Raw genomic sequence first — 506,464 nt, 5'->3', positions numbered from 1 at the left:
ATTAAATTTGCGAGATTATCGGTTGGGAATACCGCCAATTAAATAGTCATAAAGTTCCGAACAAAAAATGTATGGCGCACTTTTTGATTGGTCCAGTGGATGCTGAGCTACACTCAGATAAATTTTTTAAAAAATTTCGAAAAATTAAATTTGCGAGATAATTGATCGGGAATACCGCCAAAGTCTTAACCCGGGAGTCTCGAATAAAAAATGTATGGCGCACTTTTTGATTGGTCCAGCGGATGCTGAGCTACACTCAGATAAATTTTTTAAAAAATTTCGAACAATAAAATTTGCGAGATAATCGTTCCGGAATACCGCCATAGTGATTAGAAGAAAGTTCTGAACAAAAAATGTATGGCGCACTTTTTGATTGGTCCAGCGGATGCTGAGCTACAGTAAAAATCAAATTTGGAAAAAATTATAAAAAATTAAATTTGCGAGATTATCGGTTAGGAATACCGCCAATAAAACAGTCAAAAAGTTCCGCACAAAAAATGTATGGCGCACTTTTTGATTGGTCCAGCGGATGCTGAGCTACACTCAGATAAATTTTTTAAAAAATTTCGAAAAATTAAATTTTCGAGATAATTGATCGGGAATACCGCCAAAGTCTTAACCCGGGAGTCTCGAACAAAAAATGTATGGCGCACTTTTTAATTGGTCCAGCGGATGCTGAGCTACACTCAAATAAATTTTGGAAAAATTTTCGGAAAATTAAATTTGTCAGATAATCATTCGGGAATATTGCGAAAAAAATAGGGAAAAAGTTTCGAACAAAAAATGTATGGCGCACTTTTTGATTGGTCCAGTGGATGCTGAGCTACACTCAGATAAATTTTTTAAAAAATTTCGAAAAATTAAATTTGCGAGATAATTGATCGGGAATACCGCCAAAGTCTTAACCCGGGAGTCTCGAACAAAAAATGTATGGCGCACTTTTTAATTGGTCCAGCGGATGCTGAGCTACACTCTGATAAATTTCTTAAAAAATTTTGAAAAATTAAATTTTCGAGATAATCGTTCCGGAATACCGCCATAGTGATTAGAAGAAAGTTCTGAACAAAAAATGTATGGCGCACTTTTTGATTGGTCCAGTGGATGCTGAGCTACACTCAGATAAATTTTTGAAAAAATTTCGAAAAATTAAATTTGCGAGATAATTGATCGGGAATACCGCCAAAGTCTTAACCCGGGAGTCTCGAACAAAGAATGTATGGCGCACTTTTTGATTGGTCCAGCGGATGCTGAGCTACAGTAAAAATCAAATTTGGAAAAAATTATAAAAAATTAAATTTGCGAGATTATCGGTTAGGAATACCGCCAATAAAACAGTCAAAAAGTTCCGCACAAAAAATGTATGGCGCACTTTTTGATTGGTCCAGCGGATGCTGACCTACACTCAGATAAATTTTTTAAAAAATTTCGAAAAATTAAATTTTCGAGATAATTGATCGGGAATACCGCCAAAGTCTTAACCCGGGAGTCTCGAACAAAAAATGTATGGCGCACTTTTTAATTGGTCCAGCGGATGCTGAGCTACACTCAAATAAATTTTGGAAAAATTTTCGGAAAATTAAATTTGAGAGATAATCTCTTGGGAATAATGCCAAAAAAATAGGGAAAAAGTTTCGAACAAAAAATGTATGGCGCACTTTTTAAATGGTCCAGCGGATGCTGAGCTACACTCAAATAAATTTTGGAAAAATTTTCGGAAAATTAAATTTGCCAGATAATCATTCGAGAATATTGCGAAAAAAATAGGGAAAAAGTTTCGAACAAAAAATGTATGGCGCACTTTTTAATTGGTCCAGCGGATGCTGAGCTACACTCAAATAAATTTATGAAAAATTTTCGAAAAATTAAATTTTCGAGATAATTGTTCGGGAATACCGCCGAAGTCTTTAGCAAAAAGTAGCGAACAAAAAATGTATGGCGCACTTTTTGATTGGTCCAGCTGATGCTGAGCTACACTCAATTAAATTTTGGATAAATTTTCGGAAAATTAAATTTGCCAGATAATCATTCGGGAATATTGCGAAAAATATAGGGAAAAAGTTTCGAACAAAAAATGTATGGCGCACTTTTTAATTGGTCCAGCAGATGCTGAGCTACACTCAAATAAATTTTGGAAAAATTTTCGAAAAATTAAATTTTCGAGATAATCGTTCGGGAATACCGCCGAAGTCTTTAGCAAAAAGTAGCGAACAAAAAATGTATGACGCACTTTTTGATTGGTCCAGCGGATGCTGAGCTACACTCAAAAATAATTTGGAAAAATTTTAAAAAAATTAAATTTTCGAGATAATCGTTCCGGAATACCGCCATAGTGATTAGAAGAAAGTTCTGAACAAAAAATGTATGGCGCACTTTTTGATTGGTCCAGCGGATGCTGCGCTACAGTAAAAATCAAATTTGGAAAAAATTACAAAAAATTAAATTTGCGAGATTATCGGTTAGGAATACCGCCAATAAATCAGTCAAAAAGTTCCGCACAAAAAATGTATGGCGCACTTTTTGATTGGTCCAGCGGATGCTGAGCTACACTCAGATAAATTTTTTAAAAAATTTCGGAAAATTAAATTTGAGAGATAATCATTCGGGAATATTGCGAAAAAAATAGGGAAAAAGTTTCGAACAAAAAATGTATGGCGCACTTTTTGATTGGTCCAGTGGATGCTGAGCTACACTCAGCTACTCATTTTTGAAAAAATTTCGAAAAATTAAATTTGCGAGATAATTGATCGGGAATACCGCCAAAGTCTTAACCCGGGAGTCTCGAACAAAGAATGTATGGCGCACTTTTTGATTGGTCCAGCGGATGCTGAGCTACAGTAAAAATCAAATTCGGAAAAAATTATAAAAAATTAAATTTGCGAGATTATCGGTTAGGAATACCGCCAATAAAACAGTCAAAAAGTTCCGCACAAAAAATGTATGGCGCACTTTTTGATTGGTCCAGCGGATGCTGACCTACACTCAGATAAATTTTTTAAAAAATTTCGAAAAATTAAATTTTCGAGATAATTGATCGGGAATACCGCCAAAGTCTTAACCCGGGAGTCTCGAACAAAAAATGTATGGCGCACTTTTTAATTGGTCCAGCGGATGCTGAGCTACACTCAAATAAATTTTGGAAAAATTTTCGGAAAATTAAATTTGAGAGATAATCTCTTGGGAATAATGCCAAAAAAATAGGGAAAAAGTTTCGAACAAAAAATGTATGGCGCACTTTTTGATTGGTCCAGTGGATGCTGAGCTACACTCAGCTACTCATTTTTGAAAAAATTTCGAAAAATTAAATTTGCGAGATAATTGATCGGGAATACCGCCAAAGTCTTAACCCGGGAGTCTCGAACAAAGAATGTATAGCGCACTTTTTGATTGGTCCAGCGGATGCTGAGCTACAGTAAAAATCAAATTTGGAAAAAATTATAAAAAATTAAATTTGCGAGATTATCGGTTAGGAATACCGCCAATAAAACAGTCAAAAAGTTCCGCACAAAAAATGTATGGCGCACTTTTTGATTGGTCCAGCGGATGCTGACCTACACTCAGATAAATTTTTTAAAAAATTTCGAAAAATTAAATTTTCGAGATAATTGATCGGGAATACCGCCAAAGTCTTAACCCGGGAGTCTCGAACAAAAAATGTATGGCGCACTTTTTAATTGGTCCAGCGGATGCTGAGCTACACTCAAATAAATTTTGGAAAAATTTTCGGAAAATTAAATTTGTCAGATAATCATTCGGGAATATTGCGAAAAAAATAGGGAAAAAGTTTCGAACAAAAAATGTATGGCGCACTTTTTGATTGGTCCAGTGGATGCTGAGCTACACTCAGATAAATTTTTTAAAAAATTTCGAAAAATTAAATTTGCGAGATAATTGATCGGGAATACCGCCAAAGTCTTAACCCGGGAGTCTCGAACAAAAAATGTATGGCGCACTTTTTAATTGGTCCAGCGGATGCTGAGCTACACTCTGATAAATTTCTTAAAAAATTTTGAAAAATTAAATTTTCGAGATAATCGTTCCGGAATACCGCCATAGTGATTAGAAGAAAGTTCTGAACAAAAAATGTATGGCGCACTTTTTGATTGGTCCAGTGGATGCTGAGCTACACTCAGATAAATTTTTGAAAAAATTTCGAAAAATTAAATTTGCGAGATAATTGATCGGGAATACCGCCAAAGTCTTAACCCGGGAGTCTCGAACAAAGAATGTATGGCGCACTTTTTGATTGGTCCAGCGGATGCTGAGCTACAGTAAAAATCAAATTTGGAAAAAATTATAAAAAATTAAATTTGCGAGATTATCGGTTAGGAATACCGCCAATAAAACAGTCAAAAAGTTCCGCACAAAAAATGTATGGCGCACTTTTTGATTGGTCCAGCGGATGCTGACCTACACTCAGATAAATTTTTTAAAAAATTTCGAAAAATTAAATTTTCGAGATAATTGATCGGGAATACCGCCAAAGTCTTAACCCGGGAGTCTCGAACAAAAAATGTATGGCGCACTTTTTAATTGGTCCAGCGGATGCTGAGCTACACTCAAATAAATTTTGGAAAAATTTTCGGAAAATTAAATTTGAGAGATAATCTCTTGGGAATAATGCCAAAAAAATAGGGAAAAAGTTTCGAACAAAAAATGTATGGCGCACTTTTTAAATGGTCCAGCGGATGCTGAGCTACACTCAAATAAATTTTGGAAAAATTTTCGGAAAATTAAATTTGCCAGATAATCATTCGAGAATATTGCGAAAAAAATAGGGAAAAAGTTTCGAACAAAAAATGTATGGCGCACTTTTTAATTGGTCCAGCGGATGCTGAGCTACACTCAAATAAATTTATGAAAAATTTTCGAAAAATTAAATTTTCGAGATAATTGTTCGGGAATACCGCCGAAGTCTTTAGCAAAAAGTAGCGAACAAAAAATGTATGGCGCACTTTTTGATTGGTCCAGCTGATGCTGAGCTACACTCAATTAAATTTTGGATAAATTTTCGGAAAATTAAATTTGCCAGATAATCATTCGGGAATATTGCGAAAAATATAGGGAAAAAGTTTCGAACAAAAAATGTATGGCGCACTTTTTAATTGGTCCAGCAGATGCTGAGCTACACTCAAATAAATTTTGGAAAAATTTTCGAAAAATTAAATTTTCGAGATAATCGTTCGGGAATACCGCCGAAGTCTTTAGCAAAAAGTAGCGAACAAAAAATGTATGACGCACTTTTTGATTGGTCCAGCGGATGCTGAGCTACACTCAAAAATAATTTGGAAAAATTTTAAAAAAATTAAATTTTCGAGATAATCGTTCCGGAATACCGCCATAGTGATTAGAAGAAAGTTCTGAACAAAAAATGTATGGCGCACTTTTTGATTGGTCCAGCGGATGCTGCGCTACAGTAAAAATCAAATTTGGAAAAAATTACAAAAAATTAAATTTGCGAGATTATCGGTTAGGAATACCGCCAATAAATCAGTCAAAAAGTTCCGCACAAAAAATGTATGGCGCACTTTTTGATTGGTCCAGCGGATGCTGAGCTACACTCAGATAAATTTTTTAAAAAATTTCGGAAAATTAAATTTGAGAGATAATCATTCGGGAATATTGCGAAAAAAATAGGGAAAAAGTTTCGAACAAAAAATGTATGGCGCACTTTTTGATTGGTCCAGTGGATGCTGAGCTACACTCAGCTACTCATTTTTGAAAAAATTTCGAAAAATTAAATTTGCGAGATAATTGATCGGGAATACCGCCAAAGTCTTAACCCGGGAGTCTCGAACAAAGAATGTATGGCGCACTTTTTGATTGGTCCAGCGGATGCTGAGCTACAGTAAAAATCAAATTCGGAAAAAATTATAAAAAATTAAATTTGCGAGATTATCGGTTAGGAATACCGCCAATAAAACAGTCAAAAAGTTCCGCACAAAAAATGTATGGCGCACTTTTTGATTGGTCCAGCGGATGCTGACCTACACTCAGATAAATTTTTTAAAAAATTTCGAAAAATTAAATTTTCGAGATAATTGATCGGGAATACCGCCAAAGTCTTAACCCGGGAGTCTCGAACAAAAAATGTATGGCGCACTTTTTAATTGGTCCAGCGGATGCTGAGCTACACTCAAATAAATTTTGGAAAAATTTTCGGAAAATTAAATTTGAGAGATAATCTCTTGGGAATAATGCCAAAAAAATAGGGAAAAAGTTTCGAACAAAAAATGTATGGCGCACTTTTTGATTGGTCCAGTGGATGCTGAGCTACACTCAGCTACTCATTTTTGAAAAAATTTCGAAAAATTAAATTTGCGAGATAATTGATCGGGAATACCGCCAAAGTCTTAACCCGGGAGTCTCGAACAAAGAATGTATGGCGCACTTTTTGATTGGTCCAGCGGATGCTGAGCTACAGTAAAAATCAAATTTGGAAAAAATTATAAAAAATTAAATTTGCGAGATTATCGGTTAGGAATACCGCCAATAAAACAGTCAAAAAGTTCCGCACAAAAAATGTATGGCGCACTTTTTGATTGGTCCAGCGGATGCTGACCTACACTCAGATAAATTTTTTAAAAAATTTCGAAAAATTAAATTTTCGAGATAATTGATCGGGAATACCGCCAAAGTCTTAACCCGGGAGTCTCGAACAAAAAATGTATGGCGCACTTTTTAATTGGTCCAGCGGATGCTGAGCTACACTCAAATAAATTTTGGAAAAATTTTCGGAAAATTAAATTTGAGAGATAATCTCTTGGGAATAATGCCAAAAAAATAGGGAAAAAGTTTCGAACAAAAAATGTATGGCGCACTTTTTAAATGGTCCAGCGGATGCTGAGCTACACTCAAATAAATTTTGGAAAAATTTTCGGAAAATTAAATTTGCCAGATAATCATTCGAGAATATTGCGAAAAAAATAGGGAAAAAGTTTCGAACAAAAAATGTATGGCGCACTTTTTAATTGGTCCAGCGGATGCTGAGCTACACTCAAATAAATTTATGAAAAATTTTCGAAAAATTAAATTTTCGAGATAATTGTTCGGGAATACCGCCGAAGTCTTTAGCAAAAAGTAGCGAACAAAAAATGTATGGCGCACTTTTTGATTGGTCCAGCTGATGCTGAGCTACACTCAATTAAATTTTGGATAAATTTTCGGAAAATTAAATTTGCCAGATAATCATTCGGGAATATTGCGAAAAATATAGGGAAAAAGTTTCGAACAAAAAATGTATGGCGCACTTTTTAATTGGTCCAGCAGATGCTGAGCTACACTCAAATAAATTTTGGAAAAATTTTCGAAAAATTAAATTTTCGAGATAATCGTTCGGGAATACCGCCGAAGTCTTTAGCAAAAAGTAGCGAACAAAAAATGTATGACGCACTTTTTGATTGGTCCAGCGGATGCTGAGCTACACTCAAAAATAATTTGGAAAAATTTTAAAAAAATTAAATTTTCGAGATAATCGTTCCGGAATACCGCCATAGTGATTAGAAGAAAGTTCTGAACAAAAAATGTATGGCGCACTTTTTGATTGGTCCAGCGGATGCTGCGCTACAGTAAAAATCAAATTTGGAAAAAATTACAAAAAATTAAATTTGCGAGATTATCGGTTAGGAATACCGCCAATAAATCAGTCAAAAAGTTCCGCACAAAAAATGTATGGCGCACTTTTTGATTGGTCCAGCGGATGCTGAGCTACACTCAGATAAATTTTTTAAAAAATTTCGGAAAATTAAATTTGAGAGATAATCATTCGGGAATATTGCGAAAAAAATAGGGAAAAAGTTTCGAACAAAAAATGTATGGCGCACTTTTTGATTGGTCCAGTGGATGCTGAGCTACACTCAGCTACTCATTTTTGAAAAAATTTCGAAAAATTAAATTTGCGAGATAATTGATCGGGAATACCGCCAAAGTCTTAACCCGGGAGTCTCGAACAAAGAATGTATGGCGCACTTTTTGATTGGTCCAGCGGATGCTGAGCTACAGTAAAAATCAAATTTGGAAAAAATTATAAAAAATTAAATTTGCGAGATTATCGGTTAGGAATACCGCCAATAAAACAGTCAAAAAGTTCCGCACAAAAAATGTATGGCGCACTTTTTGATTGGTCCAGCGGATGCTGACCTACACTCAGATAAATTTTTTAAAAAATTTCGAAAAATTAAATTTTCGAGATAATTGATCGGGAATACCGCCAAAGTCTTAACCCGGGAGTCTCGAACAAAAAATGTATGGCGCACTTTTTAATTGGTCCAGCGGATGCTGAGCTACACTCAAATAAATTTTGGAAAAATTTTCGGAAAATTAAATTTGAGAGATAATCTCTTGGGAATAATGCCAAAAAAATAGGGAAAAAGTTTCGAACAAAAAATGTATGGCGCACTTTTTAAATGGTCCAGCGGATGCTGAGCTACACTCAAATAAATTTTGGAAAAATTTTCGGAAAATTAAATTTGCCAGATAATCATTCGAGAATATTGCGAAAAAAATAGGGAAAAAGTTTCGAACAAAAAATGTATGGCGCACTTTTTAATTGGTCCAGCGGATGCTGAGCTACACTCAAATAAATTTATGAAAAATTTTCGAAAAATTAAATTTTCGAGATAATTGTTCGGGAATACCGCCGAAGTCTTTAGCAAAAAGTAGCGAACAAAAAATGTATGGCGCACTTTTTGATTGGTCCAGCTGATGCTGAGCTACACTCAATTAAATTTTGGATAAATTTTCGGAAAATTAAATTTGCCAGATAATCATTCGGGAATATTGCGAAAAATATAGGGAAAAAGTTTCGAACAAAAAATGTATGGCGCACTTTTTAATTGGTCCAGCGGATGCTGAGCTACACTCAAATAAATTTTGGAAAAATTTTAGGAAAATTAAATTTGAGAGATAATCGTTCCGGAATACCGCCATAGTGATTAAAAGAAAGTTCTGAACAAAAAATGTATGGCGCACTTTTTGATTGGTCCAGCGGATGCTGAGCTACTCTCAGATAAATTTTTTAAAAAATTTCGAAAAATTAAATTTGCGAGATAATTGATCGGGAATACCGCCAAAGTCTTAACCCGGGAGTCTCGAACAAAAAATGTATGGCGCACTTTTTAATTGGTCCAGCGGATGCTGAGCTACACTCTGATAAATTTCTTAAAAAATTTTGAAAAATTAAATTTTCGAGATAATCGTTCCGGAATACCGCCATAGTGATTAGAAGAAAGTTCTGAACAAAAAATGTATGGCGCACTTTTTAATTGGTCCAGCGGATGCTGAGCTACACTCAAATAAATTTTGGAAAAATTTTCGGAAAATTAAATTTGCCAGATAATCATTCGGGAATATTGCGAAAAAAATAGGGAAAAAGTTTCGAACAAAAAATGTATGGCGCACTTTTTAATTGGTCCAGCGGATGCTGAGCTACACTCAAATAAATTTTGGAAAAATTTTCGGAAAATTAAATTTGTCAGATAATCATTCGGGAATATTGCGAAAAAAATAGGGAAAAAGTTTCGAACAAAAAATGTATGGCGCACTTTTTGATTGGTCCAGTGGATGCTGAGCTACACTCAGATAAATTTTTTAAAAAATTTCGAAAAATTAAATTTTCGAGATAATTGATCGGGAATACCGCCAAAGTCTTAACCCGGGAGTCTCGAACAAAAAATGTATGGCGCACTTTTTGATTGGTCCAGCGGATGCTGAGCTACAGTAAAAATCAAATTTGGAAAAAATTATAAAAAATTAAATTTGCGAGATTATCGGTTAGGAATACCGCCAATAAAACAGTCAAAAAGTTCCGAACAAAAAATGTATGGCGCACTTTTTGATTGGTCCAGCGGATGCTGAGCTACACTCAGATAAATTTTTTAAAAAATTTCGAAAAATTAAATTTTCGAGATAATTGATCGGGAATACCGCCAAAGTCTTAACCCGGGAGTCTCGAACAAAAAATGTATGGCGCACTTTTTAATTGGTCCAGCGGATGCTGAGCTACACTCAAATAAATTTTGGAAAAATTTTCGGAAAATTAAATTTGAGAGATAATCTCTTGGGAATAATGCCAAAAAAATAGGGAAAAAGTTTCGAACAAAAAATGTATGGCGCACTTTTTAAATGGTCCAGCGGATGCTGAGCTACACTCAAATAAATTTTGAAAAAATTTTCGGAAAATTAAATTTGCCAGATAATCATTCGGGAATATTGCGAAAAAAATAGGGAAAAAGTTTCGAACAAAAAATGTATGGCGCACTTTTTAATTGGTCCAGCGGATGCTGAGCTACACTCAAATAAATTTTGGAAAAATTTTAGGAATATTAAATTTGAGAGATAATCGTTCCGGAATACCGCCATAGTGATTAGAAGAAAGTTCTGAACAAAAAATGTATGGCGCACTTTTTGATTGGTCCAGCGGATGCTGAGCTACTCTCAGATAAATTTTTTAAAAAATTTCGAACAATTAAATTTGCGAGATAATTGATCGGGAATACCGCCAAAGTCTTAACCCGGGAGTCTCGAACAAAAAATGTATGGCGCACTTTTTAATTGGTCCAGCGGATGCTGAGCTACACTCTGATAAATTTCTTAAAAAATTTTGAAAAATTAAATTTTCGAGATAATCGTTCCGGAATACCGCCATAGTGATTAGAAGAAAGTTCTGAACAAAAAATGTATGGCGCACTTTTTGATTGGTCCAGTGGATGCTGAGCTACACTCAGATAAATTTTTGAAAAAATTTCGAAAAATTAAATTTGCGAGATAATTGATCGGGAATACCGCCAAAGTCTTAACCCGGGAGTCTCGAACAAAAAATGTATGGCGCACTTTTTAATTGGTCCAGCGGATGCTGAGCTACACTCAAATAAATTTTGGAAAAATTTTCGGAAAATTAAATTTGAGAGATAATCTCTTTGGGAATAATGCCAAAAAAATAGGGAAAAAGTTTCGAACAAAAAATGTATGGCGCACTTTTTAATTGGTCCAGCGGATGCTGAGCTACACTCAAATAAATTTTGGAAAAATTTTCGGAAAATTAAATTTGAGAGATAATCTCTTTGGGAATAATGCCAAAAAAATAGGGAAAAAGTTTCGAACAAAAAATGTATGGCGCACTTTTTGATTGGTCCAGCGGATGCTGAGCTACACTCAAATAAATTTTGGAAAAATTTTCGAAAAATTAAGTTTGAGAGATAATCTCTTGGGAATAATGCCAAAAAAATAGGGAAAAAGTTTCGAACAAAAAATGTATGGCGCACTTTTTAATTGGTCCAGCGGATGCTGAGCTACACTCAAATAAATTTTGGAAAAATTATCGGAAAATTAAATTTGAGAGATAATCATTCGGGAATATTGCCAAAAAAATAGGGAAAAAGTTTCGAACAAAAAATGTATGGCGCACTTTTTGATTGGTCCAGCGGATGCTGAGCTACAATCAGATAAATTTCTTAAAAAATTTTGAAAAATTAAATTTTCGAGATAATCGTTCCGGAATACCGTTATAGTGATTAGAAGAAAGTTCTGAACAAAAAATGTATGGCGCACTTTTTGATTGGTCCAGCGGATGCTGAGCTACTCTCAGATAAATTTTTAAAAAATTTCGAACAATTAAATTTGCGAGATAATTGATCGGGAATAACGCCAAATTCTTAACCCGGGAGTCTCGAACAAAAAATGTATGGCGCACTTTTTGATTGGTCCAGCGGATGCTGAGCTACACTCTGATAAATTTCTTAAAAAATTTTGAAAAATTAAATTTTCGAGATAAGCGCTCCGGAATACCATAACTGTCTTTAGCAAAAAGTAGCGAACAAAAAATGTATGGCGCACTTTTTGATTGGTCCAGCGGATGCTGAGCTACAGTAAAAATCAAATTTGGAAAAAATTACAAAAAATTAAATTTGCGAGATTATCGGTTGGGAATACCGCCAATTAAATAGTCATAAAGTTCCGAACAAAAAATGTATGGCGCACTTTTTGATTGGTCCAGTGGATGCTGAGCTACACTCAGATAAATTTTTTAAAAAATTTCGAAAAATTAAATTTGCGAGATAATTGATCGGGAATACCGCCAAAGTCTTAACCCGGGAGTCTCGAACAAAAAATGTATGGCGCACTTTTTAATTGGTCCAGCGGATGTTGAGCTACACTCAAATAAATTTATGAAAAATTTTCGAAAAATTAAATTTTCGAGATAATTGTTCGGGAATACCGCCGAAGTCTTTAGCAAAAAGTAGCGAACAAAAAATGTATGGCGCACTTTTTGATTGGTCCAGCGGATGCTGAGCTACACTCAATTAAATTTTGGATAAATTTTCGGAAAATTAAATTTGCCAGATAATCATTCGGGAATATTGCGAAAAATATAGGGAAAAAGTTTCGAACAAAAAATGTATGGCGCACTTTTTAATTGGTCCAGCGGATGCTGAGCTACACTCAAATAAATTTTGGAAAAATTTTAGGAAAATTAAATTTGCCAGATAATCATTCGGGAATATTGCGAAAAAAATAGGGAAAAAGTTTCGAACAAAAAATGTATGGCGCACTTTTTGATTGGTCCAGCGGATGCTGAGCTACACTCAATTAAATTTTGGATAAATTTTCGGAAAATTAAATTTGCCAGATAATCATTCGGGAATATTGCGAAAAAAATAGGGAAAAAGTTTCGAACAAAAAATGTATGGCGCACTTTTTAATTGGTCCAGCGGATGCTGAGCTACACTCAAATAAATTTTGGAAAAATTTTCGGAAAATTAAATTTGAGAGATAATCTCTTTGGGAATAATGCCAAAAAAATAGGGAAAAAGTTTCGAACAAAAAATGTATGGCGCACTTTTTAATTGGTCCAGCGGATGCTGAGCTACACTCAGATAAATTTCTTAAAAAATTTTGAAAAATTAAATTTTCGAGATAATCGTTCCGGAATACCGCCATAGTGATTAGAAGAAAGTTCTGAACAAAAAATGTATGGCGCACTTTTTGATTGGTCCAGCGGATGCTGAGCTACTCTCAGATAAATTTTTTAAAAAATTTCGAACAATTAAATTTGCGAGATAATTGATCGGGAATACCGCCAAAGTCTTAACCCGGGAGTCTCGAACAAAAAATGTATGGCGCACTTTTTAATTGGTCCAGCGGATGCTGAGCTACACTCAAATAAATTTTGGAAAAATTTTCGGAAAATTAAATTTGAGAGATAATCTCTTTGGGAATAATGCCAAAAAAATAGGGAAAAAGTTTCGAACAAAAAATGTATGGCGCACTTTTTAATTGGTCCAGCGGATGCTGAGCTACACTCAAATAAATTTTGGAAAAATTTTCGGAAAATTAAATTTGAGAGATAATCTCTTGGGAATAATGCCAAAAATATAGGGAAAAAGTTTCGAACAAAAAATGTATGGCGCACTTTTTAAATGGTCCAGCGGATGCTGAGCTACACTCAAATAAATTTTGGAAAAATTTTCGGAAAATTAAATTTGCCAGATAATCATTCGGGAATATTGCGAAAAAAATAGGGAAAAAGTTTCGAACAAAAAATGTATGGCGCACTTTTTAATTGGTCCAGCGGATGCTGAGCTACACTCAAATAAATTTTGGAAAAATTTTCGGACAATTAAATTTGCCAGGTAATCATTCGGGAATATTGCGAAAAAAATAGGGAAAAAGTTTCGAACAAAAAATGTATGGCGCACTTTTTAATTGGTCCAGCGGATGCTGAGCTACACTCAAATAAATTTTGGAAAAATTTTCGAAAAATTAAGTTTGAGAGATAATCTCTTGGGAATAATGCCAAAAAAATAGGGAAAAAGTTTCGAACAAAAAATGTATGGCGCACTTTTTAATTGGTCCAGCGGATGCTGAGCTACACTCAAATAAATTTTGGAAAAATTATCGGAAAATTAAATTTGAGAGATAATCATTCGGGAATATTGCCAAAAAAATAGGGAAAAAGTTTCGAACAAAAAATGTATGGCGCACTTTTTGATTGGTCCAGCGGATGCTGAGCTACAATCAGATAAATTTCTTAAAAAATTTTGAAAAATTAAATTTTCGAGATAATAGTTCCGGAATACCGTTATAGTGATTAGAAGAAAGTTCTGAACAAAAAATGTATGGCGCACTTTTTGATTGGTCCAGCGGATGCTGAGCTACTCTCAGATAAATTTTTTAAAAAATTTCGAACAATTAAATTTGCGAGATAATTGATCGGGAATAACGCCAAATTCTTAACCCGGGAGTCTCGAACAAAAAATGTATGGCGCACTTTTTGATTGGTCCAGCGGATGCTGAGCTACACTCTGATAAATTTCTTAAAAAATTTTGAAAAATTAAATTTTCGAGATAAGCGCTCCGGAATACCATAACTGTCTTTAGCAAAAAGTAGCGAACAAAAAATGTATGGCGCACTTTTTGATTGGTCCAGCGGATGCTGAGCTACAGTAAAAATCAAATTTGGAAAAAATTACAAAAAATTAAATTTGCGAGATTATCGGTTGGGAATACCGCCAATTAAATAGTCATAAAGTTCCGAACAAAAAATGTATGGCGCACTTTTTGATTGGTCCAGTGGATGCTGAGCTACACTCAGATAAATTTTTTAAAAAATTTCGAAAAATTAAATTTGCGAGATAATTAATCGGGAATACCGCCAAAGTCTTAACCCGGGAGTCTCGAACAAAAAATGTATGGCGCACTTTTTAATTGGTCCAGCGGATGCTGAGCTACACTCTGATAAATTTCTTAAAAAATTTTGAAAAATTAAATTTTCGAGATAATCGTTCCGGAATACCGCCATAGTGATTAGAAGAAAGTTCTGAACAAAAAATGTATGGCGCACTTTTTGATTGGTCCAGTGGATGCTGAGCTACACTCAGATAAATTTTTGAAAAAATTTCGAAAAATTAAATTTTCGAGATAATTGTTCGGGAATACCGCCGAAGTCTTTAGCAAAAAGTAGCGAACAAAAAATGTATGGCGCACTTTTTGATTGGTCCAGCGGATGCTGAGCTACACTCAATTAAATTTTGGATAAATTTTCGGAAAATTAAATTTGCCAGATAATCATTCGGGAATATTGCGAAAAATATAGGGAAAAAGTTTCGAACAAAAAATGTATGGCGCACTTTTTAATTGGTCCAGCGGATGCTGAGCTACACTCAAATAAATTTTGGAAAAATTTTAGGAAAATTAAATTTGCCAGATAATCATTCGGGAATATTGCGAAAAAAATAGGGAAAAAGTTTCGAACAAAAAATGTATGGCGCACTTTTTGATTGGTCCAGCGGATGCTGAGCTACACTCAATTAAATTTTGGATAAATTTTCGGAAAATTAAATTTGCCAGATAATCATTCGGGAATATTGCGAAAAAAATAGGGAAAAAGTTTCGAACAAAAAATGTATGGCGCACTTTTTAATTGGTCCAGCGGATGCTGAGCTACACTCAAATAAATTTATGAAAAATTTTCGAAAAATTAAATTTTCGAGATAATTGTTCGGGAATACCGCCGAAGTCTTTAGCAAAAAGTAGCGAACAAAAAATGTATGGCGCACTTTTTGATTGGTCCAGCGGATGCTGAGCTACACTCAATTAAATTTTGGATAAATTTTCGGAAAATTAAATTTGCCAGATAATCATTCGGGAATATTGCGAAAAATATAGGGAAAAAGTTTCGAACAAAAAATGTATGGCGCACTTTTTAATTGGTCCAGCGGATGCTGAGCTACACTCAAATAAATTTTGGAAAAATTTTAGGAAAATTAAATTTGAGAGATAATCGTTCCGGAATACCGCCATAGTGATTAGAAGAAAGTTCTGAACAAAAAATGTATGGCGCACTTTTTGATTGGTCCAGCGGATGCTGAGCTACACTCAGATAAATTTTTTAAAAAATTTCGAAAAATTAAATTTGCGAGATAATTGATCGGGAATACCGCCAAAGTCTTAACCCGGGAGTCTCGAACAAAAAATGTATGGCGCACTTTTTAATTGGTCCAGCGGATGCTGAGCTACACTCAAATAAATTTTGGAAAAATTTTCGGAAAATTAAATTTGAGAGATAATCTCTTTGGGAATAATGCCAAAAAAATAGGGAAAAAGTTTCGAACAAAAAATGTATGGCGCACTTTTTAATTGGTCCAGCGGATGCTGAGCTACACTCAAATAAATTTTGGAAAAATTTTAGGAAAATTAAATTTGCCAGATAATCATTCGGGAATATTGCGAAAAAAATAGGGAAAAAGTTTCGAACAAAAAATGTATGGCGCACTTTTTGATTGGTCCAGCGGATGCTGAGCTACACTCAATTAAATTTTGGATAAATTTTCGGAAAATTAAATTTGCCAGATAATCATTCGGGAATATTGCGAAAAAAATAGGGAAAAAGTTTCGAACAAAAAATGTATGGCGCACTTTTTAATTGGTCCAGCGGATGCTGAGCTACACTCAAATAAATTTTGGAAAAATTTTCGGAAAATTAAATTTGAGAGATAATCTCTTTGGGAATAATGCCAAAAAAATAGGGAAAAAGTTTCGAACAAAAAATGTATGGCGCACTTTTTAATTGGTCCAGCGGATGCTGAGCTACAATCAAATAAATTTTGGAAAAATTTTCGGAAAATTAAATTTGCCAGATAATCATTCGAGAATATTGCGAAAAAAATAGGGAAAAAGTTTCGAACAAAAAATGTATGGCGCACTTTTTAATTGGTCCAGCGGATGCTGAGCTACACTCAAATAAATTTATGAAAAATTTTCGAAAAATTAAATTTTCGAGATAATTGTTCGGGAATACCGCCGAAGTCTTTAGCAAAAAGTAGCGAACAAAAAATGTATGGCGCACTTTTTGATTGGTCCAGCGGATGCTGAGCTACACTCAATTAAATTTTGGATAAATTTTCGGAAAATTAAATTTGCCAGATAATCATTCGGGAATATTGCGAAAAATATAGGGAAAAAGTTTCGAACAAAAAATGTATGGCGCACTTTTTAATTGGTCCAGCGGATGCTGAGCTACACTCAAATAAATTTTGGAAAAATTTTAGGAAAATTAAATTTAAGAGATAATCGTTCCGGAATACCGCCATAGTGATTAGAAGAAAGTTCTGAACAAAAAATGTATGGCGCACTTTTTGATTGGTCCAGCGGATGCTGAGCTACTCTCAGATAAATTTTTTAAAAAATTTCGAAAAATTAAATTTGCGAGATAATTGATCGGGAATACCGCCAAAGTCTTAACCCGGGAGTCTCGAACAAAAAATGTATGGCGCACTTTTTAATTGGTCCAGCGGATGCTGAGCTACACTCAAATAAATTTTGGAAAAATTTTCGGAAAATTAAATTTGAGAGATAATCTCTTTGGGAATAATGCCAAAAAAATAGGGAAAAAGTTTCGAACAAAAAATGTATGGCGCACTTTTTAATTGGTCCAGCGGATGCTGAGCTACACTCAAATAAATTTTGGAAAAATTTTCGGAAAATTAAATTTGCCAGATAATCATTCGGGAATATTGCGAAAAAAATAGGGAAAAAGTTTCGAACAAAAAATGTATGGCGCACTTTTTAATTGGTCCAGCGGATGCTGAGCTACACTCAAATAAATTTTGGAAAAATTTTCGAAAAATTAAGTTTGAGAGATAATCTCTTGGGAATAATGCCAAAAAAATAGGGAAAAAGTTTCGAACAAAAAATGTATGGCGCACTTTTTAATTGGTCCAGCGGATGCTGAGCTACACTCAAATAAATTTTGGAAAAATTTTCGAAAAATTAAGTTTGAGAGATAATCTCTTGGGAATAATGCCAAAAAAATAGGGAAAAAGTTTCGAACAAAAAATGTATGGCGCACTTTTTAATTGGTCCAGCGGATGCTGAGCTACACTCAAATAAATTTTGGAAAAATTATCGGAAAATTAAATTTGAGAGATAATCATTCGGGAATATTGCCAAAAAAATAGGGAAAAAGTTTCGAACAAAAAATGTATGGCGCACTTTTTGATTGGTCCAGCGGATGCTGAGCTACACTCTGATAAATTTCTTAAAAAATTTTGAAAAATTAAATTTTCGAGATAATTGATCGGGAATAACGCCAAATTCTTAACCCGGGAGTCTCGAACAAAAAATGTATGGCGCACTTTTTGATTGGTCCAGCGGATGCTGAGCTACACTCTGATAAATTTCTTAAAAAATTTTGAAAAATTAAATTTTCGAGATAATCGTTCCGGAATACCGCCATAGTGATTAGAAGAAAGTTCTGAACAAAAAATGTATGGCGCACTTTTTTATTGGTCCAGCGGATGCTGCGCTACACTCTGATAAATTTCTTAAAAAATTTTGAAAAATTAAATTTTCGAGATAATTGATCGGGAATACCGCCAAAGTCTTAACCCGGGAGTCTCGAACAAAAAATGTATGGCGCACTTTTTAATTGGTCCAGCGGATGCTGAGCTACACTCAAATAAATTTTGGAAAAATTTTCGGAAAATTAAATTTGAGAGATAATCTCTTTGGGAATAATGCCAAAAAAATAGGGAAAAAGTTTCGAACAAAAAATGTATGGCGCACTTTTTAATTGGTCCAGCGGATGCTGAGCTACACTCAAATAAATTTTGGAAAAATTTTCGGAAAATTAAATTTGCCAGATAATCATTCGGGAATATTGCGAAAAAAATAGGGAAAAAGTTTCGAACAAAAAATGTATGGCGCACTTTTTAATTGGTCCAGCGGATGCTGAGCTACACTCAAATAAATTTTGGAAAAATTTTCGAAAAATTAAGTTTGAGAGATAATCTCTTGGGAATAATGCCAAAAAAATAGGGAAAAAGTTTCGAACAAAAAATGTATGGCGCACTTTTTAATTGGTCCAGCGGATGCTGAGCTACACTCAAATAAATTTTGGAAAAATTTTCGAAAAATTAAGTTTGAGAGATAATCTCTTGGGAATAATGCCAAAAAAATAGGGAAAAAGTTTCGAACAAAAAATGTATGGCGCACTTTTTAATTGGTCCAGCGGATGCTGAGCTACACTCAAATAAATTTTGGAAAAATTATCGGAAAATTAAATTTGAGAGATAATCATTCGGGAATATTGCCAAAAAAATAGGGAAAAAGTTTCGAACAAAAAATGTATGGCGCACTTTTTGATTGGTCCAGCGGATGCTGAGCTACACTCTGATAAATTTCTTAAAAAATTTTGAAAAATTAAATTTTCGAGATAATTGATCGGGAATAACGCCAAATTCTTAACCCGGGAGTCTCGAACAAAAAATGTATGGCGCACTTTTTGATTGGTCCAGCGGATGCTGAGCTACACTCTGATAAATTTCTTAAAAAATTTTGAAAAATTAAATTTTCGAGATAATCGTTCCGGAATACCGCCATAGTGATTAGAAGAAAGTTCTGAACAAAAAATGTATGGCGCACTTTTTTATTGGTCCAGCGGATGCTGCGCTACACTCTGATAAATTTCTTAAAAAATTTTGAAAAATTAAATTTTCGAGATAATTGATCGGGAATACCGCCAAAGTCTTAACCCGGGAGTCTCGAACAAAAAATGTATGGCGCACTTTTTAATTGGTCCAGCGGATGCTGAGCTACACTCAAATAAATTTATGAAAAATTTTCGAAAAATTAAATTTTCGAGATAATCGTTCGGGAATACCGCCAAAGTCATTAGCAAAAAGTAGCGAACAAAAAATGTATGGCGCACTTTTTGATTGGTCCCGCGGATGCTGAGCTACACTCAAAAATAATTTGGAAAAATTTTAAAAAAATTAAATTTTCGAGATAATCGTTCCGGAATACCGCCATAGTGATTAGAAGAAAGTTCTGAACAAAAAATGTATGGCGCACTTTTTGATTGGTCCAGCGGATGCTGAGCTACAGTAAAAATCAAATTTGGAAAAAATTATAAAAAATTAAATTTGCGAGATTATCGGTTAGGAATACCGCCAATAAAACAGTCAAAAAGTTCCGCACAAAAAATGTATGGCGCACTTTTTAATTGGTCCAGCGGATGCTGAGCTACACTCAAATAAATTTTGGAAAAATTTTCGGAAAATTAAATTTGAGAGATAATCTCTTGGGAATAATGCCAAAAAAATAGGGAAAAAGTTTCGAACAAAAAATGTATGGCGCACTTTTTAATTGGTCCAGCGGATGCTGAGCTACACTCAAATAAATTTTGGAAAAATTTTCGGAAAATTAAATTTGTCAGATAATCATTCGGGAATATTGCGAAAAAAATAGGGAAAAAGTTTCGAACAAAAAATGTATGGCGCACTTTTTGATTGGTCCAGCGGATGCTGAGCTACACTCAATTAAATTTTGGATAAATTTTCGGAAAATTAAATTTGCCAGATAATCATTCGGGAATATTGCGAAAAAAATAGGGAAAAAGTTTCGAACAAAAAATGTATGGCGCACTTTTTAATTGGTCCAGCGGATGCTGAGCTACACTCAAATAAATTTTGGAAAAATTTTCGGAAAATTAAATTTGAGAGATAATCTCTTGGGAATAATGCCAAAAAAATAGGGAAAAAGTTTCGAACAAAAAATGTATGGCGCACTTTTTGATTGGTCCAGCGGATGCTGAGCTACACTCTGATAAATTTCTTAAAAAATTTTGAAAAATTAAATTTTCGAGATAAGCGCTCCGGAATACCATAACTGTCTTTAGCAAAAAGTAGCGAACAAAAAATGTATGGCGCACTTTTTGATTGGTCCAGCGGATGCTGAGCTACAGTAAAAATCAAATTTGGAAAAAATTACAAAAAATTAATTTTGCGAGATTATCGGTTGGGAATACCGCCAATTAAATAGTCATAAAGTTCCGAACAAAAAATGTATGGCGCACTTTTTGATTGGTCCAGTGGATGCTGAGCTACACTCAGATAAATTTTTTAAAAAATTTCGAAAAATTAAATTTGCGAGATAATTGATCGGGAATACCGCCAAAGTCTTAACCCGGGAGTCTCGAACAAAAAATGTATGGCGCACTTTTTAATTGGTCCAGCGGATGCTGAGCTACACTCAGATAAATTTTTGAAAAAATTTCGAAAAATTAAATTTGCGAGATAATTGATCGGGAATACCGCCAAAGTCTTAACCCGGGAGTCTCGAACAAAAAATGTATGGCGCACTTTTTAATTGGTCCAGCGGATGCTGAGCTACACTCAAATAAATTTTGGAAAAATTATCGGAAAATTAAATTTGAGAGATATTCATTCGGGAATATTGCGAAAAAAATAGGGAAAAGTTTCGAACAAAAAATGTATGGCGCACTTTTTGATTGGTCCAGCGGATGCTGAGCTACACTCAAAAATAATTTGGAAAAATTTTCAAAAAATTAAATTCGCTAGATAATCTTTCGGGATTACCGCCATAGTGATTAGAAGAAAGTTCTGAACAAAAAATGTATGGCGCACTTTTTGATTGGTCCAGTGGATGCTGAGCTACACTCAGATAAATTTTTGAAAAAATTTCGAAAAATTAAATTTTCGAGATAATTGTTCGGGAATACCGCCGAAGTCTTTAGCAAAAAGTAGCGAACAAAAAATGTATGGCGCACTTTTTGATTGGTCCAGCGGATGCTGAGCTACACTCAATTAAATTTTGGATAAATTTTCGGAAAATTAAATTTGCCAGATAATCATTCGGGAATATTGCGAAAAATATAGGGAAAAAGTTTCGAACAAAAAATGTATGGCGCACTTTTTAATTGGTCCAGCGGATGCTGAGCTACACTCAGATAAATTTCTTAAAAAATTTTGAAAAATTAAATTTTCGAGATAATCGTTCCGGAATACCGCCATAGTGATTAGAAGAAAGTTCTGAACAAAAAATGTATGGCGCACTTTTTGATTGGTCCAGCGGATGCTGAGCTACTCTCAGATAAATTTTTTAAAAAATTTCGAACAATTAAATTTGCGAGATAATTGATCGGGAATAACGCCAAATTCTTAACCCGGGAGTCTTGAACAAAAAATGTATGGCGCACTTTTTAATTGGTCCAGCGGATGCTGAGCTACACTCTGATAAATTTCTTAAAAAATTTTAAAAAATTAAATTTTCGAGATAATCGTTCCGGAATACCGCCATAGTGATTAGAAGAAAGTTCTGAACAAAAAATGTATGGCGCACTTTTTGATTGGTCCAGTGGATGCTGAGCTACACTCAGATAAATTTTTGAAAAAATTTCGAAAAATTAAATTTGCGAGATAATTGATCGGGAATACCGCCAAAGTCTTAACCCGGGAGTCTCGAACAAAAAATGTATGGCGCACTTTTTAATTGGTCCAGCGGATGCTGAGCTACACTCAAATAAATTTTGGAAAAATTTTCGGAAAATTAAATTTGAGAGATAATCTCTTTGGGAATAATGCCAAAAAAATAGGGAAAAAGTTTCGAACAAAAAATGTATGGCGCACTTTTTAATTGGTCCAGCGGATGCTGAGCTACACTCAAATAAATTTTGGAAAAATTTTCGGAAAATTAAATTTGAGAGATAATCTCTTGGGAATAATGCCAAAAAAATAGGGAAAAAGTTTCGAACAAAAAATGTATGGCGCACTTTTTAAATGGTCCAGCGGATGCTGAGCTACACTCAAATAAATTTTGGAAAAATTTTCGGAAAATTAAATTTGCCAGATAATCATTCGGGAATATTGCGAAAAAAATAGGGAAAAAGTTTCGAACAAAAAATGTATGGCGCACTTTTTAATTGGTCCAGCGGATGCTGAGCTACACTCAAATAAATTTTGGAAAAATTTTCGGACAATTAAATTTGCCAGGTAATCATTCGGGAATATTGCGAAAAAAATAGGGAAAAAGTTTCGAACAAAAAATGTATGGCGCACTTTTTAATTGGTCCAGCGGATGCTGAGCTACACTCAAATAAATTTTGGAAAAATTTTCGAAAAATTAAGTTTGAGAGATAATCTCTTGGGAATAATGCCAAAAAAATAGGGAAAAAGTTTCGAACAAAAAATGTATGGCGCACTTTTTAATTGGTCCAGCGGATGCTGAGCTACACTCAAATAAATTTTGGAAAAATTATCGGAAAATTAAATTTGAGAGATAATCATTCGGGAATATTGCCAAAAAAATAGGGAAAAAGTTTCGAACAAAAAATGTATGGCGCACTTTTTGATTGGTCCAGCGGATGCTGAGCTACAATCAGATAAATTTCTTAAAAAATTTTGAAAAATTAAATTTTCGAGATAATAGTTCCGGAATACCGTTATAGTGATTAGAAGAAAGTTCTGAACAAAAAATGTATGGCGCACTTTTTGATTGGTCCAGCGGATGCTGAGCTACTCTCAGATAAATTTTTTAAAAAATTTCGAACAATTAAATTTGCGAGATAATTGATCGGGAATAACGCCAAATTCTTAACCTGGGAGTCTCGAACAAAAAATGTATGGCGCACTTTTTGATTGGTCCAGCGGATGCTGAGCTACACTCTGATAAATTTCTTAAAAAATTTTGAAAAATTAAATTTTCGAGATAAGCGCTCCGGAATACCATAACTGTCTTTAGCAAAAAGTAGCGAACAAAAAATGTATGGCGCACTTTTTGATTGGTCCAGCGGATGCTGAGCTACAGTAAAAATCAAATTTGGAAAAAATTACAAAAAATTAAATTTGCGAGATTATCGGTTGGGAATACCGCCAATTAAATAGTCATAAAGTTCCGAACAAAAAATGTATGGCGCACTTTTTGATTGGTCCAGTGGATGCTGAGCTACACTCAGATAAATTTTTTAAAAAATTTCGAAAAATTAAATTTGCGAGATAATTAATCGGGAATACCGCCAAAGTCTTAACCCGGGAGTCTCGAACAAAAAATGTATGGCGCACTTTTTAATTGGTCCAGCGGATGCTGAGCTACACTCTGATAAATTTCTTAAAAAATTTTGAAAAATTAAATTTTCGAGATAATCGTTCCGGAATACCGCCATAGTGATTAGAAGAAAGTTCTGAACAAAAAATGTATGGCGCACTTTTTGATTGGTCCAGTGGATGCTGAGCTACACTCAGATAAATTTTTGAAAAAATTTCGAAAAATTAAATTTTCGAGATAATTGTTCGGGAATACCGCCGAAGTCTTTAGCAAAAAGTAGCGAACAAAAAATGTATGGCGCACTTTTTGATTGGTCCAGCGGATGCTGAGCTACACTCAATTAAATTTTGGATAAATTTTCGGAAAATTAAATTTGCCAGATAATCATTCGGGAATATTGCGAAAAATATAGGGAAAAAGTTTCGAACAAAAAATGTATGGCGCACTTTTTAATTGGTCCAGCGGATGCTGAGCTACACTCAAATAAATTTTGGAAAAATTTTAGGAAAATTAAATTTGCCAGATAATCATTCGGGAATATTGCGAAAAAAATAGGGAAAAAGTTTCGAACAAAAAATGTATGGCGCACTTTTTGATTGGTCCAGCGGATGCTGAGCTACACTCAATTAAATTTTGGATAAATTTTCGGAAAATTAAATTTGCCAGATAATCATTCGGGAATATTGCGAAAAAAATAGGGAAAAAGTTTCGAACAAAAAATGTATGGCGCACTTTTTAATTGGTCCAGCGGATGCTGAGCTACACTCAAATAAATTTTGGAAAAATTTTCGGAAAATTAAATTTGAGAGATAATCTCTTTGGGAATAATGCCAAAAAAATAGGGAAAAAGTTTCGAACAAAAAATGTATGGCGCACTTTTTAATTGGTCCAGCGGATGCTGAGCTACAATCAAATAAATTTTGGAAAAATTTTCGGAAAATTAAATTTGCCAGATAATCATTCGAGAATATTGCGAAAAAAATAGGGAAAAAGTTTCGAACAAAAAATGTATGGCGCACTTTTTAATTGGTCCAGCGGATGCTGAGCTACACTCAAATAAATTTATGAAAAATTTTCGAAAAATTAAATTTTCGAGATAATTGTTCGGGAATACCGCCGAAGTCTTTAGCAAAAAGTAGCGAACAAAAAATGTATGGCGCACTTTTTGATTGGTCCAGCGGATGCTGAGCTACACTCAATTAAATTTTGGATAAATTTTCGGAAAATTAAATTTGCCAGATAATCATTCGGGAATATTGCGAAAAATATAGGGAAAAAGTTTCGAACAAAAAATGTATGGCGCACTTTTTAATTGGTCCAGCGGATGCTGAGCTACACTCAAATAAATTTTGGAAAAATTTTAGGAAAATTAAATTTGAGAGATAATCGTTCCGGAATACCGCCATAGTGATTAGAAGAAAGTTCTGAACAAAAAATGTATGGCGCACTTTTTGATTGGTCCAGCGGATGCTGAGCTACTCTCAGATAAATTTTTTAAAAAATTTCGAAAAATTAAATTTGCGAGATAATTGATCGGGAATACCGCCAAAGTCTTAACCCGGGAGTCTCGAACAAAAAATGTATGGCGCACTTTTTAATTGGTCCAGCGGATGCTGAGCTACACTCAAATAAATTTTGGAAAAATTTTCGGAAAATTAAATTTGAGAGATAATCTCTTTGGGAATAATGCCAAAAAAATAGGGAAAAAGTTTCGAACAAAAAATGTATGGCGCACTTTTTAATTGGTCCAGCGGATGCTGAGCTACACTCAAATAAATTTTGGAAAAATTTTCGGAAAATTAAATTTGCCAGATAATCATTCGGGAATATTGCGAAAAAAATAGGGAAAAAGTTTCGAACAAAAAATGTATGGCGCACTTTTTAATTGGTCCAGCGGATGCTGAGCTACACTCAAATAAATTTTGGAAAAATTTTCGAAAAATTAAGTTTGAGAGATAATCTCTTGGGAATAATGCCAAAAAAATAGGGAAAAAGTTTCGAACAAAAAATGTATGGCGCACTTTTTAATTGGTCCAGCGGATGCTGAGCTACACTCAAATAAATTTTGGAAAAATTTTCGAAAAATTAAGTTTGAGAGATAATCTCTTGGGAATAATGCCAAAAAAATAGGGAAAAAGTTTCGAACAAAAAATGTATGGCGCACTTTTTAATTGGTCCAGCGGATGCTGAGCTACACTCAAATAAATTTTGGAAAAATTATCGGAAAATTAAATTTGAGAGATAATCATTCGGGAATATTGCCAAAAAAATAGGGAAAAAGTTTCGAACAAAAAATGTATGGCGCACTTTTTGATTGGTCCAGCGGATGCTGAGCTACACTCTGATAAATTTCTTAAAAAATTTTGAAAAATTAAATTTTCGAGATAATTGATCGGGAATAACGCCAAATTCTTAACCCGGGAGTCTCGAACAAAAAATGTATGGCGCACTTTTTGATTGGTCCAGCGGATGCTGAGCTACACTCTGATAAATTTCTTAAAAAATTTTGAAAAATTAAATTTTCGAGATAATCGTTCCGGAATACCGCCATAGTGATTAGAAGAAAGTTCTGAACAAAAAATGTATGGCGCACTTTTTTATTGGTCCAGCGGATGCTGCGCTACACTCTGATAAATTTCTTAAAAAATTTTGAAAAATTAAATTTTCGAGATAATTGATCGGGAATACCGCCAAAGTCTTAACCCGGGAGTCTCGAACAAAAAATGTATGGCGCACTTTTTAATTGGTCCAGCGGATGCTGAGCTACACTCAAATAAATTTTGGAAAAATTTTCGGAAAATTAAATTTGAGAGATAATCTCTTTGGGAATAATGCCAAAAAAATAGGGAAAAAGTTTCGAACAAAAAATGTATGGCGCACTTTTTAATTGGTCCAGCGGATGCTGAGCTACACTCAAATAAATTTTGGAAAAATTTTCAAAAATTAAATTTGCCAGATAATCATTCGGGAATATTGCGAAAAAAATAGGGAAAAAGTTTCGAACAAAAAATGTATGGCGCACTTTTTGATTGGTCCAGCGGATGCTGCGCTACAGTAAAAATCAAATTTGGAAAAAATTAAATTTGCGAGATTATCGGTTAGGAATACCGCCAATAAAACAGGCAAAAAGTTTCGCACAAAAAATGTATGGCGCACTTTTTGATTGGTCCAGCGGATGCTGAGCTACACTCAGATAAATTTTTTAAAAAATTTCGAAAAATTAAATTTGCGAGATAATTGATCAAGAATACCGCCAAAGTCTTAACCCGGGAGTCTCGAACAAAAAATGTATGGCGCACTTTTTAATTGGTCCAGCGGATGCTGAGCTACACTCAAATAAATTTATGAAAAATTTTCGAAAAATTAAATTTTCGAGATAATCGTTCGGGAATACCGCCAAAGTCATTAGCAAAAAGTAGCGAACAAAAAATGTATGGCGCACTTTTTGATTGGTCCCGCGGATGCTGAGCTACACTCAAAAATAATTTGGAAAAATTTTAAAAAAATTAAATTTTCGAGATAATCGTTCCGGAATACCGCCATAGTGATTAGAAGAAAGTTCTGAACAAAAAATGTATGGCGCACTTTTTGATTGGTCCAGCGGATGCTGAGCTACAGTAAAAATCAAATTTGGAAAAAATTATAAAAAATTAAATTTGCGAGATTATCGGTTAGGAATACCGCCAATAAAACAGTCAAAAAGTTCCGCACAAAAAATGTATGGCGCACTTTTTAATTGGTTCAGCGGATGCTGAGCTACACTCAAATAAATTTTGGAAAAATTTTCGGAAAATTAAATTTGAGAGATAATCTCTTGGGAATAATGCCAAAAAAATAGGGAAAAAGTTTCGAACAAAAAATGTATGGCGCACTTTTTAATTGGTCCAGCGGATGCTGAGCTACACTCAAATAAATTTTGGAAAAATTTTCGGAAAATTAAATTTGTCAGATAATCATTCGGGAATATTGCGAAAAAAATAGGGAAAAAGTTTCGAACAAAAAATGTATGGCGCACTTTTTGATTGGTCCAGCGGATGCTGAGCTACACTCAAATAAATTTTGGAAAAATTTTCGGAAAATTAAATTTGAGAGATAATCTCTTTGGGAATAATGCCAAAAAAATAGGGAAAAAGTTTCGAACAAAAAATGTATGGCGCACTTTTTAATTGGTCCAGCGGATGCTGAGCTACACTCAAATAAATTTTGGAAAAATTTTCGGAAAATTAAATTTGAGAGATAATCTCTTGGGAATAATGCCAAAAAAATAGGGAAAAAGTTTCGAACAAAAAATGTATGGCGCACTTTTTAAATGGTCCAGCGGATGCTGAGCTACACTCAAATAAATTTTGGAAAAATTTTCGGAAAATTAAATTTGCCAGATAATCATTCGGGAATATTGCGAAAAAAATAGGGAAAAAGTTTCGAACAAAAAATGTATGGCGCACTTTTTAATTGGTCCAGCGGATGCTGAGCTACACTCAAATAAATTTTGGAAAAATTTTCGGACAATTAAATTTGCCAGGTAATCATTCGGGAATATTGCGAAAAAAATAGGGAAAAAGTTTCGAACAAAAAATGTATGGCGCACTTTTTAATTGGTCCAGCGGATGCTGAGCTACACTCAAATAAATTTTGGAAAAATTTTCGAAAAATTAAGTTTGAGAGATAATCTCTTGGGAATAATGCCAAAAAAATAGGGAAAAAGTTTCGAACAAAAAATGTATGGCGCACTTTTTAATTGGTCCAGCGGATGCTGAGCTACACTCAAATAAATTTTGGAAAAATTATCGGAAAATTAAATTTGAGAGATAATCATTCGGGAATATTGCCAAAAAAATAGGGAAAAAGTTTCGAACAAAAAATGTATGGCGCACTTTTTGATTGGTCCAGCGGATGCTGAGCTACAATCAGATAAATTTCTTAAAAAATTTTGAAAAATTAAATTTTCGAGATAATAGTTCCGGAATACCGTTATAGTGATTAGAAGAAAGTTCTGAACAAAAAATGTATGGCGCACTTTTTGATTGGTCCAGCGGATGCTGAGCTACTCTCAGATAAATTTTTTAAAAAATTTCGAACAATTAAATTTGCGAGATAATTGATCGGGAATAACGCCAAATTCTTAACCTGGGAGTCTCGAACAAAAAATGTATGGCGCACTTTTTGATTGGTCCAGCGGATGCTGAGCTACACTCTGATAAATTTCTTAAAAAATTTTGAAAAATTAAATTTTCGAGATAAGCGCTCCGGAATACCATAACTGTCTTTAGCAAAAAGTAGCGAACAAAAAATGTATGGCGCACTTTTTGATTGGTCCAGCGGATGCTGAGCTACAGTAAAAATCAAATTTGGAAAAAATTACAAAAAATTAAATTTGCGAGATTATCGGTTGGGAATACCGCCAATTAAATAGTCATAAAGTTCCGAACAAAAAATGTATGGCGCACTTTTTGATTGGTCCAGTGGATGCTGAGCTACACTCAGATAAATTTTTTAAAAAATTTCGAAAAATTAAATTTGCGAGATAATTAATCGGGAATACCGCCAAAGTCTTAACCCGGGAGTCTCGAACAAAAAATGTATGGCGCACTTTTTAATTGGTCCAGCGGATGCTGAGCTACACTCTGATAAATTTCTTAAAAAATTTTGAAAAATTAAATTTTCGAGATAATCGTTCCGGAATACCGCCATAGTGATTAGAAGAAAGTTCTGAACAAAAAATGTATGGCGCACTTTTTGATTGGTCCAGTGGATGCTGAGCTACACTCAGATAAATTTTTGAAAAAATTTCGAAAAATTAAATTTTCGAGATAATTGTTCGGGAATACCGCCGAAGTCTTTAGCAAAAAGTAGCGAACAAAAAATGTATGGCGCACTTTTTGATTGGTCCAGCGGATGCTGAGCTACACTCAATTAAATTTTGGATAAATTTTCGGAAAATTAAATTTGCCAGATAATCATTCGGGAATATTGCGAAAAATATAGGGAAAAAGTTTCGAACAAAAAATGTATGGCGCACTTTTTAATTGGTCCAGCGGATGCTGAGCTACACTCAAATAAATTTTGGAAAAATTTTAGGAAAATTAAATTTGCCAGATAATCATTCGGGAATATTGCGAAAAAAATAGGGAAAAAGTTTCGAACAAAAAATGTATGGCGCACTTTTTGATTGGTCCAGCGGATGCTGAGCTACACTCAATTAAATTTTGGATAAATTTTCGGAAAATTAAATTTGCCAGATAATCATTCGGGAATATTGCGAAAAAAATAGGGAAAAAGTTTCGAACAAAAAATGTATGGCGCACTTTTTAATTGGTCCAGCGGATGCTGAGCTACACTCAAATAAATTTTGGAAAAATTTTCGGAAAATTAAATTTGAGAGATAATCTCTTTGGGAATAATGCCAAAAAAATAGGGAAAAAGTTTCGAACAAAAAATGTATGGCGCACTTTTTAATTGGTCCAGCGGATGCTGAGCTACAATCAAATAAATTTTGGAAAAATTTTCGGAAAATTAAATTTGCCAGATAATCATTCGAGAATATTGCGAAAAAAATAGGGAAAAAGTTTCGAACAAAAAATGTATGGCGCACTTTTTAATTGGTCCAGCGGATGCTGAGCTACACTCAAATAAATTTATGAAAAATTTTCGAAAAATTAAATTTTCGAGATAATTGTTCGGGAATACCGCCGAAGTCTTTAGCAAAAAGTAGCGAACAAAAAATGTATGGCGCACTTTTTGATTGGTCCAGCGGATGCTGAGCTACACTCAATTAAATTTTGGATAAATTTTCGGAAAATTAAATTTGCCAGATAATCATTCGGGAATATTGCGAAAAATATAGGGAAAAAGTTTCGAACAAAAAATGTATGGCGCACTTTTTAATTGGTCCAGCGGATGCTGAGCTACACTCAAATAAATTTTGGAAAAATTTTAGGAAAATTAAATTTGAGAGATAATCGTTCCGGAATACCGCCATAGTGATTAGAAGAAAGTTCTGAACAAAAAATGTATGGCGCACTTTTTGATTGGTCCAGCGGATGCTGAGCTACTCTCAGATAAATTTTTTAAAAAATTTCGAAAAATTAAATTTGCGAGATAATTGATCGGGAATACCGCCAAAGTCTTAACCCGGGAGTCTCGAACAAAAAATGTATGGCGCACTTTTTAATTGGTCCAGCGGATGCTGAGCTACACTCAAATAAATTTTGGAAAAATTTTCGGAAAATTAAATTTGAGAGATAATCTCTTTGGGAATAATGCCAAAAAAATAGGGAAAAAGTTTCGAACAAAAAATGTATGGCGCACTTTTTAATTGGTCCAGCGGATGCTGAGCTACACTCAAATAAATTTTGGAAAAATTTTCGGAAAATTAAATTTGCCAGATAATCATTCGGGAATATTGCGAAAAAAATAGGGAAAAAGTTTCGAACAAAAAATGTATGGCGCACTTTTTAATTGGTCCAGCGGATGCTGAGCTACACTCAAATAAATTTTGGAAAAATTTTCGAAAAATTAAGTTTGAGAGATAATCTCTTGGGAATAATGCCAAAAAAATAGGGAAAAAGTTTCGAACAAAAAATGTATGGCGCACTTTTTAATTGGTCCAGCGGATGCTGAGCTACACTCAAATAAATTTTGGAAAAATTTTCGAAAAATTAAGTTTGAGAGATAATCTCTTGGGAATAATGCCAAAAAAATAGGGAAAAAGTTTCGAACAAAAAATGTATGGCGCACTTTTTAATTGGTCCAGCGGATGCTGAGCTACACTCAAATAAATTTTGGAAAAATTATCGGAAAATTAAATTTGAGAGATAATCATTCGGGAATATTGCCAAAAAAATAGGGAAAAAGTTTCGAACAAAAAATGTATGGCGCACTTTTTGATTGGTCCAGCGGATGCTGAGCTACACTCTGATAAATTTCTTAAAAAATTTTGAAAAATTAAATTTTCGAGATAATTGATCGGGAATAACGCCAAATTCTTAACCCGGGAGTCTCGAACAAAAAATGTATGGCGCACTTTTTGATTGGTCCAGCGGATGCTGAGCTACACTCTGATAAATTTCTTAAAAAATTTTGAAAAATTAAATTTTCGAGATAATCGTTCCGGAATACCGCCATAGTGATTAGAAGAAAGTTCTGAACAAAAAATGTATGGCGCACTTTTTTATTGGTCCAGCGGATGCTGCGCTACACTCTGATAAATTTCTTAAAAAATTTTGAAAAATTAAATTTTCGAGATAATTGATCGGGAATACCGCCAAAGTCTTAACCCGGGAGTCTCGAACAAAAAATGTATGGCGCACTTTTTAATTGGTCCAGCGGATGCTGAGCTACACTCAAATAAATTTTGGAAAAATTTTCGGAAAATTAAATTTGAGAGATAATCTCTTTGGGAATAATGCCAAAAAAATAGGGAAAAAGTTTCGAACAAAAAATGTATGGCGCACTTTTTAATTGGTCCAGCGGATGCTGAGCTACACTCAAATAAATTTTGGAAAAATTTTCAAAAATTAAATTTGCCAGATAATCATTCGGGAATATTGCGAAAAAAATAGGGAAAAAGTTTCGAACAAAAAATGTATGGCGCACTTTTTGATTGGTCCAGCGGATGCTGCGCTACAGTAAAAATCAAATTTGGAAAAAATTAAATTTGCGAGATTATCGGTTAGGAATACCGCCAATAAAACAGGCAAAAAGTTTCGCACAAAAAATGTATGGCGCACTTTTTGATTGGTCCAGCGGATGCTGAGCTACACTCAGATAAATTTTTTAAAAAATTTCGAAAAATTAAATTTGCGAGATAATTGATCAAGAATACCGCCAAAGTCTTAACCCGGGAGTCTCGAACAAAAAATGTATGGCGCACTTTTTAATTGGTCCAGCGGATGCTGAGCTACACTCAAATAAATTTATGAAAAATTTTCGAAAAATTAAATTTTCGAGATAATCGTTCGGGAATACCGCCAAAGTCATTAGCAAAAAGTAGCGAACAAAAAATGTATGGCGCACTTTTTGATTGGTCCCGCGGATGCTGAGCTACACTCAAAAATAATTTGGAAAAATTTTAAAAAAATTAAATTTTCGAGATAATCGTTCCGGAATACCGCCATAGTGATTAGAAGAAAGTTCTGAACAAAAAATGTATGGCGCACTTTTTGATTGGTCCAGCGGATGCTGAGCTACAGTAAAAATCAAATTTGGAAAAAATTATAAAAAATTAAATTTGCGAGATTATCGGTTAGGAATACCGCCAATAAAACAGTCAAAAAGTTCCGCACAAAAAATGTATGGCGCACTTTTTAATTGGTTCAGCGGATGCTGAGCTACACTCAAATAAATTTTGGAAAAATTTTCGGAAAATTAAATTTGAGAGATAATCTCTTGGGAATAATGCCAAAAAAATAGGGAAAAAGTTTCGAACAAAAAATGTATGGCGCACTTTTTAATTGGTCCAGCGGATGCTGAGCTACACTCAAATAAATTTTGGAAAAATTTTCGGAAAATTAAATTTGTCAGATAATCATTCGGGAATATTGCGAAAAAAATAGGGAAAAAGTTTCGAACAAAAAATGTATGGCGCACTTTTTGATTGGTCCAGCGGATGCTGAGCTACACTCAATTAAATTTTGGATAAATTTTCGGAAAATTAAATTTGCCAGATAATCATTCGGGAATATTGCGAAAAAAATAGGGAAAAAGTTTCGAACAAAAAATGTATGGCGCACTTTTTAATTGGTCCAGCGGATGCTGAGCTACACTCAAATAAATTTTGGAAAAATTTTCGGAAAATTAAATTTGAGAGATAATCTCTTGGGAATAATGCCAAAAAAATAGGGAAAAAGTTTCGAACAAAAAATGTATGGCGCACTTTTTGATTGGTCCAGCGGATGCTGAGCTACACTCTGATAAATTTCTTAAAAAATTTTGAAAAATTAAATTTTCGAGATAAGCGCTCCGGAATACCATAACTGTCTTTAGCAAAAAGTAGCGAACAAAAAATGTATAGCGCACTTTTTGATTGGTCCAGCGGATGCTGAGCTACAGTAAAAATCAAATTTGGAAAAAATTACAAAAAATTAATTTTGCGAGATTATCGGTTGGGAATACCGCCAATTAAATAGTCATAAAGTTCCGAACAAAAAATGTATGGCGCACTTTTTGATTGGTCTAGTGGATGCTGAGCTACACTCAGATAAATTTTTTAAAAAATTTCGAAAAATTAAATTTGCGAGATAATTGATCGGGAATACCGCCAAAGTCTTAACCCGGGAGTCTCGAACAAAAAATGTATGGCGCACTTTTTAATTGGTCCAGTGGATGCTGAGCTACACTCAGATAAATTTTTGAAAAAATTTCGAAAAATTAAATTTGCGAGATAATTGATCGGGAATACCGCCAAAGTCTTAACCCGGGAGTCTCGAACAAAAAATGTATGGCGCACTTTTTAATTGGTCCAGCGGATGCTGAGCTACACTCAAATAAATTTTGGAAAAATTATCGGAAAATTAAATTTGAGAGATATTCATTCGGGAATATTGCGAAAAAAATAGGGAAAAGTTTCGAACAAAAAATGTATGGCGCACTTTTTGATTGGTCCAGCGGATGCTGAGCTACACTCAAAAATAATTTGGAAAAATTTTCAAAAAATTAAATTCGCTAGATAATCTTTCGGGATTACCGCCATAGTGATTAGAAGAAAGTTCTGAACAAAAAATGTATGGCGCACTTTTTGATTGGTCCAGCGGATGCTGAGCTACAGTAAAAATCAAATTTGGAAAAAATTACAAAAAATTAAATTTGCTAGATTATCGGTTAGGAATACCGCCAATAAAACAGTCAAAAAGTTCCGAACAAAAAATGTATGGCGCACTTTTTAATTGGTTCAGCGGATGCTGAGCTACACTCAAATAAATTTTGGAAAAATTTTCGGAAAATTAAATTTGAGAGATAATCTCTTGGGAATAATGCCAAAAAAATAGGGAAAAAGTTTCGAACAAAAAATGTATGGCGCACTTTTTAATTGGTCCAGCGGATGCTGAGCTACACTCAAATAAATTTTGGAAAAATTTTCGGAAAATTAAATTTGCCAGATAATCATTCGGGAATATTGCGAAAAAAATAGGGAAAAAGTTTCAAACAAAAAATGTATGGCGCACTTTTTGATTGGTCCAGCGGATGCTGAGCTACACTCTGATAAATTTCTTAAAAAATTTTGAAAAATTAAATTTTCGAGATAATTGATCGGGAATAACGCCAAATTCTTAACCCGGGAGTCTCGAACAAAAAATGTATGGCGCACTTTTTGATTGGTCCAGCGGATGCTGAGCTACACTCTGATAAATTTCTTAAAAAATTTTGAAAAATTAAATTTTCGAGATAATCGTTCCGGAATACCGCCATAGTGATTAGAAGAAAGTTCTGAACAAAAAATGTATGGCGCACTTATTGCTTGGTCCAGCGAATGCGGAGCTACAATCAGATAAATTTTAAAAAAAAATTTAAAAAATTAAATTTGCGAGATAATTGGTCGGGAATACCGCCAAAGTCTTAACCCGGGAGTCTCGACCAAAAAATGTATGGCGCACTTTTTGATTGGTCAGCGGATGTGGAGTTACAATCAGATAGATTTTTTAAAAAATTTCGAAAAATTAAATTTGCGAGATAATTGGTTAAGAATACCGCTAAAGTCTTAACCCGGGAGTCTCGAACAAAAAATGTATGGCGCACTTTTTGATTGGTCCAGTGGATGCTGACCTACACGCATATAAATTTTGGAAAAATTTTCGAGAAATTAAATTCGCGAGATAAGCGCTCCGGAATACCATAACTGTCTTTAGCAAAAAGTAGCGAACAAAAAATATATGGGGAACTTTTTGATTGGTCCAGCGGATGCTGAGTTACAGTAAAAATCAAATTTGGAAAAAATTACAAAAAATTAAATTTGCGAGATTATCGGTTAGGAATACCGCCAATAAAATAGTCAAAAAGTTCCGAACAAAAAATATATGGCGCACTTTTTGATTGGTCTAGCGGATGCTGAGCTACACTCAAAAATATTTTGGAAAAATTTTCGAAAAATTAAATTCGCGAAATAAGGCCTCGGGAATAATGCCAAAAAATTGAGCAAAAAGTCTCGAACAAAAAATGTATGGCGGATTTTTTAATTGGTACAGCGGATGCTGAGCTACACTCAATTAAAGTTGTGAAAAAATTTCAAAAAATTAAATTGTCGTGATTTTTGCCCCGGAACACCATAAAATTCATTAGAAGAAAGTTCTGAACAAAAAATGTATAGCGCACTTTTTGATTGGCCCAGCGGCTACTACGTTAGGTCAAGATAAAAGGGTTTTTTTTTTATTTTTTGTGATTAGTCGATATAAGTATTCTCGAAGGATTATGTCAAAAATTTTTAAAATGGAATAATCGAAAATTTATTTTTGTTTAGTTCAAAATCTGTTTGTTCTATGGAAATGTGCGCCACTTTACGTTGATCTTTGAAGTTTTCATTTAAGTCTGATTTTCCTTCATGTGTCAGACAACCGGATTTTCAATCAAACATTAACGAAATATCCATTTTTGGATATTCTGTATAAAATGACAATGCGGTAATTGTCGTTTACTGTATATAATTAAATAAATCGTCAGCTGTGCGGAAGTTCTTTGAAAATTTTGTTATAATGACATAAGTTGTAATCGCATGGAAAATATATTCACAAAGTGAAATGGACATTTGACATTTTTGTTTCTTTTATATTTTTTTCTTTATCTTGCTATAATTCTTTGTTTATAAGTGCCTCTTATTGAGGTATGTTATATAAAAATAGGGCGTTCTCTTCATTGACTATGTATTAAGATTATATTCACTTGGACATGGTGTGTCTTTCTTTGTCTTTCCGTTACTTGAATTGACGACATATTTGCTGCCAATTTATATTATACTTGCAAGAGAAAGGACTTATGCCCCTGTTTTCTGTGAGTAACTTTTTTTCAAGAAAAAAAACCAGGAGTTAAGGACAAGAAAAACCACTGGCTTCTGATCTGGCTATTTTTTTAAAAGCACACGGTAAGTAATGCTGATTCCTTTTTCAATTTTTGGGTAATTTTATCATTTTGCGCAGAATAGCTATACATAAAAAAATCAAGGGAAATAATTGAATACATTTATTGCATATTTCTTTAAAAGATTGATGTTAATGAGGTGAACATTCATTGTCACTTAAACGGTGAGTTTTACTTTCTGGCACGCATTTCTTTAATTGTCGTCAATTATTCTCAAGTGTTTGTTCCTGAAAACTGTTGACATTTTACTGTAATTTACATTTTACGTGTGTTTTTTTATTTGCTTTGTTCAGCGTGTTTTTTTCTAAATTCTCGTCGCTTTTTATTTTCATTGTATTACAAAATATTTTCAATTTTTATAATTTACTGTATTTTTTTGTTGTTGCACTAATTGTAAGAAAAACTCTGGTATTTGTAACAAATGAACAAACATTTCACACTATTTGTTGACTATTAGCCGTGTAACATTAAGTGGTAATGACAGTAATAATAGTGGTAATGATGGAGAATATATAATATGTGGAACATGAGAAAAATTCATAATTTTCATGAATTAATATAATGAACAATAGCAGAAACAGTCATTGGTAAATTTCAATTGAAGCTAAATAAAGCTTTAAATAAAATTTAAAGTTAAATTCTTTAAGGAAACTTAAATGAATCTTAACAAAGTTATAAGGAATCTTGGAATTACTTTTTCGACGTAATTTCTGTTCATAAAATTATTGACTCTTATGACGGAATTAATTGGCAAATAAATGAAATTGATTTTAACTGATAAAATATAGAAAATTTGGGAAAAAAGTAATTAATTGACAAAAAATAAATTTTGAAATTCAATATATTTATGTCTTAAGACTTAATATATTGGTAATATACTATTGGTTGGATTTAAAGTAAGGATATAGAAGGGAGCTTTCGGCTCTATGTACAAGGCGATTTTTCTTGGGTGGTACTGTTGCCCCCCACACTTTCTCTTGTCATTTATAAACTTGGTTCAAACTCACTACCCGTTCAGTTGCCCTGTCTTCAATTACCGGTTTTATCACTCTCTTTTTCTGGATACCTCTTTTACAGGTATTGTGTACAAATTGAATTAATTACCAATCAACAACAACAACAATACCAATCACGAAAGCCTGATGGATTAATAAAAAATAAACAAAAAGCAACAATTATTCTCAATTTTAAATTTTTTGAGAAAAAAATTTTATCATTCGTTAGTTCAAAACAAAATCAATAAAATTTGCAAAAAATTTTTATCAAAAATCATTAATAACTATAAATTTAATTTTCAAAAAAATTTAAATTTTGGTTAACAATTATTAATTAAAATTAAATAAATAATTTAAATTCAAATATCTTCAATTAAAAAGTAATTTTTTTATTTGAAATAAATAATTGTGTACATTCGAAATTACATTTTTTTTAAATTATAACGAACTAAATTACTCAAAAGCAAAGTGAAATTCAAAAAAAAATTATAAAAATTTATATCGAATTTTGAAAAAAAATAAAATAAACTACATAAATTAATTTGTTCAAGTGGGCCATGGACCAAGTGCAATTTATTTTCATCTCAATGACTATTAAGAACAAGTGATTCGCATTGAAGTGAAACGTGTGTTTTTTTTTACTGGATTTTCATCGGGACATATAAGTATTATGGATGTGCACATTTTTAAAAAAGGAATGAGTGTAATTTCTTCAGGTAGACGTAAAGTGTTTTTTTAAAAATGAAATTCCAATAAAAATTTGGAATTATTTTGTATATTAAATATTTTAATTAATATAGAAAATATATTATTTATGTATTTGATATTTATCAAACGTTAAACAAAATTTCATCTCTTAAAATTTTAGCTAATCCATTATTTAATTAGTTTATAATAAATATCTTATATTGTAATTAATTAATTTACAATTAATATTTTATATTATAATTAATTAATTATTTAATAAAATTATACAATTCAATTATTTTCTTATTGAAATTAATTTTTAAAATATTTCTATAAATTAATGAAATTTTCTGGATTAGAAAATTACTTTGACTGTTTATAAAATGGGACAAAAAATATTGTTAAAAGTAAAAAGTCACGTTAAACTTTTTAATATTCTGTTCCGAAAAATGATACGATGTTGAAATATACGGTAAAGTAATGGCACAGGTTTTCAGTTATATATATATATATATATATATATATATATATATATATATATATATATATATAAGTGCAATTAAGTTTAAATGTGAAAGTGATAATATGAATAGTTCCGGACTATTTTTTTTTTTTTTTTTTTAATAAAATTAGGACCGACTTATTTTATGTAACATGAAGGCATTAATTTTCAAAACTCGTTTACTTAAATTTTTAATGTTTCTCTTAACGGTCACTTATTTTCAAATATTCATATACATTTTTCATGACATTGTTTATTGCTATTCTATTTGATTATTTGCAATACCATATAATATTATTGGAATTTTAATTGTTTTAACTTTTTATTTCAAGTTGTTTACTTTTTTATAGACTTCACATATTCTTTTTAATTTTTATTGATTTTACATGTTTATGTATATATGTTAATTGATAGTTTAATTAGTATAGTTTAATTTTTAATTTTTATTAATAATAGTTCAACTTAATTTATTAATTTATTATTTATTATTTTTTATAATTTTAATTAATTATTATCAAATATAAAAAATAATTTTAAAAATTAGAAAAACAAATTGGGTAATTTAATTTAGTAATTATTTTTGCCGAAAACAAGAGGAGGGGAATTAGGAAAAATTTTGTTTCATGAAGGACGTGTTACAATTAGCAGATACTCGATCCCAAGTTCATTCTCACAGTTATTAAACAATTTCGACAAATTACGTTTTCTGATATAAATTTCCGCCATTTGGCTTTTTCTTATTTTTTGCCTTTAAGCCTTCAAATTAGAAAGTAATCAACATATATACATATACATAAAGGATACATATCGAAAATACTTATTTTCCAAGTGAGGTAATTATTCTGTCATCAAGTTTACCGACCGCAAGAGCGCATGTCAAGTTTATTACTCGAGCGTAAAACATTTTGGAATCGCTTTGTTTAATAATCTAATTAACTATGACTTTCTGGTGCAAATTCCATTTCAAAATAAAAAAAAACTAGCTCAAGGATCTATAATGCACTTTTGATATTTTTTTGTCAATTTCATCAGTGCAAATGATTCATCATTGGTTAATCATGCGCCTACGATTTATAAAAAAAAATTTGCAAATTTTTCGGAGAAATTATTATGCATGGGAATTACCTCTGTGTGATGAAATTCTTGAGAAATGATGTAATTGATTTTGCAACATACTGAAAATGAGAACAGAAGACATTTTTTTTCCCAAAAATAATGAATTTCAAGAAAAAAAAGTTACATTTTTTTATAATAAATAAATGTAGAATATAATTACAAAATATAAGATTAAAAATTCGGAACTATTGTCATCGTGTTTCCCCTAATAATTTTTAGGTTATGAGTTCCTAAATTGATACCGACAAGCTTACCAACCATTAAAATAAAAAATTCCAAAAAAAGCGCGAAATTTAAAAATCTATTCATTCAGTTATAATTCTAAATATTTTTTACCCTCATTATCGTGGCATAATTTAAAAATAATTTTTCATTATTTATAAATAATAATATGAATAATAATATTTATAAATAAGTATTTAATGAAAAAAAATTTTTAATTAAAAAAATGTTATAATTATGCTTTTGCATACACCAAATAGAATGTTGAAATTTCAAGAATTTGGAAAATGTTTACATTTATATTGAATATTTATACAAAACTGGACTGAAGTAGAGAAAAAATTTCTCCGCGTGCATAAATTAATGTTAATTTCCGTAACTATTTAACAAAATTGATAAAATGAAAAACGATGTATAAAATGAAGTGACAAGCATATAATATAGCTAATCGGAAGTGCAATATAAAATGTCCAAGTGATCTAATCAAAAAAATTTTTAACGAAAAATAAATTTAATCGCGTGCCTGAACATATAATATCAGGAATAGGCTTTACTTGATCTTTGTGTACAAGAATTAATGTTGTGTGCACATTTCAATATATATAGTAATAGAAACGAGTTTATGTAAACTTGATTGTCGATTTAAATTGAAAATTAAATAAAGGAACAAACATTATTTGCTTAAATTACAAAAATATTAATAAAAAAATTAACATTTGACAAATTTTAATACTGACATTTATATTTTCATTTCGCTTTGAAAATCATAATTAATTAAACAACTGTAATATCTTATATTTTTCATATTCAATTCTTCGCACCTAAGATGATGTTAATATATAATAATAATTGCAGAAAAAAATAAAACATGAATTTTATTTGATAATAAATTTTCAATATGCATTTATTAAAATTATTTATCGTTATTTTACAGAAATAAATTTTATTCTTGATTTTAAAATATAAATAAAATTTTTATTTTCTATAATAAAAATTTCTATTTAAAAATGAAATTTATAATTTTATATCTAAAAAACAATCAAAATTTAATTATTTAAAAATAATGAATGTAAATTTAAAAAAATGTGATTCAAAGAATAATTTGAACTATATTATTATATTTTATGAAAGTGTGATTATTGAACATTATAAGGAATAATTTTAACACGCTTATCAGTGATGCAATGTTTTGTCGTTAATATAGTCCTTAGAATAGTTTCTTGTTCTCAATCTAGAGTGCAAATCAAGCGTATCATCGCCTCTATATGCTGCGAAAAAAACTTTTGAAATTCTGACCTCGACTTTCATTCAAGTCTATTTTTGATATACGCTTGAAAATCATTCACAAGTGTTTATATCAACAATTTCCGGTATTATTAACATTTTTCATTGCGATAATGAAAATTCTTTTGATAAACTTCTTGAATTTTTTGAATTAATAAATAAAAAATAAATAATAATATTAATAATAATAAAAATAATAATAATCATAATGATAATGATAATGATAATATAGGTACTATAAATAATACCTAATAGTAATATGTTAATTAATTTTTTAAACAAATAAATTCAAAAAATATATATTATAAATGACGAAATTTCTGATAAAGAAAATGAGCAATAATAATTAACTACTATCGTGAAAGGAATAAATTGTATTCAACACTAAACAATTTCCCAATAAAGAAAAAGAAAATTTGTGACCATTAAACGAATCTTTTTTAGTCTGATAACAATTATCGGCACCTGAAAACAATTTAATAACCTTATTCACAACCGATCTACTATAGTACATATATATATATATAGGAAAAGTTATACACGCGGACATTCTTAACTGTTTTTACGATCAAGATTTTTTTTATCCGCCTCCAATTGGAACACCTGAAATCTGTATCTTTTATTTAGTATCGAGAAAAACAGTTTCCGTTTTATATATATATATATATATATATATATATACAATGTTACAAATGAAGAAAAAAAATTAAAAAAAAACAACAAATGAAAAAAAAAGAATGACGTTACAGATATGCATCAAAAGTGAGAACCGAAGAGGTAAAAGAACAGAACATACGTGACTTGACTTTTACACGCGTCTCTTGTATATATGTACTGTTATAGAAGTATTTGCATTTTGTAGTAACTCTCACACAGACAACATAAGGAAATTATTCGATTTTATGCTCCAGGAGCAATAAAACACAATACACGTTTATACACTCTCATTTAGCAATCAAAGTTAAAAGAACTTTAAACCATCAGAGATCCTTGAGAATTGAGTAACGCATATATACTACATTTAAAGAATGACTTTCTATTTATAATAAAACGGATTCAACAAATGATTAATATTCATTCTTGCGGTTTTTTTTCAATGTCTAGGTCAATGAGAAATTTACTATTGTTTCTAATTTTTTTTTTCTCTATCCTAACTAAATTCTTTTCACTCTCTTCTTTTTCACACACAATATTCGAATAATTATTAATTGTCATATTGATTAAAAAAAAATTATTAATTAATTAATTATAGTGTTATATAAAAAAAATTAATAGCAAATTGTATTTCTTTAAGATCTTTATTTTAATTATTTAACAAATTTTTTAAATAAAATTCTTCACTGTAAAACGAGAGGTATTAATTTAATACCAACTTTAGGTACTAAATTGCCTTTTGGTTCTATTTTATTAATACCTAAAATTGATACTATTTTAGTACCTTCTTTTACAGTGTTTTCTAAATTAATTAATTTTAATAATTTTAATGAAATTCTTTACAAATTCAATTATTCTAAACTATTTTTCAAATAAAATTTTTTTGAAATTCAATTTATGCGATATTCAATTCATTAAAATTTTAAAAAAAATCAAAAAATAAAATTACCGAAAATTCCAATTCAAAATCACTTGAAAATTGAAATTCTATTAATTTTAAAAAATTCCAATTAAAAACCTTCTAAAATTGAATTATTTCTGAAATTTCTCATGTAAGTTATTTCCATTGAGGAAAAAAGTGACTAAAAATATGTTTATTAATAAGAGGAAAATAGAAATTTTTTTTTTTTTAATTACAAAAGGTATAAAAAAAGTTGACAGGATTTAATTAAATTGTAAAATGGAAGTTCTCAATTAATTGTATGAGATGCTGAGAAATGTGATTAAGTGTCACTATATACGCAATTGAGTAATTAACAGTAGATTTCGCGTATTTACGCGCGGGATTCCCACAGTAGATAAAAACATCTTTCCCTTATTTTTTTGCACAATATACCTGTTTCCGTGGAAGTGTCAACACTTGAAAAATGAGACAAATGTTATATTCTCTTTCTCTCTTAGACTTCCTCTCAATTTATATCGAATTCCAGTGCATCTGTTTTTTTTTTGTTTTTTGTCGTGAAGCAATTAAAATACCAGTTCGCTAACGAATTAGGAAATAATCGTCACTATTCGAGAGCGCGCGCGCTTTGTATCAAGGTCTATTAGTCATTTAACGAGGTCGAATCTATAGTCTATATAAGTGCAATAATAATAATTAGTAGTAATAACTATGAATAAATTGATTTTAAACTGATCTCGTTATCATTTAACATGATGTATATAATTATTGTAATTTTTTTCTGCACTTTTCTAAATCTTTCAAAATTTTTTAAAAACTATTTTCCCTTTTTTTAAAAAAGATAAATTTTATCTTCACCTGCAGATTCGTCATCTAAACAATGACTTTCCTTATTATTTAACTGTGGTTATTGTTCATATTTATTTGTTTCAATTTTTATATTTTCGAAAAGTTTATGAAAATGATAACCAAGAATCTTTGACGACATATAACCAGTATCTATTTTCATATAATAATTTATTATCAATTCAGTATTGAGAGCGCGCGCACGAACGATAATAAATTATCCAGGCGTAATTTATATAAAACTGATGCCAAGTATATAAGAATCGTTGGATTATCTAAGTTTTCTGGTCGAAAACTCGCAATAACAGCGACTATGTGTAAATGTATTTATATAAAATAATGGATAAGTATGAGAGAGACATTGGTTCCGGAATTTGAAAAGTCTTTTGCAATTGGAGCAATTCCGCGAGCTAAAGGCGTATTTTCTTTCTCCTGTGGGAAAAATGACGCATCGCGCGCGCTCACCGAGATTATAATTTACAATATCGGACCGATTCAATCGTATATACGACTTGATTTAATGCCGCTGTTGATGTAATTTTTATTTATTTATTTCAAAAATTTTTTTTTCTATTAACGAAAGCTAAATAATTCGGAATTTATGTCACAGTTCAAAAATAGATCCATTAGATTTTATTTAAGATATAAAATTTTTTTTTGTTCGTCTGTTGGACAAAAAATTTGCCAAATAGAAAAAATAAAATAAAATTGAAATACAGATACAAATTACAATAAAATTTGATAATTATATAAAATTAAGCAATGGATGAAATTAAAAATATATTAATCAATTTCTTTTTACAATGAAACAATGTTTCTGTCAAAATTTTCAACTACAATAGAATTTTGTAATTAATCAAAAACAAAGAAAATAAAAAATAAATAAAAGACGACAAAATTAAAAAAAAAGATATAAATTAATTTTTTTATCAAATTATGAAACGAGAAATCACAAAATCAAATGGAGACATCTGGGATGTGGGACTCATATATATGGAACGGATGAAAAAGAGTGACAGTTTCCAGAAACATGCAACTCTTATGATCTTGTGTCACACTGTAATTATATAATTAAGAAAAAAAGTCCATAATATAATTTCTTGCTACTTGATCATAAGATATATTTCACATATTATATATTCTGAATTTTTCTTATGTAACAATATTATATTTTTAATAATTTTATACTCTCGTTTATTTTTATACTCATTATTTTTACCAAGTCTTTAAATAGAAATTATAAATTTTCAGCCTATGGAATATTAAGAAAATAAAAGTAATAGTCAAAGTTCCATAATTTCTTCCTTTAAATTAGCAAAATCATACAAATTTTGAAATTCAAAGTAAAATTATACTATTTTTCGTTTGAAATTATTAGTTAAGTTCATAAATATGTAAATTTCGATAATTAGATTATAGTTTCCAATAATCAATAATTTCGTTCCCGTTGTTTAACAATGGCAATCGCTATATGAATTTGTGAAATTGTATAATTGTTGAATTATTTACTTTTCTTTATTTAGATTTTAATTTTTAAATTTATCTTTTGTATTATAGTTAAAATTTTTCAGTAATTGTCTCACTTGTAAATTTACTTTCATTTGGCATTTCTTTAATGTATAGATATATTGACTATGCAATATACTTTTTTTTGTTTACCCCATATTGCTCTAATTATTATTTATGCTCAATTTTCGATTTCCTGAGAAGAATCACTTCTTTAGAAAAGAGAATTATAATTTTTTTTTCACTTTCACTAATCTATGAGAACGAGTCATGGGAAAGTGTCATTGCAAAATACAATGCGATAGTATTGTAGATCAAGAGGTCGGGCATAAGAACCTTAACAAGGTTGCTTCAAAGGTCATTTCGCGATTTCCTCTATATAAAGAATCCTGTTCAAGGATTAAATATTCTTCACGAAATCGAAAGTTGATCCAAATTTGATACACTAAAAAGTCACTATTATTTTCATATCTTTTTATTTATATTTGTATTTATAAATTTTATACTTCATTTAAGGGGGGAACACCAGTTGTAACTCAAAAAATAATGCTTTTTTCAAGAATATTTTCCAAAAGAACAATGAATCTTTTTAAAGAATACTATTTATTAGTTAAAAGTACATGTAAAAAGCTGTAATTTAAAAGAAAAAAAAAATTTTTTTAACAAAAACTTTTGGAGATATGAGCCATTGAAGTGGCGTCTTAAGAAAAAAGGCGAATTGCGGTGACCAGCATTCTGCAAGTATACTTCGTCTGAAATACAAAAATGAAATTGATTTACATTTATTATAAGATTATCTAGTTCGTGATCGAAGGATTTAAAAAAAAAAAAAAATTTGACAAAATGGCGACCTGTCAAAGTCAAAAGTATGATTTTCGTTAAAAAAATACGGTCGATTTTCAGCTATATAAAAAAAAGTTTTGATTAAAAAAAAAAATCCTTCGATCACGAACTAGACTTATATGTGTAAATGAAGCACACTAAATTTTAAATAAATCGGTTTAATGGTATTCGAGTAATCGTGGTCACCGACTTGGAAAATGTCATTTTGAGAAAAACGCATTAAAAGTTTCAACTTACTTTTTTTTGTTCAGAAGAAATTTTGTTTCTAAGTTACAAAGAGTCATCGATTCCTGGACCATATAATAACTCTTCCGCAGTGGTTGCCGTTTCTAAATCATAGGAAAAGGCCATCTGTCGTTAGGGTCAGGTATGGCTGGCCACCTTGTATGAAGCCACGGGACGCGCCGCTGCAGTGTTCTGTATATCTCATTTATTTTTCACCGGATCAACTTTGAAATTTACAGACACATTTCTAAATATGTATACTTTAAGAAAATGCACCAAAAAAAAAATCGATATTTCGAAAGTTACAACTGGTGTTCCCCCCTTAAAAACCTTTCCCGCGACAAAATGTTAAAGGAAAAACTATGACAAAAAAATTAATAAAGAATTGAAATAAATAATAAAATATAAATAATTTTAAAGAACAAAGAGACCGAGATTCAAATATTTTTTATTATGAAGGAACTTTCTATATATAAGTCCTCGGTACATTAATTGAAAATAAATAATTAATTAGTAGGCTATGATTTACGTAATAATGATTTCATTTACCTATACATATATATAATAGGTACTAAACGCACGCAAAATAGAGGATTTAATGCGTCATGCTTTCGCTGAATTACATTTTTAATAAAAAAAAGTTAATTTTTGTTCCAATAATTAAATTGCGTTATACATTGGCACATTTAAATCAAAGAGAATTGATATGGTGTTTTTTTCCTCTATTGTTTCAGAAACATGAGTCGGACATATTTATGGGGCGCTATTTTTTTAGTGCTTCTAGAATTCACTACATCGGACAAAATTCAGAGCACTGCTTCCAAACCCAAAGGTATTTTGTAATTTATTTAAAATTTTGTCATTTTCAATTTGATTATAATTTTTTTTATTATTATTTGTAACACGCAATCTATAAGAAAGCAGAGAGGCTTATAAAAAATTAAATTATTTATACCAATAAAAATTTTTGAATATTTTTTTTGAATAGTATTAAAAAAAAATTAAATATTTTCGAGATATTAAATTAAGTGTATAGTTATGAAACTTGTCAGTGGAGAAGATCTGTGTTTAGTCAGACATTTTCAAAGCGTCTGACTAAAGAAGATGATGCTTCTACTTTAATAATAACATATATATTGTTGGCATTCCGTGAATAATTTTTTTTCTTTAATAAATTTACATTTAAATCAACAAATAAATTTCTATTTTCTTTCATAATGCGTAAAGAATATAAAATTATATACAGAACAAAATTGTAAATAAATTTATATAGATTTTATTTTAGTGAAAGTGAATATTTATATATATTCGCGTTAATGAAAATTGTATTTAGCGTGAGAAACGCAAACATATAATGTAGAATTACGTGAATATTATATAGTGATACGATAACAGATCATAAATTTGTAATTATTCTTTTCAACGTTTTTTTCAGTATAGTAAAATAATTAATTAATTATTATTAAATTACTCGCTAGTAATTATTAATTAAACCCTAAAGAAGAGGACACTTTTCATTTTTAAATGATTCTTACACTTCTTTTTAAATTTTATGATCGCCATTTGGCAAAAATTGATCTAATTTAAAACAGGATTTTGGTCAGGCGCTAGTTAGTTTCTCCGACGAGGGCCACAACAGAAACAGGGAAAATATTGTAGTATCTAAAATCGAGAATTATTTCAGCATTATTTATAGCTCGCGAGATTTCGCGCCATTTTTTTTCGTTCCTCAGTATCTCTTTACTTAATACAAAAACATACAATGATCTATCGTAAACTTTACACAATCTCATTTGCATATATTGCAAACTTATCTTGATCAAAGTGAAATAATTGCACTACCCTCTTGACTTGTATGTGTGTGTGTGCGGCTATATCCCCTCGAAGTGCGCGCACAAGGAATCACGCGAGATATATCTCAAAGAGAGAAAATATAGATCTCAGTATAGCTCCCATCCATTTTAGTCTAGGGTAGAGCAAAAAAAAAAAAATTTTATTTGATCTTGTTAAATCTTAAGAATTGATAGCGCGCGTTCCATTACATCTAGGGAACAAGTGGGAAAAACCGGGGCAACGTATTTTCTTGTGTAACAGGTGGGAGAAGGCTGTGTGCTTAAACTAATACATTGAATGCGCGGACGGCCAAATGAATGTGATTTCTCGTTTTATAATATTTTACACGCCAATAAACATTCTAAAATCCCAGCACCTTTTGTACACGCACGAACAATCATTGACCATTAACTATATATATATACATATTGTTCAAAACCTTACTTAAATATATATGTAGTAAACGATCAAGCATTCAACGCAAAATAGTCGTCATTAAAAAAGAAAAAATTCAATTTTAAAAAACGTAAAAAAAAACATAAATATTATATAGATTATGTAAAAAAGGCGCATAATTGTTTAAAAAGTAAATGTTCTTTTTTTGCAGAGTTATGCAAATTATATTTTCAGAATATAACAATTGGTTTTATATTTTCAAATGTTTCAGCATTTATTAAATTAAGTTACTATATATACGTATATATACATAAAATCCCTATTGTTAAAAACATTTTTGCAAAATCAAATTTCTAAAATTTAAAGATATTCATATTTTTAAATTCGAAATTTTTTTTATATCTAAACTTTTTTACCCTCTTCTAACGCACGTGTTACAGAAAAGGACAAAAAAGTGTACGGCCAAAACTGTATTATGTACATACGACAGAATCAGGTGTACCAATCGCAAAACGAAATTTCGCAAAAGAAACAAAGATAATGGCGCAGAATTTAAAAACTTCTTACACGAAAAAAATGTTTGTAATATATAGCAACTAATTATAGACTACAAAATTTGTAATAATTACTAATAATTATTTTCATTCACGAAAAGCAAAGTATATAAAAATAATAAAATATGAGTTAAAAAACACATATATATGCTGATAACTATAATTACATCAAACTTGACATTTAACCTTCCTTAACATTATTTAACTTTTTTTGAGAAAGTAATACATTTCAGTATTGCCATTTTTTTTTTAATTTCTTATCCAACCCCTCTTTTTAACTGAATAAGGTATAAGTGAAAGGAAAGTAAACAAGGTGGTTTAATATATATATAAATCCATTTTATATATACGAAAAGATAAATTTGAGGTTGATGTTTTAATAATGAGATAAAAGCTCTCTTTATATATATCTGTATAATGAAGTAATATAATAATTATATATATGTTGCTATTTGTTAGAGTAATTATAATCTTGTATGCAACATGTATTACTGTATTTATTACTGCATTGTGAATTTGTATAAATGAGAATAGGATATGTCACATTTTCAAACATGTTTACTATATGGAAGAAGTGAAAGGCCTAGTTCATTGAAGGTGCCGTTCCTATTATATATGTGTTCCTTTATTGCAAAAAAAATCAATTAAATGACATTTATTCACTAATGCCAGTGTAGAAAATCACAATACCGTACAACACATACGTTATATAGTGTGAATCTGACTTAGCGATCGACGTTTTTCAATTCACTTTTTAACGTCACGATTAATTTACATGACATTCTGGTATTATATAAATTTTTATACAAATGCAACCTTTTGTTGCCACTTTATCATTTCTGGGAAATAAGATGTTGCTCTCTCGCTTATTTTTTTTTATTCTATGAAACGATACTAGTTTCTTCTTTTGTCATCTATTATTTTAAATGTCTGTTTGTCTGTCTGTACGTCTGTCCGTTTGTCTGTTATATTATTATTAATATATATATATATATTATAATTAATTTTTAATTTTTCTTTTCGCAGTCAGTAAAAGGGGACTGAATTCATTTTCACCAAATTATGGATTCACATCATTTTTCGGTCAATCGACACCTAATGATTTTTTTGGATTCACAAAACCTTCATTATTCTTTACAAATCCACCCACAGGTGGTTTGGAATTCGCTTATCCATTTAAACCCTCAAAACCAAGGTGAGTGTTTCGAAAGGTTTTTTTTATAATTAATATTCAATTGATCTATATTTATGTAAATAAGGTTATAAAAAAATGAACTTACCTTATTTGGAAGCTTTTGTACTGTATAGTTGCGGACGCACCAATCATCAAGAACCTAAAAACAAAAATAGAAAATCAAAGAATTAATAACGTACATTTAAAATAAAAAATCCAATTTCGTAATAATATTTGACTTATCTCGATGGACTTGTATTATATTCTTTTTTTTATTTAAACGTCATTTTAAAGACGTCACTCAGCCATATATCAAAATCCATATAAGTCAAACGTCATCTTGTCTCTCTTACGAAAGTCAAGTATATCAAGAAATGAAAATAAGAATTAAAAAAAAGGGAAATAAATAAAAAAAATACACAACTGTTACTCAAGATATATTATACAACAAGAGAATATTGGTGCGAATTAAAAAATAATCTCACGTACACTTTTCGTGGATCGTAAATCAAGAGAGATTTTTGAATACAAAATTGCCGTCGGGTTTCATATTGTTTGCGCTGACATGCTCGCGAATATTATCATAATGAATCATCACAGTTTCCACTTATATTTAGTTGTGAAAGAGCGGAACTGTACAATATTTATAATAGACACGAAAGGCAGACACGATATTGTTTAAAACCTTGAAAACAAATATGAAAAGAAAAACATATATAAATATATGTCCCGTAAATCGCGAATACAACGACGCCCAACAAAACCATTTTACAAGATTATTGCTAAATAAATTATTACAAGATAAACCATATGCAATACACCATATTATGTATGTTACAATATATTATGAATGACGTTTGTTTATTGGGTGATTGTATTATATTGCAAAGGTTAACCTCAGGTGACTGTAATTAGAGAAACAAAAAAAATTACTAAAACTTAAAAAAAAATAAAATATTTATAAGTTTGACCTTTTTCTCGATATTTGGGTTATTTTAAAAAATTAAAACAATTTGAAAAACTTAAAAAAACTAATAATAAATTAATTTTGATATTATTAGGATAAAAATAACTATGCTCTGTATAAAAGAAATTATAAATTACTAATAAAAATATTTCCTTTTTAGTTTTTTTCCATCTAGTTTTCAGCCAATAACACCATCACCACCAACAACACCGTCGCCGGCACAACAATTTCGTTGTGGGGATTTTTTCCCCAATCAATGTTCGGCTTCGCGATATCGAAGTTACGATGGCTCATGCAATAATCAACATCAGCCCACATGGGGGATGGCCAACACACGATATGGTCGTCTACTTCCTGCGGATTATGCTGATGGTATAGAATTTATAGAAAATAATAACATAACAATTACATTAAAAAAATACTTTCCTAAATTGGAAATTATTTATTGAGAAACGATCGACAGAGTTTAAATATATGCATATATAAAGAGTATTTCGTGACTTGTTTTCGATTACGGATTTAAATGCTATACGAAAGTTCAGACCAACTATATTGATATAAGGAATATGTTCGGGGTGCTGTACTTTTAATCGAGATAAAAGAGTTGAAATTTTTTTTTTATATTTTCTTTTTCTCTGCTCTTATATAATTGCGCGCGCGCGACATAATTTTCAAATGTCATATGACGTGAAAATGTTTATGACGTGAATTGAAAGGAGAAAATTTGCATTACTTCATATTTTCACTTTTTTACGCTCTACTATTCCAAATTAATATTACTCATGAGGAATTTGTTTATATATCGAATTTTTCATATTTTAGCGCAATTTAGAGATTAGAAAGGATATACCAGAATATATTAGAAAATAAATAATAATTATTTTAAATACGAAAAAGCCTTTCTTTCATTTTCATTGACAGTTTAAAAATAATTGATCAATATATATTTTAAAAAATATAATAGCCCATTAAATTTGGAAATAATTGTGTACCATTTTTAAATGTGGATATAAAAAATTAATTCCACGGTCCGATATATGAGTTATTTGTATATATATGTTTAGGAAAATTGTTTAAATTATATGATACACAGCTGTTTGAATTATTTAAAAGAAACATAAATTCTGATGAAAACTGATAACGCGGTGTATTTAATTAAAGTGTGTGTATGTATATAATTATAAGGAAGTTATTAGTTAAAGTGAACAATTTCCGTATATCACATGTATGCATTGATTAAATTTAACTCTCAACATAATATGAAGAAAATGTGAATTTTAAAGTGGGTTTTTTTCTGCTTTTTTCATAATCACGCAGACGTTCATGCACCCAGAGCAGCAGGAAGTGGTAATCCTCTTCCACTTTCAAGAAGCCTTAGCTACATCCTCACGCCTGACATTGAAATTCTCGATAGAAAATGGACTCTTGCTGCTATGCAATACGGACAGATAATCACTCACGACATGGCCATGATAGACGGAAGCACGCAATCGAGTACGTTTTTTAAAAATCATTTTTGATTTTCAACATTTAGCAGTATAATTATTAATTAATTAATTTTCTACGACTGGTTTTCATTTTTTTTATGATAAAATATAAAACTTGATACACGCAATTTTGCATATAATTTGCACGCGATAATAATTCATATGTTAATATTGTTACGACAGCTGCACATCCAACTCAATGTTGCACAAATGATGGGCAATTGATACCCGAGGCACTCGACAGTCCGTTATGTTATCCAATAATTGTGCCAAACAAAGATCCTGTTTATGCCGGAAGGAAGTGCATGAATTTTGTTCGTAGTAATACCGACCTTGATCGTGGCTGTTCGTCTCAATATGAACCTGCAGAACAGGTTTGGTGCTCTCTTATGCATTACATATACAAGCGATAATATCCATTCATTCACTCATTACATGTTACATCATTCTATTATAATTAACACTTCGAAAGTTATTTATAAAAATCAAAATTGACTTGATCAATAAAATCAATTAATTCATTTAATTAATAATATTGCATACACGAATTAATATTTATATTATTTTGTCTTCATTAATTGTGCTAGATCCGATTTAAAAAACTTTTTTTTATGTGCAAATTTTATCACTTTTTCAGTTGACAGTTGTTTCCCATTATTTGGATCTTTCACTTGTCTACGGATCAAGCAATGATGTGGCAGCAAGTTTACGAGCAAATGTGGGTGGTCGTTTGATTGTTGAAGTCCGAGGAAATCGAGAATGGCTACCATCAACACAAAATAGAAGTGATTGCGATCAGGCAGCACAAATTTGCTACAGATCTGGTAAATTTTTTTGAATCCAAAAAGAAACTATAATTTTAATTATAGTTTTTCAAAATATGATTTTTTTTGGTGAAAAACTGTTTTTATACACGTTTGAGAATTGAAGGAAAAGAGGGGAGAATAAACGCATTTATGCAAATCATATATTTTTTAAATAATTTAAAAATTTGGCTAATATAAAAAAACGTATTTTTATTGTCGCACAATTAAGGGGGAATGGAAATTATTATTGCAGGTGACAGACGAGTAAACCAGAATCCCCAGTTGACAATTCTCCAGGTTATTTTGCATAGAGAACACAATCGTGTTGCCGGTGTTTTGGCACGACTGAATCCTCACTGGACAGATGAAACGATTTTCCAGGAAGCACGGAGAATCGTTACGGCTGAACATCAACACATCTCATATTACGAGTGGATTCCAATATTTTTAGGTATACATATATATTTTTGCAATTCTTTTTGTTCTATTTTTTCAATATTATTGTCAGTAATGTATTAATATTTTCCTCTTTATTATAGGTGTCAAAAATTCCTTTAAACATAAACTTATTTACAATACAAAAGACTATGTACATGATTACGATGCATCCGTTAATCCAAGTGTTTTAAATGAACACTCGACAGCAGCTTTTCGATATTTTCATTCTCTTATTGCTGGTAATCTCGAGTAAGTTGAATCTCATGTTTAAAATTTTCATACATTATTTATTATAAATATTAAAATTATTTTTTGCTCGAGGGATATCAAATTATAAATTGTGAATATGCTTTTCAGTTTGGTGAAAGAGCCCAGATTTACCTATTCATATAGTGCTTTTAATTCGTTGAGACTGAGTGACCACTTCAACAATCCGGCAGTTATTGAGCGCGGAAATAATTTCGATGACCTCACCAGAGGATTGGGAACTCAACCGGAAGAGGCAGCCGATCAGTTCTACGACAGAGAGGTATAATCACAATGATTTTATTTTTTGTGTTATTAATTATAAAAAGAATACCTGATGTTTCAGAAGAAAATTTTTAGAAAACAAATCGTATATATTATTTATTAAAAGTGTACCTATGCTTCGGAAAAAAAATTTAGAAGACAAATCGTATAATGAAAATAGACCTAACAAAAAGAGAAGCTTTTTTATTAAAATCGGAGGCGACTGCAACAAGGTTTTTATTGCACAGGTTACCAATCAGTTTGTAAGCATCAGTAAGGTGCAGTCGATGGATCGAAAAGTCAAACTTGAAATCTAGAATAAGTAATTTTAATTAGCTGAAACTAACAGTCGCGTTTAGTACCCTGCATCAATCGTTATTATTTTACAATAGTGTAACTCCTTCAAATATTGCAATTCATAACGAAAAAAATGTTTAATTTTAGATCACAAACTTCTTGTTCCGTGATCCAAATCAACTTGGATTCGATCTTCGATCCATTGACATACAACGAGGTCGTGATCATGGTCTTGCATCGTACAATGATTACCGTGGCTATTGTGGATTGCCAAAGGCAACAACGTGGAAAGATTTTCTTGACTTTATTTCACCTCAGGTGAGGCATATTTTTTTCAAATAAAAAAAGTACCAAAACTTATGTAATGTAATGAAAAGAAATACAATAAAATGAATGGTAAAATTTTGACTTTGCATTTCAACAGAATGTGCAAATATTGTCAAAATTGTTCGAATCACCTGACGATGTGGATTTAACAGTGGCTGGTATTTTGGAAAGACATGTGCCAGGAACATTGGCAGGACCAACATTCCTTTGCATTTTAACTGAACAATTTTTCAGAACTAGAGTTGGAGATCGTTTCTGGTATGAAACTGGAGATACTGATGCAGCTTTTACGCTTGGTGAGTCAATAATATATTACAATAAAAATAAGTAGTAAAATATAAAAATAAAAGATTAGCAATAGGTAACTTAATAATTTGGTAACAATTCCTAAACGAATAATTGATACTTTTATAGAACAATTAAATGAAATTCGCAAAGCCAGTATCTCAAGGTTGTTCTGCGACAATGGAGATAATATCCAATCGATGCAAATGAGAGGATTTGAGCAAATTTCCGAACAGTAAGATTATTTAATTATCTAAAATTTCTCTAATTAATTAAATTATTTAAAATAATTTAATTAAGTTATATAATTAAATTATATAATTTTAATTAATTCTAATTAAATAATAAAATCAACTCCTGAAATAGGAATGTATTTTAAAATAAATATTAATTTTTTTTTCTATTTTCAGAAATCCCCTGGTGAGTTGTGACTACATTCCAGAGCTCGATTTATCATTATGGAAAGACTATGCGCAAGGTCCATCGCTTATACAACCGCGACCGTCATATTTTAAGAAATAAAATAAAAATTATTTTAACTCTCTGTTACTTTTTATTTTTAATTGTTAATGAATTTTGTAAGTCCATTATTTTTTGTACAGTTACTTATTATGACTATATGGATCACTCTCATTCGACGAAAGCTATACCATATTATTTAGCTCTACTATATATATATATATCTATCATTGTCATCAAATTTTTTTATACTATAATACGAAATAAAAATATTTTGTCGTCCAAAGACGTTTTACTATGTGTTTTATTTTTATTACATTCTAATCATGTGGAAAATGTCATTAAATTTTTTTATTTTATAATTTGAAATAGCATTTTTAAATTTTTATCACTTTTATTAAAATCGGAAAAAAGTAATCTGCATTTTTAGCAAAGATGCAAAATTTTTAATGCAAAAAAACATTCAATCACAGAAGACGACGTTAAATTCATTTATTTTTGTAACACGATATTAATTAAAGGACATAATTACAAATGTGAATGTACTTCAGTTGAGATATAAAAATTCAGAAGAATTAAACGATCCATTGTTTAATTAATACTTATCTAGGTGTCACTTATTTTAATCTAAAGTATGATAATAAATACATATATAACTGACTTTTTTGAAAGAAAGAAAAAATTTTTTTTTTAATTTTGACTCGGTGCAGAAGTATTTTTTAAAGTTTATTAAAAATCTAAAAAAAGGAGAATATTAACAAATTTAATTATTCAATGTTTCTTTTTTTAATTCTTTAATATGGAAAAAATTTTTATTTTACTTCTCTCATGTTTGACTATATTTATAAAAGCGCAGTCTTCGTAAGTATATGTTTTACATTTCTTGAATAATATAAAAAAATTTGAATACAATAAATATGAAATATTTTACAAACTTACTTTTATATTTTTAATTAATTGTCAATTTTATTAGCATTGTAATTAAATAATTTATTATGTTATGCTATATCTTGCCCCTACAGTGGTGACGATTCAAATCCATTTTCGGAATCAAAATGTGGTGACATTTTTACGAGGGTATGTAAAAAATCGAAATATCGAACTGTGGACGGTTCGTGTAATAATAATTTAAATCCTACTTGGGGTATGACTTTTACACGATTTAGTCGTCTTGTACCTGCAAACTACGCAGATGGTAAATTTTTTAACTTGAACAATTTTTTAAAATATTATTTCACTTTATTTAAAATATTTTTATTATATAATTATCATTAAAAAAAATTTTAGGATTTTATGAACCTAGACTAGCAACAAGTGGCGAAAATTTGCCATTGGCTCGTGTTCTGAGTCGTATTTTAAGTCCTGACAAAAAAATAAGAGATCCAAAACACACTGTATTATTTTTGCAATGGGCCCAAGTTTCAGTACACGATATTGTTCAATCGCATGTTCGTGAAAATACAAGTTTGTCAAAATTTTAAATTGCTTAAAAATTGAAATTCAAAGAGGAAAATTAGTTTTATTAATTTTTTTTTTTCTTTCTAGATGAAACTAATTGCTGTTCGAATGAAGGAAAATTAGTTCGCGATCCTGCCAAATATCCACTTTGTTATCCTGCTCTTGTACCAAAAGATGATCCCGATTATAAAAAGAGTGGTATAGAATGTTTTAATCAATTTCTTCGTCAACATACTGACGTTTATCGCGGATGCACTCCACGTAATGGAGTTCAAAATCAGGTACACGACCAACAAGAATTTAGTATATAATAAATTAAAATTCTTTTAATACGTGCTTCTAGTAAAAATAATTAATGTTTTACATCCTGTTCATATAAGAAGATATAAATTTCATAATTAATTTATTTTCTCAACAGTTAACTGAAACTACTTCTTACATTGATCTTTCACTAGTCTATGGGCGAACGGACGAAGAAGCGAACAGTTTACGAGAATTTAGAGGTGGTAGATTACTGGCAGATATTCGTCAAAATAAAGAATGGCCACCACGTAGTGATACTTGTGTCGAGAATGCAAAAGTTTGCTATCGAACTGGTAAAAATTTTATTTCCTTTTTTCTTTTTAGATGATATAATCATATCTTTAATTATCTAAAATAATAATAGTAAAAAATTCTTTATTAACTTCAGGAGACAAGCGAACAAATCTTGGAATTCAATTGGCATTTTTTGTCGTTACTTTACTTCGACAACATAATCGTATGGCTCAAGAATTATCAGAATTAAATCCTCATTGGGATGATGAGAAACTTTATCAAGAAACGAAAAGAATTTACATTGCTATAAGTCAACATATCACATATAACGAATTGTTACCAATAATGTTAGGTAAAATATAATTTATATTATTAGATTTTATTTTTTGTACATAACTATTTTATTAAAAATATGTTTTAAATATAACATTGCGAGTTATTGCAATTTTTTGTTCAAACTAACACTTATTTGAGTGGGTCTAAGTTGAGAACCATTGCTGGCGCCGCATGGGAAAAGTTAATTGTGACGTCACGTCAGTGTTTCTCAAATCAATCTCAAATTATTAAATTATCTAAATAAAGGCTAATCAGAAAATTTCTTAATTACCTGAATTATTTAAAATTTCTCTCAGGTGAAGAATATACTCATCATGAAAAAATCACATATGACACAATGAATTATGTAAATGATTATAATCCATCTATGGATGCTAGTTCTTTAGGTGAACTCGTTGCTGCAGTTATGAGATCTTTTCACACTCTGCTCAGTCCAGATTACAAGTAAAAATAATTAAAACATTAAATCTAAGAATAATATTTTTTTTTATTCAATAAATAAATTAATTCAAATTTTAATTTCGAGTTTCTTTTAATTTTTTAGCCTAGTAAATGAAAATCGTGACCCTCCACAAGTAAGTGCAAACATAAATGAATACTTCAATAATCCAAGTATCATCGAGAAGGATGATAATTACGATTGTGCAATAAGAGGATTTGCAACACAGCCACAAGAAGGAGCCGATCAATATTATGATAAAATGGTGAAACTGATTTTCTTGTTTATATTCGGTTATTCATTAACATTATTTTAGTTACAATTGCAATTTTCTTAATAACTTATAGAGTTTAAAAAATTCTTTCTTTATAGTATACAACCGAGTTGAATCTTGGGGAGAATATAACCATAACAGATGTTCGGGCAATGGACATTCAAAGAGGACGAGATTTTGGACTCGGTACTTACAATCAGTATCGAGAATTTTGTGGTTTTCCACGAGCTAAAAAATGGAAAGATTTCTTAGACTTTATTCCCTTTGATGTAAATATATGAAAAAAATTTTCAAAAAGATTGTCTAATTTTTCTTTTGTGAAACTAAATGTTTGTTGAAACAATACTTTTTATAGATAAATTTTTTATTTACTATTTTTCTATTTAGAACGTTATGGATATGAAAAGTATTTACGACAGTCCAGATGATGTTGATTTAACAGTGGGAGCTTCTGTGGAGGAACCTGCTCCTGGATCATTGGTGGGACCAACATTCCAGTGCATTTTGAGTGAACAATATTACAGAGCTAGAGTAGGGGATCGATTTTTCTTTGAAAATGGAAATTGCGGAAATCCTTTCACTTTAGGTGTGCTATTAAACTTTTTTTAATTGCTAATAAAAAAATGGTATAATTTTTAATTTGATTTACTAAATTAAAAAAAATATAAATAAATTTTTTTCAGATCAACTTAATGAAATACGGAAATACACTATTTCGAGGTTTATTTGTGACAATACTGATACAGTATCAATGCAACGTCGTGGATTTGTACAAATTTCAAAAAGGTAAGAATGATTCATTTTTTTTTTTTTTTTTTGCAAAATATTTGTTAATTGCAAATTTTGAATTTATGCATATTTTACAGAAATCCACTTGTTAGTTGTGAATCAATTCCAAACATCAATTTATCTCTCTGGAAAGAATAATTCGTTTCGTACTACATTATAATTTCATCGATTTTCTTCAATGTATTTGTAAAGAAAAATTTATTTTTAAATTTAAATAAAAAAATTATTCTTTATTTCAGTATTTTTTATTTTTATCCATTTTCTATGAAATCTTTTATCTAAAATTTCCTCTTAATAATAAGTTATAATGTATAAACGCACTGAGAAAAAAGGTTTGAGCTGACAACCAAATATTTCATTCAATATATGTGCAACTAAAATTTTTTGGTTGACACAACTAAACTTTAGTTGACAACAACCAAAGTTTGTTTCAGACGACTAAATAAGAAAATGAAAAAGAATTTGGTTGTCTCAACCAAACTTTGGTTGATGTCAACTAAAGTTTAGTTGTGTCAACCAAAAAATTTTAGTTGCACATATATTAAATGAAATATTTGGTTGTCAGCTCAAACCTTTTTTCTCAGTTCGTTGTATAAAAAATTTGTAGAAACTAAATTTTTTTTATATCAAATAAATTTTGAAAAAAAACTTCTTTTTTGGTAAAAATTTGCGCAACATGATATTAATAGAAGTTAATGATTAAAAATGTCAATGTACTTCACTCGAGATAAAAAGATTTAGAAGAATTAAACGATTGATATTTTTATTAACCCTTATCTAGATAACAATTATTTTAATCTAATGATTGATAATAATTTTACATATATAATGGACTTTCCGGAAGCACGAAAAAATTATTTTGTCATTTTGACTCAATGAATAAGTTTTTTTTATTTCTTTTCATCTGCTAAGTAATTTTAAATAATTAATTTAAAAATATACGATATAATTAGCATCTTCAATTACCCCATGGTGTTATTTTAAAAATTTCAATATGGATCACATTTTATTTTTAGTTCTTTCATGTTTAATTATATTTATAAGAGCTCAGTATTCGTAAGTAAATTAAAAAATTCTTTAGCTATACATAAAAATTTAGATTTAATTACAATTTTTTTATAATTTAATTCAAGACTTATATAATGATCATTGTAATTGAATTATAATTTGTATGTTTTATATTATATTGATATAATTCGCTTTTATATATTGTTTTGCTTTGTTTATTTAGTGGTGACAATTCAAATCCATTTTTGGAATCGAAATGTGGTGACATTTTTACGAGGGTATGTAAAAAATCGAAATATCGAACTATGGACGGTTCATGTAACAATAAATTGCATCCTACTTGGGGTATGTCTTTTACGCGATTTGGTCGTCTCGTACCTGCAAATTATGCAGATGGTATGTTTTATTTAACATAAAAAAATTCACTTTTTTTTCTTTCTTTATTATTATTTTGTTTTAATAATAATTCATTTATTAATTAAAAAAATTTGTTTACTATACTTTTTTCCTTATCCTTTTTATATGATAATTATTGTTAAACAAATTTTAGGATATTACGCACCAAGACTAGCAAAAAGTGGTAATACTTTGCCATTAGCTCGTGTTCTCAGTCGCATTTTGAGTCCAGACAAAAAAATAAAAGACAAAAAGCACACAGCATTAGTAATGCAGTGGGCACAAGTTGCAACGCACGATCTCATACAATCGGATTTTCGCGATGATACAGGTTAATTTACTTCAACTATATTTATAAAAAAGAAAAAAATTTTCTCTTACTTGAGCAAAATAAAATAATTATTAGTGTCTAAATTAGCGACGTTTTTATATGATTAAATTCAATTTCTAAAAAAACAATTGCGCGCGCAGAAATAGTGGGAGAACGCGTCTGCCAATCACAACTCGTTTCCCCACTTTTTTCAAGTGGCGCGCGCAAGTGTTCTCAACTTTCACAACAATACTAACAAATGACACTATCTAATTATTTAAAAAAATAATTTCAATCTCAATAAATTTAATTGAAATTTAAAAAAATTGAATTTAATGAACAAAATAAGTTTAATTTTATTTTTTTAAAAATTATTCTCAAGAGGAAACTAATTGCTGTTCGGAGAAAGGAAAATTAGTTCGTGATCCAGCAAAATATCCACTTTGTTATCCTGCTCTTGTACCAAAAGACGATCCTGATTATGCAAAGCTTGGTATTGAATGTTTTAATTTATTTGTACGTAGAAATACGGATGTTGCTCGCGGATGCGCTCCATGTAATGGAGTTCAAAATCAGGTACACTGTAATTTTTAAAGATTCTGCAATTTTATTTTCCTAGTAATTGTATCAAGTTTATAATTTTAAAAAAATTTTTAATTCAAAAAAATTAAATAATTGTATTTCTAAATAAATTATTATATTTCTCTTTTAGTTAACTGCAACTACTGCTTATTTTGATCTTTCGCTTGTATATGGATCATCTGATGAAGAAGCTGCAAGTTTACGAGAATTTAAAGGTGGTAGATTACTGGCAGACATTCGTGGAAATAAAGAATGGCCACCCAATAGTAAGACATGTGTGAAAGAAGCTGAAATTTGTTATAAAACTGGTAAATTTACTTGTTTCTTTTTTTATTAATCAATATATGAATTTAAAAAATACAATACTGCATTAAATTCAGGAGACAGACGAACAAATTTGGGAATTAATTTGGCATTTTTTGGCGTTGCTTTGATGCGACAACATAATCGTATGGCTCAAGAATTATCAAAATTAAATCCTCATTGGGATGATGAGAAACTTTATCAAGAAACGAAAAGAATTTACATTGCTATAAGTCAACATATCACGTATAACGAATTGCTACCAATAATACTGGGTAAAATTAGCGTTTATTTCAGTGCGTTTAAGTTGAGAACCATTGAGCGAGCCGCACGCGAAAAGTGATGTCACGATAGTGTTTCTCAACTCAATTTCAACTGATATATGATCTACTCATTTCGTTTCCTAACATAAATTATTTTTAAAAATTTTCAGGAGTAGAAAATGCTTATCTGGAAAAAATCACATATGACACAACAAGTTATGTAAATGATTACAATTCATCTGTGCATGCAAATGCTTTAGGTGAAGTTTCAGCTGCTGTTTTACGTTCTTTTCATACTCTACTCAGTGCAGACTACAAGTAAATAAGAAAATTAGTTGAATTAATTAACAAACTATTTAATTAAAGTATTTTATTATTGATTCAAAAAAATTAATTTGAGTTCCTAATTTTTTAAGCATGGTGAATGAAAATCGTGACCCACCTCATGGAAAAGCAAATGTCAATAATCTTTTTAATAATCCAACGATCGTTGAAAAAGGTGACAATTATGATTGTGCTATGAGAGGATTAGCCACAAATCCCCAACAAGGAGCTGATCAGTATTATGATAAAATGGTTAAACTAATTTTATAATACATTATTACAATAATTATATAATTAAAAATAGAAAATATTATTAGAATAGAAAATAGTAAAAGTATTGAAGTATATTTTATAGAAATTGGTATAGACTATTAATTTATTACAGTTTACAATCGACTTATATCTGGGGGCAAAAATAGTAATAACTGATGGCCGAGCACTTGATATTCAGAGAGGACGAGATTATGGACTAGGTACTTATAATCAGTACCGAGAATTTTGTGGTTTCCCTCGAGCTGTAAAATGGGAGGATTTCCTAGATTTCATTCCATTTGAAGTAAGGTCTCAAAAATAAAAAAAAAAAAAATTTCATTATGAATTCAAAATATTCTAAATAATTGTTGGCGTAAAAAAATGATTTTTTTTTAATTACTTTTTTTCTATTTAGGATGTGATGGATATGAAGAGTATATACGAGAGTCCGGAAGATGTTGATTTATCAGTGGGAGGCTCTGTGGAAAAACTTGCGACTGGATCATTGGTGGGACCAACATTCCAGTGTATTTTAAATAAACAATATTACAGAGCTAGAGTGGGGGATCGATTTTTCTTTGAAAATGGAAATTGCGGAAATCCTTTCACTTTAGGTGTGCTATTAAACTTTTTTTAATTATTAATAAAAAAAGTAATAAAATTTTTAATTTGATTTACTAAATTAAAAAAAAATTGTAAATAACTTTTTTCAGATCAACTTAATGAAATAAGAAAATACACTATTTCGAGATTTATTTGTGACAATACTGATACAGTATCAATGCAACGTCGTGGATTTGTACAAATTTCAAACGGGTAAATGCGGTTTAAAATTTTTTTTCCATTTATAAACTGAAAATAATGAATTTTTTTCATATTTTACAGAAATCCACTTGTGAGGTGCGAATTGATTCCAAAAATCAATTTATCTCTCTGGAAAGAATGATTTTATCGAACTGTTATTATTTCATCGATTTTTTTCAACAATATAAAATGAAAAATTTTATTCTGTAATTTAAAAAAAATATAATCTTCAATTAAGAATTTTTTAAATTATTAAAATTGTGGGGATTTTTATCGGAAATTTTTTTTTGTTAATGATTATGTATTGTATCAAAATTAAATGTACTATTTTTTTATGAAAAAATAAATTTATTCAAGGACCATATTTTAATGATAATTTTTGCTTCTTTTACCATTTTGACAAATGTTAAATGTTATTGACCGTGACTGGTATTGTAAAATAAATTTGTTAAATAAAAATGTAGTAAATTTGAAATATAAATCCTTAAAATTAAGGTCATTCAAAAAAAAACTTTTCAATATACATTTTGACAAAAAAGCTATTGTCTTCATAAATACAAAAAAAATTTAAATAAATATTTGTGTGATAAGAGTTGAGTTTGATGAATTGTTTTGTTAAGCGATAAATTCTTTATTATAATACCCATATTTATGTATATAACGTACTTTCCGGGAACAAAAAATTTTTTTTTCTCATTCTTACTTTGTGAAAAAGTATTTTTCACTATTTTCTTCTTGTCTGAAGTATTTTCTCAAGAGGAAAACAAACAATTTTTTAAAAAAAAATTAATTAATTTTTAATTTTTTTTTATTCATTTTTAAAACAAAAAAAAAAATTTTTAAATATTCATAATTTAATTATATTATACATAAATAAGCAAATAAATATTTCTTAATTAAATCTTCACTATGGGACACATTTTAATTTTCGGTTTTTCATGTTTAATTGTTCTAGTAAAAGCTCAATATTCGTAAGTAAATTAAAAAAAATTTAATTTAATTTTAATTAAATATTTAATATTAATTACAATTATTTTTATCCTTTAGTAGTGATTTTACAAATCCATTTTTGGAATCAAAATGTGGTGATATTTTTACGAGGGTATGCAAAAAATCGAAATATCGAACAATGGATGGCTCGTGCAATAATAAATTGCATCCCACTTGGGGTATGTCATTTACACGATTTGAGCGTCTCGTACCTGCAAATTATGCAGATGGTACGTATATTTTTACATCGAAAGATATTTTGTTATCAAACATACCTAAATTAATGTAAAAAATTAATACTTTTTTATATAATTAAACAAATTTTAGGATATTATGCACCTAGACTTGCAAAAAGTGGCAAAACATTGCCATTGGCTAGTATTCTCAGTCGTGTTTTGAGTCCTGACAAAAAAATAATTGACAAAAAACATACAGCATTACTCAGGCAATGGGCACAAATTTCAACGCACGATATTGTTTTATCGGATTTTCGCAAAGATACTCGTAAGTCAAATTTTGGCGCCCTTTTAATTCTATGGTCATTGGATGTTTCAGATTTAAAAAATTATTGCGCGCGCAGGAGGAGTGGGGGTAAGAAACAACCAATAGATGTCGTTCCCCCACTCATTTCCTGTGGCGCGCGCAAGTGTTCTCAACTTACACCTCAACCATTGAACATTAAACGAATAAAAATTTTAGAAATTAAAAAAATACGTTTTTATGAAAAAAAATAATTATTTTTCTAGCGGAGACAAATTGCTGCTCTGAGGAAGGAAAATTAGTTCGTGATCCCGCAAAATATCCACTTTGTTATCCTGTTATTGTGCCAAAGAACGATCCCGATCACGGAAAAAATTGTATCGAATGTTATAATGTATTTGTTCGTAGAAATACGGATGTTGATCGCGGATGCACTCCCGGTAATGGAGTTCAAAATCAGGTACACTTTAATTTTCACAGGATTTCGGTAACTTTACCAAAGTCTTATCGACACGAAAAGGAATTAAAAAGTCGTTTTTTTCTTTCATTTAACTTTTTTTATATAGTTATCAGTGACTACTTCTTACTTTGATCTTTCACTAATGTATGGAAGAACGGATAAAGAAGCTGCCAATTTACGTGAATTTAGAAGCGGTAGATTATTGGCGGATATTCGTGGGAATCAAGAATGCCCACCACATGCTGATACTTGTGTTAAGGAAGCGGAAATTTGCTATAGAAATGGTAAGTTTAAATCACGGTTTTTTTTATTTAGTGTGAAAAAAAATCATCATTTGAAGTTGTTTCGAAAAAGTTTATCACTGCCATACCACTTGGAAATTTAATTTTTTTATATTTATTATTAATTAATAATAAATAATAAAAAAATGATTAATTTCAGGAGACTTAAGGACAAATTTAGGAATACAATTGGCATTTTTCGCTGTTGCTTTACTACGACAACATAATCGTATGGCTAAAGAATTATCAAACTTAAATCCTCACTGGGATGACGAGAAACTTTATCAAGAAACGAGAAGAATTTACATTTCAATTAGTCAACATATCACATATAACGAATTGTTGCCAATTGTACTAGGTAAACTATGACTAAATCTTTTAGAATTTTTCTTCTAAATAACTATTTAAAATATATAAAAAATCTCAATTTAATACATTAACAATACGAGTTATTATTATTTTTCGTGCGAACTAATATTTAAGTTGAGAACCGATGCGCGCATCGCACGAAAATATGTAGCAGTGATGTCACGTCAGTGTTTCTCAACTCAATCTAAGATTAACGAATCACCTGAGTAAACGCTAATTAGCAAATTAATTTTTCAATTATTTTAAAAATTTTTCAGGAGTAGAAAATTCGTATCGTAAAAAAATCACTTACAACACAGCAAATTATGTAAATGATTACGATCCTTCTGTGCATGTAAGTTCTTTAAGTGAAGTTTCAGCTGCTGTTTTGCGCTCTTTTCACACTCTGCAGAGTGCAGATTACAAGTAAATGATTAATTAATTAATTAACAACCAAAATAATGTATTTGACAATATTTGTTTATATCTTTAAAGTAAATAAATGTACTCAGGTTATTTAATTATTTAGCATGGTAAATGAAAATCGCGACCCACCTCACGGAAAAGCATATGTGAATAAACTTTATAACAATCCAACAATTGTTGAAAAGGATGACAATTACGACTGTGTAATGAGAGGAATGGCCACACAGCCACAACAAGGGGCTGATCAATATTATGATAAAATGGTTAAACTACTTTTAATTATTTATTATTTAAATAATCATATAAATAATAATTAATTTTCAACAATTAATTCAATTATTTTATCCCTAGTTAATTAAAATTTCGGTTGTATTATTTAAAAAATTAAATTATTACAGTTTACTGTCGATTTGTACCTTGGGGCAAAAGTAGTAAGAACTGATGGTCGCGCAATTGATATTCAGAGAGGACGAGATTATGGACTGGGCACTTACAATCAATATCGTGAATTTTGTGGCTTCCCTCGAGCTGTAAAATGGGAAGATTTCTCAGATTTCATTCCATTTAAAGTAAATAGATTTAAAAATGTTCTATTCTTCTTTTGTGAAATTAAATGTTTGTTGAAACAATAATTTTTACAGATAAATTTTTTATTTACTATTTTTTGATTTAGGATGTTATGGATATGAAAAGTATTTACGAGAGTCCGGATGATGTTGATTTAACAGTGGGAGGTTCTGTGGAGGAACTTGCTCCTGGATCATTAGTGGGACCAACATTCCAGTGCATTTTAAATGAACAATATTACAGAGCTAGAGTAGGGGATCGATTTTTCTTTGAAAATGGAAATTGCGGAAATCCTTTCACTTTAGGTGTGCTATTAAAATTTTTTTAATTGATAATAAAAAAGTGATAAAATTTTGAATTTGATTTACTAAATTAAAAAAAATGTAAATAAATTTTTTCAGATCAACTTAATGAAATACGAAAATACACTATTTCGAGGTTTATTTGTGATAACACTGATACAGTATCAATGCAACGTCGTGGATTTGTACAAATTTCAAAAAAGTATGATTTTAAAAAATTTCATTTCTGAATCTTTTATTTCAAAAGTTTATAAATTGAAATTATTGAATTTTTTTTTCATTTTTTACAGAAATCCGCTTGTGAGGTGCGAAACGATTCCCAAAATTAATTTATCTCTCTGGAAAGAATAAGTCATTTGTAGTATTATTACTAATTCATCTAATTTCTATGACAAATCTATTGTTAATATTTTTTTTAATTGAAGTCTTTTTATCTGAAATGATTTAAACCCATTATTGAAAAAAATTGTAAGATTAGAATTATCAAACAAAAAAATTTTTAAATAAAATTTTTACAATTGGGCAGAATATTGTGTAACGTTTATAGCGTTGAGAAAGTCAGGATTAAATTTTAAGGATTTTTATCATTGAAGACATACAGATGTAGCAATTTTGTTTTAAAAAAGATTTTCTTATCTCAATAAAGTTTATTGAAATCTGGTTTAAAGAAGAATTATAATTACACATGCATATATATATACTGAATTTCTCATAACGAAAATCGTAGTTCTCTCACATGAAGTGAAAAATTTATTTTGTGTCACTGTTACAAAAAAAAATTTTCTTTAAAAGAATAAAAAAAAAATTAAATTAAAAATCACTAATTATTAAAAATTTAATTAATAAATGTAATTTATATAATTTTCAACATGGACCATATTTTAACGATAATTCTTACATTTTTCGTCATTTTTGCAAATGCTCAAAATTCGTGAGTAAAAATATTAACAATAATTGTTTTTCTAAATTTCAACAGTGTAATTGTCATTTTCATAGAAATGCGAAGAAAATTAAAAATAGCCATTTGTGTGGTAAACAGAATTGAGTATAGTTATTTGGATAAGTGATAAATTTTATTATTATAAAAAACATATAAATGTATAACAGACTTTCCGCGTATAAAAACCTTTTTTTATAATTTCTAACTCTATGAAAATGTTTTTTTCATATTTCTTTTCTTCATGTCAAACAAAAATGTGTTAAATTTATTTAAAATAATAAAAATAAAAGAATTCGCAATTAATTATCTGATGTTATTTTTAAATTTTCAATATGGATTATATTTTAATCTTAATTCTTTCATGTTTAATTATATTTATAAAAACTCATTCTTCGTAAGTAGATTATACATTTTTTTCAGCGCATAAAGATTAATATGAAATTAATAATTTTTTTAAAATTAATATGTTTTTGTACAATTGAAATTTTTTAAATTTATTTATTTTTTATTCTTTTCATATAAGTATTATTATTTAAATTATAATTGTAATTAAATTTTTATTAATTAATTAATTCAGTGATGATCCTTCAAATCCATTTTCGGAATCAAAATGTGGTGACACTTTTACGAGGGTATGTAAAAATTTGAAATATCGAACTATGGATGGTTCATGTAATAATAAATTGCAACCAACTTGGGGTATGTCTTTTACACGATTTGGTCGTCTCGTTCCTGCAAATTATGCAGATGGTATGTTTTTTAATTTAACATTAAAAATTGAAATCAAAATTACAGTATAAATAAAATTTTAATTACTGTTTTACTATTTCAACATCCTTTAAAATATTGTTTTTTAATACAATTATATTGTTGAATAAAATTCTAGGATATTATGCACCTAGACTTGCAAAAAGTGGCGAAACTTTACCACTGGCTCGCGATCTCAGTCGCGTTTTGAGCCCAGATAAAAAAATAATTGACAAAAAATATACTGCATTAGTCATGCAATGGGCTCAAGTTGCAGCGCACGATATTATTTTATCTGATTTTCGCAAATCTACCTGTAAGTCAAAATCTGTTTTTATTTGCAAAAAAAACAATCTTTGAAATAATTAATTGCGGATTTAATTTTTTATCTACTTGCTTCAAAATAAAAAAAATTGCTAAAAATAGAACGCAGAAAATAAATTTTTGAAAAACTATTTTTTTCAAGCGGAAAATAATTGCTGCTCGGAGAAAGGAAAATTAATTCGTGATCCCGCAAAGTATCCACTTTGTTATCCCGTTCTTGTACCAAAGGACGATCCCGATTATGGAAAGAGTGGTATCGAATGTTTTAACTTATTTGTTCGCAGTAATACCGATGTTGCACGCGGATGTGCTCCACGTGATGGAGTTCAAAATCAGGTAAACGACATTTAGATCGGTGAAGTTCACATCGTTTACGATCGAAATTTTGAATTAAAAGTGTAGAAAAAAATTAACACCCAAATACAAGTAGGGGAATCCACCTGTACGGCGACCCCTAAGATAAAAAAAATTCCAAAAAAATTTAATTTTTCTTAGACAAACAATTTTATTTCAAATTCTTGCACAAAATGCTGATAAAAGTGTAGATAAAAATTGACATCCAAATACAAGTAGGGGAAACACCCCTACGGCCATCCATAAAATAGAAAAAATTCCAAAAAAATTCAATTTTTCCTGGAGAAACAATTTAATTTCAAATTTTTGCACAAAACGCTGGTAAAAGTGTAGAAAAAAATTAATACCTCGATACAATTTAGAATAAAAAAGTCTGTCTAATAAAAATTAAATTTTTTTGAAAATTTTTGCATGATAGGAGTTGCCTTAAGGGTGGTAATATTGGTCCTCCCCTACTTGTATCGTGGTGTCAATTTTTTTTCTACACTTTTAGTGTATTCAAATGAATTTGGAGTTGAACTTAATTTTTTTTGTTAAGTATAATGTTTTGTTGAAGTTTTTTGTAATTTTTTGTTGTGTTTATGCAGTATCTTGGTTTTTAAAATTTCGATGATCGTAATTGATGTGAACTTCACCGATCTCGACATTTTTAGAAGGAAGTTAGTAATTTTACTATGATTAAGCTTTAATAATAATTTAAAATCCTTTTCTACTGAAACACAAGAATAAAAAATTTGTTTTATTTTTAATAATTTGTTTTCCTTTACAGTTAGCACTGACTACTTCTTACTTTGATCTTTCACTTGTTTATGGATCAACGGATAAAGAAGCTGCAAGTTTACGTGAATTTAGAGGCGGTAGATTATTGGCAGACGTTCGTAAAAATCAAGAATGGCCACCACATAGTGATACTTGTGCTAAGGAAGCGGAAGTTTGCTATAGAACGGGTAATTATTTTTTTTCCCCTTAATATTAAAAAAAAATCATCATTTTTTGGCATTAATTCCTAAATACAGGTGACGTAAGGACAAATCAAGGTATTCAATTGGCAATTTTTGTCGTTGCTTTATTCCGACAACATAATCTTATGGCTGGGAAATTAGCGAAATTAAATCCTCACTGGAATGACGAGAGACTTTATCAAGAAACGCGAAGAATTTATATTGCCATTAGTCAACATATCACGTATAACGAATTGTTACCAATAATCTTAGGTACATTTTATATAATATTTTTTTTAAAGAAAAATTGAGAACCGTTGCGCTCGCAAAATAAGTTGTGATGTCACGCCAGTGTTTCTCAACTTAAACGCGCAGAATAATAGATTTTTTTAAATGAACGAATCGATTTTTCAATTGTTTTAATTATTTAAAATTTTTTTTCAGGTGTAGAAAATTCATATCGTGAAAAAATCACTTACAATACCGCAAATTATGTAAATGATTACAATTTATCTGTGGATGTTAGCACTTTAGTTGAAGTTGTCTCTGCAGTTATGCGCTCTTTTCACACATTGCTCAGTGCAAATTTCAAGTAAATTGAAAAATCAATTAATTAACAATTTAAATATATTATTTTAGTAATAAAATTTTATTTTTTTGAATTAATAGCATGGTGAATGAAAATCGCGACCCACCTCATGGAAAAGCAAACGTGAATAATCTTTTTAACAATCCCACAATTATTGAGAAGGGCGACAATTATGATTGTCTAATGAGAGGATTAGCCTCACAACCGCAAGAAGGGGCTGATCAATATTATGATAAAATGGTTAAAACAATATTTTTAATTAATTTATTATGATTTATAATAAATAATAATTGTTAATAATCATTTAATAATTTACAGAACTCTTTCCAATAATAAAGTTTATTTATTGCAGTTTACTGTCGACTTATTTCTTGGGGTGACTAAAGTAAAAACCGATGGACGGGCAGTAGATATTCAGAGAGGACGAGATTATGGACTTGGCACTTACAATAAATATCGTGAATTTTGTGGCTTCCCTCGGGCTGTAAAATGGGAAGATTTCTTAGATTTTATTCCCCTTGATGTAAAAATATTTAAAAATTTTATCGAGTCTATTTTTTAAACGAAACTTTGTACTATTTGAAAGAAATTTTTTAAAATATTCTTTTTCAATTTAGGATGTTATTGATATGATCACTCTTTATGACAGTCCGGATGATGTTGATTTAACAGTAGGAGGTTCTTTAGAAAAACTTGTTCCTGGATCATTGGTGGGACCAACTTTCCAATGTATATTGAATATACAATTTTATAGAGCTAGAGTGGGTGATCGATTTTTCTTCGAAAATGGAAATAGTGGACATCCTTTTACTTTAGGTGTGTTAACTTTTTTTAATTGATAATAAAAGATTAATAAATTTTTTAATTTAATTTACTAAATTAAAAACAATTGCAAATAACTTTTTTCAGATCAACTTAATGAAATTCGAAAATTCTCTATCTCGAGGATGATTTGCGACAATACTGATACTAAATCAATACAGCGTCGGGGATTCGAACAAATTTCAAAAGTGTAAGAATGCTTTTAAAAATATTTCTTTTGATTGCAAAATATTTGTAAATTAAAAATACTGATTTTTCTTTACAGAAATCCACTTGTAAGTTGTCAATCAATTCCAAATATCGATTTATCTCTTTGGAAAGAATGGTAAAATTAAATTATCAACAACGTTTGTAATTATTATTTGATAATTTTATATTAAGCAATATATTTATTACGTAATTAATTTATTTTACTGTTACTAAATATTTCATAAATAAATTTACTATTTATTTAATCATTAAATATTAAATTAACAGACTGGCATAACTTTTCTTTCATAAAACCTCTCTTTCCTTCATACAAAATTTCTCAAAAATATGCCTTCTACTGCTAACCCGATTGCCCGCTTGATTGAGACTATATTCTCGGCGAACCGTATTTTATACTCGGCTCCATACGAAAGTGGGGATGCACACTCGCCATTGGCTGTCAGCGAATAGGACTCGCGCCAAGCCATGCGCGTAAATGTTGCGCAAACGCTTCAACATTTCTTTTGTAGATGTCGATTAAATTTTTAGGTAATAAATTTTTTTTTATTAAACATTGAGAAATAGTGCAATGGAGGGGGACCTTATTCGGAACTGCACCCTTAATTAATTAATAAAAAGCTCACTCCCGAAGCTAACTTATAAAAATTAAAATTGAGGCAATTTTAGGAAACACGTGGTATGACGACAAGCTCCGACAGGCTTACGAGAACGTGACGCGCGAAAATAATTTTCCATTAATTTTCTTGACCTACGTTACGTTTTGTCAGAGTGGGGGTAAGGAATCTCTCTTTCTCCCCCCCTTATATATCTATTTCGATATTGTAAATTCTATGTAATTTTAATTTAAATATAAATTAATATATAAATAAAATACAAATAAATATTTTGCAATAACTAATTGTAAGAATATTTTATTATATATATATTCATTGTATACATTTAAAAATATAACCATTTTAAATAAATTGAAATTAAATAAAATTTATTAAATTAAAATTAATAGGTATAATTGAATATTTTTTTAAAATAAATTTCAAACTAATAGTAAAATTAATAAAAATAATAATAATTCTTAATCATTAAATTACATTTATTAATATAATTAATTTTTTTTAAATTTCATTCTTATTGTTTGACAGAGTAAATTTAAAAAAGGACAAATAAAAGTAAACAAAATTTTTCATTTTTAAAATATGCAAATCATGGTTTTTTTCCAAATTGCATTATAAATCAGGATTAAATTTAAAGGTTTTTTTTATTTTTAAATCAAGATATAAAGATTTAAAAAGATTTATTTCCATTGTCAAATTAAAATCCTTATCTTAAGCAAAGACTATTTTCATCTGATAAATTTTTACACATTTATATAGCGGATTTTCTCCCAAAAAAATAATCTTTAGTCATTTTGAAGAGAGTTAAAAATAAATTATTTTGTTATCTTCTTTACTGTGTGATTTTTTTTTTAAAAAAAGCCTAAAATTTTATTATAAATAGGGAAAAAATACTACAATATAAGGAATTTAAATAATTTAATTTAAATGAATAAATAATTTTTTAAAACATTTTGTTAAGATGGAACTTATTTTTATTTTAATTCTGTCATCTTTAACAATTTTTACAAAAGCTACAGAGTCGGATGTGTTCCCGTGAGAAACTTTTATATTTTTAAACACAGCTTGTTAGTGTCTAGAAAATAATAATAAATAAATAAAAAATAAATAAATTATAACTTCTTAAAGAACGACGCTATTCCGAAATTTTATTTTTTATTAAATTTGTTCATTATTGTCATTATCCAAGTAGAATTAATATTTTTAAAAAATCTGATCTTTCAGTGATCCTTCAAATCCATTTTCGGAATCAAAATGTGGCGACAGTTTTAATAGAGAATGCAAAAAATCAAAATATAGAACCGCAGATGGCTCTTGTAACAATAAATTACATCCCACTTGGGGAATGACATTCACTCGTTATGCTCGTCTCGTACCTGCTAATTACAATGATGGTAAAAACTTTTTTTTTATATTTGATTTTTAATTATTAATCAGTATATTTTATTTTTTTTTTAAATTTATTAAAGTATTTTTTTATAAAAATATAATTTTATAATTATTAAATTGTATCATACATATACACAATAATTAGATTGTAATAAAAATAATGTTATTTATAAAAAAAAGTTTTTTAGGATATTATTCACCCAGACGGAGTAAAAGTGGTAAAACTTTACCTTTGGCTCGAATTCTTAGTTATGTATTCAGTCCGGATAAAAAAATAGTGGACAAAAAATATAGTTCATTAGCAACACAGTGGACACAAATTTTAACACACGATATTGTTTTATCTGACAATCGTGAAAATACAAGTAATTTTTTTTTCTTGAAAATTTCAATAATTTTTTTAAGTCTTATATTTTTGTTTTAATAAAAATAATTTAAATTTTTTTTATTTTTTAAATAATTTTAAGGATTTAAAAAATATTTCATAAAATTGTTTAATTATAACAAATATTTATTCAATAATTTGTTTTTTAATTTTTTATTAATAAAACAATTTATTTATTAAATAATTAGCGGATACAAATTGTTGTTCGGACAATGGTAAATTAGTTCGTAATCCTGCAAAGTATCCACTTTGTTATCCGGCGTTATTACCAAAAGATGACGTTGATTTTGGATGGAGTGGAATAGAGTGTTTCAATTCATTTATTCGTAAACATACTGATGTTGATCGTGGATGTGGTCCACGTGATGGGGTCCACAATCAGGTATACATTAGGAACATTTTTTTTTTATTTTTTCTTTAAATTAATTTTTTTTTATTCTAAAAAAATGTCGCTTATTAATAAAATTATGTTTTTTATTTCCAGTTGGTAATTACCACTCATTTCCTCGATCTTTCAGGAGTTTATGGATCTACTGATAAAGAGGCTGCTAGTTTACGAGAATTTAACGGCGGTAGATTATTGACTGAAACACGAAAAAATAAAAAATGGCCACCCAAGGAAAATACTTGCCTTCAGAGCGCAAAAGTTTGTTACAAAACTGGTAAAAAAAGATATTATGGTTTTTTTTAAATCTAAGAAATTTAAAGTATCCTCGAATACAACATTCGCTGATTTCGCAAGCGGGCAGCATTTTTTTTTAAATTATTAAAATAGGATAGTTATTAAATTTTTGTTAATAATTTTCAAAATTGTTTTAGACATTTCATGCAAGAAAAATAATAAAATTTTGAGATAAAAAAAGTTTTTCAAATATTTATAAAAAAAGAAAAATTAATAATAAAAAAAATATTTTTAAATTGTAGGTGATCAAAGAGCAAATCTCGGTGTATCGTTGGCATTTTTCTCAGTTATTTTAGTAAGGGAGCATAATCGAATTGCCAACGAATTATCACAATTAAATCATCACTGGGATGACGAAAAACTTTATCAAGAGACCAGAAGAATTTTTATCGCTGTAGAACAACATATCTCGTATTATGAATGGATACCAATATTTTTAGGTACAAAACACAAAAAATTACAAACTAATTAATTTATTACAATTAAATTTATTTTTAATTAATTAAATTGAATTATTAATTAATTATATTAATTAATTGTAAATTGAGCAAGTTGAGAACACTTCGCGCGACGCAGGTGAGGAGGGGATATGCCAGCGCTGATTGGCAGTCACGTTCTCCCACTTGAGTGCTTACAGTGATTCTGAACTTAACCGACGAAACAATTCACTATGCCAATTTCAATTTGAATTCTAATGAAAAAATATGAATGATAATCTTACTAACAAATTATTATTTTAGGTGTAAAGCATTCTCAATTTTATCGGCTAATTTATAATACAACTGGATATGTAAATGATTATGATCCATCTATAAATCCAAGTAGTATTAATGAAGGTGTCGCTTCAGTGCTTCGTTCATTTCACACACTACTTTCCGGAGAGTTAAGGTGAAATAAAAAATAATAATTTAGTAACTATATGAAATTAATAATTAAATTAAGACGATAATAATTAAAATTTGATAGGTATAAACACTAATTATTTTTCATAAAAATAATTTGATTTTGTTCTAGCTTAATGAATGAAAATCGCGATCCACCTTATGCATCAGCAAATATAAATGATAACTTTAATAATCCGAGCCTTATTGAAATAAATGATAACTATAATTCACTAATTAGAGGATTAGCAACACAACATCAGGAAGCTTATGATCAATATTATAATGAGGAGGTATAAACCTATTCTGTTTATATTCTTATTTTTCTCATACATTGGATCCGTACTAGCGTTGTTACTTTTTGATAAGTTTCGCATACTGCGCGCGCAAACTGAAAAGGTGGGGATAGCGCTTGAAGACCAATCACTGCGTTCTCTCCCACTCTTTTCGTGCGGCGCGCGCACACTGTTCTCAGCTTTCGCGTTAAAAAACAAATCTAGAATGACGCTAGCATGAAATTTGTTATAAATGGAAAATATTACGTTCGTTAATATTTTCAAAGTTGTTTAAAAACACTTATGGAAAATTCTTTTAAATTATTATATATTTAATTACAATTTTTGTAATTAATTTGTTTAAGATGACAGTTTATGTGAATCTTGGTCCGGGAATAGTTCGATCCGATTCTCGTGCTCTTGATATTCATCGAGGTCGAGATCACGGTCTCGGAACTTACAATCAATATCGAAAATATTGTGGTTTTCCTGAAGCCAAAAATTGGGAAGATTTCTTGGATTTCATTTCCATTGAGGTAAAGACACAATAACTATTTTGGTAAAAATAAAAAATTTCTTCATAAAAAACATGTTTTGAAATAATTTTTTTCAAAATTAGAATGTAAAAGATTTAAAGAGTACTTACGAATCGCCGGATGACGTTGATTTGTCAGTTGGAGCTAGTTTGGAAAGGTCAGAACTGGGATCTTTGATTGGACCCACATTTAAATGTATATTAACGGCAGAATTGTATCGAAAAAGAGTGGGTGATAGATTTTTCTACGAAAACGGAAAAAGTGGTTTTCCATTTACCCTGGGTTCGTTACACTTTTATCAATTTGTATTAAAATTATAAAAATTATTTATTTTTATTACCTGAAGTGAATTATGTAAAAAAAATTATGTATTTTTTCAGAACAATTGAATGAAATTCGCAAAGCAACTGTTTCGAGATTACTTTGCGATAATAGTGACATACAGTCAATTCAACGTCGCGGAATGGAAGTAATTTCAAAAAAGTAAGAAAATTTATAAAATAATTTTCATTTATCAATTATTTTCTTTTTCTATTAAATACGATTGACAATTTGAAAAATTAAATAATATTTTTCCCCTTTTTTCAGAAATCCTCTCGTGGGTTGTAAATCTATTCCAAAAATAGATTTATCTCTCTGGAAGGAATAATTTGTTTTTTTAATTTTTGTTATTTAGTTTTTACTTTTTTCTTTATTGTTAAGTATATTTTGTACCAAAGGGTTTCAAACACGTAGAACCTCAAATAAATAATAAATAAATAGTGAAAAAAAATTGTTATATTTATAGTATTTAAATTTTACAACACAATTAAAATTTCAATATTTTATATATGAAAAACAAATTTTTTTTATAAAGATGCAAATTCAATGTTTCTTCACGTTTCTGTTTAATTCTAAGTCACGATCTTGTACTAGATACTACCTCATAGAAAATTGCATTTTAAAAAAATATTTCATCCATAAACAAAGAACAGGAATTATTTTCAAATTTCTCTACAATCAACAATTTTTTTTCCCCATCAATTCAGACAAAACAAGAAAATTATGTAAATAAAATAAATGTAAGTAAATATAAAAAATATTTCTAACATTCATCAATTGCAATATACATATGATGTTAAAATAACAAAATGGAAACAAATATTTATTTTTTTCTCAGAGAAATTCAAACAAATGCAATTGTTTTATGTAAATTAAGTTTACGTGAATTTTACTTTTCTTTCTCAAATAACGCGAGGAATGTTTTTTTTGCATTGAAAACATGTGGATTGAGAATAAATTTGAAAGACAATTGATATTCAGTACTAGAAATAAATCATTGGATTTCGTGATGTGACGCACACATATATATTTGACAATAATTTACTCTTATCAATTTTATATATTTTAAATTGGAAAATTTTTTTTTTTAATTAAAAACACTATATAACGTCAATTATAATTATTTTAATTTATTTCCTAACATACATTATATGCGTTTATTAAAAATATGTCGTTTACATATATATATATATATATATTTTTTTAAAAAAAGTTATTTTCATTTTTTAAAAAAATGGAAAACGTGCAATTTCTTATAAAAACTTTGCTGAAAAACTTGACAAATTTTTCGATATATATATTCTAAAAAAACATTGTATAATTTGTTTCTCTAAAGTGTATGTAAAATCTGAAAAGTAGAAAAATTAGTTTTCAAAATTGAACACAGAAAATTCGAAATCTCACGATTCTTTTTTTTAACCTAATATACAAGTTTTGTGAAAAGGATTTTTACAGTCTTTTCGTGTTTTTGGTCTTTAAATATATATAATTCCTAGTAAATTCTTCATCTGAAATTTCGGACGGAATTCGTTTTTTTTAAATTCACGTCCTACTAATACGAAATCATTAGAAACTGGAAACTTCTTGAAAACTTATTACCTTAATGCGCTTTCAATAAGTTTTTAGTATGAGTTTCTAAAGAATTTGTATCGGTAGGTTGCCACATGGCAATAAATGTAATTTCCTATTCCGAAAATTCAACTAATACTGTTTCAAATAATAAAATTTGAATTTTTTGACATTTGAAGTTTCTCGGGTAGTGAATTTTTGACAAACATATTTGATAATTTGCTATGAAAAACTTTAATGCACTCAGGAATTACTGCATTTTCGGTAAATTGTTCCAACAGAGGCCTTTTAAAGAGTCTCGTTGCCTCTAATCGTTGTTCATCTGTGATGATTCTATCGTCCAAATGAATTAATCGGGGGAACCACGATATCACGACTAACCTAGAATTATCAATTTGTTACGTTCAATCGAAAGTGTTTAATTAGCCAATGCCAAATGTAAATAATTACGGTCACAATTAGAGATTATATAAAGTGTTATCATTTTTTTTCTTGGCAAAATGAATAGACCTTGAGTTTTAGGACTATGAGAAAAAAAAATTAAATTCGAATAGAATTAATATTCTAAACATAAGAAATTCTGAAATAACATTTCTATACTAATTTTGTTGGTCTTAAAAGTCCCTGACATTATCGTCAACACAATAGTAATTTTTTTGTCATTGAGTATTTATTGAGTATGATCCTTGAAAGATTATTTTTATCAACAATTTTTAGGAAAATTAATATTTACTAAGATAGTGAGCTATCTGAAAAGATCAAGGATCATCTTAGATAATTTTACGAAATATATATATATATTTGTATGTATACCTATACTGAAGATAATCGTAGAAGCTGCCTCCGTTGAGATAACTTGGTGCTGCTTTGTTTCCCATCAGACAAAGATAACGCAGATTGGGTAAGCTTTCGTAAAGACTTTTTATAAATGGAAAGAGATCGTCTATTTGATTATGATTAATCCAAAGTAACTGAAGTTTTGGCATATATGGAAATATCGTAAATGAATCAATATTGTTGTGATCCAAATTGAGTGACGTCAAATTTTCAAACTCCGATAAAAATTGCAAATTTCTACATGAATATACATTTATTATTTCTTTTCATTTTACATTTTATCGAGACAAAAAAATACAAGATCAGAAAGAATGATAAAATAAGATTTGATTTCATCATGATAAATTTACTTTTTTTTTGTTTTTGAGGAAAACATTCGTTTTCACAAGTTTATCATCATTAAAAAGATAAAATTAATGATGAAAACTAAAATATGAATATATAATTACTAAAAATAAAATTGAAGATATTTAAAAATAATTGAAAATAAATTACCTGCTAAATTTGTTGTGACTGATATCAAGTGTATTTATTGAATTAGCATAATTCTCAATTATATCATATGGCATGTGAAAGAGACTTTCGAAAGCCAATGATAATGATTCATTGAAATCTAAATTCGAAGATTCATCAGATGAAAGTGATTTAGAATGTCTTGAATGTGAATCGACAAATATTAATTTTCCCAACGATGTCATTGCAAACTCTTCCACAGCGTCCTCTAAACCAAATTCTTCATTCTTTATTCCCGACCTATAAAAAACAATATTGCATACATACATATATATATATTTATATGCAAAATATTTTTTTTTATTTTAAAATTCAAATTAATGTTCAAGCGAGTAAAAACATATAAATAAATATTGTACAATAATTCTATAATGGAAATTGTATTTCAAACAAATGGTTCGTTTCGCAAAAAGTAATAATCGCATCACCCAAATGCATTTATTCATTTGATATTGTACATTTTTTTTTCCTTTTGTTTATTTAGTTTTGCGTAAACAATTGCAGTCGAGAAAAATTCCCATCGCAATAGTTACCGAAAATTATTTGTTTTATTTATTATATTGTTATCGGATTATTTTTTTTTTAAATTCATTTATTTTGTTTATTTGATAAATTCTTGCATCAATTGTTCGTTTTATTGCATTCATTTGCAGTTCATTATTTTTTAATTATTATTTTTAATTGGCCAAGAAGTAGTTATCCTTAACTAATGTAAGTAAAATTCTTTATCTTTATTTTTAAGACCAATGCTGTGACAATGTCTCTCAAAACATCAAGAAAATGATAAAGGGTATTTAGAAAACTTTAAAAGACAAATAAATAGTAACAAATTTTAAGAATAAAATAGATAATGTTAGAAATTATATTGTACAATTACAAACTAATCAGAAATTGTGAACCAAATCTAAAATGAAATCGAAACATCAGTGAAGATGAAGATAAGGGTTTTTTTAGAAAACTTGAAAAGACAAATAAACAGTAAGTTTGGAGAACATTTACAATAATATTAACTAATATTAAGAATTAATTTTAATATAATTTAATAGTCCTATAAAACTTTTCTAACGGTTTTTTACTGATTAATTCAAGATTAAATTCTGGTTGCATATGAAATTGATTTGAGAGGAAACTGTTGATGTAAGAGATGAATCGATAAGGTTTGATTTTATTTTTGAAAAGTAAAATAGGATTTTTATAATTTATAGTTAAAGATTGAAAATTTTAACTGCTGTTAATGGTAACAATTTAAGATTATAATCATGATTATAGTTTAAATTAAATTATTATTAGTAGTTTTTTTAAACCATTAATGGTAATTAAAATGGTTGGTAGTTTCAATTAATGGTACTTTAATTATTGCTATTTAATTTATTGGTACTTAATTATTGATATTTCTGAACATGTAGGAAGATAATGAAATTTCAAATAATTTTACAAAATATACGATAAAACATGTTAATGGAAATAAAGAAAACAATATAATAATTTTACTCACATTCTCTTAATTGTTGAAAAATTGTTGAATTTTCTTAAAAATATTAAGAAAATCAAAATGAAGAAACACAATCAAACAATATTTGAATAAATACTTCTCTAATATATCATATCGGATAAAATAAGAGCGTCTGTTATGTGTCGTTATAATAATTAGCATACAATTAAAAACAGTTTAAATAAACGATCACTTATATTGTAGTATGCGTCTGGTATTACCAGAGATAATTTGCACACTATATACAATGTGATCGACCTCCCATGCGCTATATAGAGTAGAATTTTTCAGAGAGCACAAAAATAAAATTAATTTTACTATTGTTATATATAGTATTGGCGCGACGATTCAACCAAGACTGATGTGAATTATCATTTTCTACGGTCTAACTGATAAGAAAGTATTCCCTATCATATCAATATAATGACGATGTATTAAAGGAAATTAAAATTTTTTTCTTTCTAAATGTTAAGGTTATTTAGATGCACATTATATAATGGATTTATAATCTTATACTGACAAACCCACTTGATGTGTTTCTATTCTCAACTGATAAGATGTTCAATATAAAAATTATATTTGTGTCAATTATTTCATATATTGTCAACAATATACATGTATATATGTATATACTTACCGAGTTTTCCTGCATTCTTTTACTTCTTGACAAACTGAGACGATATCCGTCTGTAGCACGATACGGAGAAATGATATTACTAAACAGTTCAAAATTGAACCTGAAGATTGCACCACTTTCCAGAGAAGGAGATAAAATTTTAAATATTATATTGAAAAAAAAAATTTTTTAATTAAATTAAATTTTTTTTTTTATAATTTATTTTTTTTAGTTTATTGAAATTTTTTTATATTAATTTTTATTATCAACTAAGTAATGTTTTATTTATTAATTAATAATTTATTTATTTATTTATTCATTCCTTTATTTATTTATTATTCATTAAGTAGCGATTAATATTTTATTAACTATTCAAATATAATTTAATAATAATTATTATTACTATTATTATATAAAGCCCAACAAGTTCATGTACCCAATTAATATAACATTTATTGATTTACATATTACCAATTATGTTCATCCATTTAACAAATAATTGTAATCTACATGAGAAGATAATAACGGTTCGATAAACTATATATAATAATACAAATTTTCTTCGTTGAAGCAAAAAGAAAAAAAATATGCATGTGAGTTGATCTGTTTTGTTTAATCTCGTGCATAATTGTTACATTTACAACAAACATGCATATTATTATTATTATTAAAGAGTCCTGCACATTTTTTTTGCTCAAATAATTTAGAGATCTCATAATTTATGATGTAGTACAGTTTTTTTTTCTAATTATCCACATGGAAACATTTGTTCATTAAAAAAAAAGTTTGGCACATTTTACCCTGAAGTTCAGTAAAATTTACCATACCTTATAGGAAATTATATCAAACACTATTATAATAGATTTTAAAATACTTTCTATAGTGAATTTTACGAAAATTTATAAAAAGATTTTACATAATTGTAAAATTTACCATACTTTAATATAGGAAATTTTCCTAAACATCTGTGGTAAATTTTACCAAAACTTTTAATATAGATTTTTATTAAAATTATTATAAATGTTATCCAATATTGTAGTATAGAATTTACCATATCTTATGGGAATTTTTACTATAATGAAATTTTTTACCAAACATTGTAGTAAATTTCACTAAAATTTTTATTTGAATAATAATTGCACAACAAAATGTCCATTGAGAATGTTATGTGGATTATTTTTGTTTTAACACTTTTACTGTTGTACGATCAACGAATTTTCAAACAGCATTTGCCCTATTTAGATAGAGAAAGATATACAGAGAAAATATTTAACAAATATATTATATGGACTGCAGTATTATTTACAATGGAAAAATATTTCTTGTTTCTAAAATTCACTGCGTAGAATTTTTGTTTTAAATTTGGCAGTGTTCAATAACGAATATATTGAACTAAATATTTTAAACAGGAAGTCGAATTACTGAGACAATATTTTTTTTATAACTTTCACATACCTATATATATATATATATATTTTTTTTTTTATTTTTAATCACATTAAGTCCAAACTAAAAAAACATAAAATTTCCATTCTTTTTAAAAATTTTAAAGTCACTTTTTTTAGACATTTAAAAACTACTCCATTTATTTTAATTAAAAATTAATTTTTTAAAATTTACAACAATAGTAATTATTTAAACATAATTTGTAACTAAAAAATTGTAATTATTAAAAATTAAAATAAATTAAAAATGTAACATATATAATTTATTAACTTTAATTAAAGCTGTTATTTCTGCTATATCAAAGTAATGTTAAAAATTGCATTCTTTACTTTTACATATTTTTATTTTACATTTCACTTCAATATTGACTTTTCGAAAAATACTCTTTCGTGTAGAATATTTCATTTATTAATTGATGTATATTTATTGATTTTTTTTACTTTGACTTTAATGATAATTCACATAGTTGTGATAATTGAATTTTTCTTAAAATTGAACAATTGTGAACAATGTGTATAATAATTATTTTTCTTCATATTCTACCAGAAATTGGAAAATATCCTCTTAGAGGTTTTTGAATTAATAAGGAACTCTGTTTTTCTCCGTGATTTTTTTATGCTGCTCGATCAGCAAGTCTAAATATTCTAATTTATTTTCAAATAGGAAAATTCGTTCATTTAAAAAAAAATGTTTAAATATTGTTTCTTAAATTTAAAATACCTTCAGATAAATAAATAATTTGAACTATTTTAAAATTCTGTTTTCATTTTTAGGAAAATTAACATTTTTTTACAAAAATGAATATTCCATAACTAAGATACTGAAAAAAATAAAAATTCAATTATTTTTCGTCGTCAATTTTCTCCTCATAATGATAAAAAATATTTTACAATTCTAATTGTTAAATAACTAAAATTTTAAATAAATAAAATTACAAAGAAGACACATTATTTTAACTAATTATAAAAAAAATAATTATGAAAAATGATAAACAAATTAGAACCTTGCGACACTAGATTCCGTGAACTAGATAAAAAATTAGAGTGTGTCAAAATATAAATTCGCCCATATTTTAATTCTTTAGATTCGTTTTTCATATTATACTTTCTGTATTATCATTTCACTTCTTATAATCTACAATTAAATATATTTATAAAATTCGTAGAATCAATAGAAAGAAAACTAATTCATGAATTAAAAATTTTAATTTCAATATTTTTCATTTTTATGAAAAGTTATTTTTCATCTCTTTTTCATAAGCTATCTGTAATCTGTTTAAAAAAATAGGCTCCGTAAGTTGAGAATAATGCGCGCGCAGCCAAAAAAGTGAGGATCACGAATAGCGATTGGTAAACGCGCTTCCCCCACTCTTAGTGTACGCAGTGTATCTCAACTTAGGTAAACGTAATTTTCCAACTTCGTGTTAAAAAACGAATTATTAACGTGAGAAAAAATTGTTATTATTATTTTGATACACTCTAATTATAAATAGTGTTACATTTACATGATATTACAACCATTTATACATTTGCACTGACAAGTGCTTTACAACGAATGATGCAATTGACAGAAAACACTCGAGACTATATTCCCTAATTGAACGACACCAAACGACTGTAATCATTCTTAAATATATATATATTTTTTTTATATATATTACTCTCGCAATAATACTCTGATATTTTTATTTTGTTTCTTTCTCTTTTTTGTATCGAAATACAATATTAGGTACATCAATAGATAAATAATAATTTATCAAAGATGTTAAATCCTTCAATATTATCGACTAGCGATATGTATCCAATGAGTCAGTAAAGTAATTTTGACAAAAAAAACTCAAAACAATATGAAGAAATTAATTGAATAGTCTCATTACACTAAAAGGAATTTTTTGTTTTAAATTTATTTCGATAGTATAGTAAATTAAAAAAAAATTAAAATGACGTTTTTCCAAATATGAAGTTTCCCGGTGTATTTGGATCATCGGAGGTGAAGTAATCTTTCCAGAGTATCAGAAATTTCTCGCGATTGACTTCGCTGCCCTGTAAAAATTGATAAAATTCTCTTTCCTTTTCTTATTTCGAACAAAATGTTTTTTTTTGTTATTGAATTATAAATTTCGACTAGTTTTTAAATATTTTGAAACAATATAAAAATATTGTACGCAAATATTTAAAACAGAAAAGAAAATAGAGTCATTTTTCGGTGCACATAAGTTGAGAAACACTTGCGGCGCGCCAGAGTGGGGAAACGCGGCAACCAATTATAATTCGCTTTCCCCACTCCTTGTTCGTTGCATGTTCTCAACCTTACGTAGCAAAAGAAAATGCACAGAAAAGTCTTATTAAGATCTGAATATTATATTAATAATATATTTAAATTATATTTAGAATTATTTTCATCATTTTAAAAAGGTTTAAAGTAAATTAATAAACGTACAACTTGTAATTTTTTAAAGGCCTCCCGAGCTTCGCTATCGGTAACTCCGTGATTTCTGCAAACGACACAGAATTCTGATTCGTCAATTGATCCATCGCCTGGAAAATATAAATAAATCAGGAAACTTCATTAAGTGACGAAATTAAATTTTTTTTTCCTTTTTTTACAAGTAGGTACAATTTCAAAGAAATAATGAACAAATAAACGAAGCATTTCTAAAATAAACATCATAATTAGACCACAGACAAATAAATCATCAAAAAAAAAAAGAATAGAAACCAATAAAAAATCAATTCTCTTTCAATTAAAAATTTGCGTTGCTATCAGTAATTAAAAAAAGGAAATTTTAATTACCTGACGTATCTTCAAGATCAAAAACAAAATTCATATAGATCTTTTGCCATTCAGGTGAATTATCTGGATCCTTTGCGTATTCTTCCCACATCATGTACCATTCATCTCGACTGATCTATAATAATTCGGAAATTAATAATTTAATTTTTAACTGAAACTTGTAATTTATTTTATTCTTATTATTATTTTTAATTTTTCCAAATTACCTGACCATCCTGATCCGAATCGGCTCCTTGTTTCAAACCTTCCCAAATTTTCAACAGTGTTCCCTTAGTCTGTTCCAATTTTGCATTGTCAGTTGCCCATCCTCTTGAAGAGCAAATTGACTAAGAAAAAACAGAAAATATAATTTTTCTCATGATTAGAAAAAAAATGACAAAGGAATTTTTTCAATCATGGGAAATTTTCACAAGGAATTTTTTTTTTAATCACGGAAAGAAAATAAAATCTTACTTGAACTGCGAGGTCTAAATCCTTCTTGTCGATTGTGCCACTCTCGTTGACATCTAGAAAAAAATCCAATAATATTTAACTGTCTTTTATCCAAAAAAAAAATTTAGAATTAATTCTACTTTCTAAAACGAAATCACCGCGATTGAAAATATTCTGTTTTTGTAATTCTAATTTTAAAACTCTAAATTTCGTATTCTAAACAACTTTTTTCCTTTTTCTTTGTAAAAAAAGCGTAAATTTCATAAAAAATATTGACACCCTTATTCCATCAAAAAATTGAAAGGAGTGAAAAGCAATTTATGGGAAATTGATAAGTAACAGACAAAATCTGAATGGTAGAGGCGAACAAAACGTTTGGAACTTTAATAAATTCCAGAAAGATTTAACGAAGGATTTTGCTTGTCATATAAAACCGATATTACGATATACATAGTAACATATATACATATATATGTTAGTCACAGACTCTTTAATACGACGGTATATAATCATACTACCACTTTATAAATGAAGCTCCTCAAGTGATCTCAATTCGTGGCATGGAATCAATAACGAAATCATAAAAGCATCTCACACAACGAGTAAAGTGACTACATTCAATTGAATATTGTAACCACATTTTTTTCCCTCATTTTACGTCTGAGAGAAAGAAAATGTCCGCTTCGACGCCGACCTTCAAATCATTTATTATTATTTTCAATTAAAACTTTCATCTGTCCCGACGTTTCGATTTCACATATATATTTTTTTTTCATTATAATATTGTACTTCTCAACTCGTTACATGTTGACTGAAAAGAATGTATGACTGTATCTGTATAAAATAAATAATAATTTTAATTAGATTCAAATATTATATATTAATTTTTTTATTTCATGAATAATAAAGAAAGTGAAAAAGAAAGTTTAAAGGAGCCCGCCATATAGTTTGAGATCTTATTGGCGGAGGGATTTCAAGGTCGACGTTACCGTTTACCCCTACTTACGACGGGCCGGCCAATCATCGTATAAATAGGACACGCACGGTAACTGAGACTCAGAATGATTTGGACCATCTCAGGGTAGAGAACTCTACACAGAATTTTTATGCAAACAATTAATATAATTTTAAACTTTAGAAATTAATATATTTACAGTTGAAAATTATTTTTAATCATTGTTACACATTAGTAAAATTGTAATTAATTTACAATTCAAAAAAAGCGGAATATCAATTTACCGAAATTACTATTTTAGATTTTAATTTTTTTTAATAATTACTATATCCTGGAAGTAAATTTATTAGAATTTAAACTATATAAAAAAATTTTTTTAAATTCGCTCGATAAATTAATTTTAACGAATTAAAGTTTATTCTACCAGTTATAGAAGCAGTGCGCCTATAAAGCTTAATTAATAATTGTGTTTCGACTTTGTGGTACACGAATATTTACATATAAGCGAGGCGAAGTTAATATTGACCTAAGAGTGCACCTTTCGTTAATTCGAATGACTAAATAATCAGTCATGCTTACTTAATTTGGTAGCATTAATCAACGAAGAGATAAAAATTATTATTAAAATATTTGTCTTCCTTTTTTTTTAATTAACAATAATCATTTTTATTCAGGAGAAGAAAATTACACAAGAAATTCTTTTTCTAGCCTCGATGTATAAGTACTTTGACGAAAAATGTTAAACAGCTAAATCTCTAATGAAAAGGTGTGCTTTGAGTTGGCTTCCTATAATTAAGCAGTCTTCATTAACAAGAAGCGCAAAGATACCAGCTACAGTGCGGGAAAGTTCAGCTTTCGTATGTTTGACGAATACAAAATTTAGAGAGAACAACATATTTTATAAGATTAATTATTAAAGACAGTTCCCGTTATTAAAATATGGGAATTGAAAATGTTTTCTTTCACATAAGTAATTTTTTTCTTTTTGTTTAAATTCGGTTTATTGTTAATATTTTATTAATTAATTTAGTACAATTCTTTCTGCACATGGAGAACATTTAAAAAAATGTAATTTTCTCAAACTGTACGTAACAATTTTTTGTGTGCTTTGAAGAAGTTGAGAACACCGTGGGCGTCAATGGTAAAAAGAGGGGACAAGCGCTCGCAGCAAGTAGTGATTGGTATTCGCATTCCCCCACCCAAGCGCGGACAGTGTTTCTCAACTAAAAAGCTCCTGGTGCTCGAGGCAAATATGAATTAATTTTAATGATTCTTAAAATAAATTATTAATTAATTAACGATCTAATTAATTATCTCGGATAAGAAATAAAATAAAATTATTTCTCGATGAAAAAATACTTTCTATCGAAAGTGATTAATTTTTTCTCTCTTACGTTTCTTTGTAATATGGGGACTAATTAAATAACGGTTTGTTGGATAAAATCAGTAAACGATTGATACAGAGAGCTGTCGGGTGTGAATTTTTTAAATTACGAGCAGCGAATTTTTATCGAGGAATTGTCCAGGTCGCGTTGAAATAATGTATCCCTTGGGTTATGTTTAGCGACGTCGACGGTCAAAGTGAAGAAAGTGAGGGGCTAATGAAAGCTACGAGGCGTGTACACACTTGTGACCTCCATGTACCCCACATATACATTAACCCTCTCTCACACAAACATACATACATACTAGAAACATTAACACATTATTAGGTCCGTAAACGAGTCGCGTTTCCGCGCAAACCCCTTGGCATAGACGCGCTTCCATTGTTTACTCTTCGTTAGTGTGCGACTTTCTAACCCATAAATAGGCATACAGTTTGCTCACTTTTACACTTTTAGTTAAAGAGCCCAAGCTTTTATGTGACGCAAATTTTTTTTTTTTTTTTGAGGAGGAAGTCGGCCATTATGAAGAATTCGTTCAACGACCGGCAAAGGCACGTCTTAACGAATGTGGTTACAGTTGATGTATATTTTTTTAAACTTTTCTCTCTCTTCGAATTCTCAATAGGGGAAAAAAAAGAAGTGTGTAGAAAATTGTTATAAAAGTAATGTCGTCACACTCTTCGAAATGTTGACCTGGTTTTTTTTCGAAGTGAATTGGGGCTTCGTTGCTGTAAGGGGAAAATTTACATTATTCAAAACACTGTTAAATAATTCCGCTATTTCAAGTTCTTTGCAATTTTATTATTTACCGAGATTCCATTTTGGAGATTTTTCACTCGCGGTGGAAATGTGCGAGGCACGACAAACTTTTTTTTTATCGTATTTGTCCAGCAGCGAGTGATTGTAATGGGACTTTGCAGAAGTTGAGGGATTACTGTAGATAGATATAGAGTAACACTTTGCGAGTGTAAAATTGGAAGGGAAAAAAATATATTTAGAAAGTTGTATTATTTAAAGAAATTAAAAAAAAAAGTAAATTTACTTTTAATTTTCACGTATTTAAAAAATGTTGCTTTGTCACATATTTGCGACACAGAAATAAAATCTGGTGGTGAGAGATATGATTAAGGGAAAATCGATCCGCGACACTTTTTTTTTATTTGCAATTATTTTAAAAGCTATTGAAAAAACTGGGTTTTAAGATTATTATTTATTTACAATAATTAAAAACATTCGAGTGTAGTAAATATAATTCTAATTCTCGAAAGTTAAAAAAAAATATCACATTTCCATTTTATATAAGGGAACCAACAGATGAATAATAATTAATTAACTCTGCAATTAAGAGATTCTATTATTGTTTCATGTGTGAATACAATTAAGATAATTTTCTTTTTTTATTTAAAATATCAAAAGAATTTATTTCTCACGAATATAAAGCAAAGGAACGTTAGAAATTAAAGCGAAATGTTACCAAAGGTAGGCGAATTTCCTTTCTCGAATATATTTACGTATGAAAGAAGCGGACACAATTTTTCTTAGCTTTTTTCGTCCTTAAATCCTTAAAAATTCCTACCACGGAGTAAATAAATATTTCATAATTTTACTGGCAATTTTTTTTTAATAGACGAAAAAGTCAAGTTAAATTAAAATATTTATAAAATATTATAATTAATATTTTTTAGATAATTAAAAAAAAAATTCAAAATGTCAGATACAATATGAAAGATTAATTACAAACTGATCGAATTCTTTTATAACTTTATAATTTATTGTCATTTTATATTAAATTTATTAATCATTATTTTCATTTCGAAAATTTTATTTTTACTCTAAATCTAGATAATAATAATTAAAAAATAAAATTAATAGAAAAATATTATTTTTTAATTAGTAAAATTATCCTTTTTACTTACCAAAGAATGTATTGAAAACGAAGAGCAGCTTTTTCTTACGAAATTCTGAGAGCGGCATTTTTTTATCTGCAATGACAAAAAAAACATCAAATAAGTATTTAATTAGTTTAATTAATCTTTGAAGAAAAGAAAGTGAACCAAAAAATAATAACCACGATTTTAGTTCAATTTCTTTATATAGTATTTCAGTTTATATGAAGAAATCCCGTAGAATTTCTTTAGTTGAATATAAAAAAAAATACGAATTTATTTTAAAACGAATATATAACTTCTATATAAGAAAGATTTTATCAAAATGATAATAAAAAAGTCTTCTTTCTATATTCACGACACTTTTTATATTGAATCGATTGTAATTCTTTTTGATAGCTCATGCCCACGAGTTGTAATTAACAATGACGCAAATTGTTTATTGTTTAAAAAAGAGAAAAAAAAAATTTATAGCACTTCTCTGTTAATAAAAACTGGTTTTTTGTCTCTTTCTCGTTTCTAAAAATATTCTCGAGAGAGATTTTTCAACGTCTATCTTTATATTGTATAATACAGAAATGCTATTAAAATCTCTTTTATTACAATAACGAATTCTAGTTTTTTTTTTTATCATTATTCAAACTTTGGATATCTCGGGGAAAAAGACAAAATCTGATTTGTATGTTTACAAATTTACACTGGGAAATAAAAGTCGGAATTTATCCCCTGGGATCAGCATCCCTAAGGATCAATTTTTTTTCATCTGTAGAATGAATTTATTCCTGTAGGAATCAATTTTAATTGTGGCTTTTGAGGGACGGAATTTTTTTTATTAAATGATTATTAAATTTTTAAATTGAAATTTAATTGTGAATAAAATTAAAAAAATTGAATTAAAATTTTAATTATTATATATACAACTGAATGAAATTATATAAAAAAAAGAAAACGATATGTATTTAGAAATTAGAAATTAAAAATTATTAAATTGTTAATTCTTAATACAAATTGTAATATAGAAAGAAAAAATTAAATAATGTAACTTTCATAATTGACTGAAATAATTTTCGTTTTTTTGGATAGAAAATTGATTAAAAAAAACAATTACACGAAACACGTGAATCTTAAGAAATCACTACCTGGAGGATGCTGAAAGCTACAAGGTCAATCTTGACGTCAGTATATGCAAAGACCGCAGCTTATACAATAATCTTTTAATAGTTAATTCACTCAAATTTTATGAGAAGAAAAGAGGAAGAAATTCTCAATTAATTAATTTTTTATTTACACATTTCATTCTTCCACTTCGAATTCATCTTTTTTTACCTACAATTTTCATGATTGCTATAATATATTGAATTAAATACAGCCAATTGACAAAAATTTAAATTAAACAATGATAAAAAATTATTTATTAATTAATAATAGTATTATAATTATATTAATAAATTTTAGAGAAACTATAAAATAATAATTTTAAGTAACTGTATATAAAACTTCAAATTTTCAACACAAGGGAAAAAAATTTAATAAATCAGATTATTCATTCACAAGCTCGGGGATAAGCGCATTAGAAAACGTAAAAAATTTAAATATATCCGACGGAAAGAGGTGTGTATAAAACTCGAGGAAATCATGAATATGATACAAACTGTCTGGAGATTTTTAGAGTTCCTCCTATTTTTTCTTCCCCTCAATAATTTATAATTAAAAACACACAAAGGAAAATGAATGAAATAATAATAAAAAATAAAATTCAAACTTATGTCTAGAATTTTTAGAACTATAAATATTAAAATTAATTTTTATGAAAATTTAAATGAAAAAAAAAAATTTTTAATTGGACAACAAATGTGACAAATATTCTACTATTAATATTTTTGATAAGTTTAAAAAATTCTCTCCCCTCTGACATATATTTAAAGTATCTTTTTCCCTCAATACACCTGATAAATTTTGGGGGGAGGGATTTTTTAACACCCCTAAAAGATAGTAATAATAAATTATAGTAATAATAATAAAAATAAAAAATGCAAAGGTTTATGGAATGAAAAAAAAAGAAATAAATATACACTCAATTCTCAAAATGTCAGACATAAAATCTATGGAGCAAAAAGTTGTCATTTTCATTGATTTTACATTATACGAATCGTTTATATATACCAATATTATGTTTATACGAGGAAGGTACTTATTTTCTTATGAGACAAACAGATTTTTGCATCCGCACATCAATCGTTTCAGATAAATAAAAATTCGGTATTAAACTCTCGAGACTGACTTTAATTCGAAAATTTCCATGGAAATAATACCATATAGAATATAGTACCCTACTAATACGAAATCATTGGAAACTCCTTGAAGAAATATTTTACTATATAATTAAAAGTTAAATAAAATTTGAGCTACCTTTAAATAAAAACAGAATACGTAATCGGTTAAAATTATTTTTATTCAAAAAAGAATTATATAAATTAAGTCAAATTTTTTCTTCTAAAACTGAAATAATAAAATAATTTTTAAAACTCATAATAATATATATAGAAAGAAATAGTCGAAATAAAAAGTAAATCTGAATTTCCTAAGGGATATGACAAAATTCTGAAGATCTAATCTTGTTAAGAAAAGAACAGCGGGACATTATAATTTCGAGCTGTAATGGCAAGGATTTAATCTTCAGTGACACGAGAACTTTCTTGATTAAATTTTTGAATGCGGGAAAAAAAATTATTTAAATCAAAAGTAAACTTTCGTAGAAATTGATAAAAAAAAATGTAACGCACCTTACAACACATTTAGGGGTAGAAAAATATTTAAATTTCTTTTATTTCTCACTTTTATATTTCAAATAATATTTTTTTTATTTTAACTACATAAAATATTCTGCAAAAATAGATAAAAAAGAAGTCATTCGAATTTATTTTTGGAAGAAGAGGCTCGCAGATTTTTGCGATGTAGAAAAATTGCCGACAATCGTAATATACCGAAGAGATGATCATTCAGGATTAGGATCTTATATATATATAAAAAAAAAGAATCGTTTGCTCACATCCAATTTCTCTGGAATGAACGGATGATCATTACCCCAGACCCTCGACAATAGTGCGTAAAAATAAAAGTCTTTTCCAAGAGGTTATATAGGCCCATAGAACGTAAGTACAAATGCAAAAGGAAAAATGGTCACTGGGGTACAATATAAAAGATCCATCTGTGAAATGTTTCACCAGGCAAAAGAAAATGTAGGAAAGAAAAAACGTCACCATTCAAGTCAAGTAACTGCGGATTTCGATTTTTTTTGTCATCAGAAGATTGAAGGACAACGTCGCAGAAAAAAATCTATGGGAATCTCTATGGGAACTTGTTAGATTGTTAATATCCAATTGTTTTTTGCTGATACCAATAAAAATCGTATCTTATTCAACTTATTAATTAATTATTTATTTATTTGAAAACATTAAATGAAAATATAAAAAAAATTGAATATAATGCAAATTTTTATTACAATAAATCACAAATTTCCAAGAATACTTTACTTGTAAAATAAAATCAATTGCGAAGGTCAAGTGTAAATATTTTAATCTTTTCAATATTTCGCGAATTTTAATTAATGAGCTTTTCATCGCGTGTTTAATTTTACAATTTCTCGAGAAAAATAATTAACTGTGAAGTAGATTTTTATTATTAAATTTTCGTTTTGAAAATAATTTATATATATCGATCATCCAAACCAAAATAGCTGAAATCTTATATTTAAATCCTAATATATATTCTATTATTTCAATTAAATAAGCACACAAAGTAAAATTTATTCTCCGCTGAAAAAAAAATGAAAAACTCATCCTATAGAAATTGTGGAATGCCATATAATTTTTACGTCTTTTGTTTGAAAAAAAATTCGAAACAAGAAATTATTTTAATATTATATTTTTCGAAGTTGCGAGTAAGAATGTTTAGCTCGTCATTTGAGAAAAAAAATTTTAACTTACACAAAGTAATAATTAAAATTTTTCATATCCCTTTGTGTTTTTAATTATTAATTTTTTTTTATCATACAATACTTACAATTTGTAAATTGTAGAATAAATGTATAATTTAAATATATTCGTAATTTTCAACAAGGTTCTTTGTACAAAAAAAAAAAATGATACATATATATTTACTTTATTACATTCACAAAAACGATGTCAGCAGTTGTCCAGCGTAAAGCTACATTTTTCGGTAAATAAAAATCATAAAAAATAGGTATAAAAAAAGTTTTCAATTACATTTTTTTTTACACACACTAACGTATAAAATTTAAAAAGTGAACTTTTCCCCTTTCGACATATTACACTCAGGTCACGAACCTTTTGTCCCTTGACGCATTTTGTGATTTACCTCGAGCTAAAGCGTGAAGAGACAAATGTCTGACAGAGAGGTTTTCGAAAAAAATTGTCAAAGAACGTTTCACATATATATATATATATATTATATTCCAAGCCTTCGAGCATTATATTCCCATACTCACAAAGCTATTAGTGATTAGGAACAAAGAAGAAGTACTTTTTATCGTTTGCAATTTTTTTTTCTATCGCCAATGGCGGTCCTTTCGTGGCAATTTTTACAAGAAAAAAAATTCATGTTTGACCGATAAAAAAGTGAGGTTAAAATTTTTTTAATTAGTCTCAACTAAAATTAAACAACTTTCAAACAATTTGGCAATTACTTTTTGATATTAGTTTTAAACTTATTATTTTGAACTAGTTTCGTACAAGAGTTTTTTTTATAAACGATTAGGGAAATATTCTATAGATTCCGATTAATTTGATTTTTTTTTTATAAAAACAGTTTAAAAAATTTCGACAGATTTTAGGAATTTATTTTAAACAAGTAGAAACGTTTCAAAATTTATTACAATTTTAGTAATTTTCTAATAATTTAAAACTAGTTTCAAACCAGTTTTAAACTTAATTGGGACTACTTCGAACTAATTATACACTTTTATTTTACATTACATTTTGTAAAATGTTAAATTATTTTTAAATAATATTAAACTAGTTTGGAACAATTTTTTAATTTGTTTCAAATAATATCAGAAAAATTAAAATTGTTTCGAATCATTTTAAACTAGTTTCAGACATTTTGAAACAAGTTTTAAATGAGTTTGGACAAATAAAAATTTTTAAAAACTAGAACAACTTTTTAAATAGATTTAATTCAAAATATTTTTTTGGTAATTGGATCATTTTTTTTTTAAATTTCAAAACAGTTTGAAACAATTATATATTTTTCATTAAGATAAAGGTTTCTTTATTTATTTTCAAGAAATAGTTAAAAAATAATAATCTTTTAAAATTAGAATTAATAAAAATAAAGAAATACTTTTTTTAAATTAAAAAATAATAATAGTCTTTTCATGTCTATCAATTATGAAATGTGGGAAGTTGCGTTTGACCCTGACCCATCCTTGTAAAATGGTTCACCAAAGCGATATTTACGTTGACCATTCGAGAGGGGTGTACCCTCGAGGATAAAAATAAGTGGATGGTTTCCCATTGGAGAGAGGTTTTTCTACGCGATTTCAGTAAACTCCGGGATTTTTATCTCAGATTTATTTTGACCCTTGAAAAATTCCCCGAGTGCCATATAAAGTGCTATTAAATAACAGTTTCGTTATATTCGCTTCATAACAAGTGTATATTTCTCTTTCATAAAATGTCAATAGAAGATTAATAAAGATTTATTTAATTTTTATCTTAAAATACTAGTTTCTAATTTTATATAAAACAATATAATGAATGAGAAATTACTTTTTCTTTTTTTTGAATATATATTTAGTTTGAATGGCACTTTTCAAAGTGAATAAGCTTTCGATTTTCTGACAGCGAAGTAGTAAAAAACGAATTGCGATTTCTTGTCGAGGTTTAAGGTAGTCGTCGTATTTGCCACCCGCAAGAAGCTGTGCGGAATATTGGAAAAGCTTATCTACGGAAAAAGAGAAGCATTAATTTTGGTTTTACTCGCGAGAAAATTTTCCTTTCTAATTGCTTCAAAATTGAAAGGAAAGTTAAGGAGATTCTAATTAAAATGTAAAGTAGAACGTCACACACACACATATATACACGTTAAAGCAATAAATTCTTTAATGTATTCAACAAAAAAAAAAACATTACGAGAAAATAAAATAAAACAATAATTTAAAAATCAGATTAAATGTAAATATATGAAAACGTTTCTAGGGTTTTGAGAACAAATAATCGTTTTCAAAAAAGAAGAAGGAGATGATATATATAAAGAGAAATATTCATCTTAGACATCTGGAAAAATGAGACATTCTTTGGAGAGCAGGAGAGTCGTTTCGTTTTCTATGTGACTGTGAGGCATTTGAAAATTTAAAGGGCTCCTGCGGGCGAAATGCGGACAATAAAGACAATAGGATTTTAACTGGGGAGCTATAGAGAACAAGACCTCACGTTCAGATTCACGTTTTGTGAGAGAAAGACGGTGAATTGAACCAAAGCAGCTTGTGTGCCATGAATGTGCCACTTTTTAAAGGCAAAAAAAAAACAAATATACCATCATTTTCAGAATTTAATGACAGAACAATTCCCTCTTTACTAGATTTGAAAATGTTGAGCTGTGTACGCGAAAAATTTTCATTCATTTCGTTTTTATTTTGGGAATTAATTTCATACAAAAAATTAATAATTGTGATAGAAAATAGTTTCAGCGTGACCAAGTAGTTATACGGAGAGTGAGTAGAGAGTTTACATTTCCCCCACTCGCTACGAAACAGCCAATTGTGAGAGCGAGTAGCGGGCTTACTTCCCCCACTCTCCTAGAAGAAGCTAATAGCCAGATTCTTAGCGAGTTGTGGGCGTGGCTTTCGAGCACTATAAATAAGGCGCTTAATAAGGCTTAGTAATAATAAATATCGAATTTTCAAAATAAAAATTAATAAAATATATCATTTAATATAAAATAATTTAATAGATTTTTTTTCATACATGCTTCACTTTTTCCCTAGAGGTTTATATCATCCGCAGACGCTTATATATATGTAACTAGAACCGATTTAATGAGAAAAGTTTAGAGCTCAACTCTACCGGAAGTAACACTATCAAGCTTTAATTGAACATATGTATATATATTGAATTGAAAAAAATGTGTGCACTGAAGTAAAAAAAAAATTTTTTTCTAAAATACTCCCATCCACTAAAATCAATTTTTCAAATTTACACGAAAACGATAAATTTTTTATTTTCTCATTTTTTTTTTTTGCAGAGGAAAAATATAATATCAATATTGAGTTGCTTTGGGGAAATGTTACGTATCATATTCACGCATATTTGTGGAAAATTTTTTTTGTCAAAGGCAGATTTCAGGATGAAGAGGAAGTTCACACATTTTTTTTTAGCTATATGTATATCAGTTTCGACGTGTTCTTTTTTTCATATTTTGTGAACAACAAGTTTTTTTTTCATGTCACAAAAAATGAGTTTTTTTTTGTTTAGAATGTCGAAAATTTTTTTCTTTTTTATTCGAATGAAATTATGAGGAAAAAAAATGAAAAATTATTGTTGAAAAAAAAATATTGAGTGTAGATAACGAAAAAATGTTTAAACAATTTAAAAACTATTTTTTTGTAGCTAAAACAATTTACAATATAAAAGTAGTTTTTAGAGCAATAAAATTTAGTTTTCTCGAGTTACTTTTTGTCGCGTAAATTTTTTTAAAGCTTTCTTTTATTGTTGAGAAAAAATAAGTGAATTTTACTATTGATAATTTTGAAATAATTTAATAGTAAAAAAAAAGTGTTAAGAATAAAAATCGAAAAGACAATTTTATAAAAAATTTATAAATCAATAGAAATTTATATTATGAAATGAGATTATTAAATGAAATTTCTCATTAATTGACGTTATCTTAATTAATACCACTTAGTTTTTATCAGTCTGTGTGAATAACGTGTGTTGTTGGTTCGCCTCGAAAGGGAAAATTTTCACTAAACTCCCCAAAGTCAAAGGAGCGAACAAAAGTTCTTTTTACCTTGGGTTCGACAAAGAGTAACTTTACTCCTCTCTTTTTTAACACTGGCGTTGACATCCATTTTTGCTCTTGGCTTTATTGTTGATAAATTAATAACAACAACGATAATAATAACAAAAGGTAGAAAAAACGAAAATGAATTTTTTTCTCTACTTTTGTCTTCTAATGATAGTTTCAAATTATTTCCTATTTTTTATGAGAAATAGTTTTGAAATTTTATAACTTTGAATATTTTTTTAAATAAAAAATTCAAATTCTTTTTCGACATAATCATGAAATTTTTTTATTTTTTTTTATTATCAAACCTAAAATTTATTTCAGTAATGATTTTAAAGTTATTTTTACACCTTGAGAAATATCCAAATAACTTCTTTATATACCTACTGGAGTAAAACTCAAGGAAATCAATATTTGAGAAGGCTTATCATTATTCTCAGTATGTCAAGCGAGACACCTCTTTAGCACGGACCCAATAATATATATCTCTATATATTAAAATTAACATATTAACAAAATCTACTGATTAATTTCAATTATTTTTGAAAATTATCTAATAGCTACTTTATGGTTTATACTCAGAAGGAGTTAAATTATATTTAATATTTGGACTATTGTAAATAATTTAAATATTTTGATTATTTTCTTTAAAAAAGAAAATTTTGAGGACTTTTCTTTTCGTAAATAGATTTTGCGAGGAAACGTGTTACGATCTGTTGTATCGTAACGTATGTATATTGATACATGCGGAAATTCCTGTAAATTTTTTTTTTTTTTTTTTTTTGTTAAAGAAAAAGGAACAATTGCAAGTATAGGGAAATGCAAATTGCCATCAACTCACGAGAGTAGGAGATTGTGCATTTGCGAGCAGTTTCCAGTTATCTATTGTTCGTGAGAGATGGCCGCAGGGGAGTAAAATTGTCCTAGACACAGATTCGCACAATTCACATATGTCTGGATCACATATATAAAGCCACAACACCGCAACAATTTATTCTCTAATTTTATTAAAATCATGACTATTATTTTAAATCGTCTAATTTAGCGAATAAAAATTTTTCATTTTCCATGTGAAAATACATTAATTTATTATATTTTTATTTGATGAAAAGATTTTTTTCACTTTTTTTCAAATCAGAACTTATTTTATATATCAATGGATAATTTTTTTTCAATTTTCAAGAATAATTTATTTCTATATTTAATTTTTTATTTCTTTTAAAAGAAATTATTTTTTTGTGGAACAAAATAGTTGCTTATTTTTTTCTTTGCAGAAAAAATTATAATTTTTAGATATGGATGAGAGAAAAAAAGTGAATAATAATACACAAAAGAAAGACTAAAAGAAAGCAATTATTTTTGAATACATAAAGAAGAAATATATTTTAAAGGAATAAGTGCTTGAGAATCCAATTTAATGGAAAGCAACAGGCGACTAATTCATCAACATATAGTTCACTGTATAAATGGTTACAGATTTATTAAAGCTTGTAATTTATCGGCAAAAGTAGAATATCTCGCAATTGCTTCAATTTGCAAAGTTACACAGATACACATGTATATAAACGGCGATAATTGTGTGCTGAAATGTATATATCAAATTATATTTTATTGTAAAAAATTCAGCCGCTGTTGTTAATTCAGAAAGTTTTTTAAACATAACCTCAAAATATAAATCAAGAGGCAAACATAACCTCTAAAATTAAGCGAAAATAACCCCTTTAATTTTCCGTTTTATCTATACATAAATAAAATGTTTCCTTTGCATGGGAAAATGAATTATGTTTCCGACTATTGCTTTACTTTTTCTACTGATTTCAAGCGTTGAGTTTGAAAGAGGAGTCTTTTATAAATTTATAATCATACAGAATTTTTTATAAATTTCTTTTTATTAAAAGCTTATATGGTTCTGTTTGTAGATTTTTCTTCTTTATTTCCTATTCATTATATATTTATTATCATTTAGATATTAAAGAATGAATAAAAATATTTCTGAATGAAAAAAATGTTTTTTTAACATTTTATTTTTGAATATTTTTATTTTTATTGTATTTAGAATGTTTCACATATCTCTAAATATTTGTCAATATCAAAAGAACTGTTCACTGATATGTTTTTTTCATAATCCTAGATTAGTTTTCAGTGCATTTGTACATAAATTTTTCTTTACAATTTTTTTTTTTTTTTTTTTTTTTTTTTTGAAGGAATTGATCGCCAGCTGTTGGTTGTAATAAAATCTTTCTTTTTTTACTGGGGCTGACGTTACCACTATTATATATACTAGAGGAGACTTTTGTTTCTAAAAAATTAGAATGACGAGATATATCCCACCAGTTTTACAAAACTGAATTTATGGTATAAAAAAAAGAACGTAGAGAGCCGTGTACTTTCTCATAAAATAAAAGCTTTACTTTATGATTGATGGTTTAACCTGTGTGACGACAAAGTTTTGCACGAAAATTTTATTGTTTCAAGAAAAATACAATTTTCAAAATTATTTTTTAATTTATTTTATTATTTAAATTTTAATGCTGTGCCCCAAAATCATAATCATATTTATTAAGTGAATTAAAAAAAATGTTAATATATTTAAATATTTGTAAAAAAAAAATTTTAACTAAGAACTTTTTTTTATATAAAAAATAAATATTTCCTTCCACAAAATCAAAATAAAAAATACCGTAACTCTCGATTATCAATGTTTGGAATATTGGCATTTTCTGACAGAAGCTTATAAAAAGTGAAATATTGAATGAATAATAGTAATGGATCGCACTTTAGATCAGACATTATACAAAAAGCAATGCTATATAGACGCGAGAAAAATGCTCGTGAATCTTTGACAATGCCTTCAGGTCATTTTTGTAATATACTCGCGAATCATTCGTCAAAAATATTGTCTGCCTTTGAAAAAACCATCGAATATTCCGAAACATTAAAGTGAAAGTAAAAGAAAATAGTCACAATGACGTAAAGTACAACTGGAAAGGAGACAATTTAAAAAAAAATCAAGGGTTATTCTTTAAAGTCAGTTTTCATATTTTATTTAAAAAAAAAGATTAATTAAAAATTAAACAAATTTATTTACAAATATTTTCATTTTCATTAGTATTTTTTAAACAATTTTAAAAAATAAGGAATTGGTTTTACAGAGCGCCACCAGAGGGCTGCAGTCGATTTTCTCACAAGCAAATTTTTCTCTAATTTATAAAAATTATTTACTGAGCATATATACATATTTATTATTATTAATTGATAAAATAAAAAAATTATTAAATATTCTAAATTATATTAAAATTAATTCAAGGGGTTATTTGAATTTTTTCTAAATATCGAAAGAGGGAAAAGTTTCTATATACATTTACTCTATACTGGAATCTTAAAGTGTTTTAATGTTGATTCCTTTACGACCGAGTCGACTGCCTGTTGAGTTGTTCCGGAAAGTTGCGTTCAGTTTTCAGCGTATTTTATGTCTAATATTAAATTGCTACTGGAATTACGATTTTACGTTACGTATTTTATATCGCAAGCTTGTCTCATAAAATATTTTTTTTTTCAAAATGGACAATAATTGCGTCCTTGAAAGATATTTCTAAAAATATGACTCAAGATTTACGATTTTTTAATTAATGAAAAAAAAAAAAATTAAATAACAATTTTTCGTTAAAAAGAAAGTTTTTTAATTTTTTCTCAAAATATCATATTAATTTCATTATTTTGTCAATTACCTGTTTTTTAATTTAGTATTTTTATTATATATTTTTATCATTTCATTTTCCACTTTTTTTATGTATGTTTTTATCATTTTATTTTCTACATTATTTTTATTTTAATATTTTTTTATTTTTCATTATTAAATTTTATGTTCTGTCATTTTCAGAATTTTCTTTTTAATATTTCTGATTTTCTATTTTCTTTTATTTAGAAATGGTATTTCAATGTTTCATTTTTTTTGAAAAAAGAATTTTTTAATTCCCATACAAAGCAAATTTCACGATTTTACCCTGGACCCTTTTAGTTTTCATTTTCCGATTGTTCATACGCGTCAGAGTTGGGAGAAAAATTGACAGGACGACAAACTATAAATGTCAAGCTCGGTATTTTAAAATTCTTTCAACAATAAACTTCACTCATTTTTTACAAGTACTCACCGGTTTTTCAAACTCTCACTTTCTCTCTCTGATAAAAAAATTCATTCATTCATTCCCTTAAAAAAATATATTTTTTTAGACATTTAAAATTTTTTTTCTGTTTTTGAGATCAAAAGTTCTTTTTATAATTTCTACTCTAGTTTTTTGAGGAATTTTTTTACATTTAACTAAATTTTCAACCCACCTTTGACTAGTTCATTTTTATCATTTTCCACATTGCCCCAATTTTTTTTTTCATTTTTAAAAATTATTTTCTTCCCTCTGTTTTTTTTTTTAGTTTTTCGTCACTCGAGCGCGATTCGCAGTTGAATATTTAAATTTCTATATACCCATAACTATAAAAATGAAAATGGAAGAAAATTTTTTCAATGTCGCGATTTATGCAAACGGAGAGAGAGAGAGAGAGAGGAAAAAATTTTTATTTGGATTTTGTAAAATGTGGAATTTATCATATATTTCCTTGGCTTGCTCGTAAATTTAATCATGCAGATGTAGTAGCTGATGAAGATGAATATATCCTATCACAACGTGTAGCTTTTCTATACATATATATTTTTATTCAAGGCATGCTTACGATCTTGTACGATGCAAAATGCTACTTTGAATTCTTCTTGGTCCACCTTTTTTCTTTTTTTTTTAAAAAAAGATTAAATCACCGCCAACCCGATTTTTTCCCTCCGTTCATTTTTCCGCATCAAAAAATTTATCAATGCCGGACAAAAGACACACGGATAAGTATTACGTAAAGGACTTTAAAATTTCGATACGGCAGGAAAAAGAAAGAAATTTCCTTCTTTAAAAAAAAATACATATTTTTTTTCTTTGATTCAAAAATTATTTTCTATTTTTATAAATTTTGGAATTTTTTCAGATTTAAAAAAAGTATTGAATACAAATAATGAAAGTGTAAAATTTTTCATGTCCTTAAAAAAATAGTATTACAATACAAAATATTAATTTATATATATAATTAACGTCAATCCACAACTATAACATCTTTTGTCAACAAAACTTTTTACTGTAGAAAAAAATCACTCGTAATTGGCTTGACCTTATTTTCATCATTTGTTTTATATAGCCTTCCTTATCTATTGTATTTATATTTCTTTTTTTTTACCACAAATACTTTGCAAGTTTAATCAGCGTTTTTTCTTATAGCTCGAAATTTCTCGGAATTATCTTTGGCGAAATAAAAAAAAAATATATAGCATTCGCCCCTGTGTGAGAGATTGAGAAAAATATATCGTGGATGAAAAAGAAGATTAAAGCTTTGAAACAATTTTCAAATATTATGAGAGTAGGGAGTAGTTCAAAGGTTCATTTTTTTCCAATCCCTATAATATGAAATTGCGAAATAAGTTTGAAATAATTTGGCAATTAGTGTTAATTCTTTTTTCCTTTTTTTTGTTTAACAGTTAAAAAAAGATTATTTTTGTTAAATTTAAAAAAATTAATTCGATTAAAGAAAAATGTAGCTATTATTGATGAGTTTTTAGGAATTTTTTTTTTTTTATTTTTTTATGGGGGTTTCTACGAAAACCGTTAGAGTAATGACAGTGGAGTATCCATTCAACTATAAAGAGATACGCGCGAGACACGTCGCAAGACATTTATTCTCATAGTCCAGGTAACTCGAGATGAGTTTACACAAGATCTATTTCTTTTCATTGAGGTAAAAAAAAATTTAATACCAAACACCGTCAAGTATATTGACGTGAATTGGGTCCATTAGTTCTTTTAAAGAAAGCAGAAAAAAGTTAATGAAAATTAATTATCCTCAAGCACTATAGCTTTTTTTAGCTAAAAATATATATATTTTTTAAAAATATTTTTATATATTAAAAACCGTAGAGAAAAAAGAAGAAAAGTTTCATTCAGTTATAAATAATTTCTAATTAGAAAAAAGAAGAAATATTCTCCCCGTTCAATATGGAATTTTAATGAATTCTCAAAGTATCAAGGGGGAGGCATATCAGAAAAGATACTTTAGTAATTTAATAATGGATTTGTAATTAAGAGAAAAATTAAATTTTTTTCATTGAAAATTCATATTCAACATAATGAATAACTGATTAATAATATTAATTTCTGATAAAGAGCTTCGCATATGTGTGTCTTACGCGGGACCACAAAATATCCAATAATTATTCAGAAGCACTTAGAGTACTCCCTTTGATCTGGGTATCTCATTTTGAAAATTTCCATTCGACCACATTTCTATCTCTATAGATTGAATGATGATGCCGCACGTTCTAAATATTTATGCAAAATTTTGCAATTTTTTGTTGGTGCACTATGCCCACACGGGGAAAAAATTTATTGTGGCAACCACAACTCCAATTCTAGAATAGACAAATTGTAAAAACTGTGCTGTAAACAAAGAAAATAGTATTTCCAACAGTTCGATTTGTGTATTTCCCAAAATTAGCTGTTTTGTGGAAACTACAACTGCAATTTGTAGATAACATAAGGAATTTTTTTTCCGTACAAAGTTCTGAAAAGTTGAATTACTTGCAGATGAATTATTAACATTAAATATTATAAGGAACATTTATTTCTATGTTTTCCATTGTATGTAGGTAACTTTGGAAAATGAAGAAATGTTTTCCCCCTAAGGGGCAAGGTGATGAATATTGGAAGTCGTGTTCAGTGAATCAGTTTGAGAACTAGTTGTTGCAGAATACTTTCAGTGGTCACGTAACTAAATACCCCCGGATCTACTGAGTTCCTTCAGGGTAAGTTTTGGAACATGGCCCAAAACACTCAACTACCACTGCAGATTATATAAGTTGTTGATGTTATCCATACAAATAGTGACGTGCGAAATAGCGGAAAACCAACCACATGAGAAGTTTACTCAAGTGAATATTTTGATGATTTAAAAAAAAAAAAATTTAATATTTACACACTGGAAAATATTTCCCAAAAATTTTCAACTAAAAAAAATGCTGTATGCAAAAATGATATTTATATTTTCTACGTGATTTTAAAAAAATATATTTATATGTATTTAAATCGAAAATATTCATAAAAACATATTTAACTATAAGAAAAATGCTGTATCCAAAATTATTTTTTTATAAAAAAAAATTAATATATTTACAAAATTGAAAATATTTGTAAAAGCATCTTTTAATTAAAATATAAACTTTGTATTTTTAGTTTATTTATTTTTATTATTTTTTTATAAGTAAATAAATATTGAAAAAATTCTTTTTGTGCTCAATGAGGGGAAATATTATATATTGGTATTGCATCGAATCAATAAACTGTATTTTGAATATGTTACCGCATATATATGTATATATTCCTTTGCGCAGAATCATCGTTATTATATATTTATATACCATCACACTCAAAGATTTATTGAAAAATGAACAATAATTTTCTTTCGACTCATGATAAAAAAAATTTGTAACAATATATATATTCCGCTTCAAAGAACGAAATCGCGCACATTTCTTATTCATTTTGTTTTTTTTCTCTCGTTTCTTTCTACATATTTCATATTTATCACTTTAGTGATAAGTTGTACATTTGACAGAAATATTACAGATGAATATTTAACATAAATATTGGATTTTCAAAGAAAAAGGATACGCATGTCAAGTGTGAAAGTTTCCGAGTATAAAAATTTGAGAAATTGAAAGATTTATCTGTAAAAATGAAAATGATAAGAAGTTAAAAATATCAAAAAAGAGGAAAAAATATATAGTAATATTAGCGGATTTTAGGGGAAAATGTAATTTTAAGAATTAGGCCTGTATTTTTACTGCAAGTAATCATGTTTTGAAAATCATTAATAATTATTGTTATATGAAATTTAAAGTATGTAATTTAATAGATTGAAGGAGGCGTGCGTTTGAGTATATCAACACTAGTGTTGTGTGTTTAAGTATATATGAGGACGGCTTTTCGACAAAGCCACTGAAAGTTACTGAAATGGAACAACTCTCCCAGTAGCTGCGGCAGTTACCGAGAAACATTTCTCCAGTCTATATCTATATACATCGAACAATAGGAAGAGTCCTCTGGCTTTGTAATCGCAGCTTTCGCAGGGTAACTGGATGCTTTAATGCATTTTCAAACATTCTGACGACGTCAATTTTCCAAGAGAGATAAGAGATGAATTAATATATTTAAGGAAAATCATCATACAACTAAAACAATCCTTTTCCCCGGTTCACAATCACTCAACTGATAAATTCATCTATCCATAATCGTGCAACTGCATTCCAAATATTATCTTCCTCTAAATCTTGATTTTCCCAGAAATGAGAAATAAATTTTTTCTAAAATTAAAGAACAAACTAATTTTAATCAGCACAATACAAACTGAAATGTGCAGCATTTAGGAATATCAATCCTGAACTGTTACCACAAATGCAAAGTCATCTAAAATGGGTTCCACTCAAAGCAAAAACATCAGGAATCAAAAATAAAAGCGGTAAATTACATCATTAGGAGTAAATCCATTGTAAATCAAAGCTTGCTCATGTGTTTAATTAATGAACATTTCTGTGAAAATTATCATTGGAATTTGTTACAAAATCCATATGACGTCAATAAACACCTTGTCTAGAAAATGAATAATTTACACGCCGGATGGTACGTTGAGGAAAGATTTATCTGTCTTTTTGAAAGTCCTCGATAAGGGAGTTTGTTCTTTAGAGAAGAGTCACGGCTCATTTGTTCCCTTGTAAACGAGTTTGTGTGTGTGTCTGGAGTTTAAATGTAGAGCGTAGATTTCAAGATGCTGCAAGGATTCATTTGCTTGGATCACTACGGGATTTCAATGTAAAAGCTTCCGTTCAGCAAGGGCAGACAAAGTGTCACCTGGCGCGTTAAACCTCACCGGCAATTAATTTTCCAACAAAGATAAACGACTTTCGCCCTCGTAGTCGGCCAACTTTTGTCGAGTGACAGTTACTCCTCGAAATCTACCGTCTTTGGTTATAACTGCAATCTACACTTTAACAACTATAAGATTTACCGCAGAAATATTCCTCTGTGCAATATGAAAAACGAAGTTTCAATTTTTTTTTTCAGGAGATATGAAATCTTTGTTATAAAGGGTATTTTTTGTACCTGATTCGAGATCCATTATCTGATTACTTGGATTACTTAAATTAAGTGCTCTTAAGAGTTGAAAAGCTTCTCACTCTGTGAATTCCTCTTGAAAAAATAAAATTGGACTATTTCCAAAAGAACTTGTGTGTGCAAATTTTTGCCACGTCTGCAAAAAAAAAATTCTTGCCGTTCGTCATAAATTTTTTTTTCACAAAAAAGAAAAATTCAATATATCCAAACAAATGTTACCTTACTTTTTTTTCATGCACACTGGGGTGTGAAATTTTTAGTCAATAATGAATTGTTGAGTGTTGCCGATTGCATCTGCTAATTGTGACGGGGATTAATTGCTTCCGTATATATGTACTTTGAATAGATGCCAAATTGTTGGGGTTGCCAGCTTTTGTTAATACAACTGTAATTTTGCCCATGAATATATATGTGACCATAATTTTAGTTTTCATTTGTCAAAATATTTCCTTGGATTTTATTTTCAGTGAAGAAAAAGAAGAAATAAATTCAATAAAACAGAATGCAAATAAGATTTGTGTCTTTTTTTTTTGATAGGTTCTGATAATAATTGGTTAAGACATAATCTTATTAACGAGACATCATTTAGGAAGGAATTCTTTCATAATTTAATAAGCTTCTTACTGATGTGATATATACAGTGCACGTGCACTTGATTCAACAGTTGCCTTCTCTTGCTTTAATGCAATAAATTCAGTCTTCTTGATTCAAATTAAACTTCCGGTTTTATTGTCACGAATAAAAGGGATTCACGAATGGTTATTGTTCCATTTAGGTAGGGCATTTTTTTGGACAATGCAATTTCAAGGATACAAAACGTATTAGACAATTACAGTGATTAGATTCAAAGATGAATTTTTGTGTCTTTAGTACAATACACTTTTTTTGGAGACAAATTTTGCATATGGAAAATTTTAACGGATTATCAAAAAATTAAAAAGCATTCTCTTTGTGCACGGATATTTTTTTTATTTTAGTGACAATATTTTATCTAAATATTAGATAACATTTTCCAAGTAAGGAAATATTTGTATTTTTTTTTATTTAACATACATTTTTATAATACAAGCAGTAAAGTTTCTTTTGTCTCAAGAAAATGTAGTTTGTAATTTATAATCCGTAAATTAAACATCCAACGATATTGGTTGAATACTGTGTATATATAAGTATATCATCATTGTACAAAGATTGCACGCGAGAAGTGAATCTCTCTCTCTCCATAATCCTCCGATGCAGAGATCTCCAAAGACGGAGTGTGTCGAACTATGTATAGTCAGGGGTAGTGTTTGCATAAAATTATAATAACATTATCCAATGACCCAGTAATTTACGTGAAATCTCCGTGAAAGCAGGGAACGTAAACTGTACTGAAATTGACAGGCGTCGAAGATATATATTCTTTTCCTTGGATTATTGTCTCCCTTTTATGCGATCTTTCGATTTATGACACTTTTTTTAGGGAAATGTCAAAAAAATATTTTACATTTAGAATAAATTAAAAAATTATAATTTATTTCATTTGCATTTCCATGTAGCGAGAAAATAATTATAAACAACTAAATTTCAAACTATTTAGAAGAATGAAGATTTTAAGATAGATGATAGTATAACTTTCTTAGAGAAATAAACTCCAATCTAAAGTTATCTAATTAATTTTAAAATTGAAAAAGAAAACAAAATAAGCAATGTTTCCCGAAGTGCAAAATACATTTCCGCAGTTAGAAGATTCAAAATTAAATTGAAGAGTAATTTCAATAAAAAAAAAAAGCGAAGGCGAAAATTAGTCCTTGCAACATTCCATACCCCGAGCCATACCCTAAAAGAAACTGTCGTCTCAAATTATTTCAAAAATGTTTTGAATGCAAAAAAATAAACTTTCCATTCTCATATATATTCAGCGAGAGAATAACTGAAAATGCTATGAATTAATTTATATAACAAATTATTTCCATTAGCGCGCAGGATATATTGAAAGTTTTGTCATTGAATCAAAATTCTAAAACTGTAATTGCTTGAATATGTTTCATAATTGGGTCAAATTTCAAAGAACACAAACTTCTCCATAATCTTTATTTTCCCTCGATATTTTCCAAGGAATTTTGAATAACATAAAATTTTCTATTCCTTAATTGAATTAATGCCAATTATATATAGTTTTAAATTAAGTTTGTTTCTAATGCTTCAAGTTGGGGTGAAAATAAAACTAATTTTTCCCCAATATAACAAGTTGAGAATATATTTTATTCACTGATCAATTGGATTAATCTGAGAAGCCTTAAACCCATATAATCAACCATGATTGTCACGTCCTTCATGCGTTGGTGGAACGTTCAGCAAAATTCTTTCCTGATACTTCCAGAAATAACTAATATGTGCGATCAAACCTTATGCATGCATGATTCAATGAAGGACAATTTTCCCCCATTAAATTTAACACAAAAGAAATTAGTTAAAAAATTTTTTAATAAAACAGAAAATAATAATAATACTAAAATAAAAATTTACATTTAAGTGACAAAAGAATCAAATAAAGAGAAAATCATGGAAAAAAAATTCAAGGAGAAATTATTATTTCTAAGTTTTATAACTCCTTTTACTGCCTTACGACAAACAATAATAATAAAAGTCACTCTTTTGGCTAAGAAAAAGAACTAAATGTAAAATATACAAAAAAAGTAGCAATTTATGAAAAGCAATTTTTCTTTGAGCCATAAGTGCTTTCTATAAACTGCACTAAAATTTAAACACGCGAAAATAAAATCAACCAATAAAACTTTGTATGTAATTTATTTTTTTTATCAAATCTGATTAACAAAAAAAAATATAGGAAATAATTTCAACATCATTAATTCACATTATGTATATTTTAAGGGACATTTAATTTAAAAATTTTAAACATTCAAGAAAGTAAATTATATTCCCTTCAGGTGGTATACAACAACATTTATATACGGAAAATCTAATTAAGGCCAGGGTTTGGTTCGATCGTAAACATAGAATCGATTTAGAAACTGATACTTTTTTTTCATCCTCTCGACATGAGAATTCCTTGGAGAAAACTTGAAAATTTTTTTTCGAGATCAAAAAATATTTTCATTATTAATAATATTTATCAAATTAAAATAAATATTTTTCACAAGAATAATTTTTTATTTCAATAAAAGATTTTTATAACAGTAAAAGAAATATATGAAGGATTTGAAAAATATTTTTATCAAAGGGAATAAGAAATTCAAAAGCTTTTAAAAGATTTTTCCTACAATGGAATATAATGCAAGATTCACAAGATTTTGCGGTATTTAAATTATAAATAAATGGAAATGAAAAGATGAAGAAGAAGAAGATTGGTCAATGAGAGAAATATTGCGCGTATGGAAAATTTTGTACAAAGACTTTTTCTGAAATTATTATTTTTTTTTATGTGAAATATAAAAATATTAATCAGAATTTAATTAATAGTAACAAATAAAGAAATAATAAAGTAATTTCGAAATGTAATTAAATGTGAAACTGATGAGTAAGCCATTAAATTGGAAGTGTGTATATATTTCTGATGTATTCCAATAGAGTAGCAAATTTGCTTTACTGTGAGAGATATCATCCCTCTCACACTCTTCTCTCGTCGATAATTCCCAATAATATAAGCTCTTGCCGTAGAGGATTTTCGTTTGACTGTAGTTGTGTTATGTAGTAGCGGAAGGGTCTCTGTTAAGGTTGTGGCTTAACGTATATTCACAGGGGACATACATGGTTCATATAGGGCAACGTATGACCTTAAACCCTGTGTTCGACTTTCGGACCCCCTTAAATTATCTAAACGAGCTTGTCTGAATCCTTATAAAACTTTGTGCAAATCACCCCCACAAGAAACCTCTATATTACAACTGACTGAACTCCTTGGAGGCAGATTTTCTTCGTTCAATTTTCGAGCATAAGTTTCAAAATACTTTTTCCTCTTTTTTTTCCTATATCTTTATTCTCCACTCGCCACAACTATATGGGATTAAGGATCCTCCTCTCACATGTAAGAAAATTATCTCAATTGCCATATAAATAAAATTTCTCTCACATTTATCACCGACAACTGATTGGATAAATTTCAGAAACTTCAAACTAAATTTCGTTTTTGTTTCTATTTTCTCTAATTACTTCTAAACTAATAAATTTTATTTCAACAAATCTGTATTCTTGCAATAAAAATATATTTGTTTCTATAACAATTTTTTAGTTGTTACAACAAAATTTTACTGTTTCTTACAACAAATTTGTATTGTAACAACTAAAAATTTGTAGTAGTAACGAATTTATTGTTAGTGCAACAATAGAGATTTGTTAGTTCCAAATTTAGTAAAAATTCATTTTTCTCTGTGTAAACATTTTTGTGAAATAAATATTTGAAAAAAAATTATTAAGGCTTGTAAAAGCTCTTTCTTCATAAAAGCTTTATCATCGTAAAATTTAGACAATTAAATTGGAACAAAATGGTAGTCGAATATATGGAATACCATTTAAATTATTTCAATCTTAGCTATTAATTTGATGATAATGTAATAAAAGGAAGTATTTGCAGATTCTTGACCGTTATATAGGATTAATTACGTTTTCTGGAATGTCAAGCATGCATCAACCACAAATAGCGATTTTGATATATATCCATTTCTCTCCCTCTCTCTATTTATATATATAGCTCTATCAATTAACTACTGGGATGCCAGTAAAAAACTGTTGCAACGTGACAATAATTCAAAATTTTATTATCTGTTTTAAATCAATTAATTAGTAAATATTGTGCAGTGAATAAAAAAATTTCAAAAAGACGACTAACAATTTTCCAGTACTTATTTTTATTATTATTTTTTTTTTTATGTTTAATACGAATTTTGATGATATAAATTTATTTAAAAAAAAAAATTCAAATAAAATAAAATAAAGATGATAAATGAAAAGAATAAAAAAAAATTGTTATTGACAGGTGATAATAAAAAATATAAAAAATGGGTTTCAACTAAATCTGTTTTCTCGATTTCGTGTATCTTGCATGATTTCATTTGAAATCCATGACACAGTGCGTGCGTTCTCTTTATGTGTATAGATATATATGTATATATAAATGAAAGCTCCGCGAACTGAATAGAGATCCTGAGGGGTATGGTGGAGAAAATTGCAGAGCAGAGCTTGCCAGGGGTTCAAAGTTGAACTACAAAGAACAACTTTGACCCGAGTACTTCCTGCCAAAAGGGAGTGGACTATATTTACTAGTTCAGTATTCGATAAATAATAGGAAGGCATACCTATCGAAATCTTTCTAATTGCAAATTATTTCTTATCATTGTTTGTTTTTAAGATTATTTATATTAGTTTTTTTCTATTATTATTCAAAATAGGAAATTTTTTTTTAAGAAATCTATTTGTAATTTTATTTTAATTAATTAAAGTAATTTGCAATGAAATATTAATTATGAAAAAAATGTAGATTTAAATAAAACAATTATTCAAGTGAAATTATGGGGGAAAAAATTTCTATTTTGTTTAAATTATGTAATATTAATCGTTATTTAAATTTTATTGGAAAAATAACTCGAGAGGAAATAATAATGTAGTTCTTTTTTAAAAAGCAGCGAAATATAATATGAGGCATTTTCAGAAAAGCTTGAGAGGAATCTTTTATGATCCGCATATTGCAATATTATTTTCGTTTATATTTAGGTTCCCATAAAATTTTAACAACCCTATTGTAACAATAACATGAACTAAAATTACCAGCTTTGAAATTGAAAGAGAATTTTGCTTTTTAATTCGTTTTTTATATATATATGTATTTTGTACACATCTAATATTTAATGTAATCACTACGAAAAAAAAAATTTCCAATTTTTATTCTTGTTCATATATACAGCACGAGCGTAAAAATATTTTTTTTTTGCTGTTATTTCGTACCCGTTAAAATAGAAACCGAATTTATTTTTTATTTTTTAAATAAAAATCGAATACTTCATGCAAACCAATTAACGAAAAATGTAGTACACAATTAGAGTATAGCGCACAATATTGAAAGAAAAAGAACATTTTTTTTCCCCTCCTTTTATGTATATATGTAAAATTCTTGCCTAACGATAATTATTTGTCGTATTAATTAATGTATATTTTAAAGTGTTGTTTTATATTGAAAAATATTGAAAATATATCACAAGTCGGTGATGGAGAATAACATTTTTTTACCTATATATAATGTGGGTAATTTTATTTTAGTACGATATTAATTTGATTTTTATAGAAATAAGATTCATTATATTTTTTTTACGATCTCTAAATATGATACACATGTTTTTAGATTCTTAGAAAAATATAACAGAAAAAAATTAAATTACTAAAGCAAAATGAAAAATGTTATTAAAAATAATCCCGAAGACATAACCTCAAAATTACCAAAAAGGATCATGGCTATTCTTTTTTTTGAGGTTATGTTCTTTTAGAAACAAATTGGATCGATTAAAAATTAAAATCGATGTAATTGTCGGTATGATTTGAAATTTAGAGATTAAATATAATATTGGTTGTTCTATCATTATTAAAATTAACTGTCGAATTATTATTATTAAATTTTTTAATCTATATCATTTTAATTAATTTAAAATTAATATTCTATGTGACCCGCACACGCGGTATTTGGAAGAAGGAAATTAATATTCAATTTGTGTTTGAAAAAAATGGCGTGAAAACGAAAGAGAAAAGAGAAGCAAATACGGAATGAAAGCTCTCGGGTGATATTTAATTTTTACCAGCTTGGTGATTAAGCGAGTTTAAAATCATGATAATTGTGAAGCTAGGCAAGCTCTACACAAGAAGAAACTTTATTGCACAAGGGGAGGAAAAAAAAATTTGTCACCACATGAAAAAACAAAAGCAAATGAATAGTTCATTTTTGTCGTATTTACTTTTGGCTTTGTGTTCACTTTTCACTACAGAGAAGAGAAAAAGAGAGAAAGAGATAATATATTTTAGCGCACTGTGCAAGACAATTTTTTTTTTTTTGTTTTAATGCAAATTAAATTATTTCATCCTACTCGAAAATTAAGTGCAATTAATTGTCTTGTAATTAAAGCGAACAGAGAACAATTCTGTAATTAGAGGAACGGACTATGACTTGTTTTTCCATTCATTATTGTATGTATATATAGGTATACATATATAGAATACGTATATGAAAACCTGATTATTGTTTGAGCTAATAATATTATTATCGATTATATTTAAGTTAATTATTTTGTTTGACAATATTAATTTTAAGTAATATTTTCGAATTATAATTTTCATGATTAATGAGGTGATATTTATTATTTAATTTGCAATTAACACAAAACTATATTATATCTATCTGTCTATCCATTATTGTTAATTAATTAAATATTTAATTTATAATCTAACAATCAATCTGTGCATTTGTCACTCAATTCAATTATAATTAAAATTATAACTTAATATTATGAATAAATTTTTTTAATGAATTTTTCACACATCGTAATTATATGAATTTAAATTTCCCGCGCTCTATTTAAAGAATTGAAGCAATGTAATAAAATTCAGGGAATCCACACGTATATATGAAAATGAATATTTAATTTTTGACTTTATGATTTTTTAATTTTAGTGCGAAGCAATTGAGTAAAGTAACATTTTGCGGATTATATATAGGTTTTGGAAACAAAAAAAGGGATCAGCAAAAAGAGAAAGAAAAAAAAATTTTTTTTCTAAAGAAATTCTGCACTTTAGGTTAATTGCCTTTGCATAATTAATATATGTGCAATAAAACCTGCTATTGTAATTCTCATTAACTGCAGCTTTTACAATCCAGCATTTACCGAAATTGCTAGATTTAACAAAGCAATAATTTTGTCCCCCATACCCATGTACAATTTTCGAGCGGAAGTGAAAAATTAAAATTCACTTGAATCTTTGTATTTATATCTAAATATTATACGATTTTAATGAGATTTTTCATCTCTCAATATGAATGGAATTTTTTTTTTTAATTTTAATTTAAAAATAATTATCTCTAAAATTCAATTTAAAAAAAACGTTAATAATTTCAATTAGATGAAACGGTTTAAAAAAAATTTTTTTTTAGTAATTTCAACTCTACATCATTCAATTTTAATCAAGATTTAAAATTTAATTATTTAATTTTTTTAAAAAACAAAAGTTTAATTGTAATTCAATAATTTTTTCTCTCTTCTTTCCTTTAATTAAAAAAAAAAATTATACTGTTTTCTAAATTACAATTTGAAAAACTATGATTTTTCAAAATTAATTCAAATATTTTTAATTTCTTTATAGTTTTATTTATTTATACCTTTATATTTAAACTACATAAAATTTTTATTGTTTATAATCTTTTTTTCTGTTATTTCATTTATATCAAGCTGTTAATTATTATTAACTTGATTTACGCATGGTAATTATTAATTCTAATCACCTACTTTCCATAATTACATTTCCCGCAAATAATTATTCGCTAAAAATTATCATTTCAAAATTAGCTACTTATAATTAATTGTTTATTTACTTTTAAAAATTATAAAAAATAATTCGTTAGTTAATAATAATTTTTTAGTTATAAATAATGTTAATTGATTTTAATTTCAAATGATTTTTTTTTATTTATTTAAATTATTTATTATTTTTTTATTAAATATTTTTTTAACGAAATTTATTTATTAAATTAAAAATTATTTAATTAAATAAAAAAAATCATTGTTCTTAAAAAAATTAATAATTTTTACATTAACTTTTTTATTTAAAAAAAAAAATTGAAGAACTTTATTTTGGAGGGAAATATGAAAAAAAAGGAGAAAAACGACTCACCTTTCGTTGAATAAGAAGAAACTGGAGAAGAAATGTGTGAGGTGAAAAATCCCAAAGTGAAGTTAATTGAGGGTTTCACAATTTGAGGAAGAAGTAGCGGAAGAAATATACAAAGAGATAAATGGATCGGATCTTAGCGTGACTTCAACGACAAATGATACACAACAAAGTGCGCACCGTGAGCTCGTGCTTCCACGCTTTATACCCTGGAACTTGCACCTGTGCTTGCGCACAAGTTAGTCTTTAAAAGCTCGGAAGGTTCGCTCTTCCGGTACAGAGAGAAATGGACCATCCGCAAAAGTCTGCACGTGAACATTTTACTCATCTCTTTTCTTTATTTTTTTCCTTATTCCTCAACTTTCTTTTTCAAGATATTTAATTGTGAAAAAATGTACATTTTCAAAACTCTTCTTCAAAACTATTCTTCACAATATTATTATATTAAAAAATTATTTTATTTTTATCATTGCAACATGTTTTTTTACTGTAAAATATATTTTGTATTATCAAAAAATTTTAAATCACGAATCGACGATAAATAAAAATTTAGTAAATTTGTCCAGTTTACCAAAATGCTACGCACGCACCGTATCCCAGGTAGTTGCGCTTTTACTATCAAAAAGTACATAAACAAATTTTTTTATATTTGAAACAAATAATTACATTTATTTTTTTATTGGTGATTATTATTATTATTTTTGTCATTATTATTATTATTACTGTTTAGCTGAATGCTTGTCAATGGCCATGAAGAAAAAAGCCATTATTCTATTTTATAAAGGGCAATTATTTAGTGCGTATATGCCATGTCTCAAGCTCGAGTTACTATACTCCTTCATATACGTCTCAAGCTCATAAAATTTTTTCTTTCATGTTGCTCTTCAAATTCTATGACTCTGCATAAAATAAAATTACATCATATACTCAATTGCAAAGAGAAGCTTTCCAACTTTCACTCGAGGAAAAACATTAATTTTCTTTTCTCATCTCATTATAATATGGAATAATATAACTCAATTGGAAATAAATAAATATTTAATAGATTACAGTTCAATAAAATAATAATTAGTTCAATTTTTCCGCCATTTTGAATTTTGAAAAACTGACATCGGATTCATAATCAGTGACCTCAAAAATCCTCGATTTTTATATGAGTTTAATTTTTTTATTTTTGCCCGCCATATTTGTTCCGCCATGTTGAATTTCAAAAAAAACAATCAACGGAATGAAATAATATAGACATTCCAATAGAATATTAAATTTTTTAAAAATCAAATCAATTTATAGTGAAATGGAAAATTTTACGTGATAAAAAAAATTATTACTGAACACGTAATTAATTCATTGATTTTTATTTTTTTTATGAGAATATAACGAAAAAGAATCAATTCGGACAGCGAGGTGATAAATTGATTTTTTTTATAAACCTGTATGTGTGTATGTATGTACATGAAAATGCAGTGTAGTAGTTCATTGACAAGCTCCTCGGTATGGACCAAACTGAATTTATTTTGTTTCAAAACACCGGAGGCTTTCGTCAACGGTTCCGATTCATAAACTACAATATATATATGTCCCATAGTTACATTGCAAACAAGATATTAATTAATTGAAATTTTGAATGATTTAATTAGAAAAATTTTTTCATCAACGTTAAATTGTATATGTCATATAAAAAAAAAATTTTTTTCCCTCGAAATTTGTATTTTTGTTATAATTTTAAAATAATATTCGGTTTTACATTTTCATCGAAAATTGAAATTAACTCATACATTTTTTTCAATTGATTTGAAATATGATTAAAAATGATTTTAAAAAATTAAAATTTTCATATTTAAAACTATTACTTAGATGATTTAAAAGTTCTTTTTTTGCAAATTTAAATATAAAATTTTAGATTCCAGGTGACTGCCAACATTATAATTGTTTGTAACTATGTTCTTTAATGTGATTGTCTTGATGGACACATTTAATCGAATCAAGCATAGAATTAATTATTTCTAACCGCTATGATTTCGAAATATTTCACTTTCGCAGTATGTTCAAAAATTTTCGCGATAATTTTATTTTCATAAGTTAGTGTAAATTTTCGATTCTAATGAAATATGTTTATAATTGATAATTTATTTTATTCAAGTTTTTTTTTAATGAAATTGATTAATTGTGAAGTTTCCGAAACATCGAGTAAAGTTGAGAACGCTGCGCGCGTCGCAAATGGAAAATGGAGATGGCACGCAACAAGCCAATAACTTTCTATTTCTCCCCTCTCTTCACAGAGTGTTCTCAACTTTTACATAAAACCAAACTTTTTTTGAAATTCCCTTAAATTATTTTCAAAAAAACCCTTTTAGACTTACGATTAAAATTTGAATAAAAATTTAATTTGTTAATTAACATTTCAAAAAATTTAATTATATTTGTTAATTTTTAAAATATGGAAAATAAATATAAAAAAAAAAATTGTAAAGCAGCACCTTTAAATCGCACTTAATTATTGGATTCTCCACAGTTTCTCAGGAGTCAATTCTCATTAAAGGCGATGGAAGAAAAACATTCGGCCAATGTTACTGCTCGAGAGCAATTTGCTTAAAAATTTAATTGGCAAAGTGTTTACTTTCTAAATGAATCCGCGAAATTCTAGACATGTGTATAACTTTTAAATAAATACGAGAGAAACTTTCCGAGGAAACTATATCCTTCTTGCTGAATGTCAACATGGTTAACACGTTAGACGATAACTCGAAATGGGGTGGGGGAATCAAAAATGTTTTTTTTTTAAATATATTTTAATTTTTATTGTTAATTTTATATAATATTACGTTATTTTATAATAATCCCACCGCTGTCACCATTAATTTGATTTCTTCCGTTAAATTAATTATTTATTATTTCAAATTATTATTTAACTAACAAAAACTAAAAGTATTCCTTTTTCATATGTTTCTTTTATTCTATATGCTCTTTATCAATCGTCTAAAGTGCTAAGCGCGTGTTGCGTTAATTAAATAGAAAGTTCAATAAAAGAATCCAAAAACGTCGATAATTATAAGAGTTAAACTTGTTAATAGAATACAAAAAACTAAAACAATATAAAAGATGAAAATAGTGTAATGATTATTTATTATCAGCAAGACCATCTAATTATCAAATTTATAAATCCAATATTAGTTGATTACACAGCAATGATTAGAATAATTAACTGTAAAAATAATGGAAAATAATTTTTATAATCAAAATATTATTATTTATATTATTATTTTATAATTATTACCCAAAAAAAAATTTAATAAAATTTTATTAACAATTTTTCATCTATGGCTAATAACTTGAATTCATATGCCAATGAATATCATTGTTAATGGACGGTTTAAATTTATTATTAAATAATTCCTTTGTTAGATGGGTCGCATTCAAATGCCCTAAATGACTAATCATTAATCAATGATTGTCTCAATTACAGAAGGCTATATAATATGTCCATAGATGCATATTTTCAACGACTTTTTCAAAAGATCTAATTTTAAAAGAAATGGAATGAATCTCGGAATTTATTAAAAATAAATTTAATTTTTTGAATTAAGTAGAAGAAATGATTTTATTAAATAAATTTGAAGAAAAAAATATTGATTTCGCGTGTAAAACGCGACCTTCGCAGCAATGCAGTATATTGATATATGATGTTGGTGATCCAGGAAATATGTCTATTTGGCGAAAATTGAGAGGTCTGATATGTAAGAGTCAAGTGGTGATATAGGATCAGCTGAGATGAAAGAAACAGAGCGAGAACAGTGCAATTTCTGAGTTTCACATATACAAAGATACAAAATTCCTACACATAATGCTGATGTTGCTGTCTTAAAAAGTATATAATGAAATAATGCCTCAAACACCAATTTTAACAGCACTTTACTATACTATAACGGTAATATTGAACGTTCCAGAAGAGAAGGGACCCTACGTCAAAAAAAATTTAGGTTATGTTTAGTGATAGTTTTACCATGATAAAAAGTTCTTTTTTAATTAGGTAAAACCAAAATTAAAAGTTATGATTCTCTGAGAGTATTTTTACTCCGAAATCACAAACATAACCTAAAATTTTTTTGACGTAGAGTCCCTTCTCTCGTACATACGAAGACGAATTTTAAAAAATGACCATTTCAATAAATTAAGTTTTATTACTTTTAAGAATAATATCTTTTAGATAAATGTGAAATGATAAGCCCCCAGCAATTGATTGAACGATTTTTTCCACTTCTCGATATATATATATATATATATATATTGGGTGCCTATACACTGTGAAAAATAATGTCTCGGGCTGTCCAAGTTTTTGGTTCTTTGAACCCGTCACGTATCATGTGTGATAATATCTATAAGTAGGTTTTGCACGAGATTTATCCAACCACCCCTCCGCCCATTGGGTAATACCTTCTTCTTCTTCTTCTTTTTCCCACGAGAACAAAATTGCAAGGCTCACAACTTTCATTTATGGAGTCACTCCGTTATCGCCCAGCCTCCGGATATAATGGATTTCATTATTTTATATATATAGAGAAAGAGAGGCTTTTCTCTTGACTTTTCTTGTATGTGTAAGGGACCATATGGAGCCGCGGGTGGTGGTGGTGGTTTAGAAAAATAATGTGTTTCACGATCATTTCTTGTTCTATGTCAAAAAAGACGCTTACCCTAGGACCGGGATATTTTTTTCAAATGATTGAGATTGGTCGAAGTAAAAAAAAGTGACACGACAAAAAAAGGAAAACTCTTTTTTTTGTCGTTTTACTTTCTGATTAGGATATTTATATATCATTTGTAAGAAAACAAATTATATCTGTCAATTAAAAATATTTTATATAATTATTTAATTTATAAACAATAATCAAAAATTGATAATAATAAATTCAAAATTAATTTATTTAATTATGTAAAAATTAACAATCAAAATAATAAATAAAATTAAATAACTGTAATAAAGTATAAGTTATGTTGTAATTTAAATTTATGTAATTATGAATACATGATTTCTTTTTTTAAAAAAACATTGATATTTAAAGTTATCGTTAGCTGATAATATTGGGTTTTCATAGTCGCTAATGTAGAAATCACATTTTTTTACTCTTTTGGTACATAAATTTCCGGCAGTCGGTATCATTTTCACGAAATAAATTTCTTTTTCCATCAGAAGATAATTATGAAAATTTTACTTTTAGTTCATTTTATATTCAAAATACGAACGTTTTAGTAGAAACTTATTTTTGTTAATAAAAACTATAAAATACTTAATTTAAAAAAGAAATATCAAAATAATATAAAATAAATCAAATCTCATCAAATCTATATTAATTATACAGTAAATACTTGAATGATAATTTTTTTTTGAAAACTTATTTAATTTCTTTGAAATTATAAAATAGCAAATTAAAAAAAGAAAACAGGTAAAAAGAGAGAATCTTCTTCTTCATTTTGTTCATTCGAATGCTTTATTTATATATGCTTATTGAGTGTGACGTAGAAATTTTTTTTTAAGAAGAGAAAATGTTCGACATACAAATAATTTCAATATTAATTGTAACAAGTTGCGCATTATACATGTATAATAATTTATAATAAATTGTTATTCATAATTAATCCAACTTATAAATATATATATATATATGTACTTCACACAGGTCGCAATTAACAATTTTTTTTCAAAAATGCACATTAAATTTATAATTTTTCAATTTTTTTATTACAAATATAATACGAATTTTTAGATGAAAAAAAAAATAATAAATAATTTATAAATATCAGACATTATTAATGACAATACATATTATTTATAATGAAAATAAAAATACAATTTTCAACAATATAAATATATTATATATGTATATATTTTTTTTATTTATAATATAACGAATACCCTAGTTTAGGGCTATAATATATATTTAATATATAAAACAATTTGTAGATTTCTCAAAAAAAATTAATTATATGAAAATTAAAATTTTTTATAATAAAAATTTCTGCATTAATAAATAAAAATAATCATTTACAAGAGAACGTAAAATAGAAAATAATTAAATCTTCTTAATTTTTTATTTATTCAACAATAACAGCAATTTGTTTTTTATTTTATTCATTCGGCAAAAAATTGACGAAAATTTTTATTACAATTTATAAACAAGATTTTAAATAAAAGAAAAAATTGGAGAAACAACAATATTTTTTTTTGTTTTGAAATGAGAATAATAGGAAATTATTTTACAAAACTAGAGTATAGTGAAATTTCTTATATATTTGATAGTACGTGCATTTAGAGATTTTTTTTTTTTTTTAATAATAAATTCTCTCCTCGCGCAATTATTTATATTTTTATATTTGAAAGATTCTTAAGTATCAGTCCCAAGAGAGTTATTTTTTCTCAATATGATTCTACAAGTTAATTTGTTTGTCCATTTTATTCAATTTGGCACGTAAAATCGAATTTTTTTTAATATATGCAAAAATCAGTACTCTTTTTAAAAAAAAATAAAGAAAAACAATTTTTTTCCTCCCCTTTTCCAATGAGAATTATTTAGCCTCTACTTATTAGAATAAGACGACTAATTTATGTTCTATTTCAAATTAGCATTCGTATTACGCTGAAAAAAAAGTAAAAAGCACTGTTATTATTTATTAATTTTTTTAATAATTATCACTGAAATATAATTTTTAAGAAAAAAAATTATATAATTACCATTATTTTCATGAATCTAAATTGTCTTGAATTGTCATTTGTTTCCCGATTTTTAGGAAGCAAAATAATTTCTTCGCTACTATCATCATTGACAAATGGTTCCGTCGACTCGTGTAAAAATCCTTCCGATTCCTTTGATTCCTCATTGCTCTCTGTGTTCTTTAAAAATCTCTCATTTTTCTCACTTGGCAATCTATAATTTATATTCCTGAAAAATGTTTTTATTTTTTTATAATTTTTATTTATCAATTATTAATTTTTGAAATATTTAATAATAATTATTGTATAACAAAAATTTTACTTGTACGATTATGAATCACAATTCTTCTTTTATTTATAAATGTTTTGACTGAAAAAAAAAATTCTCCATCTATTACCTCGTAATATCATTTTCTTCTTTTGATGCAATTGATTCGTTGCTATCCCAATCGCGAGAAGGTAAACTTTTTCCTTTCAATATATTCATCCACCTAACTCGATATTTTCCAGATGACGGCATCGGATGACGTTTATTAATCAAGGGAGACAACATCCATTGATCGTTTACCAAAGGTAGAACAATATTTTTATTGTCTTCATTCATTCGTAAGTTACTTGATCCAAAATTATTTCCACTTCGCTTACCGTGGGCTGTAATTAATTTTTTTTTTTTAAATAAAATGTAGCATAAATCAAATTTGAAAAGTTTGAAAAGTAGATTAGAATTTTTTAACAAAATTATAGTACAAATGAAAATTTTTCTTTTTGGGAGAAATTAAAAATTTTATGCGTGCAGTGGAGAGAATCACTAAATAAAATTACTCACCGCCCCAACAAGAATGTCCATAGCTCAAACAAGAACCTGAAACTCAAATAGAAATAAATTATTATTATTAATTAATTATTTCGCCACAATTTAAACGCTAAAATATTATTTCTTAATTTTTTTCTCTGTATTGAATGTGTATATTCAATCCACCTCGACCCACGTAGAAATTTTTCAACCTATTATCAATTAGTAATTGCTTCGTAAAAGTTTGTAAGCTCACTGTTATTTAAAAAAAAGTTTCTTTTTAACTGTCGAGCACTTGAACTTTTAATAAAATGTTTAATAATTTTTAAGTGGCTTATATTCAATAAAAATTTATCTTATTATTTTATTTCATTGAATTTAAATAAAAAAATTCTAATTTAAAAAAAATTTGTAATAGAATCACATTTTCCTCTTCGTCATTTTTAAAGGGATAAATTTTTTTTTTTTTTGCAAAAGAAAATAGATTTATTATAATTTTTTTTAATATTATAGCGACTGAAAATGGATTTTATTAGGCACAAGAAATGATGAATGCAGATTATGAAGTTGTGCCCTCTGTGGAAGGTATTCAATTTTCTTTTAAAGACTTTTTTTTCGTTATCAAAGGCTGAGCGCTTTTCCTTGTTCAGATACTCTTCGACCAATAATCAACAGGTGCCCATGGGAATTGGTGAACCAGTGCAAAAAAAAACTCATTCAACCTGATTGTAAATCAGAAAAAAATTTGTTAAACGATTTACTATTTAATTAGATTTCTTAAATATTTTGGTGACAATAAATATAATAACTCCTTGATTGTCAAAATATTTAACATTGTTTATTTAAAAAAAACATTTTTTTCCAAAAAAAAACATTTTTATTGATTTAAAAAATAAATTCTATTACCGAATAATTCTCTTCGTGTGCTACGTATTTTGTTTTTGTATATTTATAGAGAGTTTCAATTTTAACTAGCAACGTCCCATTGCAATTACAGGAAAAGTGATTTCAATCGTTTTGAAGAAACATGTAGTAATGAGTCGTGCTGTACATTCTAATTTCCATTCCGGAATAAGATTGGAATGGTCTTTTAACGAATAAGAAGCCGAGTAAAATGTTTTGAGTGTATCCTAGATTGCACTTTAATTAATTGCAAAATGTAAATGTTTTTTACATGCTTTAGACCCTTTACCTTTATTATAAATATAAGAACATTTAACTAATATGCAATAAAATCTATGTTATTCTTCATTTTCTAGAAAATAATATTAACAGAGAAATCTAAACGAATCGGATTCAAAGACAATTTTGCATTTTTTTTAAGCAATTAGAAGATTAGAAAGAATTTGAATCCGTTCTTCATCTAAAAATTTCCACAGAAGATCTTAAATTACCGACGGTAGTATCTGAATTTGCCTTTATTATTCTGAAAAACTCCGCTAATCTGAAACTTGCGTCATCAGTGTGTAACCTATCATCAGAATAGTTAAGTTCTTCATACAGCAGTCTATTTCAACCTTGGCATCTGTTTCGTTACAGGTCTATTTTTCATTGGCACCCGTCAGCTATTTTTCATCAAAGTAACGAAACTCGGTTCAAAATTAAAGGTACCAAATTCCTGTATCTTGGAGAATAAGCTTAAGTTTCCTAAATAACGTAACGGATTTTGGAATCTCCTAAAATTAGATTAAGCTTAAGTTTCCTAAATTATCATTTTCTCTTTCTCTCTTTCTGTCGCAGAAAAAAATAGGACACAGTCAATAGTACACAGAAAATTAAAAGGCATTAAAATAAGCTGCAACGCTTATTATTTTAATCCAATTTTTCTTATTTTAATCCATTTTGGTATTAAAATAAGCAAAATTGGATTAAAATAATAAGCGTTGCAGCTTATTTTAATGCCTTTTCATTTTCTGTGTACTTATTTTAACAAAATTAACTAAATATTCTCACTGGATGAGCTTAACATACAGATTTAATATAAAATCCGCAAAAATTTTCACGCCTTCTAATATGATGAAGTACCTTCATTCAATTATTTTTGTTTAGAAAAATAAATAGCGAATTGTTTAAATAAACTTTATTAATGAATTGAAAAATAATTGATTAATTGATAAAGAAAAAAAAATTCAATTTGTTTCATTAACTTTAAATAAATAAGAGATTTTTCGTCCTACCTGCAGCGCAACCGGCGAAACAAAAAACCAACATGAAGATAAGGGACCATGTTACACCTGTCAGACTGTACGAATTCTTCGTTACTACCGCACCGTGTTTTCCTCGCATGTTTAAATTCATTTCTTCTTTACCTCCTATTATTTCTCTTTTCTTGTCTGAAAGTACAATTTTTAAAAAACTAACTAAACAAAAATTAATGAATAATAATAGGTCAAAAAAAAAATCAAACTTCATTAACTTTAAGCTAAACAAAAGCTAAATATTTTATTTATTTAAAAAAAGTATATGGGCTAAAAATTGAAAAAATCAAAAATTATGAATTCTTATAATATTTTAAGGAACAAAATTTTGAAACAGAAAAAATTATTCTACATTTGAAATAACTTTTTAGAAAAATTCTATGAATATATAAACTGATTTTTATCAAAAATATTATAAATTTAATTATTTTAAAAAAAATCACATTTCCTTTTCTGTTTCAGTTAAATAATAATATACATGCAAAACGTCTTTTATTTCCCATCTATAAAAAATGTAATGATTATTACCAAAGCAAAAGTAATAAGAAAGTAATTATGTTTTCAAATTAATAAAATCATAACCAACGTTTTCATAGTTTATTCGCACAATATTTTTAAGACACATTTTAACTTTATGAGAAAGAATTCTAAATTGAAATTGAAATTGAAATTGTAGGTTGAATTTATTTTTTACACATTAGTATGAAAAATATTTAATAACATATTATATATTATGTTTATAATTCAGCATTATATTTATTAAATTTATTTTCTTTTTAACGATCTTGTAAAATTTTCACATGACAATAATTTATTTTTTAACATAAAATTTCAGTAAAAATTTTATAAAATTGTTAATAAAGAAAGAAAATTAAAAAAATATATTTTTTTTCATTAAGCAAGAAAATTTGTTTGTATTGTTGCAAATAAAATTTTATGGGATTTATGAGATATGTTTTGAAACAGAAAGTGAACAGAAAAATAGCACTGTGTGCATTAGGGAAAAAGTTTTCTTTACTCTTAGATTCGGAAAGTCTCTTGAGCCACACAAACGTCATCCTTTGACTTCACAAACTGATTATTGCATCAATAGGATATGTGATCAAAACAAAGAAAAATTTAATTCGTACAAAGAAACGTCACTATTTTCAAAGCCCAAGTTTGTGAAAAAAAAATTTAATTTTGTTGTTAAAAAATTAAATTAAACTAAATTTCAACATTTTTATTTTATACTTATTGTTGTTAATTTTTGTCAATTAAATTTTTTTTATATAAATAAATTATTTATCCGTAAATATATTTAGTAAATTATTTATGAAAATTTATTTATTTTCTAAATAACTTTTGTTTAAATAAATTTTTTATTATTATTTATTGATATTTTATTTTTTTGAAGAAAAGTCGAAACTTTTTTTTATGTTAATGTCAAGTAAAGTCATTTGAAGATTGTAATTAAAATTTAATTTTGTTTGAATTATTAATTTACTTTACAAAAATACATTGTATTTCTCACAATTTCAATTAAAAGGAATAATTATGTTTTTTCCATTAAATTAATTAAATTTTGCATCGTGATAGAATTAATTTTTCATTTAATCTTAAAAAAAAAAATTTTTAACTTTCGAGACAGAAAATTATAAACATTTAAAAAAAATTATCTGTAAATTTTTTTTTATTAGATTTTTATTTTTTATATTCTTAAGAGTATAAAAAAAATTATACTGTTTGTATTAAAATTAAATATGAAAATGATTAGAAAAAAATAAAATATACCTAATAGAAAATTTTCCACGTTTACTTTTAAAATTTATTTCAATAAAGTGGAAAAAATTGTTCATAATTGGATATCTGCCAATAACATGAATGTAATTTTTACCCACTAAATAATAACAACAAAATTATCCATTTTTTAAAGCCTTATTAACTTTGAAGGGAGAATTCTTTTTTTCTTTTTAAATTCGAATATCAAAAAGTTAATACTAAAGTTTTTTAAAAATATATTTCGCGTGATTTTTTCAAAAACGATAATTAATTAATAAAATTTTATTTTGCAAGCCTGTTTACTATAATAAATAAATAAATAAAACTTTAAAGAAATATATCTTATATTTAATAAAAAATATTTTGTAGAAAATTATTTTTGTATTGAAAAAAATTTAATTAGTTAAAAAAATTGAAAATAACGAAAAGAGGGAAAAGAAAAAACCAAAAAAATTAGGCAATAAAAATAAGAAAACAAAAAATATGAAATTAGAGTCAAAAAAATTTATTTATAAAATAAAAATCATTTTAAAAAAATTTTTTTACAACAAAATTTGTCTATAAAATAAAAATCATTTTGAAAAATTTTTTTCCAAAAAATTTTGCGAATAGAAATGAAAAAAAATGAAAATTAAAACAAGAGTTTCAAAAAAACTGCAAGAAAATCATCAAAGCAGAATATGTGACACTGAAGAAAATAAATCTCCGTAAAACCAATTTTATTAAAAGCACTGTGATCGCACCTCAACAAATTTTCCTTGAGGCGAAAAAATTGCACTCTTTTGTAAAAAGACACTTGCTAATATTATAATCACGTTCTATTGTTATAATGAAAAATTTAAATATCTTAGTCAACATTGACGAAGGATTCGTAACAGAACTCAAGATAAAATCGTAACTACGAAAGCTTTTATAGACACACCATGAAAATTTCAATGGTGGGGTTGGTCCAGGCGCGCTGCAGAAAATGCGCACCTACGCTATCAACAGATTAACAGAATATGTACCCTCAACAATATGTCAAAAAGACATTTAAAGGTCAAAATTCAATTAAATTTTTGCAAAAAAGGTAAAAAGAAATTTTTTAAATTGGTTCATTTTTTCAAAAAACGCACCCTTTTTTTCTTATTCGACCCCCCCCCAAATGTTTCTTTCGATTGGACTCGAAACTATTTTATGAATTTATAACAAAAAAGCTAACTATTTATAAATAAAAAATGGCGTTTAAAAGAAAGATTTTATATTTTCAATTTTTAAAAAGATTTTCTATTTCAAAAACTTTGAATATTTTTTAATAATAAAATGTAGGTGACAATATTTTTTAATAAATTTCCAAAAAGTAATTATAGTCAATTTTTGATAAAGGATAATTCCAGTTCACTACGTTGTATTTTATATTTTCGTTGAATAATTAAATTAACATTTACAATATTTCCAATGTGTTAAAGAACTTGAGTGTTTTTCATTACAAACTCCTACACTTGAAAAAAAAATAAAAAAATTTTTTTTTTTAAATTTCAAAAATGCAGTAGGTATCAATTAAATTTTAAAGAAGTATTAAATTCAATTATTTTTCAAGTCAAATTCCAGGGAAACTTGCATTACTAAAGCGCATATTTTCTATAAATATAATTTCATTTGTCACTTGTAGAAAAATAAATAAAAAAATTTAATATTTATAAAAAGTTTCGAAATATTGAGATTTTATAGAAAATTAATTTTTTTATTGTGGTATGAAACTTTCAATCAAGGTATAAAAATATCATAAATATAACCTCTATAATTTTTTGCTTTTTAAGTCCCTTATTTCTTCAAAGCCCGTCTCACGTACGTAATTTCAATTTTTGGTCATATCTTTTAAATTTTACGACTCAGAAAATAAATTAAAAACAAAATTCTATTTTTTCACAAAAAACAAAACAGAAAGTGCTATTCCGCGTGACATTTAGTTTTTGAAAAATATTTGAAAAATATATCTGCTATAAACTGGGCAAAATGTGCCCCATGGGTGAATAAAAAATTCATTATTTTCCTAATAAGAACTGAATGCCGAGTATTTATTTTCGTGCCCGAATAAATACTGGTATTAAAAAGTATTTTTCCAAGCTTTATCGAGGGCCTTCGCATATGATCGATATTTAATTGAGAAGTATAGAAGAATAAAGAGAATGTGAGTTATAGTAAAAAAAAAAGATAAATTATTTTTAAAAAACACACTGATCCTTTATACTTATATATATATCCTTGAATGAATGTCCGAATGAAAAGAAATGATAATATTTAATTTTCTTCAAGTATATATAGGTACCTATACTCTCATCTCGAAGAGAGCGCATAATTTTATACACTTCGACGACGAAACATTCCCGAGGTACTCGTACATTATTCGACAACGAATAAAATAAGCGCATATACAGTATAATATCAAAAAAGTATAAATGCATATATACTCGATATGAGAATAAATATGGCGCACGAGCATCTCAAGACGCAAAACTTTTGTTCACATTTTTCTTACTTTTTTTTTCTTCTTTTTTTTTATATAAATATATCGGTTTTTCCATATTTTCTTTGCAAATTTTTTTGTTGCAACTAAATTTTCTTATTTTGTCTTTTGGCAATTTAAGAAAATAATTCTTCCCACTAAAAATACTCTTTTATTTATAGTTAAATTATATGTCAAATAATTATCCGTCTTTCTGTCCGCCTGTCCGTCCATCTGTCTGACTCTCCTGTATGTCCTACTGTCTGTCTGTCCGTCTGTCCATCTGCCTGACTGTCCTGTATATTCTACCGTCTGTCTGTCCGTCCATCTGTCTGACTATCCTACTATCTGTCCGTCCGTCCGTTTGTCTGATGATTAATGTATTATTATTTTCTTTTATGAATTTAACTTTTTTTTATAGTTTTTTTATTTTCGATTTTGTTCGATTCGTATAAAAAAATTGTTTTCTTAACATTATAAACTGGTAAAAAAAATATTTGGCATTTTATGGAAAAAGTGATAGTTTAAAAGAAGAATGAGAGAGAATTAAAAAAAAAAGAAAAGATTTGCAAATGAGTAGTTCATATATGCAGTTGAAAAAATGGAATAAAAGAACATTTTTTAATTTCAGATGCAATAATAAATCATAAGCTAATTTTTCAAATTAGAAATACATGATAAAATGTTAAAAACTAAATAAGAAGACACAATAAAATATATAAATGAAATAAACTCAAGGAATCAGTAGAAAAACTCTCCAATAGTCAGCCTTTAATAATTCTCTATGTATAGAAAAAAAAATCTCCAATAAAATTCTCTTTATCTAAACTAGGGTAAAAATGAATATTAAAAAAAGATTCTTATTAAAAATAATAAAAATAGGGTAAAAAATAGTTTTATAGAAAAAAAAATATATTTGTCGGTAAATATTTTCTTTTTATTAAAAAAAAAATCTAAAAGTCTTGCATTGTATAGCCATTTTCTTACACCTCTTCGCACATAAAATAACATGTACCTATATATACATATATGCACCTGGAGCTTTTGAACTTTGCCAACTCACAACGCTTCAGGTGTAAATTTACCATGTTAATACGCGGTTTTACAGTTTGCGTCATAATCGTCTTATATTTTCTCATATAGGAAAAGCGCAATTCCACAAGTAATACACATTTATGAATAATAAAGCAAAAAAAACCAACTTGCTCGGACAAATAATAAACTTCTATGCAAATTATTTTTTAATCTTCTTTTTTTAAATAATGTAATTTTTATATTCGATTTTAGTATAAATTGACCTAAGGTTAACCTAACCTATTCTATACGTAAAACTTAGGTCAACATAACCTCTCATTGTCATAAGTTCAACATAACCTAAATCTAAACTTAATTTTAACCTAACCTAAAATAAACTTTAACCTGAGATAAACCTAAGATAATAAAACTAAATTAGTTGAAACTTAATAAACCTAAAAACAAGCTAACAAAAATAAAATAAAAAATATATTTTTAAAGAGAATATATTTTTATTTTTGATTTATAAAGCAAAGTCTGTTGTTACATTTCTCGCTCTCTTTTTTTATGTATGAATATAATCCACTTCTTGATCCAAAAACAAGGCAAAATTACTTGTCCGTTAATCTGTGACTCTATTAAACTAGATTTAATATTTTTGTTATCTTTATTCGTGGATTATCTTCAAGAGGATCTGCTCAACTGTTTTTGTGTTACATGTACCTCTTGATGGAAAATTTGAACTCTTCAAAATTGAATGTTTGGCTTTAGAGAAAAAAAAATATAACACCTGAACTTTAAGGGGAAAATTTGAAAAAAAAATTTACATTTAATGTTAAAATTAAAAAAAATTAAGTATTTAATAATTTTATTTATTTAAATACATATATGAAGTGGAATTTTTTTTTATAAATACCACCTTAAATACAATCTTGTTATTCTTCATTTCACTGACAATGGAACTTTCCTAATTTTGAAATACAGTTTCTGACGAATTTTAAAACAAAAACAAAAAATATTCATAGCTCCACTGAGATCTAATAATGTACTTTTTAACTCCGGTAAATTGTAATTTATAAAGTAGGTTATATAATTTTTATACATATATAAGAAAATTAGAAACAATACCAATTAGCAAATATATATTTCAGAGAAAAAAAAATTAATATTTATTTCGGAACTTAATAAATATTTCTTTGTTTAAATTTTCGAATTAATTTTTATTTGATAAAAAGAAATTATTTTCCCCAAAATAATTCATTTGATAAAATAAATATTTTACATATACTTATATATAAATGTAAATTATTCCTAAAATAGACAAAAGAAAAAGTAAATTATTTTTAATAATTATTTGAAAAATACTAAAAAATATAAAAGAAAAATAATTTTCATGAAAATACAAAATTACAGGAAAAATTTGATCACGAAAATCATTCAATTCTGTGCAAAAACATTTTTTGAGTGTCTGTTCTCTTATACATATATGTTGTGTATACAATGTTAATTATATTAACGCTAAAAACAATTAAAGAAAATGTATACGCGTGCAAAAGGGAAATTTGTTAAGAAAATAATTATAGTGATAACAATTCTTGATAGAAATTGCAGAAGATTAAAAGCTTCTCAAGGGGATTTTATATACTGCACTTCACTATACATATATATATTTCAGAAAAAGTATCGTTATACTATACACAACATATACGTAAATCGATATTTCATTCATCTCATCTTCAGCTCGCCTACATACACATTTCCATCTTATTCTCTTAAACATTTTCCCCCGAGAAAGCAACTATTTGTAAATTTTAATCTTCCTATATTCTATAATAGAAAATTCGTAGTGGAACTGAAAAAATTTTTAATTGCATACGTAAAATCCAATTTTATTTAATTTTAAATATATTATTTTTAATATTAATATAAATTTCAAATTAGTTTTAGATAAATATTAATTAAATATATAATATTATATGTATACTAAATTCTACAGTATAATTAACACAAAGCAAAAATATGTAAAACAATGAAATTAAATAAAATATTTCTAATTTAATAAAGAAAGTTTTAATATTGTGTTGCTATAATAATTATGAGAAATTTTATGGAATAATTGTGCGTACACATATCGCAAGAATTAATTAATTTCTCCATATAATTATTATTATCATATACTGACAGAATACAGCATTATTAGTAAACTGAAAATTGACTAAGGTAGCTGTATACCACCCATCTTAATGTAAAGCACTAATCAAGAGAAACTGAGTCAATAGAGCATAACATATTGTTTACTATAGGATATCAAATGCTCAAACATGGCCATTTTCAATTACAATAACGAAATTGAGAGCACATTATTTGATGTAATTCAACATTTTTATAATCCTATTTTGAATATTCCGAATTCAATAAGAATTTATTTTTAATAACTACCATACTGATACAGACTCTTTAAAAACTCACTAAAAACTCCAACTAGACGAAAACTAGACTAAAACTAGACTTGTTTAGACTGAAGAATATGAAGTGTTATTTTTTTAAATAAATGTAAAGTGTATTACTTTTCTTCATTGCGAATCAAAGCCTTGTAAACTCGTAGACGTCAAGATGAAGATGAGGGGAATTTAGCGACTTACTCTTGTTTTTAATTATCTTCAACCCCCGGTTTCATGCGGCTCAAATCCAATAACGATGGTTGACGGCTTAGCTGCGATGTTCCTTTAAGCGTTTAATTTAAGCATTCACAAAGATAACGATAATACATATATATCCACCCCGCGCGCAATTTACGCATATTAATTCTCCTATGTTCAAATCTGCCTCAGGAATAATGTTACAAAATTATTTCTCGCATTCCTCACGCAAAAGTGAGTATAGCTGACACGATAAAGTTACTTCATCACTGTTTTTAATTTTAATATTTGTTTTTTTTTCAAAATGTCATATACATACTGTGGATCATAAACGTCAAAGCTAACTGTAATTTAACATAAATATTAATTAAAAATAAACTTAGTTCTACTGTTTTACATAATTTTTGGAACGTACCGTTCGAAATTAGCCTTTTGTACCCATTTGGTATACTAAAAGTAATGGTTATCTAAGTATCCTTAAAAATCTGAAGGTACTAAATTTTGGTTTTTCCATTTTACATTACTAATTCTTCTGCTCCTCATTGTACATTTTTTCTAATTACTGCAATTTCCTTATAGTCCATCAGTACCTAATAAAGGTTCTCTTTTAGGCTTTGTTACAAAAATCCGTTAAAATTGCTAAAAAAAAGATTTTTGATGTTAAATCACCCCAATTGCAGATTCTATTTTTTTGCGCTTTTCTTCTTTTGTCAATATTTTTAAACTTAAATCCGTGTTTGAAATTGATCTAGATTTTCTTGATTTCGCATCGATATTTACAGAAAAAATTATTTCTCTATTACTAATTGATTCCTTAAACTAAATTATTCAATACAAATAAATTTTTGTTATTTCTGAAGAACTACTGAGTGGAAATTATTAGATCGAAAAGTAGCTTTTATGCCTATTAATCATGAGTAAATCATAATTGATACTTAATGAGTACCAAGTGGGAAATAAGAAGAAGAAGAAGGAAGAAAATATTCAGTATTAAGAAAATGGAAGTCGAAAGTTAGATGTCTAAATTATCCGATAATATTATTATACGCATGATATGAATTTGAAGAGGAGCCTCTTGACCCTTTTGAGAAATTTCAACCCAACAGCATATAGATATTCGTTCAACTGATAAGGCAAATGTATATATATATACATCAAGTGAGTGAAACGTTAACGATGCGCGAAACACCCACGACACAATAACGAGAGTCAGTAAATCGACAACTGTTGCATTTACATGGCAACTCGTTTATTCCTCTCAGGATTTTATTTTTTATTTATTCATTTTTTTTCGTTCTCTATTTTATTGTTTCGAGTATGTATTTTCCCGTGGCAAATGGTCCGTATTTAAACATAATGCGTATATACATGTATATATGTATTAAATACAGTGAATAAAATCCAGGGGAATAACGACTTTTTATGTACTGTTAATGAATACATTTAACGAGAAAATTAATGCCTTTGAAAGTCATTCCGGATCTTCTTGCAAATATATATATATGTAGCATTGTTACCATTATTGTGATTTAAATAAATACAGTTACGAATTTTACATGGTTCGATGCATTTTTGATATATTAATCAATTATTTAAAAAAAAACCTGCTGTATTTGAAGGAGAATTATAAAATTTGTAGAATTTAGACAAAGGACGATTAAATTTTTTTTAAAAATATTTTGTAATGAAAATCAAATTTCAAATTTTTCTTTTTTCCTTGGCAATTTATATGTTCATTTTCAAAGCTCAGAGGAAATAGGAACTTGCAGGAATTACATTTTACAGATGAATATGCTTTCCCGACTTTAATAACGTTTGCGCTTCTTTAATATCGTATGAAAATTCAAACCCATTTACGCGAGTAAATTTATCCTGTTTAGTAGGTGTTAATCAATCTGACTTTACTCTTTGAGATTGAGTGGGGGGAATTCCATCCACCTTCACACTTATTTTATTTTCCTAGTTTTTCTATAACAAAAAAATAAAAACCGTTTGAAATTTTCTGTTTTAATATTAATTTTTTTTAATGTTATAAAAAAAAAATTAATTATATTTCCAAAAATCTTTTAATATTAGGAAACTATTTTTTTTATCTAGTATATTATTTATATTTATTTAATTATATAATATATTATATATTATGATATATTTATATTATTATTTATTCTAAAATTGATTTCGAAAAATATTTATTTAAAGAAAAAATTATTATCCAATCCGGAAATTGTAAAATCTAAAAATTGAGTATAAAAAATAAATAATAAAATTTGCATCACAAGAGTCGATACACTAATTAATAGATTCTCAAAGCTAGAGATAATAAATTATTTTCAATTTTTGACAGGAAAAGCTTATATGTAAATAATGATCGCGAACTTTGAGGCTGTATTATGATTTTTTTTCTTATTCTTTCATTTTTTTTTTCTTTTATTCCTGTTGTGAAAAGAAATGAACAACCTGTGTGGTATGCAAAATCTGAATTTCAGAGTGAAGAATGCTGTTGTGTCATTTTCTTTATTGTCGACCACGTTTTCTGTCATGAATTTCAATTATTATTATTTTTTTTAGAAAAGTCCACGCTTTTCTCTCGCGCATAAAAAAAGGTGAAATATATATATACCTATATTCGTAGAACATTTTTTTTTTAATTCACTCAAATTTACTAAAAAATTTTTTTTGCTTTTTTTGTAATTTCGTATGACGTGGTCAGCATAATATGTATATCTATATTTTTTTTAGTTTGAAATAATTTTTCGTATTACGTAGGTAAATAATATATATTTATATATAATGTTTGGACGTCTTAACACAGCGTAGTTACATAAAAAATATTTCTATTAAAAGTATAATGTTGATTTAGTAAATTAATTATTTGTTTGATTCACCTATATATATAATTAAAATCTTTTTTGAAAAAATTTTTCTTTGCGAATTGAAAATTGTGACGTTTTGAAATTATTTTATTCAAATTTTATTTTGCAAATAGTAAGAGAATAGTTATGATTTATTATATTTTAATTTATTATTTATTATAGTTATATTATTAGTATTATTTATTATTTAATTCTTATAATCTAAATATTATTATAATATAATTCCTAATCAATTTCCCATAAAATACAATTTTGGATAAATTTCTTAATCATATAAAATATAAGAATTTTTTTTAAATAGTCATTTACCGTGATGCGAATAAATATTTTTTTAAAAAAAGGTAATAGTTCGTGATTTTACCGACTGTAACTGACGATAACTGAAAAATAAAATGTTGTCAATTTACCTGGAGAGTTTGTTTTGATGGTAAACATAATTTTTATGTTGTTTAATAAATTTCATAGATGGCCATATATGTCGTAAGTTTATATATTTTTCAACACTATTTTCCTGTTCCTGTTGCAGTTTTAGATCATTTTAAACCAAATAAAACATATTCAAACAAGTTACAGTCAATTCGAAACCAGTTTAAACGCATTTTATTTAAAACTAATTTTGAATGATTTCTTATTAATTAAAACATATTCAAACTAGTCGTGAACAATTTATAATCAGTTTATAATCATTTCAAACAAGTTTTGAATGATAATTTTTTGGATGAATTAAATATGTCAAATAAGTTGTGGATAATTTAAAATAAATTTAAAACCATTACAATAACTAGTTTTAGATAATTTCTTATTAATTGAAACAAATACAAACAAGTTATGAACAAATTGTTAATAATAATATATATATAGCAACTTGTAGACAATAATAAATTGTTCTTTATTTTTTTATATACTAATATTAATATTAATAGTAAAAAAGAAAATTATTGTGAAAATAATATTATTTTGAATTTATCACTCGGCGGTAGTTCATAATTAAGATAATGATATCCTGACATGGGAGAGTAATCGATATCATCATCTAAATTGTTGTGAAAATAATTACAATAATTTTTTCAAAAAATATAAATCATTGCATTCAAGTTATAATTAATTTTATTGATATAGGTATATATTTTGTTTAATTTCAAATAATATCACCTAATAACTTATATAGGACTAAATATTAAGAAAGTGACTAATATCGTAAATAAAAATGATACATATGTTTATATCTATAACGTGTAAAATATATTTTTTTTAATTAAATATATTTTATGTATATTATTAAATTAATGTGTATATTATATTACAAATAAATATACATTATATCTTTAAAAATTAATAAAATTATTTTCGCCATCATTGATGATCCTAAATTTCTCCTGATATATAATATATAATATAAATATTATATTTAAATACATTATATTGTAACTTTTATGTAGAATTTGATTGTAATATGGAAGCGGGATTAAATTTTATTTTGACATTTATATATAACTTTATACATTTTCGTGACTGCGAAAAAATAAGGATACATTTATTATTATTATTATTAGGAATCAAAAATAATTAATTACAAATGTTTATTAATAATTTATAGTGACTAGATGATTAAAAATAATTTGTACAATTTTTTTTGCAACTAAAATTTTGAATTTAAATAAATAAATAATAAATAAATAAATAAATAAATAAAATTATGAATTTATAAAAATCAATTAAATTTTATCGATTTATCACAAAATTATATGTGATTATTAATAAAATAAATAATTGTAAATAAATAAATTAATAATAAATGCATTGAATACTTTTTTTATGAAAAGAAATCTATTCTTCTATTTCTTAAATAACTAAAATTCTTTTAATTCTTTAAAAATAAAAAATTGAAGTCTCAGTTTTTAGGATAAAAACGATATAGTAACTTTAACATTTTTTTTAGAGTTCCTTCACGTCGTGATATCGACGAGACAATCAAAAAACTTAATTCATTTATATGGAGACCCAGCATCAGCGAGTGGACGATGACGTCCTATTAACTGTAAAAAAATTTATTAAAATAATATTATGAAATATTAAATAATATTTTAAATAATAATTTGTAATTTCATATTTATAAATTTATTATTAAAATTCAGCAATCTAAGACACTAAATTTATTGATATAAAAAAATTTATTCTTACTATATTATTGTTTTGCAATAAAAATAATAATTCATACCCATTGTCGAATAATAATGGATAATGGATCGTCGCCCAATTGATTTTTATCAATTTCCGAAATGCGTCGTTCGGCACGCTCTTGATTTTTTTGCAACGATTCAATTGCAATATTTCCCTCATTTGTGTGGACATATTCTGGTATTTCACGATTAATAATATTTCTCTCATTTGACAATACTTCATGTTGACTTAAATCCGATCTTTTGCCATGACCACCAAAACATGAATGACCAAATGCATTGCAACCACCTAGTTTCAAAAAAAATGATTTTTTTTTAATTGAAATGAAAGTATAACAAATTTCAAATTAGTTTTTTGGTAAAAAATAACAAATATAAAATTTGAAGAAAAAAAAATGTATATTAATATTATAAATCTATAAATTATAATAATTTTCAAATTATTAATTTCATTTCTGATTTTCAACCCATTTCAAACAAGTTTGAAATGATTCAAAATTAGCTTCAAACCAATTCCAAACTTGTTTGAAATTATTCAAAACTAGTTTCAAACCAATTCAAATTTGTTTTGAGATAATAAATTTTTGAATGCAGTTTAAAAAATTTCAAATTAGTTGTTTGTAACCATTTCAAACTAGTTTAAAAAGTAAATTTTTTTTTGTCTTTTGTTTTTTTTAAACTATTTAATTGATAATTATTTCTCGAATTTATCATTATATTTTTTATTAAACTCTTTTTATCATATACCTATATATAATTAAAACTTCCTTCCTATAAATAGCATTAGGTAATGAAAATTTGAGTATATTATAGAATCATAATAATAAAGAGTGTGGTTTTTTGTTGATGAAACTTAAATTTGCGCATATAAACTTATATTATTATTTGTTTTGAATTGTAATTTCTTTTCTTATTATAAAACGACAAATGTATATTATATTTATAACTCTTGGCAAAATGGAAGTTTCAAATGCCGCGGTAGCTTTCTCATTCGTTAACTTTCATTAAGTTTGGTAAACTAATTTAAGAGTATTGGTATTCAATATAGCTCGTGGAGGAAAATAATTATTGATATTCTATATATTTCTCTCTCTCTCTCTCTCTCTTTCTTGAATAATCGTAAATTGAAATCATAAATTCTCAAGGCATTGCCTTAAAAGAAATAAAATACTTCTTGTTTAGATGCTTCATGATTCAATAAATTTTTTGCACTTGAAATACAAAACTATTTTTTAAGAAAATTAATTTTTTTAACTTTTTGTTTCTTTGATTGTTTAATTAATTTATTCGATGAAATTTTTTTATATTTTTATTATTTTTTTATTAGGATTTAATATTTATTTTTTTCATTACATACTTGTTTCATTATTTATTTAAAGAAAAAAAAATGTCAAAATTACCATATTGAAAATTAAATACATTTTAGGCAAAAGTTTCCAAATAATAATGAAAAAACTTATCATATTATGACATATATAAGGAGGAGAAAAAATACATATATATTCTTGATTGTCATTAAAAGGGTTATTAAATTAGACAAAGTTAATTTAATCGATCGTTGACATGTCACATAATTTTCAAGTAGTTTAACGGACAAATTATTTTGTGGGTCAAGTAAACAATATTTACATGAAATGTCCAGTATATAGTGAAACATTTCTAAGAGGAGGGGAGGGGGAGGAGTAAACTTTACTGAAGTCTCAAGGGAGATTTCAAATTGACATGAAAAAAAATATAATATAATAAAAAATTTTCTTGTTAATAATAAAAGGACAAAAAATATTTTTTGTTAATGCAAAAATTAAGAAAAAAATTTTCAAACAAAACCAATACTACATTCATTATATTATTATTTATTTATTAACAATTATATTATTCAATAATTCTATTACTAAATTTTTTTATTTCTTTTAGTATAATTTTTTTAGTAAACAGTTTTTTATAAAAAAAAAACAAATTTTACCTTCTAACTTTTTTTTCTATAAAAATTTCAAGATTTACTATATAGTGTAACAAAGAGAAATATAAGGAAAACGTTCCAATTTCGATGTAATCAATCCGAATAAAATAATATTAATGTGTAATTATTATTATTATTATTATGGAATCTGAACCGAAATATAATCATGGGGGGTCAAGATTTTCTTACTTATACACTAATGACTTGAGCGCATTAAAAAAATCAATTCTCTATTATTGTATCTAATATAATTCGCTACAGACGATGATAATAATATAAGAATTGACAGGACAATTGACAAATTTCTCAAATATATTATTGAGTCTAAAATAATTTTATATCAAGCCTAAAATTGAATTTTCAAGATAAAATTTTAGCAAAATATTGCCTTAGGGTCAATTATATTAATTTTCATTAGAAAATGTTTCATGATTCATTGACGTTTCATATATATATATAAACAAATTTGCGCGAAATGTTGGAAATTTTAGACAATTGATATTTTAGACATTATGACAGGTTTTCGGAAACTGTCTATAATTAATTGATACAAATTATATATATTTTTTAATTTTTAGTTAATTAATAATTAATAATTCTCAATATGATAAATATTTAATAAATTTTATTTTTTTAATAATTTATAATAATAATAACTTTAGAAGTTTACCTTAGAAAATTAAAATTTTTAAAAATATTTTAATCTAATTTTGTAATCTTTTTCTTCACACAACTTTTTTTTATATGTTATAATTTATAAGTTTTGGCAATCCTCATAAATTTCTTGTCGATATTTTTTTTTTTGGCCTAAAGATATAACCAGCAACAAAAATTCGACCTTAATTTACAAGAAAAAAAAATCTTCTTCTAAAATCTAAAGTTTCACATGTTGATGTGGAAACGAAACTTTTTTCCTTACGAAACTTTCAGTTAAATTTAATTTTCGAAAATTTGCGACATATAGAGGGATGTACTTACGGAGTTTTAAAAATTTCGTAATTCACAAGTTGTACATCACAAATTCAAGTGGGAAGAAAAAAGAAATACGAAAGTAAATAATAAAAAGTGAGGCAAAAAATTTAATTTTCACAGAATATATTTTTTGTAATGTAGATATTTTTTTTTAATTTTTGCAAATAATTAAAATTTAAAAAAAATGAAATCGATAAAATATTCATTATATGGAAATCTGTGTGTATGTGGTTCAATTAAATATGATGGAATAGTGTATAGTATAAAAGCTGTTAAAAAGGAGAATTCATTGCGCAATAATGCACATCCCATTAACCGTTAATGCTTTTGACGATTACCCTAATAATGAAACAAGCATATTATTATTACTAAATAATGATTATAACAAACTTGTATTTTACTCAGGCCATATGCGTATTATGCACCCAATTAAAATGATTTGTGCCTTTTCATTCTAATTGCAATCAGTCACATAATGTGAATTTTACTCATATATATTTCTTATACTATACAAATCATTTAAACAAGGACAATTAATTAATAATTTATTTCATTTTTTATTTTCAATTTTAATATTATATTTTTTAAATCTTTTAATGATAATAATTATATTATATACTGCAGAATAATAAAAAAAAATTCAAATCTTTTCACTGAATTATTTTTTTGTTGATTCTCTTTTTTCACTTACTGTTTTTATCCTATTTTTATTGTAGGGATTTATTATTTAAATTTAAAAATTAATTATTAATATTTATCGAAACGTATTGAATCTTTCATCCATAAAAATTGTATTGTTTTTGATGGGATGTGCTATAAAAACGTGTAGAATGGGCAATAAAGAAAATGACAATTGGTTGATACGCGAAATGTTGTTTAGGTTTTTTTTTTTTTTTTTTTTTTTGTTTATCCCTCATGAAAAATAAATTCATGGTCTTTGAATTTTATGGCATACAACATCTTATAAACTGGAGATTTAGATGCAGGGCAGACGAAAAACGTGAATTTCTTTGAATAAGACTTTCTTACAGTTAAAATGGTCCATTTTTGTGACTCTATTGAGTCCCTTATTTTCAAAGGTTCATGTCTATACATTTAATATTTAGAAGTAGTTAGAAATTTTTTTTCCGTAATTCTTGACATTTTTTTTTTGGTAAAAAATAAATATAAAATTTGAAAAAATAATTTATTATTAATATAATTATATTATTATTATTAAATATATAAACAAATTGTAACAAATTTTAAATATTTAAATACTAGTTTTGAATAACATGATTGTAAGTTATCGAAACTTGTTTACAATGCTTCGAAACAGGTTTCAAACCGATTCAAATAAGTTTTAAAATTATTATTACTTGTTTGAAATGATACATATCAAACTAATTTAAACAATTTGGAACTTGTTTCAAGTGATTGGAAGATAGTTTTAAAAAAACGAATTCAAACAAGTTTGAAACTATTTGGAACTGGTTGAAAATTATTGAAACCTGTTTGGAAAATTATTTCAATTAATGCAGACAAGTTTATCAAGTTTTTGATAAAAAAAAATTTTTTTTTGATGAAAAAAAAAATGTTTAAATGTCAATGGGTGAAATATAATTAATGTTTTTGATGGAACAACAATAATGAGGCGTAAGAAATGTCAGATTCTCGATTGCAAGATATTTATGGGATGAGTTGTGATTTCTAAAGGTTTACCATATAATAGCATGTTTGTTTGACGTTATCGGTAACTAATAATCAATGCTCGTTTTCTTAAAATGGAATTACGAAATATTGACAGCTACGACAAATTGGGGGGTAAATTAATGCAGATCGCGGCAAGACAAGCAAAACTTTACAATGTACAACACTTCAATGTCAATGAAGACCAAAACTTTATACGTTATATATTAATAAGAATTAATTATTATTTATTATTTATTTATTATAAGCATAGTAATGATTTAAAAGAAAAAAATGATGGCAAATTGAAATTAATTTTTTTAATTTAAATTTTTTTTTAAATAATATTTAAAAGAAAACTAGAGGTGTGAGGAGTGAATGTGAGGAAAGTAATTATCACATTAGAGGTGTCTGGGATGGGGAGAGGGGAATAGGAGGAAAAAGTATTTAAAAAAGAAAATTGCAAATCGAGTTAATTTTTAATAAAATAGGAAACACTGCGGACGAAGCACTTGATCGTGTAAAATTTTCTTTTCAATGCGCAACCGTTGAACTAACAAAATTATTCAATCTACACGAAGGCTGCCGAGTACTCGGGAAATAACAAGCTGAACTAATTGTTAGAAGAATATTTGACCTTTTACCATAAAACCGCAACCATATATTCGCACTGATTTTATCCTTTTATTATTACATTAGTTTTCCTGATCTCAATTTTCAACTTCATATCACTATACTTATTACCAATTATTATTATTATTAATTTTATATAAAAAAAACTTAGAATTACAAACATAAGTTTATGTTCCAATAAATTTATTGTATAGATAAAAAAAAATGTTTTAATCGTATCTAATTTTGAAGAGGTGAATCACGTTATCGCAAAAGTTACCAAAAAATATATACATGTAGGAGTGCTTTTCATTCCCCAAAGGAAATGCTTAAAAGAGTTATCAAACTTTTTCACAGCTCATTACAATATTTCTACAAAGTTATATTTTTATTCCCAAAGAAATCCAAACAAAAAACAAAAGAAATTTCTTTTTATATAATATTTCACGTATTTTATTTTTGTTCTATCTGAAATTAAAATTTTACAATTTTGCAAATTTTCGAATTATTTTCTAATAATTTGTTTTTTAATTGTTATTATTTTTTTCTTTTGTTTAAATATTAAAATTTTTGTTTTGTAGTTTTCTTTTACCTATTTTGTAAAAGAAAATTTTCTTTTGTATAAAATTCTCAGTATCTTTAAATAAATAAAAAAAAAAAACTGTCAAAAAGCGGAAAAAGAATACTGTACTAAAAAAAAACTTTTATAGTGTTTCACAACTTTATCTCATATAATTAATCCTATAGAAAAGAATCCAATTTCCTATAAAAGCACTGAAAGAATCATTCACCAAGAAATCAATCCGTTAATTTAAAATTATCCCAATAAATGTGAGGAAAAAAAATGAATAAAAATAGATTTTTGACTCAATTATAAATACAAATTTTATAAGTGAACATTTTTTTAATATAAATTTATTCTATACGGTTTTAAAAAAATTGTATGGTAAATTTTAATTTCTTAATTGTAAAAATTAACAAAAAATAAAGTAATAAACGTTTTAGAAGAAAAAAAATTGTAGATTATTTTGAAAATTACTGTTCCATCTAAACGTAAACTTAATATTTAATTTTCATTAATATGAAAATTAATTATTTAACAATATTAATTTTAGACTAAATTTTAAAAAAATTTCCTTTTTTTATTAAATAAAAAATTAATTCATTTGAATGTTTGAAAACTTCTAATCTAAATTGCAGAAATTCACAGAGCAAACGAAAACTTGTGCGTAAAACGTATGGAAAATTTACTCTTAATGGAAATTTAATGGAATTATATTTGTACAGTTAGATTTCTCCTAATTTGACATTTTCAAACGAAAAATAGAGGAAAACTCAATTTTTACTTTAAATAATAATTTTTTTTTCTTATTTGCATCAAATTATTGACAAAAATATTGAAAAATAAAAAAAAATCGAATCAAAAGATAAAACTAAAAATTTACAAAAATAAAGAATGGAATTTTTCTTAAATTAAAATCAAAAATTCAAAAATATGTAAAAAAAAATTCTTTGCTTATTTTTTATTCTCAATTTTCAAATGGGGATTTTTTTTCTACATATGTCTGCATGTACGTATATTGAAAAAAAAATTATAAAATTAGAAATGAAGCGTTGGAGAAAAATACAACAAAGAATAAACAATAAGCTTCAAGATGAATGCTATATATGTACATACATTGTTATATATATATTCCACCTTCAGAATCGACTTTTATGGAAAAGTTCTTCATGAAACTATATTACATTCTCACATGCAACATGTGAAAAGTTGCAAGTTAACTATATATAAATTCACACTTGTCTCTCTTTTGTATACAATAAAATATACTTTTCAAAGCTATATAATCTCTCAACAATGTTTATAACAACTAGTTCCTTGCGAGAAGTTCATTTTATATTTCCTTGTTTCTTTTACTCTCAATTTTTTATTATTTTTTTTTTTTATTTAAAATAACAAATTGCACGCATTTTTAATAAATTCTCCCAGAAAAATATGCGGAAAATTAAAAAAAAAAAAACAATTACATAAAAACTGCGAGAGAAAGAGAAAATAACATTTTACTTCTGCAAAAAAAATTAATTATTTTTTATTCAAATGTTAAAGGAAAATTTTACAACCCCAAAAAATATCTTCAAAAATTTTTTATTTTATATTACCATAAAATAAAAAATTAATATTGTCCCTTGTATCAAAAAAGCAAAGAAAAATTTTTCTAAATAATAAAATTTCAATAATATTTCAAAAATTATTGTAATTTTAAATTTTTAACTGTTCGTTATCACGAATTATTATGGAAATGAAGAGAAAAATTTTTTTCATTTTTTTTTTTGCCCAGAAAAAGATAAAATTCTATGCAGTGAAAAAAATAAAAAAATTTTAAAAATATTTATTTTTTTAAAATTTTAACTGTAAATTTGCAAAACTTACGCTTCGCCGAAGTCTCCGAACTCAAAGAGATGATGAGAAATGCGGTAATCGAAATCACCGCGAAGCAATCGTAAGTTTGTGTCAAAAAAAATTTCATTCTCGTGATTTTTATTTTATTTTTTAAAGAAAACTAATTCTAATTTTTTTGTCAATTAGAAAATAATTTAAAGGAAAAATAATAATATTATTTCTATTGTAGCTATACACGTAAAGATTTAAATGAGACAGTTGTATCAGCTGATGTTTCCAGATCGAGCAGGTGGTCGTGAATGAACGCAATGCTCCCGGATGCGCGAGGGTTTCTTCTGACAAAAATCCTGACGAGGTGGCGCAGGCGGATGAATCACAGATATACATAATAATAATAATAATAATAATAATAGATCAAAGGTAAGTTGAAAAAATCAAAGGTGGTGAAAAAATGATAAAAATTAACATTTTTTTTGTAATTCCAAAAAAAAAATGCAAAAACAAGACAAATGTGGTTGGAAGGTTCGAAGACTTATAAAAAGACTTCGAAAATAGAGGCAAACAACTTCAAACAAGTTTGAAATTAGTCAAAACTTGTTTGAAACGATCCTCAATTGATTGGGAAAAATCAATTCAAGTTTAAAACCATTAAACATTTTTTTTCAAACAAGTTCAGATAAGTTTGAAAGATTTCAATATTTCAAACAAGTTTAAATAAATGTTGAACTTGTTTTGAAACGATTTCAAATTGGTTTCAAACTAATTCAAAATAGTTTGAAATAAGTCGAGACAAGTTTGAAAGTTTTTAAAATGGATTCGTAACAAACAAATTTGTTTGAAATGATTCAAAAATAGTTTCAAACCAATCCAAACTTGTTTGAAATGATTTAAAATTAGTTACAAACCTATTTAAACTTGTTTAAAATGATTTAAAACAAGTTCCAAACCAATTCAAACTTGTTTTGAAATAATTCAAAATTGGTATGAAACAAGTTTAGACAAGTTTAAAAATTTTTGAAACTGGTTGTTAAAAAATTAAAAATATATAGTTAAAAAATTTACGAATCGCTTCGATAATAATTCTTAATAAGTTTGGAAACTTATCGAAACTGTTTTTAAACTTAATTTTTGTTATTATTTTAAATAAAATGAGCCATTTATTTTAGAAAAACATCATAAAAAATTTTTTTTCATTTAAAATTTAAATAAATTAAAATTTTGTAATTAACGCTAACAGGATGTATGGATAAATAGAAAAAAAATAGATTAATTTTTACTTTTTTTTGTCTTAATAATTTAAATGAAAGTATAGTAAATCTAATAAGTTATACGTTAAACATTTTCTATTCAGTTAATATAAAAGAAAAGACTTATAGCCCGCGATGTCATTATCTATATCGTGAAAATTTTAATATAAGCATTATCTTCACTGTGCGACATACATTAACGTATTTCAGCTTATTATAAACTATTGTCTACATTATTATTTTTAATTTTTTAATTAATTTTCTACAATATTTTTTATCTCATTCGCCTTTATTATATATGCTTTTCTTTTACTATATATTCATAGAATAATAACCAAGTTAGAAATCAATTCAAACTAGTTTAAAATAATAATCACAAACAATTTCGAAATGGATTGAAGAACTTTTTAACAAATTTTGAAAGGTTACAACAATTATTTTTATTATTATTTAAAGTTTCTAATTGTTTCAAACAATTTCAAATAAGTATCAAATATGTTTGAAACGATTCAAAATTGGTTTCAAACTTATTTAAATAAAACAAACTCAAAACTGTTTTCAGACAATCATTTTTCTAAATTTTTATTTTGTTTTGCAAAACAAAATTTTTTATTTTCATAAAATTTTAATTTTAAAAATTTTAAAACAGTAAAAATGTTAATATTAGTTTTCATAGATTTTTGTCTGTCACACAACATACATGTATAGCACTAAAAAAATTTATTGTCTTGAATATTTTTTTCATTTTTCAATATCATTATGACTTTTGCTATGAAATAAAAAATTATCTTACTACATATTTTTTTCAAATCGTTAAAGAAAAAAATATAAAAACAATTTCTAGATATAAGAATATAAAATTGTTTTGAAAAAAAAATTCATTAATATTCTCGCTTGTAAAACGTTCACTTGTTTGTTTTCTGCATTGTCAAATAATTATTAAAATTTTTTTGTGAAAATGAAGATTATTACTGCGCTTGTTTTGCAATTAATTTATTTTAAAAATTATGTTGAATCTATTCCAATCTATTCTGCTAAACATACGGTAAAGTTTTTTTTTATTATTTTTTATTTTTGATTTAATTAACAATAATAATAATTTTTTTGAACAGAATTAGTGTTTTTTTAGTACAGATAATTATTATTAAAAAAAAGGTTCAACAAAAAATGTAAATATTTAATAATTATTAAATTATAAGAAAAAAAAATAATTTTATTGTACCTTTATCATAGATGAAATTTATAAAAGAAGCAGGATATTACGCCGAAGAACATTCTGTTACTACCGAGGATGGTTATAAATTAAAAATGTTTCGAATTCCTGGTCTTGAAGGATCGAAACCAGTATTTTTGCAACATGGCTTGTTTGCATCCTCTAATACTTGGGTTATCTCTGGAAAGGAATCTTTAGGTAAAAGATTATTGTTTTGTTATTACATATAAATTATTTTAATCCTATTAAAAAAAATCGTAAAAGTAATTAAAATATACTATTCTAGTCAAATAGTAAGAAAAAAAAATTTTTATTTTGAAAAATGAAGCATTAGAGTGAAGAAAAGTTCGCGCACCAATCAGAGCAATTGTTGCAATGTCCACATTGCAGATGGTTGCGCGCACACACAAAAACCCCCCCACTCGCTTGGGAAAGAGACTCGCGACGAGTATAAATACTGCAACTCAGAAGCATCCTGCGTGATTTCGCTCCTATCCTTTCAATAAGCACAATTTTTTCAAATTAAATTTAATATCCAACATTATTGTTAATAAATTCTATAATATTGAACCAATCACATTTTTTTAAATAACAATAAAAATTTTATACTAATATATAAAAAAATATAGAATTAAAGAATAAACTTTTTGTCTTTCTATATTATTTCTATTAGTTAATTATTCAATTAAATTTTTTTGTTCACGTCTTCAGCATTTGCTTTGTCAGATAAAGGATATGATGTTTGGATGGGCAATTTTCGAGGAAACATTTATTCTAAATCTCATATTAATTTAGATCAAAAAGATGAGGAATATTGGGATTACAGGTACATAATGGAAAACAATATTACATTTTTTTACTTTTTATAATATAAAAATTATATAGTAAAATTCAATGTTTTTCAGTTTTCATGAAATGGGAATTTACGATTTGCCAGCAATGATAAATTATATAACAGAGTCTACTCAACAAAAATTAATTTATTTTGGATTTTCATTAGGATGCACAACATTTTTTGTGATGGCTTCTAAAATACCAGAAATGTCTTCAAAAATAAGTGTTGCAATTCTAATTGCACCAGTTGCATATTTAAGTAATATGTTAGGTTTTTTTGAAAAAAATGTTATATTACGTGGAGTTAAATATGCATTAAATCATCCACGGGTAAACATTTGAAAATTATATTTAAATTAAATTTTTATGAATAAGTTAAATTTTAATAAATATTTAATCAAAACTTTCTTAGATATCTAATGACATGTTTGAAAATAGTTTTCAATTAAGGCAGAAAAATAAAGAATTAATTCTTGACAGTAATTTTGCACTTAAACTGATGCAATGTGGTCAAACACACTTTAAGGAGGTAAACTCGTTTCTATTACTTTTTATCGAAAAAAAAAGTTTTGAATGATTTTCAAAAAAATAATAATGTTCTTATCTAAATTTAAAAATTAGATTTATCTGAAATCAATCAAATGCGAATTAAACGGTGGAAGTTCACTGAAAAATATAAATCACTTATTACAACAGATGACTCAAAACGAATTATCTTATTATGACTATGGTTCAGATGAAAATTTAAAAATTTATAATCAGGAGAACCCTAAAATTTATAATTTAACGAAAATAAAAATTCCTATTGTTCTTTTTCATTCAAAAGGTGATGAACTAACACAAAAAAAGGTAATTAACATTTTTTTCGAATCGAACTTATTAAATATGTAATATTTGTGTTAAATTAAAAAATATATTTAATATTCTATATTTTGTTTAGGATTTTGAAAAACTGACCTCTAAATTACTCAATATTAACGAAAATGTTGAAATTAATAGTAAAAAAATTTGTCATCTAGATTTAGTTTGGGGAAAGAATGTTACTAAAACTGTTAATGATCCATTGTTTAAAATTTTAAATAAAATTAACAAAAATTAGAGAAGATATATTAAATATTAATATAATTTTTAAATGATTATGACGATGTTATTTTTAATACAATTTTTCATGTATTTTGAAAAAAGGATTTAATCATCAATAAAAAAAAAGTAAATTAAAAAGTTGAAATTTTTTAGTGTTTTTATTTTATTTAAGAGCTATAAAAATTTCTGTATTTTAAGCGGGCAGTAGTGATTTCTTTCTTTCTAATTTAGATATATTTCAAAATATAATTTTGTTAATTCAGAAATCATTTGCTTTTTATCCGTAAGATTTCTAACAAATTTTAATATAAAATTTTCAATTATAAAAGAAAATCCACGAAAATGATTCTTTAAGAATATAAAGCAGAAACGAGTGAAGAAATCGTTTTTGCAGTGTCATCACGCTTACACAAGAATCATTTTCACGAAGACTGTTATATAGAAAAAAAAATAATACCTGTACTTTCATTTGAAATTTTTTTTTTCTAATCCCCCATATCAATTTGAGAGAAGAAAATTTCCCAATGGATATATGAAAATCGAGATTCACGTAGGCATTCTATTTGTGAAAATTGTCTTTAATTATTTATATATATATTTAAAAATTTCATACATCTTTTTGAATAATAATTCATTTTTTTTCTCTTTTTTATTTTGCAACATAATACAACGTTATTTCTATATTAATTATACGATAATTTAATTGCAATTTTTATCACTATTTAATTTTAGTTTAGAAATATATTATATGAAGATTTAGAAAGAATTTTTACAAATTTATATAATAATTTATGAGAGACTTTTTTAATTATAAAGTGAATTTTCATTTTTCATGCGTGTAAAAACAAAAGAAAAAATTCAATTAAAAAGTGTATTTTATATTATATAGAAAATTAATAAGATTATCTTTTGGAAAAATCAACAGCAATTTATAATTATACTTTGTTTCTCAATTGAATTGAATGCTGCAGTTTTTTTTTCCCATAATTATCAATATATTATATACAGCGTGGATTCACTTTTAAAAAATTTTACGCTTTTTTACTCGCAAATAAAATATTATTGAAAAATACAAACTACAATTTTAGAGGAATAGAAAATTTTTAATAAATCTTTTTTTTAATTTAAAAAAAAAATTAAAAAATTTTATTTACCATAAAAAACCGGAAGAAGTAATGTCAAAGTACCCGGATAACATTTTATGGTAAAAATTTTCCTTGAAGGTTAATATGTTTTTTAATCAAAATTATCATGTTATGACATTAAGTCAATATTAACATTATTCGCTTTTATATCAAATAAATTTATAGTGTTATAACAGGTGTTTTTTCCCATGAGAATATTTGAAACATTTTAATTTTAATAGTATATTTATTATAAACACGATTATTTATTTAACCAAAATATTAAAAAAAAATTCAAAAATAATACATTAAAATAATTTTTTAACTATCCGATTTTTTTATTGTTATCTCAAAAAATATTAATTATTTATTTTTCAAATAAATTTTTTGTTGCTATTATATGTATAACATATGGGGTAGTTAAATTTAAGTATGATAATTTAATTTTCAATAAAGTTTTATAATATCTATAATTAATTAATTTTCTTTTATTAAACCGTAAAAATGTTGTTGTTACTGTCTAAATTATATTTTAATTTAATTCTTAATTTTCATTTTTTATTATAAATAAAAATAATTAATTATTTTTTGTTATATCGTACAAAAAAATGATTACTATAGTAACAATATTTTTTTTATTAATTTTAATAAAATTTTTAATATTTAGGTATAAAAAATAAAATAAACTGACTTAAATAAAATTAATCCAGTTAAATAAAACATAAAATATTATAAAGCAATTTTTAATAAAATAGTGGAAATTAATTTATGAATTAATAAATAAAAATTTGTAATAAAATAAAAATTTAAATAATGTCACAGATAATTTTTTTCATTATAGAAACATGACATCAAAAAATAAAGAATTTTTTTAAAATTTTTATTATAACGCTTCTAATTTTGTCCATTTTCAGATAGAGAAAATAAGTCTTCTAACTATTTGAGAAAAGTATCAAAATACATATTGGCTGATAATGAAAAGCATCAATGGAAATCAATACATTTTTTTTCATCATACTTCGTGCGTCATTTTCAAAGAAAATCTGAATTATTATGTGAAAGACAATATTGCGTTTAAAAAAAAAACGTAATATAGATTCACTGTAAAAATACGTTAATATCTATTTTCTGCGGATGCAGAGTTCTCCTTTATATATAAACTATATTCTTCTCTTATATATAAAAAACAAAAATAAAAATTTTAACATATTCAAAAAATTAAAAAAAACAAAATTATTTAACTCGAAGATATAAATAATTGGAAATTAAATAAAAAATTCAATTTTTTTTTCAATAAAGAAAATTTTTATTAACAATAATAAATGAAATTTTAAAAATTGTTATAAAAGTATAAAAAGAAATTAATTTTCAATTCACCAATTGTTTTTCAAAATATAGTTTGTTTTACAATTTATAAAATGAATAATATGCGGAAAATAAAAAAAATTTATTATACCAAAACGATTAAATTAAAATTATTTTATTTTAATGCGTGAATGAATATTAAAAAAAAAAAAAAAAAAAAAATTAGAAGCATATAAAATGAGATGATTTAATTTTTCTGGTCCATTTAATAAGAGAAAACACTTTCGGTTTTATAAATTATTTTACGGTGTATGGAATATAATATATGTAGTATAAACGAATTCGGAAGTTAGCCTTTTGATTGCATTTGCCCCACCTGAGCAACCACGCGCATCGTACCGCACCGTGATTACAGTGTATAGAATGAGGAATCTAGATACAACCTCATATTGCACTCGGGAGCGAAAAATCTATTCCACATTCGTTTTTCTTATATATATGTTCCACTAAAAGAAGATCAACTTTTATTAAATTATTTTTTAAAAACATTTTTACGTTTCTTCAAAAATTACAAAATATTCTGAAAAATATTCTTAAATTTTCTAAATATAATAATATAAATAAATCAAATTTTGATTTTTTTTTCATTATATTAAAAAAAAGGTTGTAAATTTAAAATAATTTTTTTAAATCACAAATTTTTTTTGAACATAAAAAAAAAGAAATTAAAACACGGAAATAATATGGAAACGATTATAAAGCAGCCTTTGACAAAAATTTCAAGAATATCATTCAAGTGTCTAGACAATTGCGTGGACACACAATGTGACATTATCATCTTTGTTATCATTAAAATATTTCACGTTTCCTTCAATGAAGAAAAATTTGCATCCCACGATGAGAGACAAAGAATAATTTGTTTGTTGCTCTCGCAATAATTGCCCAACCTTCGAACAGAAAGAGAGAGAGAGAGACAATTTCCGTGTCACGATTGTACGTGCCGCTTTTTATAGTACCATTTTTACTTCGATTATAGGCTTTTGCTTCTTTTTTTTAGGAAGTCACAAAGAATTCATGGGAAAAAGTCTTTCTTTTCCTTCTCTTAGTGGTTCATCACGAAACTAATTGAGAAAAAAAACTTTTACTTTGAATTTTCAATTCACCCAAATTAAAAAAAAATTTAATAATATTGATTTACAATGAAATGAAAGAAAGATAAAAAAATATTTCGAAAAAAAGTTTATAATTGGATAACAATAAATTTTTTTGACGACTTTAATAAAGTGAGATGCGTTTTGTAAATCTTCATCGACGTACGTAATAGCTTCACACCAGAATGTGAAAGGCGAATTCTTGACCGAATTTTGCAGAGGAATCGTTTCATAAGTCAGATTAATTTTTTTTTTTTTCTTTTAATTGTTCATCTTTTACTGACATAAGAAATTTATGCAATTTCGTGTTTTTTTCCGTCTCAAACCGCACAGGAAGTAGGAATAAATTTTGATTTGTTATAAAATTAAAATCGTAATTTTATTTATATGAAATTACAAAAAAAAGAGAGGAAATAAAAAAAAGAATATTTTTTCTTTACAAATTTTTACCACGTACAAAAAGAAAAATATAAAATCATAAAAAATTCATCAAATCTTAAATCAAAAACGCACTGAAGAATTACAAATATAGATGCGATCATCTCTTGATATAAAAAACCCCTTAGGGCTGTTGTGCAAAAATTTCTCTCTACCTTTTATGAATATGCAGTAAAAAGTTTTTTTTGTCTTTTTTTTGTAATTTAGAATCAATAAAGCGTGGGAGATTTTCTTTTTTTGTCTCATTGGAAAAAAAAATAAAAAAATAATCGACTCGACATTTCAACTGGAGAAGATTTGTTCTTAAAACCGGTTTCAATGTAATCGCTTACACTTTGATATAAATATGTATATATATATATGTTTATATTTATGTGCATCGTATCATTTCACTGCACTACCACAATATTCCAAATTACCAACAAATTAAATAATACTTTTGTAATCGAAAATAAAACCTTATAAAACTTCTTCACGTAATATTTTTCATTCGCTTTTAACTCCCAAGTGAATAATTTTTTTCTCTTTTTTTTCTCAAAATAAAAGTAAATTTCTATAAATCTCAAAGTAAAAAAAGAAATATTGCAAAATTTCACTGGATTTAAAAAAAAATAATTTTTTTATAATTATTTTTTTTTTTGGTTTAAGAATTAAAAAAGTTATTATTCTTCCTATTCTCAGTGTTACTGATAATTTTTATTTCACGTTCAACTCGCAATAACTTCACAGATAAATTTTTTCAACATTTTTTTTTTTTAGATTATTAGAACGTTTGAAACAATTTTTTTAAAAATTTAAATACGAATGTATATATTATTGAAATGTATTAATTTTTTTTTATTAAAAATAACTTTCTAAACGTTTTGAGCATTTTTAAAACTTTTTTCATTAACTTTTTAGTAGTAACGGAAAAAAATTTTTAATTCAAAAAAATTCACATTTATTTTCTTAAAAATAATTTAAAACATGAAAAAAAAAATGTAAATTTCATCCATATTAAAAAAATTTTTTTTTGCTAAAATGTTATAGGATCAAAAGGGGAAAGCACATTTTGCATAAGATCGATATGTAAATTGTACACCTTTATAAATAATAATAAATAGTTTGACGATTGATAATTATTATTGCCATGAACTTATATATTATCTGACAAATATGACCTAAAAAAATCAAATAAACCTTCAACCCTACAATATCTATTTATATATTATTAAATATAGAAAATGAAGCTCTATAAAGTACATTTATACTCGCAAGACTTTTTATCGGTCGAATGAAGAGAATGTATAGTTGCAAACTTATATATATTAGGGTACTGACACAAGTTCCGTTAGAAGTAATAAACTCTTGATTACATATTTCCATATAAAAATTATTTTTTATCGGGCACTTGTTTTCTCTCACCAATTTTGCTATGTACGCGATTTCACCGATTTTCCGCAGATATTCATATATATGTTTCTACTTCTCTTTTCTTCTCGTGTATTAGTTTCAATTTGTTAAATTAAGGTCAGCAAAGGCAGAAATTAATTTTTGGAAAAATTAAGTCAAATTCTTTGTATCTTTTTAAAATTAAAAGTGAAAAAAATATTTAAAAAAAAAATAATTTAAACTAAAAAAAATAAATTTAAAATATTTAATAAATTGACATTTAAAATACAAAACAATGTTTAAAAAATAATAAATAATATAAAATTAATTTTTAAATTATTCAGTGGGACGTATAAACATTTTTAAAGAAAAAAAAGAAAAATAAAGAAAAATTTGTAACAATTAAATAAATATAAATTTTAATATAATTTTAAATAAATAATTTAAATTTCAAAAAGTCTAATAAACAAACAAATAAAATTGCAATACAAATTAAATAAATTTTATAAAAAATTGTTTTCCAACCATAATTTTGTTGTATAAATATTTGTTTTCCTATTGCAAGCCAGAATGCGTTGTTTATTCTTGTAAATTACGAAATCGAAACGTTGTAAATTCATGAGAATTGGAATTCAAATTTTGTCTCTCTATGGAAACGAAAAGAGACTTTAACGTGTACTGATTTGTTAATCGATCGTTTTTTTTTTTATTTTTTTTTTTTAACAAAACATTTGAACAAAAAGACGCTTAAAAGTTTTGCATGATTTAAAATGCAAATTTTTATAGACACAAATGTGGCTTCTGTAAAAAATTTAAAAAAAAACTAGCAAAAAAAAATCCTCTACATTTCTATTTGAATAAAACACGCATAATTAACAACTTCAAAACGTCGAAATTTCATCATTTTATAATTAGACACACATAAAATGCATCCAAGGACTAAAAGTCCTTGATAGATAACCTTCTTTTTAAGATTTCATAACTGAAAAAAGAAAAGAAAAAAAATCAAATTTCTATAGTCGATTTTTTACGATGCAAAAAAAAATTTTTATTTTGGCACTAGAAAATTAATAAAAAATTTATTGCAAATTTTAAATCAATTTTTTTAATTGTTGAAATAATATTCTTTTTTAAATTTTTAGAAAATGAAAAAAAAGGATTACCTGCGGTGGAAGTATTTTTTTAAATAAACAAAATTGTTTGGAATAATAATATAAATAAACAATTGTTTGTTATAAACAAAAATTTTTTATAATTGACGAGAATAAATAATTTTAGTTGTTATAAATATAAAATTATGTTTATTATAAATAAACAATTGTTCGTTTTAAATAAACAATTAATTGTTATAAATAAAAATTTGATTATAAAAAAAAATAAATAAATAGTTCCAAAAAATATATATTCAATTATTTCTTACATAAACCAAAAAGAAAAAAAATCTTTTAAGAATTAAAAAAAAAATTTCCCGCGACTTTTAAAGTGTCCCACAAGCAATAAAGATAATCGTTCAAAAGTTTGCGCACACTTTGTATATACTTATAACTTACATATATAAATATCTCAAGGAAGTGTAAAGACAAGACATAATACCGGTCAATATTACTTCTAGTGGTAACTAGAGAAAAAAAAGAATTGCAGGTTTTGTAATATGCAAGTCTTTTTTTTTTATTATCTTTCCTAGTGACTCAGTACATAGAAAGTGTCTCACATTCTAAGTTGTATATATGCAAAAATCAGGTCAGAATTCTTGGATGAATTACGATTTTATATATATATATAACAAATATATTCAATTTGTAATTTCTTCACTAAATTTATTCTCTCATTGTCCATCGAACTGAAAGGACTATTTAGAAAGAAATAGGAAAAAAAAAATTTTTTTTGAACTGAATTTTTCTATTAAATTATAATTTGGGATTGAAAGCAAAAAAAAAAAAAAAAGAAGGGAGAAGGGTTGTGCGTTCAATATATATTTATTGAGTAAGGCCACGCGCACACAGTGAAAGTGTAACATAAACCCCATCTGCATTCTACATAATAGTCATTATTTGGGATGTCAGGGTTATGGCAAAAGTGAAGAGAGGTGAGCTTCAGTGAATTTAGGAAGGAGGGAATCATACAATCATTCCGTTTTTTTCAAAGATTCCATATAAACTTCAGAGGCAGTTCACCTCCAGCATCTTCCATGAAAGGAATCACTTCACTTCCACGTGCGTGTAGTGCAAAATTAATGTGAAGTTTGTACACCTTTTTTTATTGTTGAAAAAAAAATTATAATTTCAAAAAGAATTTATAATTTTTTTTTTCTTAAATTTTTTTTTTTCAAGAAATTGTGACTTTAAATGAGATTTTTTTTTTAATTTTGTGACAATTGTATGACTTCAAAAAAGTTTCTAATAATTTGAAAAAAAATTTTTCCTGGACAAAAAGAAGAAATTGTAGGAGAAAAAGAAATTTATTTTTTTTATTATTTCTTCGCAGAACCGATAAATAGAGAATGAGTTGCGGTGTGATAACAAAATTTAATGGATTTACCGAAGAGTCATTAAGATTTTTAAATGTGAAAATTCGATGACATCGATAATATGAGGGATGTGCTGTGATTGTGTTCAATGTGTCAAACGCAAAGAACTGTGGCAATCGGGCGTGATTGCGAACAGGTGCGTTTAATACGAAAATCCATTATTGGATGGAGTCAACGTGTCATTTCGCTAATTTTCACGATCATCATTTTTCTCGGCGTAATTCAAGGTACAAAGAAGGTTATTAATTTAATAATAATTTATTAAAAAAAATTAAATTTTTCAACAAATTTTTTGTTTATGCAACAATTTAAATTAATAACAAATTTATTTATTTATGAAAAACGAGGGTAACAATTATATTAATTAAATAATAATTAATAGTTTATAATAAATAATTATTTTTTATCTTTTAATAATAATAAATAATAATTATTCGACTTAGTCATAGATTCATAATCAAAAATCAATATTTCATAAAACTTCAAAAACTCAAAAAAAATGAATTAAAAAATCAATTACTTATCAATAATAGAAAAATTTAAAAAAAAATGTAATTTTTTTTTAACTAAATCAAACAAAAAATTTACTCTGAATTCTATGTACATATATTTAATATGGTGAAAACGACAATATTCTTGACGTTAACGAAGTGGTAACTATGTATTTAATTAACATAGTTCACACAGCAGTAATCATCTTAACGCGCGACTTTTATCATATAGCAGAACGATCCACAAGATAAGTAACCCAGAGACCTACATGCTTAGAAAGATTTACGAATTGCATTGTCCATAGGACTTTAATTTTGACATAATAAAATACCCATAAAATATTATCTATCTCAAAAAAATACTCAAAAAAAAATTTTTTTTTAAATATTAATGATGAATAAAAAAAATTAATTTATTCATATTATATTTAAATTTTACTTGAAGTAATTGAAATACCGTTCATTGTATAAAATAAGATAATCTAAATTACATTATCTTTATAACTAAATCATATAATATTGTAATATTTTTTAAATTATAAATGCTATTAATTTATTTAAAACGTTTTATGTAACTAATAATAGATAATTGTATCTGCATTATCTGTACAAGATAATGTCATCTAGATAATTTTATCCGGATAATATGTACAAGTTAATCTTATTTAGATAATTTTATCCAGATTATTCAATCAAAATTGTACAATGAAAAAAAAAATTTATTTGATTCAAATAATCGGTTATCATTTAAATATTTACTTGAACCAAATAATTTTTATTTGAATTAAATAAACTGCATTTGAACCAATAATTTCTGTATTTAAAACAAAAACCATAATTATTTGATACAAATAAATATTTATTTGATAGTAGTCAACTAACCGATTATTTGAATCAAAAAAATTTTTTTTCAGTGTAAAATACGAAAAATAAGAGACAAAATTGTATTTAAAAAAAAAATTGCCAAACGAAAAAGAAATTCATTGTTGAATGAAATTGTTTTTTTTTAAGTTTAGAAGGGCTTTGGGTCGTGAACTTTTTTATTGCCTTTATATAGTAAAAAAAAAAAAATTTCTCCTAAGAAGAAAAGAAAGTGCTGCGAATTAGCACACTTTGCAAAGTTCTCTTGAACAAAGACAATATTTAAAAAGTTATATACATATATATATGTCGACCATAAACGCAGGTGATTTATCAGTATAGTTGCTAGCTTTAGAAGAAAATTAAATCTTTCCGTCAGAAAGTGTCTTTTCCTTGCAGATTATACTTCATATCTGGACTATGATCATAAATAATAATTTATAAATTATCAGAATCTTCATTCAGATCGAAATTTGCAAATTTTATCAAATATTGATATTGGATTGATTTTATTTTTAAAAAATAATTTTCTAATAAATAATATTCTATACAATATTATAATTATCAATAAACAATAATTATCAGTAAATAATAGTTATTAATAATAATTAATAAATAATTCTATATGAATAATAATTAAATTAAGAAATAAATTGTTAATTTTTTAAAAACAAAAAAATAATAATCTTCTCAACAGTTACAGGTGGTGATTATCAGCAAGAACTGAATAAAAATGCAACCTGGGAAAAGGAGGATCTCTATTTAGGATTCAGTGGATTATTAATAAATAAGAGGAAAACTAGACTTTCTGATTCCCTTTTGGATACAAACTCTATAAAAGTTTCGTAAGTTCCATCCTCTTGTCGTCATGCTCCATTTTTTTTAAACCATTCCTCTATATAAAAAAAAGTACGCTCATAATTAACATTATCTAAATTAAGTATTCTTTTAAAAAATAAAAAAAATAGAAAATAAAATTTATTATTTTAACATTTGATTCTCAACTCTTATGGAAAAAAGAATTGGAATGAGTACTAGAATTTGTATTGGAATTCTATTCGTTTTTCGAAAATTAAAAATTTTATTTTGAAAAAAAAAATTGGAAAAAATTTTTTTTTTTTTTGAACATTCAGGTCAAACTCTCCAAACAAAGAGCAAAGACGATTCAAAAGAGGAGTCATTCATTTGTATAATATGATCGTATGTGCCAATGGCTGTAATCCTTTATCCTACAAAGGATATGGTTGTTATTGTGGATTTTTAGGCTCTGGCTTCATTACCGATGGCATCGACCGGTATGAAAATGTTCTATTTTCATAAATTTTAAATAATGACAAAAAAAATTAATTTCCTGTAAAAAACATTTTTTTTTAATTCAGGCAAATTTTTAATTTAATTCAATAAGAAGAAAATTTTCTATTTAGAAAAAAAATTTTTAAAACAAAGAAACTCACTTAAATTGCTAATTGTAGATGTTGTATGATGCACGATCGATGTTACGACGCTACTGAATGCCCAATGTTCCTGCAATATTTAGTGCCTTACTATTGGAAGTGCTTCCGAGGTCGAAAACCAATTTGTGGTTCGTTAAGTCAATTTTTTTCATTATACTTTTAATTACGACAATTTTTGCAAAAAAAAAAAAATAAATAACATGAAAAATAAAAAAAAATTGCAAATTAAAATATTTTCAAATCGTAAAAATAATAATAGTACCAAATATTTAACTAAAATTTTATTATTAAAAAATTATTATTATTATTATTATTATTATTATTATTATTATTATGATTATTATTTTATTATTTTATTATTTCTATTTTATTTTTAAATACTTTTTCTTTAAAAATTTTTATATAAAGAGAATTTTACTGTTTTGCTTATTGGTTTTTTAAATTTTATAATTAAAAAATTTTATAAATAAATTTTTTAGCTGTGGAACACGGAAAATGGGGAGGATCAGGATCGTGCGCTCAACGATTATGCGAATGTGATCGAGATTTTGCTGAATGTTTATCAAATTATCCTTGTCCAACGAAAAAAGCCGTTTGCACTTCATCGCCGTGGCGTCTCGTTCAAAATTTATTTATGATTTATTGATTATTATTATTTTTTTTTGCCTTTATTCTTTTGTGAAAAATACACAGTTACCATATTAATAAGCCTATATAGAAAATTTGTGTAAAAAAAAAAATGAGAATTATTTATAATAAATCTTGTTGTATATTTTTGATATACCAAAATTTTTCCACTTATACTATCTTTACGAAGTGTAGAATATCGAATGAAATTAATTCAATTTAATTTAAAAATATATTTCCTATTTTGAAATTTTAAAGCGAATACTTTTCGCAAATGCAAGAAAAAAATACGTCATTTCAATTTTTCTCATTTTTATTAAAGTTGATTAATTTTTGCCATATATTTTTAATGATGAAAAATCTTTTAGTTTTTTTTCTTTTTAATTCTAAGTGCGCAAATTGTTCTTGTACGCAAAGAATTGAAAAATCCTTTTGAGAGTTGACATGAAAGCAAAAGCATGTAATTTACTAATTTATATTTGTCTCCCGTGGAACACATATGCATATGAGGATAATTCTTTTTTTTATTAATGAATAACAAAGGTCGTGGTCCAGGTTACTGTGCCAAGATCCCAAGAGGAAAAGATAACAATCAATTTGCGACAAAAAGATTTGTATCTCTAGTCACTCATGTAGGCAAAAAAAAAGAAAAAGATTTATAGTTAACATAAAAAAATAATTAAAAACTGAATTTTTAATTATTTTTTTAATTATTTTACTAATTTTTTTTTTAATCGATTTTTCTATAAATTCTATTTCTATTTAAGAATAATTTTTCGAATTGAAAACTTTCTCTCGAAGGATAAAACTTTCCATCTCGTCTGCATATATTTTTATTGTACACACAAATTCAATGAATCATTTTTTTTACTTTTTTATTTCACGCTCTACTTCCTCCCATTAAAATGTAACTCAGATTTTGAAATTCCATGGGCACTTGACTTCTTTGTGAATAAATTAGCAATAATGGAAATCAATTTTCAGATGAAAATGAATCGAAAATTAAATTACAATTGCAAATAAATAAAATGTAACAAGAAAATAAACAGAAACGATTTTTTTATAATTTTTTATTATAATATATGCGAATTTAAAAAATCTGTAAATATACAACAAACAAAAAAAAACCCTTTAACCTTTAGTTGAAAATTTAAAAAAAAAACAAATTTACAGTGCATTCACGCCTCCTGTTAAGTAAACAGTCCTATTTTTATATTTTTTCGAAATGTCCTCCTCAATCTGTAAAAATTGAATATTTAAGTCAGTTATAAATATTAAAAATTAGATTAAACATTAAAATCTAAAAAGGACTTTTTTTACCTCATTTTGAAGTTCTTTAGTCCTTTGAATTACTATTTTTAACATTGGTTGAATATCAATAATTTGCTGTCGCGTCTCATCCTTCTTTTTTTGCATTGTCGTCTGTAAACTCTTCATTTTTTCAACCATTGTCAATTTTTGTTTCAATGTCGCTGTCAATGTATCAACATATCTTTGAGAGCAAAAAAAAAGAAATCAAATTTATTTAAAGTAAATAATAATAATGATGATGAATAATATAATTTAACAAAAAATTACCTAGGCGAATGTTTGATATTGTATAGATGTTGAACTCTCGAGTCCAACATTTCGGATAAAATAATTTGCAAATTATCCAACATATTTTGTGTACTATCCAAAGTTGCCAATTGAAGAATTGAAGACGCTTCTTGCATTTGACTCATGCTTAATAAATTTTTACTATTGTCACTTTTAAATTCATAAAGTCTCAATTTTAGGAATGCTTCCAACTGCAACATACATTTTTTTCGTTAATTAATTATTTGAATTAATTGAAATAAAAATAAGATGAATAAAATTAAAATTTATAAAAATCAAAATTAATTCCAAAACCTCGAAAAGTTGATCGATAAATTCATTTCTCGTTGATGGATTATCCAAAACTGTGAGTGCTTCTTTTCCAGTTGCAACTCCACCGTCATGACCATCGGCCTCAACAACAATTCCCGACTCCAGGGAAATATTATAATCAATTTCACCTTCGGCAATTTGTTCAACATTAACATCGCCCCAATCAATATCACCCTCCGCCGCTAAATTAACATCGCCAAAATCAATTGCACCATTTAAATCTAATCCACTGAAATTTGCATCATCAATGTTGTCGCCAAAATCTATCTGCAAACGAAAAGAATTGTCAATGGTATAGTTTTTCAAATATATAAATTTATTAATTAATATAAATTATAATATAAAAATTAATTGTCTCTTTCTATTGAAATTTAGAAGTGTCTAAAACATATTTTGAATTAAAAATCATTTACAGTGTCATCTAATTTATTTTCATCATCGAGACTAATGTCCAATGGAGTTTCAATAATGGACAAAGGCGGTTCACCGTAAATCCATTCATATGTCGTGGTATTTCCTTTTTCTGAAAAGAAAAACATGTTTTCTTATTTATTAAATGAAAATAAATTTTAATATTTTGGTAAATAATTGCGAGACTGTCAATATTTAATATAAATATTAATAGTTTGAAAAAAGATAAAGAATTCATATAATTTTGCTGCTTTTAAATTTTGAAATTGATTTCTTTTCTTTCATTCTCACCAACTATATATTGCACAAGTGGAATACAGCCACCGCTGTGTTTTCTGCCAAGTGTAAATTCCACGAAAGCATTGTAAAATTCAACAACATTTCCAAGTGATTTTGTTTTTTTAGCCACACGTTGATAAATTTCCGGAAGTTCCGCTAATCTTTCAACTAATTCCTTCTTTATATAATTACCCATTATTCCCAACTGTTTGCAAGTCACATTAAATTCCGAATGAGCGATATTCTCCGATTTTTTGTATTCTATCTCCTTTTTACCCAATTCCTATATTAAAAAAAAGAAAAGATTTTTTCTATTTTATACATATTGCAAGAGAATTATTTTTTAATTGAGAAAAAATCAAAGAAACAAATTAAAAATCCCCACGTTTTGTATTTGCTCCAATTTTTGGATTTGCTTCTTAAAACCAGGAACTTCATAATTAATATTTCTAATTAACATTTGCGCAGCTTCAGCAAGATAAAGATTGTCTTTTTCATATAATTTGACAATTTCCTGCCAATCTTTCATTCGTTGCGATCCATAACGTCCAAATAAATTTTTTGTATCAGCTTCAGTCTCTTTGAGAATTTCAACAATTTTCTTACAATGAAAATAGTTTATGTCTATAAATAAAAATAAGTGTTATTTATATTGAATTAATCACAAAAAATTCTAATTAATCCATTTACTTATAAATAAATTTAAGATATAAACAATGAAAAATTAAATAACTAATAAAAAAAATTTAATTTCATTAATTAATTGTAAATTTATTCTAAAATATATTTACGTGTTCCAGAAAGTAGTTTTGCAATTTCTTCGTGAATTGGCATATCCTGAATGGCATTGTTGATTTTTTCTCTAATTGATAAAATATGAGTTTGCCAATCTTTTTTACAATGTCGTCGATTTAATAACCATTCCAATAATTTACCGGAATTAATATCAATCGGTATATTTTGTTCCTGGAAGAAAGGAGACAATTGCTTTTTTTATTATTATATATCTAATAAAATCAAAATAAATACATATTTTTCCCCAAAAATACGTGCAAAGTTACTGTCAAAAAAATTATACAAATAGATTTTTTTATATAAATAAAAATTACCTCCATTTTTAAAATAATTTTTATATTTTCTATAAAATAAACAGCAAATATTTCAATAAGTTTCCAGCTGTTTGACGTGGTTTTGTTTATGAACTTTTGGAGTAAAACAGAATTTTTAGGTTATGTTAACAAAGAGAGGTGCTTTAGACAAAATTCTAATTTCCCGCCTGTCTAATGAACAACCACGTATATATACTTCCGGTTCTTGTAATATCTCGAATCACGATTTTACTTTCTAAAAACTTTTAAAAAATAGGGAAAATATAATTTATTGTAAGGTAAAAATATTTATTATTGAAAAATAACACCAAAAGTCATTTTATTCTATAGTCAATTTTACATTTAATAATAAAATAATAATATTTAATCCCATTTGCAAAATATCTCACACTTTCTGAAGTTGTCTGCACTTTTTGAAAGTTTTAATTCGATTGGTTGAAATTCTCTTCTCTCGATAATAGCATTTCGATATATATCGAAGGCATTTCCCCATATACCCTAACAACAACGTTAAATCTTTTTTTGTTTTTTTAATGTCCTGAGATTAATTGTTTATTCTTCGTAAGTTTCAATTAAATTGTAGTGTGATTATTGTTTATAAACTAAGTGAAAAGTGTTACAAAGGAAACAATAAGAATCTTCAAGTTTTCTTCGATTATTGTAAGTACAATTTTTTTGTCAATATAAAAATATGATTTAGTATAATAAAAAAACATTCGAGAAAAGATACATTGTCAACACGTGTTAATGATTAAAAAAAACGTTATTAATCTTTTAAATCAATATATAAATTTGAAAAATTGAACTTTTTGTCGTTTTTCATTAAAAACAAAATTTTTAGAAATGGAAAAAGACAATATTGAAGGTTATATTTTCGTTACCTATATATATTTAACAGTTATTACAATAATAGGATAGTTTCTGTTGAAAAAAGAAATCTAACGGTTTTTTGTTGTCTTTTTGATGAAATTTTTTAATATGTTACGTATTTATTGGCATAACCTCAAATTTAAAAACGGGTTTAAATACAATTTGGGATATATTAAAAAAACATTTCTAATTTTCTAAAAATTATATCGATATTTTTTGTAACAAATATTTAAAATTATTTTAGTAAATTTTTTTTACTGCTTTCGTATACATTAGCAAATTTTTTTTAATAAATAAAACATCGATTTATCAGTGATATTTTCCATTATCAATTTACCAAAGTTTTGTTATTAAAAATAGAAAATAATTCAAATTTTTTAAAAACGTATTTTATATAAATTTTATTAATTTTACAATTTATATAATTAGGGGTAAAATATTTTATTTTGAGGTTATGAGGAGTAATCGAACTAAAAGTTTTCCGTACACACGAAATTATTATTAGTACAATTTATTGTTTTTTATTTATTTATTATATTATTGCCTTTATTGTTATTATTAATAAATGATAATTAGTGCATTAAATTCTTTATGAAAATTTTTACTAAATCAAAATTTGAAGAATCGACTTAAAATAGTTTGCACACATAAACTTTTATAGTCAAGACAGGTTTCGCAAAAATAAAAAGACACAAATTTACACAACTATTTTTAATTATATTACAAATCGCACTCAATATAAAAAGGCAATTTAGATTTTTTAGAAAAAAATCATTTCTTTTATACTTCATTCTCCCAAATATATAAATTACAACTTGACGTACAAACGGGAAATAAAATTTCAAATGATTTTTTTACACCTTTTTTTATCTCGCTATTTGCTCTCGCAAAAAAAAATTGTACACTTTTTTTCCTTATAAATTAATTAATTAATTAATTAATATATTCAAGTTACACACATGACACGCAGTTGTTTTTTTTTTTTGTTGAAATAATTAAAACTCCAGTCTTTTTTTTTGGTTCAATAATGAAAGGAGTTCTCATTATACATATATAATACACACAATTCATAGCGAGGTAAATTATTTCAAAAAAAAAAGAAAAATAAATGACCCTCAAAAAAATTATATTTTTCCTAGTTTTAAATTACATTTTAGAAAGTGTTTGATATGGTTTTTTGTCTGTGAAGAAATTTTTCAATATATACACTTGTCCAATACTGATAATTAAAATTGCGAGAGTCTCTTGTAAAGACCACCAAAGAACACGTTCATTTAAATCTTCTGCCCTTTTACGTCCTTGCGCTTCTCGTAAACGATGATGCGTTTGTAAATCGAGAATTGTTGACAAACTCTTGTGAATTTCTTGCGACGCCGATTCCATCTGAAATCAATTATATTATTTTTTATTTTTTATTATATTATTAATAATATTACTATTATTAAAAATATTATTTATATTTTATTTCGTTATTCAAAAAAATAATGTTTTAAAAGGATTGAACTAAATTTAAAGCTGATTTTTTTCAACAAATTTTTGAATAAAAATTATTACCTGAGTCATTACAGTTACATGTTCGCCAACACCAGGCAATGGTTGTTCCTCACCAACTTGAAAGTCCATGTAAACAATTTTATGTGAAAATGTTGAAAATTCATTGCTAAAACATGCTTTATAGGGACCTGACATTAATGGCGTAAATGTGTAGGAATCAAATTGTGATTTCACTTGACGATAAATGATTTCTCTACTCGGTGCTTCTAACGTCACATCCACATCATATTGACCTCCAGTTACAACCTGTTAGGCAAAAAAGACAAATATTTTTTCAAAAAACAGAAATACAAAAAAAAACAATAATTTTTTTTTAAATGACTTTTATTTTTAATTTTAAATGACAAAAAAATTTAATTTCTTTTGAAAATTAAAAATAATAATTTTTGTTTGAAGAGGAAAAAATTATTACGTATTGAATAAAAAATAATTAATTAATTAATAAAAAAATGAAGGTAAATATTATTTACAAATTAATTAATTTGCTTTGGAAAATTTTTATTTTTCCTTTCTTTTATCACTAATTCATTATCGTTGATAACGAATAACCATTAAAATTGTCTTTTTTTTTGTAGATGTGGCAATGTTAATATTGTTTAAAAAAAAAAATACCTTTTTTCTCTCATTCAAAATATGGCAAAAAGAAAACCCGCCCAAAAAATTAAATTGATTTACAAATTCATTATACGCTATTTCTTTTTTGATTCGAAGAATTTTATATACCTTTTTTTATTCGAAATTAAAACAGAAAAAATATTTTAGGTTATCTCAATTTTTTTGACACATAAAAAGTGACATTTGAAGTGTTGAAAAAAAATAATTCATTTTCTCTCTAAATACAAAAGATAAACAGATAAAACAAATTTACTCAAATATTGAAAAATTGTATTTTTAATGTACTTACCTGGAATTCTAGTGTAGATGAAACATTTTTCTCAATATCTTGATAAAAGCATTGCTTTTCATTGTCGGGTAATTCGAAGGTTAACTCGATGCCATTGACATGTAATATCGTGGCAAAAAATGAGACAAAAAGAAAACACACTGACCAGTAGTCCATTTTATTTTTTTCACAAGTTCAATTGTTTATTTAAATTAATTAAAATTACATTTAAAGTTGTCGCGAGTAAAATTTTATTCACGTATTTTTTTTTTTATTGAAAAAATATTTCCTCTGGAAAATCCCGGTGTAACATAAATATCACGCAGCTCAAAAAAAGACTTTTATAACGTGGCCGGATATTATCTCTTTCTGCTATACAAACATTGAGCAAATGTCTAATGTCACGGTGTCGTCTGCTAGATTTTTAGCGCGGGAATTTTTGAAGTCTTTAACGGTTATTTGTAATTTTTTTTTTTACTTTTTTTTGTTATTAAATAATATATTTAAATTATTAAAAAAATAATCAATTAAATGGAAGGAATTAAAGAAGAAAATGTTTACTTTTGCAAAATTTGTTTTTATTTGAACTTTTTTAATAAACCATATATCTTTTTATATTAATCGCTTTTACTCTCTCTTTCTCTCTCTTTTTATATTATAAATCACAGATTTCATTTACCCCCACCCTACCCCTATTATAAAGTTTTTGACAAAATACATTTATTTTACTTTTTAACAGAGTTCGAATTTTCTTTTACGACATATTTTTGAATATTTTTTATGCTAAATAAACATTAAAAAATATTTTATGTTAGAAAATTGTTTTGTTCTACTTTTTTGTTAGAAATTTTTAAATACATAAAAAATACTTTCTTTTTTTTCAATTGAAATACTTTGTCAAAAAAACATTTTTTTTGTTACAAATTCTAAGCTTAACTTGCATAAGAGAAATATATAATACATTTAATAGAAATGTTTATCTATAACGAATTATTGTCAATTATATGATTGAATTTGTAAATTATTAATCAATTATTATATAAATTATTAATTAAACAATTACTAATTACTTAAATAATAATGTTTTAATTGATTAATATTGACAATTCAACGATTTTCAAATAATTGACAAAAACTATTTATGAATTATATTAAAATAATAATAGTAGTAATAATTATTAATTAATTAATTTACTCTTTGTAATGTTTTAATGTAAAAATTTCTTTCTGTGAAACAAATTCATCACTTTCAATTTCATCCTCCTCGAGTAGTTTATTGAGATTTGTGAGGACAATTTCTTTAAATTTTCTTCGTCTTTTTGCAGTGAGTTTCGCGACATCGGGCATAAGGCTTTTAAAAAAACTCCAATCTGGATTATCTTTATCGCTTGATTTAACTTCTGTAAGAAGATGATCAATTATTGGCCCAAGAACGTCATCATTAATGACAGTGGGTTTTATTATTTTCGATATTGAATTAGTGGCACGTTGTTGACTTTGCTGTTGTATTTGTTGTTGTCCCGTTGACGTTGGATCCTCGTATTCAATTTTTGCTGTACTCAATTCTTCATCCTCAACTTCTTCCTCATTTTCATAATCAATTACTTCATGTTCATCGAGGCTATTTGTTTTCTCTTCCCAATATTCAACAGTATTACTATTATTACTTGTACTACTTGGTTTATGTTGATTCATAAAATTATACAAAAAATCCATAGAATCAGCCAAATACCATTTTCGTCGTTTTCGTCCTGTTCCTGAATTAGAATTTCGCGCTTTTCCATCGCGTAATGCACGAGCATAAGAATTTCTTAAAGATGCCCATTTTGCTTTGCATTCTGCAACTAAAAAAATATATATGTTTTTTTATTTAAATCAATTTTTAAAATATAATCTCCAAAAAATTACTAAATAATAATTTTTATACTTTTTTTACAGCCGGTTTTTAAATTTAAGGTTATGTTTCGAACATTTAAAAGTGGGTTTTATTTTTCACACGGTTTCAAATAGATTCAATGTTTCCATGAAGAAAAACAATTATTTCCCAAAAATCGAAATTGAATTTTGACAGATAAATAAATCAACAACGAGATTCAAATCAGCAACATTGGGACAATAATTGTATCTAGTTATACGCCTCAATATATTTTAAATTCTTACCAGATTTATGCATTTCCTGTGCAATTTCTTCCCATAATTTTTCCAATAGACTACGACTTCCATGTTCCATCATTGTTGAATCATAAATCGCACGTTTTGATTTTACCAAATTAATTAATAATTCTGCCTCGCAATCCGCCATATTGCAATTTTCTTATAGTCAGGCCACACACAAAGTGCGTTCGGATCAGAATATATTCAAATTACTATATGGTATATAAAACTGGTACAATTTAAATGCAAAACAATCAACTAAATTGAAAATAATGGAAAAAAAATTATGTCGCCGAATAAATTTGATGATTATTTTTAATAGAATTATTTCATTGTGTTGTCATTTTTATTGGCGAATACCACCAGTGAGAGGGAATACGATGAAACTATTGTGTGTAATTCCATCTGTAACACGCTTGCCGAGCTGGCTCCGAACTGTTCCGAACTTAGTACCCCCACTTAGAGTTAGCAGGCGCGTAATTATTAGACGCTGCACCCAGGTTGAATAGAAAAATTTTTATAAAAATTTAATTTTTTTCCTATGAGTGTAATAATGCAAATTAAGAGACTTTTAACTGGAAATTACTTCGCGAAGCTTGTTTACCAAAAAAATTGAGAAAATTAAACAGTAGAATTTTTAGGTTAGGGATGTTACTCTGTCAAATTGGATATTCTGAAAATTGAACCGGCTGGGTTACCTTTCGGTTAACTTTTGGCTAAATTTCGGTTTTTTTGAAAAATATTTATTAAATCGAGAAAATATAGAAAAAAAAGTATTTTAAAAGATAAATAAAGGTTAGAAGAGTTAATTTATATAGAAAATGTAACAATTGGAGAAATAATTTATAACTAATATCAATTGTGCAATAAGTAGGTGTCAATTTGTCATTTAATGGAATTTTGAAATATTTTGATAAATTCGTATAAATTAATGGGTAATTTAATTTTTATTCAAAAAGAAATACAAAATTTATTAAATTCTATTATTTGAACGTCTAATTAAAATTAATAATAATTTAAATTGTTTTCATTTTTTATAATGTTGAGAAAACAATTTTGTATATGTAGATACAAATAATAGAGTTTAATAAATTTTATATTTCTTTTTGAATAAAAATTAAATTCCTCGGAATTACCGTTATTTGAATTTTTGAAGAATTAGCTGATACTATTCAGTTTACGAATATTGAAACATTGACCAAACAGAGAAACTCAGAGCCAAATAAAATTTTTTAAAAATTTCAAAATGCATTTTAAAAGGGAAGAATACTTTCAGATACTGTAACGAACTTTTGGAAAAAAAATTATCTCTTGATACACTGTAAAAAGAAAGTCTTATTTTAAGACAGAAAAGAGGTCTTATTTTAAGAAGCAACATTTTTAAGGCAGCTTTGCTGAATTTACGCAAATGCAATAATTTCCATTACAACTACTAGCGCTGATTTTAAGACTCATCTTAAAATAAGATTTTCTTTTTACTGTGATGTTACATGACCTGAAATATGGCCAAAAATTATCTTTTTGCATTTTTAGATTAGAATATCTCGAAAACCTAACGTGATGGGTTAATTCTGAAGTCAGATTAGGGTTCAACAGTTCAGAAAAGTATAGTCTGGTTTTTGGCTCTGAAGTAGGTGAAAATGTTGTCAGTCTGTTATTAGTTACTAAATTGAGGTCGAAGGATGCTTTTTCTTTAAAAAATTTTATCAAGCATTTACAATCAATTACTAAACACTCCAATTTACTAATTTTAGGATTCGGAAAATATCGTCTAATTGATAATAATTATTTTAAGAAACAAAAGTCCGTCTGATGACAAGTGCGTACTAAAGAAGACAAAAAGTGCACTGCAAGTAGTCTGCGCCCTTAATGTAGAGTCTGTTCTTGACAAAGCACAAGTGACAAGAGTTGCCCCGCGATGGCCTTTGTAGGGGTAAAGAGGGATTGAGAAAGAAGTAGGGGGTGGAAAACAGGGGTGGCTTTTGGTCGCGTGGTATCACGTAGAATGCACTACTGCGAGTACCTAAGTACTTGGGGTTGTGCAGAAGGTGAAGAGGTGATGGTGGGAGGAGAAGGAGGAAATAATTTCAAGAGTAGGGGAAAACGCGGACGGTCCCTCGTCACGGCGGGAAAGCTTGCTTTTGTACTGCACACAGTACAGCTAAGTTGATCCAAGTGGCCACATGGCACCAGTCAAACCATTTAGTTAAAAGAAAAAAGAAAAAGTCCAAACATTTTCTCCGAGTCCTCTTCTTCGTGAATCCAGTGTCTCGTAACTTAGTGCTTGTGAACTCCAAAAAAAAAAAAATAGTGCAAATATTTTTTTAACATACAAGGATTCTTATTTTTTTCACTGGCATTGTAATAATACAAGGTTAGTCGAAATTTATTTTTAACTAATAAATATTTTGCAATTTAAAACTAAACCCCTTGTTACAAATCAAAAGAATTTTTTTCTTCTTTTTATTTAGTTCAATTTAATAAATGACAATATTTATCACACTGAAAGTAAATATTTACTATACTGGAAATAATATTTGCAATACTGAAAGTAAACTACAACACTCAGCACTAATTTGTTTATAACAATAAGTAAATATCTAAACTTTCATTTAGAAACAAAATTTTTAAAATTCTTTTTAAAATTTGTACCAAACTCCTCACTCTTTCCCCCTATGACAAACGGACGGACAGACAGCAAAAAGGGTCTAAATTTTCATGAGAAAAAATTGAACGATTTTTGTGTGAAATAGCATCTAGGAACTCAGGATCGTTGATCTATTCAAGAGATACATAAGTTTAAAATTACGAGCTGGCAAAGCCGGCCCATGACGGTCACGCAGAGTGATTTCATGAAAGAACCTGCACAAGACATTGACGAGGAGAGAATTTCTCTAGCGTCTGTCTCTCTTTCTCTCTCTCTTTTTTTCGACGATGATGCGAAATCTGATGGGGGGGGGGATTACCATATATATGTATGTCCCTCTCTTTCATCTGCATTGAATATTCTGTATAGGGTGAAACACCCCTTCAAAAAAAAGCTTCATGTATTTCGATAAAACAAGAATTTCCCCATACTCGAACGATAGTTCAAATAGCTTCTTCTTATTCTTTTCTATACATGTGTTACATATCGAGAAACGTGTGTAATCTGAGGATTTCCGAGGGTGTATATATTTTTCCTTATTTTTCCATGTGCGCCATACTAAAGGACCCTCTCCGCCTCTAGAACTTAACTTATGATTGGAATTTTTTCCTTTAAATTCAAATTTGGCTATGGAAATTTTAACGAAATATCCTTTCTCTCTTGCAAAAAATAGAAAAAAAAAATATTAGCGTCTTTTGAATTATATTTTTACAAAACAATTTCAATTAAATCTAATAAATTTTTCATAAAAATTATTAGTTAAATAAATTTTTTTAACTAATAATTTTTATGAAAAATTCTTTTACCCCATTTTGAAGAATCATTAAAAAAAAAAATCATGGTACTTTGACGAAATTTTGACATCTAATTTTTGTGCAAATCTTTTTAAAAGTTTTTTTTCTCTCTCTCACTCTCTTCAAAACTTTATTGCGGGAAAGTTATATACTTTTGAAAGTTACTTTAAATTTAAGAAGGAAAACATTTCGTAGTTTTTGGCATAAAAAGAAAAAGAAATTGAAGGTTGAAGAGGGTAGAGAAAAGATATGAGGAAAAGAAAATATGGAAGAGCGAAGAGTTCTTTAAATTGAACTCCTTGGCTTTGGTGTGTGTCTCGACGTGTGCACTCTTTCTTGACTGGGTATAAAGTGTCACAACAACTGAGAGTTTACACACGAAACCTCGTAAAATTATGCGACATGAAATGTACGGTTATGCATTATATTCAACGTGAAATTTTCTTTGTGTGCAATGACTTAACTGCACTTCATTGTTATAAACTTTTTAATCTATATACTTTGGTTTTAGATAAAATCTAATTTCACGTTAAATATATATATGTATAGAAACGTTTTAAACGTGGCTGAAATTTTTTTTTGTTTTTCAAATTTTATTGCCTGTGAATATAATTTTGTCATACTTAGATCTTTATTTTTCATCTCAAAATTTATCGCCTCATATATAACCGAATTTTATTTTAAAAGCTGAAAATTGATTTTTAATTATAATCGAGTTGCCTTGGTAACGAATGATATTTAAAAACTTTTATATAATTTAGCGCAGATTGATATTTATTAAATATTTAATTGCATTAGAATTGAGTTTTTTTAAATTTCAAGTCTATATTTTATAATTAAGTGTCGCAATTATTTGATATTAAAATAATTTTGAGACTTCTCTCTAAATTTGTCCTTGTCCGGAAATTATATATTGCATATTTTATTTTTATACTTTTTATCTATTTTGGTGAATTGGAATTTATTATTGAATGAATTATTGATTATTATTACTTATTATTGTAATTTTTTACGCGGATATTATATTTGATGAACAAGAAGGAGACCTAAAATGTAAAAAATGAGAGGTTATGTTTCTAGTAGTTTTTTTTGTCTTTCATTTAAAATACAATTGCTCTCTATAAAGAAGTTTATTTATTTATTTAGAATTATTTATTTATTTAAGAAAAAAAAGATACAAGATTAGAATTCGAATGAAAGTCCAATGTGTGTATGTCTCCCCCTTAGATTCGAAGTACAAGCACTTGGAGCACGTTTCTCTCTTAAATTAATCATAAGGGGTGTCTGGCTTTGTAACACACGTATATAAGGGGAAGTCAGAGCAATCGATTTTTTTTTTCACCCTAAAGTGTTCTTGTACAAAACAGTCTTTTTTAATCAAGACGTAAAACGTCTCTCCTTTTCCTCTTTGGAAATTAAATAAACATCTTTACCTCTCTTTTTAGCCATCTGTTTTGTTTTTTTCGCAGATTTTTTACACTGATTTTATGTTTCATTTTTACGGTATAATAATTTATCTCTTAAAAATTAGGGTTTAGTACTAAAAGAAAATAATTTTTTTAAAACTTAAATTGAATATTTTTTTAAATTTAGTCTCTTAGGATTTGTATATATATACCTACAATAAACCTATTACTCGGGAGGAACTTGTAAGGTTTCATTTTCAACATGAACGAGTTTCTAAACACAAACGCGTAGCTTTTGTTTCATTATAAAATACGGAACTTTTAATCAAGTTAAAACTATCATAAACATAATCTATAATTTTTTTGTTTCTTGGATCCTTTTCTTCAGTGTGAGTCACAAACATCTGTTAATTTTTACAATAACTTAAAAATTACATTAGAATGAAAAGAGTGACATTTTTTTTGACTTCTCGATAAAGAAATATTTTTTTTACATGATTAAATCTTTATTATGTCTCCGATATTTTAAAGGAAACTAAAAAAAGATTAAATATATATTAGCATAATTTATTTCCTGTTTTGTGTAGCGGGATGCAGTCATTTAAAAAAAAAAACTTTCCTGGTGCAGCCAACTTTGCAATTTCCGGTCATCGACTAAAGTCGCGCATTGCTGCTCGCACTTTGAGCAATGTTCATTCTTCTAGAGTTAAGATTATTATCAACACAGAAAAAACCTGAATTCAAATTGAGTATAGATTCTATACTCAATTTGATTCGCAACAAAAATGAAACTGGTTGTCTCATTTCGAGTTCTAAGGTAAAAGTATCAAAATGAAACAGGCAAGTTTCATTTTGAGAAAAAGAAAAATGGAAAAATATTGTGAAATAACGAATAATTTTGCACAAAAACATGAAATATAATAATTACAAAGAAGTAAATAACACGCTAGACTTAATATATTTGATTAAAAATTGCTTGTAATCGCGTAATAAAATAATAAAGGAAATATGTTTTTAGGTTAGAAAAATGAAAACATGTGTTTTGACAACAGGAACGGTACTACCAACTTAAATAATAGCGGTAAATTTAAAAACTTATGAAATTAATTATTATCTACGTAAATAATAATAAATAATTTTTATTTAAAAACTTCTAAATATTCGTACTGGTCAAAATAATCTTTCCGGTGTTGTTGAAATATTAGAAACAATAATTGAAATACAAAATTACTCTGCTTATGATGCCAACTTAGAAATCTGAAATTCCAGCCAATATCATTTTGAATAACATGAAGTTTGTCCCATACTCATTTCGATACCCAAAAGAAAATGAGTTGCAACAAAAATGAGTCCAAGTTTTTTCTGTGAAAGTCAGTTTTGTATATGCATATATATATATTAGGCAAATAAGTTTTATATTTGTATATGTGAACGTGTTACATTTCGGGTAATTGAAATACTATTACGACTATGTAACAACATGTTTAGATCATTTAACACGTTAAGTTTAATATTGCTTTTAACACGATTAGAAAACGTGAATTTTATAGAAAAACAAATGCAACGTTATATTATTATAATAAAAATAACGGTTTTTTTTGTTTCATTTCTGAAAGTTGTAAATTTTTAATTAAGATTCTAATTGACATTTCCTTTAGCCCTCCCTCCTCCCCCTCCTGTCCACCTAGCCCAATACTAATAGCACTTTTTTCTATATTATCTTAAAACACTATACTTAATAAATGCTGATCTTTATATTATAGTATTATTTATAAAAAATGAATATTACAGAGAAAAAGAGAGTAAAAGGGTGGGGGAGAGAACTAGGTCGTGAGTTAATTCGGTATATGATTTGTTAGCTTCTTCAACAAACTTCCTTGAGGCACGTTAGGAAAATCTTTTGTAATTACAGTCTTTCCTAAACATTATTGTTTAAACCACGTATATTCTCATACTTCTCAATTTCATTCTCTTTTAGATCTTAGTCAACATTTTTAGAAATTTCAATTTTTCACTAGTCTCATCTTTATTATCTATTGTATTATAAATTATTTTCTTCTATATTGAAGCTATCAATTTTCAATTTATTGTAAAAATCATTATTTGAATTTTGATTTTATTTATTTATTTAGTTATTTAAATTTAAATATTTTTCATTAATATTTGTTTTGAATAATTGATTATTTATTTGTTTTTATTATTAATCTCTGATGTCATATCTGTGACTAAGAATCAATCAAATTATATATTTCGTGCTATATATAAAATGTTTCTTAATAAACTGCGTCTCAAGCATTTCCTTTCTTGGATCTTTGCATTATAAAAGGGATTTTAGGAAGTTCACCATGAGACGGACAAATTTTTTTTCTCATTTTTTTTGACGACGGAAGGATAATATGTTTGATCTTCACTTTTATGGCACACATGAAAACCGGTCGACATTCCTATCAAGGCCGCTCCTTCTTTGGCATATACGACAAAAGTTAATAAGTCTTGACACCTTCGTGCAAAAAAAAAAAACAAAATCTTTTTTTAGGAAGTAAAAAACAATTTCCCTAATTTTATAGAAAATTATCTAATAAAACGAATGACAATTTTTTTCTCTCTAGTGAACCCATAAAAAAGTGAAGACAATTTAATTAAGAAATGAATATAAAAGTGAAGTATATATTGAAAAGTTTTTTTTTTTACAATAAAAAACCAAAAAAAAAAAAAGATGTTGCTCTCTTGAAATGAACCTCTCACCTTCAGTCTTGGTTTTATAGTACCTATTCTCTTATACATGTTTCTCGACTATACCATACCAACAATATATGTATACACAACTACGCGTGACAATCAATATAGAACCCAATATTATGTTGTATGAGTGTGCAATTCACGTGTCATGACAGTACGTGTGCTCTTGGGTCGGATAAGTTCAGGAAAAGTACAAGGAAGGGGTGAACAAAGTCCTTTTAAAGAAACTCGACATACACATAGAAACACACTATATGCAACTACCATAAAAATACCAATCCCAATGTACACACAACTGTTTCGCCTTGATAATATAAATCCTTTTTCTCCATCGTATATAACCAATAAATATTGACTTTCCCGTGTAAAAAGTGAAATTAGTTTTTTTTTCTCGAAAAATCCAATTGACTGGAGATGAAATATTAGATTTTTATATTTAGTTTGACGTATACATATATGATTAAAATAGAAAAAAAAATTTTTTAACTTAAATGAAAAAAGTAATACATAGAACATTTTTAGATCAGCTATTTTGAATTTTTAAAATTCGACTTAATATTTTTTGTATTCAGCGACCCCGAAAACCCCCTAAGTAGCAAAATGTAATCGATTTAAAAGAATTTTAATTTTTTTTTTCCGCCATTTTGAATTTAAAATCTGACTTTAGATTCATGTTCAGTATCCCCAAAAACCTTCGAGTAATAAGTATTAAGCTCAACCGATGAATTAAAAAAAAATCTCTCGACATATTGGTACCCGTAGTTAAAAATTTTTAAAATCGATAACTTCAGATTTGTAAACATTGTTTTTTTTTTAATTGTAAAAATATTGTGAATTTACCATTCTCATTTTTTTTAAATTCTATTTTATTTTCAGAACTGAAGTCGAATGGAGTGTCGAGAAAAAATCAGAGACCGAGGGGAGGATAATAACGATTGGAAATTCATCAGCAATGACTCTCCCAGTATCGAGCTACGAAGAACTCCTCGTTCAGGTTCGAGAGCTCACTCATGAAACTATTCTTCTGCGTCGGCAACTTTCCTCCGACCTGTTCGAAAATGTCGATCCAACGGACTTGAATCACAATCTTTCCCTCATTCAGAATCATTACGAGAAAGGTGAGTACTAACAAAAAAAAAAGAAAAAGAAATTCCAAGCGCAAATGATCATTTTCTATATATATCGGTACTTTTTGTTTGTTGGCTTTTCTCCCCTCATTTTATTCAAAAGTTGAAATTCCAGTTTTAGAGAGTAAACGATCTGTTAAAGACTAATTATGAACAAAATCCAAACGCTTTTTGTGGTCAGTGAATTCTCGAAGTGAGCGGAAATAAAATGAGCGCGGTTATAATTGAAAGCTGCTAATTTTATTTAACTGTTTGTGAAAGCAATATGGAAGCGAGATTGATCATATATACAATATTATACCGAAGGAAATTCTTTAAGGCTCCTCATCTTTCTCTCTTTCGCTGGACATCGAATAGCTATAGATACTTGCTAGTCTACGAACCACAACGGATTCGATACTCGATCTGTTAGGAAATTGACACCCTTGTCCTTCCGTTCGTTCTCGTATTAAGAATAGGAAACATAATAATTATACTTTGATGTATTAATTTTTGGAGCATTATGTGTTCAATATTCATTCTTAAAAGAATTATAATAGATTATTAAAATATTTTATAAAAAAAATTCAAGTTTGTCGATTAAAAATTTTTTTTGAGCAAACGACACCTAATATAGATATTGAAAACAATCTTGTTATTTTCTCATTTTTCGTACAATTGTGAGCGTAGCTAATAATGATCATTTAAAGATGTTACATATGCGACCCCATTCTCTCAATTGCAAAGAGTGCATTCTCCGCGAGATTTCGTTCCGCGGAAGAATATATTCTCGTCTCGCGCCACAAATTCAGAACGATGCAAGATGCCAATTTATACAATTTTCAAACGAATCTCAAAGTTATATACATGTACTTTAATTTGGTTGCACTTGTTTACTCTAAATTATCATTAACTAATTGTAACAATAATCAGTAATCTTTCAAATAGAAAGAATCGAACATTTTTCCAAAAATCCGAACTTTATTTGAGTCTAGCACAAAATCTATTCGTCCAATCAAAGAAAGCGCAATACATTTTTTGTTTCTTTTTTCAGGGTTAAGACTTTGGTTATATAACAGAGAAAAAATCTCTTAAATGAGCCGCCGAAAAGTAAAAGGACACATAAAATTTGTACGGCCGTACAAATTTTATGCGCCCTTTTACTTTCCGACGGCTCAAATATCAAAATATCGTAAACTTCCCAAAAATCGGACTTTAATTAAGCCCTAGGACTTAATTAAAGTAAAAAAAAAAAAAAATTAAAGCTCAAAAACTGCTGCTCCAAACAAAGCCATACTAGTTCCCTACTAGTACCAACTTGTTGCCTACTAGTCCCTATTTGTTACCTACTAGGTCCTTCTAGATGCCTACTAGCTACCTACTGGTCCCTAATAGGTTCCTATTAGTACCTATTAGTTACCTGCTAGTTCCTACTAGAACCCTGCTAGATTTGTATTTTGTTTTTAGAACTTAGCTTTATTTTATCGAGTTAATTATTATGAACCTTAAAATATATGTAGATTTTGAAATTAATAAATTTCAAATAGTATTACACAAATTTATAGCTGAGTGTAATCCCATGTTTCGTTGTCAATGATGCAATAAGTAATGGAGTCAATTTCTGTTTACATAAATCAGCGAGTATATCTGCTATATATCGTGAAAGTTTCCTCTTGTTTTTTTTCGAGATTAACCCCTTTATTTATATATGCTCTTTTGTGCCTTATTCTACACTTGGATTTGGCACCATGGTGGCATAGTTCCAAAAAACCAAATCTTGTGTTTCTCTATCTCTCTCTCTCCCTCTCTCTTGCGTATATAGCGACAGACTTAGACTCCCTTCGCTTGTCCGAAACACACGACGATAGTTAAATCAAGCCAAAAAGGACGTCTCGTGTCTTTGCGCGCATTCATGTAATGTGTTGAAGAGAACGATTGACGTGAAGACGTGCACTAGACATGAGATTTCGCAAGGAAAATTGGAAAATGTAATTGCAAAGTTCTTAAGCGTTATATTGATCGTGTAGTTTCATTTTTTTTTAAATTTTAACCAAATGGGGTTTTATAATTAATTAAAGTGTTTGTATTAATATTATAAATTTTTTTAAATTTTTATTTCTAATAAAAAAACAGTAATTTCAAAAAAAAGAAACAAAAGAATGTCAACAAAATGTCAGTTAAATCTGAACCTTCAATATTTACAGGTTTTCTCGGCAAAATGGACTTTTTTTTAAATAATAAAAAAATTTTTCAAGTCCTTTAATGTAAAATTTGCGATTGATATGAGACGAGTCCTAAATTTTCGATCGTGATTGAGTGAGAAATATTAGTCTAAAGAAATAGAAAATAGAAATTCTTTTTGTTTTAATAAAAAGTTTATAGATAAAAGAAAATGTTGAAATTTGAATTTATTATCATCAGTAAGAAATGATATGGAATTTCTCAGTAAGTTTTATATATATTTAAAAGCTTATTTGCAAAATTATAATTTTTATTGCAAAAATTAGAAAATATTTTTAAATATAGTTTTTAATTTCTTTTCAACTATTTGTAGACAAAATGTAGTATTTACAGCAAAAATTAAATTTTTCAAAGTAGTTTAATTTGTTTAAATGTACAGTATTTTAACTAATTAGTGTTAAAACCACAGTGGTAACTTTAATAAATAAACATTGTTGTAATTTTTTAACTATAATAAAAATAATAATTTAATTAATTAGTTTAATTAATAATAATAATAATAATAATTATTATTATTATTATTATTATTATTATTATTAAAAAACAGAAGATTATTTTTTAAAAAATATAATAATTATTTTAATTAATAGTAATAAATAAATTATGAATCAAAAAAAAAATGATTGAATCGGTAAAAAATTAAATCTGTAGGAAAAATTGGAAAATGTTTTTTGGCTGCTTAAAATTTCGTTTTGCGTGTCAGAGGAAAAAGAATGTTGAGAAAAGAAACAGGGAAAATAAAAAGAAATGGAGAGACATTTTGAATCACCCGGTGAAGAACAGGCGAGAAAAGGGTAAAAGTAGAACTCATCTTTTTTTTTTTTTGTTGTTGTTATTATTGTTGTTGTCGACTTGTGTGTTTCAACGCAATCATTCACATGATCCCGTTTTTAACTTATATACTCTTTTGCTGCACATATATGTCTATTCGAGAAGCAGTCATTTCATCTTTCGCTTTATGAATATATAAAAGCAGTTGGAAGCTTTCTGCTAATGCTTTGATAAACTCTGGTCAAAATGTTTCTAGGCTTAAAAGCCGCACATTTCAGTTTTACGAGTCCCCAGAAGTATATATGAGTTATTATCATTTTTTTTTGTCTTTTATTTTCAATATGAAACTAAATTTAAATATAGCAGCATTTCTATTTTTTACGACTTTTTTGTGAATTTTATTTTTTTTTATTTATTTTTATTGTAGTTTTATTGTATTTCTTGATTTATTAATTAAATTGTTTAATTGAAGTTACCACTAATTGAAGATTAATAATTTTGATTATAAAATTGTACGAACGATTGTTTTTCTGTTTCAGGAAAATTAGTTTCCGAAAGTGTTCTTCGACATTGCGATCAAAATCATCGAATTGGACCAGAAACAGTTACTTTTTGCGATAGAAGGTAAATTTTGAAATTTCTTCTATATTATTTAAGAGGCTTTTATTTTAATTAATTTTTAAAATCAAATTTACAATTTTTTTCTTTTCCTTGTTTTTTTTAACGGTTTTAATTACTTTTCCTTTTTAGTTTTCAACCTCGTCTCAATCCGGATTTGGCAACGACAAACGATGTTCTAACTGAGGAATTGTCGACGAAATTGAATGCCTGGTGTAATCAAAATCAAAACTCCTATCGTGAGGTAAGTTAACAAAAAATACACTAAAATTTTTGTATAAAAAGAAATTTATTTATATATTTTGTTTATTTTTAAATATAAATGAATTTAAAATAATTTTAATATTTTATATAATATAATGTTATTTATTTTTTTTCTTTATTTATTATTTAAGTGGAATTACTTTTTTTAATGTAAGAAAAAGTGTATAATTTTCTTTTTTTTTAATCTAAAAGCACGTTTTATCTCGAATGCTTAATATTTTATAACAACTTGAAGTGTATACATACATCGATCAACTCGGTGCATTGCCCCTAAAAGCTAAAAAAATTACAAGTTATACTTATTTAAATTAAGCTTTTAATGCGTGAGGATTTTTTTATACTATACATAGAAAAAGAAACATTGTTTTTTATTACCATTCAATTAAATTTTTTTTTCAAATTTAAGAATTTTTTAATTGAAAAAAAATTTATTACTTTGAATTTTTATTTCAAAATAATAATAGGTAAAATATAGTTTAAAAAAAGAACTTTTTTTTCCGAAATAATACTGAAATTGTATAAATTAACATAAATATGAAATTAATCGATTGAAAAGAAAGTTGATTTTGAACTTGTGAAAAAGCGGAAGTAAATTACATAGTTCATTTAATTATTGCTGTTGAATTTAAACGAAAATATAATTATCGTTACGGACTGTAAACCAATTTTCTAGCATTTCTCTCAGTTAGATAAAATAATAATAAATTGAGAAAAGGACTCGAGAAAGTAAAATTTAGAGAAACTAACATTTCACTTTCGTTTACATATTTGCAAATTCGGAAATAATAATTGTTTTCAGTTTGTTGGCAAAAGTATACAATATATACGATTAAGAAATGAGTTTTTTCTCTCTTTTTTTTAATGAGTATGCTGAATCGTCACCCACTTTGCGGACAACGATCGCCCACTTGTGCATAATTTTGCATTAGAATCATTTACCGTTAAATGCGATTACAACATATATACTATGTGAATTATACTGTGTTTTCTTTTTCCTTCAAAATCTAAATAAACATATAAAATTGCAAAAAAAGAAAACCACACCCGTATTATATACTGTTCAATGACCTAAAAATAATAATAAAGTGAAACTTGCAATTTAAATTGATGATTAAGGAGGTTCAACCCATTGACATAACCTCAAACTAAAAATTATTTTTAATAACCTGAGCAGAAATTTTGAAAGGGCCCTGGCGTGGCCCACGTCAGGAAGCTCCAAATTCGCATGAAACAGGCAACCCGATCGAGACCACGGAAAAAGCCCTATTTCAGCCCGATTAACATCGATTAAAACCGGGGCCCGACTAGGGCCTGGTTTGGCCTCGGTCGGGTTCCCTGTTTCAACCAGGTCAGGGCCAGGTTGACGAATTTCTGCACGGGAACAAATAAAACTATAATTGAAATTTATTTCATCAAATTTTGAAAGAATTTTTGGAACTGTACAACTGGATTTTTCAAAATTTATTAAAATAGTTTTATTTGTTAAAACCAATTTTTAGTTTGAGGTTATGTAAAGATGTTGAATCACCTTAAATGAAATGATATAACATGAAAATTGTTTCTTTATGAAGAATTGCCCGCAAATAAATCTTAGACAATCCCTTCCCCTTTCGATCAGCGTTCGGCATTGAAAGGATTTTTAAGTGAAGTTCCTTTCTTTTAATCTTCTCAATATACTGAGACTATATAAATACATTTGACGATCAAGGTCAGGGGATTTATGGTTCGTAAGTTCGCTGACATTGCAAAGTGCACCGCGTGTGCATGCGGCTTTCATATATCGCATGTGCGTAACACTTGTTCTCTCTCTTTCTCCTTTCTCATATACCTTCATGTATAATATTCACTCTCGTGAGCGCATTCAGAGAGGGATATGAGGAGAAAGAAAAAGGGACGGTAATATTCGAGGTAAACTCTCGCATGTATATAGGGGATTGATATCGTCATCACAAGAAGGGTGGCCTTCGGCTTTTATATATTGATCAGAACACATTTTCCCCGTTGAAAATTTACTGTCGACAATTGAATATATAGTCATGGTTTTTCATACTGTTTATTTTATAGTATTTTTTTAATACCACAATGTCTTACTTTAAAGAATTGTGTTATATTCGAAAATACGAAAAATTTACATAGTGATTTTTTTAACTAATTTTCAAAGACTGTATAAGTTGTATATTTAAGATTTTTGTGTTATTCTTCTATTTAAGGTATAATATCAATGCCACAGTTACTTTTTTTCGAATTCGACAAAAAAAATTAGGTAGATTTCTGAATTACCAGCGGTCGGTAAAAGATTTACTATTTTCTAAGTAGGTGGAGCTGATAGACAATTAAGATCATTTCTTGAGTTTTGTCATTCATATTTTTTTCTTCCTAACGTCTAAAACTACGAAGTTATAAAAAAACTTTCATTAAAACCTTTTTTGTAAACTTGTTATTTAGGTATTTAATTTTTTTTATATTTCCGAAGCTAATATAGAAATTTGTTCAATTCTTTGATACATCAATTGCATCGTTATATTCACTCAAATAATTGCACTCTCTGTTTTTTGTCCGCTTCAGAGAATTCCGTTTCTTTTATTATAAAATTGGGGGAATGGCCCAAAAAAAGTGAATAAAAAGCAATGACTTTTATTGTCTTTATTGAAACTAACATTGGCGTAAGTTTAATGAATGATCGAGTTGTAGAAGGAAATTGAGAGATGCACAATAACAATACAATGAGGTTCGAAATGTACAGCAAGAAGAATTCTTGTAACTATGACTAAATCTCACAAACTATAGGCAATATTTTTAAAAATATTTCTATTGTTCTATTTCATTTAGTGTTTTAGCTAAATGCCTCTTAAATTTTTTTTCAAAGTTAATTAAATTTTTAGTTAGATTTCTGTTTTACCGATATTTAAAATTTTGTTTATTTACCATTGTCGGTAAATCAGTTTTTTTTACCGATTCGTGTACCAAAAATTTAACCATATTACATTGATTGAAACTAACAATGAATGAAGCTATATGTTACAATCAAAACTGTGATATTCTTTTTTTTCTTTTCGAAAAGTGAAAGACGAAGGGAAAAGTGACTGAAGATTTAAAAAAAGGGAGGATGGTAGAGAAAAAGAGAAAGAAGTAGGGGGGAGGGTGAAAGAGAACGTCTGGCTTGAATAGAAAGAGATGAGTTTAGAAAAAGACGTAACGATACAGATATGGGGATGACAGAAAGAGAAAGGGATTCTTCGTGACTCACAGATCGTTCTCAGGAACGTATCAATCCATCGACTAATCAGCTAATTATGCAATTATAATGACAGTTCAAAAGAAGTCAACGGAAATTGATGATTAACAAACATTATAAAATGCTTTTCAAAGAAAGCATTATTTTCTCTTAATATTTCGTCCAATTAAAAGATGATGTCATTTAGTATAGAAAAAATAAAACATCTACCTGGAGGAAAATTTTTAAATTTACAACTAATTGAGAGTCGATCGATATTTATCTGGACTTTAATTTAGTAATCAAATTATTCTCATTTAGCTGTATACATATTAGTTGATATTTAAAATTAAACTTTCCTTTTATCTTGTTAAGCCTTCAACTGACAATTACATCCCACACAATACTATGAGATTATGGTATTTCCTTATATTGCATGTACACGAAAAATATAAAGAAGATATAGCATTATATATTTCGATATATCCATTTTTAAATTCTTCTCAATATTCATATTGAATCTGCGCGGTGATTAAATTTGTAATCAACCGTCCTATATTGTTTTTTAATTTAATTTTTTTAATCGAGAGATATGGCTATATAAATTCAAATAATAATATATAATCTGTAGATCGTAAAAAGTTAAAAAGTCAACGTCCTCGAATGTGTTATTTATAATTTATACAATGATAGCATTTATAATACGGATGGTACCATTTACAATACTTTCAATAATATTTACAATACTACTGATACAATTTACAATACTTACAGTAATATTTACAATACAAATGGTACCATTTGCAATGTCAATTGTATTATTTACAATACAAGTGGTACCATTTATAATCGAAATGGTACCATTTACAATACTAATAGTAATATTTACAAAGCAAATTGTACTGTTTATAGTACAAATGGTACTATTAAAAATTTTATTGTACTACTTACAATACTTATATAGTAAAATTTTCAATACAAATGGTACGTACCATTTACACTGTGAATTTTACTATTTACAATACTGATGGTACAATTTACAATACTAATAGTACCATTTACTATTTTAATAATTACGATAATAATAATAAATGTAAAAATAAATAATAGATGTGGAAGTGCAAAAACGGAAGATTTTGATAAGATTGTTGCAAGGTCTTGTGTGTCTGAACTCCGGCACTGATGTTATAATACTTGCAGCTTGAACGAGTCCAGCTGTTCTATCCCCTAACCCATGCCGCAGTTTAGTTGAATCGCGAACGTCACGATAAATGCGTTGAATGCGTTATCTCTCAGTATGTATGTATATATAAATAATATATATATGTATAATTCCGGCACGTTCTAAACACAAGCGTTTTGGTTCATCATTCATGAACGTTACTTCCGATTGGCCACCAAGGTTCTCTTAAGCTCCCACACGCGACTTCTACCTTTTTTTAATATACACACACACACACTCACACGTGCAATCACAAAAGAGGTGAGAGGCAAGACCTTCAAAACAAAAATTATATAGTCTATCAATTTTTGAAGGATCCATTTCCAAAATGGGTTCAGCTTCCTTATAATTAGAAAGACATATAAAGTAAATTGAGACAATGATGACTTTGAAAAAAATCTTCTTTGAAGAAATTCGTTTATTTGTTTATTTATTTATTTAAATACAAGGGAAAAAAATTAACAGTACTTTAATATTTCAAAAGAAATGTTAATTTATAATAGAATTTTCTATTTAGCCGAATGTTTTTTGCTAAAAAATTTTTTTTTATGAACTGAATTTTTATTTAATGAAGTTTTATTGAGCGGATTTTTTCAATTTAACTTAATTATTATTCTGCTTTTGTAATTAATCTAAGTTCCATTTGGCAGAATTTTGAAAAGTTACATTTTTCCCTGAATTTTTCTATTATTTTATAAACCTGTCGGCAAAGTAGAAAATTGAGAACGTAATATTCAAAAATTTCTACTAATTTTTATTAACATTTCACGCTTAATATTATTTTTTATCAGATAGAATAAGAAATGAAAATTTAATAAAAAAAAAATTAATTTACTGTATGCAAAAATTTATTATTAAGTAAAAAATTTTAATTTTCTCCAATCTTCCTTACCGATAGATACATAGATTGTAAACTCAATGGATGATTTGATATTACTTGTGCAATTTCATTAAAATATATATGAATTCGATTAAATAAAAATTTAACTTTAATAAACAATCTTCTAAAACTTTGGCTAAATAAAAATTCTGTTAAATAAAATTGTGGCTTAATAATAAATTGTTTAAAATGGATATTTGGTTAAATATATATTATTTTGTTTATTTAAAAAATCCTGCAATTGAAAAATTCCATCAAGTGAAAATATAAATTGAAAATTAGTAGAAACTGTTTTAGTTAAATATAATTCAGTTAAATATAAATTCCATCACATTTAAAATCAGTGAAATTAAAATTTCAGTTTTACAAAAAGTTCGGCATAATAGTCGGATATTTTGTTTAAGATTCGACCTAATAAAAATTTTCCCTAATATAAGATTTTAATTAATAAATCTCAGTTAATGAAAATTTCGAACAAAAATTGTATTACAATTGTATTATAAAAATTCTACATTACTCCTATTAAATGAAAATTTTTATTCTTGTGTTTTCATTTCTTTTTTTCTTGCAAAATATCAGTTAACAGTATGACGAATGTCAAGGACCCTTTTGGAAAATTTGCTGGCAATTTTGCGCAGTAAAAAAACAAAATAAAAAAAAAGATGATCGGCGTGAAATGTCGCACTCACATTGGGACAAGAGAGAAAGAGATAATGAGAGTAAGAGAGACATTTTGAAAATCTTTGGTTTGGAGTCTGCGCGTAACCCGGATATATGTTCCAGACGACAATACTCTCTCGTAACTTGAATCTATCGCAAGGCTCAATAACGAGCAATCCTCTTGAAACGATATCGAAACAAATCCCCCCCCCCCCTTCACCATCATCATCATCATCATTGGATGCTGAGATGTTATTGTAATTTGATTCCCGGGATCCGGGCAATTTGTTCGCGATCGGGATAAATTTTTTTTTTTGAAGAACATTTTGTCTCGGGATAAAGAGGGAACACAATAAAAAAATCGGTATAAATTTTTCGTGAAATCTTCAAAAGAAAAAGAAGAAGAAAAAAAAAGCGACGAGAAAGAAAAAAAAATGCCTGGTGAGAAGACAGATGGACGACGTATGGTACATGATTCTCGTCAAGGTGCAACAACCACATTTATTCCTTTGCCACGTTTGGAACATAATTTGTCCACTTTACAAGGTCACAATAGGGACAATACGAAAATTAGAAAAATTGTGAAAAATCGTCTACGACAAATGATGCAAGTTGAGGGTCGAGATGAACGGGATGATTTTCATGAGGAGGATGAGGACGTGGCCCAGAAGGAGCGCCGCATTATTGAAAGCGAAAGTAGACAACAAACTAGTGACGAGAGAGAAACGAGAATTTTAACAAGAAGCAAAATTCCATGTACAATTACACGATTAGGTTCAAATTCAACAAGGAACATCGATTATCAGAAGGTGATGACAAAAAAGAAATTATTTTTTTTTTGTTCTATATTTTTCACATCCATTTTTATTCTATATAGCTGCGCGCAATGTGACGAATCATCGATAATGAGGAGGAAAATAATTACTGCCCTAGTTTTTTATTTTTTCTCAATTTTTTTTTCAGAAATAAAAAATATGAAAACTAATTATTAAATTACATTTTTCGCATAGATAAAATTTTTAGAATTTGGTACAATTTTTCATTCAATCAATATTTATTAGATGGGATTTTTATTTAACATACTTTATTGAGCTGAATTTCCATTTAGCGCAATTTATATTAAAACCAATATTTATTGAATTTGAATTACTAGTTAACTTATATTTTATTTAGCCGAATTTTTATGTAGTCCACTTTTTATTATGGCGAACTTCTATTTAGTTTACTTTTATTTAGCTAAATTTCTTTTTAACACAATTTTTATGGAACCCGAATTTTTGGTTAAGATAATTTTTATTTAGCCGGATTTCTATTTAACACAATTTTTATTTAGCCAAACTATTATTTCACTCAATTTTTATTAAGAACTGTTTAACCTAATTTTTATTTTGACAAACCAAATTTTTATTTAACTAAATTACCATTTAACACAATTTTTATTTAACTGAACATCTATATTTAACCAAATTTTTATCAAGACGAATTTCTATTTACTTGAATAATATATATCTAAATAGAAAACTAATTTACCGACAGTGGTACGGATAGATAAACTATTTCTCCTGTCGGTAATTCAGAAATAAGTGAAAAAATTTCATTTTTGAATTTGAAAAAAAAAATATTTGAGGCATTTACCTTAGACATTAAGGAATAGAAAAATATAAAAAATTTTGAAAATTTTAGATTACTTTTAGTTTTAAATTTGTCGAATATATTTTATTGGCCACCCTGTATATATTTATAAATATAATATATTGTGGAAAGAATGCGAATATTAAAAATCGCAAAACTAGCTCGAGAGAGAAATCGATAAAGCATTTGCTGTAACTATTGTATATTGTTATAGGAGGAGCCATATACACTTATCTGTAACAGACAGAGTGTATCAATTCTTGAATGTTTATACACGTGCTCATCTTATTGCGTGAGAATGCTTTTTCTATCGATTCGAAAGTATATTATAAATAAATATAAAAAATATTATTTTATATAAATTGATATAAAACAAAATTTTTTAAATAAAATAAAAAAGTAAAATAAAAATAAAATAATAATTTTCTAAGAGGTTATTAATAATAATGACGACTGTACCGAAAAAATTAATTGAAAAAAAATTATTTAATTGTTTATACATGTTTTAATGAAGATATTGAAACGTGCAGAAAAAAAATTATAAAGAATTGTTACAAGAGAAATTTTTATAGTTCAAGTGCAGAGCGGAAAGAAAAACAGTGCGTTCATATTATTATATACAATGTAATCTTTTATATATCTTGGATCTGTGTATATTTAAATTATTTAATAATAATAATGGATTTCGTGTTCTAATATAAAGTGGAAATTATTCATAATTATACATGATCATAATTTACATTTTAAACCTCGTGCGTTTGAGAGAAAAGAAAAGAGGCTCGTGTTTTGCGCGCGGGGATGAGAGAAAGTTAATAAAATCGTAAGCTCGTTAAATTGATTTATCGTTCTTTCCTATATTAGTATAATACTTTTATTTTCATTATCACCAAGTTTTAATACAAATTTCCTTATTATCTTTGCCTCTAATTGGATGTTATTTATTTTCCCTTTTTCTATTCTAAAGACGTTCACTAATTTACGTATAATTAATTATCCAAATGTCTTTTTTGTTACGGATATATTAAATAATAAAATGTATATTATTTAATTTTTTATTGATCAATTATTATTTATATGCTTCATTTTTTATTACTGTTTCTTATTATATATACATAAAATTATTATTTTTATTGAATTTTTCTCTTAATTGTATAATTATAATAGTATTATAAAAAATATTTTTAAAAAATAGTTAAATAATAATATTAATTATTATTGTTGAAGGCTGGCTCATTGACAGGAAAACCGCGAATCTTGGCAACATTACCTATATAAAGAAGAGTCGTTGAACTCTTCATCTCGTTTAAATTTATTATTAAAAGTTGCCCTAAATCGAGAAAATAATCTTTTATAAAGAAAAATTAGGTCATCTAAATTTTGGCCAGTTAAACACAAGTTTGGAAAATAATAAATTATTTATAAATGCTTCCACTTCCTTCGTAAAACCCCCCAAAAAAATTCTATTGTTATAAAAAAGGACTTTAACAACAAAAAAGAAAAAACTTCTTTTCCTAAACCACTTATAATCATTTAAAATATAAAACTGTTTAAAGAAGCCTTAAAACGATGACTAACATGCGTGATTTGGATTTTACGCTTTACGCTTCCGTTACAAGTTTTTTTCCTATGTAAAGAAAGATATGTACTGTTTTCCTATCAAGAAATTCAGGTGAAAATGTTTAACCAAGAAACCACGATTTGTTCTAAATTAAAACAATATTTATTTTTATTTGTTTGAGATTTATTAATTATTAATTAATAATAATAAATAATTTAACTATATTTATAATAATTAATCGATACAGTCGATATATCACATAAATCGATAATCTTTACAATTCGATATAAAAATAGTTAGAATATCTCGAAATATTGATAGTCGATATATCTCGTTAAATCGATATATCGATAACAATCAATTAAATTAACATATTCTTCGATATATCGATAAAAATCGATAAGTACTTGCTTTTGCGATATATTGATCGATATTTTGATTTTGATTTGACAATTATGTATTGATTATTATTATTATTATTATTTAAATAGTCGAACAAAAAAATTAAATTAAGAAATAATAAAATTTTAATTATAAAAATAATAATAATAATAATAATAAAGGACATTTTAGATGTATAATAAAATTAAAGAATAAAATTGGTAATTATATAAACATGTATATGAAATTGATACCGTAAGATTTATTGTTTTCTACTAAATAAAATAAAATTTCTGACCGATTTTGCTTTTTTCTGTGGTTATTTCAATAATATCCATAAATATATATATATAGGTAAGCTTTCTTCAAATAAAAGAGCGTAATAGAAATCGTCGGAGAAAATTGAGAGAAAGTCTCTGAACTCTATACATATGGCTTGTTAAATTCATTTTGCATGGTTTTTACAAATGTGATTATGCAGAATTATAGTTTTGTTACAAAACTTCTATAATTATTATGATTTATTGGCATTTATTTATTTCACAAATAAAATTTAATTTATTAATAATATTGTTGACGCACTCTGAAAAAAGGGATACAAACATAATCTATAATTTTTTGCTTCTTGCGTCCCTTTATCTTCAAAATGCCTCACAATATTCATATATAATAAATAATATTGATATTTATTATAATATTAAAATTTTCTAACATTAGAAATTTATTTATTTCTCAAATAATGTTTAATTATTATTATTAAAAATAGTAATAATAATAAATAATCGATTCTGATCATGCTTTATAATCGTACACTTGACAATAAAATTATATTGCACATCTTCATAATGACGTCACACTCATTCCAACCGATAAAGGCGTGGTGTGTTGCAATTTTAAAAATACAAATCCCAAATGAATCATAGTCTAGAAAAATTATTATTAATAAGAAAAAGATATGAAATTAATCAATTTTGAATTATGATAAATAAAATTTTAATTTATTCATATTCGTTTTCTACTTTTAATTCATTGTTACGAAAAAAGTAACAACATTACAATAAAGTAACGTATTACAATTGCCACCATAAATAACATATAGAAAAAAAATATTGATTAAAGAACTTTTGATAATGAACTTAAATATGCAATTTTCGGTGATTAAAAAATTCAAGGTCTATTTTTTTCACAGGTGGAGGGGAATAATGCAGTGGTGGAGAGATTCGATTCAATCCAGGGTCAGCAGCCGTTGAAACAACGTTTGAATTTATGCTCGCACACCCCTAGCAGCGTCGTCGCGACGTTATCTGCCAGCGGTGAAGAACGCGTCGGCGTGGAAGGTACGACGTCGACGACGACGACCAGTACAACAACAGTTTCTAATATACACGAGTCGAATAAAGTGGAACATGATTTTGGATTTTGTCGTGGAAAAAGTGCTGATGATGATGATAATGGATCAAAAAACCAACAATTATTATCAACATCGTCATCATCATCGGACAATTCAAAATGGAATCAACGAAATATCATTGTTGACGATGAGTCGCGTACACGAATAATCAATGCTACAAAATCTCGAGGAAATCAACAACTTTCATCGACAATCATTGACAGCAGGTCTCTTCCGAAACAACAGAATGTCATGGAGCCGGAACATAAGGACGAAATTGATCACGAGTCCGGCAGCCCGAGTCCCGAGGTACTTTTTTTTGAAAGAAATTTTAATTTTATTTTCATTATTTTTTATTTTATTTATTAATTTTTATCTTAATAATTTTTTTAAGATGAAGAAAGAGTGATTGAAATTTTTCTATTGTGCTTTATTTAATTTATTTTCAACTTTTTTTTGTCACGCAGAGATGAGAGAAACATCTGGTTTTTGGAAACGTTATTTTTATACTTTGAACTTTTTGGGAGGGCTAGAAAGGAATTTTTTTTTTTTTTTTTGAACTTTTGAATATAATTTTTTTATTTTGGTGCATCATGCAGTTCCCCACATGCTTATATTGAAGGTTGAGTTGTTTTCATCTGTATATGAGAGTCGGGAGGATTTTACTACTACTGAGTCACTTATTGAACACAACTACCACTGCGGGTATTGATTTTACGCCGCAACATTCTCCTTCCATCCTCCGCGCCCTTTTACTTTTACTCCTCCTTGTGTCTATCTATATAAATATATATATGTCTATTGCTTCAAGACTCAACCCTTTTTTTTAGAGGGGGGAACACCATAAACTTATTTTGTATTTTGATATTAATTTTCCATTATCTGAAAAATTTATGCTTTTTTCTAAATATTTCACTTTTTTATGTTTTCGCTGTATTAAAAAAATTTATTTATTTTCCGATATTAATAATTGGAATTTTTTTCAGCTTTTCGGAAGAAGTGGCAGTAAAGGATATGAAAATGATGCGAGTAGTGAGGATGAAAGTAGACCGAGTTCGTCTCTACAAACTCAAAGATTATCGTCTCTCTATCATGGTACCTGGCCCGTAAAACGAGATGTTTGGAATAATCAACAATACAATTTTCCAAATCAACAAAGTACTTCAACAACAATTCACAATGTAAGTTTCTTTTTTTTCAATTTTCCATATCCTCTTTCTCCTATTTGAATTCATTTTCTATATTTTAATTTCTTTTTTTCCCCTTATTTTTATTTTATTATCTTTTTTCAAAACTTTTACCACATAACAAAAATCGGTGCTTAATTATTTTACAAACACTTAAAACAAGATTTTTTCTGCTCAATATTAATTTGTCTGGAAATTCGGCAAAATTTCGCTTAATGACAGAAATTCGACAATTATAATTTTTTGAAAAAAGATCCGATAAAATATTTGATGCGCTCTAAGAAGCAAGTAATTACGAATTGTGTTTATGCGATAGTTTTACATTGTTTAAAAGTTTCTTATTTTAATTATATGTAAAATCAGTTTTTATTTTTCAAATAATGAAGAAGTTTTTATTTATTTTCTCTTTTAAGTATCATAAACATAATTTTTTGCTCCTTGTATATTTTCAGATATACATTTTTTAAAAATTGTAATCTAAAAATATTTTTCAAAAATTTTATTTTTATTTATGTTTTGTATCTTTTTTTGCAGGACATGGCGAGCATAATGAGTTTCTCATCAGCTTCAGGCGTTGGTTCATCATCAACATCAACGCAGGGTATACAGAGTCATCGTCGTCTTGGTGCAAAAGTCGATGTTGTCTACAGTCTCCTGGGAATGTTGGGTCGTAGTGAGGGACGTGACGATATGAGTTCCACTCTTCTAACAATGAGTAATTCAATAGAATCGTGTCGCGTTATGCGACAATCGGGTTGTCTGCCTCTACTCGTTCAATTAATTCATGCACCGGGTCAAAATCACGAGACACGTGAACGAGCATCGCGAGCACTGCACAATATAATTCAAGCGCGAAGCGACGAACGTACTGGACGTCGCGAAGTACGCGTTCTACGTCTCTTGGAACAATTGCGTGACTATTGTCAAAGTTTACGTCTTTCGTTGGAGAGCACTCGCGATGATTTGGAACGTCATCCAGGTGCGACAATTGCAGCATTGATGAAATTATCCTTTGACGAGGATCATCGTCATGCAATGTGTCAACTCGGTGGTTTGCATGCAGTGGCGGAATTAATTGAAATGGATCACACGGCACATGGCAGTGAATGTGAGGATCAGAATTGTATTACTTTGCGAAGATACGCGGGAATGGCGTTGACGAATTTGACATTTGGCGATGGGAATAATAAAGCGTTGCTCTGTTCTTTTAAGGATTTTATGAGGGCATTGGTTTCGCAATTGCAGAGTACAAGCGATGATTTGCGACAAGTGACCGCGAGTGTTTTGCGTAATCTCTCATGGAGGGCTGATAGTTCCAGTAAACAAACATTGAGAGAAGTTGGAGCTGTTATTGGATTAATGAGAGCGGCAATGGAGGGTAAGAAGGAATCAACACTCAAGTCAATTTTGTCGGCACTTTGGAATCTTTCGGCTCACTGTAGTACAAATAAAGTGGATATTTGTGCCGTTGAAGGTGCGTTGGCTTTTTTGGTCGATATGTTGAGTTACAAGGCGCCTTCGAAGAATTTTGCAATTGTCGAAAATGCTGGTGGGATTTTAAGAAATGTTTCGAGTCACATTGCCGTTAGGGATGATTATCGGACAATAGTTCGTGAAAGAGGTTGTTTACAAGTGCTTCTGCGTCAATTACGATCGCCGAGTTTGACAATTGTCAGCAATGCTTGTGGTGCACTTTGGAATCTTTCGGCACGTTGCACTCACGATCAACGTCTCCTCTGGGATCTTGGAGCTGTGCCAATGTTAAGGAGTCTCGTTCATTCGAAACATAAAATGATTTCAATGGGTTCGAGCGCAGCTCTGAAGAATCTTTTGAGCGCACGTCCTGGTGGAAATAATCTCGTACATCTCGATTCGACAGCACGTGGTCTTGGATTATCGACATTGCCGACACTCGTTGCTAGGAGGCAAAAAGCCCTCGAGCAGGAAATTGATCAAAATCTCGCCGAGACTTGCGAGAATATTGAGCCGAGCACGTCTCCTATTGAAAAATTCGCCTTCAAATTGGAGAATCCAGGAAAATTGCAACAACCAGGAACATCGGGAATTAAATTTCCAAGAAGCGAAAGTCGTGAATCGATGAGATCAGTTACGAGCACACATTCGGATACAATATTCGAAAAAGTGAAAATGAATGGAACGATTGATCATCAACATCAACAACAACAACAATCGGCGTCACTTCATTCAGCAATGGGATTTGAAATTGGACCAATTGGCGATACGGTGAAATGTTCGCAAAGTGAGAAAAAATATGCCTTGAGATATAAAAATTCAAATCGAATGAAACCAGACGGAGATTCTTTGATAAAACGAACTGGATCGACAATTTCATGGTCGACACACGATCAAGAAGCCACTTGTTCCCAAGCACTTCATTCATCCATTGAGGATCGTCTCTCACAAACAAGTTCCTGTGATTATTCATTCTCCTCTGATCATCATAATCAGCAGAAATTGGAACTTGGAATCCGAGCCACCGATGGAGAAAATAAAAATAGAATTGAAGGGAAAAATGAAATATCATCAATAATGAAATTGGAGAAAATTGAAAATTTAGAACATCCATTTTATGCGGATGAAACGACAAATTATAGTTTACGTTATGCTGAACACACATCGGATGATGAGAAACAAAGTTCGGCGTATTTTACATGTTCGGAACAAAATGTCTTGAATGGCGATACGGTGAAGACTTATTGCACGGAAGGAACACCATCACAATTGTCATTGAATTCATCGAGAGCAACATCGGCATCTGATTTACAGGAGGATATTCGTCCGAGAAATTTGTTTAGAGTGATTACTGGATCGAAAATATCGGCTCATCATTTTGATGAGCAAATTACATCTGGTGAAGGTGATTTATTTTTCTTTATTTCTTTAATTAAAACAGAATTTTCATTTAACGGAAAATTTTTTAATTTAAAAATAGATTTACTATTTTACCGATTATCGTTTTGTCTTAACTTCTATTTATTTATTATTTATTCATAATAATATTTAAAAATAAATATATTTATATTTTTTCCAGATTCTGGGGCTGCAAGTTATAGATCGTTGACAATTGATGACGAACATAAAATTACTGATGATTCGAAGCATAAAGAATTTGAAAGAAAATCGAGAAAAACTTCATCTCCATGTCCTGTGAATATAATCAGCGAGGATGATGACGATGATGATGATCAAGGACTTCTTGCTGCATGTATTAATATTGGAATGCAAAATAACAGGTAATTTAAAAAAATATTTAAAAAAAAAATTTTAACTCTTGTTAAAAAAAAAATACAAAAATAACTGTTTTTTCAATAATTTTTTTAGGCATAGACAATCATTTAGACGTAATAGTCTCGAGGAAGAGGAATTACAAGCAGAATGCAATTTAACTCGATATCAAACGAGCAATGAATTAAATCGAGTCGATAATACATCAGTGACTTCAACTGGCGAGACTTTGAAAAATTCCCGTTATAGCATGCAGGAAATTACTTGTGATTTCCAAAACGAGGTATTTTTTTAAAAACCTTTCTATTTATTCAAAAAAAAAATTAATAAAAAATAAATATTGACAGAAATTCAAATTTCTTTTTAGCCATCGAAAGAGTTAATAAAGGAAATTTCAATAACACAACAAGCAGAGAAATCTTGTATAAAAATCCCCGAATTCGAAGTTACTTCAAAAGCATCAACAGGCTCTGTAGAAATTTCATCCGAAGAAATTGTCATATCCGGTAGTTGTGAATCATTTGATTCAGTTGAACGTTCAGAGCAAGCACTTCTTGAATTTTGTATTCAAACACAAATTCCAAAAGTTACAAATGACTCCTCATCATCATTATCGAATATTGCCACTTGTGAGCAGGAAATTGTTAAATCCACCGAAGGCGACACTGTCGATGCAGTTTCAAAATCAAAAATTAATATTCTCACCGAAGAAACAATTAAAAACACCGCCAACGATAACGAGGAAGAAAATCAAAAAGTCGAGGAAGTTTATCGACGTCAACGTGATCCCGATGCAATGATTGCATCATTAGATCGTCTAACGGCAACTTTGGTTCAACAAACAGAAGCAATGCGCGAACGTGATTCAAGTGCAATGAAACAAAGTTTACAAAGTGATTCATGGAATGAAGATTCTCCGAATGATGTTTCATTTCCCAGTATCAGTGTCAGTGCACCTTTAATCGCTTCATTCAAAAGTGACGCTCTCGATGAGAATTCAACGGCTAAAACTTCATTTGATTTACAAAATTGTCAACCTCCTGAAATGACAGATTCACTACTAATTGAAGAGGAAGCGATAAAAATAGCACAAGTTGTTTCTGATCAATCGCTCAGTTCAAGTTACATAACAGCTCGCGATCACAGTGAAACATATACAATTCGTGATCAAAGTTTCTCCCTCTCAAGACCAAAACAATCGTTAACTTGTACACAACGTAAAAAATCCTTACCAATTGGCGTGGTCGCGAAACGTGCTCTTAATTATAATCAAAGTCATAATGCGAGTTTAGAGAATCTCTCCCAATTGGAGAATGTAAAACCCCCATCGATAATGGATGAGGTACTCGATATTGGCGATATGGAAAATAGTATGATAAGCGTTGCGAGTATAATATCCGAAATTGCTGATACAAAAGACAATGATTCAGTTTTTGATATCGTGAAACCAGTGGCGAATGTTCTTTCAATGACGTGTCTTCGTTACGCGGAATCATTACCATTGAGTGGTAATAATAGTCTAAGTGAATGCCTCGAGAATATTAATCCTCCTTCACTTTTTAACGAAGTAACTGAAATGGATGAGACACTTTGCAGTGATACTTTATGCATTGATGTCGATCTTCGTTCCGATGAAGCCTATTTTATTGATCGAATTGAGGAAGCAAATGACACGGACGAGGCAGCTACGCCAATACCAAGTTCTGCTGAATCAACACCCAAGAAACGACTCCGCGGTCATTTGACACCAAAACAAAAGCGACAATTAGCGAAAGAACGATACAAAACTTATACAATTGCCGCTGAAATCGTCAAGAAGGAAGAGGATCATCGGCGAAAATTAGAGCAAAATCTTCCGCGGCTTACTCCAAAACAACGTCGCCAAGAGGATCGTAATCGTTTCCAAACACAAGTTCTCGAAGGTCCAATTGAACTAAAACCGGAACCAAAGGAAGTGGAAATCGAAAAATCTTCAGCGGGAGGAAAAGATTCTGATAAAACGGAATCGCCGGTAAAATCAGGAATCCCAATGTTGAGAAAAGTAGCAAAAACTCGAAAAGACGAGAGATTTCGTACTAGAACAATTAACGAGAGTTATTTAACAAAAGAGGAGAATGTACACACGATGCTCGAACAAAATGCAAATATTGTATTGAACACTTTGAACGAAACGTCAAAAGGTGACGAACTTCTCGATTGTGAAACCCTCAGTCTCGTATCCAATGAATCTGGCTCCGAACATTTTCTACAATTACGATTCAATAATCCCGATTCCAAGCGCATTGAAACTCGAACACGAGTTTTCACCTACGAAGCACCCGAAATTAGCAGACGTACTCAATCTGATTTCACCACTAAACGAACGAATCAAGAAATTAGGGAAATAAATCCCGAAATCGCCAATGGAAATCAAGACATTAAGGACATGGAAATTGTGGAATCGAGAAAAGGAAGATTGCAGGAACGAGCAAAAAGTTTAGGACCTGAGGAATCGGCAAGTGACGACGACGAAGAGGAGAGACAGGAAGATGCAAAGGGACCGAGAATTGTGAAACCGGGAACAATAAGCCGTGCTGTAAGCCTAGAAGCTGAGGATATTCCAAAAGGAATTCGTGGTAGGCGAAAACCGTTATTTTCGAATCCAACGAGAAAAGTAGTGACACCACAATCGTCGCCATCGAAGCAAAAGAGCAGCGCTATTCCAATTGGACGTAGTAATACGTCGCCAATTGTAAGGGCGACACGCGCTACCACTCTTCGTCAAAATACAAATACGTCACGTGAAATTTCTAAATGGAGTCCGAAACATGGGAATTCTTCAACGAATCCTGCAGGTAATGTTTTAGAAAACAAAAAATAATTATTTGGATCTTTCTTTCTAATTTCAATTATTCAAAAGTATTAATATTCCTCTTTTTTTTAATATTTTAGTTTTTTTTTTCTAATTTTCAGGAAATTCTTCAGCAATGGATAAAAAATTAAAACGCAGCTCAATCCCACAGAAAGGATCATCTTTGACTACCATCAGTAAAGCAATGAAACGTCACAGTTCACCGCCAATAAAACTCGAACGTCAAGGAACATTTACAAAAGACGAACCGGAAGTGGAAAATGCACCCACAGTGCCATCACTTTCCAGTTCGCCAGCCAGGACAATGACAAAAATTGCAAAACCAAAAATCACAACAATGATCCCGGCGTCGAAAAAGAATTTCGCCATTGAGACGTCGAAGACAAAAATTGAGACATCAATTCCAAAAAAGATCACAGCGACGAATAGTCTCGAAAGTTCAATTCCAAAGAAAATTACAACACTCGGCCAAAGATCTAACAGCAATTCAAATATTCAACCACAAAAACGAACCAAGGAGACGACTAGTAAAATTGCAAGTCTCTGGAAACGTGTCGAGGATAGTAAATTAAAGCAAAAATTCGAGAAACCCGACACTAGAAAATGGATAACAGGAAACAATGGAACACAACAAGAAGAAGAAGAACAAGTTGAAGTAGAAGAGGAAAATTTAAATTTTCGATTATTTCGCAGTTCAACTTTCGAGGGATTGCCAAAAACAATAAGTGACTCGTCGATAGCGTTGAAAATTGCTTCCAAAACAGAAATGCAATTTAATGGCGTGAAATATCGAAATTCATGTGATCTCAGTGGAATTCCAGTGAAACATCCCGAACGTAAATTAAGTCATGAGGAAAATGTAATTTTTCGAAATGCAAAAAGTTCGGATCAAACGACTGATGGTGAAATTGACATTACAAAGAGAATTTCACGATTGGGATCATTTATTCGCGTTGATGAATCATCATCGTCTTCCGGTTCAAAAGAAATTGCTGCTGGTGGTGGTTTTCGCACAACAGCTTCGGCAATTGTCCCACCTTTTAATTATAATCCACATCCGGGAATTTCACAGCAGCAGCAAATAAACGCCAAAGATCGTAAGAGTCTGATGATTGAAGGGCAGGATTTTAAATCGGACATTGTCACTGCTTCCGCTCGTGTGACTACAGTGTAAGAAGAAAAAACTATTTTTTGAGTTTGTGATAGAAACAATGGTGATTATTTTTCTTTCGATCGAATACTGTGGAATTTTTTTTAAATTTGGTAATCGATCTTATTACGGTTTTTTTTCTTGCCTTCACTGTGGAGTCATGAAATTGATTTAATGGAAATTTTCCTATTTTTTGGATCCATTAAATCGTGAAGATTGACAGAAAGAAAATTAATTACAAGGAGTAAGACGGTGATTATAATTTATTTTTTATTTATTAATTTTAATATTTGGAAAATTAATTTTTTGATTCATTCAGAAAAATTTATTAATTAATAATCATTTTATAATTATTTAATATCCACAAATTGATAACAAATAATTAATAAAAATGAATCATTATTAATTAATTAATTTTTTCAATGTAAACTTTGTTTTATGGAAAAGTTGGAATTTTTTTGTGTAAATTCCAATTTAATTTTTTCAATTTCAAAATAATTGGAAAATTAAATTTCAATTAAATTATAAAAATATTATGTCCCGGTAAAATACAGTTTATTTCAAGTTTTGAAAATAAAATGAAAATTTTAAAATTATTTAGTTTAAGAAAAAATTGAAAATTAAAAAATATTTAATTTCAAAAATGTGAAAAGTTGAAAACAACTTTGAAAGTTTAAAAAGAAACTTTTATTTTTAATGGCAAAAATTATGCAAATTTGTCGTGAAATCTTGATTTTCTGAGAGAAAAATTTTAATGATCATTGTTAAGGCATTTTTAATATTAAAAAAAATGCCAATACATAAGTTGCGATTTAAATTAATTTCATGAAACCACAAATCGAATGGATTATTTTTTTCTGCCAAATCATGTGTATTTCAATGTTAAATGTTAATTAAGAAAAAACACAGTCCATTTTTTAATGAAAAAAAAGAAAAACAAACAACTTATCATAATATTATATGAAAAAAAAATTCCACTTATAGACAAGAAGAAAAGAAAAAATATTTTCTACTGTCTTTAAATTTTAACTAGTCATCATTAATCATTTTTTCTTTTTGCTTGGGAAAAGAAATTTACACTTTAAATTTAATTCAAATAATTGATTTTTAATTGCAACTTTAAAAAAACAGAAAATTATTAATTTTCCATTTGTTTTTCAAAAGAAAAGAGCTATTGAAAATTTTGTTTTAGAAAACAAGAAAATTGGTTATTTTTCAATAGCTCAGTGAGATAATATTAAAATAATTTCAGATAAAGAGAAAAAAAAATTTCAATGATAAATATTTGTATGTTTCGTTATTTTTTATGAATTCGTCGTTTAGATTTTTAAGTATATAAAAATTATTTTGATTTTTCCGATTATTAGCAATTAGATTATTTTTGTTTTGTTTTTTTTTATATTTGAAAAAATACTTCTTTGCATTCGATTATGTGATGAGAGAGCGATTACTTTAAAATATTTTATAGACACATTAAGAGCTGGTGCTCTTGGTCTAAAATCTGATAGATTTTTCATGGTGTATATGTATATATATTTGAAATAAGTCGATTAATTCCATATAATATAAATTATTCACTGATCTTAAAGAAAAGAAAAAATAACAATTTTCATTTTCTTTGTACACATTATATATCTATATAATGATTGTACTAGCCTATTTATTCAAATTCTGTATATAAAGATCCATGAATAAAATATGTAGGAAAGGTTAGTGAAATGGGCGTAAAATGTGTGTACCGAGCAAATCGAGCCAATAAATCGGGAATTTCAAACAACAAAAAAATTCACAATTTACAATTTTCAATGGAGAAAAAAAATTGTTTGATTCGATTAATTAAAGAAATACAAATTGATTAATTGCTACTATAAATTTGTCAATTTATACTATACAAATTAATTGATAGGGTTTAGTTAATTGAAATAAATAAACAGCTATAAATTAATTAATACAATTATAAATTAATTAATTGAAATGCGATCTCGAAAATAAAAAATTGTGAGAAATTCCCGATTTATCGAATAGTCCGCAATGCTTATTGTTTTAGAGTAATCTTTTTTTTTCTTTTTTTTAACTTAAAAAAAAATAGAAAAGTAGATGTCCCATGAATTTTAAAACAAAATGAACGTTTGATGATGAATATGTGTAAAAGGAAAGAATGAAGAATTCCTTGTAAAGACTGATAGCAAAGCATTAGACGAAAGATATGAGGATTTACTTATTAAAAAACAAAAAAAAAAAAAAAAAAAAAAAAAAACACCTGTATTTCAATCGAAAAAAAAGAAGAGAAAAACAGAAAAAAGTATACCCCAGCTTAAGGACTTGCGAACGCGACCTAAGTTTCTAGTCCAGTTTATATAATAAAAAAACGCGTATTGCAGGAAATAGTCTAATATATATTTTGAGAGCATGATGAACCATATAAAAGTCATTAATAGACTTTTAGAAGAAAAAAAAAAGAAATAATATTTATCGTGTAAATTTTTATTATTAATAAACAATCCCCCCCTGTATCGACCAAATTGCGCAAGAATAAAAATTTCCTTTTCTTTTTAATCGATTTTTACGATTAAAAAACTTTGAATAGATATTTTTTTATTATTTCGATCGAAAATTACTGTTGATCATTTTCAATTTCACCTTTTTTTAAAAAAAAGAAAAAAATAGAATTGTTACCATTACCCGAAAATTAATTTTTACTGATCACTTTTTCTAAATAATCAATTAATTATTTCCAATACGCCGAAAATTACTATTTATTATTTATCATTTCATTTTTTTTTTGTAATTTAAAAAAAGATATTATTTAGTGTCTGCGATGTTGTTAAAATGTAAATAATTATAACTATTTTTATTATACTATCATTAGAATTATTATTATTATTATTATATTTATTTTAATTATTATTGTTAATTTATTAATAGCTATTATTTTTAAAAATATTAATTTGCCCTCTCGTGTCATGTTTCCTTCTGTGTATAAGGTCCGCTTCTAGAAAGCTTTTCAATTTCCTATATCATATATTTTAGAAGGAGATTGCTCGATGTGGTTTTTGGAAAAATGAAAAAAGTCTTGCGCGAAAAACAAAAAAAAAAGACTTATATTTCCCATATTATAGTATTTCTTGATCCTTTTTCCAGTTCGGATTAATTAATTTTAATCCTTCCAACTCGGATTCACGAGGATCTATTTTCCTTTCCTTTTTCCTATTGCATCCCCTTAATGTTGAGTTTTATATATAAGCGAATTTGGTCCGTACTGTGCGAGTATTGTTTTTCCTTTTTATTCTTCTGTAACCAGTTTTTCTTCATATAGCGTACTTATAGATAACTTTTTTAGCGTATAAATAAAACAATTTTATCTGATGATAATAACTCCTTAAGTTTGTCAAATACTTTATTTCTTTGTATATTATTGATTATATAATAAAAAAAACAAAAAAGAAGTAATAAATTTACAGCTCTTTATAAAAATCATTATCCCCAACATTTATTATTATTATTTTTATTACCCTCAAAAAATAAAACAATTTTTTTTTTTTTTTGTAGAAAAAAAGGTAATTTATTATTTTTTTTTGTTTCCATTTTTTGTTTGTACAAAAAAATAAAATAAAACTTATGGTACATATTACAATGGATGCTCATAGAGATTAATTGATTTATCTTCGGATACGGATGCAAGTAAATTATTTTTGTGTGGATGATACTTCACAGACCAGACCTGAAAATAATAATTTTTTTTTCCAATAAAGATTAATTAAGAATTGATTATAATTTATTAAAAAAAACTGAAAATAAATTACCTGATCAGCATGTTCGTGAAAAGTGTGTAAACATTGTCTTTGAGATAATTCCCAAATTTTCACAGTGAGATCCGAACTACTTGATGTAAATTTTTGACCATCGGGAGCAAAAGATACGCCGAGAACCCATGATGCGTGACCTGACATTGTTCCGGCAACATTAGCATCTTTTCTGTTTAATAAAAGAAAAATAATTGTACTAATAATAATATTAATAATAAAAAAATAATAGCAATAATAATACTAATAATATATAAATATAATAATAATAGTAAGTAGAAATGAATCGGAAGTATTTTATATTCTTACACGTCATAAAGTTTCATGTGACTGTCATCAGACGCAGTTAAAAGTAGCTGCGAATCAGGAGAAAAACAAAGAGATCTAATGGGCATAGCGTGACCTATAAATTAAAAAAAATTTTTTAGAATTTGCAAAATATTTAATTTGAAAAAATAAACAAATCTTATATTTTTGTTCTTCAATCACCTTCTAAAGTTCGCAAAACTTTTCCATGCGCTACGTCAAAAATATTGATAATCCCATCAATTGCGCCGCTCGCAATGTATTTTCCATCCGGGCTCTAAGAAAGGAAAAAGAAAAAAGAAGTTTATTTCTCATGACGCAAAATAAAGAAAAGAAAAAATTTTCTTTTAAATAAACTCACATAAGCAACACTGAGTGTAAATTTTCCACCTCTTGTGTCTAAAGTTTGTTCCTGTTTTCCACTCTCGGCTCCATACATATTGATTTTTCCCGCATGACTACCGGAAACGATGAATTTATCATCCGGCGAATAAACCAATGTCCAAATATCCACTGGACCAACTTCTATTGTTGTTAATTTTTCACCTGATTCCAAATCCCATAATCGAAGACTCGAATCCAATGAACTGGAGGCGCATTCTGCAAAAAATAATTTTTTTTTCAAATTTTAATTCATTTTATTAATAATTTTGTTTAATTTAATTTAAAAAAAACAAAGAAGGAAAAAATTTGTTTTTGTTATCTATTTTTGAAAAATAATTTTACAAATTTACAATTCTACTCACTTGAACCATCAGAACTTACAGCTACAGACACAACTCCAAGTGAATGTCCCGTTAATTTATGTTTCAATTTTAAACCACCGTTTTTATATTCCCAAACTTTCACAGCATCATCCAAAGAGCCGGTTATCACGTACTCATTATTCTCTTCGTCCGTAGAACGCATCGAGTCTCTATTAAAAAAAACAATTTTTAATTACACAATTAAAACTACTGAATAGTTTTTTTTTTAAATTTAATTCTTCAGATAATTTTATATTCAGAAAAATTCGCATTAAAAAATATTCTATTATTGAAGAGTAAATTAAGCATTTATCAGGTTTTGAAAATTGCTCCATTTTTATATTATATTAAAAAGAATATTATAGAAAAAAATATTTTGAAAATATTTTCCATACCTGGAGTCTTCATTATCGGTTTGAAGATCCTTTTTTTTCTTAGGACAACCCCAAGCACAGGTCCAAATACTTTCCTCGTGAGCATTTTCCGTTTTATGCACCAAAGAATACTAAAATATAAAGAAATTAAATTGTTTATATATTTTACAATTCTTATTTATTTTTCAAATAATTTTTACGAGGCCTTTTTTGAAAAACAGAGTTCTGGCTATTAAAAGAATTTTTTTTCTTTATAAATAGATTACATATTTCAACAATAAAAAAAATTATCCTTTTTACAAAACAAAAACTATTTTTTTTGCAAAAAGAACATAACCTATAAACGCACAAAGTTTTCTGAATTAAAAATTTTGTATATAAATTCAATATCCCGGAAAAAAATATTTTTTTTATCATTTCTTCTTCATTAATCATCGAAATTCATATTAAATATATTCTATTAAATATAAATTTTAAAATAAAAACCATTTTGTAGCACCGGGGAATTATACTAATAAGAGGTTAGAATACACTAATCACCATTGTTCACTTCTTTGATTTCTAATTTTTAAAAATACTAAACAGAACTAAAAAATTGAGTTTATTTTCCCAACAACAAAAAGACCCTTTTGTTTATATTTCCCTAATTTTTGTTCTTTTTTTTTTGTTTTTGTTGATCCGATGCCAAACAAAAATCGAAAACATATGACCGGAAGAGCGGGAAGTATTCAAAAATTTCTTTCTTATTTTTTCTTTCTCTAAATTATAATATAATAATTATCGGAAAATAATTATCGAATAATACAAAAGTAAGTCTTGTCATGAACAAAAAATAACTATTATTTCAAGAAAAAAAAATATATAAGGCGACAATTGTCATTTTAATTGGTCAATAATTATTTTTCCGATTTTCGTCAAGTGCGCATGTCCTTGAAGAACCACGTCAACCAAGTAGAAAATTATAGCAGAAGAGAAAATACGTCAGTTTTTTCGACTTTTGATCACTTTTTATTGAAAAACTTCATTTGTGTATGTATATATAATAATTTAGAAACGAAATTAATTAACAATTCTAGTGTCACTGCCTAATGACGTGTGAATTTACAATTAAAATTTCCAACTACATTGTGAATGAATTTCAACTTTTGTCAAAGTGCGTATTTTTGATATAAGAAGTATACATCACGGGACTTATAGAGAGGACATTTTTCCTCCCATTTTCCCTTGTCTGTGAAATATATCTTTGTCATGGACAGCAATAAAGATGAGGCCGAACGTTGTATGGAATATGCGGAAAAACATCTTCGTGAAAAAAAATTCGATGAAGCGGAAAAATTCTTGAAAAAAGCCCAAAAATTGTATCCAACAAAACGTGTTGAAGGTTTGTTCGAATATATATATTATTTTTTATATATGTGTATATATAGATGTGTGTATGTGTATAATTATAGATTAAAATATTGTCTCTGTGGATGAAAAAAAAATAATAATTTGACGATTATTTTGTTAGATGGAAAAAAAATTGTTTTTTTATTACAATTGTGTGAGAAGTAAAAATTTTTGATTTTACAGATTTATTAACGCGAGTGTCGATACTTTCGAAACAGAATAATCAAAAATCAGATTCTGAGCCTGAGGTTAGAAAACGACAAAATGTTACAAAAGAAGGAACACAAACTCAAACAAATGGTGATTTTACCAAAGATCAATTAGAACATGTTAAAAGGTAAGGGAAATTAAATAAAAATACAACTTTTGTTTACACGAATGAGTATTGATTTTTTAAAAAACTTTCATTTTTTAAAAAAATTTGTTTTTTACTTTCAGTTTAAAAATTTCGAATCAGAATTCTTAAAAAGCAAAAGTTGTGTATTATAATTATTTACCAAATTAATTTTTTTTTTTTGGGAAAAAATATTTATTAAATAATTAATTATGCATTTCGTTTTGCAACTTTTGATAAAATTTCTGTTTTTTATCTGAAAAAGAAATTTTTTAAATAATTAAATTTGAAATTAATTAAATTTGAAAATAATCAAATTACAAAATAATTCTATTACAAAATAACTATTATCTAATAATTGAATTACATAACAATTGAAAATGATTGAATTAAAATTACAAAAAAATAATTAAATTTCTTTTAAAGTACAATTTAAGAAAAAAATGAAATTTGTATAATAATTTTTACAGAATTAAAAAATGTAAAGATTATTATGAGATATTGAGTGTGAGTAAAGAAGCTACCGATGGTGATATTAAGAGGGCCTATAAAAAATTAGCTCTTCAATTACATCCAGATAAAAATAAAGCTCCAGGAGCTGCTGAGGCTTTTAAAGGTTTGTAAAGGAGCAAAAAAAAGAAAAATGATTGTTTTTACAATAATCTTGTCTTGAATAAGAAGAAAATTGTTTTTTATTTTTCATTAGTCATTGGAAATGCTGTTGCGGTACTGACTGACGTGGAAAAACGAAAACAATATGATTTATATGGCTCGGACGAAGAACGAATGCAGAGTTCTCATTCTCATCAAACTCATTATAATTATTCGCGAGGATTTGAAAGTATTTATTTCAACTGTTTTATTTTTATTATCATTATTATTAATCTATTATTTTATTTTTAATTTAAAAATTTTTATTTTACAGCTGACATTACTGCTGAAGAACTGTTTAACATGTTCTTTAGAGATGTTTTTCCACAACAAGAATTTTATATGCGAAGATCAGGTGGCAGATGGACGAGACAGTCAGAATCACAAAATCAACACTCCCATTCACAGGTGAAATTAATTTTTTTTCGAAAAATAATTAATCATTATTGTTTTCTTTATAAATAAATTTTATTTTTCCAGCCCAATGGATACACAACATTCCTACAGATGTTACCTGTACTTTTATTGATAGTTTTAACAATGATGAGCAGTTTTTTCATATCTGATCCAATATACAGTTTGCATTCTAGCCCGTGAGTAAACGTTCCATTAAAAAAGAAAAAAAAAATTATTTCCACACAAAATATCCAATTTTGTAAAAATATATTGTAATTTTTTATTTTATTACAAAGATTTTTCTTCCAGTAAATATACGGTTCCTAGAACAACACAAAATCTAAAAGTGACGTACTATGTAAAAGAAAATTTCCACAGCGAGTATCAGGGTAGTTTGCGAAGATTAGAAATTTCAGTTGAAGAAGAATATTTAAGTCAATTGAGGCAGACGTGTTTCAGGGAAAAGAATTATCGTGAGTAATATTTTCAAAAAATTTAATTAATTTTAAAGAAATTTTTCGAAAATTGAAACGACAATATTTGAATCTATTTCCAGGGGAATCAATGATATGGAAAGCGAGAAATTTCGGTGATCAAGATTTGTATAATCGTGCGAGAAATATGGATATGCCGTCATGCAAACGATTACAAGAAATGCAAGCATGATGGCATTTTTTTCAATATTAAATAAATACAGTTTTTGATGTATTGTAGATAGGTATTTATATATATATATATACATTATGTATATGTTTTATTTGCGAGCATTTTACTTTGTTATTTCAGATCAGACACCTATTAAAATCAAACTCACTTTAGATACATTAGAGAGAAAAAAAATTTTTTTGTTTTATTTTAATATTAGATACTCTTAAACACTACATCGCTAACATTGTGTTTTAAAGTTCTATATATATATATATATATTTATTGAAAATAATTGCTTTCAAATAAGTTTAATTAATTGAACAGTTAGTCGTAAGTGTCGCAAAGAAAGGTTTATTACATATACCTTTCTCAAAAAAAACTAGACATTTAATTATACATATATATATATAAATGAATATATTAGAATTTTAATAGATTTTTCAATAACGTTTTTTCAAATCAGAATTTCAATTTAAATTTCAAAATAAAAGTGATTTTCTGAATATGGAAAACAAATTACTCGAAACAACTATTGATTCGATTTTTTGAATATAAATTTTAATTGCGTCTGACGAAAATGGAACAAGTATAGGGAAGGAAAAATATTGTCGAACAATTCAATTTGTATATTTTATTTATTTGTATATCTAGTTTTTTTTTCTTTATTTTAATGTTGTATTTAATATATTGTCCAAATATCAAATTGTTACTCTATTTAATTGAGATTTTGTTTTCATTGTAAATCAGAGTTAGATAAATTTAACGTGTGAGTAAAATTCGATTAAATACATATTTGTATACAACTAATGCTGCGAAACCAGATTTTTCTATATATATTTGGTTGCAAATTGTTTATTATAATTGTACCAAAAGAAAAGGGAAAAATAAAGAATTTAAGTCAGTTAACTTATTGAAGTATATATAATTAGTATTAATAATAATTATTACTATTGTTTATAATTTGTATATTTTCTTTAATTAAAAAATTCAATATGAACTATGACGTTAGATATTAACGCACGCCTTAACCTAAAATTCATATTCTAAACTCGCCTTAATAACCACGTGGTGTATTTGATATGTAAGTTTTGATACTTTGAATGAAATAGCAGAAATAAATATCGTCTGTCTTTTACACTATTAATTTATCACAATATGTTCTTGAATTAAATTATTAATTTAAATGAGTGTTAAGTGCTGAAAAAAATAAATATTCACATTTGTGGCTTTTAATCATAAATAAGAGACAAATCAATAAATATAGTACATATACATATTAGTGAAAATATCTAAAAATATTTCATCATCATTGTGAAAATTTTTAAATAATATACATTAACTAAATATCCAGATATTTTATTGAGTAAACAACGATAAACAATGTTTACTTTCAAAACAAGAACCTATACATTTCTGCCGCATACACGTTAATGTCCTTGACTCGACATGTAATTTATTATTGTTATTAGCACCATTGCATAATTAGTGAAAACGGAAATATATCATCTTAGAATTTGACATTCCCTTGAAAAAGTGAAGTAGTGATGATATGGAAACTTTCTATTGTATTTTAAAGTCATTGCGATTAAAACTAATCGGCATTTTCCTTTGAGGTTATGTTGAAAGTTAACTGCTGCAGTTAATTTTTGTCTTAAAAATTATTAAAAATACATTAAAAATGGAAAAGGACACTGTGGAAATTGATCTCGATGATCCGAGATTTCGAATAAAACCTTATCAACAAATGATTGCTTCATGTACTGGAGCTTTAATAACATCAATGATTGGTAATATTTGTTTTCTTTTTTATAAATATATTTGATCTTAATTATTTTTTCTCTTGATTAATTGATAAAAAAATATATATAACTTATATTGAATTTGAAATTGTTATAATTTTTTTTTCTTCAAATTTTTAGTAACTCCCTTAGATGTAGTGAAAATTCGATTGCAAGCTCAACAGAAGGCAATGCTGTCAAATAAATGTTTTCTCTATTGTAATGGATTAATGGATCATTTATGTTCCTGTGGCAATGGAAAAGGGCCTGAATGGTTGAGAGCAAATGGAAAATTTAATGGCACTTTTGTAAGTAAATGACATTCTTAAAAACAAAGAAAAAACAAAAAATTGTCCTAAAAGTCATATTTAAAAAAATATTTTTTTTCCGTACTGTTGTAATATATTTATTGTTATTTTAAAATGTGAAGTTTGAACAAGAAACTGTTAATTTTAAAAATGATAAAAAATTGACTTTTTTTTGAAAATGATGATTTTAATTTAATTTTTTTTTATATTTTTCTCGTTTAGGATGCTTTATTTAAAATTGGCAAAAAAGAAGGGATTTTATCCCTCTGGAGTGGTTTGAGTCCGACTTTAGTTTTGGCAATTCCAGCTACAATAATGTATTTTGTATCTTATGAGCAATTAAGAATATCACTAAAGGTAATTATGTAATTTTAACTCTATTGCAATTTATTATCAGATTGTCGCATTTTTCTAAAGATTAAATTTCTTTTAAAGAATGTGAAATAGATTACTTTTGTTTATTAAATTGTAAATTCTTAATTAATATTAATAATATTAATTGATAATTTTTAAAATTTGACATTGCAGGATTATCATAATAGTAAAATTAACAAAGAAAAACTTCATCAAGAGCAACCGTTTTGGATTCCAATTGTGGCCGGTGGTACGGCACGAGTTTTTGCAGCATCCTTAGTGAGTCCTGTTGAGCTTATTAGAACGAAAATGCAATCTCAAAAATTGAGTTACGCAGGTAGGGGTTTTTTAAATTGTATTTCTATTTAAGAAAATAATTAATTAATTAACTATTTGTTTTTTCTTTATTTTTAATTTAGTGTAATTAATTTTAGTGAAACTTTTGAATTAGATGTTTTTCTTTAAAAAATTTCAGAATTAAGACAAGCTTTGAAGACAGTTGTAAAATACAGTGGAGTCTCTGGTTTATGGATGGGTCTCAGTTCAACGCTACTTCGTGACGTACCTTTTAGTGCAATTTACTGGTTTAATTATGAAACATTGAAAAAGACGTTTGTGAATTTTCAACATACATTTACCTTTAATTTGATTGCCGGTGCAGTCGCTGGTTCTGTAAGTACAACTTTTGTATATTTTGATTAAATTAAAAAAGCAAAAAATTAATTTTAATCCTCCATTTACAGGTTGCTGCTTTATCTACTATTCCATTTGACGTAGTGAAAACTCATAGACAAATAGAAATGGGCGAGAAGGAAATTTATTCTGGTTTGTACATTTAAAACAAGAAACTTTTAATATTAATGATAAAAGAATGATAGCAAAAGAAAAAAATTAATTAAATAATATTAAAACGTTAATAATTTTTTTTTGTTTCACAGACAAACCTGTTCGAACGAGTAGCACAATATCGATAATAAGAAGAATATACGATCAAAATGGTGTACGCGGTCTTTATACGGGACTTGCGCCTCGTTTAATAAAAGTTGCGCCCGCTTGTGCAATAATGATTGCTACTTTTGAACAAGGCAAACGCTTTTTTCAGGAACGAAACGCTAATGAAATGTTAGGATTAGAATCAAATGTCCGTTTTTTTAGGCACAATAATACGTAAGAGAGCTTTATATTATAGGAAAATTTCGTGTCGGTCAAGTGCACTTTATTTTATTTTTGTAAATACTGTTGTTAAATATTCTAATAAAAAGTTTTTTCAATATCTTATTTTCAATTATCTGTCTATGTATATTGTATTTCCCAAATCTCAAATAACAAAATATTCATTTGAGAATTATGTCTGACACGATTTTTCTACTGTAATATAATATTTACCAAATAGTAATAATCTAACAATAAAATTTAATTTAATTTTGATTTTGTTAATTATCAAATAAATAAATAATAACAGGGTTGACCTTTTCTGGGAATCGAGGCAAAAACAAATCTCCCTCACACTTCGATTTATTGCACCCTTAGCGGTTTATTTACATGCAGGTAGAAACTATAAGGCAATTACTTATTCACAGAAAATAAGTGGTGGCATTATATAATAGATTTGAAGAAAATTTAAAATTCTTAACTCTCAGTTATGTGGATAATAAAAAAAAAGTTATTTTATTTTATTGTAATGTTCACGTTGTTCGGGAGTGTTCGAAAAATTTTTAATTCGCGTGTGAGTGTTTTTTTGTCTCAAATTTGAAAAACATGGAGATCAGACATAGACGAATGGAATCATCAGTGAAAATCAAAGATGACATTGAATCGACGAGAAGAAATCTGCGATTGGTAAGTCATATTTTTTTAAAAACATAATAATTTTTTTTTTGAAAATTTTGAATTCCGAAATTTTTTGTCCATTGATCGATCGTTGATCGAAGACTGTTGCTCCCATTAAAAAGCCCCCCATATTTTTTTGTAGAGAAATCTCAAAGAATATGTTTTTTTTTTTTTTTAATAATTGTGAAACAAAAAAACAACAGGTCAACATAACGTCAACCACAATTTGTATGTATAAAAAAAAGAAATCAGTTTATTTGGAAAAATTAATAACTCGCTTATCGCGCAATTTCCAAGAAACTTGGGAATTTCGAATTTCATTAGAAAATATTTCTCAGCAAAAATAATGTTTAAAAATATCCTCATGCTTTTCCGTTTAATCAGGAAGGAAAAGATTAACAATAATAATCATCATCATCACACTATAATCAATTCATATCAAAAGACGTGACTTCTTTCTCGTGTCCCTTATCAAACTTGACATTCATCGATTTTGGAAAAAGATTAACGCTTCACTTTTGTGTCAATATTTTGATTAATATTATAGTTTATAATATTTATAATATTTATAATAGTCAATAATATTTCAATTACAATAATTTTTTTCTACAATTGGCATATATATGGCAAGCAAAATGAGGGGAAAAAATACGCACAATACAAAAAATTAATTTGTATATATATATATGTTAATTTTGTTTAGACTTTTTATCTTATCAAGTCAAAAGTTTTTATCACATTGATGACTTTCTTGGACGCTTTATATAAACATAGAGGGGAATTTTCAGTTTTATAGTGAAACAGTTTAGCAGTCGGGTAATCGAAATCGAATTGAGGAAAAAATGAATCTCATATCTTTTGAGGAAGTTGCACGAAATAATGGAGAAAATGGTTCAAAAGTTTATGTTGTTCTTCATAAAAATGTCTACGATTTGACTGATTATATTAGAGAAGTGTGTGGAAAATTCGTTTTTCTTTTTATTTCTTTTTTGAAAATTTGAAATTGATAACAATTAGCAAGTTTTCATTTTCCTAATTCGTGTTTACAGCATCCTGGTGGGGAGGAATTAATTATGGAATTTGCGGGTAAAGACGGAACAAAAGGTTTTAATGATTTTGGTCATTCTTCGGACGCGAGATCTTATATGAAAAAATTTAAAATTGGTGAATTAGCAGAGGTATTGAAAAATTATAGTTTTACTTTCTATATTTTATTTCTTTACAAATTTTAATTACTTTTTTTGGGGGTTTTTTTTTTAAATAAAAATAAATATTTCTATTATTCAGGATTATTGTAAAAAGAGCAAGAAATCAAGTAAAACGGGAGAAATGTTAGGAAATTCGGCAGACAAAAATCGAAGGTAAATATTGGAAATTATTTTATTACACCAAATTTTCCACATCGAAACTAAAATTCTTTTTCAATTAATTCCATATATTAAATTTTCAGATCAATTTTGACGAAATTTTGGCTCTGCTCATAGTAAGATACACACATTATCAGTATTGTTAATTTATTTTAGTTGCATAAAGACAAAGGTGCGGTGAAATTTTTTTTTTTTTGTAAATATAGTTGAAATGATGTATATAAATAAAATAATTGAAAATCGAAAAATATCAAAGAAAATATTGAAAAAGTCATTAAAACCTTACATTAAATTTTTTATTTTTGTATTCATAAATATAGTAATGAATTTAATTTTTATGTGAACATGATTTTAAAATAAAAATGAAATATTAAATCCATCCGCCCATAATTTGTCCCGTGGCTTTGGATTTTCCGCGTAGTTTCGTTGTATTCATATCGTCTGCTCTTGGTCTATTTACTTCTTGTTTTGGTGTTTCTTTCTTCTTTTCTGTATCATCCTTCTTTTTAGATTCATCTTCTTTCTTTTTTTCTCCATCATCTTTCTTCTTTGAATCGTCTTCGTTTTTGCCTTCTTCTTTCTTTTTGTCTTCATTCTTCTCGTCTCCCGTTTTTTCGTCTTTCTTCATTTTTTCCTCTTCGCGTTTCTTCTTTTCTTCTTCGGTGCTTGCCTCCTTTTTGGTGGACATTTGCTTTGACGTAGAGGGTTTATCATATTCTCGTGGATCCTCTGGTATTGGCGATGGTGTACGTGGTTCACCGTCAACAACTTCCAAAGATGCTTTTGACGCTGATTTCATTATTCCCGCCATACTGGGTGTTTTAGCGATAGGGGGACCTTTCTTCACTGAACCAGTTGGCGTCGTTTGCCTCATTGCGTCCACTATTGACACTTTACTTCTTTGCGAAACTAATTTTCTCTTTCCACCTTCTCCTCCTTCTCCTGTGAACATTTGGATTTTAGTTTTTTATTTACAAAATTTACAAAAAAAATTAACAAACCTTCGTCGCCAGCATCGAAACTTCCGCCCTCCTTTTTAGGTATTCGACTGAGAATAAATTTGGCGTATGCAACACGAGTTGCAGGCGAAACTTCGGATAAATTCGGATTATATTCTAAAAGTCGATCGGGATCAAGTGAAGCCAAATCAGAATTAGGATGATTAGCAAGATGTCGTCTTAAACTTCGTCTAGTTTGTTTAACCATTGCTTCCGATCTACTACCAATTGGATCGCGAATAATTACACTTTGTCTAACGGCAGCGTTCCAATCCTTCTTACTGCCACCACTACTTCTTCGACCAATTGCTTTGGCAATTTGACTAAATACATCTTTCGGTTGACTTTGACTTTGAATCACTTGATTCACTAATCCCTCGACAAATCCAATCTGGAAGTCCTTTTGTAATCTTCGTTCCATTATTCTACCTTTCTTTCCGGAAACTATTTACAAAAATTGTTTTAGATAATTTATTTTGAAATTAAGTAATTTTCATTTAATTTAAATTACCTTCTTGCTTATCAGCTTTTGGAGTCTGCATTCCATTGAGTCGAAGAATATCAATCAATTCATAGCGTAGAGTTGAGATATCTTGACGAATTTCAATTACATCGTCTTCTGTAATTCCAAAATCATCACGTTTTGTCTGCTCAGAAGTAACGTAACGGCGAATTAATAATCTCATTACAATGTCGTGTCTCTCTTTTGCTTTTTCTCGTGATTTTTTCTAAAAACAATATTTATTATTCAAAAATGACAAGCAAAATTAATTTTTCAATATCTTATTATACAATAATTAAAAACCAATTTCGCAGAGAAAACGAGTCCATCGCGATGAAGATAAAAAAATCTGTTTTTTCTTCAAAAATAAATCCACTTACGATTAAAGATTTCGTTGGTCGTCCAGTGTTACCGCATTTTATAATCTTATTAAATGTCTTTGATGTCGGTACCATATTAAATGGAGGTGGAACCGTATCTCCATCTTCAAAATAACTCATCCACAAATGACTTCTTGCAAATTTCCATTCTGTATCCGCTCTTTCCTGTAAATTATTAGGAGAAATTAAATTTTTTATTGAATATTAATATAAAAGTAGAATATAAACATTTATTTTATTTATTAATATTTACTGAAATTATTTGATATGAATTTGACATCATGGCAATAAGCATGTTGAGGAGTACGATGATATTAATCACAGAATATGAGCCAAACATTAAAAGAGCCCAAAAGCGAGTGAAACTTTTGATTCCGGTGAGATCGAAGGACATTAGGTCAACCATGCCAAAACTTGCCCAAAATAGTGATTGGGAGGTCTCGAAAAGACTAGAAAAAGTTTTGGAAAAATTAATTATTCTATTTAACGTTAAAAAATTAGTGTTTCATTATTTTTAATTTGGAAATTAATTTAATTGAGCTTATATTTTAAATTCTATAATTTAACTTTTTTAACTAACGGAATTTTAATAATTTCCAAATATTTTAATTAATTTGAGTGGCATTTTAATTAAATAAAATAAAATTTAATTTAATAAAATGAAATTGAATTTTGAATAAATTAAATTGAATTCAATTATAAATTAATTAAATTGAGTTCAATTTTGAATTTTTTTAAAAATTAATTTAAAGTTGAAATTAATTTTATTGCTTTGAAATTTCGTAAATTTCTTTTTTAAATTCCATTATAATTGGATTGTTTACATACTTGGCAAATCTCCTCCAAGTTGCACAAGCTTTTTCCTGATTATCGAAATCCGGTATATCGTGATGTGCATGATAACATTTCATTTTCTCCAAGTCCGCATAGTACCACATTAGCTGATTCATTCCTATAAAAAAAATTTCCTTATTTTCCATTTTTTACTATAAAAATTTGAAATTAAACTTTTTTTTATTAACTTTATATAATTTCAGTAAATTTTTTATTCAAAACTTAATTTTTCTGAATTAGATTTATTCCAATTAATTATATTAATATTTAATTACAATCAACGAGAAAGAAGAAACAATATTATTCATATTAATTTTAGAAAAGTTAATTATTAAATAAGATTGAAGACTATAAATTATTATTTAAATGAATTTTTTTTTTTAATTTCATGAACATTTAATTGGATAAACGAATTTTCTGTATAGAAATAATAAATTAATTTGTTATACACATTGGCAAAATGATCCACATTATAGTGAGATAAATTAACGCTTCATGGGACAAATTAATTTATTATCCTTCCCTGATTTTATCGCCTCGTTTCTTTCCCCTAAAAATACTGCAATATAAATTGAATTCGGTTATGTATAATATACAGTTTTGTTTTTTTTTATATGCGAGCAGATTTAAATTTTTTGTAAAAATAATAATACTGACCGCAACCAAAGGCGAAGAGAACGAGTGTATAGATGAAGAAGAATTTGATAATGTCTATTATCATTCTCCCGAGGGAAATTTGCAAGGGTCCAAGATGTGGGTTGACGCTGAATATGTGCACGAGTTTTAAAAAGCTGAAAACATATTACTCGTAGATTTTTATATCCCTTCTCTCGAGGTTTTTTTCTTCTATGATACAGTGTATATGGGACACAGAGACTAAATTATTGATATCGCTATAAACTAGGAACTTTATAAGAAGGTCTCGCGCATTTTCCTATATCTTTCGCGCAATGGAGAAATTTGTCAAACGTATTTATTTTTTTTAGAATTTCTAATAGAAAATTATAACTCGAGGTTACTCGATTTATTTCATTTGACGAGTAATTTTGCCCTTTTCTATATACATATATAACATTCAAGTAGAAAATGTTTAATATTCGTTTTGCTCCTTTTCCTAATCTCTTCTTTTCCAAGGATTTAAAAATGTTAAGCTTCTTTTTAATATGATCGATTAAGTTTTCTTTTTTTTATTTCTTGGAAATATTTTAAATTCTGCTTATTTAATATCAAATTTTTTATGTGTTAAGTTTACAAGATTTTTAATTTACAATATTTTAGATTTACAGTATTTTTTAATTTAAAACATTTTTAATCTGTTATCTTTTTTTTTAAATTTATAACATTTTTAATTTCCAACTTTTTTTAATTTGTAATATTTTTAATTTAAAAATTTCTAATTTACAACGTTTTTAATTTACAGTATTTGTCATTAACATGTTTAATTGCTAACTATTTTTGATTGACAAAATGATAAATCTTTCTTTTAACATTTAGAACACGTTTTAATTTTTTAAAACCTTGGAAAAAACATATTTAGAGAATTAGATATTTTTATTTGAAATAATATTCTTTAATTTTTCCTCAAAAAAGAGATTACGCGGTTATTCCCCGAAACAAATTAGATACGCAATCATTCGATTATTGATATCGAACGTTCGATAATTGCGATCAGGGTTGAGAACGTATAATACTTTGAAATATACAAGATTGTTTATAAGGTTTATTTTGTTAGAAAATAAATAGAAAGAGAAATCGAAAATAAATCATCAAAAAAGAATAATACGATAATTTAACTGTAATATTTATTTTGAAAGTAATTTAAAATAGTAAACTTCAAAATTACGCGTTACAACCCAATCTTGCTTGTGAGAAAATTTTTGTGTTTTTTAGAACGCTTGGAAATAATTTTGATGTATTTCAGTATTTTGTAAAACTGATGCCATTTTCCCTCGGTATTTGTCAGATCTGGTCACGTCATTTTTAATGTTTAATAAAAGCAACGTTTTTTATTTTAATATTGTTAAAGTTTTTGTAAAATATATAAATGTAGCAAAAGAGAGAAATTAATTCTTTAAAAGGAGCAGAATTATGTTTCGGTAAGATATCATTTTTTTCCTTCTTATTTAAGTACAGAAAAAGAGAAAGGATAATTGTCACATTTTCATTTAATGGACTTTCTTTTTAATAATTCTTGTGATTTATAAATTTCATGAAAAATAATTATTAGGAGTAAAAGGCAAAAAATGTAGATACTATTTGTTATGTAACCTCAAATTAACGAATTTCTCAATTTATCACAAAATGAAAAATTTGCCTTCGAAAATATTTTGCAAATTTGAGGTTAGTCTAAAAAAATTCCAATTCTTTTCCACGTTATAAAAAATAAATTTTCTTTGATTATTTTTTAAAAATGTAAATTTTTTGACTTTTTTATGACAGAAAATTTGAACTAGAAAAATTAATAATTATTTAGATATTATATGTTTAAATAATGTATAAATTAAATTAAATATTAAAAAATTCGAAAGAATTTTTTTGCATTTTTTTTCGAAGAATGCGTAATTAAAAAACATTGAATTTTTCAAATCTCCTTTTTTACCTGAATATCATTCCTGCTGCGAATGCACCTTCAGATAAAAGCATCGGGTCAAAAGCATCCCACTGATCTCTTGGATACCAAGGATCCTCGCCACTCCAGTATTCTCTCTGTTGAGATAAATATTAATCCCTTGAGCATCTTATAAACCTCTCTTGAAGAAATCGCAAAACATAGAGAGGACAAAAGTCAAAAATAAATTGAAACCTTGCAATTTTTTTTCAATCTTAAAAATGCCCATTTTTGTTAAATAAAATAAAAAAGTTTTTTGAATTTCAAAAAAAAGAATGATTTTTTAAATTAATAAATTTACAAAAGAAAATAGAAAAAAAAATATATAAAATTTTGCATACCATTACGACAAACCAGGCAGTTGCTCTTAAAAACATCCATAGAACGTAGAAAGTATTTTGAATGAAGTCAACAATGTTCCATAGATCTGATATGTATTCCATTAATCCGCCGGACCATAATGCTCTGATCTCCCCTATCACTATACCTATAAAATGCCATATTAATTCCCAATAAGTAGTTATAATGTCCAGTCTATAACGAGAAAATTGCCGTGACTTTTTTTTTAATAAAAAATGCGTTACAATTTATTACAATAGACCAAAAATTACAAAACAATTTTATTTTTTATCCTCATAAATAATTTAATTTTTAATGAAAAATTAGTAGTGTCTAGTAAAATATAAATTTTTAATTTTATGTTTATAATATTTTGTTTTTTTATATACTTTTATTATTATAAAAAATAAATTTTTTTATGAAAACTGTAAAAAAAAAGAAAAATTACTATCATTTCAATTTTCTGAGAACTTGAAAAAAAAGAATAATGTCCATAATAAAATTGTAGGGCTTTGTTAATACTCTAGAAACACGGATAAGTGGATTTACGGAATCGTTGTACTCTTAGGGTTCACTATATAATACTATAGAGACGCTGTCAATTAGGAACAGTGGCAATGACTTACTTATTATATACAGAATGACCCCAGACTCAACGAAACCAGGCAAACAACCTCGTTCTTTTCGTTTCCATCCCGCTAAAATTTCCCTTAACCACGCATTGCCAAAAAGTTCAATCACCAAATATTCTATTCGTTGCGAAGCCATTCCAAGTAACACTAAACAAAAAATCATTCTTTTAAATTTTGATTCATTAAATTTTTGAATATTTCCAATTAATCAATTCAAAAGGAACCAAATTTTGTAGTACAATTTTTTTTATTTTTATTTGAAAAAAACGAGAATTCTTACTTAGAAAAACAGCGTAGGATGCGGAGTGACAAATAAATTTAACAAAAGGTTTTTTCATAAAAAGTCCCATTTTCGACGTGGGCTGAAGCATGTAAATTGTACTATAAACGGGAAACATTGCTCCCAATTTTCCCACTTCCATCAATTGATTAATCATACTCAATCGTCGAAATCCAGGCAAACCGTCATACCAAATGGCAGCCAACAGCTGCTGTACGTTTGGATGAGCAACAAACTAAAAAAAAATTTTTTTTTTGCTAAACCTCAATTTTATTTAGATAAAAAAAATACATTTTTAAAAAATAATTTTTTAACGTCAATATTGTTTGATTCATAAAAAGTGTTATTTAAAGAAATACTTTCGTAAAATTCCTGTTAAAGTGACAATTGATTCTGTTTTTTTTTCTTCTAGCAAATGTTATTTTAAACTTCTTTTCACGGATAGAGAAAATTGTAATTTACGAAAATAACCTACTTGCTTCTGTTTATATTTAATTCCAAGTTTAAGTCTTTCTAATGTCTGCCTCTCTCCAGGTTCCCAGTTGTCTCCCGTGGGATTGTAGTTGAGCATGACTTCCAATTCATAGGAAGTGCGAGCGTGATCCAACAGAGAAGTTGCAAAAGTCTGTACCTGTTCTCTCATTTCCTACAATTATCGAGGGTATTTTATTATTGATTGATTCAATAAACTTACTAAAAGTTGTATTAATTTACGAATTTTTTTTCGTACTAATACTTTACAAAGTTTTTTTTTTAATTTTCAAAAATTCTTTCAGAATATATTCTGAATAAATAAATAATAGTAATAAATATATTTAAATTATATTTTATAAAGGAAAAAATTTAACTATTTGATTTGTATTCACTTTAAAAAAACGGATTTTAATAATTTTTCATTTTACATTGTATTCAGCGCGAAATTCCTGCTCCATTCGACTGAGTCTTCGCAGTTCCCAGGACAATTCGAATGCTGTAAGAAGTGGGTCCCTGGAGGAGAGGGCAATGAGGGATGACGCGGAAAGAGCTCGATAGGCATTTATTCTCGACTGGGAATGTCGCAGTGAGTCTTGATCACTTGATAAAACACATTCGTCACAACCGCATCTAAAAAAAAAATAATATTTACTATTTTACTACTATTGTGGCATAATACATTTTCAATGGGCCATTTAGTAATTTGAGACTTAAACTTGATTCTATTATGCGTTAAATCACAATAGAGTCTCAATGAGCCGAATCAAAATTTAAAAATACGTCCCGTTTGCGAAATTACTAAATTTTCTTTTGTTTTTATTATATTGGGGAGTAAATTTAAATTTTTCATCCTTGAATTCTAACAATATCGAAATAGCAAAAAAGAAAAACAGCAATTTTATAAGGTGATTCCAGTTAATTTTTTTTCATTGAACGGGCGTTAATTTAAATTAAATTTTAAGAGTCCCAATCAGTAAATCGACATGACAAAAGAATCATATTTTTCCCACATTATGAATTATTCTAATTATATTGAATTTCAGAGAAAAGGATTTAAGGGGGATTGAGGCCCTATAACATAATCTCAAAACTGAAAAATGGTTTTTTAACACAAACAACTTTTTAATGAAAATTAATTTCAAACAATTTTAGAGGATCTAATTAGACAATTTTCGGAAAAAATTATATTGAGTTCAAATATTCTGTTAATAAAAAAATTATTTAACAAAAGATTTTAACTCAACATAATTTTTTCCGACAAGTGTATAATTAAATCTTCTAAAATTTGTTTGAAATTAATTTTTATTAAATTTTTGTTTGCGTTAAAAACAATTTTTCTGTTTTTGAGGTTCTGTTAGGGCCTCCATCCTCCTTAAATTAAAAGCAATTCGCAAGGTAAGTGCAGTTTAAAATATTTTGATGGGCCACAAATTAAAACCATAAGAGTCCCAGTCTGTGGATCGAGATAAAGAAAAAAAAAATTGAAAATGAAATAAAGAAAATTTTTGTAAGGTGATTCTAATTAAATTTTTTTTTTGTATTTTAATTAGACGGACGTTGAAACTTGAAATATGAATCGAGATAGTACAGGATTTTTTTCGTATGAATTATAATAATGATATTAAAATTTAAAGATTATTTTACTACGTGAGTTTTTTAAAATATTTTTATATTTTAATTGAACGGACAGTAATTTAAATTGAAACTTGAAACCATAAGTGTCGCAATCGACATAAAAAAAATTATATTTTTGTTTCCTAAATTATCCATAATCGATCAAAATTTCCGAGAAATGGAATTAAATTAAAATTATAGACAAATCAAAAATAAGCGATATAATAATTTTTTTCCCCTACCTTACATCGTGAGGAGTAGGAAGAGTAGCACCACGATCCAAAAGGATCTTTATAATTTCATAATTATTTTTATGTGCCGCCAAAATTAGGGGCGTTATGTCAGGAGTAAAATTCGATGATGATCTGTCAACTGCTTCCCAACTCTATTTAAAAAACAAAAAAATTAAATTTTTTTAAACAATAAAATTTTATAAATATTGGTTCTTTTAAAAAGAAAAAGCAAACTAAATGGAATTGAGTGGGAAATAAAAAATGTTTTTTTTTTGTTATTTATTGTTTGCTTGTAAAATGGGGAAAATTGGAAACTTGAGTGAAAATTATTAGAAAAGTTAGAAAGTGAAGAAAACTTACGTATGGTTGTCCGGCAACATGAATCCTTTCCTCCCACTCCAACAGGATCTCGACAGCTTCCACGTACTCTTCTTTAATGGCATGTAAGAGAGCATCCTGTGAAAAGTATATACACAACTTTCAAAACTTCATACTGTTAAAATACATCTTGAGCTTAATGGGTTGTTATACTTTAATGTTAGGTGGATTCATGCACTATTTTGTATTGAAAAAAAACCCTGGAAAATTGATAATTTTTGCCCCTTTTTGGAAAAATGATAATCCTTTTTTATGTTTGTTAACTTTTTTTCACAGCAATTTTTTGCTATTGAATTTCCTATGATGCATAATAGATCAAAATACAATAGTTTACCTTAACTTGAATTCCAAGATCCAGTAAAAGATTAATAAGATCAGCATTTTCATTTTCTATAGCTGCTATGAGAGCCGATCGATTTAATGGATCCACACAATTGATATTTAAAATTTCAGGATGACCTTTGTGTTCTTCAAGTAATCTGTGATTATTGAAAAAAAAATTATTTTCATATCAAAATTCCTTAGAATTTAAAAATTGCAAAATTATACAATGTTGAAGCAATGCGTGGGTTCATGGAATGATTAAAGTCTTATCGTATCCTCAATTCGAAGGATTGTTAGATGGTGAAAATTACCTTTTGACAGTTGCACAATCACCTCGTTCTGCACTGAGCAGGAAGTGCTTTTCAACTGGTCCAAGTGAATATTCAGCAGGTGCTTGCAATGACTGTACAGCCGCTGTTTTTCCAGTTGCACTTTCATTGCTGAGCAAATTTTGCTGTGACTCAGATTGGTTCATGATTTATTTCCCGTTCTTCTCTCATTGAATTTCGATACTTCTATCTCTTCTTTGAATAAATAAATTTTTTATTTATTTAATCTAGTTACTCCAATTAGAGATTTTATCATTTAAATATCTGATAATTTTTTTCTTTAAAACAAAAAAAAAAAATAAAAAAGAATTTGAAATTTCTTTTATTCCTCAACCTGAATCAATAGAAAATACGACAAACTCCTTTTTCTGTTAGTGATTGCGACTGAAATTTCATTTTTAAAAATATGAAATTAAGTAATTTTTAGTTTCATTACAATTATTAGAGATAATTTATAGTTTAATAGCATTACATGTTGCCATGAAGTAAATGCAATTTCATGTTGGTGGGTGAATTATTATACCAAGCATGTGCGTCATTAAGATTCTATATTACCACTTTTAGTACTAAATTTGAATAGATACGGATCGATAATAGTTAATTGATATTATTATATCGAAAACTCATGACAGCAATTAGCAAAATCCTAATAATTGAATCCTTATGTGTAATCAGAATTATTATTATTATTATTACCGTTTAGAATTTATTATGTATTAATCAATAATATTTATTTGATAATAGTCAAGTAACCGATTATTTGAATCAAATAAATTTGTTTTTCAGTTGCATACAATAAAAATGTTTTTAAAAAAATTATTTAAATATAATTTTTTTTTCATTTTAAAAATTGAATTTGAATTCTAAGATGATTTTATTCCATTTTATATATAGGTCAAACTTGTAGCTGATTAGTGCCATTGACACACATTTTTTTATTGATTGTTACAAAGTTTTATTAAAAAAGTTATATAAGAAAAAAATTAATTCTTTCATCTAATTTTACATAAATTGCGGTTTAAATTAAAAGAAAATGAAAAAGAATTTAAATTAAATAATTATAATTTTATTTTTAAATTAAAAAAAAATAATTCTAAATTTGATTGAAATTATATTTATTCGAATGTATAACATACTTTTTATCTACACGCATCTTGCAAATAGTATTTTCCTTATTATTTTATCATGCATAATATTTGGTAAAGAAGAAATTTTTTTCCACAAAAATAAATTTATTTTGTCAGTCGCAGATATAAAATCGTCTCATCTTGACTCGAATTATATCAAAAGTATAATTATTAATTCTTTTTTTTTGTAAGTATTATTAGTCTCCCTGTAATTAGAAAAAAATTTTTTTTCTTCATTTACGATAATTCCTCTGATTCAATAATTTCTTATAATTACAATTTATTCTTTTTTTTTTTTTAGTAAAATGTGGAAAATGTGGAATTTACTATTTATGTTTCTATCAATGTATATTTTAATTATCATTGTTCCATTAAATATTTTGTCCCAATGCCTTCCAAACTGGAGGATATGTGCCTTCAATGAAAGTTGTTGCTCACAATTTTGCGATCCACTACCTGGTTGGCCACCTGGCTATTGCAAAGATCCAAGAACTTAAATTTGCAAAAAAAAACAAATGAATAAAGAATTTTTAATTTCTAAAGTTTTCAATGGAAAAAAATTTCTTCTATTAAAAATTACATTGTAAGCAAATAAAGAATATTGTCAATTTTCTAATGTTTTCATTTTCCCTTAACTATTTTAGTAATTTTTTTTGTAAAGTGAAATTTAAGTTTACTGACAATTATTATAATATAATAATAATAATAATAATAATTCCGTTAAACTAAAATTCGGTCAATTGAATATTCGATTAAATTTGGTTAGGTTAATTAATAATTCGATGAAATGTTTCGGATTTATCGAAATTCGGTCAAATGGAAATTACATTTAATGACAATTTGTTGAAATGAAAATTTGATTAAATTAAAATTCGGTAAAGCCAAGTGGGAATTTGGTTAAATGAAAATTCCTCAAATTTAAAAAATTTTAGAATTGCATGAAAATGTTGATTGCAATTGGTTAAGGGGGGGATCACGTTATATAGACTTACGTGATTTAAGGTTTTCCACCATACTTCAGGGACATTCGTTAGTCGCCATAAAATGTGAAACTCTCGAGTAAAACTGAGATAAAAAAAAAGAAGGAACACCTACATTGTCACCTATAGTCGAATCCTTACAATATACATTGTCTTGTGGTAGGGGTCAAAGAGGGGGGAGGGGTTCCATAGAGGGGCACAACTAGGGTGCTGGGTCTCAACTGGATTAAGTACAAATATATATATTCTATTATCATCATTTGTTCAATTTTTGTATTGATTGTGCCGAAGTATTTTTATAAACATAGCGGAAAAATTTACCAACATAGGAGTTCGTTTTTAATGATTAATTTTCTATTAATAAGAAGTTGACTGATTTTGGCAATTTAAATCGGAAATTTCCGAATGCTCGAGCTTTTTTTGTTAAGTTTAATTATCATGTGTTTGGTATATATAACCTAAGTGTGTGGGTGATAGTTTGTGGCTTTAGGTGTTTTCATGTATAAACATAATTTTCCGGATTTAAGGGATTTACTCATTTACCCCTCCCCTGTCTATATATATATATATATTTGACCGCGAGTAAGCGCACGCGAGTCGAAAGCCGTGAAATGCCGGGTCACTGGGAGCTATTGTTCTTCATTTTCATTCTTCGTGACGACATTCTCGGTTATATAGAGATATCTTTCTTCTTCTTTTTCTCGCTTCTTTTATATATCGTCACTCTTGCCCCCCCCCCTCCCTTCCACGTTTCTCATTTTCCACCTTCGCGCGAAAATTTAACACACGAACCACGTGTGTCACTACTGTGTGATAAATTCATCCAATGGGATCAAGCTCCTTACCGGAAGGAACGTTTCGAGAAATTATGCTTTTTAGCTTCATCTTATACACAAGGGGAATTTCATCAACATCATATATATATATATATTTTTTTTTCTACGTGGATCTTAATTTTTATTGAATTTTTTTTTCCACTCTTCTCGACAAAATTTATTGTTCCTTAAACGGAATTAGATTTTCATAAAAATTATTGGAATTTAATTCCTGGCATTATACTGATTTTTTTTATATACTATTTTTAACATATTTAGGCGTACGATTAATTACTATTTATTTCCACTTTTCAATATCCCAAACGTTAAAATCAAATATATAAATTAAATGAATAGAAATCTGTTAGGGGATAAAAATTGATTTTTATAGCCACTGGTTTTTTTTTCCAATTAAATGGAAAATGTTGACAAATTTATGATGATAATGTAATTAAAACTGATTTATAGAAGTAAATATCAATTTTCAAAATAATTTTCTTTGGTATATTAAATTTTTATATAAAATAACAATACTGAAGTAAAAGAAGTGTTCTTTATTCAAACTCAATATATTACAATATTTCAATGAGGTAAAGCAAAGAAAAATAAAATTTCATTCCATTTTGTAAAAAAAAAATAATTTATAATTTTTTTTCCATGATAAATTGAGAATAATAATTTTTCATCAACTTCTTTTTCTGTTTATTGTATTAAATTTACATATAATCTCTCTTATGAACGATAATAATGTACAATGCCATAAAATATCTTAATCTTACATATAATATGTATATATGTATTTATGTATGTATAGAGAATATTTTTTGTGTGTGTACAGATTGACGAATATTGAGTTCAGGGCGATCAATTATTCGCTAAAATTCATTTCCAATGCATTTTATTTCTACAATAATTATTATAATAATAATAATTCAATATACATACAGCTAAGGGGAAAATTTATTTCTTTAAAAATAACCACTTTTTTTTCTTTATTTAAACTATATAATTTTTTTTTCATTTTCTAATTTTTTTCTTCTTTTTTTTGATAAACAGTGAGATTTTTATTTTATTTTCGGAATGCACTGAAAACGAATTCTTTTTAACATTTCATTTTCAAGCACTCTTGATACAGAGATAACGATTTGTTTGATTTTAGAAAAAAGTAAAAATTTAATTTTACTTAATTTTTTTTCAAATTAAGAAAATATTTTTCTTTTAATGGATTTCAAAAAAATTAGGTTTGTTATTTTGATAAACAATTTGTTGAAAATTAGCAAATTCTGTAAATGTATTAAAAAGAAAAAAAGAAAATTTTTAAGAATTTTTATTTATATCAAACAAATCAGTTTTTTCTAAGAGCGGCATTCAATATTATTTATTTATATATGCAATCTCACTTTTTTGGCAAATTTTCGAGTCGCATTTTCCTTGGATCATAAATCACTTTGTTGGACAATTGTTAAGCAGCCGGGATTTTAGGTGGGGGGTGGGCTATGGGAGGGGGGAAGGGAGGAGAAGTGTATTGACATTGTGAAACAAAGCGATTAACGATGTAACTTGTATACGAACTCGGTCTAGACCGCAAATCCGAGATTATTCCTGCTTAAATTCAGCTTGTTCGTCACTAATGAACTCATATCGATCATTGCTAAGGCCCAACTCATTACAAAGTCGGGCAAGTCTCGTTGGAAAAAATCGAAGGCCTTTTTCATAGGTTTCACTATCCACTGGCACGTCCGAACAAATTAAGGACAAGTCCAGATTCGTCGGTATATAATTACGTCCAAATCTGCAAAATAAATGGAATTTTTTTTTTGTTTGAAAATAAATAAAAATTTGACAAAAAATTATATTAGTAAAAGAAGAATTTATTATTTCAATTTAAAAAAAAAAAAAATAGATAAATAAAATGTAAATAACGAAAAGTGGGAATAATTTTATAAATCTAGAGTAAAGTTTAATACTTTCGAATTTGCAAAAATGCAAGAGACTACAATAATTTTCCATCAACAAATGTAAATCTATAAATGCTGAATTGAATCACGAATGTTATATCGAGGGTTTGATTTCTTTTTTCAATACTCTACTCTGAACTTTAATTAAAATTTTAATCTCCATTGCACATGTTTTAACAATATACGAATACAAAAATATTCTTAATAATATCTTAAAAAAATTTAAATTAATTAATAGGAAACAAAAAAGTATTGAATTTAATATATTACATATTTTCAAAATTATCAACATAAAAAACTGATTTTAATTTTTGGAATGTTTTTTAATTTTGAATTTTTTTTTTTATTTTAATTTTGCTGTTCCAAAAATTTTAACTATTTTAAAAATTTTTAACTTTTGTAAAAATTAAAATCTCTTCTTTTTCGAAATATTTTAATTTTTTGTTAATTTTAATTTTAATTCTCACCTAATAAATTTTAGATCACCCCTTGAATGTCGATCATAAGTTTGCCCCTGTTTTTGTCCAGATCTGCCAAATCTGATAATAACATCGGGCCTTGTTCGTGTTTGTCTTTCAGTTTTTGAATCCTCATTTTGCTCGAAGCTATTGTATTTTTCCATTGGATTACTACGACCAAATCTTATAAATGACGAACCCATATTGCTGCGCCTCTCTTTTGAATCGGCATCCTCAAAATTGTCATCCAAATTTCTTTTCAACAAATATCCATAATCATTTCTTGATGCTTTCAAAACTTTTAAATCACTACTGGGTGGCAATAGGTGTCCCGATGTTAAAATGCAGTTACAGCTCAGCCCAATTACGTAAAACAATGCGCGAATCTAAAATTAAAAAAAAAATTCCATTTATTTTTTGGGATAGAAAAATGTAAAAGGGAATTTAAAAAAATAATAATTAAATTCAGAAATTAAATATTAAAGAATATTTTTAAAAAATCTAAAACTACATTTTTAAATTATCGCTTCCTCATAGAGAAAGTATTTTTCATTTACATACTAAACTCAAAGAATATCGCTATTTTTTGAGTTCAAATTCTCCGACTCTTTGGCTATTAAAATTCATATTTTTAATATCAATATAAAAATTTCATTAAAAATTTATTATAAATTTATTTTAAAATTATTTTAAAAAATAAAAAAAAATAAGCCCCATATAACTTTTGGAGTCTTTAAAAAAAGGCAAATTCCCCAAAGTGCATTATCAACCCTCCATCCTGTATGAATTTTTAAAATCTTTTTTATGTTATTTTAAGATGTGTGAAACCTTTTTTTTATACCCTTTATGGACTTGAGGTAAATTATTATTTTACATACACGACGTTACCTATACATGTGACATAGAGTTTATAATTGAAGCGTCAAAACATATTGAAATAACATTTCCATATTCAAAGTAGAAATTCATTTTAATATTCAAAAGTGAGAAATTTTCAAATGTAAAGAATGTCAATAAGAACTTTTTTTTTTTATAAATATTAATTTAAATAAATTTTAATATTTGAAAATGTTTCAATTTTGAAAAATTATTTTTCGATTTTAGAATTTGTTTTCATTAATTTTTGTTATTATTACCTAATCGAGTTTTTTTTAAAATTTATTTGGTGTTTTTTATGGCAAAATGATAAACGTCAATTAATTTTAAGAAAACTTGTATTACACACTTGACAATAAGTAATATTAGATCGTTATCAGAGCAGCGTGTTTGATAATATTATGGTCCTATGAGAAAGATTAATATGCGAGTAACGTTACTTAATTAACCTTGCGCTACCGACCCTTATAACGATCTGACGCAGCTCCTCCTCCGCATATATCCGCGAAATCAGAAAAGCGATCCAATAATTGGTTTACAAATCACAAAAGAGGCTATAGAAATAAATCACAATTATTTACATATACATGAAATTTTTTTTTCCTTATTTTATTGTGGAAGAAAAATTTCTATTCTAATTTTTTCTTTTTAACAAATATCAAAGACGATTTAATTTGTAAAAAATTCAATTTTTCTCAAATTAAAAATAGTTGTTTAAAAAATTGAAATATTTATTTTATTTTTTAAATTGTAAAATTCCACTTCTCAAAAAAAGTAATTTCAAAAAATTAATGTTTATCTCAACTATTTTTTCTAATATTTAATTAAAAATTCTTTTATTGGAAAACTTTTTTAATTTCCGAAACTTGTGTTAAAATCTTTAAAAAAAAAAATTATATTTTCATTCAATTTTTATTAATTGCTCATTACCTCATTTTCTTTCAATTTCTTTGTCATTATTTTCTATAATAAATAATAATTTTTTTTAATTAAAAAAAAGAATACAAATTTTTTAGTTAACTATTTTTTCATTAATAAAAAAAAATTATTAATAAAATAATTGCATAACAAAAGTAATAAAAAATTTTTTTTAAAAATTAGAGGGAAAATAAAAATTATAAAATAAGACAATATTGTCCATGAATTAATGAGTTTTCTTTTGAAAGATAAGCGAAAAATCCTGTGGAAGCGTAAAATAATTACATTTCTTAAACGACTCACGTAATAGTCACAAAATCTCATCACTTCTCTCACTCACACTTGACACAAAAGAATCGCGATAAATTTTTTTTTCCTTTCTTTAACACTTTTTAGCACTTGAACATAAAATAGAGAGAAAAAAAAACAAGAAAACTTTTTACGACGTCCTCACACTAATCTGCGCGCGGCCTCTTATCAAAATCCATCTCTCTACTTGTTGCGCCTCTCTTCCTTGTTAAAAATTTTTTCTTGAATAATATATTTTTTTCTTATACCTTTTCTTCCTTTTAACACACGATTTTTTTTTAATTTAATTTTATTTAAATTTCTTTTAAATTAAAAAAAAAAATAAAAAATTTTTAAATATAAACTTTTTTTAAAATTAAAAAAAAAAGATTTAAATAGATTTAATCAAGATTAAGATCTTTTCTACTAAAATGGAAAATTTTATTTTGTTAATTAAAGAATTCTTTCTCGTAAAAGTAATATTAAATAATTTTTTCCATAGACGATTGATTTCACTAATTAAATTTAATTCAAATGATTATATATTTTATAAATTAAATTAATGTTAAAAAATTTGTTTCTTCGAAATCTTTTTTATATTTAAAAGAAATTAATTTTAATTTTAAAAGGAACTTGTAAATTTTATAAATTAAAAAAATGTTTATAATTTTTATTAAATAAGAAAATAAATTCTTATAAATTGAAAATAATTCATTCACGTTTAGATAAATGTAAATGTTAAAATATTAATTTTTTTATTTAATTAAAAATAATTTTTAAAAGAAAAATTTCAGTAAATGTTTATTTTTTAAAAATATAAAAAAATTTCTTTCATTTATTTATTAATTATGTTTTTTTTTTTGAAATATAAATTTTTAAAAATTTCTACTTTTTTTTGAATACAAATTTTAATTTTTTTAATAAAATAGAACAGAAATTTAATTTAAATATAAATGATAATAAATTATAAATAAATGTAAAAAAATTATTATTAATAAAAATTAAATTTAAAAATTTTAATTAAATTAAATTAAAAAAAAAATAAACTTAAAAAAGTTTTAAAAAATATTGTTTTAAATGAAGTGAGGGTGAAAAAAAATGTTTTGGTCCCTTAGAAAAAATGTAAATAAAAATTTTTTTTTGCTAAATTGCGCATAATTTTTTTTGAATTTTTTTTTTTGAACTTTTTTTTTGAATAGGATGACACTTTATGGTCACAGCTTACCATATCGTATAGACTAACTTGTCACTGGTTGTTGAAGGTAGTTCTTAATGTTATAGTAGCTTGGTGGTGAAATGAGTGTCGGGGTTAGAGATTACACCCTTATATAGAGCCTTGCGCAGCATCCATGTCTGTATCTTTTACGCTCTCACCAACGCATAGAATGCTCTTACCTGAGTTATGATTGGCCAAGCGCAAAACATGATACCTCAACATTATTTTGATTCAATTACACCTCTGCATGCCGTCAACTTAATCTTTATTATTAACAACACTAAACAAAAATTAATTGTTTATTAAATATTTCAAAAAAAAAAAAAAATTATTTCTATCGTGATTGTAAAAAATAAAATCCTGGAAAATTTCCACTGAAAATTTGAGGAAAATATTTGCAGAATGTTTATGTGTTTTAACCCTTGAAATATTGAAAAAAAAATTAAAAATATATCGGGGGAATATTCCATTCAAATATTGCAGGAATATTTCTTTGGAATATCACATTTTTTTATATTTTAAAAATTTCTTTGGAATATCGAAAAAAAAAATTTTAATTTCAATATTTCATTGGAATATTAATTATTAATTAATTAATGGAATATTTTGGAAATATTTCACGAGGATTTAATTAAGAGTTCGTTTCATCAAATCAATAAAAAAAAATCGATTTTTTTTATTACATTTTAAAAATTAAATTTTTTTTGAAAGAAATGTGCGAAAATTTCGTAAAGATTCGAGTATTCTAACTATAATGTATTTTCTAGACTTTAATCTAAAAATTGCTTTTATCTGAGCGAGCTTTCTATATGCAAAAAGCTGTCCATATTGTACATAAAAGCAGTTATATGTGTATTTATTATTATACATGAAGGAAAATGAGTTGATTAATAAAAAAAAAGAATTTCTATATATGATTCTGACGTCATTGACTTGTGAATGTGATTTTTTTTATGATTTTTCAATAAAAACTTTAAACGCACGTGTTTTTCTCAAATCCACTATTTTTATGTTTGCGTTAAATTTTTTCTCCAAAAATTACTGTGAACTAATCTTTACGAAATTTTAACTACGCATTTTTTGTATGAAAACTAATATTCACCAGTCGAAATAAACCTAAATTTTTTTTTTTAGTTTTTTAAAATTATATTCATCTCGAAGAAAACCTCAATTTTTATTTATTTTTTATTATTTTATTATTATTTTTATCTTATTTTTTATTATTTTGCTTCCTCGTGAAGGAAGCTTTGTAGTCCTTTCGTTTATAAAAATTTTCAAAGTGGCGAAAACAAATTTTTCTCTATAGAAACATGTTATATGAGAACCTGATCAATTGTCCGGGTGTATGTATGTGTGTGTGGATCCCTTTTTTGTTTAGAAGATAACTTTAACAGGTTTTAATGGATTTAGATAAAATTTGGTATAGGCTTATTTATCATATTAATATCTCAAAACTGACCAAAGGATTTTAAAAAATACCAAAAAAAAAAATTTTATCGTCTTTTTTCCAAAAAATTTTTTTTAATCTAAAAAATTTTTAAATAGAAAGATTTAAGGTTATATATAATCAAAATCGTAATTCTTACGTCAAGATAAATCGATCAGTATGTATAAAGTATAGTTTTAATTTAAATTTAAAGAATTAATGAAAGTTAAAAAATCAAAAATTCACATTTTAGCTGAAAATTTGTGTATTTATTTAAATTCAAGTTTAAATATAAAATAATTGTGTTTCTTTCATTGAAACGAATCGATATAATTGTAAATAATTATAAATTATATATTATTTTTTATTAATTTTTAGAAATTTCAGCTAAAATGTGAATTTTTGATTTTTTAATTTCCATTAATTCTTTAAATTTAACTCAAATCTATAAGTACTCAAATGTTTATATTATTATATTATTTTTGTATGTTTATTTCAATGTTAATGCTTTCTCCACGAGGAAGCAAATTTTTTTGCTGATCGTAGAGAGGAAGCAAAATGTTCATGTAATGAACATCTGAATTTACAACTTGTTTTATTACCTATATTATTATTTATTTATTTAATATAGACGAGCAAATAATAAAACGTACAATAAAAATAATAAAATATAAAACATGAGGATTAAAAAAATAATTATTTATTACTATAATTTTATTTATAGTCGAATATTAAAATGAACAAAATTATTTTCATTGAGTGGAATTAATCCTTAAATTCTTAAAAAAAAGAAAAAGAAATATGTTAATAAAAATTAATTAACTTTTTTTGTTAAAAAAAATAAGTTGACACACAAAGTTGATGGCATGTAAATAAAAGCACGTATCGAATATATTCAGAATAATTTATAAGTAAACAAACCTCACATCCCATTGTGCCTGTTTCTCCCCTATTATAAAAAAAAATGGTTTCGCGACACAATGAATTCAATTTTTTTAACTCTTTACAAAATTTCACTGTTGCTGTAAATTTTGATTTAAAAAAATATTTTAATAATATAATTTTTAATTAACTGTTGTTTTCAATATTTAAACGAATAATAATAACAAAATTGATAAATATTATTTTACTGTTATACATATAATTTAAAATTCATTAATAATTATGGCCATTTTTATTAATTGTAATTAATTAATCTATTGATTTATATAATTTTTTATTATAATAATTATTATTATCAGTAGATTAGTTATTCAGAAAAATATAAAAATTAATTAATAATTATTAATTATAATTAAATTATTATAATAATAAATTATGGTTAAAACAATAGTTAATTAAGTACAAAATATTCTGTCTCTTACGTATTATATGAAACGCTTGAAAATTTATATGTATTGTATAATCACTGTTGAAAATATATGTATACTTTGAAATATTTATTGTTCGATTCTGTAAGAAAAGTTTCTTTTGTACTTAATTAATTAGAATCTTAAGTAACTTTCAAGTAGAAGAAAATTTTCTTTAGGATACAATGTACGTTTATCTTGCACTAACAATAAGTAATATTCTATATTTGTACACATATACATATATATATATATATATATATATATATATATATATATATATATATATATATATATATATAAGTTATACTGTCAAATGAAATTCACATAACCAGGAGAGTGGCTTTGAAAAAATATATATAACTGTTTTATAACTTCTCGTCCACCAGCTGTTTAAGTTATTAGATTTTATATTTATATAAAGTTATTATATATGTATAATTACATTAAAAATAAAATCATTGTTTTAAAAAAAACACAAATAAATGTTTAGATCAGATTGAAACATAGCAATATTTTGAAATTGAACCATTTCGGAAATAGGAATGTTTTGAATTTTGAACTTATTGAATAGGGGAACGTCCTTGAAATTGAAACAGTCGGAATGTTTTGAAACTGACAATCTGAACTTAGGAACGTTTTGAAACTGAAAGTTTTAGGAATTGAAACAGTCCGAACATTTAGAAATATAAAATTCTAACTTTGGAAGTGTCAACTTTCTTTTTCTATTTTTTTTTTTTATTACCTATTGTAATATTATTGTATTTTATTTCATATGAAAATCGAAAGAAAAGGCGATAAATTTTCAAGTGGGATCTAAAAAAATTTGTTACGAGTGAACTTTTGTTTTTTATGTTCCTTGAAAGTCAGCATTAACCGTGCGGATTGTTTTCCATTTTTGAAATAAAAAAAAAAAAAAAAGAAAAAGTTGACACTTTTATTTCCCCTCGTTCTATATATTTTCTTGCTGTGTCAAGTCTCGTAGGTGGAAGGCTATAGCGGAACAATGTGTATATATGTCTTTATCTTGAAAAATGTTTAGTTCCTGAGATACCAAAGGCCATTGTCCACCATGTTCCTTATGGGTGGGAGGTTTCATGAAAAGTATATAATCTGCTGTTAAGCTCATGAACTAGGTGCGATAGCTATCATATACCACACACACACACACATGCAATTTTTCTCCAAATACCCTTTTTTACCCCTCACACTAATTTTCACTTTTTCGTTTTGTCAAAAAGGAGAATTTCATTTCTTCTATAGCAATAAATTGCGTTTTTGAATTAATTTTCTTAATTTATTATTTAGTTATTTGTTTTTAAATAAATAATAAAATAAATTATTAATTATTTAACAATTTCTTTCTATTAAAGAAATGTATTTTTTTATTTAAAAAAACATTTTCTTTGATTTCAAGATTTTTTTTTAAAAACACTTTTGACTGAAATTTCAAAATGGTGGATTTAATATGGCTGACGTCTTTTAAATCTAATTGAATCACTTATTAATATTAATATTAATTAATTAAATAAATTAAATTAAAAGAAAAAAAAAATTAACTGTCATTTGAAAAAATATTTTATTAAAATAATATACTTTTAATATATAATTTGTGTTGTCAATTAAGAAACAATTTAGGGATAAACAAGATCTATAAACGATTGTTTTACCTGATTTTTATGTAATTTATAACCGATCTGTATTAATTCATGAGAATCACATATATTCCCCTTATGTTCGTGACGTAGGTAATATATTAAGACTACTAGTATCAATTCTCTTTTATATAACGCGTTGAAAACCGTAATTATTATCGATGGATGAAAATTACCGGATGGTGTTGTGTCGCAAAATATCATGACAAAACAAATTTGATACAGTTATTAAATAAAACGACCTTGTCTCGTATGTGAAATTACTTAAGAGATGGAGAGAATCGCCAGTAAATTTTGTGCATTTTTTTCAATTTTTATTTTTTATTCTTTTTTATTTTATTTCTCGTAAAGGAAACGCTTTATTTATTTATTTATTTTTTTTGCAAAAATAATTTATTGTGCAGAAAATTTTCTATTACTTTATAAAGATACTTAAAATACAAACAAATGAACAAAAAAAAGAACGAAAATTAAAAAATAAAACTGCTTACTAATATCATAATTTAAGTAGAAAAGTGTTGATTTTAAGTAGAAGAGATAAATTTTAGTCAGACTGAAAAATGTCCTTCACTGATTTTTCATGTAGTATTTCACTTCTTTATAAATAGAAATCATAAAAAAATCATTTAAGTTAAAATAAAAATAAACATAAAATTAATTATAGTAATAATAAGCAGTATTTTTTGTTTGGCATAATCTTTCTATTATTTTATTTTTATGACTTTTAAAAAAATTTTCTAAATAATAATATGATAAATAATAATTAATAAATAAAACAATTATTTAGATGCTAAAAATAAAAATATTAAGTAAATAAATAAAATGTTTGTCAAAAATTATAAAAGAAAATTGGAAAATTGTTCATGAGAAAGGAAATTAGGTTATGATAAGTAATTAAAAAGATTTTAATTCACCTCTGTTCAATTTAATCCAAGAAAATACAGTGTAATTATTATTTGACAATTTCTATATAAGGTAACTACTTTTTATCTTAATGACAAGATTCTCTATATTTTTCAATTCCCCCGGCCTTTCAGTAGTTTTCAAAATTTTATTCCCCCCTAAAATTGAAGTTAATGAATTTAAAATTATGAATTTTAACAATTTTAAATTAATTAAAATTGCTTTTTTTAAATTTGAATATTTTTAATTTAATGATATTTCTCGAAATGTCAGGTATATTTTATATCTTTGTACCCCATTTTGTAATTTTTTTTTAAATTACAATTTATCATTTTCCCCCGTGAAAAATTCATAATCATTTTTTGTTTTTTAATAATTACTTAATTTATTATTATTTTTCATAATCTTTGATATGACACTCAATATAATAAGTGAAACGTGAAATTGATTTTTTAAATATAATAAATTGTATTTTATTTTTTGATAATTCAGTCGTCTTTTAATACAATTTTTTAATAAATAGTCGTTTTTTTTATTTTTCAATAATTATTTAAAACATTATTTCTCTCGTTACATATTATTTGTCACACATAATATTTTCTATATATATATATATATAATTATTTTTTTTATATGTAAAAATACATGAATTATACTATTTTATAGGATTTCGAACTTTATACAGAATAAACAATATATTGTTACTATAATTATAATGTGAAACGTGAGTTATAAACTAAATTTTCCTTTTTATTTAAAACTTTTTAGGCCCAACGGTAATTTTTATATTATGTATTAGATATATTTTTTTTTATTGTCCATATCGAACGAAAAAATGATTTTATTCTTCATTCAAAATATAACAAATAATTTTTTTTCTTTAATACATATGTTGATTTATAAATTTGATTGCGCTATTATTCACTTTTTTGTGAAATTGTAATTTCGTTATTGCATTTTTTTCGAAACACTACATTTAAACAATGAGACGATTTATTTTAGATGACACTATACAAATTATTGACTAGTTATTATGACAATGAAAAAAATTTCTGAAAAATCAGTCGTGAAAAAATTTTTTTTCCTATGAGAAATATTTTTTTAGAAAATGGAAGTAGTTGAGAAGTTTTTTTTTTAAACTTCGAAACGAGAATAGAAAAAACAGTTGTTCAAAGTAACCATCTGAAAATTGTCATAAGTAATACTAAAATTTAAAAGTTTTGTTTTCTTTTTTTATGAAATGACACAATTATTATTTGGATGACGTATTTTTCCACTCTTTGTCATGGCAAATCCTGGACAACATTGACCCTCTCTAACGAGAAGTTGTGAATTGCTGAGATCACTTTCAGCGGCAGTGGAACAATCATTACTTGTTTCTTCCATTGTTTTCGATGCCGATGACGTTGTTGCATCGTCACGTGAAGCATCAGATGATGAACTTGTCTCGGCACTTACTTTTACTTCCGGTTTCACGTGAACTCCCGCTGTCGATTGTCCATGAACGGAAAGACTATTTCTATGTAATCGAAAGTGCTCCTCGGTATCACTGAGAAGTGATCCAAAGACATCGGTAGGATTGCGAAAAGAAATGGAAACTGCACCCACAGAATTGGATCGTGTCTCTGTAAATAGTTGTTTCAGAATTATTAGATTTACTTTTGATTTAATTTGACAAATCAATGCTGGAAGGAAATTTCTTTGAAGCATGGCCATTGAAGAGGTAGGAAAGATTTTAGATTATCATCCTCAGATTGCTTTCCGTAGTTTCCAAAGCAACCAATTTCTACCAACATTTTAGGTTTTTAGGAGATCAGACTAATTGGTCTCTGAAGTCTTTGGATGGACCACAGCCTTCAGTGACCAATTTGTCTGATCTCCTAAATATCTGAAACGTTGGGAGAAACTGGTTGATACACGAATGTTTAGTAAATCATCCACTGCATCCAGATGCTTTTGGAAACTACGGAAAGCAATATGAGGATGATAAACTGGACTATTTGCCAATCCGATTTCTGCCTCAGAGAAGGAATAAAAGCATTAATCTTTACCTCTCATGTCGTTATTCTTCGTAGGCGAATTGGCAACAGAACGTCGTGCAACATCCTGAAAAGTAACAGGTGAATAAATTCTCCTTTCATCCGGTATTAATCCAGGAGATCCTTGAGGAACCGGCGATGAAAGCCGTGATTCCCTTCTCGACGATGATGACAATTCCGTGCAATTTCTTTGTAAACATGCAATACTGACCGGAGGTCTCTCTTCCAATCCCTTATTGACCCATTGAGGTGGTTCTTGAATTGAAATTCCTTTCGTTGTAACCGATCGAGATTCTCTTTTCTCCAACCAATAAGTTTTCATTGTACCTTAACAAAGAATTTTTAATGCATCATCATAGTTACACAATTTTTAAGTTTCTATAATTTTTAAGTACCTTTTCCCTTTACTTGAATTTCACCACGTTTCCTAACTTTATAAGAAGGTGATAAAAGTTCTTTAGTCGATTGTGAAATATGAATTTGCATTGCTTCACTAGTTGCCTCCATTCTTGACGCAGTATTTACAGAATCGCCAAAAAGACAATAGCGTGGCATTTTTAGACCTACTATACCAGCGACAACGGCTCCACTATGAATCCCGACTCTTATCTGAAGATGTTGACCTAATAGTTCAAATAAAAATATTAAAAAAGTAAAAAATGTATGCTTCTAAAATATCATTTTGGTTTTTACTAACCAGTAGAACGATCCTTTAGATCTGTTATTGCCTCAACCATATCAAGAGCCATATCACAAACTCTATCAGCATGATCATTTTCCTTTACTGGAGCTCCTGATACTACCATATAAGCATCGCCGATAGTTTCAACCTGAAATCAGAATTTTCTGTTTAATTTTTTTGCACTTAAACCTATTGAACACTAGTTATTCAATGACAATTTTCTTCTTAAAATTTGAGTACATATTCCACTTGTAATTTATTTTTTTTTTTAGAATCATTCTGAATATACCTAGGAATACCTTATACACGCGATTTCGTTCCGTTAGAGTGTCAAATAGTGAGTACATGCCATTCAACATTGACACTACTTCCATTGGTGTTAATCGGCTGCAAATTTCCGTAAATGTAACCACATCCGAGAATAGAATGGAGACACTGTCAAACATCTTGGAAGGAAGGAAAATAATAATTTAAAGAATTTAATAGTAGTACGAAAACAAAAAAAAATAAGGAAAACTCTAATTATATGGGAAATACCTCGCAAGTATCAATGGGACTTTCTCCATTTCTCAAACGATCAGCCACTTGTTTTGGTATCATTTGATAGAGAAGTTCATCAGTTCGTCGCATTTCTTCATCAAGTTTTCTCATTGATTCCTCAAGTTTTTTACTTTTTAATTGTTCCTGATCTAATGCTAATTTCAATTCTACTGACTGTTGTGTTCCGGCTAACATTAGATCTCTATATTGATAACAAAAAATACAATTTGTTAAATAAATTATTTAAAAATTAAATTAAATATTTATTTAATTAGTATTAATAATAATAATAATAATAATAATACTTATTATTATTGTAACTTGTTTTTTTTATTCTACCTGCTAAAGTCGTGCATTGAGAGATCATTTATGTAGAGTCCAGTGGCTATTAGAGCATTAAGATCAGGCATAACCGGTGTTCCTAAATACATCATCATTTTCCAGTTGTCCATGTAAATCATTTGACCTTTTTATCAGGAAAAAATATAAAATTATATTTATTTAAAAGTACAGTGAAAGATACAAGATGATAAAAAATTTTGAGAAATAAAAAAAAAATTTTTTTGGAAAAAGCTAATACAAAAAATTATCGACACAGAAACTTAAATTACCGACTGATGGTAAAGAAATTGTTTGAAACATAAAAATATAAAAATTACTGATACAGAAACCTACATTACCGACTGATGGTAAAGAAATTGTTTGAAACATAAAAATATAAAAATTACTGATACAGAAACCTACATTACCGACTGATGGTAAAACAGATTTTTTGAAAAATGAAAATATAAAAAATTACCGACACAGGAATCTACCTTACCGACTGATGGTAAAACAGATTTTTGAAAAATAAAAATATAAAAAATTACCGACACAGGAATCTACCTTACCGACTGATGGTGAAACAGATTTTTGAAAAATAAAAATATAAAAAATTACCGACACAGAAACTTAAATTACCGACTGATGATAAAACAGAATTTTTGAAAAATGAAAATATAAAAAATTACCGACACAGGAATCTACCTTACCGACTGATGGTAAAACAGATTTTTGAAAAATAAAAATATAAAAAATTACCGACACAGGAATCTAACTTACCGACTGATGGTAAAACAGATTTTTGAAAAATGGAAATATAAAAAATTACCGACACAGGAATCTACCTTACCGACTGATGGTAAAACAGAATTTTTGAAAAATGAAAATATAAAAAATTACCGACACAGGAATCTACCTTACCGACTGATGGTAAAACAGATTTTTGAAAAATGAAAATATAAAAAATTACCGACACAGGAATCTACCTTACCGACTGATGGTAAAATAGGCTTTTTGAAAAATGGAAATCTGTTTTTACCATCAGTCGGTAAGGTAGATTTCTATGTCGGTAATTTTTTATATTTTTATTTTTCAAAAATCTGTTTTACCATCAGTCGGTAAGGTAGATTCCTGTGTCGGTAATTTTTTTATATTTTCATTTTTCAAAAAATCTGTTTTACCATCAGTCGGTAAGGTCGATTCCTGTGTCGGTAATTTTTTATATTTTCATTTTTCAAAAATCTGTTTTACCATCAGTCGGTAAGGTAGATTCCTGTGTCGGTAATTTTTTATATTTTCATTTTTCAAAAAATCTGTTTTACCATCAGTCGGTAAGGTAGATTCCTGTGTCGGTAATTTTTTATATTTTCATTTTTCAAAAATCTGTTTTACCATCAGTCGGTAAGGTAGATTCCTGTGTCGGTAATTTTTATATTTTCATTTTTCAAAAAATCTGTTTTACCATCAGTCGGTAATTTAGGTTTCTGTATCAGTAATTTTATATTATTATTTTTCAAACAATTTCTTTACCATCAGTCGGTAATTTAAGTTTCGGTGTCGGTTATTTTTTATATTTTCATTTTTCAAAAAATTTCTTTACCATCAGTCGGTAGTGTAGGTTTCTGTGTCGGTAATTTTTATATTTTTTTTTTCAAAAAATTTCTTTACCATCATACCATAATGTAGATTTCTATGTCGTTAATTTTTTATATTTTCAGTTTTCAAAAATTTTACCCTAATTAAAATATTTGTTTATTATAATATTGATACAATTATACGAGAGAGCTTCTTTATTACTTGGTAAAAACTGCTATTTTAAGGACTAAATCTTTATTTAATACAATGTAACCTATGTATATCGGACTCGCATAATTCGCATTTGCTCTTACATTGGATTTTTTCCCGATCTCTTGAAATCCGATATATGTGGGTTTCACTGTAATCCTTTTCATCTAAATTTTTAAGCATATGTCTGGAAATTCTAATTTGTTTCATAATGCTTAAATTTTTACAATAATTTATATATTTTTTGACTTATTTTACCTTTTAATCGCAACGTTTTATCGTCTTGCGAATCATGCTCGTCACTCATCATGATATGATTATTTTTTCTGTCCGATGGTCGTTCAGTCAAAACTGGTTCAACTGATACCAACTCAAAAATGTTATTTGTTCTATTTAAAATCTGTAATAAAAAAAGAACCAACCAAATTAAAAAAGAAATAATTTAAGATTTAAAAATAAAATTTTCTAAATTTGAATTTTACAACAATTTCTTTAGCGGATAATATAATTTTTGAAAAAGTAAGATTGAAACGAGCAAACTGAATTTCTTTTTTATCAATCTTAACAATATCATAGAATAAAGATACAAATATTAATATTAAATTTCTGAAAAAAATAATTATGCTTACCGATTGAAACTTGAAGGCGATTAGTGGTCTCACCAAGTCAAACCAGTGGGTAATTTTCTTGCCAAGTAGGTCGGGTAGAATAACCATTAAGGAATTACCGATGCTCCTTACAACCATGTCCGATCTAAAATCAAACGGGGGAAAATGATAAGTTTTGTGTATGTATGTGAAATCTACTTTTAAAAATAGCCTCTTTCCATCAAACGGAAGAGCTGATTAATATCGAGGAATAATTTTTTCTTTTTGAATTCCTCATTTTCAAAAAAAAGAAAAAAGAAGGAAAGAAAGATGATTAAATGGAAGAAAGAAAATTAAATAATGATTTAAAGAAAAAAAAATGTTTGAAAGAAAGTTAATTCTGTATGGCGAGTTTCCTGATTAGCATAATTGTATGTGATTAAGTGTAATTACTAATTATAATGCATACGCTGAGAAACACACACCCAAAGACTATGCAAAAGGGAAAAATCTCAAATAAGACCGAAGCTCCTATTGGCAGGTGTTTTTCTTCGCGAGTCATGGCAAGAGAGGCTAATGTAAAAGCTCGATTGTCGAAGGTCAATTGAAATGTAACGTGAACCGTATCGAATAGAACCTCTTCACGTACGAGTTCAATTTTCAATTCCTTGTGATAAAAATGTCGGGCAACTTCCCTTATTTGTCCCATTGTGTAATAGACGAAACCACGTCGTTTACTTCTATAATGTAGAGTTAAACCTGTAATTGAAAAAAAAATTCGCTAATTATGTAAAATTAAAAGTCGTTTTTCTTTTTAAAAAAAGTGCGTTTACCTTGTCGAGTTTCGTTTTCACAAATAAAAGAAGGCGCCCTCATTCGGGGATAAGAGAACTTAAGATACTCATGAAGATTGTCGAGGCCATTCAAAAAATCTCTTACGTGTCTACCGAGAACCGAAAGAACACGATCATATCCATATTGACTTACAAAACCGACAAAATGCACTCCCATTTGGTCGAAAAATTCTTTCTCCGTTATACCGAGGACCTGTAATTAAGAGATAATTATTTGGTTATTTTATTTCATTCTTTATTACAGTCAAACCTCTCATACTGTCGAGTTTCCCCCACTCGCCTCGCACACTGACGGAGGAAATCTGCGCGCGCATCGGTGTTCAGGGCCGTATACTTGAGGGATAGAATTTAAATTTTGTTCAAATATTAAAATTCTTCAAAAAATTTAAACTTTTAAAGGGAGAGGATTATAATTCAATCGTATGCGAATTCCCGCATTTCCTCAGTATGCGAGGGTTTACTGTTTTTTCTAATTCTTTAGAAAGAAATTAATAAAAAATTTTCTCAACTATTTTTTATAGTTTCATAAAAAAATTTTTTTTTCAAATACCTGAATTGCCTTTTTGGCCAATCTCGGAATGAGATTTTCAGGATAAACCTGGTGAACACTAAAACTGGGTTGTTCCACCGCCGCCAATCGACGGATCTCTTCCCATCGATCTTCGCCATAAACTTGTCTGATGTACTCGGACAAATTCTCCAGGATTAATCCGTACATGATTGATTATTTTTCTAAAAAAAAAAAATTAAATTCAAATACATTTTTTGCTTTTAGATAAATTTCTCTTTTTGCTTCCATTTTCTTTTACAGAAGCATTTTATTAGAATAAAAAAAATTGTTCCTCATAGAGGAAGCATTTTTTTTCTTATTTGAAAAAATATAGAAGCTTAAAAAAAATTATTAATAATTGTTTTATTAATATTAATAATTATTTTTGTACTTTTTATTGGTTATTTTTGAAAAAAATAACTTCTGGGAATTTTGTTTTAGTACATTAACGTCATACAATTTTTATGACTGAAAAGTTTTAGAAGAAATTTTTTTTTTGTTTTGTTTTTTTTAGATGCTCATTGCGTTGCAACATATGATCACTGACCTCAGGCTTGAAAAAAAATGAAGAAGTCGAGCAACTGGTCATTTATTTGAATTAAAATCAGACGTCCTTATAGAGAAAAACTTCAAGTTATTATTAGTCTTCTCGACATTTTTGTCACGTACGTCTATCCGTCTGTGAATATGCGACATCACAGTAAAATAAAAAAAAAATCTTAAATCGTTACTTAAAATCATTACATATAAATATTTGGAAAATTTTTTAGCTTCAAATTTTAAAAATTCATAAATTTTTTTTTTTGAACCAAATTTAAAAAATTGGAAAAAAATTGTCATTTTTAAAATAATTTAACGTTAAATAAGAAATAAATTATTATTATTATTTTTAATAAATAAACAGATAAAAATTTATTTTAGTTAACTACAAAAGGTTGAAAATTAGCTGAAAGTAGAATCGTGCGTTATTTTTTGCATCTGTAACCAATGGCGAAATTTGTATGGCGAGTCCTTTCAACGATAACAGGAAATTTTTAAAAATAACTTTTAATGACATAAATGAATTCTATTTTGTATAAAAATAGTTACGTTATTTTATATTCACTGTCCTTGAATCTGATTAATGTAATATTACTTTCGTGCTCAGCCACAATTTGGAAAAAAAACATTTCGATTATTTTCTTCGTTTCCTTTTTTCTGATGTCAAATTAAAAATTTAATTAGCGAATTATATTAATAACAAAAAAATTTTTTGACAATTCAAGAAAATATAAATTTACTAGATAAATAACTAAATTAGACATAAAAAATAAAATATGGAAAATGACAAAATTTATAAAAATAACATTAGGTTTTGTTTTTGATAACAAATAAAAAAATATATAGGGGGAATAATTGCTAAAAATGAGATTCTTCTTCTATTTTTATAAGGAAGGAGTCAATTTATAAATTAAATTTCGCACTCACATCTGCTCATGTCTATTAATACAATTGCAATCAAGATTGAGGAGCAAAGTACGGAGTCACTAAGAAAAATATCCTTAAACAAACACCCTTTTAAGAGAGACACATTTAATGTGTCAATATTTATTTTTTTCACTCTCGAATTAAATCTGAACGGCAAGTCCCTTTATTGTCTCGTATTAATAAATAACTATTTACCATTTTTATATTTAAATACATAAACAAATAAAAAATATTTCAATTTTGTTTCCTAAAATAATTTTTCATCCCCAAAAACATAATTTAACTTTTAATGTGGAAATTGAAATATATAAAAAGTTAATTTAAATAAAATTAAAATAGCCTACATAAGATAAATGAAAAATAAAAAAAAAATGAATTAATTTAACCTAATTGTTATTTAATTTATCTAATTAATTAATGTGATAAATTCGATTAATTATAATAATTACATTGACTAATTAATTTATCTTTAATTAATTCATTCATTTAGGGTCAACAATAATTAAAATTATTTAAAAATCAGAAAAAATTTATAAAAAAATCACAAAATATTTTTTTTAATGTAATTAAAAAAAATTGACTAAATTAAATGAAGTAACAAATTAATAAAATACAACGAATATATTATTTAACGTTTACTTAAAAAAAAAAATTCTATATTTATTATTTGTAAAAAATGAAATTTTACAATTTATCATCTTACCTTCACAGACTATTTCAGATTGCTTTCAATTAATCACAATTTTTTGTTGCAAGATTTCGGCGTTAAACATTTTTAAAAACAATTTTTTTTGTAAATAATAATTTAAATATAATAATTTATTGCTATAATTTCTAGTTTTTGGGCATTATTAATTTTTTTGTTGCTAACAAAATTCTTTATTCATAAAAGAAGTTTCTTATTTGTTTATAATAAAATTATTTATAATAAAGTCCTTTGCTTATTTGTTGATAAAAGATATTAAATTATTAGTTTTAAATAATTAAAACAATTTTTTTAATATATTTTTTTCAATTAAAATTTTCGTGGGTAAAAAATAATTCTTTTTTAATTGTTATCAAAAATTGTTTAGAACGAAACAGAAAACGTCGAGGAAAGTTTTCGTCAAAAGTAACCGCGAAACTGGACCAGTTTTCTGAAGGCTTTCAAAGGTAGAGAAGGGTGGTGGTACCTTTTCGTGTGAGTTTCAGTGACTAGAGAGAAGAGGAAGGAGAGACAGAGAGAGAGAGAAAAAGAGAGAAAGCTATAGTAGAATATTGGCAAATTGTTGCTTTTAAGAGAGAAAGAGAAAACTTTTTCCTGTCTTTTTTCATTCAATTACCATCTTCTCCTTCCGCCTTTTTTTTCTCATTTTCTCTCACTTTTCCTAATTTTACTCTCTAGAGATTTTTTTTTATTAAAAGTTATCAAAGGCACTTTGACCCCGCAACACGGAAATAATGTCACATAATGTACCATTTTTGTTACAGCTTGTGATAATTTTTTTTCCCTCCAAAATTGTATTGCAAAATTCAAGAATATTTTTTTCAATTAAAAATGGTCCAAACAAATTTTTTACTTACAAAAAATATTTTTTTTTACCATTTTTCATCTTGAAAATTGTAAAAAAATTTTTTAAAATTTTCCCTAACAAAATTATGTTATTTTTCAATTTTTTTAAAAGTAAAATTCCGTTTTTACGAAAAAGTAAATTCAATTATGATTTTGGTGGAAAAAAAATAACTGTGAAATCGATTAGAACATTGTCGATTCTTATCAAACAATTGAAAAAAATTAACTTCCATATCACCATTGAAAATTAATGAAAACGATTAACAATTGGCTTTGGTATAAGGAAGAATAATTGAACAGTACCTTCTATATATTAACAAATGTCAGAAGTAATTTTTTTAAAAAGTTAAATCTATATAGCTGCAAACATCATTTGCATCGTACTTTTGGTATGGAATTTTATTTTTTATTTTTATTTTACTCTATTTAAAAAAAAAATCGTTATTTTTTTCCATTTCTATTCTTTTTTATTTTTTATTTTTACTATTTTTCATTGTATTAATAAAAAAGTTTCATATGTCGAAAACAAAAAAAAAGGAAACTAAATGAAACTTTTGTGCGATGCCTGAGAGGAAAATACAAATATCTCCCATATTCACAAAGTTAAATGAAATTTGAAAATTTTCTCTCTTATCTGTCTGAAAAATATATTTTATTTTATTAAAAAAAAAATTAAAATACAGAGTAAATCTATTTTTAAATACTATTTTTTGACAATTTTTGTTAAGATTGATAATAATTTATTATTGTGGCTCAAGATTAATGGAAACATTTGAAAATACGTTTTTATATTTGTAATATATGTCTATATGATTGTTAATCGATTTCATTAATTTAATTGTGAGGTTAATTTTCCTTTGATATTTATTGTTCTTCTTCATTATTATTTAGCCATACATGACAAGCGTCCATTTGCCTTTATTATCCTCAATTCACAATTGACCCTTCTACTGTAATTAAATGTTGACTAAACTTGCCTCAAACTTCACGCTCAGAATTTTCGATACAAACATTTACGTTTCATTTTAAATTACTAGTTAAATTTGTAATTTCATCATTTAAATATTATTGTTTCTTTTAATTAAAAAAATAATCTAATATTTATTTTTATTAATATTATTATTACTTTTTTAAAATATTAGTTTTATGTTATAATTTTTTAAGTATAATAGTAAATTAACTATAATACTATTAAATAATAATAAATAATAAAAATATGAATAATAATAATAATAATATTTTATATTATATTTCTATACATTTAAGTTAATTTGAATTATTAATAATTTTTTAACAAACGAATAAATAATATTATTTATTCATTTATTGTTAATTGAATTAATTAAGAATAAATTTATAGATCATTTATTTTCACCTGGTAATCAAGAAAACTACCAAAAGCAACAAGTGTAGTTTCCTGTTTTGTCGACATTGTGTAATTTGCAAATAAAAAAAATTGCAGAAAATTTTGATGAAAAATTTAATTATTAATAATTAGAAGAAAAAAACTTTTTTCTAAATAAAAAATGTTATATATATTTTTTTATTACATTAAATTATAAATACATTAAATTGTTGTTATTATTATTATTATTATTTTATTTTTTTATTATATGTTCATTATTATTTCATATTAAAAATTTTTAAACATGATTAATTAATTTAAAGATATAATTGATATATATTTTTTTGTTAAAATAAATAATAATTAAAAAATCATTAACAAAAAAAGTGAAAGAAAAAGTAGAACAAAAAATTACCTTTTTCTAAGCATCATGTGGAACTCGTCAATCATCCCCAAAGTTTTCATTCGAAATGGAAGAAAAATTTATTAATAATCCTCTTCCATTGATATTTATTTCATCACTCGCAATTCCCATGTCCTCCATTTCTGTTTGTAGAAAATTTTTGTTTACCTTGAAGAAAAAACAAAAGAAAAAAAATCAGTTCATTTCTCTGATTTCCAATATTGCTCTCAATTCATTTGCACACACTCACATTTTATACATTTACAAAGAAAGTGAAAAAATTTGCATAAAATAAAAATTTTCGTGTTAAAAGAATTGAAAGAAAAAAAGAAAGGAAAAATCCCAAATACCTTAAATTTGATGAAAAATAAAATAGCAATTTATATTATATATTGGAGATAGTATGCAATATATATGTAGGCTAAAATATATAGACCCTTGATTATGTTGGAAAATGTATATAAAAAAATAAAAGAAGTAAATGCAGCATCCTTGCGCACACTCGAGATTAATCTGGGGCGAAGTGCACGTGCATTAAATGAAGCACGTGAATAATAATTTTTTATAAATTTCAGAGTACATATATCTATATATTTATTTTAAGATTATTATGTTCCAGAGATTTAAAAAAAAATTATTTATATTTTCAAAAAAATTGAATTAAAAACTTTTTTGAGCGAAGGAATCCAAAACACGATGATCTATAAAGAAAAGTATTTCTTATCCCTCGATAAGCGTTCAATTTGATTAGAATGTCAGATATCATATGGAGTGTAAGGAAAGGAGCAACAAAAAAAAAAATTCTTAAACGATATATAAAGGGATTTTTCACTTTCTGCTATTTTCTTCAAATTTATCTGGCTGTATACATATAGCGTGTAAATAGATATCAATTTCCGTCCCCTTTATAGCCAATAAACGATAAAAATAGATTGAAAAGTTTTATTTCTTTTTTTTCGTTAGAAAAATAAAAAAAAAAAATTTTTTTTAACTTAAAAATAAAAATATAGAGATATATTTAATGTATACTTTATATAAGATAAATGTTCATCAAATTCCACTTGGCATAAAATTATTTTGCATAAATCTCATTTAGCATAAAATTACTTAAAATTTATTTTTCAATACATTAAAATTGACATAAAAAATTCACTTGAAGTGAAAAATTTCTCATTTTCACAAATCTTATTTGACATTAATTTTATTTGGCATAAATTTAATTTTTCTCTAAATGGTAATTTGCCATAAATATCACATTACATAAGTTTCTTTTGACATTAATTACGCTTGGCACAAAAAATAACTCATTTGGTATAATTTTTTGTTGGCATAAAAAATTTTATTTGACATAAAAATTACTTGCCATAATTTACATTTGACATAAATTTCACTTATATTTATGATTTATGTCAAATGTAAATTATGTCAAATAAAATTTATTATGTCAAATAAAATTTATTATGCCAACAAAGAATTATGCCAAATGAGTTATTTTTTGTGCCAAGCGTAATTAATGTCAAAAGAAACTTATGTCAATTGAAATTTATGCCAAATAAAAATTATCTCAAACGAGATTTATTTAAAATGAATTTTATGTTAAATGAAATTTAAGACATATATGATTTTTATGTCATAAAAGATTTATGTAAATTTTTTTTATTTTTTAGAATGAGTTTTATGTCAAGTAAAATTCATGTGAAATAAGATTTTTCTGTTAAATTAATTTTATGTCCAGTAAAATTTATGTCAAATAAAATTTATAGCCAATGAATTTTATGCCAAATATAATTTTCCAACTAAAAATAAATAAGAAAAATACCACATAAATAATATGAATGTTACTATTATTTTTTTATTCAATACTGCAAGCTCGTCGATAACGTATTAATATAAATTGAACAGTGTAATTGAAAAAAAAACTAATGGACTTTTTAAATAAATAATTTTTTTCTATGTATAAATAGAAATCTAAAATTATTCGATTCAAAATAAATAAAAGTTTGATATTGCAAAATAAATAAATAATAATAGTAATTATTATTATTATTATATTAATATAAATATCACCTTTACGATAATATTATCCTCTATAACAGAACAATTATCCCAAGAATAATCCATGAAAAAATCAAATTTGTACACTTGAAAAAATAAAACCAAAAAAAATAACATAAACTGAAAAATAATAATTTAAAAGAAAATGGACTAAAAAAAATTAGCCGAACGCGTCAAAAATTAATGAAAGAAAAAAAGGAAAATGTCGAGTGTGTGTCCATCTGTGAGCGAAAAGGCGACTGACCAAAAATTGACAATAAAAATATAATTATACCGGGTTTGTGTACAAGGTCGCCGTTTCCTGCTTGTATTATAATTGCAAAATCGTTTTGAAAGTCAATCATTCAAGTCCATACGTTGTAGTTGATGGCAATACGTTCATCTACTGTCGATGACTACTAAGTACAAATAACATACAATGACACTTATCACTTGACACCTTCTTTCACTACTACTACCACTGTTTTTTCCTCTTCTTCTTCTTCTACTTATTTTACGCTTGTATATCAACTGCGAGAGTTTTCCCTGCGTTCGATATATACGGGGAAAAATCACATGGAACATCGAGTTCTGTACATGCGTTCTACTGTCAAAATGAAGCTGTGCTTGCGCACATTAACCCTCCTAAAGGAGCAATTCAACCCCTCTTCATATTTTATATATATATATAGAGAGAAAATCAGACTTTCTATCGTACATTGAGTAAAAAAAAATTCTATATATTTTTTCTTTTTTAGTAGCAAAAATGTGAAAAAAATTTTTTTGCCCGGAAATTTTGGCCGGGCAGCACGTAAAAATGGGACAGCCGATTGAAGTTAAATTTTAATGGTACATTAGGTGCTGGTACAAATTAAGATTGTAAATTTACTGGTGTAAAAAATATTCATTAGAATTGGAGTTATAACAGTTTTTTGAAAAATCAAAAAAGTACATTTTTTCATTATTCATATTCTGATCTTTTCTACTACTATTTTTTTCAAGTTTGTAAACTGATTAAAACGGATACTAATATTTCGATTTAAATAATAATTTGTCGATTTAAAATCGCAAAGAACAAAATCCAATTTTAAGTGTCCCGGAAATTTTGTCCCGGCATTTTGTAGATTATTGCGGTATTATCAGTATTTGGGTTGGCTGAGAAATACAATTATAATATTTTTTTATAAAATAGCTTTCCGTGTAAAGAAAGAAAATTAAATTTCAATGTCCCGGAAATTTTGTCCGGGTATAACTCAAAAATGGCTCGGCCGATTAAAGTAAAACTTAACAGTACAGTAGGTATTCGTTCTAACTTAAAAACCTTAATTTACGAAACTAGAAAATATTTTTGAAAATGGGAGATGAGATAATTTTTTCCCAAAATTCAAAAACTTAAAAATTTTTCTATTTTGTAAATTACTGTAAAATTTTCAGTAACTATTTTTAAGAAGTAGATTTTATAGTACTTAAAAAGAAAAAAAGCTGGTCAATTTAAAGTCGCGAGGAATAAAATAAAATTTCAGTGTCCCGGAAATTTTAACCGGGCATAATATAAAATCAGCTTCGTCGATTGCAGTAAAACTTGGCAACGAATTAAGTATTGGTTCAACTTAAATTTCCAAATTTACAGAACCAAAAAATATTTATTAAATTGTAAGATATAACAATTTTTGAAAAAATAAAATTTTTTTTTATTAATTTTACTACTGAAATTCTTTGTACCTATAAGCTTTTGTGTTCAATAAATCAGATTTAAATATTCAAATTTGCGAAGAAAAAATTAAAAAATCAATTTCAAAAATATAAATTTCCAGGACACGGCAATATTTTCTAAAATTCAATTTAGTCGCAGAATTTCCAAAGCATCAAAATTATACCCTTCAAAGACTGATTCTGATTAGGGGTTTTCCCTCTGGCTAATGCTCCAGATGCTACGTTTCCAATAATCAAATATTTAGATCAAGGTTGGAATTTATTAAGAGGGGAGTGTTTTTGATAGGGGGTATATATTTACATAATAGTACAATGGAGCAACGTGTTTCCTTCATGTGCTAATTCCAATAAGAATTTTCACTGAATCAAAAATATTTCTATGAAGAATTTTTTTTTTTAACTTTTGAAATTTATTTGAAAATTTTATTTTTTTCCCCAAATGAAAATCGATTTTTTTTCCTAAATGAAAATATATAATAAATGATAGTCCCATAAAATTTATAAGGAATGTCAAAATTTTTCAAAATTTCTGAATTTTTTTAAGGTTTCAAAATTCTCTTATTATATATTGATCGAAATGAAAAAATTTTCTTCGCAATTTTATTAAATATATTCGAACACCAATATTTCTTTTATTCAATATGGTTTCGAATAGATGAATATTTTAGAAAAAAATATTTTCAATTTAATATTGAAATTAAAAATTTCAATATTGACAGCACAGAAATTTGTTCTGCTCAGAAAAAATTAGTATTTTTAAAATTTTTTCTACATATACAATGGACCATTCATATTGTAAATTTTAAATTATTAATACGATAAAAAATTGTGTACAAAGTAATAAGAAAAGAAAAAAACGCGTAACATTGGGGGAAAAAATTACAAGAAGGCAATGATGACCTTGAAAGGTAAAATAATACGCGCATTGAGTAATATGTATATTTATAATTTTATAAAATGCGTTATTATAGGAGTCATATGGTGCGCATTAAAAATAGTGTATTTAAAAAAAAATAGAAACAGGAAAATCGAAAAGACCTTGTTTATAAATGTTTGTTGTTTTCGATACATAAAGTGAGAGAGAGACAGATGCTATTTTGCATCCTCGAGTCTAATTTCCAACGGAAAATGAGGCAATTAAATGAAATGAAGCATCGTCTCAATTTCTCTGTTGGCGCCAACGAGAAAACTATGCAGATTATACATATATATCGTTTTCCTTTTTTTAGATAGAAAGTTATACCCGCGAACAATTCCGAGGACAAAATCTTGGCTATATAGAAGTAAAACTCGATCCGGAGACTTGCTCTTCTCGGAATATAACAAGCGCGGAGAAATGGAAAGCTATTCCGAATGCGAATTAAATAAATAAAAATAAAAAAAAAAACCATACAAATTCACCTGATGCCAATCGTTTTCAATTTAAATGAGAAAATTGAAAAAAAATCACTGTTAAAAATGTTCGTTAATTTAAAAAAAAAAAACATTGAATGAATTTTTTTTTAAATAAAGGCTATTAATTAGATTAATTTGCATGTATTTATTTATATAATTATTAATGATTTATATTATAAATGAATTTATTAATATTTATAGATTATATTGAATAAGAATTCTTAAGTTCGCGATAGCCGTAAGCGTTAGGCGCTCGGGTTATAAGACTATGTGTTTGGGGTTCGATCCCCTTTGGATTCAAATATTATTATTAACACACTATTAAATATTAAATTCTAATATACGAGGATTAGCCGATTTTAATACTTTGGAATTATTATCGAAATTTAAAAAAATTAATAATATAATAATAATAATAATATAATAATAATAATAATAAAATAATAAAAAACGAAATATTTTGACAAATAAAATTATTAGATTGATTTGGTTTTTTTTTCAAATTGTGGTCCTGTAGTGGATCTATAAAACCCACCAGGTTCAACTTAATAAAGACGGGTTGTCAACATACAGGAGCTCGAAATTTCGACCCTTATTTCCCTCCACAAATAAACATAATTAACTTTTTTTTCATTTACTTTTTCAAAAATATTTCTCTCTACTTTGAAAATATAAATTAAAAAAATTTTAATTTAATTTCTGATTGAAAACGATCAATTTGGCAAGTAAAATTATTTTGTTCAATATTTATATAATATTCGATAATTCAATAAAAAAATTATAAAAATAAATTATTAATTCTTGAAAAGTTTTAGATTTAAAAAAACATAATGAAGAAAAATATTAATAAATATAATATTTATTTATTTATAAAAATATACACGCTGGAAATATAATAAAAGAGAAAAAATAATTTCAAAATTGTTTAAAATAATATTGTTTTCATATATATAAAAAAAAATATGACAAATTAAAAGCTTGTTAATGATGCTGATAGTTTAATCGTTTGAAAAAAGAGACCACACCTCATTGCAACTATTATGCAACAAATCATGATTTTCTTGACCCACATGAATAAATTGTTTACACTAAACTCATGGGATTTCCATAATATTATACTATATATATATATATATATATATATATATATATATATATGATTCACCTTTTTTTGTTTGTATTTATTTAATTGAAAAAAAAACAGTTAAAAAATAATAATTTTTCAATTATTATATGTTTCGATTATTATGAAAACAGGGTAATATCTTTTAAAAAATTGGTAATATATTCTTTTTTGTCATTAATTATTTTTTTACAATTGTTTTAATATCTTCAAATAATGGTAATATTAAAACATTTGCAATACCTTTAGAATATTTGTAATATCTTAAAAATACTGGCAATGTCTCAAAAAATATTGGTAATATCTTGAAATATTTACAATATCTTTAGAATATTTCCAATGTCCTGAGAATAATATTAATGTCTGTAGTAATGAAATATTTTTAATATCTAAAAATAATAATATCTGCAAGATATTAGTAATATCTTAAAATAGTAACAAATTTCCAATTATTTTGAAATATTTGATAATACATATTTGTCTTTAATAAATTTCTAGTATCTTTAATTATTATATTAAAGATATTTTGGTATTTTTAACATTTTCAAAATATCTCGAAGGCATTAAATATCATTTAATGATATTACAAATAAATAAAAAATAGTAGTAATATCTTAAAGATATTAACAATATTTTGAGGATATTTGTAATTTCTTTAAATATTAATAATATTTTTTAAATACTATTAATATCCTCAGAATATTGGTAATATCTTCAAATATTAATCTTTAAATACTTTAAATATTAATATTTTTAATATACTAGAATATCCTCAAAATATTCACAATATCTTAATTACATTAGTAATATCGCTAAGATATTACTAGTGTTTTTTATTTACTTGTAATATCTTAAAATAATGGAATTATTTTCCTCTTTCATAAAAAAATAATATCGAAAATATTTATTATGATCAATTAAAACGTTTTAAAAATTAATTCAATTTTCCCCCCACTTTTTTTTGAAAGGGAAGGGAAGAATAATGAGAGGAGGGGGGGGGGTATGAAATTATAAATAGAAGAAAAGTTAAAAATTTTTGTATATATATAACATTACAATAAAGGGTTTGGACTCTATATAAGGAAGCAAAAAGACAACAAAACTACACACACACAGAGAGAATCCGATGGGAAGAAACGAGAAAAGCGACTTTCAGGAATTAATAATAAACTGTAAACAGAAAACAGGTACTAGTTATAAAACTTTACTATTCTTTTTACGTTCATTGCACGAAGGAGCCTCTGTGTGTAGTGTGTATAGTTCTAAATATAGAGTAGGAGGCATAGAAAGAAAACCTGGTGATCCTAAGAAAAGAGAAGATCAGGCAATGTAAAAATGCAGAAAGTGGAATAGTTGATGGAGAAAAGAAACGACGATTACCCGATTAAGAATTCCTCTAGTGCTTCGCGGCAGTTCTATATTTAGCGCGCGTGTTTAAAAAAAAAACATAAAATAAAAAAGAATGAAAGAAAAGAAAAAAAATCAAAGCGGGATGAACGGAACGGAGTGAAAGAGCCGCAAGGCCGTGCTTAAAGGTAGGGAGATTAATTGCGGGGAATGAACCGCAGCGCAGGGATGAGCACAACCAAAAAAAAAAAAACAAACAAAAAAAATACACAAATCATATACAAATAAACATACAAACAAAAAAAAAAAAAAAACAAGGGACCAACAAATTTTTTGTCGATGACCGAACGAAATTTCTTTATTATTATTGTAATACTCTTTAATTTTATTTTTACAAAAAATTTTATGAAAAATTTAATTTAATACAGTTAGTTACATTTAAGTAAGTTTTAACTTACATTTAAAAAAAATTAATTACATTAGCGACTACGAAAAATTCCAATTTACTTTCCGTAATTTAATTTTTCCATCCATATTGGATTTATTTTAAATTTTAGAAATTTAATATATTTATGATCAGTGACCCCCTAAGTGACAAGTTTCAAGTAAATTCGATTGAATTTTAGAAAATCGTCCGCCATATTGGAAACGCCATTTTGAATTTTGCATACCTACTCCTCTAAATCAGAATTAGTCACTTTTTTACTAAATCAACTGTACCATTTCGATTATTAAATGAATTAGTAATTAGACTAATTTTTAGTCAAAAATTATTAATTTATAATTACTAATTCATTTATTAAAGTTTACTAACTTAAATAGGAGCCTTATACTAAATTTGACGACAAAAATTAGATATAAATTCCTTTTTTGTATCTTTTATTTCTTTCCTAAAGTAATATCGACGATAAAGGTTAACGGCATCATTTTCTGCACGTGTCATCAATATTGAAGATTAATTCCGCAAAAATAACGTTTCAACACTTTATTAATGTAAATCTTATTGAAAGGCGTGAGACCCCGAAAAACCGGTTTTTTTTCACATCACGACAACACTTCCGTTTTCCTTGATAAAATTAATTTTTTTTTTTAATTTTCTTTTTTTATTTTTGTCAAACACACCATAATTCAATTAATTATTATCATCAGCATTATCATCATGTATTATCAAATTTCTATTTTTGCAATAACAAACAAAATTAGCATGTTATTTTGTTATTAAAATATAACAAAGTTGCATTTTTAGATTTGATTTTTTTTTTAGATATTTGCGTTAGAAAAAATTACAAATTTTTAAATTACCTAATAATTTTTTACATTAATATAAGGTTTAAGGTAGGGTCAATTCTATGTTTGATTTAGGGTTAAAGTAGAGTCTAAGTAGGTTCAATTTAGGGTCAATTGTAGGTTAAAAAAGGTTTAGGGTAGGGTTAATTTAGGTCTAATTTAGGTTAAAGTAGGGTAAAATTAGGTTTAAGGTAGGGTCATTGTAGGATAGATTTAAGGTTACGAAAGGGTTAATTGAGGTTCAATTTGGGGTTAAGTTTAGGTTCATGATGGTTTAAGGTAGGGTTAATGTAGGTCTGATTTAGGGTCAAATTAGGTTTAATGTAGTATCATTGTACGTTCGATTTAGGGTTAACAGAGTCAATTTGGGTTCAATTTTAGATTCAAGAAGGTATAAGGTAGGGTTAATTTAGGGTTAAAGTAAAATAAAAATAGGTTTAATTGAATGTCAATTCTAGGTCAAAGAAGGTCAAAGAAGGAGGGTTCAATATAGATTTAATTAAAGCGCAGAAATAAGCTTAAAATTTTGAGGTTACGTTCATCCCTTTCTTACTGATCTTTATTGAGGTTATGTTCGCTAAAACTAGTTAATGATAAAATCAATTACTATTAAAAATTAACTAATTAATAAACAATATTAAATATAAATCAAGAAATACAATTAAACAAATTAAATATACAATTACAAAGCTATCAGATAAAAAAAAATAAATAATTTGTAATTTTACAAAAAAAAATAATGAATGAATTACAAATATCTCGTATTTTATTTTACATATATAGATAAATAAATAAATAAATAAATATGTATAATATACATATATAGATAGAAAAGAATGTAAAATGAATCACTCCCACTTGAACATTAGTATATTCTAAGCCATTCGAACGAAGCAAGATCTTCATTTGCAACTAGTTTTCCAGTGGACACATACGAAGAAGGAAGAAATGAAAATCGCGACAAATCGAACCGGTTTCATGATTTTCGGTTTAAAGTGGTGTCAAAACGATTCAATACAAAAATCAAGTTGTTCACCAACGTTTGGAAATTATGATAAATTTCAGGAATTCAAAATGAGTCAGGTATATTTATATATATACAAAAATAAATAAATAAATAAAAAATATTATATAAAAATTACCATTTAAAAATATTTTTAAAAAAATATTAGTTTTTTTTTATCTTTGCAGTACGATTATATTTTAATATCAAAATACATTCCCGCTCAGGCACGCGCATGTTATAAAGACAAGGTTTTTCTTTAATCATTTCACGTTTGCAAATATATTTAAAATAAAAAAAACTCAGCGGTGAAAGGGAAACATTTTATTTAATTGCATTATAAATTTACGTAAAAGTGGTGTAATAATTATATTATATCTCACTAAATGTAATTGTAATAAAACTGCAAATTTTTGCTAAAAATCAAAAATTTTGAAATTTTTCATTTTTTTGATAGATTTTTACTAAATTTTATATATCTATTTTTTCAACGTATATAGTCTTTGATTTACAATTTTTTATTGGAATTTTAAAATTTATTACATTTTAAAAATGAAAATTTGCAATAAAATATTTTTAAAAATATTTTTATGTTATTCTATAAAATATAGAAGGTTTTTTTTTTAAAGAATACTGTATATAAAAATACTATTGGGGGCGCACCATTAGATTGTCCGAAAGCTAATAATTATTAATAAACGACTTCTTGTTATCTTTTTATATATATATATATTTGCTATATATTTATGCAGAATATATTTTTAGAATTATAATTGTACTTCCTTCTTAAAATTATTATTATTTCATACTCTATGCGCGAACTAAATACTTATAATTTATAATTAAATATTTTACATTAATATTGGAATTATAATTTTGTATCTTACTTTTCTTATTCATTTATATTACATAAAAATTTTAATTTATCTTTTTTATTTATATTTTTTTTCATTTTTTACTTTATTGTTCTTAATATTAAATTTCTTCTCTTTTTTTGTTGTTAATATTTTTAATTTTCTATTCTTTTTCTTTTATTTATTTCCAGTAATATATGGACTTGCAAAAATAAAATGCTTTGGTTTTGTTTTTTTATTAAATTTTAAATAATTTTATTCATTAAAATGATAATTTACCGGATGAATAAAAAATTAATTTTTTTCTTCAAATTATTATTATTGTTATTATGTGTTTATCTTTCTTTCCCCCCCCCCCTCCCTTCTGGTGAAAAATAAAGGGTCAATCCATTATTACGGGATTAGCATAATTTTAACAAGTTGAATGAAATTTAAATTTAGGTTTTATGAGAAGGCGTAAAAAAAGAAGAAGAAGAAAAAAAGAAGTGATAAATATACGGGAAAAAGAAAGAGGAGTGGAGGATTAAAAAGATTGCAAAATATATATATAGAGAGAAAAAGAGAGAGAAAGAGAGAAAGAGGGAGGAAAGAGAAGGAAGCAAAAGAAGAAATAAAAAAAAGAAGAAGAAGAGAAGAAGAGCAACAACAAGAAGAAGACAAAGTGGAGGAACCAGTTCCAGGGTTCAACAGTTGGGTCGAAGGTGGTTAAAGTCTTAGTGAACTTGATCAGTGTTACCTCTACACATCGACGAGAATAAACCCCCGCCTTCATCGCACAGCCTCCCTGCTGCAAAAGCGGCAGCGAAGAGCAAATATACAGTGTTGTAGGAAAGAAAACGTCGTTATTTCAAACACAGCAGAGGCCTTTTGAGTTTTGCCTTTGGTCTCTGTTGCATCCCACTAGTTGGATCCTCATCATCCTCATCCTCATCATCATTTTCATCATCATCATCATTTTCTTCTTCTATCTCTCCAACTAATCAAAAGGTAAGTAAAAGTCTTTTCTTTTATTATTATTATTATTATTATTATTATTATTATTTCGTTAAAAAATTATTATCCTCATTTTTAACTCGAAATTATTTCAGTCTTTTTTTATCAAAATTACTATTTATTATTAATAATAATTATTATTATTATTATTTTCTCCTTCATTACTATTTTATTATTATTTATTTTTTATTAATAATAATTATTATTTATTATTATTTTTATTATTACTATTTGTTATAATTTATTTCTTATGTTAACCTTTTGTGGTACGGTATTAGGACTCTCAGCGTTCCACCTTGATTTTTGCGTATAATTTTTTTTTCGTATTTTAAAATAGGATATTAAATTTTTTTTTTATTTCAATTTTTTTAATTTTAGAAAAATATTTTTTTATAAGAAATGTGATTTTTTGGCTTTTTTAATATTTTTTTTTTAATTTCAAGTTCTTTTTACTCCGTTTGGATGAGAGTCCTTTTTTTATTATCTTTATTCAAAAGTAATACACTAATAACTGTAACGGTGCTAACCGTTAGGGATATTAAGGTCATTTCTTTTATTGTTATTGAAAAAAAATTTTAATTTTGCATTTAATAGATTTTTTGTGGCTCCACGAAAAAAATTAAATTTATACTTCAAAAAAAAGCCAATCTTTTTTTTCAATCTTTCATTTTTATTTTCTTGTTTTTTTTTTATCTATTTTAATTAAAAATAACTTTTTGTGGAAAAAAAAATTATTTCCTTGGTCAGTAAAAATGTGGTTGAAAAATATATTTACAATCTTTCAAACATTAAAAAAAAAAATTGCACGTAAAATTGTTCGAACTATCAGTTTTTTTTATTAAGGCAATATTTTTTATCTATATTCATATAGTTGTACTTTGCGTCATTTTTTTTTTGTTATTAGTAAAATATTTCATACAAACTATAATAAATTGTATAAAAGATAATGGATTCGCAATTATTTATTTTTTAATTTTTTATTTCATTTATTGAAAAATTTTTGTCTATATTTTATAAATTTTTCTTTTAGTTTTTTCTTTTTTTTAGTTTTAAGTATTCTTTGAAGAAAAAATCTGATTTTTTTTCATTAAAAAAATTTAAGATATTTTTTAAAAATTATTATTATTATTATTATTATTATTATTATTATTATTATTATTATTATTATTAAAACACAAAAAGTCAAAGGTAATATTTTCTAATTAGCAGAAATAAAGGTATCAATTTCTTCAAGTTCAACGGGTTTAATAACCTTTGGTCACGTGCATTTTTTTTCACCGTGCAATGACCTTTTCGTGACCGATCATTAATTGTCCATATAGTATACAAAGCGAAGGATTTAAAAAAATTAATTTTTTTTCTCAACTGCATCTAATGCAAATTAAGCCACGTTAAAAATATATAAATAGCAAACTTGTTAATCTATTTTTACAAATAAATTAAGCTCGACAATTATATTTTACGATCATTTTTTAATTTTAAATTCTCAATATTTTTTTTTGGTCACTGCTTCAAAAAAAAAAAATTAATTTACAATCTTCTAATTTTTATTTTAATAACTATTTGAAATTTATTTAACTTATTAAAAAAAAATGTTAATTAAAAAGTTAACTTATCCAAAACGATTTTTACTAAAAATTAATTAAATTATTATGTAGTGAGATAAAAATCTTTTTTTTTACTATTTAACTAATTATCAAAAAGTCAAATAAATTATTTGTTTATTTAAATTTTTTAAATTCGATAAATATAAAAATGTTCAAGTCAAATGGTATAAAGGGGCGAACATAACCTCAAAATTCCATATAGGCCAAAGGTCATTAGTAAACATAACCTCAAATCAAAAAAAATATGACAAATTATATTAATAAATATTAATACTTTGTAATGAGAGAATGATGAAAGATTTGAGTTTCTTTTTCAACTAGATGAAGATTCTATTTAAAGCTTCGCGTCTGACGTGTATTAGGTGTGATTAGCATCCCCGACTATATGCCAATTGATATTTCTTTGCTCTGCCAATTGATTGAGTAAATTGATTTCTGAACCACATTAAAAAAAGTCTTTCGTTTAAAATCGAAGATAATAATCGGTTCAAGGAGAAAAAAAGTGAATTATAGTTTGTGTATTGAAAAATGAGTGTTAACAATTTTTTTCTCAAAATTTGCACTTCTATTAAAAAGGTATTTTAATAAAATAATAATAATAATAATAATAATAATAATAATAATAACAACTTGAATGTTAAAATTTAAAAATAAAACCTAACTTTGTATGTCCGCTTTCAATATGAACATTGTATTTTATTATTGTTTTTACATACGATTATATTTAATTTACAATTTAAATATCTTTAATTCATAATTTTATTTCTATATTTATTATTTTCTATAATTTATATTTAAAAAATTTTTAATTTATTCTTTATATATAAGTATGTTACTTTTTTTATTGCGAGAGAAAAAGTGTGCGCCACCTATAATCAAATTCTTGAACTTTCACACATGAGGCGCATATATCCTTTGCGCAATGCGCGGTAATATTTGAAAATAATCACAGTAACTGAATTTTATTTCGGAGATTTCCTGTATTTTTTCAATTCTTTTTTTTCAAAATTAAATATTTAATTGTTTATAATGACAGTGATAATTTCTGAATTATTTATTTATAAATTTTTTTATTAAAAAATTTGAAATATTTTGCATTACTTTTTTTATAAATAATCATATATTTAGGTATAATAAATATTATAATATTAATAATTATATAAAAATTATGATAAATAATATTTATATTATAATTATTATAATATTCTTTTCAAATTTGATATATCAGAAATTTATAGTAAGAATTATCGCAATTATAGAAAATAATAAAGAATATGTAAGAAATAAAAATATGTAAAGTTCAATGACATTTTAATTGACATTGTTTTATGTCAGATATGAGAAATGAATTTTTAATCAAAATGTTTTTTAGCCTTTTTTTAATATTATTATTATTAGTATATTATTATAGAAGTCATGAGAATTTTTCGTCACATATTGTAGTCAGTTGATAAAATTGACATTAATTATATACGCATTTTTTTATGTTGTCATTTCTTTTTAATTGACTATATATGTATGTATATATACTTTAAGTGACGTAATAAAAATTTTGATCTCACGGTGGCGTCAAAAATATTATTGTCATTTGCTTTAAGTTTATTATACTGATATATATACACATATATGATATAGTTTGCAAATTACGTTATTAATTCTAATTTAAGAAAAACAAACATAATCGTTTTCCATTGATAAATCAGGCTCTGAATACAACCTTCATTACGTAAATCTAGGAAATGTCTCAGATTTTACCTAAAAAATACAGTTATATCAGTGTTTGTTTACAGTTATATCAGAATCTATTTGAAATTTTGTTTGCGTTATTAATTTACAGCCACGTGTAGACGAAATCTTATATATGTATATAATATATGCATAATAATGGAAAAATTGATTAGCAATCATTTTTCTTTTTTAAATGTAATTAATTATTGTTAAATATAATAAATTGATTAAAATAATAAAAACGTGGATAAAAAAATCAAAATTTAAAATAAAAAAAATCGTATTTTTATATGCTGTCAAATTAGTTGAATGATGTAATTTTTGAATTTTTTCAAGAATTTTTGAAATTTTAATATCTTGCTGTTTTAATTATGTAATATTCTCAAGAAAAATCTAAAATACTACTAATGTCCCATAAATATTATTAACAATATTAAAATATTAATTGTAAATTTAAAATATTGCTAATATCTTTCAAAAATTACTAGTATCTGACAGATACTACTAATATTCCATAAATATTACTATACCCTTTAGATATTACTAATATCCCTAAAATACTACTACTATCCCATAAATATTTGTAATAAACTATAAATATTACTAATATATTACTAATATATCTAAAATACTACTAATATCTATCAAATATTATTAATATCCCTTGAATTTCTACTAATGTTTCTAGAATAATATTAATGTCTATTGAATATCATTAATATTTTTGTAATATTATCAAAAAATAATATCCCCTGAATATTACTAATATCCTTCAAATATTATTAATATCCAAAATCATCTCGAGAGTATGTCTTGATATTTTATTTATTAAATTATTAAATTTTACTACTTATATTCAAAAACTATTAATAAAATATCTTTCAACGATATTACAATAAATTTTTTAAAACACATATTAAAGTATATTTAATTTATTGTTAAATTTTTCCTTTTGAAGGATATAGTATTCGTATATTTATCCAGATTTTATATTATGAATTTTAAAAGTTTTCCGCGCTAAATTTTTTAAATAGTACGCATTATACATATACGCACTAAAACAAAAATATGTTTAATTAACAACTTTTTGTATCATAAATTTTAACTAAGTAAATTAAACTTAATTTTTGATGCTGCAATAAGAATCCAGAATTTCAAACATAAATGTGTGGGGATCTTTTACTCACGATAGATAGCAGCACTAATATTTGTGGGGGTAAATGTTTATAAAAAGAGGAGTTGAACAAGACACTCGCATGTAGATTGTGTGATTAACTGCAGTTGGTGTTATTTTCTATTCAAACTCTCGAGATGAAGAAGGTAATTTTTTTTATATATATATAATTACTCTAAAGTGATAAAAAAACTACCTTTCCCCTTTTTTCTAAAAAAAAATTAATTATAAATTATTTTATTTCAAAAAATTAAAAAAAACTTAATCCTAATAAGTATTTTATAGAATAGTATAATTGAGGTTTATTATTATTTATTTTTATTATATTTTAAATTATTTTATGTTTTTTTATAATAATAATTTAATTTATTTTTCATTAATAATTTAATGTATTATAATAAATTATTTATTCGATAAATAAATTTATTGCCTTCGTGCTGAAAATAAATTTAATTTTTTAGAAAAATTAAAACAATGAAAATAATATAATTTTATCATAAAAAATTTAAATAGTTTAATCAATTAATAATATACCTTTCGGTCGACAAAAACATTTTTCCAAACATGTGCGTTAACTACTATTTGAATTTTTATAAATTGTATGTAATTTTTTTTTCTTTTAATTTTTTCAATTATAAAAGAGAAAGATACATATTTATTAATCATGCTCATAATTAAAACACCAAGTATTTCATCACAAGTATACATTTCGAAATTCCAATAGTGTGTCGTCGCCTTGATGTTTATAAAAAAGAAAAAAAAGAAAAAAAAATTGCGGACCTTTTCCCGAACGTGTTTGCGTCGTAATCGAGGGAAGTAATAGGCATTCATTCATACGTGACCTAAAGCGCAGGCGGATCTTGTTTCCTTCTATTTTCTTATAAATATATATTTTTTACATTAACGATATATTAAATAATACGATAAGCACGAAACTATGTAAATTCTTTTCTTTTTTAATTAAAACAAAATTTCTAGAAAAACAAAAATGATTGCTTTTGCTTTTTTTTTTTATTAAAAATATAGTATTACATAAAATAAAACAAGAAAAAGAAATTTGTAAAAATTTATCTTTAGAAAAATTTTCCATTGAGGGCCCGCACATTTAACCCCTTGACAGTCCAGGGCCCATATGTGGCCAGAAAAAGTCGTGCCACCTTTGTGCAAGTGGCCATATATGGCCATCGCAAAAAAATAATACTAAATTTAATTTGATTCGCCTGAAATTTGTTACTCGGGGGTTTTTGGGGTCGCTGAATCCAAATTTGAAGTCAGATTTCAAAAAAACAAAATGGCGGACCCAAAATGGCGACCATGAAAACTTAAAATTTATCAGATTTACATGAAACTCGTTGCTCAGGGGTTTTCGGGGTCTCTGATTACGAATCTGAGGTCGGTTTTTCAAAATTCATAATGGCGGATCCAATATGGCAACCCAATATGGCGGATAATTTAAAAATTAATGCGTTTTGACCACAAATTGTTACTCGGGGGTTTTTGGGATCGCTGAATTCGAATTTGAGGTCGGTTTTTTGAAATTCAAAAGAGCGGATCCAATATGGCGGACAAATTTTAAAAAAAAAATTTTAAATTTGTCCGCCATATTGGATCCGCCATTTTGAATTTTGAAAAACTGACCTCAAATTCGAATTCAGCGACCACAAAAACCCCTGAGTAACAAATTTCAGGCAAATCGGTTTGATTTTTTAAAAATTTGTCCGCCATATTGGATCCGCCATTTTGAATTTTGAAAAACTGACCTCAAATTTGAATTTAGTGACCCCAAAAACCCCCGAGTAACAAATTTCAGGCAAATTGGATTGATTTTTTAAAAATTTGTCCGCCATTTTGAATTTTGAAAAACTGACCTCAAATTCGAATTCAGCGACCACAAAAACCTTAAATATGATGAAGTCATATTTTTTTGGAAACTTTTTTTTCGGACCGTTTTAGGCCCACCAGCGATTTTTAACTGGACTGCGAAGGGGTTAAAGTTGCGTTCCTGTTTTACACATGCGCATTACTACTTAACCTAAAAATTTTCTACCGTATTTAATATTTAGAGTCAAATTAATTTCATATGGGTTTTTGAAAATATTTTTTGTTCCTAGAATAAAAAATAATAATAATTAATAATAATAATTATTATTAATAAGGAATATGAATTTGAAATAAATGTTTCAGGATTTATTACAAAAAGAGGACAAAATGAAGGACAAAACAAAAGACACAATTTTGGTACCACCAGATGGCGGATGGGGGTGGGTAATCTTAACATCTGCCGTTTTGGTAAATGTCCTTATACCAGGGACAGTAAAATCATTCGGGGTACTTTTTGTCGAGTTCCTCGAAGTTTTTCAAGCATCACCAACCACAGCATCCTGGATGCCTGCATTATGTTATTTTCTTTATAGTTCTCTTGGTAAATAATTATTTTTTTATTTTTCAAACTATATTGTTTATCATTTTATTTATTTATATAATTTTGCTAGAGGTCTTCACTGAATAAGAAAATTTGTTAATTTCTTCGTTAAATAATTATTTTTTTTTTTTTAATTAATACAATGAAAAAATAATTATGTTGGATTTTAATCGAAAATTTTTCAGAATGAGGGAAGGAAGGATTGTTCAATTGTTTAGCAAATTTTCTTATTAGTTTCAATTTTTTTTTTTAATGAAGAAAAATAATTATTGACAATCGATCCCTGTTTCTCAGGCAGGAGTATTATGCGGATTATTTCGGGTTATTTCAGGACCGTTGTCGAGTGTCCTGTCAATGAAGTATTCCTACAAAACTGTAACAATGGTCGGCGGAGCGTTTGCAGCATCCGGAATGATGTTTAGCTATTTCGCCACCTCTGTACCATATTTGTATGTTAGGTGGGTTACAATTTGCTTTTTGTATTTATTTCTTATCATATTTTTATTTTAATTTTCCTTTTGGTTGGAAAAATTAAAAATTTGTATCAAGGGCCCCCAATTTTATAAATACGTTCCTGTTTTGCACATGCGCATTAACACCTAACCTATAATTTTTCCGTATTTAGCAATTACAGCTGAATTAACCAAAGTTAATTGATTTTTTTTATCAATAGTTATGGAATTATGGTTGGCATTGGGGCAGGATTAACATGTCCTGTTAGTGTCTACATAGTGACGGAATATTTTCAAAAATATCGAGGATTTGCAAATGGAATGTGCATCTCCGGAAGTTGTTTTGGAGCTATGATCTTGCCGCCTCTTTTGCAGTATCTTCTCAACACTGTTGGCTACAGGTGAGATTTGTCTGCACCTAATCCTTTAAATAAAATTCAATCCTTCATAACCTAACCACACACTATGTTTTTTTGAGGATCCTTTTTCTATAAAGAAACCTAACAAACAAATAATACTCTTTTTGCAACTACAAATAAAAAAAAAATTGTAAATAGGGGAGCAGTGCTGATAATGGGAGCAATAACGCTAAACAGTGTTCTCTGTGGACTTCTCTATCATCCAGTGGAGCAACACATGAAAAGAATTCCCATTACCTCTGAAAAATGTGGAGTCGACAATAAAGCTCTGTCTCTCGACGAACCATCATCTGACACCACTCAATCAACTTATCAAGATCCCTCACCCCTTAATTTGAATCAATCCATCATTATCAATACAAATCTTCCATCATCTGAAAAAACAAACCCCATGTCAGATAAAGCTAATCTCCAATTAAGTAATGATACTCCAAATTTCCAATTGGATGCTACCGATAATAATTCAACAACACTACAAGTTGACAAAACTGAGCAATTAATTTTACAACCATGTAAACTAAACAATAAATGGAATCTACAACAAGACATACAGAAAAAACCACTGGAGCGCTATCGTAAAATTTCAGCAGCTGAGGATTTAATTCTCGAGAACAAATTCCATGATGATGATGATAATGATAATGCTAAATCAAAAAATCTAAAACCAAAGGTGTCGTCAATCATTGAAAAATCAACTAGTCAAATGAATCGTGAGAATTCCTTTTTCACAGCATCGGCACAGGAGAAATTTTCCCTACCAGTTATAGATGAAACGCCAAGATCTCGGGTACCAAGATTATTTAAAAGACTTTGTTCAAATCGTTTTGCTTGCACAAAAACTGATCAATTGGATAAATCCTGTGAGGCGATATTTGATCCTGAAAAACAAGATATTGTCGATGTGCCAAAAAAGAAGAAATTCTTTGATCTCAGTATACTCAGGGATCCTATTTATTTGGTGATATTGATCTCAAATTCTACCTCTGCCATTAGTAATACAAATTTTATGATTCTTTTGCCATCGTACGCAATTGCTGAGGGTTATGATAAAAATTCAGCAGCACTTTTACTATCAATTGTTTCAGCCCTTGATCTCATTGGAAGAATTGGTGGTGCATCATTGTCGGATATTAATTTTATACCCAAGTATTATTATTTTGTTGGTGGTCTTGGTATTAGTGGAATAGCACTTGCTTTATTGCCAATGTTTTCGAGTTATCGTATGCTTTCATTTTTTTGTGGTCTTTTTGGTATTTCATCGGGTACATATATTGGTATAACAACTGTTGTTCTTGCTGATATGTTGGGTGCTGATAGATTAAGTTCCTCATATGGAATTGCACTTTTTGTTAATGGTGTTCTTCAATTGTTGGGACCACCAATACTTGGAATTATTTATGAACGAACAGGAACATATAAGCCAATTTTTCTTGCACTTGGAATTATTCTTATATTGGGCACAACATTGTGGGCAATTGTACCAATTTTCAAAAGAAGGAAAAACAAGGATGTCGAGGAGAATTAATTTATTTTATAAAATATATTTTTTAGAATGGTTTTTTGAGAGAATGACGAAATATAACCTAGAAATTGTAGATATTTTTTTATATTACTACGAGATTAGTAACGTCGAGAATTTAATGGGGAATTATATATGTGTATCTAATTTCCTTAGGTAAGAATTTATTTTTAGGAAGAAATTTGACTTTAATAAATGTTTAAAATAGATAGAGTAGAATAAAAACGTGAAGTGAAGACAGAATGGCGTCTTTGGATGCTTTAGGAACGATCGATAAGGTAGATTGCGCGCGTAAAAATGACTCAAATGTCAATGCCGCGAATTTCAAAAAATTGAAATTCAAACTAATAAAAATAGTGACCAATATCAATAATTTTAAGAATAAATTTTATTTTTATGAACATTTTTAAAATTTTTCTTTGTTTTATTTTTTTTTTTTTCATTTTATGATGTATATTTTCAATAACGTCAAACTTGAAATACTTCGAAAACAAAATATATTTAAAATTATTAAATATATTTATTTTTTTAAGTATTACTAATACATTGTAAAATGTGACATAACTTATATATATATTTTTTTAATTACTAGGCTTGAATATTTTTTTTTATTGGAAAAATGTGACTAAAGAAGAAGTCAATTATTTGTATAATTGCATTTTTAAAAAATTATTTTTTTAAATCTTCAAATAATTTCCATTTTTTTTTTAGAAATGGTTTTTATTCGAATTATATATGCACAGAATGCTATAAAGTTTCTGTTCGTTAGATTTAAGGTGTGTTTCATTATATCAAACAGACTTTAAGTACCTGCCGAATAAATTTTCGGATTATAATGAATTGTAGACAATTAAAAAAAAAAAATTTTTCCTAGACTGAAAATTATTTTTTTAAATGAACAATTATTTTGTTCAATCTCTTTTTCCATAATAATGAACTTTTTTTCCCAATTGAAAATCTGTATGTAGATTTTTTCAATTATTTAATTTTAATATTTAGAAGTTGAAAATATTAAAAATAATTAGAATATACTCTAGGCAAAATAATACTTATATAAACAATTTTTTATAGGATAATTCATAATTTTATATAACCAAAATTGGTTTATGAGAATTATTAACTTAATTAATAAAAAATCTAATTCTAATTAATTTTTTTTATTGAATTAAACAATTTCATTAATGAATTAAAATTATTTAATTAAATTTAAAAATTAAATTAAAATTTATATAATTAAATTTTAATTTAATTAATAGTTAATTATTAAAGACAATAAGAATATTCTTTGTGGTAGATTTGAAAAAATTAATTAACTTCTTTATTAATCAGCGTTATTTTAAGTAGAAACATTATTAACATTAATAGACAAGATAATTATAATAAAATAATAAATAGCATTATTAAAACACACTTTTTTAATCTTTCTAAGGAATATTTGTAATAATTATTATTATTATTGCCAACGAAAGTACTTATTGTAAGACTTGTGAATTAAATCTTTTGTTATAAAAATCAAAAAATTGATTATTTTTATATCCCATATTATCATTATTAAGAAAAAATAAAATTCCTTTTTCAATTTAAAAATTTCAATATTTCTCTCAAAAATATATAAAAATAAATTTATTATTTTTCTTATTATTTGCGCGTTTATTGATTTCGAAAAAATTTTCTATACATAAAAGTATCTGACTCCCTCGTGAAATTATGGAATTATTTTTCTCAAATTTTTCTTAACCTTCGTCGGTAAAGTGATGAGCATTTTTTTACCAATAGCAGGACGAACAGAAAAATATTTTTTTATCTGATGAAGGTAAAGAAGAATTTTACACTCTTTGTGAAGGTAAAAGTTGATTTTCCGGAATTTTGAAATTATTAATAGTAGATAAACATAAAAAAAAATTCTATCTATTTTTTTTATTGTGTTTTTAACCAATTTATTATTTATTAATTTTGTTTTTATTTAATTTAAATTTTATACTTTTTTTAATAAAAACTTTTTCTCTGAATGTAGAATTTTAAATATTATCTTGCAAAAAAATCTGAAAAGGTACACTATAATAAAAAAATATAAAATTGAAAAAATACCTTAAAATTTTTTTTTTTTTTGAAAACAACGTTCGCTTTATTTATAATTCACTCTTTATTACAAGCACCCCTTTTCTAAAGAAGTCCAACAAGTTTTTTTTCTTTTTTTTAATAAATCTTTCAAACCACCCACTCTCGTCACTATACAATCGCTCGCGCACATCATTTTTTCCATTAAATAAATTCCATTTCATCTTCATTCATAAATAAATAAATCGTAGTCTAATATTTACACCGTTTCTTTTTTTTTCTCAGTAATTTAATCTTATTTACATATTAATAAGTCATTCGTTCGCTTAAGTAGATGTAATTTGTAAAGACTCTAGAAATATTGAGCTTGGTCTGGTCAGTATAAGTAATATATTTTCTTTCTTTTTTACTTGAAAATTATTCCATTAAAATGACTTTTTTTTTTGCTAATTAGTCATATTTATATAATAGTCCTTTGCAGTGCAGCTTCCGTTTCACTTTCAAAAATTGATTTTCACCTTTTTCAATGCTGCTAGCAATTTTCGAAAAAAAGAAGGAAAAAAATATTTTGAAAATCGAATTTCGATGATAAAATTTGGGACTAATCAGAGGAAGAGAGGATTCAAAATAGAAAAGCTTGGATGTTTTTTTTTCTCAATCGCTCAAAAATTCTCACAACTCTAATAAATTTATATGTATATATTAGAATCGTAGAGTTTTATGAAAGTTTTTTCTTGCCCAGATTTGCACTGACACTATTTTTTTTTTTTTTAGTTAAAAAAACCGAAGGCTTCTTTTTATTAAATTCTGTCTTGGAAATTATTATCGAAAAAAGAATAAAAGCCTTCGTTTTTTCCTTTCGACTCTTTTTGGTTCACCATTTAAATTCTAAATATCCCAAGTATTACATTCTCTCAGGCACCTGTGAATATTTACAATTCAAAAATCAAGTTGTGAGAGTGATTCGTCGGTCGAGTCCGTCATATATTATTGTTTTAATAACCTATTACGATTCTACGCTGGAATGTACAAAAGTAAATCCGAGAGATGTAGAAAAATATGGAATCTATAACAGAAAAACGTGTCATAGAAAATAGCTTTGATTATAACACACATACACTATTTATATAGACGGTAAAGGGGGATTTCGATTTTTTTACACATCTTGTTTTTTGTTTTCTATATTTTTTTGTCGAAAAAAAGAAATAATAATTTCAGAAGCAATTTTTCCTATCTACAATGATTATAATATTATAGGAAAGAGAGATAGAGAGAAAGAGAGAGTTCGTAAAAATTTATTATATATAGCAGCTTCCGAATATGTATACATGACGCGACGAACTGACTCAGTATTTTTTAAATCCTTTTTCCTATACGAAACTTTGTGCACTGATTTTTTTCCCCCCAACAAGAAAGAGAGTGACAGTTTTCAAATCTTTGTGTGTCCTGTCCGTCTGTCAAATAGTTAAGATTTGAAAAATTTGAGGTTCTGTTGATAAACTCAATCCTACCAATGAGATTATTTCTTCTGGACTAGAAAAATTGAACATAACCTAGAAAAAAATACGAATGAGGAAAAAATTCTCTAAATGGAGCAAGAAGTAAAAAACTACATCATTGTCTCATTACAAATTTTGTGATCATTAAATCCCAAATAAGGACAATCGTCTTCACAAAAAGGTGCATTACTGTCTCTCTCCAATGGATTTAGCCATACCCTCGAGTTCTCGGTGTTTTTACAATAGTACAGAATTTCAAGAAACTCATTAATACGCTAGGAACCCGATCTTGAGCTACCGCTACTTTTTCGTCTTGCCTCAAGTTGTTGAGCCAACATTGTCACTTCCCAATTATTATGTGCACTCTCATCATCGTCAGTGTCGCTTTCACCCCTTGCCACACCACTAACACCACCGCGATCATCGTCATCGGATCTGCTTAAATCACTATCTACATCTATCGCTACGTCCTCCTTCCAAATACTTTGGGGTGTAATTGATCGTGGAAGATCCTGTAATTCAAGTGTCTCTTCCTCGGAGTGCTCTTCCCATGAACGTCGATTAATCGACGAATCCGTTGATGGTGAGGAATGTCTTAGACGTGGTTGCGCTGTGAGAACAGTATCCACTGAACCATCACGCATAAATGGATGATCCTCACGATCGTCGACCATATCCTCCTCCATTGAGACTTCAGCCTCCGTACTGTCGTCCGAATCATCACAACTACGAGACTTTCGCTGCTCGAGTTGAAGGATTCGCATTTGAAGTTGGGAGATTATTTCATCACGCTTTCTAATCTCCAACTCCAATGATGTGTATTCTTTCTCGTACCTGAGTTGAATTTCATCCTGTTGGAAAGGTGAAAATATCTTGCATTACAATTTTCTTGATAACTCTAATTTTTTAAGACAGGAAGAACCGACACAAAACAAAGGAAAGCAGTAAGAAGCATACTCACGAAGAGGTACAAGCAGACAAATAAAAAAAGTGAAGAAATATCCTGGAACCAAAAATTTTGAGACTAAGGAAAACACAACCAACTAATATATAATTCTCAAAACAAATAAAAGCATGAAACGAATACTAAAAAGAGTGGGAGGCAACAAGAATTAACAAAAAGCATAAAACAACGAAAAAGTGCAAGGAACTATAAAAAAGCTACGTTAAAATTTTTAAAAAAGTATCAAAATTTTGAGACGTTCGAAAAAAAAGTAGCTGGATATGTTTCATATCCAGCTAGGGGAACCAATACGAAAAATCTGGGTGGAACTTCGTGGTTTATAAGAACAGTGTATTTAGCACAGGCAACAGAAATAATGTCACAACCGACAGGAATAAAATTCCGTAGTATATCAATGTAAAATTTTTATCAACTTAAATAAAATTAATTCATTCACTGATTGTATTTACTTATTGAAAATGTAAAAGAAATTTTATAAAATACCTGGCGCAAAACAGGCATTTAGTAGAAATAGAGAAATTATTGCAGAATGAAAGTTCTAAAAAAAAATTACAAAAATGATTGTTTTTACGAACGCCCGGTTTAAGATTATTGTGGTATTGCCGAGGTAATATTTATAAAAAATTTTCACTTTGGACGTTCGTAAAATGTGAAACTAACAAAACAATATTTTTTTTAGAACATTTTAGAAAAATAATTCATTACAAATGCTATTATCTTCAACTACAGTAAAAAAATTATTTCATTAAAACAATTGTTTCTTGTCTATTATCAAATAAATATTTACTTGGACCAAATAATTTTTATTTAAATTAAATAAACTGTTTTGGAACCAATAATTTCTGTATTTTCAACAAATACCATTTAATTGACTCAACAGTTATTTGACAAAAATAAATATTTATTTAATAATAGTCAGGTAAGCGTTTATTTGAATCAAATACATTTTCTTAGTGTATTTTAAGAGATAATATCACGAGCTTTACAATGGTATTAACTTTTTCGTTAAAAAGAAATTAATAATTTTTAAATTTTTCAGTAGTAAAACAATTTATGATTTATAAAAAAAAATAATTCTAACCTTTTTCTGCAGTCGATGTATCGTTGTATATTTCAGGCGGTAAGATTCGTCGACGACACACGCGATTTAAAAATTTTCGATCACTCCCGATACCGTGTTTTTAAATTAAAAAATAAATTCACTTTTATTAAGATTTAAACGATCGCGATTTTAAGAATTTCGAACACTCCCGAAACAAGAAATTTTCTTATACAAAAAAATTAACACTCCCTAACATTTTTTCATTCGCGAATTAAAAGATTCGAGCTATTTACTTTAAAAAATGTAAAGAAAGAAACGATATAGAAAATAAATATTTAACAAAGCCAATTGTGATTTTAAAATTTAAAAATTTAGACTCACATTAAGCACGTCCGAACAGGTCAATACACGAATTGCAACTGATTGAATTATCTTAGGGATTTTACAACCACTTTTATTACCCTCGGCTAAAGGTAACCTTTGTACTTGTTTGAAAACATACAGCTCGGTATGCAGGTATAAAGACAATTTCACTTGTTGATTTAATTATCTTTAGAATTTTTCTTAGAATTCCATTTGCAATTATTATTATTTATTAAAAATTCAAAAATTATTTATAAAATAACCTGGCGCGAATTTGGCATTTAATTAAAATACAGGAAAATATTAATTTCGGTTTAAATACTAATAACGTCGGCTTCTTATAAAAAAAGATAATAGGATTGAAGGAATTAAAAGCAAAAAATGAAATTTTCCAAATACATCAACATGCAAAAAAAATATAAAGAGTAATAGCCTCGGTAGTAGCATAAATTTTGGGTGTGAATAATTACTGTTAGAGAAACATTGGCACATCAAACAATGCTAGTTGTACTACTACTATTTTTGTCTTAGGTCGATAAATAAAAAAGAATAGTACACACCACTCTTGATTGAACGACATCTTTGATTCCGGTGATGAGTTCTCCCAAGAAGTCATCTTCCTTTTGCCTAGAAACCATTTGTAGTCCCCCACTGCCAAGAGGACGGAAGCGAATTTTATTGGGCGGTGGCAGTGAGATTTGGTCCTGGGAATGAGAATGACCTTGACTCGTTAACGGTGAGTTGCTGGCCGATTCCTCGGACGGTGGACTTTGAAGTGTATATTTATTAAAGGTCACGCTTTTTGAGAGTTTCGAGTGTCTTGCAGCGTAACCCTCTATCGTTGGGGCACGCATTAGTCTTCGAAATTCTGCCGTAGCCTTTTCTCTGTCAGGTGTACTTGTTGCCGACGCCTCCGAACTACCGGTTCTACTTTCAGCTGATAATTTTTTAAGAATACTTTTTAAATTTCTTCGCTCTAATGTCTCATTCTCTGGTGATAATTGATCTGGTGACGATATAGATCGACGATATTTATTTAATTTTGCCAATTTTCTTGCATATTCTATTGCACACGCCTCAGAATGACTTCTCGTTAGGTTTCCATCGAAACCAATTTCTGCCAATTCTCCACAATCTAAACTTGAACTTCTTACGGCTTTTTCAAGTTCGGCTAATTTTTGTCTCTCGTTGAGAATCTTGAGCTTTTTGACAAATGGTAAACCACAATATTCAGGTGAGAGATCATCAACCGAGGCGTACATTTTTGTTTGTTGTCGTATGTGAGTGAGACTTTGTTTTAGTTGTATTCGCCTCGTGGGTGGACTTTTATGGGGTGGTGACATGTCCTTGGTTGTCAAGGAGGCGTCCTTCAGCAGATGCCATGGCTTTTTTGAGACGCCACTGCCTCCGCTGTCGCCATAATCAGCTGAGGTGGCAGCATCATTGGCAACCTCGGACAAATCTGAACCCGACGATTGTTTCTGCTCAAGCTCGGTTTCCTCGAGGATTGGTTTTGTCAGGAGCGGCTCCTTAACAACAATCTCTCGTTCAACGCCAAGAGTTTCGTTGTCACTTTTCGATTTGAGCATGAGGATTCTCTGGAGAAGCGGTAAATTTTGATTTTGTGGATCTAATGAACTTTGATGTGATGATTGTTCGACAATTTGATTTGGCATCTCCATGAGGACCCTTTTCTCTTCCCGATCCTGTTTTTCCTTGAGGAGTCTGAGCCGCGAGAGAAGTGGGAGACCAGCACCAAGTGGTGATATTGGTGGTTCAGAAATAATTGTTATCTCCTGACTGTCATCGATTCTATGTTGTCGTCTTAGTGGTGCCATTCTACTGGTTAATGGTTGAAGTTCAAGGCTCTCATCGGGTCTTGTGTTACGTCGACTTTTTCGTAAAACATTTTTTAAACCTTTCACGTCAACTTTGAGCTTATCGACTATTCTTTTGCCGGTACTATTGTCAGATGAATCGTGTCCCGGTGATGCTGGTTGTCGAAATGCTCGGGCAACTCTTTGAGCTTCCAATAGACGTTTTCGACCTAAATTTTGTAGAATTTCTTGAGCTTCGGGATAATCTTTCATTGCTGCCAGGACATCCTCTCGGGATAGGCTGAATAATTCGGAGTAGCCGACTGATCGCACGTCAGCTGTTCGTCTGTTGAGATAAAAATTCATTTACCTCAAAGGGCATTAACTTTTATATTCAAACTGTTTAGTAAAATTTACCAAACATTTTGGTAGTCTTTACTAAACATTTTAGTAACATTTTCCAAACAGATGGGTAGTAATTCCCAAACAGTTTGGTAATATTTACTAAACATTTTAATAATATTCACCAAACATTTTGGCAGTATTTACTAGTCATTTTAGTAACATTTACCAAACAGTTGGAAAGTAATTGCCAAACTATTCGGTAAAATTTACTAAACACTTTAGTAATGTTTACCAAAACAATTTAGTAATATTTTATGATTTAAAAAATAGTTACTACGCTTTTTTTGGGTTAATAAAAAAAAGAATGCTCACTTGTTCAGTCCATCGAGATTGAGTATACCAATTTCGCCAAAGAAATCGCCAGCTTTCATTGTCGTGAGTACACGGCCAGTTTCACTGATGACCTCCAATATTCCATCGGCTATTATAAACATTTCACGTGCAACTTCTCCTTTACGACATATCGAGTCGCCCGGGGTGAAAATATAGGCTTTCATCTTTAAAACTAGGTCATGCAAAAATTCTGGTTGACATTCCTATAATAGAAAATTGCACATTTCTCAATATCTTAGAATTATATCTCTTAAATCTTATGTATTCTATATAATATAAATATGCATATATGTGCGGTTAAGTCATTAAAAATTTCTATCCGAATAAATATCAAGTTTAAATTTTTCATCAACAGAATATATATATTTTTTGAGCTCAATTCAAAGATGGATAATAATTATTTATAGGTTATATTTAACTGAGAAATAGATTAAAAAATTTTTTTTTTGCTGTGTTGAAATAAAAATTCTAAAATGTAATTTAAAATTTTTTTTATTTCAAAAAATTTATTATTAATATTTGCATGATGGATGCATTTGAAAATAAAGTAATGCAATATGTTGCATCTAGAGAAATATATATAATAATACAGGTCAGAGCATGTTGCATTGTAGAATCAGTTCAATGGACCTTATTTTCTTTCAAAAGATATAATATACTTTACATAAATGTAGGTCAGTGGCTCCTTGGCGGATATATCAAATTCAATATCGAACTTGTGGGAGATAAAAAATTTAAGATTTTAACGTCGATCACCAATTAGCCTGACAGACTTTGCTTTTAATTGCTTCTTCTTCTTTCTTTTTTTTCTGCAGAAAAAGCTCTTAATCAGCATTTTAGCCTAAAGATTTTTTTTCCACTCGATTGACATTTTTTTTCATCTCCTTTTATCAAGAATTTTTCTTTTTTTCTATACGAAAAATTTAATTTCTCAAACATAAATAAATTATTTAGGTTAAAATTTTAAAAAAATGTAAATAGATAAACGGACATTTTTCTAAATTTGGTATATTTCTGTAAAATTTTATTAATATATTTAAGAAAAAAAAATCAATCTTTCAAGAATGTTCTCAAATTTATAAAAGCCTCACGATGAATATTTTTAGATCCTGGGTCATATATGAAAAGAAAGAGGTCTCTCGTTAAATTGGGATGTGAATTTTCTTAAAAAATTTTTTAACTCCACAAAAAATTTCTTTATGCTTTCTTTTTTTAAACAATAAAAATTCAATAAATGAAAAATTTTGTCCCACAAATTAATTAATTTTGATTTTTATTATAAAAATAAAATTTTTTAATTAAAATACTTTCTAATTTATTATAGAAGTGTAAAAATACTTACATAATTTAACAAAAAATGATTTTTAAATTAGAAATTCCCATCTTTTGATAGAGTACATTTTTTTATTATCGAAAAAGTTTTCTCTCTATTTCAACTTTCAAAGTTAATTTAAATTAAAATAACATGACTTTTTGAAATAATTTCATAAAATAATAATAATAATAATAATTTTTCTTTTCAAAAAAAAGTTTTTCTCACACTTTTCAAGAAGTAAAACAAGAATAAAATAACTAGAAATAAGAATCCCGGGTTAGCAGTAACGAGATAACTTGAGATGAACGTGGTAACAATGTCCCAAGGGGTGGTGGGGTGGCGGTAAAAGGGATTAGAGACTCTTCATAAAACGATGTCATTCAAGTATATAATCTCTATATCATCTGTTACATATATGGTTCACAGATAAACATATATTTTGGAAAAAATTTGTTCTTTTATATTTAAAAAAAAATTATCCAAATTAAAATTTTCTTTTTTTAAGACAAAAATTATATTAAATTTCCTACAAAGAGGATTCTTTTTTGGTCTTTAAAATTGGTATATTTAATTTTTGTAAGAAATTAAATTTTAATTATTAAAATATGAAAGGAACCTCAGGTGCAAAAAAATTTAATGTTTGTTTTTAAGAAAAAAGAATTGTCTTGCGTAGGAAGATCATTATTAACGATAAATAATGATTCTTTGATGAAAATGAATAAGCTATTTGTTTTTTATTTATTGAAACAAAAAATGTGTACAAGATACATGTATGGGGAAAAGAAAAGAAATCAAAAGCTGCATCTCTTTATCATATTTATTTCTCTATAATTTACTATACCTTCATTTATCATTTTCATTTTCTTACTCCCTCTCCACCATTCTTATTGGCCTTATTTTTATCGTATTCATTTATCTTTTTTTCCCTAACTATAAGACGGGTGGAGAGCAAAGATATCGTGATTAGATCAAGTTTTTATTTCTTTTTTCATTTCATCCCTAACACTTGTGCCTTCACTTTTTTTTTATCATTTGAATGCAAAGATCAGTTTCCGATATTTCCGCTCTCTTTTCTTTTTTAAGGGATCCTATATAAATTTATCTTTATGTGCATTTTACACCCCGTTACCAAATTTACAACCTTGTTTTCCCGTTTTTTCTCCCTTATTAATTGGAGGTTAATTTTTTATTATATTCTTTTCATTATTTTCTTTTTTAGTCTTTTTTTATAATAAAAATCCTTTTGTTAAAAATTTTTTTTTAATTTTTTAAATAAATAAAAAAAAGAATAAAAAGTAGAAAATTTAAAGTTATCATACAAAAGGAAATATTTTTGTAATGGAATATTGTAACTATTAAAATGTATTTCTCGAACGTAAAAGATTAAATAATAATTGGAATAGGATTTCAAGTTTTGACAAAATGTCAATTTATTTTATGATTTTTTTCTCCAAAAAGGAAAATTAAATTCTATTATCTTAATAATAATAATAATTATATATGAAATATATTTTGACAGCAAAATTAGGAAATATATGTTAATGACTCCTTGTTATTAACATATCGGGGGGATAGTTCCTTCTTTGAATATAGTAGTGTCATCATCATGTTAGAACATGACTGCTGGATTATATTCCAGAGGCTTTATCTCAGCTTCTGCCTCGCTGACTTCCTTCATATCAGAATGCAGCATATGCAGGTTTATATTAGGAAATACGGAGAGTGATACGCAAGGGACCTGGGTGATAAATCAAAATAATATCTCTATAATCTACATAATATATACCTATATTAAACATATAACATTTATATAATAGGCATATATATATTGTAATATTGTCAAAATTAAAAATTCAGTGTCCCATCAAATAAATAGAAATTCTCCAAAAATATTTAATCAAAAAATATTAATAAACAATATTTTTTATATACATTTCAAATTGTTTAAATAGAAAAAAAAATATTTCTAAAGAATTTCTATAAAAAGCTTTTTTTGCAGTGCTTTAGGGTGAAAAAAAAGGGAAAATGAGAAAAGAGGGATGAGTAGGGACACTGTATAGAAAAAAAAATCAAAGAGAAGGCGGTTAATTAAATTCAAGGTCGACTCATATACAAAGAGCTCTTCAAATTTCCGCATGCTTAAGATATTATATTTATGCACACATATATATATACAAACAATATCCTTCCCGCGGGATATGTGTCACGTATCAAATTATTATTTCCTTGGGCAAAAATCATCTCGACATGATTATTTTGGTTTTTAATTTGCAAAAAAAAAAGAAAGAAAAATGGTAATAGTTGTCGAGAGAAAGAAATGTGGGTCATTCTTTTATCATCGCGGACAATTCGTGAAATCATTTAAATTGAAGTACTCTCTCTCTCTCTCTTTTTTTTCTAATTCTACTTCTCGAAATTGCTCTAGAAAAATTATTATTTCAACAAAAAAAATGTATTTACATTTCTAATTTTTAAATCAGAAATGCTTATTTTTTGAATATTTTACGAAAAATAATTATTTTTTTTTTATTTTCATTAAATATAGTTTTTTCAAATTATGTATTTAAAAAATTAATTATATAATTTTGAAACGAAAAGAAGAAAATAGAATTTAATACTGTAAACGTTGATAAATTTTCTAAAAGACTAATTGGTTCTGTAAATAATGTTCAACTTGCATTTTTTTCCATCTTCGAAGAAGCTTTACTTAAATAATTTCTGAATGTAGAATTTTTAAATTTGATTTTTATAAAACATTGAAGTTAATTTTAATGACTTTATGAAAAATTATGTAACATTGAGTAAATAAGGAGTTTGCATAAATTTTTTTTCTATTTTTAATAAATCAAGTAGAATTTTCAGAATTCAAAGTGTCGGATTCAATATTGCGGGTGTTTGAAATACAGAAATTATTGGGGAATTTTCAAAATTACCGATGTAAAGATAGTATTGTAGAACAGCCTTAAATTTTGATGTGGCATTTGTCTAGTGTCACATTTGAGAAGTTGCCTGTCTCTCGTTAATATATGTACTTCCCCTTACGTAGCTCCCTCTATACTATATTTACAAAGAGGCGCGCGAAAATTTAAATGGCCAATAATTTAATAAATACTTTTTTTTTACTTAAATCGTTCGAAGGGAAGGTGTAACAATTTCAATAAAGCTGAAAGGCTATGTTAATTCAAAACTAGTAAATTTGAATATGAAACAAAATTTTATGCAAACTCCCTATTATAACAGTGATTTTGCAACACTGATTGGCAAATAGGATGATGCAAGGGATAATTTTTCGCTCGGACGAATCACGGAAGCTGAAATCGACTGATGCCTGATTATCACATCCGTATTTTGATGGAATTCGCTTCTCTCACTCTCTCTCTCTCCCTCTCTCTGTACCAAATACGCTTGGGGAGTAGACAAGAGAATACATTGCAAATGTTCGTTCAAGTGAGAACATGTTTCGTCCGAGCGAATGGATCCAAGAGAATAGTTGGGTTAGGTTAGGTGTCTCTCTCACTCTCTGTCTTTGATCCCCCCATATAACTGCGGTGTGAGAGAAAGGGGGTGTGAGCGCTCACCTGAAAAATGGTGACCTTCTTGAGTACCGAGAGGTTGACATGTAGAGCCAATTCCGTTTTAAGTTTATCTGGCAGTAGACCAAGTGCAGTGTTGATGTCGCCCCCACCCTGTATACGTCCCCTCGACCAACTGTAGTCATACCATCTTAGTACACGTCTCTTCATTCCACCTGGGACTTTATGATGTCGCATATATGTTTTCGCGCCATCCAATAGTCTTTCAAATTCAAGACGATTTGCATTTCGATTTGTAATTACATTTCCCACTTGACCGACAATTGTGGCAAATATAAAAACGCCAATCAGGTAACTGATGATGGTGAAGACATATCTGCGAATCAACAGATAGAAAATGATCGATCAGTTGTGATCAGGCTCATGTTGACATGAATTTGGACGAGCGGCCCCCGCCGGAGCCTTTCTCCTTCCATCTCAATTTTCTTTTTTTTTTTTATTATTTTTATATTTTTATAGCCATTTTTTTTTTTATTTACCTTTTACAAGTGTAAATTTTATTATTATTATCTCAATCTTTAAATTTACTTTTATCTTTATCGAAATTCTTAATAATTATACTTCAATCTCTAACTTTATTTTTATTCTTATCTCAATCATTGTCTCTAAATTTCATCCGATCTTTAACTTCATTTTTATCTCTATCTTTATATCTTTAGTTTCCACGAGAAAAATTCGTTTTCATTAGGGTTTCGTGGCGTTAATCCCTTCTTTTATCTAGATAAAATAATCTACTTTAGATAATTTAGATAACTGAATTTTTATTATCTTATATAGATCGAGGAGTACCTAAAAGCATTTTTTGACATTAAAAAAACTAGATAATATTATCTTGATTGTAGATAAAACATTTTAAATAGATAAATTTATCTTGAAAATATTATTTAGATGAAGTTATCTGGATAATATAATCTGGATAGTTATCTGAATTATCTAAACAGTAAATTTTTTCTAGATAAAATTTGTTAAATTATCTCACTCAGATAATAATATCTAATTAAATTATATTAACATAATATTATCTAGATTATATTGTCAGAACTTTCTTAATTTCTCAATAAAAAAAAATTAAATATATTTTTATAAAGAAAACCACGAAACCCTAATTTTTTTTAGACAATTAGTATTTACTTCTACTGTTTTTTTAAAATTTACATTTTTTAATTTTTAATTACTTTTTTAATTTTTGCAACTTTATTAAATTTTGATAATGACTGTGTCATTTTTTTTCTTTCCCTATTTTATCTCCTCTGCGAACTCGCTTCCGCCATTTCCTTCGCTCTTTCCGGCCCTTATGTATATTCCGTAATCTCGTATTGTACCGCGTCAGACTTATATATATATTTTTTTCTTTTTTTTTTGAAAAAGACCACTTTCTTCTGTCCCGAGATTTTCTCTCGAACAAAAACCTCTTTTTGATAATTACGCCACTTCCGGATTAATTTATACGCAGATTGACTCTCATTTGTCACTTCACGAAAAAACTTTAGTCGCGCAATTCATGGTCCACTCGAGATTATATATGTATATGAAATTATGGCAAAATTATTCGCAACGAGAACTTGTTCAAAAATATCATAAAATATAAAATGACTTCTTTATTTTTGTTATATTTATTTTTTATTTAGTCATAATTTCTTTTTTCGCTTTACAATTTGAAAAAATATATATTTTTTTTGAATAAAACGTGGGAAGAGGGAATTATTTTTTTTCTCATTGAAAAAAGAAGATACGAAGAAAAAGAATTCGAAGTGAATGCGGTTGAACGATGGAAAGGGAAATCCGGGAAAGCTTGGAGAAAATGAAAAAACTTTGTTTAATGGATAAAAAGCTTTTTGGGGGTTTTTTTTTGAAATAGTTTCAGAATTCCGTGACAAAAATCCATATTTTCTTTTCTAATTAATAAAATAATTTGAAATTGCAATTGCAGTGAAGAAAAAATTGTATAACGCCTCAAGGGACACCCAGAAAATCACCAATTCCTGTACACAGCTTAACCTTTCCAAACATTATTTCGTTAATTAAAATATTTTTTTAATTTATTTCACAAAAAATCAATTTTTAATACTTTTTAAACCTTTTCATATAATTTACCACGAAAAAATGGAGACTTTTAATTCTCGTCTACCTGTCAATAATCTGATGAATCTAATAAAAAAAATCTCCCAATATCCGAAGGATTACGATTCACCGTTATGATTATTCATCTATTTATTTATATTTCTTTTTTTGAATTTTACAATTTCATTGTGAGAGAAGAGAAAATATGAAAAAAAATAAAATAAAATAAAGCCCCCGATAAAAGAGAATAATTGAAGAGAGTAAATTGAAAAAAATATATAACTGTATATAAATAAAAATACATTGAGCAAATAAAAATGGTAATAAAAGTCCGGATTTATTTTTCAAGGTTTGCGAGTCAACCCCGAGAGTTTAAGAGAGTTCAATTAAAGTCAAAAAGGTCAGAAAGGCTGCTTACTGCTACTACTGTTGAGTGTCCCTTGGAAGCTGGACAAACAACTTTGGACCTTAATCGTCAATTGCTTGATACATGGGCTCTCTTTTTTTTACGACACCGTATTTTTCCCTTGAAAACCCTCAACATCTCAACCCTAAACGTGCAACTTTTATACCCAAAGTCTCGCCTCTCTTTCTCTCTCGAGAATAGTCAATTTATTTTTTTCACCCTTTTTTTTATTTAATTTTTAAAAAATTTTTAAAAAATTTCCCTAACATTTCTTTTTTTTTACTAATTTTTATAAAAATGTGGTGATAAAAATAATTTTCCACCCTCAGTCGGTAACAATGATCACGTGATTCAAAATGGCGACCGTAATTCCTAACAGCTGATTTTACTGAAGATAATTTTTTCCCTCAATATCAAAAATCCTACGCCTTTTCGGAAAAATTTCTCGCGATTCTCGATAAAACTATTATATTTGAAAATTAACGAATATAAAAAGATTGAAAAAAAGGAAAACCACGTAATTAAAAGTGTAATTGTAATTTAATCCTCTTTCCAATTTCCCAATATTTTTACACGCGAAAAGAGAACACATCAAGATCAATCAAATCGACCCTCCTCTCCCTTTTCCATCTCATCATATATATAAGGTTAGAGCGTCAAATGAAGGATGCTCGATGATGCTTCTCACGTTCGAAAATTTCTCTCCATCCTATCCTCCTATATATATGTGAATCAACCTACTGTAATTGACGCAACGATCGATGTTGAATTCACACGATGATTACGTTCCGCGACAAATATATATATGCAACCTAAGCTTATAAGCTTTTCTTCTTTGCCTCCCTCTTATATTCTTCCTTTTTTCCCCTCCCTCCAAAATCCCACACATAACCAAAAACAAAATTGCACAACATGCGTGTAAACTAGAAAACGCAATTTTGCAATGAAAATCGATTCGATTTGCTCTAATTGCAATTCCAATTAAAATGATTCGTCTGTCTCTCTCTCTCCATCTATGACCACATCAAACGAAACAATTAAAATCTGTCCGATAAAGCTGACATAATTCATTGCGATGGTCACTATATATATATACATAGTCGATTCAAAGAACATAATTCAAGCCGATGAGAGTTAATGTTGGCAAACCTGCTGACACACACGTGACCTAAATATGGCTGCCGTTTAACAGCTGATTTTCAATTGAATACATGAACGAAAGAGAAAAATCAATTCCAAATACAAAAATAACGTTAGTTAAAATTAATATAAAAAAATTTTAATAATTTTTTAATTTGTTTATTCTAAATAACGTCACTATCAGGAAATTGGGGGGTGGGGGCAGCTCGAAGGATTGTACCCAAGTATTCCGAGAGGTGAACCACGCTCATGAATTAATCATTAAATTGACGCCAAACGCCTTGACTTTAGTCACCCTTTGCCCCCTTTGGGAGTATAAAAGCAGAGTAGGCGATGACGAGGCAGAGCAGAAGAAGAAAGGGATGATCTTCAAGTTATCGAAACTACAAGTAATCCATATTATATGTAGTGAGTTGAAATTAACGAGGCAGGAGTGCTTGAATTTAATTAATAATCGCGAGAGCAAGGGCTTCTATACACTATAATACTATTTCCTATTCCGTCAAATTAGAGATGCACTCCTACGCACATATTACGGTCACCTTTGTGCCCAGATTCAGTGCTCTAATTAATCTCCATCTATATACATGCAATAATACCTTTCAACTTGCCACCGACACGTTTGCCCCTAATAAGCAACTTTTTTTTAACACTACATCATCATCATTCTTTATAATAAAGGAATTATTAATTACCTCATTGCTTTCTTTTTTGCAAACAATTAATTAGTCTCTTCAATCGTACGTTCGAAATTTGGAAAATTAAAATAAATAATATAGTAATAAATTGAGTTTTGAATATTAAAATTTTTGAATTAATTCTATTTTCCGCCGGAAGATTGTATAGCAAATCTAACATGGCTTCCCTTCGAACAGCTGATCGGACATATCATCCACTTAATAATAATTATGTCCTTGAAAATAGCTTTTTCAATTGGAAAAATTATATTTCTTGAAAATTTCCACTATTATTTGAGTGATACAATAATATTTTGCAATTTTGAAAATTATTAGTTTTCAATGAGAAGAATTTTTATTTTAGAGTTTTCTACTTCAAAACTCAAAATAATTGAAATTTACATCTCGATAAATAAAAATGAAATAAAATCTCGATTTTAAATATATATTTTCAGAAGCTTCTGACGAAGCTAAAAGCACGATAATTAACATTGTTCCAACTTGCGAATTCTAGGTAGCTTCTAAGTGGTTCATCTCTCGTGGAAAATTTACGGCTGAGGTAATAGAAATTAAGTGTGTTAGTGCACACCATACAGAGGGAGAGAGAGATAGAGATAGAAAGTTTTGGTTCCAAATTTCAATTAATTGCAATTTCGAAAACTAAGATATTGAATTACACTTTGAATTTCTCGAAAATTTGTACCAATCGAACACAACCAAATTCAAAACAACAGTATAATTATAATGAATCCACGTGGTCAAAGGATTAAATTATCCACAAAATTAGAGGATGAGAGAATCGATAATAATTAGTGATGAAGAGAGTCTTCAATTAGAAAAGTGAGTCTACAATTAGAAAATATACTTGTTAAATATTTTAGTCAATTGATGAATTCCTTGAGAAAATTTCAAAAATGGCTCAAGAATCGAAAATAATTTTGTAAAATAAATAGAAAGTAATTGATACGGCTCTTTGAGAATCATTTTTTTTTGTACTTATATTATTTAAGATCGTTAGAATTCAAACAAGCAAGTTCAGAACGGAGTGCATTTTAATTACTCCCTACGGTATGACGGATTTGCTTCATCATCTAGATTACTTCCTTGGAATTATTTATACAACTTCTGTGTGGTGCCACATTTTCAAACGTCAATTATCATTATTATTATTATTATTATTATTATTATTATTATTATTATTTCGAATGAATTCCGCGTGGAAATTTATGCGACATTGTCATAGAAATATCTTTCACTTTATTCCTCCAAACATTCATCTTGATGAAAAAAAAAATCTCCGAACGATTCTCAATTGCAACGGTTTTATCGTTCACGAACTATTGGTTTGAAAGAGAATCGTTTTTTTTTACTTTTATTACTGCTGACCAACGTTGAGAGTCTCTTGCTGAGACATCACACACGAGCAAAAGGAGAGTAAATTTCCCCCGTGAATTGCTCGCACAAAAATCAGTAAAAAAATTTTTTTTTTCCGTTTAGCATAAAAGAGAATTATTATTTATTATTTCCTTGGTAAAATGTCAGTGAACAAAAAAAAAACACACCAACATTTGCATTTCGTCCTGTTTAATTCTGAGAGAAATTGACATTTATTCTGAAAACGATTTTATCGCATTTTATATATATATATATATATAAAGAGAAAGAGATTCATCTGTCAGATGTTTTGAATTGAAAAGTCCAACTGATTTCATTTACTGTACAGGTGAACAAATCAACGAAAAACAGAAATAAAAAATGAAATACCTTATCCTTTATGAAAAAAAATTGGGTCGAAAATGCTCGAAGCAATTTCTGTCATCGATTTTATGTTATAAACTAAGTTCATTGTCCCATAAATCAAAATAGAATAACCGCAAATCTAGTAGAAGTGTATACCTATATATGCGAACAACGTTATCAAATAATATTCCCTCTTTATATATGCTTTTGGACAGCAATTAAACACACATATCTATTGTGGTCGTAAATTATCTAGTTATTACTGGTAATAGGTGATAAAACACTGAATAATTAATTGCACTTTGTAGAATTGAAAATTAATTTTATTTCCCGAGGGCGAATTTAATACTCTTTACGCTCCTGAAAAGTGATCTAGCCAATTGGCGTTTAGCATACCCCCACCCTTTTTTTTCTTCAGTATAAATAGGCTGATCGCTACAACTTTCGCATCAGATGATAAATATTAACGATGCCAAGTTATCATTTAGGTTATAAAAAATAATTTCGAATTTAAACTCTAGCAAATATTTGCAAAAATTGTCTCATTTAAAAGCACATTATTTTTTTTATTTTTATTCCCTCTTTTTATAGTTCCTTATGAAATAGTGACATATCTTGACCTCATTTCGATGGAAAAAAAAGAGTTCTTTTACGTTCCATAGAAACGTATCTAGACGTTCGATAAGACTTGACTCGCGCGAGAACGGATACTTCGTTTCCGGCCTTTGCTTTTTCGGTTTGATAACCTCTGATATTCTACCATTTTAGAAATGAAAAGGTTAACACGAGACCGCGTCACGTTTCTTCCAATATCGAATATTATATTTATATTTTGACAAAACTTCCGCGTGCAAATATGACCTTTTAAAAGAAAAAAAAATTACTTAACATTAAATTTGTAAATAGTTTCTTTATTTAGAAATAAAAATTCAATTCTTTAAAAGAAGAAAACTTTTAGAAGAAATTTAATTAAAACAGTCTATTTAAATTGAAGCAGTTTCTATTGAAAAAATTATTACTTTTTTTTCGAATGGACCATGAATGACGTTTACTTTTTCTTTAAGGAAAATTATATTTTTTTTCCCCGGAGGCCTTTTTCGGAAGGAGGCAGCGGTCGCAAGAAGAGATTCTTTTTTTTGGCTTTATTTTTTTTTTTTAGTTATTTTATTTTTTTTCTTTTGGATTTTTGGGAACGATACAGATACCCTCCGTTATTCTTGAACTGCAGAAGCCGGGACAGTCGGCCACGACGAGCGAGGCTCCGGGGATTGCCGCCCACTATGACTCTGCCAACACAACAACAACACTCCGCTCACGAGTCTAATTCCTAGGTACTAATTTATTACGCTTGCAGGATACTTAAGAGGCAATGGAACCTCAGATTCTCTCTCTCTCTTCTTAAATTATTTCAAGAGAGAGAAAATTCTTTTCAAGCACTGCAAATTAAACCATTTGAAACTGCTGAATTAGCAACCTCCCTGATTACGACTCTTTTTAACTATGGGGCATCAACAAAATGGATCGGAAAATCGCGATTAAGTCGTGCATGTGAGAGAGTCTTTAAAAGAGATAAACTCACGAAAGATCCATTTTGGCGAGTAAAACTTATTCTTAAGAGAGTCACTTTTCCCTCATTCATGGGAAAGGGAAAAAAAAAGAAACGAAAAGGGAGGAAGACAAAAAAAATTCATCGCCTTTTAGTTTTCTCGACGACGACGACGGCAGGAAGAATATCGTTTTGTTTCCGGTGGAGACGGAGAAAAATTGCTAAGAGACCGGAAACTTTCCATTTTCACGGTGAAAAATGCGAATTATCTTTTTTGGGAGGGTTATAAAATTATATATTTAGAGAGTAAGTTTCAAGAATATTTAAACAAATTTACTGAGATTTTATTTACTTGAGTAAATGAAATGAAAAACTGTCACCTAGCCTCAAAATTTTGAAAGTGTCTTATTTCGTAAAAGACTGACGGTGGTTTTTTCAGTCCTTCTGTTTTATACTCCAAAGCAAGGGAGGGGGTTGCGCGCTGATTCGACGTTGCTACGCGACGGGAACGCCCCCAAGCGCTCCCCACTCCTATAAGTCCTGTAGTATAAAAGAGAGAACCACCAAACGCGGAGCGATCAGTTTTCCGTAACGCTCAAACGAAATTTTTTCTAAACTCTAAATTTTAATTCCGAGTTCCATTGCCTCTCAAATCTCCTCCAGTTGTCACAAGAGCGAATCTACTGTTAAATGAAAAATATATTTTTTTAAACAAACTATAAAAACTCACTCGGCGTTGGTTTCCGGTGTTGGTAGATCTCCGATGGTGGTAAGGGTGAGTGTTGACCAATACAATGATCCAAGATATTTTCTGGTGAGTGTTGCATATTCTCCAGGTCGGTAGGGATAGACCCAATCGCCTTGAAATCCCTCGGCTTCGCTGAGAAGATAATAGAAGCAGCCAAACCAGTGAGCGAGAATTAGAAGAATATGAATGAGATTGAGAACACGCCAGAGATTTGGATAGACGGTTCGCGATTCCACCATGTAATAGTAATTGTAGACTCGATAGATCTTGAGAAAACGGGGAAACCTGAGTAGAGGATTACTGCCAAGATTGACCTGCAGTAAATCCAATGGCAATAGTGCAAGTAGATCGAGCACAAATGATTTTGATTTCACATAATGTCCGGCAAGTTTTTTATTATTATAAACCATTAGACCTTGTTCGAGATATCCAGTGCGAAATTGAACACCGACGTCTAGAAAGAAGACAAGATCTGTAAATCCATCGCATGCTAACCAAACGGCTGGTGCTAGGCCTTGTAATTCTGGGAGACTTTGTCTCACAATCAGTGTCCAAAGATTGTAGAGAACACAAACTGAGAGGAGCATTAGCCAGTAGTAGTAGAAATTCTCATCAGGATTAACAACTGTTTTTGGTGGTTTTTGTGGTCTTCGTGGTCGTCGGCGTCTTGTATTTGGATTTTTTTCGTCCGATGGATCGCCCTCACCTTCCGCTGTGTCCAACGTCTCCTGACTCTCGGGAATTTGTCTTGTGGAAAATCGTTTTAAAAATGAATCTTCACGTTTTAATGGTGGCTTCTTTTGGATGGTTTGAATAGCCGAGGAGAGTTGAACAGTTGTCCTTAATTTCATCCAACGTTGATTGCTCTTTGTTCTGAAATTAGAAAAACTGTTAGATTGTCATCAAAATAATAACAATGATATTGATAATAATAACGGACAATAAAAGACGATTTTTTGATGAGAGCGATTATTGCGAATAGAAGTCAAGGTTGAAAGAAGAGAAGTGTAGGGTTATATAGAACATATCAACGAAAAGAGATGCTGAAGAGATCCTCGCTCGTGCTGATTGACAAAAAAAACATTTTTAATGATTTTTCATTTCACGGCTTCAGTGGCTAAAAATGCAAAACTTTAACACGCTTAGAATATATATATATAAATCATTTCGTCGATCAATACGCAGTTTATGTCAATTATTGTAGAGTCGTAAACCATTGTGAAAATTATTACCTTTCATAATGGCTACAATGGGAATTGTAAAAGCAGTCTATTAATAACGAGATGAAAATTTATAGCTGTCATTTTATTATTTTAACTACTCTATAAATTGACAGATTTAAAAAAAAATAAATAAATGATAGATACAAAAAAAACATTGTCAGTATAGAAATCAATAGTCTTTCTTCAAGAATAGAGAATGAAAGACAGATGAATGAGAGACAGGCAAACAAACAGACAGACAGACAGATAGAGACAGAAACAGAGGTAGACAATTACAATTTAAGAGGTTAAGGAAAAATAGACGATTTTAGTTTAGTAACAATTTACAGGTGTTGAATCAAGATAATGCATCAACAACATGATAAGTGTTCTAACATTAAAAATAATTGATAAAAATTTAATTCAATTAATTTTTTTTAATACATATAAGTCATTATTTCTGAAGAATTTAAAAAAAATGTCTAATTTAATTCGAAGGTTAAATTAAAATTTAGCACGAATTAAATTAAATTCCATTCAATTGAATACGAAAGATTGAAATGATATTAAAACTTTTTGTGCGATCAATAAATTTTGTTTTTATAATAGGATTTTCTCTATAAAAAAAAAATAAAGAAAAGAAATTTCCGCTGAGGCTTGATCAATTCAAGCGGAATGAAAGAAAGGAAAAATAAGATTAATAGCCGGGAAACGTGAGGTATATAAGGGGGCCATTAATAAGATCGTAACAATTGCGTTTGTTCATTTAAAAAGGGGGAAATGAAGAAGGGATTTATTTTTTTATCAGAGAAAAGTTGTGTCCTTAATTTAATCTCCATGTTTTGTTTAACGTTTGCACGTTAACCAAACCGTGTAAATTACATTCCTTAAAATCAATTTCCTTCTTATATATAGGGTTAACCAAAATACGAAAAGTTTATCATTAACCCTTTCACTACCCATAACACAAGCCCAAACCATCGCTCAAGAGCAAGACAGTCAAGAGTTTATAAACTAATTTATCCTGTTTCCACCGTTCACATATAAACTTTACGAGGCACAACTTTGAAATTATTCTCACTCTCCTCGAGTATGTGAAAGTTTAAGTAAATTTAAAATTGAAAAACTCGACTTTCTTGATTTTTAGGTCAATGAACATTAAAATAGTTCATATGAAGATTATACTAATTTGATGAAATCAAAATAGTCTTAGGATGATGAATAATAAATAGAAATTTTACTCTTGAGATTCACTGGATGGTTATGCGTGGGTTTAGAAATTTTCAGCATGATTGGAAGATAAATTGTATTTTAATGAGGAAACTCAATTTCATTGAAGGAAGAGAATCTGAACTGATTTTCAATAAACAATCATCAATTTTCATGGCAAATAGAATCAGATAAAAGATGACAATAATGAGACATTTAATAATAACTTGTTCAAGGGAGAGTTTCGGTAAAACTTCAATTTATCTAAATTTTCGTTTAGGGATTAGTATGCTTATCATCTTTGATGCTTAAAAAGGCAGCAATGTAAAAACATTTAGTAATGCTTCTGCTAAATCCCTCATTGGTTTCGATTGGCATCGAGGGATACTTCTTCTGCATTACGCAGATGCAGGAGAGCAACAACGCTTTAAAGATGCTAGAGATCGTTTTGGATGAATGAGAATTTTACCACAAGGAGATTGAGGAAGATTCCAAAGATAAGATACAGCAAAGAATTGGATAATGACGGTTTAGAAGAACTTCTGGATGATTATAATGAGTGGACTGAAAACCCTGATGTCCATCATAAAGGATGCTAAGACGGACCGCGAAGTAGCCAAGAAGGAATAGGAGAAATTCTACCAGAGATTAAATTAAAATGTGACGAAGCAGCTAAGAAAGAAATAGTTAATCCAGAAGCCTACACTATGCTAGAAGGAATGAAGCTCTTCAAGAAAGGAGACCTATTTCTAAGAATTGGAGACTTCTCATCCAAGGAAACGGAGATTATTAGAATTATTGGAGAGGTAGCGACGGCAGACCAAATGGTTATACTGAAGATCCGCGACCTGGATTGCCTTACCCAGAAGGAAAAGGTCCAACGGACATAAGTACTGAAGTCCTCAATATCCTGAGAATATCAGCAAGAAGTAAGAAACTGATGGTCCTTAAACTTAACAATATAAAATTTATCACTAACCAAGAAGTGGCTAATATTCTAGAGTACCAAGAATGTATAAAGGTTGGATTTATATCTAACCCAATTAAAACAAGGATTATGGTTCTAGTAACTCATCTTACGGTTACAGTCTAGGAAGAAAATCCGTAACGATTGCTTCAAGTGCAGAGAAGCCGATCATAAATTCTCAGATTGTAAGAAGAGCTCAAACAGTTTCTGGGAGAAATTCAACCGGAAGGTGAACATCCAAACCTCTACAGGAAATGGAATTTCCACGGTATTTTTAGGTCAGCTTTTAAAGTAACCAAAAAGATATCTGCAAGGATCAAGAACAAATAGGCTAAAAATAAAGGCAAAGCTAAAATCGTCTAAAATCATCTATGGTAGTTCCTGAAGAAGAATAGCATTGTTAAGGGAATCATTTTTCTAAACCGTCAAGAACAAGAGAATTCATCCCCTTATAACCTGGCTCATTAAGAAATAATTAATTTATTATCAAATTAATAATAAACTCCAGGACAATGTTCCTGAGTTCTGAAATTAATTGGTAATTCCCTCTGCGGGTTGCAGCAATTTCTTTTTGCATCTTACGAAAAATGTAATAGTAATAATAATAAAAATAATATTAACACTAATAATAATAATAATAAAAATAATAAATTATATCAATTATAACTTGTGATAATTGTCTAATAACTACTGAAAATAACTACTGATAATAAAAATCTAATAAAATATAAATACAATATTACTGAGATTATAAAAAAAAATTAATCAACGTTTAGAGAATTAAAATTGAAATGAAAAAATTGAAAAGTAAAATTCAAATAAAACGAACGAAAGGAAAAATAAATGTTGCAGTACTTGTAAAAAAAAGTTTAAAAAAATAATTGTCGATAACTATTTTTTTCTTATAAATCCTTGAGAAATAATGACAGCATAGATATGTAATCAAATTTTTTTAAAAACCTTTTTTAAAAAAAAAAATATGTGGATTTTATGATTAAACTTTTCTTACGTTTTTGTGTGTTTCGATGAATTTTACGATTAAGGTCTTTCATTTCAAATTTTAATGAACAATGTTGCCACTTACTCTAATTGAAATTATAAATTGTACAATTATTTTTTTTTTTATATGAAAAAATTCTATTAGTATGGAAGAATATTAAAAATACGATAAATGATCAAATAAACTGTGTCCTGAGAGTAATTTGTAGTGGAGCAGTTGGTAAAGTTAGTGACTGTACAACTTAACGTCGTAGGTTCGAATCTTCCTGTTCTGAATTTTTTTTTTCATAAGAAAATTTAATTTCAATTCTAAATTAGTTTTTCCAATGGTAAAAATTGATTACAAATTCTAATTACTTTCAATTAACATAAAAAATAGAAAAATAATTACCTTTCAGAAAGATTCGAACCTGAGACTCTGAGGTGCACAGTTACTAACCATACCAACTCAGCCAATACTCTTCACTGACAAATTTGATTATATTTTCTTTAATCCAGTTTCAGTTATACATATTTTCAAAAAAAAACATAAAATAATATATTAATTATTAATATATATAATTAATATTAATTTTTCAAAAAATTCCTGTTTGTAAAATAAATTATTTATTTAAAAAACAAAACCCCGCAATTATTTAAGTGCAATTAAGTGGCAATATTGACGAGGAGGATTCTGTCCAAGGTAACGAGTACCTCTTAATCTTGCGAAGGGAGGAATAGAGCGCCATGACTGCGCGAACATTACTCCATTTTTGAGAACCCCGGGTACTCCGGGGTCTTCGAGCCGCTTCCGGAATGTTGGAGTCACCGCAAATGCTGTCCAACGAATTGGATGTCGTTGAGGTAGCTCCTAGTCCATTGCTGAAGGACTTCTGCAGTGATGATCTTCGATGCATTCCTGCAAACCTGTTAAGAAGACCTATGGAAGCCCAGAGATCTCTCTTTTCTTCTTCCTACTCTGTCCGTCTGTCCATTGTTCTTTCATTCTTTTTTTCCTTTCACTCCAATTTCATAAAATTTCTTCATTTTTTTTTCAAATTTAATATCCCTTTCATTCGCTTTTCTTATTTTTCTTAGTTTTTTTTTTAAATATATACATTATTGTTCAAATTAAAAATCCTTTCCTGACAGGAATCAAATAAAATGAATAAATTTAAACATTTCGTTAGATAATTTATTTTTAGTATTAATTTAAAAAAAAAATTAAGATAAATAAATCGTAGAGCAAAACTTCCAAAGATTATGTAAAAATATAAAATTGCAAAAAAAATTTACTTATATTCAATGAATTAAACGTAAATTAACCAGAATTGATAAAAACGTGAATTGTGTCTAGTAAGAATATTCTGGCTTCGTAGTAAAAGCGCCCGACTTATAAACTTGAGTCAAGCGTTCGATTCCCGTCAGGCAAAGTATTTTTGTTTAATTTTTCCTCCACGAAACTTGTTTTGTTTATTAATTACTAACATATTTTTCATCAATTTCAACAAAAAAAAATTGCACTATTTTACGAGACAAAAAAAATCAAATTTCCCCTTATGATTGGAAAGTAAATTATGGAAAATAGAATATGTTTGAGATAAATGGAGATTTCGGATAGACTCTCTAATGTGGGCGTTTTCGTTAATGGAACAGATAATTGAATGACTTTGCTCGTATTTCGGGGGGAATGAGATACTTGCGAATAAATTGTTAAAGTGTAATTTTTTTTAGCGGGCAAAATTATTCATTTTGAGTGTTGGAATAATAAAAGTAAAGTTTTTTTTTTTGAACTAAATGTATGGGTTAAGATCCTCGATTTTCAACATTTGCTCTCGACGCGTTCGAATCGCGTTTCGTTTACCTCAAGGCAAACCCAAAACCCAATCCGAAGTTTAATACCCACACAGTATTTCGGTAATATTGAATTCAACACGTTTATCGACTATTTACCCAAAGAGAGGTTTTGGAACTTAAGATACTGATGGAATCGAAGCTTATATATATAATCCACCCCCCCCCTCCCTCTTCTCACATCGAGAAAACCACTCATCTCACCTGGAATATTATCCCAAGTCCTATAAACGTATTTTCCGTTTTCATCAACAATATTGGTTATATTTATCTTCGAGATGATTTTACAAATATTAACAAATTTTTGTTTATTAAAAGGAAATTTTTTTTTGAATTTTTATGTTTCCGGAACTTTTTTTAATGATTACAATCATTTCAACAGAAAGACTATTTCTAGGTTATGTTATATGTCGATAAAGTAGTTATTTACTTTATCGACATATAACATAACCTAGAAATAGTAAAATTAAAATGAAATAGAAATCGTAAAATTATCGCGGGAAATTTAAAAAACTATTTTTAAAACTGTTTTTAAATTTTCAAAACGAAATTATAAATAAATAATGAATGTAAATTGAATTTCAGAGTAAAAAATTTTTTTTCTATTGTGTAATGTTAAAAAAAATTGCTCAAAAAATTTGCAAATTAAATATATTCTCCAAGAAGTAAAATTGAAAAGTCTTTCTGAGTAATTTATTTTCAATGGAAAATTTTTCACCTTAATGGCGGCATTTTATCGATATATATATATATATGTAAGTACTGTGTTGAAGAGAATAATGAACTACGCCTATATAAGAAACGTTCGTGTCTTGGGAGAAGGTTTTTTTCGCGGAGAGAGAAAAAAAATTTTCCCCCTTTTTTTTTCTTTCTCTTTCTTTCTTGGTCTCCTTTTCTCTTTTCTGGACAATCTATTGCCCCATACAAAACGTATCATGATGAATTTTCGAGAAAATCGGATTTCACGCAAGCCGCAGTAATTACTTTGAATACATACTATATATATATATATATGACGCGAAGTAGAACTTTGTTCTCAATTGCAATTTCTCCCCCGTGATAATATTCTCAGTACGTGCAATTCATACTGCTTTTCGAGTTGCCCCCATGGGAATAATCAGTATAGTAGAAGGCACTCACATGAAAGGACCTATTTCACTGGCTGGCTTATACGAGTGAATTGCGATAATTTTATGAAACTCGAGTGGCTGGTTATACGTTAATAAGAGTCAAATACTCTTCATTATATTCATCAATGAGTTCTTAACTCACACATTTTGCGTCAAGAGAGGGAGAATTGGAAAATATTTCAATTTTCATTTAAAATTTTAATTAATGTCACTTTTTTCAATTAAAACACCTTCTATTTATCTGACTTTTTTTAATTATTTTTTTCCTCCCTTTTGTCAGTCGAAAAAATTTAACTACTTTTAAAAAAGGTTTTTTAAATTAATTTTAATTTTTTTTTAATTTTCTATTTACTTTTTTTAATTATTACTTTTAAAGAATGTTTATGAATAATAAATTTCTAAAATTCAGTTAAAATTTTGTCATATCTTTAGAGACGATTAATTACGATTTATTATTATTATTAAACGAATTGAATGGAAATTTAATCTTTAAAGTCGGTGTGTCTCTCGATGGAAATTTTTTTTTCGTTAATTGCTTCATTATACAATTTGTCTTTATGAATGTCGCCCTCGATTTATAAATGAAAATCTTTTTTTTTTTTCTCTCTAAAGCTACTCATAGCACAACTCAAATAACCGACTGACGTCCAATTTCTTTCTATGTAAATATTGTCGTTTCCGTTTCTCCGCAGAGGAAGAATGAAATTTCCCTCCACTTTTAATTCCACGCAGAAAAGACGTTAACTTAATTACAAAACATTATTTGCAAATTTTCTTTTGAAAAAACAGCTAAAAAAAAGTTATTTTAAATAAGCCGTGAGAAATTCTCAGAATGTTAAAAAAAAAATTCAATATATTTTTTTTATTTCCTTTTTAGTAAAATTAGAAACGAAGTTTTAAAGAATAAAAAAAATTTACTTCGTTTTGGAATAACATATTTTAATTTTTTTATAAATTAAAATTATTTAAAAATTTTTACAAATGGTAGATTTTTTAAAATTCGTAGAAAAAAAAAATATCTTTTTTTCTAAATTTTCGCGCCAATTTGTGAATTTATTGAAAAACAGTTGGTACACCTGCAACTGTGCGTTAATGGCGCTGTGTAATTCCTAACGTAAAAATTTTTTTCACTTGAGTTTTAGAAATAAAAGGAAAAATAAAAAAATAATCATCTTTTTGTTACTTCTTCGCCAAAAAGTCGAGTATTTGAATTATTAATAATAAATGCGAAATAAATTCCATTCGACGTGACATCCAAGAGAGCTTTTGTGAGCTTCATCTGTTTATACAGTAGAATCCCAACAATGTTTTCTTAACCACAATGAGATGGGAAACGAATAAAAAGAAGGAAGAGTACCGGAAACGCTGCGGCTTGTTCGGAAATAAGAAAAAAAAAGGATCCCGATGCAAATACTAAGTTCGCTTTCTGCAAGAAGCAAAATATATATAGTGCTAGCTTTGTCGCATATATAAGAAAGCGAATTCGCTTATTTTCTATTTTCTTGTACCATTTTCAACACCGAGACTCCTTAATTCAAGCGCGCCCTCCCCCCACCCCTTTTCTCCTTAAGTGGCGTTGCATTGTTACGCGAAAGGTACATTTCTCTCTCTTTCTCTCTCTCTTGCTTCTTTTCCCAAGAGAAAAAGTATCAAAGAACTCTACGAGGACTGAAAGAAAAGGGCAAAAAAAAAATTGTATAAAAGGCTCGTGGCAGGATGCAAGAGATAAAAGGCTAAAGCTTCCTAAAGCTCTCCACTCACGAGTCTTGAGTGCAGTCTCGTTTAACCTGATTCTTATTTGTTTCTCACGAGCTCTTTCCTCTTTTGTCTTTTCTCCTATTGCGCCTCATCTCTTCTTCTTTTATTCTGTAATGCAAAATTGTTTTCTATTTTCATTCACATATTGTTCTTTTTCATCAATGATTGACTAATTCCTAACAAATTTTTCTGTTCTCTCAAGAAAAGGTATTTTATTGACCGAAAAAAATTTAACGCGATGTCAATTTAATAGTTGCGAAATGGCCGAGCGTAAAAGTGCAAATCTCTCGGAGATCATCGTCGGGGGTTCGATTCCCGCTGAGAATTTTTGTCCCTATTTTTTTTCAAAACTTGATTTTATTTTTTTTATTATATCAACTCATTTGATTTTTAAAATATATTTTTAATTCCAAAGTTTTTTGAAATGATTTAATTATTTAAACTTTTATATATTAGTAAAATTATTCAAAAATTGTATGATGGAAGAAAGAAAAAAAATTTTTTAATTTCTTTTGTATAAATAAAAAAAAATTTTTTGTCATATATACATTGCTGTGTGATAAAATTGATCCGCTCTCGAAGTCTTCTGAGCGAGACCACGTACCTTCGATTACTCAATATATATATTAGGTCACAAGAGGCCTTCGGAGGTTTCCTGAACGAACGTCGAATGTAATTGAATCTGAATTTCATAGGATGAATTTGAACCGCGAGTGAACTTCCGCTTAAAGTCAATTATCGAGTTGCGTCCGAGACAATAAATTTTCCTTCGATAATAATAATAATAATGAGCAACAAATTTTTTTAATTTTTGACACTTTTAAACTGTTTTTTTTTGTATTGAAATATTTTTCTTTCATAAAAATATAATACAATATTTAATAGAATAATTTTGCACTTTTTTCAATTAAATTCTATTTTTTCTATTTTATAATTATAGTAAAATATTTATAATTTATTTTAATTAATTTTTTATTATAATTCTAGTTAAATATTAAAATCGTTTATTAATCACTTAGCTTTGCTCATGCACTAATTGTATAGTTAGCAGCGAAATAGAATTGCAAGCGAATTTTTATTCAGCGGTAAAATTTGTTTTTCAACCATTTTTAATTTAGCAAAAGAAGTTCATTTCGAAAAAATAGCGATGAATTAGTGAATGTTTTTTCATTGTTTAATAATCGAACAATCTAGACAATTTTTTTTCATGCACACTCTCAAAAATAAATTAAAATCTTGCGGCCAATTATATTGTGCTTTACGAACAAAATTCATTTGTGTGAAGCTCGGACTAGCGTCACTGAACTGTAGAATTGGACAATTAGGTTGAGAACACTGCGAGCGCCGCTTGTGAAAAGTGGTGGGGAACGCTCGAGCGCCAATCAAAGTGCGTTCACCCCCACTTTTCGCTAGGTTCTCAACCTCAGTGCCGCTCTATGTTCTTGAATGTACGCTAGTACAAGCTATTTTATGTTGACACCTAAATTTTTTTGTATAGCGCCAAACATTATTTTCCATTTCCCAAAAAAATAATGACAATAGAGAAAAAAAATTTTTTTAAACTGTTTTTTTTTTGGTAATGGAAAATCGATGTGCTCTACAGCGAAACACGAACAAAGAAACTGAAAGCAAAGTCAATTTTTGCGGTTTTTTTCAGTTGAGATGCGAAAAAATTCTCAAAAACAAAAATGATCAAGAATTACATTTTTGTCATGAAAAAAATGTTTTTCTTATCGTTCACTTTTTTTTGGTTATTTGTCATTGAATTTTATTCACAGTGGCCGTACCTATATTTCACTTGGAGGCGCCAAGAGGAAATTCCAAGTATCTTCCTCTTTGATTTTTCGAATTTTGGGGCGATTCCATTCGGCCCCGTCCTGTGAAAAAAAATCTAAAAAAATAAAAGGGCCTTGAAATAAAATTTTAGAGAGTCAATTTTTTTTCCCCATCAATCAGTCCAATAAATATTTACTATTTCCTGAACAGATAAAATACTGCAAATAAATTTTTTAAAAATTTTAAACACAAAAATTAATTTTTCAATATATAGTTAAATTAATATGGAAAATTTTGAAACTAATGAAATATAACGTGTGAAAGGAACGTTTACGCGGTTGTTTATTAAAAGCAGATGATTTCTCGGGCTCCCTCAGGAGACCAAGGGAAATAGTACTTTGGTAAAATCAACTACTACTACTACTACTGGTTTATTTGCCACCAATGGCAATGGTTCCCGCGATCGATAAAGTTGATCGGGCAATCACGTTTAAGTGGGGCAAATAGGTCAATAGGCTCGTCAGGTAGTAACTACTCTCTCTGGACCTCTCTTGATTTCAAGAGAATCTGACTCTCCTAATCATTCACATATCATATTGTCCACTTTTGTTCCACTTTATTGACTTTCATTTATTATTATTGCCGGTCTCGATTCGTGTCAAAAATAAAAAAAATTCTTAAATTAAAAAAAAAACATTTTTTTTTTTATTAAAAAGACCCAAGGAAACCCTCAAAAATTAAACCTAAGAAAATTATATTTAAAAAAAAAACATTTTTTCAGCGAGAAATTACTTGAAATAGTTTCTATGAAACGTAAATTTGAAATTTACAAAGTAGCCGCAGGCAAAAATGACATTTCTTACGGCTATCGTCAAAGGTTCGAATCTGAGCAGTTTTTTTTTTTAAATTCAATCACTTAGTTAAAAAACGTTGCTTTCGTCATTGTTTTATTCTAATTCCTAACAAATAGTAATTCTTTTTGTTCAAATACCAATAAAAAACAAGAATTTTTTTGAAAAACAAATTTTCCAATCTCCATGAAAATTATATGGAGCAAAAATTAAATTTTCTCTTTTCGACAAAAACAATTTTTAAAAAATTCTATTTCAAATTTCCATGGAAAATAATAAAAAATAAAATTTTTTTGTTAGTATATTAATGCCGCACGCGGGAATGAAAAAAAAGATGGATAAAACAATTTTCTCGGATAATGGATAAAGATATTAAATGTGTGAAGGTATGTGTAAAAGTGATTATCACCCGTGGTACAACGATTGGTCACCACTGTGGCTATTATGCTGTGCTCTCTATAACGTGATATAATCCTAATAAATTTATGCTTCTCATCGCGAGAGGCTTTCACGGAAAAAGTAGAAAACTTTAATGGCCAATGAAATCGCTTTCTCTCGATACCGCGAAATAAAAGCTCTTCTCTTCATTTTATATCACTCATAGAATTATATATACATTTTATCAAAGTGATAAAATAAAAAAAAAAACATTATTACTGCTACTAAAAAAGTGTTTCATTATTTTCAGTTTTATTTTACTAATTAGAATAATAAATTTATTACATTCCCTGAACTACATAAATATTAATTATTAAAAAATATAATAATAATGAAAAATAATTATTTTTCTCCTTTTCTAAAATAATAAAATTAATAAAATGATATGAATAAAATGTGTTTGTAACTTTTTCTTCATTCAAAAAAAATCCCATTATTGATTTTTATAATAACAATAAAAAAAACTAATAACAAATCAAGGCAGAAATAACATAATTAATAATTAAATTTTAAAATCAATAAAAAAATAACCATAAAATTATTGAAAATAATGAAAATTTATATTTTTATTAAATAATAAAAAAAAATGTTAGCGAGTATAAAAAATTAGAATATGAAAGAAAACGATTTCATATACGTTACAATTTCGCAGATTTTCCACTTTCTCATAACTCAACTGTAAGCAAGCAAAAAAAAAATATGACAATAAAAATAGTGAATGGAAGGGAATTGTCGCCTATATAGTTTGCTTTAAATGTAGCTCGTGCATTTTTCTTTTTCGTTTTGTTATTTTTCCCCTTTTTTCTCCCCCATTTGCCTTGTCCGCGAATATAGGGGAATGCGCGTTCCCGTATTCAGGAAATTACGGATTATGTTTGTTACCAAGCAAAAAAAAAAAAAAAAAAGAAACAGAAAAAAAGTGTGAAAATTCTCATCTCAACGTCATTTCCACCCTTGGAATATAGATTGATGTTATACTTCATATTTTCGATGTAATCAAACATTCCCCCTTTTTTTGTACTTTTTAAAGAAATTAATTTAAAATTGTAAAGAAAAAAAAAATTTAAAGCATTATTCGCAAAATTGTGCAATTTTTTTTTTGGAAACGATTCCTCCGTAGTAATTATTATTTAAATATATAATACTTTTCATTTTTAAAAAATATTTTATACTATCATTTTATGTTAATATAAAATATTCTGTATTTTAATATTGTTATATTATATATCATATAAATATATACATACTTTATAAAATTAAAAGTAAAATATTTACATTCAAAATAATTTAAAAAAATTCTATTGTTAAATTAAAAAACAATTTTTCATTATTAATGGAGTTCTTTTTGGGACTTACCGAGATCTGTCACTGTGACTATTTGTATGTTTTGCACTACTTTCCTCGTCCTCGTCGTCTTCCTCGTCGCGCGACGTGGCCAACGAATGCGGGGCCGAAGACGGACCACTGCTTCCAGAATCGGGCCCTGGGCCCATTCTCGAACTCGATGGACCGCTGCAGTAAGCGGAAGATGGCGCCAGACCTCCCCCCTGGGCCTCCTCGTTTTCCGCCCGATCCACCTGTATAAACAAAAATTACTATTTTTTATTTTCAAAATTTGTGAATTTTTTTTTCAATTTTCAAGGTTATGCACCATTTTCTTTGTAAACCACGCCTCATTTTCTAAATTACGCCCAGTTAAAGGCGTGGTCTAAATTAAACCACGCCTACTTTTTAATCCACGCCCCATTTAAGGCGTAATATAACTTAAGCCACGCCTACTCGAAACATTATACACCTTAGAACAAAATTTAAATCACGCCTACTTAAAGTCACGCCTTTATTGAGGGTGTTATTTAATTTATGCCACACCTATTTAGAAAGTTATAGTCCTATGAAGGCGGTAATATTAGTTAAGCCACGCCTATTTTAGAATATTACGCTCCATTGAAGGCGTGGTCTAATTTAAAACACACCTACTTTTCAAAGTAACGCCTTATTAAAGGTGTCACCTATCTTAAGCCACAACTACTTTTCAAGGTTTCGGCCTGCTAAAGGTGTGTACTTATTTTAAACACGCCTACTTTTTAAAGTTACGCCCCATTAAGCCACACCTACATTTTTGGTTTTAAATATTTTTAATCTTTTTTCTATTATTATCTTAGAGTTGACAAAATTTTAATAACTATTTTTTTCTACAGTTTAAAATAATTTTATTACAGCATTAAAGAAGTTAAAAATTTTATTATAGCGAAAATTGTGGTAGATTAATTTGTCCTGAAATATTTTTTTTTTAACTTTATTATTATTGTATCTGAAACTCTATTGCTCTTGGCAGTTTAATCTATTTTAGTTGTTGCAAAGAAAGTTTTCTCAGCGTACACTTTTTCCTCTTCATCTTTTTATTTTGATTTTTCTCTAAAAGTCAAATTGAAAGAGAACTTTTGGAAAACAAGAGCGTACATATATGATATTTCATCTGAATGACCCTTATTTTTCATCAGAATGGACATTTTTGATGCAAACTTTAGACATGTAAAATATCACTTCTCTTACCCCAAAAAATTCAGTATTATTTTCACTTTAGAAAAAGATTTAATAATCGTTATTTTAAAATTTTTTTTCATTATAGTAATTTTTTTAAAATAAATTTTTATTTTTGTAATTGTTTCGCCACAAGTTTTAAAGTTATCTAATAATTTAATATAAAAAGCGTTAAATTGTTGCAAATCTTTCTTAAAAGTAACGTTGAAATTGTATACAAAAAAAGAACTGTTGAATAATTTATCTTCCGGTTTTTTTTTTAAAAAAAAACTAACAGAATTAAAATCTCTTCATAACAACAAAACCTGTAGCAACGATGTCAAATTTATTTTAATCTCTATCTCTAAGTAAAAGAAATCTGATACAATTGTATTGTTTTACGTCATCAGAGAAAGAAATAATTTGCCCTTCGATGGACTATAGGTACAAAATTATTCAATCTATTCTTAGTAACACTTGTGACCTTATAGGAAACCAAATTAATTCGTGATCTCATTTTACTAAAATAAATGTTCATGCACCTTTAAATAACTTGTGCCTATTGTTCAAAAAAAAGTTATTAATAATTAGTATAAAGCATAAAATTTACATTAGAAAAAATTGCACTAAAAATCAAGGACCTTAAAAAAAAATAAAAAAAACTGAAAAGTGCAATATCTAATAACGGTTAAGTGCCATTCGCAGTTGTGCGAGAAGAAGGACGTGATCAGCTTTGGGATATAAAAATAAAAGTACCTTAATCTAGAGCGCGAACTCATTCTCTTGAAAAAATCATATATATATATATATAATTTTTTTCGATACACGTACACATTCTACACTCGCGCTTTCACTGATAAGCTTGTTATATAAAATGCATTCAGATAAAAAAATAGCTGCCCGCAAGCTGTGATGCATTTCAAACAAAACAAAAGATTTGTTTCACTACTGTTCTCATAACACAGCGTTCAAACAGAAGATTCATTTACACCAATTACGATCTGCAATTGCATTTGCAATTTCTTTCAAAATCATAAATTGCATCAAAAACAATAGAAAATTTTTTTTAAATCATTTAACTTTTATTACATTTAATTTTTATTATTTTAAAATATATTTTTATACTAATGTTTTTTTACAAAATAAAAAATTGTTTTTTGCATTTGAAAATTATTTACAACAATAACAATTTCATTTAAAGTATACTCCCAACACAAATAGAATGCTAAAAAAAGTATTGTAAAATCTCAAGAACCTCACGAAAAATGGCATATTTCAACACGTATAAAACTTTAAGTCCCATAAAATTATAAGTGATCGTTACATAGAATCCGCGCTCGCGCGTTATAAAATGTGGCTTCACTTTTCTGACTTGAATTACATCGAAGTTTCTGGATTTCGCGCGACGCAGCAAAACCGCAGAAGCAGCAGCAGTAGCTTCATTCGTCTTTGCCATTTGCAATTCTTCTCTCTCTCCACCCGACGTTACCTATAATGCTTCGAGGTTTCAGTATAATTCCCTTGCAACTAGGTCAACTTTATTCCATTGAAACCATGCCATTAGATTCATATCCTTACACGTTTTGTTACCCTCTTTTTTTCGGACGATATAGAAGGGAGAGAATCGACATATTCTCTCTCCACCACCATCGTATTCGACGACACACAAAAGGAAAATATTGAAATTTCCATTTTTCCGTTATCTCATGACTCATAGCTTTATCATTTATCAATTCTCAAGAAAAATATATTCATGTAAAAAATTTGCCCTTAGAGAAAAAAAATATATATCCATATCAACCTTGACGCAAAAATGTAAAATTTATTATAATTAGACGTAATTTGAATAATAGAAAATTAATGTAGATTTTGATTTAATTGGTGTCGCACACTATGTCCTTAAATAATAGGCAAGGTTTTTAGTAGACCTCGCCTTAAAGTAGGCGTAACTTTAAATAATAGGCGTGGTTTTTAGAAAGCCACTCCTATAAGTAGGCGTAACTTTAAATAATACGTGTGGTTTTTAGTAAGCCACTCCTATAAGTAGGCGTGGTTTTTAATAGACCACGCCTATAAGTAGGTGTAACCTTAAATAATAGGCGTGGTTTTAGTAGACCATGCCTATAAGTAGGTGTAACCTCCAATAGTAGGCGTGGTTTAGACTAGACGATGCCTTTAAATAGGCGTAACTTTAAATAGAGGTTGTGACTTAGAAGACCACGCCTATAGGTAGGCGTAAACTTAAATACTAGGCGTGGTTGTTAGTAGACTACGCCTAGGTGTAACCTACAATGATAGGCGTGGTTTAGAGTATACGAAGCCTTAAATTCAACTTAATTTAAAAATAATCTGTAGGAGTAATTTTGAAGAAGGTGTGACTTCTATCAGGCAAAATCTTCAAATGGAATAGCATTAACAAATTGAACGTGACTTTTATTATGTATAACTTGTTTTTGTTGCTTTTATTGACAATTGCAATTTTATATAGCTTGGAAAAATTTTTAGTTTTAACTTTTTTTTGTATCTTCACTTAAATGGCGAAGTAATAATGCGGAGAATTTATTTTTCGAAATAAAAATAAAATTGATTCTTTAAGTTCTTTTTTTTACCTGTATGTTCGGCTTCTATTTGTCGTTTACGTTTGAAAAGAATAAAGAAAGAGCTTCAATTCATCGAATAAAAACTTTGAGAACTTTACTATCGCATCGCTGGAAACAATTTTTTTTCCACGTTTTCTTTTTCTTTTCTTTTTAAAAACGTCAGATGAAAAACGTTTCACAGAATCAGCACAACTCGAAAATAAAACAATTCTTTTTGGTTAAAATGATGACTTTTTTTTATATTGGCAATTTTTTTTTTTTTACTTCCGATTCACATTTTGAGATAAGTTTTTCATTTTTGTTATTACACACTTGTGTTCGAAAAAAGGTAACTGTGTAATTTTAACCAATCGAATTTTTTTGAAATATATTTCACAAGATTTTATTTGAAATTCATTTCTAAATTTTATAGTTCAAAAAATTTTTACTCGAAATATAAAGGAAAAAATATGTTTGTTCACATGAATCACCTTAATTCAAAAATGGAAAAAATATTTTTTTCGTTTATATTTATAAAAAAAAGAAAATACCGCAGCTTTTTCGAAGACAATTTTTCAGTTTTGTAATAAAAAGAACACATTTCATTTTTCATTTGATGTTTTTCCAATGGCGGTACATTGCAAATAATTTAAAGATTAACATGTTCTCGTAAAATCGACAGCTTTACTGACACAATTTTTACTCGTGATAAAGTGTACGAAATCACTGCTAGCTATACATGTTTTTATTATGACATAAAGTTATTTCTCTCGACAAAGTTCAAAAGGTTGCGTATAGTGGAATAACAAGATGACAAATAAAAAAAATACCATAAAAATATTTGAAATCGACTAATAAAAACGATATAAACATCAATGCAACAAGTCAAATTTAAAGAAAACAAAAATTTAACTACTTAATCATAAAAGAATTTGAAATATTTTTCAGATCTCTTTCATTGGAGCGCATGGTTTGCGTTTAAAGCCATGCAATTTATCCTAGGTTAACGAAAATGCGATAGCGTAAGTAGTAACTTAGTCCCTCCAGAAGGTTTCCGCCAACGGGGAATTATTTATCGTCGATATTATTCACCGTCCCTAACTAATTACAAGAATTCTCGGTCCGCAAGTTGCATCCGTAAAGAGGAAATAAAAACCCCGAAAAGGAAGATAATTGATAATATTTGTAAGTTTGTACTAAAAAAAATTGTAAGCATATTTTTCGTAAGACACATTTATTTATTTACTTTTAATTAAAAGTCAATAAGAATTTGTCCAATTAGACATAAATTTAAATATTTTAAAGTAGACCCATGCCCTCTTTTATGGACATAACCTTGAAACGTAGGCGTGGCTTAAATTAGGCCACACCTTTAATAGAATATAGCTTAGAAAAATAGGCGTGTAAATTAGACTTCACATAACTTAGAAAATGGGTGTGGCTTAAAGGGGTTATCATTAATAGAAGACGTAACGTTAAAAGTAGGCGTGGTTTGATATAGGTTACACCTATAATTTGGTGTAGCTTAAAAAGTAGGCGTGGTTTAAATGATACATGTCTTCAATAGGACGGAACTTATAGCGGGCGCGTCTCAAACAGAACCACGCCTATAAAGGGGCGTAACTAAAAAAAGTAGGCGTGGTTTAAATGGTACAATCTTTCAATAGGGCGGAACTTATAGTGGGTGTGTCTTAAACGAGACCACGCCTATAAAGGAGCGTACTTAAAAAAAGTAAGCGTGGCTTAAATTTTTTATTGCTTTTAATTGGATGTAACTTTTAAAAGAAGGCGTGGCTTAATATAGGACATGGTTTTATTGGGTGTATTTTGTAAAAAAAGGCGTAAAAGTAAATATATAAATAAAATATAATAAATTAAATTTCCCGTAGTATATCAATTTTTTTAAGATCAATATTTGGAATAATAAATTAATAGATTTTCTTTAGTGGAACATAATAATAAATTTAGATTTAAGGACTTCTGAAAACATAGTTAACAACCGTAACTGTTGTTGCACTTTAGGAATAGTTTCGACACTCTTAAGTCGGCTTAATTTGCTCATAGGGAACATCGTGAAGATCCTCTTAAGTAAAACAACTTACATAACTTTACTCTGTTTCCTTTTTATGAGTCACGCGATTTTAAAGATGTCATCATTCTATTTCTCGTAGGTAGACATTTTTTAAATAAATTAAACTTTTCATATAAATTTACCAATAGTTTTTGTTTGCATAGTTTCTTGAAAAAAAAAATTTTGCGAAATTTTACTCTCGAACGTAAATTTTTAACAGTCGACCATCCACTATAAAATTCTGCGTAACCGAGTATTATTTCACTTAGCCCAGATTCTGAGTCTTGTTTTTAAAAAAAAGTTCTCAATAACTCTTTATAAACAAAAGTTTTTCTTTTTTTTGTTGAAAATGCGCAAGTTATTTTTCTGTGCGGAAAAGTTTCCGTACTCAAGTTCTGTTTACGTGGAGAAGTTTTGGAATGATTTCCATTCGTGTAGGAGTAAGTAACCCACCAGATGTAATGGCGAATCTGGAGTCGTAAGAGAAGAAAGTTTTGCAGTTACCTCTTCATTACTTCACAAACAAAGAGAAAAATTATAAATTCTAGGACGACATTTAAAACGAATTTTCCTCCCGCAACTGAAAGAGAGTGTGTGTGTAAGAGAAAGAGAGAGTCTCGCAAATATTCTGTCACATAAATTATTCAGTAGCACCTTATCTTTTTTTTTGCTTGGGAAAATGTAACTCTCTGACACTATCTTCTTCAATGAATTTTAAAACAACAGTTAACTGTCTTCTCTCCTTATTCAAGTAGGTTTAAAATTTTTTTTAAATTTAAATGAAAGTGATCTTAATTGTTAATATTGACGGAGTTTTCGAATAACAGAAAAGATAAAAACGTCCTTAGTACTTTTAGCTCAAAAGCAAAATAAATAATATAGGAAAAATTTTTAAACATTGGCAAGTGTTCCAGTATAAAATCTCATTTATGTCACATAATTGAGCATACTTCCATTTTCCTTTAAATGCAAATTTGGCCCCAATGAACCTCTTATAGTTGGAAATTTATTATCTATTTAAGCTTCGCGTGGATCTTATTTCAAGGAGGATTTTTAATAAAAAAGAAGAAGTGTAACATGAGCTTTTGCATAATTTAAAATGTGTGCAGAATTTTTTTTTTTATCCAAGCTGACGTTTCAAATTTTTAATGCCAAGAGTTGTGCGAGTGAAAAAATGTCGTTGAAATCCCGGAACAATGCTAATTAGAATGACTATTGTAGATTTAAAAAAAAACATTAATCAAGAGAACATAAAAGGTGAAAATAATTTTAAAAACTAAACCAAATTGTGAATTTCTGCTTTGGGAAAATTGTCAGAAACGTGTAATGTTCTAGTGAAGTTTCAAGATGAAATTATGTTCTCAACATCAGTTTTACTGGCCGCGAGAAAACGATGGTGAAAGTGTAGAGTTGGGATGCGCTCTACGTCCAAGAAATATACGATGTTAAAAATAGAGAATTTCTTGTGGCGTTGGCAGGCAAGAATTCGAGAATTATAGGGTGCTCACGACCGCACCAACGTTGGTTTATGTGCCTAAGGGCACTACTAACAAAATGTTTATCCACATAGCGGTTTTGCGTCTTTACGCCTCGAGTTTGCTTTAACCACACCCACAAGCCGCCCACGCAAAATACTCTCGAAAATAAATAAAATTACAAAACCCACCTCCTATATACTGTTTTCATGCACCATATTGTTCTAACCTTCATGCAAACTGTAAAACTAACATACAACTCAACTGCATACGAATATATATTTTAAAATCCTAAGCAAATTTTAATAAGGTGAAATATTTTCTCTCAAAAGATAAAAATAATACCCCTCGTCGTAATTAAAATAGAAAAAAAAAGAAATGTAATTTCAATTCCTATTACAGTGATACACGAAATTGGAAAATTAGTTCGTAAATTTCAATAAGTGATGTTCATGAGATAAAAATCATCAAATAACAGATTCGAAGAAAATAAAAGAAATTCCCAGTGTAGTGTACTACTACTTCTACAAGAGATGAAAACTAAGAAAAGGGCATTGAGAAACTTTCTTTTGCAAAGAGACGAAGAAATGAAACAGGGCGTAAAAAGTTCGATTTATAAGTCTTGGACTATTATAAGTATGTATGTGGTTGAGACTATTCGATAATGTTCGAATTTCTCAAAGCACTGAGAAATAGAACAGGGTGAAGAGAAAGAGTGTCTGTATGTGTGTGTGTGTGTGTGTTGGGGGGAAATGGAACATCTTAGTTTCGTAGTTATGAGACGGCTGCACTGTCCTGCGGCGACAACGCCACTATTTTATTGTCCAAACATCATTTTCCACGATTCCAATCGTAACATTCTATTTTCCACTTTGAGAAATCATATATATAATAATATCCACGACAAATTACAAATCACAAACCTGTAATAGACATTGGTCCTATTTCTACAAATAAAATACAAAATAAAACCAAATATAAACTTTTAAATATAGTAAGAAAATGTTTGAAATTGAAAATTATGGGCGTGGCAAAAATTTAAAAACGCCCATATTGGACACACCCCCCATAGGGCAATGTAATATTCTATAAGTCACACCCTCTTAATGGGGTATTGTTTATTGGTCACACCCATAAGGGGCGGTATTTTTAAGACACGCCCACAATAGTCGTTATTATTTGGATACTCCTATAAAAGATGGAAACGCCCATAGGAGGCAGTACTATTTATCAGACACGCCCTGAACAGGCGTTACTTCAAACCCGCCTACAAGGGGCGTAACTAAATAAAGACGCCTATTCGAGGTGGAACTAAATTAAAAAAGTCGTAAAATGGGCGTTAACTAATTTAAACACGCCTACTTGAGGCGGAACTATATTAAAATAGTTGTAAAGTGGGCGTTCTCCAGTTGAAACACGCCCATACAAGGATTTTTTTTATCAATTTCTACGACTTTATGGCCTTGTTTATGAGTATCATTTAAAAACAATAAATGTAAAACAGATTTATTTACGTGATTTATTGTAAAAATAATAAAAGTTTTAAATTTATATCCATGCGATTTTAATGGGAGAAAACTATTCCTTGCAGTGTTTGTAACTTATTAGAGTGAAACGTGTCTTTAGACATTTGGAAATCCTGTCATATATGTGTACACCCGTCCATTTATACTACCGTCAACATTCGGGATATTTCCATATAGATACTCATTGTTATGTCATAGTGCTTCCGGATCCGGTTGGGGACTTTTCGACTCAAATGGTCGACCACACAAGTTGAACTTGTTTCCACAAGCAGTGTTATGGCTTTTGATATATATATATATAGCTACAAACATTTTGTATATATACATATAACTTGCTCGATGTTTTTTTTATCAAAATTTTAATTTAGGTTTAAGTAAAATTATGAAAATAAAGATAACACTCTATAATTATTTAGATGATAATAACGATTCTTAATATTAATAAAACAAAATTTGTAATATTAAATTAAAGTGAAATACAAAAAGAGAGAGTGAGAGAGGGAAATAATAATTAACTTTGTCGAGAGTTTAAAGAAGTTGGTTATTTAATTTAAAGGATATTACGTGGAACTTATTTATATATATATATGAAAAATTTGTTTCATTGCGAGAAAGAGTGAGTAAAAGAAAAAGAACAGAAAAAGGACTTTAATATGGAAAAATGAGATTTCTCGGCCATTCGAGAGAAGGAAGGGGGGGGGGGCAGAGTTCGGCAACTTTGCTTAATAAGAGAGCGTCTCTCGTTTCTCCGATAGGGCTTTTTAGAAAAGTGGATTGGTCTCTGTTTATATTTGGCTTCTATATTTCTACTTCAAACTTTCGAAACTTTATTATTCAGTCAGATTTTAAACTTTTTGGAGCCTAATATATATGTAAAAAAAATTTCCCTTCGTTTACATTTTATGGTCGAATTGATAATTTAAATACTCGTTTTTATTTGACTTTTATTTTACATTTCTTTCGCATACTATAATTTGAAAAATAACACAACCATTAATAAAAAAAAAACTCACAATTACCTTCTTGGCAACGTTTGGATTTTGCTCGAGGTTAGAAAAAAAGTGTCATTTTACCGTTTTGAAAAAACTGAGTTTTGTTCACGAGTGGTTTTCATCGCCCCCAGTGAAAGAAGTACTGAAGTGGAAAATTGTGGGGACACCCAAGTAGTACAGTGATTGAGATTGTGACTAGCAGAAATTGGGAACTTTTGATGCCACAGGCCAGGAAACAAAAGTGTTGAAGAAGAAAGGGACAAAAACGTTAATTAATGTCGAATCAGGATAGCTTCGAGCTGTATGGGTAAAAACAGGAGATAACAAAACGAAATCAATAACAGTTTCTCCGAGAAACAATTTCAAATTCAATATCCTTATAAATTGATGACACGTCACTCAAACAAATTTTTTTTTTAAGAAGTAAATTTCCAAATGATGAACACGTCAATATTTTTTAACATTATGAATTTGATAGTAAATTCATTTCTTTGTCACCCTCTTTTTGTATTCCCTATTGATTTTATTTTGCCGTCACCATTTGGTATATATATAACTATATATAAATGGGATTTTCTGCGTGAAAATTTCAATATTTTGCATAAAGAGATATACCAGGAAGAAAGGGATACACAGTGGATATTAAATGTTCACTCTGAAAGAAAATTTACGAGCGAAGGAGACAATTTTCCATTTTTTTTCTGCTATGCTTTACCGCACAGATGCGTGAAAGTAGTCAATAATAAACGGGGGAAAAATGTTGGAAGGTAATGCGAAAAACTCAGGCAGAAAAAATAAGAGAACACGTCATGACAAATGCAAGGCCAATCACTTTTAAAATGTTCAATTTCTTTTGAGAGATCACGATTATTTTAAAAAGGTGAAATTGCTACAAAAATTTTTTTAGACACATCAACAAAACGACGTACTATTTTTAAGTACACTCACAAATTTTGAATGCCACGCCTTAAAAGGTGGTACTATTTTTAGGACACACCCTTTAGAGGAAGTACTTAGGACATATCCAGGGTAGGCGGTACTTTACTTATTGAGCACTCCTACGAAAGGCCGTATTTTTTTAAAACACGCCCACAAAAGGCGGTTCCTTTATGGACACGCCCACTAATATGTAAACTTTTTGAAAGTGATGTTAAAGTGACATATAATCAATGTCTTTCCATCTCAATGTCGTGATAAATTTAAAGTAGGCGTATTGTCTGTGTATTTGTGTTTACCATGTAGGCGTGTCTTGAACAGAAGTATTTCCTCTTAAGAAAAGCGATAAATTAAACTTGGGCGTATTTATTGCATACCACACAAATGGGCGTGTTAACTTCAAACTATTACAAAAGGGGGAGTGTTTTATTAGTAAATTTGACGTAAAATCAAAAAATATTTTTTTAAAGTAAATAACAGTTTGTCGTAAACTGTTAAGTAAACTCAAAAGGAAATAGATTTAGTTGAAACAATTCCTCTTCAGTTTGAATTACAGGACAGTGAAGTGCAGTTAGTTTACAATTTGAGTACTTTGCCAACATGAATAGCAATTCTCAAATGCACAAACGTATGTTTTCTGTATAGAAATTGTATAACCGCATGCTCACGAGACAAGATTCTAATGTTAAGCAAGGATCCTGTTCTAATTCTCTCTCTCTCTCTCTCTCACTTACTTTCTCTTCTCGACTTGATTAATCCATTAATTATGCTCCCTTCCTAGGAGAGAATGCAATTTGTTTCCAACTTCTCATACTCTCTCGCTCAACCTTTTGCTGTCTCGTTGTCGTCACTATTCTAATATTTAGCTATTATTTAATTTTAATTCCTCAAAATTTAATTAACATTACTTAAACACTAAGAATAATTTAAAATCATTGTCTTTCACCTTAGTGTTAATATTAAAATATAATAATAATAATAATAATATAAATTGAACGAAATGAAAAGGAGGATAATAAAATAGAAGAAAAGATTTACATGTAAAGTCGAAATTTAGTTGTAAATTGACTAACGAGAGTAAAGGAATTTCTCTCTCTCTCTCGCCCTTTTTGCTATGTAAAGAGAAGCTGTACGAAAATATATACGATTCTATTCCCATGGGTAACTCACGGCAACACGAGGCACATTCACAAATTTTCGGATTCTCCAGCAGGAAATCGACATCCGATTTATTTTGCACCAAGCGCCTTTAATCCATTATTAAACATGATCCTGTTTCTGTTGTACCTCCCTCATCCCCCTCTATCTATTCGTTCTAGTTTCATGCCACAAAGCTTTCTACAAAATAAAAATCCACGAATCTGTGATTTCAATTCAATTACAATAATGAGATTAGAAAAAAAAGAAGATTTCGAATTAAAATAAAAAAAGCAAAGTACAAAGAAGAGAAAAAAATAGAAAACGACAATATTATTTTTGGTAAGAGAAAAAGAAGAAAATGTTTCAACTAATAATATTGCTCCTTGGGAGTAAATCGAATTAGAGCAAACCAAATTGACAAAGCAATTGATGGAGGAGATTTCAATTTAATATTTTACATCAATCAATATCCGTTCTTTCTCAGCAGCAACTGCATTTCTTATTTTTTTTCCTTCTTCTTTTTTTTTATTCCTTACCCAAGTATCATTGATCTTCTCCTCAATTCTCTTCACTTTTATATATTTTCTTCTTCTTTTACAAGCGCGCGGGCATCTTTTATATCGGCAAAATCATTAGTTTGAAAAATAAACTCCTCATCAACTAAAACGTTAATGTGTTCTATTTTCTCACGCTGCAACATCTAATAATATCTATACCGATACAAGAGAAGAAAAAATATATTTCAAATTTATTTTTCTTGATCAAAAAATAATTATCACACTGATAGTTTGATTAAAGAGCTATTTTTAAAAAAAATTTAACACCACACTATTTAAAACTTAAATCGTTTTTTGAGAATAAAAAAATTATTCGAAAAAAATATATGCAAGAATTAAATTACGCCTTCAAGAGGCGGTACTAATTTTTAGACACGCCCACAAAGGCGGTACCAAGATGTAACGCCTCCAAAAGGCGGGACTGTATTCAGACGCCCACAAAGGGATGTAATACGGATGGTCACGACTCCAAAAGGCGGAACTATATTAAGACACGCCTACAAAGGGATGTAATACGGATGGTCACGCCTCCAAAAGGCGGGACTATATTAAGACACTCCTACAAAGGGAGTTGTTACGGACGGTCACGCCTCCAAAGACGGGACTATGTTAAGACACACCTCCAAAAGGCGAGACTATATTAAGACACGCCTACAAAGGGAGGTGTTACGGACGGTCACGCCTTCAAAATGCAGGACTATATTAAGACACACCTTCAAAAGGCGAGACTATAGTAAGACACGCCTACAAATGGGAAGTGTCATTGACGGTTACGCCTTCAAAAGGCGGGACTATATTAAAACATGCTCACGGAAGGCGGAGCTTATTATATTTGTATATTGAATGGTTTTTTAAATGTTTTTCAAATTGTAATAATTTTTCTGCAAACGAAAAATATTGCAATATATAAATATTAAATCGAAGTTTTAAATATTAAGTAAAAAAATGAACAAAAAATTACAAGGGGAAAATTTTAAGTATAGGGAGAAATAGACGAATAATAGTTTTATCAACATAGCCATTTACAGTATAAGAAAATTGTGACGAGATTTTTTGTTGAGATAGTAGAAACCCTTTTCAATTGACAAGAACTCTAATGACTCATCCCTCTCTCTCTCTCTCTCCATTTAGTCGTTGATTATATTTTTTTTTTCTTTTTTTTTACAAGCGCTCTCCTCCTTTTTAGCCTATTTTTACAAATTAATGAGCTATTTACAACGTTATAAGATTGAAATAATTAAATTTTCACCTATATAGCCACAAACAGTTAAAGTGAAATTCAATAATAACATCGCATACATTATTAGTTTAACGTGTTCTCAATTTACATCATGTAATCAAAATTCATTAAAATATTTATATGAATAAAGGGTTATTCTACAATTTAAGAATTTGATTAAAAGACCCAGGTAAAGAGAAGAACATAACATCAAAATTAATGCTTAGAGATTGAGAGGGGAACATAAATTCTAAATTCAAGGACATAGATCTTCGAGCATAACCTGCAAAATTCAAGATTATAGGTCAAGGGCAAATATAACATTGAAATTTAAGGTCAAGAAGAAAACATAACCTCAAAATTAAAAAAAATGTAATAAGATAAAAAATGTAATTTCAGTTTGATTTTTTTTTGCATTATATCGCTTATCATATTTATAGAATCACCCATATACATATATGAAATATAAAGTTAAAATCTCGATAAATGGCAAATGAAATTATTTCATTATAACTAATGAAACCTCATATTTCAAAATGCAAATGTAATTTTGTAAATTAATTATCAATCATTTGTTTGCATAAAAAAAAGATGTATATATATTGTCATTTCTCTCTGATAATAATTGTTGACAAAGTATTGCGCGCGTGAGAGTAAATGTCTCTATACAGTTGAAACAGATGCGGATAATTTGATTTCTACTCACAGAAACAGTATGTCACCATATATCTATATTGACAGAGGCTTGCCACTCTAGTAGGACAAAGAGCAATTTGTCGTACTTGTAGGTCGTCTCGATATGCGACCCCCCTCTCTCTCTAATCCATAGACATTATCATAGTAACAGACAATTCTCTTTAATAATACCATAAATCATAATATACTTAGAGGCAAAAAATTTTAGGTTATGTTTAATGTTTAATCAAACTAAAATTATCACTAAACATAACCTACAAATTTTTGCCTCTAAGGTACCTTTTTTCGTGACACAACATAATTTTTTACCAGAAATAGAAATAAATATATTCTCATTAATTTGTAATCAATATGAATTAATGAAAAAATATTCTTCTAATACTGATGATGCTGATAATGATAATGATGCTGATGTTGTGGATTAATGTTGGATTTTGGATATCCAATAATAATTTAAACACGATTGCATCGTAATGAGTTGTGACAATGTGTAGGTGTGACAAATATTCCTGCCTCTCTCTCTCTATTTATATTAAAGCTTTGAAACATTGATCGCATTCAATTTTCAGTTTAATATAATTTACAAATTTAACAGAATATTTCCCCCAAAAAAATTATAATTTTCATATTAATAAATTTTTATCATAAAGAACATTAATTTACATAACCATATATTTTTAATCAATTTATTTTCAATTTTATAGAATACATTTACGGAATATAACAAGTTTTCTCCAATAATTAAATTTCTAATTAATGAATAATATTAAGTGGGATTTTTGCTTTTTAACCAAATTTTTAGTTAACAAAATAAAGCAGAAAATATTTCATCAAATAAAATTTATATATAACCACTATATAAGGATTAAAGTGGTGCATTGAATTAATTTTCGAAACAATGATTGATGTTGAAATATGTATTTAGAAAGGGGATTAAAGTAAGTGCACGAACAACTGAATTGTTTGTTTTGGGTTTTTTGAAGATGAATTGCGTTATTCTTTTACAAATGAAATCAAGCCCTGTCATCCAATGATGCTGAACGAATTGATCAGGCTTAGATTTCATCAGAATCGATCTCAATATTTTCTCCCTAGATGCATTTCTCATATATCTTTTTATAAATCAAAAGACCATCGTTCAAGAAAAATATATTACATAAATTTTAATAATAATAACTCAAAGGTATCAGAATTAATTCCAAAATGCGCATCAAAACTCAACAATTTGATTTACATTTTGTTATCAGTTTAATACCTTTAAACTATGAATATTTGTATACATTTATTTATCTACAGGAAATTTTATATGAAAAATAATCTTCGCTTTGATTTAAAGTGAAGGTAACAAAGATGTAGAAATTCGCAAATTTGAATTTCTGACTATATTCTCAAAGGAAAATAAACTTTTGTCAGATTTCAAAGAAAAGCCCCACACAATATATCAAGCACACTATAAAGTATTGTATACATATGTATATATATATATATATAGTCATTACAATACTTATCATTAATGGGTTTCCCTTCCATATATATATATACATACATACACCCTTTGGGACGTATTTGGCGGAGGTTCAAGAGATATGAAATCCTTGTAACTAAAGTCACAAGACGCATGCTAGTACCATTTTCGAAGGAATGAATAGCATCTTTCAACTCGCGTTGGGTAATGATGCCCTCGACAATTCAAGAAAATTATATATATAGAAAGTTTTATCGTCTCGTCGACAACAAACGATTTTCATCTCGGCCTGAATATCAAAATCAAATTTTCGAGCATGATTGGATTTCAATTTAATACTCCATTTCTCAATATTATTCTTTCAACAGGTATATATAGTGAAGACGTTTTTCTTTTATATATCTGCAAATTAGGAAAATTATTTAAATAGAAGAAACTAGATAAGATAAAAGCAATTTTAGAAAAGCATGTATTGGGCAATTTTTTCTTCAGTTTCTTTATTAGGATTCTTTAGGTTTCATATAGCAATTTCTTTTCATTTATACTCCTATCGTCATGGAATTTCAAATAGGCGAGAAAATCAAGATTTTTTTTTTATTTTCTCTCTCTCTCTCTATCTTGCTTTTATCTTTCCTCGTGACCAAATGCCTCGCCAGCTTGCATTACGGAATAGCTACTCACGTAGTCACCCTTGGAAACGTAATTTCTGAACTGTATCCAGGGGGGATTTGTGGCCTTCAGGGTATCTAACAGGCACAGAATTGCTTGTTCTTTTGCAACACATGATAGGATAAACATTGCATATAAAGGTAAATCCTTTCAAATTCCGTTTTCATCTTAAATCTCGAAGAGTATTTTCATTCTGGACGTTATATAAACCAAAAACACTCAATTATTTCCCAGAAATTAAAGGAATTAAATAATAAATTTTTTATATTTATTTTACGGTTTAATTTAAACATTTTATAAAATAGTAAATAATATATACAAAATTATTTAGAATACCCAGTTTCTAGTTAGGAAAAAGTAAAATCATTTTTGAAATTTCCCGCCATTATCTTATTCTTTTCATATGGTTGGTACACATGCTTCGTGCCGCTAATGAATCCATAACCTCAATATTATACTTTTATTAAGTGTATATTTAACTAAAAATTTATCGATTACAAAATTAAAAATATTCTTTTTAAAAGTAAATTTAAATATTCAATTTAAAAATAGAAACCTTTTTTTATAATTAAATTAGATTTAAAATTGATTCTTCAATGTATTTTTCTTCCCTTTAAAGATGATGAGTTCATAAAGACAATGTAATGCTTCATTAATTTATTTTCAATAAATACAAAAAAAAATTATAAAATTTTCAATATATTGTAAAATTATATAATTAAAAATTTCTCATCTAACTATATAAATGTACGAAAGAAAAAAAAATATATAGCAAGAAATTCTATATTTATATCGACCAAGCAGTGTATGTAATAAAAATGTCAAGACCACAAGTTCTTGGCTATTTCCGGATTTTTATTCAGAGTAAATAAAATTCTCGGTCATTTCCTGAATTTTCCCCAGTTTTTTTTTGGTGCGTCTGTAACACCCCAAAAAAATGTTTCATCCTCACACTACGCTATGAATAAATACGGAAGTTATACTTAAGCCAATAAATGACATAATTATAAGGGCAAAAAATATAGTAATATTTACGCACTCGACATCAAAAAATATTTCCTGTATTTCTTTCATGATTTGTTCACAAAAAAAAATTGATTTCTAAAATATATACGTATAAAGAAAAAAAAACTTGAATCTATAGAGTTTCTAAAAAATAAAGAATTTTTCGATTATAATTCTGGAAATATTTAAATAACGTCACGTAAAAAATTCGGTGATAATCATTTTTCTTGATTTCGAATCCCATTTTCAGCATCAAAGAAAAAAAAGGGACTTTAGGGTGTAAATATAATGAGAATATTCCCCGCATCAATAATGTCAATATAATTTTTTTCCACGTATATATGATATTCTCTTGTCAAACTATACACCTATTATATTTCATAAAATATTTACTGTTAAATATGATACCAATTTTTTATAATATACTTGAACTTTTTTTCTGTCTGACGGTATTAGAAGAAAAATCAATATAAACTTTATATCCCAAAGAAAACAAACATTAATCTTATTTACTTTTTTCAGTAATTTATCTTCTAAAAGAAAATTAATAATTACTTTAATTAATATTCTTACGAAAAAATAAATTAATATTATGATTACCATAGATTATTTTATTATTATTTTTATTATCAATATTGTTGTTGTTCTCGATTTATTGTTGCTATATTATTATTTGTATAATTTTTTCAGCGATGTAAAAATGAAAAAATTTATTACTCGACTTTGTTTTCCGCAGTGAACATGGTATTTCGACCATAACTTTTAGGTTATGAATCATAAAACTGTCACTCCCAAGTGTACCAACTTAATAGCAAAAAAAAAAATTAAAAAATGACAACAGCGCCATTCGATAGCGAATATGACATTTTTTTTCAAAACACATAAAAAAATAATATTTATCACTATTTTAACGAGTTAATTTTTTAATATTTTTTTAAAAATAAAATACATTTTTTTTCTCACCTAATATGAACAAGTTTTCGTGAAGATGTTTTCGATCCACTTTGTGAAATATAAATTTATTTTTTACAACACTTTCTCACGGGTGGATCCAAAATTTAAAAGTACTGATGGACAACAAGTCGCAGTAATATTGTCATTTTGTACGCGACTCATGTCGAGGGCTAATAATTTTTGACGTATCAGAAAATAATTAATGTCAGGAGGTCGAATATTTCGAACCGATAAACGTGCAAGGGATAATGTCACAATAGAATGATTGCAGGATCTGTTCACACGAATCATTTTCGTTAACGATCCTGATGACACTTCTCTTCATATTAAAAAAAAAGAAAAAAAAATTGATAATTATTTTTTACATAAAAATGGTTAACTTAAATTAAATTGTATTACATTTTAATTTACACTTTTGTACACTCTTTTTTCTCACTTTTGAATATTCGTTTTAGTTTCGTAAATTTTACTTTTAGTTCAGTAATTACTCCCATTCAGTTTAGTAATATTAGTTTTCAGTTTAGTAAATATTTCAATTCAGTTTGGTAAATATTCTTTACAGTTCGGTAAATATTCATATATAGTTTAATAAATAATCCTGTTCAGTTTTGGTAAAAATTCCTTTCGATTCGGTAATCATTCTCGTTTAGTTTGGTAATATTTTGAATTAGGTAAATAGTCCCGATTATGATGATAAATATTCCCTTCAGTTTGGTAAATTCTCCTCTTCTAAATATTGCACAAATTTTGTTAATATTATGTTCAGCTTGGTAAATCCCCTTTAAGTTTGGTAATTATTCCTTTTTCGTTTAGTTAACATTCCTTTTTTCCCACTTTAAATTATGCCCTTTAATTTTACCACCCTTTTTCTTAGAAAATTTAATGATATTTATTACTGTTGATAATTAATTTTCCAAGTAAATAGGAAAAATAATAAAGTTCAACTTTAAACGCATTTTAACATTTTGGCGGGAAATTTAAACGCTTCATTTGAATGTTACACTTTCACTGTCGTCGACCGTGTCCGTTGGGAGACTGTGTGTGCGAGCGAGTTGGAGAGACATGTTCATGGAAAATTGGGAATTCGCACTACTCCTCATCGAATGGACAAATGAAAGTGGGAGGAGGAGGGGGTTGAAAAGTTTTGCGCCTGACTGTACGAGAAGAAGAAAGAGGAGGAGGATGTCCGTAGGACAAAAACGACGCCAGTCGCCAAGAGTTTTGGAACACGCAGACACGAAGGAGGCGAAGGCCAAACCGCTGCACCACCCCTGCTGGAATCAATACGTCAATCGTCCCTCCGTTGAGAGAAAAAACGATATCGGACGGGATGAGATAGAGAGGAAGAGAGATAGAAGAGAAGTTGGGGAAGGAGAGATAAAGGAAGAGATCTTAGAGGTGCGGGAAAGGGTCACCTTTTTTGTTTCATATTAAAACTTTCGATTTTGTTTTCCTCCTAAGTTTCATCATTACGTAATCCACTTGTTTCCCTCTTCTCATGACGAGAATCACTAATTTTTCTTTGTCTTAAACAATTTTTGAAACATGAAATTGTCATTTAACGAAATGTCTCTGATCGTGAGTAAAATGTAGTCGAAATTGAATCTCTTTGAAAAAAATTTTCATTGAAATATTCAGAAAATTTTTCTACTAAAATTGATAATTAATACTTTTTATTAAAAATGATAATTCTTTAATTTTAATTATTTTTCGTAGTTACTGTAGACAATTTTAAAGTTTAGACACATTGAAAAAAAAATTCCATTTTTCTTCAACAGACTATTTTATTACAAATTCTTGCACAAAATACACCTAAAAGTGTAGAAAAAAATTGACAGCCCAATCCGAGTAGAGGAACACCAATTTTCTGACCATTAAAGCGATTTTCGTCAAAAAAAAATTTTCAAAAAAATTCAATTTTTCTTAGGCAGACTATTTTATTGCAATTGCATATATCAATATCATTAATATAATATTCCGAAATAAATTCTATTTAATAATTTACAAAGCTGTTATCGTACGTGACGTATTCGTTAAATAAAATTAATATCAAACGTATACATTGACGGGAAGTGGAGAAAATAGTAAAAGTGTGAGATAGAGAGAAAGAGAGAATTAGGTAAAATTTTCAAGTTGAGTCCGCTCAAAAGCCGAGTTTGGAGAAAGTTTAATGACTTTTTCCTGGGAATCACGTGTGACGAAGTGGCATACATTTGTCGGCTTTTACCCCACACGGATTTCCTCTTTTCAAATACCGTGTCAACCTGTCAAGTACCACATACACACACCCTACGCCTTCAGTTCTCGCACACGTGGGGTATTGAAAACTTCTCACATTGATGTCGTTATTCATCCATAGCGCCAGAAAAGGCTATTTCAAATATTATGAAAGCTATTTTGTCACGATCCTCATCCTCGTTGCCTGAGTGGTAAAACTTTGTTATTTTCACACCAAAAACAAAGAAGAGAAATAGAAAGGAAAAAAAAAATACTTTTTGCTACCAATAAAGAGATTATTAAAAGATTGTGAAAAGCTAATTTTAAAAAAGCAATTTTGTTTATATCTATAATAGAGAAATAAGAATTAGTGGATTATGGCCGCAAACATAACCTTAATATAAAAGGTCATAATTAAGAGACGAATCTAGCTTCGAAATTTAGGCCTTAAATGCAAGGCCGAAAAAAATTTTTTAATCGAATGTTAAGGTCATAGACCTAGAGGCGAACATAACTTAGGAAACTAAGGTTTAAGTTTTCGAACTAATAGCTTAGTTCGAAATAATCCCTTTAATAGGGAAAATTATTATTCAAATCAAACAGGTATCTCCTCTATTCTATAACAATTATAAAAAATAATTTACAAGTATTATAACCCTTCAGTTGGAAAAAAAACATTTTTAACACCTTTTCAATAAAAAAAAATAAATTCCTAACTGTGTTATGTAAGGTGGAGACAGTGTAATGTCGATAAAGATTAAAAGGGAATTAAGATTTTCAAGTGTATTAAGATTGCAAGTGGTATTAAGATAGTGTGTATGGATTAAGATTGCACATGAGTTAGGTCATGGATATATATATATATATAGATAGATAGTTTATCGAAAGCGCAGTTAAAGTCTCGTTTACTAAATCATTTGCTCTAATTATTAAACAGAACTAATATCTCGGTTCAGTAACTTGTCGTTAAGCTCTTTTTAAGACATAGAGCTGAGGCATTATATGTGGGTTTATATAGATATATAGTATATCTATCATTTTCGAGTTGACGGATTTCTTGATTCCCACGGATTAATTTATAATAAAAAGAGCTCATTTCAAAATGAACTTAATCCCATTCATTAAATTACGTATTCAAATAGATTTATTATTCCTATATTCTTTGATAATATCCCTCCATCAGCTTAATGCAATAATTCAAAAAACCTAACTGTAATTTTTTAAAAAATGTTCTAAATACAAAAAAGGAGTTTTATTTACATTTATCCAAACAAAAAAAAATTCTATTATATGAAAGTAATACATATAAAGACACAAAAGTTAAATTGAAATAACTGAAACAAAATATTTCTGTTAAAATTTGAAATCACTTCGCGCGTAAATTGTTTACAATTAACAATAAATAAAGTCTTTCTTTGTACTATCCCGCGGGACTTATTTCCGTTGGAAAACATTCTCTCAGATAATGTGAACAATAATACTTAGAACGTATGTTAAAAGAGATATTGCTCATAACTGTAATATATATTGCGCGTCTCATTGCAGTACTTCCGTTTCGTTGCTCATTCAACTCATTAATTGTTGTTTCTATAGTAGCACGGATTTTATTACGAGTCGTCGACACATATTCTACTATATACTCTTACTATTCTGTGTAATTAAATAATTCACAAAAAAACATCATTTTTTCCCCTTAAAAGTTATTTTTCTCATAAAGTAACATTTCTTTTTTTCTAAATATTTTGTTCATATTTACCTTTTTTAAATTAATTTATTATTTAATTAATTATTAATTATTTAAATTATTTTTAATACATTTTTTCAAAAATAATAATAATAATAATAAAAAGTAGGGTATAGTAAACAAGAAACACGGGAAGTGTATTTTCCTTTGTAATTATTAGTAGATAGTTCGAAAGCTATATTATAGTGATTTACGGGGAGTGTTTTAAGAGTGTTGTAAAAAAAATGACAAGAAAGCTTTGAAAATTTATGGTTTCTTTATGTATGAACGTTTAAAGAGCTGGGGCTGACAAGTGCGTCCTTGCACTACTGTGAAAGGGGATATGTCCTTCGTCTCACCATAAATGAACGTGACTACTGGGGATTGAACATTCTAAGCGTGAGAGAGAAAAAGAGAAAGAAGACGCGCGCGTATAAACACTTTAATAAATCGATATTTTTCTCAAAGGCACGTTTTTTTACAAATTCCTTAACAATATTTTTAATAAAAAAAAAATTTAATAATTTTTTTTTTACCCACACTTTATATAACATGACAAAAATATATTCAATATGAGAGTTGAATTTTACAAAATTTATGTATAAATTTTGTTTTTTTCTTTTATTATTAATTCACTGTAATGACAAAGGTATATAATGAAACTTGGATTAGTTACATTATATAGGGTCAATGAAAATTTTATAGGTTATGCGTTAAATTTTCAAACAAAAATCGATTTTTTTCAGCTCTATAGCGGAAAACTGATTATATAATGAAATTTTCATAAAGAGGGGGCGCGACTTATTAAGTTTTTGAATTTAATAAAACTTTTCGATAGTTTATAAAGTTTTGTGATGAGAAAGGTAATGAGGGGAGGGGGGGGGGGGGTGAGGGTGAATGAAAGAAGTATAGCACGACTGGGCAATTTAGCTTTAATGATCTCTCGTTATCCAAACTATTTAGTTCTCGGTTTCTTCCAACGGTAACTAAGCAGCAATTTAAGTTCACGTCAAGTACAGGTCTAAACTTAACGACCAACAATCTATGTTTGCACGAGTGGAAAATAATAGAGGTCCTGCGCGAGAAACTTTGCAAATGAGAGAGAAAGAGAGAGAGAGAAGTGATGATTTTATATCGTCACCTCTGAGAAAAATATTCTCGTATTACATAAGCTTAAAATACATTCAATTTTTTCTATTTTCGTCTCTTTAACTAACTCAATAGATGCGCGTACTCCGTTTTTCGTTTCTAAACTCAGAAAATGGCGCTGCAGGAATTGGCTTCAAATATTGGCGCTTTTTAAAAAAAAATTTAATTTAAATTGTACATACAGTATTGTGGTAATATATTATTGTTAAATTAAAAAAATATAATCTCAAAGAGGCTAAATTTATTTTTTATTCATAACAATCCCTTGGATAATATAAAATAAATTAATTGGATATTTTAAAATCATTTTTTAAAGTACACTTTATATTCAATGAAAGTTAGTTTAAATAAAGTTTTGATTGGATAATGCAAGACAATCGAAAACCTCTTTTGAAACAATAGAGAGAGAGAGAGAGTGAGAGAGGCGCGCAAGCTTTTGAGCAATCTGGATAAGCAAACACGAGATTGCGTCGAGACTTTGTGGAAGCGATGCTCATAATATACAATATGACAGATTGATAGCGCATACTGAGTATGTGACATTGTGTATAATTTAGTGTCAACTGGTAAAGTGCTGGTTGTATGTACACGTCATTGTTTATTCGATGTTCAAATACCTGTCAATATTTCGTAAAGTGCATGTATCATACTCTAATGAAACATTTCAAGATTAAGTTCACAGAAAATTATAAGGTATTAAAATAACCGTTGCAGCTTATTTTAATGCCTTTTAATTTTCTATGTTCCTACATAATCTTTTGTTTTCTATAAAATTCTCATTTGTTAATTTATTACAAAACCAATTTCACACAATTTAAATTAACTAAAATATTTATTTTTTTATCGTTTTACAAATTAGGATACAAATAGCTGGAATAATTCTTTTTTTTAAATAATTGGGATAAGGGCGAGCAAATGAATTCTTATTTTAACATTTAGTAAAAGCGCGGGCTATCAGCCGGGGGCGATGTTTTAATCACAGAGAGGCTTTCGTTTAGTATTCCCGGCACGTTTCCTTTGGCCGGGAAATCGACAAAGTGGAAAATCGAGAACGATCGGGTAATCGGCCATCAGTAATTGCGAATCTTTCTTTCGTGAACAAAAAAAAAAGAGAGAGAGAGAAGAAAAAAATAGATCAAAACCATATAGCAAAATGATACTGAAAAATTATTATCAGAAAAATTTTCCTTGTCCCATTTTTTTTTGTTTGCCTTGACGTAAAGAAAGATGAATGAAAACCAAAAAAGAAAATGCCCGACGGACATTAACAATGCGAGTTCACGTTCCCATATCTTGGAGGATTTTCTTGTTTCAAACCCACTATTCTCTGATAGGAGAAAGCTATATATATATGTACTTTTCTAGTACTAGATTTTTTTTTATAGCCTAGAGATATTTTTATTCGCAACAAGAATCATGGTTCTAATAGAGAATAATTTATTTGTTTTTATGATATTTTTTTAAGTTATAATTGATGTACTCTAAAGGTGCATTCACATAACATATGGCTAAAGGTGCATTTACAATGCAAACTACTAAAGGGGCATTCCCAATACAATACTGCTAAAGGTGCGTTCATATCACATATTGTTCATACTAAAAATTCTAAAGGTGCGTTCACATTGCAAACTGCTAAAAGTACACGAATAAAAAAATGAATAGTTCATTGCGGTGAAAACAAAGTAATAATCCTATAAAATATTTTACCTCATAACTGGAAACTTAATAATATATTTAAATAATTAAAAAAAGATATTCGTGAAAATAAATAAGTCAATAATAAATAAAGAAATAATAATAACGAAAAATAATTGTTTGTTGAATTAAATTTTCTAATAATAATGTTAATAATAATAATAATAATAATAAAAATTTGTCCCTGAGAGGAAATAAGAAAAGGGTTTTGGAGTTTAGCGCAAGTAAACTCTGGTTAAGCTGAGACCCTTAGGCACGCGTGCCCACCAGGTTAAGTGGTTTCTATCTCATTACTGTGTGGGCTACCAGGTTCTAAGAGTGAGTGGCGTCTTACTATACTGACAAGGGTCTCTATTCAATTCCCACCAGTCACTATTCTATTCTACACTGCAAACTTAACATAATAATGCAAGACACAAGAGGTACGGGTGGATAAAGTCGATATTTTTATCGTGTTTCTTTCCATCAATATAGCACCTTTTCTCAAGATCCTCTACTTCACTGATATCAACTCACACTTTTTTTATCCTTTTTTTTCTTTCTCTTTTTTTTTTGATCAATCACTGTTAACTTTTTTGTTGCTTTCTTTTTTTTCCCCTCAATCGATGGAAAAAGTATTTTGTCTCGATTTTTGAAATATGATATTTTCAAGAAATTTTATTTTTTATTTAAAAATTCACGACTTTTTTTATTATGAAAAAGAAAAATAGAGAAATAAATTCTTGTTTTGTTTCTGTCGCGCAACATGCAGTGGCGAAGAGGGAATTGTTGAAAAATTCATTAGGAAGGAAAAAAGAATTTATTGAATGGAGTTTAATAGGCAAATTTGTTACTTTGAGAGTCAGAAAGAGGAGGTATTTTCTCTCTTGCAAGTCTATTAACCTTTTTTTCCTCTATCACCCCTCGTTGCCAACGACGACGATGACGACGACAGTTGGAAAACCAATATAACCAATAATGAGTCTAACTTTTCACCCGGAGTAAATTATTTTTTATTTTTGCAAAACTCGTTTAACGTTCTCTAGGCATATTTGATAGGTTTGGAGGTGACTTTAGTTAATTATCGATGAACTTTTTGATCATCAAAAAACTTTTTCGCAACAAAGTGAACTTTACTAAAAATAGAATTATGAGCAAAAATTCATTATATCAACGAATAATGTGCTTTTAATAAATGACGAATATAATTCTATTTGTTGTTATAAATTTTAATTTTAATTAGCTTTAATATTTTATTTTAAAACACTTTTTGTCTAGATTTATTTATTTTAGAAAAATTGTTTACCATTTCTTTTTTTGAGGAGCTATAAAAAATTCATGATGTTTGAACGGATTATCTGACATTGAATGAGGTTTTCGATGTTTGTAAAACTCAAATAAGGGTCTAAAGTGCTTATATAGGATTGAGGTCACAAAGCTGAAAATTGAAGGGGTGGTTGGGGGCAAAAAGGATACGTTCATTTTTCTACGCCACTGCACTTCGTCAATCTAAAATAAAATTGGTTCTGCGGTGACCGCATATAAGCGATTGACCAATTTTTTTTTCCTCTTTCTCTCTCTTTTTTCGTTTCCTTTCTCGCGAAGAGAAAAATTCCTCTTCCTAAGTCAATTCGATTTGAAAAGGGAGAGCCTTTTATGATCTTTTATGTATGACAGTGTCTAGACACCTCGACACACAACTATATGTACAAGTATATATTTATATTGAATGAATGATATATGTATATATATTTCTTTCTCTAGAAAAAAATCACCATTCGTATCCGAGTGGAACCTTTTGCAGCATATCGTGTACTTTATATAGAAAATTGAATAACGAAGAGGAATGTGAAAAGTGTAAAAACGATACGTAAAAGAAATAAAAAGATGCGCGCGGGACATTCTATACATATATCCATTTGAGAAGAAATGGACGCACGCGGGACAAAAGTGAATGTGTGGAATGCAAATTTATACACGAACAGCAGTTTTCTACTCGTGGATGATAAAAATACAAGAACGGATATCCGATAAAAAGTTTTGTCGCGGAAAACTTGAAAACGAAAAACATACGTGTGCAAATACAACGCAAACTTGTACGTTCTAACAAATTCCATTTCCCGAGTGTGACAAAAATATTTGTAAGTTTGACAAATTCTATCTCTATACGACTATTTACAAAAGCAAAAAAAATATAACAATTAATTCTTTATTCTATTAAAAAAACATATCAATATGCCGCAAAACAATTTCATGAATATAGTTTATCACAAATAAATATCTAATTTTAAACGGTTGCATTAAAAGGTCAAGGTTCTCACCCACACATATAATATTCTCTCTGAAAATAGTGCCAAAATTTTAACCCGGAAGTTGTCAACAAAAAATGTATGGCGCACTTTTTGATTGGTCCATCGGATGCTGAGCTATACTAAAAAACAAATTTAGCAAAAATTTAGAAAAATTATATTTGCGAGATAATCGTTCCGGAATACCGCCAATAAAATAGGGAAAAAGTTTCGAACAAAAAATGTATGGCGCACTTTTTGATTGGTCCAGCGGATGCTGAGCTACACTCAAAAATAGTTTGGAAAAATTTTCAAAAAATTAAATTCGCTAGATAATCGTTCGGGAATACCGACATAGTGATTAGAAGAAAGTTCTGAGCAAAAAATGTATGGCGCACTTTTTAATTGGTCCAGCGGATGCTGAGCTACACTCAAATAAATTTCGGAAAAATTTTTGAAAAATTAAATTTGCGAGATAATTGATCGGGAATACCGCCAAAGTCTTAACCCGGGAGTCTCGAACAAAAAATGTATGGCGCACTTTTTGGTTGGTCCAGCGGATGCTGAGCTACACTCAAAAATAGTTTGGAAAAATTTTCAAAAAATTAAATTCGCTAGATAATCGTACGGGAATACCGACATAGTGATTAGAAGAAAGTTCTGAACAAAAAATGTATGGCGCACTTTTTGATTGGTCCAGCGGATGCTGAGCAACAGTAAAAAACAAATTCGGAAAAAATTACGAAAAATTAAATTTGCGAGATAATCGTTCGGCAATATTGCCAATAAAATTCGGAAAAAGTTTCGAACAAAAAATGTATGGCACACTTTTTGATTGGTCCAGCGGATGCTGAGCTACACTCAGATAAATTTTTTAAAAAATTTCGAAAAATTAAATTTGCGAGATAATTGATCGGGAATACTGCCAAAGTCTTAACCCGGGAGTCTCGAACAAAAAATGTATGGCGCACTTTTTAATTGGTCCAGCGGATGCTGAGCTACACTCAGATAAATTTTTTAAAAAATTTCGAAAAACTAAATTTGCGAGATAATTGATCGGGAATACCGCCAAAGTCTTAACCCGGGAGTCTCGAACAAAAAATGTATGGCGCACTTTTTGGTTGGTCCAGCGGATGCTGAGCTACACTCAAATAAATTTATGAAAAATTTTCAAAAAATTAAATTTTCGAGATAATCGTTTGGGAATACCGCCATAGTGATTAGAAGAAAGTTCTGAACAAAAAATGTATGGCGCACTTTTTGATTGCTCCAGCGGATGCTGAGCTATACTAAAAAACAAATTCGGAAAAAATTTTCGAAAAATATTTGCGAGATAATCGTTCGGCAATATTGCCAATAAAATTCGGAAAAAGTTTTGAACAAAAAATGTATGGCACACTTTTTGATTGGTCCAGCGGATGCTGAGCTACACTCAAATAAATATCGGAAAAATTTTTGAAAAATTAAATTCGCTAGATAATCGTTCGGGAATACCGACATAGTGATTAGAAGAAAGTTCTGAACAAAAAATGTATGGCGCACTTTTTGATTGGTCCAGCGGATGATGAGCTACACTCAGATAAATTTTTTAAAAAATTTCGAAAAATTAAATTTGCGAGATAATTGATCGGGAATACCGCCAAAGTCTTAACCCGGGAGTCTCGAACAAAAAATGTATGGAGCACTTTTTGGTTGGTCCAGCGGATGCTGAGCTACACTCAGATAAATTTTTTAAAAAATTTCGAAAAACTAAATTTGCGAGATAATTGATCGGGAATACCGCCAAAGTCTTAACCCGGGAGTCTCGAACAAAAAATGTATGGCGCACTTTTTGGTTGGTCCAGCGGATGCTGAGCTACACTCAAATAAATTTATGAAAAATTTTCAAAAAATTAAATTTTCGAGATAATCGTTTGGGAATACCGCCATAGTGATTAGAAGAAAGTTCTGAACAAAAAATGTATGGCGCACTTTTTGATTGCTCCAGCGGATGCTGAGCTATACTAAAAAACAAATTCGGAAAAAATTTTCGAAAAATATTTGCGAGATAATCGTTCGGCAATATTGCCAATAAAATTCGGAAAAAGTTTTGAACAAAAAATGTATGGCACACTTTTTGATTGGTCCAGCGGATGCTGAGCTACACTCAAATAAATATCGGAAAAATTTTTGAAAAATTAAATTCGCTAGATAATCGTTCGGGAATACCGACATAGTGATTAGAAGAAAGTTCTGAACAAAAAATGTATGGCGCACTTTTTGATTGGTCCAGCGGATGCTGAGCTACACTCAAATAAATTTCGGAAAAATTTTTGAAAAATTAAATTTGCGAGATAATTGATCGGGAATACCGCCAAAGTCTTAACCCGGGAGTCTCGAACAAAAAATCTATGGCGCACTTTTTGGTTGGTCCAGCGGATGCTGAGCTACACTCAGATAAATTTTTTAAAAAATTTCGAAAAATTAAATTTTCGAGATAATCGTTCGGGAATACCGACATAGTGATTAGAAGAAAGTTCTGAACAAAAAATGTATGGCGCACTTTTTGATTGGTCCAGCGGATGCTGAGCTACACTCAAATAAATTTCGGAAAAATTTTTGAAAAATTAAATTTTCGAGATAATCGTTCTGGAATACCATAACTGTCTTTAGCAAATAGTAGCGAACAAAAAATGTATGGGCCACTTTTTGATTGGTCCAGCGGATGCTGAGCTACAGTAAAAAACAAATTCGGAAAAAATTAAGAAAAATTAAATTTGCGAGATAATCGTTCGGCAATATTGCCAATAAAATTCGGAAAAAGTTTTGAACAAAAAATGTATGGCACACTTTTTGATTGGTCCAGCGGATGCTGAGCTACACTCAAATAAATTTCGGAAAAATTTTAAAAACTTTAAATTTTCGAGATAATCGTTCTGGAATACCATAACTGTCTTTAGCAAATAGTAGCGAACAAAAAATGTATGGGCCACTTTTTGATTGGTCCAGCGGATGCTGAGCTACAGTAAAAAACAAATTCGGAAAAAATTACGAAAAATTAAATTTGCCAGATAATCGTTCGGCAATATTGCCAATAAAATTCGGAAAAAGTTTCGAACAAAAAATGTATGGCGCACTTTTTGGTTGGTCCAGCGGATGCTGAGCTACACTCAGATAAATTTTTTTAAAATTTCGAAACATTAAATTTGCGATATAATTGATCGGGAATACCGCCAAAGTCTTAACCCGGGAGTCTCGAACAAAAAATGTATGGCGCACTTTTTGGTTGGTCCAGCGGATGCTGAGCTACACTCAGATAAATTTTTTAAAAAATTTCGAAAAATTAAATTTTCGAGATAATTGATCGGGAATACCGCCAAAGTCTTAACCCGGGAGTCTCGAACAAAAAATGTATGGCGCACTTTTTGGTTGGTCCAGCGGATGCTGAGCTACACTCAAAAATATTTTGGAAAAATTTTCAAAAAATTAAATTCGCTAGATAATCGTTCGGGAATACCGTCATAGTGATTAGAAGAAAGTTCTGAACAAAAAATGTATGGCGCACTTTTTGATTGGTCCAGCGGATGCTGAGCTACACTCAAATAAATTTCGGAAAAATTTTTGAAAAATTAAATTTGCGAGATAATTGATCGGGAATACCGCCAAAGTCTTAACCCGGGAGTCTCGAACAAAAAATGTATGGCGCACTTTTTGGTTGGTCCAGCGGATGCTGAGCTACACTCAGATAAATTTTTTTAAAAAATTTGGAAAAATTAAATTTTCGAGATAATCGTTCGGGAATACCGACATAGTGATTAGAAGAAAGTTCTGAACAAAAAATGTATGGCGCACTTTTTGATTGGTCCAGCGGATGCTGAGCTACACTCAAATAAATTTCGGAAAAATTTTTGAAAAATTAAATTTGCGAGATAATTGATCGGGAATACCGTCATAGTGATTAGAAGAAAGTTCTGAACAAAAAATGTATGGCGCACTTTTTGATTGGTCCAGCGGATGCTGAGCTACACTCAAATAAATTTCGGAAAAATTTTTGAAAAATTAAATTTGCGAGATAATTGATCGGGAATACCGCCAAAGTCTTAACCCGGGAGTCTCGAACAAAAAATGTATGGCGCACTTTTTGGTTGGTCCAGCGGATGCTGAGCTACACTCAAAAATATTTTGGAAAAATTTTCAAAAAATTAAATTCGCTAGATAATCGTTCGGGAATACCGTCATAGTGATTAGAAGAAAGTTCTGAACAAAAAATGTATGGCGCACTTTTTGATTGGTCCAGCGGATGCTGAGCTACACTCAAATAAATTTCGGAAAAATTTTTGAAAAATTAAATTTGCGAGATAATTGATCGGGAATACCGCCAAAGTCTTAACCCGGGAGTCTCGAACAAAAAATGTATGGCGCACTTTTTGGTTGGTCCAGCGGATGCTGAGCTACACTCAGATAAATTTTTTTAAAAAATTTGGAAAAATTAAATTTTCGAGATAATCGTTCGGGAATACCGACATAGTGATTAGAAGAAAGTTCTGAACAAAAAATGTATGGCGCACTTTTTGATTGGTCCAGCGGATGCTGAGCTACACTCAAATAAATTTCGGAAAAATTTTTGAAAAATTAAATTTGCGAGATAATTGATCGGGAATACCGCCAAAGTCTTAACCCGGGAGTCTCGAACAAAAAATGTATGGCGCACTTTTTGGTTGGTCCAGCGGATGCTGAGCTACACTCAGATAAATTTTTTAAAAAATTTCGAAAAATTAAATTTTCGAAATAATCGTTCGGGAATACCGACATAGTGATTAGAAGAAAGTTCTGAACAAAAAATGTATGGCGCACTTTTTGATTGGTCCAGCGGATGCTGAGCTACACTCAAATAAATTTCGGAAAAATTTTTGAAAAATTAAATTTTCGAGATAATCGTTCTGGAATACCATAACTGTCTTTAGCAAATAGTAGCGAACAAAAAATGTATGGGCCACTTTTTGATTGGTCCAGCGGATGCTGAGCTACAGTAAAAAACAAATTCGGAAAAAATTAAGAAAAATTAAATTTGCGAGATAATCGTTCGGCAATATTGCCAATAAAATTCGGAAGAAGTTTTGAACAAAAAATGTATGGCACACTTTTTGATTGGTCCAGCGGATGCTGAGCTACACTCAAATAAATTTCGGAAAAATTTTAAAAACTTTAAATTTTCGAGATAATCGTTCTGGAATACCATAACTGTCTTTAGCAAATAGTAGCGAACAAAAAATGTATGGGCCACTTTTTGATTGGTCCAGCGGATGCTGAGCTATAGTAAAAAACAAATTCGGAAAAAATTACGAAAAATTAAATTTGCCAGATAATCGTTCGGCAATATTGCCAATAAAATTCGGAAAAAGTTTCGAACAAAAAATGTATGGCGCACTTTTTGGTTGGTCCAGCGGATGCTGAGCTACACTCAGATAAATTTTTTAAAAAATTTCGAAAAATTAAATTTTCGAGATAATCGTTCGGGAATACCGACATAGTGATTAGAAGAAAGTTCTGAACAAAAAATGTATGGCGCACTTTTTGATTGGTCCAGCGGATGCTGAGCTACACTCAAATAAATTTCGGAAAAATTTTTGAAAAATTAAATTTTCGAGATAATCGTTCTGGAATACCATAACTGTCTTTAGCAAATAGTAGCGAACAAAAAATGTATGGGCCACTTTTTGATTGGTCCAGCGGATGCTGAGCTACAGTAAAAAACAAATTCGGAAAAAATTAAGAAAAATTAAATTTGCGAGATAATCGTTCGGCAATATTGCCAATAAAATTCGGAAGAAGTTTTGAACAAAAAATGTATGGCACACTTTTTGATTGGTCCAGCGGATGCTGAGCTACACTCAAATAAATTTCGGAAAAATTTTAAAAACTTTAAATTTTCGAGATAATCGTTCTGGAATACCATAACTGTCTTTAGCAAATAGTAGCGAACAAAAAATGTATGGGCCACTTTTTGATTGGTCCAGCGGATGCTGAGCTATAGTAAAAAACAAATTCGGAAAAAATTACGAAAAATTAAATTTGCCAGATAATCGTTCGGCAATATTGCCAATAAAATTCGGAAAAAGTTTCGAACAAAAAATGTATGGCGCACTTTTTGGTTGGTCCAGCGGATGCTGAGCTACACTCAGATAAATTTTTTAAAAAATTTCGAAAAATTAAATTTTCGAGATAATCGTTCGGGAATACCGACATAGTGATTAAAAGAAAGTTCTGAACAAAAAATGTATGGCGCACTTTTTGATTGGTCCAGCGGATGCTGAGCTACACTCAAATAAATTTATGAAAAATTTTCAAAAAATTAAATTTTTGAGATAATCGTTTGGGAATACCGCCATAGTGATTAGAAGAAAGTTCTGAACAAAAAATGTATGGCACACTTTTTGATTGGTCCAGCGGATGCTGAGCTACACTCAAATAAATTTCGGAAAAATTTTAAAAACTTTAAATTTTCGAGATAATCGTTCCGGAATACCATAACTGTCTTTAGCAAAAAGTAGCGAACAAAAAATGTATGGGCCACTTTTTGATTGGTCCAGCGGATGCTGAGCTATAGTAAAAAACAAATTCGGAAAAAATTACGAAAAATTAAATTTGCCAGATAATCGTTCGGCAATATTGCCAATAAAATTCGGAAAAAGTTTCGAACAAAAAATGTATGGCGCACTTTTTGGTTGGTCCAGCGGATGCTGAGCTACACTCAGATAAATTTTTTAAAAAATTTCGAAAAATTAAATTTTCGAGATAATCGTTCGGGAATACCGACATAGTGATTAGAAGAAAGTTCTGAACAAAAAATGTATGGCGCACTTTTTGATTGGTCCAGCGGATGCTGAGCTACACTCAAATAAATTTCGGAAAAATTTTTGAAAAATTAAATTTTCGAGATAATCGTTCTGGAATACCATAACTGTCTTTAGCAAATAGTAGCGAACAAAAAATGTATGGGCCACTTTTTGATTGGTCCAGCGGATGCTGAGCTACAGTAAAAAACAAATTCGGAAAAAATTAAGAAAAATTAAATTTGCGAGATAATCGTTCGGCAATATTGCCAATAAAATTCGGAAGAAGTTTTGAACAAAAAATGTATGGCACACTTTTTGATTGGTCCAGCGGATGCTGAGCTACACTCAAATAAATTTCGGAAAAATTTTAAAAACTTTAAATTTTCGAGATAATCGTTCTGGAATACCATAACTGTCTTTAGCAAATAGTAGCGAACAAAAAATGTATGGGCCACTTTTTGATTGGTCCAGCGGATGCTGAGCTATAGTAAGAAACAAATTCGGAAAAAATTACGAAAAATTAAATTTGCCAGATAATCGTTCGGCAATATTGCCAATAAAATTCGGAAAAAGTTTCGAACAAAAAATGTATGGCGCACTTTTTGGTTGGTCCAGCGGATGCTGAGCTACACTCAGATAAATTTTTTAAAAAATTTCGAAAAATTAAATTTTCGAGATAATCGTTCGGGAATACCGACATAGTGATTAAAAGAAAGTTCTGAACAAAAAATGTATGGCGCACTTTTTGATTGGTCCAGCGGATGCTGAGCTACACTCAAATAAATTTATGAAAAATTTTCAAAAAATTAAATTTTTGAGATAATCGTTTGGGAATACCGCCATAGTGATTAGAAGAAAGTTCTGAACAAAAAATGTATGGCACACTTTTTGATTGGTCCAGCGGATGCTGAGCTACACTCAAATAAATTTCGGAAAAATTTTAAAAACTTTAAATTTTCGAGATAATCGTTCCGGAATACCATAACTGTCTTTAGCAAAAAGTAGCGAACAAAAAATGTATGGGGCACTTTTTAATTGGTCCAGCGGATGCTGAGCTACAGTAAAAAACAAATTCGGAAAAAATTACGAAAAATTAAATTTGCCAGATAATCGTTCGGCAATATTGCCAATAAAATTCGGAAAAAGTTTCGAACAAAAAATGTATGGGCACTTTTTGGTTGGTCCAGCGGATGCTGAGCTACACTCAGATAAATTTTTTAAAAAATTTCGAAAAATTAAATTTTCGAGATAATCGTTCGGGAATACCGACATAGTGATTAGAAGAAAGTTCTGAACAAAAAATGTATGGCGCACTTTTTGATTGGTCCAGCGGATGCTCAGCTACACTCAAATAAATTTATGAAAAATTTTCAAAAAATTAAATTTTCGAGATAATCGTTTGGGAATACCGCCATAGTGATTAGAAGAAAGTTCTGAACAAAAAATGTATGGCACACTTTTTGATTGGTCCAGCGGATGCTGAGCTACACTCAAAAATATTTTGGAAAAATTTTCAAAAAATTATATTCGCTAGATAATCGTTCGGGAATACCGACATAGTGATTAGAAGAAAGTTCTGAACAAAAATGTATGGCGCACTTTTTGATTGGTCCAGCGGATGCTGAGCTACACTCAAATAAATTTCGGAAAAATTTTTGAAAAATTAAATTTTCGAGATAATCGTTCCGGAATACCATAACTGTCTTTAGCAAATAGTAGCGAACAAAAAATGTATGGCGCACTTTTTGATTGGTCCAGCGGATGCTGAGCTACACTCAAATAAATTTCGGAAAAATTTTTGAAAAATTAAATTTGCGAGATAATTGATCGGGAATACCGCCAAAGTCTTAACCCGGGAGTCTCGAACAAAAAATGTATGGCGCACTTTTTGGTTGGTCCAGCGGATGCTGAGCTACACTCAGATAAATTTTTTAAAAAATTTCGAAAAATTAAATTTTCGAGATAATCGTTCGGGAATACCGACATAGTGATTAGAAGAAAGTTCTGAACAAAAAATGTATGGCGCACTTTTTGATTGGTCCAGCGGATGCTGAGCTACACTCAAATAAATTTCGGAAAAATTTTTGAAAAATTAAATTTGCGAGATAATTGATCGGGAATACCGCCAAAGTCTTAACCCGGGAGTCTCGAACAAAAAATGTATGGCGCACTTTTTGGTTGGTCCAGCGGATGCTGAGCTACACTCAAAAATATTTTGGAAAAATTTTCAAAAAATTATATTCGCTAGATAATCGTTCAGGAATACCGACATAGTGATTAGAAGAAAGTTCTGAACAAAAAATGTATGGCGCACTTTTTGATTGGTCCAGCGGATGCTGAGCTACACTCAAAAATATTTTGGAAAAATTTTCAAAAAATTATATTCGCTAGATAATCGTTCAGGAATACCGACATAGTGATTAGAAGAAAGTTCTGAACAAAAAATGTATGGCGCACTTTTTGATTGGTCCAGCGGATGCTGAGCTACACTCAAATAAATTTCGGAAAAATTTTTGAAAAATTAAATTTGCGAGATAATTGATCGGGAATACCGCCAAAGTCTTAACCCGGGAGTCTCGAACAAAAAATGTATGGCGCACTTTTTGGTTGGTCCAGCGGATGCTGAGCTACACTCAGATAAATTTTTTAAAAAATTTCGAAAAATTAAATTTGCGATATAATTGATCGGGAATACCGCCAAAGTCTTATCCCGGGAGTCTCGAACAAAAAATGTATGGCGCACTTTTTGGTTGGTCCAGCGGATGCTGAGCTAAACTCAGATAAATTTTTTAAAAAATTTCAAAAAATTAAATTTGCGAGATAATTGATCGGGAATACCGCTAAAGTCTTAACCCGGGAGTCTCGAACAAAAAATGTATGGCGCACTTTTTGGTTGGTCCAGCGGATGCTGAGCTACACTCAAATAAATTTATGAAAAATTTTCAAAAAATTAAATTCGCTAGATAATCGTTCGGGAATACCGACATAGTGATTAGAAGAAAGTTCTGAACAAAAAATGTATGGCGCACTTTTTGATTGGTCCAGCGGATGCTGAGCTACACTCAGATAAATTTTTTAAAAAATTTCGAAAAATTAAATTTGCGATATAATTGATCGGGAATACCGCCAAAGTCTTAACCCGGGAGTCTCGAACAAAAAATGTATGGCGCACTTTTTGGTTGGTCCAGCGGATGCTGAGCTACACTCAAATAAATTTCGGAAAAATTTTTGAAAAATTAAATTTGCGAGATAATTGATCGGGAATACCGCCAAAGTCTTAACCCGGGAGTCTCGAACAAAAAATGTATGGCGCACTTTTTGGTTGGTCCAGCGGATGCTGAGCTACACTCAGATAAATTTTTTAAAAAATTTCGAAAAATTAAATTTTCGAGATAATTGATCGGGAATACCGCCAAAGTCTTAACCCGGGAGTCTCGAACAAAAAATGTATGGCGCACTTTTTGATTGGTCCAGCGGATGCTGAGCTACACTCAAAAATATTTTGGAAAAATTTTCAAAAAATTAAATTCGCTAGATAATCGTTCGGGAATACCGACATAGTGATTAGAAGAAAGTTCTGAACAAAAAATGTATGGCGCACTTTTTGATTGGTCCAGCGGATGCTGAGCTACACTCAAATAAATTTATGAAAAATTTTCAAAAAATTAAATTTTCGAGATAATCGTTCCGGAATACCATAACTGTCTTTAGCAAATAGTAGCGAACAAAAAATGTATGGGCCACTTTTTGATTGGTCCAGCGGATGCTGAGCTACAGTAAAAAACAAATTCGGAAAAAATTAAGAAAAATTAAATTTGCGAGATAATCGTTCGGCAATATTGCCAATAAAATTCGAAAAAAGTTTTGAACAAAAAATGTATGGCACACTTTTTGATTGGTCCAGCGGATGCTGAGCTACACTCAAATAAATTTCGGAAAAATTTTAAAAACTTTAAATTTTCGAGATAATCGTTCCGGAATACCATAACTGTCTTTAGCAAAAAGTAGCGAACAAAAAATGTATGGGGCACTTTTTAATTGGTCCAGCGGATGCTGAGCTACAGTAAAAAACAAATTCGGAAAAAATTACGAAAAATTAAATTTGCCAGATAATCGTTCGGCAATATTGCCAATAAAATTCGGAAAAAGTTTCGAACAAAAAATGTATGGCGCACTTTTTGGTTGGTCCAGCGGATGCTGAGCTACACTCAAAAATATTTTGGAAAAATTTTCAAAAAATTAAATTCGCTAGATAATCGTTCGGGAATACCGTCATAGTGATAAGAAGAAAGTTCTGAACAAAAAATGTATGGCGCACTTTTTGATTGGTCCAGCGGATGCTGAGCTACACTCAAATAAATTTCGGAAAAATTTTTGAAAAATTAAATTTGCGAGATAATTGATCGGGAATACCGCCAAAGTCTTAACCCGGGAGTCTCGAACAAAAAATGTATGGCGCACTTTTTGGTTGGTCCAGCGGATGCTGAGCTACACTCAGATAAATTTTTTAAAAAATTTCGAAAAATTAAATTTTCGAGATAATTGATCGGGAATACCGCCAAAGTCTTAACCCGGGAGTCTCGAACAAAAAATGTATGGCGCACTTTTTGATTGGTCCAGCGGATGCTGAGCTACACTCAAATAAATTTCGGAAAAATTTTTGAAAAATTAAATTTTTGAGATAATCGTTCCGGAATACCATAACTGTCTTTAGCAAATAGTAGCGAACAAAAAATGTATGGGGCACTTTTTGATTGGTCCAGCGGATGCTGAGCTACACTCAAATAAATTTCGGAAAAATTTTTGAAAAATTAAATTTTCGAGATAATCGTTCCGGAATACCATAACTGTCTTTAGCAAATAGTAGCGAACAAAAAATGTATGGGCCACTTTTTGATTGGTCCAGCGGATGCTGAGCTACACTCAAAAATATTTTGGAAAAATTTTCAAAAAATTATATTCGCTAGATAATCGTTCGGGAATACCGACATAGTGATTAGAAGAAAGTTCTGAACAAAAAATGTATGGCGCACTTTTTGATTGGTCCAGCGGATGCTGAGCTACACTCAAATAAATTTCGGAAAAATTTTTGAAAAATTAAATTTGCGAGATAATTGATCGGGAATACCGCCAAAGTCTTAACCCGGGAGTCTCGAACAAAAAATGTATGGCGCACTTTTTGGTTGGTCCAGCGGATGCTGAGCTACACTCAGATAAATTTTTTAAAAAATTTCGAAAAATTAAATTTTCGAGATAATCGTTCGGGAATACCGACATAGTGATTAGAAGAAAGTTCTGAACAAAAAATGTATGGCGCACTTTTTGATTGGTCCAGCGGATGCTGAGCTACACTCAAATAAATTTCGGAAAAATTTTTGAAAAATTAAATTTTCGAGATAATCGTTCCGGAATACCATAACTGTCTTTAGCAAATAGTAGCGAACAAAAAATGTATGGGCCACTTTTTGATTGGTCCAGCGGATGCTGAGCTACACTCAAAAATATTTTGGAAAAATTTTCAAAAAATTATATTCGCTAGATAATCGTTCGGGAATACCGACATAGTGATTAGAAGAAAGTTCTGAACAAAAAATGTATGGCGCACTTTTTGATTGGTCCAGCGGATGCTGAGCTACACTCAGATAAATTTTTTAAAAAATTTCGAAAAATTAAATTTTCGAGATAATCGTTCGGGAATACCGACATAGTGATTAGAAGAAAGTTCTGAACAAAAAATGTATGGCGCACTTTTTGATTGGTCCAGCGGATGCTGAGCTACACTCAAATAAATTTATGAAAAATTTTCAAAAAATTAAATTTTTGAGATAATCGTTTGGGAATACCGCCATAGTGATTAGAAGAAAGTTCTGAACAAAAAATGTATGGCACACTTTTTGATTGGTCCAGCGGATGCTGAGCTACACACAAAAATATTTTGGAAAAATTTTCAAAAAATTATATTCGCTAGATAATCGTTCGGGAATACCGACATAGTGATTAGAAGAAAGTTCTGAACAAAAAATGTATGGCGCACTTTTTGATTGGTCCAGCGGATGCTGAGCTACACTCAAATAAATTTATGAAAAATTTTCAAAAAATTAAATTTGCGAGATAATTGATCGGGAATACCGCCAAAGTCTTAACCCGGGAGTCTCGAACAAAAAATGTATGGCGCACTTTTTGGTTGGTCCAGCGGATGCTGAGCTACACTCAGATAAATTTTTTAAAAAATTTCGAAAAATTAAATTTTCGAGATAATCGTTCGGGAATACCGACATAGTGATTAGAAGAAAGTTCTGAACAAAAAATGTATGGCGCACTTTTTGATTGGTCCAGTGGATGCTGAGCTACACTCAAATAAATTTATGAAAAATTTTCAAAAAATTAAATTTTTGAGATAATCGTTTGGGAATACCGCCATAGTGATTAGAAGAAAGTTCTGAACAAAAAATGTATGGCACACTTTTTGATTGGTCCAGCGGATGCTGAGCTACACTCAAAAATATTTTGGAAAAATTTTCAAAAAATTATATTCGCTAGATAATCGTTCGGGAATACCGACATAGTGATTAGAAGAAAGTTCTGAACAAAAAATGTATGGCGCACTTTTTGATTGGTCCAGCGGATGCTGAGCTACACTCAAATAAATTTTGGAAAAATTTTTGAAAAATTAAATTTGCGAGATAATTGATCGGGAATACCGCCAAAGTCTTAACCCGGGAGTCTCGAACAAAAAATGTATGGCGCACTTTTTGGTTGGTCCAGCGGATGCTGAGCTACACTCAGATAAATTTTTTAAAAAATTTCGAAAAATTAAATTTTCGAGATAATCGTTCGGGAATACCGACATAGTGATTAGAAGAAAGTTCTGAACAAAAAATGTATGGCGCACTTTTTGATTGGTCCAGCGGATGCTGAGCTACACTCAAATAAATTTATGAAAAATTTTCAAAAAATTAAATTTTCGAGATAATCGTTTGGGAATACCGCCATAGTGATTAGAAGAAAGTTCTGAACAAAAAATGTATGGCACACTTTTTGATTGGTCCAGCGGATGCTGAGCTACTCTCAAAAATATTTTGGAAAAATTTTCAAAAAATTATATTCGCTAGATAATCGTTCGGGAATACCGACATAGTGATTAGAAGAAAGTTCTGAACAAAAAATGTATGGCGCACTTTTTGATTGGTCCAGCGGATGCTGAGCTACACTCAAATAAATTTCGGAAAAATTTTTGAAAAATTAAATTTGCGAGATAATTGATCGGGAATACCGTCATAGTGATTAGAAGAAAGTTCTGAACAAAAAATGTATGGCGCACTTTTTGATTGGTCCAGCGGATGCTGAGCTACACTCAAATAAATTTCGGAAAAATTTTTGAAAAATTAAATTTGCGAGATAATTGATCGGGAATACCGCCAAAGTCTTAACCCGGGAGTCTCGAACAAAAAATGTATGGCGCACTTTTTGGTTGGTCCAGCGGATGCTGAGCTACACTCAAAAATATTTTGGAAAAATTTTCAAAAAATTAAATTCGCTAGATAATCGTTCGGGAATACCGTCATAGTGATTAGAAGAAAGTTCTGAACAAAAAATGTATGGCGCACTTTTTGATTGGTCCAGCGGATGCTGAGCTACACTCAAATAAATTTCGGAAAAATTTTTGAAAAATTAAATTTGCGAGATAATTGATCGGGAATACCGCCAAAGTCTTAACCCGGGAGTCTCGAACAAAAAATGTATGGCGCACTTTTTGGTTGGTCCAGCGGATGCTGAGCTACACTCAGATAAATTTTTTTAAAAAATTTGGAAAAATTAAATTTTCGAGATAATCGTTCGGGAATACCGACATAGTGATTAGAAGAAAGTTCTGAACAAAAAATGTATGGCGCACTTTTTGATTGGTCCAGCGGATGCTGAGCTACACTCAAATAAATTTCGGAAAAATTTTTGAAAAATTAAATTTGCGAGATAATTGATCGGGAATACCGCCAAAGTCTTAACCCGGGAGTCTCGAACAAAAAATGTATGGCGCACTTTTTGGTTGGTCCAGCGGATGCTGAGCTACACTCAGATAAATTTTTTAAAAAATTTCGAAAAATTAAATTTTCGAAATAATCGTTCGGGAATACCGACATAGTGATTAGAAGAAAGTTCTGAACAAAAAATGTATGGCGCACTTTTTGATTGGTCCAGCGGATGCTGAGCTACACTCAAATAAATTTCGGAAAAATTTTTGAAAAATTAAATTTTCGAGATAATCGTTCTGGAATACCATAACTGTCTTTAGCAAATAGTAGCGAACAAAAAATGTATGGGCCACTTTTTGATTGGTCCAGCGGATGCTGAGCTACAGTAAAAAACAAATTCGGAAAAAATTAAGAAAAATTAAATTTGCGAGATAATCGTTCGGCAATATTGCCAATAAAATTCGGAAGAAGTTTTGAACAAAAAATGTATGGCACACTTTTTGATTGGTCCAGCGGATGCTGAGCTACACTCAAATAAATTTCGGAAAAATTTTAAAAACTTTAAATTTTCGAGATAATCGTTCTGGAATACCATAACTGTCTTTAGCAAATAGTAGCGAACAAAAAATGTATGGGCCACTTTTTGATTGGTCCAGCGGATGCTGAGCTATAGTAAAAAACAAATTCGGAAAAAATTACGAAAAATTAAATTTGCCAGATAATCGTTCGGCAATATTGCCAATAAAATTCGGAAAAAGTTTCGAACAAAAAATGTATGGCGCACTTTTTGGTTGGTCCAGCGGATGCTGAGCTACACTCAGATAAATTTTTTAAAAAATTTCGAAAAATTAAATTTTCGAGATAATCGTTCGGGAATACCGACATAGTGATTAGAAGAAAGTTCTGAACAAAAAATGTATGGCGCACTTTTTGATTGGTCCAGCGGATGCTGAGCTACACTCAAATAAATTTCGGAAAAATTTTTGAAAAATTAAATTTTCGAGATAATCGTTCTGGAATACCATAACTGTCTTTAGCAAATAGTAGCGAACAAAAAATGTATGGGCCACTTTTTGATTGGTCCAGCGGATGCTGAGCTACAGTAAAAAACAAATTCGGAAAAAATTAAGAAAAATTAAATTTGCGAGATAATCGTTCGGCAATATTGCCAATAAAATTCGGAAGAAGTTTTGAACAAAAAATGTATGGCACACTTTTTGATTGGTCCAGCGGATGCTGAGCTACACTCAAATAAATTTCGGAAAAATTTTAAAAACTTTAAATTTTCGAGATAATCGTTCTGGAATACCATAACTGTCTTTAGCAAATAGTAGCGAACAAAAAATGTATGGGCCACTTTTTGATTGGTCCAGCGGATGCTGAGCTATAGTAAAAAACAAATTCGGAAAAAATTACGAAAAATTAAATTTGCCAGATAATCGTTCGGCAATATTGCCAATAAAATTCGGAAAAAGTTTCGAACAAAAAATGTATGGCGCACTTTTTGGTTGGTCCAGCGGATGCTGAGCTACACTCAGATAAATTTTTTAAAAAATTTCGAAAAATTAAATTTTCGAGATAATCGTTCGGGAATACCGACATAGTGATTAAAAGAAAGTTCTGAACAAAAAATGTATGGCGCACTTTTTGATTGGTCCAGCGGATGCTGAGCTACACTCAAATAAATTTATGAAAAATTTTCAAAAAATTAAATTTTTGAGATAATCGTTTGGGAATACCGCCATAGTGATTAGAAGAAAGTTCTGAACAAAAAATGTATGGCACACTTTTTGATTGGTCCAGCGGATGCTGAGCTACACTCAAATAAATTTCGGAAAAATTTTAAAAACTTTAAATTTTCGAGATAATCGTTCCGGAATACCATAACTGTCTTTAGCAAAAAGTAGCGAACAAAAAATGTATGGGCCACTTTTTGATTGGTCCAGCGGATGCTGAGCTATAGTAAAAAACAAATTCGGAAAAAATTACGAAAAATTAAATTTGCCAGATAATCGTTCGGCAATATTGCCAATAAAATTCGGAAAAAGTTTCGAACAAAAAATGTATGGCGCACTTTTTGGTTGGTCCAGCGGATGCTGAGCTACACTCAGATAAATTTTTTAAAAAATTTCGAAAAATTAAATTTTCGAGATAATCGTTCGGGAATACCGACATAGTGATTAGAAGAAAGTTCTGAACAAAAAATGTATGGCGCACTTTTTGATTGGTCCAGCGGATGCTGAGCTACACTCAAATAAATTTCGGAAAAATTTTTGAAAAATTAAATTTTCGAGATAATCGTTCTGGAATACCATAACTGTCTTTAGCAAATAGTAGCGAACAAAAAATGTATGGGCCACTTTTTGATTGGTCCAGCGGATGCTGAGCTACAGTAAAAAACAAATTCGGAAAAAATTAAGAAAAATTAAATTTGCGAGATAATCGTTCGGCAATATTGCCAATAAAATTCGGAAGAAGTTTTGAACAAAAAATGTATGGCACACTTTTTGATTGGTCCAGCGGATGCTGAGCTACACTCAAATAAATTTCGGAAAAATTTTAAAAACTTTAAATTTTCGAGATAATCGTTCTGGAATACCATAACTGTCTTTAGCAAATAGTAGCGAACAAAAAATGTATGGGCCACTTTTTGATTGGTCCAGCGGATGCTGAGCTATAGTAAAAAACAAATTCGGAAAAAATTACGAAAAATTAAATTTGCCAGATAATCGTTCGGCAATATTGCCAATAAAATTCGGAAAAAGTTTCGAACAAAAAATGTATGGCGCACTTTTTGGTTGGTCCAGCGGATGCTGAGCTACACTCAGATAAATTTTTTAAAAAATTTCGAAAAATTAAATTTTCGAGATAATCGTTCGGGAATACCGACATAGTGATTAAAAGAAAGTTCTGAACAAAAAATGTATGGCGCACTTTTTGATTGGTCCAGCGGATGCTGAGCTACACTCAAATAAATTTATGAAAAATTTTCAAAAAATTAAATTTTTGAGATAATCGTTTGGGAATACCGCCATAGTGATTAGAAGAAAGTTCTGAACAAAAAATGTATGGCACACTTTTTGATTGGTCCAGCGGATGCTGAGCTACACTCAAATAAATTTCGGAAAAATTTTAAAAACTTTAAATTTTCGAGATAATCGTTCCGGAATACCATAACTGTCTTTAGCAAAAAGTAGCGAACAAAAAATGTATGGGGCACTTTTTAATTGGTCCAGCGGATGCTGAGCTACAGTAAAAAACAAATTCGGAAAAAATTACGAAAAATTAAATTTGCCAGATAATCGTTCGGCAATATTGCCAATAAAATTCGGAAAAAGTTTCGAACAAAAAATGTATGGCGCACTTTTTGGTTGGTCCAGCGGATGCTGAGCTACACTCAGATAAATTTTTTAAAAAATTTCGAAAAATTAAATTTTCGAGATAATCGTTCGGGAATACCGACATAGTGATTAGAAGAAAGTTCTGAACAAAAAATGTATGGCGCACTTTTTGATTGGTCCAGCGGATGCTCAGCTACACTCAAATAAATTTATGAAAAATTTTCAAAAAATTAAATTTTCGAGATAATCGTTTGGGAATACCGCCATAGTGATTAGAAGAAAGTTCTGAACAAAAAATGTATGGCACACTTTTTGATTGGTCCAGCGGATGCTGAGCTACACTCAAAAATATTTTGGAAAAATTTTCAAAAAATTATATTCGCTAGATAATCGTTCGGGAATACCGACATAGTGATTAGAAGAAAGTTCTGAACAAAAATGTATGGCGCACTTTTTGATTGGTCCAGCGGATGCTGAGCTACACTCAAATAAATTTCGGAAAAATTTTTGAAAAATTAAATTTTCGAGATAATCGTTCCGGAATACCATAACTGTCTTTAGCAAATAGTAGCGAACAAAAAATGTATGGCGCACTTTTTGATTGGTCCAGCGGATGCTGAGCTACACTCAAATAAATTTCGGAAAAATTTTTGAAAAATTAAATTTGCGAGATAATTGATCGGGAATACCGCCAAAGTCTTAACCCGGGAGTCTCGAACAAAAAATGTATGGCGCACTTTTTGGTTGGTCCAGCGGATGCTGAGCTACACTCAGATAAATTTTTTAAAAAATTTCGAAAAATTAAATTTTCGAGATAATCGTTCGGGAATACCGACATAGTGATTAGAAGAAAGTTCTGAACAAAAAATGTATGGCGCACTTTTTGATTGGTCCAGCGGATGCTGAGCTACACTCAAATAAATTTCGGAAAAATTTTTGAAAAATTAAATTTGCGAGATAATTGATCGGGAATACCGCCAAAGTCTTAACCCGGGAGTCTCGAACAAAAAATGTATGGCGCACTTTTTGGTTGGTCCAGCGGATGCTGAGCTACACTCAAAAATATTTTGGAAAAATTTTCAAAAAATTATATTCGCTAGATAATCGTTCAGGAATACCGACATAGTGATTAGAAGAAAGTTCTGAACAAAAAATGTATGGCGCACTTTTTGATTGGTCCAGCGGATGCTGAGCTACACTCAAAAATATTTTGGAAAAATTTTCAAAAAATTATATTCGCTAGATAATCGTTCAGGAATACCGACATAGTGATTAGAAGAAAGTTCTGAACAAAAAATGTATGGCGCACTTTTTGATTGGTCCAGCGGATGCTGAGCTACACTCAAATAAATTTCGGAAAAATTTTTGAAAAATTAAATTTGCGAGATAATTGATCGGGAATACCGCCAAAGTCTTAACCCGGGAGTCTCGAACAAAAAATGTATGGCGCACTTTTTGGTTGGTCCAGCGGATGCTGAGCTACACTCAGATAAATTTTTTAAAAAATTTCGAAAAATTAAATTTGCGATATAATTGATCGGGAATACCGCCAAAGTCTTATCCCGGGAGTCTCGAACAAAAAATGTATGGCGCACTTTTTGGTTGGTCCAGCGGATGCTGAGCTAAACTCAGATAAATTTTTTAAAAAATTTCAAAAAATTAAATTTGCGAGATAATTGATCGGGAATACCGCTAAAGTCTTAACCCGGGAGTCTCGAACAAAAAATGTATGGCGCACTTTTTGGTTGGTCCAGCGGATGCTGAGCTACACTCAAATAAATTTATGAAAAATTTTCAAAAAATTAAATTCGCTAGATAATCGTTCGGGAATACCGACATAGTGATTAGAAGAAAGTTCTGAACAAAAAATGTATGGCGCACTTTTTGATTGGTCCAGCGGATGCTGAGCTACACTCAGATAAATTTTTTAAAAAATTTCGAAAAATTAAATTTGCGATATAATTGATCGGGAATACCGCCAAAGTCTTAACCCGGGAGTCTCGAACAAAAAATGTATGGCGCACTTTTTGGTTGGTCCAGCGGATGCTGAGCTACACTCAAATAAATTTCGGAAAAATTTTTGAAAAATTAAATTTGCGAGATAATTGATCGGGAATACCGCCAAAGTCTTAACCCGGGAGTCTCGAACAAAAAATGTATGGCGCACTTTTTGGTTGGTCCAGCGGATGCTGAGCTACACTCAGATAAATTTTTTAAAAAATTTCGAAAAATTAAATTTTCGAGATAATTGATCGGGAATACCGCCAAAGTCTTAACCCGGGAGTCTCGAACAAAAAATGTATGGCGCACTTTTTGATTGGTCCAGCGGATGCTGAGCTACACTCAAAAATATTTTGGAAAAATTTTCAAAAAATTAAATTCGCTAGATAATCGTTCGGGAATACCGACATAGTGATTAGAAGAAAGTTCTGAACAAAAAATGTATGGCGCACTTTTTGATTGGTCCAGCGGATGCTGAGCTACACTCAAATAAATTTATGAAAAATTTTCAAAAAATTAAATTTTCGAGATAATCGTTCCGGAATACCATAACTGTCTTTAGCAAATAGTAGCGAACAAAAAATGTATGGGCCACTTTTTGATTGGTCCAGCGGATGCTGAGCTACAGTAAAAAACAAATTCGGAAAAAATTAAGAAAAATTAAATTTGCGAGATAATCGTTCGGCAATATTGCCAATAAAATTCGAAAAAAGTTTTGAACAAAAAATGTATGGCACACTTTTTGATTGGTCCAGCGGATGCTGAGCTACACTCAAATAAATTTCGGAAAAATTTTAAAAACTTTAAATTTTCGAGATAATCGTTCCGGAATACCATAACTGTCTTTAGCAAAAAGTAGCGAACAAAAAATGTATGGGGCACTTTTTAATTGGTCCAGCGGATGCTGAGCTACAGTAAAAAACAAATTCGGAAAAAATTACGAAAAATTAAATTTGCCAGATAATCGTTCGGCAATATTGCCAATAAAATTCGGAAAAAGTTTCGAACAAAAAATGTATGGCGCACTTTTTGGTTGGTCCAGCGGATGCTGAGCTACACTCAAAAATATTTTGGAAAAATTTTCAAAAAATTAAATTCGCTAGATAATCGTTCGGGAATACCGTCATAGTGATAAGAAGAAAGTTCTGAACAAAAAATGTATGGCGCACTTTTTGATTGGTCCAGCGGATGCTGAGCTACACTCAAATAAATTTCGGAAAAATTTTTGAAAAATTAAATTTGCGAGATAATTGATCGGGAATACCGCCAAAGTCTTAACCCGGGAGTCTCGAACAAAAAATGTATGGCGCACTTTTTGGTTGGTCCAGCGGATGCTGAGCTACACTCAGATAAATTTTTTAAAAAATTTCGAAAAATTAAATTTTCGAGATAATTGATCGGGAATACCGCCAAAGTCTTAACCCGGGAGTCTCGAACAAAAAATGTATGGCGCACTTTTTGATTGGTCCAGCGGATGCTGAGCTACACTCAAATAAATTTCGGAAAAATTTTTGAAAAATTAAATTTTTGAGATAATCGTTCCGGAATACCATAACTGTCTTTAGCAAATAGTAGCGAACAAAAAATGTATGGGGCACTTTTTGATTGGTCCAGCGGATGCTGAGCTACACTCAAATAAATTTCGGAAAAATTTTTGAAAAATTAAATTTTCGAGATAATCGTTCCGGAATACCATAACTGTCTTTAGCAAATAGTAGCGAACAAAAAATGTATGGGCCACTTTTTGATTGGTCCAGCGGATGCTGAGCTACACTCAAAAATATTTTGGAAAAATTTTCAAAAAATTATATTCGCTAGATAATCGTTCGGGAATACCGACATAGTGATTAGAAGAAAGTTCTGAACAAAAAATGTATGGCGCACTTTTTGATTGGTCCAGCGGATGCTGAGCTACACTCAAATAAATTTCGGAAAAATTTTTGAAAAATTAAATTTGCGAGATAATTGATCGGGAATACCGCCAAAGTCTTAACCCGGGAGTCTCGAACAAAAAATGTATGGCGCACTTTTTGGTTGGTCCAGCGGATGCTGAGCTACACTCAGATAAATTTTTTAAAAAATTTCGAAAAATTAAATTTTCGAGATAATCGTTCGGGAATACCGACATAGTGATTAGAAGAAAGTTCTGAACAAAAAATGTATGGCGCACTTTTTGATTGGTCCAGCGGATGCTGAGCTACACTCAAATAAATTTCGGAAAAATTTTTGAAAAATTAAATTTTCGAGATAATCGTTCCGGAATACCATAACTGTCTTTAGCAAATAGTAGCGAACAAAAAATGTATGGGCCACTTTTTGATTGGTCCAGCGGATGCTGAGCTACACTCAAAAATATTTTGGAAAAATTTTCAAAAAATTATATTCGCTAGATAATCGTTCGGGAATACCGACATAGTGATTAGAAGAAAGTTCTGAACAAAAAATGTATGGCGCACTTTTTGATTGGTCCAGCGGATGCTGAGCTACACTCAGATAAATTTTTTAAAAAATTTCGAAAAATTAAATTTTCGAGATAATCGTTCGGGAATACCGACATAGTGATTAGAAGAAAGTTCTGAACAAAAAATGTATGGCGCACTTTTTGATTGGTCCAGCGGATGCTGAGCTACACTCAAATAAATTTATGAAAAATTTTCAAAAAATTAAATTTTTGAGATAATCGTTTGGGAATACCGCCATAGTGATTAGAAGAAAGTTCTGAACAAAAAATGTATGGCACACTTTTTGATTGGTCCAGCGGATGCTGAGCTACACACAAAAATATTTTGGAAAAATTTTCAAAAAATTATATTCGCTAGATAATCGTTCGGGAATACCGACATAGTGATTAGAAGAAAGTTCTGAACAAAAAATGTATGGCGCACTTTTTGATTGGTCCAGCGGATGCTGAGCTACACTCAAATAAATTTATGAAAAATTTTCAAAAAATTAAATTTGCGAGATAATTGATCGGGAATACCGCCAAAGTCTTAACCCGGGAGTCTCGAACAAAAAATGTATGGCGCACTTTTTGGTTGGTCCAGCGGATGCTGAGCTACACTCAGATAAATTTTTTAAAAAATTTCGAAAAATTAAATTTTCGAGATAATCGTTCGGGAATACCGACATAGTGATTAGAAGAAAGTTCTGAACAAAAAATGTATGGCGCACTTTTTGATTGGTCCAGTGGATGCTGAGCTACACTCAAATAAATTTATGAAAAATTTTCAAAAAATTAAATTTTTGAGATAATCGTTTGGGAATACCGCCATAGTGATTAGAAGAAAGTTCTGAACAAAAAATGTATGGCACACTTTTTGATTGGTCCAGCGGATGCTGAGCTACACTCAAAAATATTTTGGAAAAATTTTCAAAAAATTATATTCGCTAGATAATCGTTCGGGAATACCGACATAGTGATTAGAAGAAAGTTCTGAACAAAAAATGTATGGCGCACTTTTTGATTGGTCCAGCGGATGCTGAGCTACACTCAAATAAATTTTGGAAAAATTTTTGAAAAATTAAATTTGCGAGATAATTGATCGGGAATACCGCCAAAGTCTTAACCCGGGAGTCTCGAACAAAAAATGTATGGCGCACTTTTTGGTTGGTCCAGCGGATGCTGAGCTACACTCAGATAAATTTTTTAAAAAATTTCGAAAAATTAAATTTTCGAGATAATCGTTCGGGAATACCGACATAGTGATTAGAAGAAAGTTCTGAACAAAAAATGTATGGCGCACTTTTTGATTGGTCCAGCGGATGCTGAGCTACACTCAAATAAATTTATGAAAAATTTTCAAAAAATTAAATTTTCGAGATAATCGTTTGGGAATACCGCCATAGTGATTAGAAGAAAGTTCTGAACAAAAAATGTATGGCACACTTTTTGATTGGTCCAGCGGATGCTGAGCTACTCTCAAAAATATTTTGGAAAAATTTTCAAAAAATTATATTCGCTAGATAATCGTTCGGGAATACCGACATAGTGATTAGAAGAAAGTTCTGAACAAAAAATGTATGGCGCACTTTTTGATTGGTCCAGCGGATGCTGAGCTACACTCAAATAAATTTCGGAAAAATTTTTGAAAAATTAAATTTGCGAGATAATTGATCGGGAATACCGCCAAAGTCTTAACCCGGGAGTCTCGAACAAAAAATGTATGGCGCACTTTTTGGTTGGTCCAGCGGATGCTGAGCTACACTCAGATAAATTTTTTAAAAAATTTCGAAAAATTAAATTTTCGAGATAATCGTTCGGGAATACCGACATAGTGATTAGAAGATAGTTCTGAACAAAAAATGTATGGCGCACTTTTTGATTGGTCCAGCGGATGCTGAGCTACACTCAAATAAATTTCGGAAAAATTTTTGAAAAATTAAATTTCGAGATAATCGTTCCGGAATACCATAACTGTCTTTAGCAAATAGTAGCGAACAAAAAATGTATGGGCCACTTTTTGATTGGTCCAGCGGATGCTGAGCTACAGTAAAAAACAAATTCGGAAAAAATTAAGAAAAATTAAATTTGCGAGATAATCGTTCGGCAATATTGCCAATAAAATTCGGAAAAAGTTTTGAACAAAAAATGTATGGCACACTTTTTGATTGGTCCAGCGGATGCTGAGCTACACTCAAATAAATTTCGGAAAAATTTTAAAAACTTTAAATTTTCGAGATAATCGTTCCGGAATACCATAACTGTCTTTAGCAAAAAGTAGCGAACAAAAAATGTATGGGGCACTTTTTAATTGGTCCAGCGGATGCTGAGCTACAGTAAAAAACAAATTCGGAAAAAATTACGAAAAATTAAATTTGCCAGATAATCGTTCGGCAATATTGCCAATAAAATTCGGAAAAAGTTTCGAACAAAAAATGTATGGCGCACTTTTTGGTTGGTCCAGCGGATGCTGAGCTACACTCAGATAAATTTTTTAAAAAATTTCGAAAAATTAAATTTGCGAGATAATTGATCGGGAATACCGCTAAAGTCTTAACCCGGGAGTCTCGAACAAAAAATGTATGGCGCACTTTTTGGTTGGTCCAGCGGATGCTGAGCTACACTCAAATAAATTTATGAAAAATTTTCAAAAAATTAAATTTTCGAGATAATCGTTCCGGAATACCATAACTGTCTTTAGCAAAAAGTAGCGAACAAAAAATGTATAGGGCACTTTTTAATTGGTCCAGAGGATGCTGAGCTGCAGTAAAAAACAAATTCGGAAAAAATTACGAAAAATTTAATTTGCGAGATAATCGCTCCGGAATACCACCAAAAAAATAGGGAAAAAGTTTCGAACAAAAAATGTCTGGCGCACTTTTTGATTGGTCCAGCGGATGCTGAGCTACACTCAAAAATAGTTTGGAAAAATTTTCAAAAAATTAAATTCGCTAGATAATCGTTCGGGAATACCGACATAGTGATTAGAAGAAAGTTCTGAACAAAAAATGTATGGCGCACTTTTTGATTGGTCCAGCGGATGCTGAGCTACACTCAAATAAATTTCGGAAAAATTTTTGAAAAATTAAATTTTCGAGATAATCGTTCCGGAATACCATAACTGTCTTTAGCAAATAGTAGCGAACAAAAAATGTATGGGGCACTTTTTGATTGGTCCAGCGGATGCTGAGCTACAGTAAAAAACAAATTCGGAAAAAATTACGAGAAATTAAATTTGCGAGATAATCGTTCGGCAATATTGCCAATAAAATTCGGAAAAAGTTTCGAACAAAAAATGTATGGCACACTTCTTAATTGGTCCAGCGGATGCTGAGCTACACTCAAATAAATTTCGGAAAAATTTTAAAAACTTTAAATTTTCGAGATAATCGTTCCGGAATACCATAACTGTCTTTAGCAAAAAGTAGCGAACAAAAAATGTATGGGGCACTTTTTAATTGGTCCAGCGGATGCTGAGCTACAGTAAAAAACAAATTCGGAAAAAATTACGAAAAATTAAATTTGCCAGATAATCGTTCGGCAATATTGCCAATAAAATTCGGAAAAAGTTTCGAACAAAAAATGTATGGCGCACTTTTTGGTTGGTCCAGCGGATGCTGAGCTACACTCAGATAAATTTTTTAAAAAATTTCGAAAAATTAAATTTGCGAGATAATTGATCGGGAATACCGCCAAAGTCTTAACCCGGGAGTCTCGAACAAAAAATGTATGGCGCACTTTTTGATTGGTCCAGCGGATGCTGAGCTACACTCAAATAAATTTCGGAAAAATTTTTGAAAAATTAAATTTTCGAGATAATCGTTCCGGAATACCATAACTGTCTTTAGCAAATAGTAGCGAACAAAAAATGTATGGGGCACTTTTTGATTGGTCCAGCGGATGCTGAGCTACAGTAAAAAACAAATTCGGAAAAAATTACGAGAAATTAAATTTGCGAGATAATCGTTCGGCAATATTGCCAATAAAATTCGGAAAAAGTTTCGAACAAAAAATGTATGGCACACTTCTTAATTGGTCCAGCGGATGCTGAGCTACACTCAAATAAATTTCGGAAAAATTTTAAAAACTTTAAATTTTCGAGATAATCGTTCCGGAATACCATAACTGTCTTTAGCAAAAAGTAGCGAACAAAAAATGTATGGGGCACTTTTTAATTGGTCCAGCGGATGCTGAGCTACAGTAAAAAACAAATTCGGAAAAAATTACGAAAAATTAAATTTGCCAGATAATCGTTCGGCAATATTGCCAATAAAATTCGGAAAAAGTTTCGAACAAAAAATGTATGGCGCACTTTTTGGTTGGTCCAGCGGATGCTGAGCTACACTCAGATAAATTTTTTAAAAAATTTCGAAAAATTAAATTTGCGAGATAATTGATCGGGAATACCGCCAAAGTCTTAACCCGGGAGTCTCGAACAAAAAATGTATGGCGCACTTTTTGGTTGGTCCAGCGGATGCTGAGCTACACTCAAATAAATTTATGAAAAATTTTCAAAAAATTAAATTTTCGAGATAATCGTTTGGGAATACCGCCATAGTGATTAGAAGAAAGTTCTGAACAAAAAATGTATGGCGCACTTTTTGATTGGTCCAGCGGATGCTGAGCTACACTCAAAAATATTTTGGAAAAATTTTCAAAAAATTAAATTCGCTAGATAATCGTTCCGGAATACCGCCAAAGTAGTTAGAAGAAATTTCTAAACAAGATATGTATGGTGCAATTTTTTATTGGTCTAGTGGATGATGAGCTAGACTCACAGTAATTAAACTCAAGTTTTGTACAAATTCACTTACATTTTCGATGAAACAATTTTCATGGTTTTTGACTCACCTGAAACGGAAAGATAGAATATTATTAAATATTAATATAAATATATAAAATTTATAAAATAAATGAAATACCTAATTTCAATTTAAATTTAAACCTATCGTTTCAATTTAGTAATATATTGTAATTTCACCTACCAACTATATTGTTATATTTTTTAGAATTGACAGTCACTCTCGAGAATGATTAAATTTTTATGAATATTTTTCTTTATAAATAATTAGATCTTAAAATAAAGAGAAAATTTTATTTATAAATAAAATTTAGTGTAAAATGAAATGATACTAACAAAAAAAACATCTGATTTTTATGTAAAAAAAATTATTTGCAGAATCGTGAGAAAGAGTACGTATCTCTCGGAAGTAAAAAGGGAAAAGTAAAGTACTATCTTATTTTATTTTCCGTGAAAGCGCCCCAAAGAATAGATCGAAACAACAACATACACATAATAAGAATGTATTTGATAAATCGAAAGGTGCCAATTTGTTGTTTACACAAGCATTATCCTATTTGATACGGATTCTTTTTCCTCCTCTTATATATATATATATATATATATACAATTTCCTAGGGCGTTTTATTGTTACAAAAGGAAACTTTACGTTTTTTGTGTGCCACGCTTTTAATTTGGCAAATTGCTTTCATCCCCCCCTTCTCTCTCTTTCATACTCCTCTTTTCAAGTGTACAGGTTATTTTTGAAAGCTCGCTGTAATAGGAAAAACGATATCCATGAGATTGGCGCTTGAAGAAGAAAGGAAAGAATTAAAAAAAAGTAACAACAACTATTTTATCTCTTTTTTTCAAGTTAAATATAAAAAACAAATGCGTGTTATTTTTTTTTGAAAATCCTTTAATTCATGCATGACCGTAAAAGTTAAAATTTATGTACAACTTAAGTTGCATACATATACATATATTTGAAGGCAAACTTCATTTCCATGTAAACACGTATCACTCATACTGTGCTGCTGAGGAATTGTGTAACATTTTGAAATGGAAATATAAACTTGTCCCTAAAACGAAAGTATTGTACTGTAAATTCGCTTCAGAGGGATAAAAATTTTCTTTTTTTTTAAAGATCTAATAAAATTTATTTTATATCGTCACTTTATCACTTTTTGGCCTCTTGCTGATGAAAAAATTTCACTTTTGTACTCTTTTACCGGTTCATGAAAAGTGTTTTTCTTCAAGAATTATAATTAAATAACGAATATAAAATTCTTCATTTTTATTAGTACCGAATATATAATTTATTTAAACTAATTATAAGTTTTATTTGAACCAAATAAAATGTATTCAAACAAAAAGAATTTATTTAGTATAGTGAAACAAGTAGTTCGATTTAAATTTAAATTTTGTAATTACACTATTTGTGTATATTGTAGAAGATTCAAAATTGTCTTATTTGCGAAAATTTATATTTAATTCGAAATGGAACAATTTTGTCGAGTGTTTTCGCGCGCATTTAAACTCTAATAAAATATAAGGAAATGTCTTCAATGCGGAGTTTTTTGTTGAAAATGTTGAAAAGTTTTTCCAAATTCCAGAGGGAGATGTAACAGAATCGAACAATAAACAGCATTACCCTGCTCCATTTTATCGTCCATGCACTAACTATATATATATATATACATTTATACTTTAGTGTCGAGTAGCGATCGAATAGTTTTCACACCAAAAGAATGCCAGGTATCTTGAAAATGCGATTTATCGCCAAAAAAAGATGAATCACTCAGATAAATTCAATTTACAAAATATCTTTTTATTTTCGCCAAAAGAACGAGAAAAATTGTATTATATTTTATCTATGGTTTTATTCTCGACAAGTAGAATTGAAAAAATAAAAGCCAAAATTACCACCGATAATATAAAAATAATTCTAATTCAAAAAGTAATTTTTAATTAATTAAAATAATTTCGTTTGTTTAGAAAATAATAAGAGTCAATTAAGTAATAAAAATTGTTGAAAAACAGTGAAAGTTAAAAATTAAAGAAATAAAAAGAAATTCTGGTTTGTTGACGAAAATTAAAAGAGCGAAAAATTAGAAGTTGGCGTGCGATGAAAAATGTGCACTTTATCTTTCTCGGGATTGATTGACAAAAAGTTGAAATAGTTCCGGCGTGCATCATTAACTACATAGGGTGGGAAAATGAAGCCTCTATTCCAGAAGCCGAATTCAATAATTAATGATGATCGAATCAAGAAACGAGAGAGAGAGAGGAAAGTTTTCAAATTATGCTTCAGACAGTTTATAAGATGCTCCAAATACAGGGAATAGAATTCGTAATGTCTGACTATTTGTAACTTGACAACTCCAAGTTTCCAAACTGGTCCAGTCATCTCTTTGACTTCTATATAATATTATGGACTTTAAACAATTACGTACTCTCTCTCTCTCTCTCATTATTAACAACTCATTATATGACAAATAATTATTTTTACATTCGAAATGAATGGATGAAAGAAAATGATAATGAAAATTATGCAAAATTATTGAAAAGTTATAAAAATATATCAAATATTTATTTTAAAATTCAAAAATGAAAAAATTCCATAAAAGCAATATTTATAAAGCAAACAACAGTACAGTATTTCCACTCTTCTCAAATAAATATTATATAAAAAAACGTTCAATAAAGAATTATTTTTTAAAAAGCGTGCAAAATGTGGTGAACAGAATTTGTTTTTTTATTAATAATTTTTAATCATTGTAGTAATATTATACAATTCATTTCAATAATTATGGACTTTATTTTAATTTTAGAAATAAATTGCCTTTTTATTTATTTAATGTCCGATTTTATCTCGAAAATTAAAAAATTTTTTGTCCACTTTGGTCCATTGTAAGTCGAAGGATAATGATCCTAACAAAAAGTTACCCATCCATCGATATAAAGTATATATTTTTTTGAAGAATTTCTAAATAAATGTATAATCAAAAACCTACATGGGAAAAAGAAAATAAATATGGTTCTTCATTTCCAATTGTGTTCGCGCTCGGTAGAAATAAGTGAATCTCATGAGAACAATATAAATTCGAATTGCAAGGTTTAATCTCCTCCGAGCAGCGCGGACGTCTTAAACCTTGTGTGTGGATTCGATAAATCGATGCGCTATTTTGATAAAGTACAGCCAATGTAATTTCGAGTTTGAATTTGAGAGAGTATGTGTGAGAGAGAGGAGAGATACGAAAGTCGACGTGATTCGTAATGAAGAACGAAAGCTTCTAACTATACACAATTTCTCAGATCGAGGGTCTATTTAAATAACCAAGATGCTCGCTTTTTCATTTTACGTGTCTCAAAAAAAAAAAATTCTCCCATCGAATAAAATCTAAAAATTACAACCGTCTATAATTGCACATCAATCGACGAAAAGATAGTAGTGAATTTATTTTTTCCAATCTAAAAATAGTCACTTTAAAAAAAAATAATTCTATTACGAACGAAAAAAATTTAATCCTAAAAAAAATTCATCTTCTGGTATCCTATTAATTTACCCCATTCATTTCTATAATAAATGGATATCGTCCTTTAGCTTTAAAATTTACCTTCATTTTATCAAAAAAAGTAACAGAATTTTCATTAAGAGAAATAATAGAATATTTTCGTAAATAATAAAATTTTCGCAACAAATATAAATAAACCCATCCAATTGAAAAGATTCAAATCCTTTTTCGATCAAAGAAATTTATTTATTATGTGTACATAAAACTTTCGAGATAATAAAACATCGAATGTAAAAATCTCTCAAAAGAGTTTTAAAAAGCTTTCCAGAATCTCGTCAATGTTTTAAAAAAAACTTTATAAATCTCCCTTTAACCGACATTTACATTCCATCCTTAAAATCAATATTAGAATGTGCCAACTTTGAAGATAGAATTCCAAAGAAACGTTAAAAGTAAACGAGGGTGAAAGATGTTAAATTTTGCAAACATAAAAATTTGAATGCCAGTGTCAAACCTTAACTGCTAGACATTTCACGTGTGTAATTAACTGCGGATCTTTTAAAAAAAAAGAAGTCTTTCTCTCCTTTATGGCATTTACGACCCTTTTCTTTTTTCTTATCACTGAATCTAACACGGTAAAAGAGGGGTAAAAGTCGAATTAGTCACTATCAGGATATCTTCCTCTCGCTAAAAAGATGGCTGTTCTAATTTAAGATTCTTGCAGGTGGAGAAAAAAATTTCCACCTAATTTTTCATTACACTGTCTTATTTTTTATAGAGATTTTATCTCCGCATTTCTAAATTAAAAAAAAAAGATTTTCTGTCTATTTCCCACTTTTACAGGCTTAACAAATATTTAACATAATTAATTTTATTAAAAGTAGACTCATGTAATTAATGCGTTTCGAAAATACTTTCATAAACTTTAAAATCGTAATAATTTTTTGGCAACCTTTTTAATTTTTTGTAGAAAAAAAATTTCTTGTAATTATTATCTATAAAAAATAAATCTCTAACCTTAGTCTGCAGTTGATGTATCTGAATATTTCGGACGATAAGATGGCGTCGAAAACACACACGCGATATGAAAAATTTCGAACACTCCCGAAACCACGTTTTTAAATTTATAAAAACAAAATACATTTATAAAGATTTAAGCAATTACGATTTTAAAAATTTCAAACACTCCCGAAATTATATTTAAATAATTAAAAAACAAAATACTTTTGATAATTATTTAAGCGATCGCGATTTAAAATATTTCGAACACTCCCGAAACAAAAAAATTTACTAAAATGAGAAAATAAAGCACTTCACTTGAAATATTAAATTTTAAACTTCCACTGATCACGCCTAAACAGGTCAATACACGAATTGCAACTAAATCCATCTTCATTGTTATAATCATCGGCTTAAGGTGCTTTGTACTTCAATGTAAACATAAAGCTTGGGACGCAGGTATAAAGGTAATTACAGAATTACCGCGTCGCATTTAAAATTTCTTAATAATTTTATTTCACTTATATAAATTAATTAAGACTTTTAATTTGTCATTAAAAAAAATATTTTTAATTTAGAAATATACAAAATAATTTTAATGTTACTCTTTTTTTTGCGATCAAATTTAATCTTTTCCACTATAAAATTAGCATGTATCTGAACTCGTGTGTTGTTGAAATGTCAACCAAAAAAAAAAGAAGTGGAGAGAAAAAAAGAATCCTAGGAGTAGAATACTCGAGACAAGAAGTGCGAATTAATGAGGAAAACTCGACAGAACGCTGAAAAACACGAGAGACAATGACAAACAGAATACTGACAAAGGTTCTCTTTTTTTTGCATGTCAGAGATTCATTGACTTGACAAATATTGCACAGATTTCGATCACAGATTCATTATAATGAACGAGTAGACTTGTGCTTCGTTATTTTCTCCCTCTCTCTCCCTCTTTGAAAAAAAGTGATATACTTTTTTTCCATTTGAATCAGAAGCTCCATTCATTTCAATACAAAAGAGTATGATTACCTTCACTTTTTTATTATTCACGCAATTGAATTGGAAAATTTGACAATCTATTTTTTATTTTTTAATCAAATACTCTGTAATTACGTTAGCTTTACAATTTTGTTTCAGTTTTTTTCGGACTTTTTATTTGATTTTACTGTATAAATAGTAAAATTATAAATAAAATACTGAGATTTAAATACAATATAAAGTGTAAAGACAAGGTCAAGGTTTGTAACTGAATTTTTGAACGATTTTTTTGTGTACAAAATCTTGCAATTTGAATGCAAAATTTGATCGTAAAACTTAAGAGACGAAACTCTGTTAGTGGTACTTTGCAAAAGGACCTTATGACCAAGTTGTAAAATTTAGTACGACGTCATTGTGTGAGGAAAGTCAACAGGAGATATATGATACTTGCTTTATATGAAAGCTGCAAAATCAACGAATAGCTAACGTCGCTTGCATTTTAGGTGAATTGGCCACTCTCTCTTCACCTTCATGTACTTCAAACCAACGACAAAAAGACGTTCAACAAATATTTACTCGTTTTTACAATATTTTAACTTGTTTCGCCTCTGTTTAACATGCATATTTATGAGACAAAAAAAATTACAATTAGTTACCATTTAAAGTAAAAGCTAACATATTTTTAGAATAGATTATTTTTCTTAATATTGTGACTTGATTAAAACTACCATTAATTACCAATTGCATAATTAGTAATAATATACTATTCTAATTAAAACATAAATTATTGGAATTTTTTCTTTAAGCCTGATTTGCGCCAGGTATTTTATAAAATTTCTTTTTTTACCTAACTTTTTACAGAATATATCTGTATAATTAAGTAGAACGGACTACAGACACGAAACAAACAATATAGACATGTAACGAGTTGGTTGTGCACCAATTACAACGCCACTTGCGAGCGTTCGACTAACTAATATTTCGTGTTGGACATATCAGGTGTGCCAATCACATAAAAGAAAAATGAAACGTTACAATCGGCGGGAATATTCAAATAGTAATAATAATTTCTAAAAAAAAAACTACTACGCTAAAATATAATTACTGTTGAAAATAGTCAAGTAATATTTAAAATATTTAAGTTATCAACTAAATAATAATTTTTCAAATTTCTTTTCGTTTGCGAATAAAAAAAATTTACTTTACATTAATATGTGAAATAAAAATATCGCAGTATTGATTAAAAGTTATCCAACCGGGAAAGAAACACGTGCAATTAATGCTAAAACTTTCCTTTATGGGTTTCGTGCTGGCAAATAGTTTTTTTTTTGCTGTTAAATGTGTTGTTGTATAAAGCGTGACGTTAATTTTTTCACTTTTTTCTCCTCGTTAGTTTGGATTATATACAAAAAGTACAAAAGAGTATAAAGTTGGATTTATTTACTGGACATGAGAGACTTTAATTCTCGGCAATTTTTCACAATTAGCCTCTGTTGTTGATTTGAATTGTTGTGTGTAAAATGGAGAACGTATTTGAGAGAGAATTCAGGGCATTTTCGTGGAATTTTCCTGTTGCGATAAGTTTTCATAAACATAGGCTAGACTACATTTAGAGTAAAGTTGTGAAATACGTGCACTTGAAGTTGAATACACTTCTAAAACACATGCACTAGAAATGCCTTATATGGTGATCCCCTTTGCACATTGACGCGAATTAAAGTTTATAGAGGCGATTTATATTCTCCACGAAATTCACACAGACTTATGAATTTTACTCTAATCTTTTACAAAAACAAAAAGACCATTATTTTTTTTATAAAAAGAAATTTGTTTAAAAATTCCATGAATTTCATTGAGAAACATTTTTTCTTTTCTTTTCTAGAGGTGAAAAAAAAAATTATTTTTATTTTCAGAACGAAAATATTTGAAATTCTTAAAAAAAACTTGCGCGTCAAAGGAGTGATTTATTTTATTTTCTAAATATAAAAAATGTTGATACGATTTCAATTTTTCGGATTCTTCTATAACCCAGAAAGAGTGAGAGAGAGAGAGAGATCTTTAATAGTATTTTTTTTCCTCGAGATCAATCATGATAAAATCGTGTACACTAGGTGACACGTACTCCAGGGAATATTTCCCTAGGGAGTTTCGATGACACAAAAAAGACGGATGTATCCCAAAAAAAATATATATAAAATCTTTTGAAAATTTTTGCAAATCTTTAGAAATTCTGAATACAGATTTTTTTCAAATTTAGTTATAATTAAACTGTTTGATTGGAAATTACTTTTTAAAGATTTAAAATCACAGTTATTGTTAAAAATTAAATCTTTCCGTAGTTTTAAAAAAATTGAGGTAAAAATGAACTTTCACCAAATGAAGAAAGCAATTTCCTTGAAAAATTGGAAGGGTAGTACCAGTGAAAATTAAGAAGAAGTAATTAAAAATCTCTCCAAGCTGGGGAAATTCATCAACAGAAGGGTTTTCTTAAACGTTTTCATCTCAACGCTAAAAAGAGAGTGTAAGAGAGAGAGAAAGATCCGGTAGGATAAAATTTAATTATTCACAAAGCCAGATGCTAAACGAGTGTCAGCTGTTTCATAAAATAATGAAGGTCGTGATAAGCGATTGTTTACTCATGTTCTCTTTAACAGCGTTTGTGAAAAAAAATTGCAAAGTTAACAGAAACTTAAAAGAATATTGAAACACAAAGGAAAACATGAATTTCTCAAGGAAACAACAAAAAAGAAATATGAAATTGAACCTGAAAAATAGACTAAGTTGAAAAAGAGAAATCGAGGTGGAAAAAAAATCTCGAAACACAAGATAATTGGGTCACTGAAATGTTTTCCAATGAAAACAAGTGGCACTATGTTTTAAATGCAAAAAACCAAATGAAACAAAAAAACAAAACGTTTCCTATTTGGTAAACAAAGACTTCGTTTGGACAATTTACTTTTGGAAAATATTTTCAAAATTTTAATTCATTACAATTGACAAAAATAATTCATTCTTTATTTTTAGGTGATTTTCAAAAAAATTCAATCATTAAAAGTTTGGATAAAAATCCAAAGGCAGTATATGCAGCATTTTTTGTTGCTTTAAGAAAAATGATCACGAACCCGATTAGGCATTGAGTGATGAGATTGATAAAGTTGTATAAAGGATTTGGTGAAAATCCCTCTAACAATCCGTACAACAAAGAAATAGATGATGTTGACGATGGAAAATGAGATGAAGAGGAGTGACAAAGCGAATAAAGAATAAAGTAAAGAAGAATCGCAAAGTCGTTTCTTTTACCGTCCGTTCAGATGGTAACTTCTCCAAGCGAGAGATCAATATTCCCCAACGATCGTATTTCTTTTTTGACTTTATATATACTTATATATATATATATATATATATCTTTCTTTCTATAGATCTTTTTCTCTCATTTACTCTTTTTTTTTCTTTTTCATCCATTCCTTTCATACTCATCACCTCTCATTGGTTACTATCTATGGGAGAAAACCGCGTTCACTAAGTAGCACTTTTTTGCCTTAATGCTTCTACCCTAAAAAAAAAGAAAAAAAAGGCCTCAACTAGAGATTTCAAGAGCACAATCCGTGGGAAGAAGATTCTAAGTTGTCAGCTTGTTCTTTAAAGAAGCTAGTACTTTATCCGAGAATTAAAGGTGTAAAAGGACCGATAAAAGTTTCAGCAGTTATTTTTCTAGTAGTCCAAAGTATTAGTAAGTTTTTTATCGAGGAAACTTCCAATTCGAAAGGGATTTTAATTTATAGTATTGCTTCGTTCCATTCCTCTCTCTTTCTCACGAGAAAATGGTGCTAATTTTGCAATTTACTCCTTTTAATTTCTGTTTTATTTTTTCAACAATAGAATGAGGTTGGAAAATTTTTTTCTTCCTTCATCATTTATCTTTTGCGCGCTATTGGGTAGAAAACTTGTTCTCTCTAGTTCATTTTGACGTTTGACATGGGTTAAAAATTTTTCTCTGAGTTTAATAATTGGATAAAGGAAGAGGCAACACAAAAAAAAAATAAATGGGACTAAATATTTCATCAGTGTCGGTAAAATACAGGCAGTCGATTTCTCGAGAGCTTTTCATTTCGACTCGTTGAATTTTGTAAGCGAGACATTTTTCATATTTAGAGGCACCAGGTAGTATACAACACTGGCTTAGAGAAGTCTGTGTCTCTCTTTTCTCTTTTATAGATATTTTATACGTTCAAAACGATCCACTACTTTTTCACTGTCACGATTTTAATGCACCATCGACACACAGTGCCGCATCGTAGCCAAAGTGCTACGATTGATCACTTCATAGGACATTTTCTATATTCTCCGAATATAATTCTGCCAATAACAAAAAATTGTGCAAAATTTTCTTTTTTCAATTTCTTTTTTATTCTTATACAAAAGATGCATTTCTGTTACAAAATTAATGGTAACCATTTTACCATCTTGGGTGCACTTCATTATGGCAAGTGATGCTATACATCTTGGGAGAATAAGAAAGATATGTAGGTTGAGAATCTCTGCACTGCGACGGCAGAGATAACGTTATCCTTAACTCACGTACCCGGTAACAAGAGGCTTCCATTACATGTAGCAGCAGCAGTAGGTGTTGTGTTATATCAAGTCTCGCACGAGGCAACGTTTATTGCCAACTTTTCTTGTCTCTTATTTTCGCCTCTCCAGATGCCGTAATTTTATTGCAAAAACTACTCCAAAGTCTTGCTTCATATATTAAATTCACGAAAAAAAGGCCAAGTCTTGATTTTGTAACAGAATGTTGAAACATTTTGCCTGATATATACGCCAGGTTATTTTTTGACAAAACCTTTATATTTTAATTTTAAAATTAATTTTTAATATTGTACTATCTCTTTTCGATAACAGAATAACCTAATCGTTTTGACATATAAAGTACGTGAACCACTTTTGAAGCAGAGATATAACAAACCTCATCCATAAAACTCGTCTTATATTTCCAAGGTCCCAAGACACACCACCCTATCATCGATTTCGACACATCAAAGAGAGATCAAATTCAAAAATACGAAAAGTCACCAATATCTTTTCAAGACAATTTTTAGATTCATCACAATAAAAAATTCATACTTTACTTTTTTTCTTCTTAATTTTTAAACCAAATGAAATTTTCCTTATCGACCTCGTTTCCCCAACCTTTAATCAAAATTGGGGTCGAAAATCGGTTTTCATCTTCTACTAAAAGTGAATTCAGAATCGATGGTAGTTTTAAATGCCAGTTAAATTCTTCTGACTCACGCTGTAATGACTGTTTATCCAAAGATCTTGTCAGTATAATGGCTTTCTATGCCATTCGTTTTAAAAAGGAGTCTGTGAAAGCTCCGTTCCCCTCCAAAAAGGATAATAGCGGACGAATTTCAGAGGCATTTCATTTGATATCCTTAATGCCACACGTAACGAGAATGTTGACATTTAGAAAAAGTAAGAGGGATTTGAACTTTCTCATGGAGACAACAGAAAAATATTATCTTTGAAATGAAGAGAAACTCATTTTTCATCCATGGTGAACAAACTCTGAACTAACCTTAAACATATATATTTTCAAAAGAAGATAAATTGTTGACAATTCTTTTTTTTCGCCCTTAAAAAAGTCTAGTTGTTTTTATTATCAATTTAATAGAATTTTATTTTTTTTAAAAAATCAAATCATTTTGAAAATGTTGCTTTTAAAGTAATTATTCCCGTAATCGATATTGGCACGAAATTGATTCAGTGAACCGGAGAAGAAACAATCTGACTACCAATTGGACGGGATAAATGGCATGTAGGAGGATTCAAATCAAATGACTTTCAACGGATTACAGAATATTAACTATTAACTGAAATGCATATTCTATATTTGAGTTTACGATTTATTGTCAGTTTCAAAATGTTAATTCTAAATATAGAATTGAAGAATAATAATTAAATTTTTTTAATTAAAGTGACAATAATTTGATATTGATTGAAAAACGAAATACAAATCAAATTAGTTGTATTTCGAGTTTTACATCAAGAACCCAAGATTAAATGTGAGTACTTTGGTTCTTGGAAGACTTTGTCGAAGTGAATTATTCGATTACACTTGGAGCTACTTTAAAAGGCTAAGTCCGAAACCGATTGCAGAATTTCTCAAAGAAGAGTTTCACTGATAGCACTGACTCCTTTTAGAGTCACTTTTCTGATTGAAAATGTAAGAAAAAAAAAATCCCACCGCTGTCACCGGAAAATTGCAAAGATATTCTCTTTCTGTTTAATTTAATTTTTTTTAGAAATTCTTCAAGTAAATTAGTACATTATAGAGAAAAAAATTTCTGTATCGTGAAAAATTACAAAAATTCTTTTGAGAGAGGTAAAGGTCACTGAATATATTAATAAATCATAACCAAGTTGTATATTCATCGTGAATCTCAGCACATTTGTTTTATTTTACATTTCGTCTCCTTTTTCTCTGTCTGTATGTGTGGGGTATACGTGGAAAACCTCAAAGGAAAATTGAAGAAAGCTTCAACCTTTTTATGCGATTCGCAGGAATTTATTCAACCGTACTTTCTTTAGAAAAATATCAATATGAAATGTCTTGCAATTTTACTTTTTTCTTCTTTAAAATAATTCCGTCCTTTAATTTTAAATAACTAAGAAATAAAATTACATATGAGAAATAAATAAAAAATAAAATTCAATTCAAGTTCTAAACTACTAATTGAAATAGACGATTGAAAATGTTCGTATCAATTTTTTCAGAATTTTGTAACTTGAGATTTCCAATATTTTCCAGAAGGAATACTTTAAATGACTTTACATTCGAGAGATATTAACGTGAAATAAATTGAATCGTAAGGAATTCTATTTTGAAAAAAGGTTTAGTTATTTGCTCAAGTATAAAATGACGCTTCTCGATTGAAAGAGAGAAATTCTATCCACGCAGAGGAAAGTTCCGCGTTCGGTGTCGAATTAAGACTCAGGTGTGCAAATATTGCAATTGCATTTGTTCTGTGCAGTGCACGTACAGACTTGGTAAAAAAAAAAAAGAAAGGACGCTAGAGCACACTTAAGGACATTTCCTTTCTTTCTAAGTGGAAATATTGATCAAAGATTTATTCGTCCCCAGTGTAGTATCCTCCAATTCACGTACTTCTCTCGTTTTCTTTATCCTTTATTTTTTTTGCACTTGTCTATATACATATAAGATTTTTTTCACCCGGTTATTCTTAGCCAGTGACCCTTTAACAGTTAAGTGTTAAACGAACGACCCCTAAAGAGAATGTCGGGAATAGAAAAAGAGAGAAAGAGAAGCAGCCGAGACTAATAGTGTATTTACCACAACATTCTTCTATATTAAAGTCAACCATGTACGGCTTCAGCGACGCTGAAAATCTAGCCGGAGAAAACAAACTCAACACGCGAGTCTCAATTTTTTAGAATAATAAATCTCTGACACGCTGTTTTAATGGAAATTTATTGTTTTTCTTGTTTATATATTCTTTGCATGTTTGAGCATAGTTTTCTTTATGCCATGATACATGCGATAACGTTAATTCATTATAAGTGTAATGAGAATAAAAATTTGTTTTCATTTTTGAAAAAGTCGATAATTATCATTTTATGGAAATGTGAGGCAAATTTTCGTGAATATTGTAAATTTTTAAATGTTTACAATATTAAAGAAGTTTCGGGAATAACAGGAGAAGACAGGAGACGCTATGTAGGAGGAGTTATGCTACGTTCTGAGCGGCGTACTTCCCCCACTGTAATTTGTCCCCGCCAATAGTGCAACGAGGACGTCCCCACTTATCTCGATTCAACCAATCGCAAACGTTACTCTCACTCAAAACAGTTTTATAAAACAAGAACATTCGACTTTTTTCTTTATTTCTTTCGCAACGAAAATAATAAAAGTGTTACCATACAATAATCTGGTGAATATCAGAATTTATTTCTGTTGTATTAAAATATTTAAAAATTTGGTATTTAATAATCTGGCGCATATCAGAAATTATTAATTCCTAATCTTTATTTCTGTTTCACTAAAAAATATTTAAAAATTTGGTATTTAATAATCTGGCGTACATCAGAAATTATTAATTCCTAATTTTTATTTCGTTTGCAATATTTAAAATATTGACAAAAAAATAATCTGACGCATATGTGGAATTAAATGAAACTGGAATTGATGTATTTTTTGACATTAAATGAACATGGAGAGAAAATGAGGAGAAATCAAGAGAAAGAGAGTTTAAAATTGGAAAAGTATTTGAAAGTAAAGTCGTGTAGTTGGACAAAACTTTTTCAAATGAATTTGAAAATTTTATACGAAATTCACACCGCTCTCTCCCTCTCTTGTTATCAGAATTGAAATTAAAGGTGAAGTGTCATTCTGCGAGAACCATCGACGCTTTTACTGTGCCGCCGACACATTGAGGTTAAAGTGTTAATATCCGCGGTTGCGGTTTGCGGATCTCGTCTTATCGAATTACATCAAATCCGGTTCAAGTTAACGTATTGATTCAATATGCGGTTTCGAGAATGGAATTCTCGCACTCGAATTAAATTACCGTAACGGATTCACCGTCTCATTAATAATTAATTCGTCCCTTTACTGCAGTAACAAAACCACCTCTCGGATATTTCGTACTTAAATCTGTATATACATTTATTATTAGCTTATACTTTATTACCACTATCATTATTAATATTATTATTATTATTACTATATTATCATTATTACTATTACCAATAGTATTATTATACTACATTATCATTGTAATATTACCATTATTATCTAATTTATTTTTATATTATTATTGAGCATTACTAAACTCTAATATACAATTATATTATTTTCTAAAATATAGTTCTATTTTGTAGTTAATAAAAAAAAAGTCCCGTCATTTCTATTTATATACGTTTTTTTCCTCAATTCCAGCGTGAAATTCATTTGGCTGTCGTCCCGTTTTTTTGGCAAGCATCGTCCAATCATGTATTATATATATAAATTACAGGATATATTCGTCGGGCTCTTCAATTACGGAAAAATATTTATAGACGAATGATCGGAGGTGGATGCAATCAAATGTCAATGGTGTATAATAATATAAATTGTAAAATTTTTCCGAATGAGTTGTCGTGGCGTGACCAATGACCATGGAATTGATAAAGGGACAACAATATACAGAGGGAATTTGTCAAGCCTATATATATATAGTTCGATTAAGTTACCGTGCCAAAAGCTATACTAGAGAGGGGATAATATTGGGTGTTGTATATTATATTGTGCCCAGTATGCGTTCACTCTACATCAAGTACCACGAATAATAGGGGGAGGAAGGGGGTGAAAGAGGAGAGGGTGGTTGCATAATGTGAGCGCGAACTTCTCTCTTCAAAGGATATATATATATAGTATATATCTATATAATATACAATACAGAGACTTTATATCCAGCATTGGATAAATTGCTACTGAATAATTTCCGCGTCACGTCTAGCCTGTCAATCTACCATGACATACCCCTAGAGCCTACAATTCTGCTCAACCAGATCCCTTACTCGATTCCACTAACAATTGTCCACACACAATAAATTATTCTGCCGCGAGAGACTGATGATCAATTCATTCTTTTCGTTCACAATTAATTAATTTTCGAAATTTATATGGAAATTTAAATTCATTTTTTTTATTTTTGAATAATTATTATAAATAATGAAAAGGCTAGAAATATTTTTATAATAATAATATTTGTAACAGAAAAATTAATAATAAAATTGGAAACAACCTAAAAAACTATTTCTTTACTTTCAAACTACGAGATTGCAATTCACTCGCTCAGAAATTTAATGTCTGATCGTATAGTCCTTGTATCACTTAAACGTTAAACTGTAAGTAGTAACGAATTTTAATAGTCATCCACATTCGAGTATACCTCATCTTTGTATCAATTTTTCGTATCCAATGAAAGTATAAATATTTACCATTTATTTGACAAAGAATTAAAAATTTACACTTACTGCAAAAAATAAAATCTACAATTTCAATTCAATTTTGCAAAAAAATTTATTTGAATCAAAAGAAAATGTTACAAGGCAAACACCATTTCTTTCTTTAAAGAAATAGTTGTAGAAAAGAAATAGAAATCCTATTGCGAAGGAAAAAGCAAAATGTGTTGGTATTGATTGCAAAAAAAAAAATGGACACAAAACAAAGAAAGAAGAAAAAGAAATTTGAAGAATAAAAATACCTCGTTACTTTTATTTTACATAATGTAAAATTTCTAATTGTAAATATAAAAAAATTAAAATTTAATTACAAAATTTCGAAACTAATTAATAAAAATAAATTTTCCACTACCACACGCATATTACAGAAGATTGCATTTTCCCCTTCGTTCTGAAAATCGAGTAACAAGTATAAAATTGAACGTCGAGCTGCGGAATTATAGCGACACGATGAAAAAAAAAGTGGAAGTCGACAAACACTTTCTTTCTTCAAATGACTTGAATGTTAAAAATAGTTTCAATTTTATATTACACTCCTTCGGGAATGAGTCCCTCTCTCTCTCTCTCTCCCTCTATATATAAAACAGTAAATTTACAGAAAATTGGATTTTCCCTTTTAAAAATAGAAAGACAAAAAATGATGTGTTTCAAAAGACCCAATAAAACAAAAACGAATTGCTATTGAATCCCTGTGATTTTGTTCTTGATCCCTTTGGGTTAAAAGAAACAGTGGAATAATCAGGAGACCCTTATCAAAAAGTTTTTTTTTGTGAAATGTGTGCACTTTTCTCTTTCTCTCTTTCATATAATATGTTAAACTTAAGTAGAACAATGTATTAGGATCACTATAATTGGCATTCCGGACAGGTGTAGTTATTATTCGTCTCAGGGTTACGACCGTGTCGCATGTATTTATACGATGTGACGTTTATAGATCGAGGGTGATTTGGTCCTCATATATAGGAATAGTAATTCGAATACAAGATTAAGATAACAATTTTAGATCGCATCTGACAGAAAGGAAATCTTATATGCTTTGTCTTTTTTGACAGATACCAATACAATTCAAAATGGGGTGGTTGTTATTGATATGCTATTCAATTGATTTGTAATTTCTTTTAAATTTATTTTTAGAATTACAAGAGTAAAAATTGGAATTATAAAAATCAAATATTGATACAAAATCACGACAATGTAACCTAATACAGATTTTCATTTCATCATATACTTACAATTACAAATTATAATTGCCTTTTACAATTCCATTAAAAGTTAATTCATTCTCAAGATTTACTAATTTTGATTAAAAAAATTCCAATTTCCAAATGCAAATTTAATTTCAACTGATGAGAACAACATTGGTACATAAATGAATAAAGATAATCCTGAAATTGCTTTCATAGAATTATTATTCATATACAGAAAATAAATATTTTCCAATTGTAATTTCAATAGTTTTTTCATAATAAAAAGAATCCCCATAACCTCTTATATATGACAATTTCAACTTAAAAATCATTTAAAAAAGAAAGCTTCATTCATAAAAATATGACTCAAAGAATGAAAAGCGGAAAACGGTATATACTCAATATTTGAAGTATTTCTGAAGGATTCCTTTAGTACCGTTACATTTGTGAATCGTGAACTGAATAAAGTTTGAATCAAACTTTGAAATGCGTCATATCGATTTGAAGTGTAGAAACTGTCGAGATGTTATCGCACTTCTCTTCTACTTTTTCAACGAGTTTCGAGAAAACGTTTTCCTCTATAACACACACACACGATATATATTTTTTTCCCCATCTATTGGTGTAAAATACATAAATATAATTTTACGAGACTTGAAATTCATCATACTTTGAATTTTTATAGCGCTCTGTAATATAGACTTCTAAACCACACCTCACCCCGCAAATTTCACCATATATATATATAGAGAGAGAGAGAAGGTTCTGCCCTGCTATTATTATTCAACATTGAGTAGCAAATAAGATTACACGTTATTCAGAATGAATAAGTATTCAACTTTTATGGTGGATGGTATAATAAGAATAATTAAAAAGTTTCCCAAGCTATTTCGCGCACTGAAAGGCCAAGTTTTCTGAATTAATCGAGCTTTGAGTATTAAAGCTTGAAATGAATCCATATAAAAGTTAAGGGTAATACAGAGTATACCTGTGAGTATTCTGTTTTCATCGAATCTTGTAGTATCTATATACGTGGATTTATTCCCTTCGAATTGATAACTTCTCTCAAGTCAAATATATTTACGTTACTACTTTTTAAAAATTTTTGCCAAAATTTTTTTTTCTTTCCAATTCGAAAATAAAATTTTTTTTAGTATTATTTTTATTCACTATACAAATCTGATAATTTTTCTGTAATTTTTCCAAAGAAAAAACAATTTGAAATTTGAAATTCGCGCCTTATTTCCCAAAATAGCTTACATGGCGCGTTATTTAAAAAGAAAAGTTTTTTAATTATTTCTAATAAAAAATAATTAATTTATCTTTTAACTGAGTCAAGAAATTAATTAAGAAATACAACTAAAAAAATTCTTTTTCAAGGTAACTCAGAAAACAATGCAGAAAAAGAGAGGTATCACTGCAAAGGTAGAAGTATAATGAATTTTTTTTTTTTTAAATAAAAACAATAATAAAAGTAAAAGAAAGTGTTATCAGGCGTTTATGAATAATAAAACCTCGTGTCTACACCCGGGTCACTTTGAGAGAGAGAATTATTTCACATTTATTTTATAAAATTCAACCTTTGTAATTAAATTTCAGTCCGCAAGGGAAAATTTTAATTATCCACGACAAAGTATCGACTAATAATACAGAAAAGCAAAAATGATTTTTATTTATTTTTTTTTTTTAATAAAAAGAAAACAAATCTTTTTATAGAATATGAAAGTATGCTTTTAATTTGTAAATTATGTTCATTACACTCAATAAAAGACTTGACTGGAAAGTGGCTTTCCAAGCTTTTAGCCTCGAAATTAACACGCTTTTCACTTCCTCATTTTCAACATTAACGCTTCAAACTTCACGTGTTTCCAAATGTGAAACGTGTTCGTTATTAGAGTAGCACGTTTTCAACTAATTTTAATTACTCGGTCTTCAAGTCAACGTATCATATTTTGACGTTTTTTTTTTTTTTTATTTCGTTAATTTAAAAAACAATGTTAGTACGAGGAACGACAAAAATTTTTTTTTTTAGAAAATTTCATTATCATTAAGAACACGTTGTCATTCTCTGTGGTGGATATACATTGTCAATTGAATGAAATAAATTTCTTCTAAACTTTGTTTTTGTCGTGCAAATTAAAGGACCTAAGTCAACGTCCTACGACCTTTGCACGTGCGTTGTATACGTGCGGAATACAAATGTATAGAAATATAGGTATAGATAAAATGCGAAGGCTATAAAGAGACGTGGAATGGTAAAAGAAGAAAGGGGTTTGGTTTGCCGAGTCACATAGTGTGGCTGGGGTGTGGCGGAAAACCGAAGGGGGGAGGGGGTAAGGGGTAAAAGTGCCTCTCGGCTGAGGCAAGTCAGTCCTAATTAAAGTACTGCAATATCACGCAACGCAACGATAACCAAGAAAGCATACAAGGCAATCAGTCGTGAACAAGTAATTTATAAAATACTATCCTGATATATTTTAATTTTTCCCAATTATTAAGTACTTATATTATACTTTAAGTAAATACAAAATTTTCTATAACATTAACAAAACGGAAAAAAGTAATTAATATTAATTTTAACAACGTAATTAAGTATAGCAGTTATAAGTGAAAAATTGATTACAACTTTTTTATCAATATTTATTCGGATTTCTTAAAGGGGTGTTTAAATTTTCTCGCAGACATTAAATATTTATCGTAAAATTATAGAAAATATTATTGAAACTATATTTTAAGTGAAGAAAAGTTTAAAGAAAATTGAATTTACTCTAACCGAGCAATTTGCTGAAAAGCTTACTTAAACAAACAGTGTTTTCAATTTTTAAAAAAAGCACCTGTGTACTTGACCATAATTGCAACACTTTATCAAAGACTCAATTTTTATCCATTAAATATTTTCTCAGCTTTTATTTTCCGCAGCTGTTCTGTTTAAAATCAAATTTTAGAAGTCTTTTTTTTGGGAAAATAATTTTAATTTTTGTAAAAAAGGTAATTTTTAAATTAGAAATATTTTACCGTTAATAACCATGATCAAAAAATTTTTTTTAAACAGATTAACAATAATTAAATTCATGCTACGATTATAGGGAACAGTAGAGCTGGGGCCTTTGAAATGTTGCCAAATTTGCATTCGAATGCCCTGTTCATCACTTGCTATTCAAAGTACCCCCTGGAAATTTCTCAGAGATTTCATTTACATACAGTCGAAACTGATTAAAGGATACGAAAAAAAACTTTGCTTATATATGTATATACAACAAAAAGCAAACTTTTCATTTCCGCGACACATTTACACACAAATTGCGTCTATTCAAACTAACGTCGATTTAGATAAATTCTTTATAACTTACTTTTAAAATTCGTTATATAAAGTTTTAATTTTCAAAAGTTAAAATGATTTAAAAAAAATTTTTTTTCATAGTGTAAATTATAATAAAAAAAAAAATGTAAAACTTTATTTTTATAATTCACGATGATAAATTTCTTTTCATTGTGAATTAATCAGTAGGGGAGACCGAGGAGGAAAGTAACAGAGGAGGAAAGTAACAAAGCTTATAACTTTTAAACAAATTATCGGATAGACATGGTTCAAACATATTTTTAGTCGGCACTGTTCCCCCTTCCTCCTCCATAGTGTGTCCGAGCCTGACAAGAAAGGTTAGGTCTGATTCCGGTATGACGTGCAGAAAAAACGTCAAAAGTAAGTTTTCGTTCAATTTTTCAAAGTCTCGTATTTCTTTAATTTTATTGTTTTTCAAAATATGCCTTTCGTTATTTTGTAGCCTTATTATCTGTCTTTAAGTTGTGCTTAAACAAACAATTTAACATTTGTGTAGTTTTAACGTTTTTGTTGACATACAAGAAAAAAGCGACCGAGGAGGAAAGTAACACGCTACTTTTCTCCTGTTGTCGATATTGTCCATGTTTTAACTAATGATTGAAGCAAATCGTATTTAATTTTACGAATAACAGAGATTTATTTAAGAAAAACCTGTGATCTAGGTAAGCATAAAATATGTTTAAGAAAAAAAATGAGCTAAATTCATAAAATGTTCGAAATATGTGCTAAATATGTCCCAAATATGTGCCAAATAAGTATAAAGTGTACTTAAACTTTTATGTGTTCCTAATAAAAATATTTCTAATTAATAATAGTCATTAGTCTAAAGAATTTTACATAATTTTATACTGTTACTTTCCTCCTAGGAGCTTGTTACTTTCCTCCTCGGGGGTGAGGAGGAAAGTAACAGATGAAGAGCTTGCGTAAAAGTTATACTGTGAACTGTCAATTTATTATAAATGTTTAATTCAAATTTTATTTAAAAGGTGAATGTCCAAGCTTTCATTTAATATATTGGACAAATTTATCCGACAAATATTTTTAATGCTAGCATAAAAAAACTGATTTTTGTTACTTTCCTCCTCGGTCTCCCCTATTTGTAATATAGCACAGTATTCAACCACAATAACCTTTTTTTTATTTACAACTATTAATAATAAAAAAAAAACTCACCGTTGACACGCCGTCGACCACGGAGGGAACCTTCGTCTCATTATTATTTTTTTGATTTTTAAATAAAAATCACATTATTGAATTACACATATGTTTTAAGTCTGATCCTCCTTTTAATTTAATTATCGATATTTTAAAGCCAATTTTACCATTTTGAACTGAAAGACAAAAGAAGGCATTTTATTTCTTTGTCTTTATATAATATGAAAACAGAACTATATATAAAATACGGGCGTGCAAATGTTTGTCTCAATTAACAAGAACACTTTTATTTTAACTTATTTTCTATTTCGTTTGTTTTAACGAACATTTTATAGAGACAATGAAACAATAATAGTGAACGATGTCCATTGTGCGCTAACTTTAATTGCATAATTGTCTTTCATTTCAAGATCAAACATTACGAGTTCCCTCTTATTCGAGTAAATAAATATACACTTTTCCCATATAATTAAAAATCTAAAACAGTTAAGTCAGAATTTCTTAAAACGACCACCTAGAATTAAATTTTTTTTTTTTTAACCTAATAAAAATGTTATATTTAAGATATTATAATTTTTATTTCAAAAAATTTGTATTTAAAATAATTTTTTATATTACAAAAATGTCGTCTAGGTTAGACTTTTAAAAAAGAAGGGAAATTTTCTTGGCAATGCAAAAAGCAGAGAGATAGAAACAGAAAGGAATAATAATATTTCTTCTCGGTTTATTTCGTTGGTAGTGAATAAAAAGGTTCTTTGTTCTTTAAAATTTTTCAAAAAAGAAAGTGGTTTAACGACCTGGCGCAAAGATAAACTCATTTTGTCAAAATTAATTGCACTCTTTCTTTGTCTTTTTTTTTTACTTTGAAGAAACAAAAATACACAACGAGAGAAAGAGGTCAGAAGAAAATTTGATTCTCTCTTTTGTAAACGAAATAAAGATGTTAAGAGGGTAAAAGTAAGGAGAAAAGGGTGATGTAAAGAGTAAAATGATGTAAAGACGCGACAAGATCATTGCTTTATTTTTTGCCCATTTCGATATTCTCGATTCAGTGAAATTTTCTCCATTTTCCTCACACCGGAAGTCATATCATTTTTTTTTTAATTTTTCACCTCACTGAACCAAAGTTAAATTGATTATTGAATTATTTATGTTTTAGATATATACTTTTGTCAAACTGCCAACGAACTGATTAGTAACATTTTTTTTTTATTTATTCTTACTCCATATATACTTTTTACGGCAAAAATTTAAATACATAAACTTTGCATTTAATTAAATTCTTAAAAAAACATTTAAAAATATTATTTTAAAATATTACTTGTAAAATATGAATATTTCAAGATACATTTCGATAAATAAATACTATTATATAATAGTATTTATTTATCGAAAATATATAACTTTAGAGAATCAAATTCCCTTGCAGCGTGTGTATACATGTCTAGTGTACATATAATTTAACCGAACCTAATAGCTTTGGGAGGGGTATGCTTGAAACAAGTTTTGCATTTCAAAATAAGGAATCGATTAAAAATTGTTTGCTTCTTTTTCTTTTCTTTAAACGAAAACTTGAATGATTATAACAAAAAATTTTCTTCCGTGTATAAATAAAGAAAAAAGAAATGAAGAGTACACACGGTTTTCTGTAATCTCGACTCTCAATTCCACGATGTATAATTAATCAGGTCAAACTCAAATTTAAACTAATTAATTTTACTAAGTCACGAGAATTACTGAAACGAATTTCAACTCTAAAACTAATAAAAGTTTATATAAATATTGATTTTATTCTTTAACTTTTTCATTTTTAACCATTTCCATAAAATTAAATGACTTTTTTTTTCGTTTGTATTTTATTATTATTTTTTTAAGGTAAATTATTACTCTACTTAATTATTTTCTAACACTCAACAATTAATTTTATAATCATTATTGAGTTACTGTTCTAAAAAAAAATGTTTATTACTCATAAAACATACTTAGTTTTATTATAAAGAATAGAGAAAATCTATCTATAAGACAAAATTCTAACTACACATAAAAGGTATAAAAATCGAAATATAAAATGCAAGCCAGCGATATACTTTCTATACTATGGAGAGAGAATAAAAATTCAAAGCTAAAGTTCAAAAATCTACAGGAACGTTTGGGAATCCATTTCATGTTTTGCAAATTCTACAATTCAATTTTTAGTTTCAATTACGAATTATAAATAAAGATTTATTATTCGTGAAAATTGATATTAATTAATTTATTGAATAATTAATTATAAAAATGAATTTATTAAATAATTAATTAATTTAAAACTAATAATATAAATGCAAGTAAAATCATTGTCTCGTAACTTGTGGAAAGACCCTAAACGGGACCATTCTCCATTGGCTGTTTTTCAAGGACGCGAAACAGCCAATCGTTGATAATGACCTTGAAAAATAACCAATAGCGTAAGCGACAGTTTTTTTTTTTAAACTGAATTGTAGAATTTACCGAATTAGAAACGAATTAATTATAATAAAGAAGGTAATTAGAATATAATAAACAATAATCAAAAGATATAATATATATAAATATGTATAATAAAACGATTACCAAAAAAATGCAACTAGAGTATAAATTTTTCGACTGTATAAAGGGTATAAAGTGTATATTGTGTAAAGGAATATGTGGTACGAACCGATGGATGTTTTTTGGGCATTTTCTACGATTGCACACTCTTGAAACAAGTTGTGACATCCAGACTCGAGGCTGCACACAAAAGAAATACTTGTTTGTACAGAAAACGCGATTTTATTTTTTTAACCATTATTAATTTTATCTGTATATCTATTATATTTCTATATATAAATATGTAAAAATATATTTAATTTTATAAACATTTAGAAAAAATTTATTTTTATCTATTTTATAGATTAATTTTTTAAAAATTAAAGTAGATACATAAATTTCCTTTGAGTAAATTCTAATGTAAATAAAAAAATTTTAATATTAAATAAATATTATATTTATTTTTATATTTTAAATTAAAAAATAGTTTCGTTCAACGGATTTAATTTAAAAGAAAATAATTGCAAAACCTAAAGTGTGATTTTTAAATGCGTGTCATCGGAATTTCGAAAGTACCTAAACTTTGTTATGTTCTTGTAAAATGTTTTGCACTTTTTTCCAATGTTATGTCAATTTCAGTGAACCAGCACTCAAATAAACAATTTAATTTATTTTCATTTCCATTAATGTTATATCGTAAATATTTTTTATAGTTTTAAATTCCAAATGTTAAACTTTTTTTATATTCCTTTTAACTAAAAAAAATTTGAAAAATAAACCTTTTTCTTGTATTATAAATATATTTATTAAAATTTATTTAGTATTATTTATATTTAATTATTTATTATTATTTTCAAATTATTAATATCCTTACAAAAATTAGAGAAAACAATGTAAAAGTATGTAATTTAAAAGAAAATAAAACGCATAAAATAAAATTTGCCATTTTCCATATGTGGACAATTACAATTTATATTGTATATGAAAATATCATATACTTTTATGAAAAATTGTGATTCTTATCGCGAATGATAAAAATAAATTGAGGTAAATAACAAAAAAAAAAGTTACACACGAATAATTGGGTCAACTTTTAGCTATATGTATGTTTTGTGAAAGCACGCGGAGAATAAAAGATGAAAAGCAATTAAAATGATATCCTTCCTATAACTCTGCATCCACAGAGAATAGCAATAATTCATGAATTCATCTCACGGAAACTGACTGCTTTCGACTAATTACACAAATTTAACTCAAGTTCGTTTTCTTAAGAGTTTAAGATTGAAGCGCACGAGTCAAACAGTTGTTTCTCGAAAATGTATATATACACATATACTGCTTATTTTAAGTGGCATTTATTATTTCAGATAACACCTGTTATCTTTCGTTTTTCTATTATAAACTATTTTAATAAAATTTATTAATAATAATATAAAAATATTGTTGAATAATAATTTTTTTTATAATCATTAATTATATTTGAAAATATCGAAAAATAACTGCTAATTAAATAATTAATTAATTAGTTCGTTAAAAAATAATGATAATAATAATAAAATATAAATGTCTCTATAAAAATAATTAATATTATTGTTATATAAAAGTTAATAAATTTAATAATAACTCAGAAAAACTTTATATAAAAAGTTTATAATCCGGAATTTCTTTGATATAAAAGAAAAAAGAAAATTATTGTCCGCGAAACAAAAGAAGTTTATAGATTTCAGAATTGTTTAGAAGTGTATGTATGTGTGTGCCTGAAAGTTTTTTCAACAAATTCGCACGTGAAACGATATCTTTTATGGGGCTTAATTAAAGTAATTAGAATTCTCAATTTGATTTCAAGTTTCCTCGTTAATGTCGTGATACTGAGAGAGTAATAAAAAAAAAAAAAAAAAAAGTTGTTGCAAAAAGTGCAAATATAAAATAAAAGCTAATAGAATTTGTCTCAAGAATTATAGAAAATAATACTTAAAACTTATTTCAAAAAATAATTAAAAAATTTTTTTGTATTTAAAAAAATGTTAAAAAGGTTTTGTTTAAAAAAAAACGGGAAAATAATATATGTGGAATAATTAATTAGCTAATTTCAAATCTTACTAATGGTCTCAATTTCCTTTGCCATCACGCGATCTTTAAATGTTTAAACCTAATCTTCATAAAACTAATTTGTATCCGGAATTGTCATTAAAATTATGCTCGAAAATTAGTTTCCTCTGAGTTAAAAATAAACCGCGGAAGTTTTCAAAAATAAGAAACAGAATAACAAGTTAAAAAAAATCTTTAAAACATTAAAAAAAGAAGAAATAATTTCACTCTTTGTATTTGCAAACAATTTTATATATAATATAACAAAATTCGCGTTTAATCAAATTTTCATTGGGACAGATTTTCAAATAACCGAATTTTCTTATAATCAAATTTTTATTTAATCAAATTTTGCATTTAACAGAATTTTTATTTAACTGAAATTTTATTTCACCGAATTTATGTTTGACCAAATACCGAATTTGCTTCTGATCTAATTTATCCGAAATGCAACCAATTTTTGACCGAATTTTACATTTAACGAAAATTACCGAATTTGCATTTGAGTTAAATTTTATTTTACGCCTGAATTTTGTTGATCAGAGAATATTTTTTACTTCAATGAAAAAATCTCCCCTATCGCCAGGAATCGAACCCTGGACTTTCAGTCACAAGTCGAAAGCACTACCCATTGAACCACGTTACATTATGAGAAACTTTTTTGTAAAACTAATTATTCTCCTATGAGAGACAAATCTCAATGAATGAAAATAATTGAAAAATTAGTTTCAAATCTGTCTATAGTGGAAAAATAAATTTTCTTTTTTCACTAATAATATAAGATTTAAAATTTCATTATTCTTTTTTTTTTGTTGCTAATAAAATTTGTTAAATATAAAAATCCTCTCACCTTGAGATTAGAAAGGACCGCAGCGGGATCTGAGGGGGTCCGGGCAGAATTAGCGTGACTAGTCGCACCGTAACTCAGCTGATGCTGATAGGTGGACAAGATCTTCCGTTGAGCGCTAGCCTGTGCTCTATAAGCCGACACGGACAACTTCATTTCTTTATCTTGCCAACGACAACAATAATTTTATGTTGCCTCGTGCACCAATTTTCACTTCCAATTTGCATCCTCATCATCATCCCTTTAAATTTATTTTTTTTCGCTATCCCCACGGTCAAAAAAAAACACTTCTTCACAAAATTTCACTGGGGTTCTTTTGGAGAAGAATTTTTGTTTTTTGAGAAAGAAAAAGAAAAAAAAATAGCAGCACTCTTGTAAAATTCTTTTAATACCACTATATTGAAATTTGAGAAACACGCTTCACTAATCCAATAAGAGAGGAGAGAGAAAAAAAAGGGAATCCCTTTTTTGCGATGCACCCTCAAGAGAAAATTAACGACTCCCTTTTATAGGTCACGAGGTTATACCCCACATTCCGTTATTGCTTCAGCTCTCTTGTTATCGCTTATGTTTTATATACCTTGGTTCTTTTTTTTATATATATTTATTGGTTTGTCCATACACCTCCCTCTTTTTGGATTTCCTGCTGACTTCTTGATTGAGTTCTTTATATTTGTCCTTTTCGAGGATTTGACAACTATTTTTCAGAATGGTGAGAAAAAGAGTGTGAGATAGAGATTCTCGCCTGGTGAATTGACTTCCTTTGTTCCGCTTTTCTTGACTTCCTCACCTTCTAAAGGACTCTTGGAAAATTCCCTTTTTAAACGGAGATTCTTCTTGAAGGCTTTGTCAATTATCTTTGTCGGGAGTCTATAACTTTTTGTGTTCGCGTTTACCTTTCAAGTTGATTTTTGACTTTTCCTTTGGGGAACTTTATATCTTCTTTCTTGTTTGTTTCCTCTATTTTATTTATTTAGTCTTCTTTTCTTCTTTTTTTTATTGATTAGATTTTCTTATTCTTTTTTTAGCTTCTGAAATTCGGTCAGAATTTTTCTTTGCTGCTTTTTCTTCTTTTTACTAGCAATGCATAATTTTTTAGCTTCTGTCAGATTTATTTCCTGCTATTTCTTCTTTTTCTGATAAACTTATCTTCAGTTCTCTTAGCTTCTTTCTTTAATGCTTTTTCTTCTTTTGATAAATGTTTTTAGCTTCTGTCAGCTTTTTTCTTCGTTTCTTCTTATTACTTTTTTAGCTTCTGTTAGCCTTTTTCTTTATTTCTTTTTGTTTTGCTTTCTTCTAACATCTTCTTTATCTTCTGTTAACCTTCGACTGTTTTCTTCTTCTTCTTTTAGCCTCTGATTGACTTCTAATAGCTTCTGTTAATATTTTTCTTTCTTTCTTCTTTATTTACTTCTTATTTTTACGCTTTACTTCTTTTACCTTTTTCACTTCTGCCTTTTCTTCTTTATCTTCTTTTTTCCGATTGACTTCTATTATTTTTAATTAACTTCTTTTTCTTCTTCTTCTTCTTTTTTCTTCTAATTACTTTCCAGATATTCCGTTCGAAGTAAAGAATATACTTGTATATTCAAAGAATACTCTGAGAGAAATTTTTTTTCGCAAATTAATTCAATTTTTTTTTTTTGTTATTTAATTTGAAATAATTATATAACAAATATGTTAATAATTATGATAATATTTTATAATAACTGAAATTGATTTATTGTTTTTTTAAGTAATTTTCGAAAAGAAATAATTCAATTAATATAAATATACATATATTTGTTTCTCAAAGAATACTTTGAATACAAAGTACTTTGGGTTCACTTATTACTTTCTTTGAAGTTATTTTCAAGATGATGTACGTTCTTTTCGCTGTTTCTTTCACTTCAAATTTTTTTCGCTCGTTATTTTTCTGGTCAGTGATTTTCTTTTCTGTTTATTCGTTGTTTTTTTTTGTTTTTTATCGTTTCTTTTTATTCTTTTTCGTGTTTGTCGTTTTTTTATTGTTTTTTCTTCTTTGTCTTTTTTTTTAGTTCTTTCAAGTGTTTGTAGTTTTTTATCGTTTGTAGTTTTTATTTTTTATCTTTCTTCATTGTTCACAGTTTTTTCATTCAAAAATATTCTTATTTTGCTTCTTTTTCTTCTTTCCTATTTTCCGTATTATCTTCGAGAAACTATCTTTCTTCTTCGTTATTTCCCAAAGACTTTCTTCTTTCTTCACTGTTCCATTTCTTTTTCTTCTTTTTTTCTGCAGCAACTACACTATTTCTTCTTTACTTTTTTTCTTTTTGTCTCTAAAAAAATTTCTTTTTATTTCTTCTTTTTTGTCCCAAAAGAAAATTAGTTTAATTTCTTCTTTTTTCTAAGATTTCTTTCAAATTCTTCATTTATTTTCCCCTTTCTTTTCTTAATTTTCCCTTTCCTCTTTCTTCAGTGACCTTATTATAGGGTTTATTTTTTTCTTGATCTCTCTCTCTCTATATTTGCTTAAATGACTAAATCCTCGGTACTGGCAACGTCTCAAGGAATATCAACTTCTTATATATCCCAATCTTAATTTCCTCCTCTTCTTCGTCTACTTCTTCTTCCTTGTTCTTTTGAGGACAATAATTTCCTTATCTTCTTGAAGCGTGCACCTTCTGGCTGGCTCGCGCACACGGTTATTTCTTAAGAAAGACCGTTAATGATTTCCCCTGAGGGTATATGTATATAGAAGAAGACATTCATAAAAACCCTTTCGCACTTTTACATTTCAGAATTATTCTCGAATGTCCTTCCTTCCTCGCGGGAGACTCAAATTGCGAAACGAACATTCCAAGTTCGTGAACTGAGAGGACATTAGGTTGCACTATATATTTTTTGCATATATATATACATGCCTTTTCTGTTTTCCCTCGTTCTTTTTTTTAATACTCAAGGGTTTCCCGTGGGTCCGAGAATCCGCTCTGATTGGCGGAATCCCTCGGGCCCAAGGACCCCTTCTTGTTCGGTCATTTTCTAAATAATCACTATTTTTTTTTTAATTTTGTCACCCGCGTTATTTTTTTTTTTTGTCACTCGCGAATTTTTTTTGGATTTTTTCACTCGCGAAATATTTATTTATTTTTTTGTTTAGAATTCCGTATGGAAGCACTACACTCGGAGATTGAAAACTCGGAACTGAGGGAATGTGGTTGTGATAGGTTTGTGGCACTGGAGCGTAACTGGATTATTTGCAACTATATAACGACACTGGATGCATCGAGAGAGAGAGAGAGAAAGACATCGACTCGGTGACGACCACCACGAGGTCCGGGTGCCACGCCTGATGCGCTCTATATTCAACCCCCTATATGTATATATGTATAAGTGGATTAAATATTATCATAAAACTACTGCGAAGGGCCTCAATGACCTGCCTATACAATATACACACACCAGTTCCATAATGACTTCTTTTTTTTTTTCCAACTCAAACTAGGGTTTCCACAAGACGAAACGGGATTTTTAATAATGGTAATTAATTTTTGTTGTTCTAAATCATAATTTCAGATTTTTTACATTATGAAAAAAAAATTTTTTTAATTAAAAAATGGTTTTAGATTCATTTTTGATATAATAAAAGTAATAATAATAATGATAAGACAATAAAAAAAATTATTATTTAATAATTAATTTAATATTTTTTCATAATAATTTTTAGATTTAATATTAATTTTTAATTTAGTTTTATTGAAAAAATGTTAATTTGCCAATTTTTAATATTTCAGTTAAATAATGATGCTATTAATATAAATATTGATTAATATGTAAAATTATTATTAATGTATGCCTAATAAAAAAATTATTTCATGATAAATATTAACAAAAGAAAAATCAATATTTCAAATTGCGAGAAATAATTACATTTAAACGATGAGTGTGAATAGCTTTTGAAACAAAAAACACTTAATAATAAATCGTTAACAATACACGGTTAAACAAAGCAATAAATTATAAAATTTATATTCAAACTTTATATTGTACTTCAACTCATATACATAAATAGGTTTTTCTTTCTTTTTTAAAACAAAAAGTCTATAATCTGAACTAGTTATGATTGAATAAAAAAAGAAAAATTAAAAAACAAAAAAATATTCTCCAGATATTTAAATATAAAATTACGTTTGTAAAAAAATTGAATTAAAATCTTTATCACTAAATGGGGAAACAAATTCTTTTTCTACAAAAAAAGAATGTAAATGTTTATAAATGTACATACATGTTTTAATTCAATTAGTTAGTATATAGTATATTGATTTTTCTTTTTATAAATAATAAATTCTGCAGTCGTTTTTTTTTTGTATTTTACAAAATTTTTATTATTTCTCGTTTGTAATATGCGATCACGATACGAATGGAAAATGAAGTATTTAAACTTCATATCAGACATTGAATTTTACTTTTATTAATTTTTTTTTCACTTTTTGCCTTCAATTCTTTTCTTGGCATCTCTTCGTCCTTGAGGAAATTTCTAATATCCTTTGCAAACTCCTTTACTGTCTTTTACGTATATATTTTTTTCCGTAAAATATTAACGATTCGTGTGGTATTTATCGCGTGTGAATTATATATAGAAAATTACAAATCCTTACTTGACAATTTTCCCAAATTTACTAATCAAAATTAATTTAAAGTAATTAACTAAGAAACAAAAAGGAAATTTTTTATTTTTGAATATTATTATCAAAATTCATTTTTAATATGTTTATTATTATTTATTTATATTATTGTTAAATAGTTATAAATTTAATGTAATTTATTTTTAAAAAACACTTTTTTCAATTTTTTGTTAGTCAATAGACAAAAAATTGGTAAGTGATCTTTTAAATTTCGCGCCAGTGGCGCTGGTTATTTTTTTAGACGATTGGTACTAGTGGGTACCATCTGATTTTAATGGCTAGGAGGCCTAGAAATAAGAATTTATAACCTAAAAATTCTCTAATAAAAATTTCTTATCTATAAGAAAGCTATCGACCACGTAAGTATTTAAATACAATAATACGAAATTATTTGTAATATATTATATTATATAAAAATCTAAAAAATATTCTCATTAAAGAACAAATGAGAAATAAATAAAATTAATTAGAAACAGCAAAAAAGAAAGTTATTGTAATTGGCAATTAGAAAAATTGTTATCGATTCGAATTGGCGTGTTTAGGGGAAGGTTTTTAGTACTTTGGATAAAGTAGCCTTGGACTGAGAAGGTGTCTCTGGGGCCTCTCGTTTTACGGACGTGCCTCTTGTTCCAAGATAATTATATAGTGACGTCAAGAAAATATATGTATACATATATATATAAATTTTTTTTTCACACAAACCCTTACAATGTATATTGGGCTCAAGACCTAAAAATAAATAATATAGCTTTACCTAATTATTGCACTGAATTAGCGATTTAATGCCTCAAAGAATATTCGTCGTTTCGTAAACATTTTTCACAAAAATTTATATATAATAATATATTCTGTGTTCTCGCCATATGTCCCAGCGACTTATTCATATTAAACTCGACCCACTTAACCGGATACAGTTTTCTAATTTATAAAATCAATTCGCGCCATGATAAAAATACTCAAAAATTATAATGCATTTTATTTTTTTATTCATTTCTTCTTTTTTTTTTGTTTGCCCTCCTCGTTAGCATTCGTTGCACTCGTTCATTTTTATCTGAATCGTGATTTTAGAAAATTAATGAAAATTCGAGGTTTTTTTTTTAATTCCAGTGTGAAATTTGTATTTTACATTTTATTTCTTACTTCTTTATTATTTTTAATTATTAATGATAATTTATTTAAAATTTATTTTAATTTATTTTTATAATTTACTTTTATTTATTTTTATTTTTAAAAAATTTATTTTGATAATTTTAGAAAATTTTTACATTCAATTCAATCAACTCTTAAGTTTATTTCTTTGCATTATGATTATTTTCAAATATCCTGAATAACTCGCTGATGTTTCTTTATTTTATTATATATATATGCTGCTTTAAATTTATTGCGTATGCACATATTTTACTTTTGCTCCTCTCTTGAATTGTTTACATTTACTAGAAAAATACGTAAAACGAAAGAAACCGTAAAATGAAATAAATTTCCATAGAAAATGTTGGATAATAATGAGAATAAGAAAACTCGGTTAAAAGTTTTTCACGTCTTTTTACATTTTTTGCATTTTATATATATATATATATACAAAAAAAATCAAAAGAAATAAGTATGCAAGTAACAGAAGTGAAATTTAGTTTTTTCGTTAAAAAAAATCCCTTCTCATGAAAATCACACTTTTTTTTTACCAAATCCCCATGCTTATAGAGTTTTCAAAGAAAATGAAATTTAATAAAAGAGTTGAATTGAATGTGTGTGGTGTACTTTTCTTGTGCGCGTTTGTGCACAATAGTGAAATCGTCGCTTTTACCCAGTGTGCACAACTTTTGATAAATCCCAATTCACGGGGTAAAGTCGAAAAATCCGCAGTTTTCTCAAGGACGAAAAAGAAAAAGAGAAAGAAACTGCTTGTATATAGGAGTTTTTCAACGATTTAGGAAAAAACTTTATCCGTGAATCACACTTTTTTGTATTATAACCGGAAAAGTCGCTTCGAAAGTCTGCTTCTGACTCAGAATTTATATTGCTTTTTTTTTTGTTTGTTTGAAAAACCACTTGACAATTTTTCATTTTTCGACACTTATTTTGCTAGCAAATATTGATATTTTTATATTTTTTATTAATTTTATTTTATATTGATTACTTTTTAAGTTTCGTTTCGTAAGCCTCAAAGTTAAAAATAAAAAAAAATTTACAAATTATTTTTTTTTATTATTTTTTTTATAATTCATAAAGTTTTTAATTAAAAGATTACATTTTCTTTATTTTTCTGCCTTTTAACAAAAAAAACCAAAAAAAATACCTTTTTTGCATTTCAATTTTGCTGACCGCAAAATTGTATTTTTTTTAGGGTCAATTTTTTACAGGGATGCTTTATTTCTTTTATATATTCAGCTCTTGGCGTGTTCAATTTTTTTTACAGTCACTCTTGTTTTATATATATATAATATTTAAATTTTATCTTGTTTTTATAAACGCTATATTTTAATTTTGCTTCTATATTTTAATTTTAGTATTTATTTATTTAAACATCTTTTTTTTTAATTGAATAATTAATATTCTAATTTAAAAATTATATATTTTAATTTTAAAATTCTCCACCTTATTCAATAAAATACTCTATAATATTATATATGAAATATTTTAATATTATATGAGAATTTATTGTCATTTATATCGAATTTCGATTTTTCAATAATATATTCATTAAATTTCTGATTCAATTCTTTGCAAAAGAATGCCAAAAAAAAGGCTAGAAGAAAGAAAAGAGGTAAATTTTCAAAAAAGTTTGGTTTTTGAACCAAACAGGTTGAGAAGGTAGAATAAGGGTAGGGGGGGGGGGGTAAAAATGGGTCGTGTCGTGTCGATTTATATCCACCCGCCACAACGTCGGAAATCCCTCATTTGAGTTGGAAAACTTTCGGAGGGGGAAAAAAAGTCACACGGATATATGATGTAAGATAAAAAAGAGAAGTTGATGAAGAATAAAAGGATGAAGAGGAAAATGGTGTTTTGAAACTGTATAAGAAAAAACCTCCGAATAGATAAGAGAAAATAGAAAAAAAACCCTAATTCACTCACACTTATCCTTCGATTTTTTTTTCAAACTAACACTTATTTTTGTTTCGAAAAAAAATTTTTTTTTAATTTATTTTTTTCTTCAATTTTTGTTTTAAAGTTTCAAAAAAAAGGGCCCCCCCTGTTTTTGTGATGGGACACGCACACGTGCTAGTACCCCAAGAATGTCACACTACACCCATATTATAGAGAAAGAGAGTGAGAGAGGACCAGAGAGGCGGCGAGGGTGATTTAACTGGCGCGCAGTCCTCGCGTACTCTGACTATACATCCCCTCTCTACCACACCCACGGATTAAAAACCGAAATCCCACCCTTCACTTCTGATGTGAAAACCGCATGCGCCCTGGATGCTGACTCTGGACCACCACCACCATCACTACTAGGATGAACATTCCAAGAAGAATGAAAAGGAGAAAGAATGTTCGTCTCACTCACACACTTGTCACACTCAAACCTATATTAAATGCTCGGGGGGATGATTGTCAATTTTCACCGAGAGGCTAATAATAAAGTCAGATTTCCCGCGAAGATATTCTTTTTTCCTCTTTTTAATACAGACGTAATAATTTTCAGGGGATTTTAATTTTGAGGGAAACTTAACTAGTTACGATCAATGTCATATTTGAGACGTTCTACTTTTATTCAAAGGAATAAGAATTAGAATAATTGGTGTAGAAACACCTTTAAAAAACTAACCCGAAAGTGATGTCACATTTTGGACTTTCTACTCTAAATGGCATGGGAATTTACATTACCAACTCTGGTAACTGCCTTATGTGTCGTCTGTAGTTTAATATTTAGTATAACACATATTTTTATGTCTAAAAATGATATTTTTGTTGAAAATTAGGATGTCAAAATAAAAATTTAACTAAATTTTCTTTATTGATAATCGGTATTTCAACTAACTGTTTTGTTCGAGCTTTTATTCTCAGTAATTTTCCTTTATTTTGACTATTTTGAGTAATAATAGGAAATTCACCTATAATTTAAGAATTAATAATTTTTTCTTTAAATCTATTGTTGAATTTTTCAAAAATGACATTCCTAAAATACCATCCTTGTTGATTGGAAAATTATCAGGTCCACCTGAATCTCCCTAATCGTAAATATTCCTTCTTTATTTATTCCAAATATTTTTTGTTTATTAGGCATAATTTATAAAGACATTTGATTTTACACATTTAGATTTTATTAAATTTCCGCTCCTATATCTACTACCATTTTTACTTTATTGTTATTAATTTTTGACGTTAACACAATACACAAAAATTCCTCTAAAAAAAGGAAAACAAAAAATTCTAATAGTAATTCCGAGGAGTCTTCAATACTTTTTTTTCCATTAAGAAACAAAAAGAAGATAAAATTCACAATCAGTAAATCATAAGAGTCCTCAAAGAAAAATCAAATTCTATTTATTGGAATGAGAAACATCAATAAGAAAACACGCGTACAAAAACATTTGTTCTGAAAGGATGAATCCTCTAGTCAAAGGTTCGGTAACCTGAACGGAGGGACATGTGGATTGAATTTTTCCACTTTTCTCAACAATTCTTATACACAAGACTATATCCACATATATACTTGAAATGAAATCGAGACATTCGAACAGAAAGCAAAGACCTTTTGACGATCGGTTATTGAACCCATTATGTCACTGACACTTTTCTTATATATACAGATCGCAGAGGAATATATTTATACAGACAATTGTAGAAATTGCTTCTGTTTGTCTGCGAACTATAGATATGTGTAAATAATATATATATAGTATTTGTATATAGTGTAGTATTCGCCCCTTTTCAGGGATCATGCGCATTTTTATCCTTTTCATTTCTCACAACCTACAAAATACCCTTCAAATCTTTCTTTTGCTGTCATCGCCGGGCGACTAACTCTATAGTCACCTCTTAAACCCTCCTTCCTCCCGCTCAACCCCTCTGATGTCACCCTTCTTGAGAAGTGAACTGTTTCTTTTCAGCCCTCTCGAAAAGTCCGATTCTCCCCATCCTCCTCTTATATTCTACAGAAGCATTTATATAATTCAGGAATTCGTCCTTAATGCACCCTTTTTACTTATCTGCGATTGCTAGGATTACGGCTATAGGGAAAAATGGTCTGATAAGTTATTTGAAATATAAGGAGGGCATATTTCACTTCTATATATATATATTAGTTGAATAAAAGTGAATAACGCATCACAGACTTTTTGTGTATGAAATTAAATATTTTATTTCTATACCATGGCGAATTCGAAGAATCTGAGCCGAATTTGTTTAAATTTTAAAAGCAAAATTTTGCTGCTAATGATTTTTAAGAACAATAAAAAGTAATTTAAGTATAAAATATTCTAAAATGGGTGCCAAAGATTTTTTTTGTCGGTGAAGAAATAAGAAAATTAAGTTGAAAAAAATTTTACGGAAAATTTATAGACAACGTTTAGGTATATATATATATATAGTCAATAATGTAATGACACTTTTAAAGTGACATTTATAATGCAAGAGCATAATAAATGACAATTCTTGAGAAATCGAAGACGTTTCTAGCGAAGAATAATAGGAGACTTGTGAGAACAATCGCAAATCCTATTCAATCACGTTTATATTCAAATCTCACAAGTTGTTTTATTTGAAAATTTCCCAAGTATAATAAATGATTAAAAAAAAATTGCTACTTATTCACTTTTCTTTTAAACAATTAAATTGTATTTTTTTATAGAAATACTCAATTTAAATTCGATATTTTTATGTCGATATTCAATATGGGAGGAGAAAAAATATTTAGAAAAAATAAAAACAGAAAATGTGAATTTTTAAAGCTTTCACGCACTCTGTGAAATTTTGTTTCTGACAGAAATAAAAAGTCTTGAGGTAATAAAAAAATTGTGACTTTCAGAGAGGCAGAGAGGGTGCATTTCCATTCAACTTTAAACTTTAATAACTCAAAAGCAAAGCTTGTGATTAGAGAAATAAAAAAAATACGTGTTCTCTTCATTTTTTCAGAGAATACAGAAATATAGAAAAGAATGCCTTTAGAAGAGAGTAATAAAAAATTTATTATTATTTCAAAAAATAAATTACTTTCTGACTCCACTTATTTGAAATCTCACTTATTCACCGAAACAAATATTTATCTGTAACAGCGAAAGGTTTCACTTGGAATAGCAAAAATTTTAATTGTTTCACTTGTCTTTCACTGTTCTAGTAAAAATTTTCACTGTTTCAGATGAAGCTGTTTATGTGAATTCCTACTTAATAGCCGGAAATCTGATCCTGCTGGAACATTCAAGAGGGAATGTTTTAAGTGAAGTATTAGTTGGGACGATGCGGTTTGCAGAAGGATCCTCATAGGGGTTGAAAGTATGATTTATTGGCCATACCAGATGATTCTTAAATCCAGATTTCTACATGCTGGAATTATGGTGGATTCGGACTCATCACGGTTATTGGAAAACTGAATCAACTCCTTACAATGGTTCTTCTTTTGAGTAGGATCACAAGAACTATATGAAAAATCCAAGTGGATTTCATCTTACCAGAGGAACTTTTATATATTTTGACCCTAAAAACGACTGACCCATGAGCGGATTTAAAACATAGGGATCATTTCTACGGAAGAAGTCAAAGAAAGGATTTTCAATTTGGGGCGAGTACAACGGATGGTTACGGAATCTGACCTTAATTGCGATTAAGATGACAATACGTAATTAAATAAAATGGATAAAAATAAGTTTGAAGCTCCGAATCCTAATGAATATTCAAAAACATATTCGTTACGTTTGATTAATCTAATGATTCTCATCGGATATTTTGAACATCACATATATATCGTGTTTTGTTTGTCAGTAATGCGAGGAGATTGAAATCGACATGAAATTAATTAGATAATTAAATTAACAAAGTGTGATGGTCTATCGAGAAGGGGGATTGGAAAAGAGTATATAGGGGGACTTGACGTATAGATGCAGAGTAGAAGAGGGTAGCGAAAAAAGGAGATGAACGCGACGCGAGAGAAGAGGATAAAAATGGAGCGCGATGATGGTTTAGATAAGGATGGAGTGTTGGACACGAGTAGATGCGACCTCGGTTCATTGATTCGGTGGCTTTATAGTGATTGTAAATCCGCTGCATGTCACGCTCCTGACTCCTAGCTCAGCGCAGATGCTATCATTCTCCTTGCAGCATCCAACACAAATCGATTTTAGCCAAGGTACCTCTACCGAAGAGGCATTTACACTTTATAAGAATTCCAATATCATTTTGTATACAAAATGTTATATTTTACAATTTCAATCTCTCCTTACAAACAACAATCTCTCCTAAATATTATTTAAAAGAAAAATAATCAAAAATTATACTAGAATATATAAATTAGTATTAGTATAACAAAAAGTTACTAAAAATTAAAAGAAGTATGAAATAAGAAACAAACATTTGTACAAATGGTAAAATTTACAAAGAAACAATTTTTAAATTAGTTTTTGAATTTTTTCCCCCATTTGATGCCAGCGAACCTAGTGGAGAATATGACAAGTTTCTATCAGTTATACCAACTAAAATACGGCGCACTATTTTTATAATTTTGGTAGCAGTGGCTGTCATCTGTCAAAAATTGTTTCGCGCTCCTAATCAGCTGATTATTCTTACTATCAATATTATCAATTTTATATAAATGCTAAAATAATGTCATCGGCACATTTGTCAAGTGGCAGATGGAATGTGGGTTTAATACAGGAGGAAGCAAGAAAACAATTATTGTGCTTACTTGAAAGATGCGAAGGAACAAAGGTGACATAACCTCACTTTCAATTTTGTCGATAATTTATTTTTTCGCCTAATAAATAAATAATCGCTTGTCCCATTCAAAAAAAGCAATAAAATTCAGAGCATATTTAGAAAAGACTTAAGTTCCAGAGACAATGTAGAAAAGACGTAACTCTCAAGACCATTTAGAAATCGCGTAACTCTGACAACATATTTGGAAACAATGTAACTCGCTTTTTTTGAGTTTTGTCGTATTTGATGGAGAATAAAATTATCTTTTTTATTAATTATGTGTTTTTAATGAAGTTGAATGTAGTTAAAAAATTATATTCATATTTTGGAATGATTACGCAATTGGTTCGATTCATAAATAATCATTGCATTTTTAGAGTTTAACCCTTAAATATTTATGCTTTCCAAATCTCTCTATTCTACTATATTTTTAAGATTTATTTTTTTTAATGATAACAAACTTAAATAACCATTTTTTTAATCAAAATTATATTAGTCTTAATATTAAAAATTGAAAGCGTATTAATTTTGACTTTACACAACTTTTAATATTTATAATATTTATTTTATTTATCTTCTTTATTTCCTTATTTTAACTATTTAAAACGCAAATTTTCAAATTTAAATTATTAAAATTTTTATTAGGCAATTGTATGGGACAAATCACTCGCTGGACCAATTGGTCTTGTAGCAAAATACAGTTTACTACAAGAGCACGATGTTATTAAAATGTATCCACTTGGTGGTGGACCACTTCCGCAAATAAATGTTGCAAATATTATTTTTATCACAAGACCACAACTCGATCTAATGGATTTAATTGCCGAAATTGTTCACGGGTAATTATTTATCTTTTTTTTTGGTAATTAATTAAATAAATTAAAATTTCATTTCACTTTTTGAACAGTGAGGAGGGCAATAAACCACGAAAGGAATTTCACATATTTTTCGTACCACGGCAAAGTTTATTGTGTAAACAAAAATTAAAAAATCGTGGTGTCTATGGAAGTTTTACATTAATTGAAGAATTTGCTTGCGATTTATTTCCCTTTGACAATGATCTTGTTTCAATGGAATTAAATAATGCATTTCGGGAATTTTTCATCGAAAACGATCCCACATGTCTCTATCAGGTGGCGCGTGCAATTCAAAGTTTACAAAAAATTTATGGCAAAATTCCTAAAGTCACAGGACGTGGTCCAGCGGCAAATAAAGTTTGGGAACTATTACAACGACTCAATCGTGAAGAAGAGGATATTAAACAAAATAATAGTCAATCATCGATTATTGAACATTTGCTAATTTTCGATCGTTCCACAGATTTATTGACACCATTAGTTACACAATTAACATACGAGGGTCTTATTGATGAAATATTTGGAATTAGTAACAGTGAGGGAATTTTTTTTTAAATTCAACTTCTTAATTTTCATTTTTACAATTGATAAATAAATTACATTTTAGCGACTGTTCAATTGCCGGCGGAAAAATTTCACGATTCCGACGAGTCACCAACTGTAATGTCACTTGATAAAAAGGAACAAATTATCTTAAATTCAGGGGAAGAAATTTTCGCCGAAATCAGGTAGGTATTTTATGAAAAAATTTAATTTAAAAAAAAAAATTATTTTATTAACGAAGCATATTTCAGGGATAAAAATTTCAACGGCGTTGGACCAGTTTTGAGTCGTAAAGCAAAAGTAATATCATCACAATTTGACGAGAGACACGGGGATAAAAGTGTACAGGAAATAAAGCAATTTGTCGCCAGATTGCCACACATGTTAGCCACGAAACAATCACTAGCAAAACGTAATTAAAAAAAATTCATTTCTCCTTTCAATAATAATTTATTATCGTTCAATTATTTTTTTTTTACGAGGGCAAAAATATATTCTAAAATTAATTAAATCAATAAATTACTTTTTTTCCGATTGTGTCTTTTTTAGATACAACAATTGCTGAAATGATTAAAGAAGTAACTGATTCGAGTTCATTTCTCGAATCATTGCAAATTGAACAGGAATTATTGAATTGTATCGACACGGATAAACCAAATTCATTTATTGAAGATATGATTGCCCAAAAGGAGCCAATTTTGAAAGTATTGCGTCTATTGTGTATTCAATCGCTCACAAATTCGGGATTAAAATCAAAACTACTTGATTATTATAAACGTGAAATTATTCAAACCTATGGCTATCAACATCTTCCAACATTGTTAAATTTGGAAAAAGCGGGATTATTAAAAGTTCAACAATCGTTTCGACAATATTCTGTACTCAGGAAGGCATTAAAATTAACAGTTGAGGATGAGAGTGAAATTACGCCAAAGGACATTAGTTATGTGCATTCAATTTATGCACCATTAAGTATAAGACTCGCGGAACAATTGGTACAAGGTGGTTGGGAGGGAATAACAGATATTTTGGGATTGTTGCCGGGACCCGCTTGCGGTAGTGGTTCATCGAATTTAAATCCAATTATCAAGACTGAACGAAGTTAGTTACTTGTTCATTATTTAATTTAATTAATATATTCATAATATTTTTTACATTATTAATTATTATATTATTATTTTTTTAATTGTTAATTTAATGATTTTAAAATTTTAATTTCAAAAAAAAAAATTTAAGCACGACTATTTGTTTGTTTACAGGAAATTCATTAACTAGCGAAAATTCAAATTCCGAACCGCCTAAACTTGTACTCGTATTTTTTATTGGAGGCTGTACATATGCGGAAATTTCCGCTTTACGTTTTCTCTCCCAACAGGAAGAGTGTAAGTATATTTTTTTTTTTTTTTACTAAATTTTAATATAAATATTTTTAAAATACGTAATAATTCAAAAAAAAAAACTAATTCATATGAACAATTTTTTTCTTTCTTTCAGTAAATGTGGAATTTGTAGTTGGAACGACAAAATTAATAAATGGAAACACATTCCTTACATCCTTAATCGAAGATCTTCAAGTGAACTAAATTTTTTGTTATGTATATATTCGAATTTTAATTGTTATTTAATTTAAAATAAAATTTTACAAAAAAAATATACTCATTTTTTTGCAAAATATTGTCGTTTTTCTACCTTTAGAACAATATAAATATAAACATATTTTTAATATTTAAAAAAAGAAATTATAATTTTAAAAATCTAAATTAATAATCATCAATGGACCTTTCCCCCCCCCAAATTTAATAAATTTCAAAATTTTCCGCCGAAAAGTGCTGCCATCTACAAATCATTAATCTTTAAAAATGGTGACTTTGCTATAGCATTTATTTAATTGTTCCATGACGCGTGTGTTGTGTTACAATTTATAAACTATTTTTTCTATTTATTTTCATACAAAAAAAAATCTAAATAACACAATTTTTTTGTGAATTTGATTTCTAGTTTTTTGTGTAATTGTTTTCTTTTTTTGGGGTGCAAAATGTCAATTGGAGTGCCAATAAAAGTTCTTCACGAAGCCGAGGGCCATATCGTGACATGCGAGACAAACACCGGCGAGGTTTATCGTGGTAAATTAATTGAAGCCGAGGACAATATGAATTGTCAAATGCAAAATATCACCGTCACATATCGTGATGGTCGTACGGCACAACTTGAAAATGTTTATATTCGCGGTTCAAAAATGCGTTTTCTAATATTACCTGACATGTTGAAAAATGCTCCAATGTTTAAAAGACCTGGTGGTAAGGGCTCGGGGACAGCAGGACGTGGAAAATCTGCTATTTTACGTGCTCAAGGTGTGTTTACATTTTTATTTGCAATTATTTCTCTTTTATCATTTTGTTTGTCAAAGAGAATTTTTTTTGAGGTTATGTTCACTTGTTTGTACCTATGTACGATTTACGACGTTCTTTTATCAATTTTCTATAATGAATATTTTTGAAAGTAACAAAATCAAGGGACAAAACTTTTCTTTTTGAATTTTCTCCTATTTGATTGTTTAAAACAAAAAAAAAACACAAAACATAACCTATTTCGTGTTTTGAATTTCAATTTTTTTTAGAAATTAATTTGTTTTTTCTTCTTCACAGCGAGAGGAAGAGGTCGGGGTCAAAGTCAAAGAGGCAGAGGAACCGGAACTGCTCCTTGGTTGAATCAACAAAATCAAACGGGAGCTCCACAACCCGGAAGGGGAAGAGGATAAATGATATTTAGCTTGCAGTACTACAAGGGAACTTATCGACTTTTTACCAGAATACAATTATTGTATTTTTCTTTTCTTTAATTAACAAAACTCGATGAATTTTTTGTTTGATGCTGTGCATGATGGCGAAAAATTAGGAAAAAAACACCTTAATTATTGTATTCAAAGTATTATTATATGAATTTTAGTTTATTTTGTAATTAGAAATTCCTTGTTTTCTTTGTATACTTCAAAATGTGAAAGAGGAAAAACACTACTTTTTTAAGGCCAAAGTAATAAAAGAAATACATTTATAAAAAGTTTTTTTGTATTTTTCCCCTTTTTTTTGAATAAATTATTTTTTTTCTCTTAATTTATACCAAAATCTCTTGATTTTGATTGAAAATAATACCGAAGTAAAAAAAAATTGAATTTTTTCCCGCTTTTGAAAACATAACCTCAAAATTTAATTAGCGATTTTACAATTTTTTACTTAATTGATCAAAAAATTATTGAACTAATCACTATTATTGATAATTAAATACTTAAATAGTAAAAAAAATAATACCTTTGCGAAAATACTCGAAAACAATCAACTTTCATACTGCTAACGGAAATTTTGAGAATTTAATCAATTTTGTCCGTACGTAAAATTGTGTAGAAGATTTTTGAATATTTATAATTTAGATACTTATTCATAAAATTGAAATTTTAACCTATAAATTTAGTATAATAAAGTAGTTTATAAATTTTCTAATATTATTAAATATACACGAGAGAAAAAACTTGAATAGCAACAATTTTGCTCCCTCAATTAGTTCACAAATTTTATGCATTTATTTGTCGTAGATGGCACAAGTGTGCTCCTTGACCGGTGCGTCTCGCGTAAACACAACTGTACTAAACAGCTCCAAAAATGTTTTATTACCAATTTCAAGTACTATTTCTCATGTGTAAAGAAAGTAAAATAATATATTTCTAATTAATTTTTTTTCTAATTTATAGTTGTGCAAAAAAAAAAACTCTTGTGAAAGAAAATAGCGAGTAATTCAAAGCCCAAAGAACACAAAGTCGCGCGCGTAAACGAACATAACCTTAACAAAAATTCATATATGATTATACTTTTAGGAATTAATTTATTTAAAAAATTCGATATTTCTCTAAGTTATATGTACTAGTGAATAGAAAATAAAACATGAATACACCTCAGTCAAATAAGAAGAAAGGTCGCAATAAAAATAAAATTCCACCCACACCCGGAAGTGCAGAAGTTGCAATAACACAAGAATCAAGCAAGTTTGTTTTGGTAAGTTGTAGTATAATTTTTGTGTACATTAATTTTTTATAATTGATTTTTTAATCAAATTAAAATATAGTGCCAAAAAAAAATTGTTTCTGTTTTTAATTCTATTTTTTTAATGTATATTATAAGAAACATAATTTTTTAATTTCTATCTCTTTTATTGAAATCTAGTTGAACTTGGGTGACGAAGTAAATAAACCGTTGCGTTTGAATTTTACCGATAAAATAACAGTGATTTCACAAGAGGAATTTGAACTTGAGGAGAAAAATGTGGCAAAAGGTGGTGCAGTTCCTGATAATCATGATGATAAAGCAATTCTCAGCAGTTTGCCTGTTGCTGTTGTTAAGGAATTAAGTGGCTATGAAAATCATATTGGCGAAGCTGAACCATTGCCAAATAATTATGTTAGATTTATGGAACGCAGTGGAGAGGATCTTGATGGTAATGCATTTTTTTGAATTCTCATTTGTGTTTAAAGATGGGAAAAAAAAGAAGATTCAAAGTAGCATTGTCTGTTTTTTTGGCATTCGCGTGATTATGATGGCTGAGAATAAAAGAATTGTTCTTTAATCGAATTTCGAAAATATATTCTCAATATTTTTATTTAACTGAATTTACGAAATTATTAACAGAATTTCTATTTATCGAAACTCTTATTTAAACAGTTTTTCATTAAATACAATTTTTATTCAAACAAAATTCTGTTAAATGAGAATTTTAGTTAATTAAAATTCAGTTAAATTAGAATTCTTTTAAATAATTATTCGGTTTAAAATTCTAAATAAAAATTTTATTAAAAGAAATTTTATTAAAATAGAATGAAACTAATAAGAAAAGAGTTTGAAAACTGAAAAAAAGATTAGAATGGAATAATCAATAGAATGAAATTAAAATTTCGTTTCATTAATTTATTTCGTAAGAGAAATGGAAGAATTAATTTAGCTATCAACTTCCGTATAATAGAAAATTCCTAATTAGGTTCGATTAGATTCTGTTAACGATTATATTGTTTTGTATCTCTGAGGAATATTAATTAAAGTATATAAAAGGCATAAATTAAAGGTGAGTAAAAAATACCCATTTGGAAAATTCAGAGAAATAGATAAAATAAATTTAGAATAGTTCGTCTAGGAATAATGAATATAAAAATTTGTAGGAGAAGTCGAGTACGATCTAGACGAAGAGGATTCCGCATGGCTATCGATAGTAAATGAACGTCGTTTAGCGTCTGGCCTCACACCGCCAATGGAAGCTGATACATTTGAACTTCTCATGGATCGTCTTGAGAAGGAATCATATTTTCAACAGCAAACAAATGGAGGCGGTGGAATAGCCGCCGATGAGGATGCTGTCTGTTGTATTTGTATGGATGGCGAATGTCAAAATAGTAATGCAATACTATTTTGTGACATGTGTAATTTAGCAGTTCATCAAGATTGCTATGGTGTTCCCTACATTCCCGAGGGTCAATGGCTGTGTAGAAGATGTCTTCAAAGTCCCTCGCGTGCTGTCGATTGTGTTTTATGTCCAAATAGAGGCGGAGCATTTAAACAAACAGATCGTCCAGCAACGTGGGCACATGTTGTGTGCGCCCTTTGGATACCGGAGGTTCGTTTTGCGAATACCGTATTCCTCGAGCCAATTGACAGTATTGAAAGCATCCCTGCTGCACGGTGGCGTTTGACTTGTTGTGTTTGTAAGAGACGCGGTGTTGGCGCTTGTATACAATGTCACAAGAGTAGTTGTTATGCGGCATTTCATGTGACTTGTGCACAACAAGCGGGACTTTGTATGAGAATGAGAACTGTTCAGCCAACAAGCGGTGAGCCAATGCTTGTGCAAAAAACAGCATTTTGCGAAACGCATGCACCGTCTGATTATCAACCGTCAACGAGTCCTGCTGATGCAAGACGACGTGCAATCGCAAATAAGAAGAGTTCATCAGCGCCTGTTATTTCAATTCCCACAATTCCACCGGAGAGAATTCGAGAAATTGCCAGGTAAAAATTATCCTCTTCTATGTACTATCGAAATACTAGGCGGGAAATTTTAATTCTTTGTATCTTTTTTTTTTTTGCAGCTTGGCTGAAGGTCTTCCAAAGAGAAGTCAATTAATTCAACGTTTAATAGCATATTGGACGTTGAAGAGACAATTTCGAAATGGTGTTCCACTTTTGCGACGATTGCAAAGTACTCATCCACATTCGCGACCACCTCCACTCGGTGGTTCAATATCACCGGCTCCTGATGGTGAATTACGCGATGAAATGTATCGACAATTGAAATATTGGCAATGTTTGCGACAGGATCTTGAACGCGCGAGATTACTCTGCGAATTGGTGCGCAAACGAGAGAAACTTAAAAAGGAATTATTCAAAGTGTAAGTCTTGTTCTATGTTCAATTTAATATTTTATTACAGAGAATTTTGAAAAAAAAAAAATCTTTTTCCCTCCGCCAGGAAAGAAAAGTGCCTTTGGTTCCAGCTTCGACCTTTGGAAAGTGTATTGAAAATGTTATTGGAAGCAATGAAAGCGCGTGATACAAATGACATTTTTGGCCAACCAGTTAATACAATTGAGGTGCCCGATTATTTGGATATTGTTTCACAGCCAATGGATTTATCAACAATGGAGGCGAAAATTGATAAACAAGAATATGATTCACTAAGTGCTTTTGAATCGGATTTTATGCTTATGGTAAATAATTGTCTCGCCTATAATCGTAAGGATACAATGTTTTATCGTGCTGGAATAAAAATGAAGGAACAGGGAAATATTTTATTTGAACAAGCGCGCAAAGATTATCCCGAATTGGATATTGTTGTTGGTGAATCTGAGAAATCGATACAAAAATCAACATCAATAACTACATCGACAACAACAACGGCAACAACAACAGCAACGACCACATCCTCATTAACGTCATCGACATCGCGTAAACGTGATCGCAATAGTCGTACACGTGTTGAATCTGAATCGCAGACAAATGATAAAGAAGTCACCGCTGCTGCAACTGGCGTTAATCGTCGTACTGCTGTGCTTTTCACGCGTAAAGCAAGAGCGCGAGCCAATCGAGGAACAGTCACGAGTCAAGAGAACGATCAGAAAAAAGCCACTGATAGCTTTCGAGTTTATAGGTACTAAAAATCAAAATGTAAATAAAAATCGCACCACTTTTTTTTTTCAATGCACAAAAAAATTTTCATTGCACTCAAAACGAAGTAAAGTCACTAGATTTCTTCTCTTAAAGAAATTTTATATTTAGTATGAAGGAATTTTTCAAAAAATGTGACAATTGTATTTTTTCTTCAAAAAGTGACTTTACCACGTTTTATTTGCAAGTTAACATGAAAATTGTAATTTACCCGGAACTTTATTATTGAAATAATTATTTTATATAATTAATATATTTTTTTTAAATTACAATTTTTATTTTAAAAAATTTTTTATTGAAATAAAAAACAAATTTAAATTCTAGTTATATAATTTTTAAATTTGTGGTTTAAAAATAAATTCCATTTTTCAAGGATATTGCAAATTTTTTAAAAACGACGAAATGTAACGCAAAAAAATACTTTACATTTTTTTTTTCATGTAAAAATTTAGGTACTAATTTTACTCAGTAATTAAATACATTTAAATTGTAATTTTAATGTAAATAAATTGTAAATTCAAAAATAAGAATTCGTAGTTTTGAAATAAATTACATTTTTGGCAGAAAAGAAAAAGATAAGTTACAAAAAATTACATTTAAAGGAAATTACTGACAAATAAAATGAAATCAATTAAATTTGAATAAATTACATTTAAACAGTAATGTATTTTGAAGTAAAATTTAATCATAAGCAAATAAAAATTAGTAAATTACAATGTAAATTATAGTTTCGCACTGATTATAAAGTGTAATAGAAATTTTTATAGTTATTTAAAATTCAAAATGTTACTTTAGTTTTTGGTTATTGTTTATTCTTTTTTGAAATAATAGTAAAAAAATAACGGAGGAAAAAAAGTTTTAAAATCGTTACATTGATATATTAATAAATATTTATATTATAATAAATTTTTTTTTTTAATATACTAATATAAATTTATTGTCATTTTTATTAACTTATTATTGAAGTAGAATAATAGATATGAGAATATTTTGTGAAAAATCGATTTTTTGGATTTGTATTCTTTACTTTTTTGTTTTTCTCTTTCTTTCAGGAGTGGAATGATGGACAGTGACATGGGAGAAGGCGAGAGTCAATCGTCAAGTTGCAGCAGTTGTTCGACAAGTCGCTCAACAACACCCGATGTTGGCGATGCAGATGGAATGGAAAAAATTGAAACTAAACAATCAATTAAAGATGAGGATAAAATGCAAATTACATCATTCACTGGCCTCGAGGCATTGCAACTTGTTTGGGCAAAATGTCGCGGTTATCCATGGTATCCAGCTTTAATAATTGATCCAAATACACCGCGTGGAACAATTCACAAGGGTGTTCCAATTCCTGCTCCTCCCGACGATGTTCTTGCGTTGAAGGACAATTACAAGGATCCCGTGTTTCTTGTTTTATTTTTCGACACCAAGAGAACGTGGTTTGTATATTTTTTTAAAAAAATATTTTATATTTATGTATATTTTTATTTTCTGTTTTTAATTATCTAGAAATAGAAATTGTAATTTTTTATTCATTGATAAATCAAAAAAAAATTCCGCACAGGCAATGGTTACCGGGTGAAAAATTGGAGAAACTTGGAGTATCACAGGAATTGGATGAGGCAAAATTAATTGAATCGAGGAAACCAACGGATAGAAAAGCAGTGAAGAAGGCTTATCAAGAGGCTCTACATTATCGTAAACAAACACATAATACGGCATTGAGTGTCGCAACAACGAGCTAAGAATTTAATTCAAAACTTTCTTTCTTTCTTTTTTAATATTTCTTTATTATATAAAAGTAAGACTTGCTATTATTAATTTAGTATTTAAATATTCCATTGTTTTTTTTTACACAAACTGCGATTTTTCTCTAAGAAAACAAAAAAAAAATTATTTATTTCATTTGTGAGAAAATCGAAGTTCTTACATTTGTTTCTTTTAGAATTGTAGATTAGTTTAAATCTAATTTTCTTTTGGAATTAGAAATGATTCTTTTTTTATTATTCCATTTTTGCGAAATAAAGACCAATAAAATCGATGAATTGCTTCTCGATTCTTTCTCATTTTAATGAGATTTCTTTTTTACTTTCGTACAATCTGCGGCTTGTAATTTAGTTTACTGGCTTCTGTTAACTCATTGGCGTACATGTCCAAACGTTGAGTCATCTGTTTAAAGAAAATTTTTCTTTCATTTTTCAAATATTGAGAAAAATACCTTTTTTCATTTTTTGAGGAAAAAATGTGTTTTTTTTACTTAAATATTTTTAAATTATTAAAATAATAATTAAGAGCGCCAAAAACTTACTCTCAAACCCCATTTGTCCTTCATTTGTCGACAAAGATTGAGATCAATTTCCGTGATTAAAATTCCATCTTTGTCACGATTTAAACCTGGTGTTCGTGTTCCATCTGGTGCTGTTGCATAACTTGAACCATAAAAATGACCAAAATCTTTGTGAGCTGGTTTACCATCGGCCGATGTAAATTCATTGGGAAATATTTCCGTTCCAACACGATTTACCGCAAATGTATAATAATTATTTGCTATTGCTGCATTTCGTGCTTCAATTGGCCATAAAGGCTCTGATAATGCTCCAACCGTTGCACTTGGATTGAAGACAATCTGAAAAAAAATTTTACAATTAGAAAATAATTTATTTAAATTCTCTTTTTCTTGAATGAAATATTTTGTTAATTTAAATAAATAATTAATTAAGAGTGGAAATTAATTTTTTTTTTAAATTACTTCAGCTCCGTTGATTCCAAACATCATCCAATTTTGAGGATGATGACGACCATAACAAATATTGATGGCAATTCGACCGAAACATGTTTCGAAAACTGGATGTCCGGTATTGCCCTCAACATAATAAGTAGATTCATTAAAATCGCCAATTCGTGGAATGTGATTTTTTCTATGTTTTCCAATCACACGACCGTCCTGTCCAATGACAACGCACGTATTCCACATAGTATCACCATGTTCCGAATCACGTTCTAAAATCGGTGAAATTATAATCATTCCATGTTTGGCGGCAATTTTCGCGAGTAATGTAGTTGTTGGTCCCGTTTCAGCATCTTCCGCGAATTCACACCAAGGATATTTTTCTCTCGTGCAAAAAACAAACGGCATCGCTGAAAAAAAATTTTTTTTTTCAAAATAAATTAAATTTTGATTAAATTTTTATTTAAATTTAATTAAAATTAAATTTCTATATGATTAAAAAAAAATTATTTATTACATTTTCTTTTAATTTTTAAAAAATTTATTGAATAAAAAATAATAACTTCTATAATTATTAAAAATTAAAATTATTAAAAATTTATAATCTACAATTTTAATTTTTAAAAGAGAAAATTTTTTTTTACGCCATGCTTCTTGAAGACAAACAATATTGACATTGCAGGCAGCTGCATGTTCTAGATATCCGGAAATTTTTTTATGAATCGCATCCCTTTGTTGGTGAATTGGAACAGTTGTTGGTAGGACAATGGAATTTTGAATAACAGCAACACGAACCAAGCGGGGTGAACGTAAATTTTCCTGAATTGCATTGCCAAGTTTCCAACCTTGAACTTCACATTTTAAATTTTCGGAAATTGTTGGTAATTTTAATTTCCTAAATTAATTTAATTAATTAATTATATGTAATATTTTTCAAACGATTTTTTTTCTTATTACCAAAAAAAATTTCACAGTGTATAAACAAATTTTTTAACTTAAATTTATTATTATTCATTAAAATAATAATTTTTTAAAACAATTTAAAAATTTATTTATAATCATAATCAAAATAAATATTTTTTTGTTTATTATTTTTATTTTTAAAATAAATTAAAATTATTAAATATATTATTATTTATTATTATATAATTATAATAATAATAAAAAATTAATAAAAAAATTTCGTTTTGTCAATAATTTTCCTGAATGATAATTTTTTTTTAATTTTGAAATTCTTATTTGTTTTTTGAAAAATATCTTTACAACGATATTTATTTTTTGACAAGCGATAAATGTGTGATAAACTTTGTAAATGCCGAATAACATGATAAAAAAAAAGTTTTAACAACAATGATACATAAAATTTATCCAAAAAAATTTTTAATTAAATTAATTAGTTAATTAATTAAAAAAGGAAGAATATAAAATTTTTCTTACTCTATTATTTCAGAACCATATAAAATTCGTTTTGCCTCACGAAGTTCAGCGTCAGGTAAATGTTTCTCTAAAATATCCTCTAGAGTTCGATGATACATTTTTTTTTTAGAATTTTCCCACTGAAAGGAAAGTGATCAACTGAATTTCTCAAACTTGCTCGGTTGGAATCCAAACTCCGTTTGACAAGAATGCACACGTCACTTATCTTTAATAAATGCGTACAGTGTTTGACATTAATTTCTCTTATTCATCTCTTTAAAAAAAAAATAATTGTTTAATTCGAAGATTTCAAAATTTTTAAACAAGAATTTTAAATCAATTTTCAAATACTTTAATGAATTCTAGAAATAGTATTTCTATTGAATCAAAGAAATTGTTTTTAAATTAATAAATTAAAAAAAAAAACTAATAAATTAAAATAATAAAATTTTAATGAATGTTCTAAATATAAGATAGTAAATTAATTATAAATTTTATTCTATTTCTCATATTTACATTAAATTATTATATATAATTTAATACTTTATTAATATAATAATATATTAAATAATAAAATTTTAAACAAAATAAATTTCGTTTATTATCTTGATTTATTCTTTTCTTTGTATTTGGGATACGGTATAATAGTTTAAAAAACTAATGAATAATTAAAAATGATAATTACACAAGTTTTAAATATATTTATGTAATTTTAACATTAATTTGAATTTAAATTTTACCGCCTTTAGAAGTCTCTTTGATTGGACATGCGCATTGGCTTCTGCGTACGAGTGACATAACATTCATACATAACCTTCAATGTGACAATTTACTAATTTAGTTTTATAGTCATTTTCACAAATTAATAAACAAATTTAAAAAGTTTATTCTGTTTATTGTTCAAAACTAAGGTAATACTTTCTTTTTTTACTTACTAAACTTTTATTTAACATAAATGTCAATAATTTATACATAGTATTAATACATTTTATTTGCAATTATATTTTTATTTTTCTATTTAAAGTAGATGTTTGTTTAATATTTTTGACATTTAATTTTAATATTATATTTAATCAATTGACAGTTTTTTTTTTCACATAACATACTTAATTTAAAAGGATTTTGTATATTTTCGTGTTTTATTTTCAATAATTTTATCCATATTGAATAAATATTAACTTTTAATGGTTTAAAGTGTTAAAAATCAAATTTTCACACATTCACTGAAATACTTTTAAATGTTAAATTATTTTTGAATTTAAAAACACGGAAATATTGTCGGACCTATTCTTAGATAATTGTTAGGGGGATTATTGTTTAATTATTATTATTATTATTATTTTTCAAAGAACACAACATGGATAAAATGGAGGATGTTAACAATAAGGACCATAAGGGTCCTCATAGCCACACTGGAATTAGTCCAGCTATGGGTATTATGGGTCGAATGGCAGATGAAAGAGAAAGATGTATTGGAATGACACCCGAGGAACGTGCATGGCGTGCACAATGGTTAAAAGATCAAATTCTTGAACCTGATGAGCCAAAAATGCCCGTAGGTTATTACCAGGCTCGATACAATCCAATCAGAAGATTTTATCGATTTCCAATGGATAAAGTCGAGAGATTTCTCACACCAAAAATTGTAAATGATTTATAATTTTTGTACTACTAATTTAAAAAAAAATCACCGAATTTTCTTCAATAGAAAATTTTCGGCGATTTAAAATATATTTTCAATAATTCCAGGGTCTTGAGTATGCAGAAACAGTTCGTCATTGTACCGCAAAAGTAGCACTTGGTATTGCCATTTGTTATTTTGGATATTATTACTTTAAATATAATTCAGCGGTAAGTTGAAATTATAAATATTTGATAAATTCTATTATTGTTTACATTTTTTTTTTATAGACTTGGGAACATAAATATGGTTGGCATATTAAACAATCGAGGCCAACATTAATTCCTGGTCGTGAAGGATGGCCCAATCATGAGGATAGACCTTATGCGAATCAATATTGGGATCAAGGTTTCAAAGATGCACCTATATAAATTATTTGCATTTGTTTCCATTGTTTTAGTTATTCATAAAATAAAATGTATATTCAATGAAAATTATGATTTTTTATTTTATACAATAATTTTTTCTCGAATTTAAATTACTAATTACTTCTATAACCGTGCAGATTGAAATTTTCCCGCGCTAGCGACAATTGTTGCACCTGCTCGAACAATAGTGGCGCGAATTTTGAATTATTTAATATTTAATTCTATTAGCAAATGAAAATAAAACAAAAACAATCTTTTTATACTTTAATTTCAAAATTAAAATATTTTTTTCACTTAATGAGACAATTTTTTCTATATGCGACATTACCTACATAACCTCACTTTGAGACGCATGAAAATCCCCTAAACTTCATATAGCAGAAATGCCATTTGACAGAAATTTATATAACAGAAATTTTATTGGACAGAATATTTACATGGCAGACAATTCATATAACAGACTTTTCATTGGACAGACGTTTGATTGGACAGAATTTTTATCGAACAGAAATGTCACTTAACAGAAATTTTATCTGACAGAATTTCCATTCAACAGAACATAAGTATAGCAGAACTCTCATAGGATAGAATATTTACACGGCAGACGATTCATATAACAGACTTTTCATTGGGCAGACGTTTGATTGGACAGAATTTTTATCGAACAGAAATGTTACTTAACAGAAATTTTATCTGACAGAATTTCCATTCAACAGAACATAAGTATAGCAGAACTCTAATTGGTCATAATTTAACTTTTGCATCATACATTCTCATCCCTGCTATATTTTTAACTTGTCGGTAAAGTAGACGTAGAGGTCAGTAGTTGCTATTTCTTTCTCGCCCCAAAGTTTGAATATTAAATAATAAAACTAATATTTTATTTACTTATAATTATTAGGTATTCATTATCAATAATAATGAAATAAAATATTAGTTTTATTATTTAATATTCAAACTTTGGGGCGAGAAAGAAATAGCAACTACTGACCTCTACGTCTACTTTACCGACAAGTTAAAAATAAAGCAGGAATGAGAATGTATGATGCAAAAGTTAAATTATGACCAATTAGAGTTCTGCTATACTTATGTTCTGTTGAATGGAAATTCTGTCAGATAAAATTTCTGTTAAGTAACATTTCTGTTCGATAAAAATTCTGTCCAATCAAACGTCTGCCCAATGAAAAGTCTGTTATATGAATCGTCTGCCGTGTAAATATTCTATCCAATGAGAGTTCTGCTATACTTATGTTCTGTTGAATGGAAATTCTGTCAGATAAAATTTCTGTTAAGTGACATTTCTGTTCGATAAAAATTATGTCCAATCAAACGTCTGTCCAATGAAAAGTCTGTTATATGAATTGTCTGCCATGTAAATATTCTGTCCAATAAAATTTCTGTTATATAAATTTCTGTCAAATGGCATTTCTGCTATATGAAGTTTAGGGGATTTTCATGCGTCTCCTCACTTTTTTGTCGTACAGTAAAACACGAGATTGGTAAACCTGATCACCTGCGCAACTGTCAGATCATTGTCAGAAATTTTTGTATAGAAGTTCGTCGACGTCTTTTCACCGGGTCGTCGTGATAAATATAACAAAACAACCTCCGGGTTGGGGAAAAATGCACCTGAAATGTCATTTAATAATCCTTGGAAAAATGTGCAGGTGCTTAGACGTTGAGAGTGATAATAAGTGATAAATAAAAAATAAAAAAATATGGGTTCTAATATCGGACCGCAGGTTATTTCGAAAAATAGTTGTCGCACATAGAAAGATGACGTTTTATAGTGTTTCGTTTTTATATTATTTATATACCGGTATTCGCCGTGGAATAATATTTTCATTGATATAAATTTTTGAGAATTTTTCTTTTCTTTATTTTTTTTTTGTTTTTGTTTGCTTTTGAGTAAATAACGAGTAAAAATCGGTTCAATCCGAAGAATAATGATGGCTTTATTGTATATGAATTTTAATATGTGATATGGGAGTTCCTGAACGGAGTGTATTGACGGCGATTGTGGCTATAACCGCTTTCGCCGTTTATCTAAATAGTCTTGGCTGTGGTTTTGTGTTTGACGATATCTCAGCAATTAAGGATAATCGAGATCTTAGGCCTCATACTCCATTGAAAAATGTTTTTTTCAATGATTTTTGGGGTACGCCAATGCATAAGGTTAGTTATTTTTCTAATATAATTTAGTATTTTTTTTTTCTTAAAACTCCTTTGGCGCCATGATAAACATCATCCCTTGCGCTTGCGGCCGCGGCGCCAAAAGCCTATTTCATCCGCGTATTGATCCGCGAGTATATTGTCGTTCCCGGTTCCTCTTCTGATTCGTCCACTTTGTTCTGATTCATTTCCTTTCATCTCTCTCTCTATCTCTCTCTCTCATGGGATAGAGGTGGGGGTCCTTAACCTTTTTTTTTGATTGAGGAATGCAAAAATCCCGATGACCCCTTTATTATGATAATAACTTTTTTTTTTCAAAAAATGAATGGAATATTATTTAATTTTTACAGGAACAGTCTCACAAATCATATAGACCACTTTGTGTTCTTACATTCCGTTGGAATTACCTGATACATCAACTTGATCCTATGGGCTATCATCTGTTGAATGTAATCCTGCATATTGGAGTATGCATCTTATATTTTAGGTTTGTATTTGTTTTTCATTTTTTCGTTGAGTAGAAAAACAATAATAAAAAAATCTTATATGACTTTTTGATAAAATAAAGAGAAACAAATGCGTTAAATGAAGATGAAGAAACATTTTGTTACTCTTCTTGTGGAAAAATAGAAGCGATTTGATTAAAAATTAATAATAAATATATTAATTAATTTTACAGGACGTGCTTGATGTTTGTATCGGATTTAGCCAGTTTTATGTCGGCTATGTTGTTTGCAGTGCATCCCATACACACAGAAGCTGTAAGTGGAAAAAATCGAATGAAAATTACTTAAAATGAGAGCCCGTTTAATATGAAATAAATAATAATTAATTCTACAGGTAACGGGTGTCGTTGGAAGAGCAGAAACATTGTCATCACTATTTTATCTCGCGGCTCTGATAACTTACACAAAATGTTGCAAAAGTAAAAGATCAACCGGTAAGATTATAATTTCATCATTTAAAATTGAAAGTTTCATTTCTCTTATTTTTAAGTTTAGTTAAAATTAATTATAAATTAGTAAATTTATAGGATATGTTAATTTTAAAACAAAAATAAAATTTCAGGTTGGCAATCCCTGCTGTTATCGATGTTTTTTGTCTTTGTTGCAATGTTGTGCAAGGAACAAGGAATAACCGCAACCGCAGTGTGTGTCCTTTATGAAATTTTTGTCGCACAAAGGGTAAATGCAAATTTAATTCTAGAAAAATTAAAAAAAAACTTCAATTTATATTAATATCCTCATATTTTTAGGTGAGAGCTTTGGATATTATTTTAGCAATTAAATCAACGCTCGATGGGAAAAAAATATCTCCAACATGGTCGAATGAGGGTACAAAACGTTTAATGGCATTGACTGTTGTGACGTTTAGCCTACTTATTCTCAGACTGAATGTTATGGGTTCGAAATTACCTATATTTACTAGGTAATAATAACAATTTACAACGTAATTTTGAATTTTTGGCAAAAAAGTAAATTAATTTTCAATTTTTTAACATAGATTTGACAATCCAGCATCCGTGGCTTTAACGCCAACGAGGCAATTAACGTACAATTATTTAGCGGCCGTAAATTTACGATTACTATTTCTTCCATACGATTTATGTTGTGATTGGACGATGGGAACGATTCCATTGGTAGAAAGTATTATGGATCCTCGAATATTGACAATTATTGGAATACATGGAATTGTCATTGGTCTCACGATTTTTGCAATTTTAACAAAAAATCGTCAGACTTCAATTGTGATTATAATGGTAAAAAAAAAAGAATAAAAAAAAGTACATAAGTATTTCTCAGTTTTAAATTAAAAATATTAAATTTCAGAGTCTAGCAATGATGATACTTCCATTTTTACCAGCGTCAAATTTATTCTTCCCTGTTGGATTTGTAATTGCTGAACGTGTACTATATGCACCGTCAATGGGTTTTTGTATGTTAATTGGATATGGTTGGAGTGTATTACGTGAACGTAAGAGTAAACGTTTATCGACATTTTTTATATGGACAATATTGGTGACACATTCAATGAAAACATTTGTGAGAAATTACGATTGGTTGGATGAATATTCAATATTTATGTCTGGATTGAGAATGAATGATCGTAATGCAAAATTATTTAATAATGTCGGTCATGCATTGGAGAATCAGGGACGTTTCAAGGAGGCACTTGATTATTTCAATATGGCCGTTCAAGTTCAAGGTGATGATATTGGAGCACATATTAATGTTGGACGTACCTACAATCATTTGAAAATGTTCAAAGAGGCTGAGGATGCATACCTTAAGGTTTCTTTTTTTTGAATTAGAATTTTGTTTTTATTTTTCCTTTTCTGAATTTTTTTTTTTTTTCAGGCCAAATCCCTTTTGCCAAAAGCAAAACCAGGAGAGTCGTATCAGGCGCGAATTGCGCCAAATCATTTGAATGTTTTTGTTAATTTGGCAAATCTTATTGCAAAAAATGCCACAAGACTTGAAGAGGCTGATTTGCTTTATAGACAGGCAATTAGTATGCGTGCGGATTATACGCAAGCATATATTAATCGTGGTGATGTTTTAATAAAAATGAATCGCACAAAAGAGGCACAAGAAGTTTATGAACGAGCGCTATTCTACGATAGTAATAATCCTGATATTTATTACAATGTACGTATCGATTAGAAATTTTAATAATTTACAGAGGGATAATTGTCTCTATTTTTACAGTTGGGAGTTGTATTTCTCGAGCAGGGAAAAGCATCTCAGGCTCTTGCCTATTTAGACAAGGCATTGGAATTCGATCCTGAACATGAGCAGGCACTGTTGAATTCAGCGATTCTCTTGCAAGAATTGGGAAGAGCGGAATTGCGAAAAGTCGCAAGGGAACGTCTTCTAAAATTATTGAGAAAGGACTCGAATAATGAGAGAGTTCATTTCAATTTGGGAATGTTGGCAATGGATGATCATGATATTGAAAGTGCTGAACGTTGGTTTCGTAATGCTGTTGCATTAAAGGAGGATTTTAGATCGGCTCTCTTTAATTTAGCCCTATTACTTGCCGATGAACAACGACCCCTTGAAGCGGCACCATTTCTCAATCAATTGGTCAGATTTCATCCCGATCATATTAAAGGTCTCATTCTTCTCGGAGATATTTATATCAACAATATCAAAGATTTGGACGCTGCTGAAAATGTGAGTTACAAAAAAAAAAAAAAAAAAAAAATGAAAATTGTAAGAAATTTCTTTAAACTCATCCTTTTTCAGTGTTACCGAAGAATTTTGCAGTTGGATCCCACGAATATTCAAGGCTTGCACAATCTCTGTGTGGTAATGGTGGAACGAGGTAAATTGGGTCTAGCCGCACAATGTTTGGAACGTGCGGCAATTATTGCCCCACAACAGGACTACGTTCATCGGCATTTGGCAATTGTTAAATCACGAATTGATCGTCTACCACCGGAACAAAGGGAAAATCAAAAACCCGAGGAATCATTTTGGGAAGGTATCACGTTCGATGAGAATATTGAGGATCCGCCTGTTGAGCCATTTCTCGAGAAAAGTGATTCGGTTTTTATGAGTCGTGCAAATATTCATAATCATCATCATCATCGTAATCCCGAGGTAACGAATGTAAAACGTAAAAATATGAAAAATCCAACAAAATCATCGTCACGAGTTAATAATAATAATAAAAATAATATTAATAATAATAATAATAATAATAATAATGACGAGACAAAAAATGAAAGTAAAGAACGAATGACTTCAAAATCCACGGATTCTGGAGTATTAGATGATATTTTAAATAATAATAATAATAATAATGATAACGATCTCAAAAAATTGGAAATTAATCGAATGCATAAAGTGAATGAGCAATTTAATGCTACAAATTCTCATTCACAAAAGAAAGTCAGTGCATTTTCATAGTTTAAAAAAAAGAGATGAGAATAAAATAACCCGCCGAATGTAATGTATAATGTTATTAAATGTATCGCGTCGAGGGTTACGATATATAAATATATATATACTTATTTATAATAGCTCCCGTGTGTGAATATTAAATGAAATACAGAGTATTGTTTTATATGCTGTATAAAATAGGACGTTTTATAAAATATGTTTAAAACATTTTGGCTCATTTTATTTCTCCCCCTTTTATAATATATATATAGAAGAAGAAAATTATTTTTTTGTTTATTATTATTTTTATTATTATTTTATTATTTATTACTCTTTAAAAAAAAGTTGAATAAGTTTCAAGGAAATGAAAGAAATTTTTTTTTCGTAAATTTACATTTTTTTTTAATTACAGAATTTTGATAATTAATTTCCTGTTTAATTTGCATTTTCTTTAATTTTAAAAGGGTCATTGACCAGGGAAATAATTATCTACTTCGTTTCGTAAAAAAGTTTACTCCAATCAATATACATTTATATAATTACATTTTACTGAAAGAGTTGATAATTTAAAAAATAAAATACCCGACTTAGTTATTATATTCAGAATATAGGGAATATGAAATTAATAGCCGTTTATACCATATGAAACTTTCGTGTTTCTTTATCTTTATTCATTCTTGTAAATTTTCATTCATAAAATTCACAAACCTTCGCTAAAGATTAAATTTATATCAAAATTATTTTTGTAGCAGATTTTTTCTTAAAATTTATAAATAAAATTTCTCTTTTCCGGTGTTGGAAAAAAAATTGTACATTTTTAAATGTAAAACAAACATTAGAATACAGAGAGGGGATGAATTTAATTGTCCTGAAAATTGTAGTTTAATTTACCTTAAAAATTCAATTTACACAATTTCTAAAAAATCAATTCACCCTCAAATTCAATTTACTTGAAAATTAATTTATTTAAAAAAAAGTGTGCTAATGTTTTTAAATACATTTTTAAACGGAACCCCCTAAAATTCTCTTTTAAAAAATACTTCGTATTTATATAATATGAAAATTCAAAACGTCAACATCGGATTATTTTCGAAAATATATTTAGGATAATTGACGTCACAAGTGTGATAATTATACCGTGTATTTATATATTAAGGACACGGAGATAAAATTGGATACATGTTGTCGCTATGCTGGATTTTTTTTTTATATTTATTATTTTCTTTTTCAATTTTTTTTTAATTTTATAAATAAAATTTTTGAATGAACATAAATGTGTTCCGGGATTGATATATACATATAAAATTAAATCTTCATTTTGCGGGGTAGATGAAATCTTTAAAAAATATATATATACGTAAGATGAAGTCCAATTAAGCGCGAAGGTATATATATAATGAATTTGCACAGTCGACTGACTTATAAACCATCCCCCTTTTTTGTATTCCAAGTATATAACATTAGCCATGCAACGCTTTTAAACCAAGTTGACATCAACTCAAGCAACATGTTTAATGAACACGTCTTAGCTGCTCAACATTAACCCTCATCTTCTTCACGTTTATAAGGGCGAAGACCAACTTTTCCTTCGGCACAAGTCCTTTGTTCATTCCACGGTTATAATCTCACTTACGCAATAGTAAGTCGATATACTTAACAAAACTAATTTAATTTAATTTCCAAAAAAAAAATTATTTCTTTTTTCTTATTTGCAATTTTATTTATTTTATTTTTTCAATTTGAAAAATTAAAGTCAGTGTAAATTCAATTTTTTTTATTTTTATTTCTCTAATTTGAAAAATTAAATTCAGTGTAAACTCAATTTTTTTAATTTTATTTCTCTAATTCGAAAAATTAAATTCAGTGTAAACTCAATTTTTTTATTTTATTTTTCCAATTCGAAAAATTAAATTCAGTGTAATTATGTTTTTTTTTTTTAAATTTTGATTATTAAAAAAATTGAAATATTATTTATTAATAAAAAAAGGTTTAAGAGTTAAATAATTAAATCAAAATAATTTTCTGTGCAGTACAACATAAAAAAAGAAGAAATAGCTGGATTTATTTATCCCATTGTTTGTCATCCGATTTCTAGGTAAATAATTTTTAATTTTTAATCTTTAATTTTAAATTTGGTATTAAAAATTAAAAGAACAATTATTTAAAGCTATTTTTTATTTAAATGCATTATTTATCAATTTTTCGAAAAATTTATCAATATAAATTATTAATTTGATGAAAATCAATGCAAAAAGAATTTTTATCGACTATTTTCCGTTTTGTTGAGAGTTTTTTCTCAATAAAAACCATAGATGTCGTTCGCATTTATTTTTCATATATTTTAAATATTTAAATATAAATAACGACTTTACAGTGTAAAATATCGATTTATTAATTTACCTGCGGGAAAATTGATTTACACATATATATGTTTATTTATATATTATTCTAAATTGTATACATGAATATTGATTTTTCTTTTTCCTATAACAATTTTTACATTGAAAATTGTAAATTGAAAACTGTGTCACGGAAAAAGATAAAAAAAAAATTTTTCAGTTTATCATTGAATAAGAAATTAAAAAAAAAAATTTTTTGTTTTAAAATATACATTTTATAAGACAAAAAAAGTAAAATTATTTTTTATTTATAAAAATTTATAATATGTAATTATTATATATTTTTCAAATTCTCAATTAATTAATTTTCATAGATTTTTTTTATTACCGTATTTTCTTAATTATTGTATTTAAAAATATTATGTAATATTTATTTTCAAATTTAAAATAGCTAAAACAATTTTTAAGATTTTAAAAACTGTTTTCTTATAAAATTGTTAAATACGAATTTAAATTATAGTTTAAAATTAAAAAAACGGAATTTTTGTTTCACGAAGAAATATTTTTTCATTACTCTATATTTTCTTGTATATATTGATAAATGTTATTTTATTAAATTTTTGGAGAATTTGTCATTAAATAATCAAATTTGACAAAGGCAATATTATCTTTTTGCCTTGTCACAAATGTTCAAATTAAAACCCACACATTCGTTCCTCTTGAGTGCATAAGTAATTTATGTACATCCCCTTAGCCTGAAATTCCAATTTTTTTTTTCTTTTTTTATTTGACTGCCACTTATTAGAAAAAAGTGTTTTCACCTTATTCGTTAAATTATACATTATAATTAAAAAATTCCAATTATATATTTAAGTTGAATATATTTTTGATATTTATTATTGTGTCATTCAATTAAAAAAAATTAAATTCACAATTATTATTATTATTATTATTATTTAAAAATTTATAAAAACAAGCAATACTTAAAATATTATATTTTTATTGTATATAAAAAATTAGTAAAATGTATTTTATGTTAGAAATTTTTTATAAACAAATTCTCGAGATTTGTTCACTTCCTTCAATGATTTGTTTATTAAAATTTTGTTTATTTTAGCTGCCTATTGAAGATTTTATTATATACATAATTAATGTAAAAAATTAAAATTTATCACACCAGCTATAAACAAGTTTGTAAATTATAATTCAACTTTGACACTTTATAACTAAAGACAATAATTTTTTTTTCAACAAATCTAATTCTAATAATACATTTATAATTTATGTTCAATGTCATTATAAATAATTATATAATTTGATTTTTTTTTTCCTATATACATTAGGGCTTGAAAAAAAAATTTTGTTGATTCCAGAAATTTTTTTTCTTAATTAAATGAAAATTAATTTAATTACTCTACAAGTCGGAAATATTATTTTCAATTTTTTTTACAAGATGGAAAAATATATTTGCGATAAAAAATGATTTTTTTGGTAAAAAAAATATTTTTAATGAAAAATTTTTTTTTGAACTTAATTAATTTTTTTTTCAAATGCAAAGCATTTTTAAGAGAGTAATTTCTAAATAAGGGATGAAGGGATATTAAATTTAATGAAGGAATTTACAGCGCACCATATTTATAATGTATTATTATTATTAATTAAATGGAATATTTTTGCGGCAATATATAAAAGATAAAATTTGCAATTTCTAGTGAGAAACTCCGTCGCAGAAAATTTTATCATAACGAGCACTCTCATTGTCGTAAAAAGAGAATATGATCTACTCCCTTCTCAAGAGATTATATTATTAAACACACAATCCTATACTGCAATATTCCAAGTTGATGAAAAATCTCGTTTCATTGCCTCTCAAGATTTCTTCTTATTCTTCAATATTCAGTGTTGGCCGGTCTTCGGCCTTTACACAAAGGCTCAGGCCTCGAGGCTCGAGTCTGGATGCTGTGGATGCTGGACCCGTTTTTATAGAAAAATTTTTTTTAAAAAAATTGCATGAAAAAAATTGTTTTTTGAAATACAAGAAAATTTTTTGTTTAAAATTTTTTTTGTCGTTTGAAATAATTTTCGAAGAAGACGTGAATCATTTTTTTTGAAAGATCAGCATAAATGTGTTCGAGAAAAGAAAAATTTTTTTTCAAAAATTTTAAACAACATCAAATGAAAAAAGTGTTATTTATACACTTTTTTGGGACTTTTGACACAATTATAATTAATGAAAAAACAATTGGTCCACGGCATCTAAATTGTCATCCTAAATATTCGTTTGAAAAATTTAATAACAATAATAATTATTATTATTATTAATATAAAAATTTTGAATTTTTTTTCTTTCGTCTTACGTGCGTGAGGCTGTGATATTTAAAGTGATATTTAGCTACTAATTTTTTGTCAACTTTTTGCAAATCTGTCGCAAGGGTGAGTTTAGAAAATTTTTTCAAAAAAAAAAAAATTTCAATTATAAAAATATTTTCAATTTTTTATTAATATATACAGTGAATCATTTTTTTTGGAAAAATATTTTTTACAATTTTTTAAAACTTTTCTTTATAGAAATTGGAACAACATTTTCATATTGAGAGAAGAAATTTTTGGAAACTCTTCAATAACTGTACCTCGCAACTGGTGAGATAAATAAAATTGAAAGTCGTTCAAAAAAAAAAAAAATTTCCATAAAGTTGAGCAATTAGCAATAATTTTTTTGCATTGAAAAAATAATTGATTTAATTATTTTTGTTAGAAAAAAAATTTTCAAATTTAAAATAAAAAATTCGAATTTGAAAAATATTTCATTAATTATTAAAAATTGTTTTTCTTATTTGTGATGAAAAACAATATTACAAAAAAAATGTACAAATAACTTTTTATAAAAGTAATTTAAAAAAATGAATTAATCATTTTGCTCGCAATATATAAATTTGCTTTTAATAATTACAATCTATATAATAATCTGGAACATATTGAGTCGAAAAAAATAATTCTAATCATCTCTCGTACCACTTAGGAGCTGCCACAAGATCGATATATATTTATATTACAATGTAATGTAAAGTGCTCATATTCTGAATAAAAAGGGGAAAAAAGAAAATGTAGTGAATCAGAGATATCTCGACAAATTACAAAAGTGACTCTTTACAAATACAAATTAATCTATGTCAAAAAAAAAAAAAAAAATAGATCTAATTGTAAATTTTTACTGGAACGTTGATTTTGAATTTTTACAATTTTTCAATTTAAGAATATAAGCATGGCGTCTAATTAAAAAAATAAATTTTATTCTTACAGTTAGAAATATAAAAATATTCTTCAAAAAATAAAATTCTCATGTTTTCAAATTGAGAATAAAATTACTCTTATTTTAAGAATATTATATTAATATTCTTAATTTTTTAATTTTAATTATTTTTTCATTTTTTAGTATTCAATTTTATTTTTATTAGAAACTACTCTTAAATTGAGAATACACTTTTTTCAGTGTTAATATTTATATAAATAATAATAATTATATAATAATAAAAATTTCCGAAGGACTTGTTTAAAGTTTCCGGAAACATTTTTGTAGATTATGTGAGAGTCGTAATAAAACTGAAAATGTCTTTTAATGCTTTCCGTATATACTATATATAATATATAAAGAGGGAAATATTTAATCGACCTTCGTAATAATCGCTTGGTATTTTAACTGATGGATGTCATTTAACAATTGGTTCGAAAAAAAAATCCATTTCCTTGATGGATTTTGCTCTGTTATAAAAATAATAATATATAAAAAAAAATTTTTTAATTAAAATTACGCACTGTTTGAAAAAAAAAAAATGCTAACTCGAAAATATTTTTATTTGATGAAAAAGATCTATTTTTTTTTATTTAAATACAATTTGGTAAAGAATTAATTATAAATTAATAAAATTATTATTTTTAATTATTATTAATAATATATATATATATTAATAATAATAAAAATTAATTAATAAGAATTAATTATTAATTAAAATTGCAATTAAAAATATCAAAAAAAAATTTTTTTCGGAATAACCACTTTCAGTAATGATATAATTTCGTTGTAACATACGAGATCTACTCGTGCGTTACCCCCACTTCTTGCGCATCGCATTTTCCATCGCTCGCGCAGTGTACCTTAATTTTCATTGGTTCCCCTCTCCAACGAGCAGTAGCGAACCTAGAAACGAGGCACTTTAAAATAATTAATTTATCTCGAATATTTTTTCCATTTTTTTATTAATATTGTAATAAAATAATTAAAATAACTAATTATTTTTTCTATTTCAATATAATACTCTAAAATATATGTGAAAGAATTTTTTTTTCTCTTTTTTAATTTCAAATATTTGAGATAATTATATTTAAATTGAAATCAAAAGAATTAAGATTATGAATTTGTTACTGATTTTTAGAGGCCTTTTACAGTTAAGATGTTTATTTATTGTTTGACATAAAGTTGTTATAATGATGAATTAAGAATTATGAATTCATCATGAATTAAGATTATCTTCGCCTGTAAATAAAAAGCAGGAAGAAAATAATAATATCAAAGGTGCATTAAACTTGAGGCGAACGTTTCGAATGATAAAACATTCTCAATATGCGCGGATAAGGAAAAACTCGAATAATCCTGACTCATCTCTGTTGCCAGGAAAGTGCACTCACATCGCGAGGAAAAGCTCTCATCGTTAATTGATTAATTAATTAATCAATTAATAATAATAATAAAAAATTAATAATAATAAATAAATATAATGAATAATTTAATTTAAAATCTAGTTTTTGTAGGGGGGCAACTATTACCCCCCCCTTCCCCCTCCACTTTAGAAAAGTCGGAGGAGAATGGTGAGAAAAATCATCAAAAGCAATGATTGGAGAGTCACTATTTTTAGATATCATTTCACTAAATATAAATCGCGTCGAGTAAATTTCTCTCTAATCGCCATTCGCGATGGCTGGACTGAGTTTAAATAAAAAAAATTTGCATCTGTCTTTGTCTGTATAAATGACCTTTGTTCTTGTTGAGCTTCTATGCATTGAGACGTTGCACACACAAAATTATTCCCTTGAAATTAATAATAATTTTTAATTAAAAAAAAAAGGTTTTTTAGTTTAATTTTAATAAATATTTTTTATTAAAAAAAAAAACTTTTTTTTTTATTTTCAAGGTGGAATTTAAAGAAATAAGTTTTTTTTATTTTAATTAACAAAAAAAGAATTTATTTGAACAACTTTTGTTTTATTAGGTAAAAAGAAAATTTTTCAATTAAAAAATAAATTAATTTATTATTTATTGCGACAATGAAATATTAGAATCAAAAAATAGTAAAATTGATTGTACGATATAGAATTTGCGCGACACATTGTAAATATTGCGATGAGTGTGCTCTAATTAAGTTGGTAAATATTCCTATATATTTATAAATGGTATCAGAAAAAAAGTATCGAACAAAAAATAGAAGAGATAAAATTATTATTAAAAAAAAGTGGGATAAAATATACATTTATATATTTCTATTCAGAGACAATATTTTACAAAAAAAAACTGAACTGTTTTTTTATTGTATCAATTAAAGTAACCGGATGATAGTTAAACTCACACAATTTATATGTGTCTTTGCACATTATCTTCATATCGTAAAATATATATGTAAGCTATTTCAGTAGAAATAGAACGTATCCAATAAGACCAGAATTATCATTAAACACGCTTTTTTCTATTTTCAGAAAATTCCCCTTTAAAATGACTAATAAATTTGATATTTACTATTTAAAATTTATTTATTTACACAAATTTTTTCGGGTAGTTTGGAATTTTATTAAAATTTTTCTTGAGGACTGAGGTGAAAACTAGTTCCAAAATTTGACGCTATACGCCTCGTAGTGATGATTTAATTGGTCAGGCAAAAATGGCGGGAAATTCAAAAATAATAAAATAATAAAACTAAATACTATATGTATTTTTTAATTGTAAAATAAAATTTAACAATAATAAAAAAATACTTTTTCTGTTGATAGATGTCCACGCATCGGTTATACGTTCTAGTAACACTCGTGCTTGCTGCGTCGCTTATTATTCCGCAATTGGTTAAAGCTCAATTGGATCTCCTTCAAAATGTTCAAAAACGATCGGTGGTGAATCAACATTATTGTGGAAATCGTCTTTCAAATGCTTTACAACTCTTCTGCAATGGTCAATACTATTCAATGTTCAAAAAAAGCGGTCAAGGTTTGTTCTATTTTTTTTTATACACCGCGAAAAAAAAGATTTCTTTGATTCAAAGAAATCATTTTCTCATTTTTCTTTGATTCAAAGAAATTATCTTTGATTAAAAAAAAAATTATCTTCGTTTCAAAGAAATTTATTATTTAATTCAAATAAATGTTTCTTTGACCCTATATCAATGTTAGAATTTCTTCGATTTAATGCACAAATTTCTTTCATTCAAAGAAAATTTTTTTGAATCAAAGAAATTTTCTTTGAAACTAAGAAGCTTTTTTTTTGTTTCAAACAAAATTTTGTTTGGAATGAAAGAAAACAAGTCAAAGAAACTGGTTTCTTTAAATCAAAGAAATCTTTTCGGGGCAAACATAACCTCAAAATTAGGTAAATTGGCGAAAATTGAAGGGAAATTTTTTAAAATAATTATTAATTTTTTTTTAATTTTATTTTCTCCGACAGAAATGGAGGTAGACGAAACGCCATTTGCCTATGATGAAATGTATCCCTTCAGATCCAGACAAAGTGCAAACGCAATGATTGGTAGATTTGGCGGTGGTCGATTTAGAAGATATTCACGCGGTGTCCACGACGAGTGTTGCGCAAAACCATGTAGTATCGATGAATTAACCAGCTATTGTGGCTTTTAAATCAAAAATTATTATATATATATGTCTTTCATTAATAATAATAATAACAATTGTTTCTATATAACTTCTTTCAATACTCCAAAAAAAAAAAAATTCTAATTCTACTTCGTGATTAAGACACACGAATTACGACGATGACGACAATTAATTTATATTAGATCAAAATGTAATAAAGGAAGTAAAAAAAAAATTATATCAATAATTGAGAGTATAAGACGATAAAATAAAACGAAATATATATTTAAATAAAACTATAGGTAAAACACGTATAACAAAACAAATTTTTCTTTTTTTTCTTTCCCCCTACATATATATTTAAAATTACCAAAGAATATCCGCCATATTGGAGACGCCATTTTGAATTTTGATTATCAGCAATAAAATTCGTAATTATGATTAAAAAAATTTTTTATCAATAACCAACATTTTCGAATATTAATTTGAAGATTATTTTCTTTTTGTAAAAAGATAATTTCGTAAAAAAAATTTGAAAATATAAAAAAAATTTTTTTTTTTCATGACAATAAATTAGGAAGTGAATTTAAATAAGCGAAAAAAATGGATTGTCTATTAAATAAATGCCCTTGAATTAATGAATATAATTATATGTATACAGTAAAAGATATAGATCGAATGTGCTCATCCAAATAACGTGTCAAATCATGATACGCTACACGTAAGGGAAGCATTTTTATTTTACATTAAACAATAATATATACCATTATATTATGTATGGTCATGTAACGTTCATTTACACGATAATACTAAACTACATATATATTTTCTAAACACAAATTTGACCTTTACTTTAGGCTTACCTTTTGTTAACTACCAAACAAAATTATTCTTTTAATTATAATTTTATAATTATAATTATATTAATTATAATATAATTAATTATAATTAAATATAATTTTAATTCTTTTAATTATAAAAAATAGAAAACAAATTAAATTACATTAACATTAAAAAATATAATAGTAAATATAATAAATAATAATTTATTTACAATTATAATTAACAATAATAATTAATTAACAGATTGAAATTTAAATATAAATAATATAAAATATAAATAAATATAATAAGTATTGTGATATAATTATAAAAACTATAATAATTATGGTTAATATGGTTACTATGACTACTATAGTAATTATAATAACTATAAAGTGAAATAAATAAAAAATAGTCATCCTAATTAATTACCTAAGGCACTTCAATAATAATAAAAATTAATCATAAACATTATTAAAACAATAATATTATAGAGTTAAATAATTTATAAAATTGATATTTAAAATAATATATCAATAATATTTTAGATTGCGTTATCCATTGGGCCATGGTCTCCCCTATATTTCACTTATCTTATCTAAATTATTATTATTGCTATATATTCAAATTATTGGTGTCATTTTATAACAAATATGCGTCAAAATAATTATATATAAATGTATATATTCTCTATTTGCATATAATATATATATATTAGTAATTTATTAACTTTTTTCATAACAATATTATTTGCAATTCCCGAAAAAGAAAAAAATTATCTATATGACGTTAATAATTATTAATTTATGGAATTTATCATTTTTATTAGAATGCAAGATTTATGAATTATATTATAAATCTTTTTGGCAATTATTTGTAATATATTACAACAGTAAATCAAAATAATTTTTAAATTATTAAATTTTAATTCTGAATATTAATTATAATTGAAAATTATAATTTTTTATTTATTGTTTAAATATTCACGCATTGATATTCAATATTAGAGATGATTTCCAATATTATTCATAAAACTATATTATATAAAAGATGACGATTTTCATATATTATACGTTTATTCTAATTTTGCTATTTAAATAATAATTAGAAATTTAAATTTTTTTGCACATTTAATTTAATATATATATGTATATATCAAAATACATATTTGTTGTATGATAATTTATACATTTAGAATAATTTAAATGGGCGTGTATATATTTATAATTATTTATCTGGTCTATATAAATTATTAATGATAATAAATTTATGATTATAAGTAAACAATGTCATATTTCGCGCTGAGTATTTAATCAAGTAACAAATTCTGATTTTCTATCAAAGGGAATAGAAGAATCAAAAAGGAAGTAACGGTACAGAAAAGAAAACGAAAAAAGTAAAATAATATATTATCATTTAAGGTAAGTTGGGAATTAAAATTTATATTTTTTTAAATAAATTATTATTTATTATAATTATTAGGAAAAACACCAATAATAAAATTTTTTATTATAATTATTTGTAGTAGTAATTATTGATTAATATAATCAATTACAGTAGTAATTTATTAATTATACAATTAATTAGAAAAATAATTAATTTTCTTTTAGTAAAATTTTTTCTTGTTTTTAATTGAAATTTTATTAACTTATGATTTTTTCTATTACAATTATATAAACGTCTATTATAATTCTACTTTTTTTTGGTAAAGAAAGAGATCAGTTGAATTTACTGCGCGCGCAGTAACAAACGGAGTGGGGATAACGTACGAATGACCATTCACAATACGCTATCCCCACTTTTGATTGTATATTGCGCGCGCATTGTTCAGAAAATAGTGATGCTAATCCGCGCCTAATAAAATAGAATTTCAACTGAAATATATAGAAATAAAAATATAATATATTTATTAAAACAAAATTTAATTTTAATATAATAATTAAAATAATTTTTAAAAAAATGAAATTCCGATAAAAATTAATTTAGAAAACAGTTTTTTTTCAAATTAACAAAGAGATTTATTTTTTACAGATGAAATTTGAAAAATCACATTTTTACCTTGCATTCGTGCTATTCGCAGCGTTTGCATCTTATTTACAATTAGCAGAATCTGCCCCTAGTGAATTATTAACTACTACATCTACTACTGAAACATCCACTACTGAAACATCAACTAGGCAATTACATCGGTTTTGTGGATTAGAGCTTATTAGTGTACTTGAATTCGTTTGTTTGACTCAATTACCAAATAGAAATGAAGTTCACAATAATGGTTAGTGAAACATTTTTTTAAAACTATTTTGTTTTTAATTTTGAAAACAAAAATTTTTTTAAACTGCTAATTTTCATTTTTTTGTATAAAAAATATAGATACATTATTTATATAAAAAAAAAGAAAATTAGTTTAATAAATATTTTCAAAAATAAAAAGTAAGAAATTTAAATTTACTTACAATTTTTATTTTCAAATGAGAAAATATATGCAGTTATAAATTAATTAATAATAAACTAATAAAAAGTTACGATTTTAGATTTGGATAATGACAAGGGTAAGAAAGAGACGGTTTTAAGAAGATTTACTCGTAACCCTGTCCACAGATGTTGTAGTGTTGGATGCTCATATACTGAATTAATTGAATATTGTAATAATTGATAATAATTAAATTAATAATTAATAATAATTACATTAATAGTTAATTTAATAATTTATTAATTATTAAATTAATAATTAATTAATCATTAAAATTATTAATTAGTAATTCAATTATAAATTAGATAAATCATTACATTATAATTAATTCATAATAATTACAAAAAATTTTCTGATTAATTTGTTTAAAAAAATTATTTTCTCTTTTTTCTTCTCAAATTCATAGAACATATCTAATGTGACAAAATTTATTATAAAAAATAATATGTATCGTCGAATAAAAAAAATGTCATAAAAAAAGATTAATAAATATATTTATACTAAATATTTTCTGTTTATTAAAAATGTTAATAAAATATTTTAATAAAATACCTAATACTTTATATATAAATAAATATTTAAATAAATTTTTTTTTAATTTCCTAATTTTTTTATCGATTTCAAAGAGGTCGAGGGGGGTTCGGCCCCCTTGAATAAGTGGAACGCACACATTGTTGAGGCGCGTGAAAATAAAAAAAAAATTGTGTGCGCTTCTTTCATTGGTCAACAATGTTTAGAAAAAGAAGGTTTCTAGGCCAAAGAATAAAAAAAAATTGCCTTTTTTTCACACTAACCAGAGAGGACCTACGAAGAATTTTATTTTTATTTTGTAAAAAAATAAAATAATTTATATAATATTTATCCTACAAGTTTTATCGAAGATCAAAATTTTCGGTAATGACTTTTATCTATCACATAATGTCATAATGTGTTAAATGATAATATTTTCCCTTTTAGTTATATTTTATTATGCATATGCGATGGTTTAGATTAATATATACATATAAATATAAAAGTATCATTAAATTGTAATTAGAATTTAAAAAAGAAAAAATTTCTTTGTTTTTTACGCAACTGGCGAGTCCAATAATAATTTTTTACCTACGTCAAATATAATAATAATTTAAATAATATTATAAATTAGTATTAATTTTCATTATTATATCAATTTTCCACTTTTTTTTGACCTTTTAAAAATTTCATTCATCTTTAGTGAAAGGATAAAAAAAGAAAATTTTTTTCCTTTACGTAAAAGAAAAAAAAATCAATTTGAATGAACAATATACGTGGTTAATAAATAAAATAATAAAAAAATATAAATAAATTAAATGCTTTGAAGGAATTTGAAAGTTAAAAAAGTTAATCGTATTAATATTAAAAAAATTTAATAACTATAAATTTAAAAATTAATTTTTGAATTAATAATTAAAAATTAAAAATGATTATTAAAGTAAAAATTGAATTTTTTTTTTTTAAATTTATTTTGAAGAAAATATATTAACTTCCACTTGTTTCGATATAGTTGTTTCGTTTTGACTGTAATATATTACGAGAGGTAAGATAATATCATTAGTGTCATTTTTATGATAGTAAATTATACATTAAAGATAAATAGAAACTTAATAGATGCCAATTTATAGGGGCGCGTTTCTTTTTACGATTTAGATATGGCACTTTATATAAAATTCTAGAAAGAAAATTTTTCCCTTAAATGTTTGCCTAACAATTTATTGCTATTGTTTTTTCTTTTCACTTCATTTTTTTTACTAAATTTATAAAAAAATATGTATATATAATTATTATAATTAAAAAAAAAAATTTCAAAAAATTAGCTATTATTTTTCTTTTTATTCCTCCCCCTCCACTCGTTATTTTTTTAATATTGGATAATTAAAAAAGATATCAAAATAATTTACGCAAGAACATTTCCTTAAATCTTGTAATTATATAATTTTTTTAAAAAAAATTTTCATTTGCAAAAAAAAAATAATAATAATAATGAAAAATTTATGTTTAGGGAAAATGGGTTGAAAAAAAGTTTAAAAAAAATATTTTAAATCATTTTACAAATAAAAGTTAACTAAAATTGGAAATAAAATTGTAGCCTCTGGCAGAAAATTAAATGAAAAAAATACAGATGGACAGACAAACAGACAATTTAAAAATTTTTTTTTGAAATATATTAAGTCTTACTTTCAAAAAATTTTTATAGAATTTTTGTAATATAATAAAAAATAAATAATAATTAATAAAAAAAAATTAAATAAATAATAATAATAATAAATTTTATTTTTTTATGCAGTTTATTATATATTATATTATTTTTATAAACTAATTGTGAAATTAGAAAATTCGTTTTTGTTAAATTTATTAAAATTGTTTTTCTAAAAAGAAAAAATTAATTGAATGGCAAAAAAAAAAAAAGATTTCACAGTTCAGTGAACGCAAAAAAATTTCATTAAAAATAAAAAATAAATAAAACTTATATATGCTAACGCTCCAAGGGATAATACTGAAATATTTAATTTTTATTGGATTGGAAATGGGGAAAGTTTTTTTGGTGGGATGTCCTTTTTTTGATTATTTGACTAAAGTAATTGATTCGACGGATTCAAGGTGTATATATATGAGGTGACGAACTTTTTTTCCTGTTTACACATATACACATGAAAAAAAAAAGAAAAATACATATATATGTGAAAAAAAAGTAAGGATGATTGGTTCGTAAATGATGAACACATACACACACACACATGTATATATTTATATATGACAGTAAAATTATGTTATAGGGACACATTCGACATTCTGTAAAGGTATGAGAAATGGAAACAAGTGTTTGCAAGTGTCAGTATTGATTTGGCTGACATCTCGTCAACACCCCCATTTGAGTGACTTCATTTTATTTTTTTTTTTTTTTGCCCCGAAGAACATACCCATCCCAGAGTTTAACTGGTAAACTTCGCGCTCGCGCTCCCCCCAAAGAAATTTTGTGAAAGTGACCGGAAAAGAAAATTTTTTTTTTTTTTTAAATAATTGGACGCCAGAAATTTTTTTTTCCAAATTAACTTCTTTTCGTTTGTTTTTTTGAATTAAAAAAAAAAATTATTTATTTAGTACATTAAAACTTTATAAGTTTAGTGAAAATAAATTTTTTATTTAAAATTATTTTGAAAATTTTTTTTTTCAAAATTTAGTGATAGTTTAAAGAAAAATTAGGAATTTTTTTTATTTTGTGATATACTTTTTTTTTGAAATAGTTGTAAGTATTAATAATGAAAATTTCTGATTTCTTCTTAACAATGGGACAATTTATTATATAACAAATAATTTTATTGTTTAAAAAGTATTTTTGAAAATTTAAACTTTTCGAAAATATTTATTTTCTCTTATTTTTTGTTTTAATAAATAAAAAAAAGATTTTTGTACTAAAAATTATTTTGTTTTTAAATTTTTAAAGTGAATTTAAGAGGTTTAAAAAAATTAATTTCGAATAAATTAATTTTTTGAAGTTTTTTAAAAACATTATGTGAATTTAAAAAAAAAAATTTAAAAAGAAAAAATACTCACCTTGTGTAAAAATAAGTATTGAGTATTTTATCTTTATTTTTTTATTTTCAAAATTATTTTTCATTTTTTTATTTATCGCTCAATTATTATTACTTTTATTTTTTATTTTTCTATTTATTTTTTTGAAATTTTACGAATTTTTTGTGATTAGTTTAACAAAGATTTTATTTAATTTGTTGAATTTATTATTATAGTTGTTAGTTAGGGCAAACAAAAGAAAAAATAAAGAACATGAAAAGAGTGAAAAAACGAAGATATGAACTTGTGTTTTTCTACATTAAGAGAACTTTTGTGAACAGTGAATTGTGACATATTGAAAAAAATTATTTCTAATCAAAAGAAACAGAAGAAGAAATAAATAAAAAAAAAATTTTATTGTGAAAAAATGTAAAATATTTCAACAGCGAATAGAAATAAATCAAAATGGCGGGGAAAATGATGCCTGAAGTTAGGATTACGACATGGGTTGTGAGTAAAAAAATTATTTATATAAACAAATTGTTTTAAATTTAATGAATATTTTCCAATATTTAATTTTGAATTTTTAACAATTATTTCTATATTTATAAAAAATACGTTAAATTATTTTTATATTTTAATAATTTAAAAATTAGTTAGTAATAATTAAATTAGTTAATTATAATAATTAACATTTATTAAATAATTATTATTTTGTTTGTTAATTAAAAATTTTTCTTTTATTAAACATTTTTTAAAATAATTTTCCTTTAACAGGACCCACCGTATTCAAATTTTCATTATGGAAATAATGGAAATCCCGTGCTCCAAGGTTATGCATTTACAATTTTTGAAATGTTAACGTCAAAATTAAATTTCACTTATAAATTTATACCGCCGACAGAACAAATTCTTGGAAATCAAGATACTGGCATGGTGGGAATGTTAACAAAGAATGTGAGAAAATTAATCATTTTTCTTTTATTAATTTAAACATTTATATTAATTTTTTTTTCCAAAAGTATGTGAGATAAAAAAATCTATTATATTAGTAAAAAAATTTTTTTTTAATCAATTTTTTTTTCTATTTTAACCGAAAAAAATACGTTATTTTCTTTTTGAAAATATTGAATATATTTTTTCATTTCTATTTAATTTTAAAGAAAAATGTTTTAGTGAAAAAATTGTTCACAATTTTATTTATCGATTGAATAAAATGTTTTACTATATATTTTTTCTTGACACCCATTGTTTATATATAAATAATAGACCGATAACAAACATAATTTAGTATTGATCTTTTGATAGAGAAAAATTTTTTAAGCCACGTGTATAAAAATCATGTGACATAATTTTTTGCCATAAAATAAAAAATTTTTTTTTTTAATGTATATAGAAGATAAAAAAAAAATTAACAACGAAATTATGAATTTTTATGCTTGGAGAAAAATTATAATAATAATAATAATTAATATTATTATAGTATTTTAATAAACGTTTATTAAATTTTTGTTTTTTTTAATAGCAAGTGGATATGGTAGTTGCATTTTTGCCAGTGATGACAAAAGTTAGGGATTACATTAATTATAGTGTGTCATTGGATGAAATGGAAATGACATTTTTATTGCGAAGACCTGCTGAATCGTCATCAGGAGCAGGACTATTTGCTCCTTACACTCCTGAAGTTTGGTACTCGATTTTTGCAACCATCTTCATTATTGGCCCCACGGCTTGGGTCACCATTCAGCTACGGTATTAATTTCTATTATTAAAGTTAAAAATATAAAAAAAATCATTTGATACTATTTTTTTTTTTTAATTAACCAAGGGTACCATAATCCTCTATTTACGCCCCTGGAATAATAATTTAAATTTCTATTATTAATTAATCATTATGGGTACCCTAATCCTCTAGTTACGTTCCTGAAGAATAAAAAATTCTCTAACGTTAACAAGGAGGAGGTAATTGAAAATTTAAAAAAAAATTTTATTATATTTTTTTCAGAAATTTGTTTATAAAACAAGATGAAATGTGGAGGTATTCATTTCCACGATGCATGTGGTTCGCCTACGGTTCTTTGCTTAAACAGGGAACGACAAAAGCCCCTAATGGAGGTATTATTTTAATTAATAATTTCATTAATTAAATAAATAAATGTAATAAAAAATAATTTTTTTAGATTGCACAAGACTGGTCTTTGCATCTTGGTGGATATTTGTGACGATTTTTTCCGCATTTTACACCGCGAATTTGACGGCTTTTTTGACATTATCCTACTTTACACTGGGTATCCATTCACTTGATGACGTTGCCTATGGTTACAATTGGTTTGCCATGAAAGGTCGCTCAGTGGAAAGTGCGATAGAAAACGTAAGAAACAATTTTTCTATTTTTATAGAATAAACATTATATTTAAGAAAAAAAAATCATTAAAATTGAGATATAAAATTCAGTGAGATTAACAGTCTCCGGCGCCGAGCGCCGCGAAGTGAGGGTCCCACTCCTAGGGACCCAGTATTTATACTCGCTTGGAGCCACGCCCACATTCTAGAGTGCTCAAGGTGGGGTATCGTCTACCGCCAGAGTCAAGTTTCAGACCGCGCGAAAATTCAAATCTTAAATTGTTAAAACCTTAATAATATACAAAATCTAAAATATAAATCTTTTTAAAATCTTTCAAAAACAATGTTGACGTTTATTAATTAAAACATAAAATAAGAGAATAATTTTTTTTCCCTAGAATTTTGGCGAGTTTTACAGTTTAAAGAGGGCAGCTGAATGGAGGTATGGGCAGTACATCACGGACTACAATCTAAATGGAATAGATATGCTTAAGCGAATTAGAAAATCAAGTGAGTTGCTTTATTATCATTTTTTTTTAATAATTCCATATTAAAATAAAATTGTTTTATTTTAGAAAGGGGATTTATGACGGAAATGCAATTCGCAAAAATGTTGGTCTACGATGATTATAAAAATAAAACGAAAAAAGGAATTTCAGAGGCAAAACGTTGCACGTACATTTTGGCGCCAAAACCTCTTTACTACATGGAGACGGCTTTTGCTTTTCAAAAGAATTCCACCATCCTGGCGATTATAAACAAAGAGTATTTATTTGAATTTTTGGATAAGAATTTTTTTTCTGTTCATTAGTTTGGACTTTGTCCAAAGACAGATGAGATCCATAACCTATAAATATTATTAATTTATTTTAAAATGAAAAAAAAAATTCCCGTAAAAATCAGAGGCGTAGGAATAAAAATTATTCTCATGGTCCGTACGCAACTGTCGGGATTAAGGGCCAGAGGAGAGTAGATTTGTAAAAGAAATATTCTGCTTTGGCCTTGAATATTTTCTATATAGATACACTAAAATAACAAATTCTTCGATCTAGTGCTGTGTGACTCTTTTTTAGATTCAGCTTAGATTGCGACACAGATGGCGCTGCATGCGTTTCGCTTATAAACATAGTTTCCAAAAAAGAAACGCTCGCAGCGCTAATTATTATCACTATTAATAATCAAAAAAAATAATTATCAATTTTCCAGACTTCTACGCATTGTGGAAAATGGTTTGGTGAAGTATTTGAAGAAAAATGACGTGCCCACGGTGGCTTTTTGTCCGCCAAATCTTCCCACCAAGGAGAAACGTCTTCAAGTCAACGACATTTTGCTTTTGTTCAAAGTGATTGGCTATGGTTATTCAGCAGCGTGCGTTCTTTTTGTTCTTGAGGGAATTTTCTATGTTATTATGCGATTTTGCTGCTGCAGCAAAGACTCATGTTGCATTCCATTTAAACCAAAAATTAAATCAGACGACTCATTGCCGGCATACAGTCCACCTAATTCGCCACGTTTTGAATTTCATCGAAGTCCACCGCCATTTTATCAAGCGGTACAAGATCATCGTGACGCGAAAAAATTCAACATTAATGGTCGCGATTATTATATTGTCAAGGAAAGTAGTGGTAACACTCGATTGGTACCAATTCGAGTTCCCTCCTCTTATTTGTTTCATCAGTTTACAGCTTAGAGGGGAGGGGAAGGGGTAAAGTTTGGTAGAAAAAAAAAGAAGTGGGAGGTGAAAGCCATGGTAACCGTTACCATAGCAACCGAAGGACGGATAGACAGACGCTAAAGTCTCGTTACATGACGTCGCATAGAGGGAGTAGAAAAATAAATGATTCATTGAAATTCTTTTATTGAGAAGACAAGAATTATTTTTCAAAAATTGTGAATTTGTGCCTTTGAATAATTGATAATCACATTCACGTGTTAGTTTCTGTTCTGTTTGTTTGGCAGCTGTTCTCCCGAAATTTCAACCACGAGTTAGATAGTAATAAAGATGCGGCGATAGTTTGCATTAAGGCCAATGTACAATAGTTTCGCGAATGACTTTCGCATGGCCTTAAGAAAGGAAAAAAAAATTTATAAACGGCGAGAATCGAACGATTATACGACTCGCATAACGCATCGAGAACAATTTTGATTTAATTAGCAAAATTGAGAAATTAACGACTGTAAATTTTTTTTTGTCTCTGTTATAAAATGGGGAGTAAGAATTATTTTAAAATTTTGACATATAATTTATATTTAATTGTCAATATTCCCCGATACCTTACAGTATTAATATTAATAAAAAATAATAATATAATGAAAAATTACTTCAGAAAATAATTTTTTCAAGTTAAAAATAATATAATAATAATATTATAATAATATATTATTATATTATATATTATAATAATAATAATATATATATTAAATGTTGAATCAAAAATATAGTTAAGTAATTTTGTTTTTGAATTTGAAAGAAATTGAGTATATTTTTGTGAAATTTAGATTTGTAATTAATAATTTTAATTAATTTTGACACAATTTTTTGAAAAAAGGGCGATTTGAAATTATGCAGATATATTTTAAAAGGAATTATTTGCGGTATTTGAGTGGTTTTACTATAATTATTAAATAAAAAATAATAATAATTGAAAATCTTAGGCTTTGCCCTTTCGTAAGTTAAAAAAACCAAAAATTGTTTGTGTGTTCAATTTTTAAAATGCGAGTGATTGTTTGAAAAAAAAGAATCATAAATTACAATTATTATTAATTAATTTACAAATAAATTTTTTTTAATCGATTTTAAATGAAATTATTTTATTGTTTAAAAATATTTTTCTACTTCTATTGTTTTTTTTTTATTTTAAATTTTCTGTTTTACATTGACATTAACAAATATTTATTATTAATAAAATAATTATTTTAATTATTTTTTCATACAATAATTTCATATAAAATTAAAAAAAAGCCTAATGTCACGACTGAAATAGTTTGCTCAATGTTTTCTTTTGTTTTATATTATATAATAAGAAAAAAGTTGTACCATTTTATGCATAAATTAATATAATTAAGATGTAAATTAACATAATAATAATAATTGTTTATTTTCTAATTTAAAATAATTAATTACAAAATTTCGTATATTAATAAAAAAAAATTATTTTCTTCTTTTAATAAGTTTTAGAATAATATTTTATAAAAAAAATTAATAATTAAACAATTTTTTTTATAAAAATTATTTTATTTCGTTTTAAAGAAATTTTCTACAGTTGGCTATGTATACTGTTATTATTGTTAATAATAGTAATATAATAATGCTAAAATATTAGTAATTAACAAATTTTACTAAATAAAAAATAATAAAATAATTTAAATAATAATTATTTATATAAATTGTAATATATCGATCAAAAAAATTAATTTATAAACAAGATTTTACGAATTTTGCACTGATTGATGGTTTGTTATTAAACTGTGATTTTATTGAATTCACTAAGAAAAAAATTATAATTTTTAAAGAATATTTTCAATATATTTAATTTTATTATTTAAATTATTATAAACCTATTTAATTAATTTCTTCAAAATTAATAATTATTATTTTATTATAACTTTTAATTAATAATTAATAATAATTATTATTTAATTGTAATTAAAATTAATGTATTAAATGAATTGTTATAAAAAATTGTAAATATTTTATTGTTAATTTATAAGCTTTGTGAAATATTAAATAATTATGTAATCTTCGTTATTTTTGTTTTTAGCGAAAAAAAGTAATAAATAATTTAATGAAAATTAAGGAATAAATGAAAGAAAATATTTTACCATATGTTAAAAAATATTTTCAGTCATTTATCATTATTAATTAAAATATTTTAATGTTTTATTCTTACTTTATTGTTTCCGACGTTTTAAATAGTTAACAGATAAGTTGTATTAAAGTTGGTTTGTAAATAAAGTTTTAAAAATACATAAAAAATTTTAATTGTTGTCTTCATTAATTTTGCGTTTTTCTAAACCCTTAAAATAGGCAACCTCAATACATTGATGTATAATTGAAGCATTTTACAAATTGTTTTTATTGTAAAAATAATTTGAAAATAAAATTATAAAAATGTACGAAAAATAATATATAAATTTTTAAATAATCAGAGAATATTATTTTCATTTATTTTAGAATTATTAAAATAAAAATTTATTTAAGTTTTATGGAAAATTCGCGGGTTGACAGTAGCGCCATTGAAACAAACATTTATCTGACTTTTGGATTTGTTGTGTTTTTATTTCTAAATTAAAGAAAAAACAAATTTGAATATAAAAAAGTAACAATTTTATTATTAATTTAATTTGTGAGTTTTTCCCTAATTGAAAAAAATGGCTGGCCGTTTAGCGGTGGTACGTATTAATAATTTATCAATTGTTTTCCATTGATAATTTCGCTTTTTAAACATTTATTTTGACATTTTAATATTAATGTATTCTAAAAATTGTTATATTATTAAATTATTCTATTTACCTGGTAAAATTATTCACTTGCAGTAATTAAATAAATGTCCTTTCAACAGTGACATGTTTCAACAAAAATTTCTTAACTTTTATAAACATAACCTCACTTTCAAAAACATGCTCCATCCATGCGGTATAAAAATAATAATAATAATAATAATAAATCCTTTAAATGTAGAGTAAATCAAATGAAGATTAAAAATATTCTAAATGTTACAACTAATTTTAATTAAATCGTTTAAATTTCTTTTTTAATTTATATTTTTAAACATAAACTAACAATTTTTAAATTAATAGGTAGGTGGAGATGATTTGAATGAAAAATCAAAGACATTTGTATTCATAGGCGAAGGTCATACTTTAGGTCGTGCACTTGTTACAATAATGCAAAATTTGTACGTATTGTTTTTTTTAATATAGTATTAAAATATAATTTTATTTTTGTGTAAATAGATTTGAATTTTGCTTTATAATTCATTTTTTCGCATGAAAATTTTTTTTAAAAATTAAATTCAATGTTTTATTAATAAATAATGTAATAATTAAAATTTTTTTTTAAGTGCTGACGTGATGTATTGCTCTTATACAATTTCTCATCCAAATGAAGACAAAATGATGGTTCGAATACAAGCAAGGGAAGGAAGAGCCGTTGATATTTTACGAAGAGGTCTAGAAAATTTAAACGACGTTTGTGATCACACTATTGATACCTTCGAACAGGCTATGAAAGATTTTCGAGAATCAACATGAAATATTAGCAATATTTTTATAGTATTAAATTGTTATTTATGAAAAAAAAATTTTTAACTTATTTTCATCCTGAAATTAAAAAAATTTAATTAGTTATAAATTCCCTTAAAATTTTATTACTCTTTTAATGTTTGTATTAAATAAGAAAAGTTGATAGAGAGGAAAATTTCAGAAAAATGTTAAATATATTTTTTTTACACATTACAATTTTATAAATACACATAGAAAGAAATTTTTTTTTTAAATATTCACATATTGTACTAAATTTTAAAATATGTAAAAAGTTTTTAAAATAAAATCCAATCACTCTATAAAAGAAAAATATGCAGTAGAACTTGATTTATTAAAAATCGAAGAACAACACACACACACACATTTCTCTTGAGACAAGAAATACGATAAATAGAACAACTTGATATAAATTAAAATTAATTTCTATCATCTGATTTCTCTTAAATAAAAAATATATATATATATAAATACAAAAAAATTATTCAATTTCGTATATTCTTTTCTTTTTAAATTGGTCGCTGTCCTGTACTTTTTACTTGAATATATGATTCAAGCATTTCTTCAATTGACCACCATTTAAAAGGAGTCCCCACACATAATTTTGAAGAAAACACATGATTCACATAAATACCTAAAAAAAAAGATATCCAAATCCAAAAGATTGGATGAAATACTAATTCCTTTATTGTTGTTCTGAACCTCGAAATATTATTTTGCCTGAAAGAAATGTTTATTCTTTTTTTTTTAAATTAAACTTTTGTCAATTATTTACTAGCAAATTATAAATTAATTTTTTAATTTATAAATAAATAAATTTTGTTACCTTTGTTGAATATGTTGAAGGGACAAACTTTCAATGTATGGTGACTCCTGGGGAATATCTTCCTCTGGATGCGACCAAATTTCACTCTCTGCACTCTCATAACTCGTTGAAATTAAATAATTCGTTGTATTTCGAATAATATTATTATTATTTTCTTCTCTGGAATTCCGCCTCGATTCGGCTTGCTCAAATATTTCACGTAATTCACCAATACTGCTCGAACTGCTACTTTCGACAAAAATTATATATTTATTCTTAATTAAATCCTTGAAGGAAAAATATATTTAAAAAAAAAGAATATTTAAATTATCGCACAGCAACCCACAGGAGATAAAGAACATTTTCTGCAAGCACAACAGTAATAGCGAATCATTATTTTAAAGCTTATAGAGGAGCAGAAAAAATAGATTTTTTTTTCTAAAATCAATAATTATTATATTATTAATATAATTTCTAGTCCTCTTAGAATTATTAAATTCTATGTGAAAAAGAAAAATCATATTGAAAACTCACTCTGTTCGAACAAGTTTTTCATTTTCCCATTTTTGAGTTTCATAATTCAGTGATGGCCTTCTTAAAGTAACGCGACCAGAAACGGAATTTCTCTGTCGGGTTCCTTCCTATAGAAAAAAAAGAAACAAAACATCAGAAACTCAATTTTTTTTATTTTCGAAATAATTGTCATGCTGTTATTACAATACAAAATTTTAATTTTGTTTACACTTTTTCACTGTTAAAAAATATAAAGTGAAATATTTTAATTAATAGTTATTCACAAATTAATAAATTCGTTAATTTAACTGGTAAAATTAAAAATAAGCAGAAAGCAAATTGTTAATAAATCACACACACACACTACAATAAGCGGAACAAAAAAATATTTCATAGAGATTGATGTGGGTAGAATAATAAATAATTATTCTCCAGGAATCCAGTTTAATTTGCATCTACGTTGCTTAGCAGCTGTTAACGGCAAAAATTAAATTATTGAAAATCGCAACAAAAAATTAACAATATTGAATATTTAAATTAAAAAAATTATTATATTAGCAAACTCGTTGCCTTTAGGTCTTGTTGACTTCCCAAAGGTCTCGATATCGCTGCAATGCTAGCTCTCCTTCTAGCCATCTAAAAAAATCAAATGAAAAGAAAATTCTTTAATTTCTTTTTTCCTTTTTTTTTTAGAAAAATGTGAGAATAAAAAATACAGCAAAAGCTTGGCGTGCAAACGCAAAGCATTAATTTGCAATTGAGAAATATGAATTTTTTTTTCATGTCCTGAAAATGCGAAAAGAAATGTTATTTTTAGAAAAAATGATTTTTAATTGAAAAAAAAGACAGGTATTTTGTTTACTTTTTTTTATGATTCCATCAATCCAAAGAATAATTTGAATAATATTTTGTAAATTAATTAGTTTTAACAATTAATTTTTTTGTCACCTATTTAAAAAAAACTGTGATGATTATAATTGGGATTCGTAAAAGAAAGTAAAAACGATTTTTTTTTTAAATAATCAACTCGTGAAATGAAAATAATTTAAATTTTCCATGAAAAATTGTGATATATGATGAGATTAGAGGAATGTAAAAAAAATGTATGTGTGAAAAATGAAAGAAGCTGCAAAAAATAGCAAACAAGTGTCTTTCAATATTTTCGAACCATCGTACGATTATTGGTAGGCACAGCGCGATACCGAATTCGAGGAATATCATCGCCCAACTCACTGGGATGTTCTTCGATGACAATGTTGTTCTCCATCAGTATTCGTCTGAAAATTCAATGACAGTTTCTATTTCTCAATTTCGATAATAGAAAAATTATTTTCCTCTTTTATCTCGAGAGCTAATTCAAATTATTGTGCGCAGAGAAAAAAATAATTGAACAAAATCTTATTTTTTTTCGAGAGAGAGAGAGTAAATAAAATAAAAGGAATTAGCTCTAGAATGAGAAATAGATCATCGAATTCTCACTTGGTCTCGTTGATCTCAGTGGAAAGTTTTTCGCATCTAGTTTTGAGAAGTTGAAGATAACGATCGGCGAGTAATGCCGCTCGTGAAATTCGACGTTCCTGATGAACGGCACCGAGTGTTTCAGCAACGCAGGACACCCTATGAGCGCATTGATTGATCATTTCGAGCTGCAATCGGACCCTCTCAACTCTTTCAAGGGACTCCCTGTCGGTGCAGAGTGGTGCGAGATCCTGACGTTTCGTCAAAAATTTCATCTCTTCAACTTGGTTTCGAGCAAATAGATCGTGTCTCGTCAATTTATTTAATTTAGTTTTTTAAAATTTCTTTTTGCAAAATTGTTAGTAATTTATTCGAGAATATCACGATTAATTCGACAGAGACGCGACGCTTTTTGCTTCTTTTTTTTTTATTTTTAAAAAAATACTTTTTAAAAGTTCTCCTATTTTCTAAGGTACTTTGGTGTTCTCGCTTGCCTGTATGTCCTGATTCATTTTCTCCACTTCCACTGTCAGGTTCCGCTCCGATTGATCCCTCTGCCTCTGTGAAAGTGTCAACCTTCGGGAAAGTGTCATCCTGTCCGTCCTGAGACCCACCGAGAAAGTCGTGTACTTCTTCTAAAAAAATTTAATTTAATTCCTCTTTATTTATAATTTTTAAAAAATACGAAAAAAACACGAATTTTTTTTACGCCTTAAATTCGATTCGAAACCTATTTTAATTAATCACTGTTTTTTCAACAAAAAAAAATTAAATTAAAACTAGAGCTTTTGATAAATTTTCTATTTCAACAAATTTGATTTGATTTATTATAATTGAAATTTTCGATTCTGATGAATTTTCAATTTACATGTCAAAATCGAACTTGGAAAGAATCCAAATTATTTTTTCTTAAAGACTGAAATTAAAATCAAATTTACTCACCTCAAGTTCATCTTCCGACAAATTCTCACTGAAACAAAAAAAAAAAAATAGAGGAGAAGTAAACTGTAATATGTCATCGATGATTTACTTCACACATTAAGTAAATAAATAATTTTTCTCGCGCTTGTAATTTTTTTTCTAATTATTTTTACCATTTTTTATTTTATTTATTTATATTTTTTTTGTCTAAATGAAATAAATTCCTTCATTTCGGGAAATATTGCCCTTAAAAAAAAATAAAGAATGAAAAATGTCTTTTTAAAAAGTGATTAAACGATAGAGTCATTGGGTGAGTGATATGATGTGGATAAATTTTTTTTTCGCTCGACCCTCAAACTGTCAAGACGACGATATATAAGTATTATTAACTTTCGAAAAAGCTGCGAAGAATCTTTTCACACGCGACAAATCAAGAGATTCAATGCAAGCGATCGGCCCGATATGAAAGATCCGAAAATAGCAGAGAAGTCGTACATTGGATAGACGTCTGCTTGTATATATTATTATGAGATTGAAAGTTTTCTTTGGAAATCGTCGTTTCAACATTATTGTTTCCTTCAAAAATCGTTAGAAATCGATATTCATAAATCTATTTCAAAAAAAAAGAACAACAAAAAAGCTATACGCAATTTTTTCACGTGAAAAATTTTTCACCAAAAAACATTAGTCATTAAAATTTTTTTCTATTTCAAAAATAAAAAGAAAATTAAATTCTAAAAATTTTCATTGGTATTAAAAATTATTATTATATCAAAAATGTTTAATTTTAATTTTTATATTAAAAGAATATAATAAAAAAACCCTGATTTGAATATTATTTAAAAATTCAACAAATGGAAAAAATACCTGAATTCAGACTGAAGATCTGTGTAGTTGGCAATGCCTGATTTTTCAAGATGATCATCTGTAAAGCTTGGGAAAGCTCTCGGATAAATTTGCTCTTTATCGAGAGACTGAAGTGGAGATGATAATATTATATCTTTAGAGTGACAATGACATTCACTGATATGATTTCTGTTGTTTTTACTATCAGACAATGATCGTTTGTGCGTCCAGACTTTCTGTAAACAAAATAAATTAAATAAACAATAAAAAAACAATAAATAATACATAAACAATAAATATATAATAAATAAACGAATAAATTAATTAACATAAAATTTAAAAAAATTTGTCCATGAATTCATAGTAATGTAAAAACTGTTTTATTTTTCATTTACCAAAATATCAGGAGAGAATATTGATTAAAACCCTTTTGGTAATCAAATTTGAATAATTCAAATAATTCGAAAGTGAAATTAAAAAAAAAAACATTAAAATTAAAATGAGAAAATGTAGCAAACTAGCCTTTCTCCCCAAGGTCTCGATTCAGGGTCTGATCTCTGGAACGATAGAATAGTTCAGGAGATATATATACAATAAATTTATGATTCGGGGTCAAGTGATTGAAATGCTACAAAGTACACAAGAGTTGCCTCCTCTTAATTAATGAAAAAATGTGTTAATAAAATATTGAACTTAATCATTAATCTTCTACTTGATTGCAAAATATTTATACAATTTAAAAAATAATTGTTTCTTAATTGCAATAGACAATACGAATTAAAATATTAATTTCATTTCCTGTCATTTATATTTCAAAATTTTAATAATAATTAATTTTTACTCATTTCACTTTTTTCTAATTATTTTCAAATTCTAAAATTTAATATTTTCAATGTACTTGTTATTATTAACGATTTTTTAAAATAATTTATTAGCATTAATTAGTTAATAGAAAAGTATTTCTTTATTAGAAAAATTGACTTCATTGATTATGAAAGACAAAACATGAACCAGATTCATATGTAAGTTTTGTTTTAATTTTTTTTCGATTAGAAACTCAGGCATTCACTTTCTCTGTATTTCCTTTCTGTTCTTAAAATGTTTCTAATTGAATTAACATACTTAATGTTGATGATAAATCCTTTTTTTTTTTGCTTTTTGAAACAATTTTTAGAAAAAAAAACTTGCAAGGAAATTTATTTATTTTTAAAGGTCAGGGTTCTTGTATCAATAAAATGATTAGAGTAATTTTTTATCGCCCTTTCGAGAATACTAATAAATAATATACGAAAAATATTATACAGTTACAATTGATAGAACGAGTTTAAAACGATAAGGCAAGTGCTACCGTCGGATATATATATATAAATATTAAAATTCCCGCGACCTTCGCTCCAATGATAGTAACTTTAAGAGAGTGTTGCAGTTCCCCGTTGAGATTTTCGATTTGATATTTCGTATCGTTGAAAGAATTTTTGAAAAAAAATCTTTTTTTTGAAAAATTTATTCTATTTTATCCTCGATATTATCACACATTTTTCAATTTCTACAATTTTTCTTTTTCAAATAAAAAATTTTCATTTTTTTACTTTTTTTAAATTTTTCCTATTTTGTGATATTTTTTTCTACATTTTATAATTATTTTTAATTATAGCTTTAAAAAAAAAATTTTCTGTAATTCAAATTTTTTTTAAAATATAATTATCCATCATTTGAAATTGAAATAAAGTATTAATTTATCGTGTGCGCGCGCTCAAAAGGAAAATATTATTTTTCTTATATCAAATATAATAAACGAATTGGCGAGCGCGTTTGACTTTTGCCGCACTTTCAATATAATATTTATTCACGATTGCACTATGTAAAGAAACCGACTGGGCGGAAGAAACTGTCTCTAAAACGGAAAAGAAACATTCATTTTCAATAATTTTATAAATTATTTATTTATTTACGAAAACAAAAAATAGTTCAATGAAAATAATGACTTTGAAAAATAAATATGATTTAATTATAGATAATTATTTATTTAATTATTATGATAATTATTATTTAATTGATATTAACAATTAATATAAAAAAATTTTTTCTTTTATTTCTTTAGAAAACTAAAATTTTAGTAAAAAAAAAAAAATTGTTCAGAAAAGTGAAAATCTAATTCATATCAATATTCTGAATAAATTCTGTTTATGTTGAGATTATAAAATAATGATTATAATTATCATAATTTGTTTTCCGATATTCTCAATATTTAAGTATCATTTAGCAAAGAAGTTAGAAATTCTCAAAAGGCTCTAAAAAATCTCGTGTCATCTTTAAAATTAGAAATTCTAGGAATCGTTAAATGTTGGAAAATTTGAAAAGGGGATCGTTAACGATCAAGAGATACTTTAAAGTGAAATAGAACTTGAAAATAAACTAGACTTGAGATTCTTGGTAAAAAAAAAAAAAATTCACTGATTCAATTGCAAATTTCAATAAACGAAATATTTCATTTCTCAAACACGTCATGTTTAGAGTAGGAAATGTCAAGAAATCTTCTTATAATTCAATTTAATCTAATTTTTCTTTTGAATTGCAAATAAATAAAAGAAATATTTTTTTTTTCTTAATTTTCCAAAAACAGATGACCTTCGAATCAAGGGATAAGTAGTCATGACATGTGATCGCTGAGTAAAATAATGATCTATTTAAGGCTAGACTCTAGAGGCACGACCTTGCCTCAGGCTTTTCGATTAATTGTATAATTATCTCGTATGTTACCGATGCAGGTAAATGGATGCCATTCCTTTTTTTTTTTAAAAAAAAACAAAGAATGCAAATAATAACGAAAAAGATGATCTTGTTCTTAATAACCCCTGAAGGTCCCTATTCCAACTTTCACAATATTGCCAATGCAATCTCCAATATAAATACAGAAAATAGTCTTACACATCCCTTTAAATTAAAAATAATCAGACTTCTCGGATTAATTTCTTATTTTTATCGTTCAGAAAATTAATCTTCCTGACCTAAAAAAAAATTTTTTTTATTCTTCCAAATATTTCAAAAGAATAAGAATTTCCTTATTTTAAAAAAAAGTTAAAAATTCGACTGGGAAAAAATGAAAATAAAAATTGTGAAATCCCGCAGGTGAGTTTATATGTATTTTTTTTCTCATTAGAGTTTAATTAGAGTGCTTAAAAAATTATTAATGATCATTCGCAAAACGAAAACGGAAAGTTAATCTCAAGTACAAAGCAATAGACGCTGCTTCGTTTAATCATAATAATTCTTATAATCATTCCTGATCGGTGTCAATTGCTTCGAGATCCATTCTGTATCTCATCACACATATCAGCGTCTCGATCAGGAAAAACTATCGACTTGTAAATACAAATTAAAAAGAATACAATTAAAAAACAAATTAAACAAAACTCTTCAAAATACAGTGATAAAGTCTTTTAGATTGATAGATTAATTAAGTTCTAAACAAAGAGATTTTTATAATTTGTATATATTTTTTTTAGTATATTCATTTTTTCATTGAAAATTTTAAGATGGATTAAAAATAAAAGAAAACTGAAAAAACAAATTTAGAAATAATAATAAAAAAAATAATTTTAATAATTAAAATTCTTTTTTGTCCCATTTAATAATAAAATTCTAATTAATGTGCAAATTTTATGGGGCTGGACTAAATCTCTAATTTATCTTTTAGACTAGTCAAAAAAAAAAAATTTTCCATTAATTAGAATTTTGAAAAATAAATATAAAAAAGAAAGAGTAAAATAATAGAAATATGTGCAAAAAAAAAAAGTTATAAACTTAAAAAATTCTGAAATAATTTTAATTAACAATTAAATTTTAAAAAAATCTAAAAATATTATTAGAATAATTAAAGAACAAAAATAAATTATTTCATGTACTCTAAAATATTTCTAAATAGTTAAAAAAAAATTCAAATTCAAATAATTCTGTAAATTTTTCAATTTTTGTTTTTGAATATTTGTAATTAATATATTTCTCATGTAAATATAGTGAAAAAATATTAAAATTAAAAAATTGTCAATCCCAAAGGTAGAAAGAGAGAAAACGAATAAAGAAATAAAAAGAAATAAAAAACGAGGGAAAATATAAATAAATAAAAATTAATATAATAAATAATGAGAAAAGTTAAAAAAATAAAAATGAAATTTATTTATAAAAAAAATTTTCACTGACCTCTCGATTTTCTTCTTCATTTTCTTGTTTTGAATCCTTCGAGGGTGTATTGTAATTAGCAATGTCAACAGGATCACTGACAGCGACTTGTCGATCACCTTTCGAATTAATTCGATCGCACTCACTGTCGGAACTATCCTCTGCGCTTGACATCGCGGTTACTACTGACGATGTGAATTTGTTCACAATCTCATTTCCCGATTCAACGCCGCCACTATTATTGCTAATAGCGCTACACACTTCGGTCATTGAAGGCGAAACACCTTTAAAAAAATTATAATAATAAATCATTCCTCTGTAATCGACATTTATTTCGATTTTACATGTTTACAAAAAATGAAGATATTCTATTTTTTTCTGTGTTCAATTCTAATTTTTTCAGATTTTTCAGGACAAAAAATGGTATTTTTTTAGATTTTAGATTATTTTATTATTAACATTTTTATAATTAATTAAAATATTAATTCAGTTAAAAAATTCTAATTACAACAAAATCAAAAAAAAAAAATTTAATTCCTTTTTATCAAAATTGTAGCGATCACACGCTCGTTTGTTTCACTGGAAAGCCGAGGTTTTTTCGAATAAATGTATGAAAGTGGGATAACAATAGATTTCCGAGATTTAAAAATCAGGGAAAAAAAATGTATTGTTGTCCCAAGTTCATCTTTATTATATTTCATTGGAAAAATTCTCCGTTTTCCAATGAAAATGAAAAGAATGAAAAAAATATAAATAAAGAAAAACTCACCAAAATTTTCGTTAATCTCTGTTTTTTCATTGCTCGAAAAATGAAAAAACGGAGAAGCTTCTGGCATTGGAAATCGTCGTACGGTAACTTTACTGTAACTAAGATTACCATTTAATTTCGAATTTTCCTCTGTTAATTTCTCACTTTCCATAATTTCTTCTTTTGTAATATTTTTTCTCTCTTCTCTAAATTCTTCATTTTCCATATTTTCTGTGCAAATTTCAGTGTTATTTTCGCTAATTTTCAATTTCGTTTGATTTTCAAAAAATATTTTTTGTGGAAAAATCAATTTTGAAGGAGCAATAATAATAGCATTTTCAATTTTTGGTCTATCTGTTTTTGGCTCTGAAATATCATCATCATCATCATCATCATCTTGACAAAGAATTTTATCAGGCGATGCACTATCGGATGATTCGGAATTATTAACAATTGTTCGATATGTATTTTTTTCAAAATTAGTCAATATTTCTTTATTTTCTTTATTTTGTGCTGAAAGACTAATTGAACGTTTATTATCCATTTTATCATCATTATTATTTGCCTTGAGTGATTCAATATCGAATGGCCTCTGAAAAACGGAGAGTTTTCGTTTTGGAATTGATTTTATATTTAATGTTGGTGTTATAGAATAAGCTTCGTCTATTTTGTTACGATTTATTGCCTCATTTGAATCTATTGACGATTGCATTGTGACTTGTGCAATTGAATTAGAATTTTTCATTAAATTAATATCTGGCGCATCTCCCTTTGACATTAAATGATGAGATTCATCATTTTCTAGAGATTCGCCAGGAATTATTAACTCGGGATTTGGAGTCGGTGGTCTTGTATTTGTGTAAATGCATCTGCGTCTGAAAAAAAAAAATGAAAAGTAATAAATTGTTTTTTATTTTTTAAATGAATGATAAAATAATTACTTGTGATTTTTCGTAAAGAGCTCTTCTTGACGATTTGATACGTCATCAATCGAATCTTGAATAATTTGATCTAGGGCTTCTACAATTGGTTTTATAATGGAGTTCTCGTCGATTTGAACTTGAGAGGATTTTCCCTGAACATTCGAAATTTCTGCTCCTGATGAACTGCCTTTTTCAGATTCTCGATTCGCCGAGAGCGAAGTCATCGATGATTCTGACAAAGCCAATGATTCGTTCTCAATAGAGCCGCTGAAAATATTAAACATAATTAATATTTTTTTAATTAAATTCAAAAAATCACTAATGTTCAATAACAAGACATCTTGAAAGTTACTATTTTTTACTCGTTTTAATATTGGAGAAAGAATTTTGTTTTCTATCGAATTAAAGTTGGTAAATTTAATTAATTAATATTATTTGATTAAAAAGGAAAAATAATTTCTTTCCTGTAAATCAGAAGCAATCAAATTAATTATATATTTGTCGACAAAAGTCAATAGGTAACAATCTGAACAATAATGCGTTCGAGTTGATTTATTGGAACGATAATCCTTTCTCAGGATTGGAATGGGTTCAGAAGGTCGCATTTAACTCTGGTTAATTCAGTATTATGTATAAATGCAACGAAAGGTGAATTGGACTTGTTGGAACACCTACAATGTCGAGCACTAACCAGATTCTTGTGTAATCAGGTTTAAACACTTCGCAACTCTCCTCTATCATTCTAACGGGTGTTTCTCTAAATAATATGGACCACAACAAGTCCATTATATTGACAAAATGAAAATTCAAACCAAGTTAAAAAAATTAAATCAAAAAAAAAAAAAACATAAAAGTTTAAAAATAAAAATATCTATAAAGATTAAAAAATAAAGAACAAAAAGAAAAATTTAACAAAATATTCGAATACACTTACAAGCTTCTAATTTTGATCATTCAGGTAGATCTCACTTCAAATTATTGCAACTCCAAAATCTTCAAATTAGAAAAATGTAATTAATTTCAGTTTTAAATTTTACATTTTTTTTCTATGAAAAAATTTCCAATTCCAATTTAATAAAAAAAAGAAAAAAAATCTTTTAAAAAATCATTGTAAAAATAATTTCTTTCTTTGGAAAAAAATGTCTAAATGTGAAATAAAATAAAAGAAAGAAGTAAAAAAATAATTTAATATCAAGATTTTCTAAATAAAAGAATATTCGACTTTGTGATATTTTTCTAAAAAAAAGTGACTCAGTTTTGAAGAAAGGATGAATCGCGAGAGCAAAATGGTCCATTTAAGATTGAATGAAACGAAGAAACTACTTTAGACGTCTGTATTTTCTAATCGTATAAGTCGTGTCCGAGACCTTCATTCCTAATTGCATAAGCAATCAATGGTGCAGATGCCCGGTACAACTAATTAAAACCCTCTGACGTTTCTGTTAATTTAACAATCAATCAATTAATTATCGAACAAATCAATCGGTCAATTAAAATCTCAACCTTTGAAGAAAACATATTCATTTGTTTACTGAGAATGAATTTTCATTATTTTAACAAGTAGAATTTATAAAGAATATTTTTTTTCAATTTTAGAAATATTTTTAATTTTATAAAATTTAAATTTATTTTAAATAAATTTCTTGCCAAATTTAATAAATATTATTAATAAATATTATTAATTAATAAGAATTAATAATTTTAATAATACTTATGAATAATATTAATTAATTGGTAAAATATTTATAATATTCTTGTATTCATTGTAAAAAAAATTAAAATACAAAACATGTCTCGATAATTATTGATAACTGTTTCAATTAACATTAAAAAGCAAAAAAAAAAAAAAAAAATGAAATCCCTTAAATCACGAAAGTGCGTTTTCTTCTTTAAAAGAAAATTAGAATTTTAAATAGAGGTCAATCTAAGAATTATTTAAAAAAATGAAATATTTACATTCTTTAATAGTTTTCAGAAGAATTATCAATATTATTATTGAAAAAAAAATAAATTTATAGCTGACCTTAATAATTGAAATAATTAGAACGACGCTATTTATCTATTATAAATTATTCTTCTGACAATATGCGAATGTAAATTAAAAGTTGTGAAAAAAACTTTTTTACATAAATTACATTAGTGTAACGAAGACAAAGTATTTTTTTTTTTAAATTAAACAATAAAGATTACTGATTAATTAATATCAAAATCGTTTTCTAGATTTTTTTTTCGTAAAGAAATATCACTAAAGTCGGATTCATGTAACAAAAATTGTAATTACAATTATAATTTAAATATTCTGATTACAATTACAAGTTTTAAGTTGTAATTATAATTGTAATTTAAATATTCTAATTCTAATTATAAATAAATTAAAATAATAATTTTTAAATTAAATACTATAACGGCCACATTTTTGTTAATTAATAAAATAAATTTCAAGAAAAATTAAAAAAATTTATAATTTAATTATTATTCATGAAGTGAAAAAATAATTTTTGTATGTAATTGTAGGAGGTACTAGAAATTTTTTTTCAATATTTTCAAAAAATTGTTTTATAAATTTTATTTTGTAATTAAAAAATTAAAAATAATGAATAAATGTGAATTTAAATGAAGATTTTGAATATTGAAAATTTTTGTCACAAAAAATGGGTTTTCTTTTAAATCTCACAACTAAAAAAAGGCGATACACACGTGAGACTGATTGCCCGCAAAATCGAACGTGCAGTTCGAGTGCCATCAGCCGACTAAAAAGTTGCAGTCATATACCTTCGCACCACAACTATACGAGTGGATGTTCCCAGTAATCGCGAGGAACGTAAATATACACATGACTTCGCGAGTACAAGTTCACGTACACAATTACAATAAAAAAAAAAGAGAAAAGAATTCACGCTCTTTAATTCTCCCTTACAGACAAAAATCACCATTCAATACGAGGAATCAAGAGAGGCTGCATCAAACAATATTTATTTAACTGATTTTAACTCTGTTTCTTTACACACATAATTAATAATAATTGTTTTTAATCTTCATCAAAAAAAGAGCTTTAAAAAAATAGTATTTTTTTAAATAAACAAATGAAGCAATTCTAAATTATTTGAAAATTGTTTCTATAAATAATAACATTATTAATATTTGGAATTATTATTACATATTAAATTAAATTGTTCATTTAATTTAACAATTAACTTGTAATTAATTATATTTTTTCCAACTATTTAGAAAAAATAGAGAAAAAGTAAAAAATTTGATTCTAAACAATTTTTAATTAAAAAAACAAATTATGAAAATGTAATCAAATGTGAAAAGAAATGAAGAATAATGTAAAAATAAAATTATTTTTCTAATGAAATTGCTTTAAAAAAGACACTTGAGATGTAGCGCAGCTGGATTGAAAAAAAACAAATGGAGAAAAAAAATCGCAAATAAGGAACCAGACGAGACGGAAGAACGAAAGTAGTGAGAGGCAGGAAGGTACAATAAATAGGGCAAGGTCCTAAAGTGGTTCATGCAACATTACCAAGTAAATCGATTCAATTTTTTTTTTCTTCTTAATTCAGTTATAAAATTTGTTAATAACTTATCTAAAGAAAAGAGAAAAAAAATAGCACCAAACGAGCTGATTGTAAGCCAATTTAAAAAACTCGAAAACCAAATAAGAGCCCTTTTCAAGGACAACAAAAGACAATTTAATTTATTTTCCATTTTCCAATTTTCTTCTACAAATTCATGTAATTTTAATTTATTTCCTTTTTTCTTTTATCGGGTTTATAATTTTTAAAATTATAAATTGTCAAAATAATTTAAAAGTAAATTTAAAAAAAGGAATTTTAATTTCCATTTTCAAAAAAAAAACTAATAAAATATGGAGAATTTAATTCATTGACACTTTATAGGAGGAAACAAAATTTTTTAAAAGGGAAAGAAGGTCGTGTGTCTTTTTGATCAGGGCAATGCCCAAGGACATTTTGTCAACAAGTGCATCGTCCACATTTCTATTTTTACTAAAAAGAAAAAAAAAAATCTCGTGACCTTAAACCAGATTCTTTTATGTGGCTTTACGCGACAACGACATTGCGTTAGGTGTGTGAAGTTTTAATTTAATTTAAGAAGAAGTGACTTACGAAAATTGTCGATGAACTTTGGGATCCTCGATTGTAACTTGTAGGCAAAAATCTCTTTTTTCATTTTTCCTATTGACACGTTCTTTTACCTGCAAATATTACATTTTGTTTTTGTTTTTATAATAGTAAAAATTTACTATTAATATTGAACCATTAAAATTAAAAAAGGAAACAATTTTTTGTATAATATTATTTAAAAAAATTGATGTTATTTCCGTTTCTCTTTATCAAAAGAAACTTTCCTGTTAAACCATTCAAATTTCTAAACTTTCAATCTCCAGACCTTTCGTAACAATTTTTCCATCACAAAAGAGAGAGAGGTCAAAAATCTATCTAAAGTTACGATCTTATCTTTTGTCATGAAAATTGTATTTCATTTAACATGACGGTAAAATCAATAACTAAATTATTGTCAAGAAAAAAATCCACGTGTCAAGGTAAAAAGTTTATTTTTTCATTTAATTTTAATAATTAAAAAATCAATAGAAAATAATTCCTAACTTTTTATATAAAAATACTTTTTTTAATAATTAATAACAATATAATAATAATAATAATAATAATAAGTATTTAAAGTATTTTTACCTAAATTTCTTTTTTAGGGTATTTTTTTGTAAACTCGTATAATAAAATAAATAATATTTTTTGGAAAATTTTTTAAAAATCTTTCCCTTCTTTATATCAAGAATCCGATTTTATATTTGGAAAAAAAGAAAACAGATTCCTCCGTTTGGAATGTTTCCATAAAATGACAAATAGCCTTGTATTTTTACGTCATATTCGACTTTCTGACGTCAAAAACGTAAAATACGTTTTCCATTGATAATACAAATTTTGGTCTTAGATTATAAATTATAAATATTAAAAACTATAAAACTTATTCATAAATAACAAGATTAAGAAAATCACTCACCAAATTCATTAAGATGGCGATTTCCTGTTTAAGAATCGATAACTTAGAAACATTGAAGTTTTCATTTTCCAAATTTAACGTAGGAACGTAAGGCTTTTGATCTTCTAGCGATAAACTTTGAATAAAGCTGCAAAATAAATTGTAAAAATAATTAAAATTTTTCATTTTTGAAATTTATAAAAAATGGTGTTAATTAAATAATAAATAATTTAAAAACAAACTTTTCAATCTGTTCAGAAAAAGTGTTTAATTCCTCGTTGCACAAATTTAATTCTTCCTCCAGTTCGGCGATCTTTGAATCGTTTTTTGCACGTTCTGGCGAAAAACCCTGAAACATAAGACACTTTACATTTCTCTCACGTTCGACCTTCACCCAAGTAACTCAAATTTTTATTTTCAAATTTCATATTTTTTGTCAAAATAAATTAACTGCTTGATAAAATTTTTTTTCCCATTTATTAAAAGGAAAAAAACTCTTATTATTGAAAGCAAAAAATAATTATCCATTTTTAGAAAAATGAGAAATAAATTATAAATAACTTTTTCCTTAATTTAAAATTATTCTAAAAATAATTTTTTTTTATAAAAATCTTACGGAAGCTTTAAGTTCGGCGTATAATGATCTTCGTGGAGAAATTTTTGTAACTGTATAAGGAGTACTGTGCATCAATGAATTGACGTAACCGATCGGTGGGGTCATTGATAACTAAAAAAAAAAGGAATTTTGATAAATAAGATAAAAAAAAATTTTTAAGCATATTAAAAAAAATTGTAGCTTACCCGTGACGATCCACTATTATTACTTTTCATTTGTAGCTCTAGATTCTGATTAACTAATTCTTGATTCTTTTCTGTGAGATACTGCAAAGAATTTTTCAATATTTAAAAAATTTTCAACTAAATTTGATTATTTGATAAAATATTTTTGTTTTGTAATTCCGTAAACTTTTGTAAATTAATAAATTTCAAAATATTCTATTCATAAACTACTGTAAATTTAAGGGGAAAAAATAAAATTTACTTGAATTGAACTTTCATAATTCTCTCGACAATTGATGTGTGAATCTTCTAATTCGACGATTGTGTCTTTTAATCCGCTACATTCGATGCATTTATCGTTGTATGCTTTTTCACATTCATCATATTGTTTTTTAAATATTTTCTTCTCCTGAAGAATATGTGACACTTCATTTTTTAAGGCATTTATGCTTTCATTCTACGGAAAAATTAGTAAATAAATATAAAGAATTAAAAAAATTAAAGAACAAAAATTTGAATAAATTTTCTTTTTTTACTCACGTGCTTTTGAACGGATTCTAGTTTAGTTTTCAAAATTGCATTTTCTTTAAGAGTCTTTTGCAATTCTAGCTTGCTAGATTTTTCTCGTTCCTCAGCTTCGCTGAGAAGATCTTTTTGCTCATCGATTTCCTTTTGTAAATTTTTGTTTTTAACTGTCAGTGATTCTCTAAAAATTAAAAATTTTAAATTATAATTAAAAATTAATTACTTTAATTATTTTTTTTTAATTGATTGATTGAATAACTATAATTAATATTTCAATGTATAATACTCACAATTTGCGATTAAGGGAATTTATTTGTTTGTGAAGATTAATATTAACATCCTCAATGCGAAGAATTTCTTCTCTAAGAGATGCATTTTCCTCATCAAATTTTCGTATTCGAAGTCGCAAATCAATTGCTGCATTAACATCATATCCCATTTCAATTTCTGAATCTGCGCTTCTATCTGTTAAACTAATATTAAATTGTTGAGATATTTTACAATAAACATAATATTATAAATAACGTATAATTTATAGATAAAATTCGAGAAATTGACAATATTTTAATAAGTGGAAAGAAAATTTTTTTTAAATGCTTACCCTCTAGTACTATTGCTGTCTGGACTATAACTCGAGACATTGACAACATTGATAAAGGCTAAAAAAAATACAGGAAAATAAGTTAATTTTAGAAAACATTATAATTAAGATAATTGTAAAAATGAATTTTAAAGAGTTATTTCAACATATACAATTAAAATTTTGTAAAAAAATTTCCATTGCATTGAAAAAAATTCCATTGTAAAAAAAAAGAAAATTTTGTTGTAAAAAAATTTCTAAAAAAATAAATAAATAAAACAATTTTATATTATCTAATATAAAAACAATTTTCGCATATGTAAAAAAAGTATTTAATATTTTCCGAATAAAAATTATTTCATTAAAAATTTTTTCTATTTAATAGTAAATCAAAAAATTTTGTCTCAAATAAAAAAAATTATTTATATCTAAAATATTTCTTTATACGCCTAAAATATTATTACATATGGTAAATTTGAATTCAAACGAAAATAGACAACGATGAATAATGTAAATTTCAGTGTTTTGTTGAGACAAACTGTTGAGAGAAAAAAAATGAAAAGAAAAAGGAAAAAAGAAGTATAGTTGATTCTGAGAAGTAAGTTTATCTTCTTATACATTAGCTTTTCAGTAGAAAAGAACAACAATGATCAGACAAGGCAAGAGATATTTTACATTTCATATAGTAGAGACTGATATTCACAGACAGACAATGATTTTTTTTTTAAAGCGCGTAGAATTAAAAAAGAGATTAAAATTGATTAAAAAAATAATTTAAGAAAAATTACTCACGTAATGAAGATTGACAAACTTGATTGCTATCCTTTTGATTATTTTCACTATTTTTTGATTCTTCACCAGATGAACTTGAATCTCTCGTTAATTCATCACTGTGCCACTCGGATACGTAACGATACATATTTTCTTTATTTCTTAAAAAAATGAAGAAAAAAAACTATTATTAATAAACATTAAAAATTTTTCATTTAAATAATTAAAAAAATTAAATAAAAAACATTGTAAAAAGTATTATTTAATTTTTAATAAATAAATTTCATTTTTACTTCTTTGTTACTTATTCTAATTATACGAAACAAAAAAAATTTAAATTACAATAATTGTAATAATTTTTTTTTGTTATCCGGAAAGAAATATTTCTTTTTTCAAACATAAATTACACTTTTTGTTTGTATGTTTTTTACAAATAAAAAAAAATGTTTCTTGACAGATTTATGTTGACTCTACATTACTGAGATCTACCTTGAACTTCAAGTAAAATATTTTAAATTCTTATAAATATCAATACGTTTCAAACGAAACTCGATAATATTCACAAGTTACATAATGAGAAGTCGGTGAAATGAAAATAAGTAGAGTAAGTAGCTATAGAACGTAACAAACTAGAATTAAAAATAATTGTTTTTTTTTCTGCAGAACGTTTTTTTTTTTTTTTTTTTTAAAACGAAACGTTACAAACATTTTTTTAATTACACGACAATGAACTTGCATTTCATTAAATCTTTATCTTAAATTTAGTTTCCAATAAAAAAAATTTTATTTTAAACAAGATTCTTAAATTCTAAAAATTCACATTTTTAGCTTTAAGAAAAATTCGAAAAAAAATGTTCTAAATATAAAATTTGAAAAGTGTAACAAATTATTATTCGGACAAATTTTGCTTTGGTTTAAAATTTTAAATGAAAATTTCATAAATATTGAAATGTAAAATAATTTCTAAATTAAAATTTTTAAATTTTTAATTTGTCCATGAACAAATTTTCGAGCACCCTATACATCAACCACCTGTTTTGCCACGAGTGAGTGGCAATATCAGTCTAATCACAAAACAAGCGCTGCACTCACAAAATATAAAAAAAAAATACTAATAATGTCAATGTTCGTTAACACTTTTTTTTACAACGAGAAATTATCAATTTCACGTCAGGTTTTTGAAAAAAAAACAAAACAAAACAACACTTTTGTTGTATTAAAAATTAAACGATTTTGAATTTAAAATAAAAACACAAATATATTAGATTCAGATATATACATATATCTTCAATGAAACTTAAGTAACCATAAACTCTTTTCAGCAACGTGTGTACCGAACTAACCGAACTAACAATATTAACAACGCCAAGGCTTATCTAAGCTCGAGTCGCTATATAATACATACCGATATATCAACAAACTGCAACTGCTCTTTTCTCTCCTACCTTTGGTGATTGCTAAATAAACTGGTAATTTTCTTATAAAAATTCCCAATATTTTCTATTAATAATTCATTTTTCCCCCGCTTTAGATTATCATCAAGTAAAATTAATTCACGTGTCTGAGAAAATTACAATGTATTTTAATAAAAATTATTGTAAATTCCATAAAAAAAAAATTTTCTCCCTTATTCATTTTCATTTCCAAAAAAAAAAACTATTTTCAAAAATAATTTTAAATACATATAATTTTTAGAAAAATGCCATTCAAAAATAGTTACAAAAAAAATATATTTACAAGAATACAAAAATTATATAAAAAAAAACCGCAACGACTTTACGTCAAATATAATTGACTGACTCTTAAAAAATACAAAAACTATGAAATAGTAATATTTTTTTAATAGTTTTTTTTTATGAAAAAAGTGTATTTTTCAAAATTGAAAAAAAAAATAATAAAAAATCAAATTGCAAAAAAAAATTATATTCTGAACTTACTCGTGATTTTGAATGTTATTATTTCCATCCTGCTTTTTACAGGCTTGAAGACTAGAAATCCAAAGGCGTGAACCTTCTTTAAATAATGGCCAATTAACAAAGCCGTTTGGTGCAACTTTTATAAGAGATTTACGAAGATCATCAAAAAATTCTTTACTGCAAAATTAATGAACAAAATTTTTAGTAGCTATAATACAAAAAAATAATAATAATAATAAAAAAGCGACTCTAAATTTAAAATAAAAAAATAACTTACTGAAATTTATCACTAAAACTTTTGTACAAATATTCAATTACAGATGATATTGACACCTCTTCATCTAACGCGGAACTTGAAGAGGATGAAGAAACTCGAGACGATCGAGTTGAAATACATTTCAAAAAAATGTTTCTTTGTATCACTGGAAAAAATAAAATTAAATTCAAATTCGAAATTGAAATTAAATAAACATTGTTTACTATTTAATAAATTTTAAATAAATTCTAAATTAAAGTTATAATTTATGTTACTAATGCCTTATTCATAAAATATAATATCAAAATTAAAACATAATAGAATAAATATAATAAATAAAAGGATATTCTCAAAAAATATAAAAAATTCGTTATTATATATTCAATTGGAAAAATTGTATTACCATTTTGAAATATGAGTGTCAAAAAAAATTGAAATTACAGGTTATGAATTAATTGTACTTTTAACAATCATATAATTATCTCACCTTCATATTTAGATTGTTCCACTTTGTCACACATAGTAAATATAAATAAAAACAAGAATCCTCAGATAATAAACTTAGATTGAGAATAGCAAAAAAAAAAAACACTTCGTAACCGGCAAACGAATTCACACACGTTTTTACTGAAAAACTAACACATTTCTCTATTACGAGTAATTTTTCCTTTACTTAATCATTAAACAAACGTAAAAAAAACTAGAAAATATTAATTATAAACAATAACATGAAGAAAAACATAAAAATTTACGAAAAGGAAGAAATAAATTACAACCTAACACGAGGATCATCATCACGCTGATTTTGTTTTTAACTGAAATATCGAATCGAATATATATCGAAAATAATGATTTAAGCGGGAAAACTCAAATTTAAAAATAATGTGATAAAAATAATTATTGAAAATATTTTTTATTTCTTATTTAAATACCCACATATAATTGATTTTCTGAAAAAATAGATTTCTGGTAAATTTTACACAATAAAACAGAAAAAAGGAAATTTTATTTAAAATTCAATTTGACGTTTTTTTTTTAATTTTGATAAAATTGGTAAACTTTGCTAACCAAATCTGCCTTTTTAGCATTACTAACGGCAATGTTATGTTGGACCAAAAATTCTTTTAATACTGCAACTGTTAGACTATTTACCTGAAATAGTAAAAAATATTAAAATTTTTAATTTTCAAGAATAAAAATAATTTTCTTTAATTAAAAAATAAATTACCGTTTGTGCTTGAACATGTTCGAGAATCATTGCGTCATCAACAATTTTTCTTCTCTTCGCAGGTACTTCACATTCATTCTGTGAGAAAATTCTTCTATATTCTGGCAATACGTCCGCAAGTCGTTCCACAAGTTTTTTCGACGGTACTGTAAATGAAAAAAAAAGTTTTTTTTTAAATTTCGTATTATTAGCAATTATTTTTGAGTTTAAATGTCCCAAAATTTTATATTAGAAAATATTTTCAAAAAATTAAGTTTTAGTCACAATAGTTGAAATATTTTTTTTTACGTGTAGTATCAGGAGGTACGTCAACTTCCTCCATATCTAAAGCTAAAGCTTCGATATTTGCAATTAATGTTCCAAGTTTTGGATTTTTAAAAGCACTTGGATCATATTTTATTCTTGTTTTTTTGACAATTTTTTCAAAAATTTTCTTTGCCTCCTCACTTGGTGAATGTGACCAATCTTTATGATAAATCCATGTTGATAAAGCCTTATCTAAATTACGAACATGATCTGCAAATATATATTAAAAATAAAATCATTATTAAATTTCGATAATAAAAATTAATTATTTTTTATTTACCTTCGTAAGCCATTTTGTAAATATAAAAGCCACCTTTTTTTGTATTTGGATAAAGATAAAATATATTTGGAGCCGTATACATTCTATAATTAATACGACAAACAATCATCAATTCCTTAGCCTCACATTTATCAACTAAAGTCGAAAAAAGTTGTTTTTGCGCTAAAATTAAAATAAATTTTTTCATATAAAAAGTGAAAATCCCTCTATTAAAATATTTTAGAAATGTAATAAAAAAAATATAATAATAATTGAATATTTTCCATTAAATTTAACTTACATTCACTAGCTTCTGTTTTACTGAATGTAACAAATTTTGCACAATCCACATGATACATGGGATCACATTCAATAGGCTTGAAACAAAGTGTTTCAATACCTTTATTGAATTGTTTGAACATCAAATTTAATTCTTTTACATCGAATACAAGCTTTCTATCCCCGTGTGCTTGAAATTTTGCCAATCCACCAGCATTAACCACATTAGAATTAAATTGCTCTTCCTAATTTTTTTTTACAATTAGTGTAAAATTAAAAAAAAATAATTCAATTAATATTTCGAATTTTTTTCTTTAAAAAATTGAAAAAAAAAAAATTTTTTTTTCAACTCACACTTTCAACATCATCAACGTCATCTTCAACTTCATCCGTTTTTCTATAAACAGTAGAACTTTTTAACTGTTCATTTGTTTCTCTATTTATATGAACCATATCTGGAAATCTTGTCTCCCTGAAAATTGAAACAATTTTCATATAAAAAGTAAATTAAATTTATAAGGGAAATTTGAAAATTTAATTAAAGAAGAGAAACAACTAACGTTGAAATTGTATAAATCGAAACTGGAACAACAACATTTTTGCCAAATATCCAAGGAATATTTGATATAGTTCTCGATGGAAATTGAATTTCCTTTTCAAGATCATTAAGTTGAAGTGGTATATAAATATCAGGAATCATTTTACTGGAAATAATTTCAAGTTCTTTGTAAAATTTATTATGATCAAATCCATTTTTTAAGCCAATTACACGAAAATCAATTCCAAGATTTTGAAATGTTGCAACTCTCGTTCTTATTCTATGAGCTTCATCAGGATGATCAAAAGTTGGATTGTCTTCACATGTTAAAAGATAAATTTTACGTGAAATAAGTACTGTTCTCACGGCAGAAAATGCTTGAGCCGCATGCCAAAGTGCATCGTGTAAAGGATATTTTGAATCGGAACTCAATAAATTAAAATATCCTTCATGATTGTCAACTGAAATTTTTAAAAACCATATTTTTTGAACAATTTAAAATCGTTAAATAGTTTTTTTTCATATATAATTATAAAATAAAAGATTATTCACTTTTTCCCTTGATCTCCTTTAGCATATCAAGTGTGACTTTATGAAATTTTTGTACTGTCAAAACATTTTTCGTTTCTGGATCTTTATCCCATTCACGTGTTCCAAAGAGAATTAAACTCATTTGATCATCACGATTAAATCCACAAAGCATTTGCATATTATTTTTATAAATCTAAAACGTTTAAATATATTTCATTTTTTTATATCTAATTAATAATTTATATATTTTAAATATTGAATGCACTTTTTTTTTTATTTATTTTAATATGTAAATTTTTTGCAATTTTTACCTGAACACTTTTCATAAAGGGAGTTTCTTGGGAATTGGTATTTTCTTCAAACATTGGAGGAGATGTATCTATTAGAAAAAGAGTCGCTTGACGAGGTTCAAGATGATCACGATCACTTATTTCCTCGTCATTTTGTTGTGTTCCCAAAGTATTGGTGAAAAATAATTCTCCTTCGTTCATGATTAATTTTTTTTTTTTTTAATCAAATCACAAATGAAAATTTAATATCAATTTTCTGTTTTTTTATTAAAGAGAAATCTAAAAAGTAGCAAAAAAAAACCATAACATTAAAAAAATATTACTATAATTCGAAATTATTTTTTTAACTTATTAAAACGAAAATAAAGAATATAATAACAATTTTTTCGTAAGATTTAAAAATAATTATATTATTTAATTGCAATCGAGCCGGAACCCGGTGATAAACATAACCTATAAATTCTACTGCGCACTATCGATACGTTCGATACCAATAATTACGTTTCGATATATGTCGATAAAGAAGAATAACCTCCGAAATGTGACACTTTTGTTGTGAAGAGCGCATGCGCCTTATAAACCTCGGGTATTTACTTATTCATCCCTGCTCACACATAAACATTGTCAGTTGTATTTTCATTTTTCAATTTACAATTATTAAATTTGTTTTCAAAAAATATAACATATAATTAAAATAGTGCATAAACCGCATTTAAAATGTAGTAAAATTAATTCATTTTCATGCAACATTAAAGTAAATTTTTTTTTCACATCACTTTTTTCTAAATATATAACTTTTATTAACGTCAAACAAAAATCACTGGTGATCTTTCAAAATGCAAGTTTTTAAATCAATGGATCGTCCATTTCATTTGTTGGCAGATAAAGAGAATTATGAAAAGTATTCCACTTTAATAAAGGTAAGAAATAAATAAATCCTTCTATTAAAATTTTATTTATAATGTTTTTCTATTTTGAGGTTAGGTTCGCCTTCAAATTTATATAATTTATATTATAAAATCAAATATAGTTTTAAATTGTTTAATTAATTTTTCATGGGGCGTTATATTTACTTTTTTTGATATAATATTTAATATTATATAATTGGAAATTTAAATATATTGATATTAATTATGAATTTTTGCGAATGAAAAGTAAAAACAGTTTATTTTTACTGTTATAGAATATATTTTTTGTATTTAATATAATTAACGAAAAAAAAAACAATTTCAGGCAAATGGGGGAAAATTAACAACAAAACCAACGTTTAATTCACTTATTTGTACTTCGAAAAAATATCGTTCATCTTTCAAGAATACGTATAAATTGGAATATATTACCGATTGCATTGAGAAGGAAGAAATATTAAGTTATTATTTTTACAGGTATTAAACTTCTTCTTAACTATATTTTTTAAATATTAAATAATTTGTTAAATAAATATTATATTTATATATTTTTTATAAATAAATATTATTTAAATATTAAAAATTTTTCATTTTCTATATTTACAGTTGGAGTGAAAATTTTCAAAAACGATGTGGAAATTGTACGCTTTTATTTAAAAGTATTGTCTGTCTTGGGTGAGAATTAATTTTATATTAATTGCTATTATATAATAAAATACTATTCTCCGTCTAATAGGAATTTCTTGTTTTTAAAAATTGGTATTAACAATATTTTTCTTTCAAAATATTTTTCAGTCCCTCTAAATGTATTGACAATGAAATTAATTTAGTGGAAAACATTTCAAATCTTCCAACGGGTACAAATAATTTGCCATTGAATATTTCACCTATACCGAGCACTTCGAAAGATAAAGGTAAAAAAAATATAATAATTATAACAATATAAAATAATGTAAAAGAAATGTATTTTTTGATGAAAAATATTTTCAAAAAATTTATGATAAATAATTTAATTTCAGAATGTTCAGCTACAAATAGAGTGGAAGTGACAAAAGGTATAATAAGTTCAACACAAAAAAATAAATCAACAACAACAGATGACGAGGAAGTGGAAAATCGAAATTGTCCTTCATTAAATCAACAAAAGAAACAACCTCTTACACAAAAATGCTATTTAAATATAAATATCGAAAAAATAACAGGACCGGAAGAAAAAACATCATCGCAAAAATTAATCAAACCGATGACTATAGAAAAAAATCAAGATAAAATTCGAAAGGAACAATTAAAATCTCAAGAAAATACAGAACAAAAACTTCAAGAAAAACTCAAATTTTACAATATACGTCCCTCAATTGTGATTTGTGAAAAATTACAAATTTCTCAATCATTTAAAATTACAAATAATAAAAAACGAATTTTTCCATCTGATAATGAATCAGATGAAAGTGATTTCACATTAAAACGTATAAGAAAAAAATCCAAACAAGTTATAGCATCCGATGATGATGATGATGATGATAATGATACGGACAATAATTTACAATTAAGAAATGATAAAAATTTTAAAAATATTACAATTGATTTAGAAAAATGTGATGATATTGTTAATTTAAATAAAAATACACAAAATTCTAAAAAACGTAAAATTGATGATTCAATGGAAAATAATAACAACAAAAAACGAATAACCATTGACAAATTAAAAGAAAAAAATAATTCTCCTCATAATGAGAATAATAAAAGTAGCGATGATTCTGATCATGAAAATATAGCACGAATTTTTACACAAAATTCAATTAATGATTCAAATGATGACGATTTATTTGAAAGTGTTTCAGCAAATTCCAATAATGACGACGACGATGATGAAAATTTAATACCAGCTGAACAAAATCGTTCTGATAGTTTTAATAGTTTAGAAGTATTTCCATCGTCAATGCCATTAAATGTTTCAATGGATGAAATTCCAACTAGTACACAAAAAACAATTTCACCAAATTCTCAATCAATTTCAAGGGAAAAAAATGGAGGAAAACAGATGGAATCAAATGTAAATGTTAATTTTCAAAAAGAATTTGAAATTTCAAGAAAAAGAAAAAATAGTGAATTATCGAAAAATCATCAACATTCTAATTCAAATATTAATAAATTGAATTCGACATCAATTAGAAAAAATAATGAAATTTCAATGGTGAATTTAAATGAAAGTAGTCAAAATGAAAATATACAAAATAGCCAACTTTTTGATTTATTTGGTAATTTAAATGAAATTTCACTTTTAAATGTAAATAATGGTAAAAGAGTTAAATTTCGTAAAGGATGTAGAAAAAATAGAGAAAAATCGCCAATTTCCAATGATAATTTAAATTCAAATGAAAGTGATAATTCTCAACGAGAATTTTCAAAAAATCGAAAAAAATCACGAATTTCCAACACGAATTTAAATTCCAGTGACGAAGAAAATTTTCAGCGAGACGTGTCGAATAATCAGAAAAAATCACAAATTTCCACAAAGAATTTAAATTCCAGTAAAGAAGATAATTCTCAGCGAGAAATTTCGAAAAATCGAAAAAAATCACCAATTTCTGTTATAAATATAAATTCCAGTGATGAAGATAATTCGCAGCGAAAAGTTTCAAAAAATCGGAAAAAATCACGAATTTCCGTCATGAATTCCAGTGAAGAAGAAAATTCTCAGCGAGACGTATTGAAAAATTATAAAGAATCGCAAATTTCTACAAAGAATTTAAATTCCAGTAAAGAAGACAATTTTCAGAGAGAAATTTCGAAAACTAGGAAAAAATCGCAAATTTCCAAAATAAATTTAAATTCTAGTTCAGAAGGAGACAATTCTCAGCAAGAATTATCCAAAAATCGGAAAAAATCACAAATTTCCGTTACGAATTTAAGTCTCAATAATAAAGAAAATGATTTTTCGCCAGATTTTTCCAATAATTCCCAATCTTCCAATTTAAATGTGAATTCAAATGAAATTTTCACCTCGAATTTAAATTCCAATAATAATGATAAAAGAGACAATATTTCTAATGACATCGATATTTCAGAAATAATTCCAGAAACTGATAATGAAAGTTCCAGTTTAAGTGCAAATGGAGTTTTTACACAACGAAATTTTAATTATAATGATACTGAAATTGAAACACAAAATACTCATAATAATTCGAAAAATTCACAAGAATTGATAGATGAAAATAATGATATTAATGATTTACTCGATTCAGATGATAGAGAAGCATTATTGCAAGATGATTCAGAAACTGATTTTGAAAGTACTCTTCCGGAAAATATTGTTAGCGATTCTATTGTTGAAATAGAGGTGAAAAAGGAACCAATTCATATATCGATAATTACTCTCGATGATGATAATGATATTGAAATTATTGCAAGTCAAGAAATTAAGAAAATAACAACAAAAATTGAAAAACAAACACAATCTTTATCGCAGAATGAACAAATTATTGAGCAGGGGAAAATAATGGAAAATAATGATTTAAATAAAGGGGAGAATTTAATTTCTCATATTGAAAAAGAATCGCAACATTTTACATTGGATGCTCCAAATGAAGGGGAGAATTTTAATTCTTCAATTATCGAGAAACAATCGCCAAATTTTAGTTTTGAAAAAATTAATGAACAGACAATTAATAATCAACAAGAACAATCAATTGATCCTCGAATTATTTCTCAAATTTATCAACAAATTGATCAGCAAATTAATCAAGAAATCATTCAACAAATTGATCAATCAGTCAATCAGCAAATTGATCAAGATGAACAACAAATTGATCAACAAATCGATGAAGAAATCAATCAACAAATTAATCAGGAATTAAATCAACAAATCGATAATCAAATTGATGGAGGTGATCATAATATTGATCAGGATTTAGAACAAGAAATTGTTCAACAAAATGAAGGTGAAATTTGTCAAGATAAAATTGATGCAAACGGTGAAGTAGATTATTCAGGTGACACTATAATCTATGAAAAGGAGTTAAATAAAAATCAAGTAAAATGTAAAACGAATAAAAAAGATCAATGGAAAGAATTTTTATCTAGTGATGATGAAGATGATATTATTGTTGATGACGGTAATGATAAAGAAAATTCTATGAAATTCAAATTTAAATTAAACATTAAAAAACCACAGGAGAAAAAATCTTTATGGGATAATTGGTGTAGTTCAGATAGTTCAGAATAATATATTTTCAAAATTTTTTCAACAAAAAATTTAATTATTTGTGTATTAAATTTTAATTTATTTATGAAAACTTAGATATTTTATTTCGTTTTTTTTTCTATAAAAAATATAATGTAATAATATAAATACGATAATAGTTTGTGAAAGTAACAAAATGTAATGTGCAAGTTTTAATTTATTTTTTTGCTTAATATTGTAATGTATAAAAAAAATTCATAAAAATAAAAGAAATAAAATTATTTTTCTACAAATAATTGAAGGAAACAATTAAAAAAAACATAACTATTTAATTAATTATCATTAAATCTCAATTAAAAATGTAATTATTTGTGTTTATTGTATAAATAGTATATTTTTTTATTTTAATATTATATGTATGTATTCAGTAAGTGTCAATTTATTTTTTTTCGTTTTTAAAGTATTTTGTAAATACCTGTTACCAATATAAAAGTGTATACCTAATTTCGTGTAATTAATTATGTAAAGAAAAACAAAATAAAGTTTATATTTCTTATACATGTTTATTTAATAAATAATTCATTATGAGTTACTTTTCTTTTATAGATATTTTCATTAATTTTTTAATTATTTAATTTTTATTTATTTCAATTTATGGTTAAAGTATTTAAAATAATGTTTTAATTATTTAAATTTGTATTAAAAATTTTAATTAAATTGATAAGTTAATAATAATAATCTAATCTAATAATTAGATAAAATATATATTATTTATCAATAAAAAAGTAAAAATATAAATAATTTCAAATTTAAATGGCGCGCCACAAAGTCATGCGCAAAAACTGTTGCGCAGCTCAAACTTTTTTGAATATTCTGTGAGAAAAAATAAGTAATTTATGTTTTTTGAAAAGTTTTTATTTAGAATAAATCGAATAAATAATTTAGAAACAAAAGGGAAAGAGAATTTTTGTTCTTTTCTATATATTTTTTAAATTTGTTACAATATAAATTTTCGTAGGAAAAATTAATTTTTTTTTTGTTACTGACTTCACGTCAATCTCGAAAAAATTTTTTTATTTCCTGTTCAGTTTCCCGCCTTCCGCCGGTAAATTCACAGGAAAATCCTTGCTGTGAATGTACTGTGTTTTTATGTCGACTTTTACTCTTGTTTTTTTTCCCAATTACAACAATTTTGTGTAATAATTTAAATAATTTGTTTGTTTATAGAAGTTTCAGGACATCTTTAAAGCAATAAAGTAAGTGTCATAATAATAATCTTTTCTCGACAGTTGTTACTACTCTTTTTCTTGATTATCGTTCAACATAACCTTACTTTTTTGAATTCTATCAATAATTCTTTTTTTTTTATTCTTTTTTATATTTTACATAATTGTTATTGATTGAAATGTAAAAAAAATTGATTTTTTCAATTAATTTATATTTCTGCTCTTTTATAGATATAACTTTTTTGTGAAAAAATTTATTATTTCGTTTTTGTTGTAAATTATTTTTTTTGAATTTGTTTTCTCTATTAGTTTAATTATTATATGTGTATATTCTTTTAATTTTCAGGTTATTAGAGATTTGCAAAGTGAATATTTATGTGTTAAATAAATAATATGAGAGCAAATTTATTTTGGAAAATAAAATTGGAAATAGAATTTGAAATTTGCGATAAATTTTATAGTGATAGTTGTGATATATGTAAAAAAAAATTATAACAACAAGTGAAATATGACATCGACAATTCTTAAATGTGTTTTTCCGCGAATACCAGCTGTAATTGCTTTTGGCGATCCTATGCTAGAATCTCTAGTACAAGTCAGAGGAAATTCAATTATGGTGAAACATAATATTAGATTTAATGGAAAATCAGAATTGCCACTTGAAGAGACGGAGCGACTTTTACGGGATCTACCACCAGAGTGAGTAAAATTTTTTCTTTTTTTAAAATTATATAATTCTTAGTATTTACATTGGTTTTTAAAATTTGCACAAAAATGAAATAATAATAATTATTAATAAAATAATAATTATTATTCGAGAATAATATTTAGTTCCCCCCTGGAAAATAGTTACCCTAAAGGGACATTTAAAAAAAATATATTATTTTTAAAAATAATAATTAAGATAGCATTTTTTTCTCAATTTTATTATTTAAATATTTAGAGAATTTTTTTTTACAGTTAATAATTTAATATTTTTTTTACATTATAATTACTGATAGGTAAAAAAATAATTTCCTTCCTTTTAAAAATCTGGATTAAATTATTCGAGGTTTATAAACAGAATTTTTAAAAGTTTGTTGATTTAAAGTACGATCACCTGAAAAACAAATTTTGTTTTATGCTGATTGTTAAAAGTCAATTTTTTTTTTAATTTTGCAAATATACTACCTTTCAACATATAATCCTGAATTTGCATATATTTTTATTTATCATCAGTTTATCAATAATATATCATCTTTCAAAAAACTATGATGACAATTATTTATTGTCATTAAAAACAATTTTTATATCCACAACAAAAATTAATTTTAAAACACATTTCGTAATCAACTTTTGTCGTAATTAAAATTTTTATTTTATAATTCTATTTCCTTTTGTCTCATTAAACAATTATAAATCGAGTAAGCCAATCGGAGAATCTAAATTAAAATAAAGAAAAAATTTTAATAACATTAAACTAATTTTTATTTTCTAATTAATGAAAAATGTTTTTAAAAAAATAAAATTAATGTTTAATAGAAAATGGATAAAATGAAAATTAAACAAACAGAAGTAAAAGTATCTATTGATAGTGAAACAATTGGTCCAGCATTAAATTGAATTGGTATATTCGAACGTTTTATAATATAAATGAGACTTTTTCTTGATTTACTCGACAATAATGTCCAATCAGTGCTAAAGACTGCATATCCAATTTCTTTGCTCTAAAAAAACAAATTTAAAAAAAAAATTTTTTTTTTTAAAAAAGTATTTTTGCAAATTAATTTTAAATCGAAAATTCAAATACCTTTTCCATTACTAAATTGCCATGCCAACAAAATACATACATTTCAGCCATAATACTTGTTAATGATAGAATCATTGACCAAAATTTTACCGTTGTTACACTAAATGTTGCCAATAAATAAGTACCCGAACAAACCTCCAATGTTGTTACAATTAATTGACAAAGAAATATCAATTCAAAAAGATCATTTAATTTATTTCGAAAACTGAAATTAATTTTATTTTTCTTCTTTTTCTAGATTATTGACAGTAATTTTCGGTATATAGGGGAAAAAAAATTATGCCCAAAAAATGGCGAAGTTTAAAAAAAAAGTGAATTATTATTTTTTTTTACACCAATTGTCTACAATAATTTAAAAATTATTTTTTTACTCACTGATAAATAGAATTGTGATGCTGTATCCAATCAACAAGAATAGTTTCTTCTTTTTTGGAATAATTCAAAAATTCAGTTTTATATAAAATTGGAAATATTTTCATTCGATGTATCAGTATTTCAATTTGAGCACATAATTGAAGAAGCATTGTTATTATAAATGAATCACTTGCTGCTATTACATTAGTAACAATTATTGCACCTAAACTTTGAAATAAAAATGTCAACCAAAATATTATTCTATTTTCAAGTGTATACGGAATCCATCCATTATAGGGAAGTGATGTTAAATCTCCTCTTAATAATGGTATTGTTGTTTTTGCTATTAATGTCAATATCACAAAACCAGTAAAAATAATTGTTCCAGTTCTAAGAGGAAACGGGAAAATAGATGAGATAATTTTTTATTGTAGTCAGAAGAAAATAGTTTTCTTAAAATTTGTCTTTACCTTCCAATTGTATCAAATTCATTTTGAATGCAAATTTCATCATTATCACGAGGTGCAAATTGTTTATTAAGTAGAATATCCGTTATTTCGATAATTTCCCCACGATTTGTGAAAACAACAATCATTTTTAAACAACCGGAAAATAATGCAAGAATGTAAAATAAATTATCATTAAATTCCTCCATGTCTGTATTTTCCATAAATATGTAAAGGAAATTTGATATTGTAAATAGTGTCGTTAGAGAAAGTACAAAAATATTAAATACATTGTATAGTGTAAAAATTCCTTTTGACGATATCGGTGGCCATATTCCTGCAATTTTGAAAAGAGCTAAAGAAATTTCTGCTCTATACATTTTATATTGGAAAATGTTTTCGAAATCTTTATTTTCATGCCTTTTTTTTATTTCTCAATGAATGATAAGAGTCTATAATTTTAATACAGGAATTTCGCAATTTTTTCTCCCTTTTGAATTTCATATTAATAATTCATTAGGCTAAAGTGAACAACAAGTTTCTTATATGGTTTAGAATCGATATCAGAATTGAGGGATTAAATATCATTGGGAGACGGAATATTTGATTGGAAGTTGTGAATAATTCTTTAAGGCATTTTGCTAGGGTTTTACTATATATGGGACAATTTTTCCTCTTTACATCTTTTTATTTCCATGATATAATTCCTACAACGATTTTCTAAACATTCTTGTTGCGTTAGTTGAAGAACACAGTTGTATGTTTCATAGTGTAAATTTATTTTTCCATTTCTACTTTGATGATGATGATGAGAAAGTAATAAATGATTAATTTAACAAGGATTTGTGTTTTAAAAATTTTACCAAGAAATATGTATGAAAATTGTCTTTTTATTGTCAAAATTACAACAGTTAATTCTTTTTTTCCAAAACTGAAGATTTCCGTAACACAAAGTATTTCACAAAATTTTCTAATCAGGCTTTCTTAGTTTGTAATTCTGTTTCCTTTTGTCGCATCAAATAATTATAAATTGAATAAGCCAATCGAAGAATCTAAATAAATATTAAAAAATTTATATTTGAATTAATTTAAGCTAATTTTTTCTAACTAATTAAAAAATTTACATATGTATTTATAGAAAATTTACAAAAAGAAAATTATACAAACAGAAGTAAAAGTATCTATTGATAGTGGAACAATTGGTCCAGCAGTAAATTTAATTGGTATATTGGAACGTTTTATAATATAAACGAGACTTTTTCTTGATTTACTCGACAATAATGTCCAATCGGTGCTAAACACTGCATATCCAATTTCTTTGCTCTAAAAACAATATTTTGAATTGTTTACTCCACAAAAATCGTAATTATATTAATTCGAAAAAAAATCGAATACCTTTTCCATTACCAAATTACCATGCCAGCAAAATACATAAATTTCAGTCATAATAAATGACAATGACAATATCATTGACCAAAATTTTACCGATGTTACACTAAATGTTGCCAATAAATAAGTACCCGAACAAACTTCCAATGTTGTCACAAATAATTGACAAAAAAAAACCAATCCAAAAAGATTGTTTAATTTATTTCGAAAACTATGAATATTTAATTATTGTTCTTTGAATATATTGATAAAAAAAAAACTTGCAAAATTTGTTCGCCTCATACTTACTAATAAAGAGAATTATGATGTTGTATCCAATCAACAAGAAATATCTGTTGTTTTTCGGATAATAAAAAATCTGTTTTATATAATTTTGGAAACATTTTCATTCGATGTATGAGTATTTCAATTTGAGCACATAATTGTAGAAGCATTGTTATTATAAATGAATCACTTGCTACTATTACATTACTAACAATTATTGCACCTAAACTTTGAAAGACAAATGTCAACCAAAATATTGTTCTATTTTCAAGTGTATATGGTATCCATCCACTGTAGGGAAGTGTCGTTAAATCGCCTCTTAATAATGGAATTGTTGTTTTTGCTGTCACTGATATCACCACTAGACCAGCAAAAACAATTGTTCCTGTTCTACGAGTTACAAAAAAATATGAATATAATTGAAAAAAATCTTCATTTTGTTTTAAAATTTCCAAAAGAGAAAAGCAGTTAAATCTTTTCTTGCAGTAAAGCTAATTTTTTAGAATTATGTTTTACACTGAGAAAAATATGCTATTGAATCAACAGCATTTCTGCTAAAGGCATAAAAATTATTGATTCTGAAGCATGTGCTATAAAATTTGTAAAATATTATATAGTTTCTATAGCATATATGCTTTTGAATCATTTTTATGCCTTTGGCAGAAATGTTGTTGATTCAATAGCATATTTTTGAAAGTTTGAATGTTGATTTTACGGAAATTTTGTTTAAGAAAATTAGAAAGAATATTAAGCAGAATCTGTTTGAATATTAATTTTACAGAAAATGTCCAAAATCAATTAGACAGAACTATTTAATATTTTCTATTAAAATATTTTTCAAAATACCAGATTATAAATTCTTTTCTAGAATACAAAATAATTTTCAAATACTGCACCTTCCAATTGTATCGAATCCACTTTGAATGCAAATTTCATCACTATCTCGAGGTATAAATTGTTCATTGAGTAGAATATCTGTTATGTCGATAATTTTATCTTGATTTCTAAAAACAACCATCATTTTTAAACAGCCAACAAATAATGCAAGAATATAAAATAAATTATCTGTAAATTCCTCCATATTTGTTTCTTCCAAAAATAAATAGAGTAAATTTGATGATGTAAATAGAATCATTAGGGAAATAATAAAAATACTAAATGCATTGTAAGGTGTAAATATTCTTTTCGACAATATTGACGGTGATAAAATTCCTCCAATTTTAAAAAGAGCTAGAGAAATTTCTGCTCTATACATTATAATTTTTTTTTTTTTGTCTATTATCTATGATAATTCATGCCTTTCGTTTTTTATTTCTCTGTTCATGATAGGAAATAATATGATTTGGTTATATGAGGCTATAGACTATAATCTTGAATTTGTTTCGCTATTTTTCAATAAAGTCACAATTTTTTTTCCCCCTTTTTGACGAGAATTAATAATTCCTTAAGAAAAAGTGGTTTCTTACGGTTTAGAATCGATATGCGAACAGAGGGATTAAACCGATTGAGACGGAATATTTAATTGCATGAATAATTCCTGTTTTTATGATAAGGGAAGAATTTTTCTCTTTATATATTATTTTTTTTTTATTACTATAAGGAAAGACTATATTTCTAATGTTTTCTAGACACTTTTTTGTGGTAGTGAAGCAATATAGTTGTATATGCTTTCTGAAGAAAGGGACCTAAGAAGCAAAGAATAATAGGTTATGTTTATGATATGTAGTTTAAAGTTCTTTTTTTTCTAAATCAATATATTATATTAAAGGAATGATATACGTTTAGGTTGTAGTTGAAGTTTTTAATTATTTACTATGGCAAGTTGAATGCCGAAGGGGTTTTGAAAAAAAAGAATGTCATTGCACTTGTGAATTTTTTATTAAAGAAAAAAATTGAGGCATGAAGGTAAAAATAGTCAGTCTTGATGTACAGCTAGAAAGATTGTTAAAATTTTCTCTTTCAAAAATTTCTCAATTTCGAAAAATTCGATTAAATTACTGGCTATTTTGAATTTCAAATTTTTTAAATTAAAAAAAAAACGATTTTCAAGGAATAATGAATATTTTTAAGATGAATAGACTTTATTTAAACCATTATAACAAAACAATAAGTAACTTTCAATATAACATTAATTAATTTTATTTTTATCTAAATTAACTTTGAAGTTAATAAATAAAAGACTAATATCAATAACAAAAAAACGATGATTGCTATTGTTTTGGTAAACAATTGTAAATTGAATATGACAATCGTAAAATCTGTAACAAATTTTTTCTGATAAATAAATAATAATAAGAATAATAATAATAATAATAATATATTTTAGAATTATACAAACAGAGGTGAAAGTTGATAACGATAAAGGAATTATCGAGCCAGCGGTAAAAGTAATTGGAGTGTTTGCACGCATAATTATTTGAATAAGACCTGTTTTGGTTCGTTTTGTTAGAGAAACCCAATTCATTGCAAAAACTGCATGACCAATTGCTCTACTCTGTATAGAAATTTTTGTTGGAAAATTTAAATTCATAATATTAGTTATGCATTCTGATGAAAAGGGAATCTAAGCAAAAAAATTATAGGTTATGTTTATGATTGTTTCGAGAGGTTTGAGAGCATAAACATAACCTATAAATTTTTGCCTTTCTTCAGAGCATTTATTAATGTAAAATTAATATTATAAAAAAGTTGAAAATACCTTTTCCATTATCAAATTACCAGTTGCACAATACATGCATATTTGCAATAAAACACAGAATAATTGCATTATAGATGTAAAAAATTTCGTAGATATAATATCAATTGTCGTTAATTGAAATGTTAAAAGGCAAGCTGACAATGTTGTTAACATGAATTGAATGTAAAAGATACTATTAAAAATATCGTTCAATTCATTTTTTAAACTAAAAAATAATAATTTTAAAAATAATTATTTTTCTAAATTTGAATAAAAAAAAAAAAAAAAAAAAAAAAAAAAATACGAAGTTATACGTACAGATGTAATGAATTGTGATGTTGAACCCAATTTTTCAATATAATTTGTTCCATATGAGGATTATTTGGAATTTTTATTTTACATAGTTCAAAAAATATTTGCATTCTGTGTATCAAAATTTCCATTTGTGCAGTTAATTGTAAAATCATTATCATAATAAAAGAATCACATGCAACTGTTGCTTGTCCAGCAATGGGACCACCAAAACTATCATGTAAAAATGTTAACCAAAAGAAAATTCTATTTGCATTATTAAATGGCATCCATGTTTCGAAAAATGTTGATGTTGTCACTGCTTTTATTATTGTAAATATCGATTTTGCAACTGTTGTCGAGAGTAAAACACTGAGAAAAATTATCGTGCCAGTTCTTTAAAACATAAATTAATATTATCAAAAAATTTTAAAAATATCAAAAATTGTATCGTAATTTAATGTGCATTTCACAGAATTTTCAATTTGATAGAATAAAATTTTTATTTGACCGAAATTCCAAATGACCGAACAAACATAACCCGCAGAAAGATTTTGGCGCGATTTTTAAAATTTACAAATTTAGAAATTATCGTGAAAATAATTGTGATTGGTCAATTTTAAAAATTGCGCCGAAATTTTGTTTTGTAAGTTATGTTTGTTTGGACATTTGCAATTTCGGTCAAATGAAGATTCGCGGTTAATTAAAAATTTTTATAATTAAAATTTAGTTAAATTAAAATTCAATTAAAAAAATGGGCTAAAGAGAAATAAAAATTCTGTTATATAAAAATTTCTTAATATATTGTATATAAACCTTCCCATTTTGTCGTATTTAGTTTGAATACACAACTCCTCTGAATCTCGTGGTTCAAATTGTTTATCGTTTAAATAATTTCTTATCTTACGAATTCTATTGCGTTCTTTATAAACAACAAATATTTTTATACAATCACTCAAAAGTGCAAGTGAATAGAAAAAATTTTGTATAAATCCATCGTCATCGAAATTCTCTGTTAAAACGTAAAATAAATTTGATGCCGTATTGGCAATTAAAATAAATGATATGAAAATTGTATAGAAATTGTAGAATGTTAAATATCCTTTTGAATTTTCATTTGGCCAAAATCCGAGAATTTTTAAAAGAATTAAAGAAATTTCGCCTGTATACATAATTTTCATTCAAATCATGAATAATAATAATTTGAATAAATTTTCTTATTATTTTCGGATTGTTAACAAATTTGTTGGATGAGTGAAAAAAAACAGAAATTTTTACGAGTAAATTTAAGTCGATATTTAATTTCTATTTTCTAGAAAAGTCGCGTTTCAACCCCTTAGAAAGAATTCAATTAATAATTCCTTACGAAATAGTGGAGCTCTTTTTTTTTTTTTGCAAATCAATATATACGTCGCAAAAGAAGTGAAGAAACATTTATGGATTTGATAGAGACTATGCAGTTGAAGTTTTTAATTATTTACTATGGCAAGTTGCATGCCAAAGGGGTTTTTGATAAAATAAGGAATGTCTTTTCACTTGTGAATTTTTTATTTAAAAAAAAATTAAAAACGAAGATAAAAAATATTCAGTCTTGCTGTTGACGTAGAACCATAAAGAAACAGAGGAGTTTTAAATTTTAGTTTTAGAAAAAATTTGATTTCTTTCGATTCTAATTTCAGTCCTTATAGTATATTATTTATTTTACTATACAAAATTGATCATTTTTTATTGATTTATTAATTTTATTAAAATTTATACCTTCTCTGTATAGCTTCTGATTTGATTTTTCAACTTTGTTTCAAGAAATCTTTTATAAATTCGGTTACAACTTTAAAATATTGTTTTAAACGTATTTAAAAAAAAAACAAGAAGAAAATTTAGTAACATTTTATATTTATATCAGTATAACTGATCGACTTTTCAACTTATCTAAAAAGAAAAAATATTTTCTAGCCTTTTGATAAACAATTATAAATTGAGTACGCCAATCGTAGAATCTGAAATAAGTTTAATGTAATGCTGAATAATGGTTATCATGATAACAATAATAATAATAATAGTAATAATAATAACAATAATAATAATAATAATAAAATTAATAATCTTTTTCCAATGATACAAACAGAACCAAAAGTATCTATCGATATAGGAACTAATGATCCAGCAGTAAATCTAATTGGAATATTAGATCGTTGCATTATATGAATAAGACTTGATTTTGTCCTTTTTGTTAGAGAAAGCCAGTCAGTAATAAAAATTGCCGAACCAATTGATTTGCTCTATATAATATAAATATTTATTTTTAATTTATAGAATAATTTTTTTTTCCTTATTATTAAAATTGAAAAATTTATTCAAAATACTCGATTACTTGACTATTATCAAATAAATATTTACTTGAACCAAATAATTTTTATCTAAATTAAATAAATTTTATTTGAATCAATAATTTCTGTATTTAAAATAAATATCATCTCAAATAAATTTTTTTTTTCACTGTACGAGATTTAAAATACCTTTTCGATTACCAAATCACCACTCCAGCATAATATACAAATTTGCATTATAACACAAAATAAAATCATTATTGTTGATAAAAATTTTGTTGATAAAACATTTATTGTTGTCAATTGAATTGTAAGCATACAAACAGATAATGTTGTCAATATGAATTGAATGAAAAATATGTAATTATAAACTTCATTTAATTCATCCTTTAATCTGAAAAATTAGATTATTTTTTATTTATCGAACAAAAAAAAAAAAAAAAAAAATTATAAAATTAATAATAATTACCGATATAGAGAATTATGATGCTGAATCCATTCATTGAGTATAATTTGTTCCATTTTTGGATTATTGGGAAATTTTTTTTTACACATTTCAGGGAATATTTGCATTCTGTGTATTAAAATTTCCACTTGTGCACATATTTGTAACATCATTGTCATAATAAATGTGTCACCAGCGACACCGGCTTGACCACCTATAATTCCTCCTAAACTTTGATAGAAAAATGTTAGCCAAAATAAAATTCTATTCTCAAATTTATATGGGACCCACGGATTGAAAAATGTGGATGTTCTCAATCCCAATACTATTGGTGTCAATGCTTTTGTTGTTGTTGTCAATAGTGTAGCACTTGCATAGAAAATTGTTCCAAATCTTTTTTTTTGGGAATGAAAATCAATTATTTATCATTTTTTAAATGTATTAATCGAGGCATAAAGAAAACTGAATTGTATTTTTAAATCAGTTTTGATTGCAAATTTTTTTTTATTTCTAATTTTCTACGCATTTTTATGCCTTGATTTTGTTTTTAATTCTAATTTTTCCAGACGGAGGTAATAAAATGCAAAATAATGAAAATTCAATAAATATTGAAAAATAATTTATGATTCTACAAAAAAAAAAGGAAAAAATTTTATGATTTGTATAAAATTATTTTCTTTTTTTTTTGGATAGACCTTCCAATTTTGTCGAATTTACTCTGAATGGAGAACTCAATTGAATCTCGATATTCATATTGTTTAGTATTGAGATAATTTCTTATTTCCCGTATTCTACTGTGTTTTCGATAAATCACTAACATTTTAATACAAGTACTAAATGCAGCAGTGGAAATAAAAAAAAATTCTATAAATTCATTTGTCTCAAGATTTCTTGTTAATGTATAAAAATTACTTGAAATTGTAAATGCTAATAGAATAGATATTACAAAAATTGAATAAACATTATAAATTGTTAAATATATTTTTTTCGATTCTTTTGATGGCCAAATGCCTAAAATTTTGAAAATAACTAAAGAAATTTCTGCTCTGTACATAATTTTGTTTTTATTTTGTAATTATTGAAAAAAAAAAAAAAAAAAAATACAAAATATTTGTTGTTCTATTTTCTGTTTTCCACATGAACGGAAAAAAAAGAATTGTTGCGTAAAAAAAAATTATCTCTCTTTTTTTTCTATAGGAAAAAAAAGTCGTTGGTTCTCCCCTTTTATTGTATTTAATTATTTAGTAAGGCAAAATAGCGAAGCTTTCTTTTTTTTTTGTAATCAATATTATGGTGACAAGGAATAAGGCATCATTTAAGATGGTGAATTATTTCCTAGGGCAAATGTCATAAAGGGATAAAAAAAAAAGAATGTCTTTTGTTAGGTAAATTTTTTATTACAAATTCTACTCAGAGGGTTAAAATATAGTCAGTCTTGTTTATGACTTATAGCTGGTAACACGCAAATGGGGGAGGGGGAAGATTCTTGAATGCAACAAGTGAGAAAAAAATATAATTTTCTTTTTAAATATATTTTTTAATTGCTAAAAAATACACTTCTTTTATAATTTCAAAGTTCGCGCGTCAAAAACTTTTTGCAACATAAACATAACCTTAATTTTCGTTTATTTTGACGATTTTGACGTTCGGCTTTTGTTGTACATATATACTATATTAAATAACAACTTCTCTCTTTTATTAGAACAGAATATGTAATTAAATCAATTAACATTTTTCAAAGTCATCGTTGAAAAAAAAATCATTACGTGAAAATTATGATTTGACGTATTTGCGTGCGAGGAAGCAAAATATATCGAATTTGTTTTTTTTGCGGCAATAGTTTATTGATGAAAATATAAGTGTTATGTCTGTGCCTAATATTCTTCGGATTAATTCCCAATTACCAGCGGTGATTGCCTTTGGAAATCCTCTATTAGATATTATAACAAAAATCAATGGCAATGATATTTTACTTAAATATAACCTCAAAATTGATGGACAATCAGAACTTTCCACCGATGAAACTGAAAAGCTTCTTCAGGATTTACAACCAGAGTTAATATTTATAAAATATTTTTTTTTTTATTTAAAATTCTTTATTTGCTATTTATGCAACAAATTTGATTTAAATTTCTTCAAAAAAAAGACATTTTAAATGACCTTGAGCTTGATAAGATCCAGCTTTATGCAAAAAAAATCTATTTTCATTTTTTTCGAAATATTTTTATTTTTTCAATTTAAAAATTATTTGGTTCAAGTAAATATCGATTATTTGAATCAAATAAATTTTTTTTAGTGCGACCAATTAAAACCTATCCTTGATTGATCGTATTTATTTTTCTCTAATTACTATTTTTTTTTTTTCCGAAAATATCGTTGATATTTCTTTTAAACGAATATATCAATTTTCTTTCTTTGAAATATTTTCCAATTGTACAATTTATTTTGTTGTGATAATTATTTATTTTTTCCTTTTTAAAGCGATGCAATTATATATTATTTATTTTTGTAAATCAATATTTTCTTTTTTTTTTTAGATCTGAACATATTGTGGCACCAGGAGGTTGTGCACAAAATACACTGAGAATTTTACAATGGCTTTGCGGTGGTCCACATCATCCGCATATTGGAGTATTTTACGGAAGTATTGGAAATGATGCGAGAGGTTCGACTTTAGAAAAACTTGTACTTGCTGATGGTGTTGATGTGCAGTAAGAATTTTAAGAATTTTTTTTTGCAATTTTTTTAATTCTAAAAAAAAAAAACTGACAAAATATTTCTATTATTTTTTTGCAGTTACGCTGTACATCCATCGCTTCCAACTGGTTTTTCGATAAATATAATATCGGATAATTCTTGGCGTAGTCTTGTTGCAAATTTAGGAGCGGCTAGTGAATATTCCCTCTATAATCTTCACAATATTAAATTGCCTTTAGAAACAGTGAGAATAATTTACATTGAGGGTTTTTTTATTACTCATAGTCACGATGTTGCCAAAGAAATTTGTAAAATGGTTCATGGAAAGGATGTGATAATTGCTTTCAATTTATCCGGTGAATATGCATTTACGGTAAGTTAAAAAAAATAAAAGTAAAAAAAGGAAATATTTTTAATATTTGAGAAAAAAAAATTGTTTTCTTTTTTTTTCTAGGATCATTATAAGCAGATAATTGAAATGGTGGGAATGTCGAGAATTGTTTTTGGCAATGTGAATGAAATGAAAGCGTTGGCACAATTTTTGAATATACAATTTCAGAATGTTGAGAATATTCCCTTTTTGTTGAATAGTGTTACTAGAGTTACTGTTAATATTACGGATTCCGAGTCAAAGGATTGGTTGGCAACAAGTGGAGTATTTGTTATGACACAAGGTGGCGATGGTCCAGCGACCGTTGTCTGGGGTCAGGGAAATTCTGCTCAGGTATATAAATTTTTTTAATTTCCTGCATTATTAAATTAAAAACTAATTCGAAATTTAGTTGAAAATAATTTATTTATTAAATTACAGTTATAATTATTGGTAATAATTTTTTATTTTATTAATAGTGATCATTTTTCTTTTTTTTGGGTACAGGTTCATCCGATAATTCCAAAAGCTCCAATAATTGATACAACAGGCGCTGGTGATGCATTGGTTGCCGGTTTTCTTGCTGGTGTTTTGGCGCGAAAAGATCCAAAAACATGTTTAGAATGGGGTTGTCAAACGGCATCGTTAATAGTAACAAAATTAGGCGTCACTGTGCCAAGTGGAACACCAGATTTTCTAGATTAATTCCTTTTCGTTTCATCGCTGCAGATTTTTTTTTTTTTTTTAAAGAAAAATTGATTTTTACGAAGGTAAGGAAAAAAAGAATTGAAGCTCCTATGGATCTGAATTTAGTACAAAATAGATAGATATTATTTTTTCCGTTACTCTAATAGGCAAGAATTTAAAAAAAATATATTGTTGTAATTCTCGTTAGGTAAATTCTATTATTAATATTATTAAAATTAAAAATTATTATTATTAGTAAAATTATTTTCAATATTAATAATAATTATAATAATAGTAATAATATTAATAATATTACAATTTATTATAGAAAGTCATAATTCTTGAAACTGAATGACAAAACAGTTTTTGATGAAATACCTCGTGATAATCGCCAGGAATTGAAACATTTAATTTGAAAAAAAGGGGAAAATATTTGAAAATTTTAGGAAAAATGTTAGTTTTCCAAAATAAAAATTTGTCACATTTTTAAATCAATTGGAAGAAAAAATAAAAATTACTTATTCAGTTCAAATTTTTAACGAAAATAAGTTTAAATTAATAAAAAAAAATTTTGAAATTATAGTAATTATAAACAAATTTGAATTTGTCAAAAATAATTTTAATTTAATTTTCAATAAATGAAAAATTCTTGTTTCAATTTCTGGTTTAGCTGTTAAATTCCAAATGTACAAAAACAAAATGATAATTATATAAAAAGACAGAAGAAAAAACTATTTTCTCTATTGATCTTTAGAAGCGGAAAGTATTTTTCGTGCTTTAGATAAATTTTACATTGAGCATAATAATTTATTGATATTATTCTTATAAATATACATACACATTGATAAAGTGAAATAAAAATGGATTTTAAATTCTTAGCGAAATTGAACTAATTTTGCTTAGAAATATATTAATAATAATATATATAAATATATATATATTAAAAAATATTAGTATAAATTGAAAACAATACGATCTTCCAATTGAGTATACCTATATATAAATAGTATACAGTGACATAGAGAGATAAATATTTTAAAAGTAAAAAAAAATGTTTGTAAATTATAATTATGCGCAAAACTTGATTTCACTTTACGATATATTATAATTTACATATTGTATATATATTTTTTTGTGATAGACACTTGAAACCAAAGTGAAGCACACGAGTACTTAAAAAAAAAGATGTTTAAAAAAACAATAATTTAAAAAAAAAATTTTTTTTTAAAATTAAACCTCCACTTTTTAACAAAAAAGGAATTTTTATATTTTAATAAAATTATCTTTAATAAATATTAAAATAATACATAAATATTTTCGATATAAAAAAAAATTTCTTATTAAAATTTTTAACTTTCAATTATTTTAAAATTACATTTAAATTGTTGTCTTTAAATTTCAAAAAAAATTCCTTTTCCAATTTGTATATAAGAATTTTTTCCTGATGTAGAAAAAAAATTTTAGATTTCAAAATATGTATTTCTTTTCTAAGAAAAGACATTTTTAATTTGCAGTAGAACAATTTTAGTGAATTGTATATTTTATAGAAAGAGAGAGTGTGTGAGATTTTTAATTTGTGTCAAAAATGTTGAGTAATTTATTGTGTGGTTGTAAGAAGAAAAAAAATTTTAATGGACAAGTATTTCATTAGAAAAATAAATTGTATAATTTAAAAAAAAAACTGCTAATAATATTTATTTATAAAAATTTAGTAATTATATGTAAAATTTATTTTAAATTTAGAAAGTTTTGAATTTTAGCGCTCTTTTTGAAACATCGAGAATAGAGTATCGATAATAATCGATATATTCTCAATTCGAGAGATAGTAAAAAATTCCCACGTGATTTTATTTCCCGGATTTTTTCGTTCTAAAATAAAAGAAAAGTGATGTCTACTCCGAATTTAGAAAAATTTGAAATACGTGCTCAAGCTGCGGTAAGCAATGATTAATCAGTAATAATATAATTTTAACATTTAAATTGTGTGCATCATTATTTATTATAAATGATGAAATGTACTTGTGTGCAAAAAATTTTTAGGTTATATTTTCTGTTTTTTGTTTCACATTTATTTCAACAATATACAGGAGGATGATATAGAATTATTAAAAAAAGAAATTGCTCATTTTAATGAATTGCTGCAGTTAAATGCTACAAATACAGATAAATTATCAGATCATCTTGAAGTATTGAATGTAAATGTTTGCGAAAATTTCTCAGATGAAATTGAAAAATTACAACAGGAGAATGCAAAATTAAAACATCGTGTTAACATATTGTTACGGGTGAGTTTTTAGATTTTTTGTTTTGTTATAATTGTTCTATTGATAATTAAAAAAAAAAACATCTGGATTATTGTTATCTTTAATTTTTTTTTTATTTTACAATTTAATTTACATATAAAAAATAATTTATATGTTTCATTTATTTATTTTTATATCCATTTTATTGTAAAAAAAAAGAAAATATCTTTTTTCAGACAATTGAATCACAAAGAGGGAATAATTCAGCGTCAACATCAAATATGAATGTGTTAATAAGCATTTCGGAGGAACTTAATAATATTTTTGAAAAGGCAATTAATTCGGCATTTCCGGAAATTCCGGACCCGCCAATTGTCATTACGCCTGCTGGTAATCCAAAATTTGGAGATTATCAATGTAACAGTGTTATGCCTCTTCGAAAAATTCTTGAAGAACAAGGTAAAAATTTTCTTTATTTTCATTTTTTTTAACGCTATTATATTAAAGTAAATGAAAATTGTTTTTTTTTTTTATTTTAGGTAAAAAATTATCCCCCCAAGAAATAGCCAATGAAATAGTAACAAAATACACGTCTTCGTCGCTCATTGAAAAATTGGAAATTGCAAAAGCGGGATTTATTAATATTTTTTTGAAACGTGAATTTGGCGTTAAAACATTAACAAATCTTGTGAAATCGGGTAAAGTTTTACCGCCAAATTGTCGTAAAAAGAAAATTGTCATTGATTTCTCAAGTCCAAATATTGCTAAAGAAATGCACGTTGGACATTTGCGTTCAACAATTATTGGCGACAGTATTGCACGTCTTCTTGAATATTTAGGACACAATGTATTGCGAATTAATCATATTGGCGATTGGGGTACACAATTTGGAATGTTAATTGCACATTTACAGGACAAATTTCCCGATTATTTAAAAGTTTCGCCACCAATTTCAGATTTACAGGTTTTTGAATTTTTATTTTCCCCTTTTTTTTAATAGAATATTTATTTTATTTCATAAAAAAAAAATAAAATATATATTTTTTCTTTTTCTCAGAGTTTTTATAAAGAATCAAAAAAAAGATTTGATGAAGAACAAGAATTTAAAATCAGGGCCTACAATTGTGTTGTTAAACTTCAAGCTTTCGATCCTGATATTATCAAAGGTTGGCAATTGATTTGTGATGTTTCGAGGAAGGGTAAGTGATTTTAAATTTAAAAATTTTATTTATTTTAATAAATAAAAATTGATTAATTTTTGTATTAACAGAATTTCAAAATCTCTATTCTCGATTGGATATTCGTTTAATTGAAAGAGGCGAATCTTTCTATCAAAAACGAATGGAAACTTTAGTGAAGGAATTGGATGGAAGAGGATTTCTCGAAGAAGATGAGGGTCGAAAAATAATGTGGGGCGAAAATCCTGGAAATGGAATTCCTTTGACAATAGTTAAATCCGACGGTGGTTTTACTTACGATACTTCTGACATGGCAGCAGTAAAGCAACGTGTCGAGGAAGAAAGAGCCGATTGGGTAATTTTAATTTATATTAAAAATAAAATTATAATTTTTAATTTCTTTTATTTCAAGAGAATTTTTCTAAAATTTTAATATAGCAAAAAAAATTAATTAATTAATTTTTCTTTTAGTTAATTTACGTGACTGACGCAGGACAATCGGTTCATTTTCAAACAATTGAGAGTTGTGCAAAAAAATGTTCACTATTAACATCACGACATCGTATGAGTCATGTTGGCTTTGGCGTTGTTCTTGGTGAGGATAAGAAAAAATTTAAAACACGTTCTGGTGAAACAGTGAAACTAAGCGATTTATTGGACGAGGGTTTAAATCGTGCATTACAAAAATTAAAGGAAAAAGAACGTGATAAAATTTTAACTAGCGATGAATTAAAAAAAGCACAAGAATCAATTGCCTATGGTTGCATTAAATATGCCGATCTTTGTCATAATAGAAATCTTGAATATGTTTTTTCATTTGATAAAATGTTAGAGGACAAAGGTAATACTGCTGTTTATTTATTATATGCATTAACGCGTATACGTTCAATTGCACGCACTGCAAATGTAACACGTGAACAATTATTAAATTCAATGGAAACAGAATCAATAACATTGAATCATGAGAAAGAATGGAAATTGGGAAAAATTCTTTTAAGATTCACTGATATTTTATTTAAAATTACAAATGATTTATGTCTTCATTCATTGTGTGAATATTGTTATGAAATTGCATGTGCATTCACGGAATTTTATGATAAATGTTATTGTGTTGAGAAAAATAAGGCAGGTGAAATTGTGAAAATTAATATGGGACGATTAATGCTCGCTGAAGCAACTGCAATGATATTGGAACAATGTTTTGCATTATTGGGATTGAAACCAGTTGAGAAAATGTGAAAATTTTCCCTTCTTTCTTAATTTATATTTTCTTTTTTCTAATCGTATTTTTGTTGACGATAAATATTTACAATAAAAATAAATGAGATTTTTTGCAAAATGAAAATGTATCCTTTTCCATCTCCTAGTTCGCGCTTTAATCGAATGATTTCACATTTGGGACGTTCTTCACTGATAGCTCTCTTTATTTCCCTATCTTCCCAGCCCTGCTTATTTGTTGTCATTTAATCAGCTGTAATGCTCTTAAAAAGAACTACATATTTACGCGAGCAAGTCTTTTATAAAAATTAATTTCTCTAATTAAAATATTGAAAGCATAATAAAAAAAATGTCGAAAAATAATCAAAGGCTTAATCGAAAGACACATTTGTATCATTCACTTCGCGATAAACTTAATATTATTGAAGCAGTGAATTCGGGTGAAAAAATGACAATAGTCGCTAAACGTTATAATATATCAATGACGTCCGTTTGGAAATTAGTGAAAAATAATAGAGAGAAAAAAATTAAATACAGCAGCACATTGGATGAGGCAATTTTAAAAAGACGAAAAACATTTCGTAAAATTCACGATGGTTTATTGGAGAAATCATTATTAATGTGGTACAATGAAAAATGTTTAAATGGCCAGCCAGTAAGTGGTCGTGTTTTATGTAAAAAAGCATTATTATTTAATGAAAAATTAAATGGTTCAAAAGAATTTAAAGCGAGTTCAGGTTGGTTGGATAGATTTAAAAAACGTAATCTCATTCAATTACCATTTGTGCAAGGTGAAAAATTATCAGCAAATATTGATGCAGCTATTGAATTTTGTTTTAAATTTCAACATTTAATTGTTGAGGAAAATTATGATTTAAATTTTATATTTAATGCCACTGAAAGTGGAATTTATTGGAATAGTTTGCCGAAAATTAATACAAATGATGAACAACAAAATTTTGAAGGTAAAAAAAATTGTATTTTTAAAAATTTATTTTTCGAAAACAAAAAAATATTTCTAATTCTTTTTTATTTATATAGATCAGAATCAAACTACAGAAAAAATAACATGTTTATTTTGTGCAAATGCAAGTAGTTCTTATGCCTTACCATTGTTGATTATTGGAAAATCATGGAATTCACGTTCGAATTTAAATATTGAAAATAAACAACAATTATTACCTGTGATGTATCAAAATCAATCTTCAGCGTGTATGACAAAAGATATATTTTTTGATTGGTATACAAATATTTTTATTCCCTCTGTAGAGGAAATGCAAATGAAACGGAAAATTAATGGTAAAGTATTACTTTTAATTGATTCAACAAAATGTCATCCATCGGAGGAAATTCTTAATTCAGTGAATGAAAATTTTCACGTTAAATTTATACCATCTAATATTGCATCATTAATACAACCAATGAATCAAGGTATAATTGACAAAACAAAAAGATTATATCGAAAAGCATTAATTACATCATTATTGGAAGTAAATGAAAATATAACCATTGATAAATTCATTGAACAACATACAATGGAGGATTGTTGTTTTATGCTTGCAAATGCATTTGAAAGTATAACATCGTTAAATTTAAAAAATGCTTGGAATAAACTTTGTGGTGTATCACAATTAGATGATGAGAATGTTGATCCAGATGATAGAATATTGGAGGATAGAGCTTTCTGTCAAATGTTACACGTGATTAAAGGTATTCTTTTAAAAAGAATTTAAATTATTTTATTTTAAAATAAAAATTAAATTACTTATTTTGAAAAAAAAATATTATTTCCAATTTTTAAAATTTAGGTTTTGAAAATGTTTATCCAGCGAGTGTTAAAATGTGGTTAAATGCAGATCAGTATAGTCCAGGATGGGAACCGTTAAATGATGATGAAATCATTAATTTTGTCACTAGCGAGAAAGGTGAAACAATTATTGAAGAAACGTTAAATGATGAAAAAATCAAGGAATCAGTGAAGTCTACGAGAGAAAAGAATTCAGGAACAAAAAAATCGAATCAAATTGAAAAAAATGAGAATTTTGATAGGAATAAAATTACAAATTCGGAAAATGTTGAAGTTGCTATTAAATATTTACATAATTGGTGTAAGAAACGAAAAGAATATACAGAATCAGATTATCGTCTATTGTCTAAATGGGAAACACTTGTTCGAAAAGCTAAGGAGTAAAAAAAAAAACAAAAAAAGAAAATAGTTTTATAAATTTTATATACATAATGGAAATAAAGAAATCAAGACTGATTAGACTATAATTCAAAGGTAATTAATTTTATATTTAATTTGCAAATTTGTAAATTATCGAGACTCAATTATTCAATTTCAGGCCTCGGATTATACGACGTTTTTCTACTTATTTTAATAAAATGAGACTTTTTTAACATTTTTTTTTTTTACAAAATTTTTAAACAAAATACGTTTTTTTTTGGTTTAAAATGCAAATCTTCTTCAGATCTTCTTTCAATTATTTAACAAATTTTTAACTACAATTCTTCACTAAATTAATTATTTTTAATAATTTTAATGAAATTCTTCACAAATTCAAATTATCTTAAACTATTTTTCAATTAAAAATTTTATTGAAATTTAATAATTGTTTATAATTAAAAAACAATTTTTTTAAATTACAAAAAAAATTTTAATTCAAAATCACTTTAAATTAGATTATTTACCAAAAATTTCAATTATTTTTACAACATTCTCCAAAAATTCAATAATCTGAAAGCATTTATCAATTAAAAACTTTTGGAATTCAATTTTTTTTATATGATTTTTAATAAATTCTTCATCAACAGAAATTACTAAAAATTTCTCTTATTATAATAATTATTGTCTGAAATTTAACACAATCTTTTGAAATTCATTTTTAAAAATTTTCAATTTAAAAGCTTTTAAAATATAATTATTTCTAAAATTTTTTCATTACAATTTTTTTGAAATTTAATAATTTCAATTATAACTCTCCTGAAATTCAATAATTTTTAATGATCGACTTTTTTTGTGTCTTAAAGTCGATCCGAGGCCTGCAATTTGAATTCAGTATAAACGATAATAATTTTACATTCTTACAAAATTTTAATTATTTTAAGTACGAATAAAAAAAATGAAACGAGAATTTAAATTTGGCGGTTTTAATAAGGTGAGGAGTGGGGGGAATGTAAAACAGCTGATTGAGTAGCGTCTGCAAGTTTTGTTTAATGTTTACTGACACGTCGCCTACAGAAATTAACCTAAAAAATTTCAATAAAATCGAAATAATTCAAATCCTTTTGTTTCTTGTAATAAGTGAAAATAGTGATTAAATTGGGTAAACAGTTGTTATTATTAAGTTTTCTAATGAAAACAGTGATTTTATTAACAGTTTAACACTAAAAAAAAAATATTGTTTATTCCCGAAAAAGCTCAAAGTTAAAGGCATTTAATTTATTAAAACCCTTATTTTTAAGAATCATCAATTTTGTTAAAATTAAAATTTTAAAATAAAATTCAAAAAATTGTATATTTAACCTTAAAAATTTTTTAATTTCTTTCTTTCAGTCGGAATAATATATTTTTTCACTAATTTTTTTTTTTTGTACAATGAAAAAAAAATATCAATTTAATTAAAAGAAAAAATGTACATTAATAAAGAAAGTATATATAAATTAAAAAGAAAAAAATAAATTCGCAACTGTTAATAAATTTAGAATTTTGCAAAAATCAACGAAAAATGTTTATTATAAGAACTTTCTTTATTTTTCTCTCAATTCAATCGTGGGTGAATTCAATGAGAAAATATGATAAAAAAGATTTAATTGAATTAAGAGAAGAGGTACGAACAATGTTTAATCATGCCTATTCGAGTTATCTTAATTATGCATATCCATATGATGAATTACGTTCATTAAGTTGTGATGGTTTTGATACGTGGGGTAGTTTTTCATTGACATTAATTGATGCATTGGACACATTGGCGGTAATGGGAAATTATTCTGAATTTCGTCGTGTCGCTGAAATTATAAGTGCAAGAGATGATTTTGAGGCGAATATCAATGTTTCTGTATTTGAGACAAATATTCGTGTTGTCGGCGGTTTAATTAGTGCACATTTATTGTCAAAAAAAGCGGGTATCACACTTGAACCTGGTTGGCCATGTAATGGACCTCTTCTTCGATTGGCCGAAGATATGGCAAAACGATTGATTGCCGCATTTGATACACCAACGGGAATGCCGTATGGTAATTTAAAATAAGGATATTTTTGTATTAATTTTATTAAAAAAAAAATTAAAAGAGAATTTAAATTTGAAACAATTTTAATTTTCAGGAACAGTGAATTTAAAATACGGAGTTCCTGAAGGAGAGACGAGTATCACATGCACAGCTGGTATTGGAACGTTTATTCTCGAATTTGGAACACTATCACGATTGACGGGCGATCCACTTTATGAGGAAGTTGCAATGCACGCAATAAAGGCATTACATCATTATCGTTCGAAAATTGGCCTCGTTGGTAATCATGTCGATGTATTAACGGGACATTGGACTGCGCAAGATTCGGGAATTGGAGCCGGTGTTGATTCATATTTTGAATATCTTGCAAAAGGTGCACTATTATTTCAGGATCCCTATCTTGCGGCAATGTTCCATGAGAATAAATTGGCAATTGAAAAATATATTCGCAAGGAAGATTGGCATCTTTGGGTATCAATGACAAAGGGTCAAGTTACATTACCCGTGTTTCAATCACTCGATGCCTATTGGCCTGGGGTATTGAGTCTTTTTGGTGAAATTGACGATGCAATGAAATCACTTCATAATTATCATCGTGTTTGGAAACAATTTGGATTTACGCCGGAATTTTATAATATTCCACAAGCCGAGGCGGGTACAAATCGTGAAGGTTATCCATTGCGTCCGGAATTAATTGAATCGGTGATGTATCTCTATAGAGCGACGGGTGATCCTTATTTGATTCAGGTATTTATTTTATTTTTCGCATTTTATTATAAAATTTATAAATACAAGCCACGGATTATTTAACAAATTTTTCTCTAAATTAATTACTTTTAATAATTTTAATAATAATTCTTTACAAATTCAATTATTTTTAATTTATTTTTCAATTGTAAATTATATGAAATTTAACAATTGTTTATAATTAAAAAAAAAGAATCAAATTAAATTACCAAAAATTTCAATTTAAAAACTTTTAAAATTTTATTATTTTAAAAATTTTCCATCTAAAACTTTTAGAAATTTAATATTTTCAATTATAATTCTTTCGAAATTCAATTATTTTTAATGATTTTTATAATATTCTTCGAAAATTCAATTATCTGAAAGCATTTTTCAATTTAAAAATTTTACAGTTTAATTTTTTTCTTTAATTTTTAATCAAATTCTTCAGCAACAGAAATCACCAAAAAAAATTCAATTCAAAATCACTTACATTAAATTATTTTCAAAAAATTAAGTTTCCAAAATTTAATGATTTTAAATGATTTTTATAATATTCTTTAAAAAAATGCAATTATTTGAAAGTATTTTTTAATTAAAAACTTTTGACATTCAATTTTTGTATTCATCACAAAAATTTCAATTAAAAATAACTTGAAGTTCTATTAATTTCAAAAATCTGAATTGTAAATCTTTATAAATTCAATTACTTTTAAAAAATGTTATCTAAAATTATTTGAAAAATTATATTTAATTTTGTAAAATTTAATTATTGTTTGAAATTTAATTATTTCTGAAAAATTCAAAATTGAATTGTCGTCAGAATATCTGTTTTTTTTTAGAAATTTGTCTTACTTAATTAAATTTTTTTAAATTTACGTCTTCGGTTCTGAAATACTCGAAATAAATTTTCTTGATAATATTCCTAATTAATACTCTTAATAAGAAATTAATAAAATCGATTTAATATCTAATAACATTATTAATTTAAAGTAAAATACTTATTAACTAATTAAATTTAATTAAAATAAAAAAAATGGACTTTTTCGACTTTTTTTGGAATGTAAATCGACTAAAATGACTTTTTTGTGCTTTAAAGTTGATCCGAGGCCTGTAAATATTTTATAAATAAAATTGTAAATTTCAGGTGGGTGTGGACGTGCTTAGAAGTTTACAGCACAGTGCAAAGACAACGTGTGGATACGCGACAATTAATGATGTTCGAGATCATCGAAAAGCTGATAGAATGGAATCATTTTTCCTCGCCGAAACAACTAAATATCTCTATCTTCTTTTTGATTCAGAAAATTTTATACACAATAGCGGAGAGCATGGAGACATTGTCACAACTCCTTGGGGTAATTTTGAAATTTTAATTATTTACATATTTTGCGAATAAATTAAGCCTAATATTTTTTTAAATTTTATAATTTTCCAGGTCAATGTGTTGTTGATGCTGGTGGTTATATATTCAATACGGAAGCACATCCCATTGATCCAGGTGCTCTTCATTGTTGTCGTCGTGTACAAAGTGTATTTCCTGAGAAAAAATCAACTCTTCGAAAATTTGTCCCTGTTATGAATAAAGTCGAGGAAAATACAACAAATTCACATAATGAGCAAACAAAATTATTAACTAATGAAAATTTAAATTCAATGGAAATAATAAAACTTGTCGAAATGAGAAAAATGGTTAAAGCTGAAAAGGAAAATTCAACAATAGTTGAAGATAATTTAGAGCATAAAACAACAACAACAACAACAACAACAACAACAACAACGGCTGAAATTGTCGAAATTGATGCCGACGATGTGATTGGTGAAAATTCAAAAAATTACGTTTCACCACCACCAAATGAATTATTGAAAATTGACGATAGCGAGAATGTTGAAATTTATGAAATGGATAATGAAAGTGAATTTTTCACAACTGATACAATTAATAATCACAGTGATAAATTGGAAGAGGAACAAATATTGAAAAAGAAATTTGAACCACAAACAATGTTTGAAAATATACGTGAAAAAAATTTATATCCAATGAATTTAACAGCTAAAGTTAATTATCAAACATTATCATGTCGAGCTCAACCTTTTCTTCAAAGAATTTCAATTGTTGGTGAATTTTATTAAAATATGTCCTATTTTTTTTATTTTGACATCTAAAGAACAGTTTTTATTAATTATAAACAAAAATTGAATTCTATAATTGATAAATAGAAATTTGTGTTTGATTTTAATAACGACGATTGACATTCAATATTACCTTTTTTTCGTGTGTTAAAGGTTTTATTCTGATTTCTAGTCAAACTAGAATATTGTATTTGCAGAGTTTGTTAACATTCCATAAAAATTTACAAATGTTTTATGCATAATTTTTAAAGTTATTGAAATTTTGTGCAATATATATATTTATATTACATATTTATATATATATATATATTTATTATAAATAGTTGTTTCACTGTGAAAATTTTAAAACAAGACTGAAAATAAATTTTGCACTAGTGTATTGCACTTTTTGAAAATAAATAAAAATATTTATTTGTTCCGTACTACGAATTTCTATTTAAAAATTTTTTCGATTAACAAAAAATTTTTGGAAAAAAGACCAAAAACGCATCCAAAAGCATAAAAAACTTACAAAAAAAATTCAATTTTTCTTAGGCAGACGATTTTATTGCATATTCTTGCACAAAATACACCGAAAAGTGTAGAAAAAAATTGACACCCAGATCCGAGTAGAGGAAGACCATTTTT

At 27.5% G+C, this 506,464-nt stretch overlaps 44 protein-coding genes and 1 long non-coding RNA gene across 76 annotated transcripts; 27 read left to right on the top strand and 18 right to left on the bottom strand.

Annotated features, from left to right (window-relative positions):
- Positions 1-37,895: 37,895 nt before the first annotated feature.
- Positions 37,896-56,502, top strand: LOC127280576 (peroxidase-like). Of its 3 annotated transcripts, none has more exons than XM_051303647.1 (14): positions 37,896-37,977; positions 47,416-47,513; positions 50,491-50,659; positions 51,766-51,977; positions 52,923-53,099; positions 53,276-53,466; positions 53,730-53,916; positions 54,152-54,349; positions 54,438-54,585; positions 54,694-54,865; positions 55,291-55,461; positions 55,568-55,766; positions 55,885-55,990; positions 56,166-56,502. In XM_051303647.1, the coding sequence occupies exons 2-14, from the start codon at positions 47,420-47,422 to the stop codon at positions 56,275-56,277; spliced, it is 2,136 nt and encodes a 711-aa protein (XP_051159604.1). In that variant the 5' UTR covers positions 37,896-37,977; positions 47,416-47,419; the 3' UTR covers positions 56,278-56,502. The 3 variants fall into 3 exon arrangements, with proteins under 3 accessions (XP_051159604.1, XP_051159605.1, XP_051159603.1); XM_051303648.1 differs by lacking the exon at positions 37,896-37,977 and adding an exon at positions 44,401-44,424; XM_051303646.1 differs by lacking the exon at positions 37,896-37,977 and adding an exon at positions 44,447-44,641.
- Positions 46,200-47,405, bottom strand: LOC127280580 (uncharacterized). The gene is made up of 2 exons (XR_007842844.1): positions 46,694-47,405; positions 46,200-46,365 (listed from the first exon to the last, which is right to left on the bottom strand). It is a non-coding gene; the product is annotated as an uncharacterized LOC127280580 (long non-coding RNA).
- An 858-nt stretch (positions 56,503-57,360) lies between the features above and the next one.
- On the top strand, positions 57,361-59,539 carry LOC127280660 (peroxidase-like). Its single transcript, XM_051303814.1, has 8 exons — positions 57,361-57,409; positions 57,502-57,678; positions 57,760-57,953; positions 58,091-58,268; positions 58,364-58,561; positions 58,842-58,989; positions 59,090-59,249; positions 59,357-59,539. The coding sequence occupies exons 1-8, from the start codon at positions 57,361-57,363 to the stop codon at positions 59,537-59,539; spliced, it is 1,287 nt and encodes a 428-aa protein (XP_051159771.1).
- Positions 59,513-60,185, top strand: LOC127280658 (peroxidase-like). Its single transcript, XM_051303813.1, has 3 exons — positions 59,513-59,844; positions 59,942-60,044; positions 60,125-60,185. Exons 1-3 carry the CDS (start codon positions 59,652-59,654, stop codon positions 60,183-60,185), a joined length of 357 nt encoding a protein of 118 aa, XP_051159770.1. The 5' UTR covers positions 59,513-59,651.
- A 1,175-nt stretch (positions 60,186-61,360) lies between these two features.
- On the top strand, positions 61,361-64,431 carry LOC127280657 (peroxidase-like). Its single transcript, XM_051303812.1, has 11 exons — positions 61,361-61,451; positions 61,606-61,782; positions 62,144-62,337; positions 62,474-62,651; positions 62,724-62,921; positions 63,080-63,227; positions 63,326-63,485; positions 63,619-63,789; positions 63,901-64,099; positions 64,199-64,301; positions 64,371-64,431. Exons 1-11 carry the CDS (start codon positions 61,361-61,363, stop codon positions 64,429-64,431), a joined length of 1,680 nt encoding a protein of 559 aa, XP_051159769.1.
- A 634-nt stretch (positions 64,432-65,065) lies between these two features.
- Positions 65,066-68,737, top strand: LOC127280577 (peroxidase-like). The gene is made up of 12 exons (XM_051303649.1): positions 65,066-65,260; positions 65,337-65,509; positions 65,607-65,783; positions 66,026-66,219; positions 66,326-66,503; positions 66,661-66,858; positions 67,127-67,274; positions 67,378-67,537; positions 67,673-67,843; positions 67,948-68,146; positions 68,243-68,345; positions 68,434-68,737. The coding sequence occupies exons 1-12, from the start codon at positions 65,199-65,201 to the stop codon at positions 68,492-68,494; spliced, it is 1,824 nt and encodes a 607-aa protein (XP_051159606.1). The 5' UTR covers positions 65,066-65,198; the 3' UTR covers positions 68,495-68,737.
- Positions 68,738-68,892: 155 nt separating this feature from the next.
- LOC127280656 (peroxidase-like) lies at positions 68,893-78,609 on the top strand. The gene is made up of 23 exons (XM_051303811.1): positions 68,893-69,074; positions 69,661-69,833; positions 69,970-70,146; positions 70,297-70,490; positions 71,278-71,455; positions 71,525-71,722; positions 71,894-72,041; positions 72,119-72,278; positions 72,391-72,561; positions 72,656-72,854; positions 72,948-73,050; positions 73,126-73,185; positions 74,906-75,075; positions 75,259-75,435; positions 75,644-75,837; positions 75,940-76,117; positions 76,380-76,577; positions 76,878-77,025; positions 77,152-77,311; positions 77,659-77,829; positions 77,913-78,111; positions 78,210-78,312; positions 78,418-78,609. The coding sequence occupies exons 1-23, from the start codon at positions 69,013-69,015 to the stop codon at positions 78,476-78,478; spliced, it is 3,582 nt and encodes a 1,193-aa protein (XP_051159768.1). The 5' UTR covers positions 68,893-69,012; the 3' UTR covers positions 78,479-78,609.
- A 651-nt stretch (positions 78,610-79,260) lies between these two features.
- On the bottom strand, positions 79,261-83,276 carry LOC127280579 (leucine-rich melanocyte differentiation-associated protein-like). 2 transcript variants are annotated; one of them, XM_051303656.1, is made up of 4 exons: positions 83,199-83,276; positions 81,052-81,309; positions 80,533-80,793; positions 79,261-80,100 (listed from the first exon to the last, which is right to left on the bottom strand). In XM_051303656.1, the coding sequence occupies exons 2-4, from the start codon at positions 81,252-81,254 to the stop codon at positions 79,863-79,865; spliced, it is 702 nt and encodes a 233-aa protein (XP_051159613.1). In that variant the 5' UTR covers positions 81,255-81,309; positions 83,199-83,276; the 3' UTR covers positions 79,261-79,862. The 2 variants fall into 2 exon arrangements, with proteins under 2 accessions (XP_051159613.1, XP_051159612.1); XM_051303655.1 differs by lacking the exon at positions 83,199-83,276 and adding an exon at positions 82,565-83,092.
- Positions 83,277-83,610: 334 nt separating this feature from the next.
- On the bottom strand, positions 83,611-118,402 carry LOC127280471 (calexcitin-2). Of its 3 annotated transcripts, none has more exons than XM_051303472.1 (7): positions 118,213-118,402; positions 92,105-92,170; positions 87,870-87,922; positions 87,623-87,742; positions 87,417-87,531; positions 87,063-87,160; positions 83,611-86,665 (listed from the first exon to the last, which is right to left on the bottom strand). In XM_051303472.1, the coding sequence occupies exons 2-7, from the start codon at positions 92,160-92,162 to the stop codon at positions 86,558-86,560; spliced, it is 552 nt and encodes a 183-aa protein (XP_051159429.1). In that variant the 5' UTR covers positions 92,163-92,170; positions 118,213-118,402; the 3' UTR covers positions 83,611-86,557. The 3 variants fall into 3 exon arrangements, with proteins under 3 accessions (XP_051159429.1, XP_051159430.1, XP_051159431.1); XM_051303473.1 differs by lacking the exon at positions 118,213-118,402 and adding an exon at positions 92,257-92,411; XM_051303474.1 differs by lacking the exon at positions 118,213-118,402 and adding an exon at positions 92,260-92,384.
- A 5,803-nt stretch (positions 118,403-124,205) lies between these two features.
- LOC127280449 (uncharacterized) lies at positions 124,206-130,541 on the bottom strand. 2 transcript variants are annotated; one of them, XM_051303422.1, is made up of 6 exons: positions 130,408-130,541; positions 127,883-128,038; positions 125,739-125,780; positions 125,311-125,563; positions 124,934-125,141; positions 124,206-124,838 (listed from the first exon to the last, which is right to left on the bottom strand). In XM_051303422.1, the coding sequence occupies exons 2-6, from the start codon at positions 128,001-128,003 to the stop codon at positions 124,812-124,814; spliced, it is 651 nt and encodes a 216-aa protein (XP_051159379.1). In that variant the 5' UTR covers positions 128,004-128,038; positions 130,408-130,541; the 3' UTR covers positions 124,206-124,811. The 2 variants fall into 2 exon arrangements, with proteins under 2 accessions (XP_051159379.1, XP_051159380.1); XM_051303423.1 differs by having other exon boundaries at positions 124,207-124,838; positions 125,739-125,774.
- A 9,484-nt stretch (positions 130,542-140,025) lies between these two features.
- On the bottom strand, positions 140,026-148,800 carry LOC127280648 (uncharacterized). Its single transcript, XM_051303802.1, has 3 exons — positions 148,499-148,800; positions 140,894-141,144; positions 140,026-140,711 (listed from the first exon to the last, which is right to left on the bottom strand). Exons 1-3 carry the CDS (start codon positions 148,593-148,595, stop codon positions 140,661-140,663), a joined length of 399 nt encoding a protein of 132 aa, XP_051159759.1. The 5' UTR covers positions 148,596-148,800; the 3' UTR covers positions 140,026-140,660.
- Positions 148,801-150,591: 1,791 nt separating this feature from the next.
- Positions 150,592-152,990, top strand: LOC127280544 (lipase 1-like). 2 transcript variants are annotated; one of them, XM_051303596.1, is made up of 8 exons: positions 150,614-150,760; positions 150,828-150,884; positions 150,949-151,126; positions 151,640-151,754; positions 151,834-152,092; positions 152,175-152,291; positions 152,384-152,611; positions 152,703-152,990. In XM_051303596.1, the coding sequence occupies exons 3-8, from the start codon at positions 150,949-150,951 to the stop codon at positions 152,859-152,861; spliced, it is 1,056 nt and encodes a 351-aa protein (XP_051159553.1). In that variant the 5' UTR covers positions 150,614-150,760; positions 150,828-150,884; the 3' UTR covers positions 152,862-152,990. The 2 variants fall into 2 exon arrangements, with proteins under 2 accessions (XP_051159551.1, XP_051159553.1); XM_051303594.1 differs by lacking the exon at positions 150,828-150,884 and having other exon boundaries at positions 150,592-150,760.
- Positions 152,991-159,840: 6,850 nt separating this feature from the next.
- LOC127280480 (phospholipase A2-like) lies at positions 159,841-164,346 on the top strand. 4 transcript variants are annotated; one of them, XM_051303492.1, is made up of 6 exons: positions 159,841-160,447; positions 160,719-160,999; positions 162,811-162,958; positions 163,247-163,408; positions 163,586-163,695; positions 164,047-164,346. In XM_051303492.1, exons 2-6 carry the CDS (start codon positions 160,927-160,929, stop codon positions 164,211-164,213), a joined length of 660 nt encoding a protein of 219 aa, XP_051159449.1. In that variant the 5' UTR covers positions 159,841-160,447; positions 160,719-160,926; the 3' UTR covers positions 164,214-164,346. The 4 variants fall into 4 exon arrangements, with proteins under 4 accessions (XP_051159449.1, XP_051159447.1, XP_051159448.1 ...); XM_051303490.1 differs by having other exon boundaries at positions 159,849-160,474; positions 160,719-160,988; XM_051303491.1 differs by having other exon boundaries at positions 159,849-160,474; positions 160,565-160,988.
- Positions 164,347-165,036: 690 nt separating this feature from the next.
- LOC127280478 (CDK5 regulatory subunit-associated protein 3) lies at positions 165,037-168,047 on the bottom strand. The gene is made up of 9 exons (XM_051303488.1): positions 167,905-168,047; positions 167,587-167,761; positions 167,181-167,419; positions 166,808-167,078; positions 166,519-166,628; positions 166,088-166,372; positions 165,773-165,984; positions 165,515-165,686; positions 165,037-165,433 (listed from the first exon to the last, which is right to left on the bottom strand). Exons 1-9 carry the CDS (start codon positions 167,908-167,910, stop codon positions 165,362-165,364), a joined length of 1,542 nt encoding a protein of 513 aa, XP_051159445.1. The 5' UTR covers positions 167,911-168,047; the 3' UTR covers positions 165,037-165,361.
- A 344-nt stretch (positions 168,048-168,391) lies between these two features.
- LOC127280566 (adenomatous polyposis coli protein-like) lies at positions 168,392-208,776 on the top strand. Of its 3 annotated transcripts, none has more exons than XM_051303628.1 (11): positions 168,392-168,564; positions 181,828-182,069; positions 185,609-185,693; positions 185,820-185,931; positions 196,688-197,197; positions 197,875-198,069; positions 198,610-200,953; positions 201,128-201,329; positions 201,418-201,604; positions 201,689-204,155; positions 204,274-208,776. In XM_051303628.1, exons 2-11 carry the CDS (start codon positions 181,904-181,906, stop codon positions 205,344-205,346), a joined length of 7,341 nt encoding a protein of 2,446 aa, XP_051159585.1. In that variant the 5' UTR covers positions 168,392-168,564; positions 181,828-181,903; the 3' UTR covers positions 205,347-208,776. The 3 variants fall into 3 exon arrangements, with proteins under 3 accessions (XP_051159585.1, XP_051159586.1, XP_051159583.1); XM_051303629.1 differs by lacking the exon at positions 168,392-168,564 and adding an exon at positions 175,508-175,739; XM_051303626.1 differs by lacking the exons at positions 168,392-168,564; positions 181,828-182,069; positions 185,609-185,693; positions 185,820-185,931 and adding exons at positions 190,423-190,648; positions 191,847-192,736.
- On the bottom strand, positions 169,471-171,581 carry LOC127280573 (transmembrane emp24 domain-containing protein 7). The gene is made up of 3 exons (XM_051303639.1): positions 171,233-171,581; positions 170,329-170,574; positions 169,471-170,157 (listed from the first exon to the last, which is right to left on the bottom strand). The coding sequence occupies exons 1-3, from the start codon at positions 171,386-171,388 to the stop codon at positions 169,921-169,923; spliced, it is 639 nt and encodes a 212-aa protein (XP_051159596.1). The 5' UTR covers positions 171,389-171,581; the 3' UTR covers positions 169,471-169,920.
- LOC127280572 (uncharacterized) lies at positions 171,783-173,803 on the bottom strand. The gene is made up of 2 exons (XM_051303638.1): positions 173,372-173,803; positions 171,783-173,055 (listed from the first exon to the last, which is right to left on the bottom strand). Exons 1-2 carry the CDS (start codon positions 173,511-173,513, stop codon positions 172,403-172,405), a joined length of 795 nt encoding a protein of 264 aa, XP_051159595.1. The 5' UTR covers positions 173,514-173,803; the 3' UTR covers positions 171,783-172,402.
- On the bottom strand, positions 207,553-211,293 carry LOC127280571 (WD repeat-containing protein 61). 2 transcript variants are annotated; one of them, XM_051303635.1, is made up of 8 exons: positions 211,092-211,293; positions 210,573-210,682; positions 210,178-210,347; positions 209,793-210,031; positions 209,615-209,708; positions 209,435-209,528; positions 209,126-209,297; positions 207,553-209,043 (listed from the first exon to the last, which is right to left on the bottom strand). In XM_051303635.1, exons 1-8 carry the CDS (start codon positions 211,092-211,094, stop codon positions 208,951-208,953), a joined length of 975 nt encoding a protein of 324 aa, XP_051159592.1. In that variant the 5' UTR covers positions 211,095-211,293; the 3' UTR covers positions 207,553-208,950. The 2 variants fall into 2 exon arrangements, with proteins under 2 accessions (XP_051159592.1, XP_051159594.1); XM_051303637.1 differs by lacking the exon at positions 211,092-211,293 and adding an exon at positions 211,038-211,059.
- A 198-nt stretch (positions 211,294-211,491) lies between these two features.
- LOC127280569 (dnaJ homolog subfamily B member 12) lies at positions 211,492-214,875 on the top strand. The gene is made up of 8 exons (XM_051303633.1): positions 211,492-211,932; positions 212,124-212,277; positions 212,745-212,890; positions 212,981-213,115; positions 213,200-213,333; positions 213,406-213,518; positions 213,631-213,794; positions 213,878-214,875. The coding sequence occupies exons 1-8, from the start codon at positions 211,800-211,802 to the stop codon at positions 213,985-213,987; spliced, it is 1,089 nt and encodes a 362-aa protein (XP_051159590.1). The 5' UTR covers positions 211,492-211,799; the 3' UTR covers positions 213,988-214,875.
- A 157-nt stretch (positions 214,876-215,032) lies between these two features.
- Positions 215,033-217,687, top strand: LOC127280570 (probable mitochondrial glutathione transporter SLC25A40). The gene is made up of 7 exons (XM_051303634.1): positions 215,033-215,756; positions 215,889-216,055; positions 216,278-216,412; positions 216,584-216,746; positions 216,885-217,081; positions 217,153-217,234; positions 217,348-217,687. The coding sequence occupies exons 1-7, from the start codon at positions 215,648-215,650 to the stop codon at positions 217,578-217,580; spliced, it is 1,086 nt and encodes a 361-aa protein (XP_051159591.1). The 5' UTR covers positions 215,033-215,647; the 3' UTR covers positions 217,581-217,687.
- A 1,334-nt stretch (positions 217,688-219,021) lies between these two features.
- LOC127280574 (cytochrome b5-like) lies at positions 219,022-219,837 on the top strand. The gene is made up of 4 exons (XM_051303640.1): positions 219,022-219,192; positions 219,289-219,417; positions 219,527-219,600; positions 219,690-219,837. The coding sequence occupies exons 1-4, from the start codon at positions 219,082-219,084 to the stop codon at positions 219,721-219,723; spliced, it is 348 nt and encodes a 115-aa protein (XP_051159597.1). The 5' UTR covers positions 219,022-219,081; the 3' UTR covers positions 219,724-219,837.
- Positions 219,838-219,976: 139 nt separating this feature from the next.
- Positions 219,977-231,733, bottom strand: LOC127280567 (transient receptor potential protein). 3 transcript variants are annotated; one of them, XM_051303630.1, is made up of 18 exons: positions 231,651-231,733; positions 229,514-229,726; positions 229,213-229,357; positions 228,861-228,956; positions 228,510-228,652; positions 227,082-227,283; positions 226,655-226,825; positions 226,180-226,414; positions 225,894-226,046; positions 225,270-225,415; positions 224,920-225,026; positions 222,978-223,111; positions 222,315-222,438; positions 221,740-221,935; positions 221,487-221,651; positions 221,116-221,332; positions 220,608-221,048; positions 219,977-220,548 (listed from the first exon to the last, which is right to left on the bottom strand). In XM_051303630.1, exons 2-18 carry the CDS (start codon positions 229,675-229,677, stop codon positions 219,977-219,979), a joined length of 3,411 nt encoding a protein of 1,136 aa, XP_051159587.1. In that variant the 5' UTR covers positions 229,678-229,726; positions 231,651-231,733. The 3 variants fall into 3 exon arrangements, with proteins under 3 accessions (XP_051159587.1, XP_051159588.1, XP_051159589.1); XM_051303631.1 differs by having other exon boundaries at positions 229,514-229,723; positions 231,651-231,726; XM_051303632.1 differs by lacking the exons at positions 219,977-220,548; positions 220,608-221,048; positions 221,116-221,332; ... (7 more) ...; positions 226,180-226,414; positions 226,655-226,825 and having other exon boundaries at positions 227,073-227,283.
- Positions 231,734-233,122: 1,389 nt separating this feature from the next.
- LOC127280565 (FMRFamide-related peptides-like) lies at positions 233,123-238,285 on the bottom strand. Its single transcript, XM_051303625.1, has 3 exons — positions 238,177-238,285; positions 234,879-235,255; positions 233,123-234,245 (listed from the first exon to the last, which is right to left on the bottom strand). The coding sequence occupies exons 1-3, from the start codon at positions 238,177-238,179 to the stop codon at positions 234,050-234,052; spliced, it is 576 nt and encodes a 191-aa protein (XP_051159582.1). The 5' UTR covers positions 238,180-238,285; the 3' UTR covers positions 233,123-234,049.
- A 6,101-nt stretch (positions 238,286-244,386) lies between these two features.
- Positions 244,387-258,257, bottom strand: LOC127280564 (soluble guanylate cyclase 88E). Of its 2 annotated transcripts, none has more exons than XM_051303623.1 (14): positions 257,955-258,257; positions 255,638-255,793; positions 250,859-251,040; positions 250,288-250,501; positions 249,940-250,213; positions 249,497-249,620; positions 249,126-249,267; positions 247,101-247,227; positions 246,759-246,963; positions 246,521-246,667; positions 246,237-246,369; positions 245,935-246,162; positions 245,552-245,866; positions 244,387-245,125 (listed from the first exon to the last, which is right to left on the bottom strand). In XM_051303623.1, exons 3-14 carry the CDS (start codon positions 251,024-251,026, stop codon positions 244,734-244,736), a joined length of 2,469 nt encoding a protein of 822 aa, XP_051159580.1. In that variant the 5' UTR covers positions 251,027-251,040; positions 255,638-255,793; positions 257,955-258,257; the 3' UTR covers positions 244,387-244,733. The 2 variants fall into 2 exon arrangements, with proteins under 2 accessions (XP_051159580.1, XP_051159581.1); XM_051303624.1 differs by lacking the exon at positions 257,955-258,257 and adding an exon at positions 257,693-257,901.
- Positions 258,258-265,403: 7,146 nt separating this feature from the next.
- On the top strand, positions 265,404-277,785 carry LOC127280563 (monocarboxylate transporter 9-like). 3 transcript variants are annotated; one of them, XM_051303621.1, is made up of 6 exons: positions 265,404-265,607; positions 266,823-267,368; positions 274,068-274,305; positions 274,637-274,763; positions 274,979-275,158; positions 275,315-277,784. In XM_051303621.1, exons 3-6 carry the CDS (start codon positions 274,092-274,094, stop codon positions 276,699-276,701), a joined length of 1,908 nt encoding a protein of 635 aa, XP_051159578.1. In that variant the 5' UTR covers positions 265,404-265,607; positions 266,823-267,368; positions 274,068-274,091; the 3' UTR covers positions 276,702-277,784. The 3 variants fall into 3 exon arrangements, with proteins under 3 accessions (XP_051159578.1, XP_051159577.1, XP_051159579.1); XM_051303620.1 differs by lacking the exons at positions 265,404-265,607; positions 266,823-267,368 and adding an exon at positions 271,855-272,029 and having other exon boundaries at positions 275,315-277,785; XM_051303622.1 differs by lacking the exons at positions 265,404-265,607; positions 266,823-267,368 and having other exon boundaries at positions 274,157-274,305; positions 274,600-274,763.
- Positions 277,786-278,786: 1,001 nt separating this feature from the next.
- On the bottom strand, positions 278,787-401,414 carry LOC127280558 (uncharacterized). Of its 3 annotated transcripts, XM_051303612.1 has the most exons (11): positions 401,162-401,414; positions 393,450-396,847; positions 311,922-312,142; positions 309,288-309,377; positions 303,473-303,685; positions 298,385-299,275; positions 297,314-297,394; positions 290,070-290,400; positions 285,156-285,379; positions 283,182-284,784; positions 278,787-281,103 (listed from the first exon to the last, which is right to left on the bottom strand). In XM_051303612.1, exons 2-11 carry the CDS (start codon positions 393,600-393,602, stop codon positions 280,528-280,530), a joined length of 4,383 nt encoding a protein of 1,460 aa, XP_051159569.1. In that variant the 5' UTR covers positions 393,603-396,847; positions 401,162-401,414; the 3' UTR covers positions 278,787-280,527. The 3 variants fall into 3 exon arrangements, with proteins under 3 accessions (XP_051159569.1, XP_051159570.1, XP_051159571.1); XM_051303613.1 differs by lacking the exons at positions 309,288-309,377; positions 401,162-401,414 and having other exon boundaries at positions 393,450-396,972; XM_051303614.1 differs by lacking the exons at positions 303,473-303,685; positions 309,288-309,377; positions 401,162-401,414 and having other exon boundaries at positions 393,450-396,969.
- Positions 401,415-405,736: 4,322 nt separating this feature from the next.
- Positions 405,737-409,009, top strand: LOC127280560 (vacuolar protein sorting-associated protein 33A). The gene is made up of 8 exons (XM_051303617.1): positions 405,737-405,949; positions 406,583-406,776; positions 406,845-407,329; positions 407,402-407,522; positions 407,589-407,749; positions 407,887-408,438; positions 408,597-408,719; positions 408,832-409,009. Exons 1-8 carry the CDS (start codon positions 405,845-405,847, stop codon positions 408,918-408,920), a joined length of 1,830 nt encoding a protein of 609 aa, XP_051159574.1. The 5' UTR covers positions 405,737-405,844; the 3' UTR covers positions 408,921-409,009.
- Positions 409,010-409,193: 184 nt separating this feature from the next.
- On the top strand, positions 409,194-410,394 carry LOC127280562 (small nuclear ribonucleoprotein Sm D3). The gene is made up of 2 exons (XM_051303619.1): positions 409,194-409,688; positions 409,983-410,394. The coding sequence occupies exons 1-2, from the start codon at positions 409,373-409,375 to the stop codon at positions 410,093-410,095; spliced, it is 429 nt and encodes a 142-aa protein (XP_051159576.1). The 5' UTR covers positions 409,194-409,372; the 3' UTR covers positions 410,096-410,394.
- A 556-nt stretch (positions 410,395-410,950) lies between these two features.
- LOC127280559 (bromodomain-containing protein homolog) lies at positions 410,951-416,564 on the top strand. The gene is made up of 7 exons (XM_051303616.1): positions 410,951-411,380; positions 411,549-411,819; positions 412,535-413,378; positions 413,459-413,758; positions 413,838-414,515; positions 415,585-415,962; positions 416,088-416,564. The coding sequence occupies exons 1-7, from the start codon at positions 411,270-411,272 to the stop codon at positions 416,266-416,268; spliced, it is 2,763 nt and encodes a 920-aa protein (XP_051159573.1). The 5' UTR covers positions 410,951-411,269; the 3' UTR covers positions 416,269-416,564.
- LOC127280561 (beta-ureidopropionase) lies at positions 416,285-418,879 on the bottom strand. The gene is made up of 5 exons (XM_051303618.1): positions 418,689-418,879; positions 417,896-418,146; positions 417,273-417,661; positions 416,832-417,149; positions 416,285-416,692 (listed from the first exon to the last, which is right to left on the bottom strand). The coding sequence occupies exons 1-5, from the start codon at positions 418,784-418,786 to the stop codon at positions 416,609-416,611; spliced, it is 1,140 nt and encodes a 379-aa protein (XP_051159575.1). The 5' UTR covers positions 418,787-418,879; the 3' UTR covers positions 416,285-416,608.
- Positions 418,880-419,450: 571 nt separating this feature from the next.
- LOC127280647 (uncharacterized) lies at positions 419,451-420,782 on the top strand. Its single transcript, XM_051303801.1, has 4 exons — positions 419,451-419,578; positions 420,017-420,312; positions 420,417-420,518; positions 420,579-420,782. The coding sequence occupies exons 2-4, from the start codon at positions 420,025-420,027 to the stop codon at positions 420,717-420,719; spliced, it is 531 nt and encodes a 176-aa protein (XP_051159758.1). The 5' UTR covers positions 419,451-419,578; positions 420,017-420,024; the 3' UTR covers positions 420,720-420,782.
- A 1,448-nt stretch (positions 420,783-422,230) lies between these two features.
- LOC127280646 (protein O-mannosyl-transferase Tmtc3-like) lies at positions 422,231-427,003 on the top strand. The gene is made up of 11 exons (XM_051303800.1): positions 422,231-422,891; positions 423,239-423,375; positions 423,568-423,649; positions 423,729-423,828; positions 423,957-424,072; positions 424,144-424,316; positions 424,392-424,647; positions 424,718-425,179; positions 425,246-425,536; positions 425,597-426,064; positions 426,137-427,003. Exons 1-11 carry the CDS (start codon positions 422,700-422,702, stop codon positions 426,800-426,802), a joined length of 2,943 nt encoding a protein of 980 aa, XP_051159757.1. The 5' UTR covers positions 422,231-422,699; the 3' UTR covers positions 426,803-427,003.
- A 1,263-nt stretch (positions 427,004-428,266) lies between these two features.
- LOC127280645 (LIRP-like) lies at positions 428,267-436,283 on the top strand. Of its 2 annotated transcripts, none has more exons than XM_051303798.1 (4): positions 428,267-428,414; positions 428,806-428,870; positions 435,151-435,361; positions 435,815-436,283. In XM_051303798.1, the coding sequence occupies exons 3-4, from the start codon at positions 435,151-435,153 to the stop codon at positions 436,000-436,002; spliced, it is 399 nt and encodes a 132-aa protein (XP_051159755.1). In that variant the 5' UTR covers positions 428,267-428,414; positions 428,806-428,870; the 3' UTR covers positions 436,003-436,283. The 2 variants fall into 2 exon arrangements, with proteins under 2 accessions (XP_051159755.1, XP_051159754.1); XM_051303797.1 differs by lacking the exons at positions 428,267-428,414; positions 428,806-428,870 and adding exons at positions 430,994-431,547; positions 431,683-431,754.
- Positions 436,284-438,041: 1,758 nt separating this feature from the next.
- On the top strand, positions 438,042-439,469 carry LOC127280644 (uncharacterized). Its single transcript, XM_051303796.1, has 3 exons — positions 438,042-438,200; positions 438,811-439,051; positions 439,311-439,469. Exons 2-3 carry the CDS (start codon positions 438,811-438,813, stop codon positions 439,430-439,432), a joined length of 363 nt encoding a protein of 120 aa, XP_051159753.1. The 5' UTR covers positions 438,042-438,200; the 3' UTR covers positions 439,433-439,469.
- Positions 439,470-442,112: 2,643 nt separating this feature from the next.
- On the top strand, positions 442,113-447,422 carry LOC127280641 (glutamate receptor ionotropic, delta-1). Its single transcript, XM_051303794.1, has 9 exons — positions 442,113-442,204; positions 443,014-443,287; positions 443,555-443,734; positions 444,303-444,529; positions 444,783-444,892; positions 444,958-445,148; positions 445,519-445,630; positions 445,696-445,885; positions 446,327-447,422. Exons 2-9 carry the CDS (start codon positions 443,243-443,245, stop codon positions 446,808-446,810), a joined length of 1,539 nt encoding a protein of 512 aa, XP_051159751.1. The 5' UTR covers positions 442,113-442,204; positions 443,014-443,242; the 3' UTR covers positions 446,811-447,422.
- A 1,919-nt stretch (positions 447,423-449,341) lies between these two features.
- On the top strand, positions 449,342-450,423 carry LOC127280642 (probable DNA-directed RNA polymerases I and III subunit RPAC2). Its single transcript, XM_051303795.1, has 3 exons — positions 449,342-449,512; positions 449,921-450,018; positions 450,184-450,423. The coding sequence occupies exons 1-3, from the start codon at positions 449,492-449,494 to the stop codon at positions 450,371-450,373; spliced, it is 309 nt and encodes a 102-aa protein (XP_051159752.1). The 5' UTR covers positions 449,342-449,491; the 3' UTR covers positions 450,374-450,423.
- Positions 450,424-450,679: 256 nt separating this feature from the next.
- LOC127280640 (MATH and LRR domain-containing protein PFE0570w-like) lies at positions 450,680-471,427 on the bottom strand. 11 transcript variants are annotated; one of them, XM_051303783.1, is made up of 25 exons: positions 471,113-471,427; positions 470,647-470,791; positions 470,391-470,546; positions 468,475-468,614; positions 467,704-467,761; positions 467,393-467,575; positions 467,118-467,283; positions 466,840-467,034; positions 466,599-466,679; positions 466,414-466,524; positions 466,040-466,146; positions 465,819-465,945; positions 464,906-464,994; positions 460,794-461,042; positions 459,874-460,727; positions 459,126-459,388; positions 454,947-455,161; positions 454,101-454,128; positions 453,653-453,793; positions 453,180-453,409; positions 452,869-452,977; positions 452,271-452,336; positions 451,722-451,828; positions 451,209-451,433; positions 450,680-451,120 (listed from the first exon to the last, which is right to left on the bottom strand). In XM_051303783.1, the coding sequence occupies exons 1-25, from the start codon at positions 471,144-471,146 to the stop codon at positions 450,892-450,894; spliced, it is 4,308 nt and encodes a 1,435-aa protein (XP_051159740.1). In that variant the 5' UTR covers positions 471,147-471,427; the 3' UTR covers positions 450,680-450,891. The 11 variants fall into 11 exon arrangements, 10 of the variants coding, with proteins under 10 accessions (XP_051159740.1, XP_051159741.1, XP_051159742.1 ...); XM_051303784.1 differs by having other exon boundaries at positions 450,680-451,102; XM_051303785.1 differs by lacking the exon at positions 452,271-452,336.
- A 95-nt stretch (positions 471,428-471,522) lies between these two features.
- LOC127280543 (X-ray repair cross-complementing protein 6) lies at positions 471,523-474,550 on the bottom strand. The gene is made up of 10 exons (XM_051303593.1): positions 474,479-474,550; positions 474,078-474,335; positions 473,788-473,959; positions 473,258-473,696; positions 473,052-473,169; positions 472,720-472,942; positions 472,440-472,601; positions 472,142-472,369; positions 471,854-471,999; positions 471,523-471,777 (listed from the first exon to the last, which is right to left on the bottom strand). The coding sequence occupies exons 2-10, from the start codon at positions 474,255-474,257 to the stop codon at positions 471,661-471,663; spliced, it is 1,785 nt and encodes a 594-aa protein (XP_051159550.1). The 5' UTR covers positions 474,258-474,335; positions 474,479-474,550; the 3' UTR covers positions 471,523-471,660.
- A 104-nt stretch (positions 474,551-474,654) lies between these two features.
- Positions 474,655-479,443, top strand: LOC127280469 (putative uncharacterized protein DDB_G0282133). Its single transcript, XM_051303468.1, has 5 exons — positions 474,655-474,976; positions 475,290-475,441; positions 475,571-475,639; positions 475,760-475,878; positions 475,984-479,443. Exons 1-5 carry the CDS (start codon positions 474,893-474,895, stop codon positions 479,187-479,189), a joined length of 3,630 nt encoding a protein of 1,209 aa, XP_051159425.1. The 5' UTR covers positions 474,655-474,892; the 3' UTR covers positions 479,190-479,443.
- A 2,148-nt stretch (positions 479,444-481,591) lies between these two features.
- Positions 481,592-491,197, bottom strand: LOC127280655 (uncharacterized). The gene is made up of 10 exons (XM_051303810.1): positions 491,051-491,197; positions 490,380-490,748; positions 490,100-490,304; positions 489,707-489,862; positions 484,110-484,285; positions 482,987-483,382; positions 482,538-482,906; positions 482,163-482,367; positions 481,924-482,079; positions 481,592-481,794 (listed from the first exon to the last, which is right to left on the bottom strand). Exons 1-10 carry the CDS (start codon positions 491,173-491,175, stop codon positions 481,732-481,734), a joined length of 2,220 nt encoding a protein of 739 aa, XP_051159767.1. The 5' UTR covers positions 491,176-491,197; the 3' UTR covers positions 481,592-481,731.
- Positions 486,748-489,494, bottom strand: LOC127280473 (odorant receptor 4-like). Its single transcript, XM_051303476.1, has 5 exons — positions 489,342-489,494; positions 487,611-487,979; positions 487,314-487,518; positions 486,954-487,109; positions 486,748-486,873 (listed from the first exon to the last, which is right to left on the bottom strand). The coding sequence occupies exons 2-5, from the start codon at positions 487,871-487,873 to the stop codon at positions 486,826-486,828; spliced, it is 672 nt and encodes a 223-aa protein (XP_051159433.1). The 5' UTR covers positions 487,874-487,979; positions 489,342-489,494; the 3' UTR covers positions 486,748-486,825.
- A 781-nt stretch (positions 491,198-491,978) lies between the features above and the next one.
- LOC127280472 (uncharacterized) lies at positions 491,979-494,160 on the top strand. Its single transcript, XM_051303475.1, has 5 exons — positions 491,979-492,410; positions 492,893-493,066; positions 493,152-493,425; positions 493,507-493,776; positions 493,930-494,160. Exons 1-5 carry the CDS (start codon positions 492,220-492,222, stop codon positions 494,125-494,127), a joined length of 1,107 nt encoding a protein of 368 aa, XP_051159432.1. The 5' UTR covers positions 491,979-492,219; the 3' UTR covers positions 494,128-494,160.
- Positions 494,161-495,899: 1,739 nt separating this feature from the next.
- On the top strand, positions 495,900-498,875 carry LOC127280451 (arginine--tRNA ligase, cytoplasmic). The gene is made up of 7 exons (XM_051303426.1): positions 495,900-496,045; positions 496,197-496,394; positions 496,589-496,811; positions 496,892-497,316; positions 497,410-497,551; positions 497,623-497,885; positions 498,002-498,875. The coding sequence occupies exons 1-7, from the start codon at positions 495,998-496,000 to the stop codon at positions 498,767-498,769; spliced, it is 2,067 nt and encodes a 688-aa protein (XP_051159383.1). The 5' UTR covers positions 495,900-495,997; the 3' UTR covers positions 498,770-498,875.
- Positions 498,876-498,961: 86 nt separating this feature from the next.
- LOC127280452 (jerky protein homolog-like) lies at positions 498,962-501,022 on the top strand. Its single transcript, XM_051303427.1, has 3 exons — positions 498,962-499,713; positions 499,790-500,458; positions 500,557-501,022. The coding sequence occupies exons 1-3, from the start codon at positions 499,098-499,100 to the stop codon at positions 500,937-500,939; spliced, it is 1,668 nt and encodes a 555-aa protein (XP_051159384.1). The 5' UTR covers positions 498,962-499,097; the 3' UTR covers positions 500,940-501,022.
- Positions 501,023-501,591: 569 nt separating this feature from the next.
- LOC127280450 (ER degradation-enhancing alpha-mannosidase-like protein 2) lies at positions 501,592-506,143 on the top strand. The gene is made up of 4 exons (XM_051303424.1): positions 501,592-502,984; positions 503,073-503,725; positions 504,852-505,062; positions 505,143-506,143. The coding sequence occupies exons 1-4, from the start codon at positions 502,477-502,479 to the stop codon at positions 505,835-505,837; spliced, it is 2,067 nt and encodes a 688-aa protein (XP_051159381.1). The 5' UTR covers positions 501,592-502,476; the 3' UTR covers positions 505,838-506,143.
- The last annotated feature ends 321 nt before the right edge of the window (positions 506,144-506,464 follow it).

The sequence above is a fragment of the Leptopilina boulardi genome, unplaced genomic scaffold (assembly GCF_019393585.1).
Source record: "Leptopilina boulardi isolate dan_hultmark-lab unplaced genomic scaffold, ZJU_Lbou_2.1 LbouV2_248, whole genome shotgun sequence".
Lineage (NCBI taxonomy): Eukaryota > Metazoa > Arthropoda > Insecta > Hymenoptera > Figitidae > Leptopilina > Leptopilina boulardi.
This window is presented reverse-complemented; position numbering and strand designations above follow the sequence as displayed.

Bases quoted from the DNA above. Each gene is read 5' to 3' on its own strand.
- LOC127280449 (XM_051303422.1), bottom strand. From the start codon at position 128,003: ATGAATTTAAACATGCGAGGAAAACACGGTGCGGTAGTAACGAAGAAT. The intron at 125,564-125,738 runs GTGAGTAATTTT...AATTAATTACAG, and splicing joins TGGACATTCTTGTTGGGGCG to CCCACGGTAAGCGAAGTGGA. The intron at 125,142-125,310 runs GTAATAGATGGA...AACATTTTTCAG, and splicing joins GAAGAAAATGATATTACGAG to GAATATAAATTATAGATTGC.
- LOC127280576 (XM_051303646.1), top strand. From the start codon at position 44,457: ATGAGAGAGACATTGGTTCCGGAATTTGAAAAGTCTTTTGCAATTGGA. The intron at 54,586-54,693 runs GTAAGTTGAATC...TATGCTTTTCAG, and splicing joins CTTATTGCTGGTAATCTCGA to TTTGGTGAAAGAGCCCAGAT. The intron at 55,767-55,884 runs GTGAGTCAATAA...ATACTTTTATAG, and splicing joins TGATGCAGCTTTTACGCTTG to AACAATTAAATGAAATTCGC.
- LOC127280574 (XM_051303640.1), top strand. From the start codon at position 219,082: ATGAATCTCATATCTTTTGAGGAAGTTGCACGAAATAATGGAGAAAAT. The intron at 219,418-219,526 runs GTATTGAAAAAT...TCTATTATTCAG, and splicing joins AAATTGGTGAATTAGCAGAG to GATTATTGTAAAAAGAGCAA. The intron at 219,601-219,689 runs GTAAATATTGGA...TTAAATTTTCAG, and splicing joins TCGGCAGACAAAAATCGAAG to ATCAATTTTGACGAAATTTT.
- LOC127280577 (XM_051303649.1), top strand. From the start codon at position 65,199: ATGGGACACATTTTAATTTTCGGTTTTTCATGTTTAATTGTTCTAGTA. The intron at 67,538-67,672 runs GTTAAACTACTT...AAATTATTACAG, and splicing joins ATCAATATTATGATAAAATG to TTTACTGTCGATTTGTACCT. The intron at 68,346-68,433 runs GTATGATTTTAA...CATTTTTTACAG, and splicing joins TTTGTACAAATTTCAAAAAA to AAATCCGCTTGTGAGGTGCG.
- LOC127280543 (XM_051303593.1), bottom strand. From the start codon at position 474,257: ATGAACGAAGGAGAATTATTTTTCACCAATACTTTGGGAACACAACAA. The intron at 472,602-472,719 runs GTAAGTTAAATT...TTTTAATTTTAG, and splicing joins TAAAACAGAAGCTAGTGAAT to CGCAAAAACAACTTTTTTCG. The intron at 472,370-472,439 runs GTAAATAAAAAA...ATATATTTGCAG, and splicing joins TTACAAAATGGCTTACGAAG to ATCATGTTCGTAATTTAGAT.
- LOC127280469 (XM_051303468.1), top strand. From the start codon at position 474,893: ATGCAAGTTTTTAAATCAATGGATCGTCCATTTCATTTGTTGGCAGAT. The intron at 475,442-475,570 runs GTATTAAACTTC...CTATATTTACAG, and splicing joins TTAAGTTATTATTTTTACAG to TTGGAGTGAAAATTTTCAAA. The intron at 475,879-475,983 runs GTAAAAAAAATA...ATTTAATTTCAG, and splicing joins GAGCACTTCGAAAGATAAAG to AATGTTCAGCTACAAATAGA.
- LOC127280647 (XM_051303801.1), top strand. From the start codon at position 420,025: ATGGATAAAATGGAGGATGTTAACAATAAGGACCATAAGGGTCCTCAT. The intron at 420,313-420,416 runs GTAAATGATTTA...CAATAATTCCAG, and splicing joins GATTTCTCACACCAAAAATT to GGTCTTGAGTATGCAGAAAC. The intron at 420,519-420,578 runs GTAAGTTGAAAT...TTTTTTTTATAG, and splicing joins ACTTTAAATATAATTCAGCG to ACTTGGGAACATAAATATGG.
- LOC127280561 (XM_051303618.1), bottom strand. From the start codon at position 418,786: ATGTATCATCGAACTCTAGAGGATATTTTAGAGAAACATTTACCTGAC. The intron at 417,662-417,895 runs GTAAAAAAAAAT...ATTTTTTTTCAG, and splicing joins TTGTCTTCAAGAAGCATGGC to CGATGCCGTTTGTTTTTTGC. The intron at 417,150-417,272 runs GTAATTTAAAAA...ATTTTTTTTCAG, and splicing joins TTGGAATCAACGGAGCTGAA to ATTGTCTTCAATCCAAGTGC.
- LOC127280648 (XM_051303802.1), bottom strand. From the start codon at position 148,595: ATGAAATTTTTTTTGACACAAACTTACGATTGCTTCGCGGTGATTTCG. The intron at 141,145-148,498 runs GTAAGTTTTGCA...TTTTGAAACTAG, and splicing joins TTCGGAGACTTCGGCGAAGC to GTGGTTGCAATGCATTTGGT. The intron at 140,712-140,893 runs GTATGAATTATT...ATTTTTTTACAG, and splicing joins CCATTATTATTCGACAATGG to TTAATAGGACGTCATCGTCC.
- LOC127280452 (XM_051303427.1), top strand. From the start codon at position 499,098: ATGTCGAAAAATAATCAAAGGCTTAATCGAAAGACACATTTGTATCAT. The intron at 499,714-499,789 runs GTAAAAAAAATT...TTATTTATATAG, and splicing joins TGAACAACAAAATTTTGAAG to ATCAGAATCAAACTACAGAA. The intron at 500,459-500,556 runs GTATTCTTTTAA...TTTAAAATTTAG, and splicing joins AATGTTACACGTGATTAAAG to GTTTTGAAAATGTTTATCCA.
- LOC127280642 (XM_051303795.1), top strand. From the start codon at position 449,492: ATGGCTGGCCGTTTAGCGGTG. The intron at 449,513-449,920 runs GTACGTATTAAT...TTAAATTAATAG, and splicing joins TGGCTGGCCGTTTAGCGGTG to GTAGGTGGAGATGATTTGAA. The intron at 450,019-450,183 runs GTACGTATTGTT...TTTTTTTTTAAG, and splicing joins GTTACAATAATGCAAAATTT to TGCTGACGTGATGTATTGCT.
- LOC127280563 (XM_051303620.1), top strand. The intron at 274,306-274,636 runs GTAAATAATTAT...GGGTTATTTCAG, and splicing joins TTTTCTTTATAGTTCTCTTG to GACCGTTGTCGAGTGTCCTG. The intron at 275,159-275,314 runs GTGAGATTTGTC...AATTGTAAATAG, and splicing joins CTCAACACTGTTGGCTACAG to GGGAGCAGTGCTGATAATGG.
- LOC127280646 (XM_051303800.1), top strand. From the start codon at position 422,700: ATGGGAGTTCCTGAACGGAGTGTATTGACGGCGATTGTGGCTATAACC. The intron at 423,376-423,567 runs GTTTGTATTTGT...TTAATTTTACAG, and splicing joins GTATGCATCTTATATTTTAG to GACGTGCTTGATGTTTGTAT. The intron at 425,180-425,245 runs GTTTCTTTTTTT...TTTTTTTTTCAG, and splicing joins CTGAGGATGCATACCTTAAG to GCCAAATCCCTTTTGCCAAA.
- LOC127280645 (XM_051303798.1), top strand. From the start codon at position 435,151: ATGTCCACGCATCGGTTATACGTTCTAGTAACACTCGTGCTTGCTGCG. The intron at 435,362-435,814 runs GTTTGTTCTATT...TTTCTCCGACAG, and splicing joins GTTCAAAAAAAGCGGTCAAG to AAATGGAGGTAGACGAAACG.
- LOC127280565 (XM_051303625.1), bottom strand. The intron at 234,246-234,878 runs GTGAGAATTAAA...TTTATTTTGCAG, and splicing joins GGTGATCTAAAATTTATTAG to ATTTGGACGTAATTATATAC.
- LOC127280579 (XM_051303655.1), bottom strand. The intron at 80,794-81,051 runs GTAATTTATTTT...ATATTCATGTAG, and splicing joins AGTCACAACAAATTTAGCAG to AAATTTGCAATTTTTATCGG. The intron at 80,101-80,532 runs GTATACATACAA...TGATAATTCTAG, and splicing joins TACGATTATCTTCAGTATAG to GTTAGTCGTGATATCGTGGT.
- LOC127280558 (XM_051303612.1), bottom strand. From the start codon at position 393,602: ATGAAGTTGTCCGTGTCGGCTTATAGAGCACAGGCTAGCGCTCAACGG. The intron at 297,395-298,384 runs GTGAGTTTTTAT...TTGTGTTGGCAG, and splicing joins ACACCGGAAACCAACGCCGA to AGTCATAGTGGGCGGCAATC. The intron at 281,104-283,181 runs GTGTGTACTATT...CCTTTCCAACAG, and splicing joins ATGTCGTTCAATCAAGAGTG to GATGAAATTCAACTCAGGTA.
- LOC127280451 (XM_051303426.1), top strand. From the start codon at position 495,998: ATGTCTACTCCGAATTTAGAAAAATTTGAAATACGTGCTCAAGCTGCG. The intron at 496,812-496,891 runs GTAAAAATTTTC...TTTTTATTTTAG, and splicing joins AAAAATTCTTGAAGAACAAG to GTAAAAAATTATCCCCCCAA. The intron at 497,317-497,409 runs GTTTTTGAATTT...TCTTTTTCTCAG, and splicing joins CACCAATTTCAGATTTACAG to AGTTTTTATAAAGAATCAAA.
- LOC127280562 (XM_051303619.1), top strand. From the start codon at position 409,373: ATGTCAATTGGAGTGCCAATAAAAGTTCTTCACGAAGCCGAGGGCCAT. The intron at 409,689-409,982 runs GTGTGTTTACAT...TCTTCTTCACAG, and splicing joins TGCTATTTTACGTGCTCAAG to CGAGAGGAAGAGGTCGGGGT.
- LOC127280572 (XM_051303638.1), bottom strand. From the start codon at position 173,513: ATGGCGGATTGCGAGGCAGAATTATTAATTAATTTGGTAAAATCAAAA. The intron at 173,056-173,371 runs GTAAGAATTTAA...ATATTTTTTTAG, and splicing joins ACAGGAAATGCATAAATCTG to TTGCAGAATGCAAAGCAAAA.
- LOC127280450 (XM_051303424.1), top strand. From the start codon at position 502,477: ATGTTTATTATAAGAACTTTCTTTATTTTTCTCTCAATTCAATCGTGG. The intron at 502,985-503,072 runs GTAATTTAAAAT...TTTAATTTTCAG, and splicing joins ACCAACGGGAATGCCGTATG to GAACAGTGAATTTAAAATAC. The intron at 505,063-505,142 runs GTAATTTTGAAA...ATAATTTTCCAG, and splicing joins CATTGTCACAACTCCTTGGG to GTCAATGTGTTGTTGATGCT.
- LOC127280471 (XM_051303472.1), bottom strand. From the start codon at position 92,162: ATGCCGCTCTCAGAATTTCGTAAGAAAAAGCTGCTCTTCGTTTTCAAT. The intron at 87,532-87,622 runs GTAATTTGGAAA...GAATTATTATAG, and splicing joins ATTCGGATCAGGATGGTCAG to ATCAGTCGAGATGAATGGTA. The intron at 86,666-87,062 runs GTACGTTTATTA...CAATTTTTACAG, and splicing joins CCTTTAAAAAATTACAAGTT to GGCAGCGAAGTCAATCGCGA.
- LOC127280569 (XM_051303633.1), top strand. From the start codon at position 211,800: ATGGACAGCAATAAAGATGAGGCCGAACGTTGTATGGAATATGCGGAA. The intron at 211,933-212,123 runs GTTTGTTCGAAT...TTGATTTTACAG, and splicing joins TCCAACAAAACGTGTTGAAG to ATTTATTAACGCGAGTGTCG. The intron at 213,116-213,199 runs GTATTTATTTCA...TTTATTTTACAG, and splicing joins TTATTCGCGAGGATTTGAAA to CTGACATTACTGCTGAAGAA.
- LOC127280560 (XM_051303617.1), top strand. From the start codon at position 405,845: ATGTCATCGGCACATTTGTCAAGTGGCAGATGGAATGTGGGTTTAATA. The intron at 407,330-407,401 runs GTGAGGGAATTT...ATTACATTTTAG, and splicing joins AATATTTGGAATTAGTAACA to CGACTGTTCAATTGCCGGCG. The intron at 408,439-408,596 runs GTTAGTTACTTG...GTTTGTTTACAG, and splicing joins AATTATCAAGACTGAACGAA to GAAATTCATTAACTAGCGAA.
- LOC127280640 (XM_051303783.1), bottom strand. From the start codon at position 471,146: ATGTGTGACAAAGTGGAACAATCTAAATATGAAG. The intron at 470,792-471,112 runs GTGAGATAATTA...TATTTTTTCCAG, and splicing joins GGAACAATCTAAATATGAAG to TGATACAAAGAAACATTTTT. The intron at 466,147-466,413 runs GTAAGATTTTTA...CTTATGTTTCAG, and splicing joins ACGCCGAACTTAAAGCTTCC to GGTTTTTCGCCAGAACGTGC.
- LOC127280657 (XM_051303812.1), top strand. From the start codon at position 61,361: ATGGACGGTTCATGTAACAATAAATTGCATCCTACTTGGGGTATGTCT. The intron at 61,452-61,605 runs GTATGTTTTATT...AACAAATTTTAG, and splicing joins ACCTGCAAATTATGCAGATG to GATATTACGCACCAAGACTA. The intron at 62,652-62,723 runs GTAAATTTACTT...CATTAAATTCAG, and splicing joins TGAAATTTGTTATAAAACTG to GAGACAGACGAACAAATTTG.
- LOC127280655 (XM_051303810.1), bottom strand. From the start codon at position 491,175: ATGTTAGTGATTTATCGAAAACACAGTAGAATACGGGAAATAAGAAAT. The intron at 489,863-490,099 runs GTATTTTAAATC...TATATTATATAG, and splicing joins GTGATTTGGTAATCGAAAAG to AGCAAATCAATTGGTTCGGC. The intron at 482,907-482,986 runs GTAAAGACAAAT...GTTTCCTCTTAG, and splicing joins GAATTTGATACAATTGGAAG to AACTGGAACAATTATTTTTA.
- LOC127280473 (XM_051303476.1), bottom strand. From the start codon at position 487,873: ATGCCATTTAATAATGCAAATAGAATTTTCTTTTGGTTAACATTTTTA. The intron at 487,110-487,313 runs GTATTTTCAACT...ATTTCTATACAG, and splicing joins GTAATTTGATAATGGAAAAG to AGTAGAGCAATTGGTCATGC. The intron at 486,874-486,953 runs GTTTGTATAATT...AATTTGTTACAG, and splicing joins CGTTATCAACTTTCACCTCT to ATTTTACGATTGTCATATTC.
- LOC127280559 (XM_051303616.1), top strand. From the start codon at position 411,270: ATGAATACACCTCAGTCAAATAAGAAGAAAGGTCGCAATAAAAATAAA. The intron at 411,381-411,548 runs GTAAGTTGTAGT...ATTGAAATCTAG, and splicing joins AATCAAGCAAGTTTGTTTTG to TTGAACTTGGGTGACGAAGT. The intron at 411,820-412,534 runs GTAATGCATTTT...AAAAATTTGTAG, and splicing joins CAGTGGAGAGGATCTTGATG to GAGAAGTCGAGTACGATCTA.
- LOC127280566 (XM_051303626.1), top strand. From the start codon at position 192,362: ATGCCTGGTGAGAAGACAGATGGACGACGTATGGTACATGATTCTCGT. The intron at 198,070-198,609 runs GTAAGTTTCTTT...CTTTTTTTGCAG, and splicing joins CTTCAACAACAATTCACAAT to GACATGGCGAGCATAATGAG. The intron at 201,605-201,688 runs GTATTTTTTTAA...ATTTCTTTTTAG, and splicing joins CTTGTGATTTCCAAAACGAG to CCATCGAAAGAGTTAATAAA.
- LOC127280472 (XM_051303475.1), top strand. From the start codon at position 492,220: ATGTCTGTGCCTAATATTCTTCGGATTAATTCCCAATTACCAGCGGTG. The intron at 493,426-493,506 runs GTAAGTTAAAAA...TTTTTTTTCTAG, and splicing joins CCGGTGAATATGCATTTACG to GATCATTATAAGCAGATAAT. The intron at 493,777-493,929 runs GTATATAAATTT...TTTTGGGTACAG, and splicing joins GTCAGGGAAATTCTGCTCAG to GTTCATCCGATAATTCCAAA.
- LOC127280478 (XM_051303488.1), bottom strand. The intron at 167,079-167,180 runs GTGGGGATTTTT...TTTTTAATATAG, and splicing joins AATTGGAGCAAATACAAAAC to GAATTGGGTAAAAAGGAGAT. The intron at 166,373-166,518 runs GTAAATGATTTT...TTTCGTTTGCAG, and splicing joins AAAATAAATTAGATGACACT to ATAGATTTTGGCGACAACAT.
- LOC127280567 (XM_051303630.1), bottom strand. From the start codon at position 229,677: ATGAACCAATCTGAGTCACAGCAAAATTTGCTCAGCAATGAAAGTGCA. The intron at 227,284-228,509 runs GTAGGGGAAAAA...TTTTTTTTTTAG, and splicing joins CCTACTCCTCACGATGTAAG to ATGCGGTTGTGACGAATGTG. The intron at 225,416-225,893 runs GTAAGTCATTGC...GGCATTTTATAG, and splicing joins GGTCATTCTGTATATAATAA to GTATAGTGATAGGGGAGATC.
- LOC127280564 (XM_051303623.1), bottom strand. From the start codon at position 251,026: ATGTACGGATTAATCCTGGAGAATTTGTCCGAGTACATCAGACAAGTT. The intron at 246,370-246,520 runs GTATTCCTAGGT...TTCTGATTTCAG, and splicing joins AACGAAATCGCGTGTATAAG to GTTGAAACTATCGGCGATGC. The intron at 246,163-246,236 runs GTTAGTAAAAAC...TTGAACTATTAG, and splicing joins TCTAAAGGATCGTTCTACTG to GTCAACATCTTCAGATAAGA.
- LOC127280573 (XM_051303639.1), bottom strand. From the start codon at position 171,388: ATGGACTACTGGTCAGTGTGTTTTCTTTTTGTCTCATTTTTTGCCACG. The intron at 170,575-171,232 runs GTAAGTACATTA...TTTGCCTAACAG, and splicing joins CATCTACACTAGAATTCCAG to GTTGTAACTGGAGGTCAATA. The intron at 170,158-170,328 runs GTAATAATTTTT...AATTGATTTCAG, and splicing joins ATGTAACTGTAATGACTCAG to ATGGAATCGGCGTCGCAAGA.
- LOC127280544 (XM_051303594.1), top strand. From the start codon at position 150,674: ATGAAGATTATTACTGCGCTTGTTTTGCAATTAATTTATTTTAAAAAT. The intron at 151,755-151,833 runs GTACATAATGGA...AATGTTTTTCAG, and splicing joins GAGGAATATTGGGATTACAG to TTTTCATGAAATGGGAATTT. The intron at 152,292-152,383 runs GTAAACTCGTTT...TTTAAAAATTAG, and splicing joins GTCAAACACACTTTAAGGAG to ATTTATCTGAAATCAATCAA.
- LOC127280644 (XM_051303796.1), top strand. From the start codon at position 438,811: ATGAAATTTGAAAAATCACATTTTTACCTTGCATTCGTGCTATTCGCA. The intron at 439,052-439,310 runs GTTAGTGAAACA...TTACGATTTTAG, and splicing joins AAATGAAGTTCACAATAATG to ATTTGGATAATGACAAGGGT.
- LOC127280480 (XM_051303490.1), top strand. From the start codon at position 160,850: ATGTGTCAAACGCAAAGAACTGTGGCAATCGGGCGTGATTGCGAACAG. The intron at 162,959-163,246 runs GTAAGTTCCATC...TTGAACATTCAG, and splicing joins ACAAACTCTATAAAAGTTTC to GTCAAACTCTCCAAACAAAG. The intron at 163,409-163,585 runs GTATGAAAATGT...TGCTAATTGTAG, and splicing joins ATTACCGATGGCATCGACCG to ATGTTGTATGATGCACGATC.
- LOC127280641 (XM_051303794.1), top strand. From the start codon at position 443,243: ATGGCGGGGAAAATGATGCCTGAAGTTAGGATTACGACATGGGTT. The intron at 444,530-444,782 runs GTATTAATTTCT...TATTTTTTTCAG, and splicing joins TGGGTCACCATTCAGCTACG to AAATTTGTTTATAAAACAAG. The intron at 445,886-446,326 runs GTATTTATTTGA...TCAATTTTCCAG, and splicing joins CTGGCGATTATAAACAAAGA to ACTTCTACGCATTGTGGAAA.
- LOC127280571 (XM_051303635.1), bottom strand. The intron at 210,348-210,572 runs GTATGGAAAATA...TTTTTTTAATAG, and splicing joins ACCGATAATGAAGACTCCAG to AGACTCGATGCGTTCTACGG. The intron at 209,709-209,792 runs GTGAGTTTATTT...TTCCTTTCTTAG, and splicing joins TTACACTCAGTGTTGCTTAT to AGCCCGGATGGAAAATACAT.
- LOC127280658 (XM_051303813.1), top strand. From the start codon at position 59,652: ATGGATATGAAAAGTATTTACGACAGTCCAGATGATGTTGATTTAACA. The intron at 59,845-59,941 runs GTGTGCTATTAA...AATTTTTTTCAG, and splicing joins CGGAAATCCTTTCACTTTAG to ATCAACTTAATGAAATACGG. The intron at 60,045-60,124 runs GTAAGAATGATT...CATATTTTACAG, and splicing joins TTTGTACAAATTTCAAAAAG to AAATCCACTTGTTAGTTGTG.
- LOC127280660 (XM_051303814.1), top strand. From the start codon at position 57,361: ATGACTTTTACACGATTTAGTCGTCTTGTACCTGCAAACTACGCAGAT. The intron at 57,679-57,759 runs GTTTGTCAAAAT...TTTTCTTTCTAG, and splicing joins GCATGTTCGTGAAAATACAA to ATGAAACTAATTGCTGTTCG. The intron at 58,269-58,363 runs GTAAAAATTTTA...TATTAACTTCAG, and splicing joins AAAAGTTTGCTATCGAACTG to GAGACAAGCGAACAAATCTT.
- LOC127280656 (XM_051303811.1), top strand. From the start codon at position 69,013: ATGGACCATATTTTAACGATAATTCTTACATTTTTCGTCATTTTTGCA. The intron at 69,075-69,660 runs GTGAGTAAAAAT...TAATTAATTCAG, and splicing joins TTTGCAAATGCTCAAAATTC to TGATGATCCTTCAAATCCAT. The intron at 75,076-75,258 runs GTAAAAACTTTT...AAAGTTTTTTAG, and splicing joins ACCTGCTAATTACAATGATG to GATATTATTCACCCAGACGG.
- LOC127280570 (XM_051303634.1), top strand. From the start codon at position 215,648: ATGGAAAAGGACACTGTGGAAATTGATCTCGATGATCCGAGATTTCGA. The intron at 215,757-215,888 runs GTAATATTTGTT...TCAAATTTTTAG, and splicing joins TTTAATAACATCAATGATTG to TAACTCCCTTAGATGTAGTG. The intron at 217,235-217,347 runs GTTTGTACATTT...TTTGTTTCACAG, and splicing joins CGAGAAGGAAATTTATTCTG to ACAAACCTGTTCGAACGAGT.